The sequence below is a fragment of the Chelonus insularis genome, unplaced genomic scaffold (genome assembly GCF_013357705.1).
Source record: "Chelonus insularis isolate UGA/USDA-ARS -01 unplaced genomic scaffold, ASM1335770v1 contig_71_pilon, whole genome shotgun sequence".
NCBI classification, from domain to species: domain Eukaryota; kingdom Metazoa; phylum Arthropoda; class Insecta; order Hymenoptera; family Braconidae; genus Chelonus; species Chelonus insularis.
This window is the reverse complement of record NW_023276721.1, coordinates 668,314-1,161,661: the sequence shown is the minus strand read 5'-3', so window position 1 is coordinate 1,161,661 and position 493,348 is coordinate 668,314. Positions and strand designations below refer to the sequence as shown.

The 493,348-nt window shown below is 32.5% G+C and overlaps 4 protein-coding genes and 3 long non-coding RNA genes across 12 annotated transcripts; 4 read left to right on the top strand and 3 right to left on the bottom strand.

Moving 5' to 3' along the window:
* Positions 1-12,604: 12,604 nt before the first annotated feature.
* Positions 12,605-280,029, bottom strand: LOC118071034 (neuroligin-1-like). Of its 2 annotated transcripts, XM_035089972.1 has the most exons (10): positions 279,434-280,029; positions 278,851-279,259; positions 171,922-172,216; positions 71,894-72,046; positions 53,333-53,533; positions 52,645-52,840; positions 37,262-37,706; positions 14,744-15,017; positions 14,540-14,686; positions 12,605-14,485 (listed from the first exon to the last, which is right to left on the bottom strand). In XM_035089972.1, exons 2-10 carry the CDS (start codon positions 279,049-279,051, stop codon positions 13,845-13,847), a joined length of 2,553 nt encoding a protein of 850 aa, XP_034945863.1. In that variant the 5' UTR covers positions 279,052-279,259; positions 279,434-280,029; the 3' UTR covers positions 12,605-13,844. The 2 variants fall into 2 exon arrangements, with proteins under 2 accessions (XP_034945863.1, XP_034945865.1); XM_035089974.1 differs by lacking the exon at positions 71,894-72,046.
* A 5,269-nt stretch (positions 280,030-285,298) lies between these two features.
* Positions 285,299-286,537, top strand: LOC118071053 (protein ALP1-like). The gene is made up of 2 exons (XM_035090010.1): positions 285,299-285,467; positions 285,823-286,537. Exons 1-2 carry the CDS (start codon positions 285,358-285,360, stop codon positions 286,406-286,408), a joined length of 696 nt encoding a protein of 231 aa, XP_034945901.1. The 5' UTR covers positions 285,299-285,357; the 3' UTR covers positions 286,409-286,537.
* A 52,443-nt stretch (positions 286,538-338,980) lies between these two features.
* Positions 338,981-340,718, top strand: Grip71. The gene is made up of 6 exons (XM_035090041.1): positions 338,981-339,224; positions 339,477-339,767; positions 339,858-339,893; positions 339,972-340,249; positions 340,341-340,524; positions 340,606-340,718. The coding sequence occupies exons 1-6, from the start codon at positions 338,981-338,983 to the stop codon at positions 340,716-340,718; spliced, it is 1,146 nt and encodes a 381-aa protein (XP_034945932.1).
* Positions 340,719-361,877: 21,159 nt separating this feature from the next.
* Positions 361,878-362,590, top strand: LOC118071089 (uncharacterized). The gene is made up of 3 exons (XR_004690847.1): positions 361,878-362,016; positions 362,121-362,390; positions 362,461-362,590. It is a non-coding gene; the product is annotated as an uncharacterized lncRNA (long non-coding RNA).
* Positions 362,591-386,366: 23,776 nt separating this feature from the next.
* Positions 386,367-388,116, bottom strand: LOC118071094 (uncharacterized). Of its 2 annotated transcripts, none has more exons than XR_004690849.1 (5): positions 387,836-388,116; positions 387,582-387,704; positions 387,336-387,477; positions 387,026-387,238; positions 386,367-386,936 (listed from the first exon to the last, which is right to left on the bottom strand). It is a non-coding gene; the product is annotated as an uncharacterized lncRNA (long non-coding RNA). The 2 variants fall into 2 exon arrangements; XR_004690848.1 differs by having other exon boundaries at positions 387,600-387,704.
* An 8,096-nt stretch (positions 388,117-396,212) lies between these two features.
* LOC118071093 (uncharacterized) lies at positions 396,213-472,790 on the top strand. Of its 4 annotated transcripts, none has more exons than XM_035090051.1 (13): positions 396,217-396,297; positions 396,374-396,546; positions 396,625-396,715; positions 434,916-435,143; positions 449,595-449,683; positions 455,034-455,326; positions 463,037-463,075; positions 463,145-463,189; positions 463,926-464,399; positions 464,574-464,631; positions 464,754-464,918; positions 470,566-470,818; positions 471,643-472,790. In XM_035090051.1, exons 3-13 carry the CDS (start codon positions 396,650-396,652, stop codon positions 471,778-471,780), a joined length of 1,848 nt encoding a protein of 615 aa, XP_034945942.1. In that variant the 5' UTR covers positions 396,217-396,297; positions 396,374-396,546; positions 396,625-396,649; the 3' UTR covers positions 471,781-472,790. The 4 variants fall into 4 exon arrangements, with proteins under 4 accessions (XP_034945943.1, XP_034945942.1, XP_034945940.1 ...); XM_035090049.1 differs by having other exon boundaries at positions 464,574-464,673; positions 464,739-464,918; XM_035090050.1 differs by having other exon boundaries at positions 396,218-396,297; positions 464,739-464,918.
* LOC118071095 (uncharacterized) lies at positions 429,457-429,929 on the bottom strand. Its single transcript, XR_004690850.1, has 3 exons — positions 429,867-429,929; positions 429,653-429,797; positions 429,457-429,572 (listed from the first exon to the last, which is right to left on the bottom strand). It is a non-coding gene; the product is annotated as an uncharacterized lncRNA (long non-coding RNA).
* Positions 472,791-493,348: the final 20,558 nt, after the last annotated feature.

Genomic DNA, 493,348 nt, shown 5'->3' with positions numbered 1-493,348 from the left:
AAATTTAAACACTGAATATAACCAATTCAATATTTGTCGAAAAGGTACGGTAATTTTGCCTGTTCAACATACTATAGGATATTACGACAAATATTGCGATGAAAAAGGGAAAACTGTTATTAAGAAGGCTCCGATAACAATACAATATTTCCTATGTATAAAGTGTTACAAAATTTTTTAGTATGCCTAACGTGTATTCTAAGGTCACAAAATATGTTGATTTTTCTATATAATAATTCTAGCATTTTGTTGAATATAATTCAACTGATCTATGGAAAGAAAAAAGAGCTACATTTGGTGATAAACTTGTACTGCCTTTTGATGTATTTTGACGAATATGAAACGAACAACCCTTTAGGGAGTCACAGGGAGTCAAGAAATGTGTGCTTTATATTTAAAAATACCTGTCTTCCTCCAATATATCAATCGAAATTATCAAATGTTTTTTTATTTGGCTTATTTAATGTACGATATAGATAATCCAAAGTCTTTTAGTCCGGCAGTGACCAATTACATGATTTAGAAATAATTCGAATTACAATACTGTAAAACGTCTCAATAACAACTTCGGAAAATTAGTAAATCAATTAAAATGTTTATTAATGATTGACAGCAATTAATTAAAAGTAAGAATCCGTGCGGTCAACTCAAGTCTCAGACAAAAACTGGAGATAAACAAACTCTCCCCTCGTTGCTATAAACAATCTAATCGTCAAGCAATCGTTGTTAACTTAACTAACTGTCGTTAGTCTAATAGTCATTAGATGGCGACATACAAATATTTTACACTTCTCCCGATCTTCTAAAAATTGCCACCTGGCAATTCCTATTAGTTGGGTAAAAATATTGGATTAGGCTGAAATAAATAAACATGTAAAATCTAAAATTACATTTCTAATTCGAAATTATGAAAATCAAATTAATAATCATTCAAAATTATAAAGATGAATCAAGTTATTATTCAGCCTTAATACCAATATTGCCGCTTCCCAACTCTGTCTGCTTTAAAAATAAATAAAACAAATAATTAGGAGGGAAAAATCCTGCGGCGGGTAAAAACCTCCAAACAGACCAAAATGATCTAGATTAAACTAAAAACGTGATTCTATACAATAAAAGATTTCTTAAAAACTAATCGTCCGTTAGTCAAATTAAAAATTAAAAATTAAAATTTCCATCTTCAATTCCCTTTCCATCCTTCTTTTTCATCAGGAGGAACCACTGGGAAGAACCAAAAGAACCCAAAGAGTAGGAAATGCCAAGAACTGGAAGGTCATGGAACTAAACAAAATAAAAGTTCCTCACAGAATCAAAGTTCTTTAAAAATTTCATTTTTAATCATAAATTCAATGTTCAATTAATAATTAGGTTGAATGGTCACATTTCATGGAGACAATTCTCCAAATAAATTCCGACTTCGCATCCTTTTTTAAAATAAATCCGACTCTCAAATAAATGATTCAATATCATTAAAACAATCAATTCAATTCCACCTTGCGCAAGGAATTTTCAAAAATTAGTTCAATAGCTTCTGCTCACTGTGCAAACTAAATTATTAAAAATAGGGCTCACAGTTACGCATACTATCCGAACAAAAATATTAGGATACCATGGACATCTAGTACCTCACTTTGCTTCACTTTGGCCAATAAATGAAGAAAAGGATTCCGGTACAATGACTCCAACCGTGTATATCCTACAGTAACTCCACGAGAACGCTCCAGGACAGACATTGTGAATTTAAATCAACAATCAAATGATCAATGAGAGCCAACATTCTCAGACTGGAAGTTACAAAAACCCTGAATTTAACAGAAATTAGGAATCCAGAAAGAGTCAACAATGATTCATTATCATCATACGGAGCGAGTCTAATCATTCAATCACTTAAAAACGACCATTCAAGATTTTCTGAAATTCGAAACACAACATCTTTAAGTAGATTTCAGATGCATGAAGACCTTCCAAAAATAACTAAAACTTTAGGCGATTTCCTTCACTTTAAAGAATTGAAAATTGAATTAAATCTCTGAATTTAATCTAAAAGAATTTCAAACCAAATTTAATTTTTTTTTCTGTTAAACTTGATTTAACAGCCTGGAAAACCTTACAATTCTTCTTAGAATGACCTTCTATTCCACAAATCCAACATCTAATTCCATGAAAAGAGTTTTGATTACTAAAAGATTTTAAATTTCCTTCAACAGAATCAAAATGATTATTATTATCATTATAAATTTTATCTTGAAATTTTTTATTTTGAAATTAATGTTAGTTAGCCTGAAAACGACTAAAATAAGCTCGAGAAAATTGAGCTTCACCAAAACGATTTTCCAAAATTTTCTTCAATTTATCAAAATTCCCTAAATCTTCTACACTCATATTTTCTAAAATGACTTGAGCTTTGTCCTTCAAAAAGGACACTAAAATCGATGCTTTTACTTCATTTGTCTACTTATGCAGACGAGCGATAGTCTCAAATTGACGGAATAAGATTCCCACGTCTGAGAACCATCAAATTTTCCCGGTTTTGCAAAAGCAAAAGAACTATTATTAACTGAAAAAGTTGAGACCGATTCAACCAAATTATTAGAATTATTTTCTAAATTATGAATTTCCAAATTATTATTGTTATTATTATTATTATGATTATTATTATTGTTATTATTATTATTATTGTTATTATTATTATTAATTAAATTTCTTATCTCTAGAAATAAATTCTGAGTCTCTCTTCGACCTTCCTCGAAACGTTCCTCCAAACGAATCTGATCTCGATTTAGTCTTTCTTCCAAACGATTCAATCTCATTTCTAAAGCTAGAAGTCCTCCATTAGTACCGTCTTCGACACAATCGGCATATTGAGTTCTCCTTCCAGCTCGAGTTTGTCTCCGACTTGGACTCTTTGGCATGATTTTAAAAATATTCTTCCAAAAATCACCAACAAAAATATTCACGGCACGCGAAACGAACCACTTTTGACACCAATGTAAAATAAGACTCAATAACAACTTCGGAAAATTAGTAAATTAATTAAAATGTTTATTAATGATTGACAGCAATTAATTAAAAGTAAGAATCCGTGCGGTCAACTCAAGTCTCAGACAAAAACTGGAGATAAACAAACTCTCCCCTCGTTGCTATAAACAATCTAATCGTCAAGCAATCGTTGTTAACTTAACTAACTGTCGTTAGTCTAATAGTCATTAGATGGCGACATACAAATATTTTACAATATTATAATTATTATCCTTAGTTAATTTGAAACCATTTCTCGGAGGGCCCTAAAGTTGATTGTAACTAGGAGTCCAATATTGACCATGACGATTGATACTCATTTTTTTTATTGTAGCGTATAAACTGGGCGGTAGCCACTACACAAATAGGGAATACTCAATTTTTGACTTATATGTCATAGAAATTTTGAGTGAAATTTTTACTTTATAACATTTGCTTCCCTAAGCTCTTCAATGATTAAAATTATTTCATTTGAATGAGCATTATTTCCTGCATTGTCGGAGGTTATAAGTAGCCGCAATCGATCAACGAGTTTATTAGGATCATCCCAGTAGGTAAAATTTGTTGATTGATTTTTTAATGAGATTTTATATTGAGCTAAAAATTTCCTCATTTCGGTTGATTATCCACGACCAATATACTTTGCAACATCCATAATGTATTTATTAATATGATCAGTTCTCAGTTCTTGATGTAGACTATGATTCTTTCGAGCCAAGTTTGTATATTTAACAATTTCACCATAAATTCTTTCATGTCTTTCATCAACAGCAAGTTTATTAGGTAGTTTTTCAAATAATAATTCAAGTAGCCCGGAAGTGCTTTTAAAAACTCGATCAGCAATAAGAGTCTTATCACCCTGAAAAACAATTTCTGAATCTCCAATATAAAGCACATTTCCTCAAAGTTTTCTTACGCTAAACTTTGTATCCATATTTTGATTATTATCTTTAAGCATTTTTATGTATTTATTTTTTGTTTCGGTGACTTTGAGGGGGGCGCTTGACATCATACTCGCTGTAGGCTTTTGTCGTTTATCTTCTTCTTCTTCTACAACTTCCATTCTTTCTACTGATCCGTTCTTTTCTCCCCCCACCGCTCCTTCTTCCTCGCCTATAGCTTCCCTGTCTTTTCCTTCTGCTGCTCTTTTTTCTTCTTTATCTTGTACTTTTGTATTTCCCATTATTTCACGCTCTAAATCATTTATAAAGATTGGTCTTTTCATAGTTCTTAATATTGCTTCAACTTCTTCACTTTGATTGATTTCTTCACGTTTTGTTTTCATGTTATCGTTATAAATCGAGAAAATATTCATCTTCTGACGATTGAATTTTCTCTTTCTCGCGGCGGCATATTGTCTTTCATTCTTCGATATATTTATACTATTATCGTTCAATAATGGTATTTTAGGAGAGATGTTTTTTTTATTCATAACTTGATGTAATGGTGTTACTACTGGCTTGAAAAATTCATTTAATGAATATTCACTATTATTTTCTCCATGCTTAATCATTTTATGTTTTCGACGTATAACATCACTAACTTTCGTCAATTTTTCCAAGACATTGACTGCCTTTTCCAGTTGTCCACTTAATTCACTCATATTGATGAAGTTTACTTGACAAACAATTATTTATAATTGTATACTTTCAGAATGAAGCATTCAATTTATACATAGGAAACAATTAAAAGCTCTTCTATATCGCCCATTATTGATTTCACTATCTTTATCGACGACGAGAAAACTGTAATTATGTTTATTTCAACATGAAGTACACAAATCTGTGAATGATTGAAATTTCATGTCTGTATTAACATGATCAATATTTATATGCCGTAAATTTATTTCATCTTGTCGAAAGAGAATAAGAAAATTTACCGTATCCCGTATTGAATGTTTCGGGATTCTCGCATAAGTTTGACAAAGATAAAAACTATCATCATCTCTGTGACGACGCACACAAAAATATGCTCGAACATTATCTTGCTTTTCACAAGCTATACCATCAAATATCATGATGGAATTAGGTTGAGCATCATCTGTCTTTACAACTTGTTTATTGTCATTGAAGGGAAAAAAACAAACGCCATCCATCGGATCGAGTAGTTTTTCCGAGTATATATACCCAGGTTGATTAAATGATTTGGAATACAGATAAATATTTTCAAGTCTTAATCCATTTAGATAAGTGATTAGTGCCAACAATGCATCTGTTTTCCCACAATTAGATGTTCCACAAATAACTGAGCGTACAGTATTTGGTAATAATTTACCATGACGTTTAGCCTTTGTATTTTTTTCCATTGGTATAATTTTATTCGAATTCTCTACAGATAGTTTCAAATCTTTTGGTTTCAACTCCATCTCGATGATAACTATGCGTAAAGATTTAAATAACGACACTTTTATAACTTTTACTTAGTTGAATAATGACTGTTAAGAGAAGAATAACTGGTACTTATGATCTTGACGATATTTACATATTTCTAATTGCGACAGATCCTCAATTAAATCATTCATTCGGAGTTGAAAAAAGTACTCTTGTCACCTAATTATATGGTGAAAAATCAGCTATTGACTTTACATCTAAAGATTTTATCGGTGAATTTTTAGGTATCGAACGAAAAAAAATTATAATTATTAAATATTTCCTAAAAAAAAATTGATTAAAAGCGTAAACCTCCTTCTTAGGAAAATAAGCAAATAAGCAACCAGTGTTAGAGATGTTCCCTAATTTACAATACGTTGAGAGTACTTTTTTACATATAGCATTATTGAACATTAAATCAATCAATTTAAAATATGGCTCGATAAAAATTGGATCACTCTTAAATAACGCATCGAATATTTCTTTTGTAACTTGTATATGAATAACTTGTAAAAGTGTTCTTTGATGATTTAACACATGCATTAATGCATTTATATCAGGAATATGATAAGTGTTACAATTATAAATGTTTCGATTGATTTTGTAGTAGTCATTTTGTTGTTCTATATCATCATGATTTATTAAACTTTCATGATGAATAATCCAATAATCGATATCTGTATATATATTAGTATATTCCAATAAATGTCAAGTGAATCCACCGGTAATGATTCCTGGTTTTAGTTCTTTTAATTCTAATTACACTTCTGGCACAGATTGTTTATTTGTTTTATATAAAGTTTGATCTGACGCAAGTCTATTTTGAATGTATAACTTGTAAAATTGATTACTTATTAACAACTTTTCCATATTCATAATACAATTGTACAAGACTTATGTCTGAAGCAAGACTGATGATGTTCGAGAAAAAATCTCCCAATAAATAGAGGGTAGGCCTTACTCCTTACTTCTTTCTTCCCTACTCGTGTTTTCCCCTCACAGGACATTTTTCTAGATTTTATAGCAACTCAAGATTATGTAGCTACAGGTCAATGCATCACATTAGCTTTAGTTGTAAAGCTTGAAGGATCGAGATGATGCTTATCTTTTCAATTTTTGTTAATCGCCTAGTAATAATTTTTTTCTCAATCGATGGTTTTCTCGGGCAAGATATTTTTTTTAATCGATGTTTCCTACACTTAGATAAACAACCAATTAATTATTCAGTAAGATTTCCCCATCTATGTTCGACACCTTACCTCAGGAATCCACACTTAACGCCCTACCTAAATTCTCCCTCGACTTCCTGCCTCAATACAACCTAAGAACTCCCTTACTTTTCACTTCTACGGTTATAAGAGTTCTACGACAATATTCATCCTCACTCCATACGTCCACAGCTATAAGAGTTCTACTACAACACTCTTTAAAAAAACAAAGTGTGGTAGAACTCTTATAGTTTATCTACTGATTTTATTTAAGAAGGATGCGAAATCGGAATTTATTTAGAGAATTGACTCCATGAAGTGTAACTATTCAACCTAATTATTAATTGAGCATTACATTTTTTTTAAGTCCATGACCTCCCAGTTTTTGGCATTTCCTACTCTTTGGGTTCTTTCCAGTGGTTTCTCCTGATGAAAAAAAAGGAAGGAAAGGAAATTGAAGATGAAAATTTAGATTTTTAACTTTCAATTTGACTAACGGACGATTTTTTTTAAGGAATTTTCTATGTTATAGAATTACGTTATTAGTTAATTTAGATTATTTCGGCCTGTTTTGGAGGTTTTTACCCGTCGCAGGAATTTTTCCTCCAGAATATGTTTTTTTATATTTCTTTTTAAGCAGTCAGAGTTGAGAAGCGGCAATATTAGAAACTATGCTAAAGAATTATTTGATTTATCTGCTTACTTTCATTAAACATTATGAATTTTTCAATTTAAGATTTGAAATTTTTCTTTACTTCAGCCTAATCCAATATTTTTACCCAACTGTTAGAAATTGACAGGTGGCAATTTTTAAAAGATCGGGGGAAGTGTAAAATATTTCTATATCGCCATCTGATGACTAATAGACTAACGACCGTTTGTAAGTTAACGACGATTGCTTGACGATTACATTGTTTATGGCAACGAGGGGAAAGTTTGTTTATCTCCAGTTTTTGATTGAGACTTGAGTTGACCACACGGATTCTTCGGTTTTAATCAATTGCTGTCAATCTTTATCAAACTTTTTCTTTATTAATTTATTTTGAACTTCCCAGTGGGAAGTTATAGTAATGGGTCCGATTTTGCGAATCTCGAATTTTCACATATTTCCACGTTTCAAGGTCCCCAGAGTCTAATACGATCGTTTTCCAGTGGACGTCTCTGTGTGTATGTACGTGTATGCGTGTGTGCGTATGTGCGTACGTTCGCTCGGAATTATTTTTCGCCTCGATTATCTCGAGAACAAAAAATGATATCGACGTGGAACCAACTGCATTCGGCACGTAACTGCGCAACTTAGAACTGATTAGCCATTTTTGATTTACAAAAAATTTTCAATCATGGCTCATGAAGAGAAACCTGGAATGACACTCACATCTTTACAAAAAGAATTCCGAACGGTCACGCCTTTGCTAGACTCACCGCTCATATTGACTCAGAAGGAGTCATTTGAGCAGGAGGGAGATTCGAGACTTTATCACTTACTCAAGAAAACGAATGTTTTCTAATACTACCTTGCTCTTTAGAACTTTCAATATTAAAATCTCCGACGCTCATTAACAAATTCTTCATAGTGGCACTCATGTTACGCTTGCATTCATGAGCTAACAGTTTTGGATCCTTGACCGTCGACAACCAGTGCGCTCATACACTTCCAGGTGCATCCCATGCGCTCATCACGCGCTCCAAGAGCTCATCAACTCGTAGAGAAACTCTCAGAATCACGAGTTACTTCATCACCCGCATACATTCCTACTGGTATCGACTATGCCGGTCCAATTGAACTCAAGACATGGAAAAGGGGAAAAGCAACAATCAGCAAAGGTTGGATTAATGCCTTTATTTGCTCAGCTACATCAACTATGTACCTAGGAAATATAGATATTCCTTTACTATCGGATATTCTAATACGATTTCATTTTCTTTTATTGGCCTACGTTGATTAATCCTGACCTTGTGACGTTAACTTCTCTAAGTTAGGGATGTAAATTTAAAAATGACTCTTCTCTCGTATTGTACATTTCAGTCTAGTAGCCGTAAATTTAAGCCCTATGCTATCGTGCGTTAATTATAGAATGATAATAAAAAATTTTTTGTTGGATACTCTTGCAGGGGATAATGAGGAGAGTATTTTCGCAAAATTTTATCACTCGGAAACAATAATTACTATTGTTTTTCGAGTGTCAAACTTTAGCAAATTGCGTTTTTCTACCTTTCATCCCTTACGTAGCAAGAACGTAGCGACAGAATATGCCGTTAAGTGTCATTTTAATTAACATTTAAAAAGAAAATATTTCCAACATCTCAAACAATCTGGAAAAATTCTGGAATGTTTAGAATCGTTTTCCAATTAAAATTCAATAAACAAAATGAATTTTTCGATTTTTTATAATATCTGAAGCGTCTTTTTTTCAAATTTTTTTCGTGAACTTTGCACCCTTATATTTTTTTTGTTTATGGGCACATTTTATAGCCAATTAAGGAGCAGATAGAATTTTTTACGCTCTATAGAATGGCTATCTCAGTTTTTTGAAAAAATTTTTTGTTAATACCGTGGAATTCCGTAATGTTGTTTTTGGATTCTTTCACCCTTATTTTGGGGGTGGAGTTATTTTTTAATATTAAAATTATGTACAGCAAAGTCTCATAACTTCATGTGACGAGTATGGAACCATTTCTTAAAAATTTTTTCAGTATTTGTTATAGATAAATTTTATAAACAAATGCGTAGTTTTTAATTATTGAAAATTTTTTTCATTTAATTTGCAGGTTTTTTATAAGCAATTATCAACAGAATGTTAAATTTATCAAAAATTTATTTGCAGTCTGTTAATTTTTAACTGTTTATAAAAAAAATAGTTCTAATAACAATTATGGTTGTTGAACAATTAATTTTTCAATAATAAACGATGCTCTTTCTAATGATGCATCCGGGAAAATTATAACATTTTTTTTTAATTGTTTTTTAAACAATTTTTCGTTATCAACAATTTTTTTTATGAAATGTATTTTTTTACAGTTACTCCATGATTATTACCAATCAGCTGTCACTGATTTATGTTCTTAAAAAATTTTTTATTATTACTTATACTTACTCGTGTTGAAAATCGTTAAATTTTCAAGTGTTAATAATCAGCTGACAGGAACTTAGGTAGCCATCTTGACACTAGGTCGATAATAAATCGACTAAATAATCAATAATTTTAGTTCTACTCACTAAATTGACTAAATTCAGTGTTTATTTTGACTAATAGAGTTCTTATTGCCGTTTTTTAACTTCGGTCAAAATTGGCTGAAATATTTCTAGGCATGCTAGATTTGAATAGGGATAATTTTTAGGAGGTTTTAAAGCCCTTTTTTAACGTTTTTAGCGAAAACTATAATAGATATCGAAAAATGTTTCAGACAAAAGTTCGAGATTATATGAAAATCTACAACTTTTTATCAAACATTTTTTCGTCTTTAGAATAGTTTTTGTGAAAAATGTCTCTAACCCATTAGAGGTCAAATAAAAAGTACCGATATTTATTAAATTTACTTCATTTCTATATTGTAATTAGAACAAGAAAGATTCAGAAAAAAAATTCCCTCATAATTATGTCGAATATACTTGAACAGTGTGGTAATAAACTCAACTAATTAGGTAACCCAAGTAAACTTTTCGAGATCTGTAATTGACACTTAAAAATATAGCTGTACTCGATCGAGTACAGTGACTTCTAATGGGTTAAAGTTGCAAAATTGTAAAATTAAAATTTTTTTTGCATCAAATCATTAACAATAACATTTGCAAATAAAATGTGCTCTATCATTTTTTCGAATTGTCTCCTAACGTCGAGGTTTTACTAATTTCCATTTATTTCTCAAGTCTTAGATGCTCTCACTATGTCGAAAAATAATTGCAGCTTAAAGAAAAAAGACACCACGAGATTCCGCGTTCGATAGTAATCCTACAAAGCCGTCTTTCTGTGAATATTTTAGCCGGCTAACCACGTAGCGATAATAGCGTTGATAAAAATAAAGTAATTTGACCTAATTGATGAATAAAGTCAATTGATGATCGATAAGTCCACAACATATCAACTTACAGTGCAGAAACCGTATAAAACGCCTTTGTGCCAATAGGCATTAATTTTAAGAAGTATAAAAAAATTTTTCGACTACGTTTTCGTGTAGAGATCAACGAAAAAAGCATTTATGCCAAATGTCATTGTTGAAACGTGATTTTTACTGTTGTTTATTAACAATTGAAATTTGACGAAATGAATGTTCTGACCTTTTACTGCTTCTGTTTATGCAGCGAAATACGTGAGTTTCATAGAAAATAATATGAATACCTTACATAGAAAATAAAATTTTTTGGAGCAAAGTCTACGAGAAGAAATATTCCTTACGTCACGACAAGGCACTACCGTGCCTCTATACAAGTTATAAGAAGATTTTTGTAGGTTATAATTCTTAAAATTAAAATTTTTCTTTCATTATAATAGAAACATGGGCTGAAATAAAAAATTTGCCAGAAAAGCAAATGTTAGCTTCAGATTAAGCATCATATCGAGTATCATCATAGCTTCATTTATGATATACGAAATTGAAAAAATTTCAAAATTCAATATCGTTGCGGAAAAATTGAGTAAAATGAGAGTTTATTCATGCAGCAATAATACGTTTTTTTTTTCTCAAGTTGGTCATCAAAGTTTCTCATTGCCATAAAGTTCCCTCATTTACGGATTATAAAGTTAGTAACAACTTAATCTTGCTTGAACGTGAATATACAAATAATTAAAGTATTTCCTAAATAATTTTATATTTTATTAATGTTTCTTTTCAGTGGATATGTACAAAAAATCGTGAAATCTCATCAAAAATAGCCCCCTCTTTCTGGGCTGTACAAAAATGTGCCTCAAACATGAATAATGATATTGATGGAATACAACCAGTCCTAAAATCATTAAACGCCAAGTACATAAATCTGAAAATCAACAATGTTTAAAGTGAATTTTTTCGTTCCTGGTAACGTTTTTATTCTTGGTAGCCAAGTTTTTTATTATTATGTTGAGTGTGTCATAAAACGACTTGTTGTGTTCTATTAATATCATTATTCATGTTTAAGGCACATTTTTGTACAGCCCAGAAATAGGGGGCTGCTCTTGATGAGATTTACCTATTACAGGTAAAAAAGTGCAGTGCTCTGAACGATTGCACCAAAATTGATGATTTTAGGCATTCCGGCGAAATGTGTCGTTGAGCGACTTTCGATAGATTAAAAGAAAAAATGTATTAATTATTATTTCGAAAATTAAAAAAAAAAAATGTTCAGTATCGTTTTCAGACTTGCAGTCTCACAAAAAAGGTAGAGCTTAATCGAACTTGTGCACGCTGCGTTTGCATCCAGCTACATATTGTTTTTTAATTTCAGAGAAACTCTAAAGTAGGATAACGTTGCAAATAATTAGTAAAAAAAAAACCAAAATCCAAAGTTAGCGAAATTGTCCAAGATACTAGATTGAGATTTTCTGTTATTACGTTGGCTTCCTCGAACATGCAGTATAAAGAGATAAGAGACATAGCTTCCTATTCATCAAATCATCAATAAACTTATATATCATTCTATTTATCATCAATTGCCTATTCGTATATATAAGTTTATAATGATAATAGGAATTGTAATTTTATTTAATCTATATTAATGAAATTCTGGTGTCTATCATAAACAATTATAATAGTGTTTACCCCGCAACCTCAATGTTTTATGATAAAAATGAGTTTATTCGACAACAAAATAAAGTTTTACAATTTCATTACATTGCAACACTGAATATCGTTACGTATGCATATTAAATAATGTTTATATTGATTGAATTCGTTATGAAAAATCGAAAACGTAATCTACGTAATAAATTTAAGTTCTTCTAACAGAAAATTATTTCTCCGATTGATACCAAGTTTCTACAGATTTGAAATCTAGAAAATCAAACTCTAATTATTTATAATAGTGCAATTTGTTACAAACCATCAACAATGGGATCTGTGTAATGAATTCAAGTTTTTTCAACGGGAAATCATTTTATTAATTATTATCATATGTAATACAGTACACATAAATAACTTAAGCTCAAAATAAGTAACATATTTAATGTTGTCATGAAAATTATAATACAAGTGTTAAACATTTGCGCTGGACAGTCAGTGAAAGGTCAGAATTTCAATTCTTGATAAGTAACAGTGAAAATCATTTTTAAACAATGATATTTAGCACAAATGCTCTTTTCGTTGATCTCTAAAAGAAGCCGTAATCTAAAATTTTTTACATTCTTCTTAAAATTAATGCATGGGTAATTTACACTGCTCTTGAACTAATACTGAAGGGCTGAGTGGCAATCGACTGACCTATTGTGTTACATGAAGAAAAAAAAAAAATTTTAGAAATACAAGGAAAATGCCGTCAGTGTAAACAGTGTTTGCTGCTCTTAAAACTAATGTAGGTATAACTACCAATAGCATTTTAAGATAACCATTCACTGATTTTTTCCTTTTAATTCGTCTCAAATTTTTTACAGTCAAAAATTATTCTTGCCATAAAGAAATGTATCGAAACAAATACGTTAAGGCAAATTGACATTGTGTTCCAATATTTATGCATAAGAAGTCCGCAGTTGTTCTCAGTGCATCGTGTTTTATTTACCATTTAGTTTAGTTTTTTCAATACTTAAATAATAAAATGTTTCACCAAATTGTCATTGGCGCAAATTTTACAGTTGTGACACGTGAAACAATTTTAAAAAAATCACCAATAACGGATATCTAATAGTGGCTACACAAAATGAATTTATTCCAGGGCTTACTAAATTTCTCGAACCATTTAATAATTAACGATTTTACTAGTAGTATCTTATCGTGACTATGGATTTTTATGATTAATTTCTGCTTATCAAAGTTTCATATTAAATTCACGATTGCTTGGAAAAAATTAATGACACAAATAAATTAATCTACTACAATGAACTTTTTGTGCTTCAATCTACTCTGGTCTCATCTAGTGTTAATGTGATCAAAAAGTACTACAAGAAGTTTAAAAAAAAACCAATAGAATTTTTTACGTTTAATCTCATAACTTTATTTTATATGTATTAGTTAAACATTGCGTAGATTGAAGTTTTTGAGGTTTTTTTTAGCTGTTTTCCTTCAGACTACAAATTAATGTTAATCTTCTTACCATTTTTACCGAGTTTTTTTATCATCTTCAATATTAAATTATGTCTTCCTGTATTTGGACTTTTTTTTTATTACTGCTACCAGTGCTCAATGAACTAGTTGTCCTAGTCGGTGGTTTAGGAGGTTTTAGTTCTTTTAAAAAAACATTTTTCACAGGACTTTGGATCATTTTTTCGGTTTTTGAAGATTCTCCTAGTTTTGTTAATTGTGGAATTAATTCATGCAAATTATTTTCTGTCTCATTGGAATTTTGAGGATGTGTTCTAGGAAGAGTAGCATATGAAGGAGGTGGCTCATGAATAGACAATGAATTCTTTCCAATAATCGGAGTTACTGTCATAGAAGTAGGGTCATGAGTACTACCTTCATGAGTAAATGTCTTTTTCTTATCGCGATATCGTTGATAGTAAATTCCCGCAAATATTAACGTATTTAGAAGCAGAAAAATGCAACCAACTCCAACAGTGATTATTAGTGCGGTTGTAGTACTATAATAATGACGGGCAGCAAACTCTTGGAATATTTCAGATTTATCAGTGCTGCTAGACAAGATCGTTACGACATCAACAATAATTTGATTGTTAACATTTGGAGTAGTACAAATAGCTGATGCTATATGATTCTTTGTTGTGTCGAGTTGGTGTATTGGGGTATGCAATTTGTCTCGAACGGCTCCTACAAAAAAAGGTCAATTAAACTCTGATCAAAATGTTTATTAATTTACCTTACCTATATAGAAATTTTCATCATGTTCCCGAAAATGATGATGACGCATCGATACATCTTCGTCTCCTGGTTGATGTAACTGCGGAATGAGATTTAACCACATTGCCATTTTATGTCCACGATAATGATTCTTCACTTTTGGTTTCGATGCTATAATTTCATATACATTATTATAGATAAATTCAAAATTTGAGTAGACTATTATACCTATCATTAAATACAATTGAGATCCTGTTTCATACTGCTCCCAAGCCAATCCACGAAATCTTGCTTTTTCTTTTTCAGTACCATAATCGACAGATTCAATGTTATGAGGTAAATTAGGATTCGCAGTTTTCGCAAAATTAGTGAAAAATGTAAGAATTGCCTCTGCTACACCTTGATCTTGACGAGTGTAATTCAGTGGAAAGAATGATCCACCTAATATAAGAGGTAATCCAAAAACGTAGGGAATATCTTCACCACGAACACTACCGAGTCGCTGCAAAAGATGAATACAATTTATTACGAAATTTTATTTTATATATATGTGACATATAGCGTTTTATCAACGGAAAAAATGTTATTGCACTATCAGTCATGCTACTGAAAGAAGAAGCATTTGGACACCCAGTCCAATAAGTGACAATTTATAGAATAATGCGTTTAAACAATAGTTGACAAATACAACTCTTCATTCAACTTGTCATGATTGATGACTAGTTTTGAAAAAATTTTTGTCTTATAATTTTCCAGTGAAAAGTTTTTGCAACAAGTCCGATTTAGCGATCTCCAAATTTTGACATCTTCTTACGTCTCAAAATCTCTGAAGCTGTACACAAAATTTCACACGTAAACGTTTATGTGTATGCACGTGCTTACAAAATTATTTTTTGTCTCGATGATTTCAAAGAAAAAAAAACGAACTATATTTGTACTATAATCGTGCTCTGGATTGGCACTAACATCCTTCCATACCATGAATGATCGTGCTTGTAATAGAAAAATTAACTGCATTAAAACAATAAAGAAAAATTTCGAGAAATTCATTAAACATCGTGATATATTTTAGGATCAGTGTAGACAGTTACTGTACAATGTCGAGCGATGTAATCTACATAGTCCAGTCAAAGTAGACCTAAAATGGCAATTTTTTGACCTCGGTCAAACTTGCATAGAATATTCCTAGATTAAAGCAGAGATTTTTAGGGGGTTGCGAACCCAGGGTCGGGGTGTAAAATTCCCTCAAAACCACTTTTTAGCGTTTTTGGCAAAAATTGTAATAGATATCGGAAAATGTTTCAAATAAAAGTTGTGGATAATATGAAAATATATAACTTTTGTATGAAACATTTTCTTGCATCTATTATAGTTTTCGCGAAAAATGACTTCGAAGTTACGAATTTTTTAAATTTTGAATTTTTTTTTTTATAAATTTATTGATGAGAACTTTTGCAAACGGAAAGTCCTCTACCATTTTTAAAACTTTGTGAACTCTGGAAGTGAAGAAAAATTGGGATGCGAAGGGCCCACCACTGAGGAAGAGAGAGACAGCGTATTGGACGCACTCATTGCGCATTTTTAAGCACAAAAAACCAGCTTAAAGAAATTGGTAAATAAACCAACCCATAGGAAAGGAAACCCGGGTTTCGTTTATATATTATAAATGGAAGAAAGAGAAGCTGACGTAACAAGGTCAGCATTCTCAAAATATAAAATAAAAATTAGGTTATCACTCGAACCAGAGGTCCAGTCACTGCAAATTTTTTTTTCAGTTGTTAAAATTACACATAATTATCATAATTACAGTCTATGTTTATTAAATATGAGCTGCAGGCTTGGGTACCGAAAGTAAGGATAGAGCTTGCTGGCGAAGCTCCAGAACTCACAGCATGTAGTTTTGACTTTTTTTTGTTGTTTATAACTAATAATTGTTTAATAAAAATCTTACGACTAATGTAACTATATGGAGATAAGTTTTCCTACACTATTCGAATCTAGAGTAGCGGGAGATACTCGGCGCCACGTCACCAGCTTATTCGTGCCCCTTATCCATCTATTGCCCCTCGTCAAACTAGTGCGCTATGGTGGCTCATATTTACAGGGCCGAGTAACACGCTACCCTATACTGGAAAGTTTGCGCGTGACGTCACGACGCAATGTTTGAATGTGAATATCTCGATAACTATTCAACATTATGGAAAAATTTTCAATACACAATCAATAATGACTGAAAGCTTTCATTTGAATCCAAAAAAAGATTTTTTTATTGAATATTTATCGAGATACAGATTAGGCCGCGCCCCTGATTCCGTTTTTCGCACAATTCAACTCGATTTCTAGCTTTTTCATTGTCAGTCTTACCTAAATGCCATTTTACGCGGACCTTTCTCTCATAGACACAATTTCTCTACGACATATATAGGTATACTCGCAATGTACAAATATAGCGAATGAATGGTTTATGTTTATAAAAAACACAAAGTGATATTTTTTATTTATAGATTATCTTAAAATCCGTCAAAAACGGATATCGTTCGATATCTTTAAAAAAAACGGCGCCACGTCACTGTTGTTTGACAATCCGATATTTTCAGATTGCTCTACATGCACAAAATGTTTGAATCCTTAAAATTACATTTTTAAGAATAACATTCGGGAATCTTCTATCAATAGAAAACATTACGAAAATTGGGCTACTTGAGAACGCATCAATGATTACAATATACATCTTTGAATTAATTGGGCCGAGAAAATCAGTATGAAGTCTCTGGTTTGGCTCATCAGGTGTTGTCTAATAGTAAAGTTTACCCTTAGGTGGATTCCCTGCATTCGACAGACAGATCTCACAGGCTTTACAGTGACTTCATTTTTACTACTCCGGAATGAACGCTGTGGAATTCATTTAAAATTTTTTTCCTCCAACTAGTAGGTATTACAACTCTGTAATCCCACATTAAACATTTATTTTCAAAAGTTCATTTTCTCGCTCTGTTTTTATAACTGGACAGATCCTCACTTACAGTCTTTGGCCAACCATCTCGCACAAATTTAAAAACTCGACTTAATACAGTGTCTTTTGATATCTCTTCACGTAACACATTCACATCGATCGTCGTTACATCATCAAGTACATAATTCAAATATGAAAATTCTCCACTTTCTCCCCCTTCAAGTTCTCCAGCTTTAAACTGTTTTTCTTTACTACTTTGAAACATTCGTGAGATAAAATTTGCTGTTTTATTTTCAACCTCTTTAATGTACTTTATAGAAAAGTCATAGAAAAATTGACTATTTGAATTTTTTAATGAGGGCGCCCCTTGACATTACCGATCATGCACTAGTCAACTATCAACTTTGTCGTTGACCCAACAATCACTCGGCGTGCACCCGTCTAAGTGGAAAGACATTAAAACTTTTGAGTCTTATAATTTTATAAAACGCAAAGAAACGCAAACGTTCGCAGTGGGCATCTAAGTGTCAAGCTCATTCTCGAAGTGAAGAAACCGTTGACCCAGTGAGCTGAGCTTCAACCGTTGGTGGTGGAGCATAAGTGTATTATCTGTTGCAGCCATTGCTGTGATCGGGACTACAGAGAATGTCACTAGTAAGCAGATTACAGTTTTGTCAGGGTAAACACTACAATCGAGCATGATTGAGCCACATTGCTTTTTTTTTTTTATATTATCTAATTGATAATTGGGTAAACTATTAACTCGGGATGATTAAGGAATGCTGTAGTCAGGGTATTTCTGATGGCAACGTGCCTGACGGGCTGCCATATCAGGACTCTTAGTAGACTGAGTGATCATTAGATCAAGCTGAATTATTTTCGAGTCATTGCCGACATCAAGACCTCATAGACTCATTATTATCTAACAAATTGAATTAAAAGTTGTATCTACCTTCAACTGATTTCTGATTATTGTTAATTTATTTTAACGTTAAAATTGTTTGTATTAGATTGATACAACAAGCAGAACGAAAGCGTACTCTAAGTCTCTGTAAAATTGCTTTCAAACGGTCATCATGTGACTCAAATGTGTTTTCCCAAATCAGAATATCATCATAAAAACAGACTACTCTTTACATGTTTTTAAGAAGACTCTTCAGCTCTGCCTGAAATATCCCTGTTGCTGGAGTGACTCCAAAACACAATCTATTATAAGCAAATAACTCATTTTTATCGGTTCGAGCTTTCACACCAATGTTCCCCGGTCTCTCCTGATGAAATTACTGGCTGACCCTTGCGTCCCGGAATTCTCCATCGCTGACACGTCTTTGGCGGCTGACGCCATTGCTGTTGCCAACTCGATCGCGCTTAAGTATGTTACACTCTGCTCTACAAGTAACCTCTTCCTTATAGCTGCATTTTTGACACCCCATACAAACAGATCTCTGATACTGATTTCTAAATTTTCTCCAAGCTCGGTCGGTATTGCTAATCTTTGAAATGCTGTCACATATGTTATGATATCGGACTATCGGCTTTCTTTGAATTTGTATCTTTCGGCTATAATGCTAGGCATTTGTTTGAGGTGATCATTTATTGTTCCCAGTCTTTGCTGCTGGTGCCGCTTGTGCATATAAATTCCTTAATAACTCGTATGATTCGGATCTCAGCAGTGTCAGAAACAATGACTTCTTACTGCTGACACTTATTCCATTCACTTCAATATAGTGACCGAAACGTTCAATCCACGCCAGACAGTCTTCTTTTAGGGTAAATTTACTTAATGTTCTAAGTTTGTTAATGATCATAAGCGTTGTCACAAATAGTGACTCTTGCCTCTCATCTGCAAGCCTCTGCTCTTCCCGCCAACGGTTTTTTAGCTGCTTCCTTTCTGTCTCAAACTGCGCCCACGCTTTTGTATGTCGCCATCTAATGACTATTAGACTAACGACAGTTTGTTAGTTAACGACGATTGCTTGACGATTAGATTGTTTATAGCAACGAGGGGGGAGATTGTTTATCTCCAGTTCTTGACTGAGACTTAAGTTGATCGCACGGGTTCTTCGGTTCTAAATAATTGCTGTCAATCTTTAATAAACTTTTTCTTTATTAATTAATTTCCTGAAGTTGTTATTTCGTCTTATTTTAGAATATATAGAATTAAAACAAATAGAGAAGGCAAAAAACGATGAGATTCGTTATACTACTGCGTTAAAGTGGGAGAACACCATTTCGCGAAAATCTATTCCTATGCAGCCCAGAAGCGAACCAAAATCCGAGTGGACTGTATTTGTATTATTGTTCGGCCTAAAGTCATTTTAACAGATCAGGGATGCAATGTCATAAGTGCATTGTCACAAAACGTTGCTAACAGGTTCGGAATCAGAAAGTTACGAGCGACAGCTAATAACCCACAATTGAACGGTTTGTTAGAACAATGTAATCAGTCTTTGAACGAATATCTTAAATTATATTCATCAATGAGATGATGGGATCGAATGAGCAGTACTTTCTTATAATACTAGTTATTATTGAGTTATTCAAAACGCACTATGCACAATAGTGTTCGGTCAACAAGTTAGATTACCATCTAGTAAACTGATAAAGTCTGCGAACAATTACCTCTTATACAAGGATATTCAATTGATTTAGTTACAAGATTGCATGGAAGAAAATGAGTAGCATATCAAAATTAAGTTCATTTGAAAGCAACGTTAAAAAAATCACTGAAAAAGTAAATTGAAAATTCGACGATTTTAACTTACAACTTCACATTAAATTTTCTAAACACTATCAACGATTTTTTATTCCATTTTCTTACTGTTTGAAATTTTTTAAAATAAATAATTAAATAATCATTTAAAAATGAGAATTTGGTTATTTACAGAGTCATTTAGAAGATATACATGGCGCAAAGTATCGCTTTTGTCAGATGATGGCAGTTTTGGTAGGATACTTAAAAAAAAAATTCTGAATAAGAGTTATGCTAGCCAATGTTTATTCATATTTTAATCAAAAATTTGAACTCCAATTTCTTACGCACAATTATGCGTTGTTTTTTATCGAACAATTGATAATAAAAACAATATTATAATTCTGCGATTACAGCAAGTCAAACTTGTCCCAATTTTATGATTTCAAACATTTTTTCCATGTAGAACAATTTAAAAATATCTGATTTTTAAACAAAATGATGTGGCGCCGTTTTTTTATTACAGATATCGGACGATATACTAGATTTCACTTACTTTTTTTTAGTAATTATCTCATTTCCTCTCCCACCCCACTTTATCGCCACAGTTTTGTATTGACACGTTTTTTCGAAAAAAAAAAGAAATTTTTTCTTTTGACCAGGACTCAAACTTGAATGCCTCAAGTGTGAGTATTAAATATACACGTTTGTTCAACTTTATTCCTTATTTCTAGCAATGATTACAGCATGGCAACATGATACGAAATGAGTTGATCGAAGTCGAACTGATACCAATCGTTCTATTGGGGTAAATAAATAAAGTCTGACAAAACATATAGTCCTAGTAGCCACATAAACATAAGACTCACGTATGTTGCCCTGATTTTTTCGTTTACGTATGTACCTGCCGTTTTTCTGACACAGACAAACATAAGATTTCCGTCAGAAATGAATGACAATCTTTTGCAGAACGACAACATACGTACGTAAGTCTGACAGCAGGACTTGCTACTAGAGAGGGTGTATCCTTTTTTTCTTATGATCCACGATACGATACTCGATTATTTTCATGACTTCGTCCGCGTAGATGCTGTTTGCAAAGTATAAACAGTAATGATCTACAAAAATTAATCGACGAAATTTAGAAACTATTCATTTAAATTAATTCGCGAGTAAAAGTGAATAATGGCGCTGACTGGAGTATCAACTAAGGACCAATCAATTGTAATTCATCTCGACCAGAGTGAAAAAATCATCAGTTGGTAACGTTTAAATTGTTGTTATAATGTTTCAATAATTTTCATCCAATAAAATTTTGTCATTGTATTTATATAAATCACACATTTTTACTTTCTCTATCAAAGATTTTCTAATCCTTGTCTAATGGTCGAAAGGCCAGGACTAAAATGCTACGCTTCTCCCGTCCGAAGGACGGAAATTGAGTACCTCGCCTCTTTGGGCATAACTCTGGAAAATTATAACTCTACTCTCTTCGCGGTGGCATTTCCCGGGATATTTATACCTGCACCTAGAACAGGCACAGGGATACACGTAACAAGCCCGAGGCCTTAGAACATACCATTACGAGTCCGACCTCAATTGGCCAGTTGTACCTAGGTCTACATGTCATATTTTGACTTTGCAGCCCCAGGCACGGGGCTTGGAATTTGGCCTCCATAACAATTTTCTGGCCTCATCCGAGATTGCAATGATCTATGGAGAAATAGTTTGAATGTCGGATAATCCTGGATCATCTGATAATAATAAAAAAGGCTATTCGTTGAGAAGTACCGGTGACTCACTATATCCTGAAGGTTTAGCTCCGCCCACTAGACCTAAAAGTTTCAAGTTTGTTGATTCGAGTATCGGTGATTTAACAAAAATATCAGAATCGAGTGAACTCGTTACATCCGACAAGAATGATATATTGACGAAACGATAAATCAAACTCAAGCTCATGTAGAAACGGTAAATTTAGATATAAATATGACGGAACAAAGGAAAATGTCTGATAATCAGAATATATCTCCCAAAGACGCATTAATATGCATTCCTATATTTACAGGCAAACCAAAAGAATTAATAAATTTTTTAAATTGTTGTAAGGAAGCAAAATGTATGTTACCAGAGCAAGTAGAATCAAATCTCACTAAATTAATTTTTGGTAGTAAATTATCTCCTTCAGTTGAACATGCATTAAATGTGTTGAGAATTAATTAATTCTCAGTTTGAATTTGCCAGCTGACAGGAACTTCGGCGGCCATCTTGAGACTGGGTCGATAACCAATCGACCAAATAATCAATAATTCTTAATTTAGTCAATCATTTGACTAATTTTCAGTGTCCCTTTTGACTAATGAAGTTCCTGTCGCCATTTCTTTTACTGTTCTCGTTCACGTGTACACGCCATTCACATTCATTCTCAACAAATCTGAAAGTTTTGAGTCAATCATCAGTACTAGTGCTATTGTAAATCATCAGAAAAATTCAGGCTTTATTCTGAAACTAAAATCAAGTAACATTTCAAGACATTTCATTGTAAATTCAAGACATTTCATTAAATTCATTTTGCATTGCATTGATAGGCTAACGCTACGTGCACAATCACATTCTTGCTCAACTTGAGAAGCGTGCTGCGCTCGTATGGGAGGTCAATGATACCGGACACACTAAGTTGAGTATTTTTTGGACATTCAATTCAGATTCAATAATTAAAATAGACATTCAGTGATTTTGAGCGACATTCAGTCTTCCTATTTTATAACACAGAGTTTGTCAGTGTAATAGATTACGAAAAAAAGTAAAAGAAATAGTAGAATGTTTTAAATTAAATAATCCGACAGCTACTGAGAATGAAATTCAAATCTATAAAGATAATACTAATAAAGCCGTAGCTCGATGTTTTGATCAAAATATGACCACGTCACTGAGGCCTTAGGAAAGGCAAAAGAAATAGGAAGACGATTAATTACGCGAAAAGGAATTCGTAAAGACCCAAATAGTAGAAAAATTACAGAAAAAAAAAGGAAGATAGAAAAAAATACGTTAAATTTGTAACTAATAAACTGAATATCGATAAAGACAAGAGTTTAAATAATAATAGTCAAGAAAAAAAGATTATTTGTCATTCATGTAATAAACCTGGCCATGTAAAGAAAAATTGTTGAGAAGAAGATAGTAATAATTCAAAAGAAAATTGTCAGCTTTGTAATCAAACTGGACATACTGCTAAAAATTGTTTTAAAAATCCAATTAGAGTTTCATCGAACGTAAAATGTCAAATTTGTGAAAAAAATGGTCATATTGCTAAAACGTGTCGATTAAATAATAATTCGAATGAAAGTAATCAAAGTAAATCTTGTAAATTTTGTAAACAATCTGGTCACGACATTCCCACTTGTTTCCGTCTGGAAGCTAAAAAATACGAGGAACAGGAAGACTCGAATGTGTCTCGCCAGATGGGCGCGGGGTCAAAGGCACTTCAAAAGCGTCCAGTGACATTGACGTTCGAGGAGGAAATCGAAAACGAGTACTAATCATGAGCGTGAAATTAGAAAATTTGGACGATCTACCGTTTATTATTGTAGGCAAAACGAATAGAAGTAAAGATGTAATTATGATGATAGATTCGGCAGCTTCGCCGAACTTACCTAAATTTAGCTATGTAAATGATTCCACGACAATTGATAAAAGTAAAATTTTTGAATTGCACGGTATTGCAAATAAAGACACTCGTAAGTGGAAAAGTTAAATTATTTAATGAAGAAACTGTATGTCATGTGATTCCTGATACTTTAGGTATTCCGCATGCAGGTCTTGTAGGATCTCGATTTTTCGCAACTCGTGAGGTAAAAATTTATTATAAGACACGGTTCGGCATTAATATTTTTATTTGTAGTATTATAAGGCGGAATTATCAATTACATCTGTAATGGATGATTGAAACAAAACAATATCAATTACTAAATAATTATTGATATCGAAAATAAAATTATCAGTTACTGTATTAACTGATAATTTCATTTTCAAAATTATCAATTGGTGATGTAATCTGTAATTTGAAGGATTGAATAACAAAATAATGAAGTAATTTGTAATTTCTTAGATGCAATTACAAATTAGCGAAGAAATTTGTAATTTTATAGATCAAATTACAAATTACTTTTGTAATTGATAATGTTTTTGGTAAAATTACAAATTACAGGAGTAATTTAAAATTTATTTTGCCAAATTACTAAATGCAAGAGTAATCGATAGTTTAATAATTTAAATTTCTAAATTAATAATTGGTAATTTCAGTAAGAATTAATTAAAATTTCGATTTATTTTTTGATGAAAGCATCACGTTCTTTTAATGAGACAAAAATAAGGTTTTAATATGTATATCAACGATTCAGCTTATGGTTCAATAATGGATTATGTGTTTTAAAGTTCACACATATATTTTGACCATAACACATATGTTTAAAAGAACTTATTTATGTTCGAATAGTCGAATATGTATTCTTATGTTCCGGTTTATGTTCTAATAATAGAGAATACATTCTAAGAATTTTTTTTAATGTTCTCATCGTTCAATATTCGTTCCGAAATTCTAAATTGTGTTCTAATGAACAAGAATATGTTTCAACGTTATATTATGTGTTCTAACGTTTCCACTTATGTTCTTATGATTGAATATGTGTTCTAATGAACCCATTTATGTTTAAAGTCTCAAATATAGGTCCTAATGTTCCAATACGTTCTAATACGGAATTATAATAAACATGCCGAAAAAACTCCTAAGATAGAAAAAGAGCGATAATAAAAGAAGGAGTGTCAGTAATAAAGAGTTTTATCATAAAATATCTATTTCAATAATTCTCGATCTTTGATGCATTGTCATGTTTTTGACTTCTGTCAAAAAAAAGTAAACAATGTGGATACATACCGGCCAAACTGCTTCAATGTTTCAATGTTGCTTTTCGAGATAAAATGATTCAAAAAATTTCTTGCCGAAGCAATTAAATTTGCACTTATTACAGAATAATCAACTGTCACAAACACGTTTAACACTAAGAATTATTACTATGATAATAGTAATATTTAATATTAAATGGAATAATAATAACAGTTGTGCACGAAATGATATAAATCGCGGTTCACAATATACTAACTGAGGAATTCAATTCTCGAATCACATGTAGTATACTATCTACTAACTCAGTAGCACTAAGTAGTGTTTACCTTTTTTGCTTATTACTCTATAGATTTGTTATGTACGAAAACAAATTATACTCATACATGACGATCGTATCACACAAAAATACACACATTCTTCTGATTACTTTTAGAGAATTTCTACAACGATTAAATTAAAAGAGAATTTTACAAATTTAAATTATATTTTTTAAACAACATTTAATAGTCAAATCATTGATTCATATTCTTATTAAGTATCAATCATTAAATACATTTCTTGTTTATTTTTTATTGACTACACTTATTAACATAAAAAAATTTCATATTACGTCTACTTTTAAAATACAATTACAATTTTCTTATAGTCAATATTAAAGATTTATTTGTCCGTGATTTAACAATTATCATTTTTGACTGGCAAAGAAATTAAATTTTTTGAAATTTATTATCATCAGAGAATATCGAAGGTTACTTTTCGGAAACTTGAATGATAAATAGTATTAAATATCAATAGTCAGATAGTAAATTATCTACTTATAATTTCTCCGATCGATAAATATTTACAAAGAATCCAGTGTATCCTGACATGGTGTCATTGAAATCAATGTCAATAGAGTTGAAATAAATCAGAAATTTGTTATGTGTAAGGTATTGTGAATAAAATTAGTAAACTTGAATAAAGTGCAGTGTAATAGACCAACCTTTGTTCAATTAAGGCAAGTCATAATAAATATTTCAAATAATTATGTGAAATAATTAAAATACATTCAAACATTACAAGAAGTATTTGTATTTTTTATTAATATTGTAAAATATTTGTATGTCGCCATCTAATGACTATTAGACTAACGACAGTTTGTTAGTTAACGACGATTGCTTGACGATTAGATTGTTTATAGCAACGAGGGGGGAGATTGTTTATCTCCAGTTCTTGACTGAGACTTAAGTTGATCGCACGGGTTCTTCGGTTCTAAATAATTGCTGTCAATCTTTAATAAACTTTTTCTTTATTAATTTATTTCCTGAAGTTGTTATTTCGTCTTATTTTACAATATTATAGTAAGAAATACATAAACCTTTCATTCGCTATATTCATACATTAGGAGTATACCTATATGTATCGTAGAAAAATTGTGGCCACGAGAAAAAAGTCTACGTATAAGCTAGCATTCAAGTATGACTGACAAAGGGGAGGATAGAAATCGAGTGAAAATGTGCGAAAAACGGAATTAGGGACGGGATCTAATCTGTATCTTGATAAATACTCAATGAATGAATCTAATTTCAGATTTAAAACAATTTACAAACAATTAACGTAAACGAAACGTAGCCTATAACCTTCTTAACAACCTCCTCTACGTGCCTCCAATGTTTGGTTGCAATCGGATTAGTTTTTTTGGAGATTAACGTGGACATACAAACAGACAGACACCGGAAATTCATATATTAGTCATAAAAAAATATTATTATCAATGTTTAAATATTCAATCAATTCATGTTTCACATAATTTATATTTAAAGATAATCCATAAATAAATAGCATTATATATAGTTTCTATGAATATTAACGAAAGAAAGATGTAAACCATTCATTCGCTCAATTGACACATTGGGAGTATCTAGCGTAGCGGTATATACTCGGCGCCACGTCATCTGCACATTCTGCTCCTTATTCTTTTTTTTTTTTTAATTTTTTATTGATGAAAAATGCAGCAGTAGTAAGGCTGGGCTGAAATCACGGAGGCGACTGTGATTGTGTATTGAAAATTATCCCGTAATATTGAATAGTTATCGAGATATTTACAATTAAACATTGCGTCGTATCGTCACGTGCGAACTTGTCAGTATAGAGTAGCGTGTTACTCGGCACTGTAAATATGATCCGTGAGAGCGCGCTAGTTTTAAAAGAGGCAATAGATGGATGAGGCTTAAACTCAACGCTCTTTACGCAGAAACGATAATGTAATTCTTATTTCTATGTAGGTTAAGGCTAGGCTGAAGTCACGGAGGCGACTGATTCCCTCTATCCGAATACATAGGATCGTAGTTTTCTAATTTCTTCGCCAATTTATATTTTTATTTGAAAATTCTGGTCCCAAATTAAAGCTTGTTTTATGATGCAGATAAGATTAAAAAGAAAATTGAATAATTATGAATTGATTTGCCGCGCTTGAACACCAAGATGGCCGCGACAAGGTTATGAAAAGAAATCGTGAATTATTCATTTTCGATCTAATTTTAGCTCCTAAATGTTGTCTAGCACAATTCTTGCAACATTTCTAATCATAAAAAAATTATTTCAGGTGATAAAATTAGATAATTATTAAGAAACTAGAAAACTACGATTTGGGATGATTATTGTTGGACATTTATTCAAAGAAGTAGGACAGATAGCAGCATTATGATCACAGTTGATCCTAGTTACTCTATTGAAAAAATGCTTAATTTGTATCCAGAACTGATGGTACCCTGCATTTTGGCGAGTAATTTTTGTATGTGTGTACGGATAATACATGTATGTAATGTAAGTATAGTGTGTCACTTTACAATGCCCTGTACTTTGATGACTGTTGCTATTAATATAAACGAAAATAGTGATACCCATTGTGTTGAGAAAATCTCAACTTTTGGATTAGCGTAACCGTTTAAGAATAGAAAAGATTGTGCCGGAACAGATCAAACGGAATTTAATTTTCATGAAAAATCCAGAATCTTATTTTTTAGTACTACCAAATACACAATATACGCTGTACAACTTTTTTTTCACTGAATAAGAAGAATGAATGTCTGTAGCGATCACTAAATGTCAATTTTAATAACTGAATTTTAATTGAATGTCTAAAAAATGCTTAACTTGGTGTGTTTGGTATTATTGACCTCCCAAATTACCTCAACACGCTTCTTAAGCCACGAAAATATGATTGTGCACGTGGCGTTAGCCTATCAATGCAATTCAAAATGAATTTTGAATTTTCTTAACACATTGAAAATTAATCGATGTAATACCGGAAAATAACTTAAAATACACATATTAATTCATTATTATCATTTTTATCAAGTAGAAATGTTAACAAACGATTTCAATTCCATGTCTGCATATCCAAGCATGTAGTATAAAAACGAATACACATAAACCCTAGATTGAGATAATGCTGGCTATATGGTAAGAGCGTCAGAGCCGCTGTGCTCGAATCTTCTAGATCAAACCAACATAAGCTTCAACTATCATCAATTACTAATAATTTAAACACAATTAATTCATTTAACCAGAACAAACAAATCCTATCTTAAATGAAAAATTCCTTAGAGAATAAATTAAATACTATTATTAAAACTATCCTAGTTCAGTTGGAGCTCAGATATCTGAGACTATTAACGTTCAGTTCAGTAACTTGAACTCTTTAATATCTGATCATCATCAGAAAATTAATGATATTCTTAACAGAATTAGTAATATGGAAAATAATTGTAATGGATAATTTAAATAATACCAAAAATTACAAACCAGCGACTGTTAGATAGATTAACTCTCCCTCTTCAAATAATATGACTGTTAAAAAAAGTTTTCAAGGTTTTGTTGATATAGATAGTAATATTAATACATTAGAATTTTTTGAAGAAAACGATTGTGATATCATCTTATTAAGCGAAACAAGACTCTACAAATTTTATAATGTTGCTTTTAGTAACTATAATTTTGTAAGAAATGATCAAGTAGGTGTCACTAAAAGCGGTAGCACGGCTATTCTTATTAAGAAAACATAGACGTATTTCAGAATTTAATCTAATTGACAGAAACAACTTTGAAATAATAGAATTCTCCATCATTAAATTTGGCAATGTTAAGTTTAAAAATTTGTTTGTGGTAAGTTTATATGCTCCAGCTAATGTCAATTCTTTTTTTATCAAGGAACTCTCTTTATTAATGACTTTCTTAAACCTGGATAATCAAAATAACTATTATGTGATAGGAGGTGACATAAATGCCAGACGCATCGACTGGGAAGATTCCGTGGACAATGTCAGAGGTAGAGCGCTCTACCGATGGGAATTAGATAAAGGTTGTGCCACAGATAGTGCTTTTAAATACTAAAACCCCAAAATAATTAAATTAAAAAAAATCAATTCTCTTATTGTTAAAGAAATTCTTAAACTAAGAATGTATCACCCCAAACTAACTAATCAATATTCCATTTCTGTTAAAAATAGGTTAAAAACTGTAAAAAGTTAACTAAAATTCAAGTTCAATGAAGCTGTCGTTGGATATTGGGAAAAGCAACTGAAGAGCATAGATCATAGAGACCCTATTAATTTCTTCCCGAAAATTAACAGATTACTCAGACCCCGGAAATCTAATGAAATTGAAAACCTAATAGTAAATAAAAACTCTGTCTATATTCAAATCCTATTCAATAGGTTAGAAATCAAATCTTCAATTCTTAATTACAACGCATCATACACCATTGTTGGTCCAATAGAAAAACTTAACTATATTGGATTTAATTTTGAAAAAAACAATTTCCCTAAATGTTATCCTGAAGCAATAGTAAACAAAACATTAATGGACCCTTAAGCCTCTCATTATAGAGAAACTCTTAATCTATATAAAGAAACTAATTACACTATAGTTGATTTTTCTGACTCCAACAAAGCGTCATTTCCGTCCTGTAATGGTAATGGTGATTAAAAAAGCTATTTCTGTAATGACTTTGAAATAGTCATATTAATTAAAAAACTTTTAAATAAAACGTCGTCAGGTGTTGATTCTATCCTACCGATAGTTTGCAAACACCTTCCCAGAAATATGATTCTTGCTTTAACTAAACTTTTCAACAACATGTTGAACTCTTACAATTTTCCCAAAGCATAGAAGACCGCCAAAGTCTTGCCTATACAAAAACCTGGAAAGAACCATGCTGAGACTGGAAGCTACAGAGCAAGAAGCCTGACTCCTAGTCTGAGCAAGGCGTTCGAGATAATTGTGAATGACAGAATATCTAAAATAAGTTATGATAAGGGCATTATCCCAAATAACCAATTTGCTTTTAGGAGATGCAACTCCACTGTAAATGCAAAAAACAAAATACTTTCTGACGTAACTTTTTCAATTTTAGATACCAAAATAGTTTCGGCTGTTCTAATAGATCTTGAGAAAGCGTTCGATTCAGTTTAGATTGACGCTCTCATCTACAAATTACACAATTACGGCTTCCCTCAACATCGTTAAATACATTGTTCAAGGATGTAAATGAATACTATGCCCCGTGGAATTTAAAATTTCTGTAACTGAAACTAGTACGAACAGAATAGTAAAGTTGCCGCATAGAAAATCGGTACGATATTTAGGTTTCTACATAGATCATTTACTTAGACTTTATACACATCTTGATTTTCAAGTGGAAAAAGCTAAGAGTGCTTTTAAAACTAACTCTAGAATATTTTTTAACAAACACCTAAATTCCGAAATTAAGGTAATTTGTTATTAAATTTAGTATACTCTATTAGTATACCTGATAGGGACTTCAATAATTCTGACAGAGTAACCTTTAACAATAATGTAAATAGATGCTGGTAGATAGATCTAGCTCATCCTGACCTGATAGCCTTGGCTAGCAGGAGATCTAAGGTATCGAGACCATTGAGAGAAGCGCGCTTCCCAAGACGCAGGTACTAGTTGAGATGTAAGGGTGATAACCTATCAATATTACTTCTGCTATTCATGTACATGAAAAGCCTTGACTTGTAATAGTTAAGTAGAACTCTACTTTTTCTCACCCCTCGGTAGACTGGTATTTCTACAAAGGGTTTAATATGCTCCAGATTCTTATTTTATTTTATAATCACCAAATACTCTTTTGTTCATATAATTACAGAGGGTTTTTTCTTCATACAAATTTTGTTTGTTTTTATCCCTCTTTCATCATTTACTTTCGATTTACAGTCTTAAAAAATTGAAATATCTGGAGCTAAGACTTATTCATTTACTATTATAAGGTAGCCCCCTGGCTGTGAAAAATTGTTTAAACTTGAGTATAGTCTGTAATCTCTCATTAGTTTAAATTATCACCAGACTGTTGTTATGCAAATAGTAGATAAGGTCTAGTTAATAAGATTTCTATTTGTATCTGTTACAAAAATAATCTGTATCAATATTTTCCTCAATGAAAAACTCAATAAAACAAAAATTTAAAGAGCCAAAACAAAATTAAAATAATTTGAAAATTTTCGGTTTTAACACGAGTGCTGAGTGCTCCTGACTTTTGTTTGTTGACTGATTTGCTTGGTAAATTACTCCTAATCCACTTTTATCTTTATGTGCTTGATTCATACTTGCTGATAAATCTTATAGATCATGAGTTCCAGGAAAGTTTGAAGATGCAACAGAATCGTTATTCCAGTATGGTGTTTGAGTTGGTAAGCAAGTTATCTAAAACTCATTCTGATTTTTATCTACTGGATTTTTACTTGCTGATAAATGATAATTTTTATTTTCTTTATTTAATCTAAAACGAATCTCTTTTTTTTCAACATCTTGAGACAGATGGCTTCCTTGAGTACTGTTGTTTCTTGTTGTTGTCTAAGTTGTTAAAACTAATTCTTATAAGGCAAATTTTTTGCTGTCTGAAAACTTTTTAAAATAATTAGTGAAAAATTGAGAATTTAGTTATTTGCAGAGACATTTCGGAGGTGCACATGGTGCAAAGTTTTACCTTCATCCGATTACAGCAGCTTTGGTAAGATACTTCGAACACTTGAAGAAAAAATCTGATTAAGATTCATGCTATCAAATGTTTATTAATATTTTCGATCTAGAATTTCTTATGCGCACTCATGTGGTTTTTTTTATTAAAGAATTGATAAAAACAATTTTATGGTTTTGCGATTATGGCAAGTCAAACTTAGCGCAATTTTATGATTTCAAACATTTCTTGCATGTAGAACAATTTGAAAGTATCCGATTTTCAAAAAACAGTGACTTGGCACCTTTTTTTTTCACAGATATCATATATCATATATATATACAATTTATATGAAATCATATATGTTCAACATACAATCAGTATAAGGTCATTTCAGTACGGAACGTTCGTGGTTTCTGATTTGCCTGTCACGTCATTTGACGTATTCGAGATTGCTGCACCACGAATCATTCAAATATTGGTTTTAGAATCACGCCAGGGTTCTTGCATCATTTGTTCTTTTACGTACAGTCGTTTTGTTTTTCCTTATTTATCACTGAGTAATTTCTATTCCACTGTAATGAAGAAAGTAAGCCTTGATACTGCACGTTGGTTTATAATAAAAATGAAGGAATGATAGGAAGTGTAATTTGCCGTGATTGGACTGCTAATTAAGAAGGGTGCAATCAAACTATTATATTTTTGATTTAATTGTTTCAAAGAAGTAAGAAACCTAATACTGCATCAATAGAATGTGATTAGACAAAATCAGATCTTTCTAAAGTTAGTAGTCATATTAAATTTAAAAAAGCTTAAGATTTTAAAAAACTAAAAACCATCAATCAGTTAAGTTTTTAATGCTGAGTCGATTAATACTATTTACTTTTATGATGTTTTTCTTCTTAATATATGGAGTAACTGGGGCTAAAGTAAAAATAATAATAAAGGAAAAGAATTATTTGCAAGATAACTTCAATCAACTTTACTTAAAAAACAGAGTCGATTGAAGTTAACTTGCAAATAGTACTAGTCACATACTACTATAAGCGCACCTTGTCAATGTCCTGGGTGGATTACCGACAGGGATTTGATGCAAAATCTCACGAACTTCTTTTCTACTTGCTCGACAGCTTTTTAGTACCCCTACAAATAATGCAATGCATCGAACATCTGATGCCACTTTGGAGGACACAGTGCACGGTAAAATCTCGTGAAACGAGAGTGTCCACTAGAGCAGTGCTGTTCAGGTGAGGCACATGCAAGTAGATACCCTGAATCCTTTCTTTTTTTTGCATCTAACTGCTACCATTATCTGTCACTCTACGCTAAACACCTAGATATAAAGCAGGACGAGTCTCCTGCGAAAGAAAAGAGTAAGCAGAAACGCTCCAGAGAGCTCATGGAGGTCGTAAGAAATGTCTATCATGAATACGCAGCGCATGTGACAGAAATGCGAACAATAAAAGTCTGCCGTAGTTAGGCTGAGATTCTCGCAGCTCGTATGCAGAAAACGGTCATTCTTGAAATTCTGCCAATCCTGAGACGACTGCAATAAAGACTGAATAACTGCAGCCCTGAATCACTTTCCAACAATTCTAAATAATTCTTTATCAATTATTGATCTTAATATTCCTACTAATTCAAATTCGAATTTAATGTAATCGGTCTTACCGTCTTCCGTCGGGAATTTGTTATCTCTCGCGAAACCGGCAAAATATGATGATTCTCAGATGTGGGAATCATACTCATGTCAATTTCAGACCATCGCTTGATTATGTAACCACTGGTTATGTGGCCACTGGTTCGTTTATTTTAGTTTATGACTGAAACTAGCTGACTTTAGACGTCTTTTCGTTGATTCTATATTTGAATTGGTGATTTTAATAAACTTTCTTTTTAATATTTGTTGTTCTTATTTTATATTTTACAGTAATTAAAAGAAAATTAAGAATGAATAGCAGTATCGATTCAAGGATTGAGGAAATTACTTTTTCGGTATTCTATTGTTTTCGGAAAACCCATGGGGCAAACGAGCAATAAGCCTTAAGAAGAAAGGTGTGCATACCGTGAGCAGAGCATCAGATTTTTTGAAAAAGGAAAGGACCATACAAAAGGACTTGTGTGTGTGTCTCAAGCAAGAGAAATCTAATTGTGTCACATTCGACTTACTAAATATGTAAGGTTTGATGTATCAGTCAGCTGTCGAAAAAGTAAGATCAAGATCAGATCGTCATGGAACAACTCTTTAAATCGTAAGTTGTATTTGTCTTCAACATCCTATTAATAATATTACAAAGTTTGTGAATTTTTTTGTAGAGTTCATTTGATCGTCAAAGCATTTTTAATTAATATTTAGATCAATTTGGGAGTAAAAGTGAATAATGTGCTTACTGGAGCATCGAGTAGGCACGAATAATTTATAATTATTTTCGAGTTGAGTTAAAGAAATCATCTCTTTGTAACAACACATTAACGTTTCGATTGTTATTATAATTTTTCAACAATTTTTATTTAATAATTTTTATTGGTTTTATACAAATCACACATTTTTACTTTCTCTATTCGAGATGCTTTCATTGCTGTCTAGCAGTCGAAATGCTAGGACTAAAAAAAGAAACTTCAATTTTCTAAGGCTAAGCATATGATTCTTATATTGACACTTTTAAAGAACAAAATTACATATTGATAAAAAAATTATCAACATTTAAAAACTGACTGCAGAATGTAAAACTCAATTACCACTATAAATGTACTTCTTAAATAAATCAAAAGCTTTTTACACATTACTCATGCAGATTTCGAGATCTCTCAATAAGTGGATGTTTTGGAAATTTTTCATGATTCAGATTATAGTAAAAAGAAAATAAATAAATGTACATTATTTTAGAAGCATATTTTTTATCTAATGATTAAATAAAACTTAATAAGCTTCGATTATACACTTATTAATTTCTATAGAACATTCACCATAGTGCAAGCAGTAACAACGAGGGTATCTAACAAATAAATTATTTAAGCATCGATGCAAGAGTGAGGTACTATTTTAGAGAAATTTTTTATCTGCTGATAAAATGATGCTGATAAAACACTGCTGATAGTGTTTGAGAAAGATTCAACTGGATTTGTACCGATCAGAATATTGATACTTCCGAAGGAGAACTGCTCAGAAAAGATATCGATATTCTCGATAGAGAGTGCTGATGTGATCCATAAACGATTGGAAAGCACTTATTTCCTGCATCTTTCGCACTCTTCCTTTTTATGGTTGTTTGCACTGCTCGATTTTTCTATGAAGTATTGATATTTACTTGAACTCCTTTATTTCTCTTTTCGTTTAGATAATTATCTGATTCTGCAAAAGTAATGTTCTCTGGTAGTGGATCCTCTGTGTCATCCAACTTCATTGTATTACACTCAATCGTTCCAAGAGATTGAAAAGGAGACTTTAAGCTGATGGTACTTTCTTGCGTAGAGATTTCCATAAAATTCAATTTAACGTCTTCTTCTATATGTTTCTAATTCATCTTTTCGATACCTTTTGACAGTCAAGTTTTTAAGAATATATATGTTGGCTTTTAACTTCAATGTTCTTCTATCTAGTTGATTTCTGTCTAAATTTTCTGTATCATTTCCAACCTGTAAATAAATTCGTATTTTACAATACTCTAATACATATAAACTAAATAATAAATATTTATATAAAAAATACATACTTTTTCCATTGGATAAGTAATTCTGAACATACTTACTGCTCGAAGGGTATATCAATCAGAAATAGGCTGCTATTAGTGATAATTACCTACATCAAAATAATTTTCACTCATATTCAGTTCTTTTAGGGCTAAGTAAATCGCACATCATGAGTTTCTATCACTTTTTCTTCGTTGTTATATTATTTAGTACACGAAAAAAAATTATTGGAATTTTCAACTGCTGTGCTTTGACACATAGGAACAATACAATATTTGTACGAATCGTTCAAACTTCTGAAATCGGGTAATTAACAAAATACGAATAGAACGGTGCAAGCAACTACGGCTCCTCATTTAGGTCAAATGACGTCACACGATAAAACGCTGCGTGTGATAAAAATCTTTTAGTAGGAGCAACTTCAATGTTCCAATGTATTAGTGGTAGTTGAACCTATGACACTTACTATTAGCTAGTCAAAGTTCGCTTCATACAATAAATAACTATTGCAACAGCGTTCATTGCTTGTTGTGCAATGAGATCTTATTTTTATTCTAGTCTTCGACAATAAATCAAGAAAATGTTCTAAATTTCTGTTTCTACTTCCATGAAAGTTTTCTATCACCTAACATAAACTACCGAAATATTCAAGTATTTTTTCGCGTAAATATGACTACGCTTGCGAATAATAGATAAAAAATTGCCGTCAATCAAGCGTAATTTTGATATCTCATTCGTATGAGGTAGCTACGGCTAAACGAGATATATAAATATTTGTTCCATTTCATATGGGGAGGATTAGAGTCTCTTTCTGAATTCTGAATTTCTATCCAAGAATGCCCTACTGAAAAAAAATCACATACTTGATACAGCCAAGTTTGAAAATAAGTAATATAGAATACATGAACCACAAATTTAATTGGACGATTGAGATAGTATATTACACCACATCAGCATAAATTTGGAATCTTTAAACTGCAAGTCACGCTGCCCGAGACTTCGCCTATGTGATGTTTACTATTTTTCTGAATAGCCGGTCAAAATTACGGAAGAAATTGTTGATGTGCATCGAAGGATATAGATGTCTGCTTCGACATTTGCGGCACGAGCAAAGTGCGTACGAGTACACCCGTTTATAAGAAATAATTTGAATTTTATCTTTTTTTTTTTTATGTATTTCTAGCTAGTTTGAGCATTTACAGTTGAGTTGACTGGTTGACTTCAATGACTGATTATTGTTCTGAGTTTTAGTTTTTTTTATTATATTATTTTCAAATTTTGAAGATAACCGAGCGGAAGTTTTACGAGTTGGTGACTGGTAAAGGTCGATTACTGACGCGATCGGTAGTCAAATAGAAGTCTTGTATATTAAAAAATACCGCTTTACCACTTTCTTTATTCACTTTCTTTTTAAATGAAGATGCATTAATTAATAAGCAAGGCATAAGACTTCTGTTTTAGTGAACATGAACACAAAAACAGTAGATTTGCAGCCGTTATTTTTTTTAGAAAAAGATTTTTTAAAAGTTGTTTCTCCATTTGATATTTACCTGTGGATATTGGCTATCTTTTGCTTGATAATTGAAATGAAAAAAATAGGTTTGAGCACCACGTCGAGAATGATAAAATGCAACTCTCATCAGCGGCGCAACAGTGTGCCCATCGCTTAAAGCTTCCATCGTAGATTCCATTAAATTTACAGGATGCAGTACAGGTTTTTCCCAATCAGTGTATTCATTTTTAACTGCTGATAGTATTTCATTTAAATGATAGTAATATGAATTTCTGATGAACGTGCGTAGAATACGATTACGTTGGTTTTCTTCAAATCCAAATTGTATTTCATAATCATTGAAATCAAGATATGACTCAGCTGTGGTCACTCCTATGATAAGTGGAATCTTGATGAATGTATCACTTGCTCTTTCCATGTCTAAGGCTGGATCAGGAATATTCTTGTCAATTGGTAGAACTGGACCAATCCTTGGAATAAATCTATGGTAAAAGAACAATTAATAAACAGAAAGATTACTATGATGAACATATTGATTACCGATATTTTAATATTAAAATCTGTAAGATTTGTTGTAATTTTATATGCAAGAAAACATACGGAAGGTTGAAAAATTTGTACTATAACACTGGATATTGATGTGAAATTTTTCTCGAAAGTAAAAAGTAAATTATGCATTGCATTGTAAGATTTGATATGCATTAAGACATTTATATTCACTAATGATCTTAAATCGATATTTCAAATTACTTTCTAGTAAAGTATTGTGTTATTAGTGTACGACATAATAATTATTCTCTAAAGTAATTTGATCAAATTAGCTAATGATTACTAATAATATAAGGAAAAATTGATTGAATGCTGATAAGTAAGTAAACAGGTGACCTTGGTTTACGTTTTATTTATTAATAAACTGCCAAAACTTTATTCATCACTAAGGATGATTACAAAAGAAAATATATTTATTTGGAAAAAGAAAAGAAAAGAAAAAAAAACTTTATTGAACTTGAGACATATCAATCTCATGATAGCGAGAACGCACTAAAGTATATATTTTTATGTTAGATAGTATAGAAGAGCAGGCGGATTGCCCGCGAAAACCAAACTTGGAGTTAACACTCCCTCCTCAATACGAATGCTCTTCTGGTTCTTGTCATCCCAAGATCGTTGACACACCTTTCATGACAAACCCTTGATAAAGGCTTGGTAAGGATATCTGCAACCATCTGTTGGGTAGGAATATGTTCCACGTTTACAAGTTGTTTCACAACAATATCTCTAATAAAGTGGTATTTGATGTCGATATGCTTCGACCTGCTGTGAAACACTGGATTCGTTGCAATGGCCTCAGCACCACGGTTATCAGTAAATATAGTGATGGTAGGTAGTTAAGTCAGTCCAATTTCTAATAGTAAACTTCTGAGGTGCAAAGCTTCTTTAATAGACTCAGCCAGGCTAATATATTCAGCCTCGGTTGATGACAGTGAAACAGTAGGTTGTTTTTGAGACTTCCAGGTCACTGGGCTTCCAGCAAGTAGAAAAACGTAGCCCGTGAATGAGCGTCGATCAGTGACGTCTCCGCCCCAGTCAGCATCTGAGTAACCAATGATCTGCTTTTCAGAACAACAATACCTTAGACCGAGGTCACGAGTACCTGCAAGGTAACGCAGTACTCTCTTCGCTTTTGTCCAATGTTCTTTAGTTGGTGAATTAGTAAACTGGGCAAGTCTCGAGACTGTGTTTGAGATATCGGGTCTCGTTCCAACCGACAAGTACATGAGTGCTCCTACAAGCTCCCTGTATGGTATGTTTTGATCACACTTTGGTGGTGATGTACTGGGTGTGAGCTTAGAGTTGAGCTCGGCTGGTGTAGAAATTGGGTCACACTCCTCCATATGGAAACGTTTTAATATGTCTTCAATGTATTTCTTTTGAGTCAATGAAATTTCATTATTATTCTGTCTTATTTCTAAGCCAAGACAGTTCTGGGCAAGACCTAGATCCTTCACATCAAAATCTCGTGCTATACCCAGTTTTATCTCTTTTATCCACTCCTCGTCTTGTGAAGCTACCAACAAATCGTCTACGTATAAAAGTACTAGTAGAATGTTTTTGTTGCGGTGGGCGACAAATAAGCAAGGCTCGCCGACCGTTGGAGACAGTCCCAGATCCTTTAATTTCCGGTCAATGGTTTCATACCACTGTCTCCCTCCTTGACGAAGACCATATAGAGCCTTATTTAGCCGACAAACGTTACCTCCATTTTTCATTTCATCAAGTAACTTCTTGGCTTTCATCTTGACTTCAAAATCAGTATTAACATCATTGACGATCCTGTTTAACATTGTGGGCATCATCTTGGGTATTTCCATGAACACTTCTTCATTCAATTTACCATTTAGATAAGCGGTTACTATGTCTAATTGATGAATCTTCAAATTATATAACGCTGATAAAGCGATGATTAATCTTATGGAGTCCAGCCTCGCCACTGGTGCAAAAGTTTTATGGTAATCAAGACCATAACGTTGACTATAGCCTTTTGCAACTATTCTTGCCTTGAATTTCTTGATAGATCCATCATCATCATACTTCTTCGTTAACACCAACCTACAGCCCACAATATTTTGACCGTCTTGATAAGTCGTGATATTCAATGTGTCATTTTTGACTATACTTGTAACCTCTGACAAAATTGCCTGTTCCCATACAGCCTTTTCATCATTATTATTCAAAGCTTCGTCGAGAGGTACCTCTGCAGATCCAGCGAATACATCATCTTCAATGTTGTCCTCGTTCTCCATCTCTGGATCATGTTGTCCTTCAGACTCTGGTCTATACGAATGAAAAAGTCTTCTTGGTCGACCTCGATTTCCTGTTCTTAATATTCTAGGTCTACCGCGAGCTCGTCTCGCTGGTGGTTCAGATATGGGTAAGTTACTGTCTTGAGCCCTTGGAGGAGTAGGATCAGTGTGACCATCACTGTCTGATCTCGCACTGGGAGTGCTGGAAGTCCGAATATTAGCAGGGACCTCAGTTTCTAACTCATTAAATCGTTTCTCAGTTCCTTCGAAGCCATCTGGTAGTAGCTTCAGGCCATCTGTTTCGTCAATCTCAATAGATCTTGAGTTATTCTCCTCCACAAATTTTATATCTCGTTCAATGATTATTTTCCTGGATTCTGGTAACCATACTCTGTATCCTTTTGACTCACGGGGGTAACCTACGAAAATACCCTTGATAGACCTTGGTGAAAATTTATCCTTGACAGGATTTTTATCAGTAACATAAACAGTCGAACCGAAGGTTCTCATATGACCAATTTGTGGAGGCTGTTTATACCATTTTTCATATGGAGTCATACCGTTGAGAGTAGCAGTAGGTGATCTATTTCTGATATAACATGCCGTGGCTACGGCCTCCGCCCAAAACATCATAGGTAATCTAGATTGGAGTAAGAGACATCGAGCCATGTCTAACAACGTTCGGTTCTGTCTCTCCGCCAGCCCATTTTGTTGCGGTGTACGGGGCACGCTGATCCGCTTCTCTATTCCCAACTGCTTCAACAAGGCGTCAAACTCATTTCCAAGATACTCCCTTCCATTATCTGACTGTAAAAATTTTATCCTTCTTCCAGTTAAATTCTCTTTTCTGTTTTTATACTGAGAAAAAGCTGCTAAAACTCCACTCTTCTGACTCAGGAAATATACCTCGCACCATCTCGAAGCGTCATCTATAAATGTAACAAAAAACTTAGCCCCGTTCATCAATTGAGTTCTCATTGGCCCAACAACATCAGAGTGAATAACATGTAGTAAGTCTGGTGAAGGTGAATCACCTTTTGGGAAAGGTAGTCGAGTCATCTTTCCCCTTAAACAAATATCACAGGGCTCTAAATTCTTGATTTGACTATTGATGTCGAGGTTCATGGACCTACGTAATACTTGAGCTAAATCATTATAATTTAGATGGCCAAAACGCTTGTGCCACATTCCAATAACATTAGCATCTCCTGGAGTCGAAGCATTTAGACATGAATTTTCAGGTACAACATAATACAGGTCACCATGACGATTGGCAGTATACTTAACCTTACCCTGTCGATTTGCAATAATTGCCTTGGTCTTTTCAAAAATAACGATGTCATTCTTGTCTGTAATCTTGGCCACAGACACCAAGTTGCATCTCAACTCAGGAACAAATAACGTGTTTTTAAACTCAATTATCTTTGGCTTATCATTTACAGATATTGCAACTTTAACATCTCCCGATCCAACGACATTAGTGGATGCATGACTAGCTAGTTTTAATACTCCAGGCGTGGAGTCCCTCATTTCTTTAAAACTCTTCTCTTCTCGACACAAGTGAGATGTACATCCGCTGTCTAATATCCAATTTTCTGACGACGTAGGAGGCTCTCTCTGGACAATCCTTGCTCCAGTATAAAATGATTCTGCACTGGAAGCAGCAGAGAATAAAGAATTTTCATGATCATCATCAAGATGGTATCTGTTTGACTGCCCTCTATCACTTTCCGTGGCATCCAACACCGACGTTGCAAGGTGGCAAACTTGTCCTTTCTTGTAATATTGTTTCTTGGAGGTGTTGTTGGAATGGTGTTCACGCTTATTTTTCATTGATTGTGGTGATTTTAAGGCAAATGAACTTGCTGCCTCGACCAACTCTCCCTTATTCCTAGCCTCACTTTCTTCCAAAATCTTCACTTTTAAAGATTCAGGTGACGGCAGCTCGTCTCGTGATTCTATAGCACACCTGAAATTTTCATAGCTGGCCGGTAGACTATGGAGGATCATACTAGACAACAGATCATTATTAATATCCACTTCCATAGCCATTAATCTATCTACAACTTCAGAAAATTTTATCAAATGATTTCTCACATCGCCTCCTTCAGGCAGACGTTTCAACATTAATTGTCTAAGAAGTGTAGCTTTCTTTGCTGGCCCACTCGATGCAAAAATTGATTCTAACTTGAGCCAAAGTTCTCGTGAGGTCGTACATTGTCTAATCAACTGGAGCTCTGAGGGGTGAATTGATAAAATCAAATCAGCTCTCGCCTTTTTATCCTTCTTCTTCCATGAAGCCAGATCCATCTCGAACGCAGCTTTTACTGGCATCGACTTCTCGCCACTTACGTACTCCCATAAATCGTGTTTCGTCAGCAACGCCTCAGCTTGCATTCTCCACGAACAATAATTATCTTTCACCAGATACTCAATTTTCGTTGAACTCAATTCATTTGCCATTTTCAACCTTTTCCAGCCGTACAACAAGAAAATATATATATATAATGGAGCAAGCGGCCACGTGCCACAAAAGATACCCCTTTCTATGTATAACCTCCAAATTTGAGTAGTCCTGGGCCCATAACCTGATAAGTAAGTAAACAGGTGACCTTGGTTTACGTTTTATTTATTAATAAACTGCCAAAACTTTATTCATCACTAAGGATGATTACAAAAGAAAATATATTTATTTGGAAAAAGAAAAGAAAAGAAAAAAAAACTTTATTGAACTTGAGACATATCAATCTCATGATAGCGAGAACGCACTAAAGTATATATTTTTATGATAGATAGTATAGAAGAGCAGGCGGATTGCCCGCGAAAACCAAACTTGGAGTTAACAAATGCCGAAATAAATTTCCACTTTTTACATTGACCATACACTATGTGTATTTTTTTAAAACGCTTATAAAAGGATAAGTTTGCAGTGTATTCATCAACGTATAGACAACCAATGGATAAACTTGTGTCTTCTAACTTTGTACAGCCCAAGTCAGACTGTTTGAATATTTAGAATTTCATAGTGCTGAACTACTTCACCAACATTTCAGTCAACTCAATGAGCACGCGATGACAACTTTTAGCATCATTTGCTCCAGACAATTCACCTAGGTGAAGGTAGGTCGTGGTTAATGACAGTAAATTAACAGTTTTTTAATAAAACAATGAATAAGTCGTCTCAGTAAGCATGCCACTAACAAACGTGCATGTAATTCGTGCGATTAAGAAGCGTAGGTGATCCACACAAAAAACGCGCGAATAACTCGCTTGCATGGCTGTAAAGTCAGAACATTTTTGTGCTGCGGACACGAAAGTAAAAGCGGGGAAAGAATACAGCGCTCTGAACGCGTTTTCGCAGAATATAGCGTTGAGCGCCTTCTTACTAAAAATTCTAAAGAAAATAATGCTAAAATATTATTAAGCAATGTAAAGAATTATAAAAATTGAGGCATATTCGAAATCGCTCTCTGAAATATTAAGCATCGAAATTTTTTATAACTGTTAGTGTGTCAATTTCTTGAGCAATTTTCAATAACTGTTTTTTTCTTCTTTTTTTTTGTAAAATTGTGCTCTTATATCTTTTGTGAGTAAAATCACATTTTAATGCAAAATAAAAACCGATCAGATATATTTTTTTCCAAAAAGAGGCTATGGCACTCTTAAAAAACGTTTTATTCTTAGCTACAAATGATAAATTATCTCATTCTGATAACTTTTTCTCTTATTTTAAAGGTGAAGTTACAAACATTGGTAATTACAATGAACAATGCATCAGAATCCAAGATATGATGCATGTAATTTTTTAGAGATTTTTACGAAAAAACATTACAGTAGGGCCTCGGTTCTCCGGACAGGCAAAAAAAAGACCCTTTTCGGATTATCGAGGCGTCCGGATCATAGTATGCCATATTTAATGGCAATAAAACACATGTGCAACCTAAGTTTCTTTAATCAGTTTTACAAAATATACCGACATAATTAAAAGTACCCATACATAACATAAACAGTAAGTAAGTCAGGATTACCGGGGCCCTACTGTAAGTAAAATTGATTGAAAAAATTATATCGATAAAAAATACATGCATTATAGTGAGTTCTATCAAAAAGTCAATACTTTTTAAATAATGCCAAGTTAGTTAATATATTTGGCATAAACGCAGCTATCGATTAAAAAAAAAACTTAAAAAAGTTTATCTGTTGATGAGCTATGATCAATTAATTAAAAAAAGTGGATTGAATATAAACAATGAAATGTTTCAAGAACTATCAGTCGTTGAGAGTTGAGACTGGTCTAATCATTGAAAGAAAGAAAAATTGAGCAACGATTTACATTGTTTATACGATAATAACAATTCATTCTTCGCAAAATTATTTCGCAGCAATGGTTCCATTAGGGATCGTTAATACGATGAAAAAATTTTAAAAGCTCTATTGTCTGGTGAGTGTTTCTGCTGCCCGAAACGTTGTGTCACAGTCATTGTAAAGAGTTTTACAGACACCTGACGTCCAGTAAACCGTCTGAAATGCAGCAATGATTGAGTCAGGTAACTACAATATCCTGTTAAAGTGTAGATGTAACACAAAAATATACGGTCAACCCTTGACAATTTTGGCAGCTCAGCTCTTCCAAGTTTTGAGTGTAATATTAGCAGCGTAATCTACACCATAACGGTCGTCCACCTATTATCCAGTATGATTACCGTATAAGGTTCAGAGTTGTCTACGTCCGATCATGCAACTTTTTTCCATGGATATCTGCAATACCGCATCTAAATAAATTCAGTGACTCTAAAGTTTTCTGAAGTAATCTTACGGATGCTTTGCTTCATAGCCAAAGCTAGCATTTGTCACCTGCCCAACGACACGCATGAGTCCTTGAGTGTTGATGTATGTTGTTAATCGTGCGAGAAGGTTTGAGACGAGAAGTGTATGTGAGTTGATTATTTTCATTTTTTGAGAGAAGTACAATTCGTTAATTGCCTTGATCCGAAAGATCCTTGCTCTCTCTAGTTCATGTAGTGTGAGAGAGAAGTCGAGAGTAAACAGTGGTACTTGTGTAAGGAGTTGACTAACTCTGAGCAATTTGATTAGACGAAAATATCTGTGTATAATTTCCTGATGATAATCTTGGTTGTGTGCACAGTTGTGATTCCAGGTTGCTCTTCCTTTTGCGCTTTCAACTTGTACACTGTTGATTGAGTCAGCCATAATAATTAGTTAGCTGTTAAGCACTGTGAGCGTCTAAGCTTCTTTTTTGTATGTGTTTAATCTGGCTAGCAGCAATAATGTGGGAAGTTCTAGTCTCGGAATGAACATCTTCAGTAGAGCAACCTCATTTTCTGAGCAAACTATCGTTGAGCAGATTTTACGATCTGGATGAATAATCTGAATATGAACAACTGCGGCCGTAGTCAGTTATAAAGTGTATGAAAATCTGTAAAATTTCACGGAGTATTGCTGAGTAATTTACAACTAATGTGAATTGAGTGGTCTGAAACATGGATGAATATTCCACTTAAAAATGATAGATAATTCTCTTCGTGAGTTTGAACTTTTTACGAATATGTTTTGTGTTGAACTTGAATAAGTCTTTTGCTCAAATCCATGAGAGCCCCAGTAACTTGGTTTTACTATCGTCAAATGAGTGAATTTTTTAATCTGATACATCGTTCGATACTAATTTTAAAAAATAAAATCAGTTTCTGTGCCACTTAGTCAAGGAAAGCAATCTGCCATGCAACGTTATCTAACTTGTCTTGAAATGTCTATGTATTAACCAACCATGTCAATACCTCCAAAAATATTGTCAACATATCTTTTTTTTATCGGTAGATCTATAGCTAATGGGAATTCCTAGTTCTGAACCTTCCCGAAAACAAAACCTTATGTTCTAAGGTAACTTCTTTCATGAATCCATCAGAGAAGCATTCCTTTCTCCTAATAACATCTTCAAAAATGTATGATTTATCACCTTTTCTTGTTAAATAGTCTAAAGTTTGAGTGATCACACTCCTATTCAAAGAGTTGTCTAAGATTTGACGAGAAGAGTTCACTGAAAGGAGTTGACTTTGATAAAAAATATTTGATGATGAGTTCGTTCATACTGATGGGTATTATCTGGACTTGGCTGTAGAAATAACACTGCACTAGCTTATTGCTCAAAGGTTGATGGCTTCTGGTTGCGTTGAGATGCCCGAAGTTCCTCATCTGGCCCATGACCATTTTTTCAAAGCGATTTTGTCTTTGGTGTGTGAATCATGAAATATTTTTCAGTTTGCAAGTATCACAACGTTTGTTTGACTGTCACACCTGGATGGAATAGTAACAAGAAACATCAAAACCAAATCGAGCAACAAGGACCATATTGTATCTGTCCCTATAGACAGAGCTGAGAATGATCTGCAGCAAGCGATATACCGATCTCAGATGTTGCATTCATCGCATAAGTAATCTGCCTGCCTTTTCTGTGCTCCATACCAGAGGACACAAGTTGTCTGTGGTTAAGTAGTCTTCGTTCTCGCGTTTGGTTTAGAGATCTAAGCTGTAGAAGGAATCCAGTAACGGTGCAATTGAAAAAAAGAGTATTAGCGAATTTAACCTGCCATTTTAAACAGAGGATATTTTTATGTAAAATTTCACGAGGATTTTAATAAAACTATTTACAGATAAAAAAGTACGCATCATTGGGTTTTTTTATTATGAAAAATTTATTCTTACTAGAATCTGCACATTTTCATTAATAACTTTTCAGTTTTGCGGAAATCGACAATACTTCATAGGACATTTTTTGTTTTTTACCTTTTAACAAAGAGTTCTGTCACCTTTTTTTTCTTTTTTCTGCCTATTTTTTGAGACGTTCGATTTCAATAAATGAAAAAGATCGGGCTAAAAATTTTACAATTACCATGCCAATTTGTTAGTATTACAGAATTCTTCCAAATCGACCTCAAAACGATTTCTTAGTATAATATCGAAAAATTTAATCGTACTTTTTTTTTCTATGTCTTATATTATTTATTGCCAATTAAAGACTTATATTCGAAATTTTTTTCAGATTTTGTCAATCTTATACTAAGAAAAAGAAAACTCCAGTAACGGTGCTAATTAAGTTGTACCGTTATTGGAATATAACCCATCTCTTAGCTTGACAAGCTGCATCTAAGCTATATCACCAGCATGTTAACGGCAATAGCATATCCATAATAATCAGATTCGGACATTTCTCTGGACCAACAGGGAAAAAATATGTCTATACTACTACATAAATTCCAGTTCGTTTATCTGTCTGACTGGCAAAATGGCTGATCTAATTAAAAATTCGAAACGGATCATGTGTACCATTGAAATACCAAAAACGTTCTTATTTATATTATAATTATTATAATAATTTTCTATTGCATAACATTGTTGATTGCCATCAATTAATATTACAATAAATTTATCAATTTCGAATATATCGTAGTTTTTCAACATAATTAATTCCTTTTTTAGTTCTTTTGTAAATTCTGGAGTGAATCACTTCATTCTTTATGATTATTCTTAAAAAATATTAAGCTATTTGGCTTTTATCTACTTGCACATTGAGCCTTATCAAACTTAAATAATGATTTCTCGGCAGTTCTTGAATTACAAATAGATTTCCTATAATAAGAGCATTTGAAATATCAAATGTAGCCTGTGGTAAATATTCTTTATTGAAGATTTCTTCTAAATATAATAATTGTAGAACAGACAGATATAAAAGACAAACATTAGAGAGTCTTGTTAACGCACATTTCTGTCTAAAATTTTCACATATTCATAAAGAAAGGCCGTGAGAGCTTTGTACAAATTCTTTTAGCTCTAAATTAAAGTTTGCATACATGAACATACTGTGAGTTCAAAGCGGACCGCATTTGAGTACATCATCTGATAGATGGGTTCACAAATGGACATTAAATAACACATCCTGTATACAATACGAACCCGGTATCTCATTAATGAATTAAAACAAGTATCTTTCTGCTAATACTAATTGTGATCTTATTACAGAATTCTATAATAAAATCGCTATTCCATCCACAAGTAACGCCCAGTGCTTCATATATTTTCGTGGTTAAATTAATTTCAATATTGGCAGACCATAAAACAATAACCAAATCGCCCACTCACGAGCTCTGCAATCATTCCTTTCAGACATCTTTCAGAGTGCTCAAGATATTTCAATCGTAGGTTTCAAAAATGATAAACTGTTATCATTAAGGCTAATATGACGACTCAAGTAGTAAGGTTGAGCATAATTTCTGTATCAAACCATAATCGAGCAAATTGTTTGCAAACACCAAGAGTTACACAATGCATCCAATCCAAAACCAAATTATCCACAATATTTAATTCCGGAATGTTACAAAATTTTGAATAACCATTTATTCCTTTTTCACCACTAATAACATTCTGTAATCTTTGGTTCTGATGACGTAGACCTCTACCAAATGCATTTCCTTTACTTACTTGGATACCCTTGTGTAAACAATGACGACATTTATATTCATCATTATATTAGGTGGAATTTTGAAGTAATGGTCGTCTAATAGAATCTGATAATCCCATTAAAATACGACACTTTTTATTACTTATTTCTCCATTTCGAGAATATTAAAATCCATTATCATAGAGAACTCTACTTTCTTCAACGAATGGCTTCACAAATTCATTCATATCACTCGGTTTGCCCTTCCCAAACCACAAAGCAATTATCATAATATGATTCACACGTTGACGAGGAGATGATTTATTGATTGTACACAATATTGGGGATATAGAAAATTTTGAGTGCTCAAATACTAATGCTCCATCAATAGTAAAATTAACACTTATCATATCTTCTTTAAAGTTGTCCTTATAAAGTGGAGGAATGTTTGAATAGAGTTCCAATAATTCTAGTAACTGTTCACCCAAGCTCAAGTATAAAAATATATTTCCAGACTCTTTATTAATTTTAACATTCATAATCGTACCACATGATTGACAGCTCAATGATTCGTCATCTGACTTCTGTTTACCTGCACGCTTTATGCATATAGTATAGAAGTGATAAATTGTCATAAGCGTAGAAAATTTATCTGAAACTTTTTTGAAATAATACTGCGAAGACTTGTACTGACAAGAAAATCTCGCGAGGTGGTCACCATCGATTTAGCTGAGGTTTCGATATAATAATCTATGGCGAAAATGATGAACCACGTATTTTTTTCGGCGAACAAACGCTATGAAGGAGTAAAAATTACCCCCAAAGTTGACACCCTATAAAGGTGATTTATTCTCTATTGCTGCCAAACGCAGGCGTAGCAGGTTATCCTTATTCGAGATTCCGAATTCGTCTGGGCCTAAAACTCGAGTGTCTGCGCGAAGTTTGAAAGTGGGAACAGCACACACTTTATTAATACCCATAACGATACTGCTATGCTGGTAGCGATCTACTCATCATGAAAGCAAGGACCAACATACCTAAAATACTCTTCATGCCTTGTCTAGGAAACCTCTAGAACGGCAACCTGATCAACAATCTCTAACAGTTCCTAGATGACCATCATCTACCTCTATATTACATACACTGAAATGTGACACTGTAAGATATTTCTTAATGTACTTATTTTACATACCTGTGACTTCACTTAGCTGTCGTATTATATTGTCGTTTATACTCTGTATCTATAACTATTTTACTGTCTGATGTAAATTCTTCTTCAATTGTCTAAATAATAAATTCTACTATCTATCTATCTATCGATCGATCTGTCATGATACGCTTGACAGCAGACGCTCTTACACAAAAAATTTCTTCGTTTACCTTACGCTGCAAATCTATATTTTTTATTTACTCAATAATTATGTAATTTATGGGCAAATCATGCAAAAATTGGCTATAATTGGCGATAATTCATATAAAATCTTTCATTTGCAGCATTAATGATAATTTTCTATCTATTTATAAAGAAGATATTCAATCCTGAAGATTGAGAGGCGCATCTTTTCTAAAAAATTTTCCATCATGGACGAAAATTAAACATTTCACGTTTTCTCAAATTGGCAGTACCAAATTGTATATTAAATGTACAATATGTATTAATGTACATAATCAATTTTCAGGTATTCAATGAGCTCTACTGCAAACTCTTACACATTTCAGAAAACTTCATAATACTAATCATATACTCTTTCAGCTGTCGACAATATAATAATGCTTCCCTTTACACCATAAACAACTGGGGCCGCCGACTCAAGCGGAGGAAACTGGTACTACGGGTGACCGAAATCCAAGCTAAATCCTATTCTCGAGTGCCTTAGAAGGTGAGGTACACAAATAAATGTCTTTTTCAGGACAAAGAAATGTGGATTTTTCGCTTAATGTATGAAGCTCTAATCGTTAAGAAGCTTAATTGCTGAGGGTTCAATTCCGCGTGTAATTTTGTTGTAGAAAAGATTCTAGGGATAGGGTCAATTTCTAATAAACTATACGTTGGATAAAATTTGCCCTGTGTTTTTTTTGCGACATCCTTCAACGTAGATTAGTCTTTTGCATGCATTTTCAGTGGAGACGAGCGGAGAAAGAAGTCAGGGAGTACCCGAGGTATATAAATAACGCATGACCTCTGACCTCTCTTGGAAATACTGTATTCTGAAGACTCCATAAACAAGTTCTGTAGTAACTAAGGCGTGGATAAACCTCTCGCGGATACTTTCCGTGACTCTTGTTGCCGAATTAATCATTATTGTCGATATTCTTTTTCGTTATTTTTCTTTTCTACTGTCATATTACATCCGCCAGAAACTACGGGCAGTCCAAACGAGACAGACACGGTAAGTTACAAATAAAATCCGTAGTTATTAGTAAGAAACCGTTTTGCATTCGTGTACACTGGTTAAATAAATCACTCCCGAAGCTTTATAGAAAAATAAAAATAAACATAATCAACGTCATCAAATCCAAAACGGACCAATAATATTATAATAATTCATTTTATTTTCTGTTTCGGCACGGTCGTTCAACAGCCATTTTGTCAGAACGTTTCAATGTAAACCATCTTAATAATATCATTATAGATTAGAAAAATCTATTGAAAATTTGAAAAATGTATTTGCGAAGTTCAATAAAACTAGCAGATTCCTACGACGTTGTCCACGTTATGTGTATATTCACGTTAAAAGGACTCAAATATCTTGCATAGATTCCGTTTTCAATTGTTTATAACAAATTTAATTGTTATAAACGAAAAGCTTATATGTTCAATTTATGCAACACCGTTGGTATGATTTTTTCAGCAAAAGAAACAATTAGGCGTAACAAGAACTTTCATGTATTGCATAAATTTTGTTGTCCATTGTTAATAACAAATTTAACTATTACAAACCAACTACTTCGACAAATAGTAAGCTATAACCTTCCTGACACCGCTCTCTACAGGCCGTTTTGGAGAGTAGTGCGAACAGATAGACAGACAGATTTCAGTAATTTATGTAGTAGTATAGATAGATAAAAAAAAGTTGTATTTAAAGACGAATAATTCATATTTCAAATAGAAAATGTTCAAAATACAATGGCAAATACTCCAAGAGTATTTGAATAGAGTATTTTTGGAAACTTTTACTCAAATATTTCATAAGCAAGAAATCTATTACATACATTTTTGTTGATGAATTTATAAATTGTGTAAGTCATTTAGATTTACCTACAAAAAATTATGCTATAATAATTAAAATTAATAAGCTAATCGACAGTCTGGATCATTACAGACATCGACTGAACTGAATAAAGAGCTTTGTGCAACACCGGCATAATAAACTCATTATGCTCAGTATCACCTTGAACCCAATGACATCAGCACGAGTCATGCAAATATTCACTTGCCTGCGGCTCGTGCGAATGCACTACTGATACAACCGCCCCGAGACAATGATAGAGTACTTAGATCCCTTGATTCACAATGTACTATTATTGTTATGAATACCAACTGACAAGGAAGCCTCGCGAGGTAGTCACCGTCGATTAAGCTGAGACTTCTATATAATAATCTACGTCAAGATTGATAAACTACGTATTTTTTTTTTCGTCGAAAAACGTTTTGAAGGGTTAAAAATTACCTCCAGAGTTGACACCCGACAAAGGTGATTTTTAATTTTTTCCAAACGACCTTATATAATAAAACCAACATGAAAAATACCTTTATTTACATATTTATAACACTTAAAACTATAGCTTTTTTTCATAAAAAATAACAAAAAATCTGTAGCTCAGTAACTAAAAATTATTTCTCAATAGATCTAATTCCGATCGATGGAGTATAAAAGATTACGAGATACGTCTCTTTGCATTTATTTTAAACACATTAATGACTATAAACGAAATCGCAATTTAAGAATTTTCAATTGGTATTGATTTATTATTTATAGTCACAATAATCACCGAATAAAATGTGTAATTTATTCATTTTTCGAATTGTTATGCTTAAAAAACTAGGTGACCGTAAAAGTGTAGAATTACCTCAAAACAACGTGAATGATATAATTTATTCTTTTGACCTTTATAACTAAATTCGAATCACTATTAGAAGTACAATCTTAAATGGATATTTACTTGATTTCTGGAAGTTTGACGTTGAGCAAATTGTTTAGTGGCACTCCGCGAAGACAATCAGCAACATCCATTCTCGGTGTTATAGTATGACACCCAAGTTGCTCGCCTACCGTTTGAATAAGATTGTTTGGATCATTCACCGATGACCATGGACTCAATGCGGATCCACTTAACAAAATGACTCTATGTAGTAGGCCTAGTTGTAACATATAATTTTATAATGCAATGAAAAACAAATTTTGATTGACTAAGTTTGTTTTTTTTTGTTCTACTGCTATGTAGCATTCATGATAAAAGTATTTCAATTACTATTGATTACATTTTTATCTCACATATGATGACTGATTTTTGTTTTAGTGTAATGCAGATCAATATCTATTATCTCATAAATAATTTAAAAATTAAGTTTGAAATCGCGTATTATTATTTAGACGTAGACTAAAATAAATATGAATTGAGAATTGTTCAATTTTTAGTTTCGAAAGGTATAGGTTGATATGAATTAAACACAAATCGAACTATTCACATAACATTTTAAAAGATAGAGCACTTTTCTTGAATTACCTACAGCTGCATAAAACATTCTTAATTGTACTGGTATAAACGTCATTCTCTTGAAATTCACTCAAATAGGTCTTCTCAAAGAATATCAATCAGTTTTAGAGAGGATTACCGAGAAACTATATACCTTTAGAGTATGGAGTAAGGAGGAGAAAATTTACAAGTGCTGCTCCGGTATCATGACCCATTACTGTTACACGGCTGGGATCTCCTCCAAATGCGGCAATGTTTTCTTTCACCCAACCAAGACTCATAGTAATGTCTTTCAGTGCCAGATTTCCATCCAAGTGGCCATTCTCGTCAGGCAATGTACTTGTTCTTAAAAAACCTATAAACCATAAAATTAAAGTTATTTAGCACACTCCTATAAGTAATTGTTTTCAATTATAGCGAAACATCAATCGATGACTTTTTTAGGTAGATTTCGTCGAATTTGTTCAAAGTTACAGGCTGTATAAGTGCTCACTTATTATGTCTGATAAGCTGAGCTTAAGAGCCTGATAAAAAACTCAGTAATATAATTTTAAAATGAAACTTTAAACAAAATAAATAAAGTGCTCTTCAGTGGTCTCAGTGCAACACGAGAGTTCACACGACTAACTTTACAGTGAAACAATGATAAAGTTGAACTAGTTTACCATTTTTTCTAGTTCTTTTATAGTGTATAAAAATGACTGGACCGACTTAGCTGAAATAATAATCAATTCTAAGTTGCGTGCATTGAATAAGATTAGTCTCATGTTAATATCTTTTTTTGTTCGAAAAGTAATCGAGACGAAAAAAATTCCAAACGCACATACGACTGTCCGAACATAGGCACATACGTGCATACACACGCATATATGTCCACAGAAAAACTGCCGTATTCGATTCTGGAGACCTTGCAACGTGTAGATATGTCAGAACTAAAGATTCGCAAAAATGGACACACTAATATTACTTACCACTGGAAAGTTGAAAAGTTTCAGGAACTCTTTCCACCGTGTCTATAATCGGTCTTTTAAATCTCTACAAAACAGTCATTAAAATTATTAACCCTTTTATTTAACCTTTAGTATGTAAAAAATTATATGCACCTCGAAGATTAAATCAGCCCTTATCATTGACTCGAACTTTTGAAGTGCATACTTAATATACTATCACATGATGAGTGACTATCCGAAAAAAATATATACATCCACATACCTGTGAAAATTAGCGCCAATCTCTTATTTGAATGGTCTAATGATACATGGTTTCAGAATAATGTTGTTCACAATACGATTTTTGGGAAGTCAAAGCCCCGTTTAAAATGCCTTCATTCCACATCCACTAATGGATGAATTGTCGAATCATTAACTCCTATACTAAGACTTTATAAAGTTTTTTTTTTTAATTTAATTTTTTTTTTTTAAATTATTCAACAATTAATTATTTCAACATCATTTTATCAAAAATGCTTAGAAAAATCACGGACAATTTTTTTTTTCTATTCTTCTAGCGATTTCATTTTGTAATAATCAATTAACTTTTATTAATGTATCTATTGGATTAATTAGATGTAACAACTAAATATGAATCTAATATAACATATCATTAATAAGCAATTTTTCAATTTTCTGTGATTTATAAAGGGAAAATTTAGAGTGGAAAAGAGTGTACACTAAGAAGCTTTATGTTAACCTTAGATAGGTCATCATGCATCACTTAATGAATCTGGTCAACCAATGAAGGATTTACCACAATAGATTTTGATTGCAGAGTTGCCAAATCTTAAAATAATCTGTCTGTAATAATATAGATGTGTTGTAAGTAAGCATAAGAATTTCATTTGAAAAAAAGCATTCACTCGTGGTTAATTCTTGTAATGGTCCTCATTGAGAAGATACTCGACATTTGCGGATCACTTCACATTTATCTCTTGTTAAGAATAGAGGCTCGGTTATGTACGAAAGATAGAGAGTGGTTCTTTCTCAGGTAAGAGGACAATCGAGTTTTACTTACCAAAATAATCAGAAATTGATTTTACAAATGACCTTGAACAATTGATGTAATTGTACCAGCTAGCTTCGAAAGCACAATTGTTATTTAGCGAACGAGGAAATGAGAGCTTGAGTCTCGCATGGTGTGTTTCATCACTTGTGATCGCATGACTCCGATAATTAAAAAAATGAGTATTAATTATTAAATTGACGAAACAATTTTTATTGCCATTGCAACATGCTCTAAGACTTAAGAGAAGTCCAAGTCATGCATACAGCACTTTGGAAAGCCGTTCGCTGGCTAAGTATTCCCTCGATCCTGAGATATGTCGGGATTCAGTATTTATGAATATATTTACAATAATACGGCTTTAAAGAGTCACCGCATACATAATAATAATTTAACGATACAATAGATATTTTCTAAAACTTCACGAACGTTCGCTTTTGTATAATCAATTGCAAGACTCACAAAACACATTGATGTCTTTTCGGCACAACAAGGAATGCCGAGTGATGTCTTCTTAATTAGACAGACAACCGCCGAGTCAAGCTACTGGTTATCGATCGTTTATCCATTGCTTCTTAATTGAGAGCAGGGCAAAGAGTTTTATTACACCCTTATCTATAATTTTAAATTTTGATCAGCTACTGGTCCTCTCACTGATTGAGAATGAGTTGGTTAGTAATTATTGACGCAACCTCCTATGATAACCTTAAGGCAGTATTAAGTGTTGGTTTTAAAAACTTTGGTGGTATTTGCGGTTTGTTTTTATTAACAGTTGCAACTGATAACATGCTGCAACTGTAGTCCTATAATACTTAAAAAGACAACTGGAATAGATAGAAACTAGTTGTTTATTGTAATATTTCGTTCCATATTCAATATTAAATTGCGAACCGTCTCCACAATATTATATGGTATATTACTAATTTTCCTTCCTTGTAAAAGCTGCTTTTCTACAACTTCTATATTGGATTCAAAATGTGATGTAGAATCCACCCATCGAAAAATTCTTTACCATATCGGTCCGGTTCTGCTGGAATGAATTATGTCGTACTATCATGACCTCTAAAACCAGCCATCATTTCATCCAGAGTAACGTAAGGATCCGGAGAATAGAACTGTAAGCATCTTTGATTGAACTCATCCCGAAGTTTTCTTATTGTACCAAGTCAATATTTTTCTCGTCTTTCAAGGTGTATGTTTCCTATATCAAACCTCAGAGCTCAAAGTGAAAGCTTGAAACCATTTTTTCTTATTGCAGCATTGAAGTAGTCGGATGACAGTCTATTAGATTTTGACAAATGTTGTATATTTGTGGTGCCTCAGCACTCACATTTATATTTTTTTGTATTTGTTTCGATATATTTATAATCGGGTATGATCGATACTGATCGACACTTGTCGTCGGTTCGATCACCCTACTAATTAGGACATGAATGAGGCTACACCCTAATTATCAGTCCGTAATAGCGAACACTGTATTATGTCATATTGCGCTTTACCCAGTACAGTGTACATAACAAAAAAGAGATCACCTGTATTACATGTACGAATCTTTTCATTTTATACAACCCGACCTTCCATGATCCGCTACATTTGGTGACCCCGACGTGATTTTTTCGGATTTTTATTAGTTACGCGAAACTACGAATTATTTTCCCGCGTAAAATTTTGACTACGTGCTTCGCGTCGAGTGAAGTGATTTTTTGTGCCGTAGTGACTATTTTTATTATCATTGGTGCATTCCTGAGCAACCAGAGACACTATGCTGTACCAATGTGCATTTAAGGGATACCATTGGTGCAAATAAAATCGTGATAAAAGTGCCTAAGTGCATATTAATTATTGTTTTTCGTGGTCAGTGTGCTAAAATTTTCGCGAACATTTTGAGTCAACAGGCTCGACGACGAGGGATTTCTTTTGTGCCGCGCTCATCGTAAACAACTTGTTTACACTTTTCCTATTTAGAATCTACTACAAGTAAGCAAATTTGTGTTTCTAACTCGATTTTGTGAGTTCTAGTGTTTTTCAACGATGTCCAAATCAAACAACGAATTTGTTGACGCCAAGCCTCTACCAACCGGAAATGTCCGAGCTCCCACGTTCAGTAGCGAACGACCTAGCTTATGGTTTGCCTAAATCGAATTCCTTTTTAGCACCAACAGAATAGTCACAAAGCTCAACAAATTCTACCATATTTTACCGCTCACTGATACTAAGTACGCGCTCGAGGTAGAGGTCATTACAACAAGCGTGCCTGTCCTCTCCCCTTACCAGACACTGAGAAACGCGTTGATGATGCCGATCACGACTCTTACAACACCTTACGGCACTTGTACCAGGCATCGACGAAGATGTTCCAAAATCAAGATGGATGTGCTGCCTTCCAGACTGACCAACTAATCGACCACCCGCTGAAATTCTTGACAAAGTCCACGAGGTATTTGATATGAGTCGAAAGTCGACCTCTGCAGTCGCAGCGACACCATCAACCTTGACAAATGATATCGCTAGTCAAATCGCCGCCCTAACGAAACAAATGGCGGGGTTGAAAAGAATGTTTTCCTCTAGCCGATGGCGAGACTTTTCACACAGCCGACCACGGGATCGATTCCGTAGTCGATCAAGATCCCGATGTATTCATAAACCTGGAGTTTGTTTCTACCATAACAAATTTGGTGAAGACGCTAAAAACTGCACCCCTGGCTACAAATACCAGAAAAACGACTAAGAGAATCACTAGCGGTGGAATGTGATTCTGAATCGATGACTCACCGCTTTTCCATGGAAAACAGCACATCCAAGACCCAGCTTTATATTGACACCGGCTCAAACATGTCTGTATTTCCAGACAAATAGAAAAAATCGTCACTTCAGCTGGTCGGATATCACCTACTAGCAGCAAACGAAACTGCTATACTACCCTACGTTGTAAAACACTGTCACTAAATCTTGATCTCAGGCGTGACTTCACATGAGGTTTAATCATTGCTGGAGTCACTCGACCTATAATTGGAGCTGACTTTTCAAGTCATTTTGACTTATTAGTCGACCGAAAAAAACAAATGCTTGATGGAATCACGACACTCTCTACACGTGGAAAAGTCATGACTTCAATTGAAGTTTCGATAAAATAGATTTCCAGGTCCACCTGTTGCCTGTAAAGCGAGAAAAATCGCACCTGACAAACTGAAAACGGCACGGTAAGAATTGCGTAAGATGATCTAACTTGGCCTTACACGACCCGAAAGGGCAACATGGTCATCACTACTACATTTTGCTTCCAAGGAAGCTGGTGAAAGGCGCCCGTGCGAAGATCACAGACCACTCAACGTCAGGACGATTCCTGATCGCTACCGAGTTCGTTACTTAGAAGACTACTCGTCCAATCCGCACGGGAAGACTTTTTTTTCAACAATTAATTCAGTTAGACCTTTAATCAAATTCCAGTAGCTCTAGAGGATATAGAAAAAACAACCATCATCACTCTTTTTGGCTTGTTTGAGTTCCCGTATATGAACTTTGGCTTACGCAACACTGCCCAGATATTTCAGCGTTTCATCAACGAGGTGACATGCAACACACCGTTCGTCTTTGCTTACATTGATGACCTTCTTATTGTATCAATTGATTAATCAGAACATCTGCAACATCTTCATATATTATTTCAACGACTGTAAGACTACGGAATGGTCATAAACACTGCCAAGTCAATCTTCGGCGCCTCCGCAGTCAAATACTTGGGTCACATCATCGATAAGTCAGGTATTAAACCTCTTCCTGACAGGGTGAGCGAAATTTTTAAGCTTACTTTTCCCAAGACAGTGAAAGAGCAATGTGCGTTCCGGGGTACAAACAATTTTTACACGAAATTTGTGAAGAATATTGCAGTCATTCTATCCCCACTAAACAAAGTGCTTGAAGAACCGAACGTTAGAGGCACACACCCGGTAAACGAGATTCCAGAGCTTCTTGAAGCCTTCAACGACACTAAACAAGCACTAGCTGACGCCACGTTGCTTGTGCATCCTGAAAACAACGCACAATAGACAATTTTTATCGATGCTTCTAATTTTGCGATCGGAGCAACACTGCAACAGCCAATCAATGACACCTCGCAGCCACTAGCCTTCTTCAGTCGAAAGCTATAGCCTTCTGTTCAAAAGCTTTCAACATATGACCATAAAATTCACGCGATTTATAAAGCAGTTCGACATTTTCAACACGTATTTAAAGGTAGGCATGTCGTTATTCATATAGACCATAAACCTTTGCTTCATGCTTTCCAGCAGTGAACAGAACGAGCTTCACCCTGGCATTTTCGTCTTGATTTCATTAGGCAGTTCACGACTGACATTAAACACATCGCCAGACACGACAACATTGAGGAACTTGCCACAGCTCAAGCTAACGACCCGTAGCTTTATCAGCTCTACAACGACCACAAATTTTAAAGAAAGATCTTTGAGACCCTACACTCACTGGCTCATCCTGGTACAAGATCATCCGTTAAGGTCGTCGCAAAAAGGTACGTCTGGCCTTAGATAAACAAAGACTGCCGAGAATGGGCAAAATCTTGTCCCCAATGCAAGAGAAACTAGATACAACGATACGTTACATTGCTAATCAAGCGTTTTCAACTTTCAACAGCAAGATTCGCTCAGTGACGCTTTGCCAGCAGTTCTCATGGGTCTTCGTGCTGTCTGGGAAGAAGACATGACTGCGACACCAGCTGAACGTCATACTTCTACTGACACGTCATGACACGGGAGACGTTCTGTTTTCTGTTTCAGAAATCTTAACACGTGCTCCGATGTGCTGGTTAGAGACGGCAGAATGGAGCAGTCTTTCTCTTCACCACATGAGAGTCTATATCGAGTCGTCTCACGCTACGACAAATGCTTTGTAGTAGACTACAAACGTGCACTGACAGCAATCTCCATTGATCGACTTAAACCTGTCTATGCTGCTACAGGTAATGACCACCTATCCTCGCCACAGCCGTCAACCAGTAAGACGTAGCTTAACACATCAATTTTTTTGACACATCAAAAAAATCAATTTCTCTTTTCAAAAATTTTTTTGTATCTTTTTAATTTATTCTCAACTCTGCAGATTATTTTTTTCCCAAGAAAAGAAGCTCTGTGGTGCCTTAGCACTCACATTTATGCTTTCTTATATTAACTTCCCATTGGAAAGTTATTAGAATTGGGTCGATTGGTGCAATTGGAATCTTCATCATATCTCCACATTTTATGGTATCTAGAGTAGTGGTAAATACTCGGCGCCAAGTGCACATTCACCTTTTTCTCTCTCTCTCTGATTCTCACTAGCGCGCTCTTTCTCCCATGAGCGCCGAGGCTACCGACTACTCTATATACAAAAAATTTTGTGTGACGTCATCAACGCATCTTTACATGGAAATATCTTTATAATTACTACATTTTATGCTTTCATATTCGATAGGTACTTATCTTCTATTATAAGCTTCCGATCAAACGTTAAACAAGAATTTTTCATTAAGTATTGACAGAGTCATAGATAAGCCACGCCCCTAACAGCGATATTTCTGCTATTCACGATTTTTTCGCTCACTTTTTCACTCTACTTCATCAAGCGTTCTATCATGTGTTCTTTCTTCCTGAATGTGCCTTTTTTTGTCACTCACTTTCACGTTGAGGTTCCTATAGTGCCTTCTTTCTTGCTTTACGTATTGTTATCACTCTCTTTTACGTTAATTTTGTGATGTTTTCTTATTTCTTGTCTAACAAAGAGACATGTATGTTCCAAAGAATGAAAAATGTATCCTGCGTGTTGCATATCGATTTGAATAAATTTTAGACATTATTGATAGAGAAACGTTCCCTACAGTTGAATGGAGAAATAGTTGGTTGTTGAATAATTATAACAAAATGATACTCTTATAATTGACTTTTTTATGTTGTACTTTCTTCTGTCTTAGAGAAATAAAAAACGAAAAATACACCTATGTAGCATAGGAATTAGCTAAAATATTTATAAGTTATGTTTTTATTAAAACGTAATTCAATTTAAAACGTAAATAAACGAGAAATTGCACTTAACGAAAGACGCCTGATAAAAATACTCGATTTTCAATGGGCTGTAAATAAATCAGATATTTCTGATAGTAGTCATAATCTTGCAGATCATAAATTTCATAATTGAGCGATTACAATCAATGGATTAGAAAACGATATTGAAATAAGTAGTTTTGCAAATGCTACTATGCAATCAATTATTAATTGTATTTTGACATCAAATCTTCTTAGAGATTCGACTAATACCACTAAGTCTCCTTCAAAACAATTATTGTTTATGTATATAAATAATTACAGTGACCTAAGTTCTTCTATCCTGCTAGAAGATATTCAAAATCATTTTAATACTGATAAAGAAACAGACCCTTTATTAACTTCCCAGTGGGAAGTTATAGTAATGGGTCCGATTTTGTGAATCCCGAATTTTGCCATATCTCCACGTTTTAAGGTCCCTAGAGTCGAATACGATCGTTTCCCAGTGGACGTCTGTGTGTCCGTATGTACGTATGTGCGTTCGGAATTATTTTTCGCCTCGATTATCTCGAGAACAAAAAATGATATCGATGTGGGACCAATTGCATTCGACGCGTAATTATGTAACTTACAATTGATTCGATTTTCAGCGAAATCGGTCTGGCCATTGTTTTCGCAGAACTAAAAAACGAGCAAAAATGGAAAATGACCTGAATTTCTCAATTTATGAATTATACCATTTTTTAGACAAAATTTCGAAATTTCAAAAAAATATGAATATTAAACGATTAGAATACATGTATAAAAATATGGTGACAATGTTTCATCAAAAAAAAATTTTGGAAAACAAAATCAGCAATGAAAGAATTTCAAACTCGTGTCTCGTTTTCTCGATTGAGAAAACAGCATTAAAGACACTATAATAGTCAATAATTATTGTCAATAATATGGAATTGTGTTCATAACAATTGAACATTGTTACTAACAAGTGATTATTGATCATAGTAATATTTGAATAATAAGTTTTAAATTGTTATAAACAATAAAAATAGGGACCCTCTCTATATATATGAGTACTTTTAACGCAGAATTTTTTCTTTTACTAAAAAAATGTTACCAAAAACTATGTGGGGGACATAGAGCTTTGAGGCGCATGCTATGTAAACATAGGTGAATCTTGCGTGGGAGAGTCCTAGAGCCAAAAAGATGCGCCAGACACTAAACAAAAGGAGAAGGGAAAAAATGCGTAGATAATTGGAGGAAATTAGGGTTAGGCCTAAGTAATTAAATTAATTAGAACTTCAGACTGGAGAACGCCAATCTAAAAGCTTCCAAAAGATGCGCGAAGAGCACCTTAAAAGGGCGGACTTGGACACAAGAGACTCTCTTCCGAATTTTTACTGGGCACGGTGCAAATCCGAACTCAGCTTGATTTTAAACTCAGAATACTTTCTTAATTAATTCTTGATACAAACAATCGAACTTTAAAATTCAAATATAAATTATTGGGCTTGAAATTGAGTCATTTGAGATTAAATAATCCTACATGGATTTTCTCTCAAATAAATTCCATTTTTCTTTATCTTATAATAAAGATTATTAAAAGAAAAATCGCGAGTGTAAGAAGAAAGAAGATCAGTCGACTAGGAGGCTTCAACGAAGATTTCCAATGAGGCAACGCCAACCTTTCATCAAAAGCAGCCATAAAACCATAAAGTCATCTCAACAAGCCGAAAGACACCGCACCAACGCCGAGAATCGAAGCGTCAACCAAACCAAGCAACTGCAGCCTTCCACTGGTATACAACCTTCTACTACCTAGCTACCTGTTAGCCAAGCTGTAAAACAATTTAGTGAGTAAAACGATTACAGAAATTAAATAAAGAATTGACTACCATAAAAACAAATCTCTATCTTTCTTTGAGAAAAATAAATGCACCAGTGTAGTTTGTAAAGCTCTCAGAACCTTTCCTATTTCTTCAATTCTCCATTTCATATGTATTTTACGTGGTCTCCGCACCCATGATGAGTAGAGGACGATTGGGTCTTGGCTCGAAAAAAATACTATTCTGTTACTGAGCTGTAACAGTTTATTTCGTGTAATTTCATTTTTATGTACGAAATGTTATTACAGATATACTTTTAATTTGGTCATTGAATTTTTCATCAGTACAATTTTTAACGAATCAATAATTTAACTTTCAACTTTGAAAATATTTTTAGATACATTATATTTACCATTAATGAATTTCTTATTTCTTAATAGGTTTATAGAGTCATTAATGGTACAAGAATACCATTCATGATTGCTGGCGATTCAGCATATTCTCTATTACCCTGGTTACTTAAGGGTTTCATAAGAAATCATCAGCTACCTCCTGAATAAGGTTCCTTCAATGTCTACCTCAATAAGAATAGAGTTTTAGTTGAAATGGCCTTTGGTCGACTAAAAGCACGCTAGCGTACTATATTAAAACGTATTGAATTGTAGCATTCATTTGCACTAAGCGTGATATCAGCATGTTGTGTACTACATAATCTCGTAGAAGCTCATCAAGATTAGTTTAATCTATGATGGATGCAATATGCTAATCGAACTTATATTTTATTACCTCAACCAAATTATAATGTTCTTTTATATTTCAATGTTAATGGTGACATGATACGAGAAGCATTGAAAACTTACATGCTCCAATTTCCGTTATTGCGTTTATTTCGTCAATTTTGACTGATTTTTAAATGAAAATTTAAGGTAAATAATTATTTTTAATTTATTTTATGCATCAATACAATAATTGACTTTTAATCTATAAAATTTTGTATTATAATGATATAGGATGAGTAAAATGCCGGGTTAACTCGATCGAAGATGTACAAAAATTATTTAACACTGATAAGCATTATTAAATAATAGGCAACAATAATCACAAGTTTTCTATATTTTAATAAGTTTATAAGTTCACTTGAGTTCAAAAAAATCAGATACTGATGGTATGATTATCAGAATGAATGCACTACGACGTGGGTTGTAAGGCCACGCCGTTCACAATGAGTCCAAGAATTATGAATACACTACAATCTATGAGTTTATTGTGCACAAGATAGATTCAGTGAGCTGCTGAAGTTAATTGTTGAGCACTAGTTATTATCTCAATGAGTACAAGTGAGTAGAATGAATGCAGAACAAAGAAAAATGAGTGCTTGCACGACAGCTATAATCTAGCGTCGTTGATCACGGTTCAGAAACTGATCGGCTATCGAGCTTCATCGAGAAAGTTCGTGAAGTCCGAAATTCGGCGTCGTTGATGGGCCCTAATTGGTCCGAGTGATGAGTGTTTTTATTGGTTACTGGCAAGGTGACCAGATTTAAATTCTTTAATTAAGTGGGGTTAGCTATTCAGTTATTAATTACTGAACAAATTTACTTCAACTTGTAATTTATTATCAACAGCAACAAGTGCAACAACCTCAGATGATTTTTATGGTAATCTTCAAAGAATATCAACCAATCTTTACGGGTATATTTAAGAGCCCGACTGAAGATATTGAACGTCCACAAAGATCACAGAGACACAAAGCAGTTCCATGCACTCCTTCGAAAGTATACTGATATTTCTGATGATCTTATCAATTCCTACCATCTGTTGATGGTTTGTTATGATTTGGTTTATGTAAATGCATTAGTTACTAACAAAAAAGACCTGTTGAACCCAAAATTTCCAGGTAATTGAAATTTTTTTTACTATTTGTGATTTTCGTTTGCATCATCAAACTATAATATTTTTAAATAAACTGTTCTGAATTTTGTCTAGGTTTCACAACATAGTTCGAAAATGTGCTAATTTTCCTTGTTTTCATCACAATTTTTATCACATTGTGAGTTATAGGAGTCATTTGGACGACTTATTATACTTTTTGGCACAGAAGAGTAATGTTTGTTAGATGTTTGGAAAGGAACACCATAAGGATGACTGGGATAAGTCGGAGGATAAGCCCATTGTGGATAAATTGGTGCTGAAGTTGCAGAAATCATCTCACCTATCCCTTTTAATAAAGTTTGAATGTTTGCAGCATTTGCAGCATTGTAACGTTCTACCAATTTTTATCCAACCAATTTCGATTAAAACAGTTAAACTTTTATATTTTTAAGAAGTATTGATTACCAGAAACTACATACTTTTCGAAGATGGTACCGATATTGAATCAATACCACATTATATTGGCAACCGGTCGAGTACCAAATAATTCGTGTAGTGCATCAAAAAACTTACATTTTTCTTATACTACGGAGGATCAGACACGGGTATTCAATGTTTTTTCTACTGCCATGCATTCTTCTATAAAAAAAAATTTATTAAGAAACCTGTTACAATTTTAAAAGAAAATTAATGATAAAATATTTCACTCAATAATTACTTTTTCAATTTTTCATTTTCTATGTTATTTGTTTTTTATCTCGAATAAAGCCGTTTTCTTGAAGTTTTTTTGATAATCTTCCGTACAGATCACTAGGACAAAGTTTCTTTGAGTCTAATAATTTTATAATCTGTAATTTTTTTGCTTCCGAAAGCAAAACGCTGATTTCCTCATCAGACCAAATGTTTCTTGTCGTTTGAGGTTTCGTGTCTTCTATTCCAATTCCATTATCAAAGTCTAGTTCCTCCATCTCATTATATATGTTATAATCAGTATCGTTATCTGAATTTGATTTTTCAAAATCTTCATATTGAACAAAAAAGGTGTTGTCTTTTTCATTAGATGAAGAATCTAAACTTAGTCCCTCGAATTTTTAAAATATTTTTCATGAAATGTATTTATTTCATTATTTAATGAAAAATCTGATCTCAATTCTTCAAAATCTTTATAGTCGTTTTCACATTGATCGATTTTGTTAATAAATAATATATATTTTAAAGAAAATGAAATATTTTATATAAAAATAATTGATATATTTTTTATATAAAAACAATTGGGAATTTTTTTTATATGAAACACTTAAAGAATGCATAATTAACTCACAACATAACCTATGCTATATAAAATTGAGAAGTCAATGTAATTACAACAGTACATACAGTACAACACAATATAGTACAACTGATAAATCCTATAACTTTTTTAAACTCAACTCTGCATTTGAATCCAACTCCGGTGGAAACGCTACTTTCAACTCAACTTCCTATGGTAGAAACATAGCCATTGTTATTAATATTTGTTGGATGATAGTCCAACCTTTTTTTTTGCATTGTTACCAGTCGCTTTAAATATCTCGAGGAAAGTATACGCTTTATAGGTCAGGCAATCGATTAAGGTTTTCTAATTTCTCAAAGCCTTTATCAAAAAGAGGTCTATTCTTGTCAACAAAATGAACTAGATTATCTTTTCTTTACTGAAATAATTCGTCCGATAAAATAATATTTGACTCTTGTTGTGACTTGGTCGGGAGTATTTCATCCATATCCTGACATTTGTCTCCCTACCTACTAACTAGGCAACTCAAGGTCTCTCCTGCCAACTCATCTACGCCCTATAGACTGCCCTAATTAATTTCTAGGCGTAGATATTCCTTCTCACAGGATGTAGAAGCTTCGAGAACGCAGAGTTTCCGGTAAAAACGACTTCTGGGCATTATCGGATGATGCCAACCCACAGACAACTCGTTGTAACAGTCAACTCGGTGGGTGTGTACTAGCAGAGAACTCACGCAGTATAACTCTCTAGTGAAAATCTAAAGAACTCTTCAGAATATTTATCAGAAATGGAATAACTCATCAGTCAATCATCTGTAGTGATGATTATGAACTCATCAAGCAGTCTATCTCTCAGAAGACATCATCAGCAAGCTTATGTTGGTCCGCATCAGCACATTCTTACAAGAGTCGCAAACGATGTCGGCTTCGACGCCTCACGGCCTTATAGACAGACACACACACACGATCCACGCACGAACAACTCACTTGTGTCTGTGTGGCTGACGCCAACACAATGAAACTAAGACTACTCAAAAAATCCAGACTACTCCTGGTGCAGAGACCAGCACAGGAAAACTTACAATTTTCTGTGAAGTTCAACTCAGCTGTTAACTCATCAGTGAACTTGTTATGTGCAATATCAGTTAATTTATCATCAGAACTCTCAGTGACCTCAAGACTGTACGCAGACAATTCAAAGACTGTTTTTTAGTGAACTCATTCTATACAGTTATCAGACAGATTCTCTGATCATTCATTTACTTATTACTAGTACTTTAGTGGTTAATAAATAGTAATTTGTTATAGTTAACTAGGGTCAGCTAATTTATTTACAGCCGTTTAACAGTCCCGAATGATTTAGCATCCAAATATCCTGATGAATACAGTCCACATAATTCTGATTACCGTACACCTGTAATCTCTGTCCATCTTTTTTCACCACCTTCTCAAAGTCGGAACATGAAGCCAAAAATTCATTTCAATAGAATTTTAAGCATCATATGAGTTTATGCCAAAATCCGTCAAAGCAACACCACCAATAAGTCTCTTTATCGAAAATCGTTCGGAAATACAAATCCCTGCTCACTTGCCAATAAGTAGAGTTTACATATCTGAAGATTCGAAAAGAATGAAAAATCGAATAATATCGACAATGGAATAAGCACCAGTATTGAAGACAGTTGCAAGAAAGTTAAGAAAAGAATCAATATCCAATTAACTATTGGTTTGTCATATGCTGAATAAAGAATCGTTGGAATAAACAGTTAAAAATACCAGGAAGATGACCCGAGGAAAATTTGTCAAATTTGGAAACATCAGGTCAGGATTTATTGGCGTGTTCGAGTTCCTCAAAATATGTATGCTAGTAATAGATACCATAAAACAGGTTTATACATTTTATACTGTAATAGTGTAAGATATTTTGATTTGTTTCTTAAATACATATGGTTGTTGTACACATATTTCCAATATTATACGAACAGTATGTGAAGAAAGCTACTCTCTATTTTTATCAAGCTTAGATTAGACAATGCTTAAATAACATTGACAAAAGTAAACTGAATCTAGTAGAATAAACATCTATTTGTAACTTACAAGGAAACCTCGATAGGTGGTCACCGTCAACTTCGCTGAGGCTTCTATATAATAATCTACGTCGAAAATGATGAACCACGTATTTTTGTCTGCGGAGAAACGTTTTTAAGGGGTGAAAATCACCTCCAAAGTTGACACCCCATAAAGGTGATTTTTAATTTTCACATATTTCTGATCAATATTTTCCAAAATGACCTTATACGTTAAAAACAACGTTAAAAATGATGAAAAATACCTTTATTTACATACTTATAAAACTTGCGGATATACATTTTTTTAAATTAAAAATAACAAAAAATCTGTAACTGAAAAACTAAAAATTATTTTTTTATGAAACCAATTTTTATCGAAAGAGTATCAAAATTTACGGGATACGTGTCTTTGCAATTCTTTAAATGACATCAAAATCGACGCCAAAAAAAATCGTGCTTTTTTTACCAGATTTGTATCAAAATGAAGAAAATAAATTATTTATTAATTGTACGTATTACATATATGATAATTATTGTAAAAATTTTCAAGACACAGTGATTATATACACTATGCACAACGGATAATTGCAATATTTTTACATCCTGGAATTTCACAATGAGACTTACAGTTATCTCCAATCATCATGTTATGTAATTTTGCTCTTTAAAGTTGTCAATATGTAAACCGTATGCTTAACCTTAGAAACTTTAAGTTTCTCTTTTTAGTCTTACCCTTTCGACTAATAGACAGGGATAAGACGATCTTCGATAGAAAGAGTAAAAATGTGTGATTTATATAAAAACAATAACAAAATTTTATTGGATAAAAATTATTGAAAAGTTATAAAAACAATTTAAACGTTACCAATAGATAATTTCTTTTACTCGGTCGAGATGAATCACAATTTATTGGTCCTTAGTCGTGCTCCAGTCAGCGCAATTATTTACTTTTACTCGCGAATTAATTTAAATATAAATTTAAAACTAATTTGACGATTGAATAAACTTCATACAAAAATTTACAAAACTTTGAAATATTATCAATAAAATGTTCAAGACAAAACAAGACTTACAATTTCAAGAGATGTTCCACGACGATCTGATCTCGATCTTACTTTTTTGACAACTGACTGATGCATCATACCTTACGTATTTATTTAGTCGAATGTGACATAATCAAAAGTCTCTAGCTTCAGACGGCCACAAGACCCTTCTCATGGTCTTTGTTTTTTAAAAAATGGTTTCCTCAATTATTCTCCGCAATCCTTACTATTTTAATGAAATCTTAGGAAAACTCAAAAAATAACTTGAGTATTAATCGTTAACCTCAATCCTTAAGGTTTATTGCTATTCATTTTTAGCCTTTCTTGAAATATATTTTAAATAATTATGTAAAATAATTAATATACTTTCAGACATTACAATAACAACAAATCTATAACTGAAAAACTATTAATTATTTTTGTAAGAGAGCATTTTCAATCGAAAGCGCATGAAAAATTACGAGATACGTGTTTTTACAAATTTTAAAATAACAATAACGATAGTAAACCAAATTGCAATTTAAAAATTTTCAATTGTTGTTGATTAATTATTTATCGTCACAATAATCACCGAATAAATTACATCGAAATCAGAAACTAAGTAGTTTATGATCAATCAAAATATAATTTTTTGTTATCGTCATGTGGGCAAACCTAGATATAATTCTTATCACAGTCACTGATAAACTATTTTTAAGGAAAATTATTTTTGTAATTGTAATATACGGATTATTCAATGCTAGCATTTTAAACAAATGTGACATATTTTAATCATATAAAAAATTGTAACATTATTTTTTGCATTTATCTTTAATACTGTAGTGAATGGATATTTTTGCATCTTGTATTCATTTTAATTTTAGTCAATTGTCATATTTTTATATGTGTATAAAATCGTGTGCTCAAAACAAAAATATTATTATCATTTATTCTAAAAATTGTGTAACACTCAATAGTTGAAAATAAAAGTTTACCCTCTTAATGTTATTCGGTTACTTTGAACAACATTTCAAACTATGAGAATTATGAAGACACCTGTAAATGATGCTGTAATACAATTGAAAAGTTATTTTGAACCAATATGATGAAATGCAATGAATAAATATAATGATGGAGAAGAATTCAGTACATTTTGAAGAACCATATAAGGATTAGAAACCAGAAATTATAGAAGACAAAGAATATCGATCTGCAATCCATAAACCAAAAATGTCTGATGGAGCATGTACTACTGATGAAGAGAGCTCAAGTCATGATTATTGCGAGCAGTTGAGTATTGGCGAAGTGGTAAGAAAAAGAATTGATCATTAAAACGCTGAAAACATCAATTGAACCAAGGTGGGACATACAAAACAAAAATAGCTCAAATTCGCAAATATACGTTGAAAAATTTTAAAACTGCTATCGATGCTTAGAAAAAAGTCCATGATTCTGATTTCAAAAAACGGGTATAATTAGCTGAAAAAAAATTTACGATTTGATAATCTTCATTTTCAAGCATCTCCAACGTGGATACTATTATTCAAAAGAGCTCATCCTATTGTTTCTGTGAGTTCACTCGGTTTTTCTGACAACTCACAATTATACTATACAACCAATGATATCAGCTGATGGAAAACTCCTTACTCCCCTTTTTCTCGTGTTAAAAGAACCAACTGGGAAACTTGGTCCACAGGTAAAAGCATCACTTTTGAGACCAGATGATGTACACGTAGCAATATCGAAATCGGAAAAACTTACTTCAGGTAAAAAATTAAATTTAAATATTATATTATGTGATATGTTCTGAAAGTGACTTACTAATTTTTTTTCGAACACTTCAAAATCTGGTTGAAGGGTATATTCTATCCGAATGTTAGAAACAATAGTTCACTTTTGATTGATTCGTAGACCGTACATTGTTCTGAAGCTGTCACGTCTGCCAAACTACCGGATAAAGAAATAGAGATGGGATGAAGATTATTCCTAAAGAGGCTACTAGACAAATTCAACCATTAGATGTTTTTGGGTTTAGAATATAGAAAAACTTCGTAGGACATTTTTCAGACAGTGTTCTATTACGAGGAGATTTCAAATGTACACATGAGAATAATATTATTTAATAATAATCACTGACTCATAATCAGTTCTAGTCTCGGCGATACATCAATTTTTTCTATTATCTATGGTTTGAAAGTAGTTATACATTTATTCAACCAGATAAATTTAAAAATCCAACCGATTTTGTATTTGGAGATAACTGTAAGTCTCATTGTGAAATTCCAGGATGTAAAAATATTGCAATTATCCGTTGTGCATAGTGTATATAATCACTGTGTCTTGAAAATTTTTACAATAATTATCATATATGTAATACGTACAATTAATAAATAATTTATTTTCTTCATTTTGATACAAATCTGGTAAAAAAAGCACGATTTTTTTTGGCGTCGATTTTGATGTCATTTAAAGAATTGCAAAGACACGTATCGAAGCATTGCGCAATTTATAACCTTTTAATTGAAGAAAAAAACTCAGAGACCATTGTATTGGAAAAAAAGCTCAAAATTATTTTCCTTTAAAATCAAAAAATAACAATTCGTAGAATGTATACATGTATTTGTTACCTAAAACTCCTAAACGATAATTTATTGTGACCACAATGACATGGCCTGCACTTGCAAGAACCGACCCATCATAAACATTCCCTGTTCCCCACTCGAAACTTTCACCATGGATGTAGACGATTACTGCATATGGAGCTTCTAGTCCTCTTGATCCTATTGAAAAAACCAAACAGAATATTAATGAATGTAAATAAATTTGAAATAATTAGAATGGCTAGATACGTATTAGTATTATCATTGTCTGGCGATTCTTCAAAGGTGTCTGGCCAGGGTACCCAGGCCTCCGATCCACCTAGGGCCTGACCAGACGGAAAAATCCTGCAGACACCCGACTCCCTCAGTCATTGTTTACAGTCGTCTCGGGATTCGGAGAGAACCAAGGATGACTGCTTTCTGCATACGAACTGCGAGAATCTCAGCCTGACTACAGCAGACTGGTATTGTTCAAAGCTCTGTCAGAAAGCAGTCTCTCATCCCTCCGAGAGCGCCAATTACCAGGACTATCACATGCGCTGTATATTCGGGATAGACATTTCTTATGACCTCCATGATCTCTCTGTAACGTTCCTGTTTACTCTCTTCTTTTGCACGTATATTTGTCTGGCCGGGGCTGAGAACTCAATGGAATATACGTGCATGGTGGTATCGTCAAGCAGAGTAGTATCTGGCTTATGTTCAATGCGTTGAGGCGTAGAGAGCAGGAAATTCCGAACAATTTATGCTCTCCCGTTCTCAACGACTGATTCAATTTTACCGGGAACATAGGGCAGCACTGGCGTCATGTCCATTTAAAGAACAAGCCAGCCGACTCAAGATGTTAAACAGTCAACTGGTGTGACAAGTCGTATGTTTCGAGATGACGGTAAAACACACCCGTAAAAACTTTGCCACATGTTCGTCAAGCAGTTTTAACCACTCGGTTGTTTTTATATCGACCTTTCGCTGCCCTCCGGTCAATTGCAAAAGCCTGAGACCGTCTGGGCTGCTAGGGTCGAAAACTGAGCCGAGGATCTGCACTGCCTGATATACTACTCTATATAGGAACGCAACCCTTCCCAATAGTTCAAAGCTGTTCACAAACTTGAGAAGAGGATCATAGCTCCCATAGACGTCATAAGCCAGGTCTATCACTAACCTGTCATGTAGACACTCCAAACTTAGTAGTCCACACCCTCCCAGATCACCGGGAAAGTATAGACTTTGTCAGGGCCTGATAGTTCAGAGCCCCATATTCTCTTAACTCCCCACTCGTACTCAATGCGAAGAGTATCATTGATGACAAACACGTCCTGCAAAGGCGATTGTGCCTATTCAAGATATCCGTGTGACTCTCCAGCATCCAGATGTTTTATGATGCTTTTGTCTGTAAGCTCGACATTATCACTCCAGTTCAGCGATCTTTTTTTTACTAAGTGGGCTACTGCGCACTTGTCTAAGCCAAATTCCATGCCGATTGCACTGGTATACTCGGACACAACCTCTCGGGCTGCTCGGAGTCTCTCAGGACTTGCCGCGTACACTTTCAAGTCATCCAACATAGAAGAGGATTCAGGGTATCTCTTTCCACAAGATGTTACGGTGAAACATGTCCTCCAGAGCGGCATCAGATGTTCGATGCATCTCACTGTGTTGTATTGAATCCATTTCTGGGATCTACCCGGGCCATTTACAAGTTACGCTTGTAGTAGTATGCGTCCATTGTAACGCACCGATTGAAACTTTTACTTAGAGGAAAAATTAATGGCGAAAAATGTACCATGACAGTTGATACCGCTGCTGATATTACGATTGTTAATTCTTCTTTGTTTAAAGGTATGGTAACTGTTTCGAATAATTCTTCTATTTCTTATTCTATTTTTACAGTTTCAGGTGATAAATTTGATTTTGATTTTATCGAGACTGTAAAAATGAAGATTTTCAATATTTAGGTTAATTTAGAGGTTGTTTTCGCTGAAATTAAAGGAGAATGTATTTTAGGATCAGATTTCTCAATCAAGTCTTTCGAAGATCTTCTTGATGAAAAATTCTCGGAAAGTAATAAAGTTGTTTTAATGAATAGAATTAGTTCTTCTTTGAATAAACTTCCAGAGTTGGTTTTAGATTTGTTTGAAAAATCTTCAAAATTTTTGGATGATAATGATAAATTCTGTTTTTAGGACTATTAATGGGGAATATAGATATCTGTGCGGAAAATTCTTTCGATTCAGGAAAGTGCAAAATTTTACAACATAAAATAAATGTTGGAAATGCATTTCTTATTAAACATGCTCCTCGTCGTATTCCTTCACATTATAGGGATAAAGTTGATTCAGTTATGGAGGAAATGGAACAACAGAATGCAATAGAACCTTGTAATGGTCCTTGGGCTTCTCCTGTTGTTCTTGTTCCAAAAAAAGCTGATGTAATAAAATTTTGTGTTGACTATCGTGAGTTAAACGATGTCACAGTTTAGGAATCAACATCAATTCCACATCAAGAAGACATATAGAACATGGTTCTTGGTGCTCAATAGTTTTCTACCGTTGATTTAAAAAGTGGATATTGGCAAGTTGAAGTTGCTCCAGACAATAGACCTAAAACTGCTTTTTGTATTTGGAGTGAGGTTTGGTAATTTAAGATTCTTCCTTTTGGTTTGTGTAATGCTCTTGCCATCTTCGTTGAACTTCTGAACATAGTTTTAGAAGATCTTCTTGGTGAAATTTATTTAGTTCATTTGGATGATATTATCATCTTTAGTAAAAGTCTAAATGAACATTTTATTCATCCTAAAAATGTTTTTGAAATACTTTTACAATCTTCTCTCAAGATAAATCCTAAGAAATGTATATTTTTCCAAAAAGAAGTTATTTTCCTTGGACATGTAGTTTCTGGTGAAGGACTGAAAAGTTCTCCAGGTAAAATTTCTGTCATTATTAATTGGCCTGTTCCTAAAAATAAATCTGAACTTAGAAGTTTTCTAGGTCTTTGTTTTTATTACAGGAAATTCGTCAAAGATTTTTCTACTATTGCAAAACCTTTATATCTTATTAGTCAGGAAAAAAAAGATTTCATTTGGGATGATTTAGCTTTTCAAACATTTCAAAAATTGAAACAAATTTTGACTTCTACTCCAATTTTGGGTTATCCTGATCCAAATTATCCTTTTATTCTTGATACTGATGCTTCGAATGTTAGCATTGGTGCTGTGTTATCTCAAACGATTCCATTTAATAATAATGATTCTGATTGGATTAAATTTCAAAATGATGATAACATTTTGAGTTTCATTATTAAATTCGAAAAGAAAAATAAAGTTCCCGAGTTTAACGATGTTTCACATTTCGATTCTACATTTGAAATTTATTTACTTCATTGGAATCCTTTAGAAATGAAAAATGGTGTTTTGGTTAAACGTTGGGAAGTTCCAAATTTTTCTCATATTATTTTTCAGGTTGTCATTCCTCGAGCTAAAGTGAATGAAATAATTCATGAGGCTCATAATTCTCCTTCTGGTGGTCATTTTGGTATTTATAAAACGATTTCCAAAATTCGTCAACGATTTTTCTGGGCAACTCTTAAGCAAGATGTTGAGATTTGGTATAAAAAATGAAAAGTCTGTTTCGCTAAAAAGGGTCCCCATAAAAAGTCTTGTGGTCAACTTCAAATTTATAATGTTGGTTCTCCTTTTGAAAGGGTTGCCATTGATATTCTTGGTCCTTTTACTAAAACCTCCTTCGGGAATAAATTTTTACTTGTTGTTACAGATTATTTTACTAGATGAGCTGAGGCGATTCCTCTGCCTAATCATCAAGCTTCTACTGTTGCTGAGGCTTTAGTAACTCAAATGTTTTGTGGATATGGTGTTCCTATTAAAATTCATTCTGATCAGGGTTGAGAATTCAAATCTGAAATCTTCAAGGAGGTGATAAGTCTTTTTGGTATTAAGAAGACAAGAACCACACCTCTTCATCCTCAATCAAATGGTTTAGTCGAAAGGTTGCATAGGACTATTCTTCAATATTTGTCCGAATTTATTAGTAAGAATCAAAAAGATTGGGATAAGTGGATTTCTTTATTTTTATTGGCTTATTGTTCTTCAAGACATGAAACTACTGAGTATTCTCCAGCTTTGTTGATGTTAGGTCGTGAATTAAGGTTGCCTATTGATCTTCTTAGAGGAATTAATCCTTCAGATAATTCTTTTGAGGATAATTCTGCAACTGATTTTGTTTTTAATCTTCGTGAACAATTAAAGATTGTTCATGATAATGTACGTAATAAGTTGCAAATTAAATCTGAAAAACTTAAGTATATGTATGATTTAAAATCTAATATTCTTTCTTTTGATGTCGGTCAAAAGGTTTGGTTATTTTTTCCTAAAAGAGTTAAAGGAAAGTGTCCAAAACTTCAATGTGAGTGGGAAGGTCCATATATTATCAAATACATACTTAATTATGTTGTATATCGAATTCATAAAATTCCGAATGGTCGTTTGAAATTGTTCATGTAAATAGACTCGCTCCCTATGAAGATGATTAGTTATTTTGATTCTTTCTGGATTCCTAATTTCTGTTAAATTCAGGGTTTTTGTAACTTCCAGTCTGAGAATGTTGGCTCTCATTGATCATTTGATTGTTGATTTAAATTCACAATGTCTGTTCTGGAGCGTTCTCGTGGAGTTACTATAGGATATACACGGTTGGAATCATTGTACCGGAATTCTTTTCTTCATTTATTGACCAAAGTAAAGCAAAGTGAGGTACTAGATGTCCATGGTATCCTCTTATTTTTGTTCGGATCGTATGCGTAACTGTGAGCCCAATTTTGAATAATTTAATTTGCACAGTGAGCAGAAGCTATTGAACTTATTTTCTTTTCAAATTCCTTGCGCAAGATGGAATTAAATTGATTGTTTTAATGATATTATATCATTTATTTAAGAGTCGGATTTTATTTAAAAAGGATGCGGAGTCGGAATTTATTTAGAGATGACTACTTGAAATGTGACCATTCAACCTAATGATTAATTGAACATTAAATCTATGATTAAATAATGAAATTTTCAAAGCACTTTGATTCTGTGAGGAACTTTTATTTTGTTTAGTTCCATGACCTTTCAGTTCTCGGCATTTCCTACTCTTTGGGTTCTTATGGTTCTTCCCAGTGGTTCCTCTTGATGAGAAAAAAAAAGGGTGGAAAGGAAATTAAAGATGGAAATTTAAATTTTTAATTTTTAATTTGACTAACGGACGATTAGTTTTTAAGAAATCTTTTATTGTATAGAATCTCGTTTTTAGTTTAATTTAGATCATTTTGGTCTGTTTGGAGGTTTTTACCCGCCGCAGGATTTTTCCCTTCTAATTATTTGTTTTATTTATTTTAAAGCAGACAGACTTGGGAAGCGGCAATATTGGAATCTAGCTACTATCATATGTAACAATTTTTAAAAACCATAGCCGGATATTTTTTATCACTAGAGAACATTACAAAAATTGGGCTAAGTCTCATCAAATTTTTTTTTAAATTGACTACTTATTTAAATTGAGTTAGAACTGATTGTAGAAAAGGAAACATTGTTGATCTACAAAATTAATTTTAAATCATTTATAGAAAACTCAAACAAGTCTTTTCTTTATAGTCGTTATAAAAATTAATAGAAGAAAAAGATTTCATTTTATCGATGGCATGGCATTCTATTTGATTTTAAACTTTTTCGCTGTTTCAAAATTTTTTAAACAATTATTCGAAAATAATAATTTTGTTACTTGCAGAGCAATTTCAGACGTGTACATGGCGCGATGTTTAACTGACCTTTAATGATGACAGTTTTGGTAGAATTTCAATTATTACTTTAATTCTACCTATTTCTAGTTTACATTCATTATTTCATTTACATAAGTGTCATTATTAGACATATATATCATTCCAGACAACTGAATAAATAGCCGCTAGTTGTTAATGTATTGTAAAAAAATTAATGAACGATTAACTGTTAGCTAAAACGTTTCTATGCATATCAATTAATTATTTGTAGCTATTTATAACAAATGTAATCGTTGAAAGCAAAAAATGTTCTTTCATATCCATGTAATAAAATAAGTTACCCGTTTCCAGTAAAAGAAAAAATTTTCCGTTGATAGAACACTTCTTGATAGCATATATCTCTTTTTTACTTTATTCAACTAATTTTATTGTTATAAACAAAAAGAGTTCGTTTCTATTTATGCTACGTGTTATGTAACTATCCCTTCGTAAAAGAAAAAAATCTCGTTAGAAATATTCAAATACATTACTTAAATTCCTTTTTTTAATTTTTGACAACGTATTTAACTGTTATAAACAAAAAAAAGTTTGTTTATAATTATGTTCCGTTGTTAGTAATTCTTGTTCAGTAGGAGAAAAAATTTTTTGTCGAAAGAAGTCTGATTGATGACATAGATCTCTACTATTTGTTTCTAACGAATTACATCATTATAAGAAAAAAACTTTCTTTCCTATTCATGTAATATGGTTAGTATGTTTTTTTCTTGTAATTACCTAATGGCAAAATGGATCACAGGACGTAACAAAACTCAATATGAAGGAAAATCATTTCTGCGGTCAGTAATTGCTCATTAGAACTAAATATTAATGTCGGCGAGTGTACCATTTACAATGGAATCTTTAATGCCGACAATTTTACATTTTAACCTTTCACATTAAACTGTAGTAAATTTCCATACCACGTGCCTGACATGAAAATAAATTTTACAGCTTCTTCACATGCATTTTGTGAAAGAAATTACTTACGAACTTGAGTCTATTTAGCATACATAACTATTGACGATTCAATGAATTTCAATAGTTTTATAAATATCAAATGCTAGATAAAATGTAAACGTGTATTACAGATTCCAGTCTGTGAGTGTCAACTGGAGAAAACGCATAATGTCTAACTTTCACCCATGGAATACAAATGGCTGAATATTTTTTGAAAAACTTTCAACTAATAATCTGTGAAGTAGAATAACTTTTTAACGAACTAATGATAAATTCTTATCCATGCCGCGAATGAAAGCTCGAAGAGGGGCGTGACATGCGCGAGTAACGAGCAGTTACTCTTGATTCGAGGAAATCAATGCAATTTTTTTAAATTAAAATGAAGTGAATTAGAAATGATTGTGTATATATAATTGTTGTAAACAATAATTCACATACGTGTAATAGATCTTCGAAGCATTTTTTATATTACCTCTTAAATTTCTTATTATTACATAATGCATATAAATAACCTCACTATTGATATTATATTACTTTGATCTCGTCTGCGAAAGTTCGATTCACTCGATTAATCAACGGCCGAAAATCGATCTGAAAGAATCGATTCATCGACATGAAATTGAAAAGGGCTTAGGGATTCATGTAACTAGCTTGAGACATAAATTATCACTACGACTTTGACCTGAATTGCCCAGATCTGGTCCAACATATCGTGTTTCTACCTTGTAGCCCTAAGTACAGGGCATAGAATTTAGCCTTCCGTCATACCAACGTTATTCACTATAGTTGGCGGTAGCAGCTACGATGAAAGGCCCTAAACTAAGAATTGCTATAATAAACAATCAAAACTGGAGCCTAACAAACTTGGCTCTTCCAGTTGTACTCACTAGACGACCATATCAGTTTTGACTGCTGTGTGATAATGATATAGGATGAGTAAAAATGCTGCGTTAACTCAATCATGCATGGACGAAAATTACTTAACACAGATAAACTTTATTAAATAATAGGCAACGGTTATCACAGTTTAAAGTAAATGAGTTTGTAAGGCCGCGTCGTTAAGGATGAGTCCAGGATGTATGATTTTAGTAAGTGGTATGAGTTTCTTGAACACTAGATGAGTTCAGTGAGCACTAATGTTGATCTCGATGATTACTTAAGTAGAATGAATTCAGAACAAAGAAAAATGAGTGCGTGTACGACAGCTACGATCTAGCGTCGGTGAGCGCGGTTCAGCAACAACTCCTCGACTCTCGAGTGTCATCGAGAAAATTCGTGAAGCCCGGAAGTCGGCGTCGTTGAGGGCCCTGATTGGTCCGAGTGATGAGTGTTCTGATTGGTTACCGGCCAGGTGACCAGATTTAAATTATTGAATTGAGTGAGGTTAGTGATTTAGTAATTAATTACTGAACAACTGCTCTCTAATGAAAGAAAGAAGTCAGAAAAAAATCGTGGAAATAAAATTTCATCATTCACAATAAAATGTATTTAGCTTTATTGTAATAGTGTAATTCAAAATAAACATGAATGATAACATTTAAATATAGTTGTTATCGATAAAAAAGAATTGTTGACCTCAGTCAATACAGCTGATAAGTGTTAAAAATTATTATTAAGGATTCGACATTATTATTATCTATAACAATTAGACATTGCTAATACAGACAGAATATTTATTATTTAAATTGATCATGGTTATGTATGACTTATAATTATTTTTTTTTGTAATTACAAGAATTAGTTTATCGAAAATTTACAAGACTTTTTCTAAATTAATGTTTTCCCTTTTTCTTAATTTTAATTAATGTTTTAAATTTTCCGTTTTCAGTTTATGTGACACTTAATGTGCATTGTTTTTTCCTCATTTGTTTTACGTCGACCTTTAGGATCGTAGCAGTGTATTTTTGTCATGCATCAATTATAGTATAAAGATGAAATTTTTCAAATGCCGATTCATCGAAGGATGATAAAAAAAATCTTCCTGTAAATTTTAATTATTGATAATGTTTTGACCTGGACGGAGGTATTCTACCGACAGCCTAACATTTTTCTCCCCACCGAATAATCAGATGAATCAAGGTCTGTCCTGCCAACTCATTTTCGCCAATTAGAAAACTCTAATTAATTCTTAGGCGTATATATCGTTTCACAAAGCACCTAGAAGTTTCAAGAACGCAGAGTATTCAGGAAACACGGTCTGTATTAGTTAGTATTCGTCGGTTACTGGTAGTATTCGTACGGACTTCGTACTCGGACGACTCTTGGAAATCATCGCCCGATGCCAACCGATAGACAACTCGTTGTAACAGTCAACTCGGTACGTGTGTACAAACAGAGAACTCCTGCAGTCAAACCCGCTGGTGAAAAACCAGAAAACTCTGCAGAATATTCCTCAGAAATGAAATAACTCACCAGTTAATCATCTATAGTGATGATTATGAACTCATCAGGCAGTCTACTTTCCAACATATTCATTCAGTACGTTCAAGTCGGTCCGAATGAGCATCTTCGTTGCAAAAGGCGCGAACGATAGCGGCATAGACGCCTCACGGCCTCATGGACAGTCATACACACAAGATCTATCAGAACGATTCGCTTGAGTTTGTGTGACTGACGTCATCACATTGGAAATCAGACGACTCTAGGCGCAGAGACTAGGACAGGATAATTCACAAATTTCCTGTGATCTTCTACTAATCAGTCACCTCATTACTGAACTCTCCAAGTGAAATTTCAGTGAACTCAATATTGTACAGACAAGTCCTTGTTTACCCGTCCTGAGAAGGACATTTTGTTTGAGTATCTAGCCTTATAGGGCACAACTCTGGGAATGGCTTTCCTTCTAGTGATGGCGTTACACGGGACGTAATATTCTTGCGCCTTTATAAAGGGATGAGGATACACACATCTAGCCCAAGGCCTTACAACATACCACTACGAGTCCAACCTCAATTGACCGAAAGCACCTGGTTCTCCGCATGTCGTTTTTCGAAATATATAAAATTTTTATCATTGTTATTGTTATCGAAGATTGTTAAGTGTCGTTAAGTGAGGTGAAGAATGAAAAATAAAATCCCTATCTGTTTGATCCACAAGTTACAGGTGTTCTGCAAAGGTTGCAGGCCTGCAACCTGTGCCTAGGTGTTCCGACAACGCCTAGGTGTGGATCAATCAAGTTCACGAGCTATGTTTTCACGGCGCTGGTAATGACCTACTACTTCTACGGGGCGGAGGATTCTGTGTGTGGGGCATTGCTGCTCCCGCTAGCGCTACCCTCCTTTTTTCTCTTACCATCTCGCGGATATTGTACAGACGATTCAAAGACTCTTTTATTGTTATTTTTCTGTTACTGTGATTTTAGTGTTTAATAAATCGTTAACTGTTACTGTTAAATAGTGTCAGCCAACTCATTTACACCGTTCAAAAGTCCCGACTGTTCTAGCATCCAAATATTCTAGAAGATACAGTCCACAAATTCCCGACTTCTTAGTCTGCCAACTCAAAGTCAGAACAGATAAGCAATTATTACTATTGTTCATCGATTGTCAGAGCTTGGCAAATTACGTTTTTAACTGTCTACCGTGAATGTAGCATGAACAGAGATAGATATGGAAAAAAATTTAACACTTCTTTTGTAGAAAATTAAACTTCCTGCAAAAAAGTGCACAAAAGCACCTCTTTATCGTGGATAGGTAAGAGTGTACACCCGAACGCATGAATTCCTAGTCCATACCATTTACATTTTTTTTTTCCTAATATTCTTTGATTAAATTCTTGGGCTCAGTAAATTCAAATACCAATAAATATCCCCACTTTGAATAATCCATTAACTTGATTGTTAGACTGATAAACTGTTAAATTTGTCGTAAAGAATTTGAATATAAAGAGACAGATTAAATTAATAAATTATTTTGTAATTCTTTAGAGATTAGTAAAAGTTAATTGTCAATCAAAAATCAATACTTGTAAACGATAATAAGAAGAGTTATTCATTTGTAGAGTAACAAAAATTGCCTTATAATTAATCAAACAATAATAGAAAAAAAAAATGTCTCCACAGTGAAGAGTGGTTACATCTGTGAAATGATCCGTTAATAGTACAAAAACAAAAAATCAAAGCTTCGGAGCAACAATTAATCGAGTTATGAATTTTTGAAGATATTAAAGCATTCTCAAATCTCGCGAGAAATACTACCGATTGATTGTGAGTGGGAATAAAGCAGACTGATTTGCCGTTCTTTCTTACGCAGTAATGGGCATTCTATGTTTAATAAGTTTTCGCAGAAAAGTATGGTAAATTCTAACCGTTATCGATGAAATGAAATAATAATCTAAAGTCATTTTTTCATGATGAAAAATACTTTTAACATCTATCGGCGAAAAACAGACGTCTGAGGATGTTGGTAAAAAAATGGCGCCAGGTCCACATTTAAATGATCATAGAATGTTGAATTTAACATTTTTACATACAAAAAAAGATTACAAATCATAAAATTTAACTAAGTTCTGTTTTTACTCACGGAAAATATTTTTAAATATTTAATGTCTGTAGTTGAGAAAAAAAAATAAAACTATTTTGTCTCAGTCATTACATACTTAATCATTATATGTTTGGATATAAAAAACTTCTGGAATCACATATAATGCCAAGTCACTGGTGAAATTACGTGAAATTTGTTTTAATCTCAACTAATAATAAAAAAACTTGAAAAAAAAATTTCTCGAATAATTTTCAATTTATCTACAGAAATATTTTTCAAATAAGCAGTTATAATTTAACAATGACATTCGCACTGATTTATATTAATCTCAAAGAACATTTTTTTTTTTTTTAAAATTGACAAGACTTGGCCCAATATTAATCTTTTTTTTTCAATTGCCACTCTGTCTCTTTCCTTGAAAAAGTTCGGAAAAATTGGCATCAATCATCAAGTATGTAATGATTAAGACAAAATAGTTTAATTTTTTTTCTTAACTATAGACATTGAAAAATAAAAAATATTTTCCGTGAGTAAAAACAGAACTTAGTTAAATTTTATGATTTGTAATCTTTTTTTGTATGTGAAAATGTTAAATTTAACATTTTATGATCATTTAAATATGAGTTTGGCGCCATTTTTTACCGACATCCGCAGATGTCTGTTTTTTGCAGATTTCAATTATTTTTTTAGTAAACTGTTGATTATTTCTAAGATCTCTGCTAGCTTTTCAATCTAATAACATTATCGTAATTCTCTAATCATTACAGTCATGACTTACAAAATGTAAGCGATTACTACCAAATGATTCGTAAATATTAATATTCACAAAATAATAGAATTTACAGTATTTATCAACTTTACAATTTCTAAGAATCAAATTACAGGCTTTTTCTTTAACTATGATTCAACTGGAGGAAGTTGATTTGAGTTGAGTTAAGCGAAGTCAAGGTGAGAGTGGTGTTTACACCGGGGCAAACTAGTTGAGTTTGAAGAAAAGTATAGGATGTATCATTTGTAGTCTATACTTCATCATGAATTTTAGGATGTATATGGTGGCACATCCTATACTGTCGCTCAACCTCAACTTCTTCGTCGCGATGGACGCACTACTCTCATCTCGACTCTGCTTACCTCAACTTAACTTAACTCAACTCCCCTCGGTGGAAACATCGAGGTTCACTATGTTCAATGGTCTACAGTCCCTTAAGATATCTTAAGGGCCTTTACGATAGTCATTGATTCAAAATTCCCCAAAAAAGCTGCTCTTCTCATAATTAAATTTGTTACTTCTGTTTTGTGATTCAAGATTGCCACTCCGACTAGATTATGATGTTGATAATTGCTCGGGTATATTCGCTTGTTCATCCAATAGCATCATTATGATTTCTCAATCATCAAATTCAACAATGGCAAAGTGTAAAAAAGTACCACTGTATGATTTGTAAATAAAGATTCAACATTTTCTAAAATCAAGCTACAAGTTTTTGCTTCGTCTATATTTCCACCAAAGGATGTTGATTCGAGTTGAGTTGAGCAAAACTGAGGTGATGTGATGTGGAATTCATTAAAACATCGTTGCAACAACTTTGTTTCATAAAACTTGATGTATCAAATCACGTTATGAATTAAAACATGCTTATTTCTTTGCTAGAAAAATGAAGCTTATGTCAATGCTACAAATGGTAGCGATCAAACTCTTTTTTTTGCGAAGAAAAGTACATTCTGCACGTTATCGTAAACTTTTTTTCAATGGCCTCTTCTACTCCGTATAGCCATCCCTTACCCTACTATTTATTTTTATATTTTAACAATCATTAAAGTCATAAGATTACCCGAATGTTATGTATATTTTTCTATTGCGTAATTTCATTCGGTAATGAATCAGTGGTAACTTTACTTGAAATATTTCAGTTAAACGGATATATAACTGTTTTGATTTAAAAATTAAGTGTACTCTTTATTTTGTAAGATACTTTATACCTTTTTCGAAATTTTAAAATTTTTATTGTATAAAAACAGAACGTAAACCCGTTTACTATTTACTGGCCATCTTTCATACTCATGATTTAAATCATCAATTTTAACCCAGTTTAAAGATGTACTTTCTTTTATCACACTGCAGAAATGACTCTGCGATATAAGGTTACCTCCATAGAATACAGCGCTTTTTACCATGGATATATTATCACCAATATTTATTTTTTTCATTGGCGTGCCTTGAAGAATATCTCTAGTATAATTTTTATCGATTTTTTTGCCATCAGGAAATATGTTTAAAGAAATAACAACGAATGGTCCAGTAGAAGATATAGTAATTTTACGTGACATTCAGTTTCTTGATTACAATTTGGACAAGTACCTTTTTCTTTTAGCCAATGTGAATAAGAGTTTCTAAGTAAGCTATTAATATTCATTGTACTTGAAGGAATAGGAAACGATAATCGGATAGTTTCCTCTAAATATGTATTGAAATAACTGCAAGTATTGCATCGATCCACATATTGCAAATGATTAGTGAATAGTCGTTAAATTTTAAATATTTTTCACATAACAAATCAAACAGTACTAGAGGATCCTTCTCTTCATCAGTATTCAAATCATTTCCAATATCTTCTAGCACGGTCTAAATGCTCAAATTGCTGTGATTATTTGTATACTTAAAGAATAATTGTTTTAAAAGGCACTCGAAGTGGCTAGTTGAATCGCAAAAAAAATTTGATGTAAGAATACAATTAAAAACCGATTGTATAGTAGCATTAGCAAAATTACATCTTCCCTTATAGTTTTCTGATCCATTTATCGAAATTTTTCGATTGTAAGATTTACGTTCTGAAAGATTATGATTATTATCAGAAATATCTGATTTATTTACAGTCCATTGTAAATCGAATACTTTCATTCGGCGTCTTTCGTTTAATGTAATTTCTGGTAATTCAGATTTATATTCTGCTCTTAAACGATTATATTTATCTATAGCTAAAGGGCTGGCTTTGATATGTGAAGGATCGAAGTTTATCAAATGAAGGCCTTCTAATGTAGTTAATCGTGAAAGTGCTACATAAGTTTGCCCAAACGTAAATATATGATTACCGACATCTATCTATAACTGCATTTGTTAAATTTAATCCCTGACTTTTATGGATAGTTATACCATAAATTCAACATATTGGAAACTGTTTTCGAATAACATAAGCATTGTTCATTACTTGGAATTTAGCGCTCATTCGTTCAATGGTATATTTCTTATTGTCAGTTAGTTAGATCGTGATAGATTCAATTTTTTCATTTCGAGTTGATTCTAACATTGATTTAATTTTTCCAATGGCACCTTTTACATGCCCTAAAGTAACGTCAATAATACGTCTTATTATTACTTTTGCACCTATCTCAACTTTTATTATTTTAGCAAGTCCAGCAGTCCTTGTATCATCGTTTTCTAATTTTCTTAACATTTTTTCTACTTTTTTCTTCAATTGATTTGGACTATCTATGATATTATAAGCTAAAAGCATAATTTCTTCAGTTGAAATTTGTTCTAGCATTGTAGAATTAAAAATATTACATTGATGGCATGTAGGTAACAAACAGACAGTATTCTCAGGCAATTCGTTAATATAGTCGGATAATTCTGTTATTCTATCATTAATATTCAAATTCACATGGGCAATAACCTTTTTTTGTTGCTCTAATAATTTAATATCATGAGAAGTCGTAGCATCGGTTCGAAGTCGAGTAAGCAAACCACTATACTCATGATCAGTTCTTTGTCTCATATTTATTACTAATTTATCGTAACTAAATAAATTTTTCCAAAAATTGAAATTGCCTAGAGAACTAAGTAATTTTTTAATTTTTTGAGGCGATAAATCTACGAAAGCTGGATCTCCTCGAACCGGTGGAAGTTGAAACAATTTTCCAAAAACAAGAATACGTATTTTACTGAACCAACTGTCGACTTGATCTACAGTATTAAAAATTTCCATCAAACGCAAGTGAATATAAAGTAAAACAATATTAGATACCATCGATATCTCAGCAATAATGAATCTCGGAATTCTCAAGAATTAAGCTAATTCATATGTTTCTCAGTCATTTCTTACAACACTAGATTGGGTGTTCAAACGAGATTCGTAGTTTTTTCAAGAAGAAAAGAATTTTACTCATTAAAGGGCTGGGAAAGTTTGATAGAAATAAATAATAATAATACTGATGGATGAAAATTATAATTCCTCGAGATTCTGACTTTTTCTTATGATTCTAAGTTGTCTTGCACACATTCAAATCAGTTTATTAAGCTAGGTTATTAGTTTTTGCAGTAGGCAAAAATTCAACATAGAAAAGTGCTATGAAAGTTTGGTAAAAAACCTGTTTTGTAGTTATATGAGAAAAAATGAATAATTAATTGTGTAATATTTTTCTGTATAAATATTTATATGTTTAAGAATTTTAAGACAAATAATTAAATTTTATTCCTAATATTAATTAATTATATACAAATGTATGATTATGAATAAATTTCAATAAATTTTATCAATTTTGATTATTTAATGTTGAACATATTTTCATTAAACATTTTTTTAACAATGAATTATTGATTTGCATTTTGTTTGTAGTGATATGTTTCAAAGCTGTTATGTAGTATAACATATAACCTATAATAAGTAAGAGGAAATACTATATAGAAAGTTAAAACTAAATGAGAGTGAGAACTATGGGGCACACGAGTAAGAGGGCAATATAAGAAATTAGGAGTGAAAGAGAGTAAAAACTATGTGGTGTACGAGAGAGCACATCTACGAGTAATCCAGTAAGAACAAGCGAGACGTATTTTTCACACTTTGTAAATAGCAGAAATATCACTGTGAGGGGCGTGGCTTATTTGTAACTTTTTTATTTCTTGGTGAAAAATTTTTTTTGTACTCAATCGAATGCTTATTAATTATATTAATTAACTGTGGAATGTCAACTTATAGTATGGCGTAATTATTGAGATATTTGCATTCAAAGATTCATTAATGACGTCACACAATATTTTTCCTGTATAGAGTAATGATAGAGCTCGGCGGCCGTGCGAGTGAGAGCGCGCTAGTAAAGAAGAAAGAGAGAAAAAGTAAATGTAGACTTGGCGCCGAGTATCTACCAGATACTCTAGATACAATGTTTTAATAAATACTAGAAAAAATTGTTTATTCACTATTTTCGGTAAATAATGAGTTTTCAGCTGACGATTTCTTTATCTACCGTGTTAATGGCATTGAATCAATGTCAATTTCTTTTAACATGTGTAGAAGATGCTCTTTTCCATTAAAAAAAAAAAACCATGGAATGCCTATTAATTCATGAGCCATAGGTAATTGTTTATAGAATTGTAGTGCTTTTTATAAGGATCGAATTTTCCGTGAACAATAAATTCTAGGGATCTAAAACTAGTCTTATTTTATTCCTTCAAAAACTTTGAAACTACTATGCACATCCAACGATACCAGCTGATGGAAAACTCCTCACTTCCCTTTTTCTTGTGCTAAAAGAACTAACTGAAATACTTGGTTCCCGGGTAGAAGCATCACTTTTTAGACCAGATAATGTACACGTAGAAATATTGGAATCTGGAAAACTTCATGTAAAATATTTAATTCAAATATTATATTATATGATATAATCTAGAAGATTATATACTAATTTTTTTTAGAACACTTAAAAATCTAATTAAAGGGTGTATTTTTTCCAAATGTTGGAAAAAATAATTTACTTTTTATCGATTTGTGGACTGGACATTGTACTGAATCTGTCACGTCTGCCAAACCACCGTATGTAAAAATTGAGAAAATGATTATTCTTAAAAGGGGTTACTGGAAAAATCCAATCATTAGATGTTTTTGGGTTTAGAATATCCAAAAAATTTGTAAGACATTTTTCAGACAGTGTCTATTTCGAGGAGATGATTTAATTTTACACTTACGAAATAATATTATTAAATGACAATCACTGACTCAATCCATAACTGATCTTCTTCATTTTAAGACGACTTTGACAAGAGGGAATATTTTTGTGGCAACGATTTTGATGCTATTTTAAAAGTTGCAAAGACATGTATCTCATTATTTTTTATGCTCTTTTGATCGAAATTGGTCTCATAAAAAAACTAATGATAGTTTTTGAGTCATAGTTTTTTTTTGTTTGTAAAAAAAAGAAAATGTATATTCGTAAGTTATATAAATATGTGAATAAAGGTATTTTTCATGATTTTTATGTTGTTTTTGACGTATGAGGTCGTTTTAGAAAATTTCGAAGAAAAACATGTAAAAATGAAAAATCACCTTTATCGAATGTCAACAGTAGAATGCTGCCACTTTGGCGGACCCCACTCCCATCGCCACCACGAAGTGGGGATGATTTTGTGTCATAATTATCAATTAAAACAGGTGTTAATTGTAATTATTATTTAAATAAAAATTTTAATTGGTATTTAACGATTATAATGTTATTCGCCTCGAATTACAAAAACTTCTCAATATTTATTATTCGGACATCCGTATAGCGGCGCACCCGGCGTAGTTCAGCTCCATGGCCTTGACGAGCCATCTAGCTGTTAACCGCAGTGGTATGGTTCTCAGCTGGTATACGGTAAGCAGGCGCGGTATTACTACGGTCAAGCGTAAAAGTGGTGGGACTGAGGTCGGCAGGTCCAGGGCTTACGCACGGAGGGCTTGTTGCTGTCGCTCACCGCGTAGGAAAATGAGATTAAAGGGAGCTGCTCACGAACGCGTTGCCGTATTAACAGCTGCTACGCACAGATATGTATGCTCCAATTTCCTTTTAGTTGCAGGCGTGGCGCTTGAGCTGTAAATTGTGCAAGTGAAAGCACAACAACACAGCAAAACATGAAGGCATAGAAAAAAGATAGGCATACATTTGATGCCACGAGCCACGTGTATTACACAACAATGTTTGACGCCATTGCTTAGCGGCGGAGCATAATGGCCGCCGGATATACACGTGCTTAAAACAAATAATTCTTCCAATGAAACGCAAATGAACATTTTTAATTATTTCTAATTATAAATGACATGAGCTATTTAAACATTGACAACAAAAATAGTTAAGTATGGCTATATGAAGTTATAATTTCTATTAAAATACAATTTTATTTTCACTTAAACATATTTGATTGAATTTAAGCCCTTCCCCCATAAATGTATTTTTATTGTATTTTAAGCGTTTTTTTTTCATGAAGTTCTTACAATCTTCATCTACAATTTCATCGTTTTCGGAATATTTTCTGCGAAAGCAAGATAAAAAGTTATTAAATGGATAATTAATAGACATAGCATGCGGAAACATGATACAATATTGGCTGCACACTTAAGAATCTACTTATTGTAGATGTTTGACAGCATGGCGAAAGTATCGACGATTCTCTCTAAATCTCCTCAAGTGTTCTTGAATATTTGGTGGCAGAATAAAATCAGGGCAATTTCTTTTGGTAGGAAATTAGCGTCGTTATTGAAAAAGCCTTGTATATCAATTACAAACTCCATCTTGAGTAAAAATAATGCTTACTATTTAAAACGTGTTACACGACAGACGGTTAGCTCGATATTGAGCTCTTTGTTGAACAACATGTCTCTACTTTATGAAAAATATACTGAGCCAACAAAGTCCACAATCATTTGCCGCGATGTATCAATTTCAAGTATATTTTCATTTTCAGCGTAATAATACAGTTTATAGTTGAAGCTAAGGCGTCATCAAAGTGTACTTCTAGACGTACACTGCCATGTCTGATCAAATTCCAGTATGTATTGCGATTTGCAGAAAGATCAGGTATCAAATCAGGAGCAAATAAGCAGTAGCCATTTGGATAGTCCGTGCAACTAATGTCGTTTCCTTCATTAAGAAAATGTATGCCTGTTCCTGAGAATAACGTGTGATAACAATCATTTGACGGCCGTCGAGATATAAGGACAGATAATTAATTTTATAATGATGAAAATCGAAAGGATTTAATTTTGGGTCACCGTTGAAAGCTTTGTTATCAACAAAACCTATGATTATTCGGCGGGGTAATTGCCCCGAAAAAACATTGTCAGTAGTTTCATCATGAACACCACTATGTATAGAAACAGCCTTAGTTCCACGCGTGTTAGAGAATTTTTAGCGGTAGTTTTTGTAAGAACTCGAGCATGTGTAAGTAAAGTACTTGGGGATATTTTCACACGTCTCATCATCGAAAAGGCTTCAATTATTTTAACTTTGCATTCAACAGCTGAATCATTCATTAAACAAAATGAATCTCGAGATTTTGATAAACGTAACCGTGTTTCAACACTGTTTATTAAAAAACGCTCTTAATTGAATACATCGTAATGTTGATGATTGGACATAGAATGCATAAAATTATCTATAGGGCCAACATTGATATCTAGCGTCGTTTTCGGATCAGCCTGTAAAGCCTTACTAGATGTAATTTTGACTTGTAAATTTAATATAGTATGTGCAAAATCAATATATTCATCGTCTTGCTCTTGTATAACAAATTCAATAGGTGAATTATCTGTTGATGATAAAATTAGTTTATAAAATACCCAGTGAGTGCTCTCAATTATTGTTCGTGTAGGTGGAACGGAAAATAATTCTAGTTCTGTTTTTGCACACTCACCAGAATGAACATGAAGAAAAGCCATTATGATTATTTAAGTATATCTGCTATTATATCTGCATTCTTACATGAATGTTTCGTGGTCTTTTTTGTCTTCTTTGTCTTATTTCTTTTAACCTTGAAGACTTAATTTTTCTTCTTTTTTTTTCCTACGGACCTGTTATTTTGCTCTCTTGACTCTGCTTACAGAGCGTTTTCTCCTCTTTTGAGAACTGATTTTCTCTAAGCGGCTGTCAAGGGACAACTGATGATTTGGTGCAATTTTTGCACCATTTCTCAGAAAAGGCAGTACAGATCTAAATAAGCCTCCTAAAAAACTGCCGATGCCATGATTGGGGGTTCCAATGGAAATTAGACTAATACCACTGTATCCACCACGCCAAAACCCGTCTTGTGGAATATTATAGGCAGTTTCTTGATACATGTTTATCTTAATTTTTTGGAATGTAACGTTACAGTCAACGTGCCGTGTTCAAATGGTATAGCTTAGCCTAATTCATCTCTTATATCTATTTCTATTATTCGAATATCTGCCTTAAAAAAAGGGATTTAGCGCATTGTTGAAAACAATTTTATTCGCATTGAACCATATGTATAATTATGCATGTCAAGGGACACAATGCGTAATAATGGCGTCTGTACATCGCCTGTTACATAATTTCCACAAATATCTGTGTAAACAAATAAGCTACACGGGATAGACGCATATATATTTGCTGGACGTGTACTTTTTAGAAGTGGTAATAATGCAGGTTTATCTTCAGCTGGAAATCTAAGAATCTGCTAGAGATATGGCAATAATTGAACTAGGTAACGTCACAGCTGTCCTGTTGTAGCTTCTACATAGCCGCCAGGGTTTATCTCCTATTTCATATGCTCACTGATAATAATGAGCCTATTCAACTCAACGATCAGATGATCGAAGCTTTGATACATATCCGAGGGCAAACGGGTTGCATGATTTTCAGCATTTTCTGAATTATAAACATCAGTAACGTTTACTTTGGAAAAATCTAAAAGATCAACTTTATGTATGAGCGTTAATAAAACTGTAGCATGTTTTACAGGTAAATTCAGAAAATTCATTGAAATACTTATTTTTTCTAGAGATACCCCACTTACCAGTTAATTTAAGAGGCTGGGATAATTGCGTAATAAAGTGCATTGTGGTGTTATCAGAAAAGTAAAGCATGCTACTATTACTAGATAATATTCTGTGGAACTCGTCTTTTTGTAAAGTTATTTTTATTTTTGCTGGTGCAATTTTCGACCAACTTTTGATAGTTCTTCAGCATGGAAAATACCATCGATATTTTGATGATTAATAATAATTTTGAAAATTTTTTCACTCCAACCGCTTGTATATCCTTCGTGGAAGCTGTTTTTGCTTTACTGACATGAACGAGATCACCAACACTATACTAAGGCTTTTTGGATGATTTTTTACAGCCCTTATTCTAATTATATTTATGCTTCATGTTCAGAAAAGCTGTTAACTTATTGTTGAAATCAATTTCAACAGGCGTGAGTTTTGTAGCATTATGTTTATTATTATTGTAAGCGGCAACAGTTTTTTGTAGAACGTCGATATATCGTTTTATATGTGTGTATGTAAAATAACGCCACATTCGTTCTTTCAAAGTACAATCAAATCGTTCAACAACACCTGCTTTGACATCTGAATTTCTTACAGTTCTGAAAATAATTTCTTTTTAATCAAAATTTTTTGAAGATCAGAGCCCAAAAGTTCTCTACGACGATCTGTCTGTAATATGGGCGGTAATCTTTTATTACTACGTCTATAAATACGCACCATTGATTAAGCAACACTAAAACTTGTTTTGTTAAGTAATGGCTCAACCTATACAAATTTACTTGAAACATCAATAACAATTAATAAATATTTAATGTTATCATTATAAGTAGCAATATTACGTAGATCATCTAAATCTGCTTTCCATACATCGTCGGTGTAACGTGTAAGCATCTTGATTTTCTTGCTATTTTTTCACGTAATCCCAGTGCATGTTTTTTGTATAATTTAGCAATTGGTTTGCACCAGCAAAGCCTGCTGGATGTTCAGGACTGTAATATATCTTACATTTTAACCATTCATCTTTACCCTTTCGCTTCGAAACTCCTGAGCCTATTCGAAATTTACTGCTACGAGCACTCGAAAAATCGACAGCATCAGGCGGCTCTGGCTCGCTTTGTAATTTTATTGATAAAGATCCTTCGGCTATTATATCCAGTGTGATGAGTCGTCGTCTTCGTGATACACCTGTCGGCGTGGTCGTTTCTACTTTTTTGGGATCAAATAACTCTTCATTTTCTATGTACTCTCGTGGCACGTAGTCGTTATGAATAACATGTACAAACTGGTCTCTTCCTATAGCATATTCAGTTTTTCTAGCTCTCATGGCGTCATTCAGAAGATCTATAACATCAGATCCTGGTGAGTATAAAGGTGGACCCCCCTTGCGGGTATACCTGGTAATTCTGCCCTTATCATACCGGGACAGAGGCTTAGAGCCACCATCACCACTACCTCCTATATGTCCACAATCAAGGCTCCGCCTTGATGTGGAGTTCTTTACAGGTGTTTGTGTGTGTGTGGGAGAAAATGTACTTGAAGAGAGAATGCAATATGAAAGAATGGCAATGCGATTGCGAACATATTTTTTGGTTATTTATAAATGATACCAAGTATCATGGCAGAACCGGCCGTCAGAAATAAGAAGGCAGTTGAATAAATAAATGAGTAAACATAATGAATATAAACTTTTGGCACAATTCATATATATCAATACATGAACAAATAAATAAAAGTAAACAAATAGATCCAAAACCATCCTCACGATCGCAGGCTGTCATCTCAAGAGGTCAGCTGGTCCCTGCCATAACACTGGACCAATCAAGTGAGACAAGAACAAATATCAAAACATGCGGAGATTGAAAGCTGAAGCAGAATAGTAAGGTTCTCACGGGGCACGGACGATCTAGCGTAACCCTACTCCCGGAGAGTTCTGAGCTGCTTGGTTGTTATGTCGTAGGTCTCTTAAGAAGACATGTTGATATTGAGTTCTTAATAACCCAAGCCACAGTCGTTGGCCAGTGCGGGGTGTGAGGATCTAGTCAACGGGGATTGTTAGAGAATCGCACGCAGACCGCTTTCCGGGAGTCCGTCCTTCTCCCGAAAAGATTGTAAGACGATAGTGCGAAGGTTATTCCATCTTTCATATTTGATTGGTCGTGAACGAGGATTCACGCTTTGGTTTTCTAGTTTACAAAGGCGTTCCTCGAGGCCCTGACGGGCCTCTCTACTGTAACTCCTGTGATGTAGGCAAGGGAATGTGCTTGCCCAACACGTTCCCTGTTTTCCTTTGTTACTTTTTTAGAAAGCAATACGTACCTATAAAAGTACGCCATGATACTTGTACAAAAATTTTTTCTGTTTTCCTACTTTACTATGTCTACTATATCTACATTATCATAAATGTATCATTTCCACAGGAATGCACATAAGCTAACCGTCCTAGTAACTTTATGTTTTTCAGAACCAATACGTATCTCTATACAACACGTTTCTCGATACTACAACACATATCACAGGGACTATCACCCTTAAGGTATTGCAAATATGGAATCAAGCGTAATTAAGAAAATATCCGCAAGTCAAACCGGTCCCACAATAGGCCTCCAGCTGAGAGCTGCAGAAAGAACATTCTGAAATTAGGTTAAACAAAAAAGCCTTCAACACATACTTTTTTGACTACTACCTATACGGCTGCAGGAGCCCCAAAGATGTTGTGGCCAGGTGTTATGACCTCTTCATAGACCCTGACGACTAATTGTAAGCATTTAGTGTTTGAAAAATTCATAAACAATTTCCAACAGCCAAATTATTTTTTTGGACTAACAGCAACGAGGCCCTCTAAGGCGCTGTGGTTTATCTACGTTGTTAATTGTATTTTTATATTTAATTATTTTATGGATACTATATATTTTGTATTGTACTATTAATAGAAATAATTAAATAAATAATGAATATTATTCAACTATTTCCGTTTTTAATTCTTGAAATATCTCGTATTGTTCATATTTAAAATATCGTTAGACAATGAAATTAAATGAAATTAAAATAGAACAAAAATTATATGACTTTTAATATTTAATTTCGTTTGCTAAGCTTATATCTTAAAGTTGTTATATAGATACTATATGAATATTTTGTTGTAAATGAATAAATAGATTATTGTTTGAATTATAATTTTAGAATGTTCACATAAGTGATAGCCACGGGCGTGTGAAGCTCACGACCAAGATGCGTGTCAAAATTATTTGTTGTAATAATTGTATAGGAAGATGATAACGATATGTCATAGAGAAAAAAATTTTTAGAAAACATAATTAGCCATAAAAAATTTCAAACTTGTGTTGAAATGGTAAAAATAGCAGTGAAGACAATATAGTAGTCAATGATGATTGTTGATAATATGGAATTGTGTTCATAATAATTGAACATTGTTAATGACAAATAATTATTGATCATGATAATATTTAAATAACAAATTTTTAATTGTTATAAACAATAAAAATAGAAATCTATGCAATATATTTGAATTTTTTCAACGCGTAATTTTTTCTTTTACTGAAATTAAGTAACTAACCATATATACACAAACACACATATTCCGTTTATAACAATTCCATTTGTTATCAAGAATAAAAAACAAGATCTATGCAACATATTTGTGTTCTATTAACGTGTAATTTTTTGTTTTACTAAAAAAAGTTCATCGAGTTGACTGCTTGATGAGTTCATTCGTCATTCATATGATATCGAAATTTATTGTTACCTTCATATATGTTTGAAATTGAATTACACGTAGAGAAATCAACAAGTCCAAGAACAGAGTTTCTTATCGCTGATAATTCAATTAGAGAAAAAAATAAAACTTTCAATAATGATGAATTTCCAATAAGTGTCAATATCAGAGAATTATTCATGATGTTTACTGTATAACAATTAAAATGCAAGAAAAAATATAATTTTCCTCTACATAATGTTCATAGTTGATCATTTGAAAATTTCAGACATGAATGTCCACAGTTAGTTGTGTTATAATCTTGACATTTTTTAAGTATGTATGACGTATTAGGTATAATTACAAATTAATAAAGTAAATTGTAATTGTATTGATCAAATTAAAAATTACTTTTATAATTGATAATATCTTTCGTAAATTTGTGTAATGAACAGTTTTACCATGAATTGCTCTTATGTTTCGTTAATATTCTTATTATTATCTCTGAACATTATTAGATATTGCTGCAATTTGCTGACATATATTAACTTTTGAATAACCTAACCGTTTGAAGATAGGGATGAGTGTGCCGGAACAGAGCTAATGGAGAACTAACAACTACACTATACACTGTACAAGATTTTATGTCACTGGAAAAATGAATGAATGTCTTTAGAGATCACTAAATGTCAATTTTAATTACTGAGTTTTAATCGAATGTAACGTGGTGTTAGCCTATCAATGCAATGCAAAATGAATTTAACGCTGGGCTGAAGTCACGGAGGCGACTGATTCCCTCTATCTAAATACAGCGGATCGTAGGTCCCTAATTTCTCCGCGAATTCAGGTTTCTACTTGAAAATGTTAGTCCCAAATTAAAGCTCGTTTTATGATGCAATGCGCTAGAGAGCAATTTCAATTACTCAATTAGTTTTTTTAATAAAAAAATTAAAAAGACAATTGAATAATTATGAATTGATTTACCGCACTTCAATTCCAAGATGGCCGCTTTGAGGTTATAAAAAGAAATCGTGATTTATTTTCTATCTCATTTCAGCTCCTAAATGTTGTCTAGTGCACTTCTTGCAACATTTCTAAGCATAAAAAAATTATTTCAGGTAATAAAATTAGATAATTACGAAGGAATTAGAAACCCACGATTTGAGATGATTATCATTGGAAATTAGCTCGAATAAGTCCGACAGATAGCAGCATCATAATCACAGTTGACCCCAGTCACTATATTGAGAAAATACTCAATCCGTATCCAGAACTAATGGTGCTCTGCATTTTGGCGAGTAATTTGTGTATGTGTGTCCGGGTTATGTATGTACGTGATGTGAACATGACGTGTCACTTTACAATGCCCTACACTTTGATGACTATTGCAGTTACAATAAATGAAAATGATGATACTCATTAAAAATTAATTAATGTAATACTTGAGAATAACTGAAAATACACATATTAATCCATTATTATCATTTCTATCAAGTATAAATGTTAACAAGGAAGCTCAATTCCAAGTCGGCGTATCCAAGCATGTAGTGTAAAGACAAAATGCACATAATTTCTTGATTGAGATTATGCTGGACATGTGGTTAGAGCATCAGAGTTTTATTTTGCCGGGCAGGGTTCGATTCCAGTCATAACTACTTTTTTTTCGACTTTATTTGTTAGATTAGCATGTAATTATAATATTGACATGCTATAATGAATTTTTTATAACGATTTGATTTTTTTTTTCTCTTTAATCATTAAATTTATTGACGCTAAGTCAGAAAATATTTTAACAGGGCCATTAACCTTTTTTTGTATAGATACATTGATAACAACGTGTGTTTAACACATTATATATCAATACATGTATTAAAAATGTTATGTTATTAACAAGTTAATCAGATAATTATTAACATTAAAGCGTAGTTCAAACAATTCGTGGCGAGTTCCCGCACTCCGCCAGCAAGCCCACCTCCACTCCAGTTACCAAGCCTGCCAAGCTTATAATTTAAAAGCATAAATCAATAGATGGTAACCATAATAGCTCTGTGGTTAGAACACCAGGTATACATGTTACCGATTAGGGTACGATCCCAGTCATAGCTAATTTTGTTTTTCCTTTGTTTTTATTAAAATTTTACATAAATGCAATAATAAGTTGTTTACATGAGTTCAAAATCAATTCCTATTGTTTTTTAGAGACAAAATTTTCTAAAAAAGAGAATTCATAGTAACTCGTTCTTCACCCTCAACTTATTTTCAGAAAAACAAGTTTTTTCGTAATTAATTGAAAGAAGAGTTCAATAAAATATATGAATTAATTCATAAGTACATAAAGTCACTTAAACAAAAAAATTGCCTATGACTGGGATCGAACCCTGCCTGGCGAAAGAGAAATCTAACGGTTTGACCTCAGAGCTATTATATTTACAATTTACATATGTATGCTTGTAATTTATATGCTTTTTCTTTAAAGCAACAAACATATGTTTTAGCGCTTTAACTTATGTTATAATAACGAAAAATGCGTTCTTACTCTCTCGTGTACGTTATGATAACAAACAGCTCTTCTTGTAGTCGTGAATGGTTAATAAACTTGTAATTAAAGTAGAATAAATGTCACTAGATAGCATATACTCATGTATGCTCATTAGAAAGCTGGTTGTCGAAAATATTGTTATGAATAGTTAATCTGTGCTGTGACAAGACGGGTTTGAACTCTTTGTCCATTCCGGACAAGTGGCGCCATCTGTTCCAGGAAACACCACTGTAAGCGAGCGCTTTGATCGTGCCGAGGGGCGAAGCCAGACGATGGAGAGAGATTCCGCCAAAATCTACCGAGTACCTCGCTGCACGAGCGGAGTGGCGCCAGTTAGCCCCGAGCTGTGGCTGAGAGTAGTCGCGAGCATTCGAACGGCAGAGTTTCAGACGAACGCTAATATCACATGCTAAAGTAGTACGGAAGTTCCCGAGGACGGTTGAATTCTTGTACGCGTAGAAGAGAAGATTGTTCAAAAAGACGTCATCTACGAAGCTACCAGACTCCTAGCGGACGGACATTCGAGTCGGACCGCCAGGGTAGTTCCTCGCACCCAAAGCAGTCCAGTAGCAGTTGCCGATACACGACATCTCCGGACGGCATAGCAGACTACGCAACTGAAGTTCGCCCAAGGACATCCAGAGCGACTTTCTTAGACGTTTCCAGCATTTTCCGTCGTAGTATTTTCACGGTGAGCTCGACATCATAATACTATACCTCGAAAGGGCATACGGCGAGTCCCCGCTAATTAATAATTGTAATGATTAATTAATTAAGATACTATTTGGCTCTTCAGGCAATTGCTTCGTTTGCTATCGTCACCTTGTACCCGGCTAGTGTTCTAGTAATTATTGAAGATTATTGCCAATAATTACAATTGGATTGGTACGATCAATTATTTGCAACGCGTGTAAATGCAGGTCCGCTTCAGGTCGTGGATTGGTGAATCCTGCGAAATTGTACATTGATATCTTTGAATAAAGTTTCAGTATTGTAATTTCGTGGACGACAATTCCCAAGGGTTGAGTTCCTCCGGCTTTTTGCATGCTAATTTACAGGGATTGACATCAGAACCACCAAGGAATCACCATGCTTCCACCGTCCGAAGGCCGGTAATTAAGGACCTTGCCTCGTTGGGCATAACTCTTGGAAATTATAACTTTATACTCTTAGCGATTGCACTTCCCGGGACGCGTATACCTGCACCTAGAACAGGCACAGAGATACACGTAACAAGCCCGCGGCCTTACAACATACCACTACGAGTCCGACCACTATTGGCCAGTTGTACCTCCGCCTACATGTCATATTTTGACTTTGCAGCCCCAGGCACAGGGCTTGGAATTTGGCCTCCCGTAGTACCAACTTTATCTGCTTTGGTCGGCGATCGCTAACGCGTCTCGCGCTCGGCGTGTTCGACGTGTCCACATTCAGACTATTATATAGGGCAGTACGAAAATGGGGCACGACGGATTATGATCAATAATCTTCAATCTGCCCCTGTTGTTACGCAACATATCTTAAGGACAGGAACGGCGCCCGAACCACTTCGGTGCAGGAAAAGTCAATTGTGTTTTCTTTTCATAAATAAATTTTTGATTGAATTTTAAATAATTAATATTAGATTCAATAGTCCTTTTGCATAGGAAAATCTGCGTAATATATATTAGTACTTTCTCGCTTACTTAACGACGCAAGAAAAATTGAAATTCGTTCGTTAATTATTTTTCTTATTTTATTTATTTGAACTTATTTTTCATATTATTTGTAGGAGTATAAAAGGGCTATTTAGTTGCAGAAACTTCGAGAAAATTAATCTCTTGTTTACATGTTTATATCACGTACAAAGTGAAAGTTTCTAGAAAATAATAACTTGTTTGTTCGACTGAAACCTAAACTCGACGCGTCACTTACAAATAACAAGAATAGGCGGCAAACATTAAACACGTGTTGCCCTCATTATTTATTATTTATCTTAAAATTATTTATTTTTCATTATTCAACAAACGTTATTTCCAATTATTTACTTATTTAAATTATTTATTGAAACCTATCGTAAAGGCGGATACAAAAAAAAAATCTTTTTTTTTCAACCCCCCATAAACTCGTAAAAGTAATAAAAATCATTATTTTATCTCCTCAGCGAAAAAAACAGCTACTCGAGGACTCCACAACTGAGGCCCCTGTGATACACTCGCCTAACGTCCTACAGGTGTCTAGAAAGAGACGCAAATATTTTGAATCGATAAAATTAGCATCTTCTTTCCTTAAGTTGAGAAAGATAGGCAAATAACTATTTATTTGCACTAGTTTCTCAACCCATTGTTATGGGAAATACTATATTTTCTTTCCAGACACTTCCAGTAGTTAGAAATTGAATGTCTTCATTGAAATTTTATTTTTATTACTAATTATTTATTTTATGCACTAACATAAATATTTTAATACTATTCTTATTTTTATTTATTTTTGTATATTGAAATTTTATTTTATTCAACATAACTGTGCCTTGTATTCTATTTTATTTTATCTCCTGGAAAAGTATCGATTTTTATTTTCCTGAAAATTTACTGGATTTATTTTTCTGGTTACGTTTTATTAAACTTACTAAAGTAGACTCGTTATCATGCAAAAACCAAAAACAGAGAAAAAAAGGGGGAGGTTATATAGTGTATATCCGACAAAAACGTTTGTTTACATTTTTATTTTCGTATGTCTCCCTTTCGCTGTGTTACACGGCTTGTAGCTTTAGGGTACGCGCGCTAGAATTAATAGGCGCGTGATTGCCACGTGAAATGAATCACAAATCGAATTCATAAAAACGTTTGGTAATTGAAAATAAACTCTTTTACTCTTAATCCTTTTGAAAACGGTTAATTGACCAACCAAAACATAAAAAGTATATTCTAAGGAATTATTGTTTTCAAATTCAATGTATTTTTTACAAAACTTGTTTGTCCACCGTTTAGCGACTAATAGATTTTATTTTATTCGTCTATAGAAATTTAAATTAATCTCTCTCAATCTTATTTTTGAATAACAAGTGCACAATCAACTTGAAAAACAAACAGGTTCATAATATGAGATAGAAATAAACAAGTTATTTAGAAAATTTAAATAAATAAAATTTTATAAAATAAAATTTTCACTCTTTGAGATAAAGTTATTATCTTCAGGTTAATTTAATTAATCCGAAATAAAGTTGCCGTTCCGGGGGCGGAAATCCTCACTTGATAAAAGTATTGTTTTTTATATCATAACTTTTTAAAATCACTTTTTTAATCAAAAAAGAAAAGAGATAGTAACCAAACGTAGCATTAATAATAAAAAAATAAACAACTACCATCCCGTTTTAACTCGCCGGAAGTAGATAAATTATTTTTATAAATTAATTTGATTACAATCCGTCTAACAAGAAGGGATATAGATTACGTCAATCAACCCTCAAGGATTCGTACCAAGTCGTTAAAAAGTCAACTAAAACAACCACGTTTAGCTCGAAATCCCAAAAAGTAACTAGATTTCTAACTTTCGCGGTTACACCAGAAAGGGAATCGGTTGAGAACAACCGTCCAACAGATTTTGACGCGACGGTCATTGCTTCTAATGAAATAGATACTAGTAATACACCAGCCCCTCGAGGTCATTCTCAAATGACAATTATCGAAGATCCTAGAGTCGATGCTTTAACCGCGCAACTTGCAAGAATGGAGCGGATGATAGTAACGTATTTTCAGCACCCGATGCCCGCTCAGTCCTTTCTTGGAGGTTTGAACCTCCATATATAACTTCTGATGAGGTAAATTCTCGCAGATCAATAGTTTTTTCTGATGTAGCATCTCAAAGTCATAGACCTAATGACTTCGCGAGGGAGGAAGCATGACAGGAGAGAACGCTAAAGAAGATCCTATTTTGTTTATTAAAGGAGTCGAACGTAGAATGATACTAACAGGTCTAGAAGACTAATATTCAATTGTCATAAAGTCTGTTTCAAGAGGCTACGCGTACACTTGGTTGGAAGGTCATCAGCAAGAGCTGAGTACCTGGGAAACATTAATATTCCGTTTCACGGAAAATTTCAGATCAAACGTCGGAGGTGGTAAACTGCCGTCGGAAACCTTTACGGCTTACGTGTCACGCGCATATAATTTCCACGCGTTTGACAACCCCGGGGCTAGCTGGGATACGATTTTAACTATAATAATTATGGGTTTAGATCATAAATTAAGGTACGTAGCTTATGGGGCGAACATAAATAATGTCGAAAGACTTTATGCTTTCGCTCGTAAGCTCGATAATGACCCAGAACTTAATAAAAATAATAACAATGATAGAAAACACGATAATTTTGAGACAAAGCCTCACAAGCCTGCGCTTAAGGCTATCTCCACTACAGATAAAACGTCGGTTTCTGATAAATAAGGTGCACAAGCTCCTCAAGTTTGTGCGGCTCAAGAATAAAGAGGGTCATTCGCCGAGACTAATAATGACATAAGTAAAATCCCAGGTTTGCTTGCTACAGCATTAGAACCAAGCGTAACTGTTCTTCGCGAATCTATGTCAGTCTTTTCCAACAAACAAGACATAACAAATCAGAAAATCGACAAATTAACATCCACTATCGCGGATTTAGTGAATAAAATTATAGTATCCGAAACTCCAACTAACAAAGAGCCGGTGTGCTACAACTGCAACGGAAAAGGGCATTATGCCAATAGATACTCTAATTCCCCGTCACTTAAACTGAAAAACAACGCGCCACCCCCGCGTCAACAAAAGAACTAGTTGACCTGACTCCGGAGAGCGTAACTCCAGGGGTCAGTAGTAATATTACGCAGCCTTAAAAAACAGACAGATCGATTGCTCTTATAGATATTTTAATTATGTCAGCTGATAAACTGCGTTCTGACGTGAAAAAATTAGCCGAAGAGTGGAGGAAACTAGAGAAAAGTGTCGAGGTTGTGACCAATAGTACAGAAAATTCTTCTCTGATTCCTGAAAATCTAGGTAAAAAATTTGATTCATTAGCTGAAGAAGACTGTAATAATCGTTCTCAGTTAATCCCGCAAGTAGAGTCATGTGATCATCAGAATGATAACCTTAATAAAAATCCTGACCCTAACCCCTCCTATAAAAATAACTCATCAATAGATGACATTTTATGCACCGAGAAAACGACGTATGATTTCCCGGTCAAATAAGTAGATAATAATGATAATTATGATTCTTTGGAGATTCCTCAATCAAAAAGAACAGAGAAAAGATTAATTTAAAATCAATAACTGGTCATGCTACTAATCTAGATGTCTTTTACGATCCATTTGTTGACTCCACTTTTACTTGTCTGACAGATTTATTAAATAATCTTTTAAGTTCTGAGGAAAACCCGGAGCAGTGGATTCCCCGGGATACCCGTCGGTTGGCTAGCGTAACAAAATCCAATATGGAAGATATATTAATATCCGTCATATTTCTATTTCTAAAGCTTCAGGCCAATCATCATCTTCGCCTTTTGTCTCGTTGCCATGTATTCATGTTCGCACGATACAGGGAGGGGGGGGGAGATGGGCTCAGATGATAATAACGCATTTTCATCAATGGAAGCCAGTTCTAAGTCTCCTCCCATTAGAGATTGGACTACTTTACATCCCACTTCGCTTTACCGAGCTTTGTGTTCATTTAATATAGGCAAAGTCGCGCTAGATGCTCTGATTGATGGCGGGGCGGAGAGGAGTTTCATTGCTCGAAAATGTTTCGATTGTGTTTCTCAGCACGCCATTAAAGTGGTGAAAACTAATGGCAACTTGGTAACGGCTACTGGTGAGAAATCACAATATGACCTTGCAGCATTATTCTTGGTAGAATTGAATCACGTTGTTCATTTTCTATGGCTGCTTGTTGCTGGCAATCTGTCAGAGGGAATAATTTTAGGCGTGAACTTTTGTCAAATGGCCAAAATAAAAATGGATTACGAATGATGAGGTAGACTATGCCGGGGCATCCCCCTTTTGAATTCTATAGGCATGACTTCTCACCTTTAGTACAGTCGATTAAAAATCTTGACGCTTCTCGTAGCTCAGTTGAAAATCTTTCCAGCAACGATCAACCAAGAGTGGAGGCAATTATCAAGGTCACACTATCCTGAGGTTATTTGCTTGTCCATTCGTGAGAAAGAAAATGATGCTTTACATTTGCTTGAGTGAAATTCTAGAACAGCTACTGGTCATTGTCGTTTGGTTCGTCATAAAATTCATATTAGACCGGGTGTAAAGCCGTTCCGGCAGAAGCCCAGAAAATAATTTGAAGTAAAAATTAAAGCCCTACATGAATTAGTTGATAAACTTATCGAGCTTGGTTGTATCACTAGAATAGATAGTATCTCGTCTAGTGAACCTCTTCTCGTAGCTAAAAAAGACGGATCATGATGGTTATGTATCGATTATCGTAGCCTGAATGCTCGAACTTTTAAGTCAGGCTATCCACTCCCAAACATGCTCATGATACTACAAAAAATAGGCCGCCCTAATTTTATATCCGTGGGAGACATTTCTAACGCCTTCCATCATACATAAATAGAGCCGGAGGATAAGAAGTACACCTTTCATGTGGAAGGGAGGGGGCAATTTTGGTGGGTCAGGATGCCTTTCGGTTCAACTGGTGCACCTTCAACTTATTGTCGCCTCGCTGACATTACTGGAGAGAAAATTAGGGACCGCCTCCGTGAATCTCACCCCGAGTTGCAAATAGAACAACATATCTTCGTTTATTTAGATGATAGGGTTGTCGTGGGTAAGAATCAAGATGACCACGAGATTCTCCTCACTACTCTTATTACTGTGTTGACGGAATTAGGTTTCAAATGAAATCAGGAAAAGTGTGAATTGTATTGTAATAGGATCGAATATTTCGGATTCGTTGTCGATAATGGCGGCATTCATGTGAGTAAGGAACCTACATGAATGTCTTACTTACGTACCTATCATTAACTATCCCGTTCCATAAAATAAGACTCAGTTGAGAAGATTTATTGGGTGTGTCAATTGGTATCATCGACACCTCCAGAATATTGGTACGACAATGGCTCCCCTCCATAAACTCACGAGCCCAAAAGCGACGTGGAATTGGTCTGACGACGCACAGGAGGCCTTTCTTAAAACCAAAGAGGCGTTGTCTAATGCCCCCACTCTTTATCCGGCTGATTCATCCATGCCGTTTCGTTTATATACCGATGCAAGTGATGTGGGAATAGGCGCGATTCTAGTGCAGTACAATAAAGAAGAGGATAGAGAATACCTCAACTGTTGTGTCTCTCGTCAGCTTACTAAACCTGAAAGGAACTATCATACGTCGGACAAAGAATGCCTAGCGGTCATATGGGCAGTAACTAAGTTACGTTATTTCATTGAAGGCAGTCCTGTGACTGTGTTTACAGACCACGCTGCTCTTACACATTCAACTACCGCGTCGGATTTAAAAGGTCGGTTATCCAGATGGGCTGTTCTATTGTCAACATTCGATTTGACGTTCGTGCATTGTAGAGGTACACACAACGAGGCTCCCGACGCGTTGTCGCGAATTTTTGAGGGTAATATTCTACCAGACCCTATAAATCTAGTTAAAGCATATGATGATATGCCTCATTCAATTTCTCTCCCGTTACACTTCCGCTTGAAATAGCATCCGCTAGGAATGTATTAGTAGCTAAAGTCACTAAGAGGCCTGAAAATAAACGCAGAAGCACAAAAACATCTGATGTTTCCCTTCCATCTTCCTCTTAAACTCCTCAGACACATTCATCATCTGATGATCTACAAAAATCTACCAAAAATCATACTCCAAGTACAAAAGACAAGTCCGACCTTACTCCACCTTTAGCTCAAGGTGGCTTAGAGGTCACTCCACCCGATTCTTTACATTTTCATGATGATGAGGAAGAAAATATTCTTGTAGATAACTCTAATCGAGCACTATTGCTCGAAAGAAGACTCGCTAAAGATAATTATTCGTTATGGTACCAAAATAAGGTTTGTTTACTTGAGAAAGCACCTCATAAATTACCTAATTGGTGTCTTCGAGATAATAAATTATATTTTTATGCGTATGATTTTGAAGCTACAGTATGTGATAGTTATTAGAAAAAGGTTTCGCCAGATTATGAAACTATCATTGAAGTATTACGTCAATCTTATGATGAAGTAACGTCAGGACATTTAGGCGTCGATGAAACGTGTGCTAGAGTCAAAGCTGAGTACTACTTCCCTAACATGTCACAATTAGTTAGAGATTGTGTTATCTTGTGTAAGGCTTGTTTTATGAATGAATACAATCCACTTAAGGCTACTGTTCATCAGGGTCATCGACCCATGTTAGCTCCTTGGTCTATTCTGTCAATTGATTCTATAGGTCCTTTTCCTACGTCAAATGAAAGTAATAAATAGGCGACTGTTATTCAAGATCTCTACACCAAATTCATTAAGGTTAAACCTGTTGTAGCAAATAATGCTGAAGCAGTCGATTTATTTTTGAGGGAAATATTCTTTAGTTATGGCATTCCTTATCAAATCATTCTCGATAACGGTACTGAATATTCTAATAAAATAATTAAGCAGCTAGCTGAAAAATATCACATTCAACTCACTTTTGCACCCGTCGGCCACCTACAGCCAAATCCCATGGAGAGAGTGCATCGCACTTTTAAGCCCATGATCTCAGTCTATCTTGAGAAATATGATCATAGAACGTGGGATAAGAACCTCCGAGAGCTAGAATACGCGTATAATACCTCGCGTAATGTTGTCACAAAATGTTCATCCTTCTTTCTCATGTTTGGTAGAAGTCCTTGTAATATCAAAGATAAAGTGTCAGTTCGTTATGACCGGCATACGGATCGGGATTGCTTAAAACTCCGTATAGATCGGTTGAATGAGCTGCGACATTATGTAGAGCTTTCTAGTGTAAAGAAACATACAGGGGTCACTTTGAAAAGAAATTTAGTAGTAGGATCTCAAGTCTATTATCCAAATGATAAATTAAATAAAGCTTCAGAGCATTTCTCTTCTAAATTACCTATCACATGAATGATCTAAAATTTCGTACGGTTCAATCTAGGCCTAAAAAAGATGTGTTACAGGGCCAAGAATAACAGCACCCAATCAGCTGGTCAGCATCTTCACATACTTGCGTGATGCTTTATGCTCATCATTAGGACCACCTATAACAACACATTCATATCCACCATTACCATCAACGAACCACCGAGACAACAACCGATTCTTTTGACAGAAAAGACTCCAGCAAGAACAATGGAAGAATTTTTAGACCAAGATTCCTCGCCTTTATTAAGGATTGATGCAACGGCTACGGGTAAAAATAGACCAGTCACTCCCGGTTCGCCGCCTGAGAACTCAGACATGCCACTTAAACTAAGAATGACACCTATAGTAGAACTTCAGCGGGCCGTCATCCCCGAAGAGATGATTTCCAGAACGTCAAAACGTTCACGAGTAGCTAAAAAATCAAGACGTCTAAAGGTTAGAAGATAATCAACTACTTCAGATGATCGCAGTGAACTTATAACAACACCAACATCTAGACCGTTGGAAACTTCTATAAGAATCATGACACCAGTATCCGTCGATCCTCCAACGCCGACAGAAACTCCAGAAAGGATCCAGTCACTTGTAAAATCTATATTACCAACTTTCCAGGAAAGCCCACTGCAGAAGGAAACCTCCTTGGTCGATCTCGTTAGTGAATCTGGAGCAGAATAAGAATCGGGGAGATTAATAAGACCTACAAATCCCAATTTTCCGATACTGCAAAGCTACTTAACGGGCGCAGCCCAGAGGTTAGTAACACCAACAATATCAAAATCCAGGCCCCGGATCGTCTCTGTAACCACTGAAGTAGTGGCACCAAAAGTAATGTCGAGACAACATCACTCGACTCGTCGCCCAAAATTTTGTATTAGATCCACGTTATCCGACGGATCTACTTTAATGGCCAGTGAAACTCCATTATCCAACTATCAGGATGATTATATATCCGTCTCTCCATGAGAAACGCGGAGCCAACGGAAGACCGAAGATACTGCAGCTCCAACACCTGCTGTAATCAGTGAAAGTAGACCATCAATATCTAAAAGTCTTGACACTGACATTGGAGTGGTAGTGCCGGCGACGGTGAGATCTGCCAAGAAAAAGAGTAAACAACGATCCACTATATATGACAGGAATAAATATCCGACCAGCAGAAAATGTGTATAGCTCAAGTACCCTGTCGAGAGACCGCGAGGAGTCGACGTTATCCCCGTGGGCGCACTGATATCCTGCGACCCACCTGACTTCAGAGATCTACTGGCGTCTTCTGATGCAATTGCTCGAGAAAATCTATTGGAATTCTTTGAAGGAGATAACATCGTCCTCCAGAAGGTCCAGCATCAGCTCGTGAGAGCTACCTTCTGGGTCCAGCTGAATCTTCCAGACTTACACTCACGTTTCGCATATACTTGGTACAACTATGATCCGACGGCACCAGGACGCATAGACCAAGATGTAGTACCACATTTCCGATGGTCACCACAATGGCAGGGAATGTATATACGAGGGGCCTGAGACGACGTCATAGCGTTAGCAACCTACGAAGTCATCGATCCATTCAAATTAACACCACCCTCAAGGCCTCACATCTCTCTCACTCCAATGAGCCTTCTCCACGAGCATTGCTAGCAAAAGCTACAAAATCAACCCAAGATCAATACACCAGCCAGACATATTATGCTGGTGATCGATGTGTCAATTGTCTTCAGCCGCATCATAATTATGCGCAGTGTAAACAACCATTGAGGCCAGATATCTGCCTCGGCTGTGGACAGGTTGGAATAACAACTGCAGAATGCTTCGCTTCAACCTTACATAGGAAGTGTACGAATTTGCTGCGGCAGAATGTCGAAGAACTCATTAAAGCACCACTAGGATCGTAGCATAAGACATTACGAGAATTCGAATAGGCGCTTTGATAATATTAATACTTGTTATATTCATGCTAATCTTTTCATTCGCCTTTACTAGTAGAAGCAAGATTATTGCACTTCCCCAGGAAGATTATCATGAAGGTCCAAAGAACCCAAAGACTGGTTATGTTGACGTTTAACGTTACTCTGATTTAGTTGATTTAAAAGTCATGCATTTATTCTAATCATGTATGCTGTTGCATGAAGAAAACATATCACGATAAAGCTGAGTTATTTTAAGGATATTCTGAGACTAATAAGTAATTATAGTCATGTAAGTGAAGTAAAATCTTAATGCCAACGATGTATTACTAAAGTAATTGTTATTATCGCATAAGCAGTTGTCTATTTTCCTTACTTTAATAAGAAGTGATCATAATGAAAATAAATTGAACCCTACATTTTGAAACAAAAAACAAGTCAATGAACTGATGTAAACACACCTATAACCTTTCATATTTACATCCATATTTCCTTAAGTTCTCCTCAGTTCCTGTGAATGCATGCAAAAGTTAAAAGTTTTTGTCTTTTTTTTTGTTTAAGTGACTTTATGTACTTATGAATTAATTCATATATTTTATTGAACTCTTCTTTCAATTAATTACGAAAAAACTTGTTTTTCTGAAAATAAGTTGAGGGTGAAGAACGAGTTACTATGAATTCTCTTTTTTAGAAAATTTTGTCTCTAAAAAACAATAGGAATTGATTTTGAACTCATGTAAACAACTTATTATTGCATTTATGTAAAATTTTAATAAAAACAAAGGAAAAACAAAATTAGCTATGACTGGGATCGTACCCTAATCGGTAACATGTATACCTGGTGTTCTAACCACAGAGCTATTATGGTTACCATCTATTGATTTATGCTTTTAAATTATAAGCTTGGCAGGCTTGGTAACTGGAGTGGAGGTGGGCTTGCTGGCGGAGTGCGGGAACTCGCCACGAATTGTTTGAACTACGCTTTAATGTTAATAATTATCTGATTAACTTGTTAATAACATAACATTTTTAATACATGTATTGATATATAATGTGTTAAACACACGTTGTTATCAATGTATCTATACAAAAAAAGGTTAATGGCCCTGTTAAAATATTTTCTGACTTAGCGTCAATAAATTTAATGATTAAAGAGAAAAAAAAAATCAAATCGTTATAAAAAATTCATTATAGCATGTCAATATTATAATTACATGCTAATCTAACAAATAAAGTCGAAAAAAAAGTAGTTATGACTGGAATCGAACCCTGCCCGGCAAAATAAAACTCTGATGCTCTAACCACATGTCCAGCATAATCTCAATCAAGAAATTATGTGCATTTTGTCTTTACACTACATGCTTGGATACGCCGACTTGGAATTGAGCTTCCTTGTTAACATTTATACTTGATAGAAATGATAATAATGGATTAATATGTGTATTTTCAGTTATTCTCAAGTATTACATTAATTAATTTTTAATGAGTATCATCATTTTCATTTATTGTAACTGCAATAGTCATCAAAGTGTAGGGCATTGTAAAGTGACACGTCATGTTCACATCACGTACATACATAACCCGGACACACATACACAAATTACTCGCCAAAATGCAGAGCACCATTAGTTCTGGATACGGATTGAGTATTTTCTCAATATAGTGACTGGGGTCAACTGTGATTATGATGCTGCTATCTGTCGGACTTATTCGAGCTAATTTCCAATGATAATCATCTCAAATCGTGGGTTTCTAATTCCTTCGTAATTATCTAATTTTATTACCTGAAATAATTTTTTTATGCTTAGAAATGTTGCAAGAAGTGCACTAGACAACATTTAGGAGCTGAAATGAGATAGAAAATAAATCACGATTTCTTTTTATAACCTCAAAGCGGCCATCTTGGAATTGAAGTGCGGTAAATCAATTCATAATTATTCAATTGTCTTTTTAATTTTTTTATTAAAAAAACTAATTGAGTAATTGAAATTGCTCTCTAGCGCATTGCATCATAAAACGAGCTTTAATTTGGGACTAACATTTTCAAGTAGAAACCTGAATTCGCGGAGAAATTAGGGACCTACGATCCGCTGTATTTAGATAGAGGGAATCAGTCGCCTCCGTGACTTCAGCCCAGCGTTAAATTCATTTTGCATTGCATTGATAGGCTAACACCACGTTACATTCGATTAAAACTCAGTAATTAAAATTGACATTTAGTGATCTCTAAAGACATTCATTCATTTTTCCAGTGACATAAAATCTTGTACAGTGTATAGTGTAGTTGTTAGTTCTCCATTAGCTCTGTTCCGGCACACTCATCCCTATCTTCAAACGGTTAGGTTATTCAAAAGTTAATATATGTCAGCAAATTGCAGCAATATCTAATAATGTTCAGAGATAATAATAAGAATATTAACGAAAAAACAAAAACATTAATGGTGAAATTGTTCATTATACGAATTTGGCTCGAAAAATTACAATCTAAACGAATAATTAAATATTGACAATATGGCAGAGCCTATGCATATTTCGAAATAGTTAATTTAGGAAATATTCTTTTTAAGCAATTGTTTATAAATATTGCTAGAAAAAAATTGAAAACAATTTTTTCATTTTCTCCACATGGAGTTAGAAAAGTTAGCTGAAAATGATTTTTTCAAATAATAATATCTTTAGCCCTTAAATAGAGGTAGAACTTACAAAAAATACGTTATCGATTTTTTAAAAGGAGACAGAAAAATTTTTCGGGAAAAATGAGATTACTATTTTGTAGAGCGGAAAAAATCCATCCTCCCTCTAAGATGGCAATAAAATGTTCAAAGATTGTTCGAAAATAGGGATGCGTTATGTTGACAGAAAAAAAAACCAAAAAAAGATGTTCACCACACGTTCTAAATTGAAAAGATTAATGTTTTTTTAAAATTCCGACTAGAATATGTTCGGAAAATGATTTTGAACATTTCATAATTTTTTTAAATCGGTTAAACGATGAGAAATATTTTTCTTACATTAATTGATTAAAACGGCGCTCTACGGCACAGAGCGCTGCACCTTTTTATCTGTAACAGGTAAGTATAGTTTTTTTCTAGTGTAGCCTTTCTATTACAATATACATAAGGAAATACACCTTTACATGTCATTAAATTGAATGATTCTCCATTAGGGAAATACTGTAATGTAATTATTTTAGCATCATTAGATAAAAATTTGGATTATTTTTCATTAGTTGTGCTCCGGAAGTGAAACGAATTTATAACGCGGAATCTCATTTGTAGATTTCTTTTTGTATCGTTCAATCTTCTTTTAACTTTCCCCTCGGAAATTATAGTAATAGGTCCGATTTTGCGTATCCCGAATTTTGACGTATCTTTACGTTTTAAGGTCTTCAGAGTCGAATACGATCGTTTTCGTATGTGCGTACGTTCATTCAGAATTTTCCTGGTCGATTATCTCAAAAATAAAAAATGACATCGACATGGGACTAATTGCCTTCGACGCGTAATTACGTAACTTAGAACTGATTGGATTTTCAGCATAATCGGTCCGCCATTTTTTTTTGCAGAACCAAAAAATGAGTAAAAATGGCAAATGACTTGAATTTTTTGCAATTCATAAGTTATACCATTTTTTAGACAAAATTTCAAGATCATCTGAAAGAAATAAATATTGAATGATTGAAATAATCGTATGAAATAAAAAATGCCAATATTTCATAGGAAAAAAAAGTTTTAAAAAACAAAATCAGCAATGAAAGAATTTTAAACTCGTGTCAGGATTGAGAAAGTAGCATTTAAGACGCTATAATAGTCAATAATAATTGTTAATGCTATGGTATTGTGTCTATAACAATTAAACATTGTTACTAGCAAATGATTATTGATCATGATAATATCTAAATGAAAAATTTTAAATTGCTATAAGCAAAAAAAATGATGATCCGTGCTATATATTTGAGTACTTCTAACGCATAATTTTTTCTTTTACTGAAAACAGTTACCAACCGTATGACATGAACGAAAACATCCTCTTCAGTTTATACCAATTCAATTTGTTATAAATACGTAGTTTTTTCTTTTACTGAAAAAAAGTGACGAATCATATAACATGAATAAAATCTCACCTTTCTTATTTATAACAATCACATTTTTTATAAATATTGGGAAATGGGATGTATGCAAGGTATTGGAGTTTATCATTTAGCAATTTTCTTTTATTGCTAAAGCGAAGGTACTAACTCTAAACCATGATCAACAACGATTTTTTTTTATAATAATCAAATTGTTGTATATGAAGAGAAATCTAAACTAACTTATGATAAATTATAAATTTCCACTGGGAAATTGGTCATGTGGACCTTTCGGGTCGCACCCAGACCACTGTAGAGCACTAATATTCTATATTTTGAACTCATGAGTAATGAGTGTATATTAATCAATATGTTCTATAAACTTTATGTGTTTTTCTTCTGATAAAATCCTATCATCTATATCTAAGTGTTGAGAATTAAGTAATTCTTAAGTTTAAATTATCAGCTAATATAAACTTTGGCGGCCACTCGTAAAACGATTTCAAAAATCCGTCGACGATTTTTCTGCGCAAGTCTCAAGCAAGATATTGAGATTTGGTGTCACAATGCTCCTGCCATCTTCGTTAAACTTATGAACATAGTTTTAGAAGATCTTCTTGGTGAAATTTGTTTAGTTCATTTGGATGATATTATTATCTTTAGTAGAAGTCTAAATGAACATTTTATTCATCTTCAAAATGTTTTTGAAAGACTTTTACAAGCTTCTCTCAAGATAAATCCTAAGAAATGTATATTTTTCCAAAAAGAAGTTATTTTCCTTGGACATGTAGTTTCTGGTGAAGGACTGAAAAGTTCTCCAGGTAAAATTTCTGTCATTATTAATTGGCCTGTTCCTAAAAATAAATCTGAACTTAGAAGTTTTCTAGATCTTTGTTCTTATGATCGAAAATTCGTCAAAGATTTTGCTACTATTGCAAAACTTTTATATCTCATTAGTTTTTTAGTTCAATTTGAGTCATCTTGGTCTGTTTGGAGGTTTTTACCTGCCACGGGATTTTTCCCTCCTAATTATTTGTTTTATTTATTTTAAAGCAGACAGAGTTGGGAAGCGGCAATATTAGAATCTAAGCTGAATGATTATTAATTTGATTTTCATAATTTCGAATTAGAAATTCAATTTTAGATTTTTCATGTTATTTATTTCAGCCTAATCCAATATTTTTACTCAACTAATAGGAATTGCCAGGTGGCAATTTTTAGAAGATCGGGAGAAGTGTAAAATATTTGTATGTCGCCATCTAATGATTATTAGACTAACGACAGTTTGTTAGTTAACGACGATTGCTTGACGATTAGATTGTTTATAGCAACAAGGGGAGAGTTTGTTTATCTTCAGTTTTTGACTGAGACTTGAATTGACCGCACAGATTCTTTCTTTCGAATTAATTGCTGTCAATCTTCAATAAACATTTTTCTTCATTTATTAATTTTCCAAAGTTGTTATTTTTCCTTATTTCACAATATTTAATCATCACTGTTAATTTATCAAAACGTTTACAGTGTACCAAAGTAGCCATTGATTCTAGAATCATTACCTTTTTCGTTTCACCTACTTTATTTTGTGATAAAGAGCATGAAATCATTTTCATAAAATGTGCATATCATGTAAAAAGAGGTAATATTTTAGGTGGTCAATCTTTGAATAAATCCATGAAATCATAGGATGTTTGTAAATAATCTGAAACCGTACAGTTATTTCAACTACTCATAATTGCATTAATACTGGCCCAAGCCTAATCAGTAATAACTGCTTTGAATGGTGGCCAAATTATTTTCTTAATACGACAAATAGTTTGGAAATGCGTAAAAAAATTTAAGATTGACAACGAAGTGTGTTCGTTTGTAATCATTTCCATGATGAGATGAAGTTTTCGATTAATATTTACAATCCCAACATAATAATAAACGCGTTTCGACTTTACGTAGGGCTTTCGCACAATTTCACCAATAGCGTCAAAATATAACGTTAAACTTGAATTATTTTCCATCAGGTTTATTTGCTCCTCAATACCTAAGTAAACTGTGAACGGAGTAAAGACTTTTGAATGTATGGATGATTATAATTAACCTGCTGAAGACGTAATAGAATATCTAAGCTATCATCTGAATGTAAATCATTAGCTTCTAATTACTCAGATCTTGCTTTCTGCAGTGCTTTGTGATAATAAGCAAACTGATAATTTTTCACGTTACGAGCCAGTTTTTCATCCATATTTTTCATCAAATTTCGATGTATTCTCGATGGTTTACTGTATTGTAGAAAGCTTTTTAAAGCAGCCCGTCGTTTGCCTCGTAATTGATAAGATAATGGTACGACACTATCTGAAATATGATAAGGTTGAGCACCATTCCTGTGAATTCCTATATGAACTCTCACACCATCTATTTCTCTATAAAATCAAAATTTAATTAACTAATTGGTTGTTTACATGTAGCATAATCTCGGATAAAACTAACAATAATCTTTAAACTTTCACTCAACAATAATTTACACGACTTGTTTTAATATTACTGTTAAAGCATTGATTATTATTATACAACAAGAAAGTCAACATTATGGCTGGCTTTATTGATACCTCCCTTATCCCATGAGAGAAATTCTTATAGTCGGTAATTGCTAATAATTTTTAAAGGTATTTTCGCACATTGTTATTATTTGCAATATACTTTTGTTGTTTTTCACTAATAAAAAAACATTATTGCATATCCTAAACATCATATTGGAAATTTTATAGTCTTAAATTTTACAGTTTTTTCAGTTTAGTCCAAGCTTAAAAAACTCAAGATTGGAAACTCAACATGAATAAAATTCATTCTCGAGGTCGGTAATTGCTGAATGAGTAATTTCTCTTTTCTTCTAGACTAGTTTGGCAACAATAATTTTATGATGTTGGAATTATTTTTCAAGGAAATACAGTTCAATTTTTTTATCCTTACTATTTTAATAAATTTTTCATTCATTCTTAATAAAAAAATAGAAGCTAATGATTTTTGTCAAAAATCTCATTTTAGAGTGGTGTCAAAATGCACTTACTTTTAACAACTGATTAAGGATAGTTGATTTCACATTTCATTTATTTACATGATATTCATAACAATGTTTATGACAATGATCAAACGTTCAAGAATGAAATTTGATTATCGTTTTTTTGTTATAAAGAGACAAAAAAATACGAAGGAGAAAGTCAGATATTATTTCGTCAATTAAATTAGATGAATTTCAATTGATTCATTCAATTAAATAAAATTTATTGGTGAATGATACTGGGTTATGGTATATATAAAATAGTGTGAAGATTATTTTGCGGATCTTGTATTTATTTTAAATAGTTATTTTATGCAACTAATATATTTTAACGATTTTTCAAATTAGATTACTTAATTAGGAACACCAATTTGTGGATTCAATGATAATCTAGGAAAAACAGTCCTATGAATTATTAATTTTTGGCTCTTTCATTGGATCGTGTACGAAAGTACCTGATAAAAAATTACTTATCAGTGTTCCAAGTGCAATTCATTCTCATAAACCACCTATCATTGGTAAATATTATAATAATTTTGCACTACATTATTGGAATTATTTTTAACAGAATAATAATCACTTCTTCTTGGTAGCTGATTATTCATTAAATGGATAGTCAAATCTTATTATCAGAAAATAGTAATGATTCTCATACAAATTTTGAAAGAAGTTAACAGAAATCAAATATCCCTCTGATCAATATATCCGGAGAATTCGGCGTATTGTGGCAAATGTTAGACGTGAACATCATACTTAGAATACCAACGTATTGCTGATCTTTAAGGAGAGGTACACATGCAAAACAAGATCACTAATGTCCATCAGAAAGTCATTAACAAAGTGGTCAAAGCAGCGAAGGGTCAACAGATCATTCCAATCTGATCCTTTACACTTTCTGAAGCCGTAATCTCCTATAAATTATGAGCCTCAAAGGGTAAAAAGGGTCGAAACCTCCTGGACCGAAATATATGGTACGCTGGTAAGCTAGACGCAGAATTGTGCAACAAACATCTATTGTAAATTCCTAAAGAGTTTAAACGGGTCAGCATCGATGAGATCTGGAATGCTCTTAGGGGCACTAAAAACTGAGCTTCCCCCGGGCCAGGTGCATTTCCTACCTTCTGGTGGATGAAACTAACATTATCTCACCAGTATTTTACTCGTATATTTTCTGATTATCTGAAGAAAGATACACAAATTCCTGGATAGTCTGTTGAAGAGCGCACTGTGCTGATCCCAAAAAGTAGTGATCTGTCTAACCCTGACAACTACAGGTCAATTGCATGCCTAGAAACTCTCTACAGATTGTTCAATAGAATCGTGAACGAAAGGATTTCAACTGCAATAAAACCTAAATAGAGATAGATACACAAACAACGTGGCAGCAAACATGGCTTGACAGTACCAGTGCTATTGGCATGGAGTTTGGATTAGACACGTGCGCAGTAGCCCACTTAGTAAAAAAAGATCGCTAAACTAGAGTGATAATGTTTTAATTGGTGAGTAGAGAAAATTCTACAAATTAGCGAGAGAAAAAGAGAAGTAGCAAGAGCAATACTTTCTCGAAACTGGAAAGGGAGAGTCAGGCAACGGGAAATTTCTGTCGAGTCCATCTCGCCAAGCGTGTGGACCTACTTTGCTTTAGCTCAAGCCTCTGTCTGGCTAGAGGGGGACCTTTTCCTACGCTTTTGTTTATCCTTAATGCAGGTCACCCTTCTTCAGCAAGCAGTGTTCGTGACTCGTACTCGACACCAAACATCGTTGAATTCGGCACAAGAGAGATAATTGTCTAGGTCGAGTATCTGGACATATTCCTCTGACTCATACGTGGCAAGTATCGTCTCGGTTTGTATTTAGCGGGGGCGTTCGACCAGGGCGAGTGAGCTACTGGCGCTAGAGACAGATGGGCCTGGCTCACGGCTTGCTGAGGGTTCTGCACCATTCTCGTCATGGCCAGCCGCCTCCTCAGCTGCTGTTGACCGTGCCGCTCCAGAGTGTAGTCGTGACATGACGACCTATGGTCATTATGGCTTTATTCATAATTGAGTAAAATGAGAGTTTATTTATGGACCAATCGGCGTTTTTTTTTATCAAGTTGGTAATTAAAGTTGTTGATTGCTATAAAGTTTCCTGACTAACGGATTATAATGTTGGTAACAAGTTAATTTTGGCCAATTGCCAATATATAAATAATTGAAGTATTTTCTAAACAGATTCATTTTTTTTAAATATTTTTATATCAAAATAGATTATGATGAAAAATGTGATCGTAGGCATATTTTTCGTGTCATTTAGGAAATTAATAATGATTCTGATTGGATCAAATTTCAAAATAATGATAACATTTTGAGTTTAATTATAAAATTCAAAAAGGAAAATAAAGTTCCCGAGTTTAATGATGTTTCACATTTGGATTCTACCTTTAAAATTTATTTACTTCATTGAAATCCTTTAGAAATGAAAAATGGTGTTTTGGTTAAACTCCAAATCTTTCTTATATTTTTTTCCAGTTGACATGGAGAGAAAATTGAGAAATCTCTTCGAAAACAGTTCCCTCCTGCTGAGCAATACAAAAATGTGCGCCAAGCATAAAAAACGACAATGATGAAATAACAAAAGGTCCTAAAATCATTAAACTCTAATTATTTAAATCTAAGAATCATCAATATTCAATATGAATTATTTTCTTTAGTTCTTCTTGAGTGTGTTTAATGACACAATGAACATAACAACCAAGAACTTGGCGGGACTGTTCTTCATTGATTGGCTTGGAAATATTCATATTTTCAAAATTTCATGTTTCTACAAAATCTTAACAGTAACGCCAAGTTTTTTGTTGTTATATTTATCGTGTCTTCATATGCAGGACAGTGCAACAAGAACCGGTTCACTGTGTCATCTTCTTTCCTGTTATAATTAGGGCAAGTTGGGTCAGTGTCGGTGGCATATTGTGCATGGTGTGTACGTAATATGCTGTGTCCTGTGAATACCGGAGTCATCAGGTTGTTTCAGCGAATTCAAAGGTCATCGAGTCTATTCGCTATACTTAGGGACGCATCCCATTCTGTCGGTCATATCATGAGTGTCCGTATCCTGAAGTTAATCAACTGAGTCGACTATCCCTCTGACGTGTTGTCATTTAAAGAGATTCTAACCTTGTTATATGTCTCCACTTCGTCTGTACAGAGTATGTATCGCGCATTAAGATCACTAATCGCTATGCGTATAAGCGGGACGCCTATCACCACACAGAGGGCGTCCCTCGAGGTAGATGCGCAGGCGTGCACGAAAACTCCATGTTCGGATTGGTCAAGCGTTTTTCAAGGGTCATCAAACATAATTTTCCAGAAAAATGAGCCCAACATAGATACCTCCTGAAGGCATCTGTGTATGGCCATTTTCGTAACCGAATCAGTTTCCTAAGATAGGCGAACTGTTCGGTTTGTAAAGTAATCTTTTATTACTGTGTAAATATTTTTAGGACAGTTTCGTGACATTAGTCCTTCGAGAACTAGAGACCACTATACCCTATCAAATGCGCATGAAATATTAAAGAGCTATGCAACCACGTAACGTTCTGTGAATTCTTGCACTGCTCTTCAAACTGTTAATATTGCATCTACTGTGGATCGCCCTTCTACAAATCCATATTGGTAATCAGAAATGTTTTCTTGTTTAAAGACGCTAGATCACATACGAATTTCTATAAGTTTTTGAAAGAATTTTCCTAGTATTGATAGGAGACATATAGGTCGGTATGATTTGAATCTTTAAGAGCATACGAATTGTTCTCTTCTTCCAAGCCCGACAAAAGACGTCTTGAGACAAGCATTTGTTGAAGAATTCTAGGAATTTTTCTAGTAGGTACGCTACCGCACCATACCTCTACTTCCAGTAAGTCTAGCCCTGACGCTTTTCTATTCTGAAATATTCTAAAAATTTGTATCAGTTCTTCCTTATTAAATGGTTCTGCATCGTTTGTATTAGATAAATTAAGGGTGTTTATCTTCATCCTACTCTGTTCATTAGTATCCACCTCAGGATGATCATCCACAATGTGGACTGCCAGCAACCTGTCGGTTGTTTCTTTTAAGTCTAAGGTTTTATTATCCCTTCAGTTCGGAGTGCACTCATGACTTCCTTAATTCTCATTTTCACAGCCTATTCTTCCTCATTTCCGTGGGTTGTAATGAATTTTTTCCAGCTCTTTGCTTTCACCTTTCTAATCGTTTAAGAGTTATTCCTTACCTGCTGGTGGTATCAGAATCTCGTTTCTACTTTTCAGCTGATATCAACACCTGACTTGTTCATTCGCAAGTATCCATGACGCAATCGATATACATAACGTTTTAAATGAGAAAAGTAGTTATTCCACCAAGGATTTACTTTCCCTTGATGCTTCCCAGCGAAGTATGGATTTTTCACAGAGTTTTGTTAATCTATTTGCGAGAGCATTACCGGAAGCTTCCTTCTGCTGCTTTAACATTGGAGCGTTGGGTCACTCAACGTAAGTTTTGTCCTACACCCCACTTTATTCAAACTGGACATGGCATTTTGTTTTGTCTCAAAGTTCTTTTCGTCAATCATTTGAATATAAAAATTTTGATCATTTTTAGAATTAACATGGTATGTGGCAAAGTTCTACTCACATATAAAGATGGCAAATTTGGTTGGATTCAATACCTCACGATCTTGTAAATCTAGAGTAGCGATAGATACTCGGCACGCACATTGCGACTCGTCGAACTAGCGCGCTCTCACTGATCACATCCACAGAATTGAGTAAACACACACTACTCTATATTAGACAGTTCGTTCATAATATCCCGAAGCAATGTTTGAATGTAATTATCCTGAGATCTTATTAACATTTCAGGATAATTTTTAATACACAATCAATAATAACTATTAGTTTTCATTCAAATCCAAAACAAAACTTTTCCATTGAGTATTTATTGCGATACAGATTAGGCAATAACCCTGAATCCTCTTTTCACATATTTTACTGTCAAACCTCTTTAACTTCAAAAAAGAAGAGTGTTACATTACCTACAAATGTCAAACTAAATGGAATTAAAAAAGTGAATAAAGATACATCTATATTTTTTTTCTAGAAGGAAAAATAACAGATTAGAGTGTGAAAAATGGAAATGTCAATAACAGAAGTTCCCTTCTACGGAATTTGGTTGACAAAGCTTTTTGGTTATAGTTCGACTAGAGATCCTGTGACTGGTTTTATAGCACAAACACAAGCTTTTGTTATAGTATTCTCGAAGGAGCTCAAAAATTTGAAGTTAGCGAAGTTTGGTTATCAAAACGGCAGCAACGTCATGGCATTGAATCTGTCGAAATTGGTAGAGAAAATCTATCTACAAACAAACAAGCAGCTGGAAATTATACATCTGCTTATACTGAGTTGATTTTAGAGGAAAGTATTACTTATGATCAGATCATTAATTGCGATGGAACCGGTCTTAATTACTAGTTAGTTACTAGAGTTTAACACAAAATACTCTTGCCTCTATTTCAAAGTCCAAGGTTATGTCAGGAGTTTCTGGTTTAATAGTTAAAAAAGATAGAATAACTATTATAGCTTGTGCAAATTCTCTAGCTTCTCTGAAGGAGGAAAATTTTCTGAAGTCTCTACCAGTTTACTATACAGACTAAAAAAGTGCTGGAATGTTTGCTCCTGTTTTCGAGTAGTAGTTTTATAATAGATTTGTGCCAGAAGTAATAATATTTTTGGGAAAACGTAAGCTTTTACCTTGAGCTATTCTTTTTAAAAATAACTGTGCTTTACATCCTCACGATTTAAAGAAAGACGGCGTAGGACTGTACGTTTTCCGGCGAACACGACATGTTTCGTTCGACCGATGGACCAGGCCTGCCTGCAAACATTGAAAATATACTACGAGAAATATATGATGCTATTCACATAATGTTCTAGACATCAACATGAAAAACTTGGCGTCATACTGAAAAATATCACTTTGAGAGAAACTATCTTTTGGTTTGCTAATGCATAGAAAAAAGTGTTACAGATTCTATAATTCAAGGATCATCCAGTCAGGTTAATAATGATATGGTTCGAAGTCAAGAATCAAATGAGGAGGATGTATATTGTTCCACAAATATTCGAATTCTAAAGTAAAATTATATAGAAAAAGAAGAAACTATCTTTAAATTGCATCTATCTCAAACAGAATTATTAGGAACTTGTGCATGAGTATAAAATGCAAAAATTCCTCTACCAGTCATGAATAGGAGCATCGATGTATTGAGCAATCACAACAAGGCCATATATAGCCTTTATTGTAAATTATCTAAGTCATTTCAATCATAACTATAACATCTTACACTATAATGCAGCTAAAAAGTTCATTGTCACGCAGTGAACAAATGAATCCGAGGTATTAAATAGTTTAGATTTAGAGACTGAACGTGTGTTTGCATGAATGCATTTCATCCGAAAACTAAACACATTGCGTTAAAGTACTATAAGGTACGCGATGAATATAAAAATGGAAAAATGGATGTGCAGTTTCTATGTAGGGAACAAACGCCAGCGGACATACTGACCAAGGTGTTGAGCGGACCCAACCATAATGATTGTGTACTAAACATTGGAATAAGTAAAGTGCCAGATGCACAATAAATACGTAAATTCTGAAAGGTGTTAGAGATAATCAGAATTCGTATTCATTGCGGATTTTTTTTGAACACTCTCGAGTATTCCAGAAACGTGTGATGTTTGCTATAAACGCGTAAACATCAATCACGATTAGTTAAAAAAAAAAATTCAAAAAGTGGCACTACTTATCTCAAATATAATTTTTTTTATCTCATCTGATTTCAAATGTTTAAATGATTATCATTTATATCAAGTTTTTGTCATCAAAGATTAGTTCATTTTTAATAACATCAGTCATTGACATTATTTTTCTAAATTTTACTTTTTAAATAATATTAAGCAGCTAGTAGCGTCACTGTATTAAAACTTAATTAATTGTGAATGTTCCTAATAATTCTGTTTGAGATAGATGCAATTTAAAGATAGTTTCTTCTTTTTCTATATAATTTTACTTTAGAATTCGAATATTTGTGGAACAATATACATCCTCCTCATTTGATTCTTGACTTCGAACCATATCATTATTAACCTGACTGGATGATCCTTGAATTATAGAATCTGTAACACTTTTTTCTATGCATTAGCAAACCAAAAGATAGTTTCTCTCAAAGTGATATTTTTCAGTATGACGCCAAGTTTTTCATGTTGATGTCTAGAACATTATGTGAATAGCATCATATATTTCTCGTAGTATATTTTCAATGTTTGCAGGCAGGCCTGGTCCATCGGTCGAACGAAACATGTCGTGTTCGCCGGAAAACGTACAGTCCTACGCCGTCTTTCTTTAAATCGTGAGGATGTAAAGCACAGTTATTTTTAAAAAGAATAGCTCAAGGTAAAAGCTTACGTTTTCCCAAAAATATTATTACTTCTGGCACAAATCTATTATAAAACTACTACTCGAAAACAGGAGCAAACATTCCAGCACTTTTTTAGTCTGTATAGTAAACTGGTAGAGACTTCAGAAAATTTTCCTCCTTCAGAGAAGCTAGAGAATTTGCACAAGCTATAATAGTTATTCTATCTTTTTTAACTATTAAACCAGAAACTCCTGACATAACCTTGGACTTTGAAATAGAGGCAAGAGTATTTTGTGTTAAACTCTAGTAACTAACTAGTAATTAAGACCGGTTCCATCGCAATTAATGATCTGATCATAAGTAATACTTTCCTCTAAAATCAACTCAGTATAAGCAGATGTATAATTTCCAGCTGCTTGTTTGTTTGTAGATAGATTTTCTCTACCAATTTCGACAGATTCAATGCCATGACGTTGCTGCCGTTTTGATAACCAAACTTCGCTAACTTCAAATTTTTGAGCTCCTTCGAGAATACTATAACAAAAGCTTGTGTTTGTGCTATAAAACCAGTCACAGGATCTCTAGTCGAACTATAACCAAAAAGCTTTGTCAACCAAATTCCGTAGAAGGGAACTTCTGTTATTGACATTTCCATTTTTCACACTCTAATCTGTTATTTTTCCTTCTAGAAAAAAAATATAGATGTATCTTTATTCACTTTTTTAATTCCATTTAGTTTGACATTTGTAGGTAATGTAACACTCTTCTTTTTTGAAGTTAAAGAGGTTTGACAGTAAAATATGTGAAAAGAGGATTCAGGGTTATTGCCTAATCTGTATCGCAATAAATACTCAATGGAAAAGTTTTGTTTTGGATTTGAATGAAAACTAATAGTTATTATTGATTGTGTATTAAAAATTATCCTGAAATGTTAATAAGATCTCAGGATAATTACATTCAAACATTGCTTCGGGATATTATGAACGAACTGTCTAATATAGAGTAGTGTGTGTTTACTCAATTCTGTGGATGTGATCAGTGAGAGCGCGCTAGTTCGACGAGTCGCAATGTGCGTGCCGAGTATCTATCGCTACTCTAGATTTACAAGATCGTGAGGTATTGAATCCAACCAAATTTGCCATCTTTATATGTGAGTAGAACTTTGCCACATACCATGTTAATTCTAAAAATGATCAAAATTTTTATATTCAAATGATTGACGAAAAGAACTTTGAGACAAAACAAAATGCCATGTCCAGTTTGAATAAAGTGGGGTGTAGGACAAAACTTACGTTGAGTGACCCAACGCTCCAATGTTAAAGCAGCAGAAGGAAGCTTCCGGTAATGCTCTCGCAAATAGATTAACAAAACTCTGTGAAAAATCCATACTTCGCTGGGAAGCATCAAGGGAAAGTAAATCCTTGGTGGAATAACTACTTTTCTCATTTAAAACGTTATGTATATCGATTGCGTCATGGATACTTGCGAATGAACAAGTCAGGTGTTGATATCAGCTGAAAAGTAGAAACGAGATTCTGATACCACCAGCAGGTAAGGAATAACTCTTAAACGATTAGAAAGGTGAAAGCAAAGAGCTGGAAAAAATTCATTACAACCCACGGAAATGAGGAAGAATAGGCTGTGAAAATGAGAATTAAGGAAGTCATGAGTGCACTCCGAACTGAAGGGATAATAAAACCTTAGACTTAAAAGAAACAACCGACAGGTTGCTGGCAGTCCACATTGTGGATGATCATCCTGAGGTGGATACTAATGAACAGAGTAGGATGAAGATAAACACCCTTAATTTATCTAATACAAACGATGCAGAACCATTTAATAAGGAAGAACTGATACAAATTTTTAGAATATTTCAGAATAGAAAAGCGTCAGGGCTAGACTTACTGGAAGTAGAGGTATGGTGCGGTAGCGTACCTACTAGAAAAATTCCTAGAATTCTTCAACAAATGCTTGTCTCAAGACGTCTTTTGTCGGGCTTGGAAGAAGAGAACAATTCGTATGCTCTTAAAGATTCAAATCATACCGACCTATATGTCTCCTATCAATACTAGGAAAATTCTTTCAAAAACTTATAGAAATTCGTATGTGATCTAGCGTCTTTAAACAAGAAAACATTTCTGATTACCAATATGGATTTGTAGAAGGGCGATCCACAGTAGATGCAATATTAACAGTTTGAAGAGCAGTGCAAGAATTCACAGAACGTTACGTGGTTGCATAGCTCTTTAATATTTCATGCGCATTTGATAGGGTATAGTGGTCTCTAGTTCTCGAAGGACTAATGTCACGAAACTGTCCTAAAAATATTTACACAGTAATAAAAGATTACTTTACAAACCGAACAGTTCGCCTATCTTAGGAAACTGATTCGGTTACGAAAATGGCCATACACAGATGCCTTCAGGAGGTATCTATGTTGGGCTCATTTTTCTGGAAAATTATGTTTGATGACCCTTGAAAAACGCTTGACCAATCCGAACATGGAGTTTTCGTGCACGCCTGCGCATCTACCTCGAGGGACGCCCTCTGTGTGGTGATAGGCGTCCCGCTTATACGCATAGCGATTAGTGATCTTAATGCGCGATACATACTCTGTACAGACGAAGTGGAGACATATAACAAGGTTAGAATCTCTTTAAATGACAACACGTCAGAGGGATAGTCGACTCAGTTGATTAACTTCAGGATACGGACACTCATGATATGACCGACAGAATGGGATGCGTCCCTAAGTATAGCGAATAGACTCGATGACCTTTGAATTCGCTGAAACAACCTGATGACTCCGGTATTCACAGGACACAGCATATTACGTACACACCATGCACAATATGCCACCGACACTGACCCAACTTGCCCTAATTATAACAGGAAAGAAGATGACACAGTGAACCGGTTCTTGTTGCACTGTCCTGCATATGAAGACACGATAAATATAACAACAAAAAACTTGGCGTTACTGTTAAGATTTTGTAGAAACATGAAATTTTGAAAATATGAATATTTCCAAGCCAATCAATGAAGAACAGTCCCGCCAAGTTCTTGGTTGTTATGTTCATTGTGTCATTAAACACACTCAAGAAGAACTAAAGAAAATAATTCATATTGAATATTGATGATTCTTAGATTTAAATAATTAGAGTTTAATGATTTTAGGACCTTTTGTTATTTCATCATTGTCGTTTTTTATGCTTGGCGCACATTTTTGTATTGCTCAGCAGGAGGGAACTGTTTTCGAAGAGATTTCTCAATTTTCTCTCCATGTCAACTGGAAAAAAATATAAGAAAGATTTGGAGTTTAACCAAAACACCATTTTTCATTTCTAAAGGATTTCAATGAAGTAAATAAATTTTAAAGGTAGAATCCAAATGTGAAACATCATTAAACTCGGGAACTTTATTTTCCTTTTTGAATTTTATAATTAAACTCAAAATGTTATCATTATTTTGAAATTTGATCCAATCAGAATCATTATTAATTTCCTAAATGACACGAAAAATATGCCTACGATCACATTTTTCATCATAATCTATTTTGATATAAAAATATTTAAAAAAAATGAATCTGTTTAGAAAATACTTCAATTATTTATATATTGGCAATTGGCCAAAATTAACTTGTTACCAACATTATAATCCGTTAGTCAGGAAACTTTATAGCAATCAACAACTTTAATTACCAACTTGATAAAAAAAAACGCCGATTGGTCCATAAATAAACTCTCATTTTACTCAATTATGAATAAAGCCATAATGACCATAGGTCGTCATGTCACGACTACACTCTGGAGCGGCACGGTCAACAGCAGCTGAGGAGGCGGCTGGCCATGACGAGAATGGTGCAGAACCCTCAGCAAGCCGTGAGCCAGGCCCATCTGTCTCTAGCGCCAGTAGCTCACTCGCCCTGGTCGAACGCCCCCGCTAAATACAAACCGAGACGATACTTGCCACGTATGAGTCAGAGGAATATGTCCAGATACTCGACCTAGACAATTATCTCTCTTGTGCCGAATTCAACGATGTTTGGTGTCGAGTACGAGTCACGAACACTGCTTGCTGAAGAAGGGTGACCTGCATTAAGGATAAACAAAAGCGTAGGAAAAGGTCCCCCTCTAGCCAGACAGAGGCTTGAGCTAAAGCAAAGTAGGTCCACACGCTTGGCGAGATGGACTCGACAGAAATTTCCCGTTGCCTGACTCTCCCTTTCCAGTTTCGAGAAAGTATTGCTCTTGCTACTTCTCTTTTTCTCTCGCTAATTTGTAGAATTTTCTCTACTCACCAATTAAAACATTATCACTCTAGTTTAGCGATCTTTTTTTACTAAGTGGGCTACTGCGCACGTGTCTAATCCAAACTCCATGCCAATAGCACTGGTACTGTCAAGCCATGTTTGCTGCCACGTTGTTTGTGTATCTATCTCTATTTAGGTTTTATTGCAGTTGAAATCCTTTCGTTCACGATTCTATTGAACAATCTGTAGAGAGTTTCTAGGCATGCAATTGACCTGTAGTTGTCAGGGTTAGACAGATCACTACTTTTTGGGATCAGCACAGTGCGCTCTTCAACAGACTATCCAGGAATTTGTGTATCTTTCTTCAGATAATCAGAAAATATACGAGTAAAATACTGGTGAGATAATGTTAGTTTCATCCACCAGAAGGTAGGAAATGCACCTGGCCCGGGGGAAGCTCAGTTTTTAGTGCCCCTAAGAGCATTCCAGATCTCATCGATGCTGACCCGTTTAAACTCTTTAGGAATTTACAATAGATGTTTGTTGCACAATTCTGCGTCTAGCTTACCAGCGTACCATATATTTCGGTCCAGGAGGTTTCGACCCTTTTTACCCTTTGAGGCTCATAATTTATAGGAGATTACGGCTTCAGAAAGTGTAAAGGATCAGATTGGAATGATCTGTTGACCCTTCGCTGCTTTGACCACTTTGTTAATGACTTTCTGATGGACATTAGTGATCTTGTTTTGCATGTGTACCTCTCCTTAAAGATCAGCAATACGTTGGTATTCTAAGTATGATGTTCACGTCTAACATTTGCCACAATACGCCGAATTCTCCGGATATATTGATCAGAGGGATATTTGATTTCTGTTAACTTCTTTCAAAATTTGTATGAGAATCATTACTATTTTCTGATAATAAGATTTGACTATCCATTTAATGAATAATCAGCTACCAAGAAGAAGTGATTATTATTCTGTTAAAAATAATTCCAATAATGTAGTGCAAAATTATTATAATATTTACCAATGATAGGTGGTTTATGAGAATGAATTGCACTTGGAACACTGATAAGTAATTTTTTATCAGGTACTTTCGTACACGATCCAATGAAAGAGCCAAAAATTAATAATTCATAGGACTGTTTTTCCTAGATTATCATTGAATCCACAAATTGGTGTTCCTAATTAAGTAATCTAATTTGAAAAATCGTTAAAATATATTAGTTGCATAAAATAACTATTTAAAATAAATACAAGATCCGCAAAATAATCTTCACACTATTTTATATATACCATAACCCAGTATCATTCACCAATAAATTTTATTTAATTGAATGAATCAATTGAAATTCATCTAATTTAATTGACGAAATAATATCTGACTTTCTCCTTCGTATTTTTTTGTCTCTTTATAACAAAAAAACGATAATCAAATTTCATTCTTGAACGTTTGATCATTGTCATAAACATTGTTATGAATATCATGTAAATAAATGAAATGTGAAATCAACTATCCTTAATCAGTTGTTAAAAGTAAGTGCATTTTGACACCACTCTAAAATGAGATTTTTGACAAAAATCATTAGCTTCTATTTTTTTATTAAGAATGAATGAAAAATTTATTAAAATAGTAAGGATAAAAAAATTGAACTGTATTTCCTTGAAAAATAATTCCAACATCATAAAATTATTGTTGCCAAACTAGTCTAGAAGAAAAGAGAAATTACTCATTCAGCAATTACCGACCTCGAGAATGAATTTTATTCATGTTGAGTTTCCAATCTTGAGTTTTTTAAGCTTGGACTAAACTGAAAAAACTGTAAAATTTAAGACTATAAAATTTCCAATATGATGTTTAGGATATGCAATAATGTTTTTTTATTAGTGAAAAACAACAAAAGTATATTGCAAATAATAACAATGTGCGAAAATACCTTTAAAAATTATTAGCAATTACCGACTATAAGAATTTCTCTCATGGGATAAGGGAGGTATCAATAAAGCCAGCCATAATGTTGACTTTCTTGTTGTATAATAATAATCAATGCTTTAACAGTAATATTAAAACAAGTCGTGTAAATTATTGTTGAGTGAAAGTTTAAAGATTATTGTTAGTTTTATCCGAGATTATGCTACATGTAAACAACCAATTAGTTAATTAAATTTTGATTTTATAGAGAAATAGATGGTGTGAGAGTTCATATAGGAATTCACAGGAATGGTGCTCAACCTTATCATATTTCAGATAGTGTCGTACCATTATCTTATCAATTACGAGGCAAACGACGGGCTGCTTTAAAAAGCTTTCTACAATACAGTAAACCATCGAGAATACATCGAAATTTGATGAAAAATATGGATGAAAAACTGGCTCGTAACGTGAAAAATTATCAGTTTGCTTATTATCACAAAGCACTGCAGAAAGCAAGATCTGAGTAATTAGAAGCTAATGATTTACATTCAGATGATAGCTTAGATATTCTATTACGTCTTCAGCAGGTTAATTATAATCATCCATACATTCAAAAGTCTTTACTCCGTTCACAGTTTACTTAGGTATTGAGGAGCAAATAAACCTGATGGAAAATAATTCAAGTTTAACGTTATATTTTGACGCTATTGGTGAAATTGTGCGAAAGCCCTACGTAAAGTCGAAACGCGTTTATTATTATGTTGGGATTGTAAATATTAATCGAAAACTTCATCTCATCATGGAAATGATTACAAACGAACACACTTCGTTGTCAATCTTAAATTTTTTTACGCATTTCCAAACTATTTGTCGTATTAAGAAAATAATTTGGCCACCATTCAAAGCAGTTATTACTGATTAGGCTTGGGCCAGTATTAATGCAATTATGAGTAGTTGAAATAACTGTACGGTTTCAGATTATTTACAAACATCCTATGATTTCATGGATTTATTCAAAGATTGACCACCTAAAATATTACCTCTTTTTACATGATATGCACATTTTATGAAAATGATTTCATGCTCTTTATCACAAAATAAAGTAGGTGAAACGAAAAAGGTAATGATTCTAGAATCAATGGCTACTTTGGTACACTGTAAACGTTTTGATAAATTAACAGTGATGATTAAATATTGTGAAATAAGGAAAAATAACAACTTTGGAAAATTAATAAATGAAGAAAAATGTTTATTGAAGATTGACAGCAATTAATTCGAAAGAAAGAATCTGTGCGGTCAATTCAAGTCTCAGTCAAAAACTGAAGATAAACAAACTCTCCCCTTGTTGCTATAAACAATCTAATCGTCAAGCAATCGTCGTTAACTAACAAACTGTCGTTAGTCTAATAATCATTAGATGGCGACATACAAATATTTTACACTTCTCCCGATCTTCTAAAAATTGCCACCTGGCAATTCCTATTAGTTGAGTAAAAATATTGGATTAGGCTGAAATAAATAACATGAAAAATCTAAAATTGAATTTCTAATTCGAAATTATGAAAATCAAATTAATAATCATTCAGCTTAGATTCTAATATTGCCGCTTCCCAACTCTGTCTGCTTTAAAATAAATAAAACAAATAATTAGGAGGGAAAAATCCCGTGGCAGGTAAAAACCTCCAAACAGACCAAGATGACTCAAATTGAACTAAAAAACTAATGAGATATAAAAGTTTTGCAATAGTAGCAAAATCTTTGACGAATTTTCGATCATAAGAACAAAGATCTAGAAAACTTCTAAGTTCAGATTTATTTTTAGGAACAGGCCAATTAATAATGACAGAAATTTTACCTGGAGAACTTTTCAGTCCTTCACCAGAAACTACATGTCCAAGGAAAATAACTTCTTTTTGGAAAAATATACATTTCTTAGGATTTATCTTGAGAGAAGCTTGTAAAAGTCTTTCAAAAACATTTTGTACTGGCTGGAGCTGTTTTAAGCCATTTTGTTTTGAATGCAATATTTTCCATGTTTCTATTGTGTGTATCAAGTTCAAACTATCCAGGTGGTGTAGCAATAACTAGATTGCATAGATTGGATCGAAATTCCAACAACTATCCTGTTTCTGTTCATATTGATGTATTAACAGCTCAAACAGGAGTCTCACGATTTACACAAGTTAATCCAAGTTGGAAGTAGGTAGATTATTACTAATACAGCATGTGGTTTTATCTAATTTTAACTAATCGTGTTTTACTATGATTTATTGTAGATATTCTAAACAAGAGAATATAAGTTACGATGATCCCGAAATTTTACAATTCACTTATTTATTAATGGAAGCCAAAAGTAAATATCCGCACAAAACAGGCATCTTGGAATGCCTGTAAAAACTGGCACCAAGTCCACATTCAAGTAAAATTAGTATAAATGGAAAAAAGGTAAGATCAAAAAAACATGTGAAATCAAGTAAAACGCCAAGTTAGCTGCGTCTTTTTTCATAATTTTTTCGAACTAGCAATGTACTATTGACTTATAAAATTTCAGTTAATTTTGAAGTACAAAAAAAAAATCTTCAAAACCAAAAAACTATGGAACTTGGCCCAATTTTTTTAATTCTTTCAACAGTTCCATATATTATAGTTCGTACATAAGAAAATTTGAAACTGAATTGGGCAGACTTTAAAGACAAAATTGGGCCAAGTTCCATAGTTTTTTGGTTTTGAAGATTTTTTTTTTGTACTTCAAAATTAACTGAAATTTTATAAGTCAATAGTACATTGCTAGTTCGAAAAAATTATGAAAAAAGACGCAGCTAACTTGGCGTTTTACTTGATTTCACATGTTTTTTTGATCTTACCTTTTTTCCATTTATACTAATTTTACTTGAATGTGGACTTGGTGCCAGTTTTTACAGGCATTCCAAGATGCCTGTTTTGTGCGGATTTCATTTCTTTTTAAAGTGAAAACTTCTTTAGGCATGTTGGAGCAATTTTTAGTAGGGGACAAACTTGTAAGTTCACATCACCAAATCATCCGCGTTACTGACATAGTAACGTTGATATAATATCTATAGCTATGAAGTTGAAGCGTTCCTCTTGTATAACAGTAGAAGTATATATATACATATATATATATATACATGCAAGTGGACGTTTGGTAACATTTTGTTCGACCAAAGTGGAAGTTTGGTGACGAATTGGAATTTTGGTGACTGTCACCAAACTTCCCTACAACGATTATGGAAGTTTGGTGACAGTCATCAAACTTCCAAAATATTTTTGAAATCTACAAAAAAAAGAAAAGTAACAAAAAAATACGATAAATGTTGGATATGCGGTTAAAAACCATATAATATAATAAGTTCTGTTCTTCAAGAATCTAAAAGGAGCAGAATAACTGAGGAAATATCAAAATTTGTTACAAAAAATAGATTTATCACAATTAGTTATTTAATTTTTTACCTAATAACGGATATTGAAGATTAAAACGAATAGTATTGATATGGAATTTTGGTGACTGTCACATTTACACTCTGTGTTCACTGGGTAACTCCTCCAGTTACAGGAGCACTCTTACTGATGAAGAAAGGAAATGATCGTAAAACTCAATTTCTGTTCTTTTACAACAAATGGTATGTTACGAACAAAAGAAGTATGTTTATATTTATTTTACACAGTGGATAACATTGTTTCAGTAAAAGAAAAAATTTCCCGCTGAAAGATCTCAAATTGAATAAATCCTGTTTTCAATTGTTTATAACAAATTTAATTGTTATAAACAATTCACATTAACAAAAAGTAGCATATAACTTTCCGAACAACCCCCTCAACATATCTGTTAAATTTGGTCGCAATCGAATTAACCGTTTTGGAGATTACCCCGTACAGACAGATAGACACCAGAAATTTATATAGTAGTATATATACGTGCAAGTGAAAGTTCGGTAACATTTCGTGCGATCAAAATGAAAGTTTAATGACGAATTGGAATTTTGAAGACAGTCACCAAACTTCCAAAAAAATTTTCTTCTTCCAAATTAATTTTTTCGTTCAATAAGGTTACTAGAAACAACGCGCGCTCTCCGAGCGTGCTGTCTCAAGACGACAACGTTAAAAATTATTTAATTTTTATTTTTATTTATTTCGAAAATTTATAACAATTTTGAGTAGTTTCTATGCTACATAGGTGTATTTTCTGCTTTTTTATTACTTTGCCGAGCCAGTTTTTTATTTTTCTGAAATAGAAAAAAGTTCAATAAAATAATGTCTTATAGAAATAGTAAAAAATATGATATTTCAATAAGACATTATTTATAGCCAACCACAAAATTTATAACAATTTTGAGTAGTTTCTATGCTACATAGGTGTATTTTCTGCTTTTTTATTACTTTGCCAAGCCAGTTTTTTATTTTTCTGAAATAGAAAAAAGTTCAATAAAATAATGTCTTATAGAAATAGTAAAAAATATGATATTTCAATAAGACATTATTTATAGCCAACCACAAAATTTATAACAATTTTGAGTAGTTTCTATGCTACATAGGTGTATTTTCTGCTTTTTTATTACTTTGCCAAGCCAGTTTTTTATTTTTCTGAAATAGAAAAAAGTTCAACAAAATAATGTCTTATAGAAATAGTGAAAAATATGATATTTCAATAAGATATTATTTGAAGCCAACCACAAAATTTATAAAAATTTTGGATATTTATTATAATTGTTTTTTCTTTCAATCATCTAGAACATCATTTTATCCATGATTCCAAATGAAATCTATTAAAATCGATATGCAACACGCGGGGAACACTTCTTATTTTTTTAATCATATTCTTTTGTTGTTATTATTCGACAAGCACTTATTTTTTATTGATTATTTAATACTTTTCTTCACCAATAATTCCTAAAAAAGTTTATTTAAATCGATATACAACACGCGGGAAACATTTTTCATTATTCAGAACATAGATGTCTCTTGGTTAGGCAAGAGAGAAGGAAATATTACGAGGTTAACGTGAAAGAGAGTGATAACAATACATAACGCAAGAAAGAGGGCACTGTAGGGAGCCCAATGTGAAAGAAAGTGACAAAAGACACATTCAGTAAGAGAGAACACATGATAGAGCGCTCGATTAAGTAGCGTGAAACAGCGAGCGAAAAAATCTTGAATAGCAGAAATATCGCTGTTAGGGGCGTGGCTTATTCATAACTCCATTAATAATTAATAAAAAATTCTCGTTTAACGTTTAATTGGAAGCTCATGATATAAGATAACTACCTATTAAATATGAAATCATAATATGTAGCAATTATAAAGATATTTGCATATAAAGATGCGTTGATGACGTCACACAAAATTTTTCGTGTATAGAGTAGTCGGTAGCCTCGGCGCTCATGGGGGAAAGAGCGGGCTAGTGAGAAAGAGAGAGAGAGGAAAAAGGTGAATGTGCACTTGGCGCCGAGTATCTACCGCTACTCTAGATTCACCTACAATTAAACCTTACCTCGCTACCTATGAAATTGTTGACTCTATCGATGGATTCTCTCATATAGCATTGAACTATAATATGATCCCTCCAATTAGAATTAAAATGAGACCCATGATTTTTATAATGAAAAGAAAAAATAATACTGAGTATGATACTACTAATGCTCCTTTTGGAAAAAATAATGTTATTTTTGATGATGTTAATAATTTTATTACTGATAAAATAAGCCAAAATAATGTTGTTGATACTGCGAGTGAAATTGTAGATGATAATGCATCAATGAATGATGAAATAAATTCTATTGAAAAGTATGATGAAGCATCTCAGAGAAATATTATTTATAAATCTGACAATAATGATTCTCCTATCATAAACTCAGAACCAATCGAATTATTAATTGTGCCAAATAATGACAATAATAATAAAAAAGAAAAAAATATTAATCAAAAAGATAATAACATTTATAAAAAGATTGATAGTATTAAGATTGGTGCTGCTATTAAAAGTACAAATAAAATAATTAAAATAGAAAGAGAAACTCTTACTGATTCATCTGAAAATTATAAGATTAATTCTGATGAGGAAGATAAGGAAAAAAATCAACAGAAAATTATTTATAGAGTTGATGAAAGTCAATTATTGAATAAAAATTTCAAATCTACTGAATCACCATTTCATCTAGATAACGAAGCTGCTGATGACAATTATGATGATAAAGATAATGAAAATAATGATAATAATATTGATAATAAAGAAAATTATCGTAATAAAAAAGATGACAGTAGTAAAATTAGTTCCGTAATCAGAACGACAATTAAATTAAATCAAATAGTGAAGGATCAAGTTGGAGATTTATTAATGGATGCTAAGAACAATTTCAATGAAAAACATGTTACATACTAAAGATAATAATATCATCCAAATGAACTAAACAAATTTCACCAAGAAGATCTTCTAAAACTATGTTCATAAGTTTAACGAAGGTGGCAGGAGCATTATACAAACCAAAAGGACGAATCTTAAATTACCAAACCTCATTCCAAATACAAAAAGCAGTTTTAGGTCTATTGTCTGGAGCAACTTCAACTTGCCAATATCCACTTTTTAAATCAACGGTAGAAAACCATTGAGCACCAAGAACCATATTCAATATGTCTTCTTGATGTGGAATTGATGTTGATTCCTTAACTGTGACATCGTTTAATTCACGATAGTCAACACAAAATCTAATTTCATCACCTTTTTTTGGAACAAGAACAACAGGAGAAGCCCAAGGACCATTACAAGGTTCTATTGCATTCTGTTGTTCCATTTCCCCCACAACTGAATCAACTTTATCCCTATAATGTAAAGGAATACGACGAGGAGCATGTTTAATAGGAAGTGCATTTCCAACATTTATTTTATGTTGTAAAATTTTGCACTTTTCTGAATCGAAAGAATTTTTCGCACAGATATCTATATTCCCCATTAATAGTCCTAAAAACAGAATTTATCATTATCATTCAAAAATTTTAAAGATTTTTCAAACAAATCTAAAACCAACTCTGGAAGTTTATTCAAAGAAGAACTAATTCTATTAATTAAAACAACTTTATTACTTTCTGAGAATTTTTCATCAAGAAGATCTTCGAAAGACTTGATTAAGAAATCTGATCCTAAAATACATTCTCCTTTAATTTCAGCGAAAACAACCTCTAAATTAACCTAAATATTGAAAATCTTCATTTCTACAGTCTCGATAAAATCAAAATCAAATTTATCACCTGAAACTGTAAAAATAGAATAAGAAATAGAAGAATTATTCGAAACAGTTACCGTACCTTTAAACAAAGAAGAATTAACAATCGTAATATCAGCAGCGGTATGAACTGCCATGATACATTTTTCGCCATTAATTTCTCCTCTAAGTAAAAGTTTCGGTCTAGAACCAGAAGAATAAGAAAAATCAATTGAATTAACTTTTAGTTTTGACGACATTTTTTTTTGATGAATCTTCACCAGTAGACTCATTAGAATTATCAATATTTGATAAACTAGTTTGAACAGCTTGAAGAACTTGACAATTCTTTTCAGAATGTCCTTTTCCACCACAAATCCAACATTGGAAAATTGGCGAAGTATTTTGATTTTGGGAATTTGACCTAAAATTTCCTTTAAACGAATTATTTTTTATTATTCGTATTATTAAATTTATTTTTATTCTGACCTCCCAATCGTCAATCGACTCAAGCTCTAAAGCTCTCTGAGTTGCTAATTGAAGAGACTCAATTCTCTCTGAACGAAGAGAAAATTGTAACTTTAATTTTTTTAATCCAGAAATGAATTGCAAACCAGCAATTCTATCTCTCTCTTCGGAAGAGACCGAAGGATACGCAAATTTGACAAGCCTATCCAAATCATTTGAAAAATCAGTTAAATTTTCATTTTCAGACTGTTTCCTAGCCTGAAAACGACTAAAATAAGCTCGAGAAAATGGAGCTTCACCAACACGATCTTCCAAAATTTTCTTCAATTTATCGAAATTCCCTAAATCTCCTAAACTCAAATTTTCTAAAATGACTTGAGCTTTGTCCTTCAGACACTAAAATCGATGCTTTAACTTCATTTGTCTACTTATGCAGACGAGCGATTGTCTCTGTTGAGAAAATCTCAACTTGTGAATTAACCTAACCGTTTAAGGATAGGGATGATTGTGCCGGAACCGAGCAAACGGAAGTCAGGTTTTATAAAAAATAAAGTATCTTTATTTTAAGCACTAACAGGTACCCTAAATACACTGACAACTTCGTGTGGTTAACTAGGAAGACTGAATGTCGCTCAACATCACTGAATGTCTATTTTTAATTATTGAATCTGAATTGAATGTCCAAAAAATACTCAACTTGGTGTGTTCGGTATTATTGACCTCCCACACGAGCTCAGCACGCTTCTCAAGTTGAGCGAGAATGTGATTGTGCACGTGACGTTAGCCTATCAATGCAATACAAAATGAATCTTGATGAAATGTCTTGAATTACACTGAAAAGTCTTGAAATATTACTTGATTCTAATTTAAGAATGGAGCTTGAATGGCTCTGATAATTTACAGTAGCACTAGTACTGATGATTGACTCAAACTTGTAAGATTTGTTAAGAATGAATAAGAATGGCGTGTACACGTGAACGAAAACAGTGAAAGAATGGCGACAGGAACTTCATTAGTCAAAGGGGACACTGAAAATAAGTCAAATGATTGACTAAATTAAGAATTATTGATCGTTTGGTCGATTGGTTATCGACCCAGTCCCAAGATGGCCGCCGAAGTTCCTGTCAGCTGGCAAATTTAAACTGAAAATTCATTAATTCTCAACAGTCTCAAATTGACGGGGATAATATTCCCACGTCTGAGAACCATCGAATTTTCCCGGTTTTACATAAGCTAAAGAACTATTATTAACTCAAGAAGTTGAGACCGATTTAACCACATTATTAGAATTATTTTCTAAATTATAAATTTTCAAAATATTCTTATTATTTTATCTTGCGATTCGTGAAAGGTATCTGGCCAGGGCTCCGACCCACCTGGAGCCTGACCAGATGGGATTATCCTGCAGACACCCTACTCCCTCAGGTTTGAGGGTGAGCCGGGGCTGCAGCCGTTCAGTCATTTATTTACAACCGTCTCAGGATTCGGAGAGATTATTATTATTATTGTTATTATCAATTAGATTTCTTATCTCTCTAAATAAATTTTGAGTTTCTCTTTGACCTTCCTCGAAACGTTCTTCCAAACGAATCTGATCTCCATTGGTACCGTCTTCGACACAGTCGGCATATTGAGTTCTCCTTCCAGCTCGAGTTTGTCTCCGACTTGGACTCTTTGGCATGATTTTTTAAATATTCTCCTACAAATCACCAACAAAACAATTTACGGAACGTAAAACGACCCACTTTCTGACACCAATGTGAAATAACAACAAATAATAACTTTGGAAAATTAATAAATAAAGAAAAATGTTTATTGGAGATTGACAGCGATTAATTAAAATCGAAGAATCCGTGCGGTCAACTCAAGTTTCAGTCAAAAACTGGAGATAAACAAACTCTCCCCTTGTTGCTATAAACAATCTAATCGTCAAGCGATCGTCGTTAACTAACAAACTGTCGTTAGTCTGATAATCATTAGATGGCGACATACAATTATTTCACAATATTTATTCATCATGTATTCAGAAAGAAGTTCGAATGTTCAGAGCAATGAGGAATTTTTTGTCTGAAAAGGAAAATTGTAAAACAGTTCTTAAAGAAATTGATGATGATGATTATGATGATAATGATGATGACAAAGAAAATATAGAACCAACAGATCCTGTCAATGCTCAAACAACCGCAATTTCTTTGTCTAGTCCATACTATAAGCATTTAAAAAAACTGTACGACTAAATCTAAATAAACGATAAGAAACATAATTCAACAAAAAAACAGATATTAGAAGAAAATATATCCGGACAAGAATCACTGTACAAAAAGCTGTGTTGAAAATTATTTCAAGCAAATAAAAACAGATGAAAATTATAAAATGAAAGAAGAAAGATCGTATGTAAGATAATATTAAAATCAGTTATAAAGAATTAGATCTTCCTGGACAAACAGTAATTATTCTCTTATAAAAAAACCTATGAGTGTGCGAAAAAAAAAATTAAAAAATTTGTTGATGCTGAATCATGAGATACCAAAAAAACCTTAACATTTTATGGTAATGGAATAGTTGTTGATAAAAATTATTATTTCACTGAAGAATTATCTCAATCTTTCGTCGTGGCGTATCAAAAAAATATCAAAAATGACTCTTATATATTGCTTTATTGCGATGACTATGCAACATTGAACGGTGATACGTGGCTGGATTGTTTTGTAATTGAATATATTATAAACTTATATATTTTAGAGTCATATATCATGTTAAACATATAACATTTAGCTTATGTGAAATAAGTGAGATAATTTTAAATCACGAAAATGTCTCATCCACACACTAGTTCTGTCCCTGGAATGGAGTGCCTACAAAATAGGCTCGACGGGTACCTTTCATCTGCCTTGATAACCCAAAAAGTTAAGGTCCTAGAAATTGTAATTGAGCGAACAACTAAAGAATATCGTTTGATTCCGAGCACCAAGCACCTGCGGCTACTGGCCCGAAAAAGTAGCCAGAGTTTTCTTAGACACACACCTCTATTTCTTTTATTACCATCGTAGAGGTGTAACATCTGTTGTTATATGTGGAAAATTCGATCGATATGTAGACTCAAATCGATAGACGCAGGCATACATTAAGCACAGAATTTATTAAAAACAGCTTGTGTTAACCATTCCACAAGTCATCCTCAGTTCACTAAGGATCCAATTTTCTATTGTTCATACCAATTTTGATTGTTATCAACACAAGGAGCATGTTCTCATATATTTTACATGGTTAGTATCTTGAATTCAGGAAAAGAAGAAATTTTCCTTTGGATATATTAAAAAGTTTTCATTATTTATCGTTCATAGCAAATTTAATAGTTATAAACAATTCATATAACCTAAAAGTAGTCTAGAACCTTTCCTACAATGCTTTCTACATGTTTGTAGAATTGGTCGCAACAAGATCAGCTGTTTCTAAGATTACCTTGAACAGACAGACAACAATTGTTTTCAATTTTCAATTTTAGCTCATATTTATGTTGAAATAAGGAAAATCTTTTAATTTTTTCGAATATTACTTCCAAAAATTATCGTACATTGTGTATATAGATATGGTAGTGCCTCATCGTGACGTAAGTAGAATGCTGCTTCTTTGGCAGACCTCATTCTCATCCTCACTACAAAGTGGGGATGAATTTGTGTCAGCCGGGGCGTGGGAGTAGCCGCGTAGTGTTGCGTGGGACTGTGAGATAACGGTTAGGATAAAGAATTTATAACATATAAATTCAATAAGTTAATTATTATTTGCTAATTTTTATTTCATCATTATATGATTTGCCGCAAAGTACTAGATTTTTCAAGGTACATTTATTATCAGCGCATGCGTGAAGCGTCGCACTTGAGGTAATTTGGCTCAAAGGCCTTGACGAACTATCTAGTGGTTGAGCGCTGTGGTATGGATCTCGGCTGATATACAGTAAGTAGATGCGGTGTTACCACGCTCAAGAGTCAGAATGGCCGGGCTCGCGCTTAGTGGGATTGAGGCTGATTCATACTTGCGAAATGCCGTGTCAAGTGTCCAACCAGAGCTCACGCACGGGGGGTCTGCTGCTGCTACTCACAGCATCGAAGAATGAGCCATCAGGGAGCTACGCACTAACGCGTTTCCACATTTATAGCTGCTGTGAACAAATTCATGTTTGCTTCGACTTCCTTTAAGCTGCACGCACAGCACTTAAACAGAATTGTAGGAGTAAGAGCACAACAACGCATCGATTAATAAATGTACAGAAAAAAAATAGAAATATGTTTGGTGTCATGATCTAGCAGACTTACAGATATAAGTTAACGTAATTCCTTATTAGGAAAATTAGATTTTAATGGCATATCGTCTTTTTCTCTATTTCTAGTATTGTACAACTGTAAAAAAGTACAATTACACTTTAGTAAATTATTAAATATCAAATACTACATTAGTCATATCTAATACAGATCACTGAATTCATCAGACATTTTAATTCACAATTGAATCGTTAAATATAGAAATAAAACTAAGATTAAATATGCGAAAAGTCTTCTGAAAATAAATGTTTTAATAATCATTAGTACCAAGAAAAATTATTTAAAAAAATTACATATTGACTGTGTGTTATGACTTTGAGTCGGCTGACTGACTATTTAACAGTAACAGTAGACGATTTATCAAACACTAAAGTAACAGTAACGAGTAAAATAATAATAAGAAAGTCTTTGACTTGTCTGTACAATATTAAGTTCACTGAAATTTCACTTAGAGAGTTTACTGATGAGTAGGAGATCACGGGAAAGTTGTAAATTTTCCTGTACTGGTCTCAGCACCAGGAGTCGTCTGATGTGTTGGCGTCAGTCACACAGACACAAGCGAATTGTTCCGATGGATCTTGTGTGTGTGTCTGTCCATGAGGCCGTGAGCCATCTATGCTGCCATCGTTCGCGCCTTTTGCAACGAAGATGCTCATTCAGATCAACTTCAACTTACTGGATAAATCTGTCGAAAGTTAGACTGCCTGATGAGTTCATCATCATCACTATAGATGATTAACTAGTGAGTTATTCCATTCCTGAGGAATATTCCGGAGAGTTTTCTGGTTGATCACTAGCAAGTTTATCTGCGTGAGTTTTCTGCGTGTACACACGTACCGAGTTGACTGATACAACTCGTGTCTGTCGGTTGGCATCTTCTAATGATGCCAAAGAGTCGTCCGAGTACGAACTCCGTACGAAAACTGGCAGTAACCGAGGAATACTGAAGACAACGGACCGTTATTCCCGAAAACTCTGCGTTCTCGAAGGTTCTAGATCCTTTGAGAAGGGATGTCTATGCTTGGAAATTAATTAAAGCAGTCTAATTGGCGTAGATGAGTTGGTAGGAGAGACCGTGAGTTGTCTAATTAGTAGGTGGCAGATTATTCAAGATTCCTGATGATCTTGGGCTGAGTTAAATGTGAGTTGCTACTGCTCAGTTGTCTGACTTTTATCTGAATTTCTCCGATTCTCGTAATCAGTAAGAGATGAATAATCTAAAAGGTGAGTTATTTAAAGAGGTGAGTGAGCTGACTGAAGAGATGGCGACTTGACTGAGACATGTGACTCATAAGGTGCAGTCCTTGTTCGCCACATTACGAACACTTCCATGCAGCGGTCTATTTATACCTTGTGCTGGAATATTACCACCAAAATTCCAATACACTTACTGCATGAGGTCCAGAGTTGCCTAGAGTTTCACGACATGAACTTATTTCATGAGCATCAGTAATGATAAAGATGACTAGTTGAGTTGCTGCGTGCATCACTGATGGTTCCAAGTTTGCAAAAGAATAGCCTAATCACTGGAATCCTGTCTTGAGTGTCAGTTGAGACAGGACACTGATTGAAAAAATGTGAAACTAGTGGTTGAGTTGCCTGTAGATTACCTTGATCTAGACGTAAGTACGATTCATGAGCTGCCTGCATTTGAGAAGCCTGTCTTCCCGGAATGTGTTGTGGCGTCAGGGAATAAGATTAAGTTGACTGCAATACCCCACTGAGGAGTTGCTTACTTCTGTACAACTTGCAGTTACTCTTAGTCTAGTAGCCGCGTGAATTTATCGTGTGTTAATTATAGAATAATGATAAAAATTTTTTGGTAACATATTCTTGTAGGGAATGATGGGGAGAGTATTTTTGCAAATTTTTATCACTCGGAAACAATAGTTACTATTGTTTATCGAGTGTTAAAGTTTAGCAAATTGCGTTTTTCCACCTTTCACCGTTTACGTAGCGAAAACGGTAAGAGATATACAAAAAAAGTGGACACCTTTTTTGTAGAGAATTTTCTACAAAAAAAAGTCTGAGCTAGTTTACTTATAATAATAGTTACAATAATTGAATTTAAATTTCGCGAGCGGTCGCGACTCTATTACAGATTTACTAGTGAATCATATGCGTAACGTTCCAATGCCACATCACATTTGATTACAAGATTAATTGACTCATTATAATGAAACAGTATCAATTGAGTTACGCGTTATAATTAAAAGATACTTTAACGTAAAAATCACAGAGAATATTTATGTTGGTCGTTTAAACGTTGTTCACAAATATTAGGTCTGTCGTACACACGACAACAATGCGTAACCTTAGCGAGCAACGGCTTCTCGAACTTCCGAGACTTTCGTTGTGTTGTAAGTTTTAAGGCGTTAGTTACTCGAGAACGGAGTAAAATGTAGCGTTAATTACTAGATGATAAGAAGATAGTTGGAATGACAAGAAATCCATGTAAGGAATAATATCTGTCTTACTTTCGTCCGAGATTCCTTGAAGATGTAGTTATTCCACAAACAGAACTATTCTTCTTGTGGAGAGATTCACCAACTTTGATGACTTGATTACTATAAGATGCTTTTACTTTTATTGTTACTTCTTGAGTTTCTCGCAGCTTGTTCTCTTGCTTGCTGCTCTATCTCCGTGTATCCCTACTAATAAATAATTTAGGGCAGTGGGGCCACTGCACGTTTTCTAATTGAGTCATCTGTTTTGCGAGATAGCTCAATTCACGCCGTCGCCCAACAGCACCCGATGTCAGTCGATTGCCTATTGCGAGCATTGACAGGCTACGCGCGAGATCACTACAATCCTTGTCTCATCCTTCTTCTTTTTTTTCATTGTAAAAGGCTTATAATGAAAATCCCGAAACGTGCTTGGAATGAAAATTCCAAAATACTGAAATTTTTTTTCAAGATTTCAATCTATTCAAAACTATTTATCTTTTAACAATTTTACACAGTAAAATTTTTCAATTAGACAACGCCTACTTTATAGCATTCTGTGGTATCAGCTCAGTATTTGCATACATGCTGCAAAATTTGAAATATACTGTTACAACCCTTTATGAATGATTAAAGCTCGATTCCTTGTAGAATAAGACAGCTTATCTAGGCTCACGCTCGGACTGCCTCAAAAAGTCCCCTGTGCACCCGAACAATGCATAGAGGCTGTCATCCTGGATCGCAATATTCCTTGTGCCAGCTGTGTCTATTAAGACTTCGGTTGCAAGCTATGACAAAATTGTTCTGATTTTCTAGAGCACTTGGTCTTCGGAAACCAGCGGCAGGTCGTCGATAATGGCTTATGCCTGGTTTACTGTGACCCGCCTTTGTAGCAGTAGGTCCATAATTGACTGTACTATGTAGACGATCTATAGATAAAAATGAAGTTACATACGAACGAGAACAGTTGCTTAAAAACAAGAATATCGAGATATACAAATTGCTTACCTGCACGTCGGTCACGCATATTAATAAAAATACTGAAAAACTACCCCAACCTTGGAAACACATTTTTAATTGAAGCTTTATAAAGCAAGGAATATTTGTCTTTTCTACTGCTGCAGCCCGCTGTTTTCATTAAATTTTACCCTGCTACTTTAGATATTAGGTCATCACTGTGATACGTTCGACGTCATCCTCTGCATGAGCATTTTCCTAATCTAGTTATGGAATGAACGCCTGCTCATAAAATGGACGCTAATAAAAATATTGAAGGCGCGTGATTGCCTATTTACATGTCATTGTGGTGTTACTAACGTGATGGTAAGTAGTGATGGGCGATTTACATTGATTGATCGAAAAATCGATACGATGTAGTATTCTTCTCGCAGTAATACGTTGGATGAAAATGGCAATTAATCGTATAAAACCAGAAACTGATATTGGTAAAAAAATTTCAAGAGAAATTAATTTCGCAAATTTTTTTAAACTCACAAATTTGGAACAAATATTTCTCCTTTGTTTATCTACAATATTGGATCCCCGTTTCAAGAAAATTCATTTTGTAAGTGCATTAAATGCTTCACAAGCAATTAATCAGATAAATAAGATGATTAAGGAAATTCACCGAAAAAAACGTAGTCAAGAAAAAGAAATAGAATAAACGAATACTAATGAGTTCTGGAGATTTCATGACAATATAGCTACTAAAAATACCACTGCTGAATATGTTATGTCCGATGGTTTATATTTTAAATTAAAACAGTATCTGCATCAACTCATCATTTCTCGTTGTAAAAACCCTATTAAATACTTATTATTTTCAACAACTAGGATGATAGGAATCGTTTGACTAGAAAAAGTTTAGAACAAGTACATTTTCGGAGTTATTTCGATTGCGAAGACTGGGATGTAGCTTAATTTGTATAAGTAATATATTGTATAATTAAAAGTACAATGTGAAACTATAGTTTTAATAAATTAATTATATAGTAATATTTCTATTTCAAGCACACGATTTTATACACATATGAAATAATGACTATTAACCGAAATTAAAATGAATGCAAGATCCGGAAATATCCATTCACTGCAGTATTGAAGATGAATGTGAAAAAATAATGTTACAATTTTTTAAATGATTAAAATATATCACATTCGTTCAAAATGCTAGCATTGAATAATCCGTATATTACAATTACATAAATTATTTTCCGAAGAAATAGTTTATCAGTATCTGTGATAAGAATCATGTCTATTTTTGCCCACATGACGATAACGAAAAAAAAAAAATTTTGACTAATCATAAACTACTCAGTCTCTAAATACGACGTATTTTTTCCGGTGATTATTGTGACTATCAATTATTAATCAATAACAATTAGAAATTTTTAAATTGCGATTTTGTTTACTGTTGTTAATGTTATTTTAAAAATTGTAAAGACGCGTATCTCGTAAGTTTTTATAGTCTTCCGTGGGAAATTGATCCCATCAAAGAATAATTTTTAGTTCTTGAGTTATAGATTTTTTGTTATGGATTCTTTCGAAAAAAAAAAATAATTCTTTTGGCATCGATTTTGATGTTATTTAAAAAATTGCAAAGATACGTATCTCGTAATTTTTTATGCTCTTTCGATTGAAATTGGTCTCATTAGAAAAAAAATAATAGTTTTTGAGTTATAGATTTTTTGTCATTTTTAATTAAAACGAAATGTATATTCGCAAGTTTTATAAATATGTAAATACAGGTATTTTTCATTATTTTTTATGTTGTTTTTAACGTATAAGGTCGTTTCAAAAAATTTCGATTAGCAATATGTGAAAATTAAAAATTGCCTTTATAGGGTGTCAACTTTGGGGGTGATTTTTACCCCTTCAGAAAGTTTCTCCGCAGAAAAAAATACGTGGTTTATAATTTTCGACGTAGATTATTAAATAGAAGCCTCAGCTACATTGACGGTGATCACCTCGCGAAGTTTTCTCGTTAGTAAGAACAAGAGTAACGAAAAATAAATAAGAAAATCGATAAGTTTGGAGGAAAAAATATAAAAAAATGAATGAAAAAATCACTGGAATCCGTGAGATAATGAAAAAAAGAAAAGATAAACACAAGTATGAAGGATTAGATAAGCGATTAAATAAGAGAAAGTACGAAAGAATGCATAAGTAAGAGTATAAAATCATGCATGAGAAAACAAATCAGTAAATAAACCGCACAAAACAGGCATCTAGGAATGCCTGTAAAAACTGGCGCCAAGTCCACATTCAAGTAAAATTAGTATAAATGGAAAAAAGGTAAGATCAAAAAAACATGTGAAATCAAGTAAAACGCCAAGTTAGCTGCGTCTTTTTTCATAATTTTTTCGAACTAGCAATGTACTATTGACTTATAAAATTTCAGTTAATTTTGAAGTACAAAAAAAAAAATCTTCAAAACCAAAAAACTATGGAACTTGGCCCAATTTTGTCTTTAAAGTCTGCCCAATTTAGTTTCAAATGTTCTTATGTATGAACTATAATATATGGAACTGTTGAAAGAATTTAAAAAATTGGGCCAAGTTCCATAGTTTTTTGGTTTTGAAGATTTTTTTTTTTGTACTTCAAAATTAACTGAAATTTTATAAGTCAATAGTACATTGCTAGTTCGAAAAAATTATGAAAAAAGACGCAGCTAACTTGGCGTTTTACTTGATTTCACATGTTTTTTTGATCTTACCTTTTTTCCATTTATACTAATTTTACTTGAATGTGGACTTGGCGCCAGTTTTTACAGGCATTCCTAGATGCCTGTTTTGTGCGGATTTCACTTCTTTTTGAAGTGAAAACTTCTTTAGGCACGTTGGAGCAATTTTTAGTAGGGGACAAACTTGTAAATTCACATCACCAAATCATTCGTGTTACTGACATAGTAACGTTGATATAATATCTGTAGCTATGAAGTTGAAGCGTTCCTCTTGAATAACAGTAGAAGTATATATATACATATATATATATATACATGCAAGCGGACGTTTGGTAACATTTTGTGCGACCAAAGTGGAAGTTTGGTGACGAATTGGAATTTTGGTGACTGTCACCAAACTTCCCTACAACGATTATGGAAGTTTGGTGACAGTCATCAAACTTCCAAAATAATTTTGAAATCTATAAAAAAAAGAAAAGTAACAGAAAAATACGATAAATGTTGGATATACGGTTAAGAACCATATTATATAATGAGTTCTGTTCTTCAAGAATCTAAAAGGAGCAGAATAACTGAGGAAATATCAAAATTTGTTACAAAAAATAGATTTATCACAATTAGTTTTTTAATTTTTTACCTAATAACGGATATTGAAGATTAAAACGTGAACGTTATATATAATAACATCCATGTATACATTTACCATAGTATACTTGGAACAAAGTTATGTACTATTAATGTTCCATTTATGTAGCATAAGTTATGTATTACAAATAAGCATATACATAAACATATAAGCAACATCACTAAGTTATGTAACAAAATATTATATCCAATGCAAAATAATTCATGTATCGCAGTGTCTATATAACATATGTAACGTAAGTTACATTACACTGATGTTATTTCATTTTATTGATGTTATGTTACACTGAGGAAACGGCTGCGACATAACATAAACATAACATAAGAGTCACTGTTGTGACTTTTTTTTCAAAGTAACATTATTTGGTCACGAGGACATAATATAGCCGTCACAATTGTGACGTTATACTACAATCACAATGCCATGTAACTGATACGTAACATAGAAGTAACAATTAGGTACATATCATAAAACTCAAATTTGATATAATTGTTATGTCACCTATAAGTCAAAAAAGTTACGTAACTTGTTACTTCCTTGTTATATCACATTTACATTCTGTGTTCACTGGGTAACTCCTCCAGTTACAGGAGCACTCTTACTGATGATGAAAGGGAATGATCGTAAAAGTCAATTTCTGTTCTTTTACAACAAATGGTATGTTACGAACAGAAGAAGTATGTTTATATCCATTTTACACAGTGGATAACATTGTTTCAGTAGAAGAAAAAATTTCCCGTTGAAAGATCTCAAATATATTGGATAAATCCTGTTTTCAATTGTTTATAACAAATTTAATTGTTATGAACAATTCACATTAACAAAAAGTAGCATATAACTTTCCGAACAACCCCCTCAACATATCTGTTAAATTTGGTCGCAATCGAATTAACCGTTTTGGAGATTACCTCGAACAGACAGATAGACACCAGAAATTCATATAGTAGTATATATACGTGCAAGTGGAAGTTTGGTAACATTTCGTGCGATCAAAGTGGAATTTTGAAGACAGTCACCAAACTTCCAAAAAAATTTTCTTCTTCCAAATTAATTTTTTTTTTCAATAAGGTTACTAGAAACAACGCGCGCTCTCCGAGCGCGCTGTCTCAAGACAACAACGTTAAAAATTATTTAATTTTTATTTATTTCGAAAATTTAAAAATTTATAACAATTTTAGGTAGTTCCTATGCTACATAGGTGTATTTTCTGCTCTTTTATTACTTTGCCAAGCCAGTTTTTTATTTTTCTGAAATAGAAAAAAGTTCAACAAAATAATGTCTTATAGAAATAGTGAAAAATATGATATTTCAATAAGACATTATTTAAAGCCACCCACAAAATTTATAACAATTTTAGGTAGTTCCTATGCTACATAGGTGTATTTTCTGCTCTTTTATTACTTTGCCAAGCCAGTTTTTTATTTTTCTGAAATAGAAAAAAGTTCAATAAAATAATGTCTTATGAAAATAGTGAAAAATATGATTGTTATGTAATTTTGCTCTTTAAATGTGTCAATATGTAAACCATATGCTTAACCTTAGAGACTTTAAGTTCCTCTTTTTAGTCCTAGCCTTTCGACCAATAGACAGGGATGAGGGGATCTTCGATAGAGAAAGTAAAAATGTGTGATTTATATAAAAACAATAACAAAATTTTATTGAATGAAAATTATTGAAAAATTATAACAACAATTTAAACGTTACCAACAGATGATTTCTTTTACTCTGGTCGAGATGAATTACAATTAATTGGTCCTTAGTCGATGTTCCAGTCAGCGCAATTATTCACTTTTTCTCGCGAATTAATTTAAATATCAATTTAAAAATAATTTGACGATCAAATAAACTTCATGCAAAAATTTACAAACTTTGAAGTATTATCAATACAATACTCAAGACTAATGATTTCAAGAGATGTTCCACGACGATCTGATCTCGATCTTACTTTTTCGACAACTGACTGATGCATCAAACCTTACGTATTTATTTAGTCGAATGTGACATGATTAAAAGTCCCTTGCTTCAGGCGCGCACAAGTCCCTTCGCATGGTCTTTTCCCTTTTTGGAAAAGCTTAACGCTCTTCTTACGTCACGTACTCTTTTTTTAGAGTTTTATTGCTTTTCGCCACTTGGGTTTTCCAAAAGCAATAAAATATCTAAAAAATGACTTCCTCAACTATTCTTCGAAATCCTTTCTATTTTAACGAAATCTTAGGAAAACTCAAAAAAAATAACTTGAGTAATAATCGTTAACCTCAATCCTTAAGTTTATCGCTATTCATTTTTAGCTTTTCTTAAAATATATTTTAAATAATTATATGAAATAATTAAAAATACATTTAGACATTACACCCCCCGTGTTAGACGGAAGTGCGAGTGACAAAATTTGATCGAGTACGACGTTTTTCCTTTTTAAAATTAAACTTTTACAATAGGATTAGTAACACTCAATTCATACATGGTTAGTTATTTGAAATTACTTTCTAACTATTGGTTGACAATGATAACCTATTTTATAACTGGTTTAAAACCCTTTCGAGAACCTTTTGGCAGCTCACTGGAGGTTCTCTTGTCATCCTTCTGCAAGTTAATTGAAGTTGAGTAGGCCAATTTTGCGGAAAGTTATTCACTTGACAAATACTCGAGTTGTTATTTCTGTTCTTTGATTTTCTATATCTGGATATAATGGAGAACTAGTTTCAGCTGTTGTAACATCTTCTCCACGTTCAACATTTATATCCGACATCCTTACATTTGGTGAAGAATATTTATCTGAATTATCTTTTGCTAAATGAACCAATAAATATGTTATCGAGGCCCAGAGGGCTCCTATTAATTTTAATGACCATCCGTACACGCTATGAAGTGTGTAACCATATACAATGGTATCTATTATCAGTTTACATATTTTCAGAACCATAAACACGCCAATGAACCCTGCGCTGATAGTCCCAAATCTGACAAATCTTCCCCAGGTCTTCTCCCAGGCATTCTTAGCTAATTTTTCCAACGATTCTTCATCCAACATATTATAAATTGATGGCTTATTTGATATAGATCCTCTGGTTGCCTTTCCCGCAACTGTCTCTAATACTGCTGCTTGTTCCATGGTGAACATTATTCGATTCCTCATGGTTTCCAAATCCTCGGACGTATAAATTCCGCTACTCGCCAAATGAACGGGGTTTTTATATTCCCAAGTAATTTTCGAGTCTGGTTTTAGACTCATCGGCGGTGCTGTTTCGACAGGTTTTGGCATGAACTTATACCATGTCTGTCCAATTCTATAAAATTGTAATAATGGCGAATTGCAGGGAATTTGTGCTGCATGATTTGTGATTATATGAGTTTTTGGTGATAAGAAAAAACTTTGATTGTTTCTTAATATTGGTATTCTATTATAACAAATTTCTGTATGCTGAATCTTTACTTCAACTGGAACACATTGTACAATATGAATAACTTCTCCAGCCAAAATTGCCATAAATCCAGGTCCTTTCATGAATCTGTAGGCGAATTCATCGGGCTGAGTTGATGCAATAGCCAGGCTGTTCTGTAGAATCTCCTTCTCCAGCTTACACCTATGCATCATTACATCATGATATAATCTTTGGAGCTGACGTCTAATGTGTATTTCACCATAAATAAATTTAGTATTAATATAAAGAAAAATGTCCATGTTATCAGTTGTTGTGTTGACTGCTTTAGTTGCTTCTACTTGACCGAGTGAAGTTCCAATAACTATGAAAAGTTTTGGATGCTCAGTCTTTAATAATTTGAGACCACATGAGTCTTCAGCTCCAATTACAGATAATGAGAATGTAGTATCTTTTGACTGAACTGTATAAATCGTTTCCTTTTTAGTTTCTAATCTTTGAGCTAATCCTCTATATAACGTTGAATATGTTGTCATAGAACAATATCTACGCGGTAATTGATCCCAGAAGGTATGTCCTCCTTCGGGATCTACACATATTCCCGAATTTAAATTACATTTAAAACCGGACGGCAAATAAATTTGATTGGAATCCGTTTTTACTCGGGCTATGGCCGATCGTAAACTAATACGAACAGTGCCCATTACTACTACAGAATTCCATGTACCGTATGGATCTGAGTACTGTGCACCTGAACAAGCTCCATTCTGAGTTGATGAGCCTGCTAAGGTGATGTTTCTAATTGTAGTTGTATTTAATAGTAAACCATCTATTACTGCGTTAGCGATTCGAAGCGTGCCATGATCGTGCGCTATCTGGCATGCTTCCCTTGACATGGAATGGACATAATCCATGTACGCGTTATCGACAACCGAAACATGAGAATGCATTCCACAATAATGCACCGTTCTACTTATTTCAACTTTACATTGTTTTATTTCAACATGATCATATTCATTGATTTGCAGTAAGAAAAGGTTTACATTTGCTATTTGTACATGTTCATCTTCAACATTGCATTCCTCAATGTCTAATAGAGATATCGTTGTCATATTTAACGACTTAGAACCGCAATCATACCCAATAATGGCTTGAACTGCTCCAACTACAATCAACAATAACAAAATTTGGAATTCCTGCATTGTTACTGAAAAAGAAAAAAAAACAACAAAAATTAATTTCGATAATCTGGATCCTTCTCCTTGGTTATTCGCTTTTTTGACTTCTTCAATTGTTCTTTAGCTTCGAACATCGTTATTTTCGACTTTTTTAGTCTATCAGAATGAACTATCTTTGGTTTATTCTTAATTAGTATTTTGACATTTCCATTTGGATATATCTCTAAAACTTCAAATGGCCCATCATAATGATCACCTAATTTACTTGGCTTTGGTCCTTTTTCTAAGAAAACATTATCTCCTATATGTAACTCCATAGGATTCATTTTTCTGTCATAATATTTCTTTGACGTTTCTTTCGAATCTACTAGATTTTCATAAGCTAATTTACGTATGTTCATTAATCTTTCCACTAAATCTGTTATATAATTTTCATACGTTGGCAGACGATCTAAGTTATGCAGAGGTTCATTCGTCGGAACGCGCGCTATTTTTCCAAAAACAAGTTCATAAGGTGTAAATTTCGTACCTTCATGAACACTCGTATTATATGAGAACATGGCTAATTCTAACCACTCGTCCCATTCGTCATCTTTACGTGCGAATTGTTTTAAATATTCTTCCAACACATGGTGGGATCTCTCTAGAGAACCATTTGATTGTGGCCTAAACGCGGTTGTCTGCAACTTTTTTTTTAAATCTTTTCATTATTCTTTGCATAAAAGCACTAATAAAATTACGACCTTGATCAGTCAATAAAACCTTCGGTGCTCCAAATACACAAATAAATCTTTTAATAAATGCATCCGCAACCGAAATCGCGGTCATATTTTCAAGTGGAATCGCGACACTATACTTCGATAATTGATCCTGAATTGTTAAAATATATTCTTTTCCTCGTGATGTAACTGGTAATGGACCTACTATGTCCATTGCAATTTTCTCAAACACTGTACCTGGAGTATCCGTAATAATCATTGGTTGCCTATTTTTAACACGAGTTAATTTTTTTAATTGACAATCTAAACATTGTTGTATTCGACGTTGCACGTCGCCCTTTAAATCTTCCCAATAATAATTATGCTTTAATCTATTATATGTTTTAGACACACCTTTATGACCACCAACGGGTGAAGAGTGTGCTTCCGCAAAAATTTTATCACGTTCATCCGGAGGAACGTGCCTAATAGTTCCTAAACAAATAATTACCTTTATATTTTCATTCTCAAAAATTTCTTTAATCATTGATAAAACATCATCCCAAGGAATATTCTCTATATACTTTGAATAAGCAACTGAAACTGTTTCAATATTCTTTTCTTTTAACATGACTTTTAAATTGACCAAACATCGTCCTAAATGACTTTTTACTCGAATTATAGATTCTCCTTTCGATTCACGAATTATACATGCAAAATGAACTTTTCGATTAACCTTGAACGAATAAATACTCCCTACTCTAGGAGCTTTAATTATAGACATTTTATTAAGGTCTTTTAATTTCTTAGAGCCCTCATCACAAGGATGTCCACTCTCATCAACAAAATAAACTAAATTATGCTTTCTATACTGAAATAATTCTTTCGATAAAATAATATTCGACCTGATTTTCTTAAATTTTTGTTCATCAACAGCTACATCCTCCAATGAATCATCCGATTCATTGTCCGACTCGACTTCAGACTCGGAGTCAGAATCATGAGGATTTCCAGAACCAGCAAATCTCGTATCATCATCACTAGAGATACCTTGAGTATTTACATTATCAGGTTCTTTAGAGTCTAACACCTTTTTCGGTGGCCTACCTCTTTTCTTGAGCATAGCTCCATCCGTGTCTACGACTCCTTTTCGCGGCCTACCCCTTTTCTTTTTGAGAGTAACATTACCGTTTTCTTTTTCCTTTGACGATTTTTCTGATAAATCATTTAAATCACTGACTTTATTGTTCATTCGCAATTCGAGATCGGAGCAATCTTTCTTTTCATTTCCTACTTTTGCTTGAGCACGAGTAGTAACATTTACAACTTCTACCGGATTTCGCGACAATGCATCCGCGTTCAAATTAATTTTTCCCGGTTTATATACAACATCATAATCATATTCCGCTAATTTTAAACGCCATTTAAGAACTCTTGCGTTTGCTTCTTTTGCAGCTTGAAACCAGATCAATGGTTTATGATCAGTAACTAACGTGAATTTATGCCCATAGATGTAAGGCCTAAAATTTTTAACAGCCTGAACAATAGCCAAAGCTTCTTTTTCATATGTATCATATTTCAACTCAGCGCCTCTTAACGCTCTGGAATAATAAGCAATAGGTTTATCTTTACCTATTTCCCCTTGAGATAAAACTGCACCAACAGCAATGCCTGAAGCATCTGTTGTAATTATGAATAGTTTCGAAAAATCTGGATATTGTAATACTGGAGCTCTACATAAAGCTTCCTTTAATATCTCGAAAGCACTCTGTGCTTCTTGAGACCATTTAAAATCTCTATTCTTTTCTAATAAACGCGTTAATGGTTTTGCAATTTTTGAAAAATTCTCAATGAATCTTCTGTAATATCCAGTTAGACCCAGAAAAGCTCTAATATTTTTTTGCGTTTTCGGTACCGGAAATTTTTAAACGCATCTAATTTTGATGGATCAGGTTTTAACCCTTTATTACTAATAATATAACCCAGATAATTTACTTCACTGCGTAAAAATTCACATTTATCTGGTTGCAATTGCAAATTAGCTTTACGTAAACGTTGCATTAAATCATCAATTCTTTTTCCATGCTCATCCAAATTTTTCGCGAAAACTACAATATCATCTAAATAAACAAACATCGATATACCTTGCAACCCAGTCAAAACCGTATCCATTAACCTTTGGAACGTTGCTGGTGCGTTTTTTAACCCGAACGGCATACGTTTAAACTCCCAATGTCCTTGTGGAGTTGAAAACGCCGTCTTATGGCTATCTTTTGGATCCATCTTAATCTGATGATATCCGGAAGCTAAATCAAACACAGAGAAATACATTGAACCTCCTAATTGATCAAGAATATCAGTAATATTTGGTAATGGATAAGCGTCAGTAATAGTTCTTTCATTTAATTTTCTGTAATCTATAACGACTCGCCATCTTTTATTACCTTGCGAATCTCGTTTCTTAGGCACGATCCAAACTGGACTATTATAAGGAGACTCAGAAGGCCCAATAATGCCTGTGTCGAGTTCCTCCTTAATTTGTTTTTCAATTTCTGTCTCCAAAAACTGAGGTGTACGATATTGTTTCACTGTTATAGGAATATCTGAAGTAGTAGGTATTTTATGATTGTATACATCTGTTGACCCTAGTGGTTCATCTGGAATATGAAACCGATCTGCATATTTTTTTTTAAAAATTTTTCAACTTTTTTTTTCTTCGCCTAAATGGCTTAATCTTAATAACTTTATAATTTTTTTTAAATCTTTTATCATTTTCAAAATTTTCAACAATTGACAAAATTTTTTCCACATTAAAATCTTTAAAATTTAGTTTATTAAAATCTGATTGAGTTTCAATTCCACAATTTCTGTTCAAACAGTCTTCTTGATCAATTTTAGGATCATGTAAATTCTCTACTGACTGTATAAATAAAGTAGGAATTTTCAATCCCACTTCATTTTCAGTCGTATTAAAAACTTGCATATAAGCACGACCATCATTAACACGTACTAAACAGTCTCCCAAAAATACGCCTTTACACGCTTTTAATCTTGGGACATAACCTTCGACAATATTTTTATTTTTAACTTTTACGAAAAAGGTTGACTCACTACGAGGGGGAATATACATCACTCCATCCTCGACTCTATTAGCTTTTTTAAATGGGTATTTAATATTATCTACTTTCATTACTTTATTTTTATAATCAATTTTTACCCCATGAGTTGCGAAAAATCGAGATCCTACGAGACCTGCATGCGGAATACCTAAAGTATCAGGAATCACATGACATACAGTCTCTTTATTAAATAATTTAACTTTTACTCTTCCGAGTGTCTTTATTGGTACATTTGCAATACCGTGCAATTCAACAATTTTACTTTTATCAATTGTCGTCGGATCATTTACATAGCTAAATTTAAGTAAGTTCGGCGAAGCTCCTGAATCTATTATCATAATTACATCTTTATTTTTATTTGTTTTGCCTACAATAATATACGGTAGATCGTCTAAATTTTCTAATTTCACGCTCATGATTAGTACTCGTTTTCGGTTTCCTCCTCGAAAGTCAATAACACTGGACGCTTTTGAAGTGCCTCTGACCCCGCGCCCATCTGGCGAGACACATTCGAGTTTTCCTGTTCGTCGTATTTTTTAGCTTTAAGACGGAAACAAGTGGAAATGTCGTGACCAGATTTTTTACAAAATTTACAAGATTTACTTTGATTACTTTCATTCGAATGATTAATTAATCGACACGTTTTAGCAATATGACCATTTTTTTCACAAATTTGACATTTTACGTTTGATGAAACTCTATTTGGATTTTTAAAACAATTTTTAGCAGTATGTCCAGTTTTATTACAAAGCTGACAATTTCCTCTTGAATTATTATTATCTTTCTCTCGACAATTTTTCTTTATATGACCAGGTTTATTACATGAATAACAAATAATCTTTGGTTTCTATTGACTATTATTATTTAAACTTTTGTCTTTATCGTTATTTAGTTTATTAGTTACAAATTTAACGGGTTTATTTTTATCTTCATTTTTATTTTCTTTAGTTTTTATACTATTTGGGTCTTTACGAATTTCTTTTCGCGCAATTAATCGTCTTTCTATTTCTATTGCCTTTTCTAAGGCCTCAGTGACGTTGTCACATCGAGACATTCGTTGATCTATTTCATTTCTTAAATTTTGAACAAAACATTGAGCTACGGCTTTATCAGTATTATCTTTATAGATTTGAATTTCATTCGGAGTAGCAGTCGGATTATTTGATTTGAAACATTCTACTATTTCTTTTGCTTTATTCCGTAATCTATTAACAAAGTCTACTACTATATTCATCATCTTTTTGAAACATTCTTCCTAGTTCACCTTGCAACTGAAAAAGTTTTTTAGAAGGAACATAAACTTTTTTAAGATCTCTTAAGAGTTCATTTACAGTGCTATATGTTATTTTATTTAATGCATCTTTAACTGAAGGAGATAATTTACTACCAAAAATTAATTTAGTGAGATTTGATTCTACTTGCTCTGGTAACATACATTTTGCTTCCTCACAACAATTTGAAAAATCAATTAATTCTTCTGGTTTGCCCGTAAATATAGGAATGCATATTAACGCGTCTTTGAGAGATATATTTTGATTATCAGACATTTTCCTTTGTTCCGTCATATTTATATCTAAATTTTCCGTCTCTACGTGAGCTTGAGTTTGATTTATCGTTTCGTCACTATTATCACTCTCGTCAGATGTAACGACTTCACTCGATTCTGATATTTTTGTTAAATCACCGATACCCGAATCAACAAACTTGAAACTTTTAGGTCTAGTAGGCGGAGCTAAACCTTCAGGATATAGTGGGTCACCGGTACTTCTCAACGAATAACCTTTTTTATTATTATTAAATGATCCAGAATTATCAGGCATTTAAACTATTTCTCCATAGAAGATCATTGCGATCCCGGACGAGCCCCCAAAAATTGTTATGTAATTTTGCTCTTTAAAGGTGTCAATATGTAAACCATATGCTTAACCTTAGAGACTTTAAGTTTTTCTTTTTTCTTCTTTTTTCCTCTCCAGTTTTTTATTTTTCTGAAATAGAAAAAAGTTCAACAAAATAATGTCTTATGAAAATAGTGAAAAATATGATATTTCAATAAGACATTATTTAAAGCCAACCACAAAATTTATAACAATTTTAGGTAGTTCCTATCCTACATAGGTGTATTTTCTGCTCTTTTATTACTTTGCAAAGCCAGTTTTTTATTTTTCTGATATAGAAAAAAGTTCAACAAAATAATGTCTTATGAAAATAGTGAAAAATAGGAAATTTCAATAAGACATTATTTAAAGCCAACCACAAATTTTATAACAATTTTGGATATTTATTATAATTGTTTTTTCTTTCAATCATCTAGAACATCATTTTATCCATAATTCCAAATGAAATCTATTAAAATCGATATGCAACATGCGGGAAACACTTTTTACTTTTTTTAATCATATTCTTTTGTTGTTATTATTCGACAAACACTTATTTTTCATTGATCATTTAAAACTTTTCTTTACCAATAATTCCTAAAAAAGTTTATTCAAATCGATATACAACACGCGGGAAACATTTTTCATTATTCAGAACATAGATGTCTCTTGGTTAGGCAAGAGAGAAGGAAATATCACGAGGTTAACGTGAAAGAGAGTGATAACAATACATAACGCAAGAAAGAGGGCACTGTAGGGAGCCCAATGTGAAAGAAAGTGACAAAAGACACATTCAGTAAGAGAGAACACATGATAGAGCGCTCGATTAAGTAGAGTGAAACAGCGAGCGAAAAAATCTTGAATAGCAGAAATATCGCTGTTAGGGGCGTGGCTTATTTATAACTCCGTTAATAATTAATAAAAAATTCTCGTTTAACGTTTAATTGAAAGCTCATGATATAAGATAACTACCTATTAAATATGAAATCATAATATGTAGCAATTATAAAGATATTTGCATATAAAGATGCGTTGATGACGTCACACAAAATTTTTCGTGTATAGAGTATAGTCGGTAGCCTCGGCGCTCATGGGGGAAAGAGCGCGCTAGTGAGAAGGAGAGAGAGAGGGAAAAGGTGAATGTGCACTCGGCGCCGAGTATCTACCGCTACTCTAGATAGAAAAATAAAAAAGACAATAAATGAGATGCTGTATGAGGAAGGGTATGGGAGAATAGACGAGAAAACATATTTTTCATTATTTTATTCATTATTTCGTTTATTTTCTTATCTATTCGCTTATTTATTTTCCTATATTCTCTCTCTTTTATTCTCTCATTCATTTCGTCACCTTTCTTGTCATATTCTTACTTATTCAATCTCGTCTGTAGTCATGTAAAAATTTGATAGTTTTAAAACATGCATGAGAGAGAGAGAGAATACGCGAATGCGTAACGAAAGAAAAGAGTAATATCAATGCTCTGCAGTAGTCGGGCTATGACCCGAAAAGTCCTTACAACCAACTTTCCAGTGTTAAGACTGAAAAAACTATATGTTATTTACTTTTTTATTATGATCAACAATCATTCGTTGTTAACAATAATCAGTTGTTATATACCCAATTTTTTATACTCTTAACAATAATTATTCCCTGTTATAGCATCTTCAATACAATTTTACAATACTGACATAGTTTTAGAATTTTTTAATTGCTGATTTTGTTTTTAAAACTATTTTTGTGATGATATATTGATGTCATATTCTTTATATAATTATTCCTAACATTCAGTAATCATGTTTTTTTAAGGTCTCGAAATACTATCGTAAAAATGTATAATTCATAACGTAAAGTTTCCGTAGTTTACTATTTTTTTTCAGTTTTTGATTTTGCATAAAAAATGACTACACAGCAATATTCACTACTACTATTACACATATATTTATTCATTAGATATGACTGATGTAGTATTTAATATTTAATAATTTACTGAAGTGTAATGGTACTTTTTTATAGTTGTACAGTTCTAGAAGTAAAAAAGAAGACGATATGCCATTAAAATCTAATTTTCCTAATAGTAAATTACGCTATTTTATATCTGTAAGTCTGCTGTATATGTTTTATTAAAAGTTTTTTATTTGTTCCCATACAATACCTTTTTTTTTATACAGGAAGTTACTAATGTCCGTAGAATGCTGCCGCTTTGGTGGACCCTACTTCCATCCCCATCACAAAGTAGGGATGAATTTGTGTCAGCCGGAGCGGTTTCACGAGGCGTGGGGGTAGCCGTGTAGCGTTGCGAGGGAGGCAGAATCATAGATCAGGGTAATGAATTTAAAAGATCTTAATCGTTTGGTAATTTAAATATATACATTGAAATTGAAGTTGTATTTAATTATAATAATGTAATTCAATTTAAATGACCAAATTTTTTTTTAAATTATCAGAGCTGACAGGAAGTATTGCACCTAACGCGGTTCGGCTAAGGAGTCTTGATTAGCCATTTAGCGGTTGACCACGGTGGTATGTCTCTTGGCTAGTATAACGTGAGCAGACGTGATGTTACCCCGCTCGAGCATTATAGGGGTAAAGCTGGAGCGTGGCAAGATTGAGTCCGATTCAGGCTAACTGAACGCTGTTTTGACATTCAGTCTTGCCCAGCTAGGGATGACGCACGAAGTATCGGTAATTGTTTCGAAGTCTCCTGAGGAATTCTTGAATAATTAGTGGCAGTCCATAGCTGTCGCAGTAGCAGCCGATGTCATCTCGTTTGACGTACATGGCAGCCAATAATGCCCTGGTTGTTTCTGGTCATCGGTATTAACTATAAATACTGTTGGTTTCGTCCACATCTTCGGAATCTTGTCTGCTGGATATATACCTATTGTATGAGCCGAGATGTACTGAAGAGATTCTATAATTTGCAGCGTATTCATTACATGCTTAGCAGTCATTATCGGCGCAATTTAAATTTTGCTCGACTGTTGGAGTGACTGAAGATTTAAGGCACATTGATGAATTATTTTGTAGCCAACCACGGTACTAATAAACTGCTGACATTGAACAGTGGCCTGCAAACACGTACGGCAGAGCAGAGTGATATGAACAAACGACCTCCACGGTTGACGGGACAGTTGATGACGGTTTATCAAACATGTCGTCGATATTTATAATTTTTTTACACACAACCGTTTTTAATAGGCATTTTTGCACAAAGCCTCGTGTATAAATTTGCTCAGCATTTTGTGTAATAGACCGTAAATTATTGTATACAGCTTTTATTGATGAAGAGTCTTCGTACCATGGAATACCATGTTGTCATGTCAATAAAATGGTGGCTTGCCCAGCACGTTCCCTATTTTCTTTTTTTTCATTTAACCAGAAAGCAATACGTAGCAATGAAAGCACGCCATGGCACTTGTCTAATTTTTCTATTCTTATACTATGTCTTATTATACTACCATGAAATGTATCATTTCGATTTAGGAATGCACATAAACTGACCACCCTAGTAACTTGATGTTGTTCAGAAACAATACATATCCCGATACAATACGTATCACAGGGACTGCCGCCCTTAAGGCAACAAAAGCAAGTATGAAATCAGGCGTTCTCAATAAAATATCCGAAAGTCAAACCGGCCCCATTCGGAGTTTGCAGCAGAGCAATTATTTACGCGTGAAGCCAAAAAGGCTGCAAGAGACAACTGGAATTCACACCAACAACTGGAATGGATCGAGGAGACGACCCTGGAATTTGGACACCTCAGCACCCGCTGAGACCCGAAACGTTCGAAGGTGTGTCTGGTTGGCCTTGCGCGCACTGTCTTCTGGCGCTCCCGCTAACAGCTGGTCTCCGAACCTGGCGACGCGATCGCCATCGGTCCGTCCCCACCGCGCGTCGCGATACGAGCTTGCCCACTCCAAGGAATGATTCCGATTGTGAAGCCTTCGGTAAGCTGATAACCAAGCTAAAGAGCACTCTTTCTGCAGGACCATTGCTGGACTCTCCGATAAACATTGACAGATTCGCTGTCACTTTCGCAGATGAGTTAACGGACATTTGCGAAAAGTCCATGCCGCGACGTAAAGTGCCAAGGGAAGCGAATCCTTGGTGGAATAACTGTCTGTCCCGCCTGAAGCGTAAAAACGTAATGTCTATAGACTGCGCCATAGATACCAGCGCATCAACAAGCTTGGTGCCGATACGCACCGAATCACGGCAGCGAGACTTCCATACCAACAGCGATTTATGTAACGCTAAAGATTGGCTGACGCTTGCGACCGCACAGAAAGAGGCATCGTCGGAGTTGTCGCGCACGCTCGCGCATCTACCTCGAGGGGCGGCCTCTGCGTGGCGTTAGGCGTCCCGTCTGGGCCTCCGGGGTTGCATAGATACTTCTACCCTTAAGATACGTCTCGCAACAACGGAGGCAGATTGAAGATTATTGAGGTCAAATTCCAAGCCCTAGGCTCGTGGCTGCAAAGTCACAATATGACATGTAGGCCTAGGTACAACTGGCCAATTGTGGTCGGACTCGTAGTGGTATAGTGTAAAGCCTCGGGCTTGTTACGTGTATCCCTGTGCCTGTTCTAGGTGCAGGTATACGCGTATCGGGAAATGCCATCACGAAGAGAGTAGAGTTATAATTTCCCAAAGTTATGCCCAAAGGGGCGAGGTACTTAATTTCCGTACTTCGGATGGGGGAAGCATGGCTTGGTAGGCCAAGAATTTTTTACCACGATCTGTCTGTAATATGTGCAATAATTCTTTACATTCTTATTACTACATCTGAAAATACCCCCCTCCCCCCATTGCTTGAGCAACAGCAAAATTCTGTTTTGTTAAGTAATGGTTTAACCCATACAAATTTATTCAAAACATCAATAACAATTAATAAATATTTATTGTTATCAGTTTAAGTAGCAATATTACGTAGATCAACTACATCTGCTTCTGATACATCGTCATCATGTGAAACATTATATGTGCGCTTTGAAAAACGATGCCTCGTTGGGCGTTGTAACGTGTAAGCATCTTGATTTTCTAGCCATTTTTCACATCATCCCTGTGTATGTTTTTTGTATAATTAAGCAATTGGTTTGCACCAGCAAAACCTGCCGGATGTTCAGGACTGTAATATATCTTTTTAAGAGCGGCCATTACTTAAACAGAAATTTTGACCATTCATGTTTACACTCTTGCTTTGAAACTCCTGAACCTATTCGGGATTTATTGCTACGAGCACTCAAAAAATTAACAGCATCAGGAGGTTCTAACTCGCTTTGTGATTCCATTGATGGAGAGCCTTCAGCTATTATATCCGGTATGATAAGCCGTCATCTTTGTGATACACCTGTCGGCGTGGACGTTACTACGTACTTCCGTGGCACGTAGCCGTTATGAATAACATATACAAACTGGTCTCTTCCTATATATTAATTTATTTTTCCTAGCTTTATGGCGTCATTCAAAAGATCTATAATACTAGATTCTGGTATAACTCGTCCATCAACACTAACAAAACCTATGTTATCTCACGAGATAACATTGTCGGGCATGTTTTTTGAGTGTCTATAGAGTAGTTTCGTTTTTGACTGGAATTTCTTCGGCACTCTATCAATTACTGTTTGATCAATATTATGATCAGGTGATTTATGCATTGATTCCCCTGTTCCGTCACCATATGTCGACGATTTTGAATTGTCGGTTTGAGTCAAATGCTGCCCTCTTTCAGAACGGCTTACATTGTTGATCAACCGCAAATACCTTTCCAGCACTTGTGAATAGGCATTCCACTTCTCGCGATTGAACATTTTTCATGATCTCTTTAGGTATTAAAACCATTTTTTTAGCATGTTCCATTTTTCACTAGTAATCAACTTTGATACTAAGCTGCCTCAGAATAGGTGCTAAAAGAATCGGTAATAAACCACACCTTTTTGTAAAATGATCTTTTTTTTCCCCTTAGCACTTCCACGTAAAGTTAAGCGCCGTAAGAGAGTAACGTACCGTTTTAATTTACTGTTTGGATCTGCTGTCAATGACACGTTGCCGCGTAAAATGTTGAGAGCACATTTAGATAGAATAAAGCACTGAGTATTGCTGCTCGTTTCTTGCGTGATGCATTTAACGCTATCACTGATTTAGAACTGGTTAATTGTGATTATGTGTGCTCTTAATTATGGGTTTGCGTTGTACATGAACGTAATACCTCGGGTCCTCTGGAAAAATACATGTGCGGAATTAACCATTTTCAGATGTTGATTGTTTCAAGTCTAGCAATAAGTAACAATGTGGCTGAGCTTTTGCATAATAATATATTCCTTGAAAAAAGCGTATATTTTCTGAGAAGACTTGCCGTGCTAAATGCTGGATCTGTGAACGATCACAAGGTTTTTTTAAAATTACAATGCAGTTAGCATTTAAAGAAATGTCACGTTGTCCTTTTCTCTGATGGAATAAGTTTCATGTAATAAACATAACACTCAAATTAAAATGATGATTACCCTTTGTGAAAAAATCAATAATTGTACTGCTTGATGATTCGTGCATAAGATCGTCAATAATCATTTTCGGTGTATGATCAGCTGTATAATCGTTGCTAGCTGGCAATTTTTCTTTAGATTCAGGAGGAAGAAACTTTGGATAATTATTATAATCTTTTTGGCATTCAGCATAATGAAATATTTTTTTTAAGGAACGTGTAGTACTCACGTGATGTATGGTACGAAGGAATCTTTTCACAAAAAGTTTTACCACAACCTGTAGGACCACAAATAATTGAAGTCCAATGATGTTTCCAGCGTTGGTCCATAATTATGAATGTCCCTTGATAAGAAGTAACTACTATTTTTATGTTATACAAGTTTCAAGAGACATACAACATTACATGGCCGTCAGCATCTTTTTGTTGATGATTAACATAGGCCTTATCACTAGGTTATATGATCTCTTAGGACGGGCTCTGAACAGCCTGAATTTTTCCTTGATGAAATTTTTCTTCAATATAAAGAAAGAGCATTAGCAGAGAAAACGCTTGCATCAGTAAGCTCATGTTGGTCCGCATCAGCACCTTCTTACAAAAGGCGCGAATGATGTCAGCTTCGGCGCCTCACGGCCTCATGGACAGACACACACACGAGATCTACACACGAGCAACTCTCTTGTGTCTGTGTGGCTGACGCCAACACAATGAAATTCAGACTACTCCTGGTGCAAAGACCAGTACAGGGAAACTTACAACTTTCCTGCGATCCTCTACTCATCAGTGACCTCTCTAAGTGAAATTTCAGTGAACTCAATATTTTGCAAACAATTCAAAGACTTTGTTTTTCAGTGAATTTATCTCATAATTATCAGACAGACTCTCTTATCGTCATTTTTCTGTTACTGTTACGTTAGTGTTCAATAAATCGTGAACTGTTACTGTTACTGTTAATTAGTGTCAGCCAACTCATTTACACCGTTCAAAAGTCCCGATTGTTCTATCATCCAAATATCCTAACAAATACAGTCCACAAATTCCCGACTTCTCACTCAGCCGACTCACAGTCAGAACAATATGGATTTCTCTTTTCATTGTTTAAAACAATTTAAAACTTTTTACTTAAATATTACCGTGATCAATAATTATTTGTTAGTAACAATGTTTAATTGTTATGGACACAATTCCATATTATTAACAATTATTCTTGACTATAGTAGCGTCTTTAATGCTATTTTTTCAATTCTGACAAGAGTTTAAAATTCTTCCATTGCTGATTTTGTTTTTTAAAATTTATTTTTTTTATGAAATATTGTCATGATATTTTTATACAAGTATTCTAATCATTTAATATTCACATTTTTTAAAAGGTCTTGAGATTTTGTCTAAAAAAAAGTATAATGTATATATTTGCAAAGTTTAGAATGTTTTCCATGTTTGCTAGTTTTTGGTTTTGCAAAAAAAAATGGCTCGACCAATTTCGCTGAAAATCTAATCAGTTTTGAGTTACGTAATTACGCGTTAAATGCAATTAGTCCCACGTCGGTAACATTTTTTGTTTTCAAGATAATCGACCAGGAAAATTTCTAATGAACGTACGTACATATACACACACAGACGTACACTGGGAAACGATCATATTTGACTCTAGGGATCTAAAAACGTGGAGATATATTAAAATTCAGGATTCGCAAAATCGAACCCATTACTATATTTTCCCACTGGGAAGTTAAAAAGTGATGATAGTCATTTTGTTAAAAAGTGTGATAGTAGTGACATCAATAATGACGATGTTTGTAATATACATAGATAATACTGATAATCAATGTTATCAACTTACAAAAAAATTAGTTTTAGTTACTTTACAATTTATATTTTAGAGAAATTGATGAGAAATAATATTGAAAAAGAACTACATGATTCACTGTTGTCTAATTGTACTAAAAACTTGTTATCTTTTTATGTAGGAGCATTAAGATTCACGATTGTACGTATTGCAGTTAAAACATCCTCAACAAGCGGTATGAGATTGACAGGCAACGTCTAACCAAGAATTTGAAATGTTTTAATTCACTGATTAGACGTCTTCACATGTACATGTTCTCAAGCGATTTTCGCCGCTGATATACTCTCTAACAGTTGTTTTTTATCTTGCGAAAATAGTGATTGGTAAAGTTTCCATCGACAGACTTGACAAATTTCATCAATTTTAGAACCTTCTTCTACCATAAGAGCATCTCCAGATTCTGGCAATGATATCAATTCACTTTATTTAAATATTGTTTGATCACTAGCTCGACTACCATAAGCTCTGCTTGTATATAAAAAATATTTTTAGCAGGTGTGACACCAGTCGAGACATCAATTTCTTAAGAATTCGAATGTAAATATTGATCAATTGACAGTTTTATATGAAGAGAGCATGAGTTACAAATAAACTAAATGGCGGCCTATTCTATTTTTTATTTACGACACCCGAGGTCAGTAGTGAATATGTCAAATCCCAATTGTGCTAACTATAATATTATAGTCAATTTTGTTTAAACTATCGTCACTATGATCACTATTGTCAAATCCGAGGAATGTTTTTTCATTAAGAAGTTAATGTAATAGTGTTACTATGGACTTTGAAAATTCATTTAATGAATATTTACGATTATTTTTTCCATGTTTAATGATTTAATTTTTTTAACATGTAACATCACTTACTTTGTCAATTTTTCTAAAACATTGACTGCCTTCGCCAGTTGCTTATAAATTTTGCAATATATAAATTATACTTTTTTTTAGACAAAATCTCAAGACCTTTTAAAAAATGTGAATATTAAATGATTAGAATACTTGTATAAAAATATCATGACAATATTTCATGAAAAAAATTAATTTTTAAAAACAAAATCAGCAATGAAAGAATTTTAAACTCGTGTCAGGATTGAAAAAAAAGCATTAAAGACGCTACAATAGTCAAGAATAATTGTTAATAATATGGAATTGTGTCCATAACAATTAAACATTGTTACTAACAAATAATTATTGATCACGGTAATATTCAAATAATAAGTTTAAAAATGTTATAAACAATAAAAATAGGGATCTATTCTATATATATGAGTACTTTTAACGCATAATTTTTTCTATCACTGAAAAAATATTACCAACCGTATGACATAAATGAAAACATACTTTTTTCGCGTATAACAATGAAATTCGTTGTAAATAATAAAAAAAAAGGATCCATGAGGTATATTTGAATTCTTCTAACGCATAATTTTTTCTTTTACTGAAATATAGTAACTAATCATATCAAATAAATAAAAACACACTCATTTCGTATATAATTAATAATCCATTTGTTATAAAAAATGGAAACGGGTTTTATTCGAATTGTTTTTTCATTTTTTCCACTGGGAAGTTGGTCGTGTAGACCTTTCGGGTCACACCTAGACCACTGCAGAGCACTGATATTTTTTTTATATTTTAACACTTCGAGATTATGAATCTGCATGCCGGGGCATTCTTAAGGTGGTACTCATCTTTCCAAATCAATCAATTATCAGGTGAGATTTCCTAACCCAAACAAAGGCATGTCTTAAACAGGTAAAGAATTTCATTTTCCAACTATTAGTGATAGTTTCTAACATCACATATCGTCCATTTAGACAAAAAGTTGGATTAACGTTTGACGGCTACAAATTGATTTTGATCAACTTATGATCATGCAACTGTAGGTCGATGCATCGCCACTTATTGTCTTGTGGTGAGATTCTCACAGCACCTAACTATTTTCTGCAATTTCTATAAGTCGTATTGAGTCCATTTTATACGGTTTTTAGTAGTAGAATGAAATTTCAGATTCATAATATACAATGATTGATCTTCTACCCCTGGTTGACTCTTATGTTTTAGTTTAGTTCTTAAGTTCAATTTAGATGTTTAGATTTCGTTTGAAGGTATGTTGATGATTTTGCTTCAGGTTTTAAAGTCACTTCGAGGATAAAATTTGATTGTATTTGAGATTTGATAATACAAGAAGTTTTATGAAAAGAAATTGAATTGATTGATGAAATTGCAGAACGTCCAGAACTTCAGTGTGAGTAATTCGCTTGTAAAATATCTTTCTTTCATTGTAAATGCAGAATTGCTACAGAATAACGATGATCCATTTATTCCATCATTTCATTCATTGTATTGGTAATTTTTCTAGAGTGAAACCAACGAATTCCTTTGCCAAACCCAGCCCTATTTCCACAATCACCATAACTGAGCTCCAAGAGATCCTCTGTCAGGACATATTTACCAGCTGCATCTGAGTTGAGATAGATTTATGATTTTGGATTGATCTGATATTTAGTTTTGTATATGGTTATTTGAGATAAGTTATAAGTTTTGTCTAGCTTTGAAATTTTTAGATTTTAGATGTGAGTTTAGCCAGATTAGTGATTCTGGCGATTGAAAATAACTTGGCACCTGTTGTTAATCGTTTTCATAAGCAATTCAGGAATATTACTTAGTAAAATAGTGTCCTGGAGGAAAGTGCATACTTAGTACACCTACCCCCGTGAAAAAGTATCGTCACACTATGTAGCATTAATATCTGATCTATTAACTTCTCTAGAAGATAAAGTTATAATAATAGAAAAAAAAAGTACAATAATAATTCATAAGAATCTATTTCAGCGATATTGCAATTACTTTAAACACTAACTACCATACAGTAGTTACTGTTTCATTACTTGTTTTTGTTTAGTATCCTAGAAAATTATAACACAATAATAGTATAGTGTTACAGGATCTGCACATGTGTACTACCACATACCATCGTCCCTCTAAAATATTCTGCTTTACATTATCCTAAAGTTTGACATTTTCAGAGTAGTCAGAAGCTGATACTTAAAAAATGATTACTACTAGCTAATATGCAGTTGACAAAAAAAAAGTCAATGTTGAAAAAAATTATTCCTAAAAGTACAGTTCCATGTAATAAAAATAGATTGACTCTACCTACACTGGAAGGTGTATCATTTTGAATTATTCCATATAGAAAAAGACACCAAAAAGCAAACATTTTTGTTCAGACTTGCAACTAAATTCGAATAGAAAAGTTTAGAATTGCAAGGTTCATGTAGTTCTTATGAAGAAAATAATTCCTGTATTTTTTAATTTTATTTCGTGATTAACGGAAAATAACTTTATCATTAGTCGTCGGTAAGTTACGAGTGTTCACAGTATTCGACTCAAGAAATAACGTTTATTTACTGCTAAAATGTAATTTTAACTAAATCAATGTCTAAAATTTATCCACAATTATAATGGAACCAGCATTTTTGTACCTTCTTTCAGCTTAATTTTTCATCACTGTGTACTCAAAAGTTATTAAATAATAGTAAAAACTATTTTTTAATGGTGATAATTTTTCTAAATGTTTTTTCATTGATCTTTTACAGATTATGCGGTATTTCTTTTACTCAGAAAATACTAAAAATCATAGATATTGGACTATGAATATCTAATCTTATTATGAGTATTAGCTTACAGGAATATTTTTATATTTGAAGTTACTAATTAAAATAATTACAAATATGTTTAATATCTTACCACTGCCGGGTATGTATAAATTTAATGTTAGACAGTCCTCGCTTTGGTTTTTTAAATAAGCTGCCATTTGCTGCAGCAGTTGATATCGTCCAGTTGGCATTGCATTCATTGCAGAACTAAAATTGGAAACATCTGGAAATATTTGGGGACAAACAAATCCGAACGTATCTGCGAGTTTCACTCCGGACCAAGATAGTGGAGAAGCTGGTTCTCGTAATCTCAAATTTCCTACTGGAGGAGCCGCATAAGGAATTCCCCGAAAAACTTCTACAGGATCTAAACGATCGTTGAGCTCCTATAATCATAGAATAATTATTTAATAGATATAAAGAACTGTTAAATGTGTATTAAAGTCTTTCCTTAGAATATGACTAGCTGATTTCCGCGACTTCGTTTGCGTAAAGTGCATAATTGCATTGTATTATAATAGATTAATAAAAAAAAATTCAATGGTCACTTCGTATTTCAAATGAGCTATTCATAGATACCTATTGCTGTCTAATAGTATAAAAAGAAAAATAAAAAAAATTTATAAGTACTAATAATAAAAGGAGAAGATTCGAATTGCAGCGTGAGATTCAATTACTGCTTATTTACAACGATTCGATTGTTATAAACAAAAGAACGCTTTTATTAATGTTACATAGTCAGTAATTTTGCTTTGTTAATAAGAAAAACATTCCACTGGTAGAACCTGTATTTATGATGTCTCTCTTGTTCTTTAGTGTATATATTGAATTTCTTTGTAATCAACAAAAGGAGAAGGTTTCCATTCCTATTACATAATCATTAACTTTTTCCAGTTGAAGAAAAAAAAGTCGTGTTGGAAGAATATGAGTTAATTGCACAGATCCCTTTTTTTAAATTGTTTTTAAGGAATGCAATTGTTATAAAAAAATTGGGTAGATTTTCATTTGATTTACATGGTCAGTAACTTTCTGGTAGTACAGGAAAAAATTACACATCAAAAGAACGCAAATATAGTGCATAGATCCGATTTTTTGAATGTTTGTAACATATTCAATTGTGATATGTAAGAGTCGTCAGACAGTCAGACGGATACTAGAAATTTATATAGAAGTATAAATTAAAATCTACATTACCATCTAAATTTCTAGTATTTGTCTCTCTGACTATTCGTCGTAATCGCCGAAACAGCTCATCCGATTACGAACTAACTTAGCACGCATGTAGAGGGAGTTGCTGAGAAGGTTATAGACTACTTTTTGTTCATGTAAATAGTTTATGACAATGAAATTTGTCATAATCAACGGAAAAAGAAATCGATCTAATATATTTTAGTTCTTCCATGCATACTTGATTTTTTTTACTGAAAAAAGTTACAATCCGATTAGTATAAATAAAAACAAACTCGTTTTATTTATGACCATTGAATTCCATGCTATAAATATTCTCGAATTACCGATAGCCAGACATAACTCAATTTTTGTAAATTTTTAACGTTATTATTTCTGTCATTACTATCAGTATCTATTTTACAATCGTTACTGATTAAACTATCAAAAATAACGTAGATTGGTTTATGATAGCTAAAACATGTTTTGTAAACGCCACACTGTATGTCATTTGAATTGGAAAAAATTGATTTAAGTCCCCGACGGCAAGTATCGATACACTACCGAACGGTTCATTGATTCCTTTTGTTTATCATAATCTTGTATCAACATAACCAAATATATTAGATATTACCATGAAAATGTCATCAATAATTACAAGTTTAACGTAATCTAAATGATATTACAATTTATTCGCAGTATTATTAGATAATCTCGGTAAATTTACACCATACTGACTACATGGCAATGAAAATGCAGAGTGCACCGCTAATCAGAAATGCAGCTTTACCAGATGGAGCACATTACAATACTACTATTTGATCATTACCTCTACATGGTAATTTGTCGATATAACTCGTAATTAATTGATAGAAAGTATTAAAAACGGTACTCTTACCGACATCAGTTGATCCACTAAGAAATATTTTCAACGGAGTCTTTCCAGTTTTGTAACAATTTGAAATATGCATTTCAAGCTGCCTCTATTTTGCATTTGATGTTTTCATCATATTTTTTTGTGATTCACTTTTTCACCACCACCTTGTTGGAAAATGTCAATACATTCATTGTCACATAGTTCATTACCATCATCTTCAAAAATATCATCTCGGAAATAATTACCATTATTTACTGTTTTTAATATATCGTAGAATATTTGTATGTCGCTATTCATCCCCCCAGCAAGCGATTTTAACAGGGGCCTTACGATATGTTTCAATAGTAATTTAGACCCCGGATCACCCTTTCAGCGTTTCAGGTGGATAGAGGAGCTAAAACGGGATTTGATGCAGTATTGGAAAAGTCCTTGCTTCCCCCGTCTGAAGGACGGAAATTAAGTACCTCGCCTACTAGGGCATAACTCTGGAAAATTATAACTCTACTCTCTTCGCGATTGCGTTTCCTGGGACGCGTATAGCTGCACCTTAAAACAGGCACAGAGATACACGTAACAAGCCCGAGGCCTTACGACATACCACTACGAGTCCGACCTTAATTGACCAGTTATACTTAGTCCTAAATGTACGACGAACTATAATCTGCCTCCACGTTACGCGACATATCGTAAAGGACAGAAACATCTATGTAAACACGGGGGCCGGCAGGCGCCTGCATACTCTATAGTGCAAAATGCACCCAGAGTTACAACAGCCGACGCTCTCATCGCAAGTGCGGTATACTCAGTCTCGACAGCAAATAGAAGAGGAGTCAGTCTCTGACTCTTTAATATCAGACGCTTCAGAGACTGAAAACGAAGTCTCACTCACACCCGAGACAGCCGCACCGAGGTGGAGCATACTTCCGTTCTACCCTCCTCTCACTGCAGAAGCCCTATCTCCCCCTTCTCAGAGCGCCAATCTACAGGACTTCATAAACAGAAGGAGTAACGTTCTCCGAAAAATAACGCCCTCTGCAGAACATCTAGTTAGCGCTAACGAGGACCTCAACTATTGGGTATCAGATGGTGTAGACTTTTTTGCACTGAGTACAGTCTATAATGTGGCTCACAATTTTTTAGAGAATTCTGTGGTGAACATCCATGACGAATTTCAGAAGAGTTTCACCGAGTCAGTATCGATAAGATCAGGAATGCTCTAGGGAAACTAAGAGCTAGACTGCCCCTGGGCCACATGCAATCTTCACCTTCTGGTAGGAGAAAATGACAACATCTCACCATCATCGGGCTTGGATCTTTTCAGAATATCTAGGAGGAGATACGTTCATTCCTGGATGGCTCGTTAAAGGGCGCACTGTGCTGATCCCCGAAAATTGTTGAGCTGCCTTACTCTAAGAAAAACTTGTTAGTAGACCAGTGTGTTACGATGGATGCATACGACTACAAGCGCGACTTGTCAATGGCCTGGATGGATTACCAAAAGGCATTTGATACAACATCACACGAGTTTCTCTTTCACCCGCTCGAATGTCTTTCAGTGCCCCCACAAATAGTGAGATACATCGAACGTCTGATGCCACTCTGGAGGATACGGCCATTTAGGCGAGTTGTATTCCAGGGAGATACCCTAAGTCTTCTCCTATTTTGCATCTTACTGCTGCCATTATTTGTCACTCTACGCCGAGCGCCTGGATATACAGCCGGACGATTCTCCAACCGCGTACACAAAGTCACACATATATTTTGTATGAATAACCTAAAAGTGTACGCTGTAAAGCGTGAGAGAGCCTTAGAGGTTGTGGGGGCTCTGAATTGTCAGGCTCTAAGAAGTCGCAGCCACGGATATGCTTGCTGTCCCAGTCTTGCTACACTCAGTCAGAGTTCTTGGATGGCTTCAAAAAGAGCTTACAGATCTGGACATTATCACGAGGAAAGTGATAACATTACACCAAAGACATCAGCCACTATCTTCTGTTCAACGCCTATACTTTCCCCGTGATCTGGGAAGCCGTGGACTTCTAACAAGGAAACCTTGCGAGGTGGTCACTGTCGTTTTAGCTAAGGTTTTTGTATAACAATCTACGTCGCAAATGGTGAACCACGTATTTTTTTCGGTAGAAAAACGTTTTAAAAGGGTAAAAATTAATCCGAAAGGTGACGCCCTATAAAGATGAGCATAAAAAACTACAAGATACGTGTCTTTGCAATGCTTTGAATGATATGAAAATCGATGCCAAAGAAAATATTCCCTTTTTTCCCAGATTTGTATCAAAATGAAGGAGATAAATTATTTTATTGTACGTATTACAGACATGATATTCATAGTAAGAAATTTTCAAGATACAGTGATCCTTTATACCACGCACAACGGATAATTACAATATTTTTACATCCTGGGATTTTACAATGAGACTTACAGTTAACTGTAAATGCGAAATCGACTGAATTTTTAAATTCATCTAGTTCAATAAATGTATAACTATTTTTGAACCATGAATAACGGAAGATAAATGTATTGCAGAGACGAGAATTGATTATAAGTCAGTGATAGTAATTGAATAATACTATTTCTCAAGTGTAAATTTGAAATCTCTTGAAAGTCTAAAAAATTTCTTCCAAAGTTTTTCCTTATTCTGAACTCAAAAATATCCAATGGTTGAATATATTCAGGAGCCCCTTCAGAAATAATCATTATCTCAATTTCTTCATCTAGTGGTTTGGCAGACGTGACAGCTTTAGAACTGTGTCCACTCCACAAATCAATCCGAATTTCATCGTTGTTGTTGAGTAGAGCTGATGCATAAGCTTGATGTGCATGTAATTCACAATGTGACATAGACTCATCAAAAACAACTTCTCTGTTGATAGCTTATGTTTCCTCTTCCACAGCCATAGTATTAAACATGCAAAACAGCACAATTCTACGTGAACTTTTTTGTATACATGGCTTCAGGCCCAAGCTTTTCAAAAACACAATATTCTGACGACTTAGTCGTTTGAGATTTCGTCGTTGACTGACAATATTTTTGCATAAAAAGTCGGTTTTATGACTTCTTTTGACAATCGTTTTATAAACAATACTGATTACTTGATAGATTTCACATGCAAACGAATTGTTATTATTTTTCCACGAAAATTAACCAATTTTCCGTCTCAATCAACAATTTGTAGTTGTAGTCCGACACCGGTGTTGATTTTGGGGAGATAGGTCTTGGACCGAAACCCAACAGACGACCAATAGAATCATCTGGCGTAAAATTTATTGTAGCGTTCTCACTGTAAATGTCACTGTGTAATTTTTTGTTGTAAGTTTATTGAAAATTGACAATTTAGGATCAGCTTTCTTTAAATAGTTTCCAATATCTCCAATTTTATAGCTCCCTGTCGCTAAGAAAGAATAAATATTCAAAGAAATATCAAAAAATTGTCAGCAAATATTTACCGAAAAGTGGTAAAGGTTTGCCGAAATATATGATAAATCATAATCGACCTCTGGACTATGTTTGTTGGGACGATCCCAATAATCTTGTTAATAGATTGCGTCTACTTGTTTTATCACGTGCTGCTGGTAGTTTTAGTCATAACAATGAAATAACATCAATTATTGAGAAACTACGTAAAGCTGGAATTATATATTGATCAATTGCCTCTTGAAGAGTAAGGATGAGTGTAGACATTTTCGGACGTTAGTTGGACAATGATTCACCAAAAAGTTCTGTCCGTGGTCAAGCTGGTAATGGATTTAAATTAACAATCTGAATGATGCCGTATCATTGAAAAATGTCAAATCAAGTATTAGTAATACGATAGCATCTTTAACATAAAAGATACAAAATCTCCACAAAAAAATTGAAAATATCATTGAGCAAGTAAAACAGCAGTTGAAATCTTCTTAAACAGCACAACAAAATTTGAAGGCTGAATTGGATAGAATAAAAGAATTTTATTAATTCGATCAATTAAATACGTTTAAGGAGGCAGATAGGAGACATACCGACATTATGAAACCGCTGGAGGAGAACGTTCAGAAAAAATTGAAAGAAAGACCTAAAGCTCAATTGCTATGAACAAGCGAAAAAGACAGATTGCAGAAGAGCTTCATAGACTGGTGAAAAGAAATTATTTGATATTGTTTATAGAAAGTACAAAAATGTAAAAATTAAGGAGAAAAATGAGTTTGAAGTTGGTGACAAAGTTAGAATAAGTAAACATATACATATATTTACGGAGGGATACACTCCCAATTGGACCACTGAAATTTTTACTGTCAGCAAAGTCGAAAATACTCATCCAGTAACTTATAAATCAAATTATTATTAAAATCAACCAATAGAGGGCGATTTTTATAAGAAAAAATTTATTAGAGTCCAATATCGTGATTTTTATCTGGTTAAAAAGTTTTAAAAAAATGTGGAAATCCAGCATATGTAAAGTGGTTAGGATTTTGCAATGAACACAATAGTTGGATCAATATAAATGATATGTAGTTTATTTGAAGGACTTGTAATTATGACAAAAACTTATTGCTATGATAATTATAACATTTTAAAGACCAATGTAACTATGACATTGTAACGTTTGATTATTTTCCATAAAATTTGAAAAATATAAATTTGTGTTGCATTTCTGATAACCCCATGGAAGGGTATCAGTTGTTCTCTCCAATCGTTGTCTTGTATTATCTTCCTAACTTAAGGTTTTTTTGTTTTCAAAATAGTACATACTTCATGTTTCTTACTGACAATATTTTAAAATATTTGTATGTCGCCATCTAATGACTATTAGACTAACGACAGTTTGTTAGTTAACAACGATTGCTTGACGAGTAGACTGATTATAGCAACGAGGGGAGAGTTTGTTTATCTTCAGTTTTTGACTATGACTTGAGTTGACCGCACGGATTCTTACTTTTAATTAATTGCTGTCAATCATTAATAAACATTTTTATTTATTTTCTAATTTTCCGAAGTTGTTATTGAGTCTTATTTTACATTGGTGTCAGAAAGTGGTTCGTTTCGCGTGCCGTGAATATTTTCGTTAGTGATTTTTGGAGAAGTGAAGGGTGAAGAATATTTTAAAAATCATGCCAAAGAGTCCAAGTCGGAGACAAACTCGAGCTGGAAGGAGAACTGAATATGCCGATTGTGTCGAAGACGGTAGTAATGGAGGACTTCTAGCTTTAAAGATGAGATTAAATCGTTTGGAAAAAAGACTAAATCGAGATCAGATTCGTTTGGAGGAACGTTTTGAGGAAGGTCGAAGAGAGACTCAAAATTTATTTGAAGAGATAAGAAATTTAATTAATAATAATAATAACAATTATGATAACAATAATAATAATAATAATAATAATAATAATAATAATAATAATGGTGTCTGGCCGAGGGGTGCTCCTCTCGCTACGGTAATGGAATAAGTCCGTACAGCCAGTTCTTCCCTCCTCACTGGTGATGGCCTTCTGGGCGTGAGGAACGAAACTATCCATCTCGGTTTCGTTAAACATCACCACCTTTGCAGTGGGCTAACCACCCCTGCAAAGGTTTTTAACAGGTTACTAACGATAGACCTGCACCGGCCCCCCACAACCGGCCCTCTTCGGATGAGGGCCATGGAACAGTTGGGAGGGGCCTTACGATACGTTCCAACATGGCTATCGACCACGGACCACCCCTACAGCGCCTCAGGTGGACGGAGGAGCTGAGACGGGATTTGATGCAGTGTTGGGAGAGATGCGAGCCACAGACCTCAGGCTATGCCAGGCGCCTGCATACTCTGTGGTGCGAAAGGCACCCAGAGTTACAACAGCTAACGCAGGCGGCGCTCGCATCGCAGGTGCGGTATACTCAGTCTCGACGGCGGATAGAAGAGGAGTCAGACTCTGACTCTTCAGTATCAAACGCTTCAGAGACTGAGGGCGAAGTCTCACTAACACCCGAGACAGCCGCTCCGAGGTGGAGCATACTCCCGTTCCACCCTACTCTCACTGCAGAACCCCCATCTCCTCCCCCTGAGGGCACCAATCACCAGGACTTCACCAGCAGAGAGGGTAATTTTCTCCGGAAAATTACGCTCTCTGCAGAACACCTAGCCAGCGCTAACCAAGATCTCGACCATCGGGTACCAGATAGTGTAGATCTTTTTGCACTCAACAATGCAGTCTATGATGTGGCTCGAGGGTTTACTCAGGACAGACGAACACCTGTCAATCCTGAGTTAAGCCTGAAAAGACGCATCGAACAGATTGCAATTAAGATCAAGAAGGCTCGACAGGGTGCATCTCGTATTCAGAGTGTGATGGATCACGTAAATACTCACAGGCCTTATACGCCAAGAATTCGGCGTATCGTGGCGAGTATCAGACGTGAACATCACACTTTGAATACGGCCGTGTTACTAATCCTAAAGGAAAGGTACACAGGCAAAATAAGATCGCTAATGGCCGTTAAAAAGTCATTAGCAAAGCGGTACAAGCGACGAAGGGACAACAGATTGTTCCAATCTGACCCTTCGCGCTTTCTTAAGCCGCAAGCCCCTGTCACTTATGAGCCCCCGAGTGCAGAAAGAGTTGAAACCTACTGGACCGAAATATATGGTCGCGCTAGTGCGCTAGATGTAGACACTCCAGCCCTTCAACTTTTCAGAGAATTCTGTGACGAACATCTATCACGAATTCCTGAAGAGTTTCAACGAGTCAGCATGGATGAAATCAGGAATGCTCTAAGGGGCACAAAGAACTGGGCTGCCCCTGGGCCAGATGCAATCCCCACCTTCTGGTGGAAGAAATTGACCTCATCCCACCAGCATCTGGCTCGTATCTTCTCAGAATATCTAGGAGGAGATACACCCATTCCTGGATGGCTCGTTGAAGGGCGTACTGTGCTGATCCCCAAAAGTGGTGATCTGTCCAACCCCAAAAACTACAGGCCTATTGCATGTCTAAATACTCTCTACAAATTGTTTACAAAGATTTTGAACGAGAGGATTTTGACTGCAATAGAACCTGTATGGAGACAGATAAACGAACAACGTGGCAGCAAGCGTGGCTTGACAGGTTGCAAGGAGAACTTGCTAGTAGACCGATGCGTCACAATGGACGCATACTACTACAAGCGCAACTTGTCAATGGCCTGGGTGGATTACAGAAAGGCATTTGATACAACATCACACGAGCTTCTCCTCTACTTGCTCGAATGCCTTTCAGTACCCCAACAAATAGTGAGATGCATCGAACATCTGATGCCGCTCTGGAGGACACGTTTCACCGTAACATCTGGTGAAACAAGAGTGTCTACCAGAGCAGTGCCATTTAGGAGAGGCGTATACCAGGGAGATACCCTGAGTCCTCTCCTATTTTGCATCTCACTGCTGCCATTATCTGTCACTCTACGCCGAACGCCTGGATATAAAGCCGGACGAGTCTCCAACCGCGTACACAAAGTCACACATCTATTTTATATGGATGACTTGAAAGTGTACGCGGCAAGTCCTGAGAGACTCCGAACAGCCCTAGAAGTTGTTTCCGAGTATACCAGTGCAATCGGCATGGAGTTTGGGTTGGACAAGTGCGCAGTTGCCCACTTAGTAAAAGGAAGATCGCCGAACTGGAGTGATAATGTCGAGCTTACAGACGGGAGCATCATAAAACATCTGGATGCTGGAGAGTCATACCGATATCTTGGACAGGCACAATCTCCTTTGCAGGACGTGTCTGTCATCAAAGATACTCTCCGCAGTGAGTACAAGTGGCGACTTAAGAGAATATGGGGCTCTGAATTATCAGGCCCTAACAAAGTCAAAGCCACGAATATGCTCGCTGTCCCAGTCTTGCTATACTCATTCGGAGTTCTTAAATGGCTCCGAAAAGAGCTTAAAGATCTGGACATTATCACGAGGAAAGTGATGACACTATATCGAAGTCATCACCCGCGATCTTCTGTCCAACGCCTATACTTTCCCCGTGATCTGGGAGGGCGTGGACTACTAAGTTTGGAGTGTCTACATGACAGGTTGGTGATAGGCCTGGCTTATGACATCTATGAGAGCTCTGATCCTCTTCTCAAGTTCGTGAACAGCTTTGAACTATTGGGAAGGGATGCGTTCCTATATAGAGCAGCATATCAGGCAGCGCAGAACCTCGGCTCAGTTTTCGACCCTAGCAGCTCAGACGGTCTAAGGCTTTTGCAATTGACCAGAGGGCAGCGAAAGGTCGATATAAAAACAACCGAGCAGTTAAAACTGCTCGACGAACATGTGGCAAAGTCCTTACATGGTGTGTTTTATCGTCATCTCGAAACACAGGACTTGTCACACCAGCTGACTTTCCAATACCTTAAGTCAGCTGGCTTGTTCTCTGAGACCGAAGGATTCATTATGGCCTGCCAAGATGGTGTATTTTCCACCCTCGCCTATCGGCGTGATGTTATGCACGAGCAACTCGAGGACACAAGATGCCGAGTTTGCCACGGTGATGTAGATGAGACGCTATTCCATGTATTATCGGCTTGTCCGATATTGGCGCGCTCAGCCTACATACACCGGCATAACGCCGCCCTAAGAGTGCTGTATTACCACCTTCGGCACTCTTATGGAATAGACGAGACACCAGTGCTGCCCTATATGCCCGGTGAAATTGAGTCAGTCGTTGAGAACGAGAGAGCAAAAATTCTTTGGAATCACCCGCTCTCTACGCCCCAACGTATTGAACACAATAAGCCGGATATTACTCTTTTCGACCATACCACCAAGCACGTATATTACATTGAGTTCTCAGCCCCGGCTGAGACAAATATACGTGCAAAAGAAGAGAGTAAACAGGAACGCTACAGAGAGCTCATGGAGGTCATGAGAAATGTCTATCACGAATACACAGCGCACGTGATAGTCCTGGTGATTGGCGCCCTCGGAGGGATGAGGGACCGCTTTCTGACAGAGCTTCGAACAATACCAGTCTGCCGTAGTCCGGCTGAGATTCTCGCGGCTCGTATGCAGAAAGCGGTCATCCTTGGTTCTCTCCGAATCCTGAGACGACTGTAACAAATGACTGAACGGCTGCAGCCCCGGCTCACCCTCAAACCTGAGGGAGTCAGGTGCCTGCAGGATAATTCCGTCTGGTCAGGCCCCAGGTGGGTCGGAGCCCTGGGATCCCTGGCCAGACACCTCTGACGAATCGCAAGATGAAAATAATAATAATAATAATAATAATAATAATTTGGAAATTCATAATTTAGAACATAATTCTGATAATTTGGTTGAATCGGTCTCAACTTCTTCGGTTAATAATAGTTCTTTAGCTTTTGCGAAACCGGGAAAATTTGATGGTTCTCAGACGTGGGAATCTTATTTCCGTCAATTTGAGACTATCGCTCGTCTGCATAAGTGGACAAATGAAGTTAAAGCATCGATTTTAGTGTCTGAAGGACAAAGCTCAAGTCATTTTAGAAAATTTGAGTTTAGGAGATTTAGGGAATTTCGATAAATTGAAGAAAATTTTGGAAGATCGTGTTGGTGAAGCTCCATTTTCTCGAGCTTATTTTAGTCGTTTTCAGGCTAGGAAACAGTCTGAAAATGAAAATTTAACTGATTTTTCAAATGATTTGGATAGGCTTGTCAAATTTGCGTATCCTTCGGTCTCTTCCGAAGAGAGAGATAGAATTGCTGGTTTGCAATTCATTTCTGGATTAAAAAAATTAAAGTTACAATTTTCTCTTCGTTCAGAGGGAATTGAGTCTCTTCAATTAGCAACTCAGAGAGCTTTAGAGCTTGAATCGATTGAAGATTTGACCTTTGGAGGTCAGAAAAAAAATAAATTTAATAATAAAAATAATAATAATTTTAGTAAAAATAATTATAATTTCAATAAAAATAATAATTTTAAAAATAATTTTTAAAAGGATGATAGAAACAATTTGTTTAAAGGAAATTTTAGGTCAAATTCCCAAAATCAAAATTCTTCGCAAATTTTCCAATGTTGGATTTGTGGTGAAAAAGGACATTCTAAAAAGAATTGTCAAGTTCTTCAAGATGTTCAAACTAGTTTATCAAGTATTCATAAATCTAATGAGTCTACTGGTGAAAGTTCATCCAAAAAAAAATTTCGTCAAAACTAAAAATTAATTCAATTGATTTTCCTTATTCTTCTGATTCTAAACCGAAACTTTCACTTAGAGGGGAAGTTAATGGCAAAAAATGTATTATGACAGTTGATACTGCTGCTGATATTACGGTTGTTAATTCTTCTTTGTTTAAAGGGATGGTAACTGTTTTGAATAATTCTTCTATTTCTTATTCTATTTTTACAGTTTCAGGTGATAAATTTGATTTTGATTTTATCGAGACTGTAGAAATAAAGATTTCCAATATTAAGGTTAATTTAGAGGTTGTTTTTGCTAAAATTGAAGAAGAATGTATTCTAGGATGAGATTTCTTAATCAAGTCTGGTTTATTTACTGATTTCAAAGATCTCCTTAATAAAAAATTCTCAGTAAGTAATAAACTTGTTTTAATTGATAAAATTAGTTCTTCTTTGAATAAACTTCCAGAATTTGTTTTAGATTTGTTTGAAAGATCTTCAAAATTTTTGGATGTCAATGATAAATTTCGTTTTGAAGAAATTTTATTGAAGAATTTGGATATTGGTGCGAAAAATTCTTTTGATTTAGGAAAGTGCAAAATTTTACAACATAAAATTAATGTTGGAAATGCACTTTCTATAAAACAGGCTCCTCGTCGTATTCCTTAACATTATAGGGATAAAGTCGATTCATTTATGGAGGAAATGAAACAACAGAATGCAATAGAACCTTGTAATGGTCCTTGGGCTTCTCCTGTTATTTTTGTTCCAAAAAAAGGTGATGAAATTAGATTTTGTGTTGACTATCGTTAATTAAACGATGTCACAGTTAAGGATTCAACTGCAATTCCTCATCATGAAGACATATTAAATATGGTTCTTGGTGCTTAATGGTTTTCTACCGTTGATTAAAAAAGTGGATATTGGCAAGTTGAAGTTGCTCCGGCGGATAGATCTAAAACTGCTTTTTGTATTTGGAATGAGGTTTGGCAATTTGAGGTTCTTCCTTTTGGTTTGTGTAATGCTCCTGCTACCTTCGTTAAACTCATAAATATAGTTTTAAAAGGTCTTCTCGGTAAAATTTGTTTAGTTTATTTGGATGATATTATTATTTTCAGTAAAAGTCTTGATGAACATTTTATTCATCTTCAAAATGTTTTTGAAAGACTTTTACAAGCTTCCCCTAAGATAAATCCTAAGAAATGTATATTTTTCCAAAAAGAAGTTATTTTCCTTGGACATGTAGTTTCTGGTGAAGGACTGAAAAGTTCTCCAGATAAAATTTCTGCTATTATTAATTGGCCTGTTCCTAAGAATAAATCTGAACTTAGAAGTTTTCTAGGTCTTTGTTCTTATTACAGGAAATTCGTCAAAGATTTTGTTACTATTGCAAAACCTTTATATCTTATTAGTCAGGAAAAGAAAGATTTTATTTGGGATGATTTAGCTTTTCAAACGTTTCAAAAATTGAAACAAATTTTGACTTCTACTCCAATTTTGGGTTATCCTGATCCAAATTATCCTTTTATTCTTGATACTGATGCTTCAAATGTTGGCATTGGTGCTGTGTTATCTCAAAAGATTCCAGTTAATAATAATGGTGAGACTGTTTATGAAGAAAAAGTTATTGCTTACTTCAGTAAGACTTTAAATAATCGAGAACGTAACTACTGTGTTACTAGGAAAAAATGATTAGCTGTTCTTATTTCTGTTGAACATTTTCGTCATTTTCTTCTTGGCAAGACGTTCACTATTAGAACTGATCATGCCTCTCTCACTTGGTTACTTTCTTTCAAAAATCCTCAAGATCAAATAGCTCGTTGGTTTGAAATCTTATTTCAATATGATTTCGAAGTTGAACATAGACCTGGTCATAAACATGGCAATGCTGATGGTCTTTCTCGGCGTCCATGTGATTGTAAAAAATGTCTGAAAATAGATTCTGATGGAAAATGTGATAGTAGGCATATTTTCCGTGTCATTTGTGAAATTAATAATGATTCTGATTGGATCAAATTTCAAAATGATGATAACATTTTGAGTTTAATTATTAAATTCAAAAAGAAAAATAAAGTTCCCGAGTATAACGATGTTTCACATTTCGATTCTACATTTGAAATTTATTTACTTCATGGGAATCCTTTAGAAATGAAAAATGGTGTTTTAGTTAAACGTTGGGAAGCTCCAAATCTTTCTCATATTATTTTTCAGGTTGTCATTCCTCGAGCTAAAGTGAATGAAATAATTCATGAGGCTCATAATTCTCCTTCTAGTGGTCATTTTGGTATGAATAAAACGATTTCGAAAATTCGTCAACGATTTTTCTGGGCAACTCTTAAGCAAGATATTGAGATTTGGTGTAAAAAATGCAAAGTTTGTTTCGCTAACAAGGGTCCCCATAAAAAGTCTTGTGGTCAACTTCAAATTTATAATGTTGGTTCTCCTTTTCGAAAGGGTTGCCATTGATATTCTTGGTCCTCTTACTAAAACCTTTTTTGAGAATAGCTTTTAAATTATTGTTACAGATTATTTTACTTGATTGCCTGAGGTGATTCCTTTGCCTAATCATTAGGCTTCTACTACTGCTGAGGCTTTGGTAACTCAAATATTTTGTAGATATGGTGTTCCTATTGAAATTCATTCTGATCAGGGTCGAGAATTTGAATCTGAAATCTTCAAGGAGGTGATGAGTCTTTTTGGTATTAAGAAGACAAGAACCACACCTCTTCATCCTCAATCAAATGGTTTAGTTAAAAGGTTGCATAGGACTATTCTTCAATATTTGTCCAAATTTATTAGTAAGAATCAAAAAGATTGGGATAAGTGGATTTCTTTATTTTTGTTGGCTTATCGTTCTTCAAAACATTAAACTACTGAGTATTCTCTAGCTTTGTTGATGTTGGGTCGTGAATTAAGGTTGCCTATTGATCTTCTTAGAGGAATTAATCCTTCAGATAATTCTTTTGAGGATAATTCTATAACTGATTTTGTTTTTAATCTTCGTGAACAATTAAAGATTGTTCATGATAATGTACGGGATAAGTTGCAAATTAAATCTGAAAAACTTAAGTATATGTATGATTTGAAATCTAATATTCTTTCTTTTGATGTCGGTCAAAAGGTTTGGTTATTTTTTCCTAAAAGAGTTAAAGGAAAGTGTCCAAAACTTCAATGTGAGTAGGAAGGTCCTTATATTATCAAAAACAAACTTAATGATGTTGTATTTCGAATTCATAAAATTCCGAATGGTCGTTTGAAAGTTGTTCATGTGAATAGACTCGCTCCTTATGAAGATGATTAGTTATGATGACTCTTTCTGGATTCCTAATTTCTGTTGGATTCAGGGTTTTTGTAACTTCCAGTCTGAGAATGTTGGCTCTCATTGATCATTTGATTGTTGATTTAAATTCACAATGTCTGTTCTGGAGCGTTTTCGTGGAGTTACTGTAGGATATACGCAATTGGAGTCATTGTACTGGAACTCTTTTCTATATTTATTGGCCAAAGTGAAGCAAAGTGAGGTACTAGATGTCCATGGTATCCTAATATTTTTGTTCGGATAGTATGCGTAACTGTGAGCCTAATTTTTAATAATTTAGTTTGCACAGTGAGCAGAAGCTATTGAACTTTTTTTTGAAAATTCCTTGCGCAAGGTGGAATTGAATTGATTGTTTTAATGATATTGAATCATTTATTTGAGAGTCGGATTTTTGTTTAAAAAAAGAATGCGAAGTCGGAATGTATTTGGAGAATTGATTCCATGAAATCTGACTATTCAACCTAATTATTGATTGAACATTGAATTTATGATAAAAAATAAAATTTTTAAAGAACTTTGATTCTGTAAGGAAATTTTATTTTGTTTAGTTCTATGACCTTCCAGTTCTTGGTATTTCCTACTCTTTGGGTTCTTTTGGTTCTTCCCAGTGGTTTCTCCTGATGAAAAAGAAGGATGGAAAGGGAATTGAAGATGGAAATTTTAATTTTTAATTTGACTAACGGACGATTAGTTTTTAAGAAATCTTTTATTGTATAGAATCACGTTTTTAGTTTAATTTAGATCATTTTGGTCTGTTTGGAGGTTTTTACCCGCCGCAGGATTTTTCCCTCCTAATTATTTGTTTTATTTATTTTTTAAAGCAGACAAAGTTGGGAAGCAGGAATATTGGAATGTAGGCTGAATGATTATTATTTTGATTATCATAATTTCGAATTGGGAATTAAATTTTCGATTCTTCATGTTTTTTTATTTCAGCCTAATCCAATATTTTTACCCAACTAATAGAAATTGCAGGTGGCAATTTTTAGAAGATCGGGAGAAGTGTAAAATATTTGTATGTCGCCATCTAATGACTATTAGACTAACGACAGTTTGTTATTTAACAACGATTGCTTGACGATTAGATTGTTTATAGCAACGAGGGGAGAGTTTGTTTATCTTCAGTTTTTGACTGTGACTTGAGTTGACCGCACGGATTCTTACTTTTAATTGATTACTGTCAATCATTAATAAACATTTTTATATATTTTCTAATTTTCCGAAGTTGTTATTGAGTCTTATTTTACAATATGATATTTATTTTTTAAATGGTATGATGAAACAAACATCCTTTATAATCATCAATCGTAATTGTTTTGATTGTTGCCTTTTTTACACCTTTGTCTTTCCTTTGATCTTCTTTATTTTGATCCCTTTTATTGTGAACTTTTAAACTATACATTTTTGCTCTGAGCCCAATGAATTCAGTCATAATTTTTCCATTATTTTCGTCTTTCATCATACCTAAAACTTTCTTATAAGAGCTAACAAAATTCCATAAACATTATTTTCAGGATAATCAGAAGTATCGTATTTCTGAATGTCGCGTTTTACGCAATCATATATATTTACATTCATAAAATGATAAATGAAGCTATCAGTGAACAATAATTTAACATTATGTTTGAAATTGGAAGAGGATGTTTTAAATAATGATCTACTTCAGTTGCAATATTTTTTAATTCTTCCATATACCATTGAATGCATGTAGCTGATCGATTTAATTGAAATCGTGATAACCTATTATTATATAAGCAATGGAGGGAAAAAGCTACACTGGTAGGACATGCGTTTGTGCCTCATCTACTTGCGGCTCTAGAGTACGCTTAAGATCAGCATATACTGCAAATGCTACAGGATCTTTACATTTAAAATTCCTAAAACTAATAATCTGATCTTCTTTTCTTTGAGGGAACTCCATTCGAACCTTATCCATTTTAGAACAGTCAAGTTTGTGGTTTTTATTACCATTTTTGCAAAATTTGTCTAGAATTGGAACACCTAAGAACATTTATTTATGTGTGGTAAACTACTCCCTCAACATTACTTAATTCCATCATTGATTCTGTTATGTGACATCACTTCTTACAAATTATTCAATAGCTTTGATAGTGTTACCGGAAATATGATACATAAAAACTACCCTTCTATACCATCTGAATAACTGTTGAAAGTGCCATTTTTCAGTCATTCCATAGAAATATTGTCAGCGTGATCAAAAATATCGATGCTCATGGAAAAATCACATTGAAATTATGAAAATGTGTGTGTAAAAATCATACGACATCGATATTGTGCTTATATAAACACAATATCGATTATCTGCTGTTAGTCTAGGAGCTGTAATTTTAAACTCCATCCCAGTATATATAAATTCGAGAATAGGAATGAAAAAAAATTCTTGGATTACAGATTCTTGTAGCTGCTATTCATTTAATTTTTCAACTCGGCAAAAAATGCATTTATCTACCTTTTACCCATTATGTGATAAAAACATGCTGAATTATTATATATTTTATGGCAACTAGAGTAATGATAGTTGTTCAGTATCGTTTCCATACGAGTACATGTAAGTAAAATATGAAAGTAAAATTGCATATTTGAGTTGATAAGTTCAACTAGTTCAACAAGTCAATAAATTCGTTGGTTTTTTTAATACATAGCGTCATGGCATCGGTAGCAGATGTTTCTTAGATTTATAACAAAAACTAACATAAGAAATAAACGTAAAAGATATTACATGATAACGTAAATCAATTCGTAGAATATCAGAAAGACGGAAATTATCTGCCCAGACTATACGATTAATTCATACTGATCAAATGGAAACTGCAAATGATAAAATGAAGATGAACTTTAGAATTTTGAATTAACTTTTTTTGTTGAAATGAGGTGGTTTGTTTTTGCATAATGAAGTATCAAGAATAATTAAATAATAGGATGTAAGTATATATGTTAAGTAAAGTATATTGTTAAAGTGTAAAAATTCATTTAATGTTATGCTTTTGTTAATAATGAAATAAGATTAGTATTACAAATAATAGAATAAAAGTATATAAGTTAAATAAAAAATATTTCTAAAGTATTTAAATTGAATATTAGCATTGTAAACTTCTCGAAATTCACATTTCGCGCGTTATTGAAACATCGCAACCTGGAAGAATAGATTTTTAACGATTACTGACACTAGATTTGTAATACTCACGGACAAAATTTTTAGAAATTTAATTTTTACCCACCACAATAGCGCTGCTTGGTGGAGAAGATCGACAACAATTACCTCCCAAAATCCTTGACAACTATCGGCAAACAATTTTTTAAATATTTAAATTTACCCGCTATAACAGCAGCCAAACCAAAATAGCAGATAAATAAAAAGAATAGAATAGTCGATGAATATAACAGTTTAACTGAGAAGATAAATTTGAAGTCGGTTTTAACTCGAATGGTGCAGTGAAATAATTTTTTCAACAATTTTCAGATAACCTAGTTTATTATTTACATTGTAATTGATAACGACATTTCTTAATCGATCATCTTAGTTGCAATACGCTTTACGACGAGTGGAGGTATCTAAACCTACATTGATTTGAGTAATTAGAGTTCCTGTTTTCACCTGTTCATCTTCCATAGCATCTAGAGATAATCTAATAGAAGCAGTGGACAACAGTTTTATAACAATTTCATAGTCTGATAGAAAATCTTGGTTTATGTCTTTTATTTCTATTATGATGACGTTTTTCGATCCATTTAGGTTCAAAATAAGGGAGAAATGTGTATAATATATCACTTTTTATAACATCAAAGGGTACGATAGATAATGTAAGTAAACGCAAGTTGAATACGAATGTTTTATCGTTGTTATATAAACATTGTAGACTACATGATTATATATGGCGCCAATAACACTGATAAAATGAAATTTGCATCCAGAAATAGATATTGCATTTATATTCAATGCAGTTTCAATAATCGTTTCCTGAAAATCAATTAACTTGATTATTACCAATCATAAAAAAACACATAGCATAAATGTTACAAAATGAACTATCACGAAAATTAGTAAATCGCTTAGGCTTGACATGTCAATAAAATCGTACAGAAAACTACTCCTTGTAAAACAAGTGAAATTTCTGATGAAATTCTCCGATTTATTCGAATGACATGATAAGATTCTTTGAATTTCTTTGATTACTTTAAGAAACTTTTGAAGTGATTTTTACCGGAATACATTAGAAATTATTAAAAATATTCTCATCACTCTGAATCTTAATCTGTAAGCAGGTGTCGTATTATTTATTATCGAAATTTATCCTCTTACTACGAAAAAAAACAGTTTAATTGGAGGAAATTTCAACTCGTTCTAGACGTTTTTTCTTAACACAGTGTTCTAACTTTAAGTCGGCTGAGTGAGAAGTCGGGACTTTGTGGACTGTATTTTTCAGGATGTTTGAATGCTAGAACAGTCGGGACTTTTAAACGGTGTAAATGAGTTGGCTGACACTATTTAACAGTAACAGTTAACGATTTATTAAACACTAAAATCACACTAACAGAAAAATAACAATAAAAGAGTCTTTGAATTGTCTGTACAGTCTTGAGTTCACGGAAACTTCACATAGAGTTCACTGATGAGTTGACTGATGAGTAGAGGATCACAGGAAAGTTGTAAGTTTTCCTGTACTGGTCTCTGCACCAGGAGTAGCCTGAATTTTTGAGTAGTCTGAGTTTCATTGTGTTGGCGTCAGCCACACAGACACAAGCGAGTTGTTCGTGTATGGATCTTGTGTGTGTGTGTCTGTCCATAAGGCCGTGAGGCGTCGAAGCCGACATCATTCGCGCCTTTTGTATAAAGGTGCTGATGCGGACCAACATGAGCTTCCTGAGGATGTCTTCTAAGAGGTAGACTGCCTGATGAGTTCATAATTATCACTATAGATGATTAACTGGTGAGTTAGTCCATGTCTGAGGAGTTGTCTGGGTTTTTACTAGAGAGTTCGACTGCGTGAGCTCTCTGCTAGTACAGACGTACCGAGTTGACTGTTACGAGTTGTCTGTGGGTTGGCATCGTCCGATGATGCCCAAGAGTCGTCCGAGTACGAGCTACGTACGAATACTCGCAGTAACCGGCGAATACAGAAGACGACGGTCCGTGTTTCTCGAAAACTCTGCGTTCTCGAAGCTTCTAGGCCCTTCGAGAAGGGATATATACGTCTAGGAATGAATTCGAGTTGTCTAATTGGCGAAAATGAGTTGGCAGGAGAGACCTCGAGTCATCTAATTATTCGGTGGGGAGAAAAATGTTAGGCCGTCGATAGAGTACCTTAGACCAAGTCAGAACATTCTCCCCCCATCAGCAACGTCCTTGCTGATAATCGTGGTGGTCTGTCGATCATTTGAGGTCTGTTCATTGGAGATGGAGTATCTCTGTTGGTACTGTTGAGTTGGCTGTGTAGATGTGTTGTCTTCTGAGTTAAGTGATCTGCATTTTCCTCAACTATCACAGGCTAGGACAGAAGAAATGAGTTGAACCGAATTATTCAAGACCTCTGATAATTTTGGGCAAAGTTGAATATGAGTTGTCTGGATTTTCTCTTAGTTTTCCCAGCTCCTCATAATCTGTAAGAGATGAGTTATCTGAGAGATGAGTCATCTGAGAAATGAGTTAACTGACTGAAGAGTTGGCGGCTTAATATATTGTGTTCCCTTTTATCTGAAGAGTTTGAGTTTTTGTCGTTCAGTGAACCATCTGAACGTGGCACCACATAAGTCTGATGAAAAACTATGTTAATCTCACACTGCAATGACTTAGCGAGAAGCGCACGAAAATACATGTTCATCCCTGTTGTTGTTCTGGAGCTCCTGCCTGTACAAGTCTAATGAGTGGGTGGATCAGCGTTTTCCACACCACAGACGACGTATGGTCGGGACGAAGTCATTTTCGGTTGAGGCATGTGACTTATGAGTTGCGGAGCTTCTTCGCCACATCACAAATACTTCCATGCAGTGGTCTATTTATACCTTGTGCTGGAATATTACCACCAAAATTCCAATACACTTACTGCATGAGGTCCAGAGTTGCCTAGAGTTTCACGACATGAACTTATTTCATGAGCATCAGTAATGATAAAGATGACTAGTTGAGTTGCTGCGTGCATCACTGATGGTTCCAAGTTTGCAAAAGAGTAGCCTAATCACTGGAATCCTGTCTTGAGTGTCAGTTGAGACAGGACACTGATTGAAAAAATGTGAAACTAGTGGTTGAGTTGCCTGTAGATTACCTTGATCTAGACATAAGTACGATTCATGAGCTGCCTGCATTTGAGAAGCCTGTCGTCCCTGATTCTGTTGTGGCGTCAGGGGGTAAGATTGAGTTGACTGCAATGCCCGACTGAGAAGTTGCCTGCCGCTGTACAACTTGCAGTTACTCTGCTCAAGTTTTCCAGTCGGGAAACCTGTAGATCATCTCCCAACGATTCTAAGGTTGAGCTGTCTGTCATGTTTTATAAGATCCCATGGGTTGCTCTTCTGATGAGCTGTTGAATCGCACACGAGTTGACGGATTAACTGATTGGAGTAGTCTGCAATAATTACTGTGAATCTGCATCACAGTACGTGCTACCGAAGTTGGGAGAGCATCATACTTCGAGAAGCAAAATCTGTAAGTTGGCTTTGCGAGATACATAACTCCCCCGCTGATTGGAGTTGGTTAATAAATTGTTGACACTCTGATTGTGGCATAGACGTTCTAGCCAGATAGTGAGTCTATCCAGATGAAAGTTGCTGCTGAATTTCCTGAGTATCTGGATCAATTGAGTTTACTGACACTAACAGCAGTAAGAGCTGTTTGAGAGACGTCTGAAAATGTCTGGACTTCCACTATGAATTTTGTCAATGATTCGTTACATAAGTAGAAGTGAGATGTCTAATGTTCGTTGAGTTCTGTGCGGAATATGATACTTATTGACGCAATGAACGTTTTGAACAAGTTCATCTCAGGTGAGTTGATCATTAAGTGATTGTAAGACACTTAGCTCCTGATGATGAATCATGTGCACCAAAAGAATCAGAGAGTTGAGCTGACTCTGATCTGCGTTTTATCTTGGTAACTTGGAACTAAAACCATGAGAGTTGTCTGATAGATTCAATAAAGTCTATATCTATGAGTTCATAGCAGCTTAATGAAGTGAGCTGCTACTTCCTGACGAATGAGTCGTGCTGCAGGTTGAGTAGGTCGACTTTTTCTTCAAAAAGTCACTTCTAGTTATTTGTTTTTTCTTCTTGGGGAACATCGACAATGTATCTTCCAGATTAATCTGTTGAATGAGTTGCCTGTCATTAATTTCGTCAAGAGTTATTGTCTGGAGAGAGTCGGCTAATGAGTTGTACGTTGGGATGAGAGAGTCTTTACCAAGCTTGATGAAATGATAGTCAGCTCAGACCCTGAGTCTATCACGAGTCTTACTGGGAGCTGAGAGTAATCTGAGATTAATAAAGAACCGGCTGTGGCGAGTAAGACTGCTGAGTTGACTGATTGCACCGAAGAATTGCTGATACCTTTCTCTTCTGTTGTCGTGAGTGCTGAAGAGGGTCTTCCATGTATCTCTGAGTTGTCTGTATTGTTCTTGGTGATTGTTGAATCATGTGAGTCGTCTGAGAGTTGACTAGTGTGAGTCTTTCTCTTTTCTTCGGCTGTAGGAGATCAAACGAGACCTAATGACTCTTCTTCCAGGACCCTCAACCCTCCTGAGGCCGAAACCTCATGTGGTAAGGTCATCCCTTCCGTCGAGTCACCAGAGAAGCATGCTTTACTCCTGTTAGCACCTGTAGATTGCATGATTCATCACCCTTTATCGTTGATTTGCCTAGATGTTATGTGATCACACCACCACTTGAAGAGTTGACTGAAACTTGATGAGAATTAACTGCAATGAGTTGACTATGATAATGAATTACCTGGTTGACTTGATGGTTGTGATCTAGAGTTAGCTGCAGAAATGGCACTTCACCACGTCACCTCACTGCTGAGTTGTCTGCGATTTACTAAGACCATCATGATGTTACTTAATAATTGTAACTGAGTTTTCCAGGTACTAATTGAAACGTCTGTCTGAAAAAGGTAATGAAATAATATCACAATCAGCTTGTAGTGACAGGCACACAGATACAGTAAAGTTGTTCGGTGGTACACTGTATGTGTGACTGTCCGTGAGGCACTGTGGCGTCAACGCCAGCACAGTTTAGTGTCCACAGACACTAAACTGATCTTCCTGGACCACTATAACTGATTTGAGTGCTAATGATAGTTGACGTTTGTGTGGACTATTGGTCTTGAGATGTCTGAGATAATCATTCACAACAAAATTGAGTCTTTTTGCAAAAAACTGAATAATTTCGGCAAAAAAAAAATCATCAATAATTAATTCAGAAATCCACTTTTAAATTAGGTACTAAGAGGTTAGGTAGTAGAGAGATTAGGTGCGGGTCTCTAGTCTCTACTCTCTAACGCTAGATCTTGGTATTGAGCGTACATCCGGTAGTAATCAATTGGTTGGTGAGAACGACTGTCGATTTGTCTGCGTGAGTTTCCTGTAGCTAACCAACGCCACACGTGTCTGACCGCGTGCTCGATGGCGTCATTGATGCCGTAGAGTTATCTGCTTTACAATAGTCCAACTGACGTTCATTTAGCTGATCTTCGTAGAGTCGATGCTGCGGTACGGGGGTGGGCAATCATCGTGTGGTGCTTCTGATTGCATATACTACACGTATGATCTTAGTTACACTTTTTTATGGAATGATGACCGAAACAATTAAAACAGAGCCGAGAAGTCAGCACGAGTTTGTATCTCATGGACTCTGTCAATTTTTTGAATGGAGAGCAGTCTGAAAGATAGTGATCAGAACTCGTACATTGATCACAAGGATAATCAGCTTTCTTCTGGTTGTGTTGAGATCGTCGATGACGTGCTCGAGGTGTCTGTTGCTTCTGTTGAGTTGGCTGATGAGTTGACTTCGTTGTTGAGCATGACGATGCTTGAGTTGGCAGCTGGTTGATCTGATCTGCTGATAAATCTGCAGCTTCAATTGCTCGTGCTTGAGAAGTAATGAACAACAGAAGTTGATTGAGAGTTGGCTGACTGGTTGAGTCGAGTCTCTGACGGTTCCAGGCTTCTCTGAACTTGAAGTCTAAAAGGTTGAGTAGTCTGAAGATTAATGGGTAGTCCCAGTATTGATTAGGGACCCCTAACCCCTGAAGCAGGTCATGATTTATCTTTACAGTCTCTACTAGCTTGTCAAGTTCTGAAGGAGTTGCCGAAACTGGAGGTAAATCACTGAAGAGTTGTTCGACATGAGAAAAAATGGGTTGTTCCTTCTCATAAGACCACTCTGACCGTGTCTTGTGAGTTTCTTTCTCAAGATGTGATTTAATTCTATTGAGAGTTGAGGAGGCTGCATAATGAATCTTTATTCCCATAGTGAAGAGATGAGTAGTCATGTATTCATGCTCGAACACACTGGCGTGGCATGAATCTCCAATAGCATCATGCTCTGCACAGAATGTTTCCCAAAATTTCCCAAGTGAAAATTTCGTCTTGGTTTCCGATAGACCTAATTTTTACATATTTTGATAAATTTTTTACAAATTATGTCAGAATGATCCTCGTCAGACTAAAAAACCATCCAACACACACTAAGGCTAATGTCACTGGCCCGAGACAATAACGGCGCACTTAGATTCCTTGATACACAATGTACTAAGTATAGAAGTGCACCTGTCCTATTTTACATTACTTTCGATTTAAAGACCCAATCGAAGTTCACATTGACCACCTAAGGAAGGTCTTGTCGACTCTTAAAGGTAAGGAAGTTCTTATCTATATGGATGCGAACGCTCGATATCCTCTGTGGTCACCACATTTTGACACCAGAGAGGAAAAGCTAGCAAATTTCTTTACCTAATTTGGTTTGGAAGTTCTTAATAAAATCGATGGTCTCACACAGAGCTCCTCAAAAAGAGAATCGTACATAGACGTAACCGTCTATGTATTCAGGGGTAAGATCACATGGCTATCGGAATCCAGCTTAGTCAAAGCGGAGTGCAGGGCGAAACTCACGCAGCGGCAACCCAACGGTTTAATGTCAAAGCAGCCGATTGGGAAGCCTTCAATAAGTTAATACCCGAGCTGGAAAGCACACTTACCGCCGGACCATTGCTGGACTCTCCGATAAACATTAATTTTTGCTGAAACTTTTGCAAATGGGTTAACAGAACTCTGCAAAAAATCCATGCCACGTCAAAAAGCACGAAAAAAGCGAATCTATGGTAGAACAATCACTTGTCCCGTTTAAAGCGTGAAAACGTAATGTCTATAGACTGCGCCATAGATACCAGCGCTTCAACAAGCTTGGTGCCGATACGCACCGAATCACGGCAGCGAGACTTCCATACCGACAGCAGGTATGAAGGTACTCCGAAGCGATAAAAAAGGCGAAAACGGAGACCTGGAAAAACTTCGTCACAACCCACGGAAACGAGGAAAAATAGAGTGTGGTATACACAATTGCGGCCGACAAAGTGCGAGCTAAAAAAGTCATGAATGCACTTCGCACCGAAAATGGCAATAAAACCTTAAATTTTAAAGAAACAGCCGAGCAATTGCTGGCAGTACACGTGGTCGACGACCATCCAGAAATGGATACAGGCCTGCAATCTTCGCAGAACACCTGTACCCTGTGGATCAAACCGATAGGGGCTTTATTCTCTGTTCTCCATTTTTCTATTTGTTCCGTCATTCTTTTTACTTTTGTTTTTATCTTTTTACTTTACTCTACTTCTACTATATATATATTGTGACGATACTTTTCCACTGGGGTAGGTGTACTCAGTATTCACCTTCCTCCAGGACCCTAATTTATCAGCTAACATCCCTGGTTCGCTTATAGTCATTATAAACGACGGGCGCCAAGTTATTTTTATCGCCAGAATAACTAAACTGGCAAAACTTACATCTAAATCCAAAAAAAAACTTAAGCCTAGACCAAAACTTACAACTAATCTTAAAAGCTAAAATCAAAATCCAACCAAATTCTCACGATTCCCAAAAATCTTAAAACCAATTACGAAATCTTAAACTAAACTTAATTAAGATGCTGCTGGTAAAGAGGTCCTGACAGGGGATCTCCTGGAGCTCAGTTATGTGGGTTGTGGAGAGAGGGTCAGGGCCGGCAATAATTCTCGGTTGAACCCCTCAAACGTATTCAAAATTGTTAAATAAACAAACTGGAGTTGAAGGCTCTTCTTTACTAATTATTTAAATACCAATTATCAATTAATGCTTAATTTATTAGAACAAAATCAATTTTCTTATTCATTAATCAATTAACAACAATCATAAATCGTTCTGTAACGATTCGGCATCATCAATAAAGAAAAATATTTTACAAACAAATAATTCTAACTCGAATTCTGGAACAATTTTCAAATAATTCCCTATCGTTTCTAAAATTTAAATATTAATTAACCTTAATCTAACGGCTCTAATCTCAAATACTCTGATTTTTATCTTGTAAATGACTCTAAAACCCGAAGCAAAATCATCAATATCTCTTATAATTTAAACTATAACACTCTGAACTAAATTTATTAACTAACTAAATCACGAAAGCAAGCCAAGGGTGGAAGATTCCTTACATTTCATTATTCTACTTCTAAACTGTAACAAAACTATCAAAAATTACCAAATATCAGACTCAATACGACTTACAGGAGCTGCAGAGGATACTTAGGCGTCGTAACTGGTCTCGACACGTTCCTGGATATTCTGGAACCTCCTCTATGCATCAGGGACCTCCCTGTAGTCTGCCATAACTCTACTTGATTGTTTCTTCCTCCGGGGCCTGTTCTCGTCTTCAACCTCCAATAACCCTCGCCATCTTCAATCTTCGAACTCCAATTTCTAACTGCTTCCTTCGATTACCAGAATCGAACTGCTCTCGTCGATCTCCAAAAACGAACTCTCTTCTCTTCAAGCTCCAAACTACTTCTCTCTTTATCAAACTCCAAAATTGTACGCTCTGCATTCTTTATCCCCACTCCAATCTCACAATCAATCTTCTTATTTGCAGAACCACTTCTCCATTAGTAGCTTCATCACGCGATCTCTCCTAGATTTCATTGTGGAAGGGCGACTTAACCTAGGTGCTTCCTTGGAGGTGAGGTTGATCAGGCTTCCCCCACAAGGCCTGCAAACTTATATCTAATTCTTCAACTTAAAACTAATTGCTTCACAACATCTCCACAATGCCCATTCCACACCTCCATCTCTTCCATTTGGAGTGCCATATTACTGGGCCAGATCAAGTGATGATCACTCACAGGGCTAGAACGTCTTCTAGCATGGACCAACTAACGGGTGGCACGTTTCGTTTGGCCCTCTACTCCACGTTAGCGATCCACTTCTCCACTTAATGGTTTCACAGCTCCTCAAATATTTCTCACTTCTCCTCTACCAACTCCTCCCCATCCTACTGAGTCTTTTCCTACTACCAAAATTAAATACATAATCTTCCAACCTTGCTACCTCCCTTTACATTAATATTTTCAAAACAAGTAATAACAAAAATAACTACAATTCATTAGATTAAAATAGTTTATAAACCAGACGTGAACCATCACTGTAACCATCGGTTAAATAGCCCCTGAGGACTCAAAATAATAAAATATGACGTGAACAATAGCTAGAGCAACCCAAATGGGCTACGATTAGCTTCCAATATTAATTAAATTATTCTTTAAGGTGTCAATGGGACGTTATCCCAAAAATAACGTCACAATATATAGTCAATTATAGTAGAAAAATAACTCTAAAAATTAATGAGATAGATTGAATTATCTACTGAAAATTTTAAATGAATAAGAAAAGATGTCCTGTCAGTTCAAATCTCGGTCAAAAACTGAATATAAACTAACTGTCCTCTTCTTGCTACCGCTTTTCAACTCTGTCTGTTTAAAAATAAATAAAATGAATAATTAAAGGGAAAAAAACCTGCAGTGGGTAAAAACTTTCAAAGAGACCACAATCATCTAAGCTAAACGATTAACGTGATTCTATTCAATCTAAGATTTTTTGAAAACTAATCGTCCGTCAGTCAAAAATTATAAATCAGTTCTCTTAATCTTCCTTTCCTTCCTTTTCTCCATTAGTAGAGAACTTTAGAAAAAATCCAAAGAGTAATAATGCCAAGAACTAGAAGATCATGGAACCAAACAAGATAGAAATTCCTAAATGAATCAAAGTTATTTCAGAATTTTATTATTTAATCATAAATTCATCGTTCAATTTGTAATTAGGTCGAGTGGTCAAACTTCATGGAGTTAACTCTCCGAAAAAAGTTCGACTGCGCATCCTTATCGAATCAATTCCGACTCTAAAATAAATGATTCAATGTCATCAAAACAATAAATTTCACCTTGCACAAAGAATTTCCAAAAATAAGTCCAATAGCTACTGTTCATTGTGCAAACTGAATTATTAAAAATTGGGCTCACAGTTACCCGTACTATCCGGACAAAAGTAGGATATCATAGACATTTAGTATCTCACTTTGCTTTACTTTGGCCAATAAATAAAGATAAGGATTATCGTACAAAGACTCCAACCCTGTATATCCGAAAATAGAGTCTAAATAACTAATCGTCTATATAAGGAGCAAGGCTATTCATATGAACAACTTTCAAACGACCATCCAAAGTTTTATGAATTTGAAACACAACATCATAAAGTTTTTTTTTAATGAAATACGGACCTTTCTACTCACATTGAAGTTTTGGACATTCTCCTTTAATTCTATTGGGGGAAAATAACCAAATTTTCCGACCAACATCAAAAGAAAGAACATTTGATTTTAAATCATAAATTGATTTAAGTTTCTCAAATTTGATTTGTAAATTTTTAAAAAAAAAATTGTGAACAACTCCGAGCTGATCTGGAAAATTGAAAACATAATTACTTTTAGAATTATCTATAAAAGAATTAACTGAAGGATTAATTCCTCTAAGAAGATCAATAGATAACCTTAATTCACGACCTAATATTAACAAAGCTGGTGAATACTCAGTAGTTTTATGTATTGACAAATGATAGGCCGATAAAAATAAAGACATCCACTTATCCTAATTTCTTTTAATTCTTACTGATATATTTGGACAAATATTGAAGGATAGTCCTCTGCAACCTTCCAACTCAATCATTGGATTGAAGATAAAGAGGTGTGGTTTTTGTCTTTTTAATACCAAAAAGACTCATCACCTCCTTGACGATTTCAGATTCAAATTCTCGACCTTGATCAGAAAAAATTTTATTAGGAACACAGAATCTACAAAATAGTTAAATTACCAGAGCCTCAGCAGTAGTAGAAGCTTAATAATTAGGCAAAGGAATCACCTCAGGCAATCAAGTAAAATAATCTGTAACAATAATTTAAAAGCTATTCTCAAAATAGGTTTTAGTAAGAGGACCAAGAATATCAATGGCAACCCTTTTGAAAAGGAGAACCAACATTGTAAATTTAAAGTTGACTACAAAATTTTTTATGAGAACTCTTTCTTTAGCTAAACAAACGTTGCATTTTTTGCACTAAATCTCAACTTGTTTGAGAGTTGCTCCAAAAAATCGTTGACGAATTTTTTTAATTGTTTTATTAATACCAAAATGACCACCAGAAGGAGAATTATAAGCCTCATAAATCCTTTAATTCACTTCAGCTTTAGGAATAACAACCTGACAAATAATATGAAAAGTATTTTGAGCTTCCCAACGTTTAACTAAAACATCATTTTTCAATTTTGAAAAACTGGCCGTGACTGGGATCAAACCCTGCCCGGTAAAATTGAAGACTGGCGCTCTAATTACAGGGATATGATGGATACATTTAGTAAATTTATGTCGGCGAAGCGCTGGAACTCGGGCCGACGGTCTTGACTGTTTTTTGTACTTTATTATTTCAAATTGTTTGAAAAAAAAATCCTACAACTAATAAAACTATATGAAAATAAGTTTTTCTACCTTATTTCAATTTGACGTTACTCTTTCGTCATTGATTTGACAAATCATTATGAAAAAATTATAATTTTTTTCAAAGTCAATTTTAGAAGGCTAAAATTGCAATTACATGCAATTTTAACCAGAAAAAAAATAAAAAACTCGCATTACTGGGATTAAACCCTGCTCGGAAACATAAAAGTTGAGTGCTTTGTCTACATTGTCAATAATCTTTTATTTGTATTGTTTAGATTCATGTATCATAAGCTACAGGCTTATAAGGATAAGAACGAGGGGTGGGGGCTGAGCTTGCTCGCCAACAGCTTGAACTCGCAGTCTTTTTTGACAAATAAGACGGAAACAGATAAATATATTCTGTGTTCTGTCTTGCTCGGAACAGATGATTTGAAAATTTCTGAGTGCCCTAAGGTTCCCTCTTTTAGTGCATCCCTGTAAATTATCGTTATTTAAATGATTTCCCTATTACCTACTCAATTCCAGTTGACATCAAACTTCGGTCAAGCACCGCATAACGCGAAGGCGTAAAGTCAACTTCGGGAAGTTTTCTGACTTAAGCCCAGCCTTAGAAATATTACTTCTTTTTCCAAAGTTGGTTCTACTATAAAGTCGCTACATGACTATGGAAATAATTATGTTAGTAAAAAATAAAGGGAATACTGAGACACCGTAATAATTCATTTGTTGAGGAAATCATCTTTTCGACTATTTATTGCTTTTGGAAAACCCACGTGACGAAAAAGCAATAAAACAACGTCGACGAGTCCAAATGCAATGTTCTAAAATCATTGATAATTTTTCCAACACTATTGAAATAGTCGTAATAGAAAATAACGATTCAAACTGTCATGACAATAGTACGAATGAAACAATTATTTTCTTATCAACTGTGAATTCTAAAAATATTCCATCAGTATCAGGAAAATTTGTATATTATGGTATTCAGCAAACTTTAATTGATCAATTTTCACGTCTTCATACACTATCATTTGTATCATTACCACCCCGTTTACATCTTTATATAAATGTTGATAGTGTACTAATTTCGAAAAGCTCCAAAAAAGTATTACGGCCAATTTAGGTAGAATCATTGAAACATGTTGTACCACGCTATTCCTTATTGCTGTTCACTATGGAAACGATAACCCTTCCAGTCTTGAGCAATATCTTTCAGAGTTTATTAAGGAATGAAACGTCGTGGAACATTTCTTGAAATTGTAAGTCTTGTTTTGTCTTGAACATTCTATCGATAATATTTCAAAGGTTGAAAATTGTTTGTATGAAGTTTATTTGATTGTTAAATTATTTTTCAATTGATATTCAAATGAATTTGCGAGTAAACGTGAATATTGCGCTGACTGAAGCATCAACGAAGGACCAATTAATCATAATTCATCTCGACCAGAGTAAAAAAAAACCATCTGTTGGTAACGTTTAAATTGTTGTTATAATTTTTTAAGAGTTTTCATTTAATAAATTTCGTTATTGTTTTTACATAAATCACACGTTTGAATTTTCTTTATCGAAGATTCCCTTATCCCTGTCTACTGGTTGAAAGGCTACGACTACAAAGAGGAACTTAAAGTCTCTAAGGTTAAGCATATGGTTTACATATTGAAATTTCTAAAGAGCAAAAATACACAACACTCACATAATTATATAAAAATTTTGAAAAAGAATAGTATGAAAATCAGTTTTATCAAGAAACAGCACATTCTATTGAGAAATATTGAAAGAAGAAAATATATTTTTTAAGTTTCATTTTCCTTTTCAGTTCTTTTTTTTCCTTCACAGTCTTGAAAAAAATTACCCTTTCCCCTACTTAAACTGTCTCATTAGAATACGTAGAATCCGATAGACTTTTCAGAAAATTCCAATTGGAGATAACGAATTTCAATAGGTTAGGTAAAAAAAAATTCACTTCTGAAAAAAGTTCAATAAGAAAAAATATATTTTAATTGCATGAACAAAAGAATATTATGATCCCATAGAAATCTGATATTACTTACTGAGAAATTTGAATAGGATTCTGGAAATTTATAACGAAAACTGGCAATGTAACCAGAAATACGAAAAAGTAATAGGATATTAGATTCAAGTTTGAATCGGATTTGGATGACATCAATGGGAAAATAATACTTTATGATTATTTTTACATATAAATACTGCCCAATAGGTTGCAGTCTGATTGTAAAGGTCAAGAATCAACAAGTTTCTATTTGTTCTTTTAAGTTGATTAATTAACAAGCAATTGTTAATTAATCAACTTTTCTATGATTTTTTTTGTTTACATAGTACTATTTACTCTAATTTCTGATAAATAAAAACAATTGAGACTACAATTATTATTGTGAAATAATTATATATCGATATATAGCGTATAATAAATAAAAAATATTTTATCTATGTACAGAAGTAGTGTAATTAATGTTAATCAACTGAAATTATAGTTTGTTTCATTTATTACATAAATATATTTTTATCCATTGAAAATAATGTAAAATTGAACGATTGGACGAACTTACCTTAAGTGAAGGTCTAATCGCAATAATGCGAGCTGTCTCGTCCGAAAAGATCAATTGTAGTAACGCATTCCAATGCGGCCAAACCACAGATTTCTAAAGCCTAAAATTCAAAAAATGCTCATCTCCCGGCGCCCTCTACCTACTTCTGGAACACACCATTCTACTTTCGCCATTACTTCTACCAAAGCACAAAAAACTTGCTGCCAAAAAATTTTCTTCATGATAATTTTTTGTTAAATAGGGGAAGGGAAATTAGACTGGGAGGGAGGTTGATCTTTTTGGAGGAGACAGCTCGCGTTATTGCGATTAGACCTTCACTTAAGGTAAGTTTGTCCAATCGTTCAATTATACTTCACTGTCTCATACTCAAGATCAATTTTAGATGTTCAAAGGCTAGCAATGTTTTTTGTTGACGAGTTAACACATTTTTATTGATTAACTATCTATTTATGACTTAAACAAGCTTTGTTTTATGAAAATTTCATACTTTAAAAGATTCTACTTTAAAATACCAACGTATTATTATTCTGTAAATTATTATTACTCTATGAAATATTATTATAAAAAAAACAAAAAACACACTAAGACCAAATCCTAGTTATCCCACTCTAGTAATGCTTGTTGCAAATTCTGAAGGATTAACAATAGGCCTGTTATAAAATTTTTTAAACACCGCAGATTTCTCAGACCAACCCGCAGTTTGTCTGATGATATCAAGGTTAATACCTTTCTGATATGTTGCAGAAGTAGACGCATGTCTCGTACTATGCGCTGAAAAAATATTTGTGTCTACACCACTAGCTTTCATAACATCCTTGATCCATCTACTTATCGATTGAGATGATACAACATGATAAGGTTTCTTGTATGTGAAAATTAAGTAATCTTCTGCTCTCCACTGTTCAGTCCTTTGCACGTAACTTATGACAGTTGATGCTGCACACCACTCTGGATGTTCTTCAAAATATGGTAAAACCAATACTGGCTGCTCTCGATTTCGAGCCGACGTTTTAATTTTGTCTGATATCTTTATTTGGAAAAAACTAGCTGATTTTATGATATCACTAATCCTGATTTTTGCCAGTGTCTGTACTCTTTGTGCAGTTAGCAGTGCCAATAACATTACTAATTTCTTAGACAACCTTTCTAGACTCAATTTTTCATTTCTACCCCATGACTTAATATAATTTTGCACCAGTCCAGGATCCCAAACAGTACTATATCTTGGCTCTTGAGGTCGTAACTTGAAAACCCCTTTGAAAAATCTTATCATCTGAGGATCCGTACCAATCTCATCTGTTAATATTAAAGCTAAGGCTGATCTACATGTATTCAGCCAGCCATATGATTTTCCTTCACTTGAGAATTAGCATAAAAACTTTAAACATTCAGGTACTGATGCTTCATAGGGGTTTATTTGAGTATTTTTACAATATTCATGCCACAGCCGAAACGTCTGATCATATTGTCGTAGGGTGCTTTCTGTTATTGATGCCAATGCCGTCGATATTGCTTCTTCCGGAAAACTCTTGTGTTTGAAGGCCTGCCCGACAAAACTCCGGCAACCAGGATAAGGTTGTGATATAATGGGTAGCTCACTCTAGAGGAAGAAATCAGTAAATTAGATCTTGGACCAAACTGAAGTGTTTTTGAAATTAACAGTGATTGAAATAAGGGAAACCAAGGCTGTGTTGGCCACAAAGGAACCACTACTATTCCTTCAGCTTCATCTATTCTTATTTTTTAAAGCACCTGCGTAATCAAACTAAACGGTGGAAATGCATAAAAGAAATATTCCGACCATGATATTGTGAAAGCGTCAATTGCTGTTTACTGTGGATCTCTATGCCATGATACATATTTTTTGCATTTATAATTTATGTAGGAGGGAAATAAATCTATGCTTGGATGTCGAAAAACCTGCTGTATCTCACTAAATGCCCAATTAGTTATTTCCCATTTTATTTCTGATGGTTCACATCGCGATTCCTCATCATCTTCCACATTATCCTCAGAGCGCACATAGGAGGCAAAAACCCATAAATTACGCTTTTAACGCCACTTCCATAAGCTACGACTCAACTTATTTAGGTTAGGAAACTGAATTCCTCCCATACGATGGACATAAGCTATAGCTGTTGTGTTGTCAATTCGTAATAATACATTGCAATCTTTCAAATTTTTGGCAAAACATTTTAAACCATACAGTACAGCATGCAACTCCAAAGCATTTATATGATTATTATAATCCTCCTCAGACCAACTATCTCTAGCTCGCTTGCCACAATACAATATGCTCTCCATCCTGATAATGAGGCGTCTGTAAAGATTTCTAAACTGAATCTAGGTTCTTTAATTGGGTTCTTGTTGTTATCAATATTTTTTATCCACCATTCTATGTCCTGACAAGCCTCCGTTGATAAACTTACAAACTTGTTATAATCATCCTAAGAGTCCATCAAGGCTAGATATTTATCCCGTTCTAAATTCTTAGTATATAACCATCCATATCTTACAGCAGGACATGCTGATGTTGAATTTCCTAAAAAACAAGCAAGATCTCTGATTTTACCATGTCTTTTATCTAATAAACTAGTGGAAAATTGCTTAATTTTTACAATTTTTTCTTTCGGTAATCTAATATTGAATTCTATTGTGTTAATAATAAACGCCAAAAATTTGCAATTTGTTGACGGATCCATTTTGCATTTTTCATAATTCAACACACATCCCAATTTTTTTAATAATCTCTCCGTCTCTAAGACGCTATTCTTACATTTCTGATATGAATCTGCTATTATTAAAATGTCATCAACATAAATTACTAAAAAATGACCCAGAGATCGTAAAAAATGTATAACTGGCTTCATTAATTTGGTGAACACATTAGGTGCTACTGATAAACCAAACCGTAAACAGTTAAATTCATAAAATCTCTTGTCAAATTTAAAGCGTAAATACTTCTTATAATCTTGATAAATTGGGATTATGAAATCCGCATCTTTTAAATCTATGGTGGCTAAATAATTATTTCTAGCAATTAACTTTATTGCAACTCGCAGATCTTCCATTTTAAAATGTCTTGAGACAATAAATTCATTTAATCTCTTCAAGTTAAAAATAAATCTTTTGTCCCTCGAAGGTTTATTAATCAAAAAATACGACGAAAGATACTGATTCTCAGAATGGTCCTATTCCGAAACAACACCTTGATAAAAATATTTCTCTATGCAATGCCTAAACAATTGAAACTCTTTAGCTGAGTATACTGGCTCCTTCGGTTCAGCACTTTGCCAAGGTGTACTAAAATATGGTATTTTATAACCGCTAATAATTTCCTTAATGAATGAGTCATTAGAAATTTGTTTCTATTCATGGAAGGAATCCTTCAACCGACCAGCAATCTACCTTACATTTAACGCCGGTTCTGGCAATTGCTCCTGTATGATGATGTCTGGTGGTATCTTGCCCCCCCCTGGCAGGCTGAACTCTCGATACTCTCTGCAAGGGAGGGCGTTTGAAGTTTAAATCATTTGATGACCTCTTGCCATCATACGGCTTCTTTGATAGAAAATTGTTTTTAAGACAACATTCTTGATGATTTCTCCACTATCTGAGCAGCTTTGAATTTTTCTGTAAAATCTACAGAAAATAAATGTGTGTCCAATTTACTATTATCAGCTACAGCCTCGACATAAAATTAACTCTACGTGGCGTAGGACTACGTGGCCGTTCTGAACTCGAACGTGATTATTATTTCCACTGGAGGCAGATGAGCTCCTCTTGTCTCGATCTGACTTTTTATAATAATAAGAACTATCATGTGAATCGGGTGAGCTACTCATGTCTCTATCCCGTCTGTCTCTCGACCCACCATGACACCTTCGTTTACGATGCTTTTTAGATTTCTTACTCTTTTTCCGACTCTCCTCATGTTTATTGAGGAATATTCTATTTTTAATACTGTCGGTTTTTCATACCGTCATTTTCCGTTCACAGTTCACATTAAAGGTTTTTCAGCAGATACTCCTGCAAGAAATTTTTTACGTTGCTTTTCGACTCATAATAGTCGTTGTGCTGATTGAATCTAGCCCGGACAAACAATTGCAAATCGTCGTCTTTTTATAAGTTTAAATAGTTTACTGTGGTATGATGATACATTTAAATTAAATCTTTTAAAAAAATTTGAAAATCTGAAATCGGCTTTAGAAGATATTGAAATCAGTATCACACGTGATTTTCCATTAGATTATATGCACTTGATTTGCTTGGGGGTAATAAAAAAATTAATTGTAATGTAGATAAACTTTTTAAAAAAAACAAACACGGATTGCACCTTTCGACAGTCGTTGATAAATACTTTACTAATTCGAAAAATTATCTTCAATCAGTAAAGTTATTGTTACAAATTGGAAATGCCCCATTAGAACAGGTAATGAATAGAATAATTGAAAAATCACGAAATTCTGTGCCTGAAAATAACGTCTTCTAAATTTCAATTTAAACTCTGCGACGAAATTAAAGAAACAGCTACGCAAATTCTCAATCAGTCATCTTCAATTTATTATCATTTGATTCAATTCAATAATTTTACTTTATCTCATGAATATCGAATTAACTTTTGTTACTCAGATAATAGTACTGTCATATTCATTATGGAAATATATAATGATACGCGTGGTAGTTTCATTGTACATCGAAGAGTCATGGATTCTATGGGATTAGAGAATTATCCATGCGATTATCGATTAATAGGTATTCACAGAAGTTTGAATTGATCAGATATAGAAGAATGGCCAATAAGTAAAATTTCTCGAAAAGGCTTTGGAATCAACTCAAATGATGTTTGTTATGTTCTTCCCATTATTAATAGTGATGTTTAAACGAACTGTTTTTTTAAGAGAAAACTTTTGTTAGTCAAAAATGTTTAAAAATTGAATGCATTCCATTTTTTTGGGTTTTTTTTTAACTTAACACAAGAGTTTTGCTTCTCTTAAAATTCAGTTCATTATGTGAAATTTTCATTTATTATTCTATTTCAAAATGTATTTAATTTCTAAACTTTAACACATAATGCTATGTATACTGCACTAATTTTTTTTACGTAATTGTAGATATTTCAAACATACAAGATGCAAAAACACCTGTATAAGAAGACGAAAACAAAAAAATGTCAGATTTGACATCTTTCGTGTCTGCTTCTTCATTAACGTTTAAACTCACATTCAGGAAATATTTTTTCTCCAGTTATAGAATAACAGCCTGAGCAAGTTCTAAATGTACATGTTTTGAGCTAAATTGATACTAGAGAGGACTATGGAGAATTTAGAGTTCGTACGAAGTAGAATTTCTTCAATAGCACCAAAACTACATTATAAGCATATTCCAAACTTTCCATTAACAACGAATGATGAATTAATTGCATTCAACGGACAACTTGAACAACACTGAAATCTGCGTACTGAATTTGTAAGTCTGAATCTTTTTTCATCCCATACATTTAAAATCGATGTTTTCTAATTAGCATTTCTTAAAAATATTCACTTTTCCAGGAAACACTCATCGGAAAAAAAGATGGTGATAATTTACAAAAAGGAGCATATTGTAACAAGGAAAATTGTTACTGGTAATTATGTAAATAAAGGCGGATGTTTACTCTAAGCGCTCGGTCCTTCGATCATGGTTGGACAAGCAAAATCTTCCCTTGTCTGATCCATACCTTATTTTCTCTTTCATAAAATGCAACGATCGCGCGAGGAGCAAGTCGATGACACGTAAAGCGCTGAGGCAAAGATGAATTTGGGACCCGAAAGGGATGGCCCCGCCTACCATATCGACCACAAAGGGCTAACAAAGAATGATCGATAGCCCTCGAATTAAACAAGCGAGAGCAGAGAAAGAAAGCGGACTTATTATCGTCGGGAATAAGCATTTTCATAAAAATTGTTATATCCGTCGATATATTTATTTTAAGAGAAAATAAAGTTGCGCAAATTTTTCTGCTTAATCGTCTGTGTAAACTCAATTCAGCAGTGAGAGATACTCTGTTCTGTGAAAGAAGCGCAAAGATAATTTTGCTGTTCCGAGAGCGAGAGAAGACTTAAGGTGAGTGAGAGTTTAAGGTAATAAATATGAAGAGGTATTAGTGCATGCTCTCTCATGGAGGAACAAATATGACCGGATTTCCCCGTCTCCTCTGAGCGAGTCCGAAAAAGTTGCCGAGAGTAGCAGTTAGCGGAGTAAAGAATAGAGAGAAGTAAGTGGGGAAAAAGAGACAGGAAATAACCGGCCACACTATTCTATTTCAGAATCGTCCATATCAGACAAGTTAGCTTCTGAGATTAGTTGCATGGGAGTGAATGGTGGTTTGTTCATTAGAAAATTTAATCTACGTCCAATTTTAGTTGGTACGTTTGTTATATTAATTTGAGGGAATACTTTATTTCAATATTTATTCATTTTCGTTAATGTCCATTTTTTATTTGCAGAATTTATGGTAAATAAGTTATCACAAATTAAACATGAAGTGAAGCAAAGAATCAAAACATGGTTTCAGCGAGGAGGAGAAAAATTCAAGAAAGGAGGTTCTGCTACAAAGAAGGGAAAGGCGATGGAGTAATTTTTAAGTTTTTTAAAAAATAAAAATTTTCAATGTTTTAAAAATGAGTCGCTATTATGTAATGATATTTAATACGCTCAGTACAAATGTTTATTCTAAAAAAAGTGATTTGACAATACTGTATTTGAAGAATACTTATAATAATTTACTTAAGATCATAGGAACTCTGTGATAAGAGTTAATTAAAAATCTTTTATGTGGTTAAAGATGTTTAGTTGGAAGTACTAGTTGTAAAAAAAAAAGTTTCAAAAACTTTATACCGAAAGACTCATATAATAGTATTGTTTAAAAACGGTGAATAACCGTCGATTAAGATTTTTGTAGAAATACAAAATTTCCAGTGTATGTTATTTTTAAAGAAGCAAATTTTATAAAATTAATGAGTTCAGTATGCGAAACAAAATCCTATATTAAAGTATTGATGTATTATTTGCGCCAATAGACGCATCATAAATATGTTTGTAATATAAATCACGACTTAATTATTTTATACACTAAATAGTAAGTCATGCGAAACTTGCACGTTAGGAAGGTACAAAAAAGAATTGTATTTACAAAAATTTGTTAAATGAGGTATAAAAAACAGAAATTTCAAAAAGTTTGAACTTTGTGAAGTTTTTGAATAATTGTTCTCTTATAACAAATTTTGCACATAAGTAGATAGAGTATGAGAGTTATACCACATCTTTTTCTTTAGAGTGCTGTGGTAGAACTCTCATAGCTGTAGACGTGAAAAGTGGGGGAGTTCTTAGGTTTTGTTGAGGCGGGAGGTTGAGGGAGGATTCCTGAGGTAAGGTGTCAAACATAGAGGGGGAAATTTTACTGAATAATTAATGGGGTGTAATCTAAGTGTACGTATGCTGTGTCTCGGTATGGGGACAACTCCTAATTCAACATTTAGCAGCTTTCTTTGATGATTTATTAGAAAATAGATTCCCCCAATTCAAAGTCAACATCTATCAGTCACGTTCCGATTGGAAGTAAGATACAATCATTGTAAACTAGTTGTTAAATTTATCTATCATCATTTATCTGACATGGCTTCTTTACCGAAAAATAAGTGTCATATTTGTCGATCAGCAGATTGCTATGTATAGATAGCGGAAAAATTAGCGTTTAAACATAATGTGGACTTGAGACTATCTGGATATTCATGGAAATCCCTCAAAGAAGAAGGATTGTATGTTGAGCTTATTCGGTCCAACTGTGGAAACCATACTGCAATTGGTATAAGTAAATCAACTAGTGAGTTTGATAAAGAAGAAAAAGTACATGAATCTCTGGCATATGCTTAAAAAAAAATTGTAATACAATTGAACAACTTGAATATTGAAGAAAACATAAAGAATTTACGTGTTCAGGAAAATTTTAAGATACTTGAAGATCGAAAAATAGATTCTCTACTCAAAGAAGGCTACGGTGCGTTGAGAGCCTACATTGATACACATCCTGAAATGCTCCCTGATGAAAATATAACATCTCGATTCAATAAAGATGAAATAAAATCATGGATTGTCGACTTGTGCTATGGATGTGAGCTTAAAGAATGCTTCATAACACAATTATGGGCATTATGTACCAAACATCGCTACAGATACAATTTTACATGGGATTCAATAACAGAATCATCAGGCAAGGTGTGCATAATAACAATGGAAAATGAGTATATGGATTTCAATGATATGAAAATCGATATTGGAGCTCTAGGAATAAGTATATACAGGAGAGATGATATGCTTACAATTAAAATTCGGAGGGATTTCCATATAGCGCTCATAATGCTACAGCATACGCTGCAAAAAAAATAATTGCACAAATAATTGATCCACAAGCAGCTAAAACTATGCCTGACATTCTTCAAGATGATGAAATCAAACGCTTGAATCAAGATAATATGCTCAATAAGCGCATCGATGAGTATCCTGAAGCTCTTCTGGATGAGGATATGAGTCGCGTCGATAAAACTAACGGTGCAAAACCTCATTAGTTTGCTGCAAAAATGTAAATTTAAGATTAAAAGAATGTAGTCACTAATAAATTTATATATGTTCAATGTTTTCTCTAATAAACCACAAGTCTCACAATTCGGGAGCTTTTTAATTTATGTTTTTAAATAAATAAATTCCTTAAAAATTTTTCCTTGTTTTCGTAAGTAGAAGAGGTGAGGGGGATCCATAACTACCTAAAAACAATTAAATGTCTATCGTAATAATCCTCAATTTATCTTAAGAATGATGTATCAGTATTTCTAAAACTCTCATCCGAGTAAGATCATTCTTTCATTTACAAAAATGAATGCTGTTGTGGTAAACGTACAAGGTTATACCTTTACAGATAGTGATATTGTTGTTAAAGAATTTTCCATCATCTCTTTGAATAATTTTTAAGATAAATCGTTAGATCGTACTTCAACCTCCAAAAAGTTCTGCATCTTTAGAGTGCGATTATCAAAATTAAATTTAATGGGATACTTATGCTATTCACGGGATTGATTTGGGATGTGGTGAAGTTTCATATGATCATCTAAAAAAAGTCATAACGAATGCATTAAAAAATGCAACATATATTCATGTTGCTGATGGTTTACAAAAAGATTTTTTCCTGAAATTTTCAACATCAAATTAAGTAATAATTGATATCTCAATTTTTGGATATGGAACATCGAGTATAACATCAGCGCACAAACTTGAGTGTTGTACATATGATACAAAACATCGAGAAAATATCTCCAATGAACAAAATATGTATTGTTTGTTCCAAGTCAACTACAAATATAGTCAAAAACATCTACACTTTGAAGAATACACGTTTCCATATGATTCTGCCAGACTCGCCGTACAGATGCAATGATTCTATAAAGATAAATTCATGAACTTAACATCAAGACAAAATTTTCTAATCCTACTGTATTTAAACTTGGGAAGTATAGTTCAGATAGAAACCGAGGACATTCTCGAACTTGACTTCCAAACAGTGGTGACAATGCCTACAATGAAATTGATTATGTTTGGGAACAGCTGCCGTGTGCATGGAAACACCATCCGCTGATAATCGGATACAAGCGATGCTTCGAACATTTTCATAAAGATTCATTAGGGGTTTTTAAATTTAAAAAAGATTGTTTCATATGTGATAATGCTACAAATCGATTTGTATAAGAAAAAACAATTAAATAAATATTATATAAAAAAAAAAATAATATTCTTCTTTTCATCTCCTAATTCTTATTCTGTATAGATATATAAAAGGAAATAAATAAGGTTCTTTTTAAAAAAAAATGATAAAACATAAATATGGTTACATACACTGTTTTAATTAATCTTTTACAAATGTTAAAATGAATTATAAAATATACAATATTTATTACTCAGATGAAATTATACTTGTATAAAATTATTTGATACTGATTGATGAATTGAATAGTTGGAGGCGTCTTTCTCTAAGGTTAACTGCAACAAGAAAAAAAAAAAAACAATAGTTATTTAAAAAAAAAAAAACTTTTTAATTGCAGATAAAATAAATTTTAAATACTTACAAATGATTATAAGACAGGAACATATTCATGAAAGAATTCAAATGAATTACATCCAGTCCCCTAATATTCCATGGATAAATGATTTGCCGTGCATGCTTTTTGAAAATCGAGCAATTTTCTTTTATCGTCTGCCGCCAACACTTTTACAATTCTCTATGGAAGAAAAACTCTAAACTCGTCATCCAGAGTTGCCACAGCAGCATCACCGTACTTGGTTGTAATCAAATTTAATTCCATCACTTCATATTTTTTGGATAATTCCAGATCCTTCATTTTCTTTGTTTCGAAAATTTTTTTGGCTGAGTTGTTGAATTCTGATAGATCCATTGTTGTTCACAAAGAAAAAAGATATTCTTTAGCTTACAAAGATTATGAATATTAAACAACTTTTCGTTTGAGAGTGATTTTCTAATCAAAAAGTCTCAGCATTTATAGCAATTTTCGCCCCAATTTTATCCCTACTATTTTCAAAATTTACTCTCTCTTTACTAACTAAAGTTTTCGACTTTTCCTCCCCCCACGCATTTAGAGAGGTGTTGATGCACTTTCAATGATTTTTCATCTGAAGTTATCAACTGTTATCTCTACTTCTTTTAAAATTTACAGCTCCTTCACTAACAGATTTTCATTTCACCTCACCCCATGCATTTTGGGAAGAAGCGTTGATGCACTTTCCAATGATGTCCTATCCAATGCATCGGCTCTTCCCTTTTCCAGCACGCTCGAGGAAGGAGGGGGAGTGTTCACATCTTAGAGATCATTGGCGTTCTGCTCTTATGGGAAATGTTTGTGGGATGCACTTTTTAAACATTTTATATATTTTCCAATAAATATTTGATGTTTAATTTGTCGAATAAATTTTTTCATATCTAAACGGGTGGGTGAACAGAGATCAAAATACGTATATAACCATCATGTTACACAATTTTTACTCAGTCGAAATGAGTAAGTATACGATGAACTTCATGCGGATTAATAATCTCTACGATCGCTTATTCTTAGAATTGGAGTCAGTTTGTCGTTATTTTGAGCTATAAGAGCAGTGCGATCAAGATAAAGTTGGATGTTGGGTGGATTTAACAACTAAATTTTTAATATTGGTGGGAAATAATTTAAAATATTCATCATTACCATCATCTCAAAATTTTAAACTTTCAAACATTATTGTGAGAGTTAAACTCGCATCTGAAGAACTTGAAGATTTAATACCGAAAATCCATGAAGATTATAATTCTTTTGAAAGTGTTTACGAGGAACTTAAAAAACTAGTGAGTGACGGTGTGATAAATAATACATCATCTACAACAACGACAACATCCTCAAGATCAACTTCATCTGCTGCGACAACGACAGCGTCCTCAAGAGCAGCATCATCGACTTCAGCAGCATCATCATCATCACCTTTATTATCGGTGGCAGTACCATCAACATCATTATCATCAGCAGCAACATCATCATCATCAGCAGCAGCAGTATCTACCGATCTTAAATGGATTCATCTGGACAGCGTTTTCAAAAATCGCCTAAGTACTCATGTGATAAGAAATCCTAAATTTAAATATTTAATTTAAGAAATTTTCTCGAAGAATGCGAAAAATTAATAACTCATAAAATTGAATATCATCAATCATTAAAAACCAATTTGCTCGTAAATTTTGAATTAGCTTGCACATTTGAAAGTATAAAACAAGATTCGATAGTGTATGAAAAAAAGCATTTTAATACAAAAAACATACAAGTACTAATTTCAACGGCGTTTTCAGATTATTTTTTAAATTATACTATACCGCGTTTGTTGAAAGATACAGAAGAGTTTCAATAACGTGACTCTGGATGGTCAATGGTTGGAATCGATAGCTTACAGATAAATATTAATAGGTATACACTTTTGAAAGGATTGGCATATATAAAGAAAAGTAAAAAAAAAAAAAAATAAGAACATATTGTGATCTTCCTTGTTCAATGAAAAAAAAAAAAAAAAAAATCTGTTCTAAACATAAAAAATGAGACTGATGAATACTGTTTACTCTGGTCAGTTCTCGCTTCGTTACATCTAGCAACAGATACGCGAACAAGTAGTCGTATATCAAATTATAACGAACATTTTGATACTTTGAAAATAACAGGAATCTCATTTCCAACACTATTAAGTGATATTTGTAAATTCGAGGAATTAAATGGTTTAATTATTAATGTTTAAGGTTTAGATGATGATAATGACATTGCACCGGTTTATTTAAGTAAATATTATGATATCAATAAAAATCGTGTTCATCTTTTGATTTTTGAGATAGGAGTAGATGAAAATAAAAAACCAGTTTACCATTACTCGCTTCTTTAATCTCTTTCTCGTTTAGTATCAAGTCAACTATCTAATCATAATGGGAGTATAGATCTTTCTGACCGTTGTTTAAATCACTTTCACACGAAAGAATCCTATGATAAACATATTCAAGATTATATTAATTTCAATGATTATAAAATTTCATTCCCCGAAGAAGAAAATTTGAAAATGAAATTTAAAAATTTTATGTATAAAGAAAAAGTACTTTTTGTAATTTATGCTGATTTAGAGTGCATTATTGAACCTCCTATTGAAGGAAGATCTAAACATATACCATGTAGTACAGCTTTTTATATACATTGCTCTTGTGACGATTCACAATCGAGATTTGCTCTTAAAAGTGGGAAAGATTGTATAAAATGGTTTATGGCAGAGTTATATGAATTTTCTAAAAAATATGAAGAAATAATTGATATTCCCAAGTCAATGGATCCATTGAGTGATGAGCAGCAGTCTTATTTTAATACAGAAAAAAATTGTCATGTATGTGAGAAACTCATTAAACCCAATCAACTTAGAGTCCGCGATCATTGTCACTTAACACGAAGATTTCGTGGTCCTGCTCATAATGAGTGTAATTTAAATTATCAAATAGAACCTATAATTCCAATTGTTTTTCATAATTTATCAGGATACGATTCACATTTTCTTATTGAATCATTATCATCATCAGATTTTCCAGGTACTATGAATATTATTCCTATTAATAAAGAGAAATATATATCGTTTGCCAAAGTAGTTGAAATTAAAAAAAAAAGAAATTCAATAAGATCAAATGATGATAATGATGAAAAAAAATTCAAACATACAGCTTCGTTTTATATTCATTCATCCCGTTTCATGAGCTCTTGTATCGATAAATTATCTAAATTTTTATCTAATGATGATAAAATAATGACGCGTAAGAAGTTCCCCGATGAAGAATCATTTAAATTAGCAATATGCAAAGGTGTGTTTCCATATGAATATTGTAATAATTGGGGGAAACTTGTAAAAAACCAATTACCTGATAGAAAATTTTTTTTTTCTTCACTAAATGATTCAAATGTAACCGATGAGGATTATGAAGATGCACTCAAAGTATGGTCTTACCTTAATACTAAAACATGAGGTGATTATTATAATTTATATTTGACTATAGATGTTTGTTTTCTAACTGATATATTTGAAAATTTTAGAATAAATTGCATGAAAACTTATAATTTAGATCCTTTACATTACTACACAACACCTGGATTAGCATTTGATGCTATGCTTAAATACACAGGTATTGAATTACATATTTTATGTGATGCTGAAATGGTATTATTTATAGAAAAAGGAATTAGAGATGGAGTATCACAATGTTGTCATATGTATGCCGAGGCGAATAATGAATGTATGGGTGACGATTATCAGCCACATAAAGAAGTATCATATTTAATGTATTATGATGTAAATAATTTGTATGGAGCAGCCATGAGCTCTCCTTTACCATATGGTTCTTTCGAATGATCTACGACAGAAATCGACATTATGACAATAAGCGATGATGATCTCACTAGTTATATACTAGAAGTTGATTTGGAATACCCTCAAAGTTTATTTGAAAGACATAAAGATCTGCCCCTTTGCCCCGAGCATTCTCGAGCACCTAATTCAAAGCTTTCTAAATTAATGACAACTTTATATGATAAAAAAATTATATTATTCACTATAGAAATTTAAATAATGTATCGAATTAGGATTAAAAGTAACAAATATACATAGAGTTTTAAAATTTAAACAATCTCAATGGCTAAAGCCATATATAGATTTAAATGCAGATAAAAGAAAAGAGGCGAGAAGTGATTTTGAAAAAAATTTTTTTAAGTAAACGAATAATGCTGTTTTCGGTAAAACTATGGAAAATGTTAGAAAACATGTTACAGAATGGGAAAAACGTTACGGAGCGAATCATTACATATCTAAACCTTATTATCATTCTAGTGTAATTTTTGATGAAAATTTGGTTGTGATAGGACTTAAAAAAATGAAAGTAATTTTTAATAAGCCTATATACATTGGATTCTGTATTCTTGATATTTCGAAAATTTATATTTATGATTTTCATTATAATTATATACTTCAAAAATATCCTCTTGAACAAGCTAAATTAATGTATACTGATACTGATAGTTCAATCTATCATTTTAAAAATCCTGATATCTAGAAACATATGAAAGAGGATATAGATAAATTTGATACTTTAGAGTATAAGAAAGATAATATATGGGGTATACCTTCAGTAAATAAAAAAGTTATTGGATTAATGAAAGATGAAAATAATGGTGAAATCATGACAAATTTTTTTGGTTTGAGAGCTAAAATATATACATCTAAGGTGATGAATAATAAAGATGAAATAAACGCTAAAAAATTAGAAGTAGTAAGAGATAAAGTAAAAGCTAAAGGAGTAAAGTTATCTGTGATGGAAACGATTACATTTCATCATTATAAAGAATGTTTACTTAATGATAAGAAAGTATCTCAAATTGAGATCATATGTCACAGGTCTTGTATTTTTGATGGATTTGATGGTAAAAATTTCTGTTGTCCAATTGGGTGTATATCCTTTTTCGAATGCGTGTTTATATTTACTTATGAGCACTTTATCCCCAATTTTAAATTCAATTTTAATCGTTTATCTACTAAATGTAAATGTTCTTCATAAATATCTTGAAGCAATTGTTCCTCTTATCAACTGTTACATCTTTCGGTTTAATCTAATAGTACTATGTATTGTATTATTATATGATTTCATTAGAGAAGGTAAAATATCAATCCATTTATAATTTCCATATATAGTAAATTGTTTCCACATTTTATTTTTTAATGTATGATTGAATCGTTCACATATAGACGCCTTTAGATTTGTAAATGTTGAATACATTTCTATGTTGTATTGCTTTATGGGTGTTTGAAATTCTTTATTATAAAATTCTTTGCCTCTATCTACATGTAATTTTCAAGGTACTTATTTCTGTATTAACACTGAATTCATAGCATCGGTGACATCTTTTCCATTTTTTGTTTTCACCGGTACAGCCCAGGCATATTTCGAGAAAATATCGATAATTGTTAAAATGTATTTGTATCTATTGTTGGTGGATGAGTAAGCAGTTGAATCAACCAAGTCCGCTTGCCATGTTTCATCAAGACCTTGTATATGAACTTTTCGATGTTTGTAATTTTTTCTTGCAGGTATATACAGCTCATCGGCAATTACTTTTCAAATTTTTCTATCTGATTCATTATTCCAGGTTAGATTACTAAGCAAGAAATTCAATAATTGTGATGATTTCAAGAGTACTTCTTGTCTCCTTGATTTTTCGAAATAGTTTATCATAGCTTGTCGCCATACATTTAATTGTCATTTCCTTAAATCGGTGATGGCATTGAAATTCAAAAATTTAGAATCAGTATAAATTCTCTCTGCGATTAATTTTTGTTCAAAACTATCCAACTTCTTCTCTAAAGTAGATATAGTTTCATTTAATGATGATAATGATATTTCACCAGATACTGAATCTTCTATGTCGTTTATCTGTTCTCTCAAAGTAAAAACTATAAGAAAACTATAATTATTTTTATTCCAACATGAAGTACACAAATCTTTAAATTGTTGAAATTTCATATCTGTATTAACATGATCATTATATATATGCTGTTAATTCATTTCATCTTGTCGAAAGAGAATGAGAAAATTTACATTATCCCGTATCAGATGTTTTGGGATTCTCGCATAAGTTTGACAAAGATAAAAACTATCAACATCTTTGTGACGACCCATACAAAAATATGCTCGAACATTATCTTGCTTCTCACAAGCTATATTATCAAATATCTTAATGGAATTAGGTTGAGCATCATCTGTCTTTACAACTTGTTTATTGTCATTGAATGGAAAAAAACCAACGTCATCAATCGGCTCGAGTAGTTTTTCCAAGTATTTATATTTCGGTTGATTTAATGATTTAGAATACAGATAAATGTTTTCGAATCTTAATCCATTTGAATGAGTGATTAGAGTCAACAATGCATTTGTTTTTCCACAATTAGACGGTCCACAAATAACTGAGCGTATAGTATTTGGTAATAATTCACCATGGCGTTTAGTCTTTGTATTTTTTCCATTGGTATAATTCTATCAAAATTTTCTGCAGATAATTTCAAATTTTGTGGTTTAAACGCCATCTCGATAATAATTAAGCGTAAAGATTTAAATATCGACACTTTTATAGTTTTTATTTAGTTGAATAATGGCTGTTAAGAGAAAAACATCTAAAAAAGAAGCGGGTATACTAAATAAAGTCATTAATAATTTACCTTTTGAATTACACATCCCAGGCTATCAATTTTGTGGACCGGGTACAAAATTACAACAACGATTGGCTCGAGGTGATCAAAGAATCAATCCATTAGATACTGCTTGTTGACTACATAATATAGCATATTCTCAGAATAGAGAAAATCTATCAGAGAGACATTTAGCAAATAAAATACTTGCTGAAAAAGCGTGGCAACGCGTACTAGCTAGAGACGCTGGCTTGTAAATGCTATGAAACTCGAGACAAAATTTGGAATGGGATTAAAGAAAAAGAAAGTTAACTCACGAAAGAAGAGAGTGAAAGGAGGACAAATAAAGAAAAATAAAACTCCACAACGTAAACGTCGTCTACCTTTACCAAAAAGATCTGGTGGCTTGTTACCACTGCTTTCATTGTTAGCAGGTTTAAGTGCCACAGATGCTCTAGCAGGGGGTGCTGCTGAGATCGCTAAGGCTGTCAATAGCGCCAGAGCAGCAAACAAAAAGTTGATTGAACGTAAACGTCATTATGAAAAAATGGAAGCTACAGCTATGGGTAAAGGCGCTTATTTGAATTGATATAAAACTGGAAAAGGAGCATATCTGAATCGATATAAATCAGGAGAGGGATTTAAAAAGAAATTCGATACAATTACCAAGGCGAGCACTAATTAATTTTGATTTGTTAAAGTATACAGAAAAATTAAAAATACCATATTTTCAGAATGTTTTTATGAGAAATGATTTACCATCATCAGGACCTTGGAAAAATGAATCAGCAATTATTAATTTAGATAATAAAGATGGATCTGGAACTCATTGGGTGACATATAAAAAAAGAGGTGGAAAAGTTGTATACTTTGATAGTTTTGGTGATTTGAAACCACCCAGAGAACTTGTAAATTATTTTAATGTTAACCCTATATTATATAATTATAAAAAATATCAAGATTATAATACAACCAACTGTAGACATTTATGTTTAAAATTTTTAAATGATCAGCTATAAAAATGATGTAGAAATAATTATATTTCATTTACACTTTAAGTATTATACGGTAAACATTATGGGTGATTCTTTGATATTAACACTTACTGGACATTCATCATTATTGGAAGTTTCATATTTACCGCCAATTGAATTATCACCTAAAAAAAATTATGTTCTTGGACTTGTTGATTTTCTTACATTTAATTCAATTCCAAACATATATGAAGGCAACAATAAATGTCGATATCAAATAGAAGACGAATGGCGTACAATTATAATTCCAACTAGTACTTATGATCTTAAAGATATTTACATATTTCTAATTGCGACAGATCCTCAATTCAATCTTTCATTAGGAGTTGAAAAAAGTACACTTGTCTCCGAATTATATAGCGAAGAATCAGCTATTGACTCTACATCTGAACATTTTATCGGTGAATTTTTAGGTTTCGAGCGAAAAATTTATAATGCAGAAAAAGTATATAAATTGGAAAAACCAACATCAATATTGAGTGTTAATACAATATGTGTAGAGTGTAATATTACAAGTAGTGTATACATAAATAATCAATTTGCTCATACAATTCATGCATTTTTTCTATCAGTCCCACCAGGATATAAAATTATTGAATCACCTACAAAAGTCATTTATCTTTCAGTCACAGTGAGGGAAATACATAATTTACAGATCCGAGTTGAGGATCAAGACGGAAAATTAATCAATAATCGATCCGAATTAGTGGCTGTAAGGCTACATTTAATTAGGGTATAATGGTAGTAGTTTATGGTGGTCATTTGGAAGAACAAAGTTATAATAACCCTCAACTATGCGCAAATCTACACAGTTTGAGGAAGACAATCAAACGAGCAACATCTCAACAGAAGAAGACGAAAAAGGAAAGAAGAACAGTGAAACAACTGACTCCTCAGAACACTCAGTTCCTAGAAAGTCTTGGTTTAGACTTAATTTAAAAATTGTAAAATTTAAATTCAGTTTGTCGTGCTTAATACAATGGAAGCAATAGCGTTAAAAATTAATGAAAAAATTGTTCAAGATGAATCTATATCTCATTATAAGATTTAGTGCTACATCAAACAGATCTTTACTTGCAACAATGTTTGCTTGTTTCTTATTTGAAGAAATAAGATATGAATTAAATCGAGTTGAAATTGATCGTAGTAAAAATGTCGGCATTACAATACTCATGAAGGGATTTCCATCATTTACACCAGAGCAAGAATATTTTTTGGAAAACAGTGGAATGGTACTTGATAATAAAAAAACTATGTGATTCCAATGGAAATTTTGACGTCATCATACCATTAAAATTATTATTTAGATTTGCTGAGGGTTATAAACAAGTCATTGTTAACTGTAAACATGAGCTAATACTCATAAGAGCCAACACTGACTTGAATGCAATACATCAAACTAAAATAGCTCATGCAGCAACAACAGCAGCAGAAAATGTAAAAATTACTCTTGATAAAATTGAATGGTTGGTGCCATATTTTACAATATCTGATTCAAAGAAAGTTGATATGTTACGTTACATCAGTAAAGATCCATCGATATCGATACTCTTCAGATCATGGGAGCTATATGAATATCCATCTTTACCTATAACAACGAAACACATCTGGTTTGTGAAGACAACAAATCAACTAGAGAAGCCAAGATATATTGTATTTTCATTACAAACTAAACGTAAAAATCGATTATCAAAACGCGCTGATGTATTTGATCGTTGTAAAATTAAAGATTTCTGTTTATTTAAATTTACAGCGATATCCATATGCTAACATGAATATTGATATTTTAAATAGTGAATATGCACTTATGTATGAAATGTATACGAATTTTTATTCATCCTCTTATAGTAAAAATATTAAAAGACCATACTTAAATCAAGGGAATTTTATGGGAAGAGGACCATTCATTGTAATGAATTGTTCAAGACAAAATGAATCTATTAAAACAGGGCCAGTCGATGTTCACTATGAATTTGAAGCGACTGAAGTGTTTCCCCTGGGCACAACTGCATACTGTTGAATTTTACATGATAGAATAGTCGAATATAAACCATTGAGTGGACAAATTCGTAAATTGATTTAGAACATATATAATTATATGTTTATATTTAAGTTTTACTTCAAAAATTGTAATCATTTATGTATTTATATACAAATAAAAAAATAAAAAAAACAAAAGAAAAGTTGTATTTTTTTAAAAAAATCTTATAAATATTTTAGGATTAGAGGGTTTTCTTTAATTATAGAAATAATTCAAAAGCATACATATCATTAATCTTACAGTTTATTTAAAGAAGAAAAAAATTATATACAATATTTGATACATTTTTTCAATACATATTTATAAAAACATTGACATATACATTTTTCCAAAATTATAATTATTAAATATTTCCTAAATGAAAGTGATTAAAAGCGTAAACCTTCTTCTTAGGACAATAAGCAACTCAGGAGTTGATTCACTCCCATGAACTTTAAATTCATCATGCCGCAGACAATCCAATGTTTCCATTATTTCCAATAAGTCCTGACGTCGTTCCCGCAATTTTTTTTATAATATTTCGAATTTTGAACATCCAAGCTCCTCAATATTATAACTCTGAATTCCCAAGAATGTGAGTTTGTCTCGTTCAACTGATCCACCTTTGTACCCTATGATTCCTCCCAAAGAACTTGCTTCATCATCGATGCCACGCGAGAAATCATCAATTGCTCCTTGATTCTGATGATTGCGGTTATTATCCATTTTCAATCCATGGACAAACATGGTATTGAAGCATGCTGATGTATAATCTTCTCGTAACAGTCTATGTTCTCCAATATTATAATGTCTTGAATATATCTCACCGCTTTCAACTCGAATACACGCCATTTCTTTGCAGTAGAATTTTTCGTTTATTCTAAAGCCATCCATATCAATGATGTGTGTTATTTTTGGATAATTTTTCATTATTAAACATTTCAGCTTCAATTACATTTAAAAAATGAAACTTTAATTAAATTTTTTTATTCAATACTGTGATAATGGTAATGATGACCGATTGCTTCTTTAATTTATAATGCTTAATATTCTGCAACACGTGGCGACCAGTGATTCAGGTGCTCCATAATTTACAATACGTTGAGAGTACTTCTCTTGACGTTTTTTAGTTTGATAATTATAATTCGTGTTTTTATTTATATTAAAATAATATCCACTAAATAGTAATACTCCTATTTCACATATAGTATTATCGAGCATCTAATCAATCAATTTAAAATATGGATCGATAAAAATTTGATCATTCTCAAATAACACATCAAATGTTTCTTTTGTAACTTATATCCACACAAAACAGGCATCTGGGAATGCCTGTAAAAACTGGCACCAAGTCCACATTCAAGTAAAATTAGTATAAATGGAAAAAAGGTAAGATCAAAAAAACATGTGAAATCAAGTAAAACGCCAAGTTAGCTGCGTCTTTTTTCATAATTTTTTCGAACTAGCAATGTACTATTGACTTATAAAATTTCAGTTAATTTTGAAGTACCAAAAAAAAAATCTTTAAAACCAAAAAACTATGGAACTTGGCCCAATTTCGTCTTTAAAGTCTGCCCAATTCAGTTTCCAATGTTCTTATGTACGAACTATAATATATGGAACTGTTGGAAGAATTTAAAAAATTGGGCCAAGTTCCATAGTTTTTTGGTTTTGAAGATTTTTTTTTTGTACTTCAAAATTAACTGAAATTTTATAAGTCAATAGTACATTACTAGTTCGAAAAAATTATGAAAAAAGACGCAGCTAACTTGGCGTTTTACTTGATTTCACATGTTTTTTTGATCTTACCTTTTTTCCATTTATACTAATTTTACTTGAATGTGGACTTGGTGCCAGTTTTTACAGGCATTCCAAGATGCCTGTTTTGTGCGGATTTCATTTCTTTTTAAAGTGAAAACTTCTTTAGGCATGTTGGAGCAATTTTTAGTAGGGGACAAACTTGTAAGTTCACATCACCAAATCATCCGCGTTACTGACATAGTAACGTTGATATAATATCTATCGCTATGAAGTTGAAGCGTTCCTCTTGTATAACAGTAGAAGTATATATATACATATATATATATACATGCAAGTGGACGTTTGGTAACATTTTGTTCGACCAAAGTGGAAGTTTGGTGACGAATTGGAATTTTGGTGACTGTCACCAAACTTCCCTACAACGATTATGGAAGTTTGGTGACAGTCATCAAACTTCCAAAATATTTTTGAAATCTACAAAAAAAAGAAAAGTAACAAAAAAATACGATAAATGTTGGATATGCGGTTAAAAACCATATAATATAATAAGTTCTGTTCTTCAAGAATCTAAAAGGAGCAGAATAACTGAGGAAATATCAAAATTTGTTACAAAAAATAGATTTATCACAATTAGTTATTTAATTTTTTACCTAATAACGGATATTGAAGATTAAAACGAATAGTATTGATATGGAATTTTGGTGACTGTCACATTTACACTCTGTGTTCACTGGGTAACTCCTCCAGTTACAGGAGCACTCTTACTGATGAAGAAAGGAAATGATCGTAAAACTCAATTTCTGTTCTTTTACAACAAATGGTATGTTACGAACAAAAGAAGTATGTTTATATTCATTTTACACAGTGGATAACATTGTTTCAGTAAAAGAAAAAATTTCCCGCTGAAAGATCTCAAATTGAATAAATCCTGTTTTCAATTGTTTATAACAAATTTAATTGTTATAAACAATTCACATTAACAAAAAGTAGCATATAACTTTCCGAACAACCCCCTCAACATATCTGTTAAATTTGGTCGCAATCGAATTAACCGTTTTGGAGATTACCCCGTACAGACAGATAGACACCAGAAATTTATATAGTAGTATATATACGTGCAAGTGAAAGTTCGGTAACATTTCGTGCGATCAAAATGAAAGTTTAATGACGAATTGGAATTTTGAAGACAGTCACCAAACTTCCAAAAAAATTTTCTTCTTCCAAATTAATTTTTTCGTTCAATAAGGTTACTAGAAACAACGCGCGCTCTCCGAGCGTGCTGTCTCAAGACGACAACGTTAAAAATTATTTAATTTTTATTTTTATTTATTTCGAAAATTTAAAAATTTATAACAATTTTGAGTAGTTTCTATGCTACATAGGTGTATTTTCTGCTTTTTTATTACTCTGCCAAGCCAGTTTCTTATTTTTTCTGAAATTGAAAAAAGTTCAATAAAATAATGTCTTATGAAAATGGTGAAAAATATGATATTGCAATAAGACATTATTTGAAGCCAACCACAAAATTTATAACAATTTTGAGTAGTTTCTATGCTACATAGGTGTATTTTCTGCTTTTTTATTAGTCTGCAAAGCCAGTTTCTTATTTTTTCTGAGATTGAAAAAAGTTCAATGAAAACATGTCTTATGAAAATGGTGAAAAATATGATACTGCAATAAGACATTATTTGAAGCCAACCACAAAACTTATAACAATTTTGAGTAGTTTCTATGCTACATAGGTGTATTTTTTGCTTTTTTATTAGTCTGCAAAGCCAGTTTCTTATTTTTTCTGAAATTGAAAAAAGTTCAATGAAAACATGTCTTATGAAAATGGTGAAAAATATGATATTGCAATAAGACATTATTTATAGCCAACCACAAAATTTATAACAATTTTGAGTAGTTTCTATGCTACATAGGTGTATTTTCTGCTTTTTTATTACTTTGCCGAGCCAGTTTTTTATTTTTCTGAAATAGAAAAAAGTTCAATAAAATAATGTCTTATAGAAATAGTAAAAAATATGATATTTCAATAAGACATTATTTATAGCCAACCACAAAATTTATAACAATTTTGAGTAGTTTCTATGCTACATAGGTGTATTTTCTGCTTTTTTATTACTTTGCCAAGCCAGTTTTTTATTTTTCTGAAATAGAAAAAAGTTTAATAAAATAATGTCTTATAGAAATAGTAAAAAATATGATATTTCAATAAGACATTATTTATAGCCAACCACAAAATTTATAACAATTTTGAGTAGTTTCTATGCTACATAGGTGTATTTTCTGCTTATTTATTACTCTGCAAAGCCAGTTTCTTATTTCTTCTGAAATAGAAAAAAGTTCAACAAAATAATGTCTTATAGAAATAGTGAAAAATATGATATTTCAATAAGATATTATTTGAAGCCAACCACAAAATTTATAAAAATTTTGGATATTTATTATAATTGTTTTTTCTTTCAATCATCTAGAACATCATTTTATCCATGATTCCAAATGAAATCTATTAAAATCGATATGCAACACGCGGGGAACACTTCTTATTTTTTTAATCATATTCTTTTGTTGTTATTATTCGACAAGCACTTATTTTTTATTGATTATTTAATACTTTTCTTCACCAATAATTCCTAAAAAAGTTTATTTAAATCGATATACAACACGCGGGAAACATTTTTCATTATTCAGAACATAGATGTCTCTTGGTTAGGCAAGAGAGAAGGAAATATTACGAGGTTAACGTGAAAGAGAGTGATAACAATACATAACGCAAGAAAGAGGGCACTGTAGGGAGCCCAATGTGAAAGAAAGTGACAAAAGACACATTCAGTAAGAGAGAACACATGATAGAGCGCTCGATTAAGTAGCGTGAAACAGCGAGCGAAAAAATCTTGAATAGCAGAAATATCGCTGTTAGGGGCGTGGCTTATTCATAACTCCGTTAATAATTAATAAAAAATTCTCGTTTAACGTTTAATTGGAAGCTCATGATATAAGATAACTACCTATTAAATATGAAATCATAATATGTAGCAATTATAAAGATATTTGCATATAAAGATGCGTTGATGACGTCACACAAAATTTTTCGTGTATAGAGTAGTCGGTAGCCTCGGCGCTCATGGGGGAAAGAGCGCGCTAGTGAGAAAGAGAGAGAGAGGAAAAAGGTGAATGTGCACTTGGCGCCGAGTATCTACCGCTACTCTAGATGTAGCATAGAAACTACTCAAAATTGTTATAAGTTTTGTGGTTGGCTTCAAATAATGTCTTATTGCAATATCATATTTTTCACCATTTTCATAAGACATGTTTTCATTGAACTTTTTTCAATTTCAGAAAAAATAAGAAACTGGCTTTGCAGACTAATAAAAAAGCAGAAAATACACCTATGTAGCATAGAAACTACTCAAAATTGTTATAAATTTTGTGGTTGGCTTCAAATAATGTCTTATTGCAATATCATATTTTTCACCATTTTCATAAGACATTATTTTATTGAACTTTTTTCAATTTCAGAAAAAATAAGAAACTGGCTTGGCAGAGTAATAAAAAAGCAGAAAATACACCTATGTAGCATAGAAACTACTCAAAATTGTTATAAATTTTTAAATTTTCGAAATAAATAAAAATAAAAATTAAATAATTTTTAACGTTGTCGTCTTGAGACAGCACGCTCGGAGAGCGCGCGTTGTTTCTAGTAACCTTATTGAACGAAAAAATTAATTTGGAAGAAGAAAATTTTTTTGGAAGTTTGGTGACTGTCTTCAAAATTCCAATTCGTCATTAAACTTTCATTTTGATCGCACGAAATGTTACCGAACTTTCACTTGCACGTATATATACTACTATATAAATTTCTGGTGTCTATCTGTCTGTACGGGGTAATCTCCAAAACGGTTAATTCGATTGCGACCAAATTTAACAGATATGTTGAGGGGGTTGTTCGGAAAGTTATATGCTACTTTTTGTTAATGTGAATTGTTTATAACAATTAAATTTGTTATAAACAATTGAAAACAGGATTTATTCAATTTGAGATCTTTCAGCGGGAAATTTTTTCTTTTACTGAAACAATGTTATCCACTGTGTAAAATGAATATAAACATACTTCTTTTGTTCGTAACATACCATTTGTTGTAAAAGAACAGAAATTGAGTTTTACGATCATTTCCTTTCTTCATCAGTAAGAGTGCTCCTGTAACTGGAGGAGTTACCCAGTGAACACAGAGTGTAAATGTGACAGTCACCAAAATTCCATATCAATACTATTCGTTTTAATCTTCAATATCCGTTATTAGGTAAAAAATTAAATAACTAATTGTGATAAATCTATTTTTTGTAACAAATTTTGATATTTCCTCAGTTATTCTGCTCCTTTTAGATTCTTGAAGAACAGAACTTATTATATTATATGGTTTTTAACCGCATATCCAACATTTATCGTATTTTTTTGTTACTTTTCTTTTTTTTGTAGATTTCAAAAATATTTTGGAAGTTTGATGACTGTCACCAAACTTCCATAATCGTTGTAGGGAAGTTTGGTGACAGTCACCAAAATTCCAATTCGTCACCAAACTTCCACTTTGGTCGAACAAAATGTTACCAAACGTCCACTTGCATGTATATATATATATGTATATATATACTTCTACTGTTATACAAGAGGAACGCTTCAACTTCATAGCTATAGATATTATATCAACGTTACTATGTCAGTAACGCGGATGATTTGGTGATGTGAACTTACAAGTTTGTCCCCTACTAAAAATTGCTCCAACGTGCCTAAAGAAGTTTTCACTTTAAAAAGAAATGAAATCCGCACAAAACAGGCATCTTGGAATGCCTGTAAAAACTGGCGCCAAGTCCACATTCAAGTAAAATTAGTATAAATGGAAAAAAGGTAAGATCAAAAAAACATGTGAAATCAAGTAAAACGCCAAGTTAGCTGCGTCTTTTTTCATAATTTTTTCGAACTAGTAATGTACTATTGACTTATAAAATTTCAGTTAATTTTGAAGTACAAAAAAAAAATCTTCAAAACCAAAAAACTATGGAACTTGGCCCAATTTTTTAAATTCTTCCAACAGTTCCATATATTATAGTTCGTACATAAGAACATTGGAAACTGAATTGGGCAGACTTTAAAGACGAAATTGGGCCAAGTTCCATAGTTTTTTGGTTTTAAAGATTTTTTTTTTGGTACTTCAAAATTAACTGAAATTTTATAAGTCAATAGTACATTGCTAGTTCGAAAAAATTATGAATAAAGACGCAGCTAACTTGGCGTTTTACTTGATTTCACATGTTTTTTTGATCTTACCTTTTTTCCATTTATACTAATTTTACTTGAATGTGGACTTGGCGCCAGTTTTTACAGGCATTCCAAGATGCCTGTTTTGTGCGGTACAACACGCGGGAAACATTTTTCATTATTCAGAACATAGATGCCTCTTGGTTAGGCAAAAGAGAAGGAAATATTACGAGGTTAACGTGAAAGAGAGTGATAACAATACGTAACGCAAGAAAGAGGGCACTGTAGGGAGCCCAATGTGAAAGAGAGTGACAAAAGACACATTTTATGAGGAATCATGAATAAAGTCGTGTTTTAGATGCTTACATAAAAAGATAACTCATTGTTGAATAATTATATCGAAATAAAATTATTATGAAATAGATGTAACCCACCTACTTTGCTGAGCTTACGACAAAATTAGATAATGATACCTGGATGTTGATTCATTTTTCAATATTTTGTTAACGATAAACGTAAACCTAAAACTACAATATAGTGATTATTGTATGTAATGTAACTATCATTCGATTGCTTTTCTAGATGTACATCAGAACTATTTCGTACTCAAGTGAGTTTTGTATTTTATTTAGACTGTTAATTTGGAAAACATCTTAAATTGTCGCAAATTATGTTTTTCAATATTGTCTTATTGAAACATTTTAATTTTCCTTATTTTCATAAGACATTGTCACATTTAATGTTTTTTCATCTATTCGAAATAAAACCTGGCTTTGCAGTCTAATAAAAGAGTAAAAAAATACACCTCTGTAGCATAGCAAGTATCTAAAAATTTAGCTAAGGTTTCTATATAATAATCTATGTCGGAAATGGTAAACCATAAACTTATCTTTTCTGATTTTCAATTTCACATATTTCTAATCGGAATTTTTCGAAACGGCCTTATACGTTAAAAACAACATAAAAAGAGACGAAAAATACCTTTTTCACATATTTTTAAAATTTACAGTTTAACATTTTTCTTCTATTGAAAATAACAAAAAATCTATAACTCAAAAACTAAAAATTATTTTTTGATGGAACCAATTTCTTTGCAATTTTTGAAGTAACATTAACGACAGTAAACAAAATCACAATTTTTAGTTGTTATTGATTAATAATTGATAGTCACAATAATTACTGAATAAAATACGTTGTAATTAGAGACTGTATAGTTTATGATTAGTCAAAATTTCTTTTTTTGTTATTGTCATATGGACGAACATAGATATAATCCTGATCACAGTCACTGTTAAACTATTTTTGAGAAAAATTATTTTTGTAATTATAATATACGGATTATTCAATGCTAGCATTTTGAACGAATGTGACATATTTTAATCATTTAAAAAATTGTAACATTATTTTTTCGCATTCATCTTTAATACTGTAGTGAATGGATATTTTTTTATCTTGTATTGATTTTAATTTTGGTGAGTAGTCATGATTTTATGTGTGTTTAGAATCGTGTGCTCGAAAGAGAAATATTATTATCTTTTCTTCTAAAAATTGTGTAATACTCAATAGTTGAAAATAAAAGTTAACCTCATTAATATTATTCGGTTACTTTTGACAACATTTCAAACTATGAAAGTATGGAGCACCTGTAAATAATGCTGAAATATATCTGAAGAATTGAAGAATTACTTTTAAAAAATATTATCAAACGCAATGAATGGGTATACTGATATCAAAAATGATGGAGGAAAATTCGTGACATTTTGGATAACAAAGAATATGCATCTGCAATCCATGAACCAAGTGTCTGATGGAGCATGTACTACTGATGAAGAGAGCTTAAGTCATGATTATAAATTGCGAGCAGTTGAGTATTGGCGAAGTGGTAAGAAAAAGAATTAAAGTATCGATAGTGTTAAGCAAAAATTTAGAAAAGTACAGTCTACTTGATAATTAAAACGCTTGGTACATCAATCGAACCAAGGTAAAACATACAAAGAAAAAATAGCTCGAATTCGCAAATATGCGTTGCGAAATTTTAAAACTGCTGTTAATGCTTGATTGATAATCCATAATTCCGATTTAAAAAAAGGGGCATTATTAACTAAAAAAAATTTATAAATTGATGATCTCCGTTTTCAAGCATCTCCAACGTGGATACTATCATTTAAAAGAGCTCATCGTATTGTTTCTCGTGAAATTAGCAAATTCATATCATCGAAAACGATTGAAAATCGTAAAATATTAATACAAACATCAGAAGTGTTCGTTAACGATGTAAAATCGAAAATTCAATCATATGGTTTAGACGACATATATAATTCTGATTAAAGTGGCTTTCGATTAGAAGTACTTTCAGTAAGAACTCCAGTCCTAGTGTCTGCCTGTATCCCCGTCCACGCTAATCTCCAAAACAACTAATCCGATTGCAACCAAACATTGCAGGCACGTAGAAAAGGTTGTTAACAAGGTTATAGACCACGTTTTATTTATGTAAATTTTTTATAACGATTAAAATTGTTATAAACTATGAGAAGCAGAATTATAGCTACATATTTAAATTCTTAAAACGCGTAATTTTTTTCTTTTACAGAAATAAAGTTACAAACCACATAAAATGACTAGCAATGTGTATCTTAATATTTTTATTTAATCTAGGAAATGGCTATTCAAATTTTTTTCAATCTATTTATTCTTATGGAGCGTAATTCTACGCATTATGCAAACGAAGTTACGGAAATCTGCTAGCTCGTAACCAATTGATAAAAAGAAAAGCTGTTCTGACTTGGAGGGGCCCAAGTCAGTTAGTCAGAAATATTCAAAATTTCGTAATGCCGGACTTGTCCACCGGCGCGTCAGTCAACTCACTGGACCAATCATCGGGAAGTATTTCCCTCATGGCCCAGAAGGCAACTCTACGGCCCTAGTGACGCCAACAAGCACGCGGTCGAGCACTTGTGGCGTCAGTTAGCTCCAGGCAAATCACGCGGTCATCTCTGTATAAGTTTTCGTAGTCAAATCGCAGTTTTTTGCAGTCAGCTCACTCGTTGTACAATACAGTACGGTCAAAGAGACTCAGACACCTCTCACTAAGATACGTGAATCATCAAATCACTCTCATCAGTGCAAGTGGTCCAGTATATTCAGTTTGTAGTGTCTTTGGGCGCGAAGCTGAACTGGCGTCGACGCCATAGTGCCTCACGGACATTCACCTATACATCGCTCCCCCGAATAACTCTGGTGTATACTGTGAATGTTGCTATTCACTGTTTTTTGAGACTATGTTATTTGGTGAAAAAATAACCATTGGACAACTCATAAGTGTACAACCAATTATGGTACAGTCAACTCAACTAGATGTAGTGATTATTAAATTCTATTGAGTACGTTAAGTGTTATTGTTGAATAAAAACTATAAAACCCAAGCAATCCAGTGTTACTAAACTATTTTTTGGAACCTTCTAGCATCCAACCTTTTGTTCTTATTCTGCTCTTAATTCATACAGTCCACTAGTTTTCAGTTTGCTCATTCGGCCGACTCGAAGTCAGAACAAAAGCATATGGTACATTAATAGATACTTTTATAATTTGAAGCATAGTCATAAATGAATTTTTTTTAACCTTTAAGTAATTATTTATAGCGTATACAGAAATACGACTGATACTTTTATTGATCATTTTTTAGAATTGGTATTAATTTGGTTTTTGATTCAAGTCCAAAATTCAACAATTTTGAATACTTAGTTTTAGCATATAATATTTGACTTGTTATAAATAGATAAAGAGGGGATCTATGCAATGAATTCGAATTATTTCAACAAAATATTATTTCCTCTACTAAAAAGAAGTTACGTGCCATGTAACATAGATCGAAACAGACTTTATTTGTTTACAATGACTAAATTTGTTATGAATAAATGAAAATGAGATCTTTCTATTAATTGGAGTTTTTTTTGGCGAGATATCATTCCGTTTATTGAAAAAAGTTACTGACACTGTAGATAAAACAAATTTTTTTTTCTGTTTGTAACAATTGAATATGTTGTAAACATTAGAAAACACGATATATGTGGTAAATTCAAATTCTTTTAACGGGACATTGTCTCCTTCATTTATTAAATGTTACTCATCATGTGAAATGAATGTGATGAAACATTTTCTCTATAACGACTGTATTTTTTCTAAATGAGCATGAAATGAATATTGCATTGGAATTCGAATTTTTACTGTTTTTCATTTACATACACAAATTTTTTTTTTATTTATGTTTTTTCATTTTATTACAAAGTATTCCGTATCTGAAATTAGGACATTCAAATGACGTAATTGTTATTCAAAACTACACTCAATCAATCGATTTTTATGAAACGTAACATTGATTATTTACAATAAACAAGAGATTCTTCCAATTGGCTGAAAATAAAAATAATAATTAATTTTTGTAGATTAATTCTTTCAGATCATTACTGTTCATACTCGTCAAACAGCATCTACGCGGATAAAGTCGCGAGAATAATCGAGTATCGTAGCGTAGATTGTAAGGAAGAAACAATACACCCTCTCTGGTAGCCAGTCCTGACGTCAGAATTTTTGTCAGACTTACGTACATATGTTTCTGTTCTGCAAAAGATTGTCATTTATTTCTAAAGACAATCTTACGCTTGTCTGCTTCAGGAAAACGGTAAATACATACGTAAACGATAAACTTAGGGTAACATATATAAGTATTACGTTGATGTGGCTACTAGGGCTATACTTATTGTCAGACTTAATTTCTGTACCCCAGTGGAAAGATTGGTATCACTTCGACTTTGATCAACTCATTTTGAATCAACCTGCCTTGCTGTAATCATTGCTAGAAATGAGAAATGAAGTTAAACAAACATCTATATTCAATACCAATAGAATTTATAATAAATAATCGAACTCGAGATGATTACGAAAAACTCGAGTTGTTTTACCGTAAATGCGAGTTTTGATTAAATAAAGGATACTGACGAATAAAAATAAATTTACAAAAAACATGTCTTGTTGTTCATCCATCTTTTGTATGTAGCTAAGTTACTACGTCAATTCCGCGATATCGTAGGTTTTTATTTTTTTTTTAATCAATACAATTCAATCTGATATGAAAACTTAATGAAAAAAGTGTAAATATTTACAATAGATCCCACAGCCCTGGTTGCTATTCAGCGATTTATTAAATTTATTTTATTATGAGGGCGTAAAAGAGATGGTAGAGTTCTCATCAGACCACGATGGATATGGGTACGTGTAGGAGAATAGACATGAAAGTATTGCGATAGTTTAAGTAGCAAAAGCACCTCATGTGCAAACTTAGGAAATCCGGAATCTAGTCCTGGTAGGAAGAAAAAATTCCTTTTTTTCGAAAAAAAAGGAACAAATACAAAACTGTGTAGATGAGGTGAGGTGGGGAGGGGGAGAGAAATTAGATAATTACCGAAAAAAGTAAGTAGAATCGACCAAAAACAGCTATCGGCCGATACCTGTAAAGAAAACAGCGCCACGTCACCGTTGCTTGAAAGTCCGATATTTTGAATTGCTCTACATGCAAAAAATGTTTGAAATCATAAAATTGCGCCCGTACAACTCGCTATAATCGCATAACTGAAAAATTGTTTCTATCAATTGTTCAGTGAAAAAAATTGCATAAGTCTTCATTGTAAATTGAAGTTCGAATTTTTGATTGAAATATTAATAAACATTAGCTAGCATGAATCTGATTCAGAATTTTTATTCGTGTTTGAAGTATCCTACCGAAACTGCAATCATCGGATGAAAGTTAAACTTTCCGCTATGTACACCTTCCAAATGACTCTGCAAATAACGAACTTCTCATTCTTTCAATAAGACGTAGCTCAATTGTTGTAATGTTCATTATTGATAGAAATTTTTCGGACAAAATTTCATGAAAAAATTGGACAATTTATTATGCACACTTATGCAATTTTTTTTATTGAAAAATTGATGGAAACAAATCTATTGTTTTTCCATTATGACAAATCGGACTTAGCGCAATTTTATGATTTTAAACATTTTTTGCATGTAGATAATGTTGAAAATATCAAACTTTCAAGAAACAGTGATGTGGCGCCGTATTTTTCACAGATATCGGACGATAGCTGTTTTTGGCGGATTATAACTTCCCGAAAAAATATTCTAACAATATAAGATTTGTTTTTTCATTTCGCTAACAAAACTCCATCAAAAAGTTTCTGTAGGATTTGAGTGACTGCCATAGGGAAAAAATACTTGAAAATTTTTTTTTCGATGGACATACTACTTACTAGGATGCGGTGTGATTCTATAGGTCAAGAAATAACAAGTTTCTATAAGATTTTAATGACTTTAACGAGAGAATAATACTTAATAATTATTCCTATAATCAAATACTGCCCAATAGGTTACAGTCTGATGTTATAGGTGGTAAACGAAAAACATCCATATAACATCCATGGTACACCACTGCAATAAGTTATAAAACAAAAGTTATGCAAAGAATATATAACAACGATATAACAGCGTTTACTAGGTTGGAAAGTGAAATCCTAATAGGGTTATCGTGATAAAAGAAAATTTTCAACTCCCATTTTTCTTTTCAATCTATTTATTCCTCATAAAATTGTCTGCGTAAAAAAACAATTAATCACGTTAAAGAATATTGCCACTAGAAAGTACTAAGTCGTATTTTTTTTTTTTAATTCATTTACTTCTCATAGAAACATGTACAAATTGCGTCTATTTGAATGTTCCAAATTTTACTAAAGTATCAAGTAATGAGAAAATATAGTCTATGCTGTATATTCCTTTTCAGTCCAGTAACGGTGCAATTTAATTAGCGAATCTAACCTCCCACTTTGAACCAAGGTGTATTTTCTGTAAAATTGCACAAGGATGGGAAAAAAAATATTTCCAGGCAGAAAAAGTGTACGCGTCATTGAGTTTTTTTGTTATAAACAATCTTTTTCCACTAAAATCTGCGCATTTTCATTAATAACTTTTCAATTATGTATAAATCGACGATACTTCATCGAAAAGATTTTGTATGAGATTGACAAAATCTGAAAAATAGTTCGAATAAGTTTTTAACTGAAACGAAATAATGCACGACATTGGGAAAAAAAACCGATTGAATTGTTTTTAATATAAAACTGAGAAATCGTTTCAAGATCGATTAGGAAAAATTCTGTAATACCGATAAATTGGTGTGGTAACTGTATAATAGCACGATCTTCTTCATTTTTTGGAATTAAATATCTCAAAAATAAGAGAAAAAAAGAAAAGTGAGGTAACAGAAATCTTCGTTAGACAGTAGAAAAAAAAAAAAAATGTCCTATGAAGTATTTTCGATTTCTGCATAACTGAAGAGTTATTAATGAAAATGTGCAGATTTAAGTGGAAAAAAATTGTTTATAACAAAAAAACTCAATGACGCGTACACTTTTTTTGCCTGCGAATAGTTTTTTTTAGAATCCTCATGCAATTTGAGATATTGATAACCTCATTCCCAAATGGAAGGTTAAATTCGCTAATACCCCCATTTTTAACTGCACCGCTATTGAACTTGTTATATTTTCCTATCGAAATCGTTTTATTGTCCTCCTGTTAAATAATATAAGATTCTATCATGGAACATTGGGATAAAAATATGGTTACTATGTTACATTTTATTTGTCATATTTTTACAAATAACAATTTTTCTATCTCTACTTTGAAATACTTGCTAAGAAGAAATCTTGATTAATATTTAAATTATTACCGATGTTCAACGGAAATTGATTAGGCGAAAGTTATGTCTTCATGTTCTAGAATAGCTCAGTCAGCAGCGTACTGGACTGTGGGCCCGAGGATGCCAGGATCGAATTTCATCATCAACAAGACTTTTTCGGACAAAATTACTCATAAATTTCATTTCAGCTATATTGACGAGGGTGGATTGCAAAGTTTGCAGCCCAAATATGAAAACAAATCCAGACGATTTTACATTTTTTTTTATTGACGTATTCGCCTCTTTTTCCAATATACTTTTTCTATTTGGTTTCCAAAGCCCTCATACAATTTTTAAAAATGGCTTTTTCTTGGAACTCAAAATAGACATTACCGGCAGCTTTAATCTCTTTAATCGATTGAAATTTCTGTCCTCCTGAATGTTTTTTAGATTAGGTAAAAGATAGAAGTCACATGGTGCGAAATCAGATGATTAAGCGAGGTGTGGAAATAATTCGAACCCACAATTATGAATTTCAGCCAGCATTTCGCAGAGCGTATGAAAGCGTGCATTGTCTTGATGAAACAACACTTTTTTCGTTAACATTCATGGGCCTTTTTTCTTAATTTCATAACGCAATCAACGTAAGAGCAGACCGTAATAAGCACCGTTTACAAAGGTTCGTTTCGGTAGATAATCGACCATAATGACTCCCTTTGAATCCCATAATACTGATACGATCACCTTACTCACAGACAAAACCACTTAAGCTTTTTTCGGAGGTGGTGAGCCTGGTCTCCTCTATTCTTCTGATTGTTGTCTTGACTAAGGCGTATTGTAATGAACGGGACGGCTGAATTGTCCAGGGTACTAGATTGGTAATTTTTTGTTTTCAAGTTGGCACTTCTTGATCTACAGTGGAGAAATATGGGAAAGAACTGTTAATACATAAAACTAGAGTAGTATACTAAGTTTCCAATAGATGACGTTAAATGTTAAGTATGATAGCGGCTCATTCAATTATACTTCACTGTCCTGTCCGAAAAGATCAATTGTAGTAACGCGTCCCAATGCGACCGAACCACAGGTTTTCAAGCCCAAAATTTAAAAAAATGCTCATCACCCGGCGCCCTCTACCCACTTGTGGGACACACAATCCTACTTACGCCATCACGTTTTTCTGTGCGGCTCAAGCCACACGTGTTTAGACGAGTTAAACAAAAATTATTTAAAAAAGTTTTAATCTGAGTTTTTGAATAGATTCTAGACAAGAATTTGGTGTTGAGACGGAAATGGAGTCTTCAAGGATTAGAAGAAAGAAAAGAAAATATAAGGAGAGTCGGAAAAAGAGTAAAAAATCTAAAAAGCATCGTAAACGAAGGCGTCATGGTGGGTCGAGAGACAGACGGGTTAGAGACATGAGTAGCTCACCCGATTCACATGATAGTTCTTATTATTATAAAAAGTCAGATCGAGACAAGAGGAGCTCATCTGCCTCCAGTGGAAATAATAATCACGTTCGAGTTCAGAACGGCCACGTAGTCCTACGCCACGTAGAGTTAATTTTATGTCGAGGCTGTAGCTGATAATAGTAAATTGGACACACATTTATTTTCTGTAGATTTTACAGAAAAATTCAAAGCTGCTCAGATAGTGGAGAAATCATCAAGAATGTTGTCTTAAAAACAATTTTCTATCAAAGAAGCCGTATGATGGCAAGAGGTCATCAAATGATTTAAACTTCAAACGCCCTCCCTTGCAGAGAGTATCGAGAGTTCAGCCTGCCAGGGGGGGGGCAAGATACCACCAGACATCATCATACAGGAGCAATTGCCAGAACCGGCGTTAAATGTAAGGTAGATTGCTGGTCGGTTGAAGGATTCCTTCCATGAATAGAAACAAATTTCTAATGACTCATTCATTAAGGAAATTATTAGCGGTTATAAAATACCATATTTTAGTACACCTTGGCAAAGTGCTGAACCGAAGGAGCCAGTATACTCAGCTAAAGAGTTTCAATTGTTTAGGCATTGCATAGAGAAATATTCTTATCAAGGTGTTGTTTCGGAATAGGACCATTCTGAGAATCAGTATCTTTCGTCGTATTTTTTGATTAATAAACCTTCGAGGGACAAAAGATTTATTTTTAACTTGAAGAGATTAAATGAATTTATTGTCTCAAGACATTTTAAAATGGAAGATCTGCGAGTTGCAATAAAGTTAATTGCTAGAAATAATTATTTAGCCACCATAGATTTAAAAGATGCGGATTTCATAATCCCAATTTATCAAGATTATAAGAAGTATTTACGCTTTAAATTTGACAAGAGATTTTATGAATTTAACTGTTTACGGTTTGGTTTATCAGTAGCACCTAATGTGTTCACCAAATTAATGAAGCCAGTTATACATTTTTTACGATCTCTGGGTCATTTTTTAGTAATTTATGTTGATGACATTTTAATAATAGCAGATTCATATCAGAAATGTAAGAATAGCGTCTTAGAGACGGAGAGATTATTAAAAAAATTGGGATGTGTGTTGAATTATGAAAAATGCAAAATGGATCCGTCAACAAATTGCAAATTTTTGGCGTTTATTATTAACACAATAGAATTCAATATTAGATTACCGAAAGAAAAAATTGTAAAAATTAAGCAATTTTCCACTAGTTTATTAGATAAAAGACATGGTAAAATCAGAGATCTTGCTTGTTTTTTAGGAAATTCAACATCAGCATGTCCTGCTGTAAGATATGGATGGTTATATACTAAGAATTTAGAACGGGATAAATATCTAGCCTTGATGGACTCTTAGGATGATTATAACAAGTTTGTAAGTTTATCAACGGAGGCTTGTCAGGACATAGAATGGTGGATAAAAAATATTGATAACAACAAGAACCCAATTAAAGAACCTAGATTCAGTTTAGAAATCTTTACAGACGCCTCATTATCAGGATGGAGAGCATATTGTATTGTGGCAAGCGAGCTAGAGATAGTTGGTCTGAGGAGGATTATAATAATCATATAAATGCTTTGGAGTTGCATGCTGTACTGTATGGTTTAAAATGTTTTGCCAAAAATTTGAAAGATTGCAATGTATTATTACGAATTGACAACACAACAGCTATAGCTTATGTCCATCGTATGGGAGGAATTCAGTTTCCTAACCTAAATAAGTTGAGTCGTAGCTTATGGAAGTGGCGTTAAAAGCGTAATTTATGGGTTTTTGCCTCCTATGTGCGCTCTGAGGATAATGTGGAAGATGATGAGGAATCGCGATGTGAACCATCAGAAATAAAATGGGAAATAACTAATTGGGCATTTAGTGAGATACAGCAGGTTTTTCGACATCCAAGCATAGATTTATTTCCCTCCTACATAAATTATAAATGCAAAAAATATGTATCATGGCATAGAGATCCACAGTAAACAGCAATTGACGCTTTCACAATATCATGGTCGGAATATTTCTTTTATGCATTTCCACCGTTTAGTTTGATTACGCAGGTGCTTTAAAAAATAAGAATAGATGAAGCTGAAGGAATAGTAGTGGTTCCTTTGTGGCCAACACAGCCTTGGTTTCCCTTATTTCAATCACTGTTAATTTCAAAAACACTTCAGTTTGGTCCAAGATCTAATTTACTGATTTCTTCCTCTAGAGTGAGCTACCCATTATATCACAACCTTATCCTGGTTGCCGGAGTTTTGTCGGGCAGGCCTTCAAACACAAGAGTTTTCCGGAAGAAGCAATATCGACGGCATTGGCATCAATAACAGAAAGCACCCTACGACAATATGATCAGACGTTTCGGCTGTGGCATGAATATTGTAAAAATACTCAAATAAACCCCTATGAAGCATCAGTACCTGAATGTTTAAAGTTTTTATGCTAATTCTCAAGTGAAGGAAAATCATATGGCTGGCTGAATACATGTAGATCAGCCTTAGCTTTAATATTAACAGATGAGATTGGTACGGATCCTCAGATGATAAGATTTTTCAAAGGGGTTTTCAAGTTACGACCTCAAGAGCCAAGATATAGTACTGTTTGGGATCCTGGACTGGTGCAAAATTATATTAAGTCATGGGGTAGAAATGAAAAATTGAGTCTAGAAAGGTTGTCTAAGAAATTAGTAATGTTATTGGCACTGCTAACTGCACAAAGAGTACAGACACTGGCAAAAATCAGGATTAGTGATATCATAAAATCAGCTAGTTTTTTCCAAATAAAGATATCAGACAAAATTAAAACGTCGGCTCGAAATCGAGAGCAGCCAGTATTGGTTTTACCATATTTTGAAGAACATCCAGAGTGGTGTGCAGCATCAACTGTCATAAGTTACGTGCAAAGGACTGAACAGTGGAGAGCAGAAGATTACTTAATTTTCACATACAAGAAACCTTATCATGTTGTATCATCTCAATCGATAAGTAGATGGATCAAGGATGTTATGAAAGCTAGTGGTGTAGACACAAATATTTTTTCAGCGCATAGTACGAGACATGCGTCTACTTCTGCAACATATCAGAAAGGTATTAACCTTGATATCATCAGACAAACTGCGGGTTGGTCTGAGAAATCTGCGGTGTTTAAAAAATTTTATAACAGGCCTATTGTTAATCCTTCAGAATTTGCAACAAGCATTACTAGAGTGGGATAACTAGGATTTGGTCTTAGTGTGTTTTTTGTTTTTTTTATAATAATATTTCATAGAGTAATAATAATTTACAGAATAATAATACGTTGGTATTTTAAAGTAGAATCTTTTAAAGTATGAAATTTTCATAAAACAAAGCTTGTTTAAGTCATAAATAGATAGTTAATCAATAAAAATGTGTTAACTCGTCAACAAAAAACATTGCTAGCCTTTGAACATCTAAAATTGATCTTGAGTATGAGACAGTGAAGTATAATTGAACGATTGGACAAACTTACCTTAAGTGAAGGTCTAATCGCAATAACGCGAGCTGTCTCCTCCAAAAAGATCAACCTCCCTCCCAGTCTAATTTCCCTTCCCCTATTTAACAAAAAATTATCATGAAGAAAATTTTTTGGCAGCAAGTTTTTTGTGCTTTGGTAGAAGTAATGGCGAAAGTAGAATGGTGTGTTCCAGAAGTAGGTAGAGGGCGCCGGGAGATGAGCATTTTTTGAATTTTAGGCTTTAGAAATCTGTGGTTTGGCCGCATTGGAATGCGTTACTACAATTGATCTTTTCGGACGAGACAGCTCGCATTATTGCGATTAGACCTTCACTTAAGGTAAGTTCGTCCAATCGTTCAATTTTACATTATTTTCAATGGATAAAAATATATTTATGTAATAAATGAAACAAACTATAATTTCAGTTGATTAACATTAATTACACTACTTCTGTACATAGATAAAATATTTTTTATTTATTATACGCTATATATCGATATATAATTATTTCACAATAATAATTGTAGTCTCAATTGTTTTTATTTATCAGAAATTATAACATAACTTCAATAAGTTATTATAGATTTAACTGTGAGTGTTTGAGCATTGTAATATGTAAAATGATTTTAAAGATAATTTGACATTTGAACTTTGACTGCATAATGTTAAGTATTGATAAGAATCAAATGTTATTTTAATATAATAACAAATAATAAATAGTTACAAAGCGTTAAATTGAGTAAATAGTACTATGTAAACAAAAAAAATCATAGAAAAGTTGATTAATTAACAATTGCTTGTTAATTAATCAACTTAAAAGAACAAATAGAAACTTGTTGATTCTTGACCTTTACAATCAGACTGCAACCTATTGGGCAGTATTTATATGTAAAAATAATCATAAAGTATTATTTTCCCATTGATGTCATCCAAATCCGATTCAAACTTGAATCTAATATCCTATTACTTTTTCGTATTTCTGGTTACATTGCCAGTTTTCGTTATAAATTTCCAGAATCCTATTCAAATTTCTCAGTAAGTAATATCAGATTTATATGGGATCATAATATTCTTTTGTTCATGCAATTAAAATATATTTTTTCTTATTGAACTTTTTTCAGAAGTGAATTTTTTTTTACCTAACCTATTGAAATTCGTTATCTCCAATTGGAATTTTCTGAAAAGTCTATCGGATTCTACGTATTCTAATGAGACAGTTTAAGTAGGGGAAAGGGTAATTTTTTTCAAGACTGTGAAGGAAAAAAAAGAACTGAAAAGGAAAATGAAACTTAAAAAATATATTTTCTTCTTTCAATATTTCTCAATAGAATGTGCTGTTTCTTGATAAAACTGATTTTCATACTATTCTTTTTCAAAATTTTTATATAATTATGTGAGTGTTGTGTATTTTTGCTCTTTAGAAATTTCAATATGTAAACCATATGCTTAACCTTAGAGACTTTAAGTTCCTCTTTGTAGTCGTAGCCTTTCAACCAGTAGACAGGGATAAGGGAATCTTCGATAAAGAAAATTCAAACGTGTGATTTATGTAAAAACAATAACGAAATTTATTAAATGAAAACTCTTAAAAAATTATAACAACAATTTAAACGTTACCAACAGATGGTTTTTTTTTACTCTGGTCGAGATGAATAATGATTAATTGGTCCTTAGTTGATGCTTCAGTCAGTGCTGTATTCACGTTTACTCGCAAATTAATTTAAATATCAATTGATAAATAATTTAACGATCAAATGAACCTTATACAAAAAATTTTCAAACTTTGAAATATTATCAATACAATGTTCAAGACAAAATAAGACTTACAATTTCAAGAGATGTTCCACGATGATCTGATCTCGATCTTACTTTTTCGACAACTGACTGATACATCGAACCTTACGTATTTATTTAGTCGAATGTGACATAATTAGAAGTCCCTTGCTTCAGGCGGGTACAAGTCCCTTTGCATGGTCCTTTCTTTGTTTGAAGAGCTAACGCTCTTCTTTCGTCACGTACTCTTTTTTACAAGTTTCATTGCTGTTTCGTCACGTGGGTTTTCCAAAAGCAATAAATTGTCTAAAAGATGATTTCCTCAACTATTTTTTGGAATCCTTTTTATTTAAACGACATCTTAGGAAAATTAAAAAAAAAAAACTTACGTAATAATCGTGAACTTTAATCTTCAAGTTTCGTTGCTATTCATTTTTAGCTTCTTTCAAAATATATTTTGATTCATTATGTGAAATAATTAAAATACACCTGAACATTACAGGGAAGAATAAGAAGATTTCAAAAAGGGATAATCTATTGAATATTCATTAAATCTAAATAGAAAAAGAACAATTTTGACGGGATAGTCGAAGAATTGTTTGCTTTCAAACAATTATTAATAGGAACGTGTTGAGGAGGATTGCTGCTTCTTCTTCGTCGTCTTCTGCCTTAGCCTTATAGTCTAGTCAAATGAGGGAAATGAGATAATTTTTACTTGCAAAGGCTTTGGCAATTCGCAAAATTTTGCAAGGAACCCGGTGGTGTAAGTAAGAAATCTTCGGTGGCCATAGGAGGAGTGGGGAGTAAATCGCGAATTTCTCGATTTCTAAAGTAGATATGAAAGAAAGTTTTAAATAAAAGTTGTTAAGAATTAAATTTCAGTAAAAAAAGTACTGATCACTTTTTTTTGTATTTATCATAGATTAAAAGTTATTCACGACTGAATTTTCAGTAATCACAGAAATTTCAGTCGACACTGTGAAAATTAATAAAAAAATAACACACCAAAAATATAATTTTGTGATAAACGTTTTCAAATAATGAGATATCAAAGTGAATTCTAAGAGAAAAAAAAATTTGCCCGGTTTTAGCTGGATTTTGTTCAATTTTCGATTCTAAGCCAAAAATTAGGCTGATTGGTTTATTTTTACGAAAATTAGAGCAATTTCAATAATTAATTATTAATAAAAATAACAAAAAAATTAAAGAAAAAAATTTTTTTTTCTCTGAGAATTCATTTTGATCCAGCTCTACTGTTGTCGTTGCTCAGTTGCTGCCTCCGTCTTCTTTGTCTTTTTTTGCAGTGCTCTCTTCAGCTCTTACTTCTATTTCTATATCCAAACCTAAGACTACCGTCTCAAGTAAAGGTGTCAGCTCTGTGGTCAGAGCGCCAGACTTTTATTCTACCTGACAGGGTTCGATTCCAGTCGGAGCTAATTTTTTTCTTTTCATTTCATTGATTCAAATTGCATATAATTACAATAATTATCTATTTATATGAGTTAAAAATTATTTTTTGGAGTTTTTCAAAAACTCCATTCTTAGTTACTACTAATTATCTTAATAAAAAGATTGAGTGGACTATTTTATGGTATTTGTTATTGCTAATTATTAAAAAAAACCCTACAACAAATATAGCTATATAAAGATAAGATTTGTAACGTTCTCTATGGCACGCTGTTTTACTATTTAATGGATTAAAAAAAAAAATAACATTAAATGGTAATCACTTTTCATTAAAATGAATAAAAATTATGCCAGGACATAAAAAAAATAAAATAATTATTATTATGTTAGTGCGTAATTTAAATTATTGAATTATTATTATGTCTTAACAAAAATAGAAAGATTTCATATCATGCCAAAATTTAAAAAAATGAATTAAAGTGATATGCAGATATAATAATAATTCAGTAAATTATAATTTTGTCACAACATAATATAAATTCGATAAATTTCTTCATGTACATAATATAAATTCGATAAATTTTTTTATATACATAATTTTAATTCATTAAATTTTTTTTATGTACATAATTTTAATTAAATGAATTTTCTATGCTCTATATCGAAAAGTGGGCGTGAACGTCACCAACGAAAGCATCGAAATATAAGATTTAAACAAACTTATTTTTGACATAATAATAATTATTTAATCTGTACACATAGTAAATCAGGTAAATGTACATATTGTTAGAACTCTGAACAGAATTCGAAGGGTAATCGCAGAAGCTGTAAGATCTTATCAGTCTAATGACAAAATAGAGTATCGTTCACTATCTGCTGCTAAGCAAAATTTGAAAAGAATATCTGTGAATACTTATAATCAACTCCTAGAAGCTGTCGAGGCTTTCTTTTCTGTAAAAAATGAAAAAGAGGAAACAAAGGCTTACAAAGCTCCCAGAATGATTTCAAATGGTTAGTTTCTTTATGATTATTCAGGTTATTATTCGTGAGTCTTACATTTCAATCAAATTTATATTTGTTTTTTATCTTGTGAAAATTATTCTCTACAGGAAAAGACCCTCCTACCGTTAATTCGAGTGATGCTCAATTACCATTACTATATAATGAGGGATGTACTGCAACTCAGATGGGAAAATATTTGGGTTGCTCAAAACAAACTATTTATAAAAAATTACATGAATTAAATAAGCCTATTCGAGCACGGTATTCCCAAATATCTGACGATGAACTCAAAGTGAAGATCATGCAAATCCATCAAGAGCATCCAAATGCTGGACAAACGGTAGTATCTGGAGTTTAAGTTATGATAGAGTGAAAGCACCTAATCTCGATCGATGCACTGGTATAATTTTTTACTTGTACATGTAGATGATGCATGTATATCTCAAAGCGTCAGGTATTTACGTACAAAGACAGCGAGTAAGAACGGTTTTTAATGTAGTTGATCCTATCGGAACTGCGATGGAGCCAATCTATTCAGAGGAGAACTTATAATGTAGCAACACCAAATTCTTTATGGCATATAGATGCTGATCTAAAACTTTCGTGGTTAAAATTTTATTAATTAACTGTCATTATCAATGACATACTTTACATGTTCATATTGCTCAACTATTGTAGATATTATATTATGGATATTATTATTGTTCGGAGATGGGGTTTTGTAATTCATGGTTGCATTGACGATTACTTAAGATTGATAATTTATTTGAAATGTGAGACATCTATTCGAGCCGAGCCTGTCCTCAGTCTTTTTGCAAATGCTGTAAACAATTATGGATTACCTTCACGGGTCCGTTCAGATCACGGTTATGAAAACATTTTTGTAGTCTATTTGATGAATGCGATCTGTGGCTTAAATAGAGGAAGTCACATCACTCGGCAATCTGTCTATAATCAATGGATAGAAAGATTGTGGGTCGATGTTTTTAAAGAAGTATGTGATTCAGTTTATACTGGATTATATGCTTTAGAAAATCAAAATAATTTAGATGTCGATAACATTAAACATAAATTTCGTGTACAATACGTTTACAAAACTGTTATCAATGAGCGACTGTTATCTTTCCAATCTGCTTGAAATGTTCATAATTTAAGAACTGAGAATAACCATTCACCTCGCCAACTATGGATACAAGGAATCTTGGGAAATTATAATTCAAGTTCTACTGCAGTACGAGACATTTTTGATAATAATATGAGTCTACATGCTAGACTTTCAAATTCGTTAGAAGAATTAGAAGTCGATCTTTCTCTCCCCGTAATTAATCATGATAATATCAGCATTCAATATTCATCGTTTACTGCATTATTAGAATCAAATCAGGAACAAAAAACCCATTTACAACATATTAATAATCAGGAAATTTTAAATACAGGAAAGTATATGGCATGTATAAACTCACTAAATAGTTAAATTTTCTAAATTATAAAATTTAATATGTACATTTTTATCTCAATATCATCATTTTCACTTATCCAGTCGTAAAATAAATTAAACAATTATATTAAACTTTGTCTTTTTATTTTTTATTTATATCAAAATAAATACAGAATAATCCAAATGTACTCTTTTAAATTCACATTTCTTCACATAAAACTTGTTCTTATACTTTTTAAAATTTTTTTTTGTTATTTTATAAAAATTATCGAGGTTGTTTGAAATTTTTCTTTAGACTTGTAGTTCTTATGATTATGTATTTATTATTACAAACATTCTTTTGTTGAAAAAAATTTTTTTAATAATGTCACCTGATCAATTTCATATAATGATTTTCATGACAAGTATTAAAATAAAAATAGGTATTAATATTATCATGACATACATAAAACTGTAAGATAATAATACAACAATTGTATAATTTCACATATACTCTTTGTATAAAATTTATTTTTACTTTATTTTAAATCACTAAAAGTTGTACGTTATAAATATTTAAAAAAAATATATTATCAACTTTTATTTAACGAGATAAATTTCAAAGCAGTTATAAAACAAAACACAACGCTACTTAACATATAGTATTATAATAATAGAATTATCACCATTTTTATTGACTAGTATCAGTGATACTAAAAGTAAATAAAATTAAATATTATACTACGTATTTAATACATTTGGAGAAAACAATTATGAGTGAAATTTGAATATTAACACGATGTATATTCTTTAGCTTCATCAGAATCTAAACAAATATTTAAGTCATTCTTTAACTCACTATAATTTGCATAAGTTCTGGGCAAAGTTAAAGTATCTGTACAAGTGCTAAATATTGGTCTTTGATTTAATCCTACTGAATCATTAAATTGTATTTTAATAGTGTTCTGACTTCGAGTCGGCCGGACGAGCAAACTAAAAAACTAGTGGACTGTAAGAATTAAGAGCAGAATAAGAACAAAGGTTGGATGCTAGAAGGTTCCTTAAAATGATTCACAAACACCAATTTGTCTAGGTTTTGATGTTTTTTATTCAACAATAACACTTAACTTAAACAATAGAAAGTAATAATCACTGAGTTTAGGTGAATTGACTGTACATTAATTGTTCATACACTTATGAATTGTCTGATGGTTATTTTTTCACCAAAAAAATAGTCTCAAAACAGTGAATAGCAACATTCACAGTATACACCAGAGTTGTTCGGGGGTGCGATGTATATGTGAATGTCCGTGAGGCACTATGGCGTCGACGCCAGTTCAGCTTCGCGCCCAAAGACACTACAACTGAATATACTGGACCACTGGCACTGATGAGAGTAATTTCGATGATTCACGTATGTTCGTGAAAGTTGTCTGAGTCTCCTTGACCGTCTTCGGTACTACCAAAGGTGAGCTGACTGCACAAAACCGCGATTTGACTGCGAACAATTATACAGAGATGACCGCGTGATTTGCCTGGAGCTAACCGACTTTGTAATTTTCTACAGAGTTGACCGCGTGATTTGCCTGGAGCTAACTGACGCCACAAGTGCTCGACCGCGTGCTTGTTGGCGTCACTAGGGCCGTCGAGTTGCCTTCTGGGCCATGAGGGAAATACTTCTCGATGATTGGTCCAATGAGTTGACTGACGCGCTGGTGGACAAGTCCGGCATTAAGAAATTTTGATTATTCCTGACTAACTGACTTGGGCCCCTCCAAGTCAGAACAAATAGAAAGTGGTATTAAGAAAGATCCTGTGATTAAAAATATCAATTTCATTAATTTGTCTTTATCGAGACAATTAATATACATGGTTAAATAGTGGAATACTTCAGTTTCTTCATTTGTAAGCTGTGGTTCAGTGACTAAACAATTTACAACTTAAGTTGGAGTAGGTGTTTGCATATCCATAAAAACATCAAAATTACATTTTTGCCAGAAATTTGGGTGTTTATTTGGTGACATACCTTGACGAATTTTTTCAATAAATTTTCTGGGAGTTTCAACTAAAATTTCTGTTGCAATAATTTTTATTTGTTCTAAAAAAGTATCAGAACTAGGTCTGGCAAAAAATTTATTTGTTTGAAAAAAATCTTGAGTGATTTCTTTTACTTTGTCTGTAAGAAATATAAAGTTTTTTTGACCCTTTTTTAATACTTTTCGCAAGTATGGATTTACGTAGTATAACAATTCCTGTAATAATACTGTGTCAGTAACTTCTGCATTTTGATTTGCAATCAACATTAAAGAAATCCTTGATAATTCTGCTGGTAATGTTTGTGTTAAAAGCTACATATGTTGAAGAATTCGTCCAATTATGATATATTTGTCTTGCTCATTTCATTTATTCAATAGCAAATATGGTATTAAACAGTCTTCACCTTGGAAAAATACTTTCTCACATTGTTCGAAAAAAATGCTAAACAGTTCTTTTGTTAAACCGCCGCCATCAATTCCTATTTCACCGAGAAACTGAACGTGTAATTTTTTATTTAATATATCTTCATCTTTGTAGAGATTCAAAAGATCATTGAGACAATCATGTCTTGATATTTCCATAGTTATTGTTACTGCATCTTCTGGAAGTGATGGCAATAACGCACAGTTATCCGTGATGTTAAAATCTTCAATGATACCTGAATAAAACCAATAAAAGTCAATAACTACGTAGCTTATTATAAACAATGAATCATTGTCGTTTGTAGTAATGATTAATTTTATAACAATAATACATACTTAGTTGGTTGTCATCGTTAACATCTGAGCCTTCTTCGATTGTTTGATATTGCATTCTTAAAATGCGAGTTTCTGAAGAATGAGACATACTATGAGATCTCGCGGGTAAACTTAGTGATGATTCTGAATTTTCATAATCATTTTGTCCTCGAGATAGATACGAAGTGCGGTTTGAAGACGGAATCGAATTTCTCGATGTTGAGCTTCCTTGATTTTGAGAAGCATTCTGTTTTTCAAAAACAAAAACAGGCAAATCATTTGGAAAATCCTTGTAAGGTAAAAAAACAGAACATTCGAATATGTACCTAATCCTCGTTCTTTTAAAAACTTCAGTTCAGTTTTGCACGGAAAAAGTCAGCATGTGCTAATTTCATTAGAACCACTTTTTTCAAAAGTCCACTCCCTTTTAAGGCCTCTTTTTTGACTAGGAGTGAACTCATGTCTTCGGAAATTGTTTCGGGTAGTTCTGACCAACACGAAAAATTTCTTTTTTCAAGAGTTGGTTCATTTGATACGATAGCTGCTGTACGCAACAATTGATCAGCTATTTCACTTGCGTCAGACATAATTAAAAATAAAAAGAGAACGACCAGAATTTATCTAACAATTATTCAATAGGTGAAGAAAATAACGCGGCAAATATCATGTGTACAAACGAACTGCACGTGTGCCATTTTAGGTAATACTGTATATATAGGATATATATAGGATAAGAATTAGTGTCTCGTAGGTGACGTTCGCACCTTCTTTTCAATGTAGAGCATAGAAAATTCATATAATTAAAATTATGTACATAAAAAAAATTCAATGAATTAAAATTATGTACTAACATAAATTCATTGAATTAAAATTATGTTACAACATAATAATATTTCGATAAATAAAAATTATGTTGTGTCATAAAATTTATAAATTTAATTGATTTTTTTTATGTCCCGACATAGTTTTAAAACATTTTCATTATGTCCTGGCATGAAAATAATTCTATCAATTCAATTTATGTTCTAATATAATTATAATTAGAGCAATAAAATTTATGTTGATACATAATTTTAATTCATTGAATTAATATTATGTAAGGACAAAAATTTAATTCATGGAATTATTTTTATGTCAGGACATAATGAAAATGTTTTAAAATTATGTCAGGACATAAAAAAAATCAATTAAATTTCTATCTTGTCCTTATGAAATTTTTTTTTTCAACTAACTACTTTTTCAAATCAAGTAAAAAGTTTTTGAAAAAAAAAATTGATTGTAGACTTTTATCTACAAAATAATTTTCAAATGATTTAAAGAAAATTCGCAAAGGAAATTTTCTTACACTATTCATCGAAATTTAAAAAAAAGGACTTAATTTTATGAATGGCAGGCATTCCATTTGATTTCAAATTGTTTTACTGTTCTGAAATTCTTCAAATTAATTATTGAAAAATGACAATTTCAACATTTGCAGAGTCATTGGGGACGTGTACATGGCGCGAAGTTTTACTGATATCCGAAGATAACGTTTTCTTTGTCAGTCTTTTCTACATGCTATCTGACGTAGACCTGTCTCTTGTGGCCAGAATTTTTCTACGATATATACAGGTATAATCCCAATGTATCGATTAAACGAATGAATGGTTCATCTCTTTCTTGCGTTGATATTTATGTGAAGGCAATAATATTATGTATTTATATATTATTTTATAATATTAATTATGGAAAACATAAATTTAGTTAATTTTTGAATATGAACAACAATGTTTATTTATAACTTATTTAAGAAGAAAAAGAATCTGATACACTAATGGATACTAAGATAAATACAGCATAATCATAAAATGAACTTATTCTCAAACAGCATATTATTTCTTTCATTAAAAAAAATTACTTACCATGTGACATGCATGAGAATGGACTCTATTTTTTATAATGTCTAAATTTGTTATAAATAATTAAAAACGGAATCTGTGCCATCAAGTCGAGTTCCTACGACGGAATATTACTTTTTTAGTGAAGAACAGTTACTAACTGTTATACATGCATGAAAATGGACTTTTTTAATTTAAAACGATCAAATTTGTTACAAACGTTGATTAAAAAACTCAATCTACGCAATAACTTCAAGTTCGGTTACCAGAAAATTTATTGTATTACTGATAAAATGTAATTCATTGTAATCAGATATTTTCTCATCACAATTGTATTCGCTTTAAATAATCATAAATTGTATTTTACTTTTGAATTTTCATTTTCACTATTTTTCATGGATACACAGAAATTTATTTTTTTTTTTTTGTTTCACCACCAAGTATTGCATATCTGGAATTGGGTCATTTGAACGAAGAAATTATTATTTAAAACTTTAGACAATCAATCGATTTTTATATAACGTCATTTTGCCACATTAATCGCTTACAATGAATAAGAGATTTTAATTAGCTTAAAAAAATAGTTTTAAATTTCCGTCTATTAATTCTTTTGGTTTTTTCGATTTATATTAGTTGAACAGCGTCTACGCGCCAATCCCGCAAAGTAATTTCTTTACCCTGGTAGAAATATTAGTATCACTTTGACTTCGATTAATCATCTTACATCAACTTGTTTTGCTATAATTATTGCTAAAGATAATAAATAAATTTGGATAAACATCTATAGTTAATACTAACAGAATTCATAATAATGAATCGAACTCGAAGTCATCACAAAAAATTCGAGTTTCTTTACTGTAAATGTGTTCTTGTATATATCTAAAGTTACCGATGGAAAAAATATATATTTTGAAGAAACATTCATCATTATCTATTGATGTATCTTTCAAAATAAAGTTATCATGTCATTCCACGATATCGTAGATTTATAATTTTTTTCCATCCATATTATTTATTCTAATCAAATCCTTGCATCCCTCGTCGGAAGGACGGAAATTGAGTACCTCGCCTACTAGGACATAACTCGGGGAAATTATAACTCTGTTCTCTTCACGATGGCGTTTTCCGGGATTCGTATACCTGCGCCTTGGCACAAGCACAGGGATACACGTAACTAGCGCGAGGCCTTACGACATACCACAACGAGTCCGACCTCAATTGGCCAGTCGTACTTAGTTCTACATGTCATATTTTGACTTTACAGCACAGGGCTTGGAATTTCTCCACCCATAATACCAACTTCGGCTAGTGCTTGATTAAAATTTTAATGAAAAATGACTAGCATAAATTTTTTTTGTACAGTAAATGAACTAATATTTCTTCTTATTCTGATTTGACTCTGCTGCATTTTTATGAAGTTAATTTAATACTGATTTTGATCTTTAGATTTTTTTGACTTAAAATCTGTTCTGATTTTGACCTGGAATTCTTAAATGAAAATTGATAAAACTTTGCGAGTTATGAAAACTTATTGATTTTATAACTATAAAAATTAATCAAAATTCTTATTAAAAAATGTACGAATCTTTAATGCAATTCATTTATCAATCGTCACAATCACATACACTTATTTTTAAAAAATATTCAATAGAACCAACAGATTTTAAGTTATTATACATAAAACATGCAATAGAAGAATTCGTTTTTAACGATTTCGGATAGGATTCAGATATGTATAATAATCCATTTTTTTAAAATCTGCAATATTCTCTAAAAGATGATTGTTCTCTATTAATGTTTTTTATGTTTTTCAATTCAACTGGTTTATGGTCTAACTTTTTATAAGTTTCTACACTACGACATCCATCAAATGATATATTTTAACTTGTCTTTTATGATGTTGACCATAATCACGATGTTCTGGATTCGTTAAATGAGTTATTTTTGATGAAAATTCTAAAAATTGCCATTGTGATTTTGAAACTTGTGATTCTATATTTGTAATTCCATGAATTTGTTTAAAAGTCGACCATTGATATTTTCATAGGAGAAGCATGCATGTACCTAATGAAGTAGTAAGTAGATATCAATACTACAAAACTTTAAACCGTTGAGTTCTTGAAATCTTTTTACAAATTTATGTAACAGGGAATTAGCAGTGCTTATCTGATAAGGCAAAATTTTATTGCTGTTGAGAATACTAATTGCAGTTACTAGAAGTAAAAAATGTTGAAAATAATCAAGTCGCATAATATCTTTCATTATTGGAACAGCATAGTACAGTAGCCATCATTTTAACTCAGAGGCTTTCCAATTATCAGCTTGCTTCAAAGAACTAGGCATTCTATGTATGAATTTAGGATTTTTAACATTCAACAGTAAATTATTAATGACATCGACTATGGCACGTAAAGAAAAAGGTGATGAATTGGAAGGTGAATCAAACCACAGATAGATTAATTTTTCGTAACACCTTAAAAAACAGCATGTTAGAGTCTATTGCTGTGCCTCTAATATAGTTTGGCATAATAAGTTTTGAAAAAGTATGTCCCTTCATTCCATAAACGCCAGTTTGGTTTTTTTTAAGTCTTCCATTCAATTTATTTATTAATGCTAATTGAGAATAAGCTATATATCTCAGAAATGTACGGTGAGTAAAATTTTCTATATGTGGCCATACATGAATCGATCTACCAATAGGTAAATCAAACCTTCCTTCTTCGTATTCACATGATGGACATCCATATTTGCCATTTAATTGTGTCATACTCAGAAACAAACATTTAGCCGGAAGATCTCATGTAGAAAAACAGCTTTTATATTTACTGGTGTTGTTACATTTAATATTCTAATCTTTACACCCTCGTTGTATAATGATGCCAATTCTTCTGTAAATGATTCTTCAAAGTAATTTGGAGTTGGTTTTTCTTGACCAAACCATAATCCAGCCAATATAGTATTTTCTCGACGAACTCTGATATTGTAAGGTAATTCATTAATTTGTAAGTAAAAAAGCCATATACTTGATATACAGGATCAGTATCTTGCTTCTGTTTAAAACGATAAGTAGTTAATAAGTTATAGAGACAACATTTATTACATTTTCTTTAAAAACACAAAAAAATATATTCAATTTTAAGAAGACAGTATGCTGAGAAAAGTCAAGTAAAGGAAAATCAATAAGTAATGTCAGACCTGAAGGCATCAAGAGAAAACCCGAGCACGCAAGGTAGACAGACAGGTAAAGGAAGAAAGAGAAAGCGTGCGTAGGGGCAATTCAAGAAATCCGCACGAGGATAACCTGACTGAAGAAAATTTGGATATTCAAATTCACTAGATTGGCAGAAAGGACATTAAAGCTACCACCTCCAGTTTTTCAGAGGGCTTGGAACCCTGGTACAAATTTTTGAGCTGTAGTCTACTCCATATTTTCAACTTAGATTTGATTTTTGAGTGAAATTTATTCTCAGTAACTCTAAAATTTTCCTTCAATTTATAATTATTCAAGAGAAACAATTCTTTTAGAATTTTCTTCTTGAAGAGAATAATTCTTCTATCTACTCAAGTAAATTTATTTTTAAAGTCAACTCGACCAAAGAAATATTTTTTCTTTAAAATAATAAAAAGAATTTTTCAACTCGTCGAGAAAGATTTTGTAAAGAGAAATCCTTGAGCATTTCTCTTTATATAAACGTGAGCAAATGGGAGAAGTCGAAGTCTACGAGCAAGAGACAGAGAGAGGTGCAGCACGGCGAGGGAGCCCAAGCGGCTGGATCTTCAGGCAGCACTACAGCCTGCTACGCGCCAACTTGCTGAACAACGCTTCAACTTTCTGCTATCTATCAATTTCACCCTTGTAAAACAATTTCTATTCAACTAAAAGAACAACTCTATTTTGCATTTGTTGCACCATAGTGGTTTTTCAGCACTGATTACATTACCTATTTCTTTAATTTTCCATCTAAAATAAACTCTGCAAGATCTCAAGAAATTTTGGTGTCAAAAGTGGGATATTTTAAAGAAAAGCCCAGATGGAAATTAAAGAAATAATGTTGTAAATACTTCTTTCATATGCTATCTCGTTAGACTATTTCCGAACACGAGTATTGTAATTTGTTTTATATAATTTATATATTTAAAAGATAGAAATGGAGTTAAACTTAATTAAATGATTTATTTAAATATTTAGCAGAATGTGTAGTATTTTCGGTAGAATAAATTTTTTTTTCATGAAATCAAGAGTGTCTGTGATGACTAAGAGATTAGAAGTACAGCGTTTATTGATGACAAATGCCGGACATAATACAGCTGCAGGAGAAGGGAGATCAAGTTTTATTCCGCGAAATTTAAATTATGAATTTGAAGCTCCAGAGCGTGACCGGATTGAGTCAGAATTGCAAGAGGAACGAGAAAGGCAGAGGGTAATAGTAGAAGTAGAGTTGAGAAGAGAAGTTAACGAGATACGGAATATAGGAGATTATAATCGAGCAGAAATAGCAGTGCAGGATCAGGGACTTTCAGTCTCAATCAAATGTGCCCTTCAGGCAGTACCTGTATTTGATGTTAAGAAAGCCCCTGTTAGCCACTTTATTGAAGGATGTCAAGAGGCAAAAAGGATTGTACCCCCAGCAAACGAACGTTGGTTAGTGCAGGTGCTAAGGAATAAACTTAGAAGGTGAGCGCGACGGTGTATTCAAGGAGTTGATTTTGCGAATGTAGATGAGTTGATAAAGTATTTGAAAAAAATGTTTATGCCGACGAAAACATTATTTGAATAACAAGAAGAGCTCGGACGAATGGTACAAAAGGATGACGAGGGAATCTTGACATATGCAAACAAGGTGAAAGAGTTGAGTAGTAAGATAGAAGGAATATATCGTGCGAATAACCCAAATCAGGAAATAGACAGAGCGACGATTGATAACTTGCAAAGAAAATTTGTTAAGTGTTTTATTAAGGGATTGAAACCGCCGTATGAACAGCGAGTACCGCGAGATAAGAGTCTAGCAGAAACGATAGATTTGGCTATAGCTACTGAGAAAGAGTTGAGAGCGATAGAAAGTCTACGGGAAAATAGTCAAGAAGGAAATAGCGGAAAAGATAGAAGAGACTACAGAAAACAATTTAATACAGTGAATATTATTGAATCAAAGCCAGTAGTTTGTCAGTTATGTATCAAAAGAGGACATGAAGCGTCGAAGTGCTACAGTTCAAATAAGGGACAGGGCCCGTCCAGGGGCAAAGCTACCGATGGACAGACCACAGAGGCAAATAATTATAGGAGACAAAATTTTCATTGTGAAAATTGTAAAAGGAAGTCCTCAGAATTTTAGAAATGCACCACAAGGTCCACTTTGATAAAAAAAATTTTGAAAGGAATAGAGGCCCAGAGAGTGATCAGAATTTTTATAGAAGAAGAAATGGTCCCCAGAATCAGAGAAACAGCCAAACCCTCCCGCGATACGGCGCGACGCGGGGCTCGGGGCGAGTTGCGCGCCCAGTTCTGTCTATTCAGAAGACAGTAGAGATTCAGACACCAGCCCAAGATTTTCAAGAAGATTATGCTCTGTGGCCACAAATAAATTAAACTGTGATTATATGGCACCTACAATAATAATTAATAGTAAAGAAATTATTCGCCTATTAGAAGTTATGATTGATACGGGATGCGAAATTAGTTTAATGAAAGAAGGACTTGTGAAAGATGGTGCATATATTGATCGAAGTAAAATTTTGAAACTAAGAGGGATTACGTCAAGTCATGTAGATACAAAAGGAGAAATAGTATCTACCCTTGAGGAATTCCCAGTGGATTTTCAGTTGGTACCTGACAATTTTCCAATAGCCAGAGATGGAATTTTAGGGTCTGACTTTCTAGAAAGAAATAGTATTGATGTAATGTATTCAATTGTATGTTTAAGATGGGAAAATGTTTATTTACCTTTTCTACGTAAAGAAACAATTCTAGTTCCAGCGAGGACTCAACATGGATTTTATGTAAGGATAGCGAATCCCGTGGTAAAGGTAGATTACGTAAGGAAAATGGAAGTGAAGCCAGGAATAGAGTTTGGAGAAGCTGTAGTTACAAATCGAGAAGGAAAGGGTTACGTGTATAATTATAAATATACATGTAACCTATACAAGAGATCAAGGAGTGGAAGTGGTAGTGCCAACAATTGAATTAGAAGGAATCGCTCATTATAGAAGAGAAGAAGGAGAACCACCATGTCACTCTAATGTGAGATTTATTAAAGCAGATAAAGAAGATAGAGTAGAGGAAATTATGAAACTGGGAGATCTAAATGCAGAAGAGTTGGATAGTGTCAGAGAAAATTTAGAGAGACACTCGGATAGATATCACTTGCCAGGAGATGAGATTGGATGCACTGATGTGTTGGAACATAAGATCCCAACAACCGATGATATACCCATCAACACGAAGCAGTATCGCTATCCACCAATGTTAAAGGATGAAATAAACGCTCAGGTAGAGAATCTAATAAACGATGACATCGAACGACCTTCTTACTCACCGTACAATACATCTTTATGGATAGTCCCAAAAAAGCCAGATGCTAGTGGAAATAAAAGGTGGCGAATGGTCTTGGTCTTCTGGGCACTTAAGGAAAAAACCATAGGTGATGCTTTTCCAATACCACAGATCTGTGATATACTAGATCAAGTAGGAAGAGCATAATATTTTCCAATTTTTGATTTGGCAGCAGGATTTCACCAGATTAAAGTATGTAAAAAAGATAGACATAAAACTACATTTTCTACAGCCTTGGGGCATTTTGAGTTTAAAAGAATGCCTTTTGGGCTAAAAATGGCTACAGCAACATTTCAATGACTAATGCACAGTGTGTTAAGTGCATCGGCGTAGTAGCGATGGTGTATGTAGATGACATAATAGTTTTTGCAGAAAGTTTAGAAAAACACATGATAAAACTAGATAGACTAATGGGAAGATTGAGATCTGCAAACTTAAAATTGCAACCAGAGTGAAATATTACGGAATGAAGTCGCCTATCTAGGACATATAATAACTTCACAAGAAGTTAAACGAGATCCAAATAAAATAGTAGCAGTAAAAAATTTTCCTGTGCCAAAGAATTTAAAGAACATTAGACAATTCCTAGGATTAGTTAGATACTACAGAAGATACATCCATAAATTATCAGACATCGCTAAACCACTGACAAATTTTTTGAAGAAGAATTTATCCTTTAAATGGAAGCAAGAGCAACAGAAAGCATTTGAAAGGTTGAGAGATGAGTTGTGTGAGGAACCAGTGCTACAGTATCCAGATATGTCCATGCCGTTCATAGTAACAACAGATGCGTCAGGCTTTGCCATAGCAGGTATACTGAGTCAAGGACCTTTAGGCAAGGATAGACCGGGTCATACCGGTTGCATACACCTCGAAGATATTGAATGAAAATGAGAAGAAATATAGTACTTATGAGAAAGAGGCTCTGGCAATCTTGCATTCAGTACAGCAATTTAGGCCGTATTTAGATGGAAGAAAATTTACTTTGGTTACAAACCATAAGCCTGTGGTATGTTTACAAACAACCAAAGATCCAACTTCACGATTAACTAGGTGGAGATTAAAACTTGAAGAATGTGAATTCACTGTGGTTTATAAAACTGGCAAAACTAACGTCAACGCAGATGCACTTTTTAGGAATCCACTTTAAACCGAAGAGAATGTTGATAGTAGCTTGGAAAAGCAGGTTATGATGTTAACAAAATCTAAAGCTGCAGCAGAATTGAAGACAAAAACAACAGATCAAGTTAGCAAAACTCAACCGACTAAGGATATGGTATCAGGTGGAAGACGAAAGATTCCTAAGAAATAAACGACGAGACATGAAAGACGGGCACAGCCTCCCAGTAATAATCTGGACTTGGAAAAGAAATCTGAAGCTCATAGCTCCAAGAAAATGGAAAAAGTACCTCGTTATGCAACGCGATTCCAAGCAAAGAAAGCGCAGCAAGCATTAGGTGGGGAAGAGAAGAGTGGAAGAGGTCGCAGAGCACTAAGGGTAAAATAGAAGAAATGCCTCGAAAACGAAGGAGACGAAAAAGAATCTGATAAAGAGGATTCTGAATACACTACGCTGGGGGATGCCAGGTGTTTGGGAAGAAATAAGCATTGATGCTGATTCAGCATATTCAGAGGTCGAAGATCCCTATAAAAAAAAGTTTGGAGAGAAGATATTGAAAGTGAAGAGGAAAAAGGCATCGATAATAAACCAATGTGATCCAGAAAAGGATGATACGTCATAGAAACAAGAGATCGGATTTACATGTGCAAGGTAAATTATCTATCATTCCTCGATAAAAAAGTAGAACCACAAGATAAAGGATCTAAGAGACTGAAGGAGAGATCTTTACTACTTAGGTTTAAAATCTTAGAAAAAGGACGATGCAAACAATGAAGATTGGTAGAAAAACTCACATTGCAATCACAATAGGGAGAGATTATCAAGAAGATTTTAAATGGATAAAAGACTCACTGTTTGTATTGTTAAGAAAACTTAAACTAAAGGCAATAGCAATAGCTTTTAGTAAAAATATAAATAGAGTAGCATGGAAAGAGGTGTTCAAATACATTGAAGAAAATTTAGAAGAAACTAATACGATAATGCTAGTGTGTCTATGGAAGGTCAGGTATGTCCCAATGAATGAACGTACAATGGTCATAGAAGAGGCACACGCAACGCCAATAGGCCGTCATGTAGGAGTCACGAAAACATCGTAGGATCAGGTTAAGGCATTACTGGAAAGAAATGAAGATATACAAGATTATATAAGGAGTTGTGCATCGTGTCAAGTAAAAAAATTAAAGAGAGTAAAAACGAAGCAACCAATGCAAATTACTGATACACCTGAAGCAGCATTTGATAAGATTGTATTAGACATAGTAGAACCACTGCCAAAGACTGAAGAAGGGCATACACATATTTTAACAGTACAAGATTTATTAACAAAACTCATAATAGCTTTACCTTTATATAAAACAACCTCTGAGGAAATAGCCAAAGGATTAGTAAAAAGGTCACATCATTCTCTGATAGAGTATCTCAAGCAATGTACTGACAGGGAAACAGAAGATTAGGATGAATGGTTGGAATTAGCAACCTTTTTTTATAACACGAGTGTACATCATGAGACACAATATCAGCCCTTCCGATTAGTTTTTGGACGGCCAGCGAGATTACCATCAAATAAGGTAGAGGAGGAAGATGATGTACACACTTACGAAGATTATTTAATAGACTTAAAAACAAAGATATATGACTTGCAACAACAAGCGAAAGACTATTTAATTCAAGCCAAAGAAAAATCGAAGAAATATTATGACAGAAAAATCAACCAAGTAGAATTTAAATTAGGAGATTAGGTATGCTTAGCGGCAGGTAAAAAATTAGGGAAGTTAGAAAATCAATACGAAGGACCTTATAAGGTAGTAGAAGTAATGCCAGATGGTAATGTACGGGTACAGATATCAAATAAAATGAGAGTGATTCACCCAAATCAACTCATGATAAAAAGTATTGGTAGTTATGACAGCGATTAAAAGAAAATTGTTCTTTTAAATTTCTGTTTTTTCTACACTGAAAAAGGAGAATGGATCCGAGTATAGAAAGAATAAAAGTAGTGGCTCATGTAACAGGCTTCTATGATGAAAATGGAAGATTAGTACCAAAAAAGATTGCAGTGTTAGGAGTAGATGATAGAGTCATGGATTGTTGATCCACATTACGATTTCTTCGAGATGAGTCCAGAGGAGAGAGATAATTGTCAAATTAAGGAAGCTCTACTTGAGATAAAAAAGAGCCAACGAGGGTTAGAGTGGAGTCAAAGCTTGCAGAAACTGTCATAAATCTTGAATGAAGCTAGAGATATTTATGTGATGGGAGCTGAAGTAAAAAAAGTGATATTATATCATACTAGGAGGGAGGTAATGAATCTGCGTATCACACCTGATTTACCTATAGCAGAGGAAAGATGAGCCCATCATACTACTAGACGTAGGAGAGCTCGATGTGCCTTGAACACGGCTTTTTGAATAAGAAGCAGAATATTAAGAGAAAGAGTCTTAGTATAAATAAAGTTAGAAAATGATAGAGGCGATAGAGGTGAAGATGATGGGATATATGAGGACATGAAACCCTTGCTACCTATGAAAAGGATAACTAGATCTGCTGAAGATGTAATCATGAAGGGGTTTGTAGAGATGAGTGGGTTGAAGTATACTTATAGCGTGAAGAACAACAAGAGGCATAATGAGTATGACAAGTTACCATGCACGCCTAGAGCTGTGAAAGCACAGAAAGAAAAAGGTTATCAGAGAAAAGAGGTGAGCAATAAAGTGAAGGTATCTGCTACAGCAAGAACTGTAAAAGCGAAAGGAGCAAGGCTCTATGAGAGAAGAGAAGTGAATGAAAGAGCAAAGCGAGGAAGTATTAAATCGCTTCTAGCCTGGTTAGCAGGTCTAACAATATTTACGATGATGCAACCTTCATTGGCTATGCTAGGGTACGATTGTGCTTCGAAAAATATGAATGTAACGACACTTTCTTTATATGAAGTGGGAGAATGTCCACCGTACATGCCTGCTACAAATACAACAACGATGAGATTTCAACTACTACAGCAGAAAGAATATCAAAGTATTAGAGTGATACAATGTAAAAAAATAATTCTTCGGGTAGTCATGCATTGTGGAATGCACTCACACAGCTCAATAGTTAGAGCAGGAAACGTACAATATAGACAATATGTAAACCTTCCAACAGCAGAAATATATACCTAAAAGGATGTGGATAGATTTAGAGAACATGTGATGTTCCCAGTAGAAAGACCAGCCGTACTCAGCACAATAGCAAGGTCAGTAACTGGTCAACGAACTTATATGCAAGAAATATCTCTAGCAGGGTTATTGGACGGAAAATCATTAAAAAGGATAGCTAGAAGTACCTGGGAAAGGATATGGAGCTCGTTTATGGTCTTTGGGACAGCAAGTGCTGGGGTATTAGGATCCATTAAAAAAAGCCGAATGAAATAGTAGTAAGGGATCGAGAAGAACAGGTAGAAGCCCCACAAAGATGTAACGCTAGGGTTGCCCTTGAGCAGTACTATCCTAACCTCAGGGAAGTCCAACATAGGGCATACGTATAAAAATTAGTATATATATATATATATATATAATTTATTATATACTAATAAATATACTAATATATATTGTGACGATACTTTTCCACTGGGGTAGGTGTACTCAGTATTCACCTTCCTCCAGGACCCTAATTTATCAGCTAACATCCCTGGTTCGCTTATAATCATTATAAACGACGGGCGCCAAGTTATTTTTATCGCCAGAATAACTAAACTGGCAAAACTTACATCTTATCCCAAAAAACAACTTAAACCTAGACCAAAACTTACAACTAATCTTAAATCAAAATCCAACCAAACTCTCACAATTCTCAAAAATCTTAAAACTAATTACGGAATCTTAGACTAAACTTAATTAAGATGCTGCTGGTAAAGAGGTCCTGACAGGGGATCTCCTGGAGCTCAGTTATGTGGGTTGTGGAGAGAGGGTCAGGGCTGGCAATAATCCTCGGTTGAACCCCACAAAAGTATTCAAAATTGTTAAATAAACAAACTGGAGTTGAAGGCTCTTCTTTACTAATTATTTACATACCAATTATCAATTAAGGCTTAATTTGTTAAAACAAAATCAATTTTCTTATTCATTATCCAATTAACAAAAATCATAAATCATTCTGTAACGATTCTGCATCATCAATAAAGAAAAATATTTTATAAACAAATAATTCTAACTCGAATTCTGGAACAAGTTTTAAATAATTACCTATCGTTTCTAAAATTTAAATATTAATTAACCTTAATCTAACGGCTCTAATCTCAAATACACTGATTTTTATCTTATAAATGACTCTAAAACCCGAAGCAAAATCATCAATATCTCTTATAATTTAAACTATAACACTCTAAACTGAATTTATTAACTAACTAAATCACGAAAGCAAGCCAAGGGTGGAAGATTCCCTACATTTCATTATTCTACTTCTAAACTGTAACAAAACTACCAAAAATTACCAAATATCAGACTCAATACGACTTACAGAAGCTGCAGAGGATCCTTAGGTGTCGTAAACTGGTCTCGACACGTTCCTGGATATTCTGGAACCTCCTCTATGCATCAGGGACCTCCCTGTAGTCTGCCATAACTCTACTTGATTGTTTCTTCCTCCTGGGCCTGTTCTCGTCTTCAACCTCCAATAACCCTCGCCATCTTCAATCTTCGAACTCTAATTTCTAACTGCTTTCTTCGATTACCAGAATCGAACTGCTCTCGTCAATCACGCGATCTCTCCTAGATTTCATTGTGGAAGGGCGACTTAACCTAGGTGCTTCCTTGGAGGTGAGGTTGATCAGGCTTCCCCCACAAGGCCTGCAAACTTATACCTAATTCTTCAAACTAATTTCTCCACAAAATCTCCCAAAATGCCCATTCCACACCTCCATCTCTTCCATTGGAGTGCCATATGACTGGCCTGATCAAGTGATGATCACTCACAGGGCTAGAACGTCTTCTAGCATGGATCCTCTAACGGGTGGCACGTTTCATTTGGCCCTCATCTCCACGTTAGCGACCCACTTCTCATAATGGTTTCACAGCTCCTCAAATATTTCTTACTTCTCCTCTACTAGCTCCTCCTTATCCTATTGAGTCTTTTTCTACTACCAAAATTAAATACATAATCTTCCAACCTTGCTACCTCTCTTTACATTAATATTTCAAAATAAGTAATAACAAAAATAACTACAATTCATTAGATTAAAATAGTTCATAAACCAAACGTGAACCATCACTGTAACCATCGGTTAAATAGCCCCTGAGGACTCAAAATAATGAAATATGACGTGAACAATAGCTAGAGCAACCCAAATGGGCTACGATTAGCTTCCAATATTCATTAAATTATTCTTTAAGGTGTCAATGGGACGTTATCCCAAAAATAACGTCACAATATATACAGGGTGATATATATACATTGTAGGGAATCGATTCCCAAAAGGAAAATTAATTATTTTCCATAGTTTTTAAATAATTAAAGAAAAATAATTAGCGAACCGGTAGCCACCATTTGCGCGCGCCTGAGAAGAAGGCGTGGCCAAATGAAAGAAGGTAAAACAGAGTAGAAAACAGAGAACTAGAATACCAACATAGAAAAAATGTAAAAAAAAAAAAAATCGGAAGAGGGCGACACTGAAGAAAGTAATTTTATATTTTCAAACTCCAGTAGCGTAGGAATGAATAGCGAAAATGCAGTATAAGGGCATAGTAATTATTACATATCTTTTTGGTCACTATTACAGTTAAAGTAAAATAAATGATTACATGTAAATAATTAAATTCAAAAACATAATAAAATAAACATTAAACAATAATTAGATCCATATTTATTGTACATTTAAATAAATAAAGCAGCTGAGGTCAGACTTTGCATTCAAAAATTCAAACTTCGAACTCAGCGCTTAGTCATAAAATATTTGGTATCAATTATTTAATAATCATAATTAAATACATTAATAATATTTTATCAGTACGGAAGGAAAATCATATATTGATAACAATAAGGAAGAGAAGTATTCATCAAGATAGCTCAATCTGCTGCTGTTAGATCTAACAATGTTGAAAGTAAAGTACTTCTAACTTTGCGCTTAAACTTAAACTATTAAATATTAATTATTCAGCAACAATAATTAAATAAATTACTACTCATGAATTCGTTTATTTATTAATTAGAATTCATATAAATCCAGTTACAAGTCAGTCTGACTATTATTTGTTAGAGAAATTAATTGTTTAAACGTCAATATAATTGTTTAAACGTCAACAGACTAGCATTTTAAGAACGCTCATGTAATTCTACTTTTTAATAATAAATTACAAGTCGATGGCAGTTGATTAAAAATATCAGGGTAATATCAATTTGTTTATTGAACGATTTGAATTCATATAAATTCAGTAACAATATGTATATATATAGAAAGAGGTTGTGCTTATAAATTAATATTTATAATCATTAGTGGTGTGGTTCACGCTTTATATTTGCTGTTTGATGATTCGAGTTTAGTACTTGATTGTATTGGAATATTTTTTTTTGTTGTCTTAGTGAACTCTAGGTACACAAGGTATTAAACAAGAGCAGAGAAAGGAGTTGGGCATCATGACTAAGTTGGATATAGCTTTTGAAGCCACAGATAATGGCCAGGGAGGTTTTATGTGTAAGGATGATAATTGTCCCATCATCTTATTAAGCAAGGAGGCTAACAAACTCTTTAAGTCTAAGATACAGTACAGTGAGGATTTCAACCTGCATACAAGAAGCAGAATAGTAATAGCAAAGCTAAATGGTGAAATTTCCGTGGGAGAAGATTATAATATTCATCATGCTATGAGGAGAGCCGCGGATGTTTTAATTTGAAAGTTACCGATAATTAAGGAAGGGATGGACATAATACAAGGCAAAGTAGTAGTGGAGAACATGCTGGAACAGATAAGAGATCTATCTATGAACTGCCACCCAGTGTAAAAGGATGTGTGTACTTGAAAGAAAATTGCAATGGTACTAGACTAACAGAATGGTGCCGACAGAAGACTAAGAATATTATACCTCAATATTATGTCGTCGCGGTTCAGTAACTGCGTTAGTAGCTGTGTTCTGTGCAGTTGGAGAATTAGTACTATAAGTGAAGAAAGGTCTACTGATGTGCATAGAGCAGCTCAAGGAACCGCAAAGAAGCTGTTAGAGAGATTGCAGGGAGCAGAATTAAAAAGAAAGATAACGCAAAAGAAGAGGCAGGATACAGGGGAACAGGCTAGTAAAGGAGCTCTAAAGAAAAGTCAGGTGGCTACAGAAGAACCTGAACCAGGACCATCAAACTAAGCAGCTAAAGTAGAAACATTAGCAGGTGAATTATCGCAAGAAAAGAAGAAAAAGGAAACAGAATTGATAACATGGTTGAAGCAGAAGTTGAGTTATTATAATATAATACATTAAAACAAAGTAAGGACGTTCAGAGACAGTAAAATAAGGAATTACGGAGCACCCGAAATAGTCATGAGCTATCTAGGGGAGGGGATTTTCACCCACGAGTGCCGTATAAAAATCGGAGAACGAGACAAACTGAGCGTACTTAGTCTTATACTTGGTAACTCTGCCCTTATTATAACGGGACAGAGGCTAAGAGCCACCATCACCACTACCTCCTTATATGTCCACAATCAAGGCTATGCCTTGATGTGGAGTCCTTTACGGGTGTGTGTGTGTGTAGGAGAAAATATGTGTTAAGAGAGAATGTAATATGAAAGAATGGCGATGCAAATGCAAAATATATCTATAAAAGCTACCAAGTATCATGGCAGAAACGGTAGAAATAAAGGAGCAGATAAATAAATAAAAAATTAATTAAATAAATGAGTAAACATAATGAATGTAAACTTTGGCATACTTCCTAAATATTACACATGAACAAACAAATAAATCAGTAAACAAATGGATCCGAACCATGTTTACGATCGCACGCTGTCACCTCAGGAGGTCAGCTGGTCCCTGCCATAATGCTGGACTAATCGAGTGAGACAAGAACAAATATCAAAACATGCGGAGATTGAAAGCTGAAGCAGGGTAGTAAGGTTCTCTCGGGGCACAGACGATCTAGCGTGCCCCTACCCCCGAAAAGTTCTGAACTGCCTTGTTGTCATGTCGTAGGTCTCTTAAAAAAGCATGTTGATATTGAGTTCTTAACAACCCAAGCCACAGTCGTCGGCCAGTGCGGGGTGTAAGAATCTAGTCCACGAGGGTGGTTAGAAAATCGCACGCAGACCGCTTCCTGGGCGTCCATCGTTCTCCCGAAAATATTGTAAGACGATACTGCGAAGGTTATTCCATCTTACATATTTGATTGGTCGTGAACGAGGATTCACCCTTTAGTTTCCTAGTTTACAAAGGTGTTCCTCGAGACCCTGACCGGCCTCTCTACTGTGGCTCCTGTGATGTAGGCAAGGGAATATTTTTTTTTTCACTTTTTCTAAACAGCAATACGTACCTATAAAAGTACGCCATGGTACTTGTCCAAATTTCCTGTTTTTCTACTTTCACTATATCTACTTTGTTACTATTTTATCATAAATGTGTCATTTCCACACAGGAATGCACATAAACTAACTATCCTAGTTACTTTATGTTTTTCAGAACCAATACGTATCTCGATACAACACATATCACAGGGACTGCCACCCTTAAGGTAATAGCAAATATGGAATCAAGCGTAATTAAGAAAATATCCGCAAGTAAAACCGGCCCCACTCGGAGTTTGCGGCAGGGCCATTACTTACGCGTGAGGCCAGAAAGGCTGCAAGAGACAACTGGAATCCACACCAACAACTAGAATGGATCAAGAAGACGACCCTGGAACTTGGACACTTCAGCACCCGCAAAAGTCCGAAACGTTTGACAGGGTGTCCGGTTGGCCTCGCACGCGCTGCCTTCTGGCGCTCTCGCTAACAGTCGGTCTCCGAACCTGGCCACGTGCACGCGATCGCGATCGGTCCGTCCCTACCGCGCGTCGCGATACGAGCTTGCCCAGTCAAAGGAATGCCTTGCGCTCCTAAATCGATGCTCGAGTAAACCCGATAGGCAGGGTACTTCGAATCCGTAACTGCTCAGTGAGCCTTACCCGACCAAAAATGCGCACCCTCCCCCCCACCCCCCGGGCCCCGCATTTTAAGCATAGAAAAAGTATTTTTCGACCTCTCGCAATGGAAGGCTGTTGTCAGGGCTCGGCAGCGGGTAGGGTTATGTTTCACAACTAAACTCAATACTAAAATCATACTTTTTTCTACAGTTAATGGAGCTCCTTCATAAACTGGTTGATAATAAAAATAATTATTGTCCACATTGCCATCATCATCGTTCAATAAGTCATCATCATCATCGCTCAATACTACATCTCCTGCATCATTATTATAATCTTCAAATCTTCTGTTTTTATCAATAGTATTCTAATATATGATGTCTTCTTCGTTAGTATCAATATTTTTATCATTATTTTCATTATCACTCATATCTATATCACCGTTATGTATGACAAAGCTCAGCTCAGATACAACATCGTTTCGATCATCATGCTCTCCAATATGCTCTCTTTCTACAGGTAATACCATACATACAATACATTGTCGTCCAACACATTCAGGTTATTTTCTGATCTTGCTGGGTCTCCATCACTAAAAGAATTATTGTTGCAACAAAAAGTTATTAACATAATAATGTACATATATTAGGTTTCTAAAAACTACAATAGTTATGATAATAAAAACAAAAATTGAAATATTAATAATTGAAACATTTACTTACTCATTAGAGTGTTGAAGTTCTTATAAATTACGTATAAATTTCCATTGAACACTCCGTGATAGTTGTTAAATTTTTTACGCATTTTTATACAATACTGATAAAACAAATAGCCAATTTATGGAAAATAATTATGAAAATAGCATCAAACTCATCAAACATACACATTCAATTACTATAGATTTTATCATAATATTTTTGACGTCTGTATATACTTTACTGTATATGTTCTCTGGCGTGAATGCATAGCTAATCGTGATGATTCAAACCTCATACAGTTCCAAATTAACTAAGCTACCTAGATGGCGTTCAATATAGAAGTAGAGAAGGAAGTATTGGCTGCAGATATGATATCACGTACCAGTTAACCAATGAATGAATACTTTACTGTATCGTTTGAACGACAGAAACAGACTTGTTAGAAGATGCTGTGTAATAATGTGAATATAAATTCGTTATTTTTTGTGATTGTCTTTTTCGAAAATGGGTCGATATTCTAATCGTGCTATTAAATTATTATAAATTATATGCTGATTATAAATTTGCAAGTTTTTTGAATGAATGTTGATAATTTCTACTCGATTTAGATGACTTTGATGAACTGAGCAAGAAACTTGTAAATAATGAAGGACAATTTATCGATCAGTCTCAAAAAGCTTTCACTAGCGATGTAATGTCCAAGCGATCGGCATTTCGTGTGCAAAATTCTATTGATAATAAAGGAAAAAAACCAAGTTCCCTAGATGCTGAACGAGAAATAGCCATGGAAAATTCTATCTTTTGTAGAAGTTCAGGAGTGTCTAAGAAAACGATTTTGAAAACGAAAAATAAAAATATCAACGAAGAAAACTGCAGATATAATGGAAATTATCACAGTGATATGAGTTCTAGTTACGACGAAGAAGGAATAAGATATCGAAATAAAAATATCGTCAGAAAATTTGCACCAGATCGATGTTCAACAATTCAAAATAAGGAAAATCGGAATGTGGAAAAAATATCAACACACGAACCAGTTCGTACTAAAAATCGCAAAGACCAGATTAAAGAAAGAGAAAAAAAGCTCTAGATGAAATAGAAAACATTCTTCCATATGATTTAGACGAAGTAGATTCGGCAATATTAATTGGCGAAGCTAGAAAAACTAATTCTAAAAAATTTAAGGTATCATTTCATCAAGAAAAAGATGAACCACCAGACGATTAAAGAGATTCTGAGTTTAGAAGAGTCGAATCTGATGAAGGGGACCAATACATGAAATCTCATTCTCTATTCATTGTACCCGATGGTAAATCTTATTCATTAATTATGTTTTAAATGTCATAAGTTGAAATGATTGGGTATTAACAATATCTATAACTGCAGTCACTTTAGAAATGATTGAATGGCATGAACGTTTGTTAGCGTCAATGAAATATTCGTATGATCGTCAAGTCAAATCTGATTTACGCATTCATCTAGAAAAAGTAAGATATAACTTGTGAAAATGTATACATCTATACAATGTATGAATACTGAAAACTTATTCAATTTTACAGATTACGAAAGAACTATCGATTTCTGGAGAAGGTAAAGTTGAAGTTTTTAAAAACGCGAAAGTATTTGTACCTAAGGGAAGATTTAATGTCATTCGTATGAATTTTGAAAATCACAATGGCTGGAAAGAATTAGTAACAGAAATTTTAGTTCAAGTATACGGTAAATATTTGCAATATTTGAATGCTAAAGATCTTACAGGAGCTACAGGAATTAATCAAAATTTATCTTGCGCTATATATCGTAAGTAACAAACAATCTGATTTAACAAGTTTCTTCCTTGAATTACTTTAAATTAATATGGGATCAAATTTTTTTGCAGAACTCATCATAAATTCTAAATTACATGAAAAAATAGCTCACAAGGATTTTGTTAAAGATATCAACAAAGGTACTGCTAATCGAAAACCATTCAAAAAAGAAACTGATATAAATAAAACGTATGTATAAAAATGTATTACTTTGTATGTTCTCAGTAATAGTATTTTTTTATAACAGTTATAGTAATTGATGAATATTTTGGTGACAAAAAAAAAGAAAAATTTCAGAAGTGCATACTATTGATGATAATAATGCTTCTCCAAAAAGACCAAAAAATAAATCTAACTAGATTCATAGTGATACGCTGACAACAACTGAAATACATCGATCAGGAAAATATAACTATTGTTCTCCACAACAGCCGAATCAAAATTCTAGTAATAGTATAGTTACTGTAGCTACGATTGAAACTCCTCCTTAATATACTAATATATAATATTAAATACGTCATCAACATATTTATGGTATTACATGTTACTCCTTAAGTACCACTATATATATATATATATTTTATATATATATATATATATATATATATATATATATATATATATATATATATGTTTGTATTTTACATTTCATTTAAATAAATTGCAAAAATTTCCTTAAAATAACTCATAGAGCAATTATTTTGTTTATTAAAAGATTACAATGACAGATGAAAATGATTATTTGTAAATTTGTTAAACTATTAGAGTTTCTACTTATTCTGATAATTTTAATTAAAAAAATTTGAGGCGTTTATAATTTAATGTATACAAAATAACATTAAGCTCTAATAGTTTAAAAAATTTGCAATTGATCTTTTTCGTCTATCATTGTCATTTAAACCTGCATTTATAAAATAAAAAAATCAGAACGAAATACGGATTACAGATCAGCTGGTCGAGAATATAGTCAGTATTAAATCATTTTTATTCAAGGTCTTATTCAGTTCTGATTTGTTGCGTATTCAGTATACGATCAGAATCTGTAAGTACCGATTAAATACTGTTAATCAGAATAAAATGAGACCTTAAAAAGACTAAAATAAGAATTAATTTTTTGACTCGGGCACAGCTATAGAAACGAATGCAACTATGTTTAATTAAAAGTATTTTTTGAAATGTGTAAGTTGCTGTCCCTCAGAACCAACGGTCCGATCCGAGTTGATTTCTTCAAATCTCTTCTAACAGTGTCTTATTCTTTTAAATCATTCATATATAAATATATAAAACTTAGTTCTATTAATAAATATCAAATTTTATTAAATACATAAATAAACTTTCTAGGAATTTTTACTAGTCAATTTAGAGTAAATTTTACTAGCCGAAAAAATTAAAAATTAGCAATTTTTTTTAGTGCAAATAGCTAAAAAACTTAAGAAAAAGTACTAGTTTGGGTGGTAAAAATTTCTAGAAAAAAATTTATAAATTCAGGAATTTACTTTCTATTAAATATATCGATTAAATATAATTATACCTACATCAAAGGATTATTTTATACTTTCAGATGTTTTCACTCTACTACGCTGGAACACGCCTGTTTGCGTAATTTTATAACTTAATCTTTTTTCATTTTTCTTGACCATGTTTTTATCTGAAAATCGGTCTACTCCAGTTATATGATGGTTAATCGCGATTATTGGAAGATGAGTACAATACTTTGTTTATTGCACTACGGAGTCCTACATTAAATATTATTTGTTGACTGTTATAAATTTTTTTCTAGAAATTTTTACCAGTCTGCATAGGACTTTTTACTACTTTTTGGTAACTTTTACCAGCTAAACTAGTCCTTTTTTCTAAGTTTTTTAGCTATTTTTAATTAAAAAAAAATTGCTAACTTCTAACTTTTTTGGCTAGTAAAATTTACTCTGAATTAACTAGTAAAAATTTCTAGAAAATTTTTTCCATGTAGGAATATTATTGACTTATAATTTCCTATAGAATAATACAGAACCCTATTCGATTCATTAATAGTCTAGTAGCCGTGTGAATTTATCGTGAATTAATTATAAAATGATAATAAAAATTTGTTGGTTACATATTATTGTCGGGGATGATAAGGAGGGTATTTGTGCAAATTTTTACTATTCGGAAACAATAATTACAATTGTTTATTGAGTGTCAAAGTTTGGCAAATTGCGTTTATTCACCTTTCACCGCTTACGCAGCGAGAACAGTAAGAGATATTAAAAAAAATTAACATCTTTTTTGTAGAAAATCGAATTCTTTACAAAAAAATCCGCGAGAGCAGTTGTCAATCGTAGACAGGTAAAAATGTACAGCGCTGCGGAAGCGCGCTGAAAATCGAGCATTTTGGGCGATCCGACAGAATATGCCGTTAAGCGCCTTTTTAATTACCATTTTAAAAAAAAATATTTCCAATATTACAAAAAAATTGGAACAGTTCTAGAATGTTCAGGATCGTTTTCTAAACATTTTCCAATTGAAATTATAGAAAAAAATTTTTTGATTTTTTATAGTATTTAAAGCGTTTTTCTTCTTTTTTTCGTGAACTTTGCACCCTTATATTTTTTCAGTTTAAGGGCAAATTTTATAGCAAATTTAGAAGCAGATATAATTTTTCCCGCTCTAAAAAATGGCTATCTCAGTTTTTCAAAAAAAATTTTTTTTTAACATTGAAAAAATCTAAATATTACTTTTGGATTCTTTCACTTTTATTTTGACGATTTAATTATTTTTTAATCAAAAAAACATGTAAAGCAAAGTTTCATATCTTCATGTGAAGAGTATGAAACGATTTTTTTAACATTTATTTTAGCATTTGTTATAGATAAATTTTATGAACAAATACGTAATTTTTAATCAATCACAATTTTTTTTAAATTTAATTTGTAGTCTTTTCATAAACAATTATCACCAAAATGTTGTATCTATCAAAAATTCACTAGTAGTATAGGAATTTTCAATTGTTTATAAAAAAAATAGTTCCAATAACAATTATGGTTATTGGGAAATTAATTTTTTAATAATAAACGATGCTCTTGCAAATAATGCATCTAGAAAAATTATAACATTTTTAACTTTCCAGTGGAAAGTTATAGTAATGGGTCCGATTTTGCGAATCCCGAATTTTGACATATTTCCACGTTTTAAGGTCCCCAGAGTCGAATACGATCGTTTTTCAGTGGACGTCTGTGTGTGTGTATGTACGTATGTGCGTGGGTGCGTATGTGCGTTCGGAATTATTTTTCGCCTCGATTATCTCGAGAAGAAAAAATGATATCGATGTGGGACCAACTGCATTCGACGAGTAATTATGTAACTTAGAACCGATTAAATTTTCAGCAAAATCGGTCCAGCCATTTTTTTGCCGAACCGAAAAACTAGCAAAAATGGAAAACGACCTGAATTTTGCAATTTATAAATTATACCATTTTTTAGACAAAATTTCAAAATCTTTAAAAAGTGTGAATATTGAATGATTAGAATACTAGCATGAAAATATGATGGCAGTATTTCATGAAAAAAAAAAATTAAAAAAAAAAACAGCAATGAAAGAATTTTAAACTCGTGTCAGGATTGAGAAAACAGCAATAAACACGCTATAATAGATAGTAATTGTTAATAATATGGAATTTTGTCCATAACAATTGAACATTGTTACTAACAAATGATTATTGATCATGGTAATATTTAAATAAAAAATTTTAAATTGTTATAAACAATAAAAATAGGGATCCATGCTATATATGTACTTTTAACACATAATTTTTTCTTTTACTAAAAAAATATTACCAATCGTATGACATAAATGAAAACATACTTTTTTCGTGTATAACAATGAAATTTGTCGTAAATAATGAATAAAAGGATCGATGAGGTATATTTGAATTCTTCTAACGCATAATTTTTTCTTTTACTGAAATGAAGTAACTAACCATATCAAATGAATAGAAACACACTCATTTCCTTTATAACAATTCCATTTGTTATAAAGAATGGAAACGGGTTCTACTCGGAGTATTTTTTCACTTTTTCCACTGGGAAGTTGGTCGTGTGGACCTTTCGGGTCGCACCCAAACCACTGCAGAGCACTGATATTTTTTAAATTGTTATTTGAACAATTGTTTTTGTTGTAAATAATTGATTTTTTTTATTAATTTTCTCAACCTCGACTGAAGCTCCTGTCAATAATGAAGCTTTAGCCGCGAATAACTTTTTATCTATGCTAGATATGAAACAAAAAGATCAGTACTTTTTTTCATTAAAATTTCATTCTGAACAACTTTTATTTGAAACTTTTTTCTGTATCTACATTGGAAATCGAGAAATTCGTGATTGAGGGGGGGGGGCGTCGCGACTTACTCCCCTCTATGAGTGCCAAAGATTTTTAACCTATTCTATCGTGTTTCTCACGAAATTTCCGATCTAGTGACCTATAACTCAAAAGTTTGGCCTTCGAAAATGGAAATTATCTTATTTCCCTCATTTGACTGGACTAATTCCTTTAATAAATCGAATAGGGTTCTGTAGTATTCTATTTGAAATTCTAAGTCAATAATATTCCTATTAATTTTTTCAATCCTATCAAGAAACTGAATAGGATTTAGCGCACCTCAATGAGACGACTCAATACGATTTAGGAGATTTGTATAGGAAAAAAACCTCCAATAGGATTCAATAGGAAATGATGCAGTTTTCTTATTGAACCTTTTTTCCTACAAAGATTGTTCGAGTAGGGAACAGTCACGCGATCTTAATAGCGGCATTCTCCATAAAATAATTGTTTCTTGAATACAAAAATCAGTGAATATACTTGTATATTGGCTGATACATTAGTTATTCCTTGACACCTTGGAATTATTTAGGGAAAAACCAAAATAAAGCCCAGCCTTAATGAGTTCAAGGTAAATCTCATCCTACTTACTTGCAATATACCTCGTACTTGGCCACTTCTAGTTTCAACAATACGTGATGCATAACGTGGTCCAGCTAATGTTTCGAGTTTTATAAATGCCAGTATCAATAACAGCCAACTTGTTTTCACAGAGAAATATTTAAATTCAAGTACTTTCAACATTTGATCCAACGGCTGTTTTCTGACCGTTGGTTGTTGCTCTTCGAACATGACAACATAGAATTTTGGCCGCTGTCACCACCAACATTACGTGTATGCAAATTGAAAAATACTACCGTCACCTCACAGGTTCCATCCATGAGATTTACATATTGTTACATGAGATTGATGTACCAAATTATGATTTTATTCCTTAAATGTGTAGAAACTAAAGAAAATCTTGTTGATGAATAAAAAAATTTTTTCTTAATTGATGCACCTATAAAAGATGAAATTGATGTATATAAATATCCACTCCTTTATCTCTAGAATAATTATACATTTTATAATGTTATCATTATTATATTATTGGAAATTTTTAAATTGTAAAATTAATTTTTTGTCAAGTTTTTACTAATTTCATAAAGACAATTTCAATCCATGCATCAGTTACCTTAAACTTTAGAAGTGAAATCGAAGACAACACATGCAATCATTGAGTTACATAAAAAAATTTGAATGATAAAGTGACGATAGACATCGTAAATTTATTCCGCAACAATATTGCGGGTCAGAATCTTTTTTCACTAATCATAGTTTATTTATAAAAATATATCATTATACTACTACAGCTTTTGATTACATTCTTAACTCTCTCTTCCACGAAATATCATTCCAGCGTAGATTACTGTAGTATTTTATAATATCGAATAGATTCGGATGATAATAGAATTGTAACTACTTTTCCAGAAGATAAGTTATTTTTGAGAGCATATCTGTATGCGTATATATCGTATTTACCAAATATGTTTCTTAGTTTCAAAAACTAACACGCAGTTTAAGAAATTATTCGACACAACATCAACTCGCTCAATATCTACTCTGGCAGTAGCGTAGACACAAAAACTGGAATACGGTCTTTCTATTGAACTATACTTAACCCGTAGATAATATAACTTCTTTTAGGTTAATCAGAGAAGTCACGTTACGATTGTTTTTAGATAACTGCCTATAAACAACATAAGTATATCACGCAACTTTCGATTTTCATGTTATTATCAGTAATGTATCCTTAAGGAGAAGGCTACATACGTTAGGTTTTGTACGCATGCACATTGATTTCAAATGAGAATAATGCATATTGAATATGTAATCTCATCAAAAACAGCCCTCTCATTCTAGGCTGTACAAAATTGTGCGCCAAGCATAAATAACGACAATGATAAAATTACAAGAAGTCCTAAAATCATTAAAGGCCAATTGTTTAAATCTAAGGATCAAAAATGTTAAGATTTTATAGAAGCATGAAATTTTGAAAATATTCAAGCTAATTAATAAATAACAGTCACACTAAGTTTTTGGTTCTTACGTTGATCATGTCATAATACAAATAATAACAATTTATGAAACATAATAAATTTGTTGATTTTAGTAATTTTATCACTTAAGCAGATTATTTTGAATATGACCCATAATTAAAAAATTCATGATTTGAAATTTTATTCTAAAAAAAATCTGTCTCAATCGGTAATAACTCTTATGGTATACGGAAGGCATTAATAAGGCCGAGTGTACTCCTGCATCTCAAGTGGGATCAACATATAACAATCATCGCAATCAGACATCTATAACTTTACAAGCTACTTGTGATTCACAAAAAATATTTTTAGATTGTTTTACAGATGTCCCTTGTAAATGTCATGATTCGCGAATTTTCAAATTATCATTTATAGATCCTTTCGTTCATTAACTTAGCGATAATTTTCATGTTATAGGTAATGGAGCATATGTAAAAAAATAATCACCCTATATCGTGACTATGGTTACTTATCTAGAATAAAACAATCTTACAATCATGAATTGTCTGCAACTCGCGTAAAAATTAAAAACAGCTTTGGTCTTTTAAAAAGTCGTTTCCGTCATCTAATCAGAATAATTTTTCTGACAGCGCTAACGGAACTTTTCACTGGGAACAAAATTTGGCTAATTCAAAGAATTCTTTTTTATCAATACAAGAAACTTGGAATACTTCTAAGATATAATTTTCTTCGATCTTATAATATTTGTAATTAAAAACACATTTTGTCATGTGATTCAATGTTACGACAAGTTAAAAACGAATGATATTCTATTCATTTCTTGTTACAATTCTCATCTATACTAACACGATAGATCTGACCATATCATAATTAAAATAATAGGTTGCTCTAATAATTCAATAAAGTTTTCTTTTATTCTGAAGAAAATGTTTACTCCGAATAAATAGATCTATTTAATCAATAAAAAACTGAAATAACCCAATACTTTGAATTTATTTATTTGAAAAACTTAATTCAATGAAATAATTATTCGATGGAGAATTAAAATAATAGATTGAATAATTAAAATTTTAAATTCAATATTCAAAATTCCATGTAATAGCAACCCAAATGCTCGGCGACACTTATGCGCATGTCTGTAACGCTTCAACGCATGCTCACGGCGCTTGAACGAGTCTCCAAACCTCAGTTCTCGAATAAATGTGTGACGAGTAACTACTAGTGAAACGATTACTTTTATTGTGAAATGTTTATGTAGCATAGACTCTACATATTAAAGTTTGTTCTTTTGATAATTTATTAAAAATCTAGTAACTGTTTGGTAACAACGTCGTCATTGAGAAAGTATGGTAGATCAATCAACGAGAAATTTGTTAGAGTTTTTAGGTTTTCCTTAATATATCAATCACTTCACTTATTATTATTATTTTTTAAAAGTAATGTTAGGAAAGTCTGGGCCCTTTTTTTGTCTTGCAAAGTGACAATATCAGGATTAGAAGATTGAATAGGTGAGAAAAATCAACTTACCTCTTCTTCCGCAGCAAAAAAAAAGAAAAGAAAAAAAAAAGCATAAAAACTGAAATTCAGCATACACTTTTACGAGATTCACCAGGAAATAGCAATAGTTGATAGTAATAAGAATCGTTATAGCAGTAATAACATTTATATTAACAGTATTAATAACCCTGCTTAAACATTTCTATTAAAACAGAATAAATCCTATAGGATTATTCAGAATGTGTATAGGAGCCATCGTATTTGAATATGAAATATAAAGAAATGTCTGCCACCCGCAGAAAGTTTAAAAAGATTATACACGTCTGGATAGGTATATAAATGGTGATTCTGCATTCTTATATTGGTTTGGCTCCTTCAACCTCCAATAGGAGAAGAATAGATCTCAATAAGAAAATACAACTTAGAAATTATTTTTATTTTCTATCAATCCTCAATAGGATTTTTTATTATACAATAGGTTTGAGCTCCTCTAAGATCCAGTATTTTATACCCTTTCTCTTACCACAAGTCTAATGGAAAATATCGTGATAAAAGATTATTCTCTAAGTTACGTTCCCCTTTTTAATCTACTTGTTTTCGTATAGAATCTTAGAAAAAATATCTGTGTAAAAACATTCCAAGTCCTGTTGAGGAATATTGTCACTAGAAAACACTAAGTCGTATTTTGTTTTCCAAATCATTTACAACAAATTAATGATCACCATATAAAAAGCATTTTTCATAAAAATAATAATACTCTACTCGATGTATAAAGTAAATACACATACAAACAGAAAATACAGTCAGATTTCTCTGATTACCGAAACTCGGGGAACATATTTTCGAAATTGAAAATTGAGGGTCATAGTATCGCTTCATGCTGAGCAGTGCAGGTGGGGAGTAAAGCCATTAGAAATTGAGGGTCAAGAAATTGAAGGAGTCTGACTGTAGCTTTTTTTTGTTCTCAGCATTGTACGAATCGGAGAGTGATATTCGAATAGGGAATATCGTGATGAGAAAATATTTTCCGAATCGCATTTACCTTTTCAATTTGTTTATTCCTCATGAAAACTTAAAGAAAATAAACATAAAAAACTATCAAATCGTATTAAGAAATATTGCCACAAAAAATACTAAGTCGTGTTTTGTTATTCAGTTTATTTATATCTTATAGAAACAGAAAAAAATTGTGCCTATTCGAATGTTTGAAGTCTTAAGCCCCGTTTACAATAGGACATTAGACATTAAACTTTAGGAATAAGAAACAAAACTTAGTCCATAGGAACGGAACATTAAACACTATCGTAAACATCAGCGGAAATGTCAATGGTTTATTTAATGTATATGTGTACTTTAAATTTTATTTATGTATAGTGGTGATTTTTAAATTTATTTAAATACCTAGTGCAAATAATGAAGAAGAAATATATATTAGTGTATTTATGCGCAAAAATTTCATAAATCAATACATTTTTATAATTTGAAAAAATAAATCATTAATTTTTATTGAATAAATGATTTTTTATTAATTCAAAACAATTAATATTTTTGAAAAATAATCATTTGGATAAAATTGTGTATAAGCCTGATACGTAATTTTAATTAACTGAGTGTTAATTACATTATAACATCTCTTGAAAGGTATTGTATTATTATATTTCATTATAAATATAATAAATAATTATTTTGATATTTATTAGTTTCATCTAATTTACAGAACTGCTAATTCTACTGGGTCGTTAAATCTTTTCTTGAAAAAATATTAATAAAATGAGTTATTCAAATCATAAACATAAACGGAGTAAATCTATTAAACTTGATCGAAGAAAAATTTCTAAAGATTGTTATTTACATGAATTATTCAGCCATCAAGAAAAAAAGCAACGATGGTTTAAGCTCTAGAACATCAAATGAATATTCACAAACAATATCAGAATAAAAGGATGGAAAAAATGATAGCTTTTCATTTACACAATTTCGTTATGAACTAAACTAAGTTTATATTTCCAATCCTTTTTTAGTTTAAGATCCAGAAGATTCTTGGGCTTTTGTTAAAAAATATCAAGCTAAGCTTGAAAAGTCTGGGAAAAGTATTTTTAAAAATTCTGAATTAAATTCAATTGGTGTTCCCAAGAAGTTCCATTAAAATTATTGCATCAATCTAAAAATTAATATTTGAAAATAAACTGGCTAAATTTAAAGAAATAATTATTTTGTATTTAGATTTTAAACAAAAAGAAAAATTTGCAAAATTGAAAAAGCTCAGAGAAAGTCAAGAAAATTTGCCTATGGCGAAATATCGAGATGAAATAGTGGAAGCTGTAAAAAATGAAAAAGTAGTTATAATTGTTGGAGATACAGGACGTAGAAAATCAAAACAAGTGCCTCAATATCTATATTCTGCCGGTTTTGGAAGAACTGCTTGTACTTAACCACGAAGAATAGCTTGTATTTCTTTAGCAAAACGATTTGCTTTTGAAACATTAACAGAAAATTTGAATGAAATAAGATATCAAATAAGATTCGAGAAACAGAAAAATCAACAGACTAGAATTTTATTCATCACAGAAGGTTTACTTTTAAGACAAGTATCTGATGAAACTGAATTATCTCAATATGATGTTGTAATTCTCGATGAAATTTATGAGCGACATTTGCATGGGGATTTATTATTAAGAATTGTGGAATGTCTGATTCATCAGAAGAGATCTAATATGACACTGGTTCTGATGTCTGCGACAATAAATATTCAATTATTTAGCAACTATTTGGCCAAAGAAGATGTTCCAGTTATTCAAGTCCTTGGTAGGCTATATTCCATTCAGTTGATATATCGACCTGCTGGTATCGAAGAAACAAGATTTAATTTCTGTAATTTTTTCTAAAAAATTCATCACTTCGTATAGTGGCCAAGGCTTTCAAACCTCATCCTTGCTACCACTTCTTGCTTCGTCTTCTCTTTTTTTCCTCTATTTAGAAAAATACTCTTTCAACCTTTTCCATCGTGATTGACAATTATGAGCTATAATAAGATTAAAATTTTTCAATAAATAAAATGTAGTTTTTGAAACTGCTATGTTTTAGATCTAATTTCATCTACTCATATTTAAAAAACTAAAAAAAATTTGATGTAGATCTATTTTATTTATAAATCTTACAAGTCATATCTATAGCTGATGCTATAGATCTGACCATAACGTCTCCTTCATTTGATGATCCTTATAGTTTCCATTCTTTTTATTCCACAAATGCTCATATGATCTCACTAACAATATTAATAATCTCCTTGTTTTGCTTCTCCAGACATTTTCTTATAATTATTTCTCATTACAGATATCAACTTTGATAAAATGAATACAGAAAGATGTAACACAAAAATTGTTTTGTTCAAAAACAATTGACAGATTTGAATATAATTTTTCTTTGAAGTTTTTCAATGAAAAGCTAAATAAATAATTAAGTGAACATAAATATGTCATTTAAAAATAATGGATCGTGATTTAGAACTAAATATTGTTCTTTTAAATTGTGAATTATTAATTATTCTGGTAATTATACCAGAATGACTCAGCAATCATTTTATAAATTATTAGAAGAAGTATCTCTATATCTAACCAAAAATAGTCGTCGTCAATCTATCTCAGCAGAACATCGGTTGCTAATAACATTGAGGTATATATTTTTCAGACTTGTAAAAAATACCTTCTGAAAAGTATTCAAATACAAATACAAATACTTGGCTTGAGATTTTCTATCGGAAAACATATTTGCATTATTACAATTATTATAACAACTTGATCGTCCTTAATGTTGAAGTTAAGAAAAAATGTATTAAGGTAGTGTCGCCGAAGATGACCGGCTCCTAGGATATCCCACTTTTAATTTAAAATTTCGCGGTACGATAGACAATAGTGTTGTCTATAGTACCGCTAAATTTTAAATTAAAAGTGGGATATCCTAGGAGCCGGTCATCTTCGGCGACACTACTTTATTGCAAATCATTTTTCAAATAAAATATGTTTTTTAGGTACTTAGCTACAGGTGATGAAGTATCATCTCAGGCAGTCGAATATCATATTGGAAGATCAACACATCATTCAATTATTAATGAAACATGTGCTGTGTTGACCCAAGTTTTAATGCCAAAATATATTAAAGCTCTAGATAGTGATCAATGGAAAGCTATTTCTGATGGTTTTTATCAAAAATGGAACATGCCTAATTGTATTGGTGCCATTGACGGAAAACATATTGAAATAATTGATCCACCTAAATCAGGAACCATGTGCTACAATTATAAAAAAACATTTAGTACCGTACTCTTGGCAGTGTGTGATCATGGATATAAATTTACCTTTGTTGATATTGGTGCATATGGAAGTGAAAGTGATGGTCGTATTTTTGCAAGATTTTCATTTGGAAAAGCTTTAGATGAGGATAAATTAAACCTGCCAAAAGAAAAAACAAAATTACCAGGATCTAATATGTTTACTCACCATTTTTTTGTTGGAGATGAAGCTTTCAAAATCTCACGCCATATGATGAGACCATATCCAGGTCATGAAATCACTACAACTCAAAAAGTTTTTAATTATCGTTTGTCTCGAGCATGACGAACCATTGAAAATACTTTTGGAATTTTATTCTATGTAAACGGGGCTTTATGTAATTTTGTTCTTTCAAGATGTCAATATGTAGACCATATGCTTAACCTTAAAGACTTTCCTCTTTTTAGTCCTAGCCTTTCGACCAATAGACAGGTATGAGGGGATCTTCGATAGAGAAAGTGGAAATGTGTGATTTATATAAAGATAATAATAAAATTTATTGAACAGAAATTATTAAAAAATTATAACAATAACTTAAACGTTATTAACGAATGATTTTTTTTTACTTTGGTCGAGATGAATTACAATTAATAGGTCCTTAGTTAATGCTTAAGTCAGCGCAATATTTACTTTTACTCGCGAATTAGTTTAAATATCAATTGAAAAGTAATTTGACGATTAAATAAGCTTCATAAAAAAATCTCCAAACTTTGAAATATTATCGATACAATGTTCAAGACAAAACAAGACGTACGATTTCAAGAGATATTCTAAAATAAAATAATTATGTGGAATAATTGAAATACATTCAGACATTACATCCCCTGTGTTAGACCGAAGTACGAGTGATAAAATTTGATCGAGTACGACGTTTTTCGTTTTAAAATCAACCATTTACGATAAGATTAGTAACACTCAATTCATACATGGCTAGTTATTTGAAATTACTTTCTATTTGTTGGTTGACAATGATGAACCATTTTTTGACTATTTTATATGCTTTCGAAGCTTTTTGGCTGCTCGCTGGTGGCTCCTTTGTCATTTCTCTAAAAATTAGTTGAAGTGGAGTAGGCTAATATTTGTGGGAAACTATTCACTTGACAAATACTTGAGTTGTCATTTTTGTTCTTCGATTATCCATATCCGGATATAATGGAGAACTTTAGCTGCAGTACCATCTTCTCAACGTTTAACGTTTATATACGACATCTTTACATTTGGCAAAGAATATTTATTTATAATATCTTTTGCCAAATGAACCAATAAGTATGCTATTGAGTCCCAGAAGGCTCCTATTAATTTCAATGACCACTGTACACGGTATGAAGTGTGTAACCTCATAAAATAGTATCTACTATTAGTAAACGATTGAAGAAATTCTAAGCTTTTTGACTGTAAAAAGTATTGTAATTTTGAATTATTTAATCCTGTAATAAACTTTAATCCGGCCACTTGTTCTCTTTGATCACCTGAAATTCCTGGATACGCATATTTAACTAATTAATGCAAATCGTTGGAAAAATCAATTAAACTTTCATTTTTATTTTGTTCCCTAGCTTAAAAATGACTGAAAAAAGCTCTAAAAAGTTAGGCTTCACTGAAACGATTTTCTAATGATTTCGATAACACACTAAAATTTCTTAAATCATCTATGCTCAAGTTTTCTGAAATTTTTTGAGCTTTGTCCTTCAAACAGGACACTAAAATTGAAGCTATCTTGCAAATCTGGTTTTTTAGGCACGATCCAAACTGGACTATAAGGAGACTCAAAAGGCCCAATTATGCCTGTGTTGAATTCCTTTTTAATTTGCTTTTCGATTTCTGTCTTTAAAAACTAAGGCGTACGATATTGTTTTACTGTTATAGGAATATCTGAAGTAGTAGGTATTTTATGATTGTATACATCTGTTGACCCTAGTGGTTCACCTGGAATATGAAACCGATCTGCATATTGTTTATAAATTTTTTCGACATGTTTTCTTTCTTTTTCGCCTAAATGGCTTAATCTTAATTACTTTATAATTTTCTTAAATCTTTTATCATTTTCAAAATTTCCAACAATTGACAAAATTTTTTCCATATTAGAATCTTTAAAATTTAGTTCATTAAAATCTGATTGAGTTTCAATGTTACAATTTCTACTCAAACATTCTTCTTGATTAATTTTAGGATCATGTATACTCTTTACTGACTGTATAAATAACGTAAAGATTGTAAATCCAACTTCATTCGCAGTCGTATTGAAAACCTGCATATAAGCACAACCATCATTAACACGTACGAAACAGTCTTCCAAAAATACGCTTTTAACCGTGGGACATAACCTTCGACAATATTTTCATTTTTAACGATTACGAAAAAGGTCAATTCACTACGAGGGGGAATATACATCTCTCCATCCTCGACTCTATTAGCCTTTTTAAATGGGTATGTAACATTATCTATTTTCATTAGTTTATTTTTATAATCAATTTTTACCCCGTGAGTTGCGAAAAGTCGAGATCCTACAAGACCTGCATGCGGAATACCTAAAGTATCAGGGATCACATGACATACGGTCTCTTCATTAAATAATTTAACTTTTACTCTTCGGAGTGTCTTTATTGGTACATTTGCAATACCGTGCAATTTAACAATTTTACTTTTATTAATTGTCGTGGGATCATTTACATAGCTAAATTTAAGTAAGTTTGGCGAAGCTCCTTAATCTATCATCATAATTACATCTTTATTTTTATTTGTTTTGCCTACAATAATATACGGTAGATCGTCTAACTTTTCTAATTTCACGCTCATGATTAGTACTCGTTTTCGGTTTCCTCCTCGAATGTCACTGGACGCTTTTGAAGTGCCTCTGACCCCGCGCCCATCTGGCGAGACATATTCGAGTTTTCCTGTTCATCGTATTTTTCAGCTTTTAGACGGAAATAATTGGAAATGTCATGACCAGATTTTTTACAAAATTTATTTGATCACTTTCATTCAAATTATTAATTAATCAAAAAAGTGTACTAGAAGGAACATAATCTTTTTTAAGGTCTCCTATAAGTTCATTTACAGTGTTATATGTTATTTAATTCAATGCATCTTTAACTGAAGGAGATAATTTACGACCATGAATTAATTCAGTGAGATTTAATTTTACTTGATCTGGCAACATACATTTTGCTTCTGTACAACAATTCGAAAAATCAATTAATTCTTCTAGTTTGCCCGTAAATATAGGAATTCATATGAACGCGTCTCCAAGAGATATATTTTGATTGTCAGACATTTTCCTTCGTTCTGTCATATTCATAACGAAATTTACCGTTTTTACATGAGTTTGAGTTTAATTTATCGTTTCGTCTCTATTATCACTCGTGTCAGATGTAACAAGTTCACTCGATTCTGATATTTTTGTTCACTCGGCGATACCTGAATCAACAAACTTGAAACTTTTAGGTCGAGTGGGCGGAGCTAAACCTTCAGGATATGGTGGGTCACCAGTACTTTTCAACGAATAACCTTTTTTATTATTATCACATGATCCAGAATTATCAGACATGTAAATGAATCTCGATAGAAGATCATTGCAATCCCGGATGAGCCCCCAAAAAAATTGTTTTGTAATTTTGCTCTTTCAAAGTGTCAATATGTAAACCATATGCTTACCCTTAGAGACTTTAAGTTCCTCTTTTTAGTCCTAGCCTTTCGACCAATAGACAGGGATAAGGGGATCTTCGATAGAGAAAGTGGAAATGTGTGATTTATATAAAAACAATAACAATTCTATTGGAAAATTACAACAACAATTTAAACGTTACCAACAGATGATTTTTCTTTACTCTGGTCGAGATGAATTACAATTAATTGGTCCTTAGCCCTTCCTTATTGTCGCTATGAGTATTTTACTCACGTACATTTTCTAATTTCCATATTTTTAAAATTTTAAATAAAACGACCCCTTGATACTTCGAGTATCTTCCTAAAATTCGATTTTTTACAAGATACAACTAACTAAAAGGCAATTTTTTTATATAAAATAATCAAAATAGTGATTTAAAAAAATGCTGTAAGTATTTTACTCGTCACCGCACCATACAAGGAGGCACGAATTTCGATATTCGGCTAAACTTCGGGTGACTTTGGATAAATATACGAACTTCAAACCGTTGGCCGAGGATGCGAGAGGCGTGTTGCGTGGATGCGTGAGTATTTTACTCGTCACCGCACGGAGCTATACCTACAGAAACACGACATTGAGAAAGGGTTAGTTGAAGCTTTAGTCAGCACAATATTCACGTTTACTCATGAATTAATTTAAATAGCAATTCAAATATAATTTGACGATCAAATAAACTTCATACAAAAATTTACAAACATTGAAATATTATCAATACAATGTTCAAGACTTTTCGACAACTGACTGATGCATCAAACTTTACGTATTTATTTAGTCGAATGTGGCATATTTAGAAGTCCCTTGCTTCAGGCGCGCACAAGTCCCTTCGCATGGTCTTTTCCTTTTTTGGAAAGCTAACGCTCTTCTCACGTCAAGTACTTTTTTTTAAAAATTTTTATTGTTTTTCGCCACGTGGGTTTTCCAAAAGCTCTAAATTGTCTAAAAGATGATTTCCTCAACTATTCTTTGAAATTCTTCCAGATTTCACAAAATCTTGGGAAAATTTGAAGAAAAAAAACTTGTTAATTGTTAGCCCCAATCCTTAAGTTTTATTGCTATTCATTTTTAGCTCCTTTTCAAATATATTTCAAATAATTATGTGAAATAATTGGAATACATTCAGACATTACAGTAAGAAATAAGTACTTTTCAATTAATTTACTATTCGAACAGTGAGACGTTGATGTAGGTTCATACACGCCTTTCCTTTTCTAAAATAAATGTGTAATAATTGAAATAAATAAAAAAAACATAAAAAAAATCATTTATCACTGAATGTCATGGCGGGCCCAGTTTCCACTAGCCCTTAGTTTTAAAATTATTATTATAATTTTATTACTGATCATAATACCCTTATACAGGCAAAACTTCACAATATCTAAAAAACCCAATATGGTTTGTACACTTAAAAAATAAAATATAAAATGCATCCAATCAGAAACTTTTGAAATGGCAGCTTAAATGAAAATCATTATCTTTAAATATGTCGCTATCTCTTTCAGCCTGTAGGATTGTACTTATTGTGATCTATTATTATTTACATTTCTGTAATCAGAGAAGTCTTTTTTGTTTTAATTTTTTTTATTGTAATTTAAATTTCTATTAACTAAATATGCATGAAACTAAAAATTACTGTCTATTTGTGTTGAAATCCCTTTTCTTCACAGATCTACATAAATATCTATCTTAAAGCAATGAATATGCATAGTACTGGGTACACGCAAAGAAATGTATAGTAAAAATTATCCTAAATTCCATGGCAATTTGGTGACACTGCAGGGTGACGGTAAAAATTACTATACACATTGTAAAAATTACTGTGCACATTGTTGAATTTACTAAACTGCATAGTTATTTTTACTCTAATTGCACCCTAAAAATTACTGAATAATGAGAAGCTTGTAATTAATATTGAGACATTGATATTTCCACATGAATTATCTTGTTTTATTTTCAAAGACTCAAAATACGTACCATTAATTAATCATCAGCGAATAGAATTATACGCGTAAAGATTTGAAAAACTAAAGTTAACTTTGTTAATTAACATTGATGTAAATTTTATTCGTTCTTGTTGTAACAGTTACATTAAATCACTAAAAAACATATCTTATTTGTATAAATTTGTTGAGTTATCTGTCCTCTCTTATATATAAGACATAATTGTAATAGATATAATTATAATTATTATATATTTGGATATATTCACATGTATGTTTCAGTTTCTATTACGATTAAACTTTTCTACATGTGTTATTCTATGAAGTTTATTCTTTGCTGACACGCGTTATATCAAAAAGTGTGCTGAATTACATTACATGTGGCATTCTAACACGTGCTACTATATAATAGATTATATGTGTGTTACTTCGTCGGAACTGAAAAGTGTGTTATACTTAAAACACCCGTTCAATATTTAATCTACCAAGATTACACGTGTTATAGTAACACACGAACACGCGTATTAGAAATAATGCAACACACTAAATGCAAATAACATGCTTAGGTGTGTAGCAATAACACATGTTCGTGTGCTAAATAACACATCCAGCATTTGCAGTGTAATGTACAAGAAGAAACTCATGAATTACGAACTGTAAGATGTTTTGTTCCATAATGATTTGTACCTTCAGTATATATTAATTATTCGTAGAGTCAAATGAATACAAGAATAATTACAATTAAAATAATGTTCATAAGATTGAGCGTCGCCTTCGTTCGGATCGAACCTCCCTCAGGCTTCTGTCTAACGGTGGATATGTGACGTCTGTCTGTTTTCATTAATTTTGAGAAGTAATTAACAATTATTTCTCCACATTAAACTGTTGTAGTAATTATTCTCTCATCATTGAAATATTTCTTGTGTTTGATTATTTTGTAATATTCTTTAAGTTGAATAAAAAATTTCTCTCAACCTATTAAGTATTTACTTAGCATTAAATTCATGATATTATCAATGATTTATGATCATGTTAATTTTTATATGATAAAGTATTCTATAAAGATTTGTCACAAGACGAGTGGAATCATTGTCCATTTCGGACAAGTGGCGCCACCATGCCGGACGGGACAAACTCTCAAGACAGCAAACTCATGTCGCCCTCTCTGGGAGGAAAACATTCACTGTTTCAGCAACAACGCCATCTATTCAGCGACTACGCCATCTATCGCCAACAGACACGACACCTATGACCGGCACACCGGAGGCCTGTTTTACCAGCCAAGGCCGACTGACGGTCAACTTCCAACAACATCCAGCAGAGCAGCGCTTCAGTCAAGCAAAGAGGCGGAGTCAACGCATGGTGGGGGATCCCGCCAAAACGGGACTATATACCTCGACGCACGGCGCGGAAGCAGTCAGTCAGTGCTGATCAGTCAGCCAGTTAGCGACGAGCCAGCCAGCAAGAAACCGCGCACGCAGTTAGTCGTGTAGTAACGTTATAGTCCGCAACAACTAATTATTGCATTTATGTAACATTTTTATGAAAAAAAAAAAAGGAAAAAAAATGGTTATGACTGGGATCGAACCCCAATCGGTAAAATAAAAGCCTGGTGTTCAACCACAGAGGTAACACATTATCATACCAAAGAATACTGTCTTACCTAGAAGCCCAGAAGTGGCTTTTTCGTATCGCCAGGAATTTTTAGTTGGTACTTTGACCACGAGATGTCTGTAGTGTACAATTTTTTAGTTTGTACTCTGGCATACAGATGACTCTAGTATAAATAAAAGACAGCAGTTGATACAAACGGCAGCAGTCGTTGATCAGCCATCGACGAAAGTACTTAGAGAAGGGGTATACACGACCAATTTTCAAAATTACTTTAAAATTGTAATAATCTATAAATATAAATATCCTACTATGGATAAATGTATTAGCTTTGTAGTAAGAGTACCTGATTTTTATTTTGCCGAGCAGAGTTCAAGCCCAGTCACTGCGAAACTTTTTTTTTGATTTCTTTTTGTTTGAATAATATGGCATCCTGATTTTAACATGCCAAAATTAGTTATTAATTTTAATTTATTAATTTCTTCAAATTACTTTTTTGAATAATTACGGAAAAGTTAAAAGATATTTAAAATGTATTGCTACATTAAATCCATGCTTCCCCTGTCCGGAGGACGAAAATTGAGTACCTCGCCTCTTTGGGCATAACTCTGGGAAATTATTACTCTACTCTCTTCGCGATGGCATTTCCCGGGACGCGTATACCTGCACCTTAGAACAGGCACAGGGATACACGTAACAAGCCCGAGGCCTTACAACATACCACTACGAGTCCGACCTCAATTGGCCAGTTGTACCCAGGCCTACATGTCGTTTTTTGACTTTGCAGCCCCTGGCTTGGAATTTGGCCTCCCGTAGCACCAACTTTATCCACTTTGGTCAGCGGTCGTTAACGCGTCTCGCGCTCGGCGTGTTCGAAGTGCCCACATTCAGACTGCCATATAGGGTAGTACGAAAATGGGTATGACGAACTTTAATCTGCCCCCGTTGTTACACGACATATCTTTAAGGACAGAAACATCTATGTAACCCTGGGGGCCCATATTGCTACATTAAAATTAGATTTTTTTGGAATAATTATTAGAAGAAAAAATCAGCTGAGACAAATGTTTGGCGAGTTTCGGCAAGCTTGATCCCCGCCCGCCGTACTTGAACTTGTAACTTAAGACTTACAAGCATTACTATTAGATATGTAGATATGTTAGCTCAGTGGTCAAAGCACCAGACTTGTATTTTGCAGAGCAGGGTTCGATCCCAGCCATGTCAAAATTTTTTTTTTCGTCTTTGTTCGAATTGCGTGTTATTGCAAACTGTAAATATTGAAATTAATAATAAATGATATACAAATGTTTTTATTTTTTTTCTTACACTGTAGAGGGCGTTGTTAGGGAGGTTATAGGCTAATTTTTGTTTCTATAAATTGTTGATAGCAATTAAATTCATTCTAAACAATTAAAAACCGAATCTATGCAAGATATTTAAGTTCTTCCGACGGGAAATTTTCTCTTTTGCTAAAAAAGAGTTACTGATAATGTAACATGAATAAAAACGTACTCTTATTCTTTGTAACAATTAAATTTGTTTTAAACAATGGTAAAACATTTCTTTGCAATATTCTTGAGTTCTTCCAACGGAAAATTCTTTCTCTTGTTAAAAACGAGTTACTACTAACGTAATATAAATAGATAAGACTTTTACTGTTTATAATAATTAAATTTGTTACTAATAATTGAAAACGGGTTCTAATATAAACGAACTCTTATTGTTTACGGCAATTAAATTTTTTATAAACCAGTGGAAATCGAATCTATGCCGAGTTCTTTCAAAGGGAATATTTCTTTTTAATGAAAACGAATCACAAACCAGGTAACATAACAATAATCGAACTCTTTCTATTTATAATATTTGAATCGTTGTAAAGGAGCATAAAATGAATCTCCTGATAAAATTGGAATTTTTTTGTTTGTCATTGATATCTTTAAATTCATTACTTTTTTTTCCATAACAAAGTAAAACGTATTTGAAATTAGTGCATTCAAATTATGATATCACTATTCAAATTTTTTTCGAACAATCTATTAATATATGACGTCATCATGCACATTACGCAGACAAATCGCGGGAATCAGCTAGTTCTTAAGTATATCGTAATTTTAATGAGTATTTGCATATAAAATGTGTTATTCTTCAGTTTTTTTCCATAACACTATCGATAACTACTTGTTATAGAGTAGAATTTTTATTCGAGATTACTCAAAAAAAAATTATTTATTCTTTTTAAAATAATCTGTAGGATAAGACAGAATTTTTAGATTTGATTGTGTCACTGAAATGATCGATAACTTAATGTTTTACCATCGTAAATTATTTACACTGATCTTAATAATATCTCGTTGTTCTGCAGACATTCGTTAAGTTCAAGAACTACCTTAAATAAAAAAAAAGACGGTTTTATTCAAGCAATAAATAGTACTTTTATGCATAGTTATATTTCATGATACTACAGTTTTTGTTTAAAACTGATTTTTATTTGTTCAGGAAATTTAAAAAATTAGCTCTTAAAAAAACAATAAAAGGATATATCGTCCTGCATATCAATAGCGAGAATACATATTATTTTACGTATAAATGTATATTCATATATTTATTTCTTTTATATCAGCAAAAATCTGTAGCTTCAGCGATGCGGAAATGAAAATTTGAGAGGATTTAGCGACTATCAACTGCAAACTCACCGAATTTGTTCTGCTCATTTTGATAAAAATGACTTCAAGGAAGGTGCACGAGTACTATTGAGGGATTTAGCGTTACCCAAGGATTATCATCAAGTACTGGATGTACTTAGTAATAATTCAAATCAAGAGAATAATTGTAATGATACAATTATACCGTCATCATTCCAATAATTCTGGACTTGATATTAGAGAAGATAAAACAAATGCAGATGAAACCATTACTTCTTTACGAAATTCTTTATTTAAATCACAAGAAGTTATCAATGAACAAAGAAAAAGAATAAAAAAACTGCAATGTAAAGTATTGCGTTTAAAGAACCGGAAAAAAATCGACTGTAAAAGCACGTTATAATTCTTTCATTTCTGCAACCAATAAATTATCTAATGATAAACGAAAAAAATTAATTGTAAAAATGCAAGCTGATCACTTGCGAAAACGTGTATGGTCCGAGGAAGAGAAGCAATTTGCTTTGTCGATTTATCAGCGCGGTCTTAAATGCTATAAATATTTAAGAATTGCGTTCTTATGTGGGATGAGATGAATATAAAAGAATTGTTAGAATACCATGTTCATAATGATATTGTTCATGGCTATGCCGACTTAGGCTTTCTTAACCGTAGTCAAGACATTGCAAAATTATTGAAAGTTACTATTCGTCAATAAATATTCACTACTTTATTTTCAGAGCGTAGATAAATTTGTCCTTTAATTGCTTATCATTAGTTGCGAATATTTTGTATAAAATAATATTTAATTCGTTCCAACTTTTTCCCATCCTTTTATCCTTCCTCTCCCGATGGAACAAGTCTCATCACCTCCACGTGGTTTCCATTGCACAATAGTACCATCCACAATTGTAACATGCAAATTCTGTTGAATAGATTATATAGATATTAACATTGAGTAAATCATAATTTATATACTCGGTTACATGAAGGAGGGGATATTGACTAAGGATGAGGCACTTAAGATAAACATTACAAAGAAAAACATTGCTCTTCGAAATAATTGTTTAAAATAAATTTTTTTTGATGCTTTTAATGATTCCTTCATAATAATTAGAATATTCTTGTTCATAAAGTACTTTAGATATTACCATGTTTCATGTACAATAAGATATCAATAGTTATTACTAAGTATCAGTGAGTGCACAACTGTAGATTCAGAAAAGTCTTGTGCTGTCACTTATGTAGCAGGACAGGACTTTAATAATTGAAATGTGCAAAAAAACCATATACATTTTATAAATGGTGTATTTTATTATTATGTTCATTTCAGTTGTGTTTATGAGCTATACATAAATAACATTTTGGATTAAAAATTTTTAATCTATTAGAAAAAATTATTATAAATACCTATCCTTGCTATTCCTGACTTTGAAATAGAAATAATTTTTTTAGTGACATAATTCATGCTCATGTATACTTATAAATAAAAAATACAACACTAATTTTTGAGTCATAAGTGTTTTTTTACCACACTGAGAGAAATTGGAATAGTTGCTACAACTATTTTGCACCAACTGAAAAAAAATAGTTCCGGGAAACCTAATTACTGGTTGAGGGAACTATTTTATCATTTACGGCAACTATTTCTTAGTAGTTGAATATTTTAAGTTGAGTCAACTGCTTTAAAACAGTTGGAACTTGGCATTGTAGAAGAGGTGAAACCAACTATCGCAGTAGAACTGTTAGAACTAAGAAATATGTGTTACAACCATAATCAAATAATCTGTTATAACCTGAATCTAAGTATTTTTTTTTATTAATAAAAACTTTAACAATAAAATGGTGGAAGTAAAGGAATAGAAGTATCAGGAACACAGAAAAAAGGAAAGGTAAGCAGGTAAAGAAAACAAAAAAAATCAATAATAAAAAAATAGAGATGCCAGGAAAAGGATCTACGCAAAGGCAGTTCAGATAAAAACCATGTGGGGGACATAGAGCTTCGAGGCGCATGCTAAGTAAGCACAGGTGAATCCTGCGTGGGGGGGGGACACTAGAGCCAAAAGATGCGCCGGACACTAATCAAAAGGAGAAGGGAAAAATTGCATAGATGATTAAAGGAAATCAGGGCTAGGCCTAAATAATTGAATTGATTAAAACTTTGGATCAGAGAACGCCAATCTAGAAGCTTTCAAGGGATGCGCGAAAAGCACCTCAAAAACCGCGAACTTGGACACAAGAGACACTCTCTTCCAAATTTTTACTGGGCACGGTGCAAATCCGAACTCAGCTTGATTTTTTCAAACTCAGAATACTTTTTAATTATTTCTTGACTCAACTTTAAAATTTAAAGATAGATTTTTGGGCTTAAAATATAGTCATTCGAGATTAAATAATCCTACGTGGATTTTTTTTCAACTAAATTGCATATTTAAATTCATTTTTCTTTATCTCTTAACAAATATTATTAAAAGAAAGATCGGGAGTGTAAAAAGAAAGAAGATCAGTCAACTAAAAGGCTTCAACGAAGATTTCCAACGAGGCAACCACAACCTTTCACCAAGACAGCCATAAAACCATAAAATCATCCCAACAACGCCGAAAGACGCCGCACCAATGCTGAGAGCTGAGAATCGAAGCGTCAACCAAACCAAGCAACTGCAGCCTTCCACGCGTATACAACCTTCTGCTACCTAGCTACCTATTAGCCAAGCTGTAAAACAATTTATTGAGTAAAAAGATGACAGAAATTGAATAAAGAATTGACTATCAGAAAAACAAATCTCTACCTTTCTTTGAGAAAAATAAATGCACCAGTGTGGTTTGTAAAGCACTAAGAACCTTTCTTATTTCTTTAGTTCTCCATCTGAAGTATATTCTGCGTGGTCTCCGCACCCATGGTGAGTAGAGGACGATTGGGTCTTGACTCGAAAAAGAGACTATTCGGTTACTGAGACGTAACACCAATAAAATTTGGTGTCAGAAGTGGGATATAAAAAGAGAAAAGCCCTGATGAAGATTAAAGAAATAAACTTGTAAATGACTTTTTTATGTGAAAGAAAAAATATATAATAATATTTAGACGTATGCAGAACATGAACCCATCAAAGCTGGGGCTTTCATAAATATTATGTAACAATTTTTTTTCATTGTTAAAAAAGGGAGCTTTGAGAGATTAATTGAAAGTATGAGCAAAATAGTAAATTTAATTTTACCTTCCTTTTTGTAGAAAATGCTGCAACAGAGACGATTTTGAGTTGAAAATTAAAATTGTAGAATCAAGTTGTAAAAATTATAAAAATAAATAGTATTGGTTATAAGGAATATATGTAAAAAAAAAAAAAATAATAATAATATAAATTAGTGTAATGAGGAGTAAATAATAAATTTTCTTTTATTAATTTGTGCCAATGTGAAGGATAGGGAAAAGCAACAACACTAAAATTACATTTTTTTTTTCTCAATATTAAAATTTTTGGATAAAGTTTTTTGTGTAACTCTAACGTTGATAACCTGGCCAGTTAAAAGCGTGGAACACAAATTAATTTATTCAGTTATTTCGTTAACATGGAAGATTATGAAAATCATTACGAAAAAACTGTGGTAGCAGTGAGTATCATACGACTCATTTTGGAGTATATCATTGTTATGGCAATTTTGGTTAGAGCATTGACAAATCGCTTGTGAAAAAAAAAAAGGGGGAAGGTAAAGAAAGTTTTTTTTGAGTAGAATAGAATCCCTGCAATGGTCAGTTATAAAGGTAATTTTTTTTGGAGAGTAACATTAATTTAGAAATTAGGAGCCTCTAATATTTTTTTTATTACCGTAATAAAAGGTGTGTAAGTCATGGAGTAAATGAAAAGAGGAAACAGGTAAATTAGAAATTCTTTGTTGAAGATAATTTTTTTTTCATTAAGCTGAAAAGCAGAAAAAAAAGGAATTTTCGAAAGGGGAGACAAGTCGTAAAATAGAAAATAAATTTTTTTTTAAAAGAAGATGACAGAGAGTGACTCCGAACAGTAGTTTTTTTTTAAAATTAATTTCACTTAAAATCATAAATTTTTTTTAGGAAAAAATGACTTCATCCTAATTTTTTATTATTCAATCACTAATAAATAATTTAATAAGAGCGTTTTTATTAATAAAATTTTTGAAATAAAGATAATAATATAGGATGATTTAATAATAAAATTACTAAAAGATCATTACTATCTAATATTTAATACTAGCCTTGTTATTTTACATATTTATTTAAATAAATGAATAAAATATTATAACAATAAATAACATTCAACAGTAAATAATTCGCGGGTGAATTTTAAGGGATAGTAAAGAAAATTTTTTTTTTGAGATAGACTCACACATGAAATTTTTTTGGGAACGTATTGCATAGAAAGAAAATTTTATTAGAAGTTCTATTAAAATATGATCAAATGCCGGACAGAAATTCCTCGTACTCCAGTTAAAACAAGAAATAGTAAAGCTGCAGGAGTAGCAAGATCAGGTTTAATTCCGCGAAATTTAGAGCGTGACTTTGGAGAGACTGCGCGGGCCAATCGCGAAGGGATTGAGTTGGAACGAGGGAGGTTAGAAAGCGAACAAGAAAGCATAGAAGGAGGTGAAAGAAGCTAGATAGGAGAGGATTTAAGAGAGGAAAATAACGGTGGACAAGAGATAATAAATACAAATCTAACAAGAATGGCGGTTAATGACTAGGGACTTGCTGTTCTAATTAAATACGCGTTAGAAGCAGTGCCAGTCTTTGATGGAAATACTACGCATGTTAGTCATTTTATAGAAGGATGTCAGGAGGCCAAAAGAATGGTGCCACCAGCAAACGAACGTTGGTCAGTGCAGGTGCTAAGAAATGAACTTAGAGGGGAAGCGCGGCGGTGTATTCGAGGAACTGATTTCGAAAATGTAAAGGATTTCATTAAATTTTTGAAGAAGATGTTTATGCCAACCAAAACACTATTTGAATTGCAAGGAGAGTTGGGGCGAGTAGTGCAAAGGGACAGTAAAGGAGTCTTGACGTATGCGAATCGTGTAGAAGATCTCAGTAATAAGATTAAGGCGATATATAGGGTTAATGCTGGAGGACAAGCCATAGATGCAGCCACAGCTGAGAGTTTAGAAGGAGAATTTGTTAAATGTTTTATTAAAGGATTAAAATCGCCATATGAGCATATGAGCGGAGGGTTCCGCGAGCCAAGAATTTAGCGGAGACAATAGATTTCGCGATAGCTACTGAGAAAGAGTTGAGAGCCATAGAGAGTTTAAGAGATAATAATCAAGCTGAGAATAATAATAGAGATAGAAAAGAGTACAGGAAAAGTTATAATAGAGTAAATATGATTCAATCGAATCCAGTAGTTTGTCAGCTATGTAACAAGAAAGGACATAAAGCGTCGAAATGTTATAGCTTAAATAGAGGACAGGGCCCGTCCCAAGGCAAACTAATTAACGGAAAGACCGCAGAGGGAAACAGTTATGGAAGACAGAATTTATATTGTAAAAATTGTAAAATGGCGGGTAATACAGTAAATTATTGTAAAAAGGGAGGACGAAGTAATTATCGCAATTTTAATGAGAGTATAAATGACAGGAGGATGTAGCAAGCTCCTCGTAAGTTTAATCCATCTGGAAATTTTAATGAAAATAGAAGCCCAGGGGGTGCTCAAAATTCTAATAGAGGAAGAGGTAATGGCGCTCAAAATCAGGGAAATGGCCAGCCCCTCCCGCATTATGGCGCAACGCGGGATACGGGGCGAGTTGCGGGCCCGGTCCTGCATATTCAGGAATCGGAAGAGAGTCAGACACCGGCCCAGGATTGTCTAGAAGAATATACTCTGTGGCCACAGTTAAATTAAACTGTAAATATATAGCGCCAACAATAATAATTGATGCAAAAGCATTTATTCGCCCGGTAGAAATTATGATAGATACGGGTTGTGAGATTAATTTGATAAAAAGAAGTTTAATTGAAGACGATGTATATGTCGATAAAGAAAAAATTTTAAAGTTAGAAGGGATTACGCCAAGTTTGGTAGACACAATAAAAGAGATAATATCTACCCTTGAGGGATTTTCAGTAAATTTTCAGTTGGTACCTGGCAATTTTCCAATAGATGGAGATGGAATTTCAGGTTCCGACTTTTTATGAAGAAATAATATAGACGTTATGTACTCAAAGGCATGTTTGAGGTGGAATAATGGTTATTTACCTTTATTACGTGAAGAAACAATGGTAATACCAGCAAAAATACAGCATGGGTTTTATGTTCGAGTGACAAACCCGGAAGTCACAATTGGATATGTTAAGAAGCTGAAGGTCAAGCCAGGGGTTTATTTGGGAGAAGCAGTAGTCACAAATCAAGAAAGAAAGGGGTATATGTATATCTATAATACGAGAGATCTCGAAACCTCACAGTACAGAAGAGAAGATGATAAAGAAGAAAGTAATGCAAATGTAGCAGTAATTAGTGTACAGCGAGAGGAAAGAGTTGAAAAGATTCTAGAGCTGATGCAGTAATGGCCAGTATCAGAGAACATTTGGAGAGTTTTTCTGACAGATATTATCTACCTGGGGATAAAATAGGGTGTACTGATGTTTTGGAACATAAAATTCCAACGACAGATGATATACCCATCAACACAAAGCAGTACCGTTATCCTCCACTGTTGAAGGATGAAATAAATAGACAGGTAGATGACCGTTTGAAGAATGACATTGTACAACCATCTCATTCACCGTATAACACTCCTTTATGGATAGTACCGAAGAAGCCTGATGCACAAGGGAATAAACGTTGGCGCATGGTCTTATAATTCAGAGCATTGAATGAAAAAACAGTGGGAGACGCCTTCCCAATACCACAAATATGTGATATTTTAGACCAAATAGGAAAGGCACAGCATTTTTCAATTTTCGATTTAGCAGCATGTTTTCATCAAAATAAAGTACGTGAGAAGGATAGGCACAAAACTGCATTTTCTACAGCTTTAGAACATTTTGAATTTAAAATAATGCCTTTTGAACTAAAAACAGCAACAGCAACGTTTCAACGATTGATGCACAGTGTTTTAAGTGGACTGATTGGTATAGTAGCAATTGTGTATGTAGATGACATAATTATTTTTGCAAAAAGTTTAGAAGAACTTATGATAAAGCTCGATAGACTAATGAGTAGGTTGAAAGCTGCAAATTTAAAATTGCAACCAGAAAAATGTGAGTTATTGAGGAGATAAGTTGCTTATCTGAGACACATTATCAGTGCAAAAGGGGTCCGACCAGATCCAAATAAAATAATAGCAGTGAAAAATTTTTCTGTGCCGAAGAACATTAAAAACATCAGACAATTTTTAGGACTAGCTGGCTATTACAGGAGATTTATTCACGAGTTTTCTGATATAGCTAAGCCTGTAACTAATTTGTTAAAGAAAAATTTACCGTTTGAATGGAAGTAGGAACAACAAGAGGCATTTGAAAGGTTAAGAGATGAGTTGTGCAAGAAGCCAGTGTTACAATATCCTGATATGACTATACCATTCATAGTAACAACAGATGCATCTGGCTATGCCATAGCAGGTATATTGAGTCAAGGACCTCTAGGGGAAGATCGTCCTGTTGCATATACGTCCAGAATATTGAATGAAAATCGAAAAAGAAGTATAGTACTTATGAGAAGGAAGCTCTAGCAATTTTGCATTCAGTGCAACAGTTCAGACCATATTTATATAGTAAGAAATTCACACTAGTTACAGATCACAAACCCTTGGTGTGAATGCAGACTGCCGAAGATCCAACCTCGCGATTAACGTGATGGCGACTAAAACTTATAGAATATGAATTTACTGTAGTCTATAAAGCTGGCAAGACAAATATCAACGCAGATGCACTTTCTAGGAATCCTCCTCAAACCGATATGGAAGTTGATAGTAACCAGGCAAAGCAGGTTATGATGTTAACGAGATCTGAAGCTGCAGCAGAATTAAAATCAAAATCTACAGATCAAGTTGACAAGACTCAACCAACTAAAGATATGGTATTAGGAGGAAGACGGAAGGTTTCTTAGAAGAGAAAAATCGCCAGTCGTGATGAAGGTACACAGCCTTCCAGTGCTAATCCAGACCCGAAAAATAAATTTAAAGCTCATAGCTCTGAAGAATCAGAGAAAGTACCAAGATATGCAACGCGGTTCCAGAAAAGAAAGACGCAACAGGCATTGGAGAGGGAAGAGAAGAGTGGAAGAGGTCGCAGGAAGAGCACAAAAAGGTTGGTTGCCAGTAAGATTGCAGCGACAAAATCATTTGTCAGGGAAAAAGTTGCACAAATTCTTCGAAAAAGAGGGAGACCGAGGAAAATCATAGAAATCAGCTCGAGTTCAGAAGAAGAATTGATGGAGGAATTAGAAGAAGATTCAGATGAAGAAAAAACCAGTGAGGATGAAGATTTAGAAGAAACTGAAGAAAGTAGTAAAAGCGAAAATGAAGAAAAAAGGTCAGACAGCGAAGAAGTATATGAAGAGCTCAGGAAAAGTGAGGAGCATGCCAGTGGCAAGGAAAAAGGAGAAACACCACAAGACTGGTACAAGTCAGGTGTCTAGGAAGAAATTAGTATCGACGCTGACTCAGAAGATTCAGAGATAGGGAATTTCAGTGAAGAAGAAGAAATTTACAAAGAAAATATGGAGAGTGGAGAGGAGCAAGAAGAAAAAATTGATGATAAACCAATGAGATCAGGGAAAGGGGGGTATGTCATAGAAACTAGAGATCAGATTTACATGTGCAGAGTAAATTATTTGTATTCCTTAGACGAAGAAGGAAATCCGCCAGATGAAGGATCAAAGAGATTGAAAGAAAGATCCTTATTATCAAGGTTTAAGCATCTTGAAAGGAAAACAATAAAAACAATGAAGATAGGCAAGAAAACACATATTGCAATAATAATAAGAAGAAACTATCAAGAAAATTTTAGATAGATGAAGGATCTCTTTCGAGAGTTATTGAGAAAACTTAAATTGAGAGCAATAGCTATAGCTTTCGGTAAAACAATAAACGGAGTGACATGGAAAAAAATGTTTAGATATATTGAAGATAGTGTAGAAGAAGTCAATACAGTAGGAGTGGTTTGTTTGGGAAAGGTCAGGTATGTCCCATGGAATGAGCGTACAGCTGTTTTAGAAGAGGCTTATGCAACACCAATAGGGGGTCATAAAGGGGTCTCGAAAACTTATCGAAGGATCAGACTTAAACATTATTAGGAAGATATGAAAAGAGATGTACAAGAGTACATAACGAGTTGTGTGTCTTGTCAAATAAAAAAATTAAAAAGAGTAAAGACAAAACAACCTATGCAGATAACTGATACACCAGATGCAGCATTTGATGAGATTGTATTAGACATAGTAGGACCATTACCAAAAACAGAAGAGGGATATACACATATCCTGACAGTGCAAGATTTGTTAACAAAACTCACCATAGCCATACCATTGTGCAAAACAACCTCAGAAGAAATAGCGAGAGGATTGGTAAAAAGAGTAATATGTGTATATGGAGCTCCTAAGACAATTTTCACCGATCAAGGAGCAAATCTGACTAGTAAATTAATGAAGAGGTTAGCAAAAATATTTAGAATAAAACAAATTAGAACAACTGCATTTTATCCACAATCAAATGGATCATTAGAGCGATCACATCACTCATTAATAGAGTATTTAAAGCAATACACTAATAGGGAAATAGAAGACTGTGATGAGTGGTTAGAGTTGACTACTTCTTCTTACAATACAATTGTACATGAAGGGACACAATATCAACCTTTCCAATTAGTTTTTGGACGACCGACCAGCAAGACTGCCATCGAGCAGGGTTAAAGAAGATGATGATGTAATGACTTATGAAGATTATTTGGTACAGTTAAAGACGAAAATATATGATTTACAGCAACAAGCAGGGAGAAACCTGATTCATGCTAAGAAAAAATCGAAGAAATATTATGACAAGAGGGTTAATCAAGTAAGATTCACAATAGGAGATTATGTGTGTTTGGCAGTAGGTAAAAAATCAGGGAAGTTAGAGAATCAAAATAATGCCAGATGGTAATGTACATATTAAAGTCGAAAATAAAGCAAGAGTAGTGCATCCCAATAGACTTATACTATCAAATATTGATAGTGGCGACAGCGAGTAGGAGAAAATTATTCTTGTCATATTTCTTTTTTTAGACAGGTGACGAAATGAATCCAAGTCTAGAAGGATAAAAGTGGTGGTACATATAACGGGTTTTCATGATGAAAACGGACAATTGATACCTAAAGAGATAGCTATAGTAGGGGTAGATGAGCCAATGATAGAAACTTGGATAGTGGATCTACCTTATGAATTCTTTAAGATGAGCCCTGAGAAGAGAGATGATTGCACGATAAAGGAAGCACTGCTGGGAATTATATGGACACAAAAAGGTTATGCTTGGAATCAGAGTTTAGAAAAATTGGCAGATATACTAAATAAAGTTGGAGACATTTATGTGATGGGAGCCGAAGTGGAAGAGATAGTGTTACATTATACACGAAGAGAAGTAATTAATTTACGCATGACTCCGGATTTACTATTAGCAGACGAGAAGTGTGCTCATCATACAGTAAAGAATATAGGGGGCAAGTGTGCATTGAATATAGCTTATCGAGTAAAGAATAGAATTCTAAAAGAAAGAGTGTTAGTGCAAATCAAGTTAGAAGAAAATCTAGGAGGTAAAAGTAAGGGAGAAGGAATATATGAAAATATGAGACCATTATTACCTCAGAAGAAAATTGCAAGATCAGCAGAAGATGTGATAAAGAAGAGTTTTACAGAGTTGCATGAATTAAAATATAGTCATATTGTAAGACAGAAAAAAATCAGTGACTATGAAGAACTACGATACACTCCAAGGTTACAGGGAGCAGGAGAGAGAGAAGTAATAGAAAGGGAAGAAACAGAGAAAAGAAGAAAGCAGGAGAGCTTTAAGACTATTCGAACTTGGTTTGCGAGTATAATCATGCTCATGCTGGCACAACCTGTAGGAGCCATGTTAGGATATGATTGTGCATCAAGAAATATGAACGTGACAACTCTTTCATTATTGGATGTAGGAGAATGTCCATCATATTCACCCATGATCAACTCCACCACGGTAAGGCTACAATTACTACAACGCAAAGAATATCAGAGTATTAGGGTGATACAATGTAAGAAAGTGATAAGGCGTGTACAATGCACTATAGTATGCATTCTCATAGTTCTATAGTAAGGTCAGGAAATATCCAATACAGACAAGACGTTGGAGAGGACGAATGCAGAGAGATGCACAATACGAACTCCGTTAGAGTTGAAATAGAACAGCGAGTATATGGAATACGAGCGAATGACACAACAAATCTTGATATGACATTCGCAGGGAAATTATCAACAAATGGAAACTGTGAAGGATCACATTACAATGATCCATATGGAAATTGGGAAGAAGTAGTGGTTGAAGGATCTTTAGAAGTACACATACATGATTATTATACTGAGGTCAACTTGGATAATAATAAAATAGGATAACGGTCTGGTACTACATATGTTTTCACCGAAGGTTCGTGCGTAGACTCAGAGGGAGGAAATACCTATTGGAATTTCTTACCTGAAGCTCGATGCAACACTGTGCGATACGATGTATTGTATAGGGGAAATGCTCAATTAGTAGCTGGAGAGAATGGAGGAGTAAAAGAGAGAGTGTATACAATGAAGGGAGATGACGTAGTCTTTGCTATACTAAAAAAGGGACAGCAAACAGTCTGTGGATACAGTTTTGTTCTTACTGAACGCCCCAGATTTTTTATAATTTATGAGACAGATGGAGTATTTGCAGAACGAAGCGTTATGTCCGGTGCGAATATGGATATGTATAGTTATGTAAATGCAAAGATAATTTATGTAAAGAGGCACATAAGAAGACAAGTAGAGAGATTGTACCAAGATATCCTGCAGAAGAGATGTGAATTGGAAATTCAGGTGTTGAAAAACCAATTGGTCTTAGCCACGTTGGCGCCTGATGAATTTGCTTATTCATTGATGAAAGGACCAGGATACATGGCAGTGACAGCAGGAGAAGTGGTACATGTAATTAAATGTGTCGAAGTGTCGGTAGCATATAGCATATTGATAATGTTATCATCAGCTGCCAATTTACAAAGTAGGTCAAGAAAAACAGGAATTATTTTCGAATCCAAGAACACAGATAATAATGCACAATGGCATTTAAGTAGATTGTAATGAAGTCATACCACCATTGTATAAAATTCAAAATGGATGGTATCAGATACTGAAGATATTTATAAGAGCCAGAGATCCAGATCAAATCAAACCATCAATGAAGTCAACTTGGAAGTACGAACAACCAGAAAATTTAGTGACAACCGGAATCTACACTCAAAAAAATATAGATAGATTCAGAGATCATGTGATATTCCCAGTAGAAAGACCGGCTGTACTTAGCACTATAGCAAGGTCAGTGACTGGTCAACAAACCTATATGCAGGGGATATCTTTAGCAGGGTTGCTAGACGAAAAATCATTAAGAAGAATAGCTGAGAATACCTGGGCAAGGATATGGTCTTTGGGACAGCAAGTGCAGGTGTACTAGGATTCATCATGATAATAAGAGGAATTAAATTGGTAGTTGACACCATAATACATGGATATGCATTACATACATGTTTGGTCAATTTAATTAGTAGGAGCAGCCTGGAGCTCTGTAACTCATCTGTTATTATACTTATCGCAAAATAAAGAAGAACAATCGAAGAAAGAAAAACCAGTTGGAACAGTTGTAAAAAATAGAGAAGAGCAGGTAGAAGCTCAACAAAAAAGTGACGTCGGTGTTCTCCCAAAACAATACTATCCTAGCCTAAGGGAAGTCCAACATGGGGCATATGTATAAGAATAAATATATATATATATATATATATGCAGAAATAATATATAATAAATGTGTGTATATGTAATGTAAGATGCACTGAATTTTCTTTTATGTGAACCAATTTTTCTTTGAGTTATCTTTGCACTGTAAAAAAAAAGGGGGGAAAATAAATTCATATATCAATACCATATTAACTGTTGTATAATCCAGAACATGTTTTTTTTTGTTGTAAAATTTTTTACAGCAAGCAGAAAATGGCAGAAAAGGGATCAGCAGAAATAAGTGTTAAGCCAGAAGAAGTAACCGAATCTTTAGTGACTGGGAATGACTATTCGATAATAGCACACTTAGCTGAAATATGCAAGGAATATATAAACACTGCACCAACGTATGTAGTAATCGATACACAAAGAAAATTGGTGGGATGCTCAGTAATGGGGATAGAGAAATATGGAAGTAGCAAGACTTCATTACGAGAAGCTATGGAGAAAGCCGCGAATAAGCTCTTGAAGGTAGTATTGCAAAGCACTAATGAAGTCAGATATTCAACTGATGACTCCTCAAGTGAAACAACCTCATCCAGTAGATTATCAGAAGAAAAGAAGAAAGTGAAATCACTTGATGAGACTGAGATTTTTAAGCTAGAACTGGCAAAAAAAATGATGAGAGATATGCAAGGATATAGAGCTAAGATATACCGAGTAAAAAAAAGCTTGCGCCAATTAACTAACAAGGTCAAACGATTAGATACTCGTTTAGGAGAAGACGAAACAATGGTGGATGTCATTTTGTTTGGAGAAAAGAAAGAGCATCGACGTTGTAAATAAGAAAAAAGGGGGAAATCTGTTGAGAGAGTTTTTGAATTGTTAAAAGCACCAAAAAAGGAATTTGAATTGCACAGAGTGAAAATAAAAATATACATATATATATAATCAATTCTATTGTCATATGTGTGCTGCAGAAAAATAATGAAAGGGATAATATTAGTAAGTTGAATTTTCCTGGTAACTATAGCTTTAGAGATAACCAACATAGAGCAACCAGCAGGAATGTATTTTGAGCCAGCGCAGAAAGTATTATTGACAAATCGACAGAGGAAGTTTGCTACTGCATTTGAGTCTAAGAAATCAGTTGACTTGAGACCTGAACCAATTGCAGACACAATCTCAAAATTCAAGAAAATGTGTGGCAAAACAGCCCTATTTGATGTACATCAGCTAGATCTTTATTAGTACACAGAATTAGAGAGAGAAGTAAATCTAAGCTTCTTTCTCTGGTTAGACTCATACCATACGGTACCAAAAATAAAAGGCGACGATAAAAGAAAGTTTCAAATAGTAAATTTGGCCCTAGAGAAAATGCATATGGACCGAGATCGGAAAACTGGAGATTTAGGAAATGAGACTTTTGCCTTCAAATCAAAATTCCAAGATGATGTAGAAGAGTTAACAGAATTTGTGACTGAGGAAGTAGAAGCCAAGGAATGGAGAATTAATAAACTATTAGAGGGGAGATGTGAAGGATAACCAATGACAGTTGAAGAAATATAATTAATTGAAAAATGAAAAGAAACGTCATTAGAGTGACAAAAAAATATCTGGAACTGTTGAGAAAAGCAATTGACATCGTGAATGCAGCAGCAAATGAACAGCTGCATCATTACCTCATAAATTTTAGGAGACTATTTGAAGGAAAAAAAATGAGAGGGCCAAAGAATACTTTAATCTAAATGATTTCAACCAAATTATAAGAGTGACAGTGCGTCGTATGGGAGCGAGAACAGTTTTTTTAATTGAAGCAGCAGAGGTTGACTTGCAGGAATATCACCTGTATGCACTTTATGGCATGCCACGATTGCAGCTGAATAAGGATAAAAGAGAAATGGTTACAATTCAGCCAAGGGCCAAATACCTGATAGTATCAAGTAGTAGAGCATGGTACGCGTTAATAAGTGAAGAGCCAGTAAGAAACTGTCTTAAGACACGAGTTTCTATGGTATGTCCACCAGATTATCCTTTTTACAAGCTACAAGCTACAGCTGAGTATGAGGCGAAGATATTTTTTGGTTACGAAGGGAGAGTACCTGAGGACTGTAAAGTAATAAAAAACTCAAGTTCAGGGATACAATGGCAAAAGCTGGTGAACAGCGAGGGGTTGATATACACTACGTATTACAGAAGAGAAGTGAATGTAAGCACTTATCGAGGAGAGAATAGAAAAATAGATATAGCCGGTACAGGGATAATAGGAGTAGATAGTTGTCACATAATTAACTCAGCAGATACTTTATTCTATGGAGAATCTTTTCAAAATAATACTAAACCAACTGCTATTCATAGGAAACTGTCATTCGATGATTAAAGAAAAACCTTTAGAGGCCATAGAAAACTCAAATAAAGGTGCAATAACTGTCAAGACCATTTATAATGAAATACGTCAACAGATGGAGAAATTGTTTGAGGAAAATAAAAAAAAAGTCAAATAATGAAAATTCTGAGCATAAAATATTCAACAATAAGGTAATTACTATAGTGCTCAGCTCATTAGTTTGTTTTCTTATTACTGCAGGTTTAGTCAACAAATATTTCCGAAGATCGCACAAGTACACAATAAAAAAGACCATTGCTACTCAGGTAGAATTAGGACCAATATATGATGTACCCAAGCCACCGCAGCAAGCTGTAAGATTTACCTTCCCAACAAGAAGCTACACTGACATCGGGGAAGAATTACTAAATGAGCCTCAAGCTGAGATAATAGATTTGCTGAAATAAGAGTACTTATATTCTCTGTAAGCAGTGTATCACCAAGCCGACTTGACTGCTAATATTTTCTTTTTCTGCTAAGGTATTTAGTGTAAAAATTTACACCATAAAATTTGATTTTTTTTTTTTTGCACGAAATGAGTGGAATTAGTATTGAAGTTAAAGGACAAGAAGAAGCAGAAAATTAGTGTCGTATGCGTAATTATGAAGATTGTCCAGTAAATAAATTGGAAAAGGAAGCGTGAAGTGTTTTCCAAGAGAAGGCTCTATACAGTAGAGACTTTAACATACATACCAAGACTAGAATTGTGTTTATTAAGCTAAGGGAAGAGATGACAATAGGAGAAGATTATGATATACACTATGCAGCTAGAAAAGCAGCAGATCAAATGCTTTGGAAACTTCCAGTAATTAAGGCTAGCGTGTTTGGAACAGCAATGCTGGAGCAAACTAGTGAGCAAGGTCCTATGCCTGATATTACATCTCATCAAAAGGGATATGGCTGCGTATATTTAGCAGAGAATTGTATGGTTACGCTGTTGGTAAAATTCTGTAGAGCGAAAATAAAACAACATGATCCAAAGTATTTTGTAAGTAGAGGAACAACAGCTTTCTTAACAATAGTGTTCTGTGCAGTAGGAAAAGTTTTGACGATGCAGGAGGACTCAAATGCAAACGTACATACGGCTGCACAGGGTGCAGAAAGAATGATTAAGCGATTTCAATATGCAGAAATGAAGAGAAAAGAGAGTTGCAGGACTAGACGTGAAGCAAGAGAACAGCATGGCCAACAAAGATCAGGTGTAAAAAGAACAGGTGAAGAGTTACAACTCAGCGTGAGGAATCGAGTAGTAGGTGCCACGAGCGTCGAAAGTATTGAGAGAAATCAAAGGAAGAGAGAAGTACAGCAGTAGTCAATGCAAAAAAAAGAATATTATAAGAGAGTAGCAACCAACGGAACAACAACCCCTGAGAGTAGGAATGAAAATTACAACACACCGATGTTGTGCATACGATATCTAAGAGGGGGAATTTTGAGCCATGAGTGCAGTATAAAAATGAGCAGCGAAGCCAAACTAGCAGCCATTCGTCTTGGAACTACTGAAGCAAAAGCAATTTTCAACTGTTTGGACATCATCATCAGCCAACGTAGTCATCAGCCAAGCTTGTCATCCAGTTACCATTTAAACTAAGAAAAACACGAAGAGCAAGATTACCACATAAGAAGATATTTTCTTTCGAGTTTTCCTTAAAAAAAAAAGAAGGAGGAGAAAATGGCTAATGCTGAAGGAGAATGCTGTGTAGGATGCCATATACGAGGCACTGTAATAGCTATCACCACTGTTTGAGAATAATCAGCACAGAAGCACAAAATGTTAGTGAGGATCACATTCACAAGAAAAGGGTTGGGGGTCAGCTTAATCTCCGTGAAATACAGAGATTGCAGTGAACGTTATTGCAGTGTAACTAAGTTACAAAAACAGTGTCTGCGAGGTGAGTTCAAGGAGGAGAAAAAGAAGAAACCAGCAAAAAAAAGTAAGCACCAAAAATAAGCACCGGCGTTAGAGTGTGTGAAAAATATATATAAATAGATATTAGTAGAGACTCTAAGGGGAGAAAAAAAAATATATATATATTATAAAATTGTGTGTTATCCATCGTACTTATGTATTTGTATTAATCTTGTGTGTTATTAATCATATTGATGTTTTTGCGATACCTTATTTATAAGGGAATGTTATAATCAATTAATAATACTAGTAATATGTATGTAATCGAATGGAATATTGATGTTGTGTGCAAAAAAAGAAATACAAAAAAATACATAAAAATATACAATAAACAAATGAACAATATTTTTTTTATATATAAACAACGCTGACACTACCTCAAATAAAACACTACCTCAATAGAATAATACAAAACGCAGTAATTAACTAATAGGACCAACCTGAATCTAAGTATTTTTTTTTTTATTAATAAAAATTTTAACAATAAAACGGTGGAAGCAAAGGAATAGGAGTATCAGAAACACAGAAGAAAGGAAAGGTAAGGAGGTAAAGAGAACAAAAAAAATCAATAATAGAAAAATAGAGACGCCAGAGTAGATATGTAAGGCCTGGATCACTCTGCAATACCAGCCGAGTCAAAAAGTGGGTTCTGATCCGCACTAATTACCGACCGCGATAACTTTGACGATAAGTTACCGACTTACCGACCGTGATAAGTTATCGACAGCGATAATATCGATTCTTACCGTCCTCGATAAGTTATCTTTAGCGATAATACCGATTGCGATAACTTTTTGGTGATAAATTATCGGCAGCGATTAATTGTGATTTTTTTTTTTACCGACCTCGATGAATTATCTTCAATGATAATACCGATTTTTTACCAACCGCGAGTAAAATTTCAGTATCAGCAAAAATAACTGATTTTCGAAGGTTTGTCAATGCATTAATATTCTCTCAAATTCGCGCTACCGACTATCGGGTTTTTCTAGAAATAAATGAATGAAAACAGTTATCTTTTTTGTGTACACAATTTATTTATGGCAAAAAAATTTGATTAGTACATGAATAATATAATCATAATTATATAATATATATATTTTTTCGCAACATTTTATGCTAGTTTTCTCATTTGCGCACTTAAAGGTTTATCCTCTATTATTCGATCATGTAAGATCAAACAATAGGCTAATGTGTTAGCAGGAAAAGCTTTTGTAGAAATAATTTGTAGGAATGGATTTTGTAGGAATATTCGATTTTGATAAGTTAATCGTTTGAGTTTTCTTTGATAACTGATGGGATTTAGGCATGATATGTTAGTTTCATAGCTTCCACCTACTATTGGTTTATTCACAATCCCTATCACGTAACTGATTTCAAATGTAAACGTATTGTTACAGTTTCACCACGTAAATTTACCAATTGACCGTCTTGATTAACAATGCGCAGTTGTAAATTATGTATTGTCTGTACGGTGATTGGAAAATAAATGACGTTTGATGGAACTTCAATGATGTTATATCCTGGTGGAACTGATGGGTAGAATTCGTAAATCGTATGTACCAACTGATTATTCATGTATGCTTCTGTAGTGATATTACATTCAATCCTTAATTTTCAAGATAGACACTGGTAAATCTGATGTGTGAGTCAATTTTGTAAAAATAACTCGTGGACTGAAGCCCAACAAACTACCAATAGAGTCATGCGGTTTGAAATTTATAGTTGCATTTTCACTGTAAACTTCACTATGTAGTTCATTATTATTGGGCTTAATAGAAATTGATAATTGAGTATCAGGTTTCTTCAAATAATTTTCAATGTCTTCAATTTCATAGCTTCCTGTGGGTATTTTAATACTTTTATTTTCACCATTGAGTGTATAATAAAATTTATTGTTACCGTTATCAATATTTGGAATAGAATTGAAGGTTAACAATGCCACAAGTCCTGGGGTATATTTTTTAGATGATGATAATTCAATTGGTGGAAAATAAAACGCTTCTAAAATGGACGTTTGTCCAGACAATGTTAACGTGAGTGAATCATCCATGAATGATACTTATTGGAAAGTGCATATTACTTTTATACTTTTCTACGTAAAAATTTCAAACACAAGTGTCCGCAATTATCTGTACTGTGATCTTGATGTTTTTCATGATTGTACAGTATTTTATCAACATTAAGATATTTCATAAGCTCATGTGGTGACTGCAAATTGCCAAAACTGTCAAAATATATAACTTTATTACCACGTTTTTCATATGCCACCCAATGTGTTCCGGGTTCAGTTTTATCATCGAGATTAATAATTGCTAATTCATTTTTCCACGGTGTAGATTTTGAAAGATCATTTCGCATAAAAATACCACGGAAAAACGGTATTTTCATGATTTTTGCATATTTTTGAAGTTCAATATTAGTCAGTGCACGATGGGGTAAATTAAAAAGTTTTTTTTTTTGCCGGTTTTAAATACAATCCTAATCCTCTTTTGTGCGGTTTTAGACGTAGACCTTTATCCAAAGCTATTGCTTCCATTTTCTCGTTATGTCGTTTAGCTTCTTCTAATTGGCGTTTGGCGTTTCTAGCATCATTAATTGCTTTTGCAATGCCAGCAGCTCCACCTACTACATCACCAACTGCACTTAAACCTGAAAATAGAACAAATAGAAGTATAAGAGGTAAAATACCTCCGTTTTTTGGCGGCATTGGTATAATACGTGAAACCTTGATTTCTTTCTTTCCACCAGCATCGCGAGCAGCCTTTCGTGCAGCAGCTAATGCAGATTCAATAGGATCTGAACTGGAATTTAACATAAGCTTTGCTGAATTAACAACTTTTTGCAAATGTTTAACTCCCTTGTCCTTTTTGTTTTTTTTTTTAAACCCATTCACAATTTTCATTCAACTTCCATGACGTTGGAAATTCCTAAAGCAGCAATTTGTTTAGCAATATCTGCGTCTCTCGCAAAAACACGTTTCATAGATTTTTCAGGAAGTATTCTATCAACTGCGTTTCTAGCTTCAATGTTATCTCGATTTTGCGAACATGCAATATCGTGTTCTTTACAAGCAGCGTCCAATGGATTGATTCCTGGATCTCCACGTGCTAATCTCTCCTTCAATTTAGTTTGGAAGAGATATGACTCAACAAACTATGAGTAAAATGTTTAAACCTATGGTGACTCCTCTTAAACAATTAGCTGATAAAGCACTTATTGAAGAGAAATCTCAAGAAATAAAAATAAAAAAAGAAGAAGTTGAAAGCAAACAATAAAGCCTTACATCTGATTATGGAATAACTGATGATGAATCTTATACAACAGCACTAATTACCCATCAAAGTACTCCTATTAAAGACATACCTGTAGTAAGGTATTTGAAGATGTTCGATTCTAAGCTCTTGTCCAAAGAATTCGATACAAAGTATGGCATACGAGAGTTAAGGTAATCGACTGATGATGGGTGATTCTGAAGTCAGGTTCGACAATAATTTCATTTATATTGGTGATAAAAAATACAATAATACTTTTGGTCTATTAGAATTATTATTTATGAATTCACCTGATCAATTAAAAATAACAAAAGAAGATGAAAACACTTATCCTGACAGAAGTATCAGAGTAGATAAGAATTTTAAAAAATTCACCGACATAATCAGTAAATATATACTAGAAAGTGGGGAAAGTTTATCACAATATATGATTAAACATAAACAAAATTATCCTACCGATTATATTTATTAGGATGATCCCAATGAACTTGTAGATCGACTTCGTTTACTTATTGCATCTCAAACTGCTGGAAATTTCAGTCATACTAACGAAATTTTATCAATTTTAGAGGAATTCCGTGAAGCTGAAATCATTTATTAATATGTATTCTACACAGCTACTCATTATTTGAAGAACTTTTGAAGTGAGAGGTTTAAAAATGAGTGTTGACGTTTTCGGACGACAGTTAGCGAAAGATATTGTGAAGGAAAAGAATTTTACAATAAAGAATTTGAAGCGCTTATGAAACAATATAATGTCAAAATGTATTCCACATTTAGTAATCTTAAGGCATCTATATGTAAAAGATTCAATCGCACGGTAAAAAGTTAAATGTGGAAACAATTTACGTTGCGAGGTAATTGCAAATGGATAGACATCTTACCAAAATTGATGACATCGTATAACAATAGCAAACATATGACCATCAAATTGAAACCGATTGATGTTACTTTAGCCCATGAGAAATAATTACGTCATACTATCTACAATAATAAACTTGAAGTTCAACAAAAAATAAAAAAGACTAAATTTAAGGTTGGGGACAAAGTAAATATAAGCATGTCTTTGAGAAGGGATACATCCGTAATTGGACAACTGAAATCTTTAATGTAAGCCAAGTATTGAACACTGATCTAGTAACCTACAAGCTTGTCGACTATCAAGATCAATCAATTGAAGGAGGTTTTTATCAAGAAGAATTGACTAAGGTTCAATACCCTGATATTTATTTGTTAGAAAAAGTTCTGAAAAAACGTGGTAATCAAGCTTTTGTCAAGTGGTTAGGACTTGATAAAACACACAATAGTTGGATTAACATAAAAGATTTATAATGTCTCTAACTAATGAATTAAAAACAATGATTGCGAAAATGTCTTTAGCTAAAGGGTTAGAAACAATGGCTGACAATAAAACACATGCACTCAACCTACCATGGGAAGGGCCATATCAAATATCTGACAAGACGTCTGACGTCAATTATGAGATAATAAAGAATAATAAAAAAATTATCGTTCGTGCAAATAGATTAAAATACGCTTATATAAATTTGATTCAGAATATCCCTGATTAAATTTTCTGATGGTAACAAAGAAATTTACAGAGAAACAAATTTTCCTGTATTACCAAATATCTACATGGAGTATTTGGGGGACGTAAGATTCTTCCACGAGACCTACAACGTAGTATAGAGAAAAGAGAGGTATATTCCATTTTGTCGGTCGACTTTCCAAAATTTCATTCGGAACTATGAGTTTAGATGACGCAACTTATTACAATAATGAAATTGATGCTATTCATAGGGATAATGAAAGGATAAGTGAATTATTTCGAAATCAAACATACATATTGCAATTAACTACTCATAAAACTGAAAGCCTCTTTAGAGAATATAGTGAAAAGTTTAATAAAATAAATTCTAATTTTCAAAGTATTGATAAAAACATTCAAAAAATCTTAGAGAATGAAAATATCATCCAAAAAGATACTGTAATCACAGATATTTGCTTAGAAATTGAGTTAGCCCTAATTGAGTTTAGTAGAAATGTTAATATGATAGTTCAATCTATTAGTTTTGCAAAAATTGGTCAAATAAATTCCCAATTATTAACACCAGATTTACGTATGAGTTCAATAAAATTGATAAGAGACGAAAAGGGAGCAAACGAAATGCCAATTGCTCTTCATCAAGGCAACTATTTTGAATATTTAGGAATAAGTGACGTACTAATAAGTGTAATAGGATATAGATTTGTTTATGTTATAAAAATACCGATTTTAGAAATAGGAAATTATAAAGCATACAGAGCAATTCCGCTCCTAAATTAATAAGAAGTAATCTATTGGCTTATATATCAAATCCAAACGATTATATAATTACTAATAATAAAAGATTATCATATACCCCTAGCGATAAATATTTTTTAGAAACTTGTGAAACCCACAAATCACTTTATTTCTGTAAAACGATATACCCAAAATAGTTTATTCAAAAACAAGATACATGTATGAGCAAAATTGTAAACGAACCTATAAATTTAAGCGAAAATGATTGTGATATTAAACTGATTAGTGTGAAAACTTCTATTTGGATACAATTTGAAAGTAATGACAAATGGTTATATTCGGCCCCTAAAACTGAGACTATTAAAATTATTTGCAATAATAAGGTAACAGATAAAATTATAAACGGAACAAAAATATTGTGGATCGCACCTGGATGTAGTGTTGTCTCTAATAGTGTCATACTAAATTCTTACAAAAGTATAAATTACGACAATAATCAAACTTTTATACCATTGATTAATTATAACTTTCACCAAAATTTCCAAATGATCAATAATTCAATTATGTACCTCAGTTCATCCAAAATTTATTCAATAGAGACACCTGATGTAAAAATTGAGGATTTAACTAAATACGGAACTTAACTAAATGAAATTAAAAGAGACGCAATTGCAATAGGTAACCATGAACGAACAAAAACCACTTATGAAAAAATAATGTTTTGGCTAACTTATGCTATGTATGCTTTAGGTGTGTTAGCTATATTATATTTAGCTTACAAATAAAGAATCTTTCAATTGATTAAATTCATAGTAAATAAGTTCTTTTCACTATACAATAAGTTAATCAACTATTGAGAACAATATGTTCATTGATATGGTTAGTTACTTTATTTCAGTAAAAGAAAAAATTGTGCGTTAGAAGAATTCGAATATACCTCATAGATCCTTTTTTTCATTATTTACAACAAATTTCATTGTTATAAACGAAAAAAGTATGTTTTTATTTATGTCATACGGTTCGTAACATTTTTCTGATAAAAGAAAAAATTAGGCGTTTTTCCAGAAATAATTATAAACAATTGCTAAAAAAAACTATTTCATAAAATTTTTTCAGTGAACAAATTATTTGTAAATTTCTGTCATACATCCTATATTTAAAATTTTTTTTTAACCCTATTGTAACCTCATTTTTTACATTGTTTATAAAAAAAGATTATTTATAGATTTTTTCAATCCTATTGTAACCTCATTTTTTACATTGTTTATTAAAAAAAAAAATATCATTTATAGATTTTATGAATTCCAAACCAAGCACTACTATATAATTTCAAGTGCTCTTTTCGATAACATTATTTAAAAATTCATCAATTTTTATTCACATTGTATTTTAAACATTTTTTCAGTTATAAACAATATGATTCAGGGGATACATATTTTTTAGAATAGTTTAATACACCAAGTAATCGTTAACACATAGTGATTCCTCCAGAAAAATTTTCTTACTCTTAAAATACGTTATGGCATTTTATTTATCTATTTTCTCCATTTTTCTACATGTTATTATCAATTTATAACATTATAATTATCATAATCGAATCCTTTGAAATTTTCTCCAATGTAACTAAATTTTATAGTTTATCTCTGTTTCAAATCAGTTCATCAACCAAGCATCAATTTCACCTGTAGTTTCTTTTACCATTACCGATAAAAAATTATTTATTTTTCTTTATGTTAACTTTATGATTGAAAGTTCAATAACAAATTACAATCTCATAGGGTATTTTCAAGAAATTAGGTGTGAGGAATATCCTAACAAAACCGACTTCACCAGATGTCGGTGAAACTTTGCACCAAGTCCAGGTCCTAAGTGACTTTAATATAACAACATCCATATGTGATAGACTATTGAAATGTTTGGATACCAAAAATAATTGAAATCACATAGAATGCCAAGTCATTTATTAAATGTAAAAGACTCTTTTTGCTTTCAACGGATAATGAAAAACTAAGGACTTTTTATCTTCCCAGTGGGAAGTTATAGTAATGGGTCCGATTTTGCGAATCCCAAATTTTGACATATCTTCACGTTTTAGGTTCCCAGAGTCGAATACGATCGTTTTCCACACTAACAGAATTGGTCAGCGAAATGATAACATATAGTTTACTTGTCCCAAGCATAAAATTGATCGGTAAAGAAGTATCGATGCGAATGTAGATAATTCACTTGAAATAAGTAAACTTTAATTTTGTAGATAAACAAATAAAATACTTGGTAAAAGTACACAGAAACGGGATCTTCTAAAAAACTACAAACAGTAAATACAGTAACAAATATTCTGGCTTTAAGTATATGAAACACTTGCTATTATATAATTTATATACTCAACTCAAGTATAATGTATGCTTGTATTTGGTAAACTGGAAAACTTGAAATATCCAAGTATACTGTTTACCGATTTCAGGTATATCGGATATAAATTCCATATTATCGTCTAAAGCATACCGGTTGCAAGTATGCTGATTACTCGCACCAAATACTTTTGTCGCTCAATGATAATATATTATTTACTTACATTACAAAGTTTGTTTACTGCATTGTTGTAAATAGTATCTTTACCCCAAGTATAAAGTTGACTTTACAAAAATATAGTGTTTACATTTGCCAATAACATAGTTTTTCTCTATCATGAGTACGATTTTCTTATCACATGTACATCAATTACTTGTTTTTAGAATATTGCAGATTTCATTTCAAATTGTTGTTTTATTGCATTATGTACAAAAATTACTCGTAAAGAGAATATTAATTACTGTAGACATAATTTTTGTTTACTTATCATATAAATAATTTCTACTTTTATTTGGTATACTATAGACTTGAATTATATCATTATATACTTTACTTGTTTTAAAAATATTGACGTTTTGCTTCAAGTTTGCTATTTACTTAAATGCAGTATACAAATTATTTGTACGTAAAATATTTTTTTTATGAATATAAAAAACTTATCACTCGCATTCAGAATATTTGTTGATAATGTATAAAATCTACTTCGCCTGTTTTGAACACATTGACCCTTTACTCCAAGTATGCTGTTTACCTAAATCTTGTATAAAGATCACTTGTATGATACATATTTTTTTAAAACGTTTAGAAGACCGATTAGTAACATTTAGAATATTTATTACTTAGAAAAGAAATATGTTTTACTTCCCTAGTAAACAAATAAATACTGATTCTTATAAGAATGTTATAAGATTTATATATGAATCCTCTCTGAAATTGGCCAGATATGAATCCTATAAGAATCATATATGAAAATTATAAAATTTTTGCATGAACAATTTTTCAAGCTGAATTTCATCGGATGATTACACAGTTATCTAGTAAATTTTACTGAATATTATTTAAACATATTGGAAGCTGTTAAAACTTATGTTTTATATCATTTATATTAAAGTTTTTTTATGTACAACTTTTTCTAACGTTGATTTGTAATATTTTCAACTATACAGACATAATTTTTTGTGCATAAGATTTTCCCATTAATATTTTGCACCTGCACAGCATGGTAACACTGAGTTTCACGAACACAAATTAAATATTCTGACAAGTCTATATAATTTTGTTGATAACATAAGGATGATATGAATTATCAGCAACTGGTACTAATTCACGAATGCCTGCATATGTATCGTTATTAATGAGAACAAAGAATTGAATAATACCAAATAATTATTGATTATTCCAAGCAATACAAGAATTACATTTTTTTTTCTCACGATAATATTTTTCTGAAGTATATACTTTAGATTTGATCTTTACTCGAATATAAAAACCCAATATCTGATTTTCTAATTCATCTGAAGGTATTGAAGTTTCAGTATGGAGAGCAAATAACATTGATTGTGTTAAATTAATATTTTTCATATGAAAGGAGAATACAACTGAATCATCTAATTTATCAGTAGAATTTTCTTTTGAAATTTTATGGTCAAGAATTTTTTTAGCACTATAAAAATTTAGTTTGTTCACAATTTCCATGTTTATTTTGTTTGGTCCATGATTAGAATTTTAAGAAACTCTATTACCATCCTCAAATGGAAATGCTGACCAAGCCCAAAGCAGCCCCCACAGTCGAACAAATTGTGTTAAATGTGTAAGTTGATGTATATTATAAGTACATTTGTTTAGGCCATATAAGTGCATAAAATCTTTATTGAACATTGTTATCATATGATCAGCTGTATCTAATTCATCAAGTGAAATAGTTTTCTTCAATAATATATAAATAGCTCTCACTAAAAGTAAATAATGTTCAAAATATCGTTGAGGTGATTTTCCTTTTAGAATAACTGGAAAACAATATAAATTTATATTCAAAATTTCAGAGGCTTTGAAGAATATTTTATATTTAAGGGTCCGAATATCACGATTGATATTATCAGGTACATGAAGATTACGAAGTTCTTTGTTAATTTCTTTACAAGTTGATTTGTCAATATAATATTCAGTATCTTCTCTTCGGAACCAGCATTTCATGAGAGTTTTAAAAACTCCTGTTACACCATGCATATATTCTGGAACAAATCCTGTTGATAGATTAAAATATAGAATAAGTGCAGCAATCGATACACCTTTGATTCCTTTATAATGCTTGATGCCTCTCCTTATAGCTATTTGTGAATACGATAAAATACTTGCATCTGTTCGTGATCGATATTTTCTATCGAGATTGAAAACATGATTATGTCCAGAACCGATACGGCTAATCACTCCAGGATTTTCACAGTAAGGACAACTGTAGTAACCTGAATGCTGCATCAAATTTAATACATCTGCTTTTGCTGGAGCATTTAAGCTTGCTACAGGAGCTATTACTCAACTATGTATCATACCTTTTGTTGGATGTCTCCAATCAAATCCATCTTCAAATAATGATTGCAAAGTGTAAGCAAATGCAAATACCAAATAAAAATTATGTCACAATCTGATAGTGGTATTTCTTGTTTCAGTTTTTTATAACTTTCGCCAGAATATATATCTGTTAAAATATTATCTTTTTCTTCATCTATTATTTGATTCTGTTGTTCTATCAAACTATAAAGGTTTTGTTCCTCAAAATAATTAATTAAAATTTAACGAATATTATTTTCAACGAAAAATCCATTAATATTAGATCTATTACATTTAGGACATGAAATTGCGTTAACATCAGAAATTGTACCACAATAGGATCCACAGTCTTCACAAAATCTGTTTTTGTGAACAGGGTTATTGAAATGTGGAATATTTTCACCTAGAATTTTTCTTAAAAAATACATCGTATTGGGAATTTTGTTGGATTGAGGTAGTGCATCATTGAATAAGTGTAGAATTTGTTCAATACTTTGATTCGTCATCGAATTTGTTAAAGCTATTTTCAGCAATCGGTAAACAAATTCTGCATTTTTCATTTGACACTGCGGATAAAGTGGACAATCAAACCATGAAATTTCTTCTTCATCGTTCTTTTCTTCACAATCTGAAAATTCATTTTCTGATCCCTCATTATTCGTTGATGAATTGTTATCAAAAATAAAAGATTCTTCACTCAAATTTGATAGTGAATCATCATTATTTTCTTCAATTGATTGGGTTGCATTTTCAACAATTATTCGTTCGTTTTCCTGCTCCCATCGCCTTCTTGTTGATCGAGGAACACCTGACTAAGATATAACATAATTAATTTTTATATCTTTTTCATATGAAAAGTAAACTTACATGAACGTTTTTGAAATACTGTCGATATTGTGTTTTTATTTTTATTATTATTTGCATTACCATATACTTATTTCAGAGGAATTACTTTTGAAAGTAACTTTGATATTAAAGAAAAAAAATGAACACAAATGTTTTTTAACATTGACTATCTTCACATTGCGTCCATAGTAACTATAACCAACATTATTCTTGTCACTTTTAGAAGTGCTGAAAGCCTCTAAATTAAACATATAAAATGCATTTTCTCGAGGAAGGAAAAGATACATGTATTTATACTAATGAAATAACATCCATCTGTAAAATTTATACAAAATTAGATGAAGACCATGAGATTGATTTTCACTGGCCAAGTGATAATGAAATGACAACTATTTCTGGAAAAATTTTATATCTTTCAGGTAAATAAATAAATCATAAAATAACTATTAATGATGCATAAAAACAGTATGTGAAAAAATGCTTGATAGAACGACTTAATCGAAAAGAGTCTAATAATTAAATAATCAACTAATTGCATACATAAAATAAATAACAAATAATAGAATTGTATATATAAAATAAATAACAAATAACATAATTTTACATATAAAATAAATAAAAAATCATATAATTGTATATATAAAATATATAGAACAAATAATTTCAGAATCTTTGGATAAAGTCAATCGTCAGTATGAACGTGTCTTAAAGAGTCGCAAATCCTCTAAAAAAAGTACTTCGAAATCCTCAAAAACTAAGCCAAACAACAAGCCTGATTCATTGAGTGCAGAAATTTTGGAAAATTTAAATAAAGAAAAGCCAGCCTGGAGAGAAAATCTTCCATCAACATCGAAAAAAGAAAAAAAGCAATATAAAGCCGTTTCCTTTTCATCGACAAGTCAACCTCTATCTTCCCTTCCCGAACCAAATCCTCATTTTATTATTGACACTCAACCAACTCAATCAGGACCTGTGAAAAAATTTACAAATAAATCAGACACTGAAAAACGAAAAAAATTAGTATTGAATGTCTCACTTGCGCTTGCATCTGTCAGCCAACAATTTGAAGAATTAAAAAATTATATAAATAAAAAGAATGACGATTATACAAATAAAAATAAAAAAAGAAAAATTCAACATATTTTAATTTCATCATCATCATCATCAAAACATGAAAGACAAATAAAATATACTAGAGAAATGATAACAGCAAATTTCAAAGAAGAAAAAAATCAACCTCCAAATTATGATGATGACCAAAAAATAAAAGATACGAAATGGACATTAAAATATCCAGAAGCAATACCTGGTGTTAATTTACTTATGATTTCTCATTAAATAATAATTACTGTTTTTTAAATAATACAAAACGTAAACTTTATTAAACATAAAATGATTTTACATATCTACTCGGCAACAGCTATGCTCCAACTGCTTCACTCCACTATCTCATCCTCTTACATAGGTGTCGCGCGATACAAATTTAGTACCAACTTAACACGCCTCCTTAAATTTGCATCGCGATTTAATTACAAATCATAAATAGTTTATAGAATACATAGTGCTTCCCTGAATTTTTCGAATTTAACAATACCTAAGGATTTGGTGAGAATGTCAGCAACATTTTCCTCCGAATTTACTTTTACAACATCAATAATTTTGTTTATATAACTTTCATTCACAAAATGATAATGCGTTTCAATATATTTGGAATTTTTAGTAAAATTACCATGTTTAGCTATGCTTACTGCACCTGAATTATCTTCATAAATTTTTACAGGTACTGAAACCTTAATACCTAAATCTGACAATATGTCTTTTACAATTTTCAATTCACTCACACACTCTGATAACGCTACATACTCAGCAGATGTAGAGGATTTTGTTACGCTATTCTGTTTCTTGGATTTCCAAAATATTACATTGTTATACATTTTTATTACGTAACCAGTCGTAGATTTTCTGTTAGTTACATCGCCTGCCCAATCGGCATCTACATAACAACTTAGAATATCAGATTCATCATTCTTATAATATGTTAACTTCAAATCTTTGGTCAACAATAAATATATTTAAGGACTCTTAATGCATATTTATAATGAGTATTGTCATAGTAGTTCTGGAACCGACTTAGTTAGTTCACACTAAAGCTTATGTCAGGTCTTGTACCTGAACTTATATATTATAATGCACCAATCAAATTTCTATATTTAATTTGTTCACTCACTGCTTTCGCAGGTAATAATTTTAAATTTTGCTCCATCGGAGTCGCAAACAACTTACAATTTTCAAGATCATATTTTTTTCCTAATGATACAATATAATTTTTCTGATCCAAAGTCATTTTCCCATGAACATAGTCATAATCGATATTGATACCTAAATAAGTTTTAATATAGCCTAAGTCTTTCATTTGGAATCTTTTCATTAACAATTTTTTAATATTATTTAACTTTTCTACATCTTTGCAACAAATTAGTAAATCATCGACAAACAAAATTAAGTATATATTATGATCCTCCTCTTTTAAAACATACAAACAGTTATCATTTTCACTTCTCTTGAAGTTTAAGTATCTCAAATATTCATCAAAACACTCATACCACGCTCTCGGGCTTTCTCTAAGACCGTACAGTGCCTTATCTAGTTTTAATACTCTATCAGTTCCATCCTCGAAACCTTGAGGTTGCTTTACATACACTTCAGATTTAACTTTGCCGTTTAAAAAGGCTGTTTCAACATCCATTTGTATTATAATTAAGTTATTACTACAACAGTATGACAATAAAATTTTTAACGTTTGCATTCTCGCGACAGGTGAATAAATATCATCAATCAGTTCATTTTGCTGAAAACCCCTTACAACCAATCTTGCTTTATATACATCATCAGCTTTTATAGTATACACCCATTTAAGATCTAATATTTTTTTGTCATTCGGTTTTTCGACATATATCCAAGTTTTGTTTTTATTTAAACACTCTATTTCTTTATTCATCGCCTCTCTCCATCTTTCAGGACTTTTACTACTCATCGCTTCGGTATAGGAAATAGGATTACTTGCGTCTACATAATTTACATAGATGATATTATTACAAACAAAATCGTTTTCATTAAGTCTAGCCGGTTTTTTTCTTTCTCTCATTGAACGTCTTAGCTCCATATTTTCATTATTACTACAATCATTTGAACTTTGATTACCATTTCGATTTTCGTTTTCATTTTCATTACAATTATCATTTAGACGAATCTTAGAAAAGCTTTCATTATTGTCTACTGACTCAAGACCAATACACGGTGTGCCCTCTTCAATTATACCAACATGTCTAGCAACAATTATTTTATTATTTATCGAGACTCTGTACCCCACTTTTTCATAACCTAGCAAAATACCAAGATTTGCTTTCTTATCCCATTTTGATTGTCTTTTATGTTCAGGTATTCTTACGAAAACCCTACTACCATACAGTTTTAAATATTCTACGCTCGGTTTTACTCCAAACATTATTTCATAAGGAGTTTTATTTTTGACAATTGTATTTGTTATAATTCTATTTTTTAAATAAGTCGCTGTTTTAACAATTTCCGGCCAATAACGTCTATGTACCCTTGCTTCTGCTAACAAACATCTAGACATATCCATTATGTCCCTATTATATTTCTCTGCGGTTCCATTCAGTTCATGCACATATGGTGGACAAGTTTCTATTTCAATTCCTTTTTCGCATGCAAACTTAAATACTTCATTATTTATATACTCTTTACCATTATCACAACGCAATTTCTTTATCTTTTTACTAGTCATATTTTCAATTAGATTTACATACTTGACAAAACAGTTATAAACTTCACTCTTAGATTTTATTACATGAACCTGAGCCGCTTTACTAAAGTCATCAATAAAAGTTAAAAAATATCGTTCTCCATTCAATCCAGGAGTATTATGAGGACCATTCAGATCTGTATGAACAATTTCTAGTATGTCATTAGCCCTAGTTCTTTCATTTTTAAATGGTAAATTATGCATTTTATTCTCTAAACATATACCACACTTAAAATAATCAGACTCTAGCTCTCTAGGTAGACCCTTTAATACTTGTTTATCACACATAGTTTTCAAATAATTAAAATTTACATGACCTAGTGTTCTATGATATTTTTCTTTTTCAGTCATATTATTTTTAGTTGTCACATTTGCTTCAGGTTTTACAATTTTGCTAGTCATACAGAATACATTATTTACTTTGAATGCTACTGCAATCACATTTCCCGTTGGATTATAAATTTTGCAAGTATTTCCTTTCGATACAATTTTGTTTTTACAAGTAACTTTACCATAACTAATTAAATTTTTATCCATTTCTTTTACAAAAAATACATTTGACATTTTATTTCTTATTATTTGACCAAAAACATTGAACTCATGTATTATGTTCCCTATTTTAGTAGCTTTTAATATACGGCCATCAGCAATTTTTACATTTACAGGTGTTTTAGGAACAATTGATTCATAAAAATATTCATCATTATTAACAATGTGGTCAGAACATCCACTATCGAGTAGCCATTCTACTTTATCATCGCAACCATTTACTATAGATTCATGTGATTCAATCTCAGTACAGAAACTACTTGAGCTGCCATCTTCCGTTCGCTGATAGTAGCCTTGCTGCCAACCGCCACCACGACGATGTTGACTGGAACCCCGACTGCCTCGACCGTTGCCACGATACTGCCAATTTTGTTGTCGCCCGCCTCCTTGCTGATGCATGCCACCCCTGGGTTTCCATGAATTGCTGCCCGGCTTCGTATTTGGGCATTGGGCTTTGAAATGTCCATATTTCCCACACTTGAAACAATTTTGATCTTGTTTTTTCTCAGTCTTGAATACACTTGCACCATTCTCGTCATTGTCTTCTTTTTCTTTTTGTTCAACTATTTTAATTTTGCTTTTCACATATTCGACTGTTTGATCACTTTCTTTCAGAACATCAACTAGGTCCCCAACATAGCTCAACGAACTTGGGAGCATTTTGATCATGTAACTTAATTTTTCTTTTTCCGAGACTGTAGCACCAGCACTCTTTAACTCATTAATTAACTTTTCAAATTCAGTAAAAAATGTAGCTGTATCTTCAAAATCTTTTAATCTAAGTCTTTCTAATTTGTTTCTTACACATATTTGAAGAGCAGTCGATTGTTTCAAATACATCTCATCAAATTTCCTCATAATGTTATAAGCCGTTTCCATGTCTTTAATAAATTGTAGCTGATCATTTGAAATTCCACTGTATATTATATTTATTGCTTTCAGATTCATTTCGTTCCAATCTTCCTCCTTGTCCGTCAGTAAACGTCTTCTATTTGCAACATCTGCACATTTCTTCATTTTCAGGATCATTGTAATTCTTTTCTTCCAACATTCATAGTCTTTTCCATCAAAAATAGGAGTTTTTATTTCGTCTGACATTTTTGCTCACAAAACTAGTACCTTTTCAAAAAAAATTTTTAACTGAAAAATTTTTCCGCGAATTTCTATTCCGCAAAATGGAGACTTCAACCGTCACTTTTCCTTTTGCCTTCCTTAGCTTGACTCAACAACCAAATTATTTACTCAATTCTTGATTTTATCGAACCACCTGACTGCTACCATGTTAATTTACTTATGATTTCTCATTAAATAATAATTACTGTTTTTTAAATAATACAAAACGTAAACTTTATTAAACATAAAATGATTTTACATATCTACTCGGCAACAGCTATGCTCCAACTGCTTCACTCCACTATTTCATCCTCTTACATAGGTGTCGCGCGATACAAATTGAGTACCAACTTAACACCTGGAATAACAAAAGAGCTTATAAAGGGTTCTGGAATTTATGTAGAGACTACTACTTTTGAAATGCTTAAAAGAAGAGCCAGAGATCAAAAAACCTTAGCACGAGGTTTATTGGATCTCATTTATACTTTTGATGAATTTCGTGGAAGAGCATCGGGTTCTCCAACGTTGGAAAGAAATTGATGATTCTGTCATCAATGGAAGTTTAAGAAATATATTGTAGGACAAAAAATCAAAAAAATGAAAATTAATATTTAAAATATTTAAATTCTTATTTGTTTGACAATTATTGTTCATTAAGTCATTCATTGATTTCTTGTATTTTGAATAATAATAATACAGTGGTTAAAGAACATTATATTAGTTAGTAATTTTTACAGTTTGCGTTCAATTCTATATGTATCTATTGAAATTAAAAAAAAAAAAATTTTAATTTATGAAAGTTATAATTTTCATATATGATTCTTACAGAATTCATATCTGGCCAATTTTAGAGAGGATTCATATATGAATCTTATAACATTCTTATATTAATCAGTATTAATTTTTTTACTAGGGTTGTTTCAAAAATATCATGTACTTTTCAACAACATCTTATTTACTTGGTTCAAGTAAATCGAAATACTATTATATTTCAGTATACTAGTTACTGGCATAGAAAAAACTTCTTACTCGTTGTAAAAATAATGCTTATCTGACTATGACATGCTTTTTACTAATCTTTTGAACATTGATCACCATCATAGAGAGTATTATTTTCTTAAAGAAAGTCTACTAATTATATGCAAATAGTTTACGTTATACTCTTTGTAAAAATATCATTCTTTCAATAATTATCTACTAAATACTTAACTAAAGTATTTTTTTTACCATTATCACGTTTTTCTTTTTATCATTATACTACAATTGTTACTGATCTCTCAAATATTAATTACTGGTATGAAAAGTATAATTCTCTTAAAATCAGTTTTCTTTGTATTTGCAACCAGTTAAAATTATACTATTATCTGAGAATTTCATTATCTTAAAATAAATGTTCTGGATACTTACCCGTAGTATAATTCTTTACTTCTAAGTAGAATATGGTTTTCCTAAATTTGTGTTACTGTTTACGTAAATAAAGACTTTTTTTTACTTGTTGTAGAAATAATGCTTATTAAATTATAACATAATTTGTACGAAAATCTAGAACAGTGATTACCGATATTAAACGTACTATTTTCTTAAAATAAGTTGACTAGACATTTGCAGCTAGTTTACATTGTACTTTTCGCAAAATTATCATCTTCTTAAATAAGACCTACTAAACATTAGAATCAAATAGATGTTTTATTTGAATCTAGGGTATTATTTATTTGACAATAGCATGTCCATTATTAATCTCCAGAAAATTGATTGTTGATATTAAGTGTACAATTCTCTTAAAAATAGTTTATTATGTACTTGCCATCAGTTAAAATTATACTATTATCCAAGAATGTTAATTTTCGGAATTTAATATACTAAAGAGTTGTTTGTAGTATAATTCTTTACTTCTGACTAAAATATTGGTTTTTGAAATTAACGTTACTATTTACGCAAGTAAAGACTACTTTTTACTTGTGATAGAAACATTGTTTATTTACTTATAGTATAATTAGTACTTATTTCTAAGACATAAATTACCGGCGTAAAGAATATTATTTTCTTGAAATGAGTCTACTAATTACATGCAACTAGTTTACATTGTACGTTTTTTAAGTAAAATTTTTTTTAATATACCTTACCTAAGTTTTGGTTAGAATATTTTTTTCACTTTTATTAAGTATGTTCTTCATTTTATAATATTAAAATTATTACTAATCTTTAGAAAATTGGTTATTAATATTGAGTGTACAATTTCCTCGAAATTATTCAACTAACTACTTGTCACAAGTTAATATTATTTTTTTTTGAGAACATTTTATTTTTAAATTTCACATGTTGGATATCTACCCGTAGTTTATATTTTTTACATCATGAGTATAATGTATAATGTATAATGTTCATATCTCCAATACAATCAAGTTTTGTTCGATGAAAACCAATCCTATTACAGGTACGAATCTGAAATTTATCAATAAGATAAAAATAATTGTACGAAAGGTAAGAATGTGATATAACAGTAAAATACAGCAATTAATATATACCATAACTTAAAAATCTAACGTATGCGCATAACGTAATATTTTATGATGCTTTAGTGAAAAAATTACAATTTTCAAATACAAATATAAATTACTATTTTTTATAAATATAACATGATAATTTTCTTTTTTTGGCGCTAAAACTGTCTTTATTGTATCAATTTACTTATTACTGTTTTCACAACTGACTTTAAATAATTTTTAATATTATTTAATAATATTTCTTATCGACTAATACTAATGATAGACTGTTTACTCCAAGCATGTGACGATCAATGATCTTTCTAAAGTATGTTTTACAATAGTTTGAGTTCATTTTTCAAAAAATACGTGTAAATAATAATTCAAAGAGTGTGAATTTATATAAAAAAGTAGTACAAAAAACACTTCTAGCCAGTGGATTGTTCCAGAAAATTTGAAGTTGACATTGAAAAGTAATTTGTCCACTTTTTTGATGTTTCTTCTTATCATGTATTACGATTACCACTAATTGAATTACCGCTTGAAATATTATCTTCAGTAGCAAGAATGAATATATGTGTATCTGCAAAAAAAAAATAATCAGTATTTATCATTTATGAAGCTTTGTATTGTACAAAAAATTATAAAACAATACAAGTCCATTTAGATGTCTACAACAAAACCTACAACAATTATCCATATATCTGATGAAATGTTCTATACATTACAACAAGTGGATATGCTAAGCTTAATTCATGATTATGTTAAAAATAGCAAACCTTAAAATTGAACAAAATCAAATCTACCTACCTTATTCTTTCTGTACTTCTTGCATTGTTGTATGGCTTTAAACATAATGACGAGCTTCAGTTTCGACGAATTCATAAAGCTTGAGATCTTGAAACTCCTTCCGAGAGTGATTTTGTTATTTCTGCTTGTCTATCGACCTTAATTGGGCCACCCGCAACTCCCTCTCTACCTATTAGTTGATAAAAATAATGATAATGAATCATCGAATTCTAAGATGAAATTAGTTATTGATTGAAGTTTTTTAAATCTACATGATATCTTTTACATTTATTATCATGTCAATATTTGATCAAGTAAGACTTCTGGTGATATAACAAATTTCTAATTAATGCAGCGAACAATAAGATAAACAGTTTAAATTTATAAAGGGAAAATAGTACGAAAACTATAAACAATAAAACTTACACTTTGCTGTCCCAACATACTTCTGGCATTTCCTACATAGTTTTTACAAGCATTCAAGTCGAGTCTAAATGAGTCATAAAAAAAAAGAATCACTACAAATATTTTGTTATAACCGATCGCTTGATTTCGAACAGTTCATTTTTTCATCTTTTTGTTTTTAAAATTCTCTGGTAATTGTTTTCATTTCGCCATATAAGAATTTCTCTAACGATTGTATTCAGCAATTTGCAGCAGTACCAATAAAATCTCTTTCAATTTGTTTAAATTTTAGTTGATACTGTCCGACTTTTATTATAAGCACTACCTATAATTAAAAAATGTTAATCAATTAAAAATTTCTCTTTCATATTAATTAAAAAAAAACAATAATTAAAATTGAAACTTTACTGAGAAATCAGGTTGTCGGTACTTTTTAAATTTCCTTAAAAAACGTTATGTTCGTCTTGACTTCTAGCAGCTATACATCATGTAATCGATTTTTGTAAAATTGAAGTAGAAATATCATCAGCACAAACGGTGCATTAAACATTAAAAATACAAATACACTTTCCATTCCATTCCATAGTTCAGTTAGGTATGCGTCGATTCCGGCCTATTTTGTTTCCTTGATAAAAGAAAAAAAGATAATAAAAAACAAATATGTATGAGTGGTATTTCACGTAAAGTAAATCTGCGTATGATTGAAGGAGGAAGACAATGAAGATAAAGAGTGCATTGATCATAAAGAATGCACAAACACACTCTGATTTCGCTAATCCTTCAGATTTATTACTATATCGATTACTTATTTGATAACTTTTGAATAAATTCTAATAAACTTACAAGATATAGATAGAGATTTGTAGTGATAAACATCTTTTTGAATCTCTTTATATTCGAAGAATTTAGATTTTACCTTCTCAGTTTTGTTTTCATCTATATTTTTCGAACAAAGTTAGTTTTCCAATAAATTTTTCTTTTCTCATCAATTTTACGTTTCTTGAGACCTTCATACAACAATGCGAACGATCATTGTAGTTATCTCGAGGTGATTCGTCAGGTTGACACGCTTTCGATTTAGCTTCACTTTCATATCCAGACGTCATGACCTCCTTCTTCGATAGATCCAAGGTGAAGTATTCCAGAGTTTGTAGACGATGCAGGTCTTCTGCTTAATGAGTGGCCATCCAAAGTCCTTAAATAAAGAATAAATTCAAACTTTATAGTCCTTAAATATTTTTTCTTAATTACTTTATGATTTTCAAGTACCTTTCAATATTTTCCAACCGTTTTCCCAGTTGTTGAACGATGGCAACGAGCTCCTAATGCGCTCAATTTTTTCAAAAAATCGACTTTCTTCGGATAAATCACTAATGTGTAATTTCATATTCATACGAAATATTCGAGTCTCATTTCATTGTTTTAAAACAAAATCACTGATCACTCTGCTGTTACATATAAATTTAAGTTTTCGTTCATTTCCTTTTCTTCTTTGTTCTTTTGTTCTTTATATTTAATATCCTTAACTTCTTTAGTTGCAATGCTGATCTTTTCATTACAATGTTTATAACATTCAAATGATTTTTCTTGATTTTTACGTTATTTTTCATTATATATTTGCAAATTTATACCTGATGAAAAATTGTCTCGAAGATCTCAAGCATGATACTTCTCCATTTACAAGCATGTTCAGACGGTACATTTCAGTGAAAAAATTCTATTGGTCGATAAAGATTGAAAGGTGATGGAAAAGTACAACTATGATTTCAAGAAGAATTAAGAAGTGTCGGTGGCCTTATTTTTTTTCGAATCTGGCTCAGCCGACGCAATTCGTTAAGATCTAAAAGACGGTTAAGGGGAATTCAAAGTGGTGGTGGACTGTATTTAAAACAGCTTATCTGGTATTATCTGTAAATGGAGAGATGCGAATCTCGAGTTTTATTGAAAACTTTAATAAGTAGATACCAATGGTATTGAAAACCATCTTTTTTATATTAACTATGTACGTCTAGTTTAAACCAGATCTAGACATTACTATTTTAAGACCATAATGAACAAATTTCAGCAGCCCAAAAACGAAATTCATTTAATTCAATTGCACTAGAAGGAAAATCTTCCATTTATTATGATTATAATAAGCAAAAAAGAAACGTAATAAATTGATCGATACTCATATAGGATTGCCGAGAATAGAAAAATTGCCAATATCCGGCCGATGTAAGGGTGCTAATAATGTACCAATGTTTAATTATTGATATGGGCCACTCTCGGTTAGCTTATGGGAGTCTATCGGCACACATACAAAACGATAGTCATAACTATCAATTTATTGTTCGTTAAGTTAGATAAGAGCCATTACTGGTAGAATCCTGGGAAATTTTTTCAATCGCTGTTGGGTACAATTTAATTACAATTAATAATTAAGTACTTCTCTACTAATATTCATGAATAATAATTAAATTATAATATCTTATATTATTTCCAATCTAGTATAATTGATATTGTTATACATCACCGTGTCTGTAAATATTTTTCTTAGTATGTTGTTTACAAAGATTTAATAATAAACAGTGAGAAGCTATCGGTTCGAGAGTTTGAACAAAGAACGAGGAATTACAGTCGTAAAATATACGTGTGACATTGAAATCAAACCGTCAGTTTTAATCCAACTATAATTGAGGTCACACTGCTTTTGCATCGATATTATTTTAATTCAAGTTATAATAATTACCATTCTCCACAAAAATGTCAAATAATAGATATCGTGTGAAGAAACATCGTTTTTTAAAAAGAACAGAACATATTTCTGAGTGTAGTACAAGTGTTGAGGATTGTGCATCTTTTTGTAATGATGAGAGTGTAACTAGTCAAAACCTTAACAGTTCAGAAAATGCAGAAGTTCCTATCTCCGCGATATCGTTAAATAAAAATGATGACGAAGAAATTTTAAATGCAATAACGTCATCAAATTCACCTGATAGAAACACTGTTTCGGAAGTTCGTAACTTGTCAACATCATCAAATGCCTCAAATGAAAATATTAACATTTCATTTGGAAGTACATCTAATAGTGGAATTAATGAAAAAATTCTTCAGTGGGCATTGAGGAATTTAAATACACTACAACTGAAGGTCATTACTGAGCTGTTGCTGTTGCTGAGAGAGGAAGGATTTCATTCCCTTCCGAAGACGGCTTAAGCCTTGCTAGGTACAACACATCGTCGAATACTACAGATGATGGAAACATCTAAAGGAAATAATGGAGAGTATACATATTTAGGAATAGAAAATGGTCTAAAACAAATAATTTCACCTCATCTTTATTTAGAAGACGAAATAAAGGTGTTTGTACACATTGATGGCATGCAGGTATACAATAACTCTCAAGTTCAAGTGTGGCCAATAACTTTGAAGGTATTTCATGAAGAATATATCTCGAAGCCTTACGTTGTAGCTATCTATTGTGGAGATTCAAAACCTAAAAATGTATGTGATTTTTTGTATGATTTTGTTGAAGAAGCAAAGACATTAATAGAATGTGGTGTAATTGTAGGTGGAAAAAATTATTCGTTAATATTATCGCTTTTATCGCGGACTCTCCGGCCAGATCATATTTAAAATGCATCAAATCACCTGGTGGCTATTATGCTTGTGAGAGATGCACTACAAAAGGAGAAAATGTAGGACAAGGGCGACAAAAGAAATGAATTTATCCAGAAATGAATGAATCACTACGTTCAAAAGAATCATTTACAAACAAAGTACAAATTCAGCATCATATTGACGGCCTTGAGACTCCACTACTTCAATTAACTAGCTTTGACCCAGTGTGTTCAGTTGTGTTGGATTCAATGCATCTCCTATACAGTGGAGTGATGAAATGCCTCATGGATAAATGGATATCCAGAAATATTGCTTCACGACTCAGGCTGCAGCATGTTAATTATTTAAGGCGTATGATGGCGACTTTAAGTGGTGATGTACCAAGTGAATGTCAGAGGAAAAAATTTGATGTTGGTTATTATTCACAATGGAAGGCGACTCAATATCGTTTTTTTTTGTTATATTGTGGTCCTATTGTGATGAAAAATATTCTATCGCGAGATCGTTATGAACATTTTATGCTTTTATGTGTGGCTTGTCGGCTTCTTCATAATAAAACACAGATGATCGTACATAATGATTATGCTAAAGGATTGCTAAGGGATTTTTTTGAATCACTAGAAGAATTTTATGGAAATTGATGCCAAGTATTAGTGATGCACAATTTAATTCATGTGAGTGACGATGTCAGAAATCATAATATTTCTCTTAGCGATCTATCGGCCTTCTGGGGTGAAAACTAAATTGCATTATTTAAAAAACTAGTGAAATCTCCTAATAAACCACTCACTTAAATTATTAATAGACTATTAGAGCTTCAAAATAAACAAAAATTCAAAGTGAAAAAAAGAAGTGTTATAAGCGAGTGTGTTTTGAGCAAAAACTCTGAAATATTTGGACATCGAGATCAGAATGGTCAAAGGACAGAGTATTTAGTTGTATCGAGTGTAAAGATAAATAACGCGACATTAACTTCGGATCATCCTAATAACATTGTTCAATTGCCTAATGTTTTTCGTATAAAAAAAATTTTATTAAAAAAATACGATGATAATCAGAGAGTTTTTTCAATTGACAATCTCTTCATATTAGGAACAAAATTAGTAAGGCCTCGTGCGCTATTTACTTTCCCAACTTTTTCCATTGATGTAGGAATTCCAGTTGGTGACGCGTTTTCTACATCAGAAGAAATGTTACCTGTGAAGGATATAAAGTCCAAGTGTGTTTTACTACATTTCAATAATCAATATTATGGAATTACATTGCTTTATAATTAAAAGAATTTATTGTTATTAATTGAATCGTTCCAGCTATTTACATAAGTTATATATATGTGTCTTAAATTATTTTACTTCCTGTGCATATATTGGTGCGATTTTATGATTCATCTTTTTGTGTATGAGGGATTATATGTGTTACGTCCTATGTGTGTTCAAATTTGAAAACAAAACAAAGTCTCGATATACCTAGAACTGAGAGCTGTTCGATAAGCGTGCTGTAGTAAACAGAACGAATTAGTACATGAAGTAAGGACAAAACATCTTTCTATTGGTAGTCGTGAATATTTATCTATGTATATGTGAATAAACTTATGAAGAATTGGATCAGTTGCCTGTAGTGAGCTCTACAATAAACATCAAAGTGAACTGTAAAGTTTTTTGATAGAATTGGTGAAATTTAGTGTGTAAATATTTTCTAAAAACCTATCAACAATGAGTGAAAATTCAAATGGCCATTACTTATATGCAGTGATTTGTTTTCTGAAGAAAAATAAGAAAAAAAAATCCCAAGTAGACCTCATACCGTCATCATGGATTGTAAAAGTTGACGAAAATAATATTTTTTGTAAATATCCACCAAAAGAAGATTACAATCTAATACCTGAGTGGCTGACTTTGTTAAAGGGTCCAGAAGATGATTGGAATTTATTTCCTATCACAATCATCTCGTATGCACGTAAGTGATTTTTTTCAACGTAAATGATAAATCTAATTATTTTTAAATTTTAAATAGTGGACGTGATTTTTATATAATTCAGTTAGATACATTCTTGTCTTATGTTTGTTTTATTAAAAAAGAAAGTGAAGTGAATTAAAATATGAATAGACAATAGTTGATAATTCTTTTTGTGATTTTTTTCTAAGTACTTTTACCTATAGTAAATAAAAAAAATTTTTTAATTTGATTTTTCTAAATTGTGTATCATAGGAGATTTAGAACAAGGAAACCGTCGCCTTGATCGTGCATATATCAAAAATGATGTTAAAAGTACTGATGATGAAAGTGCTGTATGTGACGATATTTCAAAGAAATCACAACCTAGATCCATGGCAGAGATAAAGCGTAAAATAAAACCGTTGTCTTCAACAAGTCAGTTATCACCAATTTCTGAAACCATATCAGATGAATCAATACAACAAACAGAGAAAAATCATCATTCAACAACAGTAGAAGTGCAAAAAATAATTGCATCAACTAATAAAAAATACGACCAATTTGGTAAGAAGAATATTTTTTGTGATATCTATGAAATCTTAACAAAAGGTATAAATACAAAATTCTTTTTTCTAGATGAATAATTAAAAATTTTATCGGATGATATTGAACACTCTCATCCAGATTTGGGTGAGTAATATTTACTATAATAGCGACTCTGAATTTAGTTCAAATATAAAATACTTTTAATCAATTCTTTATTTATAGCATTATTGAAAGACTATATTGATGCAAGATGTTCAAAAATGACCGAAGAATTACGAACTCAACTCTTCTCTATCAAACGAAGCCTACAGTATGATCTTAAAGAAAAAAATAATGAATTAAAACATACTTTAATCGTCAATACAAATACTCAAGGACCAAGTATGAGTGTATCAGATGCAAGAAAAGCTCTGGGAGTGTCTCTTCCATTAATGCAAATTGAAGATTTTTTGAAGTTTGAGGATTTGCTTAAAAATTCAGAGGAAAAACAGAATGCGTTGGTAACTACATCATATTTTTTCCATTCAACAATGTTAAATGAATATTTACATGAACAGCATGAAAATCTAATAAATATAAATTTTCTTTCAGAAAACTTTATATCGTATTTTAATATTCGGAGAAATAACAGTAACAACCTGTATAAAAAAAATTATGTTAGCAACTGTTGATAAACAAATTGAATTAGAGTATTCTGGGACAGGAAAAAAAAATAAAAAAGCTATCAGCACTAAACGCGATTTTAGTGCAACTCAAACATTCACTTGTTTACAAGGTTTCTATAATTTTTTTCAAATTTGACCAGTCTAATTTTTTATTATTCAATTAAAAAAATAATTGTTTAAATTTTCGTTAGATGTTATCGTTGAAAAATTTGGCGATAAAGAAGAAGTAAAGAATTTACCTGGAAAAGTGGGACGTTGGCTGTCTGGAGCCAATGATAGAGGTGGAGGAAGAAAACAACGATAAATAATTAATATTAATTGTGAATTAATAATCAATAGGGAAGATTATTAATTAATATCTTGTTAACGTTTGAAAATTTTTATATTTTTATAAAAATAATGCAATTTTCGTAATAATTATTTACATTTGAATTTAAGTCTAAAAGAATAAAATACTAAAATATTTATATTAAAATAAAAAAAATTAGTTTATTTAGAGTTAATTGATTGTTCTCTCAAAGTTTAAAAATAAATATTATATTTCATCATTATGTATAATTCTTCAAGTAAATAAAATTGAAATGAAGATAAAAAATATGGATTTTTGATCGATAATTTCAAATTTATTATTTATGAGCCATTACAAACTTTTTTGTTTGAAAGTATTGGCCCTGTATCGTTTGCCATTGATGGCTCATTAAAAATTATCATTATTGGACCGGCATTACCATCCGACTTTTTTCCAGCAATGGCTCTTCAAAGGGTACCTACGTTTGGCCAGTATTGTTCGAATGGGCCCCAGCATTAGCCCAATTCTGCGCCGATTGATAAACCCTATATGGGTTGTAGCTATAAACTTAATCTTTAGAAGACGCGTGGAAATTTCGCTTCATGAAATATATTACATGTAAAGTTCATATAGAAAAACGCTTCTAGACATAGGCCGGTCGCTTTACGGCCTTCTATAAACATCTGACCGCACTGTCTGTGTTCAAAAAACACAATTTTTTGTGTCAAGTTCAACAATAAATAGAAGTATTTTTCCTATGTCGTATATTGGCATAGTTGCTTTATGCAATATTAAAAATAAAAAATAGTCTAATTTTAGTATTGCTCTAACAAATATATCATTTTTTGATTTTTTTAAGTAACGTTCGAATTGCCCCTATACCGACCGTTGGTCGTTATAAGGAAAAATCATGATTTTAATGATGCCTATTCCCGACCACAATATTTTATTAATTTTCAACTAAAAAAATTATCAGTTCCATATAGTAAATTCTTCCTTACTGATTTAATAGTAAATAAATCTAAAATATTCATAACATCAAGTATTAATAAATAATATATGAAATTAGCGCATTTTCTTTTCGAGGTCCATTTTAAGAAACTGACTTTTGTTAACTTGAGTATTTTTTTTTAAATATAAAAAAAAAATTATCGGGATTTTTAGGGCATGAAATGATAATTATATAATTAATATACGTATTTTATATAGAAAAATATATCTATAGACCTTTTTTACTTAGATATTTACGAATAAATTTAATGGTCGGCTTTAGGCACTAGGTCGGCAATAGGACACTTTACCTTATATACAATAGAATTTCCTAAAGGTCCGACAATTTGGGGCTCTCGGACATTTGAGAGCGTAATAAAATTTATATTAGAGTACAGCAAGAATTTGCAATAACAATGCTTTTAAACACGTTTAAGTAAGGATCAAAACAAGTTAATCAGTGAACATTTATTAATATTAAGCCTTTGAGAGATTCTACTGTAGTTAATCTCTAATACGTGTTATTTTTTTTCTGTTAGCATTTATACATGCTATATATTGTACTATTTACTATATAATATAGTAAAACATTATCTCCGATATTTTTTAGTATATATAGATTTTTTGATGATTCTAAACAGTTCATTCTTAAAGTAATTTTGCATCATCATAGATTTTGTACGATCATTCTCATAGGTGCAAATCTGAAGTTTATAGACTATCATCCGTCTAATAAATACTACACATCCATTATTGTTTTCATCATAGCAAATTATTTTTTTTTATTGATAACAATTAATATTAACATCGTAGTTCTATATTTAATTTTAATGATTTTGAGTCAAAGATCTAAAGACAAGCATTAAATAAGATATATGTGATTGTGTATATGTATGATTAGTTTTTTTTTCATTATCGGATTCCCCTTTTTTTCGTCAATATAAAAAATCGATATAATTTATAGATATAATTATTTTAAATTAGCGAAATGTATTATATATTGAGAAAGGTTATGTTATATAAAAAATCTAATTTTACTTCAGTGTTATTTTTAAAAATTACGTTCCTGATCGTCAATCATATTATTATGTTTGCATTTCTTTTAATGATAATCAGCATTGTAAACTTATCTTGTCAAGTTTTTGAATGTCAAAATATTTCTGAAGACATATGGCATACATTTGTCATAGATAATAAAATAATGAACAAAAACAATCACAAATATAAAATAAGTAATAATTTTTAGTAAAATAAAAGAATAAAAGAAATATCAGTCGGGTGTATGCTCCGTGATGCTCTTTTTACGTTGATCGATGATAATAAAAATTAATTCTTATTAGTCGATGAATATAGATAATAATTTTTTTCAACCGTCATTTACTTCTCATATCATCATTCTTCTAAGTTCACGAGATCGGAACGTATTGTTAAACAGTAGAAAGAGGTACTATCCCCACTTAATTCTCATTTAGGACGTATCTTCCACCGTAAACTTGGTAAATTAGGGACAACGTGTCTAAATTTTATTCAATTATGTTACATTATTAGACTAACAACAGTTTGTTAGTTAATGACGATTGCTTGACGATTAGATTTAGTTTATAGCTACAAGGTGATAGTTTGTTTATCTCCAGTTTTTGACTGAGACTTGAGTTGACCGCACAGATTCTTTCTTTCTAATTAATTGCTGTCAATCTTTAATAAACATTTTTCTTTATTTATTAATTTTCCAGAGTTGTTATTCGGTCTTATTTTACAGGATATATGAGTTACAGAATGAATTCGTTCTAAAATTTCATAATTGGTGATTATGAAAGAGAAAACTTGTGATAATTATAGGTACTACAAATTTCTAAAAATCATCTACTACTTACATTTATTCAAGTAAATAATCTTTGATATCATTAGAAACTGAAGTATTTTTTTCATACTTGACGTCGGAAGAGTGATTGAAGTAAAACCTTTTTTATGTGTGAACAGGCTTTTTCGGATCCTATCCTTCACTCATAAGATACCAGTAGGTACAACTTTTCATGTAATGAATGTTGTATTCGTTAAGGACAATAAAAATTTTCTACACTACTTTAAAATAAAAAGTTGATAATATCAACATGTCATGTTAGAACCATCGCCTGATCCGTTGCATGTGATTTTTTTTTATCCCCGTTAACATGGTATAAAACTGTTTTTAATTCTTTTAACAATTACATATCCGGGATTTTCCCAAAAACCAGACAGTTCTTTTTAAAATAATAATATTTATATTAAAAGTTTATTATTTTAGTTAATTCATTATAACAAAATTTTTTGTATTTCGACCAAACTAAACTCAAACTAATTCATTTGTAAAATTTGCTTTATAAGAAACACAAGATTATGCTAATGGCGGAAGAATTTTCATTTGAAATTATTTTTAATTATGTTATAATTAATATTGAAATTTCAAACTGTTTATAAATCATAAAAAACTAATAAATGTTTTAATGTATTTTTATTGTGGTAAGTGTATGAAAATTAAGTAACATTATCGTCTGCTTTCAAATTTAAAGTTCATTATAATCATTTTTTGCTGGCAGAGAAAATCTTATTCGGACATATTTCTCATTGAAAAAAACCTAATTATGATATGCCATCACAAACATATTTAATTATAGTTGAAGGTTAATGTTATATATATGGAATACTAACATAAACATGTTTTAATTTTTATATCATTAATTAACAATTAATTGCATGAATTAAAATAAAAATAGAGAATCGCGTAATTATTCTAAATAAAATTGTATACGCAATCGGTGTGCACAAGTTTTTAATAGAACAATAAACTATCTAACAAAACTGAACCATGATTGCGGTAGTAATGGAATATCAAATATTGTTCAAACAAATTTTTGGAAAAAAAAGTCAAAGGCTGCAAAAATTTAGTATTACCTTTGATATTATATTGAGACGAATTCGAGTGTGGTAATCCGATTGGATCTCATAAAACCATTAATAAAATGACGGGAGTGTATGTTTCTATTCCATGCTTACCACCAGACATTTGCTCAAAATTACTTAATATCTTTCTGTTCCAAATATATTATTCATTTGATAAAGAACAATGTGATTCAAAAGAAATATATAAAGAAATTATTAATATATTTTGTAATTTTTGATTTTAATTATTGTAACTACTGTTATTTGTTGTATTATTATTATCAAATAATAAAAATATGTATCCAATGTAATCTATAATCTATGTACGACTACCAACTTGAAAAATTTGAAAATGTAAATTTCTGCCTGTGGACAAAATGCAATATGGCGAATAGAATATTTTTCTTATATGTAGTTTATTGATGTAGAGTTGCCCACTTAAAAAATCTGAGAATCTCGACTTTTGTCGAATATTGTTTAGAAAAGTTCAGACTTTTAATCTTTACGGATAAATATCTTTTTAATAAATAGACTGAAAATTATGAATAATGCTGCGAATAACAGCTCATAGATGATTTGTATGACAAAGAGAGTGAAAAACAGGAAGTGGGACGTGAACTTGGCGCAGGTGACGAGCAGATCTCTCTTGATGTAGGTTTTTAATTCACAGAAAGGAAAACTTGTTAATGGATTATCAGAATACTCTAGGAAATATTTGAGGTCTTCATTCTTCAAAAGAATTCTTATTTATACATTTAACACTGAGGGTAATAATGAGTATTTTTATTAATTACGGCATTAGTATTTATATAATCATGTGATCATTATTAGTTTAATTTCTAATTAATACCTTATGCCTTGTACATAATGAAGGTCGTTTTGAAAGGTATATTTGTATTAATATTACTTTAATAGATTAAAATGACTGATGTTAATGAAAAGTTGAACTTTTGTTCAACTTTTTTTCTTCTGAATAACGAAACCAAAAATAACTATATACTGCCAGCTCAACCAAAGACATTAGTTCTACAGCCATTATTAGAAAAATAGTTAAAAAAATCTTCAGAACCAAAATCAGAAGAATCTAGATAGACAGAAAGGGCTCTACGTGGTTTTTCAACTTCCATTTCTTTACAAGAAATTGTAAAATGTTTGCTGAAATAAAGTCTATCAATCAAATATAAACCATTTAAACTTTTTCAGAGTAATGAAATATAATTTGCAAACTAGACTTCAACAACTTACTGAATTTGTACTATGTTTTTTATGGGTATTCTTTGCTTCTGTTTATCAGCTATCTATGTAGCTGCACTGTTTCTTAAAGCTAGAAAGTTTAGTCTTTTGTATTCATTAGGAAGTTTTTTTTTTTACTGAGGTAAACCGATAAGTGATCTAACATACTTATTGAAGGTTATTTTAAAGCGCCTCGAGCGGAAACGTACAGATATATTGAAGTATATGAAATTTTGAGCACTCGTTTTAGGCAAATAAATAGATACAACAAGGAAATACCGACAGAAAAAGGTTCACGTAACAACAATCTATAAGTGACTTTATATACTTATAAATTAATTCATATATTTGATTAAATTCTTCTTCCAATTAATTACGAAAAAAAAACTTGTTTTTCTGAAAATAAACTGAAGGTGAGGAACGAGTTACTATGAATTCTCTTTTTTAGAAAATGTTGTCTTTAAAAGACAATAGGAATTGATTTTGAACTTTCATAAACAACCAATTATTGTATTTATATAAAATTTTAATGAAAAAAAAGGCGAAAAAAAAATTGGCTATGACTGGGATCGAACCCTAATCAGTAAAATGAAAGCTTGGTGTTCTACCCACAGAGCTAACACATCATCTCTGAATTTACGTTTATGTCGAGTCTTGTCTGAACTCTTGGTCAGTCAAAACGTATAGAGAGGGTCTCTGTTCTATTTCGTTGAAAATTTTAAGCCCTTAGGGCTTAAAAGCCGTAAAAAGTGCATAAATTGAGAATTTTGTGTATGGGCGAGTTGTTACAACATTAATTCTTGATAATTTCTTTACTCAAAGTGTAAATAATCTAAGTTTTTTGAGTGGCCGGCTCAAACGCAAGTTTGAGGTTAGCTCTCAAACATGGACCCTAGTGGCAATGTGGATGCAGGTGTAGTGGCGTCTCAGGAGAGCACTGATAAACTGGAAGATAAATTACTGACGGAAAATCTAAATAGAGATTACAATTTAGCTGAGATTAGAAATGCATTTGTGAATAATGCTGTGAAGGTTGTGCCAAATATTGATGCAAACTCAAAGAAAAGAGGTAGTAGGTCGTCAGTGGAGAGCGATGAGGGGACGTTCACTCATCCCAGAAAGGCGGCAAAACATGATAATAATACAATACACGACCCGTCGGTAAAAACGAACAACCAGTTTGAGGTACTTTCTCAAATGCAAATCAATAATGATACAGAGAGCGCTGCTAACAGCCAACAGGCTAAGCCCGCTAAAATCAAAATCCCACCTATCTACATAGCGGAAGTTGACATTAAAGACATCATTTCGATGTTCGCCGCCAACAGGATTGATAAAAAGGGGTTGATACTCAAAAAAATGGATTCGATACTAACCCAAGCTAATGCAACTGATATGACAATTCATCAAGAAATCGTCAAGCTATTGAAAACCAAAGAGGTGAAGTTTCACACATGTACTCCAAAACACCTTAAAAACAAGACCCTGGTTCTCAAGGACATAAGAGGTAATTTTGATGAGGAGGAAGTAAAGGCTGATTTAACTAGTCTAAATCTGAGTAGTGTTAATATTGTTAAAGTTAGTAAACTAATTTTTAATATTAAGTAAACCGGAGTTGTTTCACTTCATAGTGCAAGTTGATAAAAAAAGTGCACTTGAGGAACTATTCAGTGCAAAAATTGCCAAGACGTGAGCCATGCTAGTTCAAACTGCAACGGGGGATTTCAATGTGTCAAGTGCGCGCAGAATCATGGACCAGGGAATTGCCCTATAACGGATAAAAAAGATAAACCGTTATTACCTTGTGCTAATTGTGGCCAAAGTAGGCCTGTGATAGCATACGATAGCAATCATATGGCCTTAAATCTTCACATAGATCTTAACACACTTTTTGATGGACAGGTGATGACGAAGATCATGCCACCAATATTCAACTACAAGAAGACAAACTGGGAGAAATTCGGTAAACATCTAGATAAACATTTTAGCACAGACGAGGAAGTCCCTACCTCCAGAAACTTAACCATCAAAGAGATTGATAATCACATTCTTAAGATAGAAAAGTTAATAGCAGATAGTATCAATAGTACCGTACCCAAGATAGACACCACAAAATGAAAATATTACCTAAAATATGAAAATAGTATTATTAAGAAACTTCATAACTTCAAATCCTTTCTGTTATCAAGACTTCACTACATCAAATTTGTCAGTACGACACGAGATAGTAATCAAGAAATGATCAGACTAAAAAAAACTATTAAACAGATCAACAAGCAACTCAATAATAATTTTAGAAAAACCATCACCACTTACTGGACTTCACTTATCAGAAGCATCAACTATAGAGATTCACACCAATTTTTCCCTCTAATTAATAGGCTATTTCGACCATCAAAGCAGTTAAAAATGAATAACTTCAGACTACAGCTTTCCAGCAACAACGCCTTTAATAATGAAATCAGTGCTTTATATCCTGAACTGGTAAATGATGATGAAATCATAGTTACGGATCCAATGACCAAACTAGAAATAATTGGAAAGTATCTAGAGCAGATAAACTCACCAAGATATACTAATATCGGTACAGAGATTAAATACGTAGCAGATGAGACAGCCCAAAGGTTGAACAATTCAATAAGCTTAATGCGATTACATCAACAGTCATTTACCGTTTTCAGTGACGATAATCCAGCTCACAATCCAACTCAGGCTAGAGAGGTCGATGACAAACCCAGATTCCTAACATCAGTCAATGAGATGTACTGTATCCTAAAACACCTGAAAAACAAAACATCTTCGGGACTAGATGGCATCCCAGCTATAGTACTGAAGCATTTACCAGAGAGAATAATAAAAGAATATACTGTAATCTTTAACAACGCTTTAAACTTTGCGTACTACCCGGACAGATGGAAAATGGCGAAGGTCCTTCCAATTTTAAAAGAAGGTAAAAATCGAGTTGAACCTCAGCGCTACAGGCCAATCAATTTAACCATAAACATAAGTAAAGTCTTCGAGAAATTAATAAAAGAATTTTTACTCAACTACATCAATAAACATACAATAATTCCTGATAACCAGTTTGGATTTAAAACCGGACACTCGACCACACACGCTATACATAAATTCTCATCAGATATCAACAACTCTTTACACGAAGGTTACACAGTTAGAGCTGTGCTTTTGGATTTGGGAAAGGCATTTGACTCCGTTTGAATAAATGGGTTAATTCACAAGCTTGACACATATAAGTTTCCGGCTGGTCTCATTCTGCTCATCCTGGATATGGTACAAGGGAAGAAATTTAAAACATGGGATGGTCAACACATCTTAAAGTCTACGTTTTTAATCACAGAAGGTTTGCAGCAAGGTACGGTGACGTCACCTATTCTCTTCAACTTATTTAACAGTGAATTAATTAATCTGTTTGGACTCAACTCAGAAGAAAGGACTCATTCAATAGCGTACGCTGATGACCTAGTTGTCTACGTGGCTGATTATAATGTGGATGTCATCCAGGCGAAGCTGCAAGATCTGATTAACAAAATTAACATGTATTACAAAGATTGGAATCTCAAGATAAATCCAACAAAAAGTGAGTTAATATTCTTCAGGCGACGAGCTAAAAAAGTTAAATACTCTTCTATCATCAAAATTAAAAAAGCTAATATCACAGCATTAGACATTTACTCCAATCAACTTCATACCATTCCGCAAAAAAATATAGTTAAATATCTGGGATTTAATATGGATCATCTCTTTAGACTCAACATTCATCACCCGATACAGCTTGCCAAAGCAGAAACCGCCTTCAAATCAAATGGGAGACTTTTTTATAATGGAAACCTGGAGAAAAGAGCTAAAGTGATCTGTTACATGTTGTTAATCAGACCGATATTCACATACGCAGCACCCATAGCATAGAACATGGGCCCAACACTCATGGAAAAAATCAGAAGGTTTGAAAGGGCCTGTTTAAGAACGTGTCTGAGAGCTCACCGCACCAAAGAGTCAGGGTATGTCAAGAGAGTTACCAATGAGATTCTTTATAATAAAGCCAACATCCTAAGAGTAGACTGTTTTACCCTTAAGTTAACAAGAAGATACTTTAGACGTCTAACTATTTTTGTTAATTGCAAAAGCATACAGGTTTATACGGAGATCTATTATTTTAATAGCTTGCATAACTTTATTTTCATATATTCTTGAGTATTTTTGTAAGTGAATTTTTGTACTGATAATATTAAGGATTTGTGACAAAAAAAATTCAACTTTAAAAAAAAAAAAAAAAAAAAAAAAAATTTACGTTTATGTTTATAGATTGTATAATGCAAGCTTGAGTACGAAGGGTGGGGATAAAGCTTGCCGGCGAAGTGCCGGAAATCCCCGTAGATTATTTCAACTACTTCTAAATATTTCTAAATTGCTTAAAAAAAGTTACGTTCATATAGCTATAGTAAAAAAAGTGTTTATAGCCCTGTTATTCGGTTTTCCGACTCGGCGTCGATAAATTACCTAAATAATTGAGAAAAAAAAATCAAATTGTTAGTAAGAATTCATTTTAGCATGTTAATATTATAATTACATGCAAATCTAACAAATAAAAAAGAAAAAAAAAAACTTTAGCATGACTGGAATCGAACCCTGCCCAGCCAAATAAAAAAAACGATGCTCTAACCACCGAGCTGTTGTGATTACAATAATATAGACGATGCTTGAAAATTATAAGCTGCAGGCTTGGGCACAGAGAGTGGGGGTAGAGCTTACCGGTGAAGTGCCGGAACTCGCCGCGGATTGTTTAAACTACTTTTCAATGTTAATAATAATATGATTAATTTGTTAATAAGATGTTAATAACATAACATTGTTAATACATGTAAAGATGTATAAGTTGTTAAACACAGGCTATTATCAATGTATTTATACAGAAAAAAAGTTTATGGCTCTGTTCAAATATTTCCCGACTTAGCGTCAATAAATTAAATGAGTAAAGAGAAAAAAAATCAAATTGTTACAAAGGATCAATTATGGCATGTCAATATTATAATTACATGCTAATCTAACGAATAAAGTAGAAAAAAAAAGTGGTTATGACTGGGATCGAACTCCGACGCTCTAACCACATGGCCAGCATAATCTCGGTATTGAGGTTATGTGTATTTGTTTTTACACGACATGCTTGGATACGCCGACTTAGGATTGAGCTTTCTTATTCACATTTATACCTAATAAAAATGATCATAATGGATAAATATATGTATTTTAAGTTATTTTCAGATATTATATTAATTAATGTTAAATGGGTATCATAATTTTCATTTATTTCAACTGCAATGATCATCAAAGTGTAGGGCATTGTAAAGTGATACACTATGTTTACATCACATACATATATTACCCGTACACACACATACACAAATTACTCACCAAAATGCAGGGCACCAGTTCTGGATACGGATGGAGCATTTTTTCAATATGGATGACTGGGGTCAACTGTGATCATAATGCTGCCATCAGTCGGACTTATTTGAACTAATTTCCAATGATAATCATTCCAAATCGTAGGTTTCTAATTTCTTGAAAATATAATCCATCCACTTCCTCTATATTTCTCAACACTCTATGGGAGCTGTATAACTCTGCTTAGAAGTAAGGTTGGAAATATAATCCATAATATTTTTCCCTAAATAAAATAAGTGAATCCAGAGTAGGCTCAACCTAATTACTAGGGCCATACGATCTTGGGATGGTAGTCGGGATATAAAGTCTGAGTCAATCATACCTAGAGTCTTGATTGCTTCAACTGAATTAACTAAAGTGACACATTGCCCATAAGGAATTTATTAGTAACTAAAACTTTTATAAATTATTATTATTATACTAATATAATATATCATATCCTTGTTGTTGGAACCTTATAAAATGAAATTTATTAAACTCAATCCTCCTTTTATTCAAAGAAAACCTTTGAAAGAATATCTCTAAGTTTCTCGAGACTATAAGTGTATCCGAATCCGTGTTCATTACCTGACGTAGAACACAAATAAATAAACAGAAATTATCTAGGGTACCTGGTACGTTGGTTAGTACTAAACCTCGATTACCAGTGTTGAGGAAAGATTCAGTAGTAGATTAGTATCTGACTGTCAATACTTCCTTAACCACTCTTATAATTTTGAATAAATAAGGGACGTCACAGAAATTTTGGCGTCAGAAGTGGGATACACTTCAGATATTTTCTTTCAATTTGTAGTTTTGTATTCTGTAGTTAGAAATAACAACGGCACTGCATATGTCTATGCTCTAAATGCTTATCAGAATGATTTAAAAATAGAGATTCCACCACAAGAAATAATACTATATGAAAGCTGTGAGTCCGAAGATTTCTTTAATCAAGATACTGATCGTGACATTAATGAAAATTCAGAAAATAGATCAGCAAAGGTTATAAAGAATTTACATCTGGAGCATTTAAACCCTAAAGAACGAAAGCATATTATAAATATCAATAAAGATTTCACCTATTTATTTCATTTATCTGGAGATCCTTTATGCACCACCCCTGTGTTAAAACATTCAATAATTATTACCGATGATGCACCAGTAATGGTCAAACAATATCGTTCTCCACCAGTACATAAAGACGAAATAAATAGGCAAGTAAAGAAATTATTAGATAATAATGTAATTAAAAAGTCCATGTCCCCGTACAATTCACCTTTATGGATTGTCCCAAAGAAGCCAGATTCGAAAGGAAACAAAAGATGGCGTATGGTGATAAATTTCAGGAATTTAAACGAAAAAACAATCGGAGACGCGTACCCTTTACCAAATATCACTCAAATGTTAGATAGATTGGGTGGAGCTAAATATTTTTCTATTTTCGACTTAGCTAACGGATTTCACCAAATAGAAATGGAACCTGAAGATAGTCCAAAAACAGCTTTTAGCATACTTAATAGCCACTATGAATATGTAAGAATTCCGTTTGGACTTAAAAATGCACCAGCAACCTTTCAACGTTTGATAGATCGCGTATTATTAGAGTTACAAGATGTTGAATTATTTGTTTATATAGATAATGTTGTAATTTTTGCTTCTTCATTACAAGAACGTGAAACCTGAGTTCGAAGACTGTTCCAACGTTTAACTTCTGCCAATTTAATGCTACAACCAGATAAATGTGAATTTTTAAATGAACAAGTTGCTTATCTTGAACATGTAATTAGTAATGGAGGTGTCAAACCTGATCCTAAGAAAACCGAAGCAATATCTTTATTCCCTATTCCTAAAAATATTACCAATGTTCGACAATTTCTAGGACTTGCGGGTTATTATAGACGATTCATTGAAAACTTTTTTAAGCGTGCTAAACCTCTAACGGATTTATTGAAAAAGGGTAATAAATTTAATTGGGGAAAAGAACAACAGGATAGCTTTGATTATTTAAAACGAGCCGCCACGAAATCCACCCGAATTATCAGTCCTTCCTATCCTTTCCGCAACAAAGAAAAACGCTGATAAAGATAAGGCCACTAAAAATAATACAACTACAACATTTGAAATCTCTATAAATACTATCGGAGAGAGAGTTAGGAATCGTCATTATCCAACTAATACACAACCAGAGAAACCTTCTTCATCAACAGTAACACGGGGTAGAGGAAGACCTAGGAAAAATCCACTAGAACCACCAGTATTACTTCCAAAACAAACAAGAAGTGAGATAAGTCAAGTTGACCCACTACCTGTAGCAAGAGGCTGAAATAGCGCTTTTCCAAGCCTAGCAGCTAAACAACCGGTTACCCGTTCACAACCAAAACCACAACCCCTTCCACCTAAAAATCGAACGAATGCTTTAAAATTTGCTTTTGATATTAGCTCTAGAAGTTCTGATATGGAAAATAATCCTGAACCCACAATCAGAAATATCATTGAATTATCAAATATTCCATCAAGTGAAGATGAAAGAAATTGGTGGGATGGAGATCGTACAAGTGATCAAATAACTTCGGAAGATGATGCAGATGATGAACAATTAACTATTCCACAACTACCTCATACAAAACCACGACTTACATGATCACACAATCTTAATAGTATACCTGAAATAAACGAAGATAACGTAGAAAATGAAGAGTCCGCTCTTGAACCAGAAATACAGGTTGAAGTAAACACACCTTCCTCAACATTACTTTTAGAGTTATATTACCCTGGTATAAAAAATACAATTTCAAAGGTGCAAATTACATATACAAACAAAAATATTACTTATTACCGTGATAATTGGCTCTATTTTATATCAGAAGACTGTGAATTTACAACAACGATAACCCGATTGCTAATTGATGTCGAACCAATTGACCCTGCAGATATTAAATTCAAAAAACCTAAATTTTCACAAGTTTTAATTACTCCGAGAGGGAAACATAATATTTTAAGCGCAGTTTTAACCTCTAGATATTCGGAAACATTTTCTATACAAGATTTAAAAACCGTTTTTCAAACAATTAAAGACACTGTAGATCAACATGAATTAAAAACATTACGACTCTCTAAGGTGGGAGGTATGCTTGAGAATATAAATAGGCCACTCGTTTCTCAAATTATTCAAGAAGTCTTTTTTTATACTGATGTAATAATTACAATTTGCCAAGGGTATGTGATCACCTCGGATGAAGATATTAGACAGGATATAATAGCTGAATATCATGAAAGCTTAGTAAGAGGTCATAAAGGTATTACAAAAACTTATCGACGAGTTAGAGAAAGATTCTACTGAATGAATATGAGAGAAGAAATAACAGAATTTATTAAATCTTGCCCTAGTTGTCAAGAATTAAGATTGGTGAGGAATAAAACTAAAAAACCTATGATTATAACGGATACACCGTCAGAACCTTTTGATAAAATATCAGTAGATACGGTTGGACCACCAGCAGGAAATAAACATATTTTAACTGTTCAAGATAACTTGACAAAGTATTGTATAGCAATACCTATCCCAAATATTAAAGCAGAAACTATAACTGATGTATTAGCTAGGAATGTAATAATTCAATTTGGAGCACCCAAAATTATTCTTAGTGATCAAGGACGATCATTTGTAGGAAAGGTATTTCATCATTTAGCTAAGATTTTTCGAATTAAACATCTTACAACCTCAGCCTATCATCCTCAATCTAATGGTTCATTAGAAAAAAGTCATATTGTTTTAACAGAATTCATAAAACAATATATAAATAAATATGAGGACTGGGATAAATTAGTGCCCTTTGCTATGTTTTCATACAACTCTTCCGTTCATGAATCAACTAATTCCACACCCTTCGAATTGATCTATGGCAGAAAGGCTAGAATTCCAAGTTCTTTTCCTTTAGAAGAATATTTGGAAACTTATAGTGATTATATTAATATATTAATTGCAAGAATGGACGACATGAGAACCTTTGCAGCATCAATCTTAAATAAATCAAAAGAACGATCAAAAAAATACTATAATAGAAATTTAAACACACCAAAATTTAAATTGGGTGATTATGTTCATGTATTAAAGAAACTGAGAAAGGGAAATTCGATTCATATTATAAAGGCCTTTATAAGATAATAAGAATGTTAGATAACAACACTGTCGTTCTCGAGGATGATAATACAAAGTCTATTTTAAAACATATAGATACGATAAAACCTCATGTCTCTAATAACAAATTAAACACTTTTTCAGCATCATCATGTCCTCAATAATTAATCAAGATTCAACAAAAATTATGTATATCATAGATATGGATGGTTTCAATTTAAATAGAAAATTTATCTGTAAGAAGTTTGGATACACATCTTGACTAACGAAGGAGACTCATTCTTACTTCTATCAAGTCGGCAGTCTCTACTGTTTAGAAGATCGTCATCGAAAGCAAGTAAAATGGACCACTAACTTCATTCATGGACTAAAATTCAAAGATAATCAAAATGATAAAATAATAGATCATTCAAACAAATTATTAAAAGATATGGTTAAAACTGAAAAAGAGTCTAATGCTGTTATAGCTTATAAAGGGGGTCTTATTAAACGTGATCATTTGATATCCTTAGACATTCATAATTATAAAAATGTGGAAGAAGAGGGATGACCAAAGTTTGAAACAATTTTTAATTTTATAAAAAAATATGATCGCCAAGCATACCGGCACTGTTTGAATTTAACCTGTGGTAATCATCTTTCGCTTGGAGATAAGGGTCGTATTCCTCATTGTCCACGTCAAGAAACATTTTGTTTCAAGTATTCTGAGAAGTTTATACACTAATTTTTTTTGAACACTTTAAAATCTGGTTGAAGGATGTATTCATTCCGAATGATGGAAAAAAAAGTTTACATTCGATTGATTCGTGGTCTGGACATTGTTCTGAAGCTGTCACGTCTGCCAAACCAGCGGATAAAGATATTGAGATAATGATTATTCCTGAAGGGGCTACTGGACAAATTCAACCATTAGATGTTTTTGGATTTAGAACATGGGAAAACTTTATAAGACATTTTTTAGACAGTTTTCTATTATGAGGAGATGATTTAAATTTACATTCGAAAAATAATATTATTAAATTACAATCACTGACTCATAATCAACTCTCGTCTCCGCGATACATTAATCTTTTTCGTTATTCATGGTTTAAAAGTAGTTATATATTTATCCAACCAGATAGATTTAAAAATCCAGTCGATTTTGCATTTGGAGATAACTGTATGTCTCATTGTGAAATTGCGATTGGAATTGGTCTCATTAAAAAATAAATAATAGTTTTTGAGTTATAGAATTTTTTGTCATTTTTGTCGGAGACTATTTTATTTTAAAAAAATTTCAAATTAGAGATAATTTTATATTTATTATTGATATTGTTATTTAATATAAGTTTTGAAGTAAAAGAATATTTTTTATGCGTTTATAATAAAGAATATTTTTATAATTCGAAAGGATAATATTTAATTTTTTTTTTAGATATAGATATTTTTTTGATATTATAAGGTGTATCATATTATTATTCAATTCTATAGGCGCGCCTAGGCGGATGCCTCGCCTGATTAAAAAAAATTCGGACAGGTGTCTTTCCAATTAGCCACGAGGTCTCAGCATTGGCGACACTCGCTCTTTTCCGTCGTGGGACACCAACGAGTACAAACACGCATCGGGATCCCGCTAATTTACTTTTCCAATATTTCGATAAACTGGCTAGTTTCACCGTTCATTTCTTCTTTGGACCTGGGAGCTTTTTGGGACATCCTGGAGCACTAATATTATTCGGACGTCAGCCGTCACCACAATTACCAACGACAAGTATATTAGATCATCTAGACACTGGTAAGGCGACTCTTTACATTTTTACCATGCCGAAAGATCGACTAGGCTAGAAAATGAAAGGAAAGCCTCTGATTTATTTACATTTTTATATTAACAAATTTCTTCGCATAGAAATATCATTCTCTTTACTTCAATTTATATTTAATTTTTTTATTTTACTCGAATCTTGAAATTTGTATATGATTCGTATGGAGTGTGTAGTGAGTATGCTAATATCGCTGTGTCCGGTAACTCTGACCAAATTGTAGTCACTATCTCTGGGGTTTTATATGTACAAAGAGTTTTCTACACGGTGAAAAAATTCCAATAAAAATTACCGTGCTCAGCACAACAATCCACGCGCAAATGTCGATTCCCGAATTTTTAGTATAGATTCAATATTTATTGAGAAGAGTAAAAGTAAAAATTCTTATGCAGCACGGTAATATTCGATAAATATTAATTTTTATTCAAATTTTAAACAAAAATTATTAAGTGACTAGAAAAAAATGAGAATCTGTATATAATTTATTATGAACCGTGTGGTAGGAAAAATTCGGGTGCTCTCCGATAAATTTTTTTATTCTCGAGAGTTTCCATGCTAGGTCGGGAATCTTCGAATTATCGGTCCAACACAATCTTTCTTTGTATTGTAAGACCGTTCACACAATCAAAAACATAAGCCGTAACGTACAATTTAAGATGTACGCGTGCATACTAACATTATAATAAGTTAAAAATTGGTTTGTACGCATGCGTACATCTTACGGCTTTTGTTTTTGATTGTGTGAACACCCTCAGTGCTATAGTTACTTTTTCCATACTGTAAACAAAGATGACATTCATATTTTTCGTTACGATTTAATATTGGCGGCAACACGTTATATCATTACAATTTATTATAAACTTTATTTATATGATTTTTCTCGGGCCACCGTGAGTGGGATGAAGACCTCTTTGGAGAGCCGGGTAGTTGTATCGACGACACAGGTTTACTACGTAAGATCCCGATTGTCGGGACAGGGGGGCAGTATTGTAAAACGTGCCGTATTCATTCCAACGAATTAATTAATTAAGAAAGTTAATTATCAATGAACCTAATTTATTTATTTATTTGTTTATATAACCAAAAAAATTATCACTAAACTTAAATGAAATTGTTTGTCGGTAACGTAGTTATCACAACTAACGTTACTCAATTTTCAGGTGCTGCCAAAGTAATTTTCAAAAAACTGAAAGATACATTTTCTTATGTAACTTAAAATTATTGTCTGTTGATCATTACTTTTTACTTTTCAGTAAATTTGAACTCACATTATTGAGCAGCACGGTAATTTTTGTACGGATTTTAAAATAAAAAATTAACGGAATTTTTTCTCCGTGTAAAGATGTTTGGGGTTATCTTTAATAAATAATCATGTTATTACATAATATATTGTTAACTTTCAGGCTCCTCATTCCTGCACACTGCAATATTATATTTGTTTTTTACAATAACATTTGTTGTATTTTTATGCATAAGAAATTTAATTCCTTTACGTAAATTTAATTAATTAATGAATAAAACTATTATAAAAAAAGATTCTATTTTAAATTTAATTAATAGTATATTAATTATTTTACCAAGTCCAGTTAATTTAAATATTTTTTGAAATTTTGGTTCATTATTAGGATTATGTATTATTATTCAAATTTTAACTGGTTTATTTTTATCATTTCATTATGTTGCTAATATTAATTTTTCATTTTATAGAATTATTCATTTAATGGTTGATTAATTCGTTTAATTCATATAAATGGTGCATCAATATTTTTTATTTGTATTTATTTACATGTAGGACGAGGTTTATATTATTATATTATAAAAAAAAGTACAATATTATTATTTGTAATAAAATTATTACATAGTATAAATTCTAAATTTATAACATTCTTCTGTCAAAATAATTTTAAAAATTATTTTTTATATAAATTCCTTTCGTACAATTATATAAATTTTTTATAAAAAATAGAAACTGATCTGACTTACGTCGATCTTAACTCAAATCATGTAAGATTTTAAAAGTCGAACAGACTTAAAATTAAAATTTTTTCATTTTATTTTTATCTTAATTCAACATCGAGGTTATAAACTTTTTTATTTATTTGATCTAAAAAAAAAAATTATACTGTTATCCCTAAAGTAACTTTTTTATTTATTTTATTAAAATTATTTTTTTCAAATATTATTGTTTATAATAAAAAAATTTTTTAATTTTTTTAATTTCCCCAATTAAATAAATGATGTTATTGATTTATAAAATGTCTAGGGTCTTTTTGTTTATTTATTTTATTTAAATATTTTTATTTAAATAAAAATTAAATTTTTTTTAATAAATAAAGTTAATTTTTCATTAAATCTTTCATACAAGTTTCTAATTAAGAAACTATTTATTATGCTACAGCTACTAGGATACCTTAGTACAGTTATTTATACTGCAGCTATTTAAAATTCATTGAGCAGATTTGACTAAAAATTATATAATCTATTAGACATGTTTTTGTTAAACAGGTGAAAATTTTTTTGCCTAATTTATATATTTAAATTTATATTTTAAAAAATATATTATTAAAATTTTATTTACGAAAGAGAAAACCGTTAGAGAATAGACGTACTATAAAATAGGTCAAGACTTGTTTCGAAGTTTTGGTGCTTTATTCCATTACTTAGATTTTAGCAGAACGACTATTTATAACAAAATTTGTTATTAATAATGAGTATTGACAATTCATTTGTACAGACGCCGCTAGAAGTATTCAATATGCTAACGTATGGCGCATGATGACATTTCATTGCATTTTATCACCAAAAGGCGTTCAATAACAAGTTATCTAACTAAACAGAAGGGTTTTTCAATCACATAAGATTTGATTCTCGACCTCTGCACATCGTGTAATTTTCGCTGTGATATTTTTGTGAAAATGCAAGTGCAATTGTGTTTTTATACATCAACTGCATAAGTAAAACATGAAAACGAACATTTAAGAGTAAAAGTGAGTGTTTGTGATTGAAAATAATTAATTCATACAGTTGAGGTGAAGAAATGAAACAATCTCAAACCGAAGTTCCGGAGGTAGTAAAAGGATGATCTCTTCTAGATGGTTTTTATGCCCTCGCAAAAGTATTCAATTAATAAACGATAAATTTCTCGCGTCTAAAACACCACTTTCTGATGAGTTCAATGATCAAGTTTTTGAAGAATATCGTTTTTCTGTAAACATGCTGTTTGCATCATTAATGTGTCAAAAATTGAAAATGGGATTACTAATAGATTTGACAAATGCCACAGATTTTATGATAAAGCTGATGTTGAATCTCATGAAGGTCGTTATTACAAGCTCCAATGTTGTGGTCATAGAGAGACTCCCGACATGGAACAAACAAAAGTTGTCATCGAAATTTCCAGAAATCTTATTGCTCGTAATCCATCTGAGATCATTGGAGTTCATTGCACCCACGGTTCTAATAGAACTACGTTTCTTTTAATTTACTTGGTTGGAAGTAACATATTCAATTTGGATGCTGTTGTAAGTAAGTTTTCAACTGCTAGACCTCTTAGAATTTTTAAGAAAGACTACATTAAAAAGTTGAGTGTTTAGAATACAATAATTTCAAAGAGGATGGAAAACAACACAATCAATGTGAAAATCGTGAATAAACTCAAAGAGGTAAAGAAAATAGTGTTAAAGATCGAGTTTCCATGGCTGGAGTTCCTGGAGTAGAACCAGTACGAGATTTAGCTAAAGAGTTCAAAAATCTGCAAATGGAATAGAAATGGTTATCCTGATTCCCAACCTGTCTCTATGGATTAGAATAACTTTATTCAGTTTAATATCAGAATATACCAAGTATCATGAAAAGCCGATGGTACTAGATATATGATGTTTATTCAAGCAAACAATAAAGTATTTTTTATTGACAGGAATAATAGTGTCTTTGAAGTGAGAAAAAAAAAATGAAGAAAATTTCAAATCGCACGAGAAAAAATTGTTTAATAAACAATTAAAAAAGAATACTACAATTTTTCCAGATGCATCATTTGAAAGAGCATCGTTCATTATTAAAAAATTAATTTTCCAATAAACGTAATTGTGATTAGAACTATTTTTTACATACTTTTTTGATTCAAAAATAACTTTACCCCCAAAACAAGGGTAAAAGAATCCAAAAACAACGTCCGGTTTTTTTCCGGAGATTAATTCAGAAAACAAAAATTTTTTTTTAATAATTATTTTTAATTGAAGTTTAATTTTGGGAATCTCTTTTTTTTTAATTAACTAGTAACGAGTAGGGGAACATATTAAAAATGTTCATTTTTTGATTACAATGCAATATAGCATTTATTACGGGCTTAAAAATTTTTTCTTGAATATAAATGAATTTAATCGAAATATTTATCTGTAAACAAACATATTGTATTTAATGTAATTTTTAACTTTTGTAACTCTGAAAATATGAATTTTCTGCATTTTATACTAAAATGAAAAAGTAAACTTGAACAACCATACTGCAATAAGATTAATATGTAAAATACTATTATGACTAAGACTGCTCTAATACATTATGTATAATGTTCAATTAGTGATGATAAGAAATACAGAGCCGTAGGTAAGAATTGTGCTAATACTTTATAGAAAAACGTAAACGTAATACCCAGTATAATGACGTAAATGACTGCAAAACATATCATAATAAGATGTTTGTTATTTCAAAATAAACACACTAATATTATTATTATTTCATGACAATGAAACAACGAATGTGTACTTATCTGGTTCAGATAACGATAAAAAATGTAAAATTTCGAACGAGCTGTTGAATTATCGGGATATTATGTTGAAAAATTCGTCGATTTCATAATTTAAAATTTTATCGTAAGATTTTTTTTATTTTATTTAGAAGGGATATGCTGAAAGATGGCCAACAATTAAATCAAAAGTGGTATGGAGGTATGGTCTTCAGAAAAAATTAAAAAAATGTTAGTCAACTGTCAGTTTTGCCAATGCAAAACTACCATAATTATGGTTGTTAATCAAAAATTTATATTAGATGATTCAAAAAAACGTATTACGGAATCAGAAGACCAGTTGGCACAAAAAACAGAAGAAGTTCAATTATATAATAATGCAATAGTGGCACTGGAGAAGCAAAAGTTTGAGCTCATCCGAGGTAAAGAAAATTTTCAATCTTTTCCATTGAAATGCGATCTTTTTCAATATCTTATAAAATATATTTGCAGAATTACATGGAGTCAAACAAGAACTATTGACATTCGATTCTTTAAAATGTGTTGAATTTTAAGAAAAAGAATAATTATGCAATCAGGATCAAACCAAGGACACAGCAAATGATGTTACACAAAATAACTTAGAACTAATAAGAGTATTAAATGAATTACAAAACCAAGTAAATGTGCTGTCAAACAAAAAAAGTGCATTAGAAGAGAAATTCAATAAATAATAGCTGTAGTGAAAATAATATAACAGATATTATTATCTAATTATCTTCGTACATGATTTTTCCTTATATTCTTATACATCCCTTTAAATTTCTTTTAATCTCTCAAATAAATGAAAATTATTCATTCACAATTATTTTTCCTCACTTTGTCATAATAAATGCTTTTTTTTATTGAGAAAATCATTCCTGTGAGAGTCACATCATACATTTATATCAATTTTTTAACTTCCCATTAGGAAGTTATTGTAATGGTCCGATTCGGCGACGCTGGAATTTTGACAGATCTCGATGTTTTAACATGTGAGGAGTTCATATCGATAGTTTTTAAGAAGATGTATGTATGTACGTACGTACGTATGTACGTATGTGCGTTCGGGTTGCAAGTTATTTCTTTCGTTCACGGTTTCTCAAAAACTAATTAAGATATCCACTTCAGATCAATGGCATTCGATAAAGAATGTGACAAAGAACAGGTGAAAAGATTTTAAATAAAATTGGTCGATTAGTTTTTTTTTTATGGGCAAAAAAAGAATTACAATACAAAACTGGCGAAGGTTTCAAACTTATATCTCGAGAACGGTTGGTCCTACAACAAAAAACTAAAGTACTCTTTTGTAGAAAATTTCCTTGCGAATATTTTATGTCCTATGTTTTTTTTCGGGGGACCTACCATTTCAAAGTTATTCAAGGTTAAAGGTGGAATAACCGAACGGTTGGTGTAACACTAAAAATTGAAAAAACTTTTTTATTAATAATTCCGCACAGTTTACTATGATTATTTTAATTTGCTACGAGAAAATTATTATGATCGTTTGATTTTACAATTTCTGGATTTCAACATATTTCGACATTTTAACGTGTGGAATTCATATAAAAAAAATGAAATATCATAATGTCTTCAAAACAGTTATTTTTATGACGAAATCGATAACGACTATTTTATAGTACATTATTTTTTAAACATTTTCTGGTAATTTCCAAAATGTTTTTGAATTTTTGGTGTCGATTGTCACTAGGTAGCGTAAAGCTTAAACAAGTTTGACTTACAAATGAACATTGTTGCTGATACCTATTGTACGATAATGTTCATAAATTTCAGGAAAGCCAATTTGTAATCGAAATCGTCTAATGGGAAGTTCCTCGTGTGGGCGCCCCGAATGGCCTCACACCAATTTTTTATCTTTTGTTATTAAAAAAGAAAAAGTGAATTTTCATTCTTATTCAAAAAAAGAATCTCTCCTATCTGAAAAAACCGCTTTTTAGTAGTTACAGATATTATAGCAGTCTTTTATCATTTTACCATCAGAGATTTCGATAACCATGCTTGTAATACCTACAGTCAATCAGAACATGCTCTTATTTTAGTCAAAGCGAAGAATACTAAGGTACAGAGAAGTCCAAAGATGCCGGATTCCGGTTTTCCGAACGCATAGTTACGGAAGCCCGTAGAGCCTATATACCTTCTATAGGAAAGCGGTGCCATATTGCGGCCACTTCTAATATCTCTGTGTCGAAAATGTAGGAAATGAAGAAAACTACATGATCACATGTAATAAGTGTAGAAGTGTAACTTTGAAACTCACACACAAGATGTGGGAAGTGTAAACTCAAGCCACATGTTACAAGTGAAATTCATTAATTAGATTTTTTTCTCATTTTAAACATTTTTAACTTAGTTTAATTCGGAATACATTAATGTTTGGTCACAGGTTTTTTTTTGTTATATCAATTATGAAATTAGAAAAATTAATCAAAGAATATTTTCACGAAGATTACACTTACGGAGAAATACGTGATATTTTGATACATAAAATCAAAATATCGCTAAATACCATGAAAAGAAGATTATCTGCATTAGGTTTAAGAAGAAAAAAAATAATCGAATCGGATTTAAAGGACATAGTTGCTACTATCGTCAAGGAACTATATTTCTGCGGTTATAATTTAGACTATAGAAGTCTATGGCTTAAATTAAAGAAAAAATACAATTTGAAAGTTAAACAAGATACAGTATATCAGATATTAAAAATTGCGAATCCAGACGGTATAAAAATCGATGGTAATAAACTGAAACGTCGGCAATACTGAAGTCCTTATTTGGCACTTAGACGGGTATGATAAATTAAAACAGTTTGGCTTCACAATTTACGGATGTATCGATGGTTTCTCAAGGAAAGTTCTTTGGCTAGAAGTAGCTACGACAAATAATGACCTCCAAATTATGGCTCATTTTTATTTAAATACTGTCAAACAATTGGAAATTCTTCCTACAATAATAAGATGTGATAAGGGGACAAAAAATGGATTGATCGGACGTCTGGTAGTATGTTTAAGACAGAATCATCATGATAAACTTGCTGGCAATAAGAGTTTCATACAGGGAAAAAGTGTAAACAACCAAAGAATAGAGTCGTATTGGGGGCAAATGCAACAGCATACTATGGATTGTTATCTTTACAGTACAATCTCTCTAATGTTGCTCTCTCCCTATTGTTAACAGGATAATGTCTCTAATGTTACTAATATTTCTCCCCACCTTAAATTTTAACGAACCAATAGAATGGTATCGTGGTGGCGCGTATTCGAAATCTATTCAATAATATAATAGCTCGGACTACTTCTCTTTCACATAGCAAATTAGCAAATTTTTATATTAATTCGAAAATGATAGAAAAAGAGTAATTAAAAAAATATAAATCATAAAAAAATAAAGAAGAATTGGAAAATTAACACAATAGTTAAATAATTACTTTCTTCAACAAATGTATTGAATAAAATTTTATTTTTTAATATGAATACAAACACTTGAGAACAATTCTTGATTATATTTTAAATGAACATTGGCTTTACTAGATAATAGCGATACAGCACTTACAAGTTATTCAGTCTCGCATGGAGAATAATTGAAAATATCAATTTTAATATAAATCGCATATAAAATCAACAAGTTTTATCTGAGTACATTTTATAATTATAAATATTTGTCTATCAGACAATTATGTATTCTTTTTGTAAGCATTTTGTAACAAATTGAATTATAAGTTTTTTTTAAGAATAGAACACTAGATAAAAAGATTTTTATATACTTTGTTTGTAAGACTTTTTCAAAAAATTAGATGATAATAATATAATTTACATCAATACATAAAGAAAGATTACTTTCCACTACACTACGTCACATAACACTATTGATATCAATGTATTACATAATTATATATATTCTTTGGAACAATTTCAATAAATAAATTATCTATAATATTTTTTATGATAATAGAGCAAGAGAAAAATATACTCCCTAATTATTACTAATAAATAAGTAATCAAAACAATACTTTTTTCTTTAAAAAAATGAGTAATTAATATAAACTTTGGCTTCAAACTTTTGAAATAAAAAATGCACTTATTTCTTCATGAGCTTTTTGGAAACATAATTTTAAACTATCTCCTTTCTGTTCATACCATCGTAGAAAGGTATAAATACCTTGATAGGCTTCAATAAAAGTTGGACGACTATTGTCTACAATTGAGTCTTCAGGTGAATAATTCTGATTATCGTATGATATCACATCATCTAATTCTCGAAAATTGTCTGTGGTGCCATCAGGACCGCTCATTCAAAATATCATCGTCAGAACGAGCTTGCCAATCAATTTCTTTAGCATCTATATTCAGCCAGTTTTCAACATCTTCAATGGACAGTTCTTTGTATTTGGTAATTTTACTCAGCAAATTGTGAAAATCTGTAGCATCTATTCGATTAATTTCTAAATTAACATTATTTTCTTCAAGAGGAATCAATTTTTTTCAAAAATTTCTTATATCACTAGAAGTTACTTTATCCCAAGCTAATTTGCAAAAATGAAAACGATCCAGAATATTGAATGAATTCAAAACATCTTTGTCACTTTGGATCCCATCTTCAATGAGTAATTTTTCAGAAAAGTAATTCTTGTATAATCTTTTAAACTTTTCAATGATGTTTTAATCGAGTGGTTGAATTAGCGATGTCACATTAGCAGATAGATAGAGGATCGCACAATTATCACACATGTCATTTGATATATCTGCAGGTGGATGACAACCAGCATTGTCCATTAATAATATGATCTTGATAGTTTTATTGTTATCAAAATCATGTTTTCTTTTAATTTCAGGTAAAAACACAGATTGGTACCAGTTTATCATAAGATTAGTCGTCATCCAGGCATTTTCTTGATTAGTGTAATGCACTGGTATATACTTTACATGTCTTAAGCACCTTGGTTGGACAGACTTATCAATCACAAATAAAGGCAGCTTATGCGTGCCTGACGCATTGCAACATAATAATATACTTAATCGATATTTAGCCTTTTTACGGCCATCAGCACATTTTTCATTTTTGCAAACTAATGTTTTAGTAGGTTCGGCCTTCCAATAAAGCCCAGTCTCATCGCAGTTATAAATAAAATCAAGGCTAATGTGAGTAACAGTGATGAGGTGGGTGCATGGGTGACCGTAAACTCGGCACGGCCGGCAAAGTGGGGCGGAAAAGGTGGCGCCCGGAAGAGGCCGCTGGGGCAAGCCAGGCCGGCGGCGAAAGGGTGTCGAACCAGCCAGCACTGGCAGGAAAAGTGGGCCGGCCGAAGGCGGGCACGGGAAAGCAAGGCGGGGGGCGTGACCAGCAGACCCGAAAGGCCAAAACCCAGGCGGCGGCGGGGGGGAACCAGGGAAAGAAGGGCGGAGCGAAGGCACGGGGGGAAGAAGAAGAAGAAGAAGAAGAAGAAGAAGAAGAAGAAGAAGAAGAAGAAGAAGAAGAAGAAGAAGAGAGAAGAAGAAGAAGAAGAGAAGAAGAAGAGAGAAGAAGAAGAAGAAGCAGAAGAAGAAGAAGAAGAAGAAGAAGAAGAAGAAGAAGAAGAAGAAGAAGAAGAAGACGAAGAAGAAGAAGAAGAAGAAGAAGAAGAAGAAGACGAAGAAGAAGAAGAAGAAGAAGAAGAAGAAGAAGAAGAAGACAGAAGAAGAAGAAGAAGAAGAAGAAGAAGAAGAAGACGAAGAAGAAGAAGAAGAAGAAGAAGAAGAAGAAGAAGAAGAAGAAGAAGAAGAAGATAGAAGAAGAAGAAGAAGCAGAAGAAGAAGAAGAAGAAGAAGACGAAGAAGAAGAAGAAGAAGAAGAAGAAGAAGAAGAAGAAGAAGAAGAAGAAGAAGAAGAAGAAGAAGACGAAGAAGAAGAAGAAGAAGAAGAAGAAGAATAAGAAGAAGAAGAAGAGCAGAAGAAGAAGAAGAAGAAGAAGAAGACAGAAGAAGAAGAAGAAGAAGAAGAAGAAGAGAAGAAGAAGAAGAAGAATGAAGAAGAAGAAGAAGCAGAAGTAAGAAGAAGAAGAAGAAGAAGAAGAAGAGAGAAGATCGAAGAAGAAGAAGAAGAAGAAGAAGAAGAAGAAGAAGAAATAGAAGAAGACTAGAAGAAGAAGAAGAAGTAAGAAGAAGAAGAAGAATAAGAGAAAGAAGAAGAATAGAAGAAGAAGAAGAAGAAGAAGAAGAAGAAGAAGAATAAGAAGAAGAAGAAGAAGAGAAGAAGAAGAAGAAGAAGAAGAAGAAGAATAGAAGACAGAAGAAGAAGAAGAAGAAGAAGAAGGAAGAAGAAGAAGAAGAGAATAAGAAGAATAAGAAGAAGACGAAGAAGAAGAAGATAGCAGAAGAAGAAGAAGAAGAGAAGAAGACGAAGAAGAAGAAGAAGAAGAAGAAGAAGAAGAAGAAGAAGAAGAAGAAGAGAAGAAGAAGAAGAATAGAATAAGAAGACAGAAATAAGAAGAATGAAGAAGAAGAAATAAGAAGAAGAAGAAGAATAAGAAGAATAAGAAGAAGAATAAGAAGAAGAAGAATAAGAAGAAGAAGTAATCAGAATAGAAGACGAAGAATAAGAAGAAGAATAAGAATAAGAAGACAGACAGAATAAGAAGAAGAATACATAATCAGAATAAGAAGAATAAGAAGATAATAAGAAGATAAGAATAAGAATAATGAATAATAAGAATAATATAAGAATACGAATAAGATAATAAGAAGAATAGAAGAGAATAATAAGAATAAGAATAGAAGAAGAATAATAAGAAATAATAATAATAATAAGAAATAGAAGAATAATAATAAGAATAAGAATAATAATAATAAGAGAAAAGAATAAGAAGAATACGAAAAATAATAAGAATAATAGAAGAATAATAATAATCATAAATAATAATAATAATAAAATAATAATAATAATAATAATAATAAGAATAATAATAAAATAATAATAATAATAATAATCATAATAATAATAATAATAATACTAATAAAATAATAATACTAATAATAATAATAATAATAATAATAAATAATATAATATAATAATAATACTAATAATAATAATAAAATAAAATAATAATAATATAATATAATAAAATAATAATAATATAATAATATACATAATAATAATAATAATAATAATAATAATAATAATAATTAATAAAATAATAATAATCAATAATAATATAATAATGTCTGGCCGAGGGGTGCTCCTCTCGCTACGGTAATGGAATAAGTCCGTACAGCCAGTTCTTCCCTCCTCACTGGTGATGGCCTTCCGGGCGTGAGGAACGAAACTATCCATCTCGGTTTCGTTAAACATCACCACCTTTGCAGTGGGCTAACCACCCCTGCAAAGGATCTCAACAGGTTACTAACGATAGACCTGCACCGGCCCCCCACAACCGGCCCTCTTCGGATGAGGGCCATGGAACAGTTGGGAGGGGCCTTACGATACGTTCCAACATGGCTATCGACCACGGACCACCCCTACAGCGCCTCAGGTGGACGGAGGAGCTGAGACGGGATTTGATGCAGTGTTGGGAGAGATGCGAGCCACAGACCTCAGGCTATGCCAGGCGCCTGCATACTCTGTGGTGCGAAAGGCACCCAGAGTTACAACAGCTAACGCAGGCGGCGCTCGCATCGCAGGTGCGGTATACTCAGTCTCGACGGTGGATAGAAGAGGAGTCAGACTCTGACTCTTCAGTATCAAACGCTTCAGAGACTGAGGGCGAAGTCTCACTAACACCCGAGACAGCCGCACCGAGGTGGAGCATACTCCCGTTCCACCCTTCTCTCACTGCAGAACCCCCATCTCCTCCCCCTGAGGGCACCAATCACCAGGACTTCACCAGCAGAGAGGGTAATCTTCTCCGGAAAATTACGCTCTCTGCAGAACACCTAGCCAGCGCTAACCAAGATCTCGACCATCGGGTACCAGATAGTGTAGATCTTTTTGCACTCAACAATGCAGTCTATGATGTGGCTCGAGGGTTTACTCAGGACAGACGAACACCTGTCAATCCTGAGTTAAGCCTGAAAAGACGCATCGAACAGATTGCAATTAAGATCAAGAAGGCTCGACAGGGTGCATCTCGTATTCAGAGTGTGATGGATCACGTAAATACTCACAGGCCTTATACGCCAAGAATTCGGCGTATCGTGGCGAGTATCAGACGTGAACATCACACTGTGAATACGGCCGTGTTACTGATCCTAAAGGAAAGGTACACAGGCAAAATAAGATCGCTAATGGCCGTTAAAAAGTCATTAGCAAAGCGGTACAAGCGACGAAGGGACAAAAGATTGTTCCAATCTGACCCTTCGCGCTTTCTTAAGCCGCAAGCCCCTGTCACTTATGAGCCCCCGAGTGCAGAAAGAGTTGAAACCTACTGGACCGAAATATATGGTCGCGCTAGTGCGCTAGATGTAGACACTCCAGCCCTTCAACTTTTCAGAGAATTCTGTGACGAACATCTATCACGAATTCCTGAAGAGTTTCAACGAGTCAGCATGGATGAAATCAGGAATGCTCTAAGGGGCACAAAGAACTGGGCTGCCCCTGGGCCAGATGCAATCCCCACCTTCTGGTGGAAGAAATTGACCTCATCCCACCAGCATCTGGCTCGTATCTTCTCAGAATATCTAGGAGGAGATACACCCATTCCTGGATGGCTCGTTGAAGGGCGTACTGTGCTGATCCCCAAAAGTGGTGATCTGTCCAACCCCAAAAACTACAGGCCTATTGCATGTTTAAATACTCTCTACAAATTGTTTACAAAGATTTTGAACGAGAGGATTTTGACTGCAATAGAACCTGTATGGAGACAGATAAACGAACAACGTGGCAGCAAGCGTGGCTTGACAGGTTGCAAGGAGAACTTGCGAGTAGACCGATGCGTCACAATGGACGCATACTACTACAAGCGCAACTTGTCAATGGCCTGGGTGGATTACAGAAAGGCATTTGATACAACATCACACGAGCTTCTCCTCTACTTGCTCGAATGCCTTTCAGTACCCCCACAAATAGTGAGATGCATCGAACATCTGATGCCGCTCTGGAGGACACGTTTTACCGTAACATCTGGTGAAACAAGAGTGTCTACCAGAGCAGTGCCATTTAGGAGAGGCGTATACCAGGGAGATACCCTGAGTCCTCTCCTATTTTGCATCTCACTGCTGCCATTATCTGTCACTCTACGCCGAACGCCTGGATATAAAGCCGGACGAGTCTCCAACCGCGTACACAAAGTCACACATCTATTTTATATGGATGACTTGAAAGTGTACGCGGCAAGTCCTGAGAGACTCCGAACAGCCTTAGAGGTTGTTTCCGAGTATACCAGTGCAATCGGCATGGAGTTTGGGTTGGACAAGTGCGCAGTTGCCCACTTAGTAAAAGGAAGATCGCCGAACTGGAGTGATAATGTCGAGCTTATAGACGGGAGCATCATAAAACATCTGGATGCTGGAGAGTCATACCGATATCTTGGACAGGCACAATCTCCTTTGCAGGACGTGTCTGTCATCAAAGATACTCTCCGCAGTGAGTACAAGTGGCGACTTAAGAGAATATGGGGCTCTGAATTATCAGGCCCTAACAAAGTCAAAGCCACGAATATGCTCGCTGTCCCAGTCTTGCTATACTCATTCGGAGTTCTTAAATGGCTCCGAAAAGAGCTTAAAGATCTGGACATTATCACGAGGAAAGTGATGACACTATATCGAAGTCATCACCCGCGATCTTCTGTCCAACGCCTATACTTTCCCCGTGATCTGGGAGGGCGTGGACTACTAAGTTTGGAGTGTCTACATGACAGGTTAGTGATAGGCCTGGCTTATGACATCTATGAGAGCTCTGATCCTCTTCTCAAGTTCGTGAACAGCTTTGAACTATTGGGAAGGGATGCGTTCCTATATAGAGCAGCATATCAGGCAGCGCAGAACCTTGGCTCAGTTTTCGACCCTAGCAGCTCAGACGGTCTAAGGCTTTTGCAATTGACCAGAGGGCAGCGAAAGGTCGATATAAAAACAACCGAGCAGTTAAAACTGCTCGACGAACATGTGGCAAAGTCCTTACATGGTGTGTTTTATCGTCATCTCGAAACACAGGACTTGTCACACCAGCTGACTTTCCAATACCTTAAGTCAGCTGGCTTGTTCTCTGAGACCGAAGGATTCATTATGGCCTGCCAAGATGGTGTAGTTTCCACCCTCGCCTATCGGCGTGATGTTATGCACGAGCAACTCGAGGACACAAGATGCCGAGTTTGCCACGGTGATGTAGATGAGACGCTATTCCATGTATTATCGGCTTGTCCGATACTGGCGCGCTCAGCCTACATACACCGGCATAACGCCGCCCTAAGAGTGCTGTATTACCACCTTCGGCACTCTTATGGAATAGACGAGACACCAGTGCTGCCCTATATGCCCGGTGAAATTGAGTCAGTCGTTGAGAACGGGAGAGCAAAAATTCTTTGGAATTACCCGCTCTCTACGCCCCAACGTATTGAACACAATAAGCCGGATATTACTCTTTTCGACCATACCACCAAGCACGTATATTACATTGAGTTCTCAGCTCCGGCTGAGACAAATATACGTGCAAAAGAAGAGAGTAAACAGGAACGCTACAGAGAGCTCATGGAGGTCATGAGAAATGTCTATCACGAATACACAGCGCACGTGATAGTCCTGGTGATTGGCGCCCTCGGAGGGATGAGGGACCGCTTTCTGACAGAGCTTCGAACAATACCAGTCTGCCGTAGTCAGGCTGAGATTCTCGCGGCTCGTATGCAGAAAGCGGTCATCCTTGGTTCTCTCCGAATCCTGAGACGACTGTAACAAATGACTGAACGGCTGCAGCCCCGGCTCACCCTCAAACCTGAGGGAGTCAGGTGCCTGCAGGATAATTCCGTCTGGTCAGGCCCCAGGTGGGTCGGAGCCCTGGGATCCCTGGCCAGACACCTCTGACGAATCGCAAGATGATAATAATAATAATATGAGGTACATAAACTTTGCATTTTATAAATTCAAACCGAAAAATAATAAGGGTTTGTTATTTAACATCTATCATGAAACTCTAAAGACTTTTTAGTATAAATTTTCAGTATAATCGAACAATAGAATGCTATAATAGTAATAAGATCAAGGTTTCAATTATAATAATAGTGGTAATATCAATAAAAAAATCTAGGAAGTGAAACCGTTATTTACTAATTGGCGTTTAATGATTTTTAGGACTTTTTGTAATTTCATCATTGTCGTTATTTATGTTTGGCGCACATTTTTGTACAGCCCAGAAGGAGGGGGCTGTTTTTGATGAGATTTCACCATTTTTTGTACATATCAATTGAAAAGGAATATTGAAAAAAAATAAAACTGTCTAGAAAATATTTTAATTATTTGTATATTTGCGCTCGAGCAAAATTAACTGGCTACCAACTTTATAATCTGTTAGTACGAAAACTTCATAGCAATCAAATAAACTCTCATTTTACTTCATTTTTTCAATTTCGTATATTATGAATGAAGCAATGATAATACTTCATAGTATGCTTAATCGAAAGTCAACGATCGCTTTCCGAACAAATTCTTAATTTCAGCCCATGTTTATGTTATAATAAGAAAAAAATTTTAAATTTAAAAATTATAACCTGCAAAAATCATCTTAAATTTGTATAGAGACACGGTAGTGCCTCCTCGTGACGTAAGGACTAGATGGCGGCGATTTATGCTTGGCGCACGAGACACTACCGTATCTCTTGATAGTCGTAAAAAAAATTCTAAATATTGTTCATTTTTATTCTCAATACGTGTAAATCTCATTGATATGCAATATAAAATACAATTTACCATGATCGGGATTAAACCCGGCTCGGCAAAATGGGAGTTCGGTGCTGTAACCACAGAGCTACGAGCATTACATTCCTTTGCTTTATATTTATAACTTATAAGTTTTAGGCTTGGGTACAGAGAGAAAGAATGTAGCTTGCCGGCGTAGTGCCAGAACTTCCTGCAGATTATTATTGTTGTTTATTATTCATAATTATGAAATTAAAATTGCAACTATATGCAATCGTATTACTAAAATCTTCTCATTGTTAAAATTCAAAAATTATCTTCTATGTTATCTCTCTATTAGCTATAATGATCACTTGCTTGTTGCCTGAAAATCATAAAAAATAATTTTTATTTTTACGTCAAATACGACGTACACTCGGCGTCATTAATGCCTGGTCGATCAAAAACTTTGATACCATCCGAGCAATTATTGATGGAGTAGTTTTTTTTCAAATAGAGATTTAACATCTAAATTAATTTGGAAAGTTCATGATTAAATACTCTTTAAGATAGTCCATACAACAATAGACTATCCCCACTAAAACATTTTTGAACCTTAATTTAAATAATAACAAGAAAATTTAAATAATAATACAAAAAAATAGTATATTTCACACCTAGAGAGGAAAAGTAGACTAGCTCAAACCACGTGTAAAATTACAACCCGAGCCGAAGGCGAGGGGGGTAAACACGTGGTTTAAGCTTGTCTAATTGTCCTCCTTAGGGCTGAATATAATTTTTCGTCATACCTGAGTGGAAAGTTCAACCCCTCTCCAATGGAAAAGTGAACTTTCCGCGCAGGCATGACGAAAAATTATTTTTTATACTACAACATCATATTTGGAATGTAATCACGAATTTTCTAGTTTTTTGAGTTCAGCCCAAGCTCAAAAAATTCTAGATTGGGAAGTCAATATAAAAAGAAATTATACCCGTGGTTGGCAATTGCTCTCGAAGGATACACCAGGCATTAAGGCTGGACTGAAGTCACGGAGGTGACTGTTCTCCCTATCTAAATACATTGGATCGTAGGTTTCTAATTTCTCCGCGAATTTAGGTTTTCACTTGAAAATTTTGGTCCCAAATTAAAGCTTGTTTTATGATGCAGTGCGCTAGATAGCAATTTTGATTATCCAACTGATTTTTTTAATTAAAAAACTAAAAAGAAAATTGAACAATTATAAATTGATTTGATTTCATAAAAAAAATTATTTCAGGTGATAAAATTGGATAATTACGAAGAAATGAGAAACCTACGATTTGGGATTATTATCATTGGAAATTAGTTCAATAATTTAAATAAGTCCGACAGATAGCAGCACCATGATCACAGTTGACCCAGTCATCCATATTGAAAAAATGCTCAATCCGTATCCAGAACTGATGGTGCCCTGCATTTTGGCGAGTAATTTGTGTATGTAGTAATCCATGTATGTAATGTGAATGTGTATGTCACATTCATGACGTTTATCAGTAAACAATTAATTGCATTACAATGTTTGCATCAAATTGAGTTGTTTATGAAAATTTTTAGGCATTCATAAAATTTTTCTATGTCCACATAATTTTCAATTACATTATATGACCGTGGTTTATTTGTTTAAACTCATTTCTAATTAAAATAGTAAGGAATGAATGGTATTTTATTCTGATGAAGTACAGATAAGGATCATTTGAAAAGCTGGTTGGCATCAAGTAAATGTACATGTACCATAAGACAGAAATATTTTTATTATGATGATTTAAATTCAGTAAAATCTGATTTTGCATCCTTCATTGTTTCTGGAGCTATCAGTGGAGTAAAACGAGTAAAGTTAGAATAAAGAAAGATCGATTTACATTTAGAAACTCTTATGGTAGAACTTATCTTAGTATATTACAAGATAATTTTTTATTAAAGTTATTATTATGAAACCAAATACCTGGAAAAAGCTGATTTATATCTTCAAACTACCACAAGTACCAATGCTATTGTACGAAATATATTAGATGGTCTATTAATACCAAAATATAGAATCTCTCAACATAGTCCAGTCAAATGAGAGAAATGGGATAATTTTGGTTTGCTGCGGCCAAAGTGATGATTTATAGATGATTAGATCGGAAATTTTGCAAGGAACACGATAGAGTAGGTCGAAAATGTTTGGCACGCATAGGGGGGGAATAAATCTCGAAAAACCACCCCCCATCGTGAATTTTTCGATTTCTATCATAGATATGAAAAAATATTTTAAAGAAAAGTTGTTCAGAATGTAATTTTAATGGAAAAAGTACGGAACACTTTTTTTTATATCTATGATAGATAAAAAGTTATTCGTGACTGAAGCTTCACTATTGACGAAAGCTTCAGTCGCGTCCAAGAAAATTAATAAAAAATAATGAACGCTACAAAGATTACTCTGTGGTAGTATTTCAGACTGCCGAGCTCGAAATTTATTAGCGCGAGAATTTTTCTCAGTTATACGCGCTTCAAATGTTGGAGAAAATTTCTCAATTTTAGGTCCCACAATCATATATATATCGATCGATAGAGAATTAAATTTTCTATCGATCTAGCTATACTTTTTTGAGTACTTTTGCCGATTTTTTAGCGCAAAAAAAAATTATTTGTTACATACACATAATTACTTCAATTGATCTAAAAATGTACATACATGTTCTTGACATATCTATGATGAAATAATTTATTAAAATTGGACACAATTGAATTTTCAATTAAAGAAGAATTAAAAATCTAGAAGGAAAAACACATAGTTATTTGCCACAACTTGGATTCAACATTCTCTGACCTTACTGGCTATTAAATAATTCATTTACATAACAGTATACCTACCTATTAGTAGAGGACACAAAGACATACATAATGCACTTAACGTGCTTTTTTTTTCTTATTCATTTATTCTAATTAATTATCTCTGTTGTCATTTATTTATTGACATGTACTAACATCAATCTCTAGGTGAATCTGTGCCCAGATAGGATGATTAGCATTTTTAAATTGAAAAATACTCTAAGTGTACCAGAGAAAAAAACAAATAACAATAGTATTCATCTATTAAGAAGTTAATGTTTGTATATTTCTAATTTTTCAGGCGAACTTGGAATCAATGAGGACAGAAACAAGTCACTGGCAGACGAAGTCGACTCCACTTTTTCCGAATTGGATGGATATTAAAGAAAATGTTACCAAATTTCTTCTTTCCTGGTTAAAAAAAAAACAGAATATGAAACCTGCATTACATAGCCAAAAAAATAATAATATTGGTCATATATTATGATTCAATGAATATATATGTCTCCTTGTGAATAAATAAAATTTTATGAAAATGTTATACGAATTTTATACATTGATGTAAATGTTTCAAAAAAATTGGTTTTGGGATTATCAATACCCAATTAATTCTGCAAAAACTAATGTTAAGTTTCATTGAATATTTACAAATTGACAATAATTGGTAACAAATTATATTTTATCATTTGATATTCAAGATGAGAATCAATATTAAATTGATAATTGATAATCGAAATCCATGAGATACATTTAAAAATTCTCGTCGTCTACTTCCAGATATTTCAACTAAAACTTTATGAGGTGAAACAAATACTGTAAAAGAAATTGTGGTTTTTATTACAAATATTATTAATAAAAACTCAAATAATTTGGGGAATAATAAAGACTGTAGTAAAAGCTCTTGCTTTAGAAGCTTACAAAATTCAAGTGGAATTGTATAAATTATAATTAATTTTAGGCCGTATGGGGGACGGCGGAGTGTGATAGTACACTTGTATAGATTTTGATAACACTGTGTGAATATTGTGTTATAATTTTCTAGAATAATAAATGAAAACTAGTATCAGTAAATAGTGTGTACTACAGGTAGTATAAAGTAATTTCAAGCAAAATTCAAGTGGAATTGTATAAATTATAATTAATTTTAGGCCGTATGGGGGACGGCGGAGTGTGATAGTACACTTGTATAGATTTTGATAACACTGTGTGAATATTGTGTTATAATTTTCTAGAATAATAAATGAAAACTAGTATCAGTAAATAGTGTGTACTACAGGTAGTATAAAGTAATTTCAAGCAAAATTCAAGTGGAATTGTATAAATTATAATTAATTTTGTCCATTTCAAGATTTCACGATTTAAAATCTAATATGACTGGACTAATTAGTTACTTTTTAAGGTTAACAATTTCGTTATGGATTTCAAATTATTATAATAATCGAACGGACATGTCAATGAATTAATTCATCATAATAATTATTATGATAAAACATTGAGTTTTTTTCGTGTCTTCGTAGGTAAAATATGAATTTCTCGGTGGACCAGATTTTGCAGCCAAATACATCAGCTGCCTCGCATCCGTCAACAGCACAACCAGCTCCTGATTTTCATCATACTGATCGTTCAGAAGTTTATCCCACCGTTGGTCGATACATTTGGGTACGTAGATCACAACATACAGAATCATTTGCACACCAATTTACATATTTTATCAAAATCATTATTATAATAATCGTTCATCGAGTTCATTTGTGAATTATTGTAATATTAGTATTGTGAGTGAAATACTTTATAATTGCAATATGGAAAATCTTTATAGATATCGGAGAAATTGTTCAAAGCATGTGAAACTTGCAACAAAAAGATATTGTCGGAAAAAGCTGTTTTGCAACACGTAAATAAGACTATTCATCGTGTTATATTGTTTAATTTTTATCTTCATATCGATTATACGTACAATTACACTTGTTCTACAATGTAACCTGTCATTCATCATGAATGGTAAAGTCATTTATTTTTCAATAATCATTTGTCTTTTTATGCTTTTTCTGTTGTAAATGATGACGTTCGATATTATTTATTACACAAAGTAGCATAAATATTGATCAATACAAAATAATGTGATAACCTGTTTTCGAAATCGTACATGGGCTTCCATAAAACATCAGAAAGCTGTGTTGTAATTTTACTGTAACAACAAATCTAATACTCCTGTAAAAGTGAAAATCGAATGATAATTATGAAAATAATATAATGCGGATCCTCTGAAGCTAATCCGTATTATACAAAATATCAATCAACAATTGTTTGTTCATTATATTTACAACCATATCAATGATAGTGATAATTCCAGCATAACTAGTTTTTATACTTATTTAATTGCTTATCACATAAATAATATGCATGTTCATTTTCATACACGACTTTTTGTCCCTCACGGTTTTTTGAAAACTATGAAATGACTGAAAAAATATTGGAATAATAAGATATTTTCACTGTACATTTGTGCAATTTTTTTTACCAGCTGTTCCCAAGGAATAAGTAGCTGAAACTTTTTTTTTACCAGAATAATCGGATTTTTTATTTTTATTTATTTAGTTTTATTGATTCATTTTAGTTTCTATTGTTATTTTATGTTTCAAGGTAAAAAAATGTGATTTATGAAAAGAAAGTATTCAGCTCGGAAAAAAAAAATAGAAAAATTACGAAAAAAACCAAGTTTTCACCACGTTTGTTTTACCGAGAAAATATGAAATTCTATCGATTAAAAAATTGCACAGTCCAACTGTACTTATACAAACTATGCTACCGTATAGACTAAGACCATTTTTTACTTGAGAAGAAATGAAAACAAAATGGTTTCGATTCGCAGTGTTGCCATTATGATTGTATTGATTTTTTTTGTTACATTTATTAGGTCAAAACAAAGAAAAAAACACATGAAATGCTTTCTAAGTGTTTCACATAGAAAACTTCAATGTCTGGATATATTACAAGATTGAAGACTGGGCTGAATTACAAATTTTTGCTTTATTACAGTACGAGGGTATACTTTCGTGGGGGTCTGTCCGATACAATTAAACGAAAAATTAGATAAAAGTAATAGCGTCTATTACAATTTGCGAGAAGGTTGCATTATCAACAACAATTTTGGACAATTTTTTTCCGTTTTTGCAAGAATATTGTGATTACTGTCAGAATTTATGAGTATTCGTCCAGAATTAGTGGAGGTTCAAAAAATTCTGTTTAAAAATATAAGATTTGACTTTTATCTGTATTTAACAAAAACAGTCATTTTCGAGTTACATCATTATTAATTTCATACACTGCCTAATGTCATATGGTTCACTAATTTTCATATATTTTGATCTATTCGAATGAATTTTAGTCAAACTTGTATTAGAATAAAAGAATATTTAATGTATTTCCATATAAATATCATTTAATAAAGTTAGTTCAAATCGAACGTTTCCATTTACAAGGGAAAGAGTCTTGTCAACAGAATTATCAGAAATATTTTGACATTATGTTACATTTTTTTTTTGGTTTTGTCAGTATATGACAATTTCAATACATTCGGAAATTTTTTGTTAAAATTAATCAAACTGATTTCAATTATATTAGAGTAGCGACAATGGAATGCCTCTAAAAAATTTCATCATTGGTAACGTTTCAATTACTATGAAGGAGGGGAAGAGAAAGGAAACGAAGAAATTGATAATCAAATTGTATCGTTATCTACAGCTAAAAATGATATAGATACTTAATCGAACAAAACTGAAAGCGGAGTACAGAAGATATAGATCCGGGAAATAGAAGTATCATCAGAACAAAACACTTCGTGGATGAAATGATAAGAATATTTAGTCGTGTAGAGCATGGACCGACTGATTGTAAATCAGACAACATGAAGTTTGTTGGGGAAATAGATTATGGGCTGAAAAAGAAATTTAATTTCCATTGCGACATTTGCAATAAAAGTCTTTCAATAGATTCTGAGCCAGATGATGCGGATTTAGACTCAAATGAAAGTGTAGTAGCTGGAATAAAATCAACCGGTGTAAACTACACAGAATTAGAAGAAGTGTGCAGTTTTTCTGGAATTACATGCATGTCAGAGAAAACATATCAGACGATCAGTGAAGCATTAGATGATCATTAAAAAGAAATCGCAAGAATCTCGATGGCAGTAGCTGGAACAAAAGAAAGAGAAATAGCTAAAAAATTGAATTCAAAAGAAGATGACCATTTCACTTGTCCAATTATTGTAGATGGAAGCTGGTCTAAAAAGTCATACGGAGCTCAAGGTTCATCGAAGACAGGTGCAGCTGTTGGAATAGGATATTGTACGAGAAAAGTGCTATTTTATGGGTACAGAAATAAATACTGTATTATATGTGCTAAAGCAAAAAAAAATGAAACAGTTCCTGAACCTCATCGATGTCACAAAAATTATGGGGAAGACCAGAGTGCATCTAGTATGGAAAGTGACGTTATTGTCAAAGGATTCCGAAATAGTCTTAGAGACCACAACTTGATTTATTCTGAGATGATAGTGGATGGCGACAGCAGTGTATATTCGAAAGTACTACAAGATAACCCTTATGAAGACATTTGTGTAAAAAAAATTGAATGTATTAATCACTTATTACGTAACACCATGAAACAAATAAAACAACCAAAAAATGAAAATTCTGGAAGCGCAGGGCGACAGTGCAAAAGCGAAATTATAAAAAATATGATGAGGATACGGTGGGCTGTTGTTAAAGCGTCAGAGTATCGTTTAGCTGAATAAAATACTCTTGAAGATAAATTGAAAAATTTACAGAATGATATCCAGAACATTGTTTTCCATGTTTTTGGTGATCATAAGATGTGTGCTTCATATTTTTGTGATGGAAAATCTAAAGATGGCGAAGTAAATTTAGTGCCAGAATTGAAGGAGCTGGGTTTGTTCGACGTTCTTACAAATATTCTTGACAAATTAAGCCATCATGTAGAAAGTGTATTATACCATAAAACTTCAAACCGTGTTGAGACTTTCAATTCCATCGTGAATAAAAAGATTTGTAGGAAAAGAAAATCTATTTTACAGAGAGGCATGTATCCCGGTCGATTAGCAATTGCTGTCGTTCAATTCAATACACATAGACCGGCCACGATGCTCAATGAATACTTAAACAAAATTACTCCGGAAACTGCGATCCTGATGGAGAATAGCCGCATAAAAAAAAATGAATATAATGTAACGAAAATGAAAGAAACAAAAGAATCACGACAGTTTCAAGAAGTTGACAGTGATTGTGATAAAGAAGAAGAAGATATTTCTCAACAGTCTTACTAAAAGAAGCCAAGAGAGCCCGGAAAGAAAGACTATGGAACAAATTGTAATAAACTAGATATAAGTAAAGAAGAATTTGAGGCGCAAGTAAATCGTCACTACGAATTATTGTACAATACATTGCAAACTAGATAAGAATTACAAGAATGTACTCACGGGAGTAGAAATAGCACTGAAAACATTTTCATTGTGCAAAGGTATTTATTAATGGAACAATATTTTGGCGAAATTTGCCGTATGCAATCGAACACGAAAAATTTTTCGATCATAAAGAAAATATTATATCCATCTGTTCGCCGCATGAACCTTCAAAAATATGAAAGCAACAAAGAAAAATTTTACAGAAAACGGATATAAAATAGAGAAATATGGATTGTTTATTTATTAGCAGCTGCCATATCTATCTTCCTTACCTGATGGACTTATGACAAATTGTAAACGAAATGATACTGTACTATTTATTGAATGTCCAAATCTCGCAAGAGATTTTACGCCGGAAGAAGCGATTGCTCTGAAGCTCGGAAAAATTTACACCATGTTTGACAAAGACTTAAGTAGTTTCAACCGAAATCATGAATTATATTATAAAATAATTAGAGCCATGGAAATAGTACAAAAACCATTTGGTATGTTGGTATTACAGACTCCTAAAGTATCAAAGGTAATCAATGTCGACAGAAATCAACATTTCTGGGAAAAGAACATGGAAAATTGTCTAATAAACTTCTATGAGAAGAAGTTGTTGCCTGAAATAATTGACAGTCGGCATAAAAGAAGTATGGAGATCAGAGAATCCATCGACTTTGATATTATTAGTTTTAGAAGCTATATAAAAGAGAACAATTTAAAAATCGAAGAAGTTAGTGAAGAAGAATTTGAAGGTGGAGAATATTACGATGGCGAAAACCAACTGCATTTGAATAATATACGATTCACCGTAGACACTAATGTAACTCGGCATAAGAAACAAAATAATTTACAGTGTAAAATCATAGAAATCAGTGAAGATGAAGAGCATGATGGCAATGGCCATAATTCGAAACATTCAAGGCGAAAAAGCAATGTTCCGAGTATGGCAACAAGTAGCTCTCAAAAATTTGCACAAATCCTTGATGAAACGTATTGGTTAAGTAGTGACGAAATGAATGCTTTCATAGAAATTGTGATAAATACCAGTCAAGGATATTATGTACCTGAATTAACAATTAGAAGTCAATTCATAAAACCAATATGCCCACTGAAAAAGCACATACATTATTACATTACATTAGTACCCGAGTCGAAATAATGGGCCTGGTTTGAATCTTCAAAGCCTTAATTCCTTTGATAATGAATATGCCGCCCAACATTTTGTTATTTGTTAAAATCTCCAAAGTCTACTTTTACACTTGGAAGACTTAAATCAGTACTTTAGATATTTTGGAATACTGGTTAAGGTCTCTAAGTTCTATATTTTCTCATCTAAAAATAAAAATATTAATTCAATCCTGCAAAATCGAATAGATGTTTCAATTATAAACATAAAATGGTGGAATTCTTATAAAACATATGTTTTACTAAGTTTAATTATTCAATAATTTATTTTTACTTCATGTTATTTAGTTGCCTGAAGAATTTCCTATTGCAAATTTGCGAACTCATACAAAAATTAGTGTCAACCACGAAATATATCTATCATCTGATACAGCAGTGTACATAATTCAGAAAAGTAAGACTCAGTCATCACTAGATTAGAAATATGCAGTCAAACTTACTCTAATAGAAATACATGGTAAAAAACTTAAAAATTATTGTGCACTCGGAAAAGTTGGTGATCGACCCAGAATTGACCCTGAATTGTTCGAAGCTCTCTATGGTGAGTGATGTTTTCAATATAATATTGGTCGTAAATTTCTGCTTAGCATTAATAATATTCTGAATTATAATTTGTTTACAAAATGGTTGAATGCGTGTTTTTCTGAAGATGATCAAATCAAAAGAGATTATATTGAATATATAAATAAATTATTCAGGGAATCTAAGAAAAAAGAAGAACGATAATGCTAAAAAAGTAAAGAGTACCACAAATAAAGAATAAAATAATTTATTTTTATTATTAACAATTGTCTTCATGTTAAAAATTTATTAAAAAATAAATGGAAAATACCATTATAAAAGGTATCTGTTAATGTTTTCAAACAAAATGACTATTATAGTAATTGTTGATTAATATTTATAAATTATATTTAAGTTTTTGTATCTAACGTTATGATCTTACAACTTTATGTACGAAAATTTTTAAATAACTTTTAAATATTAATTAATAATTATAATAATAGTCAATTTGTGAATTTCAAATTTTTTTGAACAGACCTATCAGGCTTGAACCAGGATTTCAGTTTCCCATGCACTGAACTTGTAGATGTTTAACAGTGTTTCAAAAACCTAGTTTAAATCTTTGCAAGGGAAAAAGGGACATTCGTGACGAATTGAGGATTAAACAAGACTTTTAATTCTATATAAATAAATGACCCTGAGTACTGATTTTATTCTTCTAAGTCTACCAGCAGAATTAGTAGATGTATAAGTTTTGTAGATTTGAACCAGGCTGTCATTTTTGACTCGGGTACATACAATATTGAATACCGGTGGAAACCATTGGAGTTGTTGCTACTTCGACACCCAGCAAATTTATGTTTATGATTCTTTACGAAGAAACACATTATCTACAGATGCAATCACTGTTTTAGAATGTTTATTTACGTATTATCAATATGATCAAACTCCGATAAAGTTTGTGAAAGTGAGCTCCATTAAAATGAGATATAAAACGCTAACTGCATGCTTCGATTTGCGTTAAGGCAGCACATAAGCTCCACTGTTCCACATATAAAATTGACACCTAATGCATGTTAGAATTAAATTTTTAAAAAAAGAACAGGTCAATGATAACAGAAGCATTCTGAGCTCTAATAAAACATCAGATAAAACATGTTAAGCGCGGAATATAGTGAAAAAGTGGAAGAAAATATAAATACAATTTTTTGTTTTGTAAATATGAAGTAAAAAAATATGCATTATCGCTCAAAAAAGATGCGCAACATCTTAGAACTTTTTTACTGAAACGATTAAAAGGTGAAAAAGAGTACATAAAATATTTAAATTGCAGAAGTAATGCATGCTATGGGGCGTGAAGGAATTCCATGAAAGGGACTGTTGAAAACAGTCGCTCTTATGAAATTCTATCCGACATCCACTTACTCGACTGGTACGCCCTGGTAACTATCAGTTTTCATGGAGTGCATGTATGACATTCAATTCTCCTCAATTAAGCAGAATTGTTTAATCGAAAATGAAAACTGGTAGGCGAACGGATGCAAAGCTCATGTTGATACTTATATTTTTGCATTTTGCAGTAGTGTTAGAGAACAATAATCAATCAATCAAAAAATCGATTGTTTGGTTTACAAAATTAATTTCCTTCAATTGAGTGTGGTCCTTCCAATTCATTGAAAATAATGATTTTTTTAAAAACGATTTGTCAACATTGATTTTTGATGTAATTCTCATTTAAATTTAAGTAAAATCGATTGTAACAATCGGTTATCATGATTTTGATTATGCAACTTTGAAGTTGTAATAGCAAAGAACTGATTTTTGGGACACAATATTCGGGAGTGCTCTTCATACTATCCAATATGTAACATTCACAGCACAGAACGAAAAAGAAAGTTAAGATTTTTTGGTATTCTATTCGACGTGGAAGGTGGAGTTTAGTAGGCTCCACCTCTCTTGTATAACGCAGGCGCCGGATGTATACAGCACTGGAAGTGGAATTATAGTCGTGTAGAATGTAAGTTGCCTAACACTAAACATTTATTGTGAAACAACAACTGTACAGAAAAATGAAATCAATCATAATTGTAACGTATAAATCTAAAGCAGATGCTGTTTTAGTCCAGTAAAATGAGGGAAATGGGATAATTTTGGTTTGCTACGGCCAAAGTAATGATTTATAGATGACTAGACTGAAAAAATTCAAATAGATGACTTTCAGTCATCACGAAGGTGCGAAAATTTGCATACATGTTCTCAGATATGTCAAGAACATGTATGTACATTTTTAGATCGATTGAGGTAATTATGTAAGAGATATAAATTTTTTCTTTCACACATAGTTATTTTTTTGCGCTAAAAAATTGAAAAAACTACCCAAAAAAGTATAGCTACATCGATAGGAAATTTAATTCTCTATCGATCTATATATATATGATTATGGAACCTAAGATCGAGAAATTTTCTCTAACATTTCACTGCAAATGCTGGGTGTGTTGCAACAACACACCTACACATGTTATTTCAGTGTAGTCGTTTTGAATACACTTTTGGGTGTGTTATTTTTAGCACGTGTAGGTGTGTTAGCACAACACGTGTATTTTATCGAAAAAAGTGTGTTTTATAATTTATGAAATCCTGAAACACGTGTTAAGAAGACATGTTAAAAATGGCTCTTAAAGAATGAATACTCATTAATTGAAAGTTCTACATTTATTATTGTTTCCATCAATGAACTTACGATAATAAATGAAAAAGTAAAAATGAAAATATAAAAAAGTATAAGAATATGATTCAACAAAGCATAAATCATCTTACTGGTCTTGCAATGACGGCTCAAGTTTTTGTTTGAACTTTAGTATTAATGAATTTTTAATATTGATTTTAAGTCCCAATATTTCGTGCTCTAAATAACGAAGAATGTTCATTTATGCTTGTGGGTAATCTCGGTGCCAGACATAGTATGCAGAAAAATTCCAATTACAACCTTTTCTGTTGATGGATTTTTTATTTCCATCATTATATTCTCATCTGCCACTATGTACGCTGTTGATATATTATTTTTATTTAAATAAATGACTGCTCGAGGAGCTTCATTTTCTTTAGTTATTAGAGTAGATGTTGATGACATCACCTGAATCAAAATTATTAGAACATATTAACACATGATATTTAAATTAAAGTTCGTAGATTAATGAATATTATAATTCCTAATTGAAGTACCTCTTGCACAACAAATAGCTGATTTATTTTTTTACTTGTAGAAAGTTTTTTTGAAGTCAGTTCACTACACATATTAGTGATTGTTTGAAGTTTGGAACGTTCATCATTGTTTTTTATTGAATAATAATTCAATAATTTATCAATCATTATTTTTAATTTTTCAAAAACTGATGTTTCTATCAAATCTTTGAAATTAAGAAATTCAAAAACAACCTACAATCATGATAAAAACGAATATGTTATAAGTTTATAACTAATTACTAAAGTTAACACAATTTATTTAGGAAAAGTTTGAGTTCAAATTCTATACCATTTCGTAATATTGTAATGCAGAATATTTCGTAATCATGTCTGTGATCTGGTTAATAATTTTTTGAAGTACATTAACACCCTCATTTTAATCTTTCTCCAATTCTTGAAGCGCGGTCTGGATATCAATATCTGTTTGAACTCTGTGTATGAAATATAATAATAATATTGCATAAAAAAATGAATCGCATATTAAATCAGTTTGACTAATTAAAAATTCTAATGAATTATAATTACTATAACTTACTATAACAGTAATACGTACGATGATGGAAGAAGCACAGCTTGTTCTGAAGGTAATTTTTTTTGTTTGGGATCTCCTTCTTGGTTTCGTTTAGTACCTTTTTTATTTTCTGGTTTTAGATTCCTTCTATGGTTTCGGACATCATTCAAAAAATATTTTAGAATCGCATAAATCTTGTTTCAGTCTTAACATTTCACTACATAAATCTTATTTTGCTAATTAAAAAAGTAACAAAATAAATTTTTTACTTTACTCACAGTTCCATAAACGTCAGTAGATAAGTTTGAGAATGCAGCAGCTATATTTGCGGCAAAAGCTGCATAGTCTTTTGGTGATAGAGATCCATTAGTTTTTAATTTTAATAATTTAACAAATATGCAGCCCAAAATGCAATAAATTGGTGTCGGTTCTTAAGAGTTATTCCTGATTGAGAAAGTAAATCTTTTGTTAAAGGTGGTAACGATAATCCTGATGAACTTAAGCTGTTTTTTTTCCTGAATCAGTCGGTGGCAACGGCGTAATGGAAGTACTGGCAAGGTTATTTGTGTCTTCTGGAGGAGATAATGGTCTATTCTGTTATATTGTTGAAAAAATAAATTCAATTAAAATATTATAATATACTGACATCCTTACACGAATACCTTAACAGTTAAACTATAACAGATATTTTAGATGATGAAAATTTTGAAATCTATTTATTTATATATTTTTTTTAACGTAAAACGAATGTCTCTATTATTTAAACATAATCTGTCAGCATTTAATATATTTTTTGTTATCAAAGGCTAATGAGGATCATCATAATACCCGTGTAGTATATGAATCATGAATTGTTTTTTTTTCTAATAAGATTTTACGAGATAAGAACCACTGAGAATTGACATCACACACTAACACATGACTTTTATATTCACACCAAATAGAATGCAAAGTAGTAAAGACTAATTTTTACAAGTTTTCATAAATTTAATAACATTTTTAAGATTAAATACCGGTTCAACTGTAGTTGTTTCGTCAAGTACAATGAAGCCTGCATTCATTATATCATTGTAGTCCAGTCAAATGAGGGAAATGGGATAATTTTGGTTTGCTTTGGTTTGCCAATTTTCGCACGTTCGTGATGACCGGAAGTCATCTATTTGAAATTTAAAAAAAAAAGGATGGAGGAAAAATTAATTATTTGGGAGAAAGAAAATTTTTATCTCTTACACAATTATATCGATCAATTTAAAAATCTGCATACATGTTCTCAGATATGTCAAGAACATGTATGCACATTTTTAGATCGATTAAGGTAATTATGTGGGAGATATAAGTTTTTTCTCTCCCGAATAATTATTTTTTTTGGCAAAAAAAAATCGAAAAAAATGCCCAAAAAAGTATAGCTAGATCGATAGGAAATTTAATTCCCTATCGATCTATATATATATGATTATTGGACCTAAAATTGACAAATTTTCTCTTAAATTTAAAGCGCGTAAAACTTAGAAAAAATCTCGCGCTGAAAAATTTCGAGCTCGGAAAGACTTTTAAAGTAACCAGCATGTGCCCAAAACATCCCCTCTTCACTCACCGTATAGTGTCTTTGTCACACTTACGGTTGGAGTGAGTATTTCACTCGCACTTACGCTTTACCATACTCGGCGCATGCGCAGAAGTTTTGTGGGAGTGCGAGTGAAGCAGAGAGATATGTATTGCTCTCTGTCGCACCCAACGGCGGCAGAAGAGGAAAAGTGCTCTCAGGGGCCCAAATATTTATACCTATATAACTTTTAACAGGTGCAAAATAATAAAAAACTTTGCATAGATGAAATGTTCCATTTTTAATTCTGCACATTTTGAGCCCAAAATCGGGCTGATCGGTGCATTTGAACCAAAATGAGAAGGATTTAAATAATTCATTGTTTATAAAAATAATGAAAAAATTAATAAAAAAAAAATTTTTTTCTCTAAAAATGAAATTTAATATCTCATTTTTCTAAAGAAATCGCCAAAAAGTAATATTTCTAACATTAAGTATTTTTTATTAATTTTCTTAGACGCGACTAAAGCTTTTGTCAATAGTGAAGCTTCAGTCGCGAATAACTTTTTATCTATCATAGATATGAAAAAAAGTGTTCAGTACTTTGTTTTATGAAAATTAAATTCTGAACAACTTTTATTTAAAACATTTTTTCATATCTATCATAGAAATCGAGATATTCGCGGGGGGGCGGTTTTTCGCGATTTACTCCCCCCCTATGCGTGCCAAACAATTCTAACCTACACCATTGTGTTTCTCGCGAAATTTCCGATCCAGTCATCTATGAATCATTAATTTGGCCGCAGCAGACTAAAATTATCCCATTTCCCTCATTTGACTGGACTATTGGTACTGACTTTGTCTTCTATTGGAATTAAAATTACATTTACATCACTTTTGTTTTCAATTTTTTCATCTTATTTAAGATCACGAAACTGGTTGTTTCTATCAATATCCTTTATTTGTAAGAGGATATGATTTCCTTGTATTTTTTGATCCAATAACTTGTCTGATGCACACATTCCATCTAACCTTCTACGGATTATTTCCGTATCAGACAGATTTTCTTCAGAGGTATATTTTACACACTTACACAGTTCATCAATTATGCAAAACACTGTTTTCGCCATCACTGAATTGTTTTTTATTGTTTTTCGACAATATTATTCAAACGAACAATTAATCATGCACCTGAATCCACAACAATAAAAATATCTAACAGCACACAAGTCCAATCGGTGTTTGCCTTTCTTTCAAAGTACACGTGCTGCTAAGTGTGATGGCGTTAGCGTAGCTGATATGAGTGTGAAAAATATTAAGTTTGAAGGGGGCAGCACGACGAAGCACGTTTACGAGTATGTTTTGTTTTAAAATGTTAAGTATTGGTGCTCAACGTTCAAAGATTCAATTTTTTCCTCAATGAAATATTACTAAATTACACCGATAAATATTCATTTATAGTGAAATAATTATATGTACAATAAAACATAACATTGAAGTGAATATTTATTTTCAACTAAATTATTTTTGAAAATACAATATTATTTATAACTAAAGTAAGAAGTTACTCTTGTTCATAAATAAAATTCTAAAATATATTGTGGACTAACTATAATTTCTTAAAGATTTGATTCTATTTTTTAAAATGAATGAATTTAAATGTTATCATTTCCTCAACATTTATACCGAAGACATAGAACCAATAAAGACGTTGAAGACTTGAGAAATGAAAGAGAAGGATATGATCTATTGGATGAAAATAAACCTCTGATAGAAGATAACGATGAAGGTATAGCATTTAAAAAGAAATTAAATAAATAAATTTTTAATTATTTTTATATTAATTGTACGTACATTCTATACAGATCATCAAGAAGGAATAGCTGTTGATTTAGAAGAACGTATGACGTGGCATGCTGCTAAATTTCTCTTCAACATCAGAGAAAATTGCAAAGTATCTCAAAAAGCTATAGATACAATTATTGACGGTGTAACATGATTAGTTGATATCTATACATCAATTATTTTAGTAAGTTATACTATCTCTTCTTAGCAAATTAAAGAATAACAGCAACTTAGAACTATTTTTCTTGATATGTATATTATAATTCATTTTTTTTCATAGAAAAAAATATATAGCAAAGAAGATACTGAAAGTAATACAATAAAAAAAGAAGATATTACTTCCGTATTTCATGAAGAATGCCCGCCATCGATGATATTCTCTTCAATTCAAACTAAGGATGCTCTAGATCAAGTACTCATTACAGATCTCAATATGGTTCCAGCCAGAAGTCTCACTATTGCAAAGGGTTTAACTTGGAAAAGAAAAAGAAATTCAGCACCAGTAATTTGTTGTACTGATTATAATCCTCCGATTATACCATTTTTGACTAGTTTGAAAAACTTGTTATCAAACGAAGAAATTCGGAGCTACATAGATAACCAAAGACTTCAACATGATAACGTATTCCGCACAGTGTTAGACGGAGAGTTTATATTAACACATAAATATTCCATGTTTTATTGGATTTAAGGTAACTTAAATCCCAAAGTGCGATCATCATTGGACGCAATCCAATTATATGGAGTAGTTAAAACAGAGTATTTGAAAAAACCGAATGCTTTAAATAAACTTCTACAACCTTTCATAGATGATATTAATTTCTTACAAAATACAGGAATTGATGTTGATATAGGAAGAGGACGGGTTCGAAACTATAAAGGTTCTTTACTTTTTTGTTCTGAAGATACTCCAGCATCAGCGATGATTGGACGTTTTAAAGAGTCTACTGCAGCACTTCGACCTTGTCGTTCTTGTCAGACAACCAATAACGCTTGGAAGTTAAGTTTTCGTGATGCTGATTTTACGCCACGAACAATTGAAATACATGAGGAAGCTGTGAATATAATCAATGATGAAACTATCACTCCAGCAACAAAAAAGTTTTGGCAAAAATTTACGAGAATAAATAAAAAAAATTCCTCTGATGGAAATTGAACATTTTGACATCACAAAATGTCTTCCTCAAGACATTATGCACATTTTAATTGAAGGGCCACTTGAAATTTCTTGGCGACTTTATTGGTCGTATTGTATTCAAACCTTGAAGCTTTTTAAATTACAAGATTTTAACCATAGTTTAATTAATTTTAATTATAAACAGTTTAAGAAAGATAAACCTGCATCTATAGAATCACGTCATTTAGAATCAACTGCTACTTTACGTCAAAGTTCAGCCCAGTTATTAACACTTGCTCATGTCTTAGAATTTTCAACTGTCACGTGGACAATGGCTTGTAAAGACATCCATCTTATAGAACGTACTTCTTGTTTCATAGAAATGTTACAAATAGTAAATATTGCTCTTGCATATGAAATTAATATGGATTCAATTGCTTTGCTATCATATATGATTGATTTATTTGTCAATCACTTCAATGAGTTATATCCTGATTGCTTAGTTTCTAAATTTCATTACCTTATACATGTACCCCGCTACATACGTTTATTTGGGTCAGCAAGGCAACAATGGTGCTTCCGTTTTGAAGGATTACATGCCTAATTTAAAGGACTTATGCCAGTAGTGCGAAACTATAAAAATGTGCCAATTACTTTAACTTATAGACATCAATCTCGCTTATGTTCAAAACTTAGTTCATATCAAGGTGCTCCGGCAAAAAAATTTCTATATTTAGGTGATACAGTCACTTCTGGAAAGATTATTTCGTTAAATGATCTTCCAGATGCAAGAATTTTTTATGAATTTATTGATGAAGCTGAAAGACTGACATGCGAAATGATATTGTCTCCAAAAGTAATAATTTATGGTACATCATACCAACCAAGTAGTATAATATTATTAGAATGTAATGACGATAATCTGCCTGTATTCGGTGAGATTGAGAATATATTCATTTATAATAATAAGAAATTATTGTTAGTATTATTACATATAACTGAAAATTATGAGTCAAAACTAAATGCTTATAAAATTAGTCGATGTCTGAATAATGAGAAGCTTGAAATTAATATTGAGACATTGATATTTCCTTGAATTATCTTGTTTTATTTTTAAAGACTCAAAATACGTACCATTAATTAATTATCAGCGAATAGAATTATACGCGTAAAGATTTGAAAAACTAAAGTTAACTTTGTTAATTAATATTGATGTAAATTTTATTCGTTCTTGCTGTAACAGTTACATTAAATCACTAAAAAACATATCTTATTTGTATAAATTTGTTGAGTTATCTGTCCTCTCTTATATATAAGACATAATTGTAATAGATATAATTATAATTATTATATATTTGGATATATTCACATGTATGTTTCAGTTTGTATTACGATTAAACTTTTCTACATGTGTTATTTTATGAAGTTTATTCTTTGCTGACACACGTTATATCAAAAAGTGTGCTAAATTACATTACATGTGTCATTCTAACACGTGCTACTATATAATAGATTATATGGGTGTTACTTCGTCAGAATTAAAAAGTGTGTTATACTTAAAACACGTGTTCAATATTTAATCTACCAAGATTACACGTGTTATAGTAACACACGAACACGCGTATTAGAAATAATGCAACACACTAAACGCAAATAATATGCTTAGGTGTGTAGCAATAACACATGTTCGTGTGCTAAATAACACACCCAGCATTTGCAGTGTTGAAGCGCGTATAACTTAAAAAATCGCGCTTAACGGCGCCAGAAGAGGAAAAGCACGCTCGGGCCCCTAAATATTAAAACTTGTCAGGTGAAAGATAGAGCAGAATTCTGCAAAGGTAAATTGTTCAATTTTTGATTCTGCACATTTTGAGCCCAAAATCGGGCTGATCGGTGCATAAGGATGATTTAAATAATCCATTACTAATAAAAATAATGAAAAAATTAATAAAAAAAATTTTTTTTTTTGAGAATATAGTTTAATATCTCATGTTTTAAAAAAAAAATCGCCACAGAGTAATATGTGTAGCGTTAATTATTTTTAATAAATTATCTTAGACGCGCCTGAAGCTTTTGTCAATAGTGAAGCTTCAGTCGCGAATAACTTTTTATCTATCATAGATATAAAAAAAAGTGTTCAGTACTTTATTTCATTTAAATTACATTCTGAACAACTTTTATTTAAAACATTTTTTCATATCTATGATAAAAATCGAGAAATTTACAATGGGGAGGGAGGGGCGGTTTTTTTGCGATTTACTCCCTCCTTATGCGTGCCAAACATTTTTGACCTACTCCATCGTGTTCCTTGCGAAATTTTCGATCTAATCATCTATAAATCATCACTTTGACCGCAGCAAACTAAAATTATCCCATTTCCCCCATTTGATTGGACTGTTCCTTTAACTTAGTCAAATGTGCATCCAAAATATCAGTTACACATAAATTTTGCAATTAATAATCGTTGATTTATATTACTAAATTGAATCAAAGAAATGCGTTTAGCTTCTTTTAATAATATTTGACAGTGTGCGGTAAAAAGCCGTATGCTGATTGACCAACACAATCTTTCTTTGTATTGTAAGACCGTTCACACAATCAAAAACATAAGCCGTAACGTACAATTTAAGATGTACGCGTGCATATTAACATCATAATAAGTTAAAAATTGGTTTGTACGCATGCGTACATCTTACGGCTTTTGTTTTTAATTGTGTGAACACCCTCAGTGCTATAGTTACTTTTTCCATGCTGTAAACAAAGATGACATTCATATTTTTCGTTACGATTTAATATTGGCGGCAACACGTTATATCATTACAATTTATTATTAACTTAAACGGATTGACGCAGTGCCCTCATGGATAAGCGTCAGCTTGACGCACGATGGGTCGCGGGTTCTCGAGTCCCAGCCGAGACAAAAGTCATTTATATGATTTTTCTCGGGCCACCGTGAGCAGGAGGAAGACCTCTTCGGAGAGCCGGGTGATTGTATCGACGACACAGATTTACTGCGTAAGATCCTGATTGTAGGGATAGGGAGGCAGTATTGTAAAACGTGCCGTATTCATTCCAACGAATTAATTAATTAAGAAAGTTAATTATCAATGAACCTAATTCATTTATTTATTTGTTTATATAACCAAAAAAATTATCACTAAACTTAAATAAAATTGTTTGTCGGTAACGTAGTTATCACAGCTAACGTTACTCAATTTTCAGGTGCTGTGGAACACTAAATTTTCTGGTGCTGCCAAAGTAATTTTCAAAATACTGGAAGATAAATTTTCTTATGTAACTTATAATTTTTGTATGTTGATCATTACTTTTTACTTTTCAGTAAGTTTGAACTCACATTCTTGAGCAGCACGGTAATTTTTGTATGGATTTTTAAATAAAAATTAACAGAATTTTTTCTCCGTGTACATAGCATTTGTTACGATTTTTTGTTTAGAACAGTGAATCGATCGATGCTTTCTAACTTTACGACTTTTTTTATGTCACATAGGGTGATTACTCTATACCATTTAGGAAATTACTCAATTTTCTTGTTTCAGAAATGCTGACATTGTGACATCAGCTATTCTTCACGATGCTATTAATACATAAACATAACTCTCCTAGTCTATCTTATGAGTTTTGTTTACATTGTGTTGCGTTTAAGCACGTTCATTATGATAAAAAATTCGCAATAAGTGTGACATGCGCTGACATGCCGCTACAAATTTTATGAAAAACACTTTTTCATATTTATTATAGTTCTTGAAAAAAATGACAACAAATGTAAAAAAATTTCATTCACTTCAGTATTTCCGTGAATAAAAACTTATATGAAAGACTATAGTGACGTTAAATTGAATCAATGATTTAATGTTTGTATCAATACAAACATAAAATACGAGCAGATTCTTGATTGAAATTGTTCTATCGAAGAGTGGATATTCAAAAAATTCCAAATAATACCAAGTCGAATAAGCGTAGAGTATTATTTCAATTTTTTGTCATAGAGTTAAAAAGAAAGAATTACTAAAAATTAATCATTTGATTAAGAATACATGAACATATGTATGTCTTGAGCACCAATACAATTTTTATTCGAAACTCGATCTTACGTTCCAAAATTTTTTATGTCAGAACTGTTTTGGCACTTCTTGCCGTAGAAGTTTCTTCGTCATTACAAGGGCAGTATATAAATAACTGACCTCGGAAAGATACAGAGATGTAACACTTACGTAGTAAGATAGAAAAAAAGTTGAAGTCATAATCAATCTTAAAATAGTGACTATTCTACTAATGTTTAATATTAAACAGAAATAGTGACGCAACTAACGTACGTCTGTGGGGAAGGGTTCACAACATCACTGACTGCTTATTCTGTGCAGAAACGGTTGGAACGAAACTGATCTAAACTGTAATCCCTCTAAAGAACGATACGATTCGACTGAAAGTTTTTCATCCAATAAAAATTTAAAAAATTTATTGAAGTATAATATATAAATAATAATCTATTCGAATTTTTGTACAAAAAATTTGTATACTACATCGATTATTCTTTTTTTTAGTTGGATTAAAATTTTTCTTGAAACGATGGTTTATGAAAGTGATTTCTACACGACTCGACGCCCGTATCGGCCTTCGTACTCAGCAACTATGGTTAGTATTTTTAAGTACTATTTTTCATGTTTATTATTCATGTTAGCTAATTTAAGTTCTTCTGGCTTATCGTATTTGCTATTTCTATTAGACAATTTATCCAATTATTTTTTATTTAGTTGTTGTGGTAAGCAGTCGATTAAAACAATTAATACATAGAATTTTTAAATATAATTATTTCTGTCAACTTACCTTTAGTCATAATCAAAAGTTCAATTTTTCTGGTCGCGGCTAAGCGTATTGATTTTTAATAAATTTGAAGTAATGAAATAACAAACGGCAAAATTAACATGTAAATTTACGCCATGCTTTGCATTAAAAAAATTAACCTTTCTTTCACTGGAGTAACATGTTTCAAAAGATTTGTTTTTCTTTTCGATAGTAGGCCTTATATTAAAAAAAACTATGATTAGTTTTTTTTATTATTTTCAACTGATTACTTTTGATATTGAATCTAATTCATCAAAGAACTTGTTCATTTATTATTATTCGAATTCGTCAAATTTATTCATAATATTTTTTCATTTTTTTTTCTTACCGATGTTAGCGACAGTTTGATACAGATATTTTACATCACATCAATGACTTTTTCTCTTAAGAATTGTGATTATAACATACTTTTATTTTTATCTATTTCTTCATAAGATTGAACATTCAGTTTTTCGGACTCAATTAATCGTTGTATTTTTCGAAATAACAATAGTTAAATGACATTTTTGAAAAAGCATAAACCAGGCATACAATATAGTGAGACCTCGGGTTGTATTTCAATTTCTTAATATAGGCTCTCAGCGTGAGCCATTACGTTTCTGTGTCAGTATAGCATAAAATAACTTTTTAAATATAACGTCTATTTTCAAATATGACCAACTCTCTAAAAGTCATGATGTTCTCTCCTCTCAAAATTTGTGAAGAAATCATAATATCATACTTTTATTTTAGTTTATGATGGCTCGGAATGCGATTGCCCTAATGCTGCCCCTACCTTAGAGATTATAATCTTTCCGTCCAGAATTTATAACTCCACCTAATAAGCTATTAGTTCATTAGTCATTTTAACATGTCGCAATTATTTGTTCGGAAAAAGTGGATACTATAACAAAAGAATGATTAATAAATTGTATGCAAAGTGTATAACTTTAAAATTGAGGAACTTGTATAAATGTTTATTAGCACATTTTATTTTTTTTTCTTCATGTTCGGAGAAATAGCACTGATAGCCACAGGTGATCTATAGTTTACAATAACTAATAGACATGGATTTTATTGCAAAATAATGAAAAAAATTTTGTTCTACATTTCAAATGCATAAATTGGTTTAAAAATATCATTTCATGGAAAAAGTCAACTCAACTTCAGAATCTAAGGTTTATAGCGAAATCATTGTTCTTGACTATTAGAAGATGATATCGATTTCAATTTCATTCTATTTAGACGTAGCATCGTAATAAACACCTGATCAAGTCTTTGTTAAATTCAAGAATAGCGACCGTTACGAAACTATGTACAGATTTTATCTAATTTTTTAGATAAAATTTAAAATGCTTCGGCATAGTTATTAATACAAGTTTTTTTTGTGTCGATGCCGAATAAAGTGGTTTGAAAAGTCAGTCTTTAAATTCGAAATCGATAACCCACACAAAAATCCAATGTAAATACAACATAATGTATGCAGAATATACCCGAGATATATTTGGAATATTATACTTTTGGCAGATTTTCATATATCCAGAATACATCCTGTTTATATCCCAGTAATAAAACCAACATTGAAGATACTAACAGAATATATCTTATAAATATCCATATAAATTTTTAAAATAAAAAAAAAAAAAACAAGAAAATTTTTTTCTGATTAAATTTATAAATGAACAAACAATAAAAAATGATCTCAACAGCAATAATGACGCATAGGAGTTCTCACTGCTGACAGTTTGAGAAGACCAGTCGTTCTCAGCTTGTTTTTTTATTGTCAACAAAAAAGCGTTTTACTTAATTTGTTTGAATTTTTCTACATTACATTCTTTTCGAAGGGATTCGTCCAAAGTCGATCTTTCTATCTACGTCAATGTATTAAGAAAAATTCAAAAAAAAATATTTTACTACCTATTACTCCTGTCAAGACAGACCTGAAATGACAATTTTTCAATCTCGGTCAAACTTGGCTGGAATATTCCTAGGCATGCTAGATTTAAATAGGGATAGTTTTTAGGGGGTTGTAGACCTAGCGATAGAGTGAAAAAGGGATAAAATTGCTCTAAAAGCCGTTTTTTGACGTTTTTAGCGAAAACTATAATAGATATCAAAATATGTTTCAGACAAAAGTTGTAGATAATATGAAAATCTACAACATTTATAAAAAATTTTTTTGCATCTATTAACGTTTTCGCGAAAAATGTCTTTCAAGTTGCCAATTTTTAAAATTAAAAATTTTTTTTTAAGAAATTGTTAGAAATAAGATTTGCAAACGAAAAGTCCTCTCTTATTTTTCTAAATTTCCCGAACTCTAAAAGTTGAAAAATAGGGCTGCTGAGGGCCCGGCACTGAACGCAAGAAAGACAGCGTATCGGACGCACTCGTCGCATTCATTGCGAGTTTTTAAGCATAATAAACATGCGTAGAGAAATCGTAATATAAAGAAAGCCCATAGAATAAAAAGACCGGGTTTTGTTTATATATTGAAAATAAAAGAAAAAGAAGCTGACGTAACCTGGTCAGCATTCTCAAAATATAAAATGGAAAGAAAGTCAATATTCAAACCAGAGGTCGTCATTACCTCACGACAATTGTTTTTAAAAAAATGCAAAAATAAATTAGTTTTAATCGATTCAGTTTTTGATTTTCAGTCGATTAGAAATAGTTCATTTTTGCATTTTTTAAAAACAATATTCCCGTTTCAACTCCCGCTAAAAAAATACCCTACATCACTTTTTAAAGAAATGCAGAAGTAAAATATTTCTAATCGACTTAAAATCAAAAACTGAATCGATTAAAACTAGTTTATTTTTGCATTTTTTAAGAAAAATATTTTCATTTCAACCCCCTCTAAGAAAATACTTTACGTTACTTTTTAAAAAAATGCAGCCCGAAAAAACCCTTCAGTCAAGCATTTTTACGCCAAAGCGTATTAACATTATTCAGGGCCCCGAGGTAAATGACAAGGAGCACATGATCTTCTGTCTTCACCTCACTCACTTTAATTTCTGCGCATGCCTCACGCATAAAGAAGTATAAGTAGAAGTAAAAAAATTTCATGTTAGTAGAAATAGGGAGATTGTTAATGTATTAGCTCTGCAGTCAGAGCAAACGATTTTTATTTTGCAGATCAGGGTTCGAGTCCAGTTACAACAGAATTTTTTTTTCTTTTCTTTTCATTAAAATTGCACATAAATGCAATGATAACTTGTCTATATTTTTTAAAAATATATTTTTGAAGTCTTTCTTCAAAATATACTTTTTTCTGGAAGTAACTGGACGTAAGAAAGGGCTGACTTAAAGTTTTCTTTCTAAAAAAACGCATTTTTTAGTCTGGATCAATCAACTTAGCTTTACAAACTGAATTAATTAAACTGGACTTAAAAATATATATTTTTTTGAAAGTAGAGGAGGAAGAGAAAAAAGTGACATTAAATTTTTTTTTTAACAAATTTTGTTTTTTAAAGACTTTAGAAATAAATTTCAAAATAATATAAATGAATGATCATTGTCATTATATGTAATTTAAATGAAAAAAAAAAATTTTTTGCTGCGACTAGACTTGAACTTTGATCGGCAAAATGAAAATCGAATGCTCTAACCACAGAACGGATGATTTTAACTGCTTTCGAATATTCTTTAATCGTTTGGAACAAAGCCACGTTTATAGAACTATACTAAAAAAGGGTTTTTAACCCAGTTAAAATCTTTTCTCATTCAACGACTATTAATTCAATGAATAATCAAAAAAAAACAACTCAAATCGTTATTAAGAATTAATTTTGGCATGTTAATATTATAATTACATGCAAATCTAACTACAATAAAAGTCTCGTACTCCGACCACAAAGCTATGATGTATACATGTGGCAAATTCAAAATAATAAGTCATAAGCTGCAGACTTAGGTAAGGAAAGTAGGGAGAGAGCGTTTTTTATTGTTTATTATTTCAAATTGTTTGACAATAAATCCTACAAAGAATATAGCTGTATAGAAATAAGTTTTTTCACCCTTTTTAAATTTTATGTTACTCCTCCGTCATTGATTGGATAAGTTATTATGAAAAAAATTACAATTGTTTTTTAAATTAATTTTAACAGGCTAAAATTGCATGCACCGATAGAAGTATTTCTTTGTATCTAACATAATTTATTAGCAGCTAATAAATATGTTATTTAAAAGAGAAATCAAATGAACATTTGTTAACAGTTAAAAAATTATTTATTAGAGTAGATTTATTTGGCTCAATGAATGATTTCTTAGTTGCAAACAAATATTTATTTCTCATATAAATATTATGATTGGGCTCGATGGTAAGGTAGAATGACGGTAAAGCATAATCACACCAAAAATAGCTCTAACGGACTTCACAAAAATACGCGCCAAGTATGAATAACGAAGACGATAATCATCGTTCATTAAGTGCGATCTCTATAAAACTTCTTTATGTGAACAACTACAAAAATGCGTGGAATCATTGCAGCCAAGTATTTAAACATAAAGATTAATTATATTTAATAAAATAAAATAGAAATGTTTTTTAATTTTCGTTAAATTATTATGTAATTTTCTACATAAATCAAAGACAAACTCTTTATAATAAGATGAAAAAAAAAATTCAATACATGAAGAAAGTTGACAGCCTTATTACGTTTTAAAATTTTAAAAATAGAAAAAAAAATTGTATTGAAAACAAAATTTCTCTTTTTTTATAAAAATTTATTTAAACACAATTAACTTGGTGTGGCTCTTACAGCTGTAGATAAAACGATAATTGGCTATCGATTATAAAAACCATCTAATCAATTATCGTTTTATCTACAGCTGTAAGAGCCACACCAAGTTAATTGTGTTTAAATAAATTTTTATAAAAAAAGAGAAATTTTGTTTTCAATACAATTTTTTTTTCTATTTTTAAAATTTTAAAACGTAATAAGGCTGTCAACTTTCTTCATGTATTGAATTTTTTTTTTCATCTTATTATAAAGAGTTTGTCTTTGATTTATGTAGAAAATTACATAATAATTTAACGAAAATTAAAAAACATTTCTATTTTATTTTATTAAATATAATTAATCTTTATGTTTAAATACTTGGCTGCAATGATTCCACGCATTTTTGTAGTTGTTCACATAAAGAAGTTTTATAGAGATCGCACTTAATGAACGATGATTATCGTCTTCGTTATTCATACTTGGCGCGTATTTTTGTGAAGTCCGTTAGGGCTATTTTTGGTGTAATTTCACGATTTTTTGTACAACAAACGGAATGTGCATCATTCGACTCCGTTACTACGACATGGAATTTTAGAACAGACATCACTATCTGTATATAGATAGTACAGTACCGGACGTAGATGCTGTTCAATTTTTTAAGGGTTATACAAGCGATTTACCTATACCGTCCTAAAGAAAATCACACGGCATTTATGTCCGGTACTGTATAATAGTCTTTAGTCTGTTAGTATTTAATTATCAACTCAATAAAAAAAAAATTTTTATCTCTTACCGATATTGAGATATAAACAAAATTATTGATCGAAGGACATGAATTAGTTTTCAAAAAACGTAAAACGATTTTTTTTGAAACGTAAAACCATCGGTAATACATTCTATGTATTACCTATCAACTTAAAATGTACATAAATAGTTGTCGTTTTCGATACCGAAAAACTCGGTCGGCATGATACGGCCACAGCATAATGACAACGCGGAATGTACGATCGATCGTCGTGCATAACATCTACGCAGGTTCAGAATTAGAAGCGGCACCTTAAATTTTCCAGCATGTTAGATTTTTGCGCCTTTTCTGAGTTTAACTTATAAAATCTAAAAAGTAATAAGTGAGGAGATGTAAGTAAAATAATTACTGCAATAATTCATATGAACACATAAATTTTAGTCCAATTCTTGAAATTTTTCCTCCTCTCTTTTTCTTCAATTTAGTAGGATACAATTTCTCTTCTATTGCATTCCCACCATCAACTTTTTTCATAAGAATTTCCTACAAATAAAAGAAAAGAAATACTTATTATGTTCAATTTTTAATTATTGTGATTAAATGTAAAAAATAGATTAGCTACCTTACTTATCATTTATGAGTAACTTAATTTTTCGTTGAACATTATGAAATAAATAACAATCTCTAGACTTTGTACACTTTGGTTTTCTTTAGGGGGAAATTGATCGTTCAGAATGAAGTCGTAAGTAGACAGAAGATTCATGCTGCATTCACATGAGAGTGGATCAAAAGTCAACAGAATAACTATTTGAATTCTTCTGTAAATCTATATTTAGAATTTTCCCAAAAACTCAATTCAAATAAAAAGTAATTTTGAATAAAATTATTAATAATTTTAACACAATTTTAACTGTTGCGTCTCTAATGCCTTATACTATTGTACTGGAGTGACATTTGTACCAGAACTATACTGTCCTGAACATTTTGGTCATATAACATTTGTGCCCCTTTCGGAATGTGCTAGCAGTAAATTTACAATGTTGGTAGAGTAGAAACAGTTTCAACCGTTCATTGTGTTTATTTATTCAATGATCCTCTAGTACATGTATTTATTGGATATAAAGTATATTCATTATGATTAGTAGAATATTCATTGATTATTTTTTTTATATTTTTTTATTTATTTACCAAAAAAAAGTATATTTTTTAATTTATCTGTATCTCAAAATTATGAAAAATTCAAAAAAACATGAAAACATGATTTTAAATCTACTCAATTTTCTCCTAATATTTTTAATAATTTGTCGAACCCTTTTCTTTTCTTTTCCAACTTCTCTTCTTCTTCTTTTTTTCTTTTTGATGTGTAATATCTGGAACAAGACATTGAACTATAAAATGACAATGTTCATTTGGTTGTACTTTACTTCATTGCTGTTGCAATAAAATAACCTTTACATTTTGTTTTGCAGCTTGAGATTTTTCCCACCTCTTTTTTTTTTTCTTTGTAGAAACATCTATTTAAATTTTTTGTTTCGTTTTTTCATCTTTTAGTAAATTTTGTGTTCTTGTTTCGATGACCTGTAAATTGAATTTTATTAAAAAGTATTCAGAAAATCAATCACACCGATTTTTTAATATCTCTGTACAGTCACAACTATTGACAGATAAAGAAAATATCTTCGTCTGACAATTAATGGTTAATTTACCGCTACTATCAACTACCGTACTTACTTGATTTATGTATAGGTACGTTTGACAGAAAGGAGCATTCAACACGCTCACCAGCGCTAAAAAAACATTTATTGAAAGATGTTTGTTTTATTTAAGTAATAGGTACACGGTATTCGATTGATACACTCCCCAAAACTTTATTACTTTTTATTAATTTTTTATACCAAAAAAAATTTACATTCATAATTTGGCGCCTCAGTAATTCTTTCGTTTTTTACCAACATAATATTTTCCATAGTCATGCAGCAACTTCATGGTAGTACCAACTTTATAAAAAAAAAGTCATACTTTTAAGGAAAAAGATTCTTTTTACTTAAAATGCGGTCCAAGGGGCGTGGCCAATTTTTTTTTCGCAAATAAATGATTTTCAGGACACAATAGTAATTGCAATTTATTGTCGTAGCTAATCAATGGGGGTTTCAAAGATTTTTTAAAAAAGTTTATGTCATTATTGCAGAGAAATTAGAAATTTAAAGGAGCATAACCTCAAAAGTGCTAATTTAAGCGGAATAGAGACACGGTAGTACCTTCGTCACCGCTATTCATACTTGGCGCTCGAGACACTACTAAAATAAACGTGTCTCTTGATCAAATGTTAGGTTATGTTATGAAATAACTTTTATTTATTGAAAATTTTTAAATAAAAAAAAACGGTTTCGTCATGATTAAAATTAATATTTTCTTTTAAACAATAGCTCGACAAGCAATTCCATGATAACCATCTAATTTCGTGTGAATTTTTGATGGTTTTATAAATATAATAATATAAGACAGCTGAGCAAAGAAGATTTATTAGCTACAAATAAATCTTTATTTGTATCAAATCAATGCTGAAAAATAATTTTAATAAATTCATTTAGTCTCAGCAAATAAATTCTTCTATCAGTGTGTAATTGCAATTTTAACGAAAAAAAAAGAAAAAAAAATCTTGCCGTGACTGGAATTGAACCCTGTTCAGCAAAATGAAAATTGAGTGCTCTGTCAACATTGTCAATAAACTCTTATTTGTATTGTTTACATTTATGCGTCATAAGCTACAGGCTTATAAGGAAAGGAAAGAGGGGTGGGAGCTGAGCTTGCTCGTCAACTGCCCAAACTCGCATTTTTCTCTCCGACAAAATTTTCAATTCATATCGAGGTTTGGCCTTCCACAGCACAACGCGAGGGCGTAAAGTCAACTTCAGGAAATTTTATGACTTCAGTCCGAGAGGAGAGGCCAGTATAGAAGTTCAGTCCTTATAGGAGCTAAGAAATGCAGTCAGCATTTATAAAAATCATCGCAAGATGGCACGCTAACCCAGCAAATTAAACAAATTGACTTCAGATAATTTTTTCCCAAAAATGAATCGATTTTTAAGAAAAAGGAAACAAATTTTAATCAACCCTATTGAGAATAATAATAAAAATGATGCGCCTCTCATAAAAAGAGCTAAAATCATAGAGGACGGACACCAGCACGAGGGGGAAGATCTTGTCATATGTGATGAAGCCAATAAGTTGAATATTTTAGGGGCAACTTTTGAGGAGATTAACTCCTCGAGAACCTCAAATATGAGTTACAGATTAACAACATTAATCAACAACAAAGTAAATCCCCTTCAGGAGAAGTCCACAAATATCAAGAAAAACGAAGACCATCACACGCTTTAATGAGAAGTGCAAAGCAGATTTACTGGACATTTCGTTTACAAACAACTACAAAATATTCACAGACTTCTATCAAGTCTACTGAATTATTAAAAGGCTACCGAATACAACATCAACTGGAGTGGATCTTATACCACCAGTCATCATAGAGCATCTATCAGACGGCATTATCAGGGCTATAGCAATCATTTTCAATCATGCCATTTACAATCTATATTTCCCGGACATCTGGACAACGACTAAGCTGCTGCCACTGTTGAAACCAGGCAAAGACCCAGCTGATTCTATAAGCTATAGACCAATAAGCCTATCCCCATCTCTTAGCAAAGTGTACGAGATAGTAATAAATATTAGAATTTCTGAATGTTGTGAAAAATTCAAGGTAATTCCGAATAAGCTATTCGGCTTTGAAAGGCAACACTCCACCTATCACGCTACTTATAAGCTATTAGCGGATATAATGACTTATTTTGGAGAAAACGAGCTGGTTGGTGCTGTGCTGATCGACGTAGAAAAAGCGTTTGATTCAGTGTGGCAAGACAGCCTTATTTACAAGCTATGGAAAAAAATGTTTAATGAGAACCTAGTGCTCTTTATAATAAGTACGATAAAGAACAAGAAATTTGAAGAAGTGGAAGATGGCCTTCAGCAAGGTACAGTGAACTCTCCAATTCTATTTAACATTTTTACAAGTGATTTTTTAAACGCTTTCGGCTTAAATGGTGTAGGCGCTGTAAATTCCATAGCATATGCTTATGACGTAATAATCTTCAAAGCTAGGAAAACAGCGAAAGATATTTAATCGGATCTATAGACACTGGAACTTAAAGATAAATTCTACGAAGTTAAAATCTACAATAATGCACATAAAATACAACCATCTATTAAATAAGGCCAGGGATAGCATGAGAGAATTCAATATAAAAGTGTTATCATTTAAGAAGGATTCAACAATCTCTAAACATAAGCTTACCATCGAAAGAAAGAAATCAGAAAAGGACCTGGGTTATTATATAGATGAGTCAGTGAAAGGAAACAGATATGTCGAAATACAACTCAACAAAGCTATCAATGCATTCGAAGCTAATAGCTCAATATTTTACAACCATCATCTTGGTAAGAGAGAAAAAATGATATGCTACCAGCTGCTGGTGAGGCTTATCCTGACTTATGCGGTGCCTATCTGGTGGAATATAAGTGCATCGATGATGGAACAACTCCATGTATTTGAAAGAAAGTGCTTGAGAGCATGTGTAGGTTTGTATAGTTTAGAATCATCCGAGTATAGGAAGATGGTCCTAAAGTCGATTTACACACGTTAAAACTTACCAGAGGGTTTTATCATAATTGTAAGAACCTTAAAAATTTAATACCCAGTAAACACTGTTATATTGTAGTTATATATCTTTGACATAGTTTTTGTTACATATTTTATTACAGTTATGTACCATAGAAGTAACATAGATGTTACTTTCCGCCTTAATTATATAACATTGTTTTATAACTTTGTTATATTACAGTAATATTATGGTTACATAACATTTTTATCAACATTGATATTGTTTAAATTGAAAAAAAAATTGTCAGCAATGTATTTTTATTGGATTTCATTGCTTTTGTTTACTATTTTATTATTTTTAAGTGTAATTTGATTTCTTTCGTGAAATGAATTTTTTCTATTTGGGGGGATTCGAACCTACGACCGGCCGTTCGCACGCAACTTAAACCTACGTTTTTACCCACTAGGCTATTCTGATCCTTAATTTCCAAATTGAAAATAGGCCCATATAAACATATATTTTAGTTACATGTATAAACATACAGAAAAATAAGAATAATTGTGTGAATTATAGTTCGTTTTAGTTATCATGTAATAATTATTATATATAATGTCTTCTTTTTATTTTTAATTGAGATTTATTCATTTTTAAGATTACAAAACATTTTGTAAATGTCTTAGGTTAAACAAATTGATAAAAAAATCCTCATTTTCTGAGTATTGAATACACATAGTCAATAATGAAGTGAACTAGAAATTTTCTGACAATTTAGGTACACAAATAGTTCTTGAACTGTAAAATATCCTTATAGCTTAGGAACAATTACCCTGATCTGCTATCAATCTCAGTTTATCTACACATTGAAAATACAATACAAAGAACGTATGTAACATCGATGTGGTGATGTTGCATTACAAGAACATTGCGCGTATGCAACAAATGTTACCTAAAATTAGTAAAAATATGTTATGTAACATTTAAATAACAGTTGCATAACAAATGTAATGTAACATAGAGATTACAGTGTTATATCATAGAAACATAACACTAAATAACAAAAAAAGGTCGGAGCACACTTTGTTTGTGCTAACACGACGAACTTTCCATTAGTAATTGTTTATAACAAATTTATATAGTCATAATCAATGATTGTGAAAAACATCCAAGTTTATGTGATATAAACATTATTTAATCAATAAATACAATTTTTAATTGTTTATAACAAATTCATATTGTTATCAACAATGCGTAATTGTTAAGAGTCATATTTGTTTGTGAACAATAATGTCTAGTCAATATCGACTTTATTTTCAAATAAAAATGTTATTGTTTGGCTTAAAAGTATTTTAAATAGCTAATCTTTTAATTCTTTTTATTAGTTGTTTTGTTTTAAAAAAAAAAACGGCTCGATCGAATTCGTTTAAATTTCTTTCAGGTCTTCTTTATTATACTATCTTTCGAATTAATTTTGGTTGAAGTTTATATCTTGATCCGTTCTTAAGATATCGATAACGAAAAAAATTCTGACGTCCGTACATACATACATACGTACACACACACACATTTTAAAAATATGTCAGTATGCTTGCAAATATCTTGAAGCGTGGAGATTTAATGAAAATTCAAATTTCACCAATCGACCCAATAACAATAACTTCCTAATGGGAAGTTAATAAAAATGAAAACAATAATCATCCGTTAACGATGTTCTTTTTTGACATTGGTTATATCACTAGAAACTATTATCAATGTAACCAATATAAACTCAAGATTCACACATGAAATGTTTTATAATTCTTCTTCTACATTGATAACATTGCTTCATATTTTTTTAATATTAGTTATATTGCTCTAGATGATTAGTAATGTAACCAACGTAAACTCAAGATCTACATATAAAACCTGAATAATCTTACTCTTACATTGCTAATATTGCCATATATTAATTTAACATTGCTTATACTATTTTCAATGTAAGAATGATTTTAGCAATGTAAAATAAAATTTTTTAGCAATGTATCCAATGTAAAAGTTATGTTATCACAATGTAATCAATGTAAGACCCATCGAAATTTTTCGACTCGGGATACCTCTGAGATGCTGATCTGTTTACTATGTATGAAAGTAAAGTAAAATCTAAAGTATTAAGTAGGGTGGGCTTGCCTTACGGAACACAGAGACGAGACTATTTTTTTATGTGTCTTATTTCTATCTACTAAATAATTTTAATTGAATTTGATTTTTGATATTTAAGATTACATTGCTTCAACATTTTATTCTTCACATGATATCCTTTTCTGTAGTAGCAATGTCAATTCAATGTTACCAAGGAAAAGAAAGAAGCAATGTAAAAATGATAAAAGCAATGTAATCATAATACATTGAGAAACATGAAAATAAATTTAGAACTACATTGGTATTGACATTGGTTACATTGCTTTTTTTATTTTTGGTGTTCTCTTCTGGTCACTCATCCATCTACTTACCGGCCTAAATGTTGCTTGACTTGAAGATCGTGCGTACCGTTCGATTCCGTTAACGATTATAAAATATTTTAACAATAATGTAACAAAGTACAGAATTTTATTAGATAAGATTGCCAATAATATAGGATGGCTAATAATATCAACGAAATCTTTTGTTTAAAAGTCTTTATATCTTATAATTAGAAACGTGTAAGAAATGACTACAATGTTAATCAAATGGGTGATGTCTGCAATTTGCAATTCAGTGTTACATAGATAATGATTGTAGGATATTTGGATTAGCAATGAACGACTGTCAACAAAAGTACTTTGTTCTAATTTCATAGATTCTATTGCTTTTCATAGTATGTAGTTAATTAAAATATTTCTTTTTTGGCAAATTGCTTCTTCAATTATAACGTAAAATGGAAACTATACTATGTTATATATTTATGCGTTAGATATTACTATTTAACTAATTAATATAGAATTTCAAATAATTTATAAGATAATTTGTAATTATTCAAAAAATTTTTGATTTTTAAATGGAAATTTCCATTACATAATTCATTAATTTACTTTGATAATATTTCCATGTTCTTTTTTGATTTTGGTGATATTGCCAGAAACTATTATCAATGTAACCAATGTAAACTCAAGATCTACGCATAAAACCTTAAAAATCTTACTTTTATATTGGTAATATTGCCATATATTAATTTAACATTGCTTATACCATTTTCAATGTAAGAATGATCTTAACAATGTAAAGTAAAATTTTTTAGCAATGTATCCAATATGAAAGTAATATTATAACAATGTAATCAATGTAAGACCCATCGAAATTATTTGACTTTACTGTGATAGATAGGACTTCAAGAAGTCCCTATTGTTTGTAGGATTAAGACTGCTGGGATAATAGAGGTTTCATTGTCTAAGTAAAATATAAAAAAAACTCACTTCAGGTATCAAGTCACAGGGATTTTAGCAGTCTCAATATATATTTTTTAACCACATTTTGTTGCATCATCATCGTAATTTGCTTATAAAAAATTGTTTCGGCCGTACATTTTTAATTTTCCTTTAGCGTGATTGCATATGAAATTTGTTCTAAAAAAAAATTGATTTAAATGTAAAGAAAAACTGACATTGATAGGCTTGAACACGAAACCTACGTTTCCGTAGTTGAGCATGTTACCTCTGAGCTGTTACAAGAATGTCGAATCAATCTTAAAATTTCTATGTACCTTGCGACCAGAGCTAGACCTTTTTTATTCAAAAATTTGTGTTTGGAAATAAACTGGCTTGGGATTCTTATAATGAGAGTAAAAGAGAACACAGATCTTATCTCTTTTCTCTCTTAGATTAAGGGGCGCGGCTAAAATAAACTGGTGCAGCGCTATCGATCGATGTGTTTACAGAAAGTTTCACGTCGAAACCTGATATGACATTTTAACTCGAATTACCGACATGTGAACCCAAACTCAGTCCGCGTTGTTAACCCAGCATTGGACTTCTATAACAATTTATAGATTTGTTTATAACAAATCCAATATCATAAACAAATGGAAACAATTTATATACTTTTTACAGATTCTTACTATAGCTGCTACAGCCTCCCGAGTAGAATTTTTTTTTAGTCCTTATCGGGACCAGGTGTGGAAAGCCTAATTAAGGCAAGTTAAATATAAAAACTAAGTTGTTCAATTAACTAATTTTTTATGATTTTAAATGATTGAAATACTTCATTATTAAATGTATTTAAATTAGATTTCCGCAAATATACATAATGCCGACATTTGTTTCTTGAGTCATTTGAACCTACGATCGCGGCCTTGCACGCATCTGAGACAAGTGCCTTTACCTAATCGGCTATTCATTCAATTAAAAAATTATTACTATTATATTAATATGAACGAATCCGTATGTATAATTTTTGAAAAGATTAATATTAATCGTGATTCACTATTCTATATTATATGTAATATATATTTATTTCCAATATGTATACAAATTTGTTCATATATTTACTATTATATAATGTGCTCAATTTGGGTTTAGATTAAGTAATTCTAAGTTGCCCCTAATAAGTAATTCCTAATCAATGCCTAATTTTTACATGAAGTTCAAAAGTTAATAAGTTTATCATCAGGAAGTTATTAGGCAAAGCAAAATTGAGCAAATTTTGGGCTGTTCCTATAACATGTAAATAACAAATTCAATACGCATAAGTCGTGAATGCCTGATTTAGGCTAATCTAAACATTTTCCAATAAGAGGCCTTATGAAACTTTAGGTATGCCCAAGATAAATTCTATTCGGGCTTTTCCTCTTCTACAATAGCTATAGAATCAAATTTGTAACTGTCACACATGTTTCATTGTTACAATTACAAACAAATTTTTTTTGGTGGACACTATAGAAAAAAATCTGTCACAGAAACAAACTGAAAATCTGTTGCTGTTACAGAATATATCGTCTTTTATTGACGATCTGTATACAAGTAGTTCTTTATATTTATATTACGTTAGGAATCGTTAGATATTATTAGAATAAACGATACGTTATTTTAATGTTATTGTTATTTTATCACTAATCATTGTTAAACTTAAAAATTAAGGAACATATAGATGTAAAACTTCTAATAGACATAAATTTTACTAAATAACTAAAAGTATAATGAAATTCATACTTTACAATAATGTTGTTTGGAAAAAAATTTTTACTCAAAATATAGTAAATTTTATGCGGAGGCTGACTATCTTTATTTCCACTTGCTTATTTCATAATTATCACCAGAATTTCAGTCGTTTATCCTTTATTTTTTAGTCTGTCCATAGTCATATTTATATCGAAAACAACATCAGTGCATGCTGTTTATTCTGCAACTCATATTGTAGTGTATGAATTAGAGAATCTCTGTTTGAATTTAAAAAAATGTGTTTGAAAATTTACGCAATATATTTTTAGAAACAAGAGTTTTTTCCATGGGAGAAAGTACCATATGTTCCACGGCCGTCTCAAATACCGGATCCTTTCACTGTTTGGGGTCAGAAAAAAAATCACACACCAAAATCTGAGCAGAGTGCAAGTGTTGAAAAAGGGAAAATTTCTACTTACACACATCATTCATCATCATCTCATCATGAAAAAATTTGTAGTACAGAAAAAATACCTCACAAACATGGAATGCAAGTGACTCCTCAATTATCAGCACAAAAATTGAATTCAAGAGAACGTAGAAATATTGGTACGTTAATCCCTACCATTACACCAATGAGCAACCGTATCAATATTATTTTAAATCTTCAGAAACCATCATGGTATAAATTCTGATCAGAGTATTATATTGAAACTAATATATCGTTTTATTAATAAAATAAAATTAAAAAAAAAAATGATGTTTCATTAAATTGAAAAAATTTTCTGAAAAAAAATTCAAAAAACTTCATTCCTATCACAATATTACTGTAGAATTCTTAGAGAATTACTCATAAACTGTTTTTAAGTTAATTCAATCTTTCTTAGATAACACATTGACTGTAAGCAGTATGATTACAAATTTGAGTACATATTGTTAACAGAAAGAAAAGTTATAATTCAAAAGTAATTTCTGATCACTATAGCATTTACAAATATTTTCTTCATCAACGTTATGAGTAAGCTATCATTGAAAGAACGTTTTTAAAGTTAGTTAGACAATTTGAATTTAATTTTTACGTCCTAACAAATTATTTTTACTCGAGGATTCGGGCTTCCAACTACTCGTATCCATATGACTTAAACCTTCATTTGAACCCGCTTAGCTATTCTAATACTTCTTTTGTAAACAAGAATATTCGAATAAGAAAAAAAAAACGGCGAGTGATATACACTTTCCAATATTCAGAAATCCACACGCCGATAATAAATTCTTTGAACTAAATATGAGACAAAAAAAATTCTTCTACTTTAAAGTTCTATTTCAATTCACTAAAATGATAAACCCCCGAATTCTTTTTCGTTATTTGTAAAGGTTTTATAACTTTAGGGAAAGCGTTACGAACCTTACTATTTTTCTCCATGTATAGTAGTATACGTCTTAAATCACTCTTGAAATAAAAATTCCCATGGAGTAAAAATTACCATTCCTTAATTGTTAACTGTCACGCGCAAAGAAATGTATAAAAAAAATCGCCCTGAATTTTATGGTCATTTGGTGACACTGCAGGGTGAAGGTAAAAATTCCTGTGCACCCGAGTCAAGAATGACAGCCTGGTTCAAATCTACAAAACTTATACATCTACTAATTCTGCCGGTAGACTCAGAAGAATAAAATCAGTACTTAGGGTCATTTATTTATATGGAATTTCAAGCCTGGTTTAATCCTCAACTCGTCACGAATGTCCCTTTTTTTCTTGCAATGATTTAAACTAGGTTTTTGAAACACTGTTAAACATCTACAAGTACAGTGCATAGGAAACTGAAATTCTGGTTCAAGCCTGATAGGTCTGATGTTCAAAAAAATTTGAAATTCACAAATTGACTATTATTATGGTTATTAATTAATATTTAAAAATTTTCGTACATAAAGTTGTAACATCACAACGTTAGATACGAAAACTTAAATATAATTTATAAATATTAATCAACAATTACTATAATAGTCATTTTGTTTGAAAACATTAAAAAATACCTTTTATAATGGTTTTTTCGATTTATTTTTACTCAATTTTAATATAAGGAGAATTGTTAATTACGTTGAAAATAAATTATTTTATTCTTTATTTGTGGTACTCTTTACTTTTTCAGCATTATCTTTCTTCTTTTTCCTTAGATTCCCTGAATAATTTATTTATATATTGAATATAATCTGATTTTATTATTTGATCATCTTCAGAAAAATACGCATTTAACCATTCTGTAAACAAATTATAATTCAGAATATTATTAATGCTAAGGAGAAATTTACGACCAATATTATATTGACAACGTCACTCACCATAGAGAGCTTCGAACAATTCAGGGTCAATTCTGGGTCGATCACCAACTTTTCCGAGTGCACAATAATTTTTAAGTTTTTTACCATGTATTTCCATTAGAGTAAGTTTGACTGCATATTTCTAATCTAGTGATGACTGAGTCTTACTTTTCTGAATTATGTACACTGCTGTATCAGATGATAGATATATTTCGTGGTTGACACTAATTTTTGTATGAGTTCGCGAATTTGCAATAGGAAATTCTTCAGGCAACTAAATAACATGAAGTAAAAATAAATTATTGAATAATTAAACTTAGTAAAACATATGTTTTATAAGAATTCCACCATTTTATGTTTATAATTGAAACATCTATTCGATTTTGCAGGATTGAATTAATATTTTTATATTTAGATGAGAAAATATAGAACTTAGAGACCTTAACCAGTATTCCAAAATATCTAAAGTGCTGATTTAAGTCTTCTAAGTGTAAAAGTAGACTCTGGAGATTTTAACAAATAACATAATGTTGGGCGGCATATATATTATCGAAGGAATTGAGGCTTTGAAGATTCAAACCAGGCCCAATATTTCGACTCGGGCACATTGCACGTTGTAAAAATACCGCTTACCGCGTAGTATGAAATGTCGACCTGATTTGATTGAAGATTTGTTAATTGTAATTTATTTAACTTACATTAAGTTGATTTGAAATAATACATGTGTCAGTTAAAGTAAATAATAATGTTTTCTGTAATGTATATCTACAAATTAGAAATCAAAAATCAAGATCCTCGTACAAATCCTGTAAAACAATTTTATCTGTCGCAATAGATTATTTTAGTCAGGACCACTCGACTGATAATTATTTCAAGTATTCTGAAGTATGATCAGATTTAGATCAGATATTTCGGAAAAAGAATTCATCGAAGTTGATAAAAATATTTCAATCAATTAAAGGATTCAATACTAAGTGTTCAAGTAAATATATTATTGGTATTCGTATTTTAAAAATATATTACATGTATGTATATCTATAGTAGCGGTAGATACTCGACGCTACGTCACCTGAACTTTTTGCCCATCCAACTATTGCCCTTCGTCAAACTAACGTGCTCTAGCAGCTTAAATTTACAGTGCCGAGTAACACGCTACTCTATACTGAAAAGTTCGCTCGTGTCGTCACGACGCAATGTTTAATTGTAAATATCTCGCTAACTAATTAAAATTACGGCATAATTTTTGATATACAAGTAATAATGACTGATCGTTTTCATTTAAATTTAAAATCAGTTTCATTCAGTGAGTACTTATTGAGATACAGAATAGGCCACACCCCTAACTCCGTTTTCCGCAATTTCAATTCAATTTCTAGCCTCTTTTTTGTTGGTCTTATCTAAATGCCATTTGACACAAACCTCTCTTTCGTGGCCAAGATTTTTTTACGATAAATATAGGTATACTACTAATGTGTAAATTGAGTGAATAAATGGTTTATATCTGTCGTTCGTTAATATTCATGAAAGATATGAATAATATGATTCACTTATGGATTATTTTTAAATATGAAAAATGATATTTAATTAAGAATAAAATAGAAATTTCTAGTGTCTGTCTGAATCTCCGGCAACGCTAATCTCCAAAATGACTAATCCGATTGCAACTAACCCTTGCAGGCACGTAAAGAAGGTTGTTACCAAGGTTTTAGGCCACGATTCGTTCATGTAAATTATTTATAACGGTTAAATTCGTTATAAACAATGAGTAACCGAATTTATGCTATATATTTGAATTCTTGCAACGCGTAATTTTTTCTCTACTGAAATAAAGTTACAAACCGCATAAAATGCATAGGGGCTACTCCTCTTGTTTATTACGATTGCATTTGTTACAAACAATGAGAAACCGAATCTATGCTATGTATTCGAATTCTTATTATGCGTAATTTTTACTTCTACTAAAATAAATTTACAATTCATTTAATGTAGTAAATTACTATTCAAATCCTTCTTAATTTATTGTTATGACACGTAATTTTATGCATTATGCAAAAAAAGTAACGAGAATCTCATAACTACCCGAGTCGAAAAATTTCGATGGGTCTTACATTGATTACATTGTTATAATATTACTTTCATATTGGATACATTGCTAAAAAATTTTACTTTACATTGTTAAGATCATTCTTACACGGAGAAAAAATTCCGTTAATTTTTATTTAAAAATCCATACAAAAATTACCGTGCTGCTCAAGAATGTTAGTTCAAACTTACTGAAAAGTAAAAAGTAATGATCAACATACAAAAATTATAAGTTACATAAGAAAATGTATCATTCAGTTTTTTGAAAATGACTTTGGCAGCACCAGAAAATTTAGTGTTCCACAGCACCTGAAAATTTAGTAACGTTAGCTGTGATAACTACGTAACCGACAAACAATTTTATTTAAGTTTAGTGATAATTTTTTTGGTTATATAAACAAATAAATAAATAAATTAGGTTCATTGATAATTAACTTTCTTAACTAATTAATTCGTTGGAATGAAATACGGCACACGTTTTACAATACTGCCCCCCCCCCTATCCCTACGATCGGGATCTTACGCAGAAAACCTGTGTCGTCGATACAACCACCCGGCTCTCCGAAGAGATCTTCCTCTCCCGCTCACGGTGGCCCGAGAAAAATCATATAAATGACTTTTGTCTCGGCCGGGACTCGAACCCGCGACCCATCGTGTGTCAAGCTGACGCTTACCCATGAGTCCACCGCGTCAATCCGTTTAAGCTTATCATAAATTGTTAAGATATAACGTGTTGCCGCCAATATTGAATCGTAACGAAAAATATGAATGTCATCTTTGTTTACAATATGGAAAAAGTAACTATAGCACTAAGGGTGTTCACACAATCAAAAACAAAAGCCGTAAGATGTACGCATGCGTACAAACCAATTTTTAACTTATTATGATGTTAGTATGCACGCGTACGTCTTAAATTGTACGTTTTACGGCTTATGTTTTTGATTGTGTGAACGGTCTTACAATACAAAGAAAGATTGTGTTGGACCGATAATTCGAAGATTCCCGACCCAGCACGGAAACTCTCGAGAATAGAAAAAATTATAGGAGAGCACCCGAATTTTTCCTACCACACGGATCATAATAAATTATATACAGATTCTCATTTTTTTCTAGTCACTTACTAATTTTTGTTTAAAGTTTGAATAAAAATTAATATTTATCGAACATTACCGTGCTGCATAAGAATTTTTACTTTTACTCTTCTTAATAAATATTGAATCTATAATAAAAATTTTAAAAGGATTACTAATTTTTCTTTGAAGGTTGTCTTAATTTTTTAGGGAATTGACATTTGCGCGTGGATTGTTGTGCTGAGCACGGTAATTTTTATTGGAATTTTTTCTCCGTGTACATTGAAAATGGTATAAGCAATGTTAAATTAATATATGGCAATATTACCAATATAAAAGTAAGATTTTTAAGGTTTTATGCGTAGATCTTGAGTTTACATTGGTTACATTGATAATAGTTTCTGGCAATATCACCAAAATCAAAAAAGAACATGGAAATATTATCAAAGTAAATTAATGAATTATGTAATGGAAATTTCCATTTAAAAATCAAAAATTTTTTGAATAATTACAAATTATCTTATAAATTATTTGAAATTCTATATTAATTAGTTAAATAGTAATATCTAACGCATAAATATATAACATAGTATAGTTTCCATTTTACGTTATAATTGAAGAAGCAATTTGCCAAAAAAGAAATATTTTAATTAACTACATACTATGAAAAGCAATAGAATCTATGAAATTAGAACAAAGTACTTTTGTTGACAGTCGTTCATTGCTAATCCAAATATCCTACAATCATTATCTATGTAACACTGAATTGCAAATTGCAGACATCACCCATTTGATTAACATTGTAGTCATTTCTTACACGTTTCTAATTATAAGATATAAAGACTTTTAAACAAAAGATTTCGTTGATATTATTAGCCATCCTATATTATTGGCAATCTTATCTAATAAAATTCTGTACTTTGTTACATTATTGTTAAAATATTTTATAATCGTTAACGGAATCGAACGGTACGCACGATCTTCAAGTCAAGCAACATTTAGGCCGGTAAGTAGATGGATGAGTGACCAGAAGAGAACACCAAAAATAAAAAAAGCAATGTAACCAATGTCAATACCAATGTAGTTCTAAATTTATTTTCATGTTTCTCAATGTATTATGATTACATTGCTTTTATCATTTTTACATTGCTTCTTTCTTTTCCTTGGTAACATTGAATTGACATTGCTACTACAGAAAAGGATATCATGTGAAGAATAAAATGTTAAAGCAATGTAATCTTAAATATCAAAAATCAAATTCAATTAAAATTATTTTTACATTAGTTATATTTTTAAAAAGCAATGTAACCAATGAAATTTTCGACTCGGATAATTAGAAGAAAGAGAAGCATACGAGACATCAATAGTGTTATGTCTTGACGTACAATTAATTCATTGAATTATTGTATTGCGATTTGATAAATTGCGATAAAAGACACAAACATGAGATACAAATGATTTATTACTCGTTGGTAAAACTTTTCAAAGTAACATTAATTTTTTTATTGCTTCTTTCGTAATTTTTGTAGAATACTTCATCAAATTAAAATTAACATGATCATAAATTATTGATAACATTACGAATTTAACGTTAAGAAAATAATGAGTATGTTGAGAGAAATTTTTGTCAATTTGAAGAATATTACAAAATAATTAAACACATTATTTTGTATAAAGGAGTGTGGCCAATTATTTAAGATAATTAATTTAAAAAGATAGTACACGGAGAAAAAATTTCGTTAATTTTTTTAAAAAATCCATTCAGAAATTACGGTGCTGCTCAAGAATGTGAGTTCAAACTTACTGAAAAGTAAAAAGTAATGATCAACATACAAAAATTATAAGTTACATAAGAAAATTTATCTTCCAGTATTTTGAAAATTACTTTAGCAGCACCAGAAAATTTAGTGTTCCACAGCACCTGAAAATTTAGTAACGTTAGCTGTGATAACTACGTAACCGACAAACAATTTTATTTAAGTTTAGTGATAATTTTTTTGGTTATATAAACAAATAAATAAATAAATTAGGTTCATTGATAATTAACTTTCTTAACTAATTAATTCGTTGGAATGAAATACGGCACACGTTTTACAATACTGCCCCCCCCTATCCCTACGATCGGGATCTTACGCAGAAAATCTGTGTCGTCGATACAATCACCCGGCTCTCCGAAGAGGTCTTCCTCCCGCTCACGATGGCCCGAGAAAAATCATATAAATGACAAACTGGGTTTGAACCCTGTTCGGCAAAATAAAAAACTGGCGCTCTGACCACGGAGCTAGCACATCGTCATACAAATGTATTGTGTTGTATTACACCTCTAAAATCTAGTGAAAAATGAGTGCATATCTTCATCTCCATTTTTAATTATGATGACGTAATTAATTGTATTATATTGTTGTTTTCCGATGTGAAGAATAAAATAAGCCTTCGATTGAGTCCTAAATTAACTAAATTCATCCATTTTTGACGCCGTCATTTGTAGAGAAAAATTTGTTAAGAACTTTCTAGGGGGAAATCTGTCTACAGCCCAGCCTTAACAGAGACACGGTAGTGTCTCGTTGTGACATAAGAATAATATGGCGACAATTGCGGCAATTTATGCTTGGCATAAATAAGAGTAATTGAAGTGATAGCTCTCCTCTGCTTTTCATTAAAACGTTTTTTCTGTAGTGCTTTGGGTATCAGCTCTCCTTGTGCATTTGCATGAAGAGTTGCCATAACAGTATCATGGCGCTGAAATATAGTTATTCACATGCCAATCATTACTATTTATAAAAATATTAAAGTTATACTCTAAAAATGGAGAAAATTTTACTGAAAATTTGAGTTTTTTGGAAAACCATTTTCTCGTGCATTGATTTCCGGTAATTGTGGGCGTGTCTTCTAATATATTTTGTGAACTTGTTGATTGTATTGTGCTTTTATCAATTCTCCACTGTCTGTTACTGAATATTCGATTACATAATTCCTTTACATTTGTAACGATAGACAGAGAGTGGTTTTCAATCTGCGTTGACTGTTGTTCTTCAGCGCAATGTCTATCATTAAAAAGAAATTAATTTTAAGTGGAGTAAACATAATATATGTAACGTTAATAGAACTGAATTAATGTTAATAAAAATTTATAATTAATCAAAATACAATTTCTAATAAATTCGGGCACCAGGTAGGAGGACAATCAAGTTCTACCTACCAAAATAAAATCATAAAATTATGCTAAAAATACTTCGTAATTTCAATACGTTTTGTTATTATTATACTACGAGGTTTGCAATAACTCAGCTCGAGGAAATCACAAAATATTGAACTATTTAAGCTTTGAGCTCGAAAATAGTAGAAAGTCTTAGGGGTGTCCTGCACCTCTTTATTGATTCAAGTTATAGGTTTATAATAAAAATATCAAACAATAATAATTTCTATTTTATATTAAGAAAATTATTTATTGAATATAATGATCTTTTAAGCATCATAGAAAAAGTAATTTTAGGAACATAAAAAATCATTCAATGTAATGTAATATAGTATCGTAAACTAGTAAAATAGCAGTAATTTTTTAATTATGTTATATAATTAAATATAATAATGCATTATGCACATTCATCTACCATATACGGCTCAATAGCCTGAATCAGCTTCGTGACTTTGGGGTGAATATTTGTCGCCTTCCTCTTTCCCCCTCGCTTTGTCCCTTTGCTAGGACAGATTTTAAGAAATAATCTGAAATATAGATAGAAACAGAAATTAATCTTAACAAGAAAGAAAAGAAAAGCAAAAAAATGCAATTATCAGGGGTTCAAAAGTCGAGAAAACGCAAGTGATGACATCAAAGAAAAAAATGGCAAGTTTGGACCATCCATAATAAAAGCAAAATAGATTTTTAAGAATTTTTTTTATACGTTCTATCCAATTTTTGATGGGAGTCAAATAAAAACATTGTGATTGATACACTTTAATAGTTATTAAGAAAGTATAGAATGTTATTCTTAAAAGTTAAAGCATAATATAATATTTCAACACTCACCGTTGAATTGCTTCTAATGTCCCCCCGATTTCTTGAGGATAAGCAATGCCAAAAACATAATAAGTAAGAAAAGTTGTCAACAATCCATCAGTAAATGACCCAGCATGTACAATAATTTGTTTGTCAATGACGACATTGTATATATTAGCAGGATGATGTAAATCTTGCCCTAAAAACATAAATACATTTTATTCAATAAATTTATTTCGAAAAATTCAATCTTCTATGATAACATAAAAATAATTTATCTTTTGAAAATTTTTATCAAAAAAAGAATGTTATCAAAATATCAGTAAAACATTTATTACATTAATTATTTTGCAGAAAAAAACTAATTTTATAAGTTTTATAAAAATATAAACATATTACGTACCTCTAATTATTAACACCGGATTAACAACAGGTACACGCTGAATCAATTCCTCGTCAGTGATTTCTTCCTATACGTAAAAGAAAAAAAAAGATTGAAAAATTGAATTCCATTCTCATTACTTATCAATCTTTGAAATTATGGATTATAACATTCGTAACTTACATTAATTAAGACGTAGAGACAGAAATTTTTGAGTACCATAATTTGCATAAAAAATATTACAAGAATAATTTTGTTTTATATATTGTCTAAAATTTAAATAGACTTTCTTATTTTATACTTGAAAACAAAAATAATGAATAATTCAAACTTGCATTCATGAATCGGATTAAAAAACATATTAATTATTAATTATATCATATGATTAAAAGAAATTTTATTATTTAATATGATGTTTTAATTCTTATAGAATCTTTATTATAAAGACGTTTTAAGAGCTTTAAATAATCTTACAGTTAAACAAACATCCGTTTTCATGACAAAAAAATTAATAAAACAAATTAAACATTAAAAACTGATTGACGCGTTAACAATCTGAAACATATTTTAATGCAAGATAATTTTCATCAAAACTGAAAAAAATTATTTGAGATAAATAAAATTTATTTGATTTACGTATAAACCCTCAGCCCATTTTAATTTAGTTAAAATTTATATATGCTACAAAACTTGGTTAAAAAACTATTATGCATATTTTTTACATAGCCAGAAAAACTAAAAAATCTTTCTTAAAAATCTTTTAAGCAGAGAAAAGTTAAGTCAAGTGAACTACGAAACAATCGGGGCAGTCATCTCAATTCGAAAAAAATAATAAAATATGTAAAACTTCCTCTTTGAATGATATCAAACTCCTGTACATCTTAAAATGCTTCCGATAATATCTCTATTTTGAAAAACTTCCATTGTAAAACTTTGTAAAACTCTCTAGTACAGATTTGTTTAAATAAAATGAAGATAAATTTATTGAACTTACTTGATTTCGACCACTAAGACGATAATCTCTTATCTTCAGTTTCTGCTATAATTGTAATACACTTTTATTCACAATGAACACTATAAATTTTCACTTTTAAATATGAACACACCAATTTTTATCTTACTGTAGCGACGAATATTAACTGGACCTGCTGAGTGACAAAATACGATTGCACCTCTATTAATTCTCTTGACTTATAACGTCTTAGCGTCTTGATTTTCATTTGTAAAGAAAAGAAAGAAGGGATAAGGAAAAATATGTATCAGTGCTTGCACGTGGCGTGTTTCAATCATTTAGCCATAAATAATTTGATATGTTTTCGAAAAATAAACATAGCGCGTCTATAGTAGAGGCGCTGTGTTTATGCTTAAGCTTACGGCTATGCTATGCTGTTATTGTGTTCTATAGGTTACAATAAAAACGTTCTCTAATCATTGATATACATATTCATACACATTTGCATGAACAGATACTGACCACTACCAACAAATATATATAACACTTTTTAAAATTTCATTTACTCAGTAAGAATTGGTGATGTGAAAAGATATATCTATGATTACAATCATAGAAAGAATGTAGTGGTTTAATGGGTGTATTATAATACACCCAAAAAAGGAAAAAAAACAATTAATAGAAATTAAAAACTATAGTAAAATATATATAATTTTTAATTTCTGTTAATTGTTTGTTTTTTTCTTTCTATTAAGTATTTTTATTTTGTATCTCAATAATTCATTACATTTCCAGAAAGTAAAAAAAATAATTTTTATAACTTACTTCCGCTATAGCAGATTTATTTTTAGTAAAATTACAATACACTATGAAACTCTAAAATCATAAGAATAAGAAAAAGATTTTTAAACTTTCATTGACTTCATTGTAATTTCGATAACAATTTTTTTTGTAATTTTACATACAAGAGAAATAAATCAAATTACAAACAATGTTTGTGAATTCGAAATGCTTTATATTGCAAGCTGATAAACGGTTCAGTAAAATTACAATGCGTGTAGGATTTATACATAAAGACTGTAAAATTACAACTGATATTAGTAAATTTCCTCACAAATTTTAGAAAATTACTTAAATGGTATTTTAATTTTGTATTACTATCCACTGATTTGTAATTTTACTTATCTTTTGTTTTATAAAACAATTGTAATTTTACAAAAAATTTTAACAGTGTAGGATAACTGAAGATGGATCACTAAACGATTCAATCTACCATGGATATTTCGATGACATAAAGAACAACTCAATTTCTTAATCATTACAAGCAACGATAACTGAATTTTCGAAATTATTCAGTTTTATAAACCTAACTCATTTTTAAATATGATCAAAATGTCTCTATCTCTGATAAAATTGTTTAACTGATCATTAAATTCCTCTACACTAAGTCTATTGCAATCATCCGTCCTTGGAAAGTAAAAAATACCTAGAGTAATATGTGTATTACATCGACTCAGAATATAAATTGTAAAATAAGACCAAATAACAACTTCGGAAAATTAAATGATAATGAAAAAGTTTATTAGAGATTGACAGCAATTAATTAGAAAGAAAGAATCCGTGCGGTCAATTCAAGTCTCACTCAAAAACTGGAGATAAACAAACTCTAACCTCGTTGCTATAAACAATCTAATCGTCAAGCAATCGTCGTGAACTAACAAACTGTCGTTAGTCTAATAGTCATTAGATGGCGACATACAAATATTTTACACTGTTATATAATGTTGCAGCATATGTCAACAAATATAATCTGAATATATGTATGTAATTAGCTGTTACCCACCTGCTTTGCTGAACATAAGATGAAATACAAATGTAGAACTTACACTGAGCAAATTATTCGTAAAAAATTACCTTTAACTTCGGGTTAATCGCGTAATACTTCTAGAATCTGAGAAATTTTACAAACTACCCGTGTAAATTATTATAAAACCATCCGGGTAAATATTACCAAGTACGTTTAAAAAATTTTCCCAGCAAAAAAAAATCTTCAATCTTACAAATAAGTGAAAAAAGATGTTCTTTTACTCATTATTAAAAAAATGGACAACATCTAGTTAAATAAATGCCAAGCTCAGGATTAAAATTTCCACATATGCATTCTATTTGGATAACTATAAATGAACACGTCAGCGTAGTCTTGTTTATGCTCGGAAAAATTCTATACAGCAATAAAACTAGCCTCAACTCCCATAACTGACGAAAAAAATCATTTTCCTTTTATTTAAGAGGATGAACTCTTTAGATACATCTGAGGTCCTTGCATATTCAATTTTAGTAGTTTCTTAAACTTCTTCGAGGAACGATCAAGTTGGTCAGTTTGTGTAAAAAACGTAGAAGTGTTTTGAGTTATTGTGTTTGTTCACTAAATTTATGATATTTGTGCCAGTGATGTTGTTTTTGATGGCGAATAATTTTTTAAGATGCATAAAATGTGTGAAAAAAAAATCTTTACCGTAGAAAATTTCACACAAAAAAAACAGTAAAAAATATCCTTAGAATCTGTTAAAATTTGAACAAAAATGTTGAGGTAAAATTTACTTAAAAACCGACAGTAGAGAACCTTCACCGAACTGCTTAGTAAATTTTTTCTACACATTATAGTTAACTTCTCGAGAAAATCTTTTTCAGTGTAGATGTTAATAAATTCCTTAATTTTCCGATGAAAATAAACATGAATCTGAAATTGTAATACAGTACAACTCCATTAATTCCCTATTAGTTAATTCCTTATTCCCCTCCATGGGCGGAGCTAAGGTTACTCCCACCACTTTGTAATATTTCCCCTATTTCTGTATGTTAACCTTTAATACCGACTGAACATATGTAATTATGAGGGTTAGTGTTATCAATCACATAGCTGTTATAGATTGCATTTATTTGTTGCTATAATTAGTTGTAGTGGTAAGAATTTTAAATTATGTTGAAAAAAAAGTATAATTCAGTGATGATTTCAGTAAAGCTAAATGCTATTCAAGAACTTAATAAAACATGTTCTGTAAGTGATATGGCTCATAACCTCAACGTGGATCATTTCACAGTTTCACAAAAAGTTGGAGATAAATGAACCATTTACAGCCAGTAACGGGTGGCTAAGAAATTGAAAAAAAAGATGTGGGATACGTGCATTTGGTGTGTGTGGAGAAAAATTGTCAGCTAACGTTGAAGCTGTTGATCCATTTCAAAAAACAGTTAACATAAACAATTCTGGATTATGTACACAAAGAGAAACTAACAATTCATCAGGTCTTTAATTGTGATGAAAGTAGTTTAAACTTCCAAATGATGCCAAAGACAACGCTTGCTGCTGTCTCTGAAGCATCTTCATCAGGCTTAAAAGGTTTTAAAGAAAGAATTACGATTAATTACTGCAAGACCTATGGTTTTTAGACGGATAAACATGGAGTCTCTATCAATGATTTATAAACATCAAAAAAATGCTTGGATGACGGCACTATTATTTAAAGAATAGTTTGAAAATGATTTTGTTCCAGTTGTTTCGAATTATTTACAATTAGTCGGACTTGAATCAAATGCTCTATTATTAATGGATAATTGTTCAGCACACAACACTATCATGAGTAAAAATGGAATAACTGTTATGTTCTTACCTGCAATTACTACATCGATCCTACAACTTATGAATCAAGGTTGTTTGTACAACTTAAAATTATTGTATAAACAAAATTTAATGAACTTTTTGAAACTTCAATTGAAGAAGGAAAATCTTTGGTTCAAGCGGTCAAACAAATTACAATAAGAGAAGCTGTCCACTGGATATCTGAGGCATGGTATCGAGTAGCATTAAAAACCATTCAAAACTCATGGGGTAGGGTAAATGAACGTTATTATGTAATATTTATTAATTATTGTTGATCATTTGGTTTTATGTTTTATTTTTTGTATCCAGTTATGGCCTAAAACTATCTAGTCTATCATTTTTATTTAATGTTCGATTATTATTAAATATTCTGTTTCCTTTGTGTCTTATTTGATGGAATTCATGGTTTCTTAAAGAACAAACATAAATAAAAAGGTGTTCATTATTAATGAAATTGTACTTTTCATTTTTTGAGGTTATGTTAACATGAGAGAATGAGATAGAGACATTATCTATTTCACTTTGTTATCTAGTGGTGGGGGTTTAACTTAATTTCCTATTCGTGAAAATTAAAACAAAATTGATAGGGAATTAATGGAGTTCTACTGTATTATAGTGTAATAAAATTCGATTCTCCACTCAGAAAGTATCTACATTGTTGTTGAAAAAACCAACGGTTCCTGCTGTGTAAGCAGTGGAAGGTCAAAAAATGCACATTGCTAAATTTTAATTGTTGATAAGCAATAGTAAAAATTATTTCCAATTAATGACATTTCATACTGCTCTTGGACCAATAGGAAATAATAGAATATTCAAACATTGTCCATGTTGCGGTGACAATTACTGAAGAGTATAAAACATCTTTTTTATCTAAATAAGACTACCTACGTGATATTCCGATTAATCTCGACCTCCAGGGTTTCCGGAATATTAACTATAACCATTAATTAACCATTGAATTTACTGTGAGGTATTTTCATAGGTTATTCATAAGCACGTTCATACTTTTTATTATATTCGCCTGATACTAACGTGTTGCGAATTTTTTCCCATAAAAAAGGTGTATGTACAAATGTTAAGCATAACAAAGGCGACTATGGCAACTATGACCATGTCAACAGTTACTATGACTACTTTTACTGTAGTGACAGGGAGTATCAGCTAGTATTGATATATTATTAATGATCGGTGAAAAAAATATTTTAGATAGGATTTAGTCAAAATTCGTTCTTCGTAGGTGTCTATGTCCGACAAGGGATAACTATGTTAACTTTCAAGTGAATCGAACGCAGTTATCGAGATCTCGTGATGATTGTGTGAGTGAGTAGTAAATGGCTGATATCTATAATTTTTATCGACGAAACTAAAGCAGTTATGTTTTTTGTCGATAATTTATTTTAAAGTTTACGTCAGCGGTTCCATGATTGTTGTCTTCGGCTAAGCTTCGATCGAGGGTGTTGAAAAAATGAAAAAAATCACTGTAAAAAATTTCTGTAGTAATTTTAATGTACATGTAAAGGAAGTTTTTACATGGACGATTGTATAGTATTTTTACTAACCATTCGTGAAGTAAATGTCATATGGGCACGTTGAAATTTACTCAACATCTATTGAAAATGACACTGTATAAGAGACAAAAGTTTCAAGTCAAAAGTGACGCTATTATTTATTTATTAAAAATAAAAGAAAAAAATGTTTCGATTATTTTAAAATTTACTTATCGTTGACATATTATTATATCTATGCTTCCCCCGTCCGAAGGACGTAAATTGAGTATCTCGCCTCTTTGGGCATAACTCTGGGAAATTATAACTCTACTCTCTTTGCGATGGCATTTCTCGGGACGCGTACACCTGCACCATAGAGCAGGCACAGGGATACACGTAACAAGCCCGAGGCTTTACAACATACCACTACGAGTCCAACCTCAATTGGCCAGTTTTACCTAGGCCTACATGTCATATTTTGATTTTGCAGCCCAGGGCGGGAGCGTGACATCCGTCCCCAATAAGATGTCAGTCAAAGGCATTTTTACAATCTTTTAAATTTGAATCTTTAAATGTATAATCTTACTGATTGTTAATCAAATTCTATGATGCCCAGATTTTTTATCTAATGATCATTTTAAAAATAAGCTTTATTCTTTTAATCTTTTAAAATTGGTTTTTTTTATTTTCAATCATTTAATATTCAATCAAATTATAAAAATTTTTCTTTTTTTAATGTTTATCATTTCGTTGAACAGTCAACTTAAGAAATTAGGACTGGTAAGTTATCTTGCGTCGGTATAGTAGAAAAAAAATTCAACTAGTGTCACTGTTTTCTAATAGATGACAGTAATTACACTGTTTTCAATCAAAAATTAAAAATACTTATACAAAAAAAAGTCTTCTTTCTGGCTCATGTAATGTCATGTAATTCCCACTACATAAATAAGTATATTTAGGCTTATAATCTAATGATAATAACATTTTTATCTTAATGTTAGCGTAATAACGTAATCCAAGTGAAAAAAATTTGAAAACTGAATTATTAAAAAGTTGAAAAACTTCAAAAATAATGTCTGTCAGTATTATTCTCTTCTTTAATAAACATAAACGATTTTCGTGCAACGAAGAAAAAAAGTTTTATTACTTAAGTTTTTATAAAAATAAATCAGTATTTTTAATGAATACCTTAATTTAACTGAATTTAAATATAAATATAATATGAATATAAATTTGTTAATAAATTTTAATATAAATCACTACTCAATTCAATTATTTTAAAATAAAATAATCAGGGTCAATTAAAGAATTCAAAAATCATTCCTGAAGTTATAAGTATAACTTTTATTTATATTCAAGAAAATTTACATTTGCTGATATCTCTTTAACTTTGGTTTTCTACACTTCCAAATATGAGCCACGTTGTCTCAGCTCCCGTCGAATATTTGTGCGTTCAACTACTGCCTACAAATATTCTGACAATGTCATCCTATATATAAATTGATATTATAACAAATTATTTAAATTTAATATAAAATGATTGAATAAATTAACAAATTATATAAGTACCTTCCATTTCTCGAGGACTCTTGTAAATTATTAATGTACAAGTCAATTGTATGTTGAATTGCTCGAGAATGATTTTGTCGTGTAGTTTCATTCATTATTCTACAATATTCAATGTCACTGTCACAAATTATGTTTATTAATCGATCTGAAAAATGAAATTTAATTCAATTTAGAATTATGAATATGTATATATTAAATCTGTTTTAATATTTACCCAAAAAATTACTTTTTTGTGTTAAAACTAATTGTCGTGTGAACTAAAGTGAGTAATAATAAAAATTTAATAGGATCTTAATTTTATTTCTCTTTAATATATAATTTATTTGTGTGAAAATTTATTTTGTTTTTTAAAAAATATGTCATTAATGAAAAAAGAGTTTGAAATAAAAATTATATTGAAAAAAAACCTGTTTAAAAAATTTCATTACACAATGGAAGAAACTAACTTTATTAGAAAAGTCAAACTAAGCGTAAATTAATGATACAAATAATATATTTTATTTTATTTATAATTACGATAATACTAGAAGACTGTCTTACTGATAGTCAATTAAAACACAAACTAACTGAAGAAATAGCAAGTAATTCAGTAACTTAAATGATTGATGAAACAAAAAAAGGAAATATATTGAAGAAAAATTCAATTTAAAAGTAAAGTATTTTTTTATTATTTTGAATTGTGTAATTGATATTGTAAAGAAATTAACTCAATATAACTTGATGTGGTATATCTCTAACGATGAAAAATATCGATATAAGTAATTGGTTTTGAAGAAAATTATGCTCCATTTCAAGAAGATCAATCTAATATTTATTTTTTGTAAGTAAAGTTGCTATTAAACAATTCAAAATTTAAAGTCATATAAGTATTTTTAATTTTTGATTGAAAACAGTGTAATTACTGTCATCTATTAGAAAACAGTGACACTAGTTGAATTTTTTTTTCTACTATACCGACGCAAGATAACTTACCAGTCCTAATTTCTTAAGTTGACTGTTCAACGAAATGATAAACATTAAAAAAAGAAAAATTTTTATAATTTGATTGAATATTAAATGATTGAAAATAAAAAAAACCAATTTTAAAAGATTAAAAGAATAAAGCTTATTTTTAAAATGATCATTAGATAAAAAATCTGGGCATCATAGAATTTGATTAACAATCAGTAAGATTATACATTTAAAGATTCAAATTTAAAAGATTGTAAAAATGCCTTTGACTGACATCTTATTGGGGACGGATGTCACGCTCCCCCCAGGGCACAGGGCTCGGAATTTGACCTCCCGTAGCACCAACTTTATCCGCTTTGGTCGGCGATCGCTCACGCGTCTCGCGCTCGGCGTGTTCGAAGTGCTCACATTCAGACTACCATATAGGGCAGTACGAAAATGGGGCACGACGAACCATAATCTGCCCCCGTTGTTACGCGACATATCCTAAAGGACAGAAACACCTTTGTAACCCCGGAGGCCCGACATATTATTATAGAATGAACATTATAGATTGTACAAAAAAAAAAAAAAAATTCTGCAAAATATTTCGATTGTAGTAAAGATGGTTCGGAGTTAGATTCGAATTTACGACCGCCGAGTCATGCACATTTGAATCAGGTGTCTCAACCCACTCGGCTATTAACTTATTCAAAAAGTAATTTGAATTAAATGTTTTCACAATAAATGTTTTGGTGATTAAAAGAATTCATTGTTGGAATTCAAAAAATGTAATTACATCTATTATTGTGTTATTTATTTAAATATAAATATCTATTTATACTCAAGATTGTGCAGAGATATCCACAAAAAACTTTTGAGGTTATCAACTTACCGACATTAAGCGTGTTTTAATGAGGACATTGAAAAATACTTAACACATGCATTGTGATTTTCAGTCAGTACAGATCAATTTTCAATTTCATGAGTAAATTTTAATCAAATTTATTAAAGTTCAGCTAAAACATCGAATTTTATTCTACATCATTGAATATTCGTACAAAATGTAGACCTATCTTACGATTGTTCATGAAATAAAAAGTTATTGACAGTGTTTAGAAAATTAAATGTATAGTTACAAGTTGAAATTGTTGAATTTTCAATTTACTTTTTACAGTGATGAGTACTACAATTTTCGATGAAGACTTACATTACAATAAAAAATAATAAGTCATAATAAAATTCTGTGTTGAATTTTTAGCGTCGGTAAAATTAGATCTGTATCATTTCTGAAAGATCATAAGTAAAATACTATGAATCGTATTACGGTAGTAATACGATATTTTAGGCACATGTGACGAATACAAGAAAAGTTTTCTTGAAAAAAAAAATTTAAATAGAATAAATCTGATTTACGTAATCGAGTCCACACAAGAATGTTAGCAATGTTTAATCTTCATGTGTTTGTGACTAAGTCTTGAGTTCTTTTTGAATACCACAAAAATTATTAGAGTTCACTACACAAAACCACAGGATGTCTTGAGTAGGTTTAGTCATGAATTTTTTTATTCAAGCAATTGTATAGTCGATTAATGTGAAAAAGTAAAATTTCAAAAATAAATATTTACTTAAAATAATATTTTCATAAATAACCGGATTGCAAGCCATTTACGTTGGTTTTACATCTCAGAAGTATTACTTTATTAAAAAAAAAAATATGTGCTCAGTTTGAAACCCTGTCTGATAGGACTCACTTCTTCGAGTATCCAAATATGAGAACTTCGATATGCACTCTATAATCATAGCATATAATCTTTATTCCCTTCATGCACTATTATCATTATTTTTTTTTATAAGTACTTAAAAATATTTTGATACTTATGTTACATCCGTAATTGGTAGAACCTTATGCTTGATGCAATACAACAGCTTTTTAATATTATATTTATGAACTGTGTGGTGAATTTTGTTTTTTTCATAGTTCGTAACAATAAGTTATTTATAGGTAGATAAATACTACTCGATGACTATGTTTAAGTAAGTTTAAACTCATTATCATGTATATTGACTCATTTTATTCAGACGCCACGGCACTACATCATTCGTGACTATCCTGATATCAATATGAGATCAGCACAAGAACAATACAGCTACAGTTATACGGACACATCAAGTTCATCTGATAATTATAATTATCCACGACGTACAGCATCGGAAATATCAATTCAGACTGAGGATGGACCCCGTGGAACGTACTCAACTGAAAGACGTTTCAGATCATCGTCTGGTTCAGGTCCTGGTTATCGATCTTCATACGAATCCCATAGCTCAGGTCGTTTACCAGGTGGTACGACATATCGTCATTATTCATACCGTATTTAATAAGTAATAAAAATAATGAACTCTACAAAACATTAAATTACTTTTAAATTCAATTAATGTATCATTTCAATGTTGTCACTGAATTGTAGTCAAACGCAATGTTCAATACGGCTCTAAAATACAAGTGCTTTAAATTTAAAAAAAACTTTTGTTATCCTTGTATGATAATATTGTTATAAGTACGGAATAAATATATGGGATTTCTTATTCACGAAGAACACACATTTTTCATTATTTATTATTGACAGGATGTATATTTAAAAATAAGTCTGAGCGCACTTTGTCTATGCGAATATGACGAACTTCCCATTAGTGATTGTTTATAACAAATTCAAATAGTTATGAACAATTCATAATTGTTATGTGTCATATCGCGTTAGAAATAAAATTATTTTGTTGAAAACATCCAAATCCATGTGATACACACATTACTTAATCGATAAATACAATTTTAGATTGTTTATAACAAATTCATATTGTTATAAACAATGTGCGATTCTTGAGAGTCATATTTCTTCATTAGTAATATTATTTTATTGAAAGCATTCAAATCGGTGTGATATACGCATTAGTCAATCGACAAATACAATTTTTAATTGTTTATGACAAATTTATATTGCTACAAGCAATATGTCATCGATGAAAGTCATATTTAGTTGTGAATAATAATGTCTAGTCACTATTGACTTCATTTTCGAATACAATTGTTATTGTTTGGCTTAAAAGTATTCTAAATAGCTAATCTTTTAATTTTTTTATTAGTTATTTTGTTATAAAAAAAAAACGGCTCGATCGAATTTGTTTCAATTTCACTCAGATCTTCTTTTTCATAATATCTTTCAAATAAACTTTGGTTGAAGTCGATATCTTAATCCGTTCTTGAGATATCAAAAACAAAAAAAAATTCTGACGTACGTACACTCACACATCATTCTAAAAATTGGTCAGTATGCTCGCAAATATCATGAAACGTAGAGATATGATGAGAATTCGAATTTCGACCCAATATCAATAACTTCCTAATGGGAAGTTAATAATAAAAAAATTAATAAAAAAGAATGTCGTTATACAGTAAACGCTATTTGTACACATATACACATATCACGTAGAAATTTTCGTAGTCTTTATAAAGAATAAACCGGTTATGTACGTGAGTTATGAGAATCTTCGTAATTATTAGTGTCTATTTTCCTACAAGCTGCTGCTCGCCTTATTGACGCTACAGGCCGTGGATAAAGCGGAAAGTGCCTGTATAGAGCAGAGACATTATTCTTCATTGTGAGTGTTTAGTTGAAGATTCACTTTAATGACACTATTTGTAGAGTCAATTTGTTGTCAGTCACATTCTCTTCTTTATTCGTTCATATTTTCTATTCATTTTAAGTACTTGTAAGTATTAGTGGACATAGTATTAAGTCACAGTACTACCTCAACGCCACTGAAATCGAAAGTTATTTCGAAAACTAGCATGAAAAGAATTATAAAATTGTACTTATTAGACGTCAATTGCTTGAATTCAAAAGGAATTAAGAAAGTATAAAAGTTCGAAAATTAAGGAATGAAAAAGAAGGCAGTGTTTTCATCGTAAAAAATTGTTTTGAAGGTAAAGTATTATTTTAAAGCTATCCTATATTACTTAGCATTTCGTAAATAATTAGAATTCTGAATTACAATTTAGAGAATCACACTTAAATTCTGAACATTCTTACATAGAATACAAGAATTCTAATTATGATTCAGGCATATATTAAGCTTCGATGATATTGATGTTTTCTGATCCATGCTTTTTGATAATTCTCATGCTTACAAAATGCTTTTTTACTGTGCATATTATCTACGAATAAAAAAGAGCTACATTGTTGTTTGGTTAATGTTTATGTATCATATGGTAAAAGCAAATAGAGGATAAAATGAAGTTTTGTAATTGATTTATTGAACTCATTAAATACAGGTACAAACATTCCATCATCTACCCTACATTGCTCACAAGAAGCTCGTTACAGTGATTCATACACCTCATCCAGCTATTTATCATAACACGACTGATACCCAACCAATCAAGATCTATTCACGAGTTCGCCCTAGTGTGATTACTGCTGAATTACAAAGGATACGGAATCAAATACGGCCTACTAGTATTTCTTATGTGTCGAGATACCTTAACTCGAAGGACAACATTGTAAGTTTTTTGTATTATCGTTAGATTTTAACTAAATTTACTATTTTTATTGGCGATTTTTATAGAATTGCCATTAATTACGAATCTTATTTAAAAAATAGGTCTGACCACACTTTGTCTATGCGAATATGACGAACTTCCCATTAGTGATTAAAACTAAAACTAAAAAGTTTCAGTTTCGATATCTCGACAATGAAGTGATACAGCGAAAAATTTTATTCTTTTTTATTCGATTTAACAAAATCAATTGTTAAATTATGGGCCTGTGCAAATGTTACTCAATAGAGGGGTCACGATCGATACGCGCATGCGTCGGATAGCTCACTTGCCATCCATGTTGTTCCTCTGTACTCGGTCTTGTGTTTCGACTGTCGGCTTCTCATGAGATCGTGCGTGTTGAGTCGGCAGTAGCTGTGAGTGAATTATTATTTATTTCCAACTAAAGGAATTTCTTCTTCTTTTGATCGCATACTTCGGTTCTGACGAGATAAACAAATTTCTAAACGAAGCACCCGATGAAAAATATTTAGGATTAAAAGTGAGTAGAAATTTCTAACTATTTACATATATTTACAAATAAAACTTAGAACTTGATAGCTAATTTCTCAAATAATCATGAATGAGAATAAAATTTGCAAAAAAAGTAATTATTTATAGTAAATTCAAAGTATTTTTCATTTTCGAATTTTTCAAGGTAGTCCTAATATTTGGGATTTGTGACAAAGAAATTGCTGAATTTCTCGGTCTACAGAATTCGAACGAGTAAACGAAAAATAGGTTCGTTAATAGAAAACTCTATAAATCAAAATACATTTCACACTAATGTCAACAATGATGAACCTCCTCCGAAGATTTTGAAAGTGTGTTCGACTACCCAAGATATTTCTAATGAAGTACCATGTAATATTAGTGAAAACAACCCTTATTTAAACGACTCGACTAAAATTGCTCCTAATGTTTCATCTCATTCAAATGCAAATGGTATCTTAAATTTTGAAAATACAGAAATTATTTCAACAAAGAGTGGATTTTTTGATGTTTATCATCAAAAATTGTTGAAAAAAATTACTAATTCTGCATAGAAAAATTGAAGAAATCGAGGAATGTTCAGAAGCGTTCGAAAAACGTTGAAAAAAAAAAATGTGTACAAAAATGATTGTCTATAACACAATAATGGTTAAAAAATATAGAAAAAAAATATAAGAATTTTAGCAATAGCCCTATCAGTATAAGCAGAGAAAAATGAATAAAAGTTTTTAGTTAAAACTTCTCCATCTTTTTGAATTATTGGGTTTTTGTAAACAATTTAAAAGATGCCTGCAAGGAGAAGTATAATTGGAAATTTTTTAGTGGCATTATTTTTGGAAAAATGATAATTTATTTATAAGGAAATAAAATTACATGCAATTCGTATTTTCGACAATTATTTATAACGATTACTCGAAAATTTAAAAAAAAACTTCCTTTATATTTTTCTGAAAGAAGGATAAATCACATCTGCTCTGTAATTAGCAATGAAATGTGACCGTACATACAAAAAATATAAGGACGCAAACTTGAAGAAAAAAACAAGAAAAAAGTTGATTGAATATGATTATATAAATTCGAAAAAGATGATTTTTGAATAATTTTCATGGAAAAATCTTCGGATGTCAGTATAACTTCGCGCCATGTACTCGTTTCAAATGACTCTGCTAATAATGAAATTTTTGTTTTTGGATAACTATCTAAGAGAATTTTAAAACTGAAAAAAAAATTGAAATCATATGAAATTCTATGTCATTTATAAAATTAAGCAATTTCTTTTTTAATTCCGATAAATATTGGAAAAAAAACTCTGTGAAGTTTTTCTTAAATAATTAGAGAAGTAATTTTGCAGATAAAACAATCGATGTTAACTTGATTTTGAAAATTAGTTAGTTTGAAAAAAATTTCATTAGACTTGGCCAATTTTTGTAATGTTTTTTATCGATAGAAAATTCCTGGACATGATTCTTGAAAATTGTGCGTTGTCAATATTGCAGAGAAGTTCATCAATTAAAACGTTCAACTTTTAGCTATAACACTTATAATAATGTCAATAACTTTTATGCAGCCAGTGTATTCATGTTTAGTGCCATTTTATATGATGGTCCAAGTTTGCCTTATACGTATGTATCAACCATTTTTCTGAAACAAACAGATGTAAGATTTTTGGAAAGAACTTCAATATCGGAAATAAATAGCAATCTGACTCAGAAAAGAAACAGACGTACATTAGTCTAATGAAAAATTCTTACATCCGGGCGGTCTACTAGGGTAATAGCTAATCACTGATATTTTGCTCCAGTTATTCAGTAATGTACGATCCAAAAACTTCGAATATTTTATCATACTGTTTGAAAAAAAAATTCTTCCGTACACGGCCCTTATTCTCTTTCAATTTTATAAAAAAATACCAGTATCTGTGATTCATGTAACAAATGTAAAATGTACCACATTCTGACGCGATCGCGACTTTGAGAAGTGATAAACACAAGAATGATCGTCAGTGATATTATTTATCGTTCATTTTATCCATCAGCTAAAACTACAATAAATGCGCGTTTGGCACGCAAAGTGCAGAGAATTAAGTAATGCTTATGTGTCAATAAACACTTAAAGAATTCAAAAGCTCTTGAGAATATACTAGTATGCACATGATGATAGTATAGGTAATTATTTAGAATTGAGGCTCCAGGCGAAAATTGCTCTAAAAAATTTCTTATGCATTTGGGGTTATTTCTGAGGGTACAAATAGTGAATTTAAGGCGGGGGAAACATTTTTTTCCATTATTTTAGACATTAAATGGTAGAACTTACATATGATAAATCACTGAATGTCTCTAAAATTGTTGATCGTACATTTCAGAACGTAGCAAAAAAAGGCAAGAGGGTGGGGGAGGGGTGTTAAAACGCTATAAACATTTTCAAAAATTATAAAAGTATTAATGCCCTTTAAACACCCCCCCCCCTCACACCTTTTATCCTCTTCGTCACTGTATTATTGGAATTCAAGCTATACCTATACTTGAAAATCCTGTTTTTTTGGATGAAACGTCATGAAACATGTCTCTCCCACCTTCATTTGTCTAATTCTACCTAAGAAAATAGTTTCCAGGCAGTAAAAAATTTTTTGGAGCGATTTTTGCCTGGAGCCCCAATTCTAAATAATTACCATAGTATATTTTTGAGTTCAGGTTGAACTATTTACAATATTTTTTTATTGAACAGCATAAACGAAATATCTCTTGGAGGGTTTGCAATTTCTATTATAATTCGAACAATACAATATAATGTGTTCAAAATAAGAGCTAGGATTGATTGTTTTTCTAAATAATTACATTTCTCATTTTGAAATACTAAAAGAAAAGAGTTGCCTTTCAAAGAAGTCGAATGTATTGCATAGAGCGATTTTCCACTTGTTAATTACAAGTGTAATTGCTAAAAACAGAAAGTGTTCTTTCATACCTATGTAATAGAGTTAGTAACCCATTTCCAGTGAAAGGAAAAATCTAGTAAGAGTTATCTGGTTAATAACTTTTCTTTGGTAAGCGAAAATATTTACCATTTCAAAAAATTCAGATATGATGCATAACAAATTAAATTTCCCAAGTAATTTAAATAAATACAAAGTAGCCTATAATCTTTCTAATAACTCTTAGTCCATTTTTGCCAAATTGAGCCGTAATCGATTTTTTTTTTAGATTACTCTAAGCTGTCAATCAGAACACTTCGATCAAAACCCTAAACTATTGTTACATTTTTTTATTGTTACCTTGTTATTTGAATTCTTTAAATATTTCCTGCATTTTGAGTCGATACTTCAGCGTCATCTGGTGGCAAAATGAAACACAGGACGTAACAAAATTTAATGTAGAGGAAATTAATTTCTTTTTTTTTTTTTATTATTAAGCACCTTAAACGAATACAGGTTTATTTTGGCTATGCCAATATACAAAAAGAAGTATACATATGTACAGATACAAAATAGAAAAATATAGAAATATATAATATTATGTTACAAAGCTAGATGAATAGCTTACAAATACAGTTTGCAATTCACGAGGTATTTGACAATGCATAAACACGCGGAAATATTCGGCCTTTTGAGCATTGCTTGAAAATCAAGCTGATTGTGAAGCTTAAGTTTTTTAAAGTCGTTGAAATATACTTTACGCTGGCTGGTGTATAGATCGCAGTGCCATAATACGTGATCCAAGTCTTCTACATTCTTGCTGCATTTGCAAAGATCGTCATCGACTATGCCTATGCGCTTAAGGGATACCCCAAGGTTTAAATGATTGGCTCTATATTTATTTATAATAACTATTGTCTCTCTGTTGAGACCTTTGTGGAAGAACCACGGTTTGGGACCATCATTATAAAACTCCCGGAAGTATATCTTACCCGTAGTCATATTATCTTTTTAATTTTTTCGCGAGTGTTATTCGTGAAAGACTTTTTAAAGTCTTTAAAAAGATCAGTTAATGGCATGGAAGGTGGAGACTCGTTGCTAGAAGGTGGATGAAGCTACCATATTCAATCAGCGACCGCACAAAGCTTCTGTACAGAGTTAATGAGATTTCAGGGTCAGCCCCCCACCAAGTACAACAAAGAAACTTGACTATATTCAAGGCTTTATTGCATTTATTTAGAATGATTTGGCTGTGTGAATTAAAGGACAGGTCATGATCAAATTGTGTACCCAAAAAACGAGCATTATGGCTAGATTTTACGATGACGTCTTCGATTCTAATGCTAGTGCTATTTTTTTTTTTTTTATCAAAGTGGAGAAAAACAGATTTGTGGGGAGCTAGTTCGAGTCCGAGCTTGCCTATATTGTTGCTAAGTGTTTGAATTGATTGCTCCATGATAGTGATGCCTTCGCTAGATGATTTGACACTAGTAAAAAGAGCAATATCGTCAGCGAATTGAGAAATTGTGACGTTCGAGGGAATATCATTATTTTTATCTGCAACATACAGTAAATACAAAACGGGACTGAGCACCCTACCTTGTGGTACGCCTTCATTTATTGTGTGAAATAAATTTTCATTTTCTTGAGAAAGAGCAAATCTCTCATGAGTCAAATGTTTTATGAACTTGATCATTCTTAACAGAACACCTATTAAGGCAAGTTTGGAGAGAAGTATATCACAATTTACGTTATCAAAGGCTCTACGGACATCCAAGAAAGTAGCTAGAACTTCCTTGGAGTCCATAAAGACACGTTCTACCGTGAGTTCAAGATTAACGAGATTATCATAGCAAGACCGACCAGTTCTGAACCCTGATTGACTTTGTAGAAGGAGGTTATTGTGTTCAACCCACCATTGTAATCTATTTTTGACTAAGGTTTCATAGAGTTTGCATACGCAAGAGGTCAACATTATGGGTCTAACCCCGGCGTTATTAGGTTTATCTATGAAGTGGATAAAGACTTTTTTCCAGGCATCAGGATAGCAGGAAGTTTCATGCATTTCATGAAAGATATACAATAATATTAATTGGAAGTTGACTTGCATGCTTTGGAGGACCTCGAAGTCAATGCCGTCAATACCTGGAGCAGAAAAGCTATTTTTAAGGTCAAGAGCAGCATCGAATTCAGCAAAGTCAAAGTGCGCCTATACGAGATAATCTCTGCACTCGTTGGTAAATTCCCACCTTCTGAAGGCCGCTCTTCTCAAGCGCTTGACACGACTACAGTCAGACTCCCACCAGTAGACAGGGTTATTAATTTTTTTAGATTTGAAATGCCTATTACGTGAAATAGAGGACCTTACAGCTTCAGTTATTAAATCAAGGAAAAATTGGTATTTATTAACGGCAGATAAATTATCGAAATCAGAGCTCAGAAACTGGGAATAGTTGTCACCGAGAAGCTTAACAAACTTGCTCCAATCTGTGTTGACTGATTTAAGCTTAACGGTTTTTTTCTTATAGAGTGCTTCGCCAACGTTTAATTTCAAGAACAAGGGAAAGTGGTCAGAACCCCAGGTTTCATCCCCTACTTTTATATCAATTTTATCGACGAGATTACATGTAGCGAAGGCTAGATCGATGTTAGATTTAGTAATTACATTAGAACCGACTCTAGTTATAGAATTATCATTAAGAAGAAATAAATTACTGTTGTCTAGACTATGCGCGAGCTGTACACCATTAGTGTCAGTGTCACGGCAGTTCCACCTTTGGTTATGTGAATTAAAATCACCGAGAAGGATAGTACACTTATTTGAATCGATTGTATTAATTATCTGGTCCCAATGACCTTGGGAAAGAGTGAAACCGGGAGTTCTGTAACAAATTATTATGTCTACAGCAGGTTGCAAGTTAGTAATACTGAGACTGCAGATTTCAACAGAAGGACAGATAGATTGAATGCTATTTATTTCACTGAACGCCAGAGACTTACGAAGTAGTACCAGAATGCCCCCTCCTCTTGAGTGAATTCTGTCCTGACTGAAAGTGGTGAAGCCTGGGAACTTGATGACGTCATCAGGTGATAGCCAGGACTCGACGCAAACAAAGATGTCAGCTACCTTGAGGATATGCGATTCAAGCTCTGTCGTACGCGGTGCCGCGCTTAGATATCCGCGGAAAATATCCATGGCTAAATATCCGTGGATAAAATAACTGAATGACAAAATAATCGTATAACAAAATAACCGGAAAGAGAAGAAAGAGTACATATTAAAATTATTTACCACAAAAATAGATTACAAATTAAAAAATTCTACCTCAATATGTAATCTGTTTTGTTTGATGTCGGTAAAAAGCGATTATTTACTAGTGGCGACATCTTACAGTAATATATGTAAGTGAATTCACACATTTTTGTTATAAGTATAGTATGGTAGCTTGTGACAATTGTATTGAGAGTATTTGAGTAATGAATTAATTAGTAGTCAATGAGTGATTAACATTGATCGTTATAATAAATAATTATAATTTAATATTTAATAATGACCTTAAAATTTGTGATGTCTCAAAAAAAGCAAAGACTGTTATTTTTAGATGGATATTTATTTTCACGTAAAAGTGTTAACAAAACAAGTATCACATGGCGTTGCATTTGTTATTTTACAGAAGTAGCTTGCAAATGTATTGTTCATACAGATTCAGAGAAACGTACCGGTTAGTTCTTTATTTTTATTTTCTATTTAATTGGTTTTGTTTATTTATTGGTAATTGTATAATTTATCCATATATGTAAGGTTATAGGTGTGTTACCAGATCATGAATACCCAGCTGATTTATCATTCGTTGAGGCCAAGAAAGTACAAAATAAAATACGTAAACGTGGTCGACAATGTGATGATCCTCTAGGACTTGTTATTGGAAAAGTAGTAGCTGATGTTTCATTACCTGTTACTGCTCGTTTGCCTAAAATGGTGTCAATGGTGCGTAGTGTTCAATGTCAACGTAAGAATGAAGAAATCATCTTTCATGAACCACGATCTTGTAAAGAGTTAATAATTCCTGAAGAATATTGTACTACCGAAAAAGGCGTCAATATATTATTTTATGATGGTAGTAACAAAAGGAATCGTATTCTAATTTTTACCACTGCATTTAATTTAAAATATCTGTCAAAGTGTGAGCAATAGGCTGGGGATGGTACGGTCTCGTCTGTACCGTTAATATTCAAACAATTTTACACATTATATGCCTCGAAAAATGGGCGAATGCTTTCATTAGTGTACATGTTATTGCTTGATAAGTCAGAACAGACATATATTGAGGCATTAACGGTATTAAAGACTGCTGTACCTACATTGCAACCTGACCGTTTAATGATCGACTATGAAGTTGCATTTATTAATGCATTCCAAGCTATTTTTCCTGGAGCTGAAGTTTCTGGCTGTCTATTTCATTATAGTCAGTGTATTTGGCGACATATGCAGTCATTAAAGATGCAACGTTTATATAATTGTGATGTACGTTTTGCGTTAAAAATACGTATGCTGATAGCTTTGCCATTTATTCCAGTAAATGATGTATGTAATGCTTATAGTAAGCTCGTAGAAACTAAATATTATGTCGATCATGAAGTTGAATTGCGTCCTCTGTTAGATTATTATGAAAGAACTTGGATTAGAGTTTTGTCACGTAGTGGAAGAAAAAGATTAAAGCCTTACTTTGCATTACACTTATGGAATTGCTATAATGCTGTATTCTCTGATGAGATTCGATCCAACAATTCAGTAGAAGGGTGGCACAACACATTTAATGGCAAAATACGGGTAGCATGCATTTTGAATACATAAACATAACCCTCCTTGTCTATCCCATGGGTTTTGTTTACGTTGTGTTTCGTTTAGGCACGTTTATTATGATAAAATACTCGCAATGAGTGTGACAAGCGCTGACATATCGCTTTGTTTCTCTCACAGCAGTATCGTGCCGAAAGGGTGTTCAATATTTTCATTGTTTCGAATTTTTCCAACCTTTAGAGGTCAATAACTTTTTACCTGTTACAGGTAAGGTTGCGAAGATGCGGACTTTTTTATGTAAAATTGTAGCCGCTACAACTTTTGTTTAAAATATTTTTTCATATTTATTATAGTTCTCGAAAAAAATAAGAACAAACATGAAAAAATGCATAAAAAAGCGTTTAAAGGGTGATTTCAACCCTTTCCCGGTGTCGGAGCTCACTTTTTTTTAGGGGAAACTAATTCTACATCCCCTACAAATAGTCTATTAAAATTTTGTCCATTTCAAGATTTCACGATTTAAAATCTAATATGACTGGACTATGACTAGTACGAAGGCAATACCAACTGTCGTGAAATTTTTTAAGTTGGTACATAACGTAAACTTAGAATACATGCCAACTAACGCTGGTTTTCAAAACGTTGTGAATAGGTAAACACGTGAGCTCTCAAACAATATTTATATATAAAATTATTATTAAAAGTGTTCTAAGATTTGTAATTGCAAAAATATAAAAATTATTTGACATTTCTAACATATTTTTGCTGAAAATTATGAAGCTAGTAAGAAGAAACAGACGGTTTATAACACAATCTCAATTGAAAACAATTGAAAAAGGTGTAGAGAATTTATCAAAGTGAAACAAAAATAAGAAAACAAGTGATGGCAGTGCAAAGTGTTGTATACGGGGAAACCGTTTGATAGACATTGCTTTTCTTGCTAGTCAAATTGAATGTAAAAAATGTGACAATCCTTTTTCTTTGAATTTTATACAGGAAGAATTTAAGTTTGGTTTGGTATCAACTTACAAAATTAAATGTAATGATTGTCTTTTTATCAATAACATATGTATATCAAGAAGGGTTTCCGGGAAAAAAAGTTCAAAGACACTTTTCGACATCAATTGTCGCGCAGCCCTAAGTAGATCACATATTGTAACTAATATTACCGATTTGAAACATAATTCTTATATTTTTTGTAGCATGCATTGATGCAGGATTTGGTCATGACTCGTTGATAAGGTTTTTTGAATGCATGGATGTTCCACCTCCTCATCCACGAAGATTTTTGCTGCAGATGCATGTACCACTGGTTGTGGTATGAGTGCACGAGGACATGATCAATCTGATCATGAATGCTGTGGTAATTGGTCTGGCAGTTCAAAAGCTATGGAAGCTGCTATGGGTGTACGGTTAATGCTAAAAAATGATTTATTTAAGGAAGCCAGGGTTTAAGTTGGAACATTCAGTGGTAACGATGATGCTTGTACTTATTCAGCAGTACAAAGACAGGCATCTCATAACATACTGACATTATCCGATGCAAACCATGTTCGAAAGAAGTTTGGGTCTGATGTATATAAACTCAATTCAACTTACAAAGAACTAAATGGTCCTGTTATACCTTATTTGAAGAAATGTTTCAACTATGCATTGGATCAAAACCGGCATAACTCTGGAGATACTCAAAAAGATTTATTAAATATCGTCAATCATGTTTATAGTGAGCACAAGAACTGTGGAGATTGGTGTAAAATCGGAGATAATCCTCAGTATGTATATAAAAATTTACCAAACGGGGAACCACTACAAAATAATAATCTAAAACAAGCTCTGAAGAAGTGTCTTGAAAATTTCAGCAAACGAATAACTCGTATTGCTCACGGTGGTTCACCACAACCCAATGAAGCATTCAATCACATGGTTGCAATGAAATATCCGAAAAGTTGACACTATGCAGAGACAAATTCATGTGAATATCGAACTTTAGCAGCTGTTTGTTTAAAAAATCTAGGTGCTTCTTATATGAATGAAGTTTTTTCTGCAGTTGGTTTAGAAGCAGGCGATAACATGAAAAAATATTTATCAAGAAGAAACACACTTCGTGAGAATAAATCATTAATACAGAATTCTGTAAGTTACAAACGTAAACGTTGTCAAAATAAATTGAAAAAACAACGTAAAACTTATTGTCAAGAGAAAAAAGAAAGAATATCTTATCAGTCAGGCAATTTTAACATCCATGAAGAAGTAGATGATGGTGATAATTATACAGCAGAAAGTCCAATGGTAACGGTAGATTTAGAAACAACAAGTTTTTATGCATCAGCTGATATACTTCAGATAGCAGCAATATGTAATAATCATCACTTTGTTAAATATATTTTTCCTCTTGAGCATATTGATGACAAAGCAAGTGAAGTTCATGGTTTCACAATAATTGAAGGAAATCGATGTCAAAATAATGTGGTGGTTACAACTACTCCTCTAGTTACAGTTGCCAAAGAATTCTTAAAGTTCTTAGAAGCTTGTGGTCCAAGAGCTTTTTTAGTTAGACACAACGTCATAAGACTTGATGCACCAAGAATCATTCGATGGCTATCAAATATAAATATGTTCTCAGATTTTCAGCAGCTTGTATATGGTTTCATCGATTCCACTCCTTTAATAAGTCAAGGAAAGATACAAAAGCTTGATGAGCTTGCAAAAATATATTTAGTTGACGAAGCATGGAGCAATGTTATTAAGAACGCTCATGATGCATTGGTTGATTGCCAAATATTACAAGAATTATTGACATTATTCAAAGTAGATTGGGTTCGATTAATAAGCAATGTTGTGGAACTAAAAGATATTATAAAAAAACTAATCAACAGCAAAAATAAAAAACTATTCAACTATTTCAAGTACTATTCTTTATGTTAAGATGTTTTTTACTGTGGGTCAACTGTGCCAATTTTTTATAAACCATCAATTTCCGGTGAAATTGAATAAGGACAGTCATAAGGGCCCATGTATTTTTGCATAACTTTAAATAATTATATCTCCTAAACAACAAGTAGAAAGTAGAAGAAGTAGAAAAATATCTTTTTTTCTCTCTCAACTCATGGAGGTATGATCTTTCAGAAAAAATTTAAAAAAGGGGTAGTCAACTGTGAGTGCTGCCAATGCCAAACTACCTTAAATTGTCATTACTGGAACTAGAGAGACTCGATGTTATGCTGATGGCGTCTGTAGTGGCTCTGTCTGGGTCGAGGCTGTTGATAATCTTGAAGAACCTATACTTTATGCTCCTTGCTGTCAGTGAGTGATATAGCTCTCTCAAGTTAACAGCTAAAGTGTATCAGTTCGTGGTTGAACATAGGATATATGCAGCTTTTTTCCTGAATTTGCTCGATATATGATTTGAACTGGTCGAAAGTGAATTCGTACTTGTACTGATTGGTATCTATAATGTTTTTAATAGGTTCCAGCGCCTCATCTAGAGAGAAATAAATCCAATAATTTGTGTTGTCGTAATTTATTAGCGGAAGCTAAGTATATGTGTAAATCCTGCATCGTTCAGTCCAGCTCTAATGAACGAAATTGACGACGTTAGGTGTATGTGATTTTTTTGAAAAAGGTTTTCCAAAAAACTGTGTGAAACGATGAGAGGCACGTTTGAGATGATTATTCTCTTATGAGAAGAGATGAGAGGCCTCATTTTAATCACATTGTTGGAGATGACGAGTTGCTTGTGAGTCGTGGTGAGCTGATTAGCGATTTGAGAAGACGATAGGTAAACACAGATTCTATTGTTGGAGATTCTAAAGATGAACTTGATGGACGAAGGCGAGACAAGGTTAGATATGGCTTTGGCATACTCTTTAATAATCCTTCCACGTCGTCGCAGATTATCGCTTGACTTTTGGTTGGAAAATGATCAGTTGAAGCGGCATCGGAGTAAGTTTTTGACGTTGGAGTTGAGATGGTGAGAGAGTAACAAAGTAGGATCCTCTGTAGACAAAAGCCTTTTCTTAAGATACACAAAAAAGAAGAAAGAGAGTAGCAGAGTACTAGTTGGAGCAGTAAGCTCCAAAAAATTGGCACGTTAATATTATATTACACCAATCGTATATCTTAGAGAATGCTCGAACTAAGGTAAACAGGGGCCCGAGAGCCCAAATAAACACGTCCAAACGCTTCGAAGGAACAAACGAAACTCAGAAATTTCATTCTTCTGAGAAGTTATTGCTCATTGGAAATAAACATGAATGTAGGCAAATGTACATTTACAATAAAATTTATCATACCGATAATTTTACATCGTCACCTCTTATAATAAACTATAATAAATTCTCATACCACCTGCCTGACGTTACAATAAATTGTGCAGCTTCATCACATGCATTCTATGAAAAAAATTATCTACGAACTTGAATCTATTTAGCATACGTAATTAATGATGATTCAATGAATTTCAGCAGTTTTATAAATATTAAAAATTAGATAAAATATAAACATTTATTATAATTTGTATATAATCTTCGGTTCATTGAGAAAATGAGATTGCGGGGAAGAGAGAAATATGAAGTTTTGTGCATTAGAATATCTGCTAATCACGTGACATAATAGACAGAGTGAGAGAGAGTGACAAAAAGAGGAAGAGGGCGAAAGTTGGGTGACATGGCGTGAGTAACGAGCAGTTATTCTTGATTGATCTGTTCTGGACAATTAAAACAGAATCGATGCGATGTATGCGAGTCCTATTACTATGATGTTCTTTTCTTCACTGAAAGAAAGTTACTTACGACGTGGCATATATAGAAACAGACTCTTACTGTATATAAGAAGTATACTTGTCATACTAAGTATATTTGTCATAAACAATCGAAATATCTGCAATAAATCCGAGTTCATCAATCTGGATATTGTCTCTTCTACTGAAAATAGCTACAAACAATGTTCCATGACTTGAAACAAACTCTCTTTTTTATAAAATAGTTTTTGTAACAAACCATCGTATATTAAGTTTTACAATGGAACTGAAATTTCTTTCATCGCATATTTTTGAAGTAAGACTTCTTTACGCACGCTTGACATAGGGAGTAAGCCGACAAAAGCATAACAAAAGCGTTACGAAAAGTGTGATCGTATGCAAGATATTTGTTTTCTTCTGTTTATTACAATTAAATTTTTCATAAACAATTGAAAACGGAGGTAAAGATTTTTCCGGGGGGTATCTCCATTTTTCACTGATTAAACGCATATGAAATACTCCACAACTTGCCCAGGATGATTTCGCTCTACCAGTTAAACTATTTCATTACTCAATATAATTTGCTTCAAATCGTGCCTGTATCTGCAAACGTGTCTCCTTCCTTGCTTTCTGCCGTTCTTTATACAGCCTAAATAAATTTATTCACAATATTAGTGTATCTAAGCACAATTAATTTATTTTTGATTGCGTCCCAAAAACAGAACTATATCCAAAAACGAGATCCATAGAACATTCGAGTTCATCTAACGGGAAATTTTTTCTTACAGTGAAGAAAAAAGGTTACTAACTACATAACGTGAATTTGAAAACACTTTATTCAATTATGACAATTAAATGTATTATCGACAGTTGAAAACCTATCTGTGGCCCTAGTCTGGTTCTGCCGTTGGACCTATGTAAATGTTTAAATAAATAAATAAAACGTGATTCATGTAAAGTATTCGAATTTATTTAATAGAGGTATTTTTATTGAATATTAACTTAAAACGGACAATAAGCCATTCATTCATTTAATTAATACATTGGAAGTATACTCGTATACTTCTTAGAATGATTGTGACCACGAGAGAAAGGTCCGCTTGAGATGACATTCAGATGAGACTGATAAAGAAATGACTAGAAACTGAATTAAAATACATGAGAAATGAATTTAGAGGCGTGGCCTAATCTGTATTTTGATGACTACTCAATGGATAAATCTTGCTTTTAATTTAAATGAAAGCTAATGCTCATAATTAGTTTCATATTAAAAATTATCTCGTCACGTTAATAAGTGATTGAGGTAATGCTATGTAGAGTTACGTTTAAAATTCTGTCAGTTTACTGTAAAGGCAAATGATTGGAAACTTAAAGTAAAATAAATGTGTATTGCCGTGTATGATAGTTTGAAAAATAATCTATTTTTTATCAAAACTAAAAAAAAATTTCATTAACTACATGCTTTTTTATCTGCAGATATTTGATGATGAAGCGAGAGAAATACGGGCTAGAGCTGATTCTATTCTACGTCGCATCCATGTTTATGTTCCACGACCATCAGCAAGGTACAACTAAATTTTATTGAAATTAACGAACAAAAATTTTGTTTTACCACGTGTGGATTTATATTTAATTATTTGCTAGACCATTGAATTTTGTCTTCTGAAAATCCAATTGTTCAATATTTAATACGTTATAAATGAAAAATTACTTAACATACTAACATAACTAAATTCCATTCACTCTTAAGTTCTATTGTGTTCTGACTCGGTTAGGGGTATTCTATCGACGGCCTGACATTTTTCTCCCCATCAAATAATTAGATAAATCAATGTCTCTTCTGCTAACTCATCTACGCTAATTAAACTATTTTATTCATTCATAAGCGTACATATCCTTTTTTTACGACCTGGAACTGTCGGTTAAACGGTATATTTTTGTGATCTTTAGACAATTCATGTTAAGTTCAATTTTAGTTTTATTTTATTTACTTCAGTTAATGCTTAGATACTTCCAGACAACTTCAGTTTTAATGCAAACAACGTTGTGGACATGTTTATGCATTATTGTGCCCAGTGACACTTGGATTTATTATAGTACTTGAGAGATCCTTCGCTTGATCATCTTCCGGGGTCTTGAACCATGCTCGCACACACTTTTCAGTATGTTACGAATTCTCTTCAGTATGTTCGAGAATTCTCGAAGCTGAGTGACTTTGTACTACCAAATAGTTGATTATTTTCTGGGTTACTATTATGTGTGTCAATCGAATTTGTGATTGATTTAGTATCACCAGAGAGCGTATTAGTAAATTAAATCATGTTCTCGTTCATGAAAAGTACACTGTGCAGTTTAAGTTGCACTCAGTAATCATTGAAGTGATCAAGTTATCCCAGTTTTCGTGAAAGTTATTGTGATTATTCATAACTCCAAAAATCTCTGTTTAGCGTAGTACTAATAAGCCTCTTCTGTGCTCTCTAAAATCAGAGTGGTCTTACAAAAAAGCACGACTCATTTTCTCTCGTGTTGAACAACCCTCTAATTTTTAGACTACTCAAGCGATTAAACTCCAAACTCGGAGAAACCTGAGAAATTAAGAAACTTAAGAAATGCAACACATACCTCAAGTATTTCTACACACTAAGACGAAAGCTGCTTATCCTTGTGATCAGTGTCAGAGTCCTGAGCACTACTTTTCAGACTGCTCCTCATTCAAATAATCGAAATAGTCCACGAGATACAAACTCGTGCTTACCTCTCGGCTTTGCTTTAATTCTTTTGATTATCATTTTATAAAAAATTAATCGGATCATATGTGAAACTCATTGGGGAAAACTGAGTGTGTTATTAGTAACTTGGAGGACAGGATGACATTAGCACATGAAGTTTCGGCTTCAGGAGGGTTGAGGATCAAAGAAGGAGAGTCATTGATGATTTGGGAGATACATTGTCATTGTTTTCCAAGGAGAAAAAGATTTGCAACATGCGTTTTTTCCCTTTCACCGTTTACGTAGCAAGAACGGTGTTAGATAGGAAGAATATGATACTTTTGTTTGTAGAGAATTGAATTTGAAGAATTTCTAAGTTAAAATAGCTTGAGTCATGCAATTGTAGTCAACTTAAAAAAAACAATTAACTTTATTATAAAACTATTGGCTGCCAAATACAAATGATGATTGCACTATTTAAACAAATTTTTGTAATTTATAAATGTAATCCATGCATAATTGCATTATGCAAACTATTTTAATTTAGAAATTTTGCTGGATAATGTTCATTAGTGTAATTTTTTAGGTCTCCTAAACCACAAGAACTGATTTGACTGTCTTTGGTTGTTCGTCTATATGTCTGACCTTGTTAGAGATCTCTGAGTACTCATTTTAATATAAACGTTGAGTAAAGTACACAAAACTGATGAATCACCTGTTCAAATAACGATAGATTTGTCTGCGTGATTTGCCTGGATCTAACTGTTTTCACATTATCTACAATTTTTGTCGAAAATATTTTTTGATATCTATTATAGTTTTCGCTAAAAACGCGAAAAAAGGGGGTTTGGAGCAATTTTGACCCTTTTTCACCCTGAAGCTGGGTTTGCAACCCCCTAAAACTATTCCTATTCAAATCTAGCATGTCTAGGAATATTCCAGCCAAGTTTGACTGAGGTTGAAAAGTTCCCATTTTAGGTCTAATTTGACTGGACTATTATGTCGATAGGTGAACTAAAAAACCTTTAGGTATCTTGGATATCAGTTAATTGGTAATGGTACTAAAATCATTACTCGATTTCAAGTACCAAGTCAAAAAATTTTTTTCATCGAAAGCATAGGATTAAGAATTTTACTTTTCTACTTTGGAAGGAGTGGCGTTCTTCTAATCATTCACCGAATCTATGACGTTCAAAATCAAAACTTACAGTCGACTGCTCTTCTTTCCAAATTTTTTCTAAATGACCACATCTTTGTGACTGAACAGAAAAAAAAATTTTCGATCACTTTATTAAGCAAATAAGTTTAGAAAAAAAACGAAATCAATGACATCAGAAAACAAACCAATTTACACAAAAATGACAGTATCATTACGTAGAAGAAAAATTCACTAAACATCAGGATTAGAATTAGATATCAATTTATAATTGAACCGTCAATTTATAATATAGGAATTAAATATTAAATTCATGAGAAACAAATTCAGACAGGTCAAAAAATAAAATAAACAAGTAATCGAGATGTCGTCAAAACATCAGGTTAATGCTGGTGTAAATTGAACACTCTGCTACGTAATAAAATCAGTTTCAATTTTTCGACACCATATAAACGTTAATATTTTCTTAAAAAAAAAAAAAATGTTGAAAATATATACTTACAATCGTTGTAGAAAAACGAATTGATTTGAATAATCACTATTGAAACAATGCACTTGAAATAAACACGATTCGTGACGCATGAGGTCCGCACAATACAAAGAATAATATCTTCATATTCACGTATACCTATGGGTTGACAGTATAATGTCTATGAATTGGCGCATGCGCTTAAACGCCTGCATACACCACGCATCACAAATGCCCGGCGTCACCGACTGTATTCATACATAAGTCTGTTCTTCTCTCACACATTAGATTTATGTATTAAACTTAAAAATTTGAGATTACATCGAAATCTCGATAAATATGATAGATAAGGTAAATTGGCGTACGAATTTTCTTTCAGAATAAAATTTCAAAAAAAAAAACCTTGACTCACGGAACTTTAACTAAATTGTTTATGGGTTAATTTTCATTTTAAAATCAAAGCTTTCAGTCATCATCGAGAAACAAGGAAAAATAATGTTACAGCAAGAACTGTGAAAGTTACTAAAGTTTTTACGTTAATTTTGCGTCTAAAATTTTCAGTTTTTGTAACATGCGCTAATAAATTTTATAGGTTCTGAAATTTTTACGGTTGTGTTTATCAAAAATTCTCTCAACATTTATTGAAAATTGTTGAAAACATCTTAATTATTGTACTGCTAAAGTTTAAATTTTCCTAAGATTTGTTACTTGCAACAAGACTACAGTGAAAGAACCGTAATTTTTGTTGGAATTTCTTCTCCGTGTAGTCAGACTCGTAGATTACATTGTGTATGTGGCAATAATCCGTCCGTACAATGCATCACAAAGATCATAAGCGTGTTCAGAAGTTATAAATCTCCAAAGCGATGATCAGGTTTGTCACTTAAATGATAGAATATTAATTTTTTGCTAAAGATTACTTATGAAAACACGTGTTTTTGAAACAGTACAAAAAAATAGGTCTGAGCACACTTTGTCTGTACTAATACGACGAACTTCCCATTAGTAATTGTTTATAAAAAATTTATATTGTAATAAACAATGTGTAATTATGGAAAGTCATATCTTGTCATAAATAATATTCAATATTCATTGTTCATTACAAATTTATATTGCTACAAGCAATATGTCATTAGTGAAAGTCATATTCAGTTGTGAATAATAATCTCTAGTCACTAATGACTTCATTTTCGGAAAAAATTGTTATTCTTTCGCTTAAAAGTATTTTCAACAGTTAATCTTTTCATTTATTTATTATTAGTTTTTTTTTATATAAAAAAAAAACGCTTGAACCGAATTTGTTCGAATTTCACTCGGATTTTCTTTATAATAATATCTTTCGGATAAACTTTGGTTGAAGTTATTATCTTAATCCGTTCTTGAGATATCGAAAACAAAAAAATGCTGACGTACGTACACATACACATTCTAAAAATTGGTCAGTATGCTCGCAAATGTCATGAAACGTGGAGATATGATGAAAATTCAAATTTCACCAGTTGACCCAATTTTAATAACTTTTTAGTGGGAAGTTAAAAAGGAATAAATGAATTATGTTCGATAGAAGTTGTACTGGTCAAAATATGAAAAGATTTTTAATTAATATAAAAGCTATTGATTAGTGCATGCCAGATGTCGATAATTGATTGATCTCAATACGGCAGACAACTTCCAGATTAGATGTTCGTTTAAATTGAGGATAGACCTCATGGTGAATTCCCTACATAATAATTAATAAAAAATTATCTCAGTTGACTTACTATAACAAATATTTTTTGATACTTACAATGAAAAACTGAAAAATAGAAGTTATTAGAAATTTTAGAAAGAGTATTAAAACGGAATATAATGGTTCAACAATTCACCTAGCAAAGAATCGTTTAATAAACTAAGAGTAAATTTCAACAATTAATTAGATTTATATGTGTATATCCCTCTCTTGTAATTCAGTCAATTAAGGAAGAAATTTTCTATTGATCTAGCTTTCTCTTAATACTAGTGCAACAGCAGTTCCGGGACGATGTCCAGTTGCTTAAAAACGGATGAAAACATCATAATTTTTCAGTTATAGTGATTAATATTTCGGGTCGAAAACTACTCAGCATAAACTCGTTTTAGCTAAAAGCAAGGTGAATTCGGTTTCGTTCTATGAAGTAAGGATTGCATGCTTAAACTAACTTGCTGCTAGATTGCAACTTCTTTAATACTTGTGAGTTCATTCTTAATAATTAGAGTTTCTGTTTATTAAATTATTTCGAATATTTATGTATTGAGTTGATATTGATAAAATATTATTATAAATAACAATCCCTTTATCTCTGAATGATTCTATATTGTTCGTATCGAGTAGAAAATTGTTATTGCTATAAATGATTGAAAATAGATTCTTAAAATCGAACGAAAGATATTATCATTAAATTGGGACGATACAGAAAAGATATTTGTTAAAAATGACTTGTAACAATCGGACAGCTGATACGTAGACAAACTATCGATGTTGTTTCAAAGTTTGGCACATAGTTTACGATATTTGTAGTATTTAAGATTGTAAATAACGTTCGTTGTTAAATGAAAATTTATAGTGATTTTGTAGAAGCCATCGTGCCTGAACGTCTGCGGAGTGATGATTATATCCGACGTATATTAACAGCCCGGAAAAATACAAAAGAAGAGAAAACTGATAGTTGGTATGGATCACCGGAACATCGTCATCTTGGAAATGGAAATCTCGCTGCGATAACGTACAGTGCTGGGAAACCGATTTCGCGTAGACGACCATATTACAAAGTTTCGGATTTACGTCCAGCTGACATTCAAAACGATGTGAATTTGCTCAGTTTCTACGCAAAACATCGACATGCAGCAGCAAGCATCCGTAAGTATATATCAAGTCATTATTCTGTTAAATGATCCGGTAAAAGTGTCCGGAATAATAATTTACGTACGTGCAAGAAGTTCGTATACGAGAGGTAGGATACATCCACAGTCATAATTGAACTATTTCATAAATAATAAAGAATCAAAGGCACTGAAACGTTTACTGAAAATGAAATAAAAACCTGACAATTTTCGTAACGATATGAGACAATAAGTATAGAAATCTTTTCAACAATTACACGAAGAAAAAACCATAAACTTGTAATTGACACGTAGCTATTCTTTCCCGTACATGTTCATTGCAAATCATTAAGGCCATATTGTTTGTAATAGGAATATATGAAATACATATTTTGTGTAAAGAATTAGCAAATTGAATTATGGGTACAGAGTGCAAACATTTTCTGTGTAAACACAACTTTTCTATTATTATATTCATGAAAGCAAATGTGTTTTGACAAAAAGTAATTCGAACAGTGATTACTAAAAATTTAAATGAAAATTTTACTTTCCATCCAGTGATCTAGACATAAGTATCATAAGTCCAGACAATATACGTTGGAAAATGAATATCCGTTAAACGCTAACTGACTTTATTCATCAAGTTGTTTGCAGTGACAGCAGTCATTAGTATGAATTTGTGACTACATGACAGAATGTGCTTTTTTTGGTAATGAAAAAATTTTTTTTTCTTTATAAATATCTCGAAAACAACAAATCGAAGATCGGGACATGATGCACGTACAAACAGTACCGTACGTATCGCATCAATAAAAAAAAACACGTTTTTAAAAGATCAATGCATAGACGCAGTTAGATAATTGTAAATTATAGAGACAAAGCATATTGAGAAATGATTTCATTGAAAACAATAAGAAAAACATAATTTAGTAAAATGATAATAGTCGTAGCAATAATAATAATAATAATAATCCTGAGTTAAGCCTGAAAAGACGCATCGAACAGATTGCAAATGAGATAAAAAAGGCTCGACAGGGTGTTTCTCATATTCAAAGTGTGATGGATCACATAAATACTCACAGACTTTATACGCCGAGAATTCGTATTACTGATCCTAAAGGAGAAAGACACAAGCAAAATGAGATCGATAATGGTCATCAATGCTTTAAGGGGCACAAAGAACTGGGCTGCCCCTGGGCCAGATACAATTCCTACCTTCTGGTGGAAGAAATTGACATCATCTTACGAGCATCTGGCTCGTATTTTCTCAGAATATCTATGAGGAGATACGCCTATTTCTGAATGGCTCGTTGAAGGGCGCATTGTGCTGATCCCCAAAAGTGGTGATCTGTCTAATCCTAATAACTGCAGGCCTATTGCATGTCTGCATACTCTTTACAAATTGTTCACTTAGATCTTGAACGAAAGGATTCTGACTGCAATAGAACCTGTATAGAGACAGATAAACGAACAGCGTAACTTGACAGGTTGCAAGGAGAACTTGTTAGTAGACCGATGCGTTACAATGGACGCATACTACTACAAGCGCAACTTGTCAATGACCTGGGTGGATTACCAATAGGATTTCATTCATTTCAATAGGAAGACGTTGGTAAAGTTTCAATAGAAAATAGACTTATTTTATAAGTGTTATGTCCGAAGATATTTATAATTAATTAATTTGAAGAATTAATTAAATAGTTTGAAGGAATTGTCACAATGAAGTCCTATCTTACAAGAACCTATGCCTCAGTTAATGTGATGAAGTAAATTATTATAATAATTACCGCACAGCAGTGTCGAACTTGAACCAAGGTAGATAGAGGTGCTTTCTCAAGGAGACATGGACGCACTAAATACTCTTTCGTTCACTCGATTTTATTTAAACACAATTACAAATTTAATATAAGTTATAAATTAATAAGAAATAAAACTCAAGAAGAGATTTATTATTCTATTTTTTGTTTAGTTTAATTTTAGTTGAGTCTTTTTGGTAGGCGTCTCAATACGCACATAGACTGAGAGGATTCTATGTCGGATTTAAAACAGATCCGAGAGGTCTAAGTTAGCAAACGCTTTGTTAGGATAACTGAAAAATCGTAGTAGAATTCTCAACTTACTAACGCGATGTGGTCAGCGAGCGCGGGAAAATCAAACTTGTGAATCACCGTCTAGGTTGTTGATTACCCAAAGAGTGATGATTTTTGACGGTTTTTATATTAGTTAATTAGGCCGATTAATTGAAGAAATTTAGGGGAAATCTAGCACAAAAGTTGCTGTGGATTAAGAAATGCTGAATAAGCGTGTATGACTTCAGATGTTCTAGTTTATGATTTCTTCATCTTTTTTGAAATTAACGAATTCCATTGAATATGTTATGTTCGAGTTTATTTAATTTAATAATTTAAATTGATAATTATTTAAAAAGCCAAAATTGGAGATGAAGGATAGCGTGCTTTCGTGAAGGGGGCGCTCGGTCTAACAGTAGGTTTCAGGGTGCGAAAAGTCGTTTCCTTTATTTAATTTTGATTTAGGGATTCGTTGTGATCTTAACTGGAAGTGGCGGTTCTACGCAGTTTATCGTGCGAAGGATTAAATATGGAAGGAGGAAAAAAAGGAAATAATTAAGATCTGACTTTAATACAGAAAATTTATACTTACCATGAAAAGGGGACTTGGAAAAAAAACTATCATGCTCACTCTCCTTCTTTGGTGATTCTCAATAAGGGCCAGAAAGTTCAGAAATATTGTAGACAAATATCAAGAGACACTGATGGTTATTTTCGAAGACACGCATTTATTTTTTTGTAAGATATTCTTTTACTTGATTTATTAATTGTAATTTATAAATAGAGTTCGAGGTTTGATCATTATGAAGTTATGACAATTTTCAATTTAACTGTTCGTAAGAATCTGAATGAACAATTCACTTTATTTATTTTAATTTTATTGAGTTCGCAATGTGACACTTTGCACTTGGGCTCGATAAGGAATTTATTATTGATATTTAATTATAAGTTAATTTCGACACCAAGATTTTTCACATTTTCTGCTCTTTGAGTTACGACTCTCGATACGCTGGAGGTTAAACTTGCCTTCCAGAGATACGTAGAGAATCAGAAGTATTCTCTATTAACAAGAAAATTATTACGCGACGCTCGGTACGCAGGCCGTCTTGACGAGTCTACGGTCATTGACGAAAAGCCTCGATAGGAGCTCCTACTGCTGCAAATAGAGCAACAGTGCACCGTTTGCACTTCGAGTTGCAAAAATCAAGTTGTGAAACATCCGTCAATGTTTCGTGGCTCGTGTATGATATCTGGGTCCCGAATACTCAACTCTGCAGCTTTGTCAGCTGGGACGGTGAACTAAAAAAGGAATCAACAAAAAAAAATCAAGAGTGAAAGACTTGGGTGTTTTGCAAGAGAATCAAAGTTTCGTCAAGTAATTTATTCGAAGGAACGAAAATTAAAGAGAATTAAAATGATAGGCCGGACATAACAAATATTTAAACAAAAAATTGGATCAGATGTAACAAAAATACTTCTTAGAAATTTTTATTCTACGAGAGAACCATGTTTAAATTGTTCTACTAAAATATGTAGAATCGTATAGACTTCTTCGAATTTCTATAGGCCTCTTTAAATGTCTGAAGTCTTATTGAAGCTTCCAGTTTTAATAAAGTAAAGTTGTCAGTAAAATCTGTCCAGTAATTTCTGTTGCAGAATCAAAGATCTGGAAAAAGCTAAATTTCATCGTTTTTTCCATTCAGAGGTTAGTTGTGTAGACTTCTCAGGTCGCACCCAGACCACTGGAGGGTACTGATATTTGTTCTAAATCTTCTTTTTTCTGATAGAAACAAATAGCAATTGTAAATTTAAAAAAAAAAAGAAATTGGTACTATTAAAAAACAACAAATGTTGTTAAAAAATATTAAAACAATAAAATGTATTCAAGTTGTATTTTCCTTCTCAGTGTATTTATCCCTTATAAAGACTTGACAAAATTACACCTATCAAACAATATCCAATCCTATTGTGGCATACTGAAATGAGAAAATATTTTCTAAGTTGTATATTCTGTTGAAGTCTATTGATTTTCTATAGAAATTGTTCTAATTTTCTCTTTTTGAATAATATAAACTCCTTTCATGGAACATTGGGATAAAAATATAATTTCTACGTTGCATTGTACTTGTCAGATTTGTACAAATGATAATTATTCTGTTTCCACTTCGAAATATTTGCTAAGAAGCAAACTTAAATCATGTGTAAATTATTACCAATGCTTAACACAAATTGATTAGGTGAAAGCCGTGTCTTCATATTTTAAAATAGCTCAATCAGCAGCGTACCAGACTTGTGAACTCGAAGATGCCAGGATCGAATCTCACAATAAATAAGATTTTTTCGGATAAAGTTTCTAATAAATTCTTTTTCAGGTGTATATTTAGACAACAAATCTGTTTAAATAAAAAGCCTCGAGAACGAATTACAAATTTCCTTTTGTTTCAGCTTATTTTTTTTTGTGGTGATAAGATTCTATTTGAACGTTCCATTGGTTTACCCTTAATTTGATAGGGAATTTTGACAGTATTAATATCCCATTATATATTGTTTAGTCCTATTGCTTTAAAGAGTTAAAATTAATGAAAAAATCACTTTTATAGTGTGATTCATCTTGGAGAATAGTAAAAATCGTTATGTTATAAGCGAACAGTTAGGAAAAAATCCGAAGTAATAGTCTGCCATTGATGCCTGGCACGTAGATCGTGTAAAGCAGTGAGCTGAGGAATTGTCCTCCCCCCCTCCTCGGGGTCTTCTTACACACTGTTCGGTATTGGGCCTGTAGAACTGTAGAGATTTGTCTTTCACAAGTTATAATTTGAGACAAATTAAGTACGTTCAGAGATATCCGAAGATATCTGTTTCGTCCAGTCTAAATCTACTACATAAATTTCTGGTGTCTGTCTTCCTGATCAGGGTACTCTTCGAAACGGCTATTCCGATTGCGACTAAATTTTGCAAACATGTAGAGGGCATTATGGGAAAGGTTATAGGCTGTTTTTTGCTAATGTGAATTATTTATGACAATTAAATTTGTGATAAACTATGAAAAATAGAATCTATGCATCGTGTTCGAGTTTACTTCACGGGGAATCTTTTTCTGTACTGCAGCAAAATTGCTTACATTGTAAAATGAATATCTTATCACAAACAGCCCCCTCCTTCTGGGTTGTACAAAAATATGCGCCAAGAGTAAATAATGACAATGATAAAATTACGAACAGTTTAAAAATCATTAAACGCAAATTATTCAAATCTAAGCGCTCATTTTTAAATGAAAGCTATTTTTTTATCAATTTTAACTCTTTAAAGCAATAGGACTGAACAATGTTTAATGGGATTTGAGTACTGTCGAAATTTCCTATCGAATTAAGGGTAAACCAACAGCTGTTTTTGATGAGATTTCACGAACCTTTGTACATATTAACTGATTTTTGCGTATCTCTTGATAAGCAGACTTCTTTCATTTGTATCACATAATTAGTTGTGAAGGAACGGAAATCGAGTCGTACAACGGAATTTGAATTATTTCCTTTTATTATCAATACTTACGCATATATTATTTTTTTGTAAATCCTATCATTTCGAAATATGTTAGAAGTATTACATATTGTAAAAAAAATAACTTTTTCTGTATGGGTAAACTCAGCAAATGCAATTGTATTCTTTTTACTCTGACTATAAAGGCGTTTGACCGACTTCAAGGAGCTTATAAAGGAGTTTGACTCAGCTTTGTGATAACAAAAAAATTTGTGATAACATTACTTCTAGCTTTTTTATCATTCAGATGAACTTTTTTTTTATTCCTGTTAACAGCAATAAAATAATTATTCTTTTATAAAGTAAAAATGCAAGTATTATGAATTAATAGAAACGTTTAATGAATCAATTAGCAAATGTTTTTGATAGCAACTGAACATGAACAAATCAGTCAAGCATTGCTGATAAAAAATGTAGTCGTTAATATATAAATGGAGGCATATATTTATTTTACAATATATATAACCGATGCTGGCCATTGACATACAGGACCTCATAGCTGACGTCCTCGGAAGCACAGTTAAATTTATCAATATAATTTTATATTACATTATTTAGAACATCTGCTATTAAGTGCCTTTTGCCAATGTCAGTTAAATAGGAACAAAAAATATTGCCAATACTACGTGTTCAGTCATGGCTATAACAATGAAAAGATGACTTTTATATATAAAGTGCCGACCAGTACCAATTTATGTACGCAGAGTCATTAACTTCTGACTATTTCAAGATTTTTCCTCTGATGAATACTGAAGTCAATGAGAAAAGTGTCTCATTATTAGAAAATACCCTCATAATACTATTATATTACCCGTACATGACTAAACAGCATTCTTGTAGCAAATTTTGATATAGAAACTCTGTGACGAACAATTATTGACTGGAGAGTATAAATTTTTAGTATCACATTCAATCTGTTTGTCAAAATGCATTTGACTGAAATTCGGACATCTTTTAAAGATTTTAATCTTCTAAATTGGTATCTTTTACTAATAACATTTTGTCTATGTTAGCCCCAAAAAGTAGCTTTGGGACGCTATTATATGTGCGGTTACTAATTAATGAGTTATTAATAAATGTAAACATCAAGTCGATTTTTCATTTTTTAGTTACTTTTTTACCGATGATCATAAGTTCCAATACGATTCATTAATGTGCATATCATTTCAGATAATAAAATCAGAGAAAAATAATTTTAAAATTTAACAATCGAGTTTATTCATTTCATACTTGATATTTGGGTTATCTATTAATTCACGTTAATTACGTAGTATAATGAAAAATCGTTAGATTGATAAGGCGATAATCGTGGTATTAACATTTACGAAAAATAAATAAGTTTAAATGAATAATCGAATTTATCAGAGCGTATTAAATACAACGCAGAAAAAACTGCGGACTTATTGAACGTTTCAGACCGAGGATGGAGAGACCGTGTACCTGAGCTTAATGAAGACCCTACCTGCATGATAAAACCAATTCATGAAAATGCTGAAGAAGCCCTTCCAGAACTTGAAGATTAACGAATAAACACATTTCTGATAGATTACATGCGATATTAGTTTTCAGTATAGTATATCATTCAAATATGTAGTATATTTATATTCGAATTTGCAAAGAAGACTACCACGATAACACATGAATCAATGGCTCAACTTTATGGAATATTCGATTTTCCATGAAAATGTAATGTTATATGTACACCAAGATTATCTAGTCTGATTACATTCAACAAATGCATATAGCATTACTCATAGATTTCAATGTTACCAAATGAATTAAAAAAAACTAATTTCCATTTATTATCAAATTACTTTAAATATCATAATTTACTAATCGTAAAAAATTTACAAGATATAAAATCATAATTCATTGATATAATCTGTTTTCATAAGGTAAGTTTTTTAATACTGTCGTTGTAAAAATTTGTTATCGAAGTGTGTTTATAAATTTGCCTCCAGTGACTTTTATTTTTACGTAGCGACTTCTTACTGATTCTCAGTGTTGAATTTATTATATCTACCTCTTGATTACATATTAATCCATTTTTTTATGGTAGGGACATAAATAATTTAAGTCATTAATTAGTATAATAGTACTTGAATTTTTTTTCATTCTCATTAATCATTTTCTATATTCAGATCCTGATACATTGAATATTGAACCGGAAATTATGGATGGTTAGTACAAGATTATTCTTCTTCAATTAATCACTACTTTCTAATAATCATTTTTGGATTATTCTCTAGTTTACTCGTCGGAAAGTTTACATAAATGTTCGATACAAAATAAAGGTGAGTTTTCCTTTACCAATACAACAAAAACATGATAAGACGTTTCATTTATATTCGTTCAAGTACAGTTTCAAACGAGTTACCAATTATTGCCTTATACATCTTTGAGAATTGAAAAAATTAGTTATAAAAATATTCTCGATTTTTATTTATTATAAACTATAGGGCTCGTTATATTACAATAACAAAAATATTTTTATAGAGTGTTAAACAAATTATTCGGAAGATTATCCTTTCCAGAGTGTTTGCCACTCTTATTTACAGCTCGGGCAGTAATGATGCCATAGTAAAAAATGCTACATTTTATCTCTCTTATAAGAGACTATCGTCAGAATATCTTTTACACAGCTATCGAAAAATGATCGAAACTTTATTATCCTCAGGTCTATGAATGTAATCAGGTTTGGTTAGAATACTATTACATAATAGGTTGATGACAATAGCTTATATATTAAAAAACATTTATTTCTAATCATTTTTCGAATGCTTTGTATTATCGATAAACTTTCTATAATATAAAATCATTAAATATTGAGACATTCGTTATATATTACTTATAAGAAAGAATCAAGTATATCTTCGTCGATCGCGTTCTGAACGTTTGTTACTAAAAATGGATGATAGTAAAATACAACTGATATAGAAAGCATAAATGCGAACGTCCAGGCGATTTTTTAAAATTTTTTAAACATGACATTTTAATATTAATACTAATGTTTCGAATTATCGATTCCAGAAGTCGTAATTAAATCCAATGAACAAGCACTAAGTAAATCAATTGTTTCCGAGCCTGAAGTTATCATGAATATAAATCATCATGATGAAACGTACGATGAAGAAATAGAGCCTAAATTGGAATCTTTTACTGGCTCGAGATTGGAAAAGATTTCAGATATCAAATTAGAAATAATATTACCAAATAAAAATGAATGCTCAGTGGGTGAATCAAATACAATAGATATTAATTATGTAAGAGAGTCGAAAAAAAATACACAGATATTGAACGGAGGCAATAATGGAATTTATCCGTTGAAATTTCCATTTATGAGCGGAAAGATTCCAGAAGTAAATGAAATCAATTTTGAGAACCATGTATCATCATCTGATCACCATTCAATGCTACATCAATCTATCACTTCCAAAAATGGAAAAAATTTCAGCACTAAATCGAGTGAAGTCGATCACCAACGGGTTAATGATAATCCTAATGGTATGTCATCGTGGTTTTCGTATCCTGGAAATGGATATCACCATCTTTATCATTATTATCATGATTTATTTTTTTTTCATCTGTTAAAAAAGAACCTATATTTTCAAAAATTATAAAAGATAATGATGGTTATTTATCTAAGTGTTAATAACAGATACATTAAATTTCTTACAGTATTGCAGCGGAAACTCGATGAAGATGAGTTGAGAATGCAAATAAATGAACTTAAAAGGCAAGCTGAAATACAGAAGAAAGAACAGATTGAGAAGATCAGGTAATATTGGCCTGGTCTTCTCATCTGTTATAATTATTGTGATTCAAAACTTTTATGATACACAGATTGGCCGAAGAAAGATGGAAAGCAGAAATTGAAGAACGCGTACGTCTTGAAGAAGAAGCTCGTCAACTTCGGTTACTAGAGATAGATGATCAAGAACAGGTTGAAGAATTCAGGCGAGCTGAAGAAGAAAAGATCTTAGCAACACGATTACATGAAAAGAACGTCGCAGAGGAAGAAAGGTATTGGAAACCCTACTTTCTTTTGTTCTAACACGATGACAATTTTGATATTCACAAAGAAAAACAAAATTTATATACAGAAATCTTAAACGTACTTACACAACCTATTTGATATTGCATTCCGAAAATAGGTACTAGAATGGATTTCAAAATAATACATTTATCGCTTTGACTAACTTTATTTTTCATCTAATATCGTGCTTATCAATATTACCAAACAGCTTTTATAGAAAAACTCGCATCACTAATCTTATAATAAAATTTGATTGTGGATCCTAGATGTAAATAAAATGCTCAATTCTTTGTTGACAATGACATGAATCTAAAATGATAAAAGAGTGATGATTATTATGTAATTTAACTAACATCCGACTGCTTGCCTGGATGTAAATTAAATAAATTGTATAAGTGTGTAAAATTTTGTGTTATATATTTTGCGAATTTACAAAAAAATCAAAATTTCCATAAATTACATATTTTGTTTTAAGTAATGTTTTATGAAAATATCGACTTTTTCCGTTACTTTATAAGATATTTTTATGTTAAATTTTTTTCCATTGGAAAAAAAATTGGCTTGGAAAACTAATAGAATAGTGGAAAATATTAAAGAATTTGTTAGACATAAAAAAAACACATTTCAGCTCTAAAACACACAGTTTCAGTTTGTTTTTTCGTGTAATAATCCCATATAATTCACATAACCCTTATAACATTTTTACTAACGTTATACATCAAAGATTTATGTAATATCAAGTATTACTATTAGTTAACTCTTGAATTTCCTGTGGCACATTTTCTTAACTTGTATGTAAATATATTCGTACTTGTAAATTTATTTTATTTTTATACTAAAGAATTTGGACATACAATAAATATTGAACTTGTCTCTACTTAAACTTTTCAATTTGTCAATGATTACCATAGTAACGGTTATTATGACAAATTTTACGATAGCGACATATGGGTACTAGCGAGTATTGATATATTATTGATGATCGGTGAAAAAATATTTTGGATAGAATTTAGTTAAAATCCATTCTTAGTGGGTGTCTGTGTCAGAAAAAGGATAACTAGGTCTTCATAAAAATCTGTAATTTTATAGATTTTGTCGATTTAAATTGTTTATAACAATCGAATTTATTACAGAAAATTGAAAACGGAATCTATACAATGTATTCAAGTTTTCTCAACAACAATTTTTCCCATTACTGAAAATGAATTACTCACCACATAAAACGAATAGGAATATACTCTGTTTTTTGTAACAATTAGATTTGTTATGTACACGTCATAACAGTAGCTACACAATGAATCAGAGTTCTATCAACGCGATGTTTTTTTTTAACAAAGCAAAGTTATCGACCATGTCACATAAATGAAGAAAGAGTCCTTTTACTTATATAAATAGAATCATTGTAAAGATGCAGTAATTAAATCACACGATAAAATTTAAATTTTTTCTATCTCTTATCAATACTTACAAATTCATCACTTCTGGTTTAATACTATCACCAAGCAATGTGTAACTGGAATTGCCTTATCGAAACTACGGACTGCTATTAAAAATTTTACTGATCAATCTATTATTATGTAATATGATTATGCACATTATGTAAAAGTAGTCGTGGGAATCAGCTAGTATATATGTATATATACACATATAAGTGGCAGATTTTTGAGAAGTAGGTGTAGAAGCAAAAAAATGCCAATCGAACTATTCCTATTCTAAAGTATAGCTGAATGGATAATGACTTAATAAAAGTTTCTGTAAAGTATAAAAATAAAGTTAATAACTGATAAATAAATCTATACTACTACTAGCAAATACCCACGACTTTGTTCACGAAATGTATATTATCACTTTAGAAGAACTCAAAATCTTGCATACTTCCCGTTTTTAATTGTTCATAACAAATGTAATTTTTATAAACAAAAGGAATAGGTTTCTATAGATATGACATGGTTTGTAACTTTATTTTGGTAGAAAAACAAATTACGCGTTGTAAGGTCCCAAATATGTTAAAAAGATCCCTTTTTCAATTGATCATGAACAAATTCAATTTTTCTAAACAATTTACATGAACAAAAAGTAGCCTATAACTTTTCTAATGCCCTCTACATGTGTGCGAAATTTGGTTGCCATCGGATGAGCCGTTTCGGAGATTATTCCGAACAGACCAACAGACAGACACTAGACATTCATGTAGTATTATATATTATAGATATTTTCGGTTAGCGGATTTATGCTGCTCTATTCACGCAATGTGTATGATTAGGGTACAAAATAATAGATCAATCAAAAAACGTTTTAGGTATTAATTTTTCAGCATAAATAAACTAATTCCGGATATGTATCCTTTGCAACGGTATCGAAAGAAATCAATTCGTGAGGATTGATAAAAGACGAAAATGATCTGGATTTCATCGTAGGATTTCACTATCTTTGCATGGTTGACAGTATTTTGTTTTTAGAACTTACTGAAAGTAAAGCACGTTCCTCTATCGGAAATTAATGTCCCTGATCTATTATTATTGCAAAAATACTCTTTTAAATGTACTATGGCTTCTTTACTCACAACTATCTGTATTCGAGCCGCGAGAATTTCAGCCTGACTACGGCAGACTAGTATTGTTCGAAGCTCTGTCAGGAAGCTGTTCCTCATCCCTCTGAGAGGTTTCTCATGACCTCCATGAGCTCTCTGTAGCATTCCTGTTTACTCTTTTTTTCCGCACGTATATTCGTCTCAGCCGGGGTTAAGAACTCAATGTAATATACGTGCATGGTGGCATGGTCGAAGAGAGTAATATCTAGCTTATTGTGTTCAATGCGTTAAGGCGTAGAGAGCGGGTAATTCCGAAAAATTTTCGCTCTCCCGTTCTCAACGACTGACTCAATTTCACCGGGATCATAGGGCAGCATTAGAGTCTCGTCTATCCCATAAGAGTAACATTGTAACGCGCCGATCTCCTAACAAGTTTTCCTTGCAACCTGTCAAACTACGCTGTTCGTTTATCTGTCTCTATATAGGTTCTATTGCAGTCAGAATCCTTTCGTTCAAGATCTAAGTGAACAATTTGTAAAGAGTATGCAGACATGCAATAGGCCTGCAGTTATTAGGATTAGACAGATCACCACTTTTGGGGATCAGCACAATGCGCCCTTTAACGAGCCATTCAGAAATAGGCGTATCTCCTCATAGATATTCTTAGAAAATAGGTTTTGACTCTTTCTGCACTTAGAGGCTCATAAGTGACAGGGGCTTGCGGCTTAAGAAAGCGCGAAGGGTCAGATTGGAACTTTGCTCATGACTTTTCAATGACCATTATCGATCTCATTTTGCTTGTGTCTTTCTCCTTCAGGATCAGTAACACGACCGTATTCAAAGTGTAATGTTCACGTATAATACTCGCCACGATACGCCGAATCGTTGGCGTATAAGGTCTGTGAGTATTTAAGTGATCCATCACACTTTGAATATGAGAAACACCCTGTCGAGCCTTTTTGATCTTATTTGCAATCTGTTCGATGCGTCTTTTCAGGCTTAACTCAGGATTGACAGGTGTTCGTCTGCCCTGAGTAAACCCTCGAGCTACATCGTAGACTGCATTATTCAGTGCAAAAAGGTCTACACCATCTGGTACCCGATAGTCCAGACCTTCGTTAGCGCTAGCTATTTGTTCTGCCGAGAGCGTAATTTTCCAGAGCAAATTACCCTCTCTGTTTGTGGAGTCCTGTCGATTGACGCTCTCAGGGGGAAGGAGATAGGGGTTCTGCAGTGAGAGAAGGGCGGAACGGAAGTATGCTCCACCTCGGTGCAGCTGTTTCGGGTGTCAGTGAAACTTCGTCCTCAATCTCTAGAGCGTCTGATATTGAAGAGTCAGAGTTTGACTCCTCTTCTATCCGCTGTCGAGACTGAGTATACCGCACCTGTGATGCAAGCGCCACCTGCGTTAGGTGTTGTAAAAACATTTTTATGGTTTTGCGATTATGGCAACTCAAACTTGGCGCAATTCTATGATTTCAAACATTTCTTGCATTTAGAACGATTTAAAAATATCGGATTTTCAAACAACAGTAACGTGGCGCCGTTTTTTTTTACAGATATCGAACGATATCTGTTTTTTGTGAATTTCTTATTCAAATAATATTACACTATTTGAATTGTGGAATAGCACGTTTAAACATTATGATCATAATAAAATATTGTAAATGTACTTATGTATCAACTGTAAATGAATAAAGTAAAATTTTTGCAGCGGAAGCACTCTTCCTACGATATTTGTTGAGAGACATTTATACCTACATTCATTAATAAAGTAATTTGCTAGAAATGAATCATTGTCACACTTTCTGTGTCGATCAAACGTTATAAATAATCATAATTATTCAACTACATATACAAGGATTAGCAAAGAGGCTATATCTGACAAATGGAACAAAATACTTTCAAAAAAGTTTAGTTGTCATAAACGATATAATGATAGAGCATATTCCGAGTCGGAAATTGTGTATAACAATTGCATCTATTATAAACAATAAAATTTTTCATAACAATTGAAAACGCAATTTATGCAATAGAATTCTTTTAATGGAAAATTTCTTATTTTACTAAAGAAAAGTTATCTACCATGTAACACGGATAGAAACAATTTTATTCTGTTTTCTACAAAATATATTTCTGTAACTTTGACAAAATTCATGATCTGTTTCACAAAATTTTTATCAGCGTCACTATTTAATATCTCAAGTACATCCTCCATGTCTCCGAACGTTAATTTGGGCTCAGATGATTAGTCGGACGCTGCAACTTACCTATTACCATTTTCAACTGTCTTGATTTCACGTCTTCGCCTAGATGATTCTCTTTCACCAACTTCTTTCAGTAGCTCATTATCATCTTTACTTTCGCTACTGTCGTCTTCATCTTAAGAGTCGCTTTCATCATCGGCACCGTTATATTTTCCGCTGGTATTGTCTAGTCCTTTAAGACCCAGCTAAGTCGCATCTGAATAGACCTTATTCTTCTAGCTGTGTACGAAATTCATTGATGTTGAGTTTCAACTGTGTGTCATTCGATTGTTTGTCAGACTTTTTGATACTGTGCAACTGATTTATTCAACCGTTTTTCGAAAATGGTAAAATATTTTCCTAACTTCCATACCGCACACTCTAACTCTTGTCAGTTGCTATGCACCGTCATAGAATATTTAATACTGCATAATTTTCATCAAACCGTTCAAATCTGGCTCTTATCCTAGACGAGTCCCCAAATAGATGTTAAAAACATTTGAGATTTGAGGAATCATTGCAGCTAGCTTACCATTCGTGTAAGGTTTTCGATTTTACACTAAAAATGGCTCAACCGATTTTGCCGGATTTTGAAATTATAAATTGCGTAATTACGCATCAAATAGTTACGCGTCGATATCACTCCTTTTTCTCAAGACAATTGAGATGAAAAATAATTTTGAGTGGTTTCGACTCTTAGAACCTTAAAATGTCGAAATATGTCAGAATCCGGGATTCACAAAATCAAACCCATTGCAATAACTTCCCATTTGGTGGTTAATTTACGATCCAAACTTTTAGAATGACAAGTTTATAACAAAATCTGCATTGATATCCACTCTATAAAAAAATTTTCAGATGTGCTGTCGAAGCTGAGAATAAAAAAAAAAAAAATTTGGAAGCAAATGAAATCACTCATGACACTCGCAAACAAAAAGAAGAAGAAGAAACAGTGGGAGAAGAATTAAGTTTTGATGAAATTCTCCCTGTTGGAAACAATTTTACGATCACTGAACTCAAATCAGATGATGAATGCCATTGCTACCATGATTTCAATGATCAAGATTTCGAAGAGAGGCCGGAAAGCCCTGATGCTGATGATGACACTCAGGTAATACTTTTCCAAAAAAAAAAAAATTTTACTGAAATAGAAAAATCGGTAACTATATAATATTACTCTGTCACTCTTGATTCCTTTAAAAATGAAGTATTATGTACTTCTAATGATGCTTATCAAGAATGTATACATATATGGGGTGCGAAAACCAAAAACAAATATAGTTTTTTCATATCAAACATTAGTAGACAGTGGTAAGTAAAGCAGCTGGAGGAAGAGTGTTGATAATTTAGACCATTCATGAAAAAACAAATAAAAAAATTAAAGCAAAGATATTTTTCAAAGAATGTTGTTATTTTTAGTTAATATTACTTCAAATAATCACTCTTCTCCACCCTTGCGCTCCAACCTCTTGGCTTCTGCAGTACGGAAAATAAATGCTGTGTGATTTTCTATAGGATAGTGTAAGGAAATCGCATGTATAACCTTTAAACAATTGAACAGCCTTTATGTCCGGTACTGTATCTTATTTATTCACGTGATATATTTTCAATGGTGCAAATGCACTTCGTATAATAAATTCTATTAGTCACTGCTAAAACAAATCACGTTTCAGTAGAATCAAATTGAAACTGAAATTATTATTTTCTAAGCTTTGACATGTGAAAAAAATATATATATATATAATTCTAACTCAGTACTATCATCTTTATAACATACGCTATTTTCGAAGGAATTGGAAGTGACGAAGTTATACTATATAATTACCAACCTTTACCAACACACAAGAATGCACTTGAAAACTGAGGAATACGGATAGAAAACAACTTATGTTTCTTACTTTTTTTTTTTAAGAAATTTTTTTTTTTTTTTTTCAGATCGAAGAAGAACCAGATTGTGAACAAATAGAACATGTAGAAAATGCTCATTTGTGTGATGAAGATCACGAAAGTTTCAACAATTTGTGTTTAAATAATATTATTCTAGAATCGACTATAGTATCAGAAACATCATGAATTTTAAGTTATCTTTTAATACAATAATTTCGATAGGCCATTAATAATGTCAATTAACCATAAGAATATTTACATTTGATTGTGAAAGATGTTATTTCTGATACTCTCATGTTTTGAATAGGGTTCAGTGCATACAAACATATATTCTTTTAAATTTTCAAAAATTTTCTTCATTAGAAGCAACAAACGATTGAAGATTCGATTCCATGGCGGATATACAAAGTCAGAGTCTCATTATTTATAAATTATTGAAGATACAGAGTAGCGAAAGTTACGTCTATCTTAAGATAGTGTAACCAGAATTGAAAACAGGAGTGAAACATCTATATAATTTACTTTTCAGTCCATTAACGATGAGGGATAATCTAACTCTATAAGAACTTTTTACAGCGTATATGGTATGTTGTACGGTTATCTTTCTATGAATACAAGGTGAGAATTTGAGTCGAGTTTGATTGTAGGTTAGAGAAAACGGTCATATATATATTCTAATTTATCAAACGCTAGGGGTAATTTCACCACTCTGTGACTCCGGAAGTTGTCAATTGAATTGAGTAACAAGCTGTAATCCTTATCTCCCAAGATGTGAATAGATGATAAGATGATAAATTTACCAGCTTGAAGAGGAAAAAAATGTTCGAAAAAATCTTGGAGATAGTAAAAGGACGAAATTAATAGAAAGTTTTTGAAATTAATGTAGATTTTCAATTATAGTTTCTTTATTACCAAGTCGCGAAAAGACAAATTCAATTTCAGAAAGAGTAACGCTAAAGAGATAAGTAGCAAGAGACTTAAAAACTAACTGATACAGTTTGAATAAGTACAAAGTGTCAGCAGTTGGACTGAAGTGAAATAATTAGATATTCCTTTAAAAACGGTAATTAATATTAAGATTCATTGCAAAGAAAAAACATTTCAACTTTTCCTACTATTTTGATTATAATGTTCAGTAAAACTTTTAACGTTTACTTGTTATTTGCTTATGTAATAAAACTATCTAGTTTATAATATTCGAATAAATTCAAAATTTATTTAGATTTTGATACTCATGTTGTGCCTCCCCCTTCGCCTCCAGAGTCTTATCTAGTTTGTTACACTACATTAAGTAACGGTTAAAAAGTGACTACAAGATTTTAATACTCTACAATGCATCTGGACTAGTGGTAGACATCCGATGCCAAGCATACTTTTTCGTCTATTCTGTTTAAACTAGCACGCTTTTTCTTTCATGTGTGCCAAGGCTACCGACTACTATATGAAGTTATTACAGAGGTGTGCAAATACCTTCGTAATAACTTCATATTATGCTCATCTATTCGATATACAGTTACTCCAAATAGTAAACTTTTAAATGAATGCAGAACGAGCATTTTTCGGTCATTAAAAACGAAGTTACAGATTGGCTACGCCCCTACCAGCGATATTTTTGCTATTCAAGATTCTCTACTTGCTATTTTACTCTTTTCAATAGAGTGCTTCATCATGTGTTCTCTCTTACTATATGTGTTGTTTATCACTTTCTTTTATGTTCAGTTCCCTAAAGATATTATTTTTTCTCTCTTTCATGAACCGTTTAAACATTGCTTTTTCTCTTGTGCTCTAAAATTCGCAATTATGGACGGAAACGATTCGATATACCTATATAAATGAAATTAGAGTATGCAACACTACCGCTATCAGAATGAGTGGCTTTACTTCCTGACCGTATAGGTGCTACTTTACCCAACAAAAACTAACTAAAATCATCAACCTCAGCTGTGGGTGCCCGTCGTTTTTTGAGGTCAAAAAAGAAAAAAATCTAAGGAAAACTGACTAGCTCCATTCAATCCAAATGGCAAAAAAGATTGCAGAACAACGAAAAAGCTACACAGAAAGAAAATAATTAAAAAAAAAAAATATTATAGACACAAATGCAGATTTCCATTAAAATTTTTAATTAACAATGTAGATAATTCATTAAATCAAAATATTTGAATTATTCGAACGAAGGAATTATTGGAGGGGCATAAAAGAAATGATTTTCTTGCGTTAAATTATTAATAATAAAAATCATATTGACAGTCACGAATAATAGCCCAGTAACCACTGTTATATTGTTGTTATATATCCTTCACATAACTTTTTTTACACGTTTTATTATAGTTTTGTACTATGGAAAATAGATGTTTCTATTTCTGCCTTAGTTATATAACATTGTTTTATAACTTCGTTACATTAATAGTAATAGTATGGTAACATAATATTCTTATCAACATTGGTATTGTTTAAATTGAAAAAAAATTGTAAGCAATGTGTCTTTATACGATTTCATTGATTTTGTTTACTACTCTACATTCTTCAAGTGTAATTTGATGTTCTTAGTGAAATAAATTTCTCTTTTTTAGAGGGGAATTCGAACCTACGACCGCCAACTCATACGCAACCCAAATTTACATTGTAGCCTACTCAGCTATTCTTATGATTAAATCCCAAATTACAAATAGGCCTATAAAAACATATATTTTCGTTACATGTATGAATATAAAGAAAAACGAGAATAATTGTGTTATTTATTATTAAGCTCAGTTAATATATAATAATTATTGTCTACAATGTCTTCTCTTTATTCTTAATTGAGATTCAGTTATTTTTGAGATTCTAGAACATTTTGTAAATGTCATAGGTTAAATAAATTGGTAAAAAATCCTCATTCTGTGATTATTTTATACACATAGCTAAAAATACAGAGAATGCAGAATTCTCTAACAATTCAGGTTCGAAATTATTTCTTGAAGTGTAAAATATCACAATAGCTTCGCAACAATTACCCTGACTTGCTATTATTCTTAGTTTATCCATACATTGAAAACAATAGCAACTATAACCAGAATTTTGAAATGTTACATCTGTAGAATATGCCGTCAGTAAAAAAAAATGTATGTAACACTGATGTGACAATGTTATATTGCTGGAATATTTCGCCAGATTGAAAAAATATAGGGACACTAAGAAAAAAATTTACTCCAAATGAAAAAAATCTCATCCGATCACTGACATTAAATTTTAAATAGTAGCAATGATTAAAATATTATCTTAAGAGTACTCCAAGTTTCTTTTATAAATTATGTAAAATATTCTTTTATTTAACGAAATTTTTTTCTCAGTGTGACATTGATGCAGTGATTTTATGTTACAAAAATATTTCACCTATGTAGCAAATGTTACCTAAAATTAGTAAGAATATGTAACATAACATTATATGCCTACAGCGTCATATGAGTATAACATCTGCAATATAAATTTATTACGTCGACTATATATTACAGTTTTATAACATACACGGTGTGCAAAAAATTGACGTAAATTTGGACACAATCGTAATCTAGTGCGAAAATGAAAACAAAAATCCCCCTGCAAAAAGTTTGCCAAATAAATACTTCGGAAGATATATAAAGTTCAAAAACTTAACATTAAGAAAATCAGGAGTAAGTCACGAGTCAGCGAGAAAAACCGTGTGCGCTAAGAATGATAGCAATGATATCCCTCCAATCATTTATTTGAATAAATTAACTTGATCGAATACAAATGAACACAGCCGTTATCAAAATCGAAGAGTGGGGAGACGGTTTATTCTTAACTTCATTGAGGCTGATTTAAAAGAGAGAAGATTAAAGTATCCTCTTCTACTCTCTCTGATGTTTTCTTGCATCTATTTTCTCATACTCTCTCTCGTTCATTCTCTCATTTTCTCTCTCACATATTTTTTCATAATCAGATGTATATGTGTATTATATATGTATGAACAGTAAGTTACTATTGAATACTCATCTGAATTATGTATATAATCATCCAGTTGACTTATTCATTTATATGTATTTTACCTGAATGTTGTTACATTTATAAATGGAATATTATTGATTGTATTTGTTATAGTTTGCTGCATAATAGTTTCTCTGATTTTTTCTTGTTATTTTATCAACATCTGTAATACTCTTCGCACATTTGTTTGGTTTGATTTTCACCGATATGCCAGTCTACGATCAACGGAGTATTTTGTAAGAACGGATTCAAAATAACGAACCGATTGTGTCAAATTTTCGTTTCAATGCGGGATGCTCTCGTAATTATCAAAGAGAGAGACGAACTTTTGGATCTTCTAATCGTCATCCCACATTTAGTACCAGAGAAGCACATCGGGTGTTGAACATCAGCCATTGGACAATAAGTGAAATTTTACGGCAAGATGGTCTCCAGCCTTGCCACTATACCCGTGTGAATTGCCTAGAAGACGGTGATCCACTAAGAAGGATGGCTTATTGTGAGTGGTTGAGAGATCAAGTGCAGGATGATAATGAATTTCTTCGGCGGTTATTATGTCATATTTTGTCATTCATAACATCGTATTTTAAAAAGACTTAGTTTTCTTTTAATTTTTGACTCATTATTTCTCCTTGAAACACAATAACACATCCGTCATCTTCGTTTTTAATTACTTTTTTTTCGTAAATCTAGATTGGCCTCATTTTTTTGCCCAACGCGCTTAACGGGAATGTCAACTGGAATATTTTGAATGAACTACCGGATCTTCTTGATGATGTCCCCTTGATCCAACGTGTTAATTGAGTTCGGCAACAGAATGGAGGAGGGTCTTTTTTTTGTGCATTCTTCCTGGAATGTCTACAACTATATCTAGTGATCGTACGCCATTAATAGCATCATTGATATTGTTATTCATAATAATTTTCTATCTAAAAAATTAATATAATAATAATATAATAATATTCATAATAAAAAAAAGATGTTTACGACCACTTAATCACTATCAAATTCATTTGAAATTGTAAAAATGACATTAAACTTACTCTACAAGTTTCTTCTGATCGTTATGATTCATGGTAGTGTTTACGTTTGACAATAATAGAAAAAAAATGAATGTTTTAGGAGATGATTACAGCTTTGATTCGTAGAAACTGTTTATACGATGTTGTCAACAGAAGGCTATGATGTTAAGCATAACTACGATATTCGGCTTATATAATGATTCAAAGAGGAACATGAGAAGGATTGGAGGCGTCGGACAAGAACAGGTATTTTTAAAAAGGGAGAGTAAAGTACTTCTCTTCCCTTTTCTTTTAAATTCATTTCTAAAGGGGACGTTAGAAGGGCCTGCGCTTTTCCCTTCTCTTGCAATGTGATGATTTTCAGATTGAAAGTAGAAAGTTAATTGAATATAATAAACTTACCTTATCCTTAATAAACGAAAAGAAAATCAGAAAGAAGACTGACTCAGGCTCGGTAATTGGCGAGGTTCGATGGCGGTTAGATGAGCGTCCTTCAGAATAAGGTCTGAGAGTTTTCTGATACCACCAAGAGCTTCCACAACACTTGGAGTTTTATTTTTCTTTATCACTTAAACCACTAGTATTTGTAGGATAATAATATAACTTTAAGTCCATAAGCATGTAAGTTCATAGATATACATATATTTATGACTAGATATGTAACTCGAGGAGGAGAGAATAGTGTTGAACACTCGCGCTGAATAGCAACGGTAAGTATCAACACGTTAGAAATAAATGTATTATTGGGTTTATTTTTCGACGTGATGCTAGATACGCGAGTCGTCTTGACGAGTCTGTGGTCTTGGACAAAACGCCTCGATAAGAAGAGATTTATTCTAATATTCCGTTATGTTTATGTTCATTGTTAATAAGTCTTTTTTCTGATATTCCATATCAGATTTTAAACAGATCCAAGAGGTCTGAAGTAACAAACACTTCGTTAGGATAACTGAAGAAAATCTTAATTAAATTCTCAATTTACTAACTCGTCGTGGTTAGCGAGCGCGGGGCAATCAAGCCTGCTGTTCACCGTCTAGTTCGCTGATTAACCAGAGAGTGATGATTATTGACGGTTGACATAGTAGTTAATTGGGCCGATTAACTGAAGAAATTTAGGGGAAATCTAGGACAGAAATGGAAAACTACCCAGTTTCCACATCAATGTCGAAATGAGTTTTTAGGACATTGGAAATGAGGAAACTGTGGAGCTTTGAAACTGCTTTTATGTGGAACAGAATGTTGAATCGAGGAGGATTCATATTTTGCTGATAATTAAATATTGTTAAAATAAACAACTCGATGAATGGAGACACAAAAATGTCGGACTCAACGGCGACATTTTCGCGTCTCAATTTATCGAATTATTCATTTCAACCTTATTTAAATATCAGCGAAATATGAACTATCCTCAGTTCAACGTCTGTTCCACATAGGAACAATTTCCTAACCCTACAGTTTTCTCATTTCCAATGTCATAAAATCTTGTTGCGACATTAATGTGGAAACTTGGTAGTTTTGCATTCTTATCCTCAATTCACCCCTAAAATCGCCAGGACTAACGCCTACCGTTGAACAGTACAAAAGCCGCTCCGAAACGTTATTCAAGGCTTAATCAACTCAAGCAAATTGCAAAACGTAGGCTGATGGCCCGCGCACGTTAACCTGTCGCGTTCTAAATGATAATTCTCTAGCATTTCTTCAGTTATCCGGGAGAAGAGTTTATTACTCATGCCTCTCAGGATCTGTTAAAATGACTTCAAAATCAAATCACGATTGATTCCGCGTAGAGACTCAGTGTTATCATCTAATTCTTTTCTTTCTGGGGTTTTTACCCTCAACAAATAATACAAATCTTATTTTACAAATGCGATTGAGTTCGGTAAATTATAATCATAAAATTGTGTCACGAAACCGTGTTTTACATTTAAATGGAAGTGAAATTAAAGTTATTAATTAGTTTTCTTCAATTTAACATCTATCCTTCTCTTTCATATACCATTTCGAGCCTCTAAATTGATGTTTCTCTCTGTCTTGTTTAGCATCAAAATTTATATTACAACTAGCTGTCAACAGTAAGTATAACTTTCATATTTGACACATTTTCTTACTCTTCCTTTGACTCAGGTGAAGAACCTCGAGCTGGACAGAAAACCAGCAGACAAAATAAAGTTCATTAGGAAAACGATCCCACAATCTTATTAGTTGATATTAAGACCAGTTCTGATATTTACAAAAACCCCCTGTTTGTCCGAGTCTCCGAAGGTTTTTTAGCCGCTGCCATATCAAACTAAATGTTATTATTATTATTTATTTATTAATAATCAATTCGAACATAACAGGTGCCAATTTATGAATTTTTTAGTATGTATGTTCTGTTTGGTAAACTCAACAATAATTTCCTTAATCTCGGTGAAATTTGTTTTTTTATTTATAACTTCAAAATATTATGATTGAATATATTCTATGAGTTATTCACAAATGAAATTGCTTACACTTCCACTTTAATATGAACTTGATGACTGCGTTGGAGGTTATTTCTGGAAAAATCAAACTTAACGATGATAACATGTGAAAGAATTATTGAGAAAATTAATTTTTTAATTTGCTGATGTTTTGGAAGGACGGCGCCTTGAATATTGAATGATAAAATACCATATTATTTCCTTTCAGCAATATATATGAATGCTCAAACATTTTTGAAATTTAGTTATCCACGATAACTAATATGACCATGAAATACATGCTTACATGCGAGGATCCTGTCAGTTTACTCCTTTCAAGAGTAGATCGAAGATAATAACCCATTGGTTAAATGAAAAATTTAACGTTATTGTATCATCATATACATCAAATATTAAAAAAAAAAATTAACTAACCAAAAAAATCAGTACATTAGTTATAAAAAACGGGAAAGTTAATGATGATCTGCAATGAAAAATTTCAATTATGTCTTCAGCAAGATAAAAAGTACCGCTTTTCTTTTTAAATTCTAGTATCTTTGTTAAACTAACATATTACGTAAAGAAATGTTTATATTCTATGTGAATGATTGCATACCATACGAACGTTTTTTTTTTTTTCTCTCCTTCAATTGTCTCGCCTTTTCTGCACTGGGCCACGGGGCCATGGTACTGAGTCAAAACATAGGGTGAAGGCGGTCGTTACGTACTTATGGGTTGGTCCAGCCTGGCCTCATAACAGAATTGTATAAGTTTGTCCGTCTTAACCGTTGCAAGAATAGATGCGTCAGTTCCAAGGTTCCCTAATAGGTGCTGTCTTGGTTCCTTTAGCCCCGAACAGTCCCTTATCATGTAGAGTGGTGTCTTTTTTTTCCCACTACACCACTGGTACGCAGATTCCTCTCCGCATCCCAGCATCTTCATATGACGTCGAGTTAGCCAGTGCTCTGTGACGGCGCCCACGACCACTCTTAGCCTTCTTTTATTTTTTTATATCCCCACCCGTGGTCCCCCGCATCAGATTCCAGCTCCAGCCTCTCCCCCCTTGACTTTCGCTCTATTTACATACCAAACAGGCCCCTTAGGAGTGAGCGATTCCTCGCCTTCCTCCATCCAGGTCCGTCTGTGCATGAAAATGGCTTCGTATCTGGGTGAGAACTCTAGCTTCCTAGGGCAGCGGTCGACTTTTTTTTCACTGAGTCCTTTGGGGTCTTTTAAGGCTAAAATCGCCACATGCCCCGCTCAAATGCATTGTTACTGTCTATGACTTCTTAAGCGGATAGCCGCCCTCCTCGATAACGCCTCCACCATAAGTTCCGACGGAGGGATGCCCAGTAGGCAGCCAATTACTAGAGTTAGGGTCTTCCTTAAGGCTTCCGTTATACCCAACAGTGCCGCTTGATAAACCTTGTTTAATTGCCTCCTGCAGACGTCCCTCCTAACGGAGGTCCACCATACTATAGCGGCGTAAGTTAGTTGGGAAATGACAATAGCTGTGTACAGCTATTTTATTGTTTTCGGCTTTAAACCCCATGTGATGCTGAACATTCTTCTACAGGTTCAGAAGGTAACCATGGCCTTCTTAACTTGCTTGTCTACGTGCGCCCTCCAGTAAAGCTCCCTGTTTAAGGTTGCTCCGAGGTAGCGCAATGTTTCTGAACATCTTAGCTGTTTGCTAAAGACGAAGGGAGGCCTGAATTCAGTCCTCGTTCCTCTCGTCAATAAGTCTAGTTCAGTTTTGCTAGGATTGACCCTGAGCCCCCGAGTTTGGCACTATCTCTCAACGACATTGAGGGCCGTCTGCATCCTAAGGGACAGACTTCCCAAATCGTCGCCTGTGACCGTGATGGCCACGTCACCGACGTAACTTTGAACGCTGAAGCCCGCCTTTTTCAGGTTCGTAAGAAGTTTGTCTATCACCAAGGTCCAAAGCAGGAGAGATAGGACACCTTTTGTAGCGATCAATGATACTGATTGCTCATTTTACCCGATCGTAGGTCATCACTCGCCCGGCGGTTTCCCACTTAGTCCATCAGCCTCGCTTGTGATTCCTTGCACTGGAGTTGATTCCGGAAAGTGCGTTCCAATGAGGAACTCCAGTACGCCCTAATGATCATCGACCATCTCTCCTTCAGGAGATTCTAGGCCTCGGAACGCCACATTCCTGCTGGGAGTAAGCAGCTTGCGGATCTTGGCTATCTCAGGTAGGGCCTCAAGTCTATCAAAAAAGCTTCTTCAGGCTTGCCTCTTTACTGACTTGACCATAGACCTGAATTCCCTCCTAGAGGCTTCATATCCAGTCCATATCTGATCTGTCTTGAGCTTCTTGGCCCTGTTGAAGAGTCACCTGGTTTTCTTGCAAGCTTGTTTCAGTTCTCTGTTCTACCATGAGACTCTCCTTCCTTCCTGTATCACCTTGGCTGGGCATGAGCAACTATAGGTCCCTTCAATGGCGTCCTGTAGGTCCAGCCCCTCCTGATCGAGGCTAGCTGGAGGCCCTACACGCCCCTCCCCCATGAGTCTTTCCAGTTCCTGCCTAAACAGGCTCCCCTTGGGTCCCTTTGAACTCGCGGTTCTACATCGCCAGAGTGAGGTCAATGCGCTGGTGGTCCCATAGAGTAGCTTCTTCGTCCACCGCCCAACCTCCTGACGAAATCATAGATTTTTGCCGTAGCGACGGTTATGTCAATGACCACCTGTCTGACTTTGACCGGCTCCCTCCTCAGCTCAATTTTTACTTGTACTGCCGCTAGATCCCTTGTGCAGTATTGGCTGAGCCCCACAAGGTTTAGTTCTCGTCTCACGAAAACGCATGCCCTAAGGTCCCTATCACCATTACAGCTTGGAACGGATCCGCTTTTGGCGCGTCCCTTCAAAACCTCTCCCTCTCTACAATAAGGTTCTTGGATCAGGGAAACATCTATGTACTTCACGGCTAGGTCCCGACAATGTAATGCCGCGGCCGTATAGCAGTGATTCAAATTAATCTGCGAAATCTTTAACAGCCCCGATATCACAGGGATCTCGGCGCCATTTGATTTCGCGTGTTGAGGATGGAATTCAGGATCCGAAAGCGTAGGAAGGTGTTATTCCTGCGAAGAGAGGCCAGCCGTTTCGCCGTCCCCTCTCGTGCTTTTTCCCGTGAGAGGATTACCCACTGGATCTGCTCCAGGTCTTATCATGCCGGTCAGCCTGATCTGAGACAGAAGCCTTTTTCACTACTCTGAAATTTCCTCTTTTCTCTTGAAGGAGATACCACTTTGGAGGTTCCTGCCACTGGTAGTTCTCTGTTCAGGTGCAGCCTGTCTCCTCCACAGCCTTCAATGCCTCATAAAAACGGGCTCGTCCACACCAATAACTAAGTTAGTCACCTTTGGCGTCACCTTCGTGTTCCATACCGACCAAAAGTTGGTATGCAGTCTGACGTTTTGTCCTTCGAGCTTTTTTAAGATTACCGCCAGATCCACCAGTGGCCTGGGAAACGTCGCAGTTACCATAGCGAGTCTTGGAACATTCTCCCCCTCGAGAACCTCGAGGTTTACTCTTTCCAAGACCTTTATAGAGGGGACTGTCTCCTTGAGCCATGTGGCTGCCCGTTCATCAGGACAGTTAATCCACAAAAGTCCTCTGTCGAGATTGTGGCCCTCGAATCCTAGAACAGTGCCACTTTTGATGGCATCGTCCAGGGCGCGAAGGAGTCTTGCTAGCACTAGTTTCCATTGCTGCTTGCTGAGGGTCACGGAAGCGTAGAAGTCCGGTGCAATGGCCATCTTCTTGCCCCCTGCAGCTGCTTCAGTGAAGCTGCTAGGCCCAGGGGCTATGCAAGCCTTTTTTGCTCGACATTTTGTGACGGGTTGGGGGGGGGGAAGTAATCCTCTAATTTTTGTCTTGACAATACGTACGTTTAAAAATTTCAATATGTTCTGATAAAGGCCACTCATTCAATTTATTGCAGATAAATTTGTCTGCACTATGAGTATTGTCTGCTGTTAATGGTACATCATTTGTGTCTGCGTTCTTAGGTACACCTTTTTTTTTTCTATAACTTGAGGTAGCCTCGCTCCGTTATACGTATCGCTATATTGCTTATCGCGAGCTATCTAACGGTATCAGACCTATGGATAAAATTAGATGTTATTCGAGTGACTTTGTATACATCTCAGAAGTAACAAAATTTATTTCGATGATCTTTGTACTTTCTATTGATTTTTAGTATTTTTAATGATACACTAATGATATCACGCCCTGAATGAGCTCAGTAAGTAAAAATCAAAAAAGAGAACGTCTTTTGAAGATCGATATAGTCGAAAGTACTCAATTTCAGTTATAATTCTGCTAAAACAGTACATTCTTTATTTAAAAGATCAATTAACGATTTTAACTTAACTGAAAAAAAAATCTCTAGTACTTATTCCAGAAATGTATTTCTACAGTTATAAATTTTTCTTTTCAATAACTAATGATGTATTATTGACATCAATTGTTTAAAAATACAAAAAAAACAACGCCTTTTTGTTCAAAATTCAAAAACATACATGTTTTGAGCTCACTTTGAATTAAATCGTGACAAAATGTGTTCCTGTTCTATGGCTATTATTATACTGTAAATTTAAAAATTCTTACATTTTATACATTTTATGCATTCAAGAGATCACATAAATGTAAAATAAATAAAAAGAAGCGAAGCAGCTTTAAGTGATGAACGTACGTTCATCATCGTTACATGATCATGATCGATTTCAAGCATAAAATACCAATACTTGTGTCAATATCTCACGTATATTGCACGTTCATGATGTTTAGCAAATTATAATGATGAAATAAAATCATGTAACTCTCAGATACATTCTTTTTATCACAATCACAATGATAATAATATTAAGGAAAAAACGCAGAGTCGTACTAGCTTGCAAATGGGTTACGAATCTCTAAAGCGAGTGTTACCATACAGAGGAAGATGGCGTCATACCGGCTTAAACGAAGGATATGTATCGTCTATGCATCTCTGTCTATGTAAACATGAGTGCAGAATGGCCTTTTTCATCGGATCGTGCGACCCAAAAAAAAATGCTGAGCAAAAGAAAAATATTCTGATAAAATCAATTGAAATAATGACCAAACAGTATTTTACAACTTGTAAAACAAAATTTTGAGCGCAAGACGCGTCAGCGACCGCCGACCAAAGCGGATAAAGTTGGTGCTACGGGAGGCCAAATTCCAAGCCCTGTGCCTGGGGCTGCAAAGTCAAAATATGACATGTAGGACTAGGTACAACTGGCCAATTGAGGTCGGACTCGTAGTGGTATGTTGTAAGGCCTCGGGCTTGTTACGTGTATTCCTGTGCCTGTTTCAAGGTGCAGGTATACGCGTCCCGAGAAACGCCATCGCGAAGAGAGTAAAGTTATAGTTTCCCAGAGTTATGCCCTAAGAGGCGAAGTACTCAATTTCCGTCCTTCCGACAGGAAAAGCAAGGCCAGTGGACGTCCCGTCAAGAGGATCTCCTCAAATGACAACACTTTAAAAGAATCGTCGATACCGATGATGAATTTCAGGTTGCAAACACTTCAGATATGGCAGGCAGAATAAGATGCGTCCGAAACTGGCCGCAAAACATACCTCTTCTTAAATGCTTCCATTTTTACAATCATTCTGATATCAATGATATAACTGATCATAAAAAGTCACTCTAATCAACTTTTCGAGTTGCTGATTGACTACTTTTATAAAATTCGATAAACAGTGTAAACTATAATTATTATTTTTTAGTACCCGCATCTATCAAAAAATAGTTACTCTTACTACTTCCATAAAGTTGAATGCTGGATGTTGTTCGAATTTTTCCCAATTACTTTACCTATATCCCTTTCAACTATCGTGAATAATTACTTTAACCAGTTTACTAGTTGCAGCAATTATTTTTTAGTTACTACAACTGGAAATATTAGTTTCTGAAATAGTTTTTCTTTTTTAATATAGATAGTTGGCTTAACCATTTCGATTTTTTCTCTTTGTCGATTTAATCGTTTACAATCTATGATACAGTTGTAGAACATTAGATAACAAGCTGATACATCAGTAGGAAATTATTTTGTTGATTCAAATTCCCGTTAAACATCAACAGATTCAAATTTCAAAAATTTGTTTTCAAGCAATCAAAGGAGATGTGTCCAAAAATTCGTTCCATCTTCGAATGTAATGACTTATTTTTTTCGCCGCAAAAAGATACTTGAAAATCTTTATTCATATTGTATAGCAATCCATATCGAATGTTCGCTATGTCGAGATTCGTGTATGTAAGTGTAACATTTTCGGGTTTCTCGAGTTGTGTTGATATCTTTATGTCCCACACATGTTTTGTTACTTTTGAAAGGATATTCATTAAATTCTCACGATCTAAAACTCAGTATTCTTGCCGAATCTTTTCCAATGAAATTCATTAAATTTACTTTTCTGATATAGTCTAGTAGCTGTAAATTTAGGCCCTATGCTATCGTGCATTAATTATACTTGCAGCGACGTCGGTAGATTTCAACATTAATTGCATTTACTATTAATTAGTTGTTGAGTCAACTTCTTTCTTAAAGTTATGCATACTCTAATTTCATAGGTTGTTATAAATAATAATTTATAGTTACATTAACACAAGAATTATAGTTGCAAGAAACACTTATTTTAAGTTGTCCTTTTTTTTTAACATTCCAAAATTTTCACAAAAAAAGAACAATTTATTGTTATCGTTCAGATGTTTTGTTATTAGTTCTACGATATTCAATATTTTACCATATGTAGGGCAATTACTATCATCAATCTTGAACACAGTACCAATATTATATTTATTATCATTAATACAAACATACTTCATGGAGGTGTAGGAATCTAATTCAATATCTGGGAGACACTCAAGAACACTTTTATCCAATGAAGGTCTATTGTTTTTGTATATGTGAGGTAAACGAAAATTATCATTTTTACCAAATAACGTGCTCATGGAATACTGTTGTTAAGTAGTTACAGTTACTGGTAAATTGATCCTATTTTTCAATATTAATGCACTACGTTTCAATTCTTGATGCTTTGCTTTAAAACGCATTGACCAAAGATTAACTAAAGGACCAACATTCTGCATTACTTGAGGATAATGTAACATAATATGATGCTTAGGTTTCGAAGAATCATTGAAAAGTTTTACATATAAGGAATGACGTTTATCAATGTCATCTTTATTTATTCGTTGCTTCAACGCTATAGATACTCTCTTCCGAAGCAATGTAAATAATTTTCAATAAGCATCAGTCGTAGGGATGACATCACCAATTATTAAATTAAAATTAAAAATAAAACATTGCATTTCTGATGTATTTATCATTAATTTAATTTAATTCAATTTATACATCATAGTTGTATGTACCTTCGAATGAGTGGTATGCATTACATCGATTGCAAAGTTACACGTGACAGGAAAATCAACAACATCATTCCAAATACAACTTTCTTTATTCCCTGTTTCTTCCATATGGTGGTAACGTCTATTCCATAATTATTTTTATTGCGTAATAAAGAGGACTTTACCAAAATTATTATAATTCCTATGACATGACCTTTCTGGACAACTATGGCTAACAAATTTTACACTGCGATCAGATGCGCAATGGTTTTTGATAAATTTTGATGATGTTAATTTCATACATATAGTGCAACGGACATCCATTTTAAATGAAATACTTATTGATTTTGTAACGATAAGAAAGGACAGCGCCTTTACATATGCATAGAATAATTGTATGCAATTGAAGAAAGTAAATTTTCATTATTTTTGTCCGTATTCATACGATTTAAATAGCCTATCAATGATTGTATACCCTGATAAATTTTACTTTTCTTATCATCATAGTTATAAATATATTATTCAATAAATACCCAAATTTGCTCGCACATTGTAGAGTACTTTATGTCTAAAGCAATCATTAATTTCCAGCAAAATCCTACAGCACTCGTTATATCGTTGAACTCGAATTTTTTATTATTGACAATGACATACACTGCATCTAACTTCGTTAAAGGTCCAACAACAGCTATGAATGGCTGTAAAGTTGAATTCTTCTCGCCCATTAAATCTCGTTGATTATTTAAACCCGTTTCCAGATCAGTGATTGTCTGTAAAAAGCAAGAAAGATTTTTTTTATTGAAATTCAAAAATTAATCGAGGAAGTATCATAACAATATTTAGACCTACATCTATCCATAGGATAGAGGCATCGCTTTGTTCCGTACTTTATGGTTTCCAGGATTTCTTAACTGTATTTGTTTCTGTAGAGATTGGTCTAAATAAATATAGAAAAATTTTCCATGCTAACACTGATCGTGGTATATCTTCCTTTTCTCTATATTCTCTCAAAATTTTCTTTGTTGCTCTAAATTTACTAGCGATCTCAATAATATTGACATGTAAATTTATCCATTTCCTTTTTAATTATTCAGCGTTAACTTGTAATTTTAATAATTTTAAATCTAGCTCAATCAATTTCTCTCCAAACGGTGGATTTAATTGTGGATATTTATCAAAATATCCACCGATACTGAAACCCTCTCCCCGACGAAAGTCGTGCGTCTTTTCCTACAAAATCGAAATTTTGTCACTGTCGTTAACTGTTAAGGTACTTAGCTCTTTGATATACTCTTCAAAGTCTATTTTATTCGCTGCGTGCAATTCTTCATCTTCACTCTTATAACTTTTGAGAATTGTCGGTTTAATCTTCTTCAATATATTTGTATACTTGTGATACAATTTGCCAGAAGCCGATTTTTTATCCGAAGCACAACAATACCGCGTCGTTTGGTCCTCTTCAGGCCATATGCCTTGTATTTCTTCGGACCATTTTATGAATGTATCTTTATGTATTCTGTAAAATTATTGAGAATATTTATAATCCAACCTTACTCTTGCAAAATTTTTTAATATTGTATAACTTACGATAATTTGCAATTATCCTTAAGCAAATAATTGATAAGAATTTCTGCTAATGTTTTAGCATTGCTTCCTGTTAGAGAATGTTTTAATAAATACTTTCCATTTGGTGTGCTTAGCAACAATTCTCATAATCGCTGTTAACAACTTTTTCATTACAATTAACAAGACTTATTATCGCGTAATGTAATTTATAGATTTTTTGAAAATATAAGTGCTTACACTTCCTTTTTGATGTAACGTCGATAATTGTTATGTGTGCGGTGGCTATGGCAAATTCTATATATGTGAAAATGTGTAACAACATTATTTTCGGAAAACAGAAAAAAAAGTATTGGCAAAACGTACTTATTACGACAAAAATACGAGGCAAGTCATTCATATTATTTGTATACAGATAATACATATATATATATATATAGTAATAGGCTGAGTATTTTTGTTAATAAAAAACCCAGAAAACCGTATTTCTTTTGTGTCAATGCAAGTTTATTTTCTGAACCTTTTCGCATCGAACCTTTTTCAGCCCACCTAAACTCGTTTAGCATTCGTTTGTTAATCAGCTGACTCGAAGTCTCAACAGAAGGTCATCTTAGAATAGAATTAAAATTCTAAGCTTATTGACATCATTAATCATAATGGACCGGCGCTGTAAATATCCATGAACTTCTATTATTTTTGGTCCAACTATTTGCGGTAAATCCGTTTTTGTGAAAAAGTTCATCTGTAGGCTAAGCTATATGAGCCATACACGATCTCCGAGAAGGGTTGCCAGACTGTGATGATAATTCAACCGACCAAATACCAAAATTAATTATTATTATTAATGATCTTATGTGTGAATTATTGAAAAGCTTAATTATAGATCATTTTACGAAAGGGAGTCATCACCGTAATTTGAGTGTAAAATTTATTGCACGAAATTTATTCTGTTAAGAGGAAGGTCAGAGAGGCATTCGTTTTAATGCTCACTACATAGTAGTTTTTAAAAATCCGTGTGATCGCTCACAGATAAAACTTTCAGCGGGTCAGGTTTGTCGAGAAAATATACGTTTTTTTCAAGGAATATATTATAATGCAACATGGCAACAACATGATTATTTGTTGTTGGACTTGAAATAGTCAACACCTGAAAATGGTCGATTTCGTACATTCCCTGATGATTTAAGACATTACGTCTCAACGAAAGCTTATGAATAAAGCTTCAATAGGAATAATTTATCAATCAGTGATGGCTGTGAGCACATCGCGGAACAAACAAACAACGATTCTCAGCGCTTTATTTCATTTGAATAAAGAGGAATGCTCAGCTATCTTACAAAAAAATGATTCGCATCTAGTTAGACATATATGCAAGTGTGCTCTTAACATTCTTCGAGGCAATGTGTCATTACATCTGATTGAAATCGTAAATTAAAGCGTTACGTTTATATTGTACGGTACTTAGCTTCACGTGATAGTGCCAAGGGGAAGAAGAAAATCATTCTCCAAAAAAGCAGTGGATTTTTACCTGTACTGTTAGCACTTATCATAGCTAGTCTTGTATCAAAACTGATTGATGGTAACCAATAATGGAACATGCTAAAAGAATGGTATTAATACCCGCAGAAATCAAACAGAATTTTTGAACAACTTCTGACACGGAACCTCTCATGAACAGAATCGATAAGAGTTTTGATACAGTCTTAGCACAACTTGATCAAGAGATGAATGAAATACTATGCTCCATGACTTATCAAAACGAGCGTGAGAAGTGGCAAGCTCACGCACATGTGTTAGAGCGGTATCTTCGTCTTATTAACAATGAAGCTTAACCACCTACGAGTCAAAATTTAATTCAAAACGATAATGAAAAAGTTCTACATGATAAAACCGATGCGTCGATAAATAGCTTATCTATTTGAAATGAGTAAAATATTGATCAGTCTGCCATTGATAGTGTACCAAAAAAATTTCAAACGAAGGCGAAACTTCTTTATAAACGTTTGAAAAATATGTCTGATGATATTATCTTTTGAAACAACACAGACGTGGTCAGAATTGATGGCAGAGTTATATCAGGCTCAAATATTATAGATATTCTAAATGATGCTATGAGGTCTAGAAAAAATGAATACGCAATAGGTAGAGCTCAGTTTACTCGATTTATTTATAGAGGATACGTGCCACGTGAGTACGTAGGAGATAAAGCGTTACTGGGCACTGAAACGTTAGAAACATCTACGCCAACAGGTGCATAGCAAACACGGTGTCTTATAATACCTGACGTGATAGCTGAAGGCACGTCATCGATGAAATCACAGAGTAATTCTGAGGTAAATAAGGCCTGTTTTTTATGGTATGCTAGTGATACATCACAAAAAGGTACTGGACTCTTGAAGAAGAGGTGTAAAAGAAACCGCTCCGTGAATTTTTTATTTAAATAATAGCGTTTGTTTGGACTTGGAGGGCCCCAAGTCAGATAGTCTACAAATATTCAAAATTGCGCTTCAGTCAAATCACTGGATCAATCGTCAAGAAGTATTTCACTCATGGCCCAGCAGACAACTGTACGGCCCTAGTGACGCGAACAAGCATATGGTCAAGCACTTGTAGCGTCAGTTAGCTCCAGGCAAATCACGCGGTCGACTGTGTCAGATTTCTTGCAGTGAAATCGCATATTTGTACAGTAAACTCACGTTTCTGTCGTAATTCAGTTCATTCGTCTCAATAAAAGTTCCACGAACAAACGTGACCTATAATACACAGTCTCCACAGTGCCAGTGGTTTAGATCAATCAGTTTTAGTGTTTTTCGGCGCAAAGCTAAGCAGGCGTCGACGTTATAGTGCCTCACGGACAGTCCCACTTACAGTACACACCCGTACATTTCTTTTGTAATTATGTGCCCACCTAGACTCGTTCAGCGTTTGTTTGTTAATCAGCCAACTCAAAGTCTGAACATTTGGTCGAGAACAATTCGAGAAGGTTTAGAATTATATTCGTGAGTGAAAGTTGTGGTAGAATTTTCTAGAGAGCTTCAATTTTGTGTTATTGAGAATTTCAAACTCAGTGAACTCTTTGTGTTTTTGTGTCAACAACCTCATAAATAAAAGATGTTTACAACTTTCAGTGCTAAGCAATACTCATCTTTGTTATTGTAGTGCTCACTCTAACCAACTTGTAACTTTCTTTGGACGTTTCGCGTGCAGGTTGGTTAGATTACGAACATTGTCAAGATAACCATGACTTAGTCAACTCACAAGTATATAAACATAGTTATGTAATTAGTGTCGTGTTCTTAGTGTAAGTTTAGTCACGTCAAATTATTATTAAGAGCTCGTAGACTTATTGTAATTAATTTGTGTGACATTTTTCGGTGTCGAGACTTTCGTGAAAGCCCACCATCAGTATCAAGGCGACAACAAACGACTCTTGAAATTGTTTTCGTTTGTAGGTTTGTAGTGATCAAAATGCATTCTCTATTATTAGAAAATAAACCGAAACATTAGAATACATATTCAACCATTCGAACATGAATAAGTTTGTTAGAACATATATTTAATCATTAAAACATAAGTTAGAAAGTTTAATTTTATCATATAATGTTACAACATCTTCACGAACATCCGAACCTAAATAAATTCTTTTAAACATATGTGGTATGGTCAAAATGTATGTGTGAACTTTAAAACACATAATTTATTATTGAACCATAAGTTGAATCACAAAATAAATAAAAATGTTAATTAATTCTTAGTAAAATTACTAATTTTCAAACTAGAGATTTCAATTATCAAATTATCGATTACATTTATATTTAGTAATTTGGTGAAACAAACCTTAAATTTCTCCTGGAATTTGTAATTTCATCAAAAATAATAAGGCCTCAAATTAAAATATCAATGAACACTGCAATTGATAATTTCATCTTCGATATTAATGATTATTCAGTAATTAATAATTTTTTTTTTCTGATTAACAATTTTCCAGTAATTGAGTAATCTGTAATTGAAAATACTTTTTCGATGATCCCTTAAGGAAACAGTATTCATCGCACGGACTATTCAAATAGTTACTGCTTACTTGCTTTCGATTTGCCACCTGATCTTTTTGCGAATAGAAATACACACTAGAATTTGATCAGACATGGCAGTGTACGTCAAGAAGTACGCTTTGTTGACGCCTTAGCTTCAACTATCAATTGTATTATTTATGCTGAATATGGAAATATACTTGAAATTGATTTATCGCGGTTAATCATTATGGATTTTGCTGGCTAACAAGGAAACCTCGGAGGTGGCCACCGTCGATTTAACTGAGGTTTCTATATAATAATATACGTCGAAAATGATGAACTACGTATTTTTTTTCTGCGGAACAACGTTTTGGAGGGGTAAAAATTACCCTCAAAGTTGACGACGTATAAAGGTGATTTTTAATTTTCACATATTTCTAATCGAAATTTTCCAAAACGACCTTATAAGTTAAAAACAGCATAAAAAATGATGAATTACCTTCATTTACATATTCATAAAACTTGCGGGTATACTTTTTTCTATTGAAAATAACAAAAAATTTATAACTCAAAAAATATTAATTATCTTTTGATGAGACTAATTTCAAACAAAAGAGCATAAGAAATTACGTGTCTTTGCCATTTTTGAAATATCATCAAAATCGATGCCAAAAAAAATATTCTTCTTTTCGAAAAAATTTATAACAAAATATCTGTAACTCAAAAACTAGAAATTATGTTTTGATGGAACCAATTTTTACAGAAAGAGCATAAAAAATTACGAGATACATGTCTCTGCAATTTTTAAAATAACATCAGAGTCGATGCTAAAAAAATATTTCCTTTTTTCTCAAATCTGTATCAAAATGAAGAAGATGAATTATTTATCCATCGTACGTATTGCATACATGATATTTATTTTAAAAATGTTCAAGACACGATAATTTTTACACCATGCACAACGGATAATTGCAATATTTCTACATCCTGGAATTCCACAATGAGACTTACAGTTATCTCCAAATGCAAAATCGACTGGATTTTTAAATTTATCTGGTTTAATAAATATATAACTACTTTTAAACCATGAATAACAAAAAAGATTAATGTATCGTGGAGACGAAAGTTTATTATGAGTCAGTGATTGTAATTTAATAATATTATTTCTGAAGTGTAAATTTAAATTATTTCCTTGTGTCACGTCATGTGGCACTACGCGCCCATACGTTTTAAATTTAAAAATATATATTTAAGAAATAGATTTAAAAGTTATTATAAATAATTATTAAAAATTTAAAGAAATATTTCTTATTAATTATTTTTGCGTTT

What these genes read in the sequence shown, in the direction of transcription:
- LOC118071034 (XM_035089972.1), bottom strand. Translation starts at nt 279,051, where the DNA reads ATGTTCGAAGAGCAACAACCAACGGTCAGAAAACAGCCGTTGGATCAA. An exon ending in TTATCGTTTAGGAGTTTTAG is followed by an intron (nt 53,534 to 71,893) that starts GTAACAAATACA and finishes TATGGTTTATAG; the next exon opens with GTTTTTTAAGAACAAGTACA. An exon ending in CCTTACTCCATACTCTAAAG is followed by an intron (nt 52,841 to 53,332) that starts GTATATAGTTTC and finishes TGTTACAACTAG; the next exon opens with GCCTACTACATAGAGTCATT.
- LOC118071053 (XM_035090010.1), top strand. Translation starts at nt 285,358, where the DNA reads ATGACTCAGCAATCATTTTATAAATTATTAGAAGAAGTATCTCTATAT. An exon ending in CGGTTGCTAATAACATTGAG is followed by an intron (nt 285,468 to 285,822) that starts GTATATATTTTT and finishes TATGTTTTTTAG; the next exon opens with GTACTTAGCTACAGGTGATG.
- Grip71 (XM_035090041.1), top strand. Translation starts at nt 338,981, where the DNA reads ATGAGTGAAAATTCAAATGGCCATTACTTATATGCAGTGATTTGTTTT. An exon ending in ACACTCTCATCCAGATTTGG is followed by an intron (nt 339,894 to 339,971) that starts GTGAGTAATATT and finishes CTTTATTTATAG; the next exon opens with CATTATTGAAAGACTATATT. An exon ending in AACATTCACTTGTTTACAAG is followed by an intron (nt 340,525 to 340,605) that starts GTTTCTATAATT and finishes AATTTTCGTTAG; the next exon opens with ATGTTATCGTTGAAAAATTT.
- LOC118071093 (XM_035090049.1), top strand. Translation starts at nt 396,650, where the DNA reads ATGGTTTATGAAAGTGATTTCTACACGACTCGACGCCCGTATCGGCCT. An exon ending in TGAACCGGAAATTATGGATG is followed by an intron (nt 463,076 to 463,144) that starts GTTAGTACAAGA and finishes ATTATTCTCTAG; the next exon opens with TTTACTCGTCGGAAAGTTTA. An exon ending in ATGTTCGATACAAAATAAAG is followed by an intron (nt 463,190 to 463,925) that starts GTGAGTTTTCCT and finishes TATCGATTCCAG; the next exon opens with AAGTCGTAATTAAATCCAAT.